Genomic DNA, 565,870 nt, shown 5'->3' on the forward strand with positions numbered 1-565,870 from the left:
GAGTATTTACTGAGGACCATGTAAGTCAGGTGCCAGGCCAGATGCCTGAGATACATCAGTGTATCTCAGATAAAGATCCTTGCTCTAACGGAGCTTACATTGGGGGAGGCAGGAAACTGATAAAACGTAGTCATTATAATAAATAATCTTACATGGTAATAGGTGCTCTAGATAAAGGAAAAAGTAGGGAAAGGGGATTAGAATTGCCAGACCAGCCTACATGTATTCAAGAAGTATTTATTAAGCACCTACTGTGTACCTGGGGGTGTAGTAGTAAATAAGATGGATGGGGTCACTGATTTAGATCTCTACTGAAACAGAAGTGAAGTAGCAGCAGACTAGGCTAACCAGCAGTGGGCTCAGGTGAGCCGGGACCAGGCGAGGACTGGTGCGGCAGGAGTTCGGAGGAGCTGCAAGTCAGTCACGAGGGTGGCAGAGAATGCCCAGTGCTGTCTAACTAACGGGATCCAAGTTTATTTCTTGCATCTACCGTCACCTGTAATTATTTGTTTACCTATCAGTTGGAAAAGGGCATTCCTGGGCAATTGAAAACAGGCCCCTGTAAGAACTCCACATGACCCTTCGATTCTAATTTCATAATACATGTTGCCATAGAAATGATAATATATAAAAATGTACATTTTTATTGTTCCAGTCTGGCAGAGCAGTGTAAATCTTTCATGCCGAATACAGTTTAGAAACTAGACAAGCTGAGGACACTGAAGAGTAAAAGCAGGTGCATTGTGGGAAAGCAACCAGACAGAGGAGTGAGGGTGAAATACAACCATTCTGAGGTGAAGAAACATTGGGAGTCCACTCCCAGCAGACTAGACTCACTCTACGGGAAATGCTACAGGAATTCTTCATACGGAAGGGAGATGATACCAGCAGAAAACTTGGATTTCTGGGAATGAAGAGCAGCAAATGGTAAATATCTAGATAAATATAAAAGAATTTCCCCTTCGTATTCTTTGAAGTATTTTGAAATACATATATATTGTTGAAAGAAAAAATTGTAACCCTTTCTGGTAAGGGTTTCAACGCAGTAAATTAACCCCTATGCCAGCTGTAGCATAAAGGTTGGGGTTCAAGAACCTATAGTTGTCAAGCTTCTGCATTTTACATGAAGTGGTACGATTTTTATTGTAAGCAGACTGAACAATTAGTCATGTGTGTTGTAACTCCAACTACTGAAAAAGAACACCAAAAGAGGTAATAATCAAATATCTGGTGAACTAAGATATTCAAATAACCCAAAAGGAGGTAGGAAAGGAAGAACAGAGGTATCAAGAGCGGGGCAAATAGAAAACGGAATAAAATGGTAAACCTAAATCTCACCAGTATTTAACTGCATTAAATAGTAACAGTCTCTATAAACAGTCGATGAAAAGGCAAAGATTAGTTGTCCTTGCATTCGTGAAGGGTCCAGCCTAACAGAGGAGATAAAAACACTACATAAAAAACTACATATACAGCCCCAACCAGGATGGCTCGGTTGGTTGGGCGTCATCCCACAAAGCGAAAGGCTGCCAGCCTGATTCCTGGTCAGGGCACGTGTCTGGGTTTTGGGTTCAGTCCCTGGGATGGGTTTTTTTGGAGGCAGCAGATTAGTGTTTCCCTCTCACAGTGATGTTTCTCTCCCTCTTTCTCCTTCCCTTCCCCTCTAAAAATACATAAATAAAATTAATGTATTCTGAACCTGCAGCATGTGCTTCCTACTGACGTGCCCTTGGGCAAGGTCATTTTTACTTCCAATTTAATAGGTGAAACATGGTATCCCATCGTTTCTAAGGTTACTGGTATATCTTTCCATGCGTATTATTCCTTTTATGTGAACTTTTTGTGCATACACTTCACCTTTTTCGGTGGGGTTGTTGACCTTTTCCAGAGTCCTTTATGAGTCTATACCTGTTTTAGACAAGGAAACAGACTGCTGTAACTCCTCATTCATCTTCAGACCATAACTAAAAAAGTACTGTGGTGAGCAAGATACAAGTCTCAAAGACAACAGTTCACAGAAAGAGTGAATGATTTTAAATACATAACTATAAAATTGTCACTTGTGTAAAGCTTGAGAAAACTGCCAAGGGTATAGCAAGAGTTACTCTGATACACCATTGCCGGGAATATAATCAGAATGATCTTTCTGGAGGATGGTTTGTCAGCATCAGCATTGAAACTGTGTATGTTCTTTGAACTGATTATTTCAATGCTATGAATTTACTCCACTAAATTACTTGCAAAAAACATTTTACACACAGAAAATGTCTGTTAAAGCACAGTTTGTAACAGCAAATAACAAGAAATATTATAATCACGGTAGGGAATTGGATTGGTTAATTATGAAAACTCCCATAAAATAGAGTGTTTGTTCAAAATGACATGAACTGGGCTGACCTGTTAACTGAAGATAAATGGCATGGAAGTACAACAGTTGGGGAAAGACAGAGCAAGACTATAATTTTTAAGGGTAAATATATAAATGTATACTGGTATCAGGATGTACATTTTCTTCTGAAAGAAAATTGGTCACTGTGGATGCAAAAGGGGAAAAGCATTGTCTTCCTATACTGTTTGCCTTGTCTGCAAGTAAATGTGTGCATTACTTTTCACATTTATTTTTAAGGTCGATGAGGTAGTTTTCTTTACAGCTTTTGTTTTGTAAAATAAAAACTTTATTTATTTTTAGAAAGGGGAACTGAGGTGGTGGGGGGGGGAGACAGGGAGAAAAACATCGATGGGCTGCCTCCTGCACACCCCCAACCAGGAACCTGGCCCGCAACCCAGGCATGTGCCTGACCAGGGATTGAACTGCAACCCTTTGGTTCACAGGCCAATGCTCAATCCACTGAGCTACACCAGCCAGGGAGAAAATATTTTAAAAATGAATTTTATAACCCTACAGTTAAAAAAATTACTCTCTACCTTATCTGCCCCCAGAGGTTACATGAGGCAACATTTGCAAGTGTTTCAGAGGAGTATAGCAGCGCAAGGTGGGACAGAGCCCAGCCTTGCCCCGCACCTGCCAGCTCTGATTCAGGATTCCTATCTCCACCACAGACCAGGTCAGTGATCAGACCTTCCAGGGCCTTCCTTTCCTTTTGGTGCATCAGCGGTTGTGGGTGACCCATCCACATCCCCCCTCCCTGGTACTGATCCTACGTGGATTGTGAGTTAGAGCAGAGAGAGGTACAGGCTGTTTCTTAGCAGACTGTCACGGTGTCTGCACCCAACTACACCAGGGGGGCCTCTTACAAAAAGCAAAGGTGCTTTCTGGGCAAGAAACCTTGGCTGAAGTTTTATGATTTTTAAAAACCCTCCAACTGAAATGAATGGTCGTTCCTGCTACAGTTCAATGGCATTTGTGTAAGTGCGGACTCTGTATGGTCCCTGGATCAAGTCCCGGTCATCTCGGCTGGTCCAGGAAAGGAGATATTCACCCTCTGGGGTCGTCTCTTGACTTTCCACATTTATGAAACTCCATATTCAAAAGGACAAAATACCTGGAGGCTCGGTTTGTCCACACAGGGTTTTATTTTTATTCAACTATAAGCAAACAGAAGAATTAACACAACATTCAGCAACTCCAGACCGGCTTTTGTTACACCAACAAACGGAGAGTGGTCAGTTTAAGACACAGACTTGGGGATTTGTGATAACCCCTCCCGCAGCCCCGCCGCTCATCCAGACGGCTGTGCCACAACAGGGAAGCGACGCTCCCTGTTGCCCTTTCCAGTACTGGTCTTTAAATGAGCTGGAGCAGAACACGGACACCTACCAACCAACCTGAGGTGTGCATACACTGGGGGTTAGTGGACACGCCAGCCCCTGGCTGCCTGGAGAGAGACAGGGCCGTGGAAACATCTCAGGATATGCCACCACGCACAATTCGGGATTTGAGCTCGCAAGGGCACAAGGAATCATTTGTTTGTTTTTTTAACCTCCCTTAAAGATTGTGTGGTGCTCTGCCCTATTACTGTAGACCTGTTCTTCTTACCAAAACTTTTTCCCCTTTAAATTCCGGCTTGCTCTTACGTGAACAATCTGATGACCACCTCCTAGTACCAAAATAGCCCCCAAACTGGAGTCCAATTTGATCAAAACATAAACCAGGTTGTGTGACCTGGTACCATGACAAAGGAAAGGCAGAAGGAAACGTCACCCTACACCACTATCTGCTCAGGTCTCGCCTGTGAGAATGGGAACCGGGAAGAGGAGAAATCTACATGCATCGCTGAACTTGAGAACACTGCTTGGGCCCCCCGGGGTGACACCTGTCTCCTGGCGTTCCCCTACTTCCCCGACAGCTGCTCGTAGAGCTTGGGCACATAGTCGTCCCACTCCGCCTGGTAGCACGTGCCGGCCACTGGGGACCCGAGGTGGTACTTTTTGCGGAAAGATGCCACCTTGAATTTGCCACGGTGGTCTCCAGACCGGTTGCTGAGAACGGGCTCGTCACACTTCAGCGGCCCGTCCTGCTCGTAAACCAGCCAGACGTAGCGGTGGAGGCCTGGGGGGAAAGGCAGAGGGAAGATATACACACGGCTAGGCATCTAAGGGAGACATCACCCATCTTCACAGAAACGTTGCCAATTTGGAGGGACCCGGACCACCCCATTCATAAGGACACTGAGAACCCAGGAGGAGTCAGGTCACTCACCTGCTGAAAATCATCCAGTGTCACTCCACTGCAATTAGTACAAAGTCCACACCCTTTAAGGACCTGCAGGATTCGGCCCCTGCCCACTCCTCCTACTGCTCTCCGCTCCCCGCTCACTGCACTCCGACTCTGGCCCGTCTCCGACAGGAGCTGATCACCGGCCGTTTCCCACCACTCCCACGAGAGTGCCCCTTCTCCTTCCGGCACAGTGACATGCCTATCTAAAATCCTTGCTTTTTAAGTTCACCGCCTCATTGGAGAGAGAGCCCCATAAAGCTCCAGTGTTTTTGTCTCATTGACCCTTATCACCCCAGAACCTACCTGACTCAGTGCCTGGCACACAGGAGGTGCTAAAAACTATGAGAAGTGGATGAAGGGCACCAGCCAATCACCAACCAGGTGTGCAACGCATCCCACCACAATCACACCTGCACAGGCTAAAGGGGAGCATTATCTTTCTACCACCAGGGCTTACTTCCCTGGAAGACAGGAGACGTGGTTGGAAGAAATGGCCCAACTCACTTCAACTAACTAAGTAGCAAAGACTGCCTGAAAATGAGCCAGCAGGTGCCCTATGAACCCCGCAGCATTAGGTACTGGACACAAACCGGTGCCATGAGTCGTGTCTCTAAGCTATTGAGACATCTGCACACCCACGTTTACTGCAGCATTGTCTACAGTGGTGAAGAGGTGGAAGTAACACAAACATCCATTGATAAATGCACGGGTAAACACAACATGGCATACACACACAATAAGTTATTATTCAGCCTTAAAAAAGATCCTGTTACATGCTACAACGTGGATAAGGTTTGATATGGAACCACATGAATCTCAGATGGGTCTTCTGAAACTTTTGTATATTGCTAATGAATGTAAAAATTTCCCGTCACTTAGGAGAACTCTTGGGTGATTTCTATGACCCAACCATTCGACTCATAGGTATTTACCCAAGAAAAATGAAAACCTGTGCCCACAAAACGACAAGAATGTGTACGGCAGCTTCAGTCGTAATATCCGAACACTGGAAACAGCCCAAATGTCCATTCACAGGAAAATGGCTACACAAATTGTGGTACATTTGCACAATGGAATACGACTAGCAATGAAGAGGAATGAATTCCTGATACAAACAACACACGGATGAATCCCTGACATTATCTCAAGTGAAAATGACCAATCACCAAAAACAAATGCATACCGTGTATCCTTTACATGAATACGAAAGTAATCTACGGAGTCAGGTGTCAGAAAATGGTTAGTGCTGGGAAAAGTCAACTTAAAAGTGTGTGTGCATCCACCAATATCCACTCTCTATACCCTTACAACCTGTGTTTTATTGCACGTAAATTACACCTTACTAAAAGAATATGAAGGAAAAGAAAAAAAAAGGCGAGTTCCTGAGGCTTTTTTTGTTAATGAGAACACAGCGCCTACTTGAGAGACTTGCTTTATTCTCCAATGTGTACTCCCATAATTAAACTGCCTCATTTCATAACTGCCCTAGAGAACTTAATAGATCCCTGAGAAAGATGTACCTTTACCGTCCTTTATGAATGCATGAGAGGGCCGAAGCCATCTGAAGCTTCTGGGATCTACAGGTAAGACAGGAGTCTATGGCCAACTGTCCTCCTCAGGGACCTTCTTGTACCTCTGCAGGCCAACTCGTGGCTGGACAATGCGCACAGAAGCTAGGGCGCTGCCACGCTCCACCACCCACTTCCTCCTTGTCCCACCATTAACCTGGGCAACACTCATCTAACTTGGTCTACATATATAACACAGTACAATACAACGTGTGAGTGTCTTCAACATCGTTCTTAAAGTCTTCCATATGTATGAAAGACACCACACTAGATATTCAAGAGAGAAGGAAGCTATAAAGAGACAAAGAAGCAAATTTTTAATAATTAATTTGGAAACCATGATCATTTCTGAGAGCTTTTATGGGAACTAAAAGCTCAAAGATCCCACAGGGCCAAGGCAGAACACGGAGCTTAGGTGGTTTAACTGTGTTCATGCCACGTGCAGCCCCTCTCTAGGAAGGTATTTCAAGCACACGTCTCCTCACAGACCTCCCTGGCTTACTAAAGGCATAAGAACTCAGAGGCAACGCTAACAGAGTCCATCTAACCAGAACCCAAGGTGCTAGCCTCCTGACAACTGCCTTGGAGGTGAACTTCACTGCCTGAAACCTCCACCAGGGTAAGGGCTCTCATAAATACAATAGCGCTCTAAGAATCAGACTAAAATTTGCAGCACATCAGGCCAATCCTAATGTGTACCCAGGCTCCCCTCCCGCCGCCCCCCAAAAGCAGCCTTTACTGACCTGTGCCCTTAGGAGGCCCAGAGCCCACATAGTCGGAGAGAACTGTACCACTGCCGATGTCGTTGCCCTTCATGTTGACCACCAGGAAGTGGTGCCATTCCCTGTGGGAGAACACAGGCCGGTCAACACCACAGGAAGTCAGCGCACACTCACTGCACCGCCAGCAAAGGGGCACGAGGCCCACGTTCCGTGCCAGGATACAGCGATGAAGCAGACAGTTCGCTTTCCTGGTCGTGCAAACCTCCGGGGTCTGCAGAAGGGAGGACCCAGCACCCCCCTCCCTCTGAGACGGACTAGAGCAGGGGCCAGCAAACTTTCTGTGAAGGGCCAGACGGTAAATGCGTTTGGCTTGGCCGTCCACACTCCCTGTCACCACACCTCCACTCCCTGGCTGGAGCGCGGACGCAGTCAGAGACAAGACGTACACAAGCTACCATGGCTGCGGCCCAGCAACCCTTGTTTCGTGGGCAATGAAATTTGAACTTCATTTAATTTTCAGATGTCACAAAGTATGCTTCTTTCCATCCCCCCCCTCCCCCCAATTCTTAAAAAATGTAAAAACTATTCTCAGTTCCTGGGGCTGTACAGAAACAGGCCTCGGGCGGATCTGGCTCTCAGCAATAGAGCTGCGAGCCAGATATTAGTGCAATATTAGCACAATAGTGTCTAGGCTCCTGCTCTGCGGAGCAGAGAGACCAGAAATGTGTGCTCAGGCTTAAGCATGCATGTGAACACCCCAAACCAAGTTCACCAGCACAGCACGTCCAGGGGAAGACTGACCCAGTGCAAGAAGCACCAGCTCCTATCTGGGTGACCTACAGTTCCCCAGCTTCCTCCAGCTTACCTATATTTGGGGTCCTTCCGGCTCGGAGCATCCGGGTCTGTCAAGACCAAGGTATAGAGTTTACTTGCATTAAGGCCATCCCATGCAATACTGGTGGGCCGGTTCTTAACCTGCAAGAAGGAAGCAGTTGAGTTAAAAAGCCAAAAAACGCTTAAGAAACCAAGGCTCAGGTTCCCAACAGAGTGGAGTATTAGTAAAAGCTAAAGTGTATTTATGCGACTGAGAGCCAGGCACTGAAGTTCAGTACACTCTTTACATTATTTATTTTCGTCCCAACAGTAATACTACAAGCTGGGTATCCTAGCGTGTTATTGCCAGAAAGAGTTGGGGTCAGGACTTCAACCCTAGTGCTGACTGAGCCCTCTTAACAATAACCTTACAAGATCTGGAATGACAGGGTCTCCAGATCTGGTGACCAGGAGGTCACCTGGGGCCTGTTAAAGTGAAATCGTAATTAACTGGACACTTAGAAGTGCACAGAAAACAAGAAGGCCAGACGTGGACAGTGAAAATGGAGAAAGGGAGACTGAGAAATGGGCACTTCATATTGACACCAAAACAATGAAAGTGTCACCGATAGCAGTTGTATTGACACCACTGTCGCGGAGCTTCCTGACCACCAACTCACAACGGTGTCAGGCACTCTGGTTTCTCCACTGTCAGCCTCCAGGACCTGGTCCCGCCTCCACCACCCGAGTCAGAGGTCAAGGCCCGCAGCCCTGGAGCCGACCAGCTGCGTAAGTCAGCACCACGTCCCTGACGGCTAAAACAAAGGAGTCCTTGCTGGGCACTGATAACCACCGGTTACATAATGCGTCGTATGTCCTCGGGTGGGGCGTTTGCTCCCCAAAATGAGACCTAAAATCCTGAGGCCAGAGGGGGATCTCTGGGGACACGCGGGCTACCAAAGCCAACTTGTTCCTGGGCATGGTCCCCTGCCTAGTTTCTGCCCTCACTCCGGGGAGCCTGCCTGTTTTTCCAGGCCTAGAACCCTGCCCCGGCCTATAAATCCTGGGAATGTGGATTAATTACTCCCGCAGGCCGCGCCCTGCCCCCAGGTACAGAATTCCCTGCGTTACTCTGGGCCCGCAGCATGGGCCCCAGGACCCCACTTCCTCAGTGGATCAGGCGCACGTGGACTGTAATGTCCGCCCCACCTCCGCCCAGTCGCTGGCCCGATGGCCTGCAGCCCCCCACCCCCACCCAGCCCTAGTGTACCTGGGTGGGCGTCAGCACTTTGCCCAGCTCGTCAACTTCCACCCCGCTGTACTTGACCTGCAGCGGGTGCTGCGGCCGCTCTTCCACTTCCTGCAGGCTCAAGGGCCCGGACCACTGGCCGATGTCCACCGGCATCGCGAGGCCGAGCAGGAGGGAGCACCACCAGGGAAACGCTGCAGACCAGGCGCGGGTCAACAGTACCGACTCAGAGCGGTACACAAACTGGCCAAAGGCCGCGCGAGCCCCCGCTGCAAGTGGAACGCATGCGCAGGTTCTACCGCCCATCCCCCCCATTCTGCTCTCTGATTGGTAGCGCGCGGTGGCTCGAGCTCCTTGGCCAATGCTGCTGGCTTTGCCTTTCTTTTTGCCTGGAGGGAATCTGCGACCCGTGGTCCCCGCGTTCCCGGGAGCCACGGCTCAGCTTCCAAGACAGTTTCAAGAAATGCAATTGAGCTGTCTTTGATTTTTTTTTCTTTTTTGTGTGATTCGTTGTACCAGTTTCTAAATTCAGAAATGCTAAGGCCCTGCTTTTCTACTGCATTTCCTAAAACAAGCTGGATTGTCCTAGCCTCACAGTGATTTCACGCATGCTCACTTGTTTCGGTAACTGCCCGGTGGAAGGGCGTGAGTGAACTTTTTAGCATTTTTCTCTAGGGACAGACACAGTGGTATTTGATTTTCAACTTCACAGCTTGGCCCCGGGCAACCTTCTCGGGAAATGGCTTTTTAAAACCATTATTATTCCTATTCTGTGGACACTGGGCTCTGCCCCTACCAAAACTGCTCTCAATGTGGCCACCAAATGCTTTCTTTTCGCTAAATATAATGGACACTAATTAATAGTCATCTGATTGGATCTTAGGACAGCCTTTGACATTAATAACTCCCCCAGGGAATAAAAAGTTGTCCATTTTCATTTCTTTTTTAAAAAATTATTTATTTATTTGTTTTTACAATTTTTAATTGTTTTTCAAGTACAGTTTTCTGCTCCCACCCCACCCCTCCCTTGTTATTGTCCACATGGCCTTTATCATTGTTCCTGTAAACCCCTCACCCATTTCCCTCTTATTCCCTTTCCTCTCCTTTCTTATCACTGTCAGCCTGTTCTCAATTTCAATGTCTTTGGCTGTACTTTGCTTACTTGTTTGTTTTGTTGATTAGGTTCCTGTTAATGGTGATATCATGTGGTATTTGTCTTTCATCTCTTGGCTTATTTCACTTAGCATAATGCTCTCCAGCTCCATCCAAGCTGTTGTGAAGGGTATAAGCTCCTTCTTTCTTTCTGCTGCGTAGAATGCCATTGTGTAAATGTACCATAGTTTTTTGATCCATTTATTTACCGATTGGCACTTGGGTTGCTTCCAGCACTTGGCTATTGTAAATTGTGCTGCTATGAACATTGGGGTGCATAGATTCTTTTGGATTGGTGTTTCAGGGTTCTTAGGATATAATCCTAGCTGGGTCAAAAGGCATTTCCATTTTTAGTTTTCTGAGAAAATTCCATACTGTTTTCCACAAAGGCTGCACAAGTCGGCAGTCCCACCAACAGTGCACTAGAGTTCCCTTTTCTCCACACCCTCTCCAACATTTGTTGCTTGTTGCTTTTTTTACGATGGCCATTCTGACTGGGGTGAAGTGGTATCTCATTGTGGTTTTAATTTACATCTCTCTGATGGCTAGCGATACTGAGCATCATTTCATATGTCTCTGGACCCTCTGTGTGTCCTCCTTGGAGAAGAGTCCTTTGCCCATTTTTTGGTTGGGTTGCTTATCTTCTTAGAGTGGAGTCGTGTGAGTTCTTTATATATTTTGGAGATCAAACCCTTGTCTGAAGTATCATTGGCAAATATGTTTTCCCATATGGTTGGTTCTCTTTTCATTTTAATGCTGTTTTCTTTAGCTGTTGTTGTTTTCATTTCTTACTAGGAAATAATTCAAGCTCATGGTAGAAAATTCAGAAAAAAAGTCAAAAAAGTAAAAAAAGTCATTTTTATTCCACTACTTGGATATAAACAGCATTAACCATTTTTAGTATATCTTTCCAATGATAAAACTAGGAGTATAGATACTATTCTGTTTATTCACAAAATAATTGCCTTATACTCTACCATTTTACCATATCTGTATTAAATCACCAGATATATGAACATATATATTTAAAGACTTGGTGGGTGGTAGTTTTTATGGAAATTTTATTAGATAGGGGCTAGCGAGGTGAAAGAATATGTATTTTATAGAGGTAAACCACAGCTACTTCAGTGTCTACTTAAGTCCCAGTTAGAAGCAACTTCTTCCAGACAAAGCACTGATATAATTATGGGTTCTTTCTATCGTTTGTTCTATAAATGCATTTTTTTGAGAACCTCTGAACCTCCTGCCCTGGTGGAATGCATAGACTCACAGTGGAGAGAAACAGTCATCAAATGACAGTCGATGGAGTAAAATTACAAACTGACAAACGCCAAGGACCGAGCGCAGGCCCAGGGTGTTGATGAGCCTCAGAGAGCACCAGAGTGGGCTCTGCAGCTTCCTCCCTGTGGGACCTCAGGAAAGCCACCCTCAGGCTCAGGGCAGGCTCAGGGATGATGCTCTGAGAAGATAGGTGATGCATGCAAAACCTCTTGGGAGAGGTGAAAAGAAATTCCAGATGTTTCTGCTCCTGGCTACGGTCTTGCCCCTTTCCTACCCCGACAAACAAAGGGGCAACAGGCCTATGAGATCTGCCTCTTTAATGCCCCTCCAAAGGAGCCACTTCTCCATGTCCCTCCTCCCAACCCCCCACTTTCCCAACGCTGTCTCTGGTAGTATTCTCCTTGGCCACTGCCTCCACTTTTGCTTTCCAGCCCATTCATCTTTCTCACATGGTAATCAGGTCAATGTATACCTCACCCCTCCCATTTTCCTGCAGCCCTCTCTGGCTCCCCATTGCCTCAGGGTGAAATCCAGAGCCTAGATTAGGCCCTGCGTACCTCTCCGACCCACCTTGCATTCTTTTCTCCCAAGGTTCTAAACTTGTTTCGGTCTGGTTTGTCTTTCTATCTCTGGGACTTTGCACATGCTGTTCCCTCTTCCGGGAACATCCTTCCCCTCATTCCCCTTTCCCCTCAACCCTCACTGTACTGTTACCCCAGTTCACCTGCACTCCCCTCAGAGATCGCTCACGCCTTCTCCCACCCATCGAGACCGGGAACATGCTCTGCTCTCTGCATCCACACCTGTTCTGTCCTTTCTCTTTCCTCATATTCAAAGCACTCGGGATTACAAGTTTATCATCTGAAACACACCACTGCCCATGTGGATATAGACTCCATGAGGGTTATCTCTTGTGTCCATGGGCTTATCCCTAGCACTTAAAATAGTGCCTGGCACACTTGGTACGTGGTAGTGTCACCAAGAAAATAAGTGAATTTTTCAAAACATCCTGTCAATTTTAGGTTCATATCACTAAAGCTTATTTTTTTTGTGTGAAAATGTCACCTTCCAAAAAAAGCCATTTCACCTGTAATTCCAATGTCAACAGCACCTCCTTAATTATCAGCAGTTGGAGAAAGCGGAACACCTTTCCTCTCACTGTTTATATTAAACAGCTCTCATTAAATGGCCGTGAGATAGTAGGTGCCATCCTACAAGCGAGGTGTTAAAAAAAGAAAACTATTTGGTCAGAAATGATGGCTGCAGCTTCATAGACAATGCTCAGAAAGAGATGTTTTAAAGACTTGCTTTGAGCTATTCTCTGCCATTAAGCACGGAAGCTCATTGGATATTTAGGAGGTGGGAGCAACTTTATGGAGAGCCTATGGGGTACAAGGTTCTTAACGTGTGTCGTTTAGCCACCTCAGCTGTCCTTGAAAGGCGGTGTTATTCTCCTCGCTGCGCAGGGAGTGATTGGGACCATCTGGATGTGTCTGCACCTTTCTCTGTCTCTGTTAACCCTGGGCTGCTCTCTGCCGTCTCCGCTGAGGAGAGAGACCTGGAACCGCTTCCACTAAAACAATGGTTGGAAACAACCAAACCCTGTCTCCTGGGTGCCGGCTGTGTGCAGGTCAGCATGCTCCGGTTCTGACCATTACTGCTCACCGAGGGCATGCTGTACGCATTCCAATAACATCCATACAGTTTATAAAGCACCCACTGAAGGAATGTATGTGCCAGTGACAACCGTTACCACTCACCGAGCACCTGCTGTGTGCAGGTCAGAGTGTTGCAGTGAAGAAAGCTCACGCTATTACCGCTGCCACGTGCCAGGCTGACCGGAGACCTTGACACTGAGACTTTCATTCCGTCCTCACACCAACCCAGTGTGGGAGGTCCCGCTATTATCCCTATTTTACAGATAAATAAGAAACTGGGGCTTGGAAAGTTATAGGTAGCAAAGCAGGATAAAAGTCTGCTTAGTTCCAAAGGCCAGATGCAAAGTTCTTAAGCACACCCTCAATAGGAGTGCTGGGAATAGAGGCCGTCACAGGCTCAGCCCTCCAGAAAGCTTCTCCCTAGTGACGGTGTTAAATGGTGAATCACCAGGTGACCCCACGTGGCGACCCTGAGAGCGCACCTCTCAGATGAGACTGGTGGGAGAGAAATCTGGCAGGGCCCCAGCTACTGTGCTCCGCTTGTAAGTCCAAGGCCACTCTGGCAGACCTGCTGACACCTTAGCTTCAGCCCAGTGAGACCCACTTCAGACTTCTGGCCTCTGGAAGACTAAGATAATAAATTGGTGTTGTTGTAGGCCACTGAGTTTGTGATAATTTGTTACAGCAGCAGTAGGAAACGAATACAGTATATGACGTATCCTAAGCCTCAGCCTCAGTTTCCCCCTCTCTAAAATGGGTTTACTAACACCCCTGAAATGATCACTGTGAACACCGAATGAAACACAGATGATGCGCTTCATGCACAGCCTGGCACCTCCAAGTGGGAGGTTATTACATGCCCATTGTATAAAACTCATAAACGTAAATAAGCAAACATAAAATTAACTGAAGACCTTTCATAAGCTTACCACCCCAAAGCAATGAATGTCTTGCTGTATTTCCCTCCAGATTTCCTTCAATGTATATAAATGTGAATATGCATGTATGAAAATATGTGCTATTCAGTACGAATTGGGTCCAATTATACATGTTGTATAATTTGCCTTTCTTCGCTTCCTCTTATTATATCTATAAATAAATTACTACAGCAATTTTTTTAAAGATTTCATTGATTTTTTTAGAGGAGAAAGTGAGGGAGAGAAACATTGATCACTTCCCCAACTGTGGACCTGGCCCACAACCCAGCTGTGTACCCCGACTGGGGATCGACCAGCAACCTTTTGGTTCACAGACTGACACTCAGCTCACTGAGCCACACCAGCCAGGGCACCAGAGCAACATTCTTAATGGCTGCACAGGATCCTATTGTGTGGATTGTCGCTTGTTTACAAACACAATCCCCCATTTAGCAACACTGAAGGCATTTTCGCTGTTGCGCTCTGGAAATATCTCTATAATATGTAACCTTTTACATGCATCTTACAAGTGCTTACTTGGTCGTTTGTTTTCTCCTTAGGATAAAATCCTGGAAGGGGAGTTCCCGGGCCAAAGAACATTCACGTTTTGAGTTTGGAATACCAGATCCCTCACTTGGAGGCCTCTCTGTGGCTGATCCATGGTTAAGCCAAAAGGGAACCTAGTGACCCACCAGGGTGACCCTCTCGTTTGATTCCAAACATTTCTATCTCCACAAAGTTTTATTTATTTTGGTGTTTCTGACAATAGGTGTGGAACTCGTGACTCACATTTCTTGTTTTAAATGACTGCCTGGTATGATGGCGTGGTGAATTGGTTAGCCATGCCTTTGTTGTTAGGGTTGAGACGTTTCCCACTTACCCCTCCTTTGATGGCTGAGACAAGGAAGTTCAGAACGTCTCAGGGGCCTGCGGAGGCCGCCGTCCAGCCCAGAAGAGAGCCGCTTTGGTCTGTGGTGGGAGCTCTCTGTGGAGTTGGGAGCAGGTCTGGGCAGAGGCAGGGCCCCCCCAGAGGGAGCTTCTCCCAGCCGGAGCGGGGCAGCCAGGTGCTCCCACAAATGTCTACACAAAGCCTCGTTTTCATGCAGACACCAAGAAGTGCCCTAAAAATCCAAGTAAAGACCCAGCCCTGGGGAAGTTTAGGGGCACATTACAGATGCTCGATATTTACTGATGACGCAGAGCACGCTGTTCACGTATAGAGGATGTGGGAGAGCAAATTTTAGAAAGAAAGAAAAGAAACGTTGTATCTGTTGGCACACACCCACCGTGTGCCCCTCTTACTTGCCTTCCTGGGTTGTTAATTTGTGTGTGTGTCTAGGCCGGCGCTGCTGTAGGTGGCGCTGCGGGGAGGTTGCAATGAGGGAGCCTGTAAAACCACAGGATGTTTTTGTTTGTTGAGTGAGGGGAGGAAATTCACTGATGCGGTTACTTAGTGGAATGGCTTCATTCCAGTTTCACTGGGTGGTGCTTCTGCTAGAGAAAGTGTTTCATAAGGGAGACCTGAACAAAAATAAAGGTCCATCCTACAGCCACAGTTCAGGAACAGTGGTCAAGGCCATGCCAGTGACTTGGAACTGTGACTCCAGGGGACCCAGGCGCTGGCTGTTAGCCAAGGATCGGGACCGAGACATTGTTCTGGAATTTCAACTCCAACTAGTCTCCAGGATTCCACTGGTTAGATTTTTTATGTTGAGGTTTTTGGTTTTCCTCTATGAGAATTTCAAAGCATTTTTAAAATTCTTTGACATTCTTACAGGCATCGTTGGCATAAAATATTTTTAGGAAAGAGGCAGAAAATCAACTTTAAAAACAAGCAAGTTCTAGGTGCTCAGAAACATTAAAAACATTTGACCCAGAAAGTCTGCTTCTGGGTATGTATCCCAAAGAGTTGAAAACAGAGTCCTAAAGAGATCTTGGCACATCATGCTTGCAGCAGCATTATTCACAATAGCCAAGAAGTGGCAGCAGCCCGAGTACTCGTCATCAATGGATAGACAGATGAAGAAAGAACTTGAGGGGATGGGACAGAATATGGGGAAGATCTTCCCTAATGGAGGATGTCTGGGGTTACCCCCAGCACAACGCTGGGACATAGTACATGCTCAGTAAACACTGGTTAAAGAGTGAGTGGATGGATGGGACTTTGGAGGTAGGCCTTCCTGTGCCACCGCAGCAGTGGCCTGTTAGCATTGGGTATTTGATGTGGGGGGTCCCAGGAAGGAAACTGCCAGATGTACAAGGTCTGTCTGTAAAAAGTCCAACCATTGTTAATAAAAACAAGAACAGCTGGCCTAGCTGGCGTAGCTCAGTGGATTGAGTGCGGGCCGCGAACCAAAGCATCGCAGGTTCGATTCGCAGTCAGGGCACATGCCTGGGTTGCAGGCCATGGCCCCCAGCAACCGCACATTGATGTTTCTCTCTCTCTCTCTCTCTTTCTCCCTTCCTTCCCTCTCTAAAAATAAATAAATAAAATCTTGAAAAAATTTCAAAATATATAAATATATTAAAAAGAAAACAAGAACAGCTTTTGTGACATTGATGTAACCTGGCAACCGAGGAGAGCCTGGAATGCACATGCGTGAACAATGACAACTTCACTTTACTAGTCAGTGGGGGCGGTACATGCTGTTGGGCGAGCATGTGTACTGTGTGGTCATCACATTCAAAATGACTGAATGAGTAGAGCAACAAATCAGCATCAAATTTTGTGTTAAGCCTGAACATTCTTCCTCAGAAACTATTCGGATGATTCAGAAGGCCACGGCAATGGGCAACTGGTGATTGGCAGCTTCATCACAACAATGCGCCTGCTCATGCATCACATCTTGTGCAGAGTTTTTCGGCAAAACATCAAACCACCCAAGTGACTCAGCCCCCTAGAACCCAGATTTGGCACCCCGTGACTTCTGGCTTTTCCCAACACTAAAATCACCGTTAAAAGGGAAGAGATTTCAGACCATTGATGAGATTCAGGAAAATACGACAGGTTCAGAGGATAGCAAGTTGGAGAACTGTGTGAGGTCCTGAGGTGCCTACTTGGAAGGGGACTGAGGTGTCATCATCCTATATACAATGTTTCTTGTATTTTGTATCTTCTTCAATAAATGTCTCTGTTTTTCATAGTACATGGCTGGATAACTTCTGGACAGACCTCGTACATATCATAGAATATTATTCAGCCTTAAGAAAGAAGGAAATCCTGTCTCATGCTACAACCTGGATGAAACTTCGGGACATTATGCTCAGTGAAATAAGTCAGTCACAAAAGAACAAATACTGTATGATTCCACTTTCATGAGATACCTAAAACAGTTAAATTCCTAGAGACAGAAAATAGAATAGTGGTTGCCAAGGGCTGTGGGGGGAGGAGAGAATGGGGAATTGTTTGTTTAATGAGTATAGGGTTTCAGTTGTGCAAGATGATAAAGGTCTGAAGACTGGCCGTGCAACACATGCGTGTATTTGATGCCACAGAACTCTATACACTTTAAGATAGTTACCATGGTAAGTTTTGGGTGTTTTACCATGATGAAACATAAAAAAAAATAAAATAAAATAAAACCAAGCAAATTGTAGTACACACACACACACAAAATAATATCATTCAGCCCATCAAAAGGAATGAAGTTCTGATGCATGCTACAGCGTGAAGGAACCTTGAAAACATTGTGTTCACTCCAAGGAACCAGACAGGATAGGCCGCAGAGTTTGACTTACATGAAACATCCAGAGTAAGGAAATTCGTGGGCACGATGCGGACTGGTGGTCGCCAGAAATGAAAGGAGGAGGGAATGAGGAGCAGCTGCTTAAGGGGCCTGGGGTTTCATTCTGAGTCGAGGAAAATACCCTGCAACTAGACAGGTGTGGCGGCTGTACAACATTATAAGGGCATTAAATGCTAGCGAACTGTCCCCTTCGAAGTGGTTAATTCTGTGTTATGTGACTCTCACTTTAATTTTTTTTTTAAAGCAAATTGTAGAAGTCACAAGCAAAAAAATGTTTGCAGGCTGGAGGTTATTTGCAAGATTACTTTACCAACAGCACATCCTTTCAGAAACTGGGAAACAAATTAACGGATTAACGGGTGTAAACACTGGTGTTTAATAGCACCCCACTTGTTCTTTGGTGAACCACCCTCTGTCACTTAGTGGTTTGGGGATGGGTGGGGGGTGGGGTGCTTCAGGGGCGGTCATGTGACTGGAGGCTGGCCAATCAAAACATTGCATCCCTCTTGCCCAGGCATTGGTTCAGGCATGCGCAGGTGAACCAAGCCAGGCCAAATAGACTCAGTGCTGGGACCTGGGCTGGAACCATTTGGAAGACAGCATCTCTTTTCCCGCTTCTGAGGAGAGAGGCTGTCTGCCTGCAGCTGCTGGTGCCCATCTGGCTGCCAGGGCAGAAGAGGCTGCCGGAGAATGGAGTGGACCCTGAGGGCAGCAGCTCTGAAAGAGAGTCGTTGTGGTGTTACAGCGTGATGACATTGACATGGGCTGACCTCTGGATGGAGCCAAGCCTGAAGCAAGATTCACCCTTGGATTTTTCAGATAGCTGAGCCAGCGAATTCCATTCTGGACCTGTGCCTGTTTCAGTTGTTCTTCACTGGTGACAGAAAGAGTCCACGGTTATTGCGGGTGACCTGCTTATTTAAAGGGAGCTAGAAATAGAAACCAGGCCTCCCAAAGCCTGCTAAAACTCAGTGGGAGCTTCATTCACTCAGACTGTAGTGCTATCAAACTGGTGATCGTTAGAACCAGCATCTTGACCATCTTTACGAAAAATGGTTTGCCTTGTGTCTTAGACAAGACAAACCACAGAATACCTGCCTTGCCCACAGTCCCTAGGAAGCCCTCACGAGTCCACTCCCAACCCAGCAGGCAACGAATCCACAGGTTTGTTGTGCCACCTATGAACAGTCTGGCTCATCAGGATGACCTGCATGAGATTTGACCCCTCTTGAATCTACACTAGTGCATGAGGAGAAACAGGCAGGTCTAAATGGTAGGAGCTAATGCAGAAAGGAGAAGATGCACAGAGGGGTCAGTAAGAGGCTTGTGGGCCCTGGCTGGATAGCTCAGTTGGTTAGAGTGTTGTCCCAATATGCCAAGGTTGTGGGTTTGATCCTTGGTTTGAGTACATTCAAGAATCAACCAATGCATGCATAAATAAGTGGAACAACAAATTTATGTCTCTCTCTCTCTCTCTCTCTCTCTCCCCCCCTGCTTCACCCCCCAAAAATCAACCGAAAAAAATAAGAGTCTTGTGCAGGCTGGAAATCAGAGGCAGCAGGCAGTAGGGGTAAGAGGATATGTAGCACAGAGAAGAAGTGGCCCATCGGCCAGGGGAAAACAGAGCAGATTCACAGAAAGAAATGAGCACCTGAAGACACAGAGCCGCCAACCTCCAGAACCGACCCACTGCGCGACAGGGCCCCAGGTGAGTGCCAGACGCCCATATCCTTTCTGCAAACACCTTGTTCTCAGGGTGACCTCTGCCCCGTGAACTGCATAAAATCTGTCCACATTTTTTCAAATGTTAATCAGAACTCTTTCCGTTGCCAGTGGCTAAAACCCAATGCAAACTGGAATCTTTAAAGAAGAAAACTATAGTTGGGGTCCTGGCAGGCCCATGGGTGGCTGATTTCAGAAGTTCTAGATCCAGGTGCTTCAGTGGGGCCACAGGTACCTGTCTCCATCCTATTTCTCAGCTTCGTTTGCCTCTAGACTGGTTTCAACCTCAGGTAGACTTGCCCTTTATGTTGCCAGACAGCCACGCGTTTGGCCACTTCTAAGAAGGCCCCAATATTGCCACTTCCTGGCATTCACAGCCTTGTATAAGCCCTTCCCCTGAGTAAAAACTTCTGCTCCCCCAAAATAAGGCAATGTGAGTGGGATGTCGCTTCCGTAATCGGGTCACACGAGACTGTGATGCGTGTTTGGCTAGGACTCGCTCTCTACCGCCTTCTCAGGTCGCCAGTTTTCGTGAAGTCAGCCGCCCCGTGGAGAGGCCCAGGTGGCAAGGAACTGAGGGTGGCCTCTGACCGACAGCCACTGAGGATCTCGGGCCCTTGGTCTGATATCCTGCAAGGAGCTGAAACCCGTTGACGACCACCAAGTGCGGTCAGGAGCGATGGTTCCCCAGTCGAGCTTCTGGGTGAGTGAGGTGTCCGGCTCCTGGTTAAAAACTTACGCGTGATGTCTCAGGCCTCCTGCCACAGGCCATGAGAGACTCCACCTGGGAGGCCTCCCTGGGGCAGCTGCCCTCCCCACACCGGTGCTTCTCTTTCTCGGAAGGAAGCTGCAGTTAGGGGCGCAGCCCCTCCGACCAGTCACACTCTCTTGCATATTTTGCGTTCCCGGCCCTGGCTCCTTTGTTCCTGGGTCTGTTTATCGGAGGCCTTCAGGGCAGAGGTCTCTCCAGGGGCCTCTGCTGCGGCTCCTGAAGTGGGGTGGGGAGGAGACTGGAGACACTGTTCCCTGCTGTGACTCAGGTCCCGGGACTTCACTCCGAGCCCTTCTCCTTCGTCCTTTGCATCCCTCCCCACCCCCAGCCCTAGTGTCTTTATTAAAATTGGGGGAGCCTTGGGTTCAGGGCCTTGCACAGGAAGTGACCCCCACTTCTGCACTGCCCCCCCCCAGCTCCTGACTGGTGCACTGCTCCACGGGGAGAAACGCAACAGTGAAAGGAGGCGCTGTCTCTGGCTTTAGCCTCTTACCCTCTTGAGGCAAGTCAGCGGTTTTCAACCTTCTTCACCTCTTGGCACACATGAACCAATTACTGATATTCTGTGGCACACCAAAAAATATATTTTTTGCCGACCTGACAAAAAATAGGTACAGTTTTGATTGATTGTGATGAAAATTACACACATTGCCCAAGGACATAGTGTAAAATAGTCAAGTGTGTCAGGTGCCTATACTTGTAAGGATTTCTGGTACCAAGAATTAACCAATCAGATGCAACCTTACTATGCAATGTGACCAATAAGATGCAACTTTATTATATGACCCGTATACAGGGGTCCGGTAGAGGTAACGCCTGCTTGAGTGTGGTTGGTAGGGTAATAATATGGGTGCAATAATGAATAGTTTTAATTTGAACATTTCACCTAAAATGTGACATGGTGTGCTTGCGTGTGATGTTGTTATGTTACAGAATTATATGTTTATGATTTTGTAATAAACATGGGGCATTATTTGTGCCAGACCCTGTGTTTATGGTTCCAGACAGGGCATTCACGCTGGACAGCTCTTGTTGTGTCGGCTGCTGTTGTTTTTTTATTTGACAGTCTAGGGGAAAAGAAGTCCATGCCCCTGATGAAATAACCAGGTTCTGCGTGTTTTAAGAATTCCTGCGGCACACCGGTTGAAGATCACTGCGGTAAGTAGTTTCAAAGCCTTACTTAGTTCATTTTTGGCATGTTGCTTTGTTCGGTTACTCGGACACCTAACAGTTCAGTGCTCCCTGGCCTGTACACCTCGGAAGACTTCCTGGAAGAGGTGACCACTGGAACTTGGAGAATTGCTCGGTACCAGCTGAGTGAAGGAGGGAGTAAAGGGGTAGTAAAACGTTCGAGAACATGGACAGAGGATAGTAAGTGCAGAGAGAATGGCTTGGTTGAAACAGCACTTGTCAGACGTGGCTGGAACTGAGGGGATGAGTGTGAGTTCCACGTGGGCAGAGCCCACGCTGCATTTTGATCCCCCGTTGCAATCCCAGGATCCAGCGCCGTGCCTGGCCTGTAGTGAGAGGCAGAACTCCGCTGAAGACAGTGGGGACAGAGGAGAGAAGACGGGCTCCAGGGCTGGAGTGTGTGAGTGACTAGAGCGTGCGTACGTCTCTAACGGAGCTTTGGCGATGACCAAATCTGCTGAGAATTTCACGTGCCTTGGGGTTTGCCTCCTGGAGGCCTCCCGTTTGCAAAAAATGTAGCTGTGTGGCTATTTTATACACGTTGAGAAGAAAGAGGAGGTCTAGGGGTATCGAACCAAAGAGCAACTTGTTTCCCCAGCAGTCTAACCTCACATCTCCCTTCTGTGTCCACAAACACCCTGTGTCCTGTGAAGGCACCCACCTGATGCCTCCGCCTCTCCAGCACCCATCCGAGAGCGGGCAGGCCACCAATCCAATGTCCTAACACCCACAAAGGAACAGGCGCTCTTCTCATTCGGTCAGTGCCTGTGTATTCTTACTCCACACCGAGTGCTAATAAACTTAGTCATCTGGGTTGTAAGACAGAGCATCTATAAAGCATCAAATTAAAGTACCAAACTGACAGGAGCGGGAAGTGTGATCATATTAATAGTCAGCAATTCCTGGGCACTTTATCGGCACACGGTTTGTGAAAAACCACTCAGTAACCCCCAGAAACTGAGGCTCACTGAGGGGGAAAAAATCTTTCCTAAGGGCACATAGCCAGCCTGACAGATAGGAGGACCCGTGCTCGGTGCCTCGGCCGCCACCGGAGGAATTCAAAAGGAAACAGCAATGTGGGGCCCGTTGGTGTGGGTGGGGGACCGGCCTTGTAGCTGCCGGAGATAGCAGCGCACAGCAGCTGCAAAAGCGTGCTCCTCAACTCATCCTAAGAAAAGACTGCCTTGTGTCCTCTGGTCAGAATCCGGGAACTGTGCGATACGTTTCAGAAATCTCAGTACGTGGGTACGTGGGTGAGCCCTGGCTTTGTCGGAGAGCTGTGGCCTTGAGAAAGCCTGCTGAACAATTCAGGCCCTCTTTCCTCCTCTGGACGGTGAGAGTCACTGTTGGAACCCATAATCTCTGAAATGTTTGGAGTCCCACGCAGCGGAGGCCAACGCTTATCTCTCAGAAGACCTTGGCCTGGAACCCAGAGTCCAGGAGGGGCTGAAGAGTGCCACCTGGCGACTCAAGTTTATAAGGGAGATTGTTTTTCTACTTCCCTCTGGATTCAACCAACCCAGTTTGCAATTCCAGTTTAGACCTGCACGATTTTTTTTTTTGCCTCCTCTCCGCTTCTTGAAATTGCTTTTAAAATGTTGTAAACTTGTGCATTTTTTTTGGAAGAGGGTAGAGAGTTTTCATGACAAGCTTCTTAATCCTCTCTCTACCCCCAATCTAAATTTTTACCACCCTGAAGTGAAGGTGAGGCCCAGAGCAGAAGTGATTCATTTTATAAACAAGGGCTTGAGGCTGTGACTTTATTTGGAAGTTTATTTCACCTCTCTGAGGCCCAGCTTTTCTCATCTGTGAAGTGTGGATGAGGATGGTACCTCCTCCAGAGGTCTGCCGGAAGAATGGAAGGAGACATTCCATGGAGGGCGTGCCTGGCCGGAGCAGATAGCGTCCGTGGCTAGGGAGTTTCTCAGAATCTTACGGGAAGTCAGCCACCAGCCGGGAAAGCCTGTGTGCAAGTAGGTACCACGTTTCTTGGTTAACCAAGAATAAGCTCACTGGCCCCGGCTGGGCAGCTCAGTGGATTGGAGTGTTGTCCCAATGCGCCAAGGTTGGGGTTCGATCCCTGGTGAGAGCGCATACATTAATCAACCAATGAATGCGGAAATAAGTGGGGCACCAAATCAGTGTTTTTTCTCTCTCTCCCTTCCTCCCTCTCTTAAATACAAAGAAGAAGAACCCTGGCTGGTGTAGCTCAGTGGATTGAGCACGGGCTGCGAACCAAAGTGTCACAGGTTCAATTCCCAGTCAGGGTACATGCCTGGGTTGCAGGCCATGACCCCCAGCAACCGCACATTGATGTTTCTCTCTCTCTCTCTCTCTCTCTCTCTCCCTCCCTTCCCTCTCTAAAAATAAATAAATAAAGATCTTAAAAAGAAGAAGAAGAAGAAGAAGTTCTCTTGGACAGGGAATGCAAAAACCTTAGGGCTGAATGAAGTGTAATACACTTGCCTTTGAGAAATGACGTAGAATTTGTGCAGGGCCAATGGGAAGAAACCGGAAGCAAACAATACGAAGAGGCTGGGACCCTAGGAAGTTGGGGGTTCCTGTCTGTGCATTCGGAGGAGTTCCACCGGAATCTCAGAGAAAGGGAAAGGTGATGGCATCCCGTGCTGCTCGACCGAGTTCCAGCCAGGTGCCTTGGCCTACAGAGAGCCCAGTCTAAAGAGAGGCTGGCTTTTACAAAGTGCCACTCCGCTCACAGCACAGCACGCAGGGAAGAAAGGACACTTTGTGTCCTGGGGACCTACGGGGAATGATGGGGAAGGCAGAGAGGAAACCGGGAAAGAGATGGCCCAAGTCCTCTGAGTTACTCAGTGGCTTAAGTATTGATTGAACACCCCCCAGCCGATGAATGGCTAGACAGAAGTGTGGCGTCTCTGTACAATGGAATAAAATCCGGCCGTAAAGAGGAATGAAGCACTGATAGATGCCACAACATGGGTGGCCCTTAAATACATGATGCTGAGTGAAAGCAGCCAGTTGCAACCTATACAGTTTGATTCCACTTACACGAAATCTCCAGAATGGGTAAACCTATATGTGGACAAAGCAGATGAGTGGTTGCCAGGGGAGGGGGCGGGGGGATAGATAAAGGGTAAGGTGCTTCTTTTTCAGCATAAGAAAAATCTAAAATTGATTGTGGTGATGGTTGAATCAACCTGTAACTAGACTAAAACCCACTGAATTGTACACTTGAAATGGACTCATGGAATACGAAACATACCTCAATAAAACTGTTGGAAAAACTGTCACTGAACCTCACACACCTGGGTAGTCAGAGTAGACGGATCGTCTCTCACGACATAAACTTTGAAAACACAGGTGCTCGTGCCCATCTAATATTCTGACAGGTGCCTGCCTGTCAGGTAACCAGCAGAAACTGCCGTCTGCAGAGGCTGGTGGGACTGGCTGTTCCAGGCAAGAGGACGGGGGCTTGGGGAGAGGCGGGCAGAGGGCTTGCTTTCAAGATACAACTTCACTGCAAAATTGCGTGGATTTTTTGTTTGTTTGTTTGATTCACTTTTGTATTCATTAACAAAGTATCTCTGTTCTCTGTCCCTCGTGTTTGTTTTTTTTTTTTCTCTCATTATTTTCCTACATTCCCATCTTCTGGTGCATGTAAAAAATGTAATCATGGTAAGACACACATAACGAAGTCACCATCTTCACCTTTTCAAGCGCACAGTTTAGTGGCATCCAGCACCTCCACGCAGTGGTGCAGCCGACGACACCGGCCGCCCCCAGAGCTCTTGTCAGGACGCGCAAAGCGGAAAGAACCTGCATGCTGGACGGCAACTCCTGTTTCACTGCCCAGCCCCTGGCAGCCACCCTTCCACTACATCTTCAGAAATCTGCTTGCAGTAGGCCCCTCAATCCAGCAGAGTCGTGCGGGACCTGTCCTTCGGTGACTGGCTCATTTCACTCAGCAGAATGCCTGCAAAGTTCATATATATATGAACATCTATCCTATGAATGCTTTATTACTTTTCCAGTTAAAAAGACTAACTGTCAAAAATATCACAATATAGCTCTGGCTGGTGTAGCTCAGTGGATTGAGCGCAGGCTGCGAACCAAAGTGTTGCAGGTTCGATTCCCAGTCAGGGCACATGCCTGGGTTGCAGGCCACGGCTTCCAGCAACCGCACATTGATGTTTCTCTCTCTTTCTCCCTCCCTTCCCTCTCTAAAAATAAATAAAATCTTAAAAAAAAACCCACCCAGGATGGTTATACACCATTCTTATATATATATATAAACAATATATACTTCTAATATAAAGTGAAGGGGAAAGCAGGAATCAAAGCTTTGTGTCAAATATCATTATAACTTTGAAAAAAATATCACACACGGTGGAACTCAGCAGAAAAGCTGAGAAGTTTCTAGCGATGGCAGTGACCGTTTCAAGATGGGTTACGGGTGCATTTTATTTTCTATTTTTATGTTTTTCTCATTCTTCTAGAAGGAGCATGGTATGTTTATAATCAGGAAAAAGCAAATGCCCTGTGAAAAGTAGGTATGTCACCTTCAGAGAAAAAGAGAGCTTCACCTGAACTTTCTCAGGATACCTGGAGTTTCCCACATTCCTCGAGCCCCATAAATTAACTGCACTTTCCGGCGTCAATTCCTACGTCCCATCTGGAGGTAGGAAAATAACATTTATCTTGGCCAACGAGCGCCTTCAGTAGGTGAGTCTGAGGTCAAAGGACAAGAGAGTGATAGCGGGGTGTTTTCGGCCTGAGTTATCTGTTTGGCTCCTGCCGGGCCTCCCCCCGGGCGATCCTGCCCCACATTTCCCACTGTGGAGCTGTCTCCCTGGGGAAAGGGGGCTCTTCCCGCGGCACTGGCTCGGGAGAGCTGGTTGTCCCTGCAGTTCAGTAACCTCAAGGGACAGCCTGAAAGTGGCTGTAGTGGAAGTATTCATACCCTGCAGAACGGAGGACCCTACAAATTACCCACCCCCACCACCGGCAGCCAGTCTGTGGGCAGACATCCGCCAGCACACCTCGGGGTGCTTTCATGGGGGGGGGGTGAGCCATCCTCCCCTCCTCAGCCCTTGGCTGCCCGTTTCTTAGGGAACTGGGGGTGGTCGTTTTCCCGATTCTTCTGCAAGTAGCCCTTTGCCTTCTGGGAATGGATCTGCCCTCCAGGTCCTCTGGTTCTCTGCCACTTGGAGACACCAAGCTGCACCCTCCTGGCCTCGAGTTCAGAAAGGAGTCGAAAATACGCAGACATTTGACAACTGTCCATTTTCCATTTTTCCATCCCATCCTGTCACCTTCTTCTTGGAACTTCACCTGATTTCGGGAACTTTCTTGCTTAGCTCCTCTACCCCAATTCTTTTCTTCTGGGCAGGAGTCAAGAGGAGGAGGGGGAAGACGGTGTTTTGGAAGGGTTAGCAGTCTTTCTCCTGCAGAGCCAGCCAGGTCCTGCTCCTGCGCCTTGAGGTGCCAGCCTGTGTGTCCCAGGCCCATCCAGGGGGACGCAGGTAAGATGTTGTCATTTACCTCTTAGTACCTCTTAGTGAGGGGCCCAGGGCTGGACCCGAGGGGCCAGGCTGCTACCCCTACCTGTTCCTGCCTGGCAGCCCTTTCTGAAGCCCCCCAGGAGAACATCTCTAGGAGGAGCAGGTTGTGGCTAAGAAACCTTTCAGCATTACTTCTAGGAAGGGGACATGACAAGGGGGGTAGTGGCCAGAAATAAAGGTTGCTGGAGGGCTTCAAAGACCCAGGCTGTAGGGGGGCTGGCTATAGAGTCGGGCGGGAGCCCCATTCTCTTCCTCCCTCCAAGACTGATCAACACAGCACTGCCTCAGACCCGGGTTCAAATCTGGGCTCTGCCACTTACTTGCTGTGCAGCTTGGCCTCTCGGAGCCATCCGTAGGTTGGGAGTGGTAACGCCTGCCCCTCGGGGTTGTGCTGGGGATCCGTGAACTAACATATGAGAAGCACGTGGTAAGTTTTTTGAATTGATGGGAGGGAAAAGCAAGACAAAACAGAAGCAGCCATGTGTAGCCGACTGAGCAGAGAGGTGTCTGAGCCCCCTGTTTAACACATGGGCTCTGCCAGTGTGCGTCTCACAGGGATAGCCCCCCAGAGCGATGCGTTGAAGACCCTTGTGAGTCCGTTTGTACATGTCGACTCACTTTACCTTCACCACAGCCCCATGAGGTGAATATTAGCTATTACGTGCAGTTAGTGAAATGGTGACTCCCCCCACACCCCCAGCTTACTGGCCACTGTTCTAGGCAGGGCACTTTCTACTGCCCAGCGTAGCTGGGAGTAAGGCCAGATGTCAGATCAGGTGTTCCCTAAGGGCTCCTGGCTCAGGGTCGGAGGGCGTGGGCGTGCCCAGACAGCGATTTCGGGGCTTCCTTCAAGCCCTGCTCAGAGGAACACCCGTGTCTGCTGTCCCTGGGACTCCCAAAGCAGCCAGACCATGGCAGCCTCTGCGTGAGTGACAAGGTTGGAACTTGGTTTGGCAGGACTTGGAGTCGGACAGACATGAGTTCCAGTCCTGGCTTTACCACCAACTGGTTCTGTGGTCTGGAATTTAACCTTTTCTAGAACCGTAGGTTTCTCACTTATAAATTGAGATCGGATGATTCCTTAGGTCCAAGGGTTGCAGGGAGGGCCCAGGGAGACGGAGTTTCTGAAGTGGCTCTGGAAAAAGGCCCCGGCCGTGCCAACGTGAGGGGCACAGTACATGCGAAGGAGGCCGAGAACTGGTCGTGAGAGCCACGCATCTGACTCAGCAAACAATTCGAGGGTGTGCTCTGCGTAACTCCCCGTCCCCTTCCCCCCAGCAAGGCACCGACTGAGTCACAGAAAATTCCAGATCCTTAGCTGAAAACTTGCCAATGGTTGATCTGACTTATATCTCAAGAACTTCATTGAGGATGTGAGGGGATTGTTGAAAAGGCTGACAAGCTGCATTATCAAAACCAACGGACTTTCATTTGCTTCTTTAACTGCTATATATTGGGTGATAACAAGGTGCCAGGCGCTGGCAGCAAGTGCAGGAACCGGCTGTCTAAGACAGACTTTACTTTCTCATCACAAAGTAAAGGAGGACAATGCAGACGAAAGTGGGAAGGAAAGGAGGAAAACTATCAGGAGCTGGCGGGAGAGTTCAAGTCCCGGAGCGAAAAGAGGGAGAAAAAGGCTGTGCAACTTTATGGCTCATTTCACCGGGCGAACTTTTTTTTTTTTATTATTGCTTCCAGGAGGATTTCATCATGGAAGAAGTATTTCAATAAGGGGCCTTTGAGCAACAGAACAAATGATTTTCTTAATAGCTGTTTTTGTTGTTCCCCCAACATTGCATGATGAGGTGATGGGGAAGTTTTCCAAAAGAGAAAAGTTGGAAGAACACAAACCACCGTATCTCCACTTCCCGGGGTATACAGTTACCGCTTTAATGTATTAATTGCAACTTGGTTTTACAAGAGGAAGTTTCTGGTCGGGCTGTTTCAAGTATCAGCTCTTCCTGAGGATGTCACAGCCGGGCGGGCGGCCGTCCCCAGTGACAGCAGGACGGGATGCGGGAGTGACAGAGGAGAGAGGAATGCAGTGTGGCGTCTTCTGGGAAACGGACTGGATGGGGGTGGAGGAGCCCAAAAGGAAAAACAAAACAAAACAAAACAAAAAAACACACACGCTTCTGAGAACCAAGTTCCTCTGGCTCCCGGGCCCTCGCTCGGACTCGTGGTCTCGGCCAGTTAATAGGACAGGAGTCTCGTGGCTGCCTTTGGCCGGGAGGTCTAAGGGATCATCTTTCTCCTGCTGTCGACTGGCCTGCATCCTGCCAAGGGTGGAAAAGGCAGCGATGGCGGCCCTGGCGCGCGCGCCCGCCCGCAGCACAGGAAAACACATGGCAATCCCCAGAGAAGCGAAGCCGGGACACCGAGGGGACCCTGAAATCGGTAGCTTGGCAGCCAGCCCCTCCGGCTCGCGACGCTGCTCCGGGCGCTGCAGCCGGAGCACCCGGGAGGGAGGCTCCGGCGGCCCGGGGGCAGGGGTGCCGTCCTGCGGCAGCTGCAAAGCTCTGCCCGGCCCAGCTGTCCCCGCGACTCCGGGCTGCGTGCAGCTCGGGGCGGGGTGGGCTCGGGGAGGGCCCAGCCTCCGCGCTCCTCCCCGCTGGCCGGGCCAGAGTCGGCTCGGCGAGCCCAGGCGAGCGCCCTTTGCATAAAGCCCTCCTCCTTGGCCAAGGTAGAGGAAGTTGGGCTCCCGCCTGGATGGGAGGCGGGAGGGAGACCTGCTCCTGTTGTTTTCCGCCGGCGGCAGAGGGTGCGGGCACGAGGGGCGGGGTGCACCCTCCCGGCCGGGCCGAGCGCTCCGGAGGCAGAGTCTCACTGGGAGAGCTGCCCAGCGCCGCTCTCAGCCCCGACATCGGACTCACCCCAAGCATCCTTCCCGGGCGCTGGGCGCTGTGGAAAGGGGAGCTGTTCACTCGGTCGTCCCGAGGACCCGGGAGGAGCACTTGGTACCCGAGGGGCCGGAGCCCTGAGGGGCGCACGCCCGGCCCGGGCAGACCCTGCGTCGCCTGAGGGGCCCCTGCCCGCTCGTGGTGCGAGATGGCCGCGCGGGTGCCCGAGCCGCCCCGGGTGCTCCTGTGCCTCGCGGCGCTGCTGGCCCGCTGGGTCGCCGCAGGTAAGGGCCGCGATCTGGAGGGAAAAGTTGAGTTTCGCCAGGCAACAGTGGGGAGGAGGGGAAGCCAGGGACTGAATTCCCTCCGACTCTTCCGACCCGGACCCGGTGGTGGTGGTGGCTGCTGCTGCTGCGGCCGCGAAGCCGCGGGGGGTGGGTCTTGAGTTTCCTGCTCGCGGCTCCGCTCTCTTTGCAGAAAGGAATTTTCCCCGGCGCTGTCGCTCGGTGGAGGGTGATCTCTCCGTGCTCTTGGGGCGGGCGGGCAGCCGGCAAGGCTACAAGGGCCTGCGGGGAGCCGATGGGAAAATCGCGGAAATTGAAGATGGGAATTTTGAAACTGAGAAAATTAAGAGGCACGTGGAGGGGGGAAAGTGTTGTTTCTAAGCGTCGGATGTAAATTCGCTTTCTGGTTTTACTTGCTGAGCAGGTGCTTAAAGTCGAGGTTCCTTTATTTTCCTCTCCTCCCTGCCTCTCTGCCCAAGGTTGAACTTGACGTACACCTGTAGCCTGTGGGTTTCCCTGCACACCTCTGCTAGGAGACCTAGGTGGACTAGCGCATTTAAAGCCGTGCTTTCTTATTCACTTTTTTTTTTTTTTGGTAATAATTTCAGGCTTATAAAAAGCTCCCCCTACACTTGACATGATCTCTTACCCCTGACATGATTGTCAAAAGGTCTTAAATAGTTCATCTGTGCTCTGCCTTGCAACAGTAGAGCAGAGGGTCGGTTACACACAAATGCATTATATAAAAAGATTGAAAAAGTAGCTTTACGTTTAACCCACCACTGAATGCATGTCTGCTGTGCGCAGGGCAGCGTGACAGGCACTGAGAGGTCTTGGGTGGAGGGAAAGAAGAGGGAGCCAGGTGGTAGTGTAGCCTGCCACAATTCTTGGGGCGTACTGTTTTCTGTGTCGCCCAGTCCCCCACGCCCAGCTAATCGCTTGTAGGTTGCTGCAGGAATTGCTCCCTGAGCTTCCTAGCAGCAAGTGCCAAAAGTTCCTAACTGTTAGGCTAACACAAGTTTTTATTTTGTTTTGTTTTCAGCAATCATTTGAAAACAGTAAAATTTCCCGTGTTCCAGGTTTCCAGTTTATCTGGAACAAAACTTCCAGTTTATCGGGAGATCTGGCAGCCCAGGGCCTCCTACCTGGAACTGAGCAGTGGTCACCCCTTTAATCTAGGGGTGTGACCCCAAATTTGTCTCGCCTCGCCCTGTTGTGTTACTTACTCCTGGCCCTATTTTGACTTAGTGGTCACTGCGTTGGGCGGGGGAGGGGGGAGGAAGAAAGGATGGATAGTCTGCAAGGGGCTGTCTCTGAAAGCTCGTTCCCCCCCACCCCCCTGCCCCCCAGCTATGTGCCTGTTTACTGCACTGGGAACGCCAGGGGCCTGGGGACACCAGACCCAGGTTTGGAATCATCATCCTGGAATGATGGGCTTTCAGGCTGACTGTGGCTCACTGCACAGGAACGCTTCCTCTGCTGCTGTGCCAAGTTTTTTTTTTTTTTAAACCCTCACCTGTGGACGTGCTTAGTGATTTTTAGAAAGAGGGGAAGGGAGGGGGAGAGAGAGGGAGGGAAGAATCCATGGATCGGTTGCTTCTCATAAATGCCCCGATGGGGGACCAAACCCGCAAACTAAGCATGGGCCCTGACCGGGGATCAAACCTGCGACCTTTCAGTTTAGGGGATGACACTCCAACCGACAGCCACACCGGCCAGAGCTTGCCCAGCTATTTTGAAGCCTGGGCCCAGTTCACCTTTGTGTACAGTGCTGAGGGCTTCCCCAGCTTGTTATATTTTTGATTTTTTTCTAAAAAGAAATTTTTTATTGATTTTAGAGAGAAAGAGGAAAGGCGGGGGAAGAGAGCTGTTCCACTTATTTATGAATTCGTTGATTGCTTCTTGTATATGCTGTGACTGGAGATCGAACCTGCAACCCTGGCGTATCAGGATGGCTCTCTAACCAACTGAACAGCCTGGCCAGGGCACTGTTTTTCAAAATGGGAGTTGTATTGGGAAAAAAAAAATCTGTCTTTTTCCTGTCCCTTAACTTCAGACAATATTCATACCTCCACTGGTGCCTCAGATGGTAAACCCCAGGTCATTCTTGGGGGAAAGTTGCTGGGAAAGAAAAAAATAAATGCTTAGGTACAATCCCAACTCTAAATGACACTGTAAGGGCAGCCTGGGGAAAATGATCATTTCTATTGCTTTCTCCTGTGTTCCATGGGGAGACACCAGATGAATGACTTCTAGCAGCACAAACTGTGTTCACTGTGTCTTATTGCCTCACCCTGTCTGGTTGGGACCAGAGTGAATCCCTGTGACCTGGAGGAGTGAAAACCTGAATAGCCACCTCAGCTCTCCCAGCAACTTATAGGGGACCTTAAGTAAATTACTCCAGCTTCCTGAATGTCAATTTTCTCAAGGTACAATGAGGGCTAGAGGACAACCTGTCGTGGAACAAGGGGACTCCAGGGACTATTCTTTCTTTGTTTCACAGACATCACTAATTGATGACTGTATTCTTCTGCACTGAGCTGGGACTCAGCCTGCCTCATCTTTAACCCAGCCAGCCAGGGATGAAGATTTTTTAAAAATATAAAAAAAAAAACCCCAAAGAATGACCCTGGCTGGCGTAGCTCAGTGGATTGAGCACGGGCTGAGAACCAAAGTGTCTCAGGTTTGATTCCCAGTCAGGGTACATGCCTGGGTTGCAGGCCACGACCCCCAGCAACCGCATATTGATGTTTCTCTCTCTCTCCCCCTCCCTTCCCTCTCTAAAAATAAATAAAATCTTAAAAAAAAAAAAAAACAAAAGAATGGAGCGAACAAAGCCAGGAGGAGAAGTGAAGTGCCTTAAAATGGTTTTTTCTTCTGTGGTTGTGTCCTTCTCTTCCGTGGAGGAGAAGACAATGTTAGCTCAAGTTACAAGACTAAAGTTTCACCAGAGCTTTTCCACCTTCCTTCATTCCTTTGCCGAGGAGCCAGGGAAGGGCGGTCTGCAGGTCTCAGGAACACACGTTGCATTTGTAATTCTGCAGCTCGGCTTCTTTCTTTGGTGCGGATCCTCACCCAGCTCTTGGGTGCCCGAGAGCCTGACTGTTGTAGCATAATTCTCACCTGCTTTTTAAAGTGATGGTTCAGAAGCATTCCTTGCTCTTTTGGAACCTCTAGCATTAGATGGCATTCTCTGCCTTCCAGCAAGTGGCTTAGACTTATTTCATCTTGTCCTGGCGTTTGGGCGTGGTGTGGCCAAAACGGGGAGAGAATCGGAACCTCCCGTGGCTTCAGATCTTTTCAGTGGAGCTCCTTCTACCCAGCCGCAAATGGGAAGGAGTCCCAGAGGCAGGAGGCAGGTTTGTTTTTATTTTTACAACAGCTCTGTTGAGATATAATTCACATGCCATAAAATTCATTCTTTTAAAGTGTACAGTGTATGGTTTTTAGTACAGTCCCAAGATTGGGCAACCATCAGCACTAAGTAATTCCAGAACATTTTCATCCCCCCCCAAAGAAGCCCTGTACTCATTAGCAGTTGCTCCCCACTTTCCCACTCCTCCGCTGCGTCTGGACCTGGACAGCTGCTAATTATTTCTTATCTCTGCATGTGGATGTGCCTGTACTGGACATTTCAGATAAACAGACTCACACAAGTGTGTGGTCTTTTGTGCCTGCCTTCTTTCACTTAGAATCATGCTTCCAAGATTCATCCGCGTTGTAGTATGTGCTTCATTCCTTTTTATGGCCCACACAGTGTTCCCATTGCATGGATAGACCTCATTGTATGTATTCATTCCCCAGTTGATGAGCACTGGGGTTGTTTCTGCCTTCTGACTGCTACGAATAATGGTGCTGTGAGCATCCATGCACAAGTTTTCGTGTGGGCACATGTTTTCATTTCTCTTGGGTCTACATACACCTAGGAGTGGAATTGCTGAGTCGTACAGTAACTGTGACCTTGTGAGAAAATGCCAAGCTTTTTTCCAAAGTAGCTGCGCTATTTAACAATCCTACCAATTATGTATATAAAAATGCCCGTTTCTCCACACCTTTGCCAACATTTGTTATTGTCTTTGATGTTAGCCATTTTAGTGGGTGTGAAATGGTAGGTATCTTGCTGTGGTTTTGTTTGTGATTCATGTCAAGTACCGGCCAATAATCCTGACAGGGTAGGGCCTCCATGTGTAATTCCCTCTGAAAAGACACATACCTGATTTTTTTTTAACTCTTAATGTGGAGGGACCATGCAAAAAAGATTGTTCGGAGATCGAGAAAGGTAGTAATAGTCTGACCCTTGCTTGTGCAGAACTGGAGGCCGTCGCCATCGGAGAAGCTCGCGAGAACGTTACTCTGCACTGCGGCAACGTCTCAGGAGCACGGGGCCCGGTGACCTGGTACCGGGACGACTCGGAGCCTGTCTTCCTCGTCTCCTCCAACTCCAGCCTCCCGCCCGCCGACCCACGCTTCTCGCTGGTGAATGCCAGCTCCCTGCACATCGAGGCACTGAGCCTGCGGGATGAGGGGAACTACACCTGCGGGGAAGTCCTGAATGAGACGCGGTGGTCCCAAGTGTGGCTGCAGGTGGCCAGTAAGTGGGCCGGGAGGGCACCGGCCCGGCGGGCGGCGTGGGTGCTCAGGGCACGAGACCGGAGGAGCGCTTCGGAGCCAGGGGCCTGGGTTTCATTCCGGGCCCGGCCACCTGTACGCTGAGTGACCTCTCGCACCTGTATTTCCTCATCTGTAAAATGCCGATAAAAAGAATTCTTGCCTCATAGAATTGCTGTGATGAATAGATACCAGGTGACCTATATAAAGTGCTATAAGTGGCTCTTGGCGTAGTAGTTAGCTATTACTTTTAGCTTGTCGTTCATGTCATTTTGCTGTTAATATCATCTTATTATGTATGCAGCAAAGTCAGAGGATAGCGTAATTGAGTCAGACGGCCCAAGAGTTCCAATCCTAAGGCTGCCCTTTAGTTCTGTATCGTTTTGAGTAACAATATCTCTGAGCTTTGGGTTTTCTTATGTATCAACTGGGGGTAATACACTGCACACCCTAGCAGGTAGGTGCCCTTGCGTGACTGTGCACAGCACAGGGCTCGGTGTGAGCCGCTGCCGCTGCGCTTTCCAGCCACACAGTGTCCGTGCCCACGTGTGAGTTCAGCGCGTGGTGTTGGCAAGCTCCCGCTCGTGGGCCATGTCCAGTCTGCCGTCTATTTCTGTAGGGCCTGCAAACCACTCCTGTGTTTTTACATTTTTAAATGGTTGGGAAAAAAAATCAAGAGAAGAATCATATTTGTGACATGTAAAAAATTACCTGAAATTCAGATTTCAGTTGCCCATAAATAAGGTTTTTATTGGAACCCAGCTACACTTGTCCACATGAACCTCTGATTGCCGTTGGTGCTACAACAGACCGTTTGGCCTGCAGAGCCTGACATGTGTATTCTCTGTCCCTTCACAGAAGAAGTTCGCGGGTCACTTGTTTAGAGGGGTTATCCACGTTCTGTATCTAGGCTGTGCAGTTGGTAGAAATACCCACCTGGTCACTTGGCTGCTCCCCGGTTTCCTCACCTGTAAAATAAGGGATTTGCTCATTCTTCTATTCAGCATATGCATACCGAGAGCCCGATGCCAGGTGCTGTTCCAGGCGCTGGGCCCCAGGACAAGCAAGGTCCCCACCCGCGTGGAGCCGATCCCCTTGTCGGGGGGCAGACAAGACGGCAGCGAACAAGCAGGTGCATCAGGCAGTGCCAGAGTGACAAGTGCTATGCAGGGAATGAAGGTGCGGTGACATGATTCTCTGAAGCACTCCGACGTGGGGAGGGGGTCGGAGAGGAGTTTTTGGGGAGTGACATTTAAGTAGGAGCCAGTCATACAAAGATAAAAAAAAAAAAGAATGCAATCCAGGCAGCAACTCAACTAGTGCGAGGCTGGTTGAGCATGGCCCGTTCCCAGGCAGGGATGAGCAGGCTGGTGAGATGGGAGCCCGGTGTGGGAGAGTCTGGGGATGTGTATGATTTGGGGCGCAGGGTAGGGCTGGTGATACAGTTGAATCTTAACCCCTGGTACCTCTGGATGTTACGTTATTTGGAAGTGGAGCCTTTGCAGATGAAATCAAGCTAAGATGAGGCCATTAGGGTGCGTCCTAATTAACACGGACTAGCATCCTTATAAGAAGAAGAAAGTGTGTGTGACGGCAGAGGGACACCGGGAGAACGTGATGTGACTACAGAGGCAGAGAGTGGAGCCATGTGGCTTCAAGCGTAGGAATGCCAAGGGTTACGAGCCAGCACCAAAAGTGAGGGACGAGGCGAGGAAGGATTCTCTTTGGAGGGAGTGCGTCTCTCCTGTCACCCAGATTTTGGGCTTCCAGCCTCCAGAGCTGTTACAGAATCTGTTTCTGCTGTTTTCAGCCGTCTGGTTTATTGTACTTTTAAGGAAGTGGAGTTTTATTCTGGCTGTGAGAGATAACTTCTGGAGCCTTTAAGTCAGCAAGGGTGTAGTATCATTGGAATTACACGTGGGGAATGTGGGTCCGTGGTCTAGAGGAGGACTGATGCAATAAAAACAAGGAAGCCAGTTACGGGTGCGAGATGTTGGTGGCCAGAAACGGGGGCGCAGCAGCGGCCTGGGTGAAAATGCACAGGCTCAGAAAATATGTTTTCTTGCTGGAGGCAGACCAGCAAGACTTGCTGGTGGATTAGACGTGGGAAATGCAGGAAGGAGACGCTTTGAGGACACATCTGGAGTTTTGGATGGTCTGTCAGGTTTCTTAAGGCTCCTAAGGCTCGTGGAATTTGGGAGGCCAGTGTTTCCGTGTCTGGAGGTGCCATCGGTTTGCCGAGTGGCCAGGAATGAATGTGGGTATATCAAAAAATGTCACACCCATCTGTTCGGCTCCTGCAGGGGAGCCCAGGGGCAGGTGCTGGTGACCCCTACTCCAGCTGCCAAGCAGGAGTTAATAATTCCCTCACGTTTGTCTCGTCAATGCATATTTTCTCTTTGGCCCAGAGAAGTAAAGTGGCCTTTGAATTTTTGGGTTTTTTGTTTTGTCTTAAATCACTGTCTCCGGTTTATGATGGGTTTCTCTGAGCCTTATTGTATTAATCATTGACTAAATTTATTGGGGATGGATTAGCTTCGTGATTGCTCTGCAGGGAGATAAACGCAGTGCATTACGATGAAAGCGAACTACAGGAAAAAACAGTCACTGATCTGAAGCGGCGCTTTGGGCTCCCCGAGTGACTGTGGTGTGGTTCGTGTTAGGGAAACTTCTTGGCCTGGAAACCTAGGGGGTCCTTGACTGGTGTGGACCTTGTTGGGGAAGATACGATACAGACTGTCTTCATCAGTTCGGGCTGCTGTAACAACAATAGCACGGGTCGGGAGGCTCACTCAGCAAACCCTGATTTCTCCCAGTTCTGCAGGCGGGGGCCGAGAGACCCGCCGTGTACCGAGGGCCCGCTCCCTGGTTCGCATTCTGCGCTCACATGGCAGAGAGCAGCGAGAGAGGAAGCAGGCAGGCCCTCTGGGGTCCCCTCCTGGGAGGGCTCTCGTCCCACTCATGAGGGTTCTGTTCTCATGACCCAATCACCTCCCAGTGGCCGCGCCTCCAGATACCATCCCATTGGGGATTGAGTTGCAGAATGAATTTTTGGGGGAGGGGGTGGGAAATAAACTCAGTGCACAGCACCGATGTTTTCTGTTTCACACACACCAGGGCCCTCTGAAATCTCAGACCTTGCTCCCACTCTAGGAGAACAAACGTCAGCCTCCTCTGGGCACCAGGGAGCCCCTTCCTGCTTCGCAGACAGTAGTCTGAAGGGAGGCCCGGGCATCCCAGACTGGCGTTTGGCCTTCACTGCGGCACAGGAGATTCGGGCGCGTGGACGAGGTTTGATCCGACCACTGTCTCTGGGAGGACGGGGTATTGCCGAGTGGCCGAGCGCACACGCGCAGGTCCAGCTGCCCGGGCAAGGTTCATATCTAAGTCATTCTGGCTGTCATCTTTTTTCCCTTGGGGAACTCACTCGACTCCTTCCAACCCTAATTTTATCGTCTGTGAAATCAGGTAATGGTGGAACGTAGGCACAGATTCACTGCACTCACAGACCTGGACACACAGGATGCATTTGGTCCATGCTACCTTGATCAACTGGTTAAGCCGGTGATGGAATTCCTGTGGGAAAAGTGCATCTCAGGTTCCCAGCAGCCAGTTACTATCTGAGCTTTTCGAACAGGACTTGCCGTGGGTCAGGAACTCTGCGTGCCCGGACCTTGTTTGTCCAGTCATTTCCCCGATGAGGCTGATAACGTAGTCTCTTAAGGAGGAAAGTTTGGAAACATTCTAACGCGGCCTTGGAAGATAGGGAAGAAGTTTCGAGATGTGACAAGGTGTTATCTGTACGTACGTGACTGTGTGAAGGGACAGAGAAGCTGTGTCCACACGAAGCTGGCTGTGGGAGGGCCAGGAGCTCCTCCCTCCTTAGGACTTGGGCCTCTGCTGATTCGTCAGAGCACTGGGTGCCCCGGCCTTCTAGGGGGTCTGGTTTTCTACGGGTCTGCGGGGATTCATCCTGCCTGGCATGGCCGCCATGATGGGATGTTGTTACTCGTCTCAAGACAGAAAGACTGCACTAACCCTAGTTGATGTAACGGTGCCTTTAGGATGGGGACTGCCTGTCCTGAGAGCACAGAAATCCCTTAGTCCCGGGCAGTCCCAGGCTGCCGAGACTGTGTATTTCATCGATTTATCCATCCTCACCTGCCTCCAAATTGGGGTGGGTGTAAGGTTAGAATGGCTGTGTGTTCTGCAGAAAGGTCAGGGGAGTGGGGAAGGCAGCACAGACCCCGGCGCCTTCTAGTAGACTTCGTGCTTCTTTCGAGGCACCGTCTCTTCTGCTTTGGAGAGCTGAGTGCTCTCACTAGAGGTCGCCCCCCCCCCCGGAAAGCCTGAGGTCATGGCACACGGAGCCCGACACTGTGTCTGTTTTTCTCTGGCTAAGCAGGCGTTGAGGGAGCACTGGGGTCTATTGATACAAGAGTCCAAATCCCAGAGCCCCTTTGGATTTAGTTGCGGTTTCGGGGAAAGGTTTTGGTTCAGTTGTGGTATCTTTCCTGTGATGTGGCTGCCACTCCAGACTTTGAGGCGACAGAGTCTCAGGAAAGTCCCGTGGTTCTCTGAGTAGTTGGGCTCGTCCGATTTATTTATACTCATTCTCTGTTTGCGGTGGCAGCGCTGGGCCTCATCACCACCTGAGGTCCTGGGGAAATGAACTGAAGAAATTGACCGCCATCGGCAGATGGATGGTCCTTGCCCAGAGATGGGTTGATTTGAGTCTTGCCAAGCTCATCAGACGCAGAGATGGGTGCTTATAATGGGCTGAAGGCCTCTGGATTCCCGCTTTTTGGACAGGATTGGCGGTCGCTAGGGAGATCAGGAGGCAGTGGGGTGGCTGTATTGGCATCTCTGTTCAGTCTTTCAACGTGACGTCACAGCAGTCTCTGTAAGTTCTCCCAAGGATTTCTTCCCACTGTAGAACTATAAATATGAAGAGCAGAGACTACCCAGTGTATTCTTAGGTTATTTTAGAATAAAAATGCTGGTGGGCAGGGTGAACGTCTGATGGTAACTTTCCCTGTTGGTGAGGAACCCGTGACCCCGAGATGGGAACCCCCCTGTAGTGGGTCCCTGAGCTGTAAATCAGCCCCGTGAGACCTACCGTGATGGGGAAAGGAAAGAAGTGAGTTCCCGTGTTGAGAGAGACGTCAGGAAAGAGGAAGACAGCAGCAGTAGCATGAGATTGTTCTAGAATAAGAGTTAGTCTTTTTCTGTAGAGAGCCAGATGGTAAATATTTTAGACAGGTAAAATGGAGGGTATTGTATACAGGGGTGGGCAAAAGTAGGTTCATAGTTTTTGTGTGGGAAAATATGTAATATATAAGAATAATTATACAAAAATAAACTTTCGCGTACTCAACTGTAAACCTACTTTTGCCTACCCCTATAGGTACTAAATATAAAAAAAAGGAAACCAGTGTATACATCATATTTATTGGCAAAATTCAAAATGTAATAATAATTGAGTATTTTCTTTTGCAGTACAGGCCTACTAATGAGAACAATGGAATTCTGTGTGGGGGAGAGAACGTTTCACGTAACCGGGGTTCAGAGTTACTGTTCTCTCTCCGCAAATCAGTTACAGATGTTCACCTGGGAAAACCAGTCTTCACCTGCGGGCTGTACAGAGACAGGTAGTGGGCCGTCGTCCGCCATTGCTCGTTCTAGAGCCAGTCGCAGGCACACTGCTGCTGATGGTGTCACATAACATGTGTAGACTGTTGACCACCTGTCAGACACCAGGCTGAGTGTCCTGCCTTTATTATCTCGTTGGGTCCTTCAAAAAACCCAGTGGTAGAAGTTATTAACTGTTCTTGTCGTTTCATAAAAATGACAAGAAAGTGAGAATTAGTGGGGCAGGCACTTGCCCCGGATTGTCCGTTTGTAAGCTGCAGGAGGACCTATGCCTGGGTTTGTCTGAATTCAGAGCACAGAGTTCGTAACTGCCAGCCTAAGGCGTCCGTCCCAAAGGGTCGAGACCTGAAACTGACAGTGACCGAGGCCGTGATAAGATGCTGAACCTTCGTAACAACTCCGTATTTTTATTTCTTCGCTGTTTTATTTTTGTTTCCTCCCCCATGTGTCTCTCTGAATGATTGCCCCTATTTCCTAGTAAGCAAAAAGTGCTGGAAGTTTCTATTTAGGAATAGCAAGGATGTGGAGAGAGAGGTGAGAGGGAAAGTCTCCTTCTTTGTAGTGAGTCAGAGGAGGGGGAGGACCCCAGAGAATCAAGAAGACGGTGTCAGCTTTCACTGGGGAGCAGACTTACTCAAGCAGCCTACAGATGAGCTGTAACCTTTAAATATGTGCTTCAGGAGGGAGGCCCTTCAGGTCCTTTCATTTGATTTTTTTGTCTTAGCGCGTCTGCTGGCCTGTTTCTCATCTATTTCCTGTATCCAGCTTCATTTCTTGCTGAGAATTGTGCTGGTCAAAAGCCCCTCCCAGCCAGTGTCTGGGGGTCCACACTGTCCATGCCAGGCCCCAGCAGCCCTCCAGACCGCCCTTTGGAAGACCCCGGCTGTCCAGTCTCACATGCCGCCTTCACTGGCCCAGGCGTGGCGATCAGTACTGGGGTGTCACCTTGTGCTTAATTGGGTGCCTGCCAACTGTGGGCACGCCCTCAGACTTGCCGGTCCACATACCTAACCAGCTAGCCAGCAGCAGTGAATGGGGCAGTGGAGCACCTCCCAAACCACAGTGTAACTTCTTCTCCAGACCTGCTGTGGGAAGTGACATGATTCTAACAGATCGCTGAAACTCTTCGGAGCCAGCCCCGACTGGACCAGCATATTGCTAAGACTCTTGTCCTTAGAAACCCACAATGGGTTCAGACGCAAGTGAGGCAGATGGTGTACTTAGAGGGGCTCTGGAAGACCCTTCACCTCCCCTCATTAACTCTTCCCAGGGGTCTATTTCTGCTCAGAATTCTTCAGTCATAGACTTAGTCCTTGGGCAGGCATTACCCTTCCTGGATTCTTCTTCGAAGGAAGCCTCTGGGAGAGGTTACACACTAAACTTTAGACTTCGGTATAAATGGGTGTTAGAGACATTCTTTTCATCCAGGTGGGCGTGGCCTCTCTGGTGCACCGGGTACCAGCAGTGGGAGGGCATTTCTGGGGACGAGAAAGAAGTTGAGTGGGAGGGCATTTCTGGGGACGAGAAAGAAGTTCAGAGGAGCGAGGGGAACGAAGAGAAGACCTAGCCTTTATCAAGTGCTTTCAACAAGCAGGCATTGTTCTGGGCTCTGTACCGTACTAACACCTTTCGTCGTCACCACGAATGGGTTCTGGTTTCTCTCCCATTTCACAGATGAGGAAGTAGAGGCTGAGAGAGGTTAAGTAATTTGCCCTCATCTTTCAGTGTGAAAGGGGGTTCTGTGAGAGTGCTCTCTGGGAGATCGCACAGGACTCGGCGAGTAACGAGAGTGCAGCAGAGGTACCCAGAGCAAGATCAGCAAAGGGAAAAGGCCCAGGGGGTTAAGACCAGGGAACACCAGGAACAAGCTCCCCAGAGCGCTCTCCCCGTGGAGTTCCACGGACACGCTTAATTCATCTAGCAGTGAGTTGTGGGAACGTGTGTGAAATGGCGTGTACCGGGAGGCATTAGAGAGACTGGGCACCCGGGGTGTTTACGGGGGGGCTGGTCACGTTGGTCCTCTGCCCAGCATGTACCCAAATTCTAGACTCTCAGCAGGAAAGCAGGAGCTTGGCATAAACCACGCCATCTGTACAGACAGTCCAGGCCCAGTGAGCGCCACTCTTATCAGTTCTGGGAGTGGTGGGAACCCTCCTCAAATCCAAGTTCCCAATCACCAGTCAAGGCCAACCTTGCAAGCTGGCCCTTCGAAGGAAAGCAGACTCAGGCCTGCTACGTTAACTCTTGAAGGCATAGATACCATTTCCACTCACCAGCCTTTTTGAAAAGGAGCAATTTGCATTTTCTTTTTTCTGTAAGGATCGATCCCCGTGATCAATCAGACATAATCGCTCAGGGTTAAATGAGAGAATCCATAAGGGCACTTAGAGGAGCATTTGTCATAGAGGAAGTATTTGATAGATATTGTCATCTTTATTGGCTGCTTCCTGATCATGTGTGGACTGTTAGAGCTGGGAAAGGGCTCAGATGAACCCAGGCCTTTCCCGTCCCCTCTGTCGTTCCCAGGTGGCCCGTACGAGGTGGAAGTCAACATCTCCACCACTGGCAGGCTCCCCAACGGCACCCTCTACGCAGCCAAGGGCTCCCAGGTGGACTTCAGCTGCGCCAGCAGCTCCAGGCCTCCGCCCATGGTCGAGTGGTGGTTCCGCGCCCCGGATTCCAGGACCGAGCCCTTTGGAAACAACCTGACGGTCAGCTCCTTCACGCTGCTGCTGATGTCGCAAAACCTCCAAGGGAACTACACCTGTTTGGCCATGAACATGCTCAGCAGGAGGCATCGAAAGGTGACCACCGAGCTCCTGGTCTACTGTGCGTAAGAAGCACTCCCCTCCCCGACTTCCTCACCTTGTCCCTGTGTCAGCTCTGTGTCGTGCCCCTTTTGTCTACAAAGGCTTGTTCGCTGTATGGGTCCTGACATGCTCCTGCAGCTCCCTCAACTCACGTACACACCCAGGGCTGCAGGTCAGAGAGGGAGTCGCCGCTTCTAGAAGGTTGCTGTAAGTAAGGTACAGGACAGTCACTGTGAGCCACAGGCAGAAATTAATGCCTAGCTTAATGCTTTCTTTAAAAAAAAAAAGTTGAAGTGAAAGTACATAACATAACATCAACCATTATAAAGTGTGAAACTCTGGCATTTAGTACATGGACGGTGTTGTGCCACCGTCACCTCCGTGTCATTCCGAAACAGTTTCATCGCCCCAAATGGAAGCCCCATATCCGTTAAGCCTTTCCCCCAAGCCCCACCTCTCCGAGTTCTGTTTCTGTGCATTTCTGTGCGTTTGCCCATTTTGGACATTTCATATAAATGGAATCACACAGTATGCGCCCTGTTGTGACTGGCTGCTCTCCCTTCGCACCGTGTTTACAAGGTTCGCGCCCACGTTGCCGTGTGAGTCATACTTCGTTTCTTTCTGTGGCTGAATAATGTTCTTTTGTGCGGAGGGACCACGATTTGTGACTTCATTCGTCTGTCCTCGCGCATTCTCCTCATGAACCCTGGGCCCTCTAGCACTGTTGGGAACCAGGAGGTCATGAACCTTTATTTTGGGGGTGAAGGCACAACCACCACATGCACCTCTGTGCAAGTTTCTTGGACAAGAACAGCTGTAGGGAAGCAGAGTGCGCTCACACTCCGTGCTGGGGAAAGGGAGCATCAGAACAAGTGAGCGGGCTGGCTGACGACACATGACTAATTCATTCATCATCCAGAGCCCGTGCAGGTCTCTCTCACACATGATGTTTACGTGTATAAACTCATACGTGCTTGTCGTGGGAAACACAGATGAGTGTAAAGAAGAAACGAATCACTTGTACGCTAACCATCATTTTTGGTATATTTCCAGTAAGATTTCTTCCAGACACCACATACTTACCCATTAATGTAAAATCCACATTTATTTCTCTGTGTGTGTATTATGAAAAATGTATGGTAATACACACATATAACGTAGTATGCATATATAATATATGTAAATTTATGTAGAATTATTAACACATGTATTGCATTGGATTTATTGGTTTGTAACTTGTTAAAATTTTGTGTGTTGCCCTGGCTGGTGTGGCTCAGTGAATCGAGTGCTAGCCTGTGAACCAAAGGGTCACCAGTTCGATTCCCAGTCAGGGCACATGCCTGAGTTGCAGGCCAGGTCCCAGTGTGGGGGGGGTGTGAGAGGCAACCACACACTGATGTTTCTCTCCCTCTCTTTCTCCCTCCCTTCCCGTCTCCTTAAAAAATAAGTAAATAAATAAAATCTTTAAAAAAGAATTAAAAAATAAAAATAGATAAAATTTGTGTATTTTTAGTAATACATGGACACAGTAAACGGGAAACACATGGGAGAGTAACACACGTGACAGTGAATAAGTCCCACCTGTGGTGCCCTCTGGGGATCAGAACTGTCCAGGAGAACTTTCTGTGGTGACGGAAATGCCTTATTCTGTGTAGTCAAACACAGTCACCACCGACCACATGTGGTTTCTGAGCACGGGAAATGTGGGTAGTGTGATGGAGAAACTAAATCAACCATTTTATTTTATTTTATCAATCTATACTTCAATAGCCACCCAGTTAGTGAGAAATGCAGAGGTAAGTCAGGCCCATGCCCTCGGAGACCGAACACCCGGCAGAGGAAGCCTGCCTGTTGTCAGTCCCCAGTTTGTGCTGGGAGCTACTTTGAGGTACAGGACCTGGGTGCAGGTTTCTCTGACCTCCTGGTTCTGCAGTCCGTAGTCTGCCATCAAGCCCTCATTGTACGCTGGTGTTTTGCAGCGCCCCCTCTGTCCGACTTGGAGTGCTGGGCTGAAATGTCACCAGGATTGTCCGTGCTGCAGCTCACCTGTCGCTGGGACGGGGGATACCCAGACCCTTACTTGGTGTGGACAGAAGAGCCAGGAGGTGCGGTCGTGGGGACCTCAGGCCTGGGAGTGGAGACGCTGAACCGGTCCCAGCTGTCAGATGGCAAGAAGTTCAAGTGCATTGGGAGCCACATAGTGGGGCCGGAGTCGGGAGCCAGCTGTGTGATTCAGATCCGTGAGTCTGTCTTGCCTTGTCCTGGGGTTGGGGTCCACTCACTGTCTTCTGGGAGAGCCATTTGGAAGAAGGTCTGGGAAAGAAATAGAAGGAAGTCAGAATGAACCAGATTCCTTCCGTTTCTTCCATTCTTTTGCGTTATGTTTCCTTTCAAACTGTGAATGTACTGAACCAAGCTGCTTGGTCCTAATCCAAGCTTTTTTCAGGGATTTTTCCTAAATATTTTATTTATTTATTTTTAGAAAGAGGGGAAAGAAGGGAGAAAGAGAGGGAGAGAAACATCAATGTGTGAGAGAAACTTTGATCAGTTGCCTCTTGCACGCCCCAGCCATGGACTGGCCCACAACCCAGGCCTGTGCCCTGACCGGGAATCAAACCGGCGACCTTTTGGTTCGCAGGCTGGCACTCAGTCCACTGGGCTGCACCAGCCGGGGCCCACTTGACAAATACTAATTAAGCACCTGCTATGCACCAGGCGCAGGGTCTAGGTGCTGGAGGTGGAGCAAAGAAGACACACACTTTTATTTATTAGTTATTTTCTGTTATGTAGCAAATTATCCCCCAAACTTAATGGCTTAAAACAATAAATCACTTATTACCTCACAATTTCTGTGGGCCAGGAATTTAGACAGGGCGCAGTGGGGATGGTTTGTGCTGGTTTCATGATGCCTGGGGTCTTAGCTGCAAGACCCAGCCCGGGGCGGGGGGGGGCTGAACTCTCTGAACTCTGAAGGATTCAATTCCGAGGCGCTCACTGTCGCACCTGGCAAGTAGCTTCCTCTCCAGGTGGGACTCTCCAGGTGGGACTCTGCACGGGGCTCCTTCAGTGCCCTCACAACATGGCGGCTGGCCTCCCCCAGAGCAAGCGATGCAAGGAGGAGGAAGCCAGGTAGATGCTGTCCTTTCTGTGACCCAGCCTCCAAAGTCACGTGGCATCCCTTCTGCCACATTCTGTTCATCAGCAGGGAGTCACTCAGCCTGGCTTCCCTTCCAAGGAGACTGGGGAGAATTAGTCAACACCTAAAAGAAATTTTTTCTTTAAAGATTTTTACCTTTTTTTTTTATATTTTTTTAATAGGAAATATATTTTTAAAGATTTTATTTATTTATTTTTAGAGAGGGAAAGGGAGGGAGAAAGAGAGAGAGAGAGAGAATCAATGTGTGGTTGCTGGGGGTTGTGGCCTGCAGCCCAGGCATGTGCCCTGACTGGGAATCAAACCTGCAATGCTTTGGTTCACAGCCCAAGCTCAATTCACTGAGCTGCGCCAGCCAGGGAGAAATTTTTTTAAAGGCACCCCTTTTTGAAGAGAGGAATGTCAAAGAATTTCTGGACATATTTTTAAAACCATTACTGTTCCTGTTGCATAGAACTTAAATTGTTCTGGGTGGAGTGCAGGTGGGAAGAAGGAAGAAAATGCAAAATACAAAAATAAGGAAGATTCAGACAGAGTAATTCTAAGGAGAATAAAATGGTGTGGGTAAGAGGGTCTGGTACAGGGAGCGTGGCAGGGAGGTCCTTGTGGCAGTAATACAGGGTGGGACAAAAGTAGGCTTACAGTTATGAGTACACAAACACGGAGTTTATTCTTGTATTATCCCATATTCATTGTATTCCATGCGAACAACTGGAGACCTGCTTTTGCCCCACCCTTGAACTGAGACCTCAAGGATGAGAAGCAGTTGCCCAGGTAAAGACCTGTGAGCTGAGTATTAGTGGCAGAGAGGACAGCAAATGCAAAGGTCCTGAGGTGGACACATACTTGGCATTTGAGGGACAAAAAGAAGATCAGTATACCCAGAGCATTGAGCTTGAGGTACCTACGAGGCTAGGTGCATGTGGTAGGCTGAATTTTGTCTCCCAAAAAGATATGTTCAAGTCCTAACCCTGGTACCTATGGATGTGACCGTATTTGGAATAAGGGTCTTTACAGATGTGATTATGGAAAGAAAGGTGAGGTCATACTGGATTAGGGTGGGCTCTGTTCCAGTGACTGGTGTCTTTATAAGGAGACAAAAATTTGGACCCAGACGCACAGGGAGAATGCCAAGGGTTGACGGAGGCAGAGATTAGAGGGATGCGTCCACAAGCCAAGGACTGCCGGTGATTGTTGGCAACCACCAGAAGCTGAGAAAGGGGCGTAGGAGAGTTTCTGCTTCAGGGTCTCTACCAGGAATCAAGCCTGTCCACACCTTGATTTTGGACTTGTAACTTTCTGAACTGCGAAAGACTAAACATATCCGTTGTTTACGCCACACAGTGGGTGGTACTTTGTTACAACAGCCCAGGAAACAAATACGATGGGTAAGCAAGGACCAGACCACGCTGGGTTTTATGGGTCGTGGTGAAATTTTCCTCCCAGTTTATCAGGGCCATCTGCAGAGCTGCGGCGTAGAGAGCTGACGTGCCGGGAAGGGAGCCCGGCCGTGTCAGGAGGTGCTTGTTTTCCTGCTCAAGTGACCTTCAGTGGTAGTCAGCGGACATGCCCCAGGGGTCCCCTCTGCTCCAGGTGGTGTACTTGGCCTTGGGCAACAGGACAGATCGAGACTTGCTTTTCTGGGCTAGAGCAAGAATAAGCAAACTGTGTCCCGTGGGCCAAATTGGCCCAGGTGGGTTTTTTTGCAAGTTTTTAAAAATGAGATATAATTTATGTAAATAACCTTCATTATTTTCAAATGTGTAATCTGGGTTGTTTTTTTTTTTTAAGTATATTCACAGTGGAGTCACCACTATCTAATTCCAGAGCATGTCCATCACCCTGAAAAGAAACCCCGCGTGCATCGGCAGTCACGCTCTCTAGAAAGACTAAGAGAGTTCTCATCTCCCACCGTTGCTCCTGACGTTAAGTGCTATCGTAGAGTTTTTACATTTTCCCTATTTGCTAGTTAAGACATAGCATCATTGACTTAATCTGAGTTTCTCTGATCATTAGCAGGGTTGATAATTTTCATGTGTATTGGCTCCCTATATATCAACGGTGAATTATCTGTTCGCATTTTGTCCATTTTTCTGTTGAGTTGTTCCACCTTTTCTTATTTCGTAAGAGTGCTCTACAGTAACTGTGTTAGTCAATTTCACAGAACTGTCTACGCATGTCATAGATATTTTTCTGGTACATTTACTTCTGAGGTACATTCGTGGCTTCCGTGATAAGCAGTTTCTGATTTCGAAGGAGTCACCTCCGTCCTTCTTACTCTTACAGGTTTCTGTGCTCAGAAGGTCTTTTCCTGTTCGCTGATTATTAACATGTCATGTGTAATCCTTACAATAGCCTGAACATTAGACAGGATGACTCGTAAGTGGCAGATGAAGACACTGTAGGCACTCACTCACCCAAATCACCTAGCCTATAAATGCCTGAGCCCTCACTCAGTCCAGCCTGGCCTGACAGCGGAGCCCCCGACCCCCCTGGAACCACTGCCTCCTGTGGGGTCTCCCTCCGCAGCTAACCCAGCCAATCTTTCTGGGCAGGAGTTAGATCCTCAGCATGCTGTCAGGCACTGTAGAGGCATACAGAATGGTCACCACCAAAGAGAGAGGCCTGAGGAGTGTGGAACAGGGAAACGGCAATGTTGCAGTATTAGTGACATGAACATTTATCGGGTGCAAACTGTAAGGTGCTATGCGCCGTGTTCTCCCCATACAGTGTGTTTGCTCCTCGTAAAAACCCTGAAAGCCAAAAGCTTATATTAGGGCGTGTGTTCGTTTCCTGGGGCTGCCATAACAAAGTTCCACACATTTACTGGCTTAAAACCACAGAAACTTACTTTGTCGTGTTTCTGGAGGCCAGAAGTCTGAAATAAAAGTGTTGGCAAGGCCACACTTCCTGCGAAGGCTCCCGGGGAGAGTTCTTTCTGGCCTCTCCCGGTTTCTGACAGCTCCAGTCATTCCTTGGCTTGCGGCCGCATCGCTCCAGTCTCTTTCTCTGTCTTCACACGGCCTTTCCCTCCCCGTGCGTCTCTCTCCGCTCCTCTCCTCTCGTGAGACGCCCGTCACTGCACGTAGGCCCACCCTAAATCCAAGACGATTTCATGTAGAGATTCTTAGCTAATTAACTACATTTGCAAAGACCTCATCTCCAAGGAAGGTCATAGTCGGGTTCCAGGAGGACATGTATTTGGGGAGGATGCTACTCAGCCTGCTAATGCTGCGTTTTATGGCTGGGAAGCAGAGGCCGTGGACCATCCCCGCCTCATGCGGTTGGGAAGGAGCACACGCATTTCGAGTGGTACGTGGTGCAGACTCCTGAAGTGTGTTCTGGACAGCGAGTCCCCGAAAGTGAACATATGATGGACGGATGCTGAGAGGGCAGGAATGGCAGGGGCAGTTGACAGGTTTTATGTCATTTTTTCCCCCATCCTTCCCATTGTTTTTTATCCTCACCCAAGGATATGTTTATTGATTTTAGAGGCAAAGAGTGGGGGGCGGGGGAGAGAGAGAAGCATCAATCTGTTTCCTCCTGTACACACCCTAGATGTGTGCCCTGACCAGAAATCAAACCTGCAGTCTTTTGGTGTACAGGATGATGCTCCAGCCACCTGAGCCACCCAGCCAGGGCCCCCTTCCCAATTGTATTTGCAGATCTTACCCGAGTCACCATTGCTGTGGCCCCTCAGACTGGGCCGGTGGTTTGAATCTAAAAACAGGGCAGGGCAGAAGTAGGTTTACAGTTGTGAGTACACGAAACACAGAGTGTCTTTGTATAAAAACCTCCTTCTGCCCAGCCCTGCGTGTGCTCAGGCTTAGGAAGTGTTTCTGGAGAAGGGAGCTGGCAGGAAGTTTTCCTGATTCCAGGAGCACAGGCCGCAGGCACAAGAGCCTGGAACCTTCTCCACTCTGACATGGTCCAGTTTCCCTCTCTTCCCTCACGGGCACTCAAGCCCAGCACTTCTCGGTCCTTGGTGTGCGTGCGGGTCACCTGGGGACCTGGTGAATATGCAGGCACACTCGGATGCTCTCGGTTCCGGGCGGGCTCTGCCCTTCTAACCAGTTCCCAGGAAGTGCTGGTGCTGCTGGTCCACAGACCACACTTTGAGTAGCAAGGCCCTTGGGGGAGAGGGTTTCTGGAGCATTATTCCACTCGGGAGGAGTGTTAAGGCATTGAAAGTTAGTGCCGGTGTCCGCCAGAGGGGTGCAGAACGGCATAGCCCCTACAATGATGAAAACTGTTACTTTGGGGGATTCCTGCCTCTCAGATCTCTCCTTAAATGGCAGGTAGACCCTTCAACTGAAGAAAACGACTCAGTTTATGATAGGCTGCAGCATTAGCCTGCCCAGTATACCAAGGCCCCTGTATATGGTCTGCCTCTGGGAGATCGCTGAGGGCCCTGCATCCCCCACCATACCACCCCAACCCCTGAACCCACCCTTGCGCACAACATCATCTTAGGGAAAGCTTTGTTTGATAAATGCCACATCAGCTGGGTGGGTGACTCAGCTCTTTGAGGGGTGAATGCTGTGTTTGTCAAAAGGGTATTTATGTATGTGATCTTTGTTTGGGGGGCTGGGGAGTGCTGGCCAAATTGTTTGGCTTCTAATAAAGGGTGAGGGGGCCATCTCTCAGACTTTGGTTTGGGGGCTGCAAAATACAAACATACTGGGGCTTGTCACTGCTGCTGGCTTTGTGACCCCGAAGGAAATTCTGGTTACCCCCGGACGGGGAAGGTGCAATTTAGCACCATGGTGGGGGACCCCGACCGTGGATCCAAGAAGGGGCGCCACGTGTGCGTCCTGAGCAAGCCCAGGTTTGGGGGGGGTCTCCTTTGTTGACCCGACCTAGAGAGAGAGGCTTTTTGGTCTGCCCCACCCCTTCCCCTTTGCCCCCTTCCCTCGTCCGTCTGCCCAGGACACCAGCAAGAAACCCGAGATTCTCTTTTAGAATGACTGCCCAGGTGAAGGATGTAGTTTCGCTCTCCCATGTGGGAACCAAATATGCCACTCTGTGTTCCTCAGCTGCCAAAAATACGGTCTTAACAACCCCCGAGATGACTTTGTTAACCTTCCCAGGAGTTGTGCATGTTGGGAAACAGCTTCTTGTGCAAAGAAAGGCCAGCCTCACAGCTCCTCGTGTCCTGCTCAGTCAGCCCTCAAGGCCACGGGGACACCCTGTGCCTTTCTAGGACACAGCTGTGGTAGGCAGAATAGTGGTACCCCCGAGGATGCCCATTTCCTAACCATAGACCTTGTAGATATGTTACCTTCTACAGCCAAAGGGACTTGGCAGATGTGATTCAGGGTTTTGAGACGGGGAGGTTATCCTGGATTCTAAAACGGAGGCTGGACGGTCAGACTCAGTAGTGGGTGACGGGACAGCAGTTGCGAAAGGTTGGAGGGATGCACACACGGGGCCACCGGCCAAGGCATGCAGGTGGCTCCCGGAAGCTGAAAACCCAAGGAAACAGATTCTCCCCCAGAGCCTCCAGGAGGAACCAGTTCTGCCAGTACCTTGATCTAAGCCCAAGATCATTCTGGACTTCTGACCTCCAGCACTAGAAAAGGATAGTTCTGTTGTTGTATGCCACTAAGTTTGTAGCAGTTTGTTATAGCAGCAATAGGAAACGAATACGGCTGCCTTATTGTCCCCTCGAACACCCTTGTCAGGCTCGTTTTTTAAACATCATCATTGTGGTTGTTATACATAGAAGCCTACAGTGTAGCCGTAAGAATCGTGATCTATAAAAGCTCAACTGTTTGGGTTCCAGTTTTACATAGGCTAACCAGATGACCTTGGCTGACCTGAGACTTTCCCTCTTTTAGCATTGAAGGCCCCGTGTCCCAGGAACCCCCTTCGTCTTTGGCAAACCAGCATAGCTGGTTGCCCTAAATCCCAGCTGCATCGCTTGTTTAATTGTGTGACTTTAAGCAGGTTACTTTAACTTTCTCGTCTGCAAAGTGGAAATAATGGCAGGCTTGTTGTGAGAACTGATTGGGTTAATGTGTATAAATAACAGTGCCTAGCCCATAGCGGGTGCTCAGTACATGTTAGCTTTTATTGTTGTATAAGACCAGGTGTGGGACAGGAGCTCCTGGAGTTGCTTCATTAGGAAGGGAATAATATTTTTGAAAACCTTAGGCCAAGGCTTCAGTCTTCACAAGCATGTGTCTCTCTTTACTTTCTTTCCCCTGATCCCCAGGGAGCCCCTCCCTTCTCTCGGAGCCCATGAAGACCTGCTTCGTGGGGAGCAATGTGACACTCACCTGCCACGTGTCTGGAGCTTACCCTCCTGCAAAGATCCTGTGGCTGAGGAACCTCACCCAGCCTGAGGTGGTCATCCAGCCCAACAGCCACTACCTCATCACCCATAACGGCCCGAGCTCCACCCTGACCATCCAGAACTGCTCCCAGGACCTGGATGAGGGCTACTACGTCTGCCGGGCTGAGAACCCCGTGGGGGTGAGGGAAGTGGACATCTGGCTGAGCGTCAAAGGTGAGTGACACGAGTGGCTCCAGATGAGGAGTCTGAGAGCTTCATGGGATGTGGTACCAGCACGGGGACGCGTAGTGTTTCCCTGCATGTGGGAGAAGGCGTATCTGCTTGCTTGTGGCTTGACAGGATGGATGGGAAAATTAATGTCTAGTCCTAAATCTTTCATGTTTGCATAGGGATAAAAACTTCTTAATATCTGTAATATACTAGAGAATATCAGTTTGTATATGAAAAACGTATATAAGCCCTGGCTGGTGTAGCTCAGTGGATTGAGCGTGGGCTGCTAACCAAAGTGCCGCAGGTTCGATTCCCAGTCAGGGCACATGCTTGGGTTGCAGGCCATGACCCCCAGCAACTGCACATTGATGTTTCTCTCACTCTCTCTTTCTCCCTCCCTTCTCTCTCTAAAAATAAATAACTAAAATCTTTTAAAAAAGTACATAAATACAAAATATATAAAAATTAAAAACACAGAATGTAAGTTGTGAAGCATAATAGCAAAATGAAGATCTAAGAAACTACATCATACTAAAAATGTGGAACAGGGTCACTGTTGCTAAAGTTACCTGTATGTATTTGGCCAGATTTAGAAAACAGCCTCAAAACTAATAGAATGGGATACCCACTTAAATTTTCATTTCAGAAAAACAAAGAATAATTTTAAGTAGTATAAGTATCTCCCAAATATTGCACAAGGCATACATACTTACTCTAAAAAATTGTTGTTTTATCAAAATCCAGATCTAACTGGGTATCCTGTACTTTATCTTGTAACTCTACCTGTAGACCCCTTTTTAGTCTCCTAAAAAAAGGTAACCACTATCCTGAATTTCATGTTTTAGTTAAGAAAAAAAATTGCTACATATGTACCTGTTGAAATAATATGTTGTTCTTTATTTTTGTTTGAGGGTTTTTTAAAAGATTTTATTTATTTATTTTTAGAGAGGGAAGGGAGGGAGAGAGAGAGAAATATCAATGTGGGGATGCTGGGGGTCATGGCCTGCAACCCAGGCATGTGCCCTGACTGGGAACTGAACGTGCAACACTTTGGTTCGCAGCCCGTACTGAATCCACTGAGCTACACCAGCCAGGGCTGTTTCTGAGTTTTAAAAAAAGGGTGATTACCGTACAAATGTAGTCTCTTGAGACTTGCTTTTTTTACCCCACACTTTGTTTCTTGGAGTTATTCATACGGATGTGCACAATTATACTTTGTACCTCTTCACCGCTGTATAACTTTCCTTTGTGTCACTCACTATTACGCAACGAAGTGACTGATTTTCCTGCTGATGGATGGTTTCCAATTGTTTTGTTTTTTGTTTTGATGGACAAACAGTGTTGCTATGAAAATATTTTACCCAACCCCTGTGTGTACATACACCCAAGGTCCCCGGGCAAGTATTTCTCTTAAGATATGTACAAGGAGAGTAGAAATGAAGTGTCATGGGGTATGTGCATTTTTACCTTATGGGATAACTAACTAAACTGTCTTACAAAGTGATTATACCCATTTCCATTCACAACAGCAGTATGGGAGGGTCCTTGTTCTGCTTCTTCATGAGCAGGCTTTGTGATCCGATGCAAAATGGAACCTCATCACGGTTCTGATTTGAATTTCTCTGATTACTCAGAAGGTTGAGCATTATTTCATGTTTATTTGCTGTTTGTATTTCTTCAGTGAAATTCATACATACTTGTATCTTTTGATGTCTTACTCTTTCTTATAGATATGTAAGCATTCTTTAGAAATTCTGCATACTGATTCCTTATTAGCTTTATGTTGCAAATATCTTCTTTTAGTTCCTTGTTTGTCTTTTTCCCTTTCATGTTGTCCTTCAATTAGCAACCAGTCTTACTTTAATGTGCTTGATTTTATGAATTTCTTTTTATACCATTGGCAATTTTTGTCTTAGAAGTCCTTCACTGTCCCGTATTCACAAAGATATTAAATGTTTTGATGTTTTGCCTCTCACAGTGAAATCTTTAATCCATCTAGAGTTGATTTTTGTGAATGGTGTGAGGTCAGGATCAAATTCCCACCCCCCTGCACGCCCCCCAATTTGGATAACCATTTATTCTAGCACCATTTCTCATATACTTCCTCTCTTGACTCACTAATCTGTCATGTATCAAGTTTCCTTTTATGTGTGGGCCTGTTACTGGATTCTCCATTCTCTTCCACTGGTCACTGTTTATTGAGGCACCAGTAACTCACACTTAATTACTATGCTCTTATAAACACTCTGATATGTGGTAGACACATGGAGATTTTAACTTTCCACTGTTCTTTTATATCGCATGCTTGACTTGATTCCCACCAGCTGTTCCAGGTAGGGAGATGAGGTGTTTGTCCTGCTACACAGAGAGGTCATACGCCTTGCCCAACATCATGAAACCAAGATAAGGCTGGGACCCAGGCCACGGAGGGGAGGCCTGGTTCTCAACGGGCAGGGGGTGGGGGGTACTACTCTCATTGCTGCGTGTGTGTCAGGTGGAACAGCCAACGGTGTGATTTGTCTTTGCAGAACCTTTAAACATCGTGGGAATTGTGGGAACCATCGTGAGCCTCCTCCTGCTGGGAGTGGCCATTATCTCAGGGCTCATGTTGTATTACAGCCCTGTGTTCTGCTGGAAACGTAAGGGCGTCTTGGGTCCTTCGGCTTCTCTTCCAGGCTTTTTGCCAGGGTGTGGTGGGGGGGAGGCGGCCCCTGTGTGGCTCCCACCTGAAGCCCCTTCTATAGGCTGCTTCCTTGGGTCCAGGTGGGCGATAATGAAGCCCCTCAGTACCATCCAGAGCACCCTGTCCCCTCTCGTGTTGGGTCAGTTTTCTCATTGTCCTTTCTTTCGTAGATGTCAGATTGATTAAAAACTTTTGGGAGGGTAACGTCGATGTTATTTGAGACTGATTTTTTTTTCTTTCTCTCTTTAGTAGGAAACACTATCAGGTGAGTGTTCCCTAGACTCAAGTCAAAATACCTTCTCCATGATCTGTCTTCACTGCTGTTTTGTTTCCTTTCATAAGAACCCTAATAGTCTCTAATCTTGAGGACCACCCAGTGCCTGCACTGGGCTGGGGGCTTCATTAGGCCTTTATCATTGTAAACTCATAAAATCTGCGTTTTCAGGGAGATCGAGGCTCAGTAGTTTCCACAGTCTCATCCAGGAAGCAGAGGGCGGTGCTTGCATTCAGACCTAGATCTGACCGGTTCCAAAGTTCACATTCCTTTTGCAGTGCTAGACCTCAGGGTGGGGCACGTCGCTGGGCTGTCATTGAGGCACAAAGCCCAGGTATTCGTGCATTTATTTTACCTCATTTTCTCGAAAGAGCTAAAAGGAAGAGTAAGTCATATTCTTACCGCATGTTTGGAAAGACTAGTTTGAGCATGCCTTGAAGCCCTTCCTGGTAGGAAACCTCAGTAGGGGGGCAAAGTAACTAAACGGAACTTGGGTGTTTTATTCCATACGGAGATTCTGAGTGGGAGCAAAGAGCTCTTCTGTGTTTTTCTTTACTCGTTAGTAACTGTGGGATATTACTGTTCTCAGAACACCATTCATAATGAGGGGATATGGTTGTTTGGGGACCTTTTTTTCCCCATGGGAACAGTGTTACCTTTGCTGCCACACACCCGAGGGCCATTGCCCCGGTGAGTCCGTCATTTCCCAGGTGTGTTTCTCCCAGGAGGTAGCAGTGAGGCATAGTGGGAAAAGGCTTCGGAATGAGTGGACCTAGATTCAAATTGCAGCTCTGTCATTCCCAAGCCCTTTGCTCATGGAAGATCCCTGACCTTCTGGGAGCTTCTGTCTCCTCATCTTTTCCCAGAGGGAGACTGTGGGGATGAAATGAGAGTGTAAAGCTCCCAGGGCTGTGACTGGCCTGTGGTATGCGTTCCTCTTTCCTCCAGAAATGTCCGACTGGGTAGACAAAACCAGCAGTGAGCTCAGAGCAATTCAGTGCCGAACAGCTGGGCATGGACTCCAAATGCAACGATAGTTCAGGGCTTCGGGGGCCAGGAGAGGACTTTGGGCCTTGAGTAATGAGCAGGAGGAGACATTTCAGTTAGTGGAGCAGAGATAAGGGCGTTTCAGAAAATGCCCCTTGTGTACATGCTGCGAGGGGGACTAAGATGTCAGAGGCCTGGGACAATGAGGTCACCCTCCGGAGGAGCAGGACAAGAATAAAACTCACCCAGAAGAAGATAAGATTATCTGTAGCACTCTGTGACTGTGTCTCTTCGAGAGGTGACAGTCGCACTGTCACGTCATGACTTAGCCAAGTTGAATGCAGGAAGAGTGTTTCGTGTCACCAGAGGGGTTGCAAAGAGCCGAGTGGTTCCCATTCTGCCAGGGCTGATGTTGGCAAAAACAGGGCCTCTCCCTGACTATTTCTCCCCCTTTGGCAATTAGGGGACAAGACATGGCTGATGTCATGGTTTTGGTGGATGAGGAAGAGGAAGAGGTGGAGGAGGAGGAAGAATATGCTGCAGGACAGGAGGAGGAGGATGAGGAGGAGGAGGAAGCAGCAGCTGACAGGGAGGAATTGCCAAAAGAAATACCCAAGCACGTCCACATTCACAGAGTGACCGCACTGGTGAATGGGAACATAGACTGGATGGCCAATGGACTCCAGGCTCTGCAAGGTGAGCCCTCCGCCACCCCACACCTTTGTTTAAAAATGTTGTTTATTTTTAGAGAGAGGTAAAGGGAGGGGGAAAGAGAGGGAGAGAAACATCGATGTGCAAGAGAAACATGGATCTGGATCGGTTGTCTCTCACACGCCCCCCAAGCGGGGACCTGACCCACAACCCAACCATGTGCCCTAACCAGGAATTGAACTGGCAGCCTCTTGGTCGGTGGGATGAGGCCCAACCCACTGAGCCACACCAGGCAGGGTGAGCTCTATTTCCTTAAAAGCACTCCTGCTAGGGTGTGGGGAGATTCCCAGTAGGAAATCTCTACGTGCTTCCTCAAAGGCTGGGGAAGATAGTTAATCTGGAACCTGAGGTTCTTTTACCAACTGCCAGCGCAGTGATGAAACTGACGTTTACCCAGTGCCTGCTCCAGGAAAGGCCCAGTGTCGGCATTACTGGGGAACAGAAGAGACAGACAGAACATCCGATGCACAGGGAGCTTCAGGAGACCGGGCGGAGTGGGCAGACTGAAAGATGTGGGGGAAACAAAAACGGAGGCAAGATTTAACCCGCACTTTGAGAGAGCGGCAGAGGAGCTGTCACAAGGAGTTTGATTCATTGCCCGATGAGTGATGGGTTTAAAAATCACAGGACCTCAGGAGAAGGACAAGAACTTGAGGGGGGTGCGTTGGTCAGGAGAAGCCTAGTGGAAGAAGTGGGGTGTGAGGCAAGTCTTTGAGGACAGTCGAGCCTGAATAAGCCCGAAGGAGAGAGCGGGCGGGCGTTCCAGGTGAGCAGAATGGCCTGAGCAGGAGGAGGGGGGACGGTGTCAAACATGCCGAGAGGATGTTGGGTGGAAGGAGCAGGTGGAAAGGGAATGTACACCCTGTCTCCCCTGATCCTCCGGGAAACCCGATTCCGAGGCTCGCCATTGAGGGACTAGAAACGAAGGGGACTGAAGACGGATGGAAACAGGGTCGCCTCTATCGCCGTCACTCAGAGTCAGGTCTGCCTCTCCCTCCTGTGCAGACGACAGCGGTGAGCAGCAGAGCGACCTCGCTCAAGAAGAAGACAGGCCAGTCTGAAGGAAAGAGACGTCCTCCGTGGTCCTGTCTTACGAGCTCGGGAAGCTGCAGCGAAGAGGAGCTTTTCATTCGCCTTTGATGTGATTTGCACCCCTGCCTGAGGGCTTAAAACGGTTTGGGGCTCTCGGCAAACACGCACGCACAAACACACACACACTTTTTTCTTTCCATTTTTAAAAAAATTGGTTTGATTTGTTGTACCTTTTTAAAATGATGTTAGAAAGCTTTGGGAACCGGCAGCGTGGGGGGTGGGGAAAAGCTGCCTTTGGCATCTAAGGTGCCCTTTTGCGCTATGACCCCTGGCGCTATCCAGGTTGACTGATGCTGATTTGGGGGGAGCAGGAGTGGGAGGGGGCACTTGGCCTCAGTGCCCTTTGCCATTAAAGGTCGGTAACCAGCTTACCTCAGCACACAAGGGTATGGTGTGGGGTGATAGGGACACTTCCTTGATCACTGCCCAGGTGAGTCAAGGAACCGGGTAAATGTCAGCGCACTGGAAAAGGGGAGGAGGGGTCGCCTGCTGATGCTAGTCAGAGGGAAGCCGTGGGGTTCAGGTTTTTGGAGTGGAAGCGTCCAGACTTGAATCTGGGCCTTGCTACTTGTTTCTAGGGCTTGGGTGGGTTGCTTTACCTCTCTCCCCTGGGCCTCAATTTCCTCATCCATAAAATAGCTGAAGTCGCAGCTGCCTTACAGGGTTATGGTGAGGACTTTGAGACGTGAAAGTGCCTAGGAGGTGCTCCATAGGTGGTCGTTACCTTCTGCGCCTTCCCTAAGCGGAAGAAAAAATGTCCTTTGTAAGCTGTGAGCTGCTGCCTGGGCCCTTCATTCTTCTTTGTAGAATGGTTGCAGACGAGGGCATTATCAGAGCTCTCCTGATGTTTGCTTCCCTGGAAATACAATTCTTTTCGAAAGAGGTAGGGGGCCCGCAAGAGAAAGTGCCTTTCATTAGAACCTCGCCTTTTGCAAAGCTTCATATTTATACAAAAGCCTCTCGTATGATACACTATTAGCTTTTAGACCTTCCCATTCTTCCTTTCTCCGGTGACTTTGAAAGAAGGCAGGGGGAATGTTTTGTAAGGGAGTGTCTGGTGAGAAGTACTCCTTGGGCAGGCCAGTGCACCTGGCCTCGGTTTCTCCATCTCTGAAATGGGAAAACTTGTTTGCTTCTCTTTAAGGGTATTATGAAGATACACTGATTAATAATGCTACGTTTTGAATGCAAATAGCATGTGATGAGTTTAAGCTGCTGATGCTTCCAGTAGAACCTGTATAGTTTAGAGATACTTGCCCTGATTTAATTCAAATCTAAAAATGTCAGGGGTCTTATGTGCAAAGGGTGTGTGCTAAGCATAAAAATCTGACTTGAATTTGCATTCTTAATATTGCACATTCTGCTCTGATGGGCAAGACCTAGAGCTTGAAGGAGAACTTCCCTTCTCCAATAATGGGGACTGGAACTCCTAAAATGAGACACTGGTTATGTGCAAGGTTACCCTGCAGGGTGTGCCTGGGGTTGGTCTGTTTTCTTGAATGAAGGATGAAGGGACTAAACTGAGCAAGTCATTGGAAGTGAGTGAGTCCTGGCCCCAGCTGAGAACACTGGGGAGCTCAGGAGCTGGCTGCAGATTTGTATCTGTCAGGAATAGCTGTGAAATGCAGTCTCGTTGTCGGGCTGGTCTTTTGCTGCGTGGTGTCTCGTGTATGTAAACCACTCTAACCAGCCTAAGTTAGGGTCATTTACAGAACAGGATACTTAGGTTGCTTCTAAAGTTACGTAACCCTGAGCTCGTCTCTCCTTTAGAATCTTCCATGTGTTCCATCCCCGCCTACTTTGCAGAGGCAACGATATTTTCAAAAATGAAAGGAAAAGCTGTAGCAAAAATTCCCTAGCTGGGAACACAGGATGATTTTCAAGACCACTGAAATGTTTCTGCAATTTCCTCTTCTCTTGCACACGCACTTGATAGGTAGGAAATCTTCAACATAGAGTTTTTCCACTAGCAAATGGGGGCTTCAAGGTCTTGGTGCCAAACACTATAAACCCTGGACTAGCTGAGCTGTGACTATCCCCCCTTCTGTCTGAGCCCCGTGTACACATTAATGTGGCTGGGTCAGTTAAGAACCCAGATACTGCGGGTCTTCAAATTTTAAGGATTTTTTTTTTAAGAGTTAGAGGTTGTTTTTTTTCCTGTTTCAAGATGACCCATCCCCAAATCCACAAGCATGTTGACAAGGAATTACAGCCTTTGTGTGGCAAAGTCCAAGCTGTTACATTATGCTTTATGTACATTCTTATCTGGGTGTGCGGTGCACGCACAGACCAGCTCTCCTTATCAGAGCCAGGAAGGTAACTATTTCAGGGCTATCACAACGGCTGTTTCTTTCTTCCAAAACCTGGTGTGGACACTGGGGAAAGGTCTTCTGCAGTCTTGTAGCCTTGATATTAGCTCCACTTCTCACAAGCACATACATACAGGCTCTGTTACTGCAGCAGGAAAACACATGATGGAAAATTTCCATGACCCATGCACTGGAAACCTGGAAAATCATCCTTGCCTGGCAAAATGATGATGATGATGCAATAAGTGCCAACCGGTATTCTCTCCATGGGGCTGGCCAGGCTCTGCTGCAAAGAAAAATAAGCAGACCCTCTGCATTATTTACATTTTAATATTTGCTGTGGGGGTGGGTGGGTTGGGAGCAATTCATTCTGAGGTTATTATAATGGATGTTTTTTTAAAGATGATGCAATAAAGTTATTTTTTAAGTAAAAGCTTTCGTGAGCTTGATTGAGGCTTGATTAGTAAACCGACAGATTTGGGGAAATGGGTTTACCACCCCCCCTCCATTTTCTTTTTTTGTTTGTTTTTACTAGCTCTCCTACTATGGGTAACAACGGTGCCCTTGTTGCTATTCGCTTCTTTTCCCAGGCCGGTAGGCACTACCCACCCCCTAACACCTACCGAGACACCATCAGCGTTGGTAACCTCCCTGAGGAGGTGGCTCTTCTATGTTTTCCTCCCTACAGAAGGCTTTTTGCTCAGATGGCCAGCTTTGGAAGGGGCCCGAAGTCACCATGGAGAACACGGAACCGAGGGACCGGCGACTATTTAAATCCACCTTCCGGTCGCGGTCCTTGGTGGTGGTTTTGGAGATGCTCCCCGGCCGCCCACCTCCCCCGCTACCTGCGCCGCTCCCCACGATGTCCGTGCCCCCCCCCCCTCGAGTTGCCCACTCCTGTCCCTGTTCTAGGCCTTTCCTCTTAGGTCACCCCCCCAACTTTTTTTTTTTTTAACTAGACTCCAAGCTCCCTGGCTCTTGGGCAACGCCGTCCAAGAGGGGAAACTTCCTTTCCAAGCAAACCCACGTTTCCTACCGCAACCTGTTCCACCCCCCCACCCACGCCGTCTCGTCGGACCCAGCGCCCAGCGCGTTCACTTCCGCTCCCTGTGGTCCGCGAGCCCCCCCCCCCCAGGTCACACCCCCGTCCCCCAGCTCCTCCATTCATCCACGCCTTTCCCAACGGTGGGCTGCCGCTGTGCCCCTCGCTCGGCAGCCGCGTTCCTTCCATTTGTCCCCCAGCTTCTCTCTTCCCGGCTCCCATTTTTTACCAACAGCCCAGCCCTGGTCTCTCCTGGTGCCGCTTCCACTCGGCTCCCCGGCCTAGTCGCCGAGCCCTTTCACACGCTCGGCCCGGACCTCGTCCCCGCCCCCCCTCGCTTTCGGGCTCCCCAGTCCCCTTTCTATTGGGCCCCTTCCCACGCGGCGCCCCCGGGTTCCCCTCAGCCCTGCCCCACCGCGCGCTCCCCTTTTTCGCCCCTCCCCCTTCCCCCGTGCGAGGGCCCGGCCTGCGTCCCCCGCGACCCGGCTTCCCGTTCCTCCCTCCACTCCGGCTTTTACTCGGCTCAGCCTCTCCCGCTCCGCCCCGCCGTCCCCGTCCCCGGGCTGGCGTTCACCTGGGTCCCCTCCACGTTTTTCCCCTCAGCCAGCTCCCCAACCCCCACAGCCTGGTTTTCCTAAGCCCCGCTGTCCCCCCCCCCACCCCCCGCCTCGCCCGGGTTTCCCCCCCAGCTCCGTCCCATCCCACCTGGTTCCCCCCGCCCCGCTGGCCTCCCAGCCCCGGTTTCCCCTGAGCCTCGCTCCCCCCAAGTCCCGGGTTTCCCTGGGCCCGTCCCCTCCCACCCGGTTCCCCCTCCGCCCGCTCCCCCCACACCGCGCGGTTGGATCGAGCCCGCGCCCCGCCCCCCGCGCGTCCCCGCCCTCGCCCGCCGCCATGTGACGGGAAGCAGCTGATGGCCTCTCCGGGTGGCCGCGGGCTGGTCGGGGCCGCGACCGGGGCGGCGGCCGGGACGCGGGCCGGCGCGGGGACGGAATGAGGGCCGAGGGCCCGGGGGGCTGAGGCGCCCGCCGCGGGGCCGCGCGCGCGTCCTCCATGGAGGCCGGAGGTGAGTGGGGCCGGGGCGCTCCGGTTCCCGCAGGCGCCGCCAGGCCCGGTCTCCCGGGGGCGCGGGGCGGGCTCGGCCGCGGAGGGAGGACGAGGCAGGGACGCCGGGCCGGCGCGGTCCGTCCGGGCGGACGGCGCGGTGCGCGCCCGGCGCCCAGCTTTGTTTCACTTTCGCTGTCAGCGGCCACCCCGCCGGCGGCGGGACCCGGGGAGAGTGGGCCTCGGCGTGGCGGGGACCCCCACCCCCGGGAGAATGGGGGGGCCCTTGGCGGGATGCGGGGGGCGCCCAGTCTGCATGGGCGACGCCCGGAGGGGTGGGTGCCCAGGCGCCCGGTGCCCGCAGGTCCGGGCGGGAGTCGCTGCGCCCCTTCCGAGCGGCAGCCGCCCCTGTGCCCAGCGTCAGTGCCGTGTCTGCACGGCGGACGGTGAAGGTTCCTGCCTCGGCGCCGGCGGGAGCTTCCCCAGCCCCCCCTGTCGTGGCGGACGCCTGTGGGGGTGTGAGAGAGACGGGCGTTCAGGGGCCGCCGACTCGCGGGGGGCAGGGGGGGCCGATCCTGGGCGACTCGCGTGGCAGGTTCAGCGTCAGGCGCGGGGTGGGGGGGGCGAGGTGCACACCTGCCTCTGCCCTCCTCGCTCGCAGCTGTCAGCAGAAGGCGTGGCGGTCGGGGGAACATCGGGTTCGACGTTCCGGTCTCCGTGGGCAGCGTGACCTTGTCACGCAAAGACAGGAAGCTGGACACTCACCGCTCGTTCCCCTTTCCCACTATCTCGCCCCGAAACCCCAGCTGCTGGAGCTCTCGGGGTGCGTTTGGGATGGATTCCGAGGCCCCCGCGCCTGCGCACCCGGGTCCACGCGCGGAGGCAGCTTCTCTGGGGATGGCTCGCAGGAGGGGTCACGGCCTGCGGCCCAGACGAGTTCTCGAACCTGGTCTCTGCCCGTGGAGTTCGGGCTGCGCCCCGGTCTGCCGGGCTCTGGGTACTGAGAGGCTCCCCCGCTCGTGGGAAGGGGTTAGGGGTGGCGGGCGGGGGCTGCAGCCCCAGGGTGCTCCCTGGGGCGGTGCGAGGTTTTAATTTGGGAAGTGACATTTCTTTGTTCGGGCGTCAGGCATCAGTGGAAGGTGTGGAGGCCACTCTCTCCGCCTTCCGATCCAGATAAGGGCCTGCTTTTCAGCGGCTGTGCCACCCGGAGACTCTTTGTGAAGGGCCCTCCCTGCTCGCGCGAATCTGCCGGGGATCTTTTTCCAGCTTCCGCTGTCACTTCCCAACTCCTCCTCGCGTGGTCTCCAGGCGATCTGCAGCCAGCCGCCCTCTTCAGCAGGAATCTGTTCCCAGTTCTGGGTTTCTCCTGGCGATTGACAGTCGTGTTTTGCGGTGTGGGCAGAGCTGTTGAGAGCTGCCAAGCTACTGTTAAAAAAAAAAAAAGCCTAAGAATTTTACATTCTTTTAAAACTGAATACAGCCTATTGTAACAGGATTACAATGGACAACAGGAGATATTTCAGAGCAGTGCTTAGCTTTCGTTTATTCATTCAGCAAATATTTACTGAGGGTCTGTCATGTGCGGCATTCTCAAGGCCAGTGTTGGCCATTAGAAATGTAATGCAAGGCACGTACGTAATTTAAAATGTTCTAGTAGATGCATTAAAAGAGTGAAACCGGTGAAATTCATTTTAAAACTATTATCTTTGTCACTCCAATGTGTCTGAACTACCATTTCAACATGTAATCATGATTACCAATGTATTTTAGATTTTTTGGTATTAAGTTTCAAGCTACAAAGTGTATTATATGCACTATCGTAACTTGGACTCGCCACATTTTAAGTGGCTGGTGGTCACTGTACTGGACAGCACAGCCCAAGAGCAGTGAACAGATAGGCAAGTGGTGGGGTGGTGGTGGGGAAGAGATGGACAACAAATACATAAAGATAACAGGTGCAGTCAAGAAAAGATAGACAAGTGACAGTTAAGAAAACTGAATGGAATGAGAGGAAAGGGACTGGTCTACTTTACTTTTTTTATTTCTTATTTTTAAATATATTAGTTATTTTTAGAGAGAGAGGGGAAGGGAGGGAGAAAGAGAGGATGAGAAACATCAATTGGTTGCTCCCTGCACAGGCCCCAGCCTGGGACCTAACTCGAAACCCAGGCACGTGCCCTGAATGGGAATTGAACCGGCAGCCTTTCACTTTCCAGGGTGTCGCCCAACCAACGGGGCCATACTGGTCGGGAAAGGACTAGGCCACTTCAGATAATGAGGACAGATACTGTTCTGAGAAGGTGACAGCAGCAAAGATCTGGGGACTGGCAGGCAGAGTTTCCCAAGCAGATGGACCATGGAATGTCATGATGCGGAGACAGGACAAACCACCTTGCTTCCTGCCGGCTGGAGTTAGAGCTTTCATGTCTGTGTTAGGCACATCTCCTTTCACAGGAGAGGCCCGTGATAAGTATCTTTCCATGCAGCCTGTGCGTCCATACACATCCGGCTTGTAATTAGAAAACCCCGATGTTTTTCTCCAAGAAGGGCCATGGCAGGTACAATCCCAGAGGAAGCCGGATCCTCTCGGCTCTGTTTTTTTTAAGTTTTGCACTAATTATGGCTTTCTCTTCCAGCAGCCAAGTTTAGTTGGGGCCCAGACTCCCCTTCAGAATTTTCTTGGTTCTAGAAATGAAGAAGAGACAGGAGTCGCTGGGTTCTTTCTTCTTTTAGCTCCTGGATTCCTGAGCCTGAAATAGCAAGAGATTAAATCCCCAAATCACAGAAATAGAGTGTGAAATCTGGGTATAGCTCCTGTTTAAGAAGCATTTCATGTGAAATGTTTCGCATAGGCATCATAATAGTTTAAGAGGCTTTGTTTCACTTATATTTGAAGAGGTATACGATGTATATTTATTCAGCAAATATTCACTGACTGCCTGCTCTCTGCCAAGAACTCTGCTAGGAACTGAGGATAAACATACAAGGTCCCTGCTCCCATGGAGTTGACATCCAAGTTGGGGAAGATAGTTAATAATCAAATTAGTGATTATGCCGTAAAGAAAATAAAGTGAGTTGTGAAGGAGACTGGCTTGGGGGTCAGCGAGGGGCTCTCTAAGGAGCTGTCATTTAAGCTGAGACCAGAATGAAGATAATGTGCCAGCCATTGAGGGACATTCCTGGGGAAGAGAGTAGTTGGTGCAGAGGCCCTGAGCTTGGGACTGACTGAACTCGGCAAAGGGCGGAGAGAAGGCTAGTGTTCTAGAGCCTGGGGAGGAGGGAGATAAGCCAGGGTGGGAGACAAGGCAGGGGCCAATTTCGGCAGGACTCTGAGCGCAGGGTGAAGAGTTTGGATTTCTATTTTAAGAGTGATTGAAACTCGTTCCTTTGAGGGGTGAGGAGAAGGGATGGTAGGGGCCAGAGCGGGAGCTAGGAGAGCAGTTGGAAGGCTGCTTAGTGAGAGGTGATGTTGCATAGATTAGAAAGAGTGGTAGCCATGGAGATGAAAGGAAGTTAGGTTTGCCAGGTCTTTTGGAAACATTTGGTAGAATTTGCTAGTGGATTTGGATTAGGATGTTAAGAGAAATCAAGGATGACCCCTTTTCATATTGGGGGGAGCCTCCGTGGTGTCCAAAGCATGGATAACGTGCATGTTGTGGAGGAAGCGAACCAAGGGTAAATATTGGCAGGATGTAATGAAGAAATTTTCATCTGGGTCAACTGATGAAAATGTACCTCCAGATCAGCCTATGTTATTTAATATCGCCCACATTCCAGTTCTCAGCCTCGGTGCAACTGGCATTTTGGGCCAGAAAATTCTTCATGTGGGGGCTGACCTGTGCACTGTAGGATGTGTGCAGCATCCTGGCCTCCACCCATTAGATACCAGTAGGACCACCCCAGTTATGACAACACACATGTCTCCAGACAGTGCCACGTGTCCCCAGGGGTCAAAATTACCCCCAGTGGAGAACCCCTGGGCTACAGATTAGAGCTGTGTCACCGTAAGAAAATATCTAGAAGTAACAATAACGAAGGAACTGGTGCAGGATTGCTGCATCACATTAAGAGACCTGTTTTAGATTTAACATACAAAGTAAAATATTCTTACCATGCAAATATTCATATGCAGAGGAATATGCTTCAACAGACAAATGAGAATGTAAATGAGAGGATCACATGTGCAAACACATTTCTAGGAGGAGTTACTGGGGCCTGTACAAGTGCCAGTTTAGACCTACGTATTTTTAAAATTCTTATTTACTGATTTGAGAGAGGGGGGAACATCTGTGTTTCCACCAATTCATGCATTCACTGATTGATTGTTGTATGTGCCCTGACCAGGGATCAAACCCACAACCTTGGTGTGTCAGGATGATGGCCTGAGTGACTTTAGTAACCTGGCCAGGGCTAGACCTAACATTTTAAAACCTAGATTTACAAGTAGGAAATCAGGGAATGAATATAAAGGAAACTTCCTTAACTAGCAAAGCCACCAAAGGCTCGATATGATTTATAAAAATTCCTTTTAAAGGCAGAATTTTCAGTAACATACTTATTTTATAAAACAAGATATACTCATGTATTTTCCCATAATGCATATACCAGAAAATATTATACATACATATATAAATATTGTATACATATATGCACATATATATGCATCTTTACCATCTGTTTCATTGAATCCAAGATATGCCTCATATATGCCATATGTATCACTGAGAAAAAAGTACTGCCTATTTAACTATGAAAGTCATCACATGTAAGACACATCCTGATTTTCAAGAGGTTACAGTGTGAGAAGACAGCCCTGGGGGTAGCTCAGTTGGTTAGAGGGTTGTCCCTGATACGCCAAGGTTGTAGGTTCGATCCTTGGTCAGGGCACATATAAGAAGCAACCAGTGAATGTATAAATAAGTGGAACAACAAAATGATGGGGGTTTTTTTGTTTTTTTTTCTCTTTCTCTCCTCCTTCCTCTCTCCCTCTGAAATCGGCAAGTAAAAATTTTTTTAAAGTGTGAGAAGACCCAAAGATGTGTCCTAAAATATATGTAATATGGACTGTCTAAATTAGTATCTATCTGGTAACAGCTATAAAAAGGTCAAAATCTCAAAACTATTAAAGTGGAACATACACATCAGGAAGTGACCTCATTCAGGATGGAAGCCAGTTTTTATATTAGTAAGTATCACAGTCATAGTAGTCAAAAAATTCTAAAGGCCTTTTAACTTAGGGGCTTCATCAGCCGTTGAGAACCTTCCATTGGAGTAGGGAATCTAACCAGGGAACTGCCCTTTGGTGGATGAAGAAGCATCAGTCCAGCAGCTACTCTTCACTAGGTGCTGTGTAAGGCCCAGCAGACACAAAGACTAAAGTCTTCTTGCTGTTTTTGAACAAGGGTGTTTCATATTCTAGTGGGGGCGGGGCGGGGGTAGGCAGGAGAGGGAAATGGGTAGCTGCAGGAGAGAATGAAATAAGCGGGGTGGGACTGACTTGCACTCTGATTGCGTGGGATCAGGGTACACTTCTCAGTTGCTAATCCAGATGGGATTCTCATAGGCAGAAAATGAGTCCAGGTGTGAATGAGAATGAGCTATTCCGGGGCTTGACTCTTGTGTGGCCGGAGTGCAGTCTGTGTTAAGGGAAAGGTAACAACTCTTGTGTGTTCAGGAGAGGTAACGACTGCTGGAGCCCATGGTGTGGGGTGGAAGCCCGGGCTCTGCTGCCTTGGTTGTGTAGGCAGGTGGCACAGGTTTGAAAGAAGTGGGGGGACGTGTGATGTGTATTTTAGCTGGGGGTGGGCGAGGGTGGGTACTTGGGGACAGGAGTCTTGTAGAAGATCTGAGCAAGATGGGGTGAAGGTTTCATTGAGGACTGAGGGGAGATGGAAGTGGGAGGCCATATTAAGAGGTCTCAGTGAGAGCAAACAGGGCAGGTGCTGAACATTTTATTTTATTTTAGCCTCTACGATGGGGAGTGTGAGTCTTTGGTAATCCCTCCCCCCTCTTTTTTTAAAACCTGTTTCCCAGTAGCAGGTTATTTTGAGGAAAATTTAAATACATTTGAAAGCCTCCCGATCTGTACCATCTAACATGTCCTTGCCTGGTCTGGTCCTGATCTTGTCCCCTCTCCTTTCTTCCCCTTCAGGCATTCATAGGAAAATGAGGCCTCCGTTTACTGGGTTTACCCTTCCAAAGGTTACTCTGAGTCATGGTTAACCAATAGAGGGGAGTGCCAGAACTGACTAACCAGGGTGAAATGTGGCCTGTGGCTACTTTTATTGCCTCAGGTCACTTAAGTGACCATTCCCTCCCAGAGCCCATAGTGTCACCCTTTGCCAAGGGGAGACAGTGGCTTTCCTGTGTCTGAGTCAGGGAGGTGGAGAGGGAAGCGAGGGTGCTTGTTTGAAGCAAGATGTCTCATGTCCCAGAGGAACCACTGCTGCTGGCTGAACTCAAGCCCGGGCGTCCCCACCAGTTTGATTGGAAGTCGAGCTGTGAAACCTGGAGTGTCGCCTTCTCCCCAGATGGCTCCTGGTTTGCTTGGTCTCAAGGACACTGCATTGTCAAGCTGATCCCCTGGCCGCTGGAGGAACAGTTGTAAGTACTCTGGAACCCAAAGGAACGAGGGAGTCATTGTGATGAGGAAAAGGAGCACTTGCTCAGATTGCTTCCATTCTTTAGGGTCTTCTTGCCCAAGAACAGGAGAGGAAAGATGGCAGAACGGTTCAGAAATTGATTGTTGGGGCTTCCGGAGCTCTACACACTGAACATGTAAAAAATCTATCAAGATTGTTAGCCCCAAGTTTTAAAAGTAGATTTATTGAGATATAATGTACACACCATACAATTTGCCCATTGAAAGTGTATCTGTCACCATGGTTAATCTTAGAACATTTCCATTACCCACAAAAGAAACCCCACGTCACTGAGCTGGTACCCTCCAAACCCCTCTATTCTCCAGGCCTGACCAGCCACCAAACTATTTTCTGTCATTAAAGATTTGCCTATTCTGAACATTTCATATTAAATCATGTTATATTGTGTCTTTTTTGGCTGGCTCATTCACTTACCATGTTTTCAGTTATCCGTGTTGATGCCTGTATCAGTACTTTATTTCCTTTTATTGCCAAATATATTCCATGGTATGGAGATACCACATTTTGTTTATACATTTATCAGTTGATGGACATTTGGGTTTTCACCTTTGGCGGTTATGAATAATGCTGCTATGAACATTTATGTACAGTTTTTGTGTGTACATATGATTTCATGTTTTCTGTATTTAACTTTGAGGACCTATCAGATTTTCCAAAGTGGCTGCACCATTTTACAATCCCACCAGCAGTGTGTGAGTTTTTCAAATTCTTCACACCCTCACCAACACTCGTTATTGTCAGTGGTTTTGATTATAGGCGAGCCATCCTAGTTGGTGTGGAGTGGCATCTTATTGTAAATGGTTTTGATTTGCATTTCCTTGATGGCTACTGATGTTGAACACCTTTTCATGTACTTATTGGCCCTTTGTATGTCTGCTCTGAAGAATTGCCTATTCAGGTCCTTTGCCCATTTTAAAATTAGGTATTTACCTTTCTATTTTCTACCACAGTTTAGTTTCTGATACTTTTCTTTCTTTGGGTCAGTGGGTCCCAGTGTCTGAATGCTGTGAGCCCCAGTCGGAAGGCCCAGCATCTGCCTGTTTTCCTTCTCCCAGGAAGGAAATCTACCTATGCAGTCAACATTTGTTGCAAATCTTCCTTGCCTGAAACTGAGCTAGGGGCTGAGAATCCTAAATAAATCGAGCACAGCCCTGCCCTTGAGGGTTTCATTTGTTTTGCTTTAGGCATTTCTTATAAATGGCATATTAGATTTACCTTTTTTGTAAGTCTAGTCTGAGACCTGTTGCCCTGTTAGTAGATGGCGCCATGAGAGTTTGCTGGGGTGGGTACTCTGCGCACTGCCGGGGTCGGGAGGCACGGGTTTGTGCGCTTCCTGGAAGGGAGGCTGTTTGGTAGTAGGCATCAAAGACCTTAGAAATGTTCCACCAGTGATTTGGAACCTCAGGAATGGGGTCACCTATTCACATACGCTGACTGTCGTCATGAAATTAGTTATATAGTAGTTAAAAGTCAGAAATAGTTTCATATCTAGTGATAAGAGAATGGTTAAGGACATTGTGATATTTCCATGTTTTTGCAGCTGTCAAAGATTGGTTCTTCTGTTTGTTTTTAATCATGATTTTCAGTTCTGTCTAGGGTGATGTTAATGATAATGCCAAAGTCATTCATTGTTTATTGATCCACCCACTCTAAATAAAGAGGACTTAACTTTACATCTACACTTAAATCTGATATAAAAAAAATTTCAAGCATAAAATGAAGAATCTGTTGTTTTTATTGTATGTAATCTTCACATTAACATTAATTGCCTTATTTCCAAAATTTTTTCACGTTTCTGTTATTTTTATAATTTAAAATAATTTTTAAAGTCCTTTAAAAGGGGTGGAAGACTATACCTTCAGGAATTATTTCTATAGTTCATTAAAAAGAGGGGGAGTCTGGGACAGTTATGTTCTTCTTAGGATTGTTACACATTTTAAAAAATCATATGTGCTTTTGATAATGGGCAAATAAGTGGTGTTAACTAAATAATTGTCCTACTTTTAGAAATAATATCTTTAGAAACTTCAGTTTGAGTGAAGTTTTCCTAATGAATCCCCCTTGCCCTTTAGTTACCCCTTCCCAGGCCCCCACCAGCTCACGCCTTGATTCACCAACAAGCTCAGAGAAGTCCAGGTGTTCTGTTGAGCAGGAGCAGTAGGCTGCGATGCCCAAGACTTGTGCTCTAATTCCAGATCTTTCCCTGATTCTGTGACTGCAGGAAAGTTAACTCTCTACCCCTAAAATTGAGATTTTAGTATCTCTTCCTAGAGAAATTAAATTTATGGTATTAAAATGATTTAATATGTAAGTGTGCCTTAATTTCTTTGGAGTAAAGTAGCTACAGACTATCCCTTAATTCAAATACTGAAATTAGGATTTTAGTGAAAACAGTGTAACTCTGGAAGTTCCAGACTGTCCTACAGATTTTTTGTAGGCTACCTTTTATGTGCTTCTTCCCTGGATGGCAAACTCGAGCCCTTGCTCCAGCGCCAGGCAGCTCTGCAACGTGTGGGGCTGTGTTGGGGTGGGCAGGCCCCATTAAAAGATGTTTATTATCATATCCAGATGTTTTGTCAGAATAACAAAATTTCAGTCTACACCTGGCCATTTAGACCAGGGGTCAGCAAATTTTTTTCTTTAAAGGTTCAGACAGGAAATATTTTTGGTTTTGCCAGCCATAGGTCTCGGTGAAGACTACTCACCTCTGTTGTCACAGCATCAAAGCACCCATAGATAATAAGTGAGCAGATGAGCATGGTGGCCCTCCGTTAAAACTTTATTTATAAAAACAGGCTGCTAGCCTAGGCATTGTTTGCCACACTCTCATTTAGATGAATAGAGTTTCAGAGCTGAAGGAGGCTATACTTGCTTTAATTCCTTCTGATTTTATAGGCGAGCATGATTAAATTTTTAAAATATATTTCAACCATACAAGTGACAAAAGGTGATTTATTTACTTTTGAGAAACAAATGTAATACATAAGGAGGTCCAGCTACATGTCCACAAGTACAGGATTTCTCATGGAACCGAGTTCCAGCTTTATAATCTTGATTTCCTCTAGAAAAGTGTGACTTCATATTTGCACTGAGAAAGTGGAGCACAGACAGGAGACTTGGAGGTTTTCTGGCTGAACCTCAGGCTCTCTCACTGCCCTTGCCTTTGAGAGACTGTCTGCAAGACGGAGTGGTGGGAGGGTCTGTGTCTTAGGGACAGAATCTCGTTTAGCTTATCTGGGCCTATGTTTCACTTCAAGTAGAATGTAAAGGAGAGGGTCAGATTATTCAGTGCACCCTTGAATAGTTCTGTGGCTTCTTTCTGTTGACTGTCCTGCTGGTTGGTTCCCATGCTGGATACACCATCAGGGACAGAAGTGATAGAGCCTCATTCATGGATTGGAATGTAGCGAGCAAAGGGGGAAATCATTGTGTACCAACCAAAGTGTGTTGGCACGAAGGGGGTTTATTTTCTTGCTTTTTGGAAGTTTTCTGAGCTAGAGATGGGGTTCTCATCAGGCAGGAGAACTGCAGATGGATCTTCAGGCTCTCAGTTCTATCCTAATTTCATACCTACAGTGTGCTTGCTTTCTCGTGGAAAAAACTCAGTGCATCTTTCCTTCCACACACCGAAGCCCGAGAGAACTTTCTGAGGAAGCGTGTGGCTCCCTGGAGCATCTGCGATCTAGTTGTCCCACCAGGCAGGCCACCCCATTGCAGGGCTTTCACAAATGCCAGGAGCCAAGGCCAAGAAGCCTCTGTTACACGAGTTCTAAAAAGAAAAGTTATACCAGAGTTCACTGAAGGCCAGTTTGTTTCTTGGACTTGGAAGTCTTAAGATAACCAGGATGAAAAGTTGGTTAACTTAGTGACAATTTCAGACTCATTCAGAACTCTCTGCTTTCCACAGCATCCCTAAAGGGTTTGAAGCCAAAAGCCGAAGCAGCAAAAATGATACAAAAGGACGAGGCAGCCCAAAGGAGAAGACTCTGGACTGTGGGCAGATTGTCTGGGGTTTGGCCTTCAGCCCGTGGCCTTCTCCACCCAGTAGGAAGCCCTGGGCACGCCACCCTCCCCAAGTACCAGACGTGTCTTGCCTGATCCTTGCTACAGGACTCAACGATGGGCAGATCAAGATTTGGGAGGTGCAGACAGGTAGGTCATTGCTGGCTGGCCACAAGTCCTGGAGGCTTGTGTGTGTGTTCTCTTCAGGGGCTGAGGGGCGTGGAGCTGTGACGGGCAGACCAGGTGCCGTCTCCCCCACTGACTTGGGTGCTCTTGTTTTCACTCGAGGGCTCCTGCTTTTGAATCTTTCCGGCCACCAAGATGTTGTGAGAGATCTGAGCTTCACGCCTAGTGGCAGTTTGATTTTGGTGTCTGCGTCTCGGGATAAGACTCTTCGAATCTGGGACCTGAATAAACATGGTATGGAGGGTGTGGAACTCCCGAGAAGCTTGTCTGTTTCTGGTGCGTGGGTCACCGGCCAGCAGTGATCACGGAACGCTGCGGATGGCTCGACGATACGTGAGAAAAAACATGCACAGAGACAGACTAGTTTCTGTGGAGAAGTAGGGATGGGATAGCCACCCCCTCTAGTGGGGAGCACACCGATTTACCGTCCAAACCTGCTTTTATTGGGCTCATTTTGCATAATAATTCAGGTAAAGTACAGTACTCATTAGGGGGAAGTAAGGAACAATAGAGGGAACTCTTCCCAGTCTATTTTGAGTCGGGGTCAAAGAACTGTAAGACTGAGGAACAAACTAACTTCCTCCTTGGACCCTTCTCATTCAACTGAGAGCATTCTAAACAAAGAAGGGTTCACAGTAATTTACATGTTCTTTCTTAGGCCTGATCACCCCAGGGAACCCGCCCTTTTCAGCACAGAGTTGCACCACCCTGTCATTGTTTCAGGCTTAGGTGGAGCTAGGGAACTAAGGCAACCAAGAGATAAGGAGATTTTCTCCCAGACAACGAGAACTCAGGCTATATCAAAGCCGAGGAGCGAGGGTCCATTACCCCCTTTTGCTGCAGCCCCCGAAGTCTTTCTTTTGGGGGGCCTCCCACGTGATCATGCCTGTCTTAGGTCGTTCCCCCCCTTGGGGAATCTTACCCGTCTTTGGCTAACCGACCAAGTGTTGGGGTTCAGTTATGAATGAAGCAGCAAAAGCGGCGCTCCTGCCAGGGAGATAAGTTTTTGTCTCCTTGCTGGCTTACGGTTCCAAGGGCGTTCCCTTAGCCTTAGCCTTAGCCTAGGCGGGGTTACAGCTTCTGATACCAGGCAGGGCGGTTCCCAGCATGTTTCTCTACTTTATCAGTGTCGTTTTTACCAAGAGTAGTGTTTCACAGTCTTTTTTCCATTCTGCTTTAGGAGCTTTTCAGACTTTTCCTAATTCCTCTCACCCCTTGAAGATTTTAATACTGTATATCTAATGTAATGAATGTGTATTTATGCTTTGTATGTTAAAAGTAAGATTATTTTTTACTAATAGAATCAGTTTTTTGCCACTATGGATATTTCCTCTATTAAAAATACATGATGTAGAATACCTTCACTCACCATAGCACTATGGATGTTTTGGGCTGGATAGTTCTTTGTCGTGGGCTGTCTGGTGCAGTCTAGGAGGTTGAGGGTCATCCCTGGCCTCTACCTTCTAGATGCCAAGTAGCACCCTCTATGTTGTGACAACCAAAAATGTCCCCAGACATTGCCAGTGTCTACGTGAAGGGCAAAGTCTCCCCAGGTTGAGAACCCCTGACCTAGAGTAAGTCATCCCATGTTGGGAACTTACTGTTAGAAATAAAGTTTCTTTTTGAAGTAGAATGTAGGTCTAGAAGAGTTCTCTCAGGCTAGAGGGGGGTCAGCTCTTATGGAATTCTGCCTTGAGCAGAATTACATACAGGACTGACCCAGTGAAGAATCCTACACGTCTCTGGTATTGATCCTTAACTGGAAAGAGGACATAGAGAAGGGGGATTGTTTGACAGGCCATTTGTCCCCCCAACATGGCCGGGGACGCAGGGTCTGGAGGGAGGTGGGAGGAGGAAATGGTGATGTGTGGGCAGTTGATGAAGAGACGCGCTCATCCCTGATGATGCAGAGGCCCCGGTACTCTTGCCTGAGTCGTGACTGTTCCCCAAACCGTGAGAGGGGACCTAGCTTTTTCCCCCTTAGAAACAGGGCTGATGATTTGTCAGAACAACTAAGGAGACGGTGCTGGTAGTTTCCTCACCTAAGGGCATCTAACCACTAAGAGAACTCTGTCTAGTTTCTGCCCACTGCTGTGGACCTTGTGGTCATACAGTCCCAGACAGGCCTGCTGACTGGGAAGGCTGTTCAAGGGCAGTGCCGCTTTTACCATGTGTCTGGAAGCAGCTTGCCACCATCTGAGGAAGGTCCTTGAAGTGGCTTTGAAAAGCACTTGGTGGCTAGGAAGCTGAGGGTGACTGAGAGTGGGCAGAATGGACTAGACCAACTGTTAGGGCTTTTCAAGGACAGTAGAGTATAAAGTAGTGTTCCCAGGTCCTGGGCCATGTTCTTATTTGATAGCCAAAGATAGCTGACTTGAAAAAAATCAGTACTTATCCACACATACCCCTAAATTTATAGGTGCATGTAAATGACCATATGCATTCTTAAAAATGTTTTCCTTTTCCTCTTATTTTGACTTGATTCCTCCTCTGACCCCCCACCCCTCGCCTTCACCATCTTTTTCATTCTCCGTTGCATCAGATTCCTCCATAATCTCCCTGTAATCTTACAGCCCATGCTAAGAATCTTCCACATGTATTCCCATATTTTGCTTATACTTGCCTAATCCTATGTGGACACTCACACTCTTACATTTATGGGTTTGGGAGTCATTGTTCCACAAGAATGGAGTCATAGTCTTCATTATTTTTTCTGAATCTTGTTTTTTTTTTTCATTGAAGATTACTCTTTGGAAAATCTAGATTCTTAATTTAATCTGAATTAGTGGGGTGAATATACCTGTTGCAACTTTCATTCGCTCATTTCCCCATGGATAGGCATTTTGTTTTTTCCAAAAACTGAGACCCAGAGAGATTACATGAGGGTTATGTCTTTCCTGAAGAGTAGGGCCAGGGTTCATACCCAGGTTTGCTGACTCTAGAGCACGTGGCCCTTCTAACTGCACCATTGCTCATCCAGACACCCTGATGAGGGGTGGGGAGGTGAGGGTGTGGAATGAGATCCTTGTGACCATGGAAACCATTACAGAGAGAATTGAAAGATAAGCACTCTCTCAAATTTGGAAGGATTCTTCAAAGTACTTGAGGTGGTTGGGGGAACCTGAAAAAAAAAAAAATGTTCCCTGCTATCAAAGGGATATATCAAACATGATCTATATACTCCCCGTATCCTGATGATCTTGTCAAGTTTGGTGAAACAGGTAGTGATTTCCCTTTGGGGTCAGAATGTTGTATTAATAGATTTCAGGTGTTAAAATGACAAGTGCTGTCATATTTCTTTCTCTGCCTTAAAAAGTGGGGGTTGGGGCTCAGTTGATAGAGAACTGGGTGGATATACCAGATGGGTGGGCCCATCACTACCAGTTTTTCAGTCTTCCTGCTTTGTTGTGTTGTTTTGAGACAGCTCACCGTCTGCTCCTTTTCTCTGCCAGGTAAACAGATTCAGGTGTTATCGGGCCACCTGCAGTGGGTTTACTGCTGTTCCATCTCCCCGGACTGCAGCATGCTTTGCTCTGCAGCTGGAGAAAAATCGGTAAGTCTCACACATCGGGTACCATTTCCTGTATTGTTTCAGTTCAGCAAGACCTGGAGGTCTGGAGCAGCCTTGTGTGTGAGGGGGTAAATGAGCCAGATATCCTCAAAACCCACCTGAAAATCAGCCCCAACAGAAGGCATGCTGGTGGGCCATGACTTCCTCCTGCATACCTCCCTTTTGATTTGCACTTTGACACGAACCAAAAAAAGGAGGTGTTGAAGTTGATTGCTGCCACCATCAGAGGCCTGTTTGTCTTTACAAATGATAAAGGGGTGTTCTTAAAATTTCTTTTCCCCTTTTAAAAGTTGCAGCCCACATAGGGACCCAGATTAAGTATTAGAAACCAAAGAACAATTTGGGAACTTTTGTTTGAATTTTGTATGTGCATGGAGCTGTTTGCTGTGACTGACTTGGGAAGGAATTTACTATTTGGTACAGCCCAGGTGGTTAATCATTCATTTGAAGTTTGGAACTATGTAAAAGTGAGTTTTCTTAGCGGAAAGAAAATATAATTACATTTTCTATGATTCTGAAAAAGGTTTAAAGTGATGAGCTATGTCAGATGTACAGTGGTGGGCAGATTTCCATGGTCCTGTAAGCCTGGGGGCATAAAATGGCATGGCAGGGTGCCACCACTTTGTTGGTAGCCCTGGAGTTCACTCTTCTGACCCCTGTGTTTGGTTTTAAACGAAAGGACAAGATCGTCCTGTGTACTAGGTCTTCATCCGCACAACTGCATGTTTGCAAGCAGGGCTCAGAAGCAGAACTCGGAAGTCTCTACTGATACATGTTAGCTGGCAGTCTTCCTGTGGTTGGTCCTATTTATGCTTCCTTAAAGTAAACTCCTTGAGTATGTCCATTGGTTAGGCGCCTCAAGAATTCAGAACTGTTACTTTTTTTTTTTTTAAAGATTTTATGTATTTATTTTTAGAGAGAGAAGGGGGAGAGAGAGAGAGAGAGAGAGAGAGAGAAACATCAATGTGCGGTTGCTGGGGGTTATGGCCTGCAACCCAGGAATATACCCTGGCTGGGAATCGAACCTGGGACACTTTGGTTCCCAGCCTGCGCTCAATCCACTGAGCTACGCCAGTCAGGGCGGAACTGTTACTTTTTTTAAGCCTATGTAATACGTTTTGGAAGAGCTGTAGAGAAAAGGGGTGGAGAACTTGGCTTCATCTGGCCACGGGGCCTGAGGTGAGCATTGCCTTTTACTCACTCTTTGCCTTCTAAGCATTTTGTTTCCACCCCTAACCAGGCATCTGTTACTTTCCACAGGTGTTTCTATGGAGCATGCGGTCCTACACATTAATCCGGAAGCTAGAGGGCCACGAAAGTAGTGTTGTCTCTTGTGACTTCTCTCCTGATTCTGCTTTGCTTGTCACGGCTTCTTATGATACCAACGTGATCATGTGGGATCCTTACACTGGCGAGAGGCTGCGGTCACTCCAGTAAGGGCCAAATCCCTGCTTACGACTTCCTTGAGGGGTAACTGTGAGAAACCTGTGTTGGATTAGATATGTCCTTTTCAGAGTCTGGAGCACAGAAGGGGCAACTTGGGTAAAAGACACAGTGGATTCAGTGCTTATTCTAAGTCTGGTGTACAGTAGCGTTTCCCTGTCAATTACGTTCTTAAATTAGACTCGAGAGCTTTCAACTCTCCTGACATATGAGACTATACTTCTTTGGATTTAGCATTAAGAAACCTGAAAGTGACTCTTTTTTTCCATTTACTAATAACTGTAGTAACAAGTTCAGAGTGATCCTCTTATCGAAACTGCTATTTCCCAAAATGAATTTTCATGTTCTCACAAGTGTTTTTTGCTTTTTTATCTATGTTGTTTCATGAAGCAAATAATGGGTAGTCCTATAGTTATCATGTAACTTAGCCTAAAAAAGACTTTCAGTTTGTACTGTGGCCTTTAAGTGAGGGCTGACCTACTTTGCATAAGGAAACCAGTGCAAGGAGTGTCAGAGCCCCCCGGCCCGTTCCACAAGACACTTGGAGCCTTACGAAGTGGAGTTTTTCCCAGGTGTCTTTCCTGATCTGTAAGCCCCAAGGTTTCCCCATGGGGTATAAGGTGCATCTGGAGTCTTTTCATAGGCAGGTAGTTTGACTTCCTGCCTGGGGATGATCACAGAGGGTGAAGGGGGGTCATCCCTCCAGGCGTACTGTTCTGTTTCCTCAGCCACAGCCAGCTCGAGCCCGCAATGGATGACAGCGATGTCCACATTAGCTCCCTGAGGTCTGTGTGCTTCTCCCCCGAAGGCTTGTACCTTGCCACCGTGGCAGATGACAGGTAACATGATTCTCTTCTGTGTTGTCAGAGCAAGTGCTTGCAATTAATTGTAGCATTTCCCTAGGGGTCTGGCCCCAGGTTTGCTAATGTGCAAACATACTTTTCTCTCTCATCCAGACTCCTCAGGATCTGGGCCCTAGAACTGAAAACTCCGATTGCATTTGCTCCTATGACCAATGGTCTTTGCTGCACATTTTTCCCACATGGTGGAGTTATTGCCACAGGGTATGTATCTGTTAGCTGAACAGATGGGCAGCAATATCTGCTGAGTACACCATGTAGCTTTTTAAGGAAAGAAAGCATTTAGAATGTTCTTGCCTGTGAGGAAGGCTTTAAGGAAATCCAGGATTACATAAAATTCTGATATTCTATTCTGCAGATATAGGTTATCATTTATTCTTAACAGTTAGTCTAGATGTAATTAAAGAGTTCCAATTCATGACAACTAACGGAGCGAGCATGTAAGGAAGCATACATTAAGATGATGCAGAATTCATATGGAAACTATTAATGGCAGAGACCACCTTTCGGGGACCATCTATAATTCAGTAGGTGTATGCGTCCCTCTTACTTCAGAACTCATAGTATGATGCAGAAAGGGCTGTGCTGACAGAGAGCACTTTGGTAACAAAGGTATCTGGAGTTCTTATAACCCTCAGCAGCCTTAATTATTCAGGACTACTGCTTTTACATCCATTTCAACCATCAAGGTTACATTTTCCTCTCTGGAGTCTCCTACTAGTGCAAGTCAGAGTAGAAACATTAATATCCATCAAAATGAAAACTTATTTCCAAGGTCTGTCTTAATGTGTTGGTTTGTTTTATTTCAGGACAAGGGATGGTCACGTCCAGTTCTGGACAGCTCCTAGGGTCCTGTCATCACTGAAGCACTTATGCCGGAAAGCCCTTCGAAGTTTTCTCACAACCTACCAAGTGCTAGCACTGCCAATCCCCAAGAAAATGAAAGAGTTCCTCACGTACAGGACTTTTTAAGCAACGCTACATCGTCTTGTTTTCTCTGTAGCAGGATAAATCTCCCTGGCAAAGGAGTAGCTGGACTAATGGGCCAAACATCTAGTCTTGGGTTCAAGTAGAATTTCTCTCTAGGACTGTGGTTAGAATGTAGCAAAACCAGGTTCCAGTGGACTAGTCATGGAGCTTTTCCCCACCGCACGTGGAAGTCATAGACGAGGGATTCCACTTCTGTGGCCACAGAGCCTTACCTTAAATCTTCAGTCCACTTACTAACAGTTTTGAACTCATGCTAGTAGTTTTGATTCAAAATATATAGTTACTGATGTTTTGGTGAGAAGAGTTGACTGGGCCTCAAGAGCCCCTCTGTAGTGGCAAAGGGATTTAAACTCTCTACTGGGACACGTGGCTTCTGCCTGGTCCCTGTGTTTCCCATGCAGCAGTGGCACTGTTCCAAGTTCTCTCCTGTCGTGTCAGAGTTGCTTTGGTGTTGGCCAGTCTTTCTTCCTCAAGCTCCGCTCTGACGAGTATGGGACAGTTTTCCTGGAGCAGTGTCTGGTGTGAGGTGTTAACTTAGCTTCACTAAATTACAGATGACTCAGAGGCTGTGCTCCTGACTGATACAGACACTATAATTGGCTCTTTTTTTTAAAAAAAAACAAACAGTGGTGTGCATGTGCAGATGACAAATTTATATGCCAGGATACACAAGAATTTATCCCTAAATTGCATGACTGTTCAGATGGCTGAGTTGTCAGTTGTTTGCCTTTCACTAGCATATTTATTTGTATTTTCTCGACAGATGTTAAGGTACAACTGTGTTTTTCTTGATGGTATCTAAAAACCATAGTACTTAAGTCTTACAGTTGTGAAGAATGTCTCCTTGATTGTGTAAAGAATTGGAGGTGTCGTCACTTCACCTGATCCTCTCACGTACGAGGTCTGACTTCGCTGCTTCACCTCATTGGACTAACGAGCCAGTTTCAGTTCTATCCCTAAACAAATACAGCTCTTCACAAGTACTGTTCTCCTCCAGTGAAGTACAGTTACCTAATCAAGACACCTCATTCAAGCAAAATCTGCCTTTGGAAAGTTTTAATATATTTTAAATTATTTTAAAAGAAATGCAACATCTTATCCTTTGGCTTTCTTAATAGGTGCTTTATGGAGGCCAGTGTAACAAAATGTGTTGAAAAAGTAGGAGTCTCTACCGCCTTTGTTGCTGAAGAAAAACATTTCTTTTCAAGATGAGAAACTTGCATTGAAGGAAAAAAGTTAAAAACCTTTTGGCTCTCCGTTTCATTTTTTCCATTAAGAAAAAAAATCACCTTTAAAACAAGTGAGTACAACAGGACAGCTGGGAATGGATCGGGCAACTTTTTCATTTTGTGGTTCTCTTGAAAAAGCAGAGAACAGTCTGGGGGGTGCTCTGGGAGGCTTCCTTGAGGGCCCATCTAGCCATTACCTTCAAACCTGGCTGGCGTCCTTGGGGAGCGAGTCCTACATGTATGATGGAAATAACCAGCTTCTCCCTTTTGATAGTGTCAGAATTTGACACCTTTACAAAGAACAGCCTCCAGAGTTTATTCTGTGATATCAGAGATGGAGGTTTTCATACAGATACAAGTTGAGTCAGTGTCTTTATAACTAAGGAAGGAAGACCACTTGTAACGCACCCAAGAAAGCTGCTTTATTTCCATTACGAGGAATGATGTAAATGCAGCATGACTGCTGTAAAATACTACATTTGTGCACAGGTCCTAATCCCTCCGGCAGGTGCAGGCTTCATCTCACATGCCCTCTCTGCATTAAATACACACGAGTGCTGTACAACCTCTGGCCCCTAATGGCATAATTTGGAAGTTGACTGTCCACTCACAATTAGGAACCTGCTAGTAACTCCTCTACTTCAAGAGGAGAAATAAAGACCAGTTTTCAAAGTATGAGAATTGAGTTTATTTTATGAGTATAATAGTTCTGGCCAGAAATCTGTTAACATCTACCCTAAAAGGAGATCCGTGGACAAGGTCACAGATTATACTTGATTTTGGAGGTGTTCTGTTTATCTTGAGTTGGAAGAAGTAGACCATATAGACTTGAAAGCTTTAGCATCCGAAATAAAATGAGGTAGGCAAACTTCCTGTCATCCAAGCAACTAACGGGAAAAACTGCAGGTTGAAATAAAGGTGTTTGCTTTTTTTCCTCCTCATAAAACACAAGTGGGCAGTGCAATAAGACAGCTGGTACGTTAAAATTTTTGTACATCTCTGCTCCAGATGGCCACAAACAAGGTACTTTATGTACATCTGACCCCACACGGCAGTTCATCCCATAACCAAGTCCCCTGTCCTCTAGTCACTGCTGGGCCTCAGAACTGTAGCAAATGGTCCTGCATCAGCATCTAGGCCTCTGTGACAATCAGGTCTCTGGTAACTTGAAAAGCTGCAATGAGAGAACTCAGCTGAATCTTCTCATTGGTGCCAACAGAAAGTCTGTACCTAAAAGAAATCAAAGGTAAGAATACAGAATATCAGGCAGCAACCCTTTGATAAGAGAACAAAGGAGATCAAAGACTGAAAATCTGAAGGATAGGAGCTAATAAAAATTTATCCTGGACATCAATCTTGTATCTGTCCCCTAACATTTTCTTCTCTGCCCTAAACACTTAAATTTTCCTTATCAATTTCAATCAAATTTGTAAGTCTCAAAAATTGTTAGCAGATTTTTCTAGCTCTGTATAAATATACATAATTTGCATGATTTAAGGATTATTTCCCCTCCTACAAAGTGCACTTGAGGAGTTATAATTAAGATTTACTTCCTCTTAGTTCACTGGGAAGGTTGGTTAATTTATCTGGTTCTGTGGTATAGTCATAAAGCAGGATTCTGCTGTTTCACCTTGCAACTTTTTAAGTGATTAAGCCATCAAAAGCAAAATCACAATATTCATAATATAAGAAGTCACCTAATTTGTGCATCTGAAAGCCAATGAGGACAAATTCAAGTTGGCCTATTTTGACAGTCTTATTTTGAACCCAATGCTTTTGCCTACTTAAATGACAGCCACCAGCTTCACTGGGGGCCAGTAACTGTTTACTGAACCAGGCAAAGTAGAAAGTTGAATTTACTTTTTCCTCTAATATACTGTAGTATGCCAGAATGCCTTCACGGCTGGTAGCTGACTGTCCCCAAGAGACCTGGCGGTCTGAACTGAAGCATGCCTCCCAGATAACAAGAGCATTTCCAGAACCAGTGTGGACCAAGCCATTGAAGTCTTTATCTGAAATACGTAATTTGAATTATACCTGTCCTTGTGTTTATTCATGTTCCTTAAGCATCTCACGCCTTTCCCCAAGTTTCATTTTTAATCCCGCCAAAAACTAGATTGTACTACTACTAACAAAAAATTAGAAACCAACCAGATAGAAACAAAACCACAACAGGGAAAAAAGGAAGAAAAGAATTAAAATTTGGAAATAAAAATACTCACTCAATTTCTGCCATTTTGGTCAATAAATGTATTCGAACTGAAGATGGAAAGTCAACTGGGGGAAAAACAAATGAATGAGGTCTGTCACTCCCTACAGGGCAAGTGTGAGTTTAAAAATCAGATGGACAACACTTTGCAGCCTCAGGTCACTAGATACCACCACACCTCTAAGGAAGTAAAAATCGGATAGGTTTTTGGTTTTTTATCCACTAAATTTTGAGTCTTCATAGTGTAGGCAGGCCCCCCCGCAAAGGAAAAAAAAGTCCTAAACCAGATTCCAAAATGATCATAAGAACATGGAAGTCTTCAACACTGTTCTTTTAGCAACTGGGTGCCATAAGAATTAATGTAAAAGTTGTCCCGATTTTTAAAACCATTGATTTCTAAAAGTCATTTTATGCTCAGCTTTCACAATCAAAGTGCAGAACTGGGTTTGAGCCAACCGCGTTCTTGGGCAGAAGTTAACACACCAGCCAGGGGCCTACGAAGGCACCAGCAGGACCAACATTCACAGACCCAACTTGTCTGTGCAGCTGACTGTTGTGGAGGAAAGAGCTCCAAAATGCCGCACAACAGATCACCCAGAAAACCTGAAAAATACTGATGCCTGGTTCTCCCTGAAAAAGCCAGCTGAAGTGGTCTGGGGGTGGTTCCTACGTGCTGCCAGGACTTGAGAGCCAAGTCTCGGTATAGAAGGTAACGACCTAGTGTGGAACTTAGATGGTTTAGTGAAGACTGCTTTTGTTTACATGGAGATAGATCTTCTCCCCCTCTTCTAGGGAAAATACTCTTCTAGAATGTGAATCAAAACATACTACTTGTTGCTGTAAAATATAGACTCTTGAAGGAATTAACCTTCAGGACTTACTTTCCACCCTCTCTCCAGCAGTTCTAGGGGTTCAGAGTGTTCTTGGAATGAAGTTTTAAATAAGATAAAACTAAAAATGAGTTAGGTTTATACTTCATTCCTGTTTCTTTGCTTCAAAAATGAAACCTCAAGTTCCCTCTCTAACCACCCTTAGCCACAAAGCATGCCACCTTCCCCGCAGCTTCTCAGCTAGGGAATAACATAGGTTACCTCTGTGCACAAACAAGTGTATCTCTGTCAGGATATCATGTAATGCCAACCCCTTCAGAGTTTTCAACGCCATGATATCTGCAGAGGAGAGGTTAAGGCAGAGGGAACAAGTTCCAGAACAAACACTGCAGAGAATTGTGAATCCTAACCCAGGTGAGTGACTTTAGAATTAGGGTCTCGAACTGCACAGGTAGAACCCCAATTCTCGTCTTCATCTTCAGTAAGAGCTTTCTGAAAGAGCTGTATCTCTAGTAGAGAAAGAGGATGAAATGCATTTCCCAGAAGGCTTTGTATCACTACACCTCGCTTAATAATTTCAAAGCAAAATGAGTTACAGGGACTAAAGGGAAAAGACTGCGTCTCTTCCATCTATGAGTAAAGTGACCTCAAGTTGTCCCTAGGTCAGAACCCTTCAGGAAGAACTCGGGGGCATTAAAGACAAGTATCCACTCTACCCATAGCTACCTTACTCCTATAGCAAGCTGACCAAAGTCACACACAGCCAACTGTTTTGCCAGTAGGGTGTAGGTGCTAGCTGTAGCTCCTGGGGTTGAGTTCAGGCCTTGGGCACTTAAAGCACTGCTGGCAGGACACGAGAAAGGATACTTCTGTAGGCTGTGGTGAAGTCTTGATTCAACATCCAGTCCAGGATGTTGGCGATGTCTGACTTGAGTGGGTGCCCTGTGCAGGTGTAGACAGTCTCCTCTGTCACTTTCCCAAAGGCCATATTGGTGCTCTGTGCAGACGGAGAGAACCACAGAGGCAGTCACAGCAGCTGCCGAGTTGCAGGCAGGTCAGGAGGACACTGCTGAGGTGGCAATGCTGGCAGACAGCAGCATTACAAAGGTACAGAGGAGCTCAAACCCTGTCTATTTACACTGGGACGAGTTGGCCTCATCAGAGGATGCTGCTGTCTGTTGGCTATGTTACAGCTACAGAATCCTTCCCTCTCTCTCCCTGCTCTGCAACAAATTATTCTTTCAATTAATCAAAACACAAAGGGGGGGGGTGTTTGACACATGTTGAGATGAAGGTCTTACCAGTTCTAGATTACGAGATTTACAGATTGGCTGTACTGCTCTTTATACATTTCTTGAAGAACGATTCTGAAGCAATGACTTGAGATTAGCATCGTACCTGCAGAATGTTCAGAGCCCGTCGCATATCTCCACTGGAAAGAGTCACGAGTGCTTTCATCCCATCTTCACTTATATCTATTCTGAAAGGGAACAGGCAGAAGGGATTGAGAGGCCCATGAGAGCCCAAGCATTCACCAAGGGAACAAGATGGCCTGGAATGATTAAGGTTTGGGAAAACAAAAAACAACAACAAAAAAGAAGGATGGAGTTAACAGTACTCTCCTGATCTGCAGGATCTAGAATTTGCTCTGGAATTCTGGGATGATGGCTTCACATTAGTAGTCACAGCCCACCCAAAGTCTAGAAAGACCCTTATTTAGGACCACGCATTGCTCTGTGGAGCAAATGGCTTTGAGTTACATTTTCTGGAGAGGAAAGAGCACTGGTGAGATGGGTGAGCACAGAGTCGAAGCACCACCTTTCAAATAAGCAGCAGTTCAGGTTAGTTACTTGCTCGGTATCTGATTATGTAGAATGTAATATTGTAATATCTCGGTACCTTCCCTTCCAGTCAAAAAAAAAAAAAAAAAAAAAGGCTACAGGCATCTTAGCAGAAGGGACTTGGCAGCATGCAGTTTCCAATGACAAAAGAGGAGGAGGAAACTGGGACAGCTTCCAGGGGAGGAGGATGGAAGAACCAAATGACTTTTACGAAGAATGTCCATGACATACCAGAGAAAATGACAACAGCTAACAAACTCTGGCGCTAGGCACCCTACTCAGTCATTTACAAACAGCACCTTTAAATGTAAAGTCATCCCAGAGCCCTACTTAACACCACACTTAGTTCCCAAGACCCCCACCTTTCCTGCTTTTCAATATACTCACTTCTCTTCTTCTACAACATGTTCCAGGCGTGGGACCATGAGTTCAGGAGTCAGGGGACCGAATCGGAACCTTGTGCAGCGAGACTGCAAGGCGGGGATGATCTTTGACAGATAGTTACAGATGAGGCAAAATCTGGTGTTTTCAGTAAATTTCTCAATCACTGGCAAGAGAAAAGAAAACCACCTCATCTCCATTCCGATTCACCCAAGGACCAAGAAATCCTGAACTTTTCTATGGCCATGTGAATGGTATAGGGAACAAGAATGTAACAAAAATTTAAGAATGCAAACAAGTGGGGATGCTACTCTAACTAGAGAGGGTGTCACTGGGGTGATCAGGACTGGGGATCAACCACTCTCTTTCCAAAAGCCCACCAACATGTCACCTGCATGGGATTTTATGAAACACTTCTTTAAGATTCACCATGATTCCTGTGTTCTTGCCATCGCATTCCATTGAAATATGAAATACGGTATTCCTGTCCTTATTTTTTAAAGATTTTATTTATGTAGAGAGGGGAAGGGAGGGAGAAAGAAAGGCAGAGAAACATCAATGTGTGCTTGCCTCCCATGCATGCCCCCTACTGAGGACCTGGCCCACAACCCTGGTATGTGCCCTGACTGGGAATCGAACTGCCAACCCTTTGGTTTGCAGGCCAGCACTCAGTCCACTGAGCCACATCAGCCAGGGCTATTTCTGTCCTTTTGATAAAATGTATTTGGCAGCATGCTCCACCTTCTACCAGGTGGGGAGAGGTGTGGCTTTTTGCAGACTTTCCAGGGGACCTTGTCTCAAAGCCTTCGAGCAGGAAAGAGAACAACAACCTGAATTCAGAGATGCTTACGATGCCAGTTTGCTTCGGCAGGTACCCAGTGTTTCTGCACAGGGGTCTGCCCCGACTGACAGGTGCTCTGCAGAACAAGATGCTAAAGGAAGACTGCCAAAGCTGGGACCGGAGGATACTCTGTCCTCTTCCTCCTGATCTTTAACATGAGCCACAAGCCACTCCTTTTCCCCCAAATTCCTAAAGATCATCCTTTTCTTTCAGCTGATGACCTCAGAATCTTGATGAGATTATGAATGTCCTTTCAAAGAAATTAATTGGCCCAGGCCCCTTAAGACAGACAAACCACGAATATTCTCCTGCCAAATTATGTACTTTCTGAGTACGACTAGATTTCTGGAATTTTCATGGCTATTTTGTACCAACAGCAGAGCGGTGTATCCTGCAGTTCAGGAATGAAAGGCTTTCCATACCCTTCATCAAATGATACAAAATCCCCAACCCTGACATTGGAGCCGGCTGGAGAGAATGAACCACCAGGAGTCCCAACAGGGCTTCTGTCTGTCGTGAAGCTGTTGAAGGGGGAAATCCCCAAAACGGAGACATTTTGCCTAGGTCATCAGGTGGGACACACGGAAAAAGGTATACAGAGATCTCTCTGAGCCAGAAATGAATGAAAAGGGAACATCAGCCACGTCACATGTCCAAAATTCCTAGTTCTCCTGGCGTGCTCATCAGCCAGCTCACTCTTACCATTAACACTCTGTATTTAGCAGCTCTTCTTACCTCTCCTCAAGGCATTCTGGGCATCTTGAGTCATGGCATCAGCCTCATCCAGTATCACTAGTTTAAAGCCTTTCCTAGGAACACAAACAGTACCACTTTAAGGTTTCTTCATCACTTCACCTCCCAGGCCCAAACCTACAGCTTCACATCCGTGCCACCAGGCCCTGTTTCAGAGTCCATTTCTCCTACAACACTGACCCAAGCAGAGGTCTGTGGTCACAACAGAGGAAATGCCCGCACGGGTCCTTCAGCTGTTAAAGGGGACCGAAGTCTGGTTTCTGTATTTTTGTTCCAGTCTTCTGGCACCTTCATATTTCTCCCAAACAGTATTGTCTTTCTCTAGTGCTGTTTCTTCCCTACCACCTTCACTTACGCCTGTCTCTTTATCTTTTTTTTTTTTTACCACTATCCTAGTTATCCATGCTGATCTCAATTCATTTTTGTCTCAATTCAAACTAGCTCTTAGGATGTAATCAGTCCTCAGTTAACTAATAAAATGAAGTTAATGCTTCCCCAAAGACCTTGTGAATATAGACTTCGATAATATTTTGTTTCAATATTTGCATTTTAACATTTTTTTACCACCATCCCTGCACTTTATCTCTTTTTCATGGCTGCTTTTGACAAAGTCATTTTTCTTCCCCTTTACAAACTGGCCTAGGGGAGAATTAAAAAAAAAAAAAAGCCCTATGATCTCACTGATCAAATCCTCTAGGGAGAGAAATTATGCAAATATTTCTTACTTAAATATTGTTCTTGTGCTAGCAAAACTCAGGATTGGTCCCCGAACGATATCTATTCCTCGGTCGTCTGAAGCATTCAGCTAAATGAGGAAGAGAGAAGCCGGAATAAGTAAAAAAACATGTTGGTGTACAGTTCGTGAATTCATGTATCTTTTTATCAATCTAGCTCAGCAAGCTAGGTCTCCAAGTCTAACGACAGCTAAGAAACAATCACTATTTAAAAAGCAAGATCACATTTGTATCTAAAACTCGTAACTCACTAGATCATTACATCCTGAAAGGCAAAAGACTGGTTTTCCTCCCCTCTTTCGAGGACAATCACGGACATGCTCTAGGGGAAGAATTAAATGGCCTGGTCTCAGTGAACAGCACCTCTTACACGAGCAGAATGACGCTGAGTTTAGCTACCACAACACGGAGCAACCCAGAAGTTACCAAGTTTTTACTACATGAGGTAAGAACATGTGTATCAACAAGGTTCTCAGATCTGGAACAAAAAAATAAATTTTTTTCTTGCAATCGACAGTACTTAGAATTTTGTAACCTACGTGTATTAGTCGAGTCCTAGCAGTAAACGGATGGCGTACTCAAATTCAGTACTTTGAAGAGAATTAGGTAAAGAAATATTTTAAAAGGTGCTAGTGGGGTATGGGGAAACCACAAGGGCTATGCAATAACTGCAACACCTCAGGGACTACTGGGGCCCATTACCAGCCCCAAGTCTTAAGGGGTTCATGGAGCAGTGGCACTGCCACCTGGAGAAGGCAATGTGATGTGCCCTGTAGATGGAGATGTTGTCAGCCTATGGTGGCCCCCAGGACAGGACCAGGCATCATTCTCCGCTCCTGCCCCGACTCCTGCCAAAGCCCCTATTGGCCAAACCTAACCAGGAGCCAGAGGACAAGAAAGCTTGCTATAAAGCTCAGCCTTCCAGGACAAGAACCGGTTGCAGCAATGTGGAGATGCCATCTGGAGGGCACATGGGAGACATCCAGCAACTGAGTGACCCCTCAGTGTATGACCACTGAGTGTTGGGTGCAAGTTGGCAACAGTAAAGAAAAATACCTAGCCCTACAGCTAGCTGCCTCCTAGCTAATGCCAATCCAGACCAAAGTCAATTATAGGAAAGAAGTGAATTGAAATATCTCATTTTATGTCTGCTTCTTTCCCAACCACCAGCAGGACAACTGAATTGTAAAGTAAAACAAAACCAGCAGAACTAAAAGAGACTAAAGGCTTTTGTCAAGTGAGAATAATCCTCCTAATTACCTCCAAGACCATAGAGCCGAATTCTTTGTCTTTGTACAGCTGTTTTGCACAGGCTAGAATGGTGGATGTCTTTCCTGTCCCTGGAGGGCCATAGAGAAGCAGGTGTGGCAATCGGTCTTCACTGATAAATTTTTGAACTGAAGGTGAGGAAGAAAGAGACACCATCAGTTTCTGAGAGTTGCCTCATTCACCGTGGGCCCTGGAGTTGGGCTGAAGGCACTGCAACTTGATGTTTAAATCAGAGGCAGATGCAGGAATAAAAAACCCGAAGGACCCAACTCTTATAGCAACATTCCATAAAGCTCAAGCAGATTCTTCAAAGTTACTACTCAGCAAAGACAACGTCACCAAAAGATTTACACAGGTGCTTCAATAACAACAACTGGCACAAGGATGCTTACTGGTACTCAAAATGTCCTGATGAGAAATGAGGTCATTCAGTGTCTGTGGCCGGTATTTTTCAACCCTGAAATACAATTTAGCATGGATTACACCACATACAAACACAAGAACATTTTGTTACGTGCAGAAGAATCCTTTCATATCCTAACTAAAGGAGGAAGAGAAACAAAACCCTTTGCGTCTGAATATAGACCAGTGTTCTCAACCAGGGGCAATTTTTTCCTCCAGGGAACATCTGGCCATATCTGGAGACCTTTTCAGTTGTCACAGCTGGGGGGAGCTTGCTACTGGCATCTAGTGTGTAGGCACCAGGGATGTTGCTAAAGTTCCTTCGATGTACAGGACAGCCCCTTTACCCCTCCCCCCAACTAAGTATCTGGCTCAAAATGTCAACAATGCTGAGGTTGGTAAACTCCAATTTCACTTTTTTGGCTGGCTGCCTATAATCTCAACCAGAATGGGAACCTACTATTTCAAAGTGAATTCAAAGTCAAACTCATATCCAAGTATACAGAAACAGATAAATGGTGGTATATCCATACAATAGAATATTATTCAGCCAGGAGAAGGAGTGATAACCACTATAACACGGATGAACCTTGAACACATAGTAAGCGAAAAGAAGCCAGTCACAAAGGGTCATGTATTGACTGTCTTCTTGTGAAATATGCAGAAAGGGCAAATTCAGAGACAGAAAGCAAATTAGTGGTTGTCAGGGGCTAAGAGAAGGGGAATAGGAAGTGACTGCCAGTGGGTATGTGGTTTCCATTTGGAATGATGAAAACTTTTGGAATTATACAGTGGGATGGTTGCACAAGGAATACGCTTAATGGCACTGAACTGTACGTTTTAGGATGCTTACAACTATAAACTGACACATGTTTTTACAACAATAAAAATAAATTATTATTACACAGGAACGACTGGGGAGTTTTTGGAAATCAGGCCAAATCCCATCAGTCTTTAAAACATCATTAGGACACGGTGTAGAAGTAAATGGTTAAAAGTACAAGCTCCGAATTCCGACCACTTTAGTTCAAACCCAAACCTATTTTCTAGTTCTGGATCTTATTATACAAGTTATTTAAAGCTTTTGACTGCATTACTCCAATTGTAAAATCGGGATAATAATAATACCTGTTTCCTAGGATCTTTGTAAAGATCAAACATCTAATAATAGGGTGCCTGCTAATCTAACAGAAGGCTATTTAAATAAAAGTTAACCAGGGAGTGTTATCATCATTAGTTTAGTTTAGAATTTGACCAATAATCGCATTGAAGATTTTGGCAAGAGCGAAGAGGACATTTTGGCACGGCAGCCAATGCAATGTCAGAAGAGGCGGATCAGCCCCCTGTGCTGTCACCCAGGTGTGAAGACAGCTTTCCCCTAAGGTAAAAAGAACGGGGGCGGGGTGGAAGGGAAGATCTGGAAAAAGACTGAGGAGTTGGGGGGCTGTCGAGGCCAACCTCTGTGGCTCCGCTCCAGCCGCCGGTCCGGGGCCCGGCTGCTTGCCCACCCGGCCAACCCCCTTCCCCGTGACAGCCGGCGCGGCAGGTGGGCCTCCTCCTACCAGGGCAGGTTCCTGATCTTGGACGCCGAGGGCTGCTGCGGCTTGTGTGCTGAGGTTTCCATGGAGGGGTGACGAACGAGTCCGGATCCACAGCGTGGTCAAGTCTCCCCCGAATCTGCACAGCTCCAACCCGGGACCCCCGCACTTAGAGTTCGCGCGCAAAAGCACCTCTCGCGAGATTTAGCCGCTGCTTCCGACTTCCTCTTTAGGGTTCGCCCCCTTCTGTTGCTAAGGCGCCGGTTGCCTGGTTACCGTGAAGCGCTGGCCGCCAGCTTCCCTTGCGCTCGCTTCTAGCCAGCGGTGCTGAGCCTTCCGAGCCCCGTGACAGGGGCAGCAGGGAGAAGCAAGGCCATCCCTGCAACCGCCAGTCATCATTACAAATTAAAGTCTTACGGCCAAAGCCAATCCCAGGTATCGCCAAAGTTCAAACGCTTGCTGTTCAAAGGAACAGAAAGCGGCCAGCGCTAAACAATCCAGAGGAAAAATCTCCAAATGCCACGCCGGTTCTTGAATATAGATGCCATATGAAAAAAGGCTCGAAAACCTCTTGGCCCCAAAGCTGTGAGGTGAGTACTCCGAATACAAAAGCAACTCCATACAAACACAATTTTATACTATCCCAAGTTCATGTCCGCACCCCAAAAGTCTAGAAAACCAACATCCAGAAACAAATCCAAAGTGAAAACAATGAATGAATGAATGAATGAATTAGTTAAACAGACTTCCAGTTAGGTTAATATGTGTAATTGGAAAGGGCCAGTTAATAGGCATGGAGGTGGTGTCCCTATATGATTTGAAGATAAGAGGGGAATTGCTACCAAAATTTTAGGGTATTTTTTTTTCCTAAGAGAGGGGATTATAAACCACCTTCATTTTCTTCTATTTTACTGGCCTGTATTTCCCAGCAATGGATGTTTATTAAACCCTTAATACAGTTTTTGTTATTTATATGTTGAGAAAGACAATGTTGGGAAATGACGCTGGCCTGGGGTCACGGTGTTCTGATTCAGAAGTAGCTGCTCCTTGCATCTCATCACATCACTGTCACCTGCTTTAGGAACAGAGTAGACGGACAGTGGGCAACACCCTAGGCCCTGCCTGGGGATTCAGTAGACGGGGGTCAGATGTGGCTTGTGGTGTGACTATGCCCTACTCTCTGCTTCCTCCCAGGCCAACTCTAATAATGTGGTTGTTCAGCTCATTAGCATGCCACTTTCCCCACTTAGCTTAAGGCAGGTTGCTTCCTCTCCTCCTCCCGCAGTACCCACCCCGAAATGATTGTGAGGATTAAAGGAAATTACACATGTAAAGCACCCCACACAGTGCCGCCTTCTCTCGCCCTCCCTTCGAACACCGTCTCCACTCACCCTGTTCCTGTTTCAAATGTTTCCTCTCAAACAAAACCTAAAGAATTGGCGGGTGTGACTGTGCCCGTGAGGGTTCAATTTTTTGTGTTATTTTTTTGGGGGGGTGTCTCTGAGGGGGATTCTGGAAGAGATTGGCATTTGAGTTGGTAGACTAAACAAAGATCTAAGACAGAGGAAGGGTGAATTTGCTCTCTTTTTGAGCTGGGACATGCATCTTCTGCCCTGGGACACTGTGCTCTTCATTGTCAGGCTTTTGGAATCAGACTAAATTACGCCTCCAACTTCCCTGGGTCTTCAGCTTGCAGATGGCAGATCGTGGGATGTCTTGGCCTCCGTAATCAAGTGAGCCAGTTCCTACAATGTATAATATAAATATTTATATAAATATGAATATATAAAATGTTTAGTATATATATTATTAACAATATAATGTTACGTAGTAACAATATATATTTATTGTATAACATAGAATATAGAAATATATCTTTAAGTCTACACATATATTTTTTCTGCTGGCTCTATTTCTGTGGAGAACCCCGGCTAAAACACAATAACCTGGGCTTATTCAGCACCCACGGTAAGACCCATCTTGCTAAGGGGCCTTTGCATTAGAAACACGATGCCACCACTTCCTTGAGCTGGAAGATGCAAACACGACTGGATCGAGTTATCCTAAAACTCTGCGTGCACCTGCTGTTCGGTTTGCTGGGAATGTAGCATTCTTATGTGTGACATATTATGTATTTACAAGGTCACTGTGTGCCTCTACAGTGGACTGGAAGCTCATTGAAAGGCTAGGCTTTTACTTATTCACCGCTGTGCCCCTGGTGCCTGGAACACTGCCTGGCTCAACGGGAGCACTCAATTAATAATTTTAAAATGACTGAATGAAGGAGTGAGTGATAACGGCTATTATTTATTAGGCAGTTATTAATACTATAGGCCAGACACTGTTCTAAGGGCTTTATGTTTATCATACTCACTTGATGGTTGTGATAAACCCAAACGAATATCACTGGCCCCATTTCGTACGTGTTAAGTCACTTGCCCATTTTCTGACCAGTTGTCAGGAGCAGAACTGGGTCTTAATCAAGGCAGGGAGATTCTGTAGTGTAAGCTCTTAGGCACTGCTGCTCTAGTGTGGTCCTCGGACGAGCAGCAGCAGGAGCAGCAGCAGTGCCCCCTGGGAACTTGTTAGAAATCATCATTATTTTTCCCCTCACCCCAAACCGGAGCCTCTAGGGATGGGCCCAGTCGTCTGTGTTGTAACAAGCCCCCCGGGGGATTGGGATGTGATCAAATTCGAGACTCAGTGCACCACACTCTACTGCTCCCCAGTCCTTGAGCTCTCTGTGACTTCACTTTCTAAGAAAGAGAACAGGTCCTCACATGCGTATTCTGGGAAAACGAAGGTGTCCTCTTAAATGTGCTTTATGTGAATGTGTGTGCTTTTGTTACTGTTTTTGCAGTTATTTGAAGGTACAGTCCTTAGGTCACGTTATTTCGCAATTTTTTGGATGTCTGTGTTGGCACTTGTAAAAAGGGGTGGTGGTTGATGGGCAGACAAGAGAGAGGGATGACATTAAAAGTACCTGAGGATTTTTAAAAATTCCAGTGCCAGAAATCCAGCCAGACCAAATAAATTGGGACTCTGGGGGGTTGGACCCAGCATTGGCAGTTAAAGAAGCTTCCCAGGTGATTCTAATATTCAGCCAAAGTTGCACTATAGACTAAATGGATCGCAGCAACCCAAGTTCCTTGATTGGCTTATAGGGTGAGCATGTGACCCAGTTCTGTCCAATGAGATGGAAGAGGAAATGTGGAGGAGGGGGCTGCTCTGGGGAACTTTTCTCATCACCTTACAGATCCTTACAGTAGGCGGTTTTTAGCTTCTCTCCCAGTGTCAAAATTCTGTCACTTTAAAGGGAAAGAGAGAGATGAAGACCAGGGTTATAAACTCACGAGTCTATAAGTAGCCTGGAAGTTAAGATATAAATTAGGAAGAGGGTTGGGTGGAAACTACGGCCTGCCTCAGGGAGGCACAGTCTGTAGATGGAAAATGTAAGCGGAAAAGGAACACAGCAAGGACATACTGAATAGCTCACAGTCAGCGGGCCAGCTGGAGAGCCCCACTGGGAAAATGGGACAAAGACGGGCCATGGAACTGAAACATGGTCAAAGTCACTCCTCAGAACCGAGCCAGCGGGGAAACCGTCGCTGCTGCCGGACTTCAGAACCTCCTGGCCCTACAGTCCCTGGAGTCTGGACAGTGCTTTCCCCGTGTCTACCGTCAGAAAGAATTCACCAGTTCTCCCCTGTCCTGGATCCTTCCTAAAACGAGTGCCCCACTGAAAAGCCTGGGAGACATGTCAACCTGGCCAGGCCTGGGTTGAGTGCTAGTGAGTGCCTTGTGTACAGCCTGAATGATGGAAAAGACACCTGCCTCCCTCCCAGCGAGCCTCGTGAACTGGGAGCAATTGCTGAACATAGGGGAGGGTTCAGATGCTGGCCCCCAAAGGGTCACAAATGTCCCCTGCATCAGTATTCAGCCATTCAGGACAGCAGACAAAGGTTGCCAGATCTTCTGATATTTTTCAAGAGGAACCAGAAATTTGGATTTTTATGTGAAATTCCTGTATTTTAAATGTTGACAACTAGTTCAAAAAAATACTGCTGGCTAAAAACAAAAATACTGTAGGATCACTTTGTGGCTTTTGATTTCTCAAGGACAGGTGATCAGGCAAAAAGATACAGTAATTCCTGCTTGCCTTCTGCTCTGATTTTAGAACTTCTAGGGGATTAAGGGCAAATCAAGCTGGTACCTCTGTGCGGATTGTGACACTGACAAGCATGGGCACAAATGTTCTTATGTAATCAGGGCCAGGCTTGGAAATGCTTTAATAAAACATCAGCTCCTGGAGATGGCAGGATCAGAGGTTACAAACAAAATTGCCAATGGAAGGCATTTGCTCTTGAAATTGAATAAGGGAGAGGGAGCCCTGGATTTTATTAGTCTCAGCTTTGGAACAAACTTGGCTTTGGCCACCGCACTTACTGCCTTCGTGTATTTTTAAGACTTGTTTTTATGAGAGGATGGGATGTGAGGCTATCTTTGGAAGATGCCGGCAGAAGAAAATCAAGCTGGGTCTTTCTCCTGAACCTGTTTGTACTGGTGAAATCATGCTTAAATGGACAGCAAGGACGTGAAGAAGGAAAAAAGAAATCTGGAAGAGCAATGTGAAGAGTTTGCATAAGGGGAAGGGCCTTCTTCTTTGGTGAGCGTGGCAAAATCACTGAATGATAAGGAATTGAATTCCTCGGATCTTTTGGGACACTTGCTTTCTTTCTTGTCAGAAGCCTCAAAGTGCTCCACCTCAGGGCTGAGGGAAATCCATTCTTCAGCCCCTACCATTTGTTGATTGACTAACTGATAAATCGTTATTTGTTGATTCCTGAATCTGATTCTCTTTAAGTTTGAGATTAAAAAGGGTAACTCATGAATTTGCTCCGTGATACTCAGGCTTAACAAAAGAAAAAGTCACATTACTTAATTTTTCCAGAATAATTATATTTGACTCAGGTCCTCCAATGTTCTTTTCTCAAGCCAAGGCAGTTTGAAAATTCAGTCTATGGGGAGCTGGGAGTTAGGTTCCTTCCCTTCCTTGAGGTCATTTAAGAAGCCCAAGACGTTGTGGGGGAATAGGACAGAAAATCGGGAGAAGGGCTTTGAGTCTGCAGCCTTTTCTGTAGCTTGTTGGAGTAGATGCTCTGTGCGGGGACTGGAACAGTTTGTAGAAGGCTGGCAGCTCTGCTGATACTAGTGTCCTTTCCTCCGGTGTCTGTCTCGGCCACTCTGAAGGTGTGCCATTTGCTCCCAGTGGCACAGGATTTGAAGTTTAGACTTTCCTTTTCTGAAGTCCTGCCTACTCCTCCATAACCCCACCACTCAACCTGGAGTCGCAGGACCAATAGTATCGACACTACTTGGGTGCTTGTTAGCAATGCAGAGTCTCTGGCCCTGGCCAGGTGGCCCAGCTGATTTGGGCACTGTCCCGTAAACTGAAAAGGTGGTGGGTTCAATTCCAGTCGGGGCGCATAACCAGGTTGCAGGTTCGATCTCCTGTCAGGGTGCAAATGGGAGGCAACAGATCTGTGTGTCTCTCTCTCTGCCCCCGCCCTCTCTCTCCTTCATCGTTGGAAAACATGCCCCGACCTGTGCGGCTCATTGGGACGCCATTCCACAAAGGGAAAGGGCACGGTTTGATTCCCGGTCAGGGCACAAGCCTGGGTTGCGGGTTTGGTCCCTGGTCGGTCGGGGTGTACAAGAGGCCGCTGATCGATGTTTCCCTTTCACATCAATGTCTCCCTCTCTTTCTCCCTCCCTTTCCCTCTCTCTAAACATAAATAAATAAAATCTTTAAAAAAATGTATCCCTGGGTAAGGATTTTAAAAAACCAAAGAGAAGAAAGAAAGAAAAGAGAAAGAGAAAGAGAGAAAGAGAAAGAGAAAGAGAAAGAGAAAGAGAAAGGGAAAGAGAAGGAATAAAGGAATGCAATGCAGGGTCTCTGGACTCATTCCAGACCTTCTGAATCAAAATGCCGTTTTCAGGTCTCCGGGCAGTTTGTGTGCACACTTCAGCTGGTGAGCCCTAGATACCTCCGGATGCACCTCTTATCTCACCATCATGCTTCTTGCTGCCGCTCTGCATTCCGTGTGTGGAATTCTTCGGGAAGCTGGGCTGCTCCTCTCCCACCAACAGTCCCACATCCTTCCCTCTAAGGGCCTAGCATTTTGATGAATGTCAAAGTTCCTAGGCATCCAAGCTCCCCTGAGCTAGGCAAATCCAACACCCCAGGACTCCGTGAGGCTTAATTGCTTGGGGGGAAAAGTCCCCTGTCGTCTTTGTGATGAGTCTAGAGTAGAAAGTAAGTCCAGTTAATTTCTCAGTCACATTATTCTATCACACGAGTAATCGGCCCTCCAGGCTGGTAAAAAAAATAAAAACGATTTCTTCTTCTGGAATCTTTCCTGATTCTCCCTGCTTTGAGTGCAACATAATCGCCCTGGGTTGGGCTCTCTGGGGTCATCACGATGAAAAAAGAGAAAAGGGTGTTTAGTAGGGAGGTGATGGAAGTGTAGTGGCATTACCCTGGCTCTGTTTGATGTAGGATGTAGGTGCAGCCGTGGGCCACACTGCCTTTGGGTTGGTGAGGCCGAAACGCGGAGGCAGAGGAGTGGCTGGGTGTGTGCCTGTTGTCCGACCCGTACGCAGAACAAGAGGACTGCTCACCTCCCCTCTCTCCTCGTAGCGAGGACCCTGGGAGATGCAACGAAGTGAGAAGTAGTTCTTAATATTGGCAAAAGACTGTAGATCCCGTTCAAGGACAAATAGTAATAAGATGCAAATTACTGTCATTATTTGCATTGCACGGCAGAGTCACACAACACTATGTTATCCTGTAGATGCTACCCAGAGACGTGCCATTTACAGACACTTCATCCCATTCTCCCATCCCCGTAGACTCGCTCCTTCAAAGGACTTGACCCAGGTCAATGGCGAAGTGATTTAAACAATGTATGGTTTAAATATACGCAATGCGGGAAGTACAGCCAGGGCATAGCACTGAAAAATGAGGAGCACGGTTGCTTCAAGTCAACACGGAGGACAATTTTTAAACTTGAAGATACTTTACATGTTTCAAAGATGTAAATGGTCAAAGTATATTTTAAAAAGTTATTTCAACTTATGAGAAAGTGTATTTATTTTAAAGGAGAAACACCTTAAAATCAAATCTTGTTCCAAATGGGCAGATACGCTAGACATTAAAATACCTGGCATGTTCATTAATATGAAGATGGGACAATTGTGTCTTAAAAAAGTCTTGACATTTAAAGGTCATTAAATATACAGATTTTTAAAAAATTTAACAGAAGCAAATTTCTTCCTTAAAGGAGTCTAATTAAAATTTCCTCAGCTTTATGGGAATAGATGATTTTATACCCTCTGCTTTAATTTTTTTTTTAACTTAAGGGGTATTGGACAAAAACAACATATTCAATATGTCATATTTTGGCAAATGTCAAACAGAACTGGCTTGTTAAATGTGGGTTATCTTCCCTTTGTGCCAATTAATTAAAAGTGTTTTCTTAATGCTACATTTAAATACATTCTTGGTTTTTATACAACTTCTCATTTTCTTCTGTTGCTCAGGTGATTTGAAATTATAATTGAGAATAAAGTTTGCAAAATTAACACATAAAAGGGCATCACTAGAGATGTTTCCCATTGCATAATTCCCGGTGCCAGGGAAGTGGTTGGCATGTCTGGCATGTCACGGAACTCAGTTCCATACATACATATTTCAAGATCATCCATCTGCTTAACACCAGGAAGGGTTTTGATGGTAAGATCTTGGTGTACCCAAATACGGAGAACTTGGTGTGATAAAATTTGCAAAATCAAAATCGTGTTATTTCTTTAAAAACAGTTAATGGGATTAGAAAGTTATTCCAAGACTGCAATATGGGGTTATCAGAACAAGAAAACAAGATAGTTTATTCACGTCTCCCTGCACTCCTAAGGGAGAAGACACCGGAAGTAATGAACTAAAGGTAATCATACTTCAGATGCTAAGGACCAGGTGAATTTAGCTTACGCTTTAATATTAATCGAGTGAGATTGCACCTTCTCTCTTGAAATTGTAGATGCTGAGAAATAACCGTGACATTCAAACACTGCCCTAAAGAGATTTATATTGGGAAAGTACCTTGATGCATTTAGTGCAAGAACTATAAACTATCCTAACACTAGTACTGAATAAGCTATGGTTAATAAGCTTATCTGTTGATTTGTAGCAACTCAAAGAGAGTGAGTCCTGTTTTTTGGGGGGTAAAGTGACCACGACAGATTGTCTGCAAAGGTTCTGCCAACGATTCCTCCCATTCCAGTGGTTGCTCGCACCTCCATGCCCTCAGGTGGTGGAGCTGATTTCCTCACTCCTGGAATCCAGGCTGGCTTCTGGGCAATAGATGTGGTAGAAATTCTGTCCTGGGATTTCCAAGCCGAGACCTACAAGTTTTAACTTGAACTAGAGGGGATACCATCTGCCACGTCAAGAAGTCCAGGCTACTGGAGAAAGCCGGCAAAAGAGGCGACTCCAGGAACCCAGCTGACAGCCAGAAAGGAAGCTGCAGACACACGAGGGAGTCCAGCTCCACACCCTAGGAAAGAAGGCCCCAGCTGTCCTGCACAGTCCTCAGGTGTGTGAACCACTCCAGGCGAAGTGCCACCCTGTGTGTGCGGCCATCTTGGATCCCCAGCCCCATGTGAAGCCACTGCAGCTGACACCACGTGGAAGGCAGATGACCTGCCCCTATGGGCCCTGCTGGCGTTCTCAACCCACCCACTCAGGAGCAAATAAAATGATGGCCATTTCAAGCCATTACACTTAGGTAGAGAAGAAAAACCAGGTGGAATATTCATTAACCAAAGCTGACATAACTAAAAAGGTTTTTTAAAAGTTCTTTTGGAAAAGCTCTGTGGCTGTGCTTATAAACTATCTCAGTTGCTGATGTTTCTGTCGTGGAGAGTGACTTGTGTATAAGCTAGTTAACGTGCAACTTTCCTTAGAGCAGTGACAAAGGCAGTCACTTCAATACTTAGCTATTTCCACTCATTATTATGTAAATGAGAAGTTCCAAGAAAGCTATGAGTAAGGATGGACAGCACTATAAACGGGACCCTCTGCTACAGCAGACCTAGGTTGTAGATGTCATCTGTATAAAGTACACTGGTGCACTTGTATAGAAATAGAAATATTTGTATGCATACCCAGATCTAAGTCCAAAATAAATTGATCTAGGTCTAAAAAAAGTTTTCAGCACATCAAAATTTCCATTTGCATTATAAATATGACTTGTAACACTAGTACTGAATTTTTTAAAACTTAGCTACCCAGTGTTTCCAAATTTGCCAGCATTTTGACAAACGGGGCATGTGGAAACATTGCTAAAAGTTTTGTCAACCTCAAGATTTTCTTTTTCCTTTTTTTATTTGCAAGATTGGTATTGATTTTTCCTTTTTTTTTTTAGGAGAAGAGCTGTTAAATTAGTAGGTGACATATAGAGCAAATACTAACTATATTTGGTGCCTGTTCACCGGAAAATTACATAAAAGACTAGTTAGGAAAGGAGATGAAAAAGACCAGTAAGAAGAGCCAAATGCTAAGGGGAAAGAAGAATAATTTATACGTGAGAGATTATTAGCATAAGGCATTTTGATCTATAATGCAAGTTTGAGATAAGAGAATAGGGGAAAAATGGTAAATAGACAGAATAAGAGGAGAACAAAGTGACCTTTTTAAAAAACAGACTCATGCACACAGAATGAGGGGAAAGAGCTAAAAGCCTACTGGGTTTCTATTTTTGGCAATATTTTAGACTAGATAATCTAAAAACTTTTTCACATTTAATAGTCATCTAGAAATGCTGGATGAAATACAATAGTGATCCTTGTAAATGCCAGAGAATAGGGACAATCCCCAGGAGTCAGAAAAAGGGCGCGAAGACCAGAGTGGTTGAGGACGGCTGCATGGAGGGGAAAGGGACTGAGTTGTGACAGTCCCGAAGGACAGGGGACAAAGCCTTGGGGGAACTGGGACTGCGGCCTCCACACCAACAAGGACCCTCAAAGGGCTCCACCTTCAGGGAAAGGGGGTGGGGAGGAAAAATCTGGGCGATAACCAGGACACTCATCTGTCTTAATCGGGGCCCCTGGTGGGAAAGAAACGCCCCAGTGAATCTGTCACAGTAAAAGGAGGCTGGTGTGACTCAGTTGGTTGGGCATCCTCCCGCACCCTGAAATGTCACCAGTTTGATTCCCCATCGGGGCACGTGCCTGGCCTGTGTGCCATGCCGAGGGCAGCCAGTTGATGTTGCTCTCTCACGTCTGTGTTTCCCTCCCTCTTTCTCCCTCCCTTCTCCTCGCTCCCTCCACAAAAAAAAAAAAAAGATTGACTAATCTTAGATAAATGAAACAATAAACCTATATTCGTTTAAAATAATAAAACAAACTCACACAGGTGTGGGGTTCAAATTTATACTACAGGGAAACCCCAAGCCAAGAAATGAGCTAAACACAAACTCTGAAAGGACAAGCCCTCAGCCTAGATTCCCACAAATAAAGACCTACTCTTTCTTTTTTTTTAAGATTTTATTTATTTATTTTTAGAGAGGGAAGGGAGGGAGATAGAGAGAGAGAGAGAGAAACATTAATGTGCAGTTGCTGGGGGCCGTGGCCTGCAACCCAGGCATGTGCCCTGACTGGGAATCGAACCTGCGACACTTTGGTTCGCAGCCTGAGCTCAATCCACTGAGCTACGCCAGCCAGGGCAAGACCTACTCTTTCAAAGTGACAAGGCCAACAGGGAAACCATCCACCATGGGCAAGAGACAACAGAGGCAGCACCCAACGGGCTCAGATCCCACCTGCTTCAGATAACTGGATTATTAAAGACTCGTTTAAAGCTGATTACATTACAATGATTAACACCATAAATACAGTAATAAAAATATGAGAAGAGAAGAAACTTAGATAAGGTGCTTTTGGAAGAGAAACTCGGACGCCTTTCTTTTAGCAAGCAATTTTTCTCTTCTCAGTGGAACGAAATATTCAACGAGGCCACGCCCACGTATTTGTGTATTCACCAGAAGCAGTGAAATTTCCTGATGAGTCACTCATCATCGCCCATTCAGCAAACATTTGCTGACACCTGCCACGGGGGCCCTGACTGGGTTACGTTTGGGGGTACCGCAGATAAAGGAGACAGACCCCCCAGTGGGGCAGAGAGAACTGCACACCACACAGACATTGAGTATGCTGATTACAGGTGTGAAACGTGGAACAGGATGAAGGAAGAACGACTAGGTTGGGAGGGGCCGGGCAGGACCCTAAGGAAGTGATGTTTCAGCGGAGACCCAGAAACTGTGTGGAGCTTACACCCTGATGAAGCGGGACTAGAGAACGCTTTCCAGGCGGGGAAGAGAGCGTGCTGGAAGGCCGGCACCCCAGACAGGCTGCGCATTTGTGAGCCTGCAGACGGACCACTGAGGCCAAATGAAGAAAGCCACTGGGGGCCTGGGAAGTGAGTGCATGCGGCCACAACGCATGGCTGAGTAGCTCTAGGGTTCAGATGGAGGCTGCCCTTGTATGCTAGGCCAGAAAATTTGGGTTAAGGTTTATCCTGCAGGCGCTGGGAAGTTTGTGAGGGGAGAGACAGTCCAGTTTAGGCTTTTGAATTGTCATTCTGGGGACGAGGTGCCAGATGGTTTACTAAAGGGCAGACCTGTCCTTCCTTGAGGGGCTTGTAAGCAGGACTTGAGCTGCTTGAAGGAAGTTCCTCTTCAGCAAGTGTTGGGGGAAAGCACTTGAAACAATTTTGATAAGCATCAACAGGTTCATGAAACACTAAGTAAGCTTAGAAATATATCCACTGTGCTATTCCTACATGGGAAAACCGCAAGAATAATGTGTAGAACATGCTCCCACATTTAAAAGATAGAGACAAAACCTGAAGTTGTCCCTGTATACGCGTGAGTGTGCGTGTGCGTGTGCTCTCGTAGGAAAAGAAAATTAACGTGAAAAAAAGTCTGAAAGAGCTTCCAGGCTGTCCTTCTTCGGGTGCGTGTGGTGGAGAGCCGGGGAAAACAGTAACAGTGGTACTTCCGTTTTTAAGTTCGCCGATGATTGTGTAAGAAGATGGAGGAGGAGAACAATTTTAAATCACTCCAAGGTCACAATCATGACCCCTCGCTGGAGACGGAGCTCCCTTGAAGTCGACCACACGTTTTACTCCTCTTTGACTTTCTCGGGTGCCTGGCACATAAATGCCCCACAAAAGGTTATTAGATTTGAGAATGAGAATCTGGGAAGTTGGGAATGCCCTACGGGTTGTGGGGAAACCAGCAAGAGAGTACTTTTTGGGGAGTTAGATTCAACAGATATTTACTGAGCCTTTGTCGTGTGCCGGCACGGAGGGTGAATGGAGGTGGTTAGGTTCAGCAGCCCGCAGACCGAACCTCAGCAACAAACCAAGGAGGATTAGGGAGACACGGTCAAAGGCACCAGCTTGGAGCCAGGGAGACCAGGGTTCGAAATCGAGCTCTTCCACTTCCTGGCTGTTGACCGAAGGCAAATAGCTTACCCTCTTTGGGTTTCAAATTTCTCACCTGAAACCTAAGGGTTATAATAAGAGTTCCTACCTCAGAGAATTGTTGGGAGAAGTAAATGAGATATTCATGTTGAGCGCTTAGCACAGGGCTTGGGAGAGAGGAAGCTCTTGATTTACACGAGATATTATTGTGGACAAATGTGGAGATCAAATTCAGTGTAGCTGCTTGGTGCTGCTCTTCACAGCTACTAAGGAACTGTGTGAAGCACTTTATACGTGGTATCTTAATGAGGCTTCATAATTGGTAAATTTTGTGATGAGCATACTTATCACAATATATAATTGCTTAATTATTAATTGTTTAATAAACATTAGTGTCTTTTTGCTAGTATTTTTATGGGAATGAAGACAAATAGGAAAAACAGAATGAAAAAAAAGATGAACCCAGTGCTGTTCTGCTTATTTTGAGATCGCGTTTGCAGCATCCTCTGTACTCGGGTTGCACCGTCTTAAACACAAAATAAGAAGAAAGTGGTCCCCGGGGCATCAACATGGACGTTTTCTGGCTTAGCATGGCATTCTTTTTCTTAAATGTGGCAAAATACACTGACCATAAAATTTACCATTTTAACCATTTGGAAGTGCATAGCCCAGTGGCATTAAGCACATTCGCGTTGCTGTGTAACCGCCACCTCCATCCGTCCCCAGAAGTTCTCATCTTCCCCAAACTGAACCTCTGTGTCCACGAAACACCAAGTGCCCACTGTCCCCGCCCCCAGCTCCCGACAAGCACAGTTCCATTTTTTGCCTCTGAGAATCTGACTGTGCCAGGTTTCTCATGTAAGTGGCATTGTGTGTGTGTGTGTGTCTGAGTTAAATAAACTCAGCACGATGTTTTCGAGGATCAGCCATGTTGTAGCACGAATCAGGATTTCACCTTTTCACGACCGAATAGTATTCCATTGCATGCATCTACCACATTTTGTTCATCCGCCGATGGACACTGGGGTTGTTTCTACCTCCTGGCTACTCTGAATAGTGCTGCTATGAGTCTTCGCGCACCGGTATCAGTTCAAGTCCTTGCTTCCAAGTCTTTCGGGGTGTTCAATTCTCACGTACCCCAGAGTGGAGTCGCTGATATGGCAATTCTATGTTTAAATTCTGTGAGGAGCCACCATACTGCTCTCCGCAGCGACTGTACCGTGTCACGCTCCCACCGGCCACGCACAAGGATTCTACCTTCTCCACATCCTTACCCACACCTGTGGCTTTGCACATACAGTCACGTGCCCATGTGGAAGAGATTCTGTTGCACAGCTTTTTTAGAAATGGAACTGCTGGGTTAAAGGGTACATGCCCCCCAGAAGGGTTATACCAATTCACTGTCCCACCACGAGTGCATGCGAATGCTTACTGGCCTTATTCTCGCCAACCTTAAGTAATATCGCCCTTTTCAATATTTGCTACGCTGGTGGGCAAAAAATGTCTCATTGTGTAAATGTGTGTTTTTCTAATTACTATTGGAGCATCTTTTTGCATTTGTATTGGCTACCCATGTCCTTTTGCTGTGATTTAATCAGTTCTCTATTGGGGGATGATTGATTAGCTTGGTCATCAGCCCACCGCGTGTATGAAATGACCAAAGAGGACGCTGAACATGGGAAGCTGTTTGAAATGCATCCAACGTCCATAAAATGACTGCAGAGACGTTCAAAATGATGACCCTGAGTCCTCAAGTGGTTAGACTGCATTTAGGAAGTAGAACAGTGCTTTACAAAGAGTTCTACCAAAAGGGGTTGGAAATATGAAGTCTTGGTAATTTTTAAAAGCTACCATTTACTGAACATCAACCATCCGTCATCCTCCGTTACGGCTTTTTATACATCATTCTATTCCATCTCGGCTTGACCAAGTATCATCTCATTTTGTATTGTGGAAAGAAAGGCTTCTGGAGACTTGCCCAAGGTCACAGAGCGCCGGAAGCGGGTGGGTAGGTGGGTCCCGGTCCCAATCTGCCTGACACCTTTCCCCTTTGAGAGTGACAGCTGCGGGGGGTCCTGGGGACTCACGGAGTCAGTGTGACCCATGCCTGCCAGTGTCTCAGATGTCCTGAGGGGTTCGGGTTGTTGTTGCTTTTGCTGTGTTTTGTAAATCCAGAGTCAGTCAACTTTTAGCAGAAGACTTTCCTGCAGTTCTGCCCGGGTGCTCACTGGGAAGTGACTTCAGGAGGCGCTGAGACTCCCTGCGGAGCGGCACTGAATCACCCGCCCCAGGGGCGCTGCCCACCACTCGCCTTCCGCCCGCTTCATGGAGGAGAAAGTCTCCATGTGGTGCTGGGAAGCCGGGGGCACCTCTCCAACACTTGCTAATTTAAAAAAAAAAATATTTTTTGCTTTTGACTTCAGAGAGAGGGGAAGGCGGGGAGAAAGAGGGAGGAACATCAATCGGGTGCCTTCCGCACACGCTACCTGCACTCGGGCGGTGACCTTTCCGTTTTCGGGAAGACGCCCAACCCCCTGAGCCCCACCAGCTGGGGCCGGTTATTTTGTTTTAGCAGAGATGCTGCTGCAGAGTCAGAGCTCCAGCAGGTGACAGTGTGTAGGTAGGATTGAATAACATTATTTGTAAAAATTGTGTTTACTTTTGCAGTTATCTAATTACGGCAAGATGTCTACTTTTCATGGGCACTAATGAAATAAATTTTCCTTTTAAGACAAACTTACTTTTGTAAAAATAGTGAGTCATTTTGCAGAAAATTATAAGCATATGCTGTCATAGACTGTAAAATAATTGGACAAAGTTGCAAGTAAAGATCCTACGTGAAGCATGTTCTGGAGACATGGCTTTCCGGAATTCGTGAGAGCAGTATCTGGGCTACACCGGCGTCACTCGTCCTTAACCCCTCCTGCTTTCCTAACTTCAGGGCACCCTGCGGTCACAGGACGTGCTTGTTAAAGTGCAACTAGCTGGGACTCTCGCAGCCCTGGTGGGACCTGGGGTTCTGCGATTTTGATAAGCAGCCCAGGCGGTTCTGGGGCACCTGGACAGCACGTGGCACTGGCCGAAATGGGCCTTCCCATTTCAACCTGGTACAGATGAAAAAAACAACCACCGAGGATTGGTACGAGTGCTACGTGTATGTAAATCCATCATGCCACAGAAGTGCCTTTGACTGTGTGTGGCTGTCGTGGGTGCTGTTTGCAGCGGCAGCAGCGGTGACATGTGATCTTCGGGCAGCGCTGTAAGCACGTTGCCCGTCTTGAGTCTTTTGATCCTCAGTACAACCCTAGGAGGCAGGTAGTACGATGGCCCTCGTTTTACAGGTAAGGAAGCCCAGACATGGAGAGGTGAAATCATTCCCGTAAGGTCATGGGGTCTACCTGCCTCTCCCAGATTTCAGCTCTCTCTGTGGTGACGAAGGTTCATCACCTCCTCCAATGCTCCACCTTCTCGTCATCCTACTGGGACATCAGACTCTTTTACAATCAGAAATGAATGGATATTTGAATTGAATCGTCAATGACGAGGTTCAATGTCCCAGGGTTGGGGACTAACTGGCCTTCCAGCTGAAGTGAAACTGTGGATTAGGTCTGTCTTTTAAAAAGCCGATGCTTGTACTTCCAACGGCAGAGACAGAGTGTTCTAAATGCATCAAGGAAACTAAACTGATTGATCTGATTCCGTGCTCAGAAGCGCAAGACAGGGGAAAACCGGTGACCTGTCCCACTCAGCATTTCTAATTTCCCCCCCCCGTTTCATCAAAGAAAAGGAAAGTCCAAAGTCACAGAGGAGGCTTACAAAGGGCCTTCAGCTCCATTTTTCAGAATCAGGTACCTACAAGAAGCTGAGTAAACACAGGGCCTGTGCCTTTCAGGAGGCAACCCAATTTTGGATGACTTGAGCCTCATCTGGCATGGAGGTGGACGACTGCATTCACTCACTGCATGCATTTCTTTCCTTTTCTCCCCCCTCAAGTCGCCGACGGGGTGCTGGAAGCTGGGCCCGCACAGTGCCACAGGGCGAACTGCAGACAGCTGTGGGGGTTGCAAAGGGGAGGAGGTGCATTCTGCTTCCACTGACCAGACAGATGGCCTCCGTGTGAGCTGGGAGGCAGGTGTGGGCTTTATCTCTGACCCGGCACAGCCGACTGCGGGAAAGGCCTGCAGCAGGGTAGGTGGCTCGCCTCGAATGTGTCCAGACTACGGAACAGGTTTGTTTTTCCTGCCAGCAGATGCTTGTTTTGAACTGTTGAAGAGCTCTGGTGGAAGAGAGCTCCCAAGCAGGAGCCCATGGAAAATGCATGGCCAGGATGTCAGCAAACTGCGTCACAGCTGCACTTTGGAAAGGGGTGATGGCTTTGAACAATGCACGCGCGTTCACATGACAAACCATTAAGATTCCAGCCGGGTAAACAGCACGTGTTCTCCTCCAGGTTGCTCCTCGGCCTCCAGCACAGCAGACGCGGGGACCCGTCTCACCGGTTCAGCAGTCGTGGGGCTCACTTGTAGATTTTGTGAGGTGCTGTAGATGCTGTGTTTGATCATGAAGCAATGGACTCTCCTCCAAAATAAAAGATGATTTATTCATAGGCTTTTTGTACCTGTCAAGAGGACTCTTGGGTTGCTAAAGTTACTGTGGGCTTATAAGGGTTGACATGAAAACCCAACAGACATTTCAGTAAAACCTCTGAAGATTCTCAGCTTGTCTCCAGTTTGACCCTTGATGTCTGAGGCCGAAACACAGCACTTCTCTAGAAGGAAGCTGTAGTACGGCGGCCCTCAAGTTTGGCTGCACATTAGAATCATTCAAGGAGTTTTTTAAAAAATCCCGATGCCCAGACCAACTAAATCAGAATCTCTGCGGTGAAGGACCCAGGTATGACTATTTAAAAAAATTTCCCAGGTGATTCCCTTGTGCAGCTGAGGGTACGAAGCAGTATATACTTCAAGGGGAAACTCGCTTTTTGAAAGTCATATAGCGTTTTGAGAGAAACGGTTGCCTGCTGACAACTCGCCACAAAGGAATGAAAATGGAAGCGAGCTGATAGTTTGCCTATTTCCACACTTCCCTGTCCGCCTGTCTTCCGACTGTTGTGCGCGTGTTAGAAATCCTGCACTTCGGTGGGTGCCGGTGGGCCCAGGCAGGTGGAGCGGGCGAGGGGACGCCCCCAGGGGCGGGGTGGGCCGAGGGGACTGGGAGGACACAGCCTCAGCCCCGCAGGAGCGGTCACCTGCCCTCCTCGGCAAGCGCAGCTCAGCTGGGGCCCGGGTTTGGGTTTCTCCAAAGAAATTGGTCACCGAGATTTTTTACGTGGAATATCCCACTTTAGATGCGTTACCCACAAATTCAAATTATTTTGAAACTCTGTGCAGCCCAATGAAACTCGTCTGCAGGTCAAATTTGGCCTCGTGGGCTGCCTTTCAGTTCAACTAGTTGGTGTACCTTTGGGGAAGCAGGGATTCATTCCTTCCTTCCTTCCTTCCTCTCTCTCTCTTTCTTCCTCTCTCTCTCTTTCTTTCTTTCTTTCTTTCTTCTTTCTTTCTTTCTTTCTTTCTTTCTTTCTTTCTTTCTTTCTTTCTTTCTTGTTTATGATAAAATACACTTAACATAGAATTTACCACTTTAGAGGGTACAATTTGGTGCCATTAAGTAAGTTCATGTTGTTGCTCAACCATCACCTCTGTCCAATTCTAGAATTTTTGCATCGCCCCAAACAGAGCCCCCATACCTATGAAGGAGCCGCTCCTCATCGTCCCCTCCCCTAGTTCCTGGCAGCCACCAGCCTGCATTCTGTCTCCATGGATTTGCCAATGCTGGACATTCATGTAGATGGAACCAGCTGGCGTCTGTGTCTGGCTTCTTTCAAGTTCATTCACGTTGTAGCATGCATCAACCCTTCATTCCTTTCTGTGGCTGAATAGTACTCCATCGTAGTGATACGCCACGTTTGGTTTATCTGCTCGTTAGATGATGGACAGTCGGGTTGTTTCCACCTTTTGGCTGTTGGGACCAGTGCTGCGGTGAGCATTCGTGTGCAAGTTTTGTTTCAACACCGGGATCGTCCTTATGTAACAACATACGCTCTGGCAGCGCTTACGCTAACTCTGAGCACGCTGTAAGTGCTCGTGGACTGGGGATGTAACTATAGGGTGACCAGATTGTCCCAGTTTTCCTTGGACTGACCTGGTTTTAGCACTGAAGGCCTCACATCCCATTAACCCCTGAGCCCCGGCTGACTTGGGATGGCTGGTCACCCCACAGAGGCTGCGTAAGCTCATCAGCTGGGGGAGGTCTGACAGTACCACATGCGGTTCAGCAGCACGAGCCTTCTCAGAGGAAGGCCTAATGGTCTGAGCATTTTGACCGTGGCTTTAAAACTCACCGTGACAAGTGTACATCCTTTGCCATTGCCTGCAACCCTCGCTGATTCCGGGGCTGTGCTGTGGCACAAGCCAGTCCCTCTAGTGCCCCTGCGAGGCTCTCCTTCCCTTCCTGGTCTCAGCTTCAGAGCCACCTCTGCCACAGGGGCTTCCCGGAGCCCCAGCCCTGCCTGTGGCCCGTGGGGAAAAGACGTCTCTCCTTTCCTCCCAGAGCGTAATGTAAGCACGGGGCTTGTTTGCATGGGACTCCTCTAACGGAGTCTCCTCCGTTAGACCGTGATGCCCTCGAGGATGTGGAGTGTTGCCCTGCTTTTACCTTCCCAGCATCCATCTCCTGTCCTCCTGATAATAGCATTCCCGTCTTCCTTTGGGGGCCCGGCCCTCCCTTGATCTCACACCACCTGTCTCGGGTACAGTTGGTGTCGACTGCCAGGGTGGCCCCGCAACACAGGCCGGTGCATCCACCTATTCTGTTGCCTTGGCCGATATGACTGGCTCAGATGTAAGTGGTCTGTATCAAGTCAGCACACAGTAGGTCCTGCAGCTTATGTCGGAACCAGCTGGAACTGAGCGGGGACTAAGGGGAAAGGGACTCTATTTCTGGTGGGGCTTCTCGGTTCTCTGTGGCCACTTCTGCCACATCCTGGGGGAATGCCACTGAAAAAAAGACGGCAACAAGGAAGAGAGCAGATCTGAATGGTGGGGAGAGAAAAGGTGGCGCCAGGCCAGAGGGAGAGTCCTCTCTCTGACTCTTGCTGGTCATGTGGGTCCCCTTTTGTCCTAAACTAGTTCGTATTGGGTTTTTGTCCCTTTTTGCACTTTATTGTTATTTAAATCCCATGCACATGTCCCCAGCACCTCGTAGGCACTCAAGAAGTGTATATGCAAATGCATACGTTCCTACGTATACCATTTCTATATATTTTCTTGGTGATGAACTAACACCAGTGCGGGAAGGGTCAGGAGGGGAGGATGCGAAGGAGTTGGAGTCATCACACATTGCTCGTGAGAATGTAAAATGGCGCAGCCGCTGTGGAAAACAGCGTCAGCTTCTCAGAAAGTTAAGCGTAGAATTACCGTATGGCCTGGCGACTCCACTCCTGATCCTATAACCCAAAAGAACTGAAGACAGGTGTTAGGACAAGAACTCATACATGGATGTTCATAGCAGCACTATTCACAGTAGCTGAACAGTGGAGATAAAACCAGTACCCACCAACAGATGAACATATAGACACATGTGGTCCATCCACGCAATGGAATGTCGTGCAGCCATATAAAGGAATGAAAACCTGACACGTGCTACAGTGATGATGGACCTTGAAAACATTATGCTGAATGAAATAAGCTGTTCCTAAAGGAACAAGCATTGTATAATTCTACTTGCATGGCATGTCCGGAATAGGTAAATGCGCGGCGACAGAAAGCCGATTGGCAGTTACGGGGGGCTGGGAGAAGCGGGTGGGGAACGTGGAGGGGCTGCCGAATGTGCACGGGAGTTTCTTTTCCGGGTCACGAAAACACTCTGGAACTAGACGGTGCTGATGGTTTGCACAACGTTGGGAATATACTAAACGTCACCAGTGGTGACATTTTATGGTAGGCATATTTTACCGCAATAAAAAAAGAATCGAGAACATCAGGGCCGCTGCTGAGGACGCCATGCGGGTGGTTTCCGTTGTCAGGTGCCCAGATCCCGGGGCCAGTCTGAGAGCCGGACTGTGCGCTGCCCCCAGGTGGTGGCTTTTGAAGAACGGTTGCCCTTTTCCCTGATCCGCTCCAAGACACCACTTGGGCGGCTGCAGAAATTCAGAGACAAGATGGCGTACGCAGTATGCAAGCTTGGTCAAGGTATCCCTTGCCACAATTTCCAACGACTCTCCTTCACTGCGCGTCTCTGAGCGCTTGGGGAGTGCCACAGCCTGCACCCTCTCCCACCCCGAGGGCACGAGTTCTGCAGATTCACAGCGCGCCATCGAGCGCTTCATTTGTGAAGCCAGCATAAATCACTGGACTAAATTGTCCATTACTGTGAGCTCAAATTATCTCGCCAGCAATCTGGTTGTTTTGCTCGCACTGGAAAATTAAGAGGCAAAGAGGCAAAAGGCCAAAAGGAGAACTACAAAAAAACATCATTTTCTGATGTTGGTGGAAATGCACAAGGTTAAGGTAGGAACACTCTGCCTGTAGTCGTCAAAGGTATTTTTGAAAAAGCCATTTATATTTTGGGGGTCGATGAGTTAGAACAGGACAATAATAATCCCCTTGCAACTATGGAAGATTTGACTGTATCCTGAGGACTAGTATTCAGAGATTCCGCCCCCACCCCATAGAATTAGTAGAAATGAGGAAAAATTTAAAAAGAAATGCTCCAGGAAAGCAGTGAGTTGCGGGCTTCAAGCGGTCAATGTTAGTTTTGTTCAGGTCCAGGGGTACTGGCCACCCATCTACCTCCTAATCTAGGTCCCTATTCACAACACAACTTAGGAAACTCAGTGCTGATATCACAGGACGTGAAATGAGACTATTCCTGTTGACCCAAAACTTCTGCTAAAGCTTCAAAGGTGAGCGCAGGGGGTAACGATATTTCCTCCTCCTGTTGAAAAGTGGCCAGACTGGTCGTTTGACCGTACGTAACCATCGGCCTCCAGCATTTATAAGAAAAGGTCAAGATTTCACGCAGAGGAGGTTTATCTCTCAGGCCTTTGTAGGAGGAAGGGGTTCTTATCCCCTTCCAACCCCCAAGCCAGGACAGGAAAGGTCAGAGAGGAACCAGTCATGAGACGGGACACGCCAAGGGGTAGGGTTGTGCTTCTGGTGACTCACTGCCAGCAAAGGGAGCCTGGGGCTGCCCATGAGGACCGGTGAGCAGAGAGGGCCGCGGGCAGCGGCGCGTCCTGTGTCCCACGGGCAGAGCACGCGTTCTGGGTTTGAGTCATTCTGCAAAGACTCACCCAAGAGGGCAGCACGCCAGGCAAGGGGAACCCAGGGACAGAATGGGGGGTGCTTGTGGGAGAATGAATGGAAGAGTGGTGTGTGCGAGGTCACCCAGAACGTGCAGTGAGTCCCCATGGAGGTTTCAGCAAGGTGAGCTAGGGAGGAGGCAGGAGAAGACGCACTTGCTCTGGCCTCCGCTGCAGACTCCCGAGCCATCGGTGGGTCAGACCAGGTGCAGGGAAGAAGGTATCACACTAGGTATGAGGATGAAGTTTTGATTGGACTAGACTGGACTTCTGATGCCTGAATGTGAGACTGTTCTTACAGTTGAAACGAAAAACAAGGGGATCTAATGAGCTATCACCAAGTTCAGCTTCTGCAGTGGCCCGGTAACAATCATGCACTCCCCCTATTGATAAAGGCACTCTGAGACGTGTGTCATGCGGAGGTAGGATGCAGTTTCTGGGATAAAATACAACAACGATATTCTCATCGGTTTCCTCCAGTTCTCCAAGCTTAACATCGGTGAGGTTCTTATTGAGCAGAAACACCTTCAGCTATAGCAGGGGCAGCAAATGCAGCAGCCTACAGGGCCAGGCAGGAAACCCAAATAATAAACAGAGGGGGCTGTGTGGGGACCTGATGACCTGGGAGCCTGTATCCCACCTGAAAGGGACAGCTGCCTCTCACATTCGGTCAACTGTTCCCTAGCGTGGCCAGGTCATCCCGTTTCTGCAGAAAGGCCAGGAAGCTCCATTTCTTTCTGTTGTTGTTGCATCTCTTGATTTTGGAGTTATTGTCGGGAATATTAGTCCGAGTTCTTTGTTGCAAACGACACAGTCTACTCCAGGTAGTTCGAGCAGAGGGCTTTAACAGGGCCGTACTATGGACTGAATTGTGTCCCCCAGATTCATACATTGACGTTCTAGTCCACAGTGTCTGTTTACAGTCTTTTCGGAGGTAAAGATGAAGTCAAAATGTTGAAGCCCTACTCCAGCGGGGCTGTGGCGTTACAAGAAGAGGAAGCCATGTCAGCCACTTCTGCCACGTGAGGACAGAGCGACGAGGTACTACGTGCAATCCAGAAAGATCTTTTCCCAGAACCTGACCATGCTGGTACCCTGATCTCAGATTTCCAGTCTTCGTAACTATGAGAAAAATGTCTGTTATTTACGCCGCCTGGTCTGTGGTATTTCGTGCTGGCGGCTTGGACAGACTAAGGAAGGCAGGCGGGGAGCCTGCAGAATGTCTAGGAGAGGGGAAGAGAGGAGAGGACTGGCTGGGGCTGTGCAGTCAGGAAGGGTGCCCGGACCACACCACAGGGCTGCCCCTGTGGACACCTCGCCAGTCCTCTCAGCGGGGACACCGAGCTTACACAGGAAGGGACGCCCGGAAGCAGATGCATTGGGTGCTGTCCTCACTACCAGATAGACCTTCCTCTTTACTCCTCACTTTTCCGTAGAAATCTCATGTGATGTGTTTAATGGCGGAGCCTAAATCACAGGAAACCTGGTTGCAAGGAAGTTTCTGGAAAAGTGGAGAGGTGAGCCTCATAATGTAGGGCGTTTTCCACACATAGGAAGGGTATTCAAAAAAGGTTGGATGGAAGTATAACAAATGTCTACTAAAACGTCTACTAAAGTGGAAGCGTAACAAATGTCTACTATAGCAATCAGTTGCAAAAAATGGGGGGTGGTTAACCAATGCATCTGTGTGCTGCTTACAGCCCTGACTGATGACTCGGGGGACACTTTCATTGCTTAAATTCCCACTTCGTCTGAAAATAACTGGAAAAGCCAGATCCAATCATTGGCATCGTCATCATCATCATCATCATCGTCATCGTCATCGCCATCTACTTAAAGGCACTCAGAGAGCTGTGCGGCAACCAGGACTAGAGGGGCTCAGATCCTGGAGAGAGGAATTGTGTTGAGGCCAGCGACGTCATGCAGTCCCTTTTCCTGCCTCTGTGGGACAGAGAAACGGCGGCACTTTTGGCGGTTTCATCGGGTTGGAGGGTGAAGTTCGGGATCTGAGAGGCTAATATTCTAGGGAAAGGATGGGCCCTCTCCAGAGTTAGACAATATCCCTCAGAGACCCTCTTTTTTTTAATGAACAGATTATGTGGCATTCAACAAAAATTACAAGGCCTGCCAAGAAACTGGACTAAATGACTGAAAACAAAGAGAGAAACGGCCAATAGAAACAGACCTCACAGGTGACCAAGGCATTGGAATGAGGGCTTTAAATGAACTTTGATTACTATACTCAAGAAAAACAAAGCAAAACATGGGGAAAATAGATGAAAAGAGAAGTTTACCGGAAAATCGAAACCCATAGACTTTATAGTCCAAAAGACTGAGAACACGTAGAACCCACTGGAGCCTGTCGTCAACAGAGGGATTTCACAATGCTGACTCAGCTCTGCATGAGCTGTAAACCCCTCTGACCTGCAGTGTGCAAACGTTTGCCCGCGCTGGCTGTCATTCTCTCCACTTCTCAAGCGGTTTCCTCTAAGGGACATAGGTTGTACCATGTGCAGTGAGGCCACTCTGCCCCCCACGCGCCCAGCTCCCTGGCGCAGAGCTGTGTTCATCTGGAAGAATAGGTAGGTGAGCTCTGCTAGTGATCCCAACACATTCCCCGGGCGGTCTGTGCTGGGAGTCCGATTGGTTTACGACAGTCAGGGAGATGGGAGATGAAAGCTCTCCAAGATGACATTTGAGTTGACACTGAGTGACAAGGCGCCGATCAGGGGAGGATTAGGGGAGAATGTGGTCTGGGCAGAGGAGACACAGAACGCAAAGACCTCTGAGGCAAGAACATGTTTGGTGATTTAATCAGGGTCGTCTAACTTTTCTGTAAATGTCCAAATAAGCAAATATTTTAGGCCTTGCTAGTCATAACAGTGTCTGTTGCAACTACTCAATTCGGCTGTTACAGTGCAAAAGTATACACGATAAACAAATGGGTGGTGTTCTAATAACTTTATTTATGGACACTGAAATTAGAATTTCTTATCATTTTCATGCCACAAACTATTCTTTGGATCTCGCCCCTGCCCACCCCTTTAAAGTGTAAAAACCACTCTTAGGTCTTGGGCCGTAGTTTGCTGACAGCAGGTCAGCTAGGGAGGCTGGGATCCGACCCTGCAGGACAGTTAGGGCTGGTAACACTCAGATGGCGGCAAATCCCCGCGCCCCTGCAAATGGAAAGCCACCCACCAGAGTACCAGTTCTGGGAGGCAACTTCCAACAGCTCATATAAGATCATCAGGTTTGCTTTATTTTTTTTTCCCCCTCAGTGACAAGAAAGGACAAACGAACAAAAAGACAGGCACGCGCGCGCGCACACACACACACACACACACACACAACCAGCCCGAAAGCCAGAGAGGACATGCCCAGGTTTACGCTGACGCTTCTCCAGCACGCATTTAGGGTTTTAAAGTTGGGCACACACCTGCTTCCAGGCAAAGTGCACCTGCTGAGCCTCACTCTGGCCTCGTCTCGCGAGAGCGAGGCTGTAGTAGTGGCCCCCCACCCCCACCCCCGCACCAAATCCCTCTCCCCGCCCCCTCGCCTAGCTTCTGCGCTCAGGCACGCTCCCCGCCACCTTCACCGCCCCCGGGAGTAGCCCCGGCCCGCAGCGCGCGCTTTGCCTGCGCCCCGCCCGCCGCTCAATCGCTTGCACGCACGCCGGGTAGTAATTTCATTTTGCCACGCGAGCTCCGCATACCCTAGAACTCCCGCCTCCCCCCGCCCCCCTTGTCCCCCCGCCCTAGCCCCCGTGAGCCGTCCCTTCCCCGGCCAGGTGCGCGAGCCTGCGCGCTCTTCCTCCGCCTCCTCCGGCGGGTCCCCGGCGCGCCGGGGCCGGGCTGGCTGGGGCGGATGCGCGCACGGCGCCTCTCCACCAACCCGCTCCCCTGCAGGTCCTTCGCTCGCTCTCCATCCCTCGCCGGCGCTGCCTCGCTCCCCCCGCCCTTTGATTGACAGGCAAGATGTCGGTGTGGAGCGAGGCAGGAGCGAATGCAGCAGCCGTCACCCCCGGAGCCCGGCGGCGGCGGCGGCAGCAGCAGCAGCAGCAGCAGCGCGAGGAGACAGCAGCCAACCGCAGTAGCCCCTGCAGCCGCGGGAGCAATGCAGACAGCATCTTGAGAGCGCGCTAAAGCACCCCAAACGGCGGACAATGCCGTGTCACTGCAACTGGGAGGGGGCAAACCAGATTTTTTTTTTTGACATAAAAGCCAGCCAGCCAAAAATATATAATTTTGCCCTTCACGGAGCCGGTGTGTAAAGAGTGAGCGCTATTTTGCTTCATCTCCGCCTCTGCCTCCTCCGCCCTCTCTCCTCCCCCTTCTCTTTCTCCTCCTCCTCCCTAAGTGTATATAGACAGCATCACATCACCTGGTTTGCTTAGAAGCGGCATCTCTCCTTCGGAGACACTAGAGACTCAGAGAGAGGAGACGTTCTAATGGAGTCGGCTCGCTACCCTAAAATAAAATAATAAATTTTGGCTCTCGTCCCCTCCTCCCACCCCCACCCCCTCAACCCTGTGTGAGATGTTGGGTTTCTTCTTCATGAGACATTGTTGAGAAGTCGCAGTGGTTGGAGAGGCGTAGGGGGTAGACTCCCTCCACTGCCCCCTCGCCCCCCTTTTTTCTCTCTGAGGAGGAGGAGGGGAAGGGGGCTTGCAGAGCAAGCGATGGATGAGGAAAACATGACGAAAAGCGAGGAGCAGCAGCCTCTGAGTTTGCAAAAAGCCTTACAGCAGTGCGAGCTGGTCCAAAACATGATAGACCTGAGTATCTCCAACCTGGAAGGGCTTAGGACCAAGTGCGCTACCTCCAACGACCTCACGCAAAAAGAAATCCGGACCCTGGAGGTAGGTGTTGCTTTCGGGGGACAAAAAAAAAATGCAGTCCTTCCTTCCCTCCCCTTTCTCCCCACCGTCCCCTTCCCTTTGATTCTGTTTGTTGCGGGTGGGGGTGGGAAGGTGGCCAGGGGGGCAGATGTGGTTTTCTGCGATTTATCTCCTTGCAAAGGCTGCACCGAATGTCCCTCCACCGTCCTGCTGTCGCCGGCGCTCGGCTGGGTGGTGGTAGTAGTAGTAGTAATTGTTATTCTTGATTTATTATTATTTTTGCGGCCGTTATGATCATCCTCTCCCTCTCCGAGGAGTGAGTTCTCTCTCTCTTTTCCGCTTGTGGATTTGTTTATATGCCAGGGGGGCTTGTGTGCTGGGTAAGACATTAAGGCGCTGCAGAGAACCCACGTGATCCTGCGCATTCTGCAGGTGGTCAAAAGGTGGTTTTTGCTCGCAGAATGGGGTTGCCTATAAATATAGCCCTCGTCTTCTCTCCGCCTCCTTCCCAGCACCCCCTTTTGCTCCTTGGATTTTTTTTTGTTTGTTTTCTCAGTGATATACATGTAAGGAGGCACGGTGCATTAAAAAAATTCCCATTGAGCTACCCATTTTCAGTCAAATCGTTTTGATGCAGGGAACTGTTGCAGGCCTAAAACGTGTAAAAATGTTTGTTTTTTTTTTTAAATATGCCCGGATCAGGGCACACAAGTGGCGTGGGAAAATACTCTAGTGTCAGTGGGACCCTGAGGAAAGGGGTCGGAGGAGGAGTTATCTCCGTGGTGTTGTAACATTCTCTCCAACAGAACTTGAGGGGGAGTTCCGAGCAGTTTTGTGGGGGGTGGGGTGGATGCAAAGTTACTCAGAAAGAAGATGGCAGAAATGTTTCCTTCCAGAGGCCGTTTGGCAAAGGCGGAGGGTTTCAGGAGCTTTAGCACACGCCTGGGCTCCACAAAACCATGGGAGCCCACGGGGTCTGGACCCTGGGACGAGCTGGGCGCACTTCCCGCCCTCACACCGGCCCAGCTCTGCACATGGCTTGATTAAATTCGGGAACTCCCAACAGCGGGCAGGTGATGTGTTTCCAAGGCCTGAACTCTTCAGTCCTTAAATGAAGCTTTTAGCCCGTCCACCCTCCCCCACCCACCCCGCTTCTAGCCTGGATGACCAGCTCTCTGAGATTCACTTTCAAGCCTTTCCTTTTCCTCCATGGTTTTACATTCGGCTGGATGTCAGCCGGCAGGAAGGTCATCGTTTTGCAAGTGGAGTGTGTGTGTGTGTGTGTGTGTGTGTAGAATATGCTGTTTGCCGCCCTAGAATGCATGTGCACCGGTCACCTGGGAAAACGATCCCCAGAAATGCAATAAGACGCATGTTCAGGGGTATCTGAGGCGTGGAGATCGTGTTGGGAGGCACAGGTATTTTCTCTCTTGGTGCTTTGGGAGAGCAATCCATCGGGGCCGGGATTCTGCTGCTGGAAGAGGAGTGCGGGATGCCCGGACCCAGCCTTCTGTGTGAGCAGTGCCCGAGATAGGATGCTGTTCCGAAGCGCACGCAGTAAATAAACAAGTAACCGGAAGGGCCACCTGCGTGCGTGCTCTCTCGTTTCTCTGAGCCGGGAGTCCCGCACGGTGGTGTGTGTGTTGTTGCGTGAGCCTCTCCAGTTTTCTCCCCTCTGTTGTTGCACATGCTCCATCCTCTGGTGACTCTCTGGGCGAGGGCCATGGTCGCAGTGGGCCCTGAGTTCTGGTGCTGCTTCTCTGCCTGGCGGTTTCGATGTGGGGAACGGAGGCCTTGGCGTGGCGGGAAGTTGCTGTTCCTGGGACCACATCTGTCTGTCTGTTAGTTTCCTAGTCCCAGCATGCCTCAGCATGCTAGCCGCTCTGTCCCTGTCACCTATGGAGGGGGCCCAGGCATCTGCATTTAATAGACAGGCCAGGAGTTTCTGATGCATGTTTTCACGTCAACGCTTTGAGAAGTACTATAATCTGTTAGAGAGATGTCAGACCCAGCTCAGCCGTTTGATAGTGGCAACTTCCTGCTCCCAAACATTAAATAAAAAATTGAAAGACTACCTCCAAAAACCTTGATAATATGCAAAATTTATGAACATACATATACCGCTGTAGAAACAAAACGTACAACATGGGCTCAGCCTTTGGAAGCATGCCTCATGGGTAGGGACCCAAGGCTATATATATATATATGGAATAATGATGAAGTCCAAATAGTAACTAATATGGAGGAAAAGCACATGGGCCCATTAGGAATGTGTTCTCTGGGGCATGGATGGGGAAATCCAGCCACAGAGGTTAATCAAATAATGGATTCCTTTTCTCGTGTAACAAGAAGTCTGGAGATATGTCAGTGCTTGAGGTGGCTCTGTAAGTTAATAACATTCGAGCTGATGTCTTCACAAATATTCAGGGTTGCAGGGTGGCCTCTGAGGCTTCAGCCATCGCACCAGGGTTGGAGGCAGGAAGGAGTGGACCTGGGTGAGTGTCCAGACCTAACTGGCCCCTGTCTTTCGTCCCTAGCGTGCCCAGGGCACCTCCAGCCTCCTGCCCCACAGGTGATGTTTAATGACGTCTTCTTGGCCAGAACTGGGTCACGTGGCTAGGCCCAGCTGCGAGGCTGGAAGGGGAGACATGGGAACGCCATTGTGATTGACTCAGTGGGTCACAATCCCTTGCCTTGGTTGACCTGTGGCCACTGCATGCAAAATTAGGGTTCTGCTGGTGTGGGAGAAAGCATGACGGGACATTGGGTGGGTCGCCAACATGTCGCCCAGAGCGCAAAACAGGGGAACGATCATGAGCTTTGGCGTTAGATTGATGTCATTTTGAATTCCAGCTCTTCTTCTTACTTTACCTTGGGCCAGTGATTTCAACGTTCTGACCCATGGTTTAATATGTGGCAAAATGGCAGCGATAGGATAACAGGACCTCCCTCAGAGGTGGTCGCCAGGATGAAAAGAGATGCCAGTTTCAGGGGTCTGGCGCTGTCCCTGGCACAGTGCCCGCAGGTGCTGAATGAATGGGATTATGATCGGCGCTACGTGGCGTGGCAGAGGGGACACGGCCGCGAACGTCCCAGACCTGGGGGAGAGAACAGAGGGCTTGCGCAACATTTCCAAAGTACGTTCTGTGAGTTCCTCGTCCTGTGGAATGTTGACGTTTCTCATTCTTTCCACTTCTGCCGACATCCAGGCGCCGTCCTGGATGCGGGTAGTCAACAAGCGTCGGCAGCCAGAGTGACTCCTGTGGTTCCCGGGTCTGGGGCAGGTGGAGTTAAAGCAGAGGGGAACCAACGTGTTTGCCGCCGACTTCTCAGAGCCTTGGGTCTGCTGGGTACATCTACCGTGACTCCCAGAGAGCGTGGAGTCTCCGCCGTTCCCTTTTTTCCAAGGATACCTCTCGGGACTGATGTTCCAGAGAAGTCACCTGGGGAAACATTTGGCGAGGCAGGGAAGCGGTCCAGGCTGGGGGCCCGGGGGCCCTGAGTGGAGTGAGGAAGGGGGAGGATTGAGGTGGCCGTAGGTGGCTCGTTGGGCCAGAACAACAAACCAGATGAAGGCGCTTGCATGCCCTTACGGGGCGGCTCAGAGACCAGGTGGCCCAGGATGGACATTACCCGATAGAGTGACATCGGAGACGGATGTAGGCCCCTCACCCCGGGGTCTGACTTAGCGCAGGGGAATCAGATCCATCAAGTTTCATCCCCTGGAGCAGGGAGATAGAAATCTCCAAAAGTTTGGGAGTAAACATGATAAAAAAAAAAAAAAAGACGTTGAAAGGTTAGTCCGGCAGCTCGAATCAGCGCTGACGATAGCAAATAGTTTGGGCTTTGTGGGGCCGTGTGGTTCCCATCACAACCCCTCACAACCCCTCAGCACTGCCCTCGGAGCACGCGGCAGCCATGGGCAACACAAAAACGAACATTTTCCAATAAAACTTTATTTGTGGACCCTGAAAGTCAAATTGGATATAATTTTCGCATGTTACAGAATATCATGTTCCTGTTGATTATTTTGACATTTAAAAATTCTTAGGTTCAGAGCGTTACAAAAACAGACCGGTGGGTCAGATTTGGCCCCGCGCGCGGGCTGTGGCTGGCAGCTCCCCGGTCGGGAGGGGGAAGGGGGCAGAAAAGAGATCATCTGACAGGTGAGCAAGCGAGGCCGGGACTGGAGGGTGCCGGCCAAGTGTGAGTGGTTCTGACCTGGTTCAGTTTTGGTTAGATTAGAAGGGGAGGAAAAGGTAAGGGGTTGGCTTGGGGGGGCGGTGCTGGATAAGTACAGAATCTCCTTACACAGCAAGGACACAGTAGCCACACACATGTTGTTTGGTCTTCACGTGTTCCGTCTCCGTGATTGATTCTGGTGTACCAAACCATCCCCAGACTTAATTACGTTTAGGAAACTTTGGACTTCAGGCAACGTGTTATTTCCCATGGTGCTCTGCGTTGGGATTGGCCTGGTAGTTCTTTGGCTGGTCTTGCCTGGGGCTCCCTCATTCGGCTGGCAGCTGGGCTGGCTGCTGGCTGAGAGAGCTGAGCCTCTCTCTCCGTGTGGCCTCCCCAGGGGGTGGCCTGGGTTTCTTACTGGTCCCCAGTGTCCCAAGAGGGCAAGAGCGCCAGTAGCAAGGTATCTTCGTCCGATCTCGCTTGGGTCACGCATGTGGTTGTGGGCATCTGGTGGCTCGACTGGGGCTGGGAGGTCCGAGTGGGCCTTGTTCACGTGGCCGGTGGCGGGCTGGGGTGCTTCGGTTTCCATCCACGTGGATTCTCCAGCAGGACAGCCCAGGTTTCTCACAGGGTGGCGAGGGCAGTGTTCCAAGGGGCCAAACCCCAGCACACAGCCCATTGTAGTCTCCGCTTCTACAACCCTGGCTGATGTCCCGTGGGCCAAAGCGGGCTTCGTGGACAAGCCCAGAGTCAATGTGGAAGTAGCTGTCTAAGTGTATGGATTCCAGCAGGCGTGTTCACGGGGGGGGCAATGAACAGTGGAATATAGCAATGTACCACAGCTATGAGGGAAAAAACACAACCAAAATAAAACTGTAAGAGCATGGAAAAGAGAGGCAGAGGCATGGGTCATCAGCCAGGCTCTCTGGAAGGTGTTTTGGGGACGTGAAGAAGTAAACCACGACACATCTGGGGAACCCGCCAGGCGGAGGGAGCAGTGGGTGCAAGTTCCCTGGGTGGGAGTGTGCTCCCCCTGTTATGGGGACAGTGAGGGGACCCCTGTGGTTGGAGTGCGGGGAGTGTGTGGGGGAGGGCTGAGGGGCCCGGTGGGGGACCGGCGGGGGCCTCGTCTTAGAGTGCGTGCCCGAGGTCCTTGGATTTTGTTTTGTGGACGAGGGGGTGATGGATTCATGTCTTTAAAAGGTCCTTCAGATTGCTGCAGGAAAAGAGACCACTGGGGGTAAGAACTCGAGCTGGGAGACAAGTCGGGGGTCAGGGGGGGAATCACCAGGCAAAACGGACTGTGCTTGGAGCTGTTCTGGTGGTCGGGGGTGGGGCAAGGGACTGGATGCAGGAGGTCAAGGGCCTGGCTGGGAGGTGCTCCTGAAGTGGAAACTGGGGAGGGGGTGAAGGAAAAGAGGGGAGGGTTATTCCCTGGCGTTGGGTCTGAGGACTGAGTGAACGGTGGTGTCGTAATTTGGCATCTGGCGCCTGGGGGTGGGAAGGGTTGAGCTGGACAGTCAAGTCCTGTCTGGACATGTAGCGTTTGTCACGTAGGCGGCTGGGGATCCGGGCCTGGGCGTCTGAGGGAGGCCGGAGGTAGGAAGTTCTCTCAGTGCCTCAGGGACACCTTTCTGCATGACGAAGTCTTATTTTTAATACCTGCATGGCATTACATGGATATGCCATAATATATTTAACCAAAGTTCCCCGGTCAGGTGTTTGTGTAGAATTTTCCATTGTTGTAAACAGCACTGCAGTAGACATGCTTGTGGCTCCTAGCAACCCTTGCTTTTGATCCGGGCAGTGGCATGGCTGGATCCAAGGATACTCAAACTTTCGGGGCTTCCGACAGGTTTTGCCAAGTTGCCCTTCACCAGCCTCGCGGGCAAGGGCCCTTTCCCTCACATCCTTAGCATGGGCTTCTGGTTCATTTTGTGTTTTGGTCGCTGTGTTTTGACGACCCGGAGCCCAGGGTTCAGGAGGCAGTTGCCTCAGGTTCTAATCTCATCTTTCCTGTTTCTCGTTGGGAAGGGTCTGGGGGCCTGCGGCCACGGGAGGAGCCCTGGGTTCTCGCACGCAGGGCCCAGGCTGTGGAGACCCGGCCTCCTCCTCTGCCTCGCTCTCCTGCAGGTGGGGGTGGGGAGGCGGTCTCTCAGTTCCGAGTCTCTGGCAACAGTTATTTCTGAAGAGTTGACCACCCCTGCAGGTTTTTAGAGCGGATTCTACTTCGGAACTTGTTACCCTTCTTCCTCCAATGGGCAGAGCACTGGGGGAGTCTCTTCCCCCAGGGCTTCGGTCATTTTCTGGGCTCCCACCCACCCGGCCCCCAACTGCTGGGACCTGGCCCTCCTCCGGGCCCCATCGAGAGGCTCCACATCTGGGGGCTGGGGAGGTGTCCTGCGGAAGAAGATGAGGGGCACGAGGCTTTGGGAAGGAGCGTGGAGAAGCTGAGGGACCAGAAGGGGAGAGGGACAGAAATGGGAGGAGAAAGCCAAAGTGTAGAATGATTTTCTTCAGCAGGTTTTCTGTGACCTTTGAAACGTGCCCCACGTGGGGTGGGTAGTGGCCGCAAGTGCGGTTGTTCCTGTTTTACAAGTGCGTTTAGCCGAGGTCTAGAGGCAGTGATTTAACCCCAACTGCGAATTAAGGCGGCCACAGATACAGGAGGAGGTCTCCTGCTCTGCGGTGGGCTTCCCCGAGGTGCCGCCGCCTGGGAGGGGGGAAGGGGAGGTGAGGGCCGGCGGGGGGGCGAGGGGACGTGCAGGTGATAACTAACAGTAATGTGATCAGAGGTGACAGCTGCAGGATTAATGAGAGTCATAATGACCACATGCTCTGTCGCTCAAACGCTTTCATTGGCGACTGTTACCGATGACAACTATCGAGAAGAAATACAGGCTGGACGGCTGGAGACAGAGTAGGGCGTCCGCAGAGATGAGAAAGGGGGAGGAAAAGAGAGGCGAACGTTGTAGACCTGAGAGGTTCCGTGTGGTAGCCACTTACCACGTTGGCCGCTGACCCACTGAAATTCGAATTCCAGTTGAAATACGCTATTAGCATAAAATGCACACCATCTCCTGAGCTCTGAGCACGAAGGGAAGAATGTAAAAGACTCATTAATAATGTATTTATATTGACAACACGTGGAAATGCTACCATTTTAGATATATTAGGTTGAATTATGTTGAAATTCATTGCACTCATACCTTATTACCGTATTTCCTGAGGTTGCTAGAAAATTCTAAATCACGTGGGTGGCTCTCACTGTGTATTTCTACAGGACAGCTCTGCGTTTGGGCATGGAGGCGATGTTTCTGCTTTGCTATGATGGAAATCTTGTTCTTGATAAAAGCTGAAAATACGGGCCCTCTGTGGAGTCACTAGAAAGCGATTAACTCAAGCAGTGGATGCATTCAGAGAAGGATGCCTTTGCTTTTCCTGGACCAATAGAAACGTGAGATGGAGGCTCAGAAAAAAGGGTTAACTGAGTCCCTGGAAATTTTGGGTGGGTGCTTGGAGCGGTATAGCCGAGTCCGAAGGGGGCTCGGGCTCCAGGCTGGGTTCAGGATTTACTAGCTAAGCAACCTTGGGCGAATGCACTCTTCTTCCTGAGCCTCAGTTTCCTCGCTGATAAAGCCAGGATAGTCTTACGTGGGAGCGTTATGCTGATTCAATGGAATCACGCACTGAAGAGCTGAGCGGAATGGCAGGAACGTGGCAACTGCTTCATTATCGTTACCTTCGATACTGTCAGTGACCGTCCTCCCTGCGGCCTGGTACCGGGGTTAGGGTGTCGCCGCCCTCCGTGGTGGTCAGCGTGTCTCATCCATTCTGGGAGGCGCTGTCCTTGAGCTTGTCATTCATTCATTCATTCATTCATTCATTCCCTGAACGTTAGCTGAGCCCCCAGTGCTGGGGAGGCAGGGGCAGGCACAGCCAGGCGTGAGAAGAGGAAACCCGTAGAAGGAAGCCTTCTGTGGGATGGCGGCACGCCTGCTGGTGAACAAGATTCCGATACCAGATCCGAATCTTCGGACCTGCCCCCAGATGACTCACTGCTCATCGGGCCCTGGCAGGCTTTGGTCCTTAAACCGCGTGCTGCCCCTCGCACCCCTGAGTGGGATGACAAAGTGCAGTCGCGTGCCACCGAACCGCAGGGACGCCGTCTAAGAAACGCGGCGTTAGGCGACCTCACCCTCGTGTGAGTGTCACAGAGTAAGTGCACTCACACGCCTAAGTGGCATAGCTGGTGATTTTCCTCCTTTCTCACCTTGCGGCGCTCATCAACTAATTACCAACATTCTGCGGCACACCAAAAGAGATATTTTTTGCTGATCTGACAAAACTAGGCATAACTTTTTTTTATTGTTGTTCAGTTACAGTTGTCCCCATTTCCCCCATCACTCTCCCCTGCCCTACCCACCCCTACCTCCCACATTCAGTCCTTCTCCCCTCCTCCGTTGTCCTTGTCCGTGGGTCCTTCATCCACGTTCCTTGTCTTGACCCTTCCCCTTCTCTCCCCTGTTATCCCCCTCCCCCTCCCCTGAAGTCAGTGCACTTCGTGTTCGTTCACACCGGATGGCTACCGTGTGCTGGCTGTGGCCGTGCTTTATTTGATGGTCTGAGGGAAAACAGGTCGGCATCCTGACCAGAGAGTCAGACGCTGCAGCCCCACCAGTTTTTGCTTCATTTATCTGGAGCTGTTTTGCTTCGTGTAGACACACGTGGAATGGTTGTTTTCTCGGCGAGCTGACCCCGTACTGTTCTATCAAGTTGCTGTTTATCCCTGGTCATTTCCTTTGCTCCGAACACTACTTTCTCTGACAGTAAATATGGACACCTAGTTTCTCTCTTTTTTTTTTTGGGCTTTTAAAAATTGAGCTAAAATTCACCGTTTTAACTCTCTGAAAGTATACAACTCAATGGTTTTTAGTATGGGCTCGCTGTTGTCCAGTCATTGACCTTTCTGATTCTAGAAACCCACCATACCACACACACACACACACACACGCACACACGCACGCACACACCCCTCTTGTACCTGTTGGCGGTCAGTCCCATCTCCCCGCCCTCTGTCCCCTGGCAACCACTCATCTGTTTTCTGTTGCTGCGGTTTTACCGGTTCTGGGTGTTTTCGTGTAAATGAAACCACACAGCACGTGGCCTTTCGTGTCTGGCCCTCTTCGCTGGGCATCATATCTCCAGGGTCCACCCGCCGTGTAGCACGTGTCAGGACTTCATTCCCGTGTATGGCTGGACAGAACACCGTTATGGACAGACCCATTTTGGTCATCTGTCCATCGGTGGACATTTGGGTCATTCCCGCCTGTGGTTATTGAGACGCGTGCTGCTGCTGCGAACGTTGGTTTGCTGGGAGAACGGGGACTCTTTCAGAGGCAACTTTTTCCTCTGCCGAAAACGAAAGAAGCATCTACAAGTTCGGGCCGGCCCGCGGGTAGGAAGGTGGGGATCAGAACTTCCCTCCGTGCCTTTGTGGCTGTGTGTGACGGTCTCTGAGACAGTTCCCTGGAGCTAGCTTGCTTGGTTGGTGATTCTGGCTCTGTGTGTCAGCTGCTGAGTCGTGCACACTGGTTTCCGACATGGAAGTCATGGAATAAAACAGCCATTCTAAAGACGGTTCTAGACCTGAACGCACGGCACAGTCACTGTGGGAAAAAAAATAGAGTATGTGTTTAAGCACAAAGTGAACACACTTAGAATCCCACCACCCACAGATCAGCATTAACACCTTGTTCCAGAGTCTCCCAGGCTTCTACTCCTGCCAGCATGGCTTTCTATGTGACTTTTAAGAATAACTATGTTTTATATATTTTGTAGTCTCCACTTTTCCTCTTAAAAGTTGACTTTAAGGCATGCATGCCTTTCCCTGCCAAAACTGTTTTTAAATAGCATTTCAAGCGATTGCTAATGTTCCAGCTTAAAGATACAGCGTAATTGAGTTGACCCAGCTCCTCTGGTGGTTAGATGATTTCAGATTTTTCTTGTTGCTCTCATAAATACAACCTAATGGCTGCTTTTGAAATGAAATCATTGTAAAGCATTCGTATTTGTTTCCTTAAGAAATATACTTTAGCCCTGGCCAGTTGGGGCTCAGTTGGTTGGAGCATCGTCCTATGGACCAAAGGATTGTGGGTTTGATTCCTGGTCAGGGCACATACCCAGGTTGTAGGTTCGGTCCTGGGTCAGGGCAGCACTTGATGTTTCTCACGTTGATGTTTCTCTCTCCCTCCTCCCTTGCTTTCTTCTTCCCTTCCTTCCTCTCTCCCTCTCACTCTAAAAAATGCCCCCAAAACAAAAAAAGCAAAAACAAAAAAATCCTTGAGTGAGGATTTAAAAAAAAGAACTAGTCTTTAGAAGTAGAATTATCGCGTGCTTCTGAGGCCTGTTCTCATCCATGGGTTGATGGTCCTTTCGAAAGAGCATATCCATTTATAATTCCCTTGGAGTTTGCAGGAGTGGAGTTTGTGGCTTTGTGTCTTCAGGAATGGTAACCGTGAGAGGTAAATGTTTCCAATAAATCTGTGACTTAAAAAAAAAACATGTAAAGTCACTTTACTGCGTCTGTGAAGCAACTTGCGATGATCTCAGAAACTCGAGGCAGACATGGGTTTGAAAAAATGCACATTTCAGTTGAAATAAATAGGGTTGGAACCACGTCCGTGACGTGGAAACCTACTACTTGAAGATGGGATTTTTCGGGAGTGATATCAGAAAGGGGTATGAGTTTTCCAGGCGAGGCCGCCTGGTTTCCGGGGGTCTCACAGTCCTTTGTTTCCTGGCCAGGCAGGACACCCACAGAAGGAACGAGGCCAGAAGTAGGATACTCGGGGGGGTGCCACATGGGCCACAGCGGGCTCAAGGGCACACGCCACATTCTATAGACGTCAGTATTGCCAGCGGGTAGGATTTGGGCCTCATATGGCCAGGCCTTTCCAGTTTGCAATGGAGCACAGAAGTCAACACCAGAAATGCAAAGCAGGCAACGCCTCATTATGGTCTGATCGTGAGCGCCTCCGCGTTCCCCTTACTGCCACACGTGTGTGTTTGTGTTTCAGCAGTGTCGAGCGAGGAAAGGAACGGCGCAGGGCATCAGCACCGAGAAGAACGTGTGGGCACCGAGGGCGTGTGCTGGCCGGTTCAGAGTTTTTGCTAGTCCAGTCCATCCAGGGGTTGAAAAACTTAAGGCTGCGTGGTTTAGCCCGGAGAAGATGGGGCAACCAGTGACGTGTCTGTCTTATGATTTTTGCTTACTGGGTGGCCGTTCTCAGTCTCCAGTGAGGGGAAAGGAAGCGATGTGGCTGGGACACGCACATGCATTTCAAACCCATACGGACGTAGAGAGAATGGCATAAGGCGCCCATACGGACCCATCGCACCAATGCAACAGCGATCACATTATGGCCGGTGACCTCCCTCCCTCCCTCCCTCCCCCGTGCGCTCCAGATTGTTGTGAAGCATTTTCTAGAACCGTTGTGGCATTCCATCCGCATATACTTTGATACGCATTTCTAACACATGCCAAGTGCTCTGTTTTAAGTGTAACCAGATTACTATTGTCCTGCCAATAAGTTCCTTGGTCAGATATTTACCTAAGTAACAAGTCAAACAGCCGTGCCCTGGCTCGGGGGGCCTTACTCAGAACAGTCTTGAAAACTGTCTTCAGAGTCACTTTGCGAGGAAACAAGTCTCTCGATTTTGTCTCGACCCCAGGTGGTAGCCTTCATGGTGGCCGCTTGGTGGTGGCCAGTGACGTCGGTTCACTTACAACATGTAGTCCCGTCCACCTCCAACGAATAACACGTGTTGCCATGGAGGGTGACCCAGACAGTGTCCTGAGCACGGCGCCTGGGAGGAAACTCAGACAAGAGGGGGCGGAGCTTTGGGGTCGGGTGTGGTCAGCCATTTCCCGCGTCCGCTTGAAACCGGGCTGGTCGATCGGTGTGGGCGCCCCTTCTCCGCCCATTCGTCCCACGCAGTGTCAGGTGCGTGAGGCCGGAGCAGAGTGTTGCCTGCGTGGTACTTGTGACTGGCAAGTAGGTACACGGTCCGGCACAAATAACGCCCCCGTTTTTATTCCAAAAACTTTTATTACAAAGTCAAAAGCATGTAATTCCGTAACACAATAGCACACTCAAGCACACCGTATGACATTTCAGGTGAGTGTTCACATTAAAACTATGAATTATCACACCCGTACACCCTCCCGCCCACACTGCAGCAGGGGCTCCTTCCTTCCGCCGGACCCTGGCTATTGCCTCTCAGGCCGCGTGCTGGGTTCCTGGCCCACGGAATGTTTCGCTCCAGGATCTGGTGATGTGATTGTAAAACAAGGACTATGGCGTTAACTAGAGGTGCGGAAAGGCTTTCCCAGGCAGAGGGAGGTGTGTGCAAAAGCCTGGAGGTGGGAAACAGCGTCGGGCGTTGGAGGATGACGCGGATGAAGTCCACCCACTGGGGCTGGAGGACCGAGGGGTCAGGCCCCTGTGAAGGCGCGGGGGGTGGGGCATCACCTTTTCCTTCCTCTAAACTGGCTTCCTTGGCACCTTTTTTCCTACCTCATCTCCTCTTACAGAAAAACGAGGCAGTCTCATTGCCAGACTGAACAAAACTCTGTAACCTGTGATCTCCATTTCTCAAATACGATTCTGAAGCATACCATGAATTTATGGGTCCCCTAAGGTGGAGGCAGCTTCTTGGACGCCACAACCAACACAAGCCGACCCATAGTAATAATAGATGGTACTGGTCCTGGGCAAGACCAGGAGAAGGGTAGGGTGGAGGGAGGGGAAAATAAAGCTGGGAGACAAGAGGTGGCGGAATGGAAATACATCCTAGGTCTTATGCTTTGTGGTTTATTATTAACAGCAGAGCAGAAAATGTCTCTGCAGAGTTATGAAAAATTCATTACTAGCATGCTACAGGTCTGAGAGCTGGTCCTTCTTTGATCAGATTAACGATAATGAGAGCAGTCTTCTATTAACTCAGATTAAGAGGAGGGTTCTCCCCCACCACTATGCAGTCATACATGTATAATCACATTTCCTCACAGCCAGTTGCCCTTAGTCGTCGGCGAAGATGGGAACTAAGGCCTTTGCAAAGGTAGCGCCAGGACTGCAAGGTGGGGGCTGAGCCCAGATGCCACCTTGAAAGTGGGGTTGCACGGGGGAAGAGTCCCTTGGTCATCTCCTGTGTTCTAGCTTTTGTCTGTTCTCCCGGACACTGCTCCTCTGTTTCCGGACTCGTCCTCTCCTTCCTGGGCCTGTTTCCGCCCAGCTCCCAGTTCCCCAGCGCTGGGCGCCTGCAACATGCCATGCCGTGTTTTGGGTGCTGGGGATACATCTGTGAGTGAAACAGACAAACAGCCCTGCATTGGGGCAGCTCACGTGCAATCCAGGGGAGATGGACGATAAGCAAATAAACAGTAAGGAAACTAAAAGCGCAGTAGAAGGTGGTATTTCATGCAAAAGGTGACACTCGAGCAAAGACCGAATGCAAGCGAGGGAGTGACCCAGGAGGGTCCCTGTGGCAAGGAAGAGCACGTCCAGGTGGGAGCGACAGCTCGTGCAAAGGCCCTGAGGCCTCGGAGGAGCAGCCCGGATGCTGTAACTGGAGCGGAGGGCCGAGGATCAGGTCAGAGCAGCAAAGTGAGACCAGATCAGCAGGGTCTCTTAGACCAGGATAAAGACTTTTCCAACGGAAATCGTGCAGTGGGGGGTTTTGAGCAGAGACGGTCAGGATCTGACGCGAGTCTGAATGGCATCCTTCTAGCTGCTGGGGGAGCATAGAGTGTAAGAGGCGCGAATAGAAGCAGGTAGGTGAGCGAGAAGGCCGTTACAGGTGAGGCGCGATGGTAGCTCCTGCCAGACGGGTGAGCTGTGGTTGGATTTTGGATAGATTTAGAAATGAGAGCAAACAGGGTTTCAGGTATTTTTGACGATGCCTGTTGACTGATGTGAGAAATGGTGGTTCCGAGTTGTAGGAACCCAGACTCTTTCGGCTGCAAGGGACCGGAATGTACCTCAAAGCGTTTATGCAAAAAGCGGAATTGTTTTTGGCTTATGTAACGGAGTTGTTTATGGGTAGCACCAGCTTCGGCATGGCTGGGTCCAAGTACTTAAAGGATGTAGGTAAGCTCTGGCTGGTGTGGCGCAGTGGATTGAGTGTTGGCCTGCAAACGGAAAGGTCATTGGTTCGGTTCCCAGTCACAACCCAGTGTTGTGGGCTGGGTCCCCAGCTGGGGGCATGTGAGAGGCAACCGATTGGTACATCTCTCACACATCAATGTTTCACTCTGTTTCTCCCTCCCTTCCCCTCTCTCTAAAACGAATAAATAAAATCTTTAAAAAAAAAAAGAATATAGGTAGGCAAGAAACTCTGTTTCCATCTCTCAGATCTGCTTCCTTTTTGGGTCGTTTGCACGCAGGCAGTTTTGCCCTACGGTGGCAGGATGGTCTCGGTGGCCTCCCCACTCACGTTCTGTCATCGTAGCCGCCGTGGAGGAAGAGCACGAGCATTTCCCCGCAGCCCCCGTGTACTCCCGGGGTATTCTTTCCACTGGTCAGACTTGGCTGAGAGATCCCTTAACTCCGTGTCCACAGAGTCGGCTGCATTTACGTAAGAGCCTGACTCCACTCATCTATTCTGGGACCGAGAATCCTTTGCTTCCAGCGTGTTCCTGTGTCTGGCCTCCCTGGGGTGGGGGGAGTGTGTCTGTTGGGACAGCGACTGGATGGAGCACTGGAGCGCAGCAGTGCCTGGTCCCAGCTCCGCCACCGTCTCTCTCCCCCCTGTCTGTCTGGAGCAGGTGACATACCTCTGCTGAGCTACCGAGGGTGCTGGGAGGGTCAAAGGAAAGGAGGTTTCAAAGTGCCAGGGAAACTGGGCCCAGGGCAGGGCCTGGCTGCGTTGCTCCTGGTGAAAGAATATATTTGTTGCTCGTAGCGTCACCAGATAAAACTCAGGATGCTTAGTGGAACCAGAATTTCAGGTAAACAATGAATGCTTTTCCAGTATACATATGCCCAAATATTGCATAGGACATGCTTATCCTAAAAAAATTATTGGTTGTTTATCTGAAATTCGAATTTAATTGAATATCCTTTTATTGTCTGCCTGTGGCAGCTGGAGGTGGTCACAACAAGGAACATGCTATTATCAGTGACCACTCACGGCTGACCCCAATAACCACTCCATCCACACTGGTGCCGGAACAGTCTCCGAACTGTGGGCGTCTCTAGTGTTTTCAAATTGGCCGGGAATGAACTTTTTGTTCTCTCTTTTGTTTTTATTGTCGACACTATTGCAGATGTCCTCATTTCCACCCCCTTTGCCCACCTCCACCCATCCCTCACCCCGCCCTTCCCTCTGGCTGTCGCCACACTGCTCTCTGCATCTGTGGGTCACACAGGTGCATCTTTTGGCTAATCCCCTCACGTTCTTTCACCCAGTTCCCCCTCCCCTCTGACGGCTGTCAGTCTGTTCCATGTGTCCATGCCTTTGTTTCCGTTTTGCTCATTAGTTTATTTTGTTCATCAGGTTCCACATGTAAGTGAGATTATATGGTGTTTGTCTTTCTCTGACTGGCTTATTTCGTTGAACATAATAACCTCCAGGTCCATCCGTGCTGTCACAAAAAGGCAAGATTCCCTTCTCTTTCTCTCTCTCTCTCTCTCTCTCTCTTTTTACTGCCGTGTAGTATTCCACTGTGTACATGTACCACAGCATTTTTATCCACTCATCTACCGACGGACACTTGGGCTGTCTCCAGCACTTGGCTGTTGCAAATCATGCTGCTATGAACACAGGGGCGCTTGTGTGCTTTCGAATAGGTGCTTTGGGATCCTTAGGGCATATTCCCAGAAGTGGAATTTTGGGTCAAAAGGCAGTTCCATTTTTAGTTTTTCGAGGAAACTCCGTGCTGTTTTCCACAGTAGCTGCACCAGCCTACATTCCCACCAACAGAGCACCACGGGGGTTCCCTTGTCTCCACAGCCTCACCAATAATTGTTGTTCATCGGTTTATTGACGAGAGCCATTCTGACAGGCATGAAGTGGAGGCTTATTGTGGTTTTAGTTCCCATCTCTCTGATGGTTAGTGACAGTGAGCATTTTTTCATTTGTCTGTTGGCCATCTGTATGTCCTTTTTGGAGAAGTACCTGTTCAGGTCCTTTGCCCATTTTTTTCATTGGATTGTTCGGCTTCCTGGTGTTGAGTTCCTGAGTTCTTTATGTATTTTGGACATTAACCCCTTATCAGAGGTATCATTGGCAAATCCGTTCTCCCATGCAGTGGGTTCCCTCTTCCTTCTGTTGATGGTTTCTTTGGCTGTGCAGAAGCTTTTCCGTTTGGTGTGGTCCCATTTGTTTTCCCCTTCGTTTCCCTCACCCGAGGACACACATCAGCAGAACTACCTGAATTGGACTATGTACGTATGTCAGCCCTGTAATAGCATATTTTAAAATCTTCATTCTAAGATAGGTTTAAGTTGTGGGTATCGGTGTTGGCTCTTCCAGTGATGAGCCATAACCTTCAACCCAGTCTCCGTGCCTCAGTTTCCCCATCTGTAAAGATAAGAAAACGTGATGGGGGACGCGCTTTGTCTGGCACACGACCAGCACTGGGTGAGTGTAAGCTGCTGGAGGTTTAGTGAATCTGTAGAAATCAGTTGGGCTGGTCTAGAGTAATCTGTGTTTGGTTTTCCAAATTAACTTCTCAGCTGTATTTGCCAATTTTCTTGTTGAATTGTTCCTATGGTTTGGGTTTCACACCTAATAGGTCAGACCCTGAAGCAGAGTAACAGGATGCAATCTTTTTCTTCTTTTTTAAAAAGATCTTCTTTATTTTACTTTTAGAGAGAGGGGAAGGGGTGGGGGCAAAAGAGAGGGAGAGAAACAGCAATGTGCAAGGGTTCCATCAGTAGGTTGCCTTCCAACTGAGGACCTGGCCCACAACGCAGGCACGTGCCTTGACTGGGGATTGAACCTGTGACATGTCGGTTTGCAGGCCAGCCCTCTGTCCACTGAGCCACACCAGCCAGGGCCAGGATGCAACCTTGAATTTGACACATATGGGGAGCTTTCAGGTCCAAATTGGGGGGAGAGGAAGAAGTGGGGAGTGAGAACTTCTAACAGTGGCCTGGGCTGAGTTGTCCCAAGGTTCGGTAGGCATGATTTGGGCACTCTTGATTCTAGATTTTGCCCCATGTCTAATTAAGCAGGCACGCCCTGGTTAGCCAGAGGAGTGGACATGGGAGCCCTGCTCGGATCAGTCATGGAGATGTGCTCCTTTTTGATTCACTCTGGTCCCGATCCCTGACTATTTCCATCTATTCCAGGGGTGTCCAACTCATTTTCACCGGGGGCCACATCAGCCTCGCGGTTGCCTTCAAAGGGCCGAATGTAATTTCAACCCCTTAACAGTTAAGGAGTAGTTAACATGTACACAGTCCTGAAATTATTTTGACCCTTTGAAGGCAACCGTGAGGCTGATGTGGCCCCTGGTGAAAACGAGTTGGACACCCCTGGTCTATTCCTCACCTGCAGGCCCTGAGCAAAACGCCAGGGACAGGTTAAAAAAACAACCACCCCCAACTCTTGGGTAACCAGAAGTCTGGAAAGGCTGCCCAGGAAAGGGTTGGGTGGGGCCAGACCAGGATTCACCCTGTATGTTATAAATGCTTTCTTCTTTCTTTTCTTGAGATCATTTAAAATGGAAATGATTTCCAGGCTTGGTGTTTTTATCCATATGCTGCTTTGAGAGACATGTTTATAGGCGGCTGTGGGAGATACGCTTGCCGCTGCTCAAGTCTCTATCCTGCAAGATTCTCGTAGCTTCTTCGGTGGGAAGAGTGCGCTTGGGGTTATGGGATTGCAGAGGGAGGTCAGACCTGCTTCTCCATGAAATGAGCGTGTACCAGTGAAAGACGAAGTCTCTGTCAACCTCATTGTTAATCTTGTAGCTGTACCTGGCATTCGCCTGGTGCTTACTGCGTTGAAGGCTCTCACCTGAGTGTCATGCAGGTGGCCACCCGGCTTGTGGCCCGTGGTACTGTGGCGTCGGCGCCGCCTGCGAGGCGGTCGCAGGTGCAGAGTCTCAGGCCCTGGCCCGGACTCACTGAGCTGCATTTTGATACGATCAGGTGGTCTTGCGCATAGCACTGGTGTGTCCTCAGAACCACCCTGGTGCTATTAGTTCCAATCAGACACGTTCCTTGTGGCGAAATACACATACTATCGATCGCTTTAACCACGCGTACGGCTACGAGTCAGTGACATCAAGTACCTTCACGGCGTGGTGTAATCGTCATCACTGGCTCCACCCCAGACTTTTTCATCCCCGCAAACTTTGTGCCCATTAAATAATACCTTCCCTCCGCTCTCCCCAGCCCCTGGTCATCTCTGTCCTGCTTCCTATGAATTTGCCCGTTCCGAATAGTGCCACATGTTTATCGACGGTGAAGGGGTAGACAACTGTGGTGTATCCGTACAGCGGAATACTATTCAGCCGCAAAAAGGGATGGAGTGCTAATAATGCTGTCACACAGATGACCCCTGAACACGCGCTGAGTTAAATGAGTCAGACACGAAAGAACAGATACTGTGTGGGCCCACCAACACGTGGAATCACGTGAGGACCTGGCGTGAAGTCACTGAGGCAGAAAGGAGAATCGTGGCTGCCAGGGACGGGGGGAGGGGTGGCCGGAAGCTGTGGTTTAGTGGGGTGTGCAGTATCCGTCTGAGCAGGTGAAAAGGGTCTGGACAAGGATGGAGCTGCTGCACAGCAATATGGACACACTAACGTGTGCCCTTCCCATCTGGCACATGACGAAACTGAGCGGTTCGGTGACTTTCCCAAGGACACACAGCTAGTATCTGGCGGAGGCCGGCTAGGTTCCCCCCAGGATGCCTGCCTGAGGACACCCTCGGGTCTTTATTTTTTTAAAGATTTTATCTATTTATTTTTAGAGAGAGGGGAAGGGAGGGAGACAGAGAAGGAGAGAAGAAACATCAGTGTGTGGTTGCCTCTTATGTGCCCCCAACCCAGGCATGTGCCCTAGACTGCGAATCCAACTGATGACCTTCCGGTTCACAGGCCGGTGTTCAGTCCACTGGGCCACACCAGCCAGGGCGTGCACCCTCAGATCTTAATTATGCCCCCACTCAGGGCCCTCTGCGACTCGTACCGACAGTGGCTGCTGAGTGATTTCCCCCTCTGGGTGGGTGTACACACGACGAGGGGTGTGGAGGTGGAGGGGAAGTGCCGGGCGACGGAAGGAGCTCCTGGGAGGAGCACCCGGGGAGTCCCTCCCGAGAGAGAGAGGGACCCGTTCTCTCCGTCTCACGCAGCCCTGACATAAGCAAGTCAAACTTGTCATTCGCCTCCAAAGCAGCAGCTTCCAGGATCCTAACTGAGAGATGCTAATTAGGAAGCACGGAGCGTTCGTCATCCTCGGGGGTGCTTTGCGCCTGGTGTTCGGTGCTCTGAGCGTCCCTGTCGACAAGTTACCGAGGTCCTGTTTTCGTGGCAGACGATCAGATGGGTAGTGAGGCTTTGCCGGGTTCCCTGAGAAGGAAGCCAGGTCAGAGGGGGAGAGAGCTGGAGTTTCTCCCCTCTCCTCTGTTGTCTGAATCCGGGTCTCCGCGAGAAAGAGCAGTAGGCAGCCATTGCTTAGTTTCGGAAAAGACGACACTGGGGCAGCGTCCTGTCATAAATGAGCATGCGGGCACTTCGGGATCGGTCCTGGGTTCGGATCTCGGGTTGCTGGTTATTAGCTGTGCATCTTCGAGCCACTCTGAGTCTCGGTTTTTTTTTTCTGTCTGTGAGATACGGATGATAACAGGCCCTCCTTTTCTGTGTTAGGGTTTAATGAGATAACGCACGTACCATGCTTAGCCTTCCGTCAGGCATGCAGGAGGTAATGATATTAGCAGCGACTGCTGCTGTCATGATTATGTAATTATTACGTAAAATACTACCAAGTTTTAGGATTGTCATCATGAACTGTTTTCCCCTTTGAGGAGTAAGGTCAGTAGGAACCAATTTGTTATTTTTAAAACCTTTCTTCACGGAAAATCGTTAACACAGAAGAAAATGGAAGTGTGAGCTTCCATAAACTTATCCCCCGGATTCAACAATAATCAGCACATTGCAATCTGGTCCCATTTGCCTCCTTTCTGCTTTGTGTGAGTACGTGTGTTTCAGAGCAAATCCAAAAGACTGTAGCCTTTCACCTGTCAGTACTTCAGTGTTTATCTCAAACAGGGAAGGCCTTTTCAACTAATGTGACCACAAAGCTCTTACCCCAGCCCATAGGATAAAATCCAATTTCTTAATATAATTGAATATACAGTCTATGGTCAAATTTCCCCAGATGTTCCTAAAATGTTTTTTTTTTTTTGCAATTGATTTGTTTGAATCAGGTCCCATTCTAGAATCCCACTTGCCTTTGTTTTTTTATGTCTCTCAAGCTCTTTATCTTTGTAGCTCTTTTATTTTAAAAATATTGCTTACTTTTGAAAATTGTGTCGCTGTCCTGTCGCATTTTCACCCTTCCTTGGGGGTGTGGTTTAACTTGTTCCTCTGTCCCCCTGAGTCCTATCAAATCAGAGCTAATCCAGAGATGCTTGATTAGGTCCTGGCTTCTTTATTTATTTTCTTGTGCAGGAATACTTCATAGGTGCTGCCATGTACTTTGTTACCATCACACCAGAAAGCCCAAATATCTGGATACCATGCTTTTCGTGATGCTGAGATAGCTCAGACGCTATTTGGGCGTCATCAGCCTGATGATGGGCCCATTGTCCTGTGCCCAACAGTGTCTCACCTGGGGCCTGGCACCCACGGATGACCACATGTAGGTCCCTCCTTCCATTATGGGGCATAAAAATTACGGCTTATACTCAGTATTATTCTGTAGTCCTTCCAGGTGTACGGCAGAGCGGTTAGACAACCGTGTGCTTTACAAAGTCGCCCCCCGCCCCCGATATCTCAAGCAGCACCCAGCCCCGTATAGAGGGAGTTACAGTACAACATTGTTGACTGTATTTCCTGTGCTGGACTCTGCATCCCCGGGACTGTCCCGTAACTACCAGTCCGTCCTTCTCAATCTCTTCGCCTTTCTCGCCCAGCTCCCCAGCCACCGTCCCTTCTGCTGGAATTGTTTTGTAAGTTATTTTTGCTTTCCATCTCCATGGGTGCCCTGAAACCTGGTTTGTAGGGAAAGGCAGGAGAGTGCTGGTCCCTTTCCCGTTACTTGCCAGTTTGTCAAATATAGGGTTAGTAGTCTAGCAGCACCCAGAGGTAGCCAGTGATTTTTAAGAATATTGTTATGAACTCGTGGATTTTAAAAAACTGACCTGGTGTGTTTCCATTGATTGCCGTTATTACTCTATTTAAAAAAATATTTTATCGATTGTGCTATTATAGTTGTCCCAATATTTTCCCCTTTGCCCCTCCACCCAGCACCCCCCACACCCCTCAGGCAATCCCCCGACCTTTGTTCGTGTCCACGGGTCATACGTATATGTTCTTTGGCTTCTCCATTTCCTGTGTTGTGCTTTACATCCCCATGGCTGTTCTGGGGCTACCGATTTATACTTTTTAACCCCCTTGCCTCTTCCCCCACTCCCCCAAATCCCCCTCCCATCTTGGAACCATCAAAACGCTCTCCGTATCCACGATCCTATCTCTGTTCTTCTTGTTTGCTTAGTTTGTTCTTAAATTCAGTTGTTGATAGGTATGTGTTTATTGCCACTTTATTATTCATAGTTTTGGTGCTCTTTTTCTTAAATAAGTCCCTTTAACATTTCATGTAATAATAATTTGGTGGTGATGAGCTGCTTTGTTTTTTTCTCGTCCGGGAAACTCTTTATCTGCCCTTCGATTCTCAGTGATGGCTTTGCTGGGTGGAGCCATCTTGCCTGAAGGTCCCTGCTTCTCATGACTTTGACTCTTTCTTGCCAATCCCTTTAGCTTGCAAAATTTCTTTTGAGAAATCAGCAGATAGCCTTATAGGAATTCCCCTGTAGGCAAGTAACTGCTTCTTTTCTTGCTGCTTTTAAGGTTCGTTCTTTATGTTTAACCTTTGGCATTTTAATTATGTGTCTTGGAGAGGGGCTGTTTATGTCCATCTTGGTTGGGACTTTTTGTGCTTCCTGGACTTGCATGTCTATTTCCTTCATCAAGTCGGGGAAGTTTTCTTTCATTATTTTTTCAAATAAATTTCCAGTTTCTTGCTCTTTCTCTGCTCCTTCTGGTACCCCTTGATGCGAATATTGGTTTGCTTGAAGTCGTCCCAGTGGCTTCTTAACAATCCTCATCTTCTCAGATTTTTTTTTTCTACTTGTTACTCTTCTTGGTTGTTTTTTGTTTTCCTTATGTTTCGTATCATTGATTTGATTCTTGGCTTCATCCACTCTACGGTTGATTCCCTGTAAATTGTTAATTTCCGTGAATATATGTTTCATTTCTGCCTGGCTCTCTTTATGCTGTCGAAGTACTCACTGAGTTCCTTGAGCATCCTTATAATCAGTGTTTTGAATTCTGCATCTGATAGATTGCTCGTCTCCATTTTGGTTAGTTCTTTTTCTGAAGTTTTGATCTGTTCTTTCCTTTGGGCCATGTTTCTTTGTCTCCTCGTGTTGGCAGCCTCCCTGTGTTTGTTTCTGTGTGTTAGGCAGAGCTTCTATGATTCCATGTCTTGGTAGCATGGCCTAATCTACTAGGTGTCCTGTAGGCTCCAGTGGCACAGCCTCCCTTATCACCCAGACTGGGTACTGGAGGTTCACTCTCCATGTGGACTGAGTACACCCTCCTCATGTAGTTGAGCCGTGATTGCTGTTGGCAGGTCAATGGGAGGGATGTACCCAGGCCAGTCAGCTGCAAGGAATGGCTGTGACCACTGACCACCAACCTCCACCCTCCATGGAGCATCAGCTGTGCTGGGGCAGGGTGGTGGTGCTCTGATGTGGTCTATAGCTGTCCACTGGGTGTGCAGGCCCTGGGGTTTCCCTGGGTGGTGCAGGTCAGGGTCAGCCACCACCTGTGTTCTGCCTAGGGCCACCCTGTGTGAGCTATAAAGCAATCTGCAGATGGCCACTACCTGTGCTGGGCTTGGAGGTTCCCAGGCAGAGCCAAACTGTGATCCAAAGGTGCCCATTGCTAGTGCCTGGTCTGGGGCTGCTTAGCTAGAGGTATGGGGCTGGAGGGCAGGCCCGTATGTTGGGTGGGGCGAAGCCTCAGGTAAAGGCCAGGGTGGGGCAAGCAGAGTTAGCCAGGTTGATGGAATCTCAGATATGACTCCTGCTGCGGGTTCTGTGGCTCTGTGGGGGGAGGGCTCGGGAAAAGCGCAAGAGCCTCTGCCCGCCGTTCTGTCTGGGAAAGAGCTGTCTCCCAGCTCCAGCCCTGATGCCAGATACTTCAGTTCCTCCCCGTATGCCACTGGTGCCTTTCCAGCTGCTACCCTGGTGGTGCTGGAGCTCAGAGGGAGGGAGTCTGCGTAAGTTAGGCGCAGGAGTCCAGTCGTTTTTTACATTCCGATTCCGCTGGTTCTTGCAGCCGAAGTTATGGAGGCTTCTCTTCCTGGCACTGGTCCCCTGGGCCCGGGGGGCCAGGGATGGGGCCGGGACCCCTTGCTCCCAAGATACCCCTCCCAAATTTTTATCCACCACACGTGAGTGTGGAACCCGCCCATTCCATGTCCCGTGTCTCCGGGTCTCCTACCAGTCTGCTGCTTTGATGTGGTCCCTTCAGCTCTGTAGTTGCCAGATTTCCATTCAGCTTGGTTTCTGATGGTTCTGAGTGACCTCTGGTCTGTACTCGAGTTGTGATTTTGATGTGGTTGCGCGAGAAGCGAGCCGTGTTCACCTGTGTCACCTTCTTGACCAGAAGTCCTACCGTACTTTATTTCTTACTCTTTTTGAAACTCAACATGTCCTGTCTGTGGGCAGTGGGAGCCACTGTAAGTTGCCTCCACGTTCTGTGGACGTGGCCTCAGTTGTCCTGACTGGTTCCCTTGCCCTCTGGTGCCACCTGTCGCCCCGGGATTGTTCTGTTCCCTGGACCTGGAACCTGCCATTTGGCAAAGAGGCCCCGACCCCTTTTAGAGAGAATGGTGCTTAGAAACCACGGCTGGGGACTGGAGGTGCCCCTGGGTCACCACCTCAGTGGGCAGAACTAGACGGTACATATTTGGAGCGAGAAAAGTGAATTCCTGATGGTATTTCCAACTTCAGTAGGAGATTATATGGTTTTACTTAACTTTTGATTTTATATTTGCGTCTCTTTTCTGTTAAGTGAAGAACCTTGGTTTCTAACTACATTGACCTAAATATTTATTACGTGTGTTTTAAAATAACGATACTACTGTAATTAAATAAGAATACTGAATATAATTAATATTTTTCATAGTTCTTTGTGTCATTAGGATATATCACACCAGACGTATATGTATATAGAGACAAAACACTGTGTTTTGAAGTCACATAAAATTTTTTTCTCTGTGACCTCGATTCACCAATTTGATATACAAATAGGTTCATTTCTCTCATTGGAGAAAATGTATATTAGTTTTAACCTCCCTTGAAAAGCAAATATATATAGACACATATGTACACAGTATATGACCAATATGTAGTAACAAGTGTGTTCATTACTGGTGCCCCCTTTCGCACACGGGAGATAGAGCATTGTACGCACGGTGTCCTGTAGTAACCCGGAGTGGGGCATCCCTGGTCCGTTTCAGCCCAGCCGTTTGCCGCACAGTGTGAGCACTTATGAGTTCCAGTTGATTCCCGTTGTCCACAGTAGCTCGTTCTATCAGGCCAGCACTGTGTGAACAAAGACGGAGCCGTAGCTCCAGGGCAGGTACAGGGCGAGGCTTCTGCAAGCCCCTGGTCCTGTTTGTACCAGCTTCTCAACACGTGACCTCGTTTTGTGTGTGTTTCTGGGTAAAGACACATATTTGGTGCGTATGGACATCGAACTCATGGCCAACTACTATAACTCGTGCCTGGAGGAAGCTTGTACCTAACACACACACATGTTCTCCAGAAAGCGCATCCCAGCCTCTTGCTCTTAGAAACGCCAGGTAGCACTTGAGCGCTAGGCTTGGGGTGAAATAGACACAACAACAACAACAACAAACCAGGCATGATGAAAAATGTGGCTCTAAATGGACCACAGACCACGGAGAGGCCGCTTGTTTATGGAACGAGAGCTGGAACAGGAGGCCAGAGAGTCACGTGGTCCGCCCTCCGAGGGCAGAGTGCGGCGGGCGACTCGAGGCTTTCCCTGCTCTGCGTATGTTTCCAGGGGACCGTGAAACACTGTCAGTGTTGATTCTGGAGTTACAAGTACATTTTAGCAAGCAGGCAAATCTGTGACTAATGAGGATAGATTGCATTGCATTCGCCTCTCCTTTCTTTCTCCTTCCCTCCGCACTGAGTTGTACGTTTCGTGGGAGGAGAGACCTTCCTCGGGTGTGTTGTCTTGGTCCTGTTAGGAGGTTAATGACGGATGCGAGAATCCCCGAGTGAGAGAGGATTCCTTCCTACGTGGAGCCTGATACCCTGAACATTTGTGTTTCATTTGGTTTAGATGTGTTTGCGTCCATCGGACATGGTTCTTTCTCGGGAAGGCCCTCGTCTGGCCCGTCAGTCATCGAATCTATCTTCTTACGTGAAGTCAGGCTCCTGCAGAATTCCCCACGGGTTTTATTTGGGACGGTTGTTCGCCCAGCTATCGGATTCACCAGGACTTCTCTAAACAGGAAACTCTACTGCCAACTCTGTGCAATCGTGCTTTTATCTGTCCCAAGCTGATGGACGTGGACTCTTTCAGCCCCGTAGACTCTGATGGAGAGGCTCATGACGTTGTCCTGACAGCTGGTCTTGAGCCATGAACTTCAGCCTGATAGGGAGAATTTCCCCCCAGAAAGTCTCTGAGAGGAGAAGTTGAAGCATTCTCACGAGCTTGCCTGATGAGATTTTGTAGGATGTTGCTAATTTGAGACTCCCTGGGTTTGCCCCGACTTCAGATAGGTGGGACCGTGTCTGGGTGTGATCAGCAGCCTAAATATACCGCGTCAGCGCGCCTGCAGAGGAAGGGAGCTTCCAGAGCGCTTGGGAAGGAGCCCTGGCGTCTCTCTGGGGACCGCTGCTGTTGGAGCCTTCATCATGCTTTGTTTACACTGAGTGCATCAAATTCCAGGCAGATAAAAGTTCAGCCTCTCTAAAGGGCTGTCACAGAAACAAACATTTGCTAAACTCTTCAGGGGATTTGCATTTACATACGTAAGAAAGAGCATCTACTATTTACAGCTTCTTCTTATTTTGAAAGGGATGCATCCTCTGGTGGCTGCCATTGTCACATTTATTTGCGTTGGCAAAGGAATAGGATTAAGTGAGCCCAATGCAGCGACTTGGTGGCGATGATGATTACTATCAACCAAGGAGGATTTATCGCGTGCTAGGCGTGGGGCGAAGGGCTTTATAGTGATTGCGTTTCGTTCTTACAGCCGTTCTGAGGAGATAGTATCAACACCCATTTCACAGATGAGAAAGCTGAGGCTCAGAGAGGTGCTGCACCCTCCCCAGAGTCACACGGCCTGTCGGTAGCAGAGTCTGGGTTGGCCCGACTTCAAAGCCTGTGTTAACCACCTTGGTCAGAAGTGTCCCCGAAAGCTGCTTTGTGATAAGGTCTCGCTGTGTGGCCTCAAAGCCAGCCTTCTTCAACTTGCTTAGTGTTTACTGAGCCTTCATCCCATGCCAGACACCACAGTTGGCACTCGAGGTGTTAAGAATAACAGCATCAGCCAGCTCTTGTGTGGAGTTTCATGTGCTCAGGGCTGTTCTGAGGATTTTACACGTATTGGCTCATGTACTCATCAAAATAATCACTTGAGGGAGGTCTTATTATTACCCTCCTGTTACAGCTGGGGAGACTGAGGCACAGAGAAGTTGAGTAAGTCAAACGTCGCACAGCGAGTACACAGCAGAGCCTGGATTCACACCCAGGGCCCCCGGCGCCAGAGCACTACACTGTTAGTGCCACTCAGAGATGGGACTCTTGTAGGGGAGTAAGAACAGCGCACGCATAGCTGTGATTTCGAGTGAGGAGGGGTGTTGTGTTTCTACCCATAGTGAGTCCGCAGTTTCATCGATTTGCCCCGCAAGGAGTTGGCCATCGGTTGGCTGCATACCCGTGCATCCTGAAGCCAGCTGGTCCCCAGTTCACACTCTGCATCTTTGTTCTCCAGTCCCCCCTCCCTTGCGCCTGCTCCGTGGTGTGGGCAACCACCCTGGGGACCTGCCCCCTCTATCCTGAGCGCTGAGTTTACTTCCACAAGTTAGGAGACTGCGTTATAGAATGTAGTCTTAGGAAGGGCCCCTCATCCTCCTGAGTCCCCGGAACACTCAGAAATCATAGCTGTACCTCTCCCGGGGGCTCTTGGGAGGTTTCAAGTTAATGCAGCCGAAGTTGCCAGTTTAGTGCCTGGCCTGTAGTAAGTGCTCAATTAATGGCATCAATGTGTTACTCTTCATCATCTGTTTCATTTTAATCCAGGCAGTGGTCCTACACTTCCTTTATTCCAGGTCAAAGCCACTGTCATAGGACCTACTTTATTGTTCTTTCACTTAAGTCATTCAAAATTATTTATATAGTGCATGAGCCACTGTCTTGGTAAAAAAAAAATTAGAATATTACAGATAGCACTAAAATATCCTTGGGGACCTGTGCCTGCTCCCCAGAGCTAACTAAGATGGTCAGTTTGCTGTGTAACCTTCTGGATTGTTTCCCATATGTTTCTTTTTTTTTTTTAAGATTTTATTTATTTATTTTTAGACAGAGGAGAAGGGAGGAAGAAAGAGAGGGAGAGAAACATCAATATGTGGTTGCCTCTCTTGCGCCCCCTACTGGGGACCAGGCCTGCAACCCAGGCATGTATCCTGACTGGGAATTGAACCGGTGACTCTTTGGTTCACAGGCTGGCACTCAGTCCTCTGAACCACACCAGCCAGGGCTATTTTCTGTATATTTCTATGTACACATCCTCTGTAATGTTCTTTTCTTTACTTTAGTAATATGTCCTATTATTAGTTCCTTCTTTTTCAAGTCTCCTCTGTCCTTACTGATTTTTGTCTCATTCTCCTATCAAGAGTGGAGTATTAAAGCCTCCAACTGTTATTATTTTTAAAATTTTCATTTATCTTTCAGTCTTCAATGATTATTATTACATTATTCCTCCCTTCAACTCCGTGAGTTTTAATTTCATGCATTTGGGGGCTTTGTTGTTATGTTTGGGGCTTTCGTGTATTTTGGGGCATGTTGTTTGTGGTGTTAATGCCATCTTTCAGAGTGCTGTGTTATAAACTATTGAACATCTGTACACCAGTCAGCATGGGTGGGATGTGCTGCCGTGATGCGGACACTGGCCTGCAGTGTCCGCGGCGTTATGCATGAGACAAATTCACACGGACTGCCGAGTTCTGTGGAGAAAAAGGGACGGCACGGCCACTCTCTCAAGGGGAGAGCACCCCTGACCCTTGCCTTGACAAGCTTTTATTGGGTTCAATTTGCACAGGAATACAGGGCGTATACGTAAAGCTCATCAGTCATTGTCAGGCAGTAATGATCAAACAATACATAACATTCAAACAACTCTGAGGGCTTATTCTGAGTCAGGGTCAGATAGTTAAAGGGTCATCAGACTTTGGGGAACAAACTCGTTAATACTTGGACCCTTATCATTTACATCCAGAGTACTAGCAAAGTAGGTTTTGTAGGATTTTATGTATTCTTTCTTAAGCCTGAGTGCCCCAGGGAACCCGCCCTTTCCAGCACAGGGTTACACCCACCTTCGGCATTGTTTCAGGCTTAAGTCAGGCAGGGGAAGTAAGGCAGCCAAGAGATTAGGAGACTTCTTGCAGACAGAATGAGGACTCCGGCTATGTCAAAGCCGAGGGGCAAGGGTCTATCATCCCCTTTTTCTATAGCCCCTCAGGTCCTTCCTTGAGGGCCCCTTCACGACCATGCCTGTCTTAGGTCATCCCTCCTTTGCGAAATCTTACCCGTCATTGACTAACCAGTCATCCACCCCGGGCCAAACAGGATGGGGTGAAAGGGGGCAGAAGTGGTGCTGCTACAGGGAAGATAAGCTTTGTTTCCTTAATGGTTTATGGTCCCAGGGTCTTTTTACTCAGCCTTAGCCACGGGGGATTACAGCTTCGGAAACCAGACAGGATGGTTCCCAGCACTGCCATAACAAACAGCCCTCATTTCAGCAGCTTAATACAACAAGAGCTTGTTTTCTTGTCTTGCTACATGTTCAGTGTGGGTCAGCAAGGATCTGTGCTAATTGCAGCCACTCCTGGGCCTAGGCTGCCGGAGGCTTACACTCCACAGTCGCCAAGGCAGGGAGAAGGGATGGTAGAGACCCCCACACTGGCTCTTGAAGGCTTCCACTTGGATGAAGCATGTCATTCCTGCTCACGTTTCATTGGCCAGAGCGGGTCGTACGGCCATGTCTTACTTCAAAGGATGTGGGGAAGGATAGCCTTTTGTGAGAAATGAACAAGGGATTAGTGAGTAGCATTAATAACAACCATCATAGAGATGTCCCATAGTTAGTTTAACCATTTTCCTCGTAAAAGTCATTTGGGATATTTCCGATTGTTTAGTTGTTACCAACGGTTCTGCAACAAATAGCCTAGTACACACCTGCATGAGGATTTGCTCTCTGCCATGCTGTGCTTAAAGCTGATGATACCCCCACTTACTCCTTAGAACGCTCCTCTGAACTTCTTAGTCCGTTCGAGACAGTTGACAGCCACAGAGAGACTCAAAGGTCGTGCAGAACAGGACCTTGACCCTGTGCTGAGGATCAAGGTAGAAATCTGGACTCTCTCTCTCTGTCATTGGGGTCTGAGCAGCCTGGGGGCTCTGGGACTGGCTCACCAACGAGCTGCAGTTACAGCAGAGGGGCGTTCAAAGCAGGGATGAGATCATGCCTGGTATGAAGAGCCAGAACAAATTTATAAGAGACCGTCTTTGAAATCGGTATTGAAGGGCCATTAGGAGATCGCAGGGAGAACTAATAGGGCAAGTGAACAGGGGACAGGGCAAGGAAGTGCAGGGTCCACAGCTGGAGTGTGTGGAAGTTGGCCATCAAGGCAGACTGAGGTCTCATGTCAAGAGCTTTGAATACCGACTTTGATGGGCAGTGGGAGCCAGTGAAAGTTCAAGAGCGGGAGAGTGGCCTCATCAGAGGTGTGCTTCAGAATGCCGCACCAGCCACCACGTAGGGCGACGGTTTGCAAACTCCAGTGCTTCGAGGTCCCAAAGAGGCCATTATAATGAATGAGACAGTGTCTCCCGAAATAAACCTACAGTCTAAAAAACAGCTGCCTGCTTGCTGGGTCAGGGCAGCTCAGGTCAACTGCCAGCCGCCTCTTTCAGTCGGAGAGCCATCCCCGATGGAGTCGCCATCGACTGGGCGTAAGATAATGGAGAGAGAGGGGGCGGGAGGACATGGGGCACAGGGGGAGGTGGGGACAGCCACGGCCGCGTTCCCGCTGAGTTTGCCACGCAGGAGTGTGCGTTCGGAAATTGCTGGGTCTTCTGTTTGCTTTTCAAGAGAAGCCAGACATTCAGCTTTTACGTGATTTCTCCTCGTTTTCAAAGGTGGGGAACTAATGCACGTCTGGGAAGACGCTTAGGCCCGCGGGCCGGATCTGGCCTAGGGGCCTCCACGGGCTCTTGTCCGGGCGGTTTTGTCTCCGGTGAGCCTCAGGCGTGTGCCTTTGGTGGCTGCATTTCCCAGCAGTGTGAGGAAGGAGGACAGGAGGAATGACTTCATCTGGCCGTCACTAGAGGGGACCCGTTGCCTTGTGTATCAACGCCTGCCTCAGCCCTAGTCTCATTGTGATGCCGGTGATGACCGAAGCTCACTTGTAGGCGCTGACGTGGCCGGGCAGGGCTGGTTTACAAGGTGGCACCCAGACGGCCCCATGCCTGGGTTCTGTGCACCATTTGCGAAAATTTCCTTTGACGTGGGAACTCAAGGTGTCAAAGATTCTTGTGTGGAACCTGTAGACCCTCCCTCCCCCGAGAATTCACCAGAGGACCCTCAGGGGTTCACCTGTCCTCGTTTGAGGCGCACTGATGTGGACGCTGTCGGAAGTAGATGGACTGGGAGAAAAACGAGACACGGAGGCGGAGTGATTCGGTAATATTTCAGTTGGCAAAATGGTAAATCGGCCATCTCCACAGTCTGCTTAACGGTAGGGTAGGCTCTGGTGACCCCGGGTGCAGGGGAGCGGGTGGGAGAGGGTCCTCAGGGTGCAGGCCTGGGTCGTAAGCCTTCCTCCAGTCTCAGAGAACGCTTCAAGGAGGAGAAGGAGGTATTTGAATCGAGTCTTGCAAAAAGGAGGAACACTTTTTAGGATGTATCTGCAGCCCAATGTCTGATTTTGTCAGGACCCATGGGAGACGCACGGGTGCGCCGGTCTCCCTTGGATTTCCCCACCTGCGGGGCTTCCCGGGCTGCGATCTGCCCAGGGGCTGAGCCCGCGTGGTGTCGCTCACCGCTGCCCCCACCGCCCAGGCGTGCAGCCGCATGGTGGTGGAGAGAGGGCAGAAAGGGTCATCCCTGGGGCTGCTCAGACCTTGCCTCTTGACTTCAGGGCAGGAAGAAAGGTCACCGCTGACACAGACCAGTGCTGCTGCCGTCACGGCTCTGGGCGACCTTGCAGCCCAGCGAACACTTGGTGTCGCTGACCGTCAGACCTACACGGCTGAAGTCCCAGGCGCCCGAATGTGTCCTTGGTGGGCTCCGCCTTTCTGAGAGGCCCTGCTGACCCACAGACCGCCACTGTGGGAGCCCCCTACATTCCCGTTGTGTTAAGCGAATGTACAGGAAAACCCGATCACTTGCCACGTTCATCGAAGTGTTGCCGAGCCCTTGTCGCTGCGCCAGGCGTGGAAAACGATGCGGGATGCACGGGGCGAGAGATCAGAGATCTCGAGATCTGTCTGCAGCCGGACAGATCTGATGGGTGAGACGCCGGAGGCCAGTGCTCAGTCAACTCTGAGTCGACTCTGAAGTCAGCTCTCCCGGCTTCCCTTCCATCATCTCTGCAGTACAGCAGGGACAGTAACTTCTCTGAAAAGTTATCGTGAGAACGCACCACAAAGCGGAAGTATAAAGTGGTGACATTTTTGGAATTTATTTTTTAGCAACCACTTGTTTTTCCGCCCAGTTCCAAGAGCCCCAGAACCCTTCGCTTGTGTCCAGGGCTATGAAGATCAGTTCACCAGGAAGCGCCAAGAAAAGAAGCGGAGAAGAGTGTTCCTGGCGATGACAGACGAAGTCAGCTGAGTGTTCCCTGAGGGTCAGGGGCTGTGCCAAAGTGCTTTGCACGGCTACTTCTTTGGTCCTGCTAATAACAGCGTCTACCCAGAATACGGTTCTTCCTAGTTTCCAGATAGGAAATCTGGTGAACCAAGAGTCCGATGTAATACATATCCCCCGTCACACAGCCAGTAAGTGGCAAGACCCCCTCTAGAGCCCCTTTGGAGCCAGTTACCCCAAATAGCATTGAGAGAGGGGCAAAGAGGAAAAGTCACGGGAGGGGGGGTGGGTGGGAGGCAGATTCAAGAAGTCAGGGTGGAGAACGTGGGGGAAGGCGTGTGTGTTAGTGACCCGGGACTGCTGAGGCAAATACAATACAGTACAATACAATATAAGGCAATAGAAATGTATTCTCTCACAGTTCTGGAGGCCGAAGTCCGAAGTCAAGGTGTCAGCAGGGGCCATGCTGCTCGTGAAAGCTGTAGAGGGAGAACGCTTCCTCGTCTCTTCCAGCTTCTGGGGGCTGCAGGTTTCCCTTGGCTGGTGGGTGCTCCCTCCAGTCTCTGCCCCTGTTTTCATATGGACTTTTTTTCCCCCTGTGTCTCCCTGTGTGTCTGTCTCTTAGAAGGACACTCTCGTTGGATCTAGGGTCCACCCCGATCTCGTATGATCTCTTATTTCTTACCATAGTTACATCTCCAAAGACCCCATTTCCAGACTTGTTTTAAAGCTTATAGGAGTTTCGGGGAGACACGGTTCAGTCCACTACAGCAGGATGGGCAGGTACAGGGGGAGAGCGGGAGGCGTGGAAGGGGAGGGGGCGGGGCATCATCCCCGCTCCAGGCACTGTCACAGCTTCTGGCAGTGGTGGTGGTGGTGGGGGGTGACTTTCGAAGCTCCCCCCACCCCTGTCACGTGAGCCGCTCCCAGTCAAAAGAAACCAGGTCCTCGCGTCCTGGTCCAGAAAATCAATGCACAAATCCCAGGACGTTTTTCCTTGTGGGCCACCTGGTGATGAGCGCTCTGCTTCTGAAGCCAGTCTGGGGAGGGGACAAGATATGCCACTGACTTTCTAGACGTCTCAGCCACCCCATCTCCGTCCCCAGCCCCCCCGCCCAGGGCAGGGCCTCTCACCTCTGGGCTGCTGGAGACTCACCAAAAGGTTAATTTGGAACAGACTGTTTTCAGAGCTGCTGGAAACAGTGTCTGCCCCGAGGGAACTGACTACCAATGAATTTTTTTTTTTTTTAACCAGCTAAGCCTCCCTCGCTGGCATTTCACAGTCTTTAAAGTTCCCTGCTCACCGTCTTCCTGAAAGACAACATCCGAGGAGCCCGGATTGGAGGAAAATGCTGTCCTCTAATGTGTCCGTCACAAATCACTCTTCCTTTTCCTCTGTTCGCCCTCCACGTTAGATTTTCACATCTGGTTCCTTGTTGGATGTTTGGACAACACGTGGCAGAATTAAGAAGAATAAAACAAGCCCTGGCTGGCATAGCTCAGTGGATTGAGCTCGGGCTGCGAACCAAAGTGTCGCAGGTTCGATTCCCAGTCAGGGTACATGCCTGGGTTGCAGACCATGACCCCCAGCAACCGCACATTGATGTTTCTCTCTCTCTCTCTCTTTCTCCCTCCCTTCCCCCTCTAAAAATAAATAAATAAAATCTTAAAAAAAAAAGAAGAAGAAAAGAGTTCCATGATCCCTTCACCCCAAAGCACTTACTGACACATTTTTAGTATTTTTTTGCCTTTACATATTGAGGTCATCTGCATAGAATGCTCCGCATCTCCCTTTTCTTGCTTACCTCTGTATTGGTAGCATTTCTCGGTCGCTCGCTTTAAAACGCTCAGGTAACTTCGAATCCCTGTGGACAAACGGAACTGCAGCTTTTCATAAAGGCACACGTTATAACAGAGATGTCCTACATTGGCAAGGTTTTGCTCTAAGTTTCCAGGGTTCCAAATGGTCTTAAGGTCGTAGTATATTTTTTTTGTGTTTCCCAGAAGAATATAACGCTATCACCATTTGAATAATACTAATCTCCATTTTCATTTTACCGAGAAAGCCAAGGCACAGCGTTAAGCAGGGTTAGATCCAGATGACTGAATACCAGGGACGTCGCTTTTCCCACTCAACGTGGCTGCTTAATTTTGATAAAATTAATTTCTACAGTTAGTACAGAATCACACTGAACATCCAAGGCCCTTGTTTGTTGCAGCGTCTCCTAGAGGTTGAGAGAGATCTAGGTCACGCCCGTGTTTTCAGTGTTCCGCTCCGTGGGAAAGGAAGGGAAGTAAGGGAAGGCCACAACAGAATTGTGCAAGTTGGTGATATGTTTCCAGTGTTTCCATTGAGGGAATCAACATGGGAAACACACGTGACAGTGTGATTCACGGCCTTTTGAGTGGCATCAGCTGTCTGCATTTGGAGTCCTTTCTGGATTAGAGGCTCAGGACAAGTGGCCCTCCCAGCCCAAGAAGTATAAGCCCTGGCGTCTGGCCAAGCACCATGCTGGTGTGTCTAAAGTCCTCCTTGCGTTTGCAGCCCATGCCTGTAGAGAGCGACTTCGTGATCGTCATGAATGTGCTGTTTGTCTAGTCGGTTCTGTAATTGATTCGGCAAGTGTGTTGGCTGCCTGACATTCTGAGAGACTGGGAGGGAGGTGGCCCCTGCCCTCAGGGAGGTGTCTCACGAGGACGTGGGCTTGGACAGAAAAAGATTCAAAGCATGATAAGAAGTCCTCGGATAGAGACGTGTTCGGGTACTGCCATAGTAGAGGAGGGGGGGTTTGTTTGCAGAATGTGTTAGTCAGCTTTTGCTGCGGTAACAGATAATGGCCAGCTTCTGTGATTTATAATGACAGATGCTCTATTTCCTGCCCGTTAGTCGGTGGGGCACTGTAGCAGCTCTACTGTGGGCTGTGGCTTGGGTTCAAGTCTGCTCGGTGGGACCCTTGGTCTGGAACCCAGGCTATAGGAACGGAAGCTACCTAGACATTCTCTTCTCGGGACAGCTCACTGACGCCAAGAGGTTAAACATCTTGTCAAATCACATTCCTCTGGCCAAAGCAAGTCACCTGACCACACCCATCATTAGTGGGGCAGGCGGGATTATTCTCCTTGTGCGCACACTCATGTGAGAGAAAGAGAAAGAGAAAGAGTTTTTACAGATCAAAAACGCAGTCTGCCACAGAGAAGATTTAATAGGCGATGATCTTTCAGTTGGGTTTTGTAGGATGCATAGAAGTTCATCGAGTATAACCGATACATGGAGGCCTGGAAACACGTGGTGTCTTAGAGGCAAAGTCAGTACTATGACCACTTGCTGTAGCGGGTTCCATGTGGCCTACAGGGCAGGAGCATCTGGTAGTGAACTTCCAGCACGATCAGCCCTCTGGTCTTAGAGACGGACATTCTTCCCTTTGCTAGTGACAGAGCAACACAGATAGGTACACAGATGTCCTTTTCTGAGGACCACGCTGGGGTTCGCGTCATGCTGGACTCCTGCCTGCCTTCTAAACCGACGTTGGAACGAGGAGTTCCCACAGCAACACACTCTGGAGCCTCCTTCCCAGAACCCCGCAATGCCGTGTAGCCCCGGGCAGCACGGTGGGGGAGCACAGGTGCGGCCCGGCCATACCTGGGCCACTCTGAGCAATTTCTCCAGTTGTCTCCAGGGGCCCTGGTGAAGTCTTGAAGCTTTTTAAAAAGAAAAGGAAGTTTCAATTGTGATAAAGTATAAACCATAATGCTTCTGAGGGCAAGACCAGTCATTGCCCAGCCCTGTTTTTCTTAGCCTTATGCAGGAACGGGCACAACGCAAAATCCTGTTAGCCAGTGCGAACTCTTTATTTTTTTTTCCATGCCAGACACTGTGCTGAGCCCTTTTCCTGCGGTATCTAATGTGAACCTCACCGCCATCCTAGGAGGCAGGTATTCTTATTACAGATGAGGACATAGAGGCTCTTTCTTGGTTAATTTTATTAACCAATGCTACTCCAATAAATTCAATAACAGTTCAAAAATGTAAAAATAGCCTGGCTGGCGTAGCTCAGTGGATTGAGTGCAGGCTGCGAACCAAAGTGTTGCAGGTTCGGTTCCCAGTCAGGGTACATGCCTGGGTTGCAGGCCATGACCCCCAGCAACAGCACATTGATGTTTCTCCCTCTCTCTCTTTCTCCCTCCCTTCCCTCTCTAAAAAATAAATAAATAAAATCTTAAAAAAATAAAATAAATAAAAATGTAAAAATAAAACAAGGAGATTAGCAAACATCGGGAATTGTTAAAGATACAGTGCACTCAACTGGGACTTCTTGGTACAGCCTTGATGTGACTGGGAAAGCACTGGGGGAAGGGAGTCGCAGCCCTCACACCATGTGACTCAGGGTAACGCCGTGTGCAGGCGCTGGCTAGTAACACACTCCCTGGTGCTAACAGGCGTGTGGACACCATACTTCGGTAAATGGTATGTTAGGTCATCGGGCTGGAGGGTAAAGCCCGTTGAACGACGTCGGGGCTGGGGTAGAGGCAGCAGAGAGAGAACCAGAGACGCAGAGAAGCGTCGTCTCCCACGTCACCACTGTCCCTTTGGTCAACAGCATCAGGAGACTTAGACCGGGTGGGACGGGAACTAGCTTCAGGGTGAACTTGTTTGGTAGGAAACAACAGTGGGGACAGTGAAGTGGTGTCCAAATTTCGTTCAGGCTGTGGCACCCCTTTTTCCAAGAGAAGTCTTACTGGAGATGCCAGTATAAAAAGCAGGTAAAAGCGAAGCCACTGGGTCGCAGCGGTAGGCCGTATCGGACTCCTGCCTGCTAGGTTCCAACACGGAACCCCCGGGGGTTCCATGGAACCCAGTGTGAAAACCACTGGCCTCAGGCCGTGCCCATTGGTCTTGGGGGTCAGAACCAAGTTTGAGTCTTGGTTCTGGGACTAACTCGCTTCTTGCCCTTGTGTGTTCACGTCGTACTTTCCTCACCTACAAAATTGGGTTGGCTGAGAAGACCTGTAAGGCTCAGTCTTGGTGTCAGTGTTCTATGTGGTGACAGACAGGGATTTACATACTGGGATTGAATGGGACAGTTCATTGCTCCGTTGCCCCGTGGCCTTGACAGTTCGAAAGACTGTCCCATAACTTGCTTTGGAAACGCAAGTGCAACTCATTCGAAGTACCTAGCTTTTCTCTGGGGTGCGTTGCTGAAACGTTTGCTTGCAGTGGTATATGACCCCCTGTGCTGTACCCGCCATTCTTGTCTGAGTCACAGCCCACTGGGTTGTGACCTCCGAGCTGCTGGGTAACCCAGGAGTCTCTGCGACCTTTGACCCCCGTGGACTTTCCTATTCACACCCCAGAGCCTGAGTATTGTCTCCATGTCATTGTGTCATAGAGACGCTTAAATCAATAGACGGCGGACGTCCTCCAGGTGGTGGAAGGGGCGGCTATCACGGCCTGTGCTTCAGTTTACTGATCTATTTCTAGGGCTGGTTGCTTAGGAATATTTTGCCTTGATGCAGGCCCTTAAAGGTGAAGGTGGGTGTGCATTTCCACCTTTGTTCGGATTTCGGAAGCCTTGTTTTTCTCTCCAAGCAGCCTCGCTCCATAAACATGCCAGTGGATTCTTAAATGTGATCCAGGAGAAAGCCAGACTCAGTCCAGAGCCTCTCGGGGGGTGGGGAGGGGTGGGGGGAAGCATAAACAAAGCCAAAGATAATGGATTTTCTAGTCACTTCTTTTCTGATGTTTACTTGGGAACATCTGTAGGTGGATACATGGCAAGTTCATGTGAACATAGTCTTTGCATTGTTTTTCCATATATGGATCAGTTTCACCTGTACTTGCATGAAGTACGAGTGGGAAATAGTGATGCCCCCTTGTGAACCAATTGCTTTCCATCCTTCTCTCTTGCACACACCTACCCCAAATGTTTCTTTTTCTCATTGCATGCTTCTTTCTGGGGAACCAAGGATCACATTGCCTTTACCCAGCCCAGACCTCCCAGTATCTCCCAGCCCTCACTGGGAGCTTCCACGTGATGTTTTCCCATCTCAAAGACAAGAAGTGTGGTTACCCGGAACACCTTTTCAGTGAATTGGCAGCTCCCAGAGAAGGGCTGTGCAAGGGTTATTACGAGGGCAGTTGTATTATTATATAGCTTTATAGGAAGAAAAAAGGAAAAGCTTTACAATATTAAAGATGCAGCTTTAATATTTCCGCTCCAGATATTTCTGGAAAGCTAACACATTAATTTGCATTTCATGACTAAACAGTGCGAGGTTAACTTGCTTTAACCTTGTATTCTTACAGGTGGTTGGTTCGCTTGCCGATTTTTCCATTCCCCCCTTTTTTTTCCCTGATATTCTCTCTCTCTTCCTCTTCTGTGCTCACTTAATCTCTAAACAGGTCAGGGCGGCAGAGCAGTTTCCACTGCGGCTGACGTCAATCCCGCCCTGCAGGTTCGTTAGCAGAGGGTGTCGGGAGAGGGGCGCAGCTGGTGCCCTCACCTGGAGACCAGATCTCACCTGAGATACCTGCCGAGTGTCATCTTGAGCTCCCAGCCCCTGGCTGGAGGTTGACAGGCTGGAGGCCTCGGGTCTCTAAGTTTTACAAATCCTGGCTGAGAGAAAGTGCACCTGTTCCCTCTCCATGGCATCAACATGGCAGCACCCCCCCCCCCCCCCGCCATCCTGAACAAAGACAGTTTATCATGATGGCCGATCTCATGGATGTCGCAGTCAGAGACAGCCAGGTTGGAAGCTTGGTGCTGTCAATTACTTTGTTCATCCGAGCCTCAGTTTCCCCAGTGAGGAGAATACAAACATCTACTCGACAGAACTGTTGACAGGCAGTGTTTCTCAAAGCAGGGTTCCTTTGAGCTAGCATCAGCTGGGCACTTGTGAGAAGTACAGGTTTTCACCCCCCCCCCCCCCCCCCCCCACACAGAGCTACTGAATCAGCAACGCTGAGAGCGGGCCCCAGGGGTCCGTTTTAACAAGCCCTCCAGGGGCTGTGACGAGAACCTCTGCTGGAGGGAGTCAGTGAGAGACTCGTGGACACATCCAAAGCTTATACCTTACTGGAAAAGGAGCTTTGGGAAGACAAGTGACTTCTTTTTTTTTAATTTATTTTTTAGAGAGAGGAGAAGGAAGGGGAGAAAAGAAGGAGAGAAATATGGATTGGTTGCCTCGTGCACACCTCTAGTTGGGGACCAGTCCTGCAGCCCAGGCATGTGCCTTGACTGGGTATTGAACCAGCGACCTTTTGGTTTGCAGGCTGGTGCCCAACCCACTCAGCCACACCAGCCAGGGCAACAAGTGACTTTTAAAACGTCTATCATCCATGCATCCCCAGCACCTGGAACAGTGCCTGTCACATGATAGGTACTCGGCAAATATTTGTGGAATGAATAAATGTTAATTAACTATTATCATGACCACTCAATTCTCATTTTCTTAGTAATTATTACATACGATCTTCCTACTTTTTGAGTCATGGTTTTCAATCAGAAAACGGGGAACGTGGTGTAATCTAGTCCAGATCCTTTCAGAGAGACAAGAGTAAACGACTCCTATCTCGTGGTCATTTTATTTATTATTTCCCTCCTGATACGGCTCAGTGTCTCATTCCCAGGTGTGAGGCAGAGGTGTGATTCCAGCCCCTGTCACCTGCCTTTTGGTGAAGGGCTCTTTCTGCCACAAGCAGCTGTTGTTTTTGGGAGGAGAGCCCAGTCACAGCAGTTCTGGGTCCTGTGTGTTTCTCTTTGCTTACGTGCCGTAGCTGTGGCACGTGGTCCACACAGTGCGATAGCTGTTCTCTGTCCTCCGCGGGCTGCCCGCCTCCCTTCGTCGCTTTCGCCAGTTCCAGGGGTCTACGTGTCTCAGGCCAGGGCGCGTTGGCCACCTCGGGGATGTGCGGCAGTTTGGGGCTGGGGTCTGGCGTGCAGGCAAGCCACGGTGATCAGCGCATGTGTCATTTCATCGGTATTGGAAAACGCATAACTAACACCTCGTCTCAGAGGTGCGGCTTACGGACAGATACTTGGCAGGACACGGTGGAAATGAACAGCGAAAGTGGGTCTGCATCAACTTGAACACAAATCGCAAAGAACTAACAGTTGTGATTTCAAATGAACTGCGGTGGCTGTGGCAAGGCTGAGCAGGGAGCATGTTTCGGATACACTGGCCCATGGGCGGAGAACCTCATCTTTGGGGTTAAACACAGCTGGACTTGAGTTTGGGACCCACCGTTCACCAGCCCTGTGACCTTGGCTAAATCAGTGAAGGTCCTGATTAGGGCCCTGACGGCCACACCTCTCCCTTCTTTTTGTGGCCTCAGGACACTGCTGTGTTCCTTGTGAGTGGTTTTCCCTGACGTGTGACACCCCCTGCAAAGGCCAGCATGTTCTGAACCATTTTTCACAAAGCATTTCAAACATTTTTTTTAATCCTCCCCAGAGGATATGTATATGGACTTGGGAGAGACAGACAGACATCGATGTATTGATGTGAGAGACAGCCATCCATCGGTTGCCTCCCCTATGCACCTCGGCTGGGAATCGAACCTGTAACCTAGAGGTGTGCCCAGACTGGGAATCGAACCTGTAACCTTTTGGTATAAGGGACAGTGTGTTAAAGAATGGAGCCACCTGGCCAGGGCAGTTTTTATTTTTTTTATGTACATATTTTAACAATTGCATTTGCCTCCTTGGATAGAAAGGACGAAGCAAAACGGGACCTTTCGTTATTGTCCCGGTGGTCACCAGCGGGGTGGACCACACGGGTTCCCGTGCCGTGGTCTTCCAGGGGTAGACCGGGGCATTGGAAGTGTCTGCCCCGAGGCGGGTTGCCAGGTAACCAGGGTTGTGCAGGATGCACAAGGAAACTTGAATTTCAGACAAACCGTGAATCGTTTTGTTAGTGTGAGAAGGGCCCGTGCAGTATTTGGGCAGGAATGTTTATCCTCCGCTTGTGGCTCAGAGACACTCAGGGCCATGTCCAAGGTCACACACACCGTCTGCAGCCCGGATTTGAACCTCAGCGGCCGAACTCCAGAGACTGTTTGTGACCTCTCTGCAATGTTCAGTGTCTGTGTGCGACGGATCTGTATACCATACGTCGTGAACCTTCGGAGGAATTTTTCTTTTTTAAACAATATTTTTATTGCCTTAGTTGGGGTGACACAGGTTAAGTACGTAGGTAGGTTTCAAGTGTGCGGTCTGAGCCATCACCTGTGTGTCGTCCTGTGTGTTCCCCGCCCCAAGTCAAGTCTCCTTCGTCACCATGTAGCCCCCCCACCCACCCTCTTCTTCCTCCCTGCATGGGTGCCTTCTTTAGTGCGGGTTTGGGTCATGGTGCCGGTGTTCTTACGGTGGGAAAGGGAATAAAAAGCTGTGGGTTACGAGTTGTAAGTTGGGTTTGCCTGTCTGCAACATTTCAAAAATCCAATGAATAATAACCAACTTGGGATCTATCTATCTATCTATCTATCGATCGATCGCCCCCAACACTGTGTCTGGCACACACTGGGTTTTCCATAGGTGGTAGTCATCGCGATTTAGAATTCAATGTCTGTGTTCTGTTTTTCTCTCCTCTCCCTGATGCATCCCTCAGATGTTCTGTGCGCACCTACTGCGGACTGACTCGAGCCCCGTAGGCTGCTGTCAGAGTCTCCCCCCACCCCCCGGCAGAGGGTCTGTTCCTGATGGGAATGTATGGCCAGCGTTGTGTTTCTTATTAGCTGTGCTCCAGAGAAATAGGCTCCTGAGTCTGTGTGTTGGTAGGGGTTGGGAAGCCCCCGGTCTGGGCAGTGAGTGGGTAGGAGGCCGTGAGCCTCCGAGTAAGCAGTCACGGGCGTCTGGGTTAGGTTGGGACCGCTGCACACGAATCCAGCAGCTTGAAACAATGCACATTTCTTCACCTCACAGTTTTCTGGGTGATCCGTCCAGGCAGGCTGAACGGGGTCCCCAGGTCAGGGTCTCGCAGGCGGCCCTCGGCGTGGCTGGGCTGCGTCGCATCTGAAGGCTCGCCCGGAGAAGCATCTGCTTCTCAGCTCATCCGTGTCGCTGGCCGGTGGATGTGCGTGCAGCTCTGTGACCGAGGGCCCCGTGGTTCTCGCTCTCTGTGGTCCTGGAGGCCACCTTCGTGTCCTAGCTGTCACCTGCAGGTCCCCAGCCTTGCGACTGTCTCTGCGGGCAGTCCACAGCTTGGCTGTTTGTCCTTCAAGGCCTGCAGGGAAGTCTTTCTCTCCAGTCTGCCAGGACGGAGTTTTACATAACGAGTCCCAGTTCTGGGGATGGCATCCAGTCCCATTTGCCATATTCTAGCGGCTGGAATATGGCAAAGTCACGTGTTCTGCCCACACTCCAGGGCGAGGGTTGTACCAGGGAGTAACAGGTCCCGGGCTGTCTTAGGATTCGTTCTGCCTCCCTCCGCCTCCCTGGAGACTGTGCTTAGATGTTAGTGTTCGGGCTTTGTGAGAGCGATTCAATGTCTCCCAAGACTTGGTCTACACTTTACTTTATGGCTGTGGCCCAAAGTGTGGGGGGAGGGGCAGGCGGAATTGCTGGGTGTGTGGCCGTGGGATAAGCAGAGAGTTCTGTGTTTTTGTCCCACCCTAAGTGTCCATGCTGTGTCCGTCTGATTCACATGCCTGTGTCCGGAGACAGTGTGTGTTCACGAGGTGCTGGGGTCCCTAGGGTGGTGCTGTGTGAAGCCCTAGGAAAGAGGGGGGCTTCTCGCCCATACCCGAGAGCCTGAGGCCGTCTGCTCCTGCTCCCTGCCTCAAAGCAGGAATTTACTGTAGACAGGTCCTTACCCCACCTGAACCGAAGCAAGCCAGGAGACCAAAGAGCCCCATGAGAAACTTTCTTCAAGCAAGTGGAAAGAGAGGAGCTTCCCTAACCTCTTCTCCAGCTGGAGGGCTTTGGAAGTGTGGCTGCACTTGGCTTGTGCTGAGACAGCTGCTGCTGCTGCTGGTGGTGGGGTGGGGGGAGCCGTCAGTGTCTGTTCGCAGTGCCACCCCCTCAGAAGTGCACCGGAGTCTCCTGACCCCCCCCCCCGGCCTGGGAACCGGTTTGCAGGAGGGTGACGCGCAGAAGGCCGCCGCCCGCCCATGGGAAGCCGCCTGGCAGAGGCGCTAAGTTGCTGAGCGAGGGTAACATGTGGCTGTTGGCGTGCGCGTGTACGTGTGTGTGCGTGTGCACACGCGCGCGGGGCGCACGGCACCCTGCCAGCCCGTCCGCGTGGGCGGCCGTCATCTCCAGCCAACCGAACCGTCTGCGGGGGTGTCGTCAGAGGAGACTTGAAAATAAAACGATCTTCCCGACGCTGTGGGGACTTGAGCCCACTATACCGGCAGGGCATCCGCCGGGTGGCTGCTGCCGCGGTCGTGGCCTGCCATCCCCAACCGGCTGGCTGGCTGTGCACGGCAGAAAGCTAGCACCCAAGTCACCTAGCTCACATTAAAAAAAAAAGATAGGAAAATTACCAACCCAGTGCTTATTTTTGTACCAAAGGGGATTTCCACCGGGGGGAGAATTTTCCACCCCTCTGAAGGCCGTTGCTACCTCAAAGGCGCGCCTGCTCAGCCAGGTAATGGGGACAGCACGATGGCCGAGAGAAGCCGGAACGGCAGTCACAGGAGACGCCAGCGAGGCTTTGATTGTATTTTTGGACACTGCAGAGCTGATGTGGTTTCCTAGTCAACCTCTCATGCTGCCTGATAACGGAGGCTGCTGGAGGCTGCTGGGCGGACTGGAGGGTGTCCTTCTGCTCTTTGCAGAGGCCCAGAGCTCAGACGGGCCGGCCAGGGAGCAGGGCGCTCTCACCTCACCCGTGCCCCGTGCCACGGCGATTCTTAGTGTGCGTGTCTTTCCTCATGGCACCCGTGCCTTGGTATTTTTTTCCCCCTCCAAATCGTTTTTTGCTGTGCCTGCGTGGCTTGAAGCTGGCGTCTGTCACAGCTTGGGTGATGGATGCTAACGAGGTGGTAATTTCTGATAACGAATTACCAGGATAAGGCTGCCCACCCTGCAAAGCTGAGTCCCAGTGCTTGCTGACTTGGGCAAAGAGGAACAGGGCAGAGGGGGAGAAAACCACTTCCCTCTGACACCTCCTGGGCAGCGGACAAAGTGTCACGGCCCTGCCCGACACGGCGCACCTGCCCTGCCAAGCTCTGCCTTGCCCTGCTGCGCTGGGGTGGGGGGTGATACCGCCACGCCCGTTTTATAACGGTGGGGGCTGCGTTCCCTGGCTGCATGTCAGAGGGACATGGGAAGCTTTTTTTAAAAAAAATTGAGATCTGATTCACATGCCGTAAAATCCTCCCTTTAAAGTGGATTTTCAGTTGTTTTTAATATATTTACAGGATTGTGCAACCATCACCACTGTGCCGGTTCCAGAACCTTTTCATCACCCCCAAAGAAACCCCATGCCCATTAGTGGTTACTCCCCACATCCTCTCCCTCACCCGGCCCCTGGCAACCCCTGGTCTACTTTCTGTCTCCGTGTTCGCCTGTTCTGGACACTTCCTCCCTGTGGAATCCTACAATAAGTGGCCTCACGCTCCTCGTGCGACCCCGGGACGATTTTTCTGCCGTGAGGGATGACGGTGTTGAACAGGCAGCAGGGTGACCCCGTGGTAATTCCTCACCGACAAGGGAATCCAGTAGCCCTTTGAGGGGGGAGACGGGCTGTTGCAGTATTCCACTCTGAGACCTCCTTTTCCCTCCTGCTGGAACCCAGGTCTCCCGGCTCCCGGTCCAGCGTTATTTCCATGACACCATTCCAGTGTGATGCAAGTTTTGGCAGAAAGATGTCCCAGGGTGGATCCAAGTTAGAAGGGAAAAAAACAAAACAAAACTGTGGTTTATGGATACATAACTTCAGCGGCAATGGCACGGACCTGAAAGACGCAGGAGGGAGGGGTCCCCTCAGAATGTAAATCGGGCATGAAGCCATCGAGAAAATACTTCTATAAAAAGTTTCCTGACCCTTGCAAAAGACTTTAAACAGAGAGGGCCTTGAAATAGCGATCTCATTTGAGATGACTGGATTTATAAGCAGTGTTTCCAGGGGAACACTATTGTGGTATCCTGGGCTTGGCCCCCTTAGTCCGGAACGTACAAGTTCCGTTGACAGAGGGCGATCACGGTTGGAGAAAACACGCACCCAGGGCGCCGTCCTGGGCTCCTGGCGTGCCAGGCTGAGCCCTGAGAGCTGTGAGCACCTACAGAGGCTGGATTTGGTCCTGCCGCTTAATAGCTTACGTGGCTTCGGACGATGCTTGTCCCCCTTTCCGAGCCTCAGGTCTTGCATCTGTAAGATCGGGAGAGAACAGTGCCGGCCCCTCGGGTATGTTGTGAGGGCGACCCGAGACGGTCACCCTCCGTCTTCACTGGACCACGGCATCAGCACCCCCCGGGCACTGAGCACAAGTGTGAAAGGTGGGTTTTCTCCGGGCCACTGAATCACAGCTCCGGGGGTGGCGCCCAGCCGTGTGTGTTCTAGCAGGTTCTCCAGGGGATTCTGGCGCCCACTGCGGCTGGGGAGCCATTGGCTTAGGAGAGGGTTCCTATTGGTATTTGGGGCTGGATAATTGTTTGGCGGGCAGTGTGGTCGTGCGCACAGTAGGATGTTCCGCTGAGCAGCACCCCGGGCCTCTACCCACTAGCTACCAGCATCAGCTCCTCCCCTCCAGATTGTGGCCACCAAAGAGAGTCTCCAGATGTTGCCAGACATCCTCTGGGGACCCAAAGCACCCCTCGTTGAGAACCATTGTTTCAGGATAAAGCAAGTTCCTGGCCTAGGGCAGGCTCTTAATGATTAACTTTCTTCACTTTCCTCTGCAGTGGAGCCCTCTGAACTGCAATAGGAAAAAGGAGGCCTCAGGATGCACGCCCTTCTCGCTTCTGTGAGGGCGCTGACACTGTAACCCGGCGTCTCATTATTTAAAAATAGTCACACCCTTTAAACTTTCTAACAAAATTTTCCTCTGGGTTGAAGCTAAACATGGAAAATCTCAGCCCTGGGGACCCGTGCTGATTCTCCCCCAAGAGCTGAGTAGCTGCACGTGGGGATTTTGGTGGAAAGTTTCAGGCTGCCGCGCGCGTGCGCGCAGAGCTTGCCGGCCAGCTGCTGGGGCACGCAGTCCCTCCGCCGCGCTGCACCGCGTCACCTCGGGCTCCTCCCCCGCGGGAGCCGCGCAGCCGGGCCGTCCCCGCGCAGCTGTCCCTCGCAACTAATAATAACCAGGAGAGATCTGTTTGCCTCTGCTGGTGAACTGCCGCTCGTGCCCGGGTTTTCTGTCTGTGTGTCACCTGAGTTCGAAGAGGCATCTGAGGCTGGGGAGGGGAGGAAGCAGCCCCCCCACCCCCGTGCGGTCCTGGAGCGGGATGACCCGGGTTCTAATTCTGCCTGTGCCGTCCGTGACCTTGCGCTGGACGTGCTGCGGCGAGTCATTCAGGCACCTGATCGTCCTCATTTCTGCATCTGTCAGTGGAACCTGTGATACCCGGGGCTCCTGTAGGGATACACTTTAAAAAAATTGTGGTGAAATATATATCATAGAAGGTACTGTGGCAGCATCATGTTAAGTGTACAGTTCAAGGGCGTTAAGTATGTTCCGTCACCCACGGTTCATCTCCAGGACTTTTCCATCATTCCAGACAGAAGCTCTGTAGCCCGTAAACCCTGACTGGCTGTCAGCGCGGGCCACCCCTGCTTGTGTCTTTGACCCGGTCTCCTCCTTCTCTTCCCCTTGCCCGTGTATTCCAGCTCTCAGTTCCCGAAACATGCCACTGAGCCCTTGCCCACCGCAGGGCCTTTGCACGTGCTGTGCTTGGCCGCCTGGCTCCCCGTGTAAGAAGACTGCCTTTGGCTGGTCCAGGTGGCAAACCACCCTTCCCTGTTCGTGCTTTAAGTTCTTTGGTGCAGCCTTAGCATTTGATCACAGTCTGTGGGGGTCTTCTGTCCGCCTCCTTGTCGTCTCTCTTCCCCACGAAAGCAGCAGTTCCGTAAGGGCAGGGACCCAGCCTGCCTTGCTCACCACTTACCTCAGGGCTCAGCACAGGGGTTCCGCTGGCGGGAAATCAGCTGTTTCCTCGCTGTCCGCCCTATGCCGGGCACTATGAGAAGCACTTGTAAAACGTGGTCTGATCTTACTCCACTCTGGTGTGGGTTATAAACTAACCTTATTATTTATATCACTTGGATATAACAGATACACACAGCCTGATATGCTCAATAGGATGCCGCTGGCTTTCAAAGTGGGAATGAGTCCTGGCTTCCCTGTGTTTTCATGATACGGTACCAGGGAGGTACTGTGAGTGAGGTGCTTATATGATGGATGGATAAACGAATGGATGGATGGATGGATAAATGGATGGATGGGTGGGTGAATGGATGGATGGGTGGGTGTATGGATGCATGGATGGATGAATTAATGAGTGGATGGGTGGGTGGATGGATGGATGGTGGATAGATGAATGGATAGATGGATGGATAGGTGGGTGGGTGGATGGGTGGATGGATGGATGGATGGATAGGTCGGTGGGTGGATGGGTGGGTGGGTAGATGGGTGCATGGATGGATAGGTGGGTGGGTGGATGGATGGATGGGTGGGTGGGCGGATGGGTGCATGGATGGATAGGTGGGTGGGTGGGTGCATGGATGGATGGATGGATGGGTGGGTGGGTGCATGGATGGATGAATGAATAAGTGGATGGGTGGGTGGGTGGATGGGTGAGTGGATGGGTGGGTGGATGGATGGGTGGGTGGGTGTATGGGTACATGGGTGGGTGGATGGTGGATAGATGGATAGAAAAATTATTAGGCTCCAGATCTCTGTAACCATCGGGCTCCAGGGTTGAAAGGAACCTCAAGATTCATCAGTTCAACCCCGTCTCCATGTGTGGCCCCCCTCCACTGCAGCGGAAATTGTGTGGGGGCCTTGGGTGTGCGGGGGACAGTTGAATGGTGACTTGGAACACAGGAAATTAGGGGTGTCTGACAAAGCCTGGCTTGGATGCTACCTCCTCCAGGGAGTTTTCTCAGATTGTCCCTCCTAGGCGCCCTCTCTCTGTCTCTGAAGCACCTGGCGTCTGCCCCTGCTCTCGTGCCCACTGCCCCCGCGGTCACTCGGCAGGACTGCGCACAGAGCTGCCCACTGCACCTCACCGTGGGCCCCGTCAGAGCAGGGCTGGGCCGGGCCGTGGGGCGCTTTCCTCTTGAGGTCGTCCGGCCTTTTATAGCTGCCATGGTGTTTTCCTGCTGAGGCCTGTAGCCGCTTCCGGGATGTTGGGGGCATTTGCTCTATACATGTGCCCAGGACACCCCAACACCCCCTCAGAGGGGCCCCGACTAGGACTGTGGCACTGGGAGTGGGGAGGCCCTAAGTCGGCCAGTCTCCTGTCCTCTCTCACGTCCTTGAGTGATATCAGTGCGTAGTCACTACCTGACCCTGCCGGACTTACAGCTACGACCTTGGCCTGTGGCCCCCTCTCACCCACTCAGCCGGCCCCCAGGGCTTGCGGAAGGGGTGCCGCTTTGCAGCCAGACAGCCCTGGGCCCTCTGTGCCAGTGCCCAGCTGGACTTGCGCCGGGCCAGTCGGTGGACCTGCTGTTCCCACCTGTAAAATGGGGACGATGAGGCCAACCTTTCAGGTTTGTAACAGGACTTGCCATGTGTTAGCTGCTGAGGTGGTTGGGAGGACAGCGGCGGTGGGGCGGTTACTGCACTAACGAGGGTCCCGTGAGTGAAAGAATTTCTCTTCTCTCCTCGTTGGAAGGAATAGCTTTCCGCTTCTCTCTGATGTCGACCTCACGCCTAGGTTAGCGGCAGATGGTTGGAGTTGCCACTCTGCTGTGTGTGTGTGTCTTACTCACCAAACCCCCTCCGAATCCCAGAGCAAATCAAAGCGAACAAAAGTCATTCAGGAGTTCAGGCTGGGGCGTGAACCCAGGACCGATGAGGCAGCTGTGGGGTTTGTACACGGAGGACACTTCCCATTTCCCCCTTTTCCGCACACCCTCCACTCATGTGCAAACACTTCTGCAGTTTCAGTGACTTCCGGGGGTGGGGTGGGGGAGTCACTCTTCACTTTGGGGGGAATGCCGAGATGACAAAGACAAGACCCCCTGCCCTTAGGATACTTAAAACCTCGGGGGTGGGGGGGAATGAAGATGTGAATATAACCAATCAAGGGACACATTTTAGGCGGCAGGCATAAATGTCGGAGTTCTGGAGACGAAGGTGGTAGATGGTTCTCCTGTGCGGGGAGAACAGAAGGCTCCTGGAGCTTCTTGCTCGCGCGCACAGCCAGGAGGCTCCACCCCGCAACCCCGAGCCCCCCGCCTGGCTTGTGTCCTCTGCGGAGCACTGGCCCTGGTGCAGAGGTCCCCGGTGCGGCAGAGGGAGACACCCAAAGAGTTGCTTTTCCTCACCCAGCAAAGCCACAACTGGTGTGTAAAGTCACGTAGGATGCTTTTTTTGCCTTTCCCCATCAGGGTCGCCCCCGAGAATAATCCTGGAGTTTTTGAACTTGGAGTTGCTCCGCAGGGTGTCTGTTTTGCTCGCCCCTCACATAACGGATAGAAAAATGCGTCTGTGCCGGGGCATGTGACCCGCCCCAGGTCCCCAAGCTCCTTAATCAAGGAGGAGCCGGGATTGAATGCTGGTCTCCCCCCTTCATTTTCCTTTTTCTTCACCCGTGCACGTCCAGGGCATGGTGATGATACTGTGTGGTTCATCTTAGCGGGGCCATTTTCTGGCTAAATTGAAATTCTCCAACTGTGTTTTCTGGTCAGAATCCTTTAGCTCGTGTGTGAAATTCACCAAATGGGGGAAAAAAATCAACATCGATGAACCCGCTCCCCGATTTCCCATCCGAAGCTGCTCAGTGCTGAGCAGCGTTCAGGGCGACAGCGTTTCAAACATTTTGCGAGAATCCACCATAAATAAACTGGAGACGGGTTAGCGGTTGTGTTTACAGCCTCTGTGCTTGGTCCCGTAGGTGTTGGTGGCTTCTCCTCCTCCTCCGGTAGATTTCACAGTCCGCCCCCTCGCCCCGCCCCGAGTCTGCTCTGGACTGATGTTGCATTTCTTTCAGGACTCTGGAAAGAGTTTTATTGTTTATTCGGGGGGGAAAGATTCTGAGGAGTTTGTTTCCTAAGAAACCTGCTAAAAATCGGAGGTGGGACTTCGGCAAACACCCTGTGAGCTGATGGGCGGAGTCTGTGTCCGCACTGTGCAGTGTCCCAGCCCCTGGGCGCGTTGGCCCTTGAGCACTGGCAGCGTGGTGGCCGGGACCGGAGAACCGAATGTTCACTTCTGTGGAGTTTAGTTTTCACTTCAGAGATTAATATTTAGTTTCTTAAACAAAACAAAAATTAAGACCCTTATTCTCCTTATGCTTTTAACTCAGCTTACCTACAGTGTTACTCCATTCGTGTGAGTCTCATAAATTTTTGTGGTCACAAATAAGGGGATTTTGCATAATGTTTGCCCCCGTTGACAACCAGAGTAGATTAAACATGTTCAGGCTATTGAAATGTGTTTATAAATTTGACATACAGGAATTTTTAAAGTGCTCTAATCGTTGACGGACAAGCCTTCCCAGCTACTTATATAGTATATAGAAACCTAGAAACTGAAACTTCTAAGTGTGCTGAGCCTTAAGCTCACCTCCTAATATTGTACATAAATTGAATATAATTTTAACTTAAAATGTGTATCTAAATCAGTTCTTCAGTTACACATTTCAAAAGAGAATTAAAACGGCGAACTCTTAAGTGGCTAAATTATATAAAGCATTCAGAGAACATAAAATAAACACTCCAAATATATAAACTCCTTAGTTCAAATGTTAACATTATGGATTTTAATTATCTTAAATATGTCTATTACTCATCCTAGATTTTCCCAGAATGTAAAGATACTATCACACACACAATTCTAAGCTTAAGTTAAAAATTTTTTTTATTGATTTATTTTTAGAGAGAGGAGAACTACTTTACATGAGTTGCCTCTAACACTTCCCCCTGGGGGCCAGGCCCACAACCCAGGCATGTGCACCAACTGGGAGTCGAACTGGTGACCTTTTGGTTCATAGGCCAGCGTTTAATCCATTGAGACACAGCAGCCAGGGCTTAAATTCTTTTTTTTTTTTAATCTTTACTGACTTTTAGACGGAGAGAGAGGAAGGAAGATAGAGTGGAAGAGAAACATCGATTTGTTGTTCCACCTATCATTCACTGGTTGATCCTTGTATGTACCCTGACCAGGGATTGAACCTGCAACCTTGACGTATCGGGATGATGCTCTGATCAGCTGAGTTACCTGGCCAAGGCTCGAAGCTTGAATTCTAATGAAAAGTTTTGGGGGTCCATTTCTCTGGTGGCCTGAGATCCCATGATGACCAGTAGGGATATTTTCCGGATTCCTATCAGTGTTGCCTATAAGATGCTCTAACCCTGCTTACTCACTGTGTCGATTATTTACGTGATTGTAATTGACTTGAATTTGCCTGCACACAGCTCCCTGTGCTGGGTGGAACAGGCTCCTAGAGTCTCAGTGAAGTATTGCCGGAATGAGACCTGCACTCAGTGCTTCTGTGTTTTTTGTCCTTGATTCATCTGATCTTCCTTGACTGCTGGGATCTTCGTTCTGGTTTCCCCGTAGTTCAGGCAGTGGATAAAAAGGCAACACATTGCTTAGGGCAGACGCTCTACAGATGTTTTGGCTGCTACTTGGCTTTAGCTCTCAATCCTGCCAGCTGCCCTGGGACCACAGGCAGGAGGACCTCTCAGAACTCGTGCCTGGCCCCGCCCCAGCCACGCCTCCTCCCAGCAGTGCCCGCCCACAGGCTTAAAAATTTTTTTTTCAACTCCGTGTTCCTTACCAGGAGGTATCAGGGTTGAAAATACAGGGGTGGGCAAATGTAGGCTTACAGTTGTGAGTGCGTGGAACGGAGTTTATTCTTGTGTTATTATTAATTGTATTATTTATTTGCACTGTATTACAACTGTCAACTTACTTTTGCCCACCTCTAGATAGGTGCAAGGCCATACAAGCTTCTGTTTCCCTGGACACCTTGGTTCCTGGGGAATTATTTAGGGTGGAGGTAAGGGAGGTGGACAGTGGGGAGTAAAGCCAGCCCAGGGCAAATGTCTGTAATTATTTATTAATATTTTTGCAGGACCTGCAAAAAGGTTGGGGGTGTTTTTAGCTGGGGACACAGCCAAGTTTGCCCATGGGGGCTGCACTTTTATCCGTCTCTCCCCCACGTTTTTCTCTCCGTCCTCAGGAGGGTGGGTCCCATCACATCAGCCTGCCCTCTGTGGCGATGGCAGCCCCTCTGTCTACACCCATTCACTCAGCCAGCTCTCCTAATTGGCGTCGCGGTAGGTGAAGAAGCCGGAGGCGGTGGTTCTGGACTTTGTGCCTTTGTTAGGACTGCCTGGGGACCTTGTTTAAAACAAATGAGAAGAGAAGCCCCCTGTCCCCAAGCGTCGTTGATTGCTTGCGCATATGCGGGTTTGGGGGAAGCAGGGGCTCAGCCAGTGTATTCTTAACAAGCTCCCCTAGGGGTTTCCGCTGCAAGCCCAAGTTCAACAACTTTTAAGCGTGGTGTGGAAGTGAGGAGGGGGACAGGCTTGCCGGCAACCTTAGCCCCTGCTTGTTCTCCTGGTGACCAGAGGCAGGTCACATGTCACTCTGTGCCTCCATTTCTCTCATCTCCAAAGGGGAAGTAAAAGGCTCCTTAGCCCTTAGGGTGCATAGGACAGATAATATTCATGAAGCATCGGCACACAGGCTGTCACGTAGTAACTGCTCAGTAAAACCAGCTATGGTTATGATGTTACTGCTTCATAGTTGACTGAGAACAGCATCATTGTTGACATACCTAAAGCAGTGGGCACAGGGCTGGCAAATCAAAAATATCGAGAAATGTCAGTTTTGTCTTGGCCAGCCAGGTGGCTCAGTTGGTAGGAGCATTGTCACATACTCCAAAGGGTTGCGGGTTCGATTCCCGGTTAGGGCACATACCTAGGTTGTGGGTGTGGTGGGGTGCGTGTGGGAGGCAACTGATCAATGTTTCTCTCTCCCCTTTCTCTCCCTCTCTGAAATCAATAATGAAACGCATCCTTGGGTGAAGAATAAAAAAGAAAATAATCCATTTTGGTATTACAAATATGTCATAATGCTATATAAAATTGTTATGTTTCAAGTTATGTATTATGTCTCTGAATTCTTATCTCTCTGTAGGAGGACAGACTGCGTGTTAGGCATAGTGTCGTGTGGCAGCACAGATCTTAACGTTACAGTAACGAGCATGAGAGGAAGCTACGGGTGGGCCTGGCGTCTAGTGAGTGCTGCGAACACCACGAACTCCTTTTTCCTGTTTGTAATGTTCAGGAGTGGGCAAAAGGAAAAGCCCCCAGAGGCATCCTGGGGTTCCCCCCAAAGCCGATGGCCCCCGGTGGTTTACAAAGGAGGGAGCTGGCCTTCGGCCCTGCCTCCCGCAGGGGCCAGACCCAGACCGGTGAGTCGGGTCCACTTCCGCCAGAGGGATCCGGCTCTTACTGGGATGGAGTGGGGAGGCAGGGCCCTCTCTCCCAGGCCTCCAGCCCTCAGCGGGGGATTGCCCACAGACGCAAGTAGGGAGGTGACTTGAGACGTTGGCGAGTCAAATAATTCTCTCCCCTGTCAGCTGGCCCCGCTGTGCGCCGGGGATGTTATGACAATGGTTGCTCTGGCAACCGCGGAAGGCGTGGGGCTGGCGGCGGTGGCCGCGGTGGCGATTTCCTTACCCTTCCTTGCCTGCCGGCGCTGAGAGCCCCAGGCCGTGGCCACAGAGCCAGGGCGCGCTGGAAAAGGAGTTGGGTTTATGGGTAGAGAGGCCGGGCCCCCCACCTGCAAGACGCTATTTTATCGAACTGCCCTGAGAAATGTGCTGAGCGCCTACTGTATACAAGGCTCCCCTGGGAACACGGGGCGGGGGCGGGGCGGGGGGTGGGGACAAGAACAGGGAACCCCATGCTCTTTCGAATTCACATTCTGATGGGGGTGTGTGATGGGGGAGCGTAACCAGGGAAACCAACAAACAGACACATTGTAGGACAACGATGAGCAGCTACCAGGGGGAAATCAGCAGGAGGCTCTGATGGTGATACTGGGAGTGGCGGGGAAGGGCTGGCACCGGAAGGACAGGAAAGTGCCATTTGATGCCTCAAGCTGGAGGGAGAGAGCCCTGGGCGGCAGGAGGAGAAGCGAAGAAGGCCGGACCCGCGGGCTCCTGGCCTTGCGCTCCGCTGCCGGCCCGCGCCTGCTCGGCGCTTGACCAGGCCCTTGCTGACGGGCAGCCCGGCGGGTGCGGGAGGTTCTGGGGCCTGCCTCTGCATCCGTGTGATGACAGGGGCAGTCATGTCACATTCCTGAGCCTCAGTTTCCTCCTGTGTGAAATGATGGTTGGGAGACGAGAACCACGCGTGGCTTCGCCGTGGGGTGTACCTGCGGGAGGATTTGTGAAGGATGGATCGTTTGAGGGCCCTTGGTTTGTCCCGCATTCCCAGCTCTCACTAGCTCTGCTTTAGTTTTTGTTTTTGTTTTTGTTTCTGTTTTAATAGCACCCAAGTGATGATGGTTTGGGTGCTTGCCCATGGTCTCCAGGTTTATCTGGGTTTAGATTCCGAGGGAAGAGTTCCCTGTTTCACATTAGAGATTTCAGACGTGATTATTTATAGTTCTGTCACATGTCTTGACTTTAAACTTTTTTGTTTGTTTGTTTATGCTGCTAAATTTACCATCATGCTAATACGGGGTACAGTAATAAAGAAGGCACTGAGGATGCTCAGATCCAGGAGGGTCTGAAAATTGTTCCATCTGTCGGGAAGGTGCCAGGCCGCCCCCTGGTGTGGAGATGGAGAACTACATCCCTGGGCTCCTGCTCTCTCTGAGTCCTGGGTTCCTTGTGACCCTGGGCCCATGAGACCTTTATTTTGCAACCAGGCAGCCCAGGGGCAGGGGTGGAGCTCAATGTGGATGCGCTATTTCCAGAAGCCCTGTGCTTTTTTCACTTGAAGATGGAACCTTTGGATTTTCTGCAGTTCAGCTCTGCGTGAACTGAATTGAGGGTGACCTAAAAATAAATTAGGGCACCCGGCAGAGTGAGGCACTACCACGGCCCTTTTCCAATTGTGCTCCTTGACCTTGAACCTCTAGACTGTTTGGACCCTCCACTTCAGCAGATAGCTACTGTGAAGAGGGCACAGGGCTGGGAATCAGGTCCTGAGTTCAAATCCTGACCCTGGAGCTTCTTCAGTTGTGTGAACTTGGACATGATTCCGGGGCCTCCAAGCCTCCGTGTTCCCATGTGTAAAGTGTTCATAACAATCTAACATGCACTTCAGCATTGTCACGATGCCCTCTGGAGCCATTCTGGAAAATAATTTATTTGGGCAATGCAGGGGGATTGAGCGCTGTACCCGAAGTTCCGGAGAGTGGAGGAGGTCAGTGCCCCTCACACCTTCCATGGTGAAGGATCAGCCTTTTCTTTCCTGGTGCATTGCAGCCCATACTTTTGTCAAACAGGGTAAAAAGGATTTACTAGAGAAATGAACGACACCAGAAAACTCAGGCAAAATACAAGCCTTCCTTTGAAAACACGCGATCCAATAGACGTAATTCCTCCATCAGTTAGCTAGCACCCAGCTAGCACCGTGTCTAAACAACCTCCATTTCTGTCCCTAACCCGGAGGGGCCTGGCCTTTGGGGAAGAGCACTGCCTCAGGTCAGAGAGCGTGTGTGATTGATTTTGTAACCCTAGTTCTTTGTATTTAGGAGGCACCTAAAAAGAACTTTGAGTGAATAAATGGGAGCTTTTCTTAGAATGAGCTGAGACCTCGCGTCGTTACCGTCCTGTGACCAGGAACGCTCCTCCGTCCGAGGCTGTGCTCTGAGGTTGCTTGGCCTCCTCAGTGCCCGCGCTGAACCCTGGCTGCCCTCCTGCTCTGGCTCCTGGCCTTTGGCCTCGTGATTCGTGTTTGCTCATCTGTCTGATCTGCCCCGCGGGGAGCTCCTCCAGGCCTAGACCGTTGCCGGCTGCCCCCGTCAAGGTCTCAGCCCTGGAGCTGCTCGGCAAAGGTCTGCTGTGTGCGCAGGAGCCCACGGAGGGGGAGCTGCCCTCCGGCTGCTGCCCTTCAGCTCGTCTGAGGAGGAAGCTGCTCTCCTTCCATGGTTCGTGGTTCGGACAGTGGCTGCTCGCTGCTCATGCTGCCCGACTCTCGGTGGCAGTGGGTGCTGTGTGTTTAAGATCTCTGGGCCTTCCCCAGGTTCTCTTTTCTAGGGGTGGGCCTGGAAGGGTGATTTTTTTTAAAAAGATCTTATTTATTTATTTTTAGAGAGAGTGGAGGGAGGAAGAGAGGGAGAGAAACATCAATGTGTGGTTGCCTCTCGTGCGCCCCCTACTGGGGGCTGTGGCCTGCGACTCAGGCCTGTGCCCCGACTGGGAATCGAACCAGCAACCCTTTGTTTCTGAGGCTGGCAGGCAATCCACTGAGCCACACCAACCAGGGCTGGCTTTTTTACAAACACCGTCATGGGCCAGGAAATTGGGGAAAGAGGGAACGAACATGTAATATTATCTGCTACCTTGGGACAGCTGCTTTGTGAAGATTAAGGGAACTCATGTCTATGAAGTGCTTAGCAGAATACCTGACATATGTACTATATATTACTTACATATATTTAAAATGTATTTAATAAAATGGTTGACTGTGTATGTCCCACATAGCTTTACTGATTTTCATGGGACTTGTACTGATTATCATATAGCTAATTTAAGCTTATAGAAAAATTAGGATACATACACATAAAAATTGTGTGTATATTATATGTAATATGATATTGTATTATATATGTATGTACTACACACATGGCATGACATATATTATATATGTATATACACACATACACACACATATTCCTTTCCCATTCAGAAAACAGGGCTATGTTGCACCTGTGACTTTAGCTGCTGTGTTTTCTCACGTGAGAGCAGATCATGACATTCTCTGTGTGTCAATAAACAAGAGTTTTTTAGACTTGGGTTTAAGTCCTGATTCATCCACTTGCCAGTAGTTGCTCGATGACCTTGGGCAAATTACTTAACCTTTCTGGGCCTTGGTTTTCCCATCTGGGAAATGGGGCAGTAACTGGCCCTATATGGCAGTGCCGCTAATTAGATAATTCATAAAAGGTGCTTGTCACAGCCTTGGTTCAGAGAGAAGCCCTGCTGGCTGACTGGTCTTGGGGACCTGGTGGGGAAGGCCGCTGAACCCCAGGGTCCCCGTTTGGAAAGTGCTTCTCAGTCTCTGGACAGTCCAGTCTCGTGCTCTGGGCAGTTTTCTGGGTTTTTCAAAGCTCAGACCAGCTGTTCTCATCTCCTGAAAGGTGATTCTTGGGTCCCTTCACCTCGAGGGGAGACCTGGGCCTGTGGCTGCCCTTCCCACTCGTCTTCTCCATTCTACCTGCGTCCTAAACGCGCCTCCTCTCCCCATCCGTATGTGTCACAGTGGCGCAGTCTCAGCATGCCCTTGGAAACCCCTCCCCCGGACCCAAGCATCCCTTCAGCGACTAGTTAGAAAACTGTTCATGCCTATGTAGGGGGAGGGGACTCTGCTTGTCTTCTGCACAGCCGATGTCTCAGGGGACGCCTCAGCAGGCCTGGGAGGAAAGGCGGCACGTGCCCATTTTACAGATGAGAAAGTGGAGGCTCAGGGGGCTGATGTGACTTGCCAAGGCCTCAGAAGATACTTACTTCTCCCACAATGCCGGGAAGGGGTCCCAAGATGAGGGAGACCCTCTCTGTCCTTGAAGCATCGACGCCCAACTTTCAGGTCTCCAGTTCGTTGGGAAGAACCCATGAACAATTCATAAAAAGTACAGCAGCCTGGTAAAGCGAGGGGGCTCGGGACTCACACCCTGGCTCCCTGACCTAAATAGTTCTGTGGACCCGGGCAGATGACCGCATCTCTTGATATCTCAGTTTTCTTGTTCCCAGAACGGGCCCAGACGACCAGCCTGGCAGCCGGCATCGTGGCGCGGTTTAACAAATGAACACACCCATTCGGAGCCCTGACCCCGCAGCGCCAGGCACGCCGCAGGCATCTAGTCCACAGCGGCGGCTCTCGTGCCAGGGATCCCCGCAGCGCTTTATCGCAGCTGACAAAGGGGCCCCGGGCAGACAGCGCAGAGCCGCACGCAGCCTGGGCTTTCGACCCCGGTCTCAGAGGGAGCCCTCGCCGAAGATTAAAAAGAAAGAGGCAGATCTGGGAACTGACGGGAAGGATCCTTGAGGCTTTAGTCCTGAGTGAAGCAAGTAAGCTGTGGAAAATGTGTGCTTCATGATACCATTTCTGTGAGAAAAACAACCCTGGACATGAAACCACACTGTGGTTTCTACCTGTGTGTACGGAAGTGCAGGGAACAGGTCTGGGAGGGTGGACGGGTCTCGGCAGGTTCCTTTGTCACCTCTGGGGCGAGGGGTCAGCACTAGTAGGGATGGTCAGAGGGAGCTTTGGCCTTACCGGAAATGTTCTAACTTGTTTTTTTAACAAGGGAAATATATACATGTGTTTATTAAATAAAGTAAATTAAAATAAAGTTATCCTTTATGCTTATTGGGGCTTTGGAGTCAGACGTGGGTGTGAACCTGAGCTCTCTGCTTACTAGTCGTGTGATTGTGCAGATGTGTCTGCTGTCGTCATCTGTAAAATGTAGATCTTCCTAGCACCTGGCTCCTGGGAAGGTGAGGCTGCATTGACTCGATGCCTGTAAGACCTTGAGCTTGGCCTTGAAAGTGCTCAGTGATGGTCCTTTTTACTTTTTATCATTGTGCTCACTTACTCTTTAAGATATCTGCTGTCTTTATGATAAACCAGTAATAATGCAAGAACAACTATGATACATTTTATAATAGAGTATATACAAATAAAATGCCAGGGAAGAATTGATGAGGACTCGGTGGAGAAGCTGACATTTGAGATGGACTTTGATGAAAAATTCAGGTTCCCATGAGTGGGTGGGATGGTGTGTCAGTTAGCTGTGGGTCGCAATAGCGCTGTGTAACACACGACTACAGAACATTATTTGCATACAACATAAAGATGTATTGGTCATACGTCTGGAGTCCGCTGCAGGCTAGTGGCTCTTCTGATCTTGGCTGGGCTCACTGACAGCTAACAGGCAACAGTTGGCAGTTGGCTGAGTTAGGATGGCTTTGTCCGGGATGTCTGGGAAGACTTGACTTTGCTGTGTTATCCCTCATCCTTTGGTTGAGTTGACTAGCCTGGACACAGTCTCGTGGAGATGGCACACATCTAAGAGAGCAAGTGGAAACATACAAGACCTCTTTCTATTGGCTGAGGCAAGTCACACGGCCATCCTGATTGAAGGGGGGCGGGCACTGTGCCTCTTTAGTGAGTTAACTGCAAAGTGGAGCCCGGAATAATCATCAACGAGTTTGAACTTTATGAGACATTGTTTCCCAAACTTATCAGCCTGATAGCACCACTGTACTTTTTGCCATATCTGTGTGTTTTCTTGAAGCCAATTCAATTTTTTAAACATACATATATTTTAAAAATAAAACTTTGTGTAACTACTGCAGTAGAAAGGTAGCATCACTTGCCATGAATGGAAAACAAAGAAAATAGATACAGTGAACACAAAAGTGTCGTTAAATTGTGCTAAATGTTGTTACCTGGCCAAGGCTGTGCGTCTGGGTCTTGCTCTCGTTGTAAAGAGAGATTAGCGAGCGTTGGCCGTTAAAGACACAGAATCACTCGCTGAACAGAGGCTGGCCCCTTGAGAGATGGGCAGCTGGCTGGAGGGGTTCTTGGATGGAGAAGCACATGCTGGTGCTGCGATCCACGTTATTTCAGGTCGTGCCTCGTGTGACCTCAAGTTATCAGTGACGCCCACACGTGGGAAAGGCCGCTTTCCAGGGATGGGTGTTTGAGCGATGACTCGGTTACCTTGCTGCTGCCTTCCAGCACCTGGCCTTTCCAGCTTTTCAGACTTCTGTGGCCCTCAGTGCTTCTTAAAGGCATGAGAGTGATGTCACTGACTTTCCTTGACACGGATTCCTCGTGTCTTTGAGAAGTTGATAGGGTATTGTTCGGATTTATTTAAAGACACCAGATTTTTCTTTCTTTTGTTGTATTTGAAATCCAACACAGGCATGTATATGGGCATATAATAATACACACTAAAACCTTATCTACTCAGAAGGGGAAAGGCTAAGGAAGACCAGTGAGCAAAAAAGCCAAGACTTACAGATACTGTTGATGAAGTAAGCATGTGTTACTTTCAGTCAATTTCTGTAAATTGAACGGATTCAAACCCTATTAATTTCTAAATCAGGACTTCCATAGTGAATTATGAAGACAGGTTTTTAAAAATCCAATTAAAAGTCCATTTTCTTACCGTATAACTTTAATCCGTACCTTTGAAACCGTGGAGAAATGGCGCATTTGATCTTGAAAGAGTGTTTATTATTTATTTGAAAACCGAGTAATTTTAATGTACTAGAAACGTAATACTTTCCCTGATACTGGTAGTCAGTGTATCTGGGGCTTACCCCTGCCAGCTAATGCTGGAAGGTGTTTGTGAGTTCACGGAACACAGAATCGGCACTGCTGCCGGGCCCTTCTGAGCGGTCCTCGGGTGCCGCCTGGCGTGAACGGTCTGTCTCCACAGTCCTGCAAAGCAGGAGCACTTGACCTTCCTTTCCCCGGCGAGCCAGCGGAGGCCTAGAGCCGGTGTAAGACTCGGCGCTGCTCAGTGGGGATAGGAGCCCAGTTTCACTGAAAGTTCTGGTTCCTTCTCGAGACGGCCTCTTGCTGCAGACACGGGCATGAAAACCGAGTATGGAGCAGCTGTGACAGTTGTGCAGCGGCGTTCTCGTTCTCTGGTTCCGTGTCGTGCTCTTCCGTTTGTTTTTTTTCCAACGACCTACGAGCCCTCTGCTCGGATGGGCGCCACGCGAGCGAGCCTTCCGGGCGCGCGCACGTCCTGCGCGTGAACCCCCTCGTCTCGGGTCCGAGGGCCCCATTGCGCTTTTCATGGCTGGGCGTTCTTTCCCAGGTTGTGAGCAAAGGCAGGATCCCGAGAAGACCCTCTCTGTCCTGGGATTTACTAGGACGGATCTGGAGAGTGGCCACGGTTGGATACAGGCTTCCTGCCTCCCTTTTCTCCAGAAATCCAGGGCTGGCTGGGAGTCTCTGTGCCAGACACAGCGGGAAGGAGGTGCCCTTCGGGCTAATCACGTTTCTTTTCCGAATTCCCAGAGCCTGACCCAGTACCTGGCACACTGGTTTAAATTAAAATTAAATTAAAATATATTTACATATTATTTTTTAAAGGTTTTATTTATTTATTTTTAGAGAGGGAAGGGAGGGAGAAAGAGAGAGAGAGAAACATCAATGTGCGGTTGCTGGGGGTCATGGCCTGCAACCCAGGCATGTGCCCTGACTGGGAATCGAACCTGCGACACTTTGGTTTGCAGCGCGCGCTCAATCCACTGAGCTATGCCAGCCAGGGCTATTTACATATGTTTTTAAAATTAAAACAATTTTCCATTACAGTGGGTGTACAGTATTATATTTGTAAATATTTTTTGAGCAAATGCGTGAACTGGAGGTCAGGTGTCCTGCCCACCCTTTACATATACCTAACCTTTGGCTCAGTTACGTCTTAAATTTAAATTAAAAAAATTTTCTAGATATTGGAAAAGCAAAGCAATATGTACTTATTAGAAAAATTCAAACAATATAGGTGCACAGTGAAAAGTGGATGCCCTCTTTCATACCAAGTTTTACAGTTATAGTTCACTGTAGATTTTCAGATTTTTGCTGTGTGTTTGTAAACATATTATTGACACACATATGGTTTTTAAAATACAGATGCAATCGTATCATACAGGGTCTTTTCAGATCACGGAAGAGGAAAATGTTGGAGATTTTTTTTTCCCCCGACTCAACATGTATCCATCCGCCCATCGTGGAGTTTATGCGTTAATAGTGTGCCCTGCTGCGAATGGACTTGAACGCGCCCATATTTTCGTTTTCTGCTAATGTACCTTTTTAACAATTGTTCTCAAGTTTTTAAAATCACAAACGCTGCTACAGTGACTGGCCAGTCTTTTGCCTTACAGACACACGTGTGTTCAAACTTTTCTGTAAGGAAGGTTCTGGAAGCGAGATCGCCGAATCCACGGGCACGAGCGTTAAGATGTCGATGTCGGTGGTGGCATTCTCAGGGGCTCCTCACGTGCTCAGTGTTAGAAAAAAAATTTTGCCAAGCCTGTTCAAACATCGTTTCCATTAAAAATCAGCTAATGCATCTGTCCACTGTGCGTTCTAATGTTTTGCTGTAGAGAAGCAAACAGGAAAAAAATAGATCACTCAGAATCTTACCGTAAGAGATAAGTAGTGCTAAAATCTTCTTATCTACCCTCCAAGGGCTTTTTTCTCTGCATTTATACACACAGAGCTTATAAAATGTTTACGCCTTATTCATACATTATAAATATTTTACATGTACATTATTTTTAATGGTACAGCATCATGTGAATACAATGTAATTTATTTACATTGTCCCCTGTTATTGAAGAGTTGGGTGGTTTCCTCTCGCTCCTGGCTTTTCTCAGCTTGGAGCAAAGCCTCTTCATATCCTAAATTGTTTCTTTAGTATAAAATCTTAGAGCGGCCCTGTTTGTTACAAATATAATGAGAGAAACAGATGTGGGCCAAATGTGTAATTTTAAATTTTGTGGTAGCCACAGAGACAGATGAAATTAATTTTTGTATTTGATTCAACCCAGTCGATCCAAAATATTATCATTTAAACATGTAATCAGTTATATTTTACACGAGCTATTTTACATGATTTTTTTCTTTGAAGTCTGGTGCTGTATTTTATCCTTAGAGTTCTTCTCAGTTCAGATGCTAAAATTTCAAAGTTAAAGGGAAATCTAGTCCCCCCCCCCCCAAATGATAAGATTGTGTCTGTAGGGTGAGTCCTAGGGGTGGACTGGCTGGGTCCCAGGGTACAGTCGTGGAACTGTGCAAGGATCCAGCCAACGGTCCCCCCCACCCACGCTGGAGTGGCACCAATGCGCGCCCCCCTCCTTTAGAATATGGAGCCGGACGGGGTTCGGGTGGGAGGCGACAGCGCGGAGACTCTCGCCCGTCTCCCTCGCGGCAGTGCCTCTGAGACGTGTCCTCGTCTGTGTCTTTGCAGAGCAAGCTGGTGAAGTACTTCAGCCGGCAGCTGTCCTGCAAAAAGAAGGTGGCCCTGCAGGAGCGCAACGCGGAGCTGGACGGCTTCCCCCAGCTCCGGCACTGGTTCCGGATCGTCGACGTGCGCAAGGAAGTCCTGGAGGTGACCGGACGCGGCCCCTGCCCTCTGCCCCTTACCGGCCAGCCGCCAGTCCCCCGGGCAGTGGGGTGTTGGCTGTGCCTGGCACATAGTAGGCCTTCAATCAATATGTACTGGATGAAGCCATCAGGGATCCCCTCTGCAGGGGTCATTAAGAGCGACCCATTGTAGCTCTGCCACTTGTGAACTCAGCCACATTGGCCAGATCACTGCACCTCTGTGGCTGGCTGTGGCCGGCTGTGGTGGGCGGGGCGTCCTGCGGCGGTGGAGGTACTCCACGCGTGTGCTGCGCGGTGCAGCAGCCACCAGCCACACGCGGCTCTCTATCACTCAGGCTGTGGTTAGTGCATGGGACTGGGGAACGGAAGTTTTAAACTGTGTTTAATGTCACCTCACCTGGCCAGCAGCCACCCAGTGGCACGCCATAGTCTTAGAGGGTCAGTTTTCTCAGCCGCTAAATGTGTGATGACTGTCTCCTCTTCCCAAGTAGCTGGCAGGGAGGATGCGTGGACCCATGTAAAATGTTCAGCTCTGGCACCTAATGAATAGCACTCAGGAAATGCCAGCTTCGTGTCAGGGGCGAAAGCTGGTGGCCTCAGGCTGTGTCTGATGCACAGGCATGTTTTTGTTTGGCTGATACAGTGTTCAAAAATTTTTTCGGTCCACATTTAAACGTTGAAAGGGTTTGTATAAAACCCCAGCTCTGGCTTCTCTTGAAAAGTGAATTGCTCATGACACTGAACTGAATTCCTGTCTAGTCACCGTCAACTGAATCTGCTGCCTGTTCAGTCCCGAGGGCTCCCAGGTTCAGCTTTGCCCATTGGTATTTACCTTGCCTGCAGACACCCAAGCTCGGATTCTGACCCTAAGTCACGAGAATCGTGAGCCCAAGGCCACCGGCCAGGAGGTGAGGAAAGGCTGGGGTTCCTGCGCTCTGCCTGCAGCTCACATGTGTGTCCACTAGAGGTCCCCCTTCTCTGGAGGAACTGGAAGTGTGGAGAAACCTCTGAAGACAGAGGGCCTGAGTTCAAACTTACTTGCTGCGTGATGTTGGACCAGAGGCCTAACCTCTCTGAATTTAGTGTCCAAGTTACAGACTAATGTTAGTGACGAAAATACCCACTTTCTGTGGTCTTTCTTTTTAAAAGAAAAATCCACGAAAAATACTTAAGACAGTGCTACATCCATTTCAATGATTATTATCATTATCGTTATTTTATACAACAGAAGCAGACCTGTTCTTTTGGCCCAGGTTTGTTAAGGCTTTCTCCATTCTTGGTGTCAGTTACTTCTGTGATTTTTGTGTGACCATGAATGTCAGTGTAAATTGAATATTTGAGGGGGTTAATTATAAGATGAAAATGCCCGAGTGAATCCCGCAGCCAAGAGGAGAATTCTTTTATGTTGGGAACCATCCCTTCTCAGTACGACTCACTGTGTGCTCTCAGATACACCTTTCTTAAAGTGGGGCTCACCTGCCAGGGGTTCCTGCTTGAGAAAGCCGCAAAGCCACTCGGTTATTGTCCTCTCCCTGTCTTGTGTCCTAGTAAGTTGTAAAGGCATCAACTGGGCTTCCTGGCTTTTGCCCTGCATCTTTTTTCTTTTTGGACAGAATTTTTTTTTTTGCTACGCAATTTTCCTCTTCCTGGTTGCGGAAATGTCTGATTTTGTTGTGATACAAGGGCCTGGCCACAAGAGGGCACTAGTATTCCATGTATTTTCCTAGAACAGGGGTGTCCAACTCATTTTCACCTGGGCCCACGTTAGCCTCGCAGTTGCCTTCAAAGGGCCGAATGTAATTTTTAGGATTGTGTAAACGTAACTGCTCCTTAACAGGTAAGCGAGAGCTCGGAGCTGCCACCAGGTAGAAACAAGGTGCCAGGCAGGATGAAACGAGGTGGGAGGCTACCATTAAGTGTTATAAAACGAAGGCTTTTTTTTCGTAGATGCATAAATATAGAAGTTTGACAGATTTCAAGGTGTATCCCCGTTACGATGGCCAGGGACACATCGTTTTGGGAAAGGGGGCTGGTGGCTGGTGGCAGTGAAGGGCACTGCTCAAGACATCTAGCAGAGAGCGGAGGGCAGCATCCAGAAACGGGCTGCCCGGTTTGCTCTGCTCTGAGTCCACCCTGAATTTGGGACGAGCCACTGCTGTACGAGCTGAGCAGGAGGCACGGAGGGCCCTCCAGAGATAAACAAATCGGAGGCTGGTTCCTAAGGAATTAGCTCCCACCATTGATGGAGCGCCCTGGGCGACGCATACGTGCTTCCCTACCCAGTATGTGTGCTTACGATTCCCGTCTTTAGGTGAGTGAAGTGAGGCTCATACAGGTTAAATGACTTGCTGCAGGTCATCTAGCTTATGAGTGGCACAGCCGAGATCAAACCCAAGCCTGTCTGATGCCCAAGTCAGAGACCTGGCTATTATGCCAACTTGCCATCCCCCCCGGTGCCCGGTGTCCCACTATTCGCCACTAGAGGGCAGCATGGTGGGCATTTCTCCACCATGGGCGCTGGATGTCTATTTACCCTCTTTCTTCAACTCCCTAGGAAATCACCCCAGGCCAGCTGAGTCTGGAGGACCTCTTGGAGATGACGGACGAGCAGGTGTGTGAGACCGTGGAGAAATACGGAGCCAACCAGGAGGAATGTGCCCGCCTGAATGCCTCCCTCTCCTGCCTCCGGAACGTGCACCTGGCAGGTGAGCAGGTGCCGTGGCATGGACCCCTCCCTGCCCGGTGCTCCGGGGTCCTGTGCCCTCAGCTGCAGCCTGGGATGAGACGGCCTCGGCTCTGGGTGGTAAATACGGCTCGAGAGCTGCCAAGGAGAGAGGCGCCTCACCAGCTGAGGAGAGAGGCTCCTGGGAGGCCAGAAGTGGTCAGGGCAGCTTCTGGGAACTCTGTCCCAAGGGGGGAGACCGTCTGAGCTTGTGGGACATTTGGTTCTGGACAGTTAGGGCCCAGATATGGAGATACTGGGCGTGTGCAGGGAGACCGGAATTGTTTTACCTTAGACATTCTGACGTGCCTTTGTATTTTGGGTCAACATCTTGAATTTTTACATAAACAATGTGAATTCAATATAAAACACACCAGAAAACAGATAAATAGACCTAAGTACCCTCAGCTTCACCATCCAGGGACCTACTGCTGTCCTTTTTGTATATTATTTTTGGTATACTTCTTCCAGAGCAATAGGTGTGTGTACACTACCTTTGAATTGTTCAAACTCCCGTCAGCCCTTCTCAGCAGGAGATCAGATATCATCCCCTTGAGGCCTTATGCTTCTCTCCAGCTTTATAACTTTCCCACAAGTTCCCCGGCCTTTTCGGTGTTAAGGGTGATATTTGCAGAGCAAACATCAGCCAAAGAGAAATGTTGTTGGTCCTGGTCCACCCGCGTGGTGGTGTCAGTTCCCGCCACAAGGTGTCACTGTTGTACAGAGTCTGGCACCATTGGGCCGATTCTTACCCGCAGATGCCCTGGCGGGATTCAACAGGCAGCAGTATTTGTTGAGTGACCGCTCCGTGCCGGGTGTGCTCAGGATCCATCAGTGGGCAAAGCAGAGCACATCTGAAGCAGGTCGTCGGCCCAGGTCCCGCACGCATGCTGTCCTACGTTCTCTGCTGCTAGCAGGCCTTGATCAGGGCGGTACCCTGCATCCAAAGAGACCGTGCACTGGAGGCTGTGCTGTCTTTGAAGGATGTTTCGGGGCATCCCTGGTCTCCACCCACTAGGCACCAGGAATGGCCCCTCCCATTCGTGACAGAAGGCTGTGTCTGGGTGTTTTCCAGTGTTCTTTCTCACCCCTGGTTGAGCGGCTCCGAAGGCCGGGTTGCTCCTTGCTCTGGTCCCATGGCCGAGAGGGGCCTCTCAGTCTAGCAGCGCCGACGAGCCTGCTTCAGGCTGCCTCCTGCCGGCCGGCAGTGAGAAGCGGGTGGGGGAATGGTGCCTCATGACAGCGTGACAGCTTGCGCCTCTTCGCCAGCGACTGTATTTCCTCCTCGTTTTCAAGGCCTGAGCACCGCCACCGTGCGTTCAGCCAGCCCCCTGTTTCTGGGAGTGGAGGCCGTCTCTGTATTTTCATTGTGGGCGGTGCCACGGCGAGCGGCGTGGGCTGTCGGGATCCGCGGGCACACCCAGGGCGCTGCCTCTAGTGAGAGTTCAGAGGAGTGTGGTCCCCCCACACGGCACAGGGCTCACATATCCTAAGGCTTCCGGCGAACACCATGCTGTTGGCTTTCCAAAGAGTTCGTATCAGCTTCTGCCTGCCCCTCCCCGCCCTCTGCCCCCCACAAGGTGGGAGAGCGAGCATTTGAGGTTGGGCTCCTCCTTGCTTTTCAGAGGTCACGTGTCCCGCTCAGAGCTGGGCTCCCGAGTTTGGCAGAGCCCTCGTGGGTGGGGCCGGACTCTGGGGCCGTCCGAGGGAGGCGTTGATGTCGGCCTCTGTGGGCCCAGCAGCCAGTCGCCCTCGTGACCCCTGGGGCTGGGTGCGGCCTTGATGGGGCCTCTGGTCTGGGATTATCAAGCTTTTTAAAAATCAAGACACACAGTGCCAAAAATGGTTTATATGGCAACCTCACACACACATATTACACACACACACACACACACACACACACACACGTGTGCAGATACACATACCCCGCTGAAATGTGTGTCATGAAACGGGACTGATTCTTCCTGTGCCCGCTCTTTCCCATTCTTCTTCATCCTGTGCCACTCCCCAGATGCTGGCAGTGATGCGCCACTTGGAATTCACACCTCACTTGGTTGGGTTGAAAAGTACTGGCCTCAGGGAGCCTCCTGCCTCCACCGGCTCTTCTCGGGCAACTGAGTGGCCACGTATGACGTCCAGCCTCCGAGCCGCAGGGCCCCCAACCGACACGCAGTGCCAAGTGGTGCACCAGTGCCCGCCTCCCGCAGCCCAGGGCACCTTGGTCCCCTCCGCTCCCAGTCTCCGTAGCAGCAGCGTCCCTCAGCTCTGTGTGTCTCAGGGACACTTTTCCCCTTTCTGTCTCAGCCTTTGTGGGGGAGGAGTTTGTTTTTGATGGGTGCGCCTCTCCCCCACTGGAGCGCACGCTGCAGGGGGGCTCACGCCGGTTTCCGCCCACCGTTTTATCTCCAGCCGGACCTTCCAGCTCAATGCCCGGCGCACAGTGGGGACTCGGTCCCCGTTTCTGAATCACACGCCTTCCGTCTCACGTGGGCCAGAGACACTCGCCAGTGGCTGCACATACGTGGACTGTCCCACGGATCGCACAGCGTCTCGGGGTCGGGCTTCTGATCGGACACGTTTCCCCATCGAGCCCTCAGTGCTGCACAAACCTACGAGTTACTTAGGGCTCCCTGGCTCAGGCGTGGGTTTCATCTCTCCGTATTCAGCCCACTGCCTGGAACGCCCTTCCCCCTTCGTCCTTCCCATGAATCCTGCTTTTTCTCAGGCCCCTGACTCAAGGCCTCTGCACTGTATTGAGTGAATGAATGAATGAATGATTGAATGCTTCTATCACCAACTGGCCATGCCTTGGACTGTTTGTCCGTTGTTTGTCTTACGCCCTCCTCTGCTTGTGACTTCCCTGCAGACAGGCGCAGGATGCCGCCGTTCACCCCCTGTTCTCAGACTGTGTTTGTCGAAGGAAGTGCAGGAAGTCATGCAATGTGCTGGCTAAAGATCTCCACCAGGGGGAAGCAGTGAGCCATTCCCCACCCATCCTTGCCTTAAATTGTCTTCTTCCCTCAAAAATTATCATTGGTTCTTTGAAGCTTCTAACTATCTTGGTAGCTGGATGATTTCATTGTTTCTCACCCTGCATCTTAATCAAAAATGTTATCCCAAACTAGGGAACAAACTCGTTTTTGACTCTTGCTTCTTAATCATATTTTTTCATTTGGTCTCCCCAGCTCTCAGCTGGAGTCTTCTACAGTGATGAAATAAAGTGTTTTAAATCCTGGTGTGTAGTGGGGACTCGTTTCCGTGCTGCTGGCTGTTGGGAGGATTGTATGAGATGATGCCGGCAAAGCACAGGGCCTGGCCTGGATGAGCTGCGTGGTAACTTCTGTTGTTACCATTATTGTCCTTATCACACTATTGCTGTACCTACCCTCATCCTACAACCACCAACACCATCATCACTATCACCACCACCACCACCATCACCAGCACCACCATCACCAGCACCATCACCACCACCACCATCATCACCATCATCACCACCACCACCACCATCACCACCAACACCACCACCACCATCATCACCATCATCACCACCACCACCATCATCACCATCACCACCACCACCATCATCACCACCACCACCACCACCACCATCATCACCACCACCACCATCATCACCATCATCAACACCGCCACCAACACCATCATCATCACCATCATCACCACCAACACCGTCACCACCATCACCACCACCACCACCACCACCACCATCATTACCATCATCACCACCAACACCATCACCACCACCACCACCACCATCACCAGCACCACCATCACCAGCACCATCACCACCATCACCACCACCACCATCACCACCACCACCATCATCACCATCATCACCACCAACACCATCATCATCACCATCATCACCACCAACACCGTCACCACCATCACCACCACCATCACCACCACCATCATCACCATCATCATCACCACCACCACCATCATCACCACCGTCATCATCACCACCATCATCATCATTGACACTGTCACCACCACCACCACCAGGGTCCTCTGGTCTTTCTCTGCCCCCACCTCACTGTCTTCCACCTTTTTTTCTATCCTTCCCTCATGTTTTGTCACCAGAGGGCCCCAGGGTTTCAACTCTCCTAACTCTGCTCTGTCTCCGGTTTCCCTTCTCCCCGAGCCCCTGTCTCTCTGAACACGGCTGCTCCCTTAGGGCTTGTCATGCTCTCTGTCTGCCTTGATTGTTCTCTAGGGGCGGCTCCCCTTTCCGTGGCCAAAAAGTGAAAGCAGGACCCCAAGCAGGTTTCCCAGGGCGCGCAGCCCCACCTCTGCGGCCCCCGCAGAGCTGAGGTGCTGGGTGAACTGACTCGGCCGCCGAGGAGCAGTCCCTTCGGTCGTCCCCGCCCACCAGCGTGTGTGCACACACACGTATCTGCCCTTCCCCAGGAGAATCCCGGCTTCCAGGCCATGGAAGACCTTGCTTTCCTCCCTGCCTCCCTCTCGTGCACAGTGATCCAGCTCTCACTATGCATCTGACACCGGCTGGGATCCAGGGCTGGGGGGCTTCCTCGTGGCTTCAGGGTGGAGCTGGGACCGAATGAAGGAGGAGGAGTTCTTCTAGGGATGAGGGGGTGGCAGGAGGGAGCCTGGGTCGGAGAGACCAGTGTGGCTGGACCCCGGGAGTGCCAGGGAGGTGTGGGAACTGGGGTCAGGTAGGCGGGTGGGGCCAGCCCCCGTGGAGGACCATGGCGCAGGGCTTGCCTTGTAGGGCTCTGAGCAGAAGGCGTTTGGGCCGCTTGTCTGGTTTTCACACCAACCCTGGCTGCAGAGCAGGGGCGTGGCTGCAGTGAGATGCTGGTAAATCTAAGGAGAGGCTCAGTGGGCCATGCAGGGGGCAGAGAGACAAGGCCAGGGTGCCACGGACACAGGGTGCCCCCCACATCTTAGCAGTCCCCCTGGGAGCCTTCCTCGTTGGGCCCCCGTTCCTCCTCCTGAGGGTCCGGGAAGAAGCGCCGGCCAGGAGAAAAACAGGATGCAAAGCAGCCCTGAAATAGGACAGACAGCCTCAGATGCCCCCTGGCGTCCTCCCCGGAGCCCACCCACCCGAACCCGCCTTCCTTTGCCTACAACAAAGAGGAAGAGGCATCCTGATTGCCCCATTGTTCCAGTTGCCTCTCACTTGGGGAGGCCAGGCGGCGAGGGAGCCACCTGTCCCAGAGTCCGCAGCAGCGTGGGTGATGCTTTGTCGCCCTCCACTGCGCGTCCCCACCCCAGCCGTCTGGTTCTGCAGGCTCCCGGGCCTCCCTGCGGCAGACGGAGGGCCACACTAGCGCTCTCCGGTGCCAGGGACAGAACCCGAGTGTGGCCACAGGCACCCGGGTAAGGCTTCCTCTGTCTCCGTCTGTCATGGGGGGCTGGGGACGTGGCGCTGATTCAGGCTGACCGGCTTCCCGCTCTCATGGCCCTTGTGCTCCAGACCCAGCCGCCCAGGGGGGCGGCCCCCGGATTCGTGTGGATGTCGACCCGTAGTCATGACAATGACACACGATTGAAAATTCACCTCTTCAGTCGCACGAATGACCTGTCACCACACGTACCAGTGGCTGACCTATGGGCATGACAGAGTTCTAGGGCCTAACTACCGACACCAAGTTCTGTCAGCTGGGCTGCCCTGGCACGAATCGAAGGAATGAATAGGAAATTGATCAGGTGGCGACCAGTTTCACTGACCAGGTGGCGCACGGACATGGGCGATACGACGGTGCCCGGGAGGCAGTTTTGACGGGGCGGGGGAGCGTCACAGTGGCTGTGTCAGAGCAGCGGATCCAGGGGCACACGTGTGTTGAGATTCGGTGCCAGGAATGCACTGCGACTGCGGAGGCCGGCTGGGCGTGTCCGGGGTCCGCAGGGCAGGGGGGCCGTCCGGAAGGGCAGCTGGAACTCCTGGGCACGCGCTGGAGGTGCCGACGACCGCGGGCAGAGCCGCCTTTTCAGGGCAGGGAAGCCTCGGGTCTGCTCTTCCCGCCTTCCCGCGGCCCATCCGGACTGCAGAGAGTAGTGTCTCTCTTCCTTCACATCACCTGACTGTAGACGTTCGTCACATCTGCTGTAGGGCGCCACCGCAGGTTAATGTTGGGTTGAATGGCCAAGGGCTGCGGCTTAGCCACGTGGGCACACGGAACTGACCACCGCAGCGGGCCTCTCTGGGGGTGGCGCTTAACCTAAGACGTGAATGACCAGAAGGAACCGGACATGAGACTGGGAGGAAGAACGTTTTGCAAAGAGCGAAGACGAAGGGTCACACTGATCTCTGAAAGCCCCTTCGAGAAGCAGAAAGCAGGCCCACGTGGCTGGACCGTGGGGAGCATTCTGGGGACGTGCTGCTGTGCGGCCGTCCACTCCTGACCGCAGTCAGGGGGAGGGAGGGAGGGAGGGCAGGAAGGAGGGACATGCCCAGAGAGGTTAAGTAGCTTGCCTAGAGTCACACAGCTAGTTCCAGGCAGAGCCTGTGCTTGAACTCACGGCTGTCTCACCGGAAACACGTGCCTCAGTTTGCAGTGTCCTCCGTGCCCACTTTCCTCGTCTGTTCCCCACCAGACTGCGAGCTCTCTGGGGGTGGACACCACATCTCATTAGCTCTGGAGCGACATCTGGGCAGGGCCCCCGAGGCTCACGCCCATTCAGGGGGCCCCTCCCTCCCCCCCGGGGTTCTGAATGTGGGGTGTCTCGCCGCCCAGACCTCCCTGCTGACCTCACCCCTCCCTAGGAAAGGGCCTCCCTTCTCCCGGGCACCCAGAGACCTGTTGACGCCCCCCAGCCCCACGCAGGCCCTGACCTTGGGGACGCGGAGCTCAGTTTAGCTCCGTCATCTGATCATCTTCTTTCTTTAGCACCTTTGTCCTGTCCCTCCTCCGTCTGGTACTCTGTGGAGGAGAAACCAGGCGGGCAGGCTTTGTAACCAGATACCAGGGCTCCCCGGGTGGCTGGGGCCGACATTGTTGGTCAAGCCCTGCCTCCTGAAGAGCTACCTTTAGCGTCACGGAGGGCAGAGGAACGGACTGGCCTTGCTTCAAACCCTAGGCTCCTTGCTTGAAAAGTGAGGGTCAAACAGCTGGTCGGCTGCAAGCCCTGAGATGCCTTTTCCTCCCTGGACCAAGTGCCTGGGACACTCTCCAACGCGGGCCTCTTCCTGGTGATTCCTGACGGCCACCAGGGGGCGCTGCCCGATAACCTTCCTTCAGCTGAGCAGCCAGAGGACGAGCTCAGGGGGCCTCAGAGGAAGCGCCACGTGGGTGTGCAGACTGGAAGGAGCCTCGGTCTCGTTGTCTCAACTTTCAAATAAGGAACAGCTGAGTCCCCCGAGAGGCGAAGGGCTTGGTCCAGCCATGGCAGGGAACAAGTGTGGGCTTAGTTCTGGGGGGCGTGGTGGGGCAGGGTCCCTCTCCTCTCTCTTCCTGCTGGGCGTGGAGCCGCAGAGCAGGGAGCGGGCCGTGGTTCCTGCCCACCCCTAGGCTGCTCAGGGGGGGTCCTGCTGCCCTGAACCTTCCCACGGCGCTCCCCTCAGGGACGCCGCCGTCGCCTCCATCTCCCCGCCACGCTGAAGACCAATTAAGAGAAGGAAATGAGCTCTCACGAAGAAAGCTCGTGAAGCAGGCAGGCTCCACGTAACAACTCGGGGTGTTGCAAGGAGACAGCTCCGAAGAGGCGGTGGCTTCATTTCCTCGGGAGACGTCTGGGAAGAGCGGGGGGGCCAGACACGGGGGTGACTCCAGCTGTGGGGGAGCCCCTCCCGCAGCCTGTCGGCTGGAAGGCGGTGAAGAGAAGCAGCAGGATTTGCCTCAGCTGAAATCGGCGTCTCAGCTTCGGCCGTGTGGCCGGCACGCGGGCACACAGATGAAAAAGACGCAGGCCACCGTCGTGGGGGGGGGAGGGGTGGGGGAGGGGTCCGCGCTCCCGGACCTGTGCCCCGCTGGACCGGTCGGTCAGTGGCAGAGTCAGGAAGGCGTGGGAGCTCCCAGCCTGGCACGGGAGTCCTGGTTGGGCCACCATGCTGCGAGGCCCTGGCTCCAGCCCCTTCCCTCCCCAGCAGCGCCTCAGCCCCTGGAACAGGCGTGACACTGCTTGACCGTGTCGCGTGGCCACGAGGAATAGGTGAGGCAGCACGTGCCCGCGCCTCCCTCGGCGGCTGCCTCGCCCGTTGAGCAGGACCTGACTTTGGTTCTTCTGGTTGGAGGGGGCTGGCAGTCAGGTGACCCCAAACGAAGGGCCCGGCCAAGTCGCAGGTTCCTCTCCCTGCCCTCTGTCCGGCCACCTGCCTGCCTCCGGGGGGGACAGAGTCCCCAGGGGCCGCGTGGTCAGGAGGCCCCGGACCTGGTGACGCCGGTTCTGTGATGGGTGTGGGCAGCCGAAGGTTTTGCTAGGACTTGGGTCAGGGCCTGAGTTTGACAGAGTATCTGCCCCCTGGGTGGGGGTGGGGGTGGGGTGGGCAGTGCCACCCTTTCCGTATTTTGGAGCAGGACAAAGGCAGCGGTCGACCACAGTCTCACTTGGACGTACGTGAGAGGGTTGGAGAAGTCCCCACAGTCTTTAATAAAGTCATGGGCCTATATTTATGCCCCCAGAGTAAGCAAGGTTCTAGACCAAGGGGCTCCTGCTCGGGGGATCTGTAGGTTCTCAGTGTGGTCCTTCCTCACTGCGGACCCCGGGACTCTGACTGTTGTCACCGCTGTCGGATGGCAGGCTCACCCGCCCTCAGGCCCCAGGCAGGAGAGTTCCTTGGGGTTTGCAGCGACAGCATGTGAAGGGCCAGCTCAGAGTTTCTCAGCCTCCGCCCTCGGACATTCGGGGCGAGTCATTCATTCATGGGGGGGCCGTCCTGTGCGTCGTAGGGTGTTCGGCAGCATGCCTGGCTTCCGCCCACCAGATGGCAGTAGCACCCCCCCACCCCCCCACCCCCCAGTCGTGAAAGCAGAATGCCCGCAGACAAGCCGCGTTCCCGACGGAGAGCTCCAGGCCCCCTCCGCGGACGGTGCCGCTCTCAGATGAGGACGATGATAATGATTCCAGCAGCTGTGACAGCCTCGGCGATTCCGAGGCCCGATGAAAACCAGGGAGCTCTGTGATGACGGGGGCTCTGGTGGAGCACAGAAACCCGTAATCGAGTTGGCTGTGGGCTGCTCGGGCCCAGAGCACGACTCCCCCGGGGTCCTGGTCAGGCTGACAGGAACCAGACGAGAGCTGGGAGCCTGGCTGCGACCCCCTCCCTCGCACACACGCGCACGCACAAGTACTCTCACACCCACATGCCTCGTGTCTCCCACTGCTTCGTGCAAAGTCCCACTGAAATGTGGACCTTGTTCACATTTCATCAGTTTTGCCGACAAACAGCTCCTGACGACCCTCTTCCCCGAGGAAACGCCTCCTGAAAGGCGACCGTGGTGGAGGGAGCTCGGGGCTGGAGGTCGGACGCCCGGGTCCCGCCCCGCCCTGACTCCTCCGGCTGTGGGGGACGGTGAGCCCCACGGCCCGGCTGGGCCTGCTGTCCTGGTCTGTCGAGCCGTGGGTGGCCTTCCCCGGGGACGGGAGCAATGGCCCTTAAACCCTTCTTCCCCCATGATTGCGAGTCTCAGGTTCAACCTTCCATGCCAGCGAGTGAACTTGGCACAGCATTCTAGTCCCCATGCTCATCGGCAGCTGTGCGATTCACACCTGGCTTCCAGTTGTGGTTGGTGTTGTTACTGTTATTGCACCGATCAATCCGGCGGTGCCCTTTCCCGGATTCTGTGAGTGCAAGGCATCAGTTTCGTCTTCGCAGGCGACGCTTGTTCGTGGGCTGGCACTGTCTCGTGACCTGTCCTCGGTGAGGAGGCACCGTAGGGAGGGCCCCTCCTCAGGGTTAGTGTGACGTCTTCTCCACTGTTACTCCTCACACACCGGGAAGCAAGGTGGCTGGGAGGCCCCTGCAGGGGGCGGGCGGCCCAGCTCAGCTGAGCGCACCCAGGGGACACTTTCTAGGGGAAGGCACAGCTCTGCTGAGTGACGGGGGCAGGCTGTGTTTGGGCTTCTTTGCCCTCTGCTCAGGTGCGTTATTTTGTTTTATTGCCACCCAATGCCAAGTCTGCTTGGGGTGGCTTTTATTTTTCTTTCAAATCATCAGAGCTCAAAACAATTAAAAAAACACATTTTTGACCCCCCCTTTTGTTTTGCAATATCTTTTTGGACCATTTTGTCAAAGCTGCGGGCAGCCTTTCAACGCCAAAGTCCGTAATGTGCACATCCCGGGCACCCACTTTCCTTTGAGGCTTGTGCCCTTGAACTCCTCCTGACCCCTGACCATGGGCTCTATTCAGCAAGGCCTTGGGCTTCCTGGTGGTGCCGATTCTGACAAGACACTGGGATTCCAGCCAAGGGAAGTTCTGCCCTCAGGGGCGGGGCCAAAAAAAGGCTGGGATGGAGGAGACCAGAGGTTCCTTTATGAAGGAAGGGCGTGGTGTTCCGTGGATTTGTCCAAACCTGCACGGTGCCCACGAGTGTGGGAGAGGCAGAGATAAAACGCCACCACCCCGTGTCTCTGCACAGATGTTTGTTGTTACCTACTGTGTACAAGGCATTGCTCCGTGTTTATGGTGCTGTAGACACACTGTGTGCCAAGACTGTGCATGGGTGGCCTCCTTTATAACGGCTTTGTGAGGTCCGGGTTGCCCCACCCTTTGTAAAAAAGGAGGCGGTGGGGATCAGAGAGGTGGATGAATTGGGCCAAGGCTGCACAGGTCAGGGCAGTCACGAAGCCAGCATTGCACGGCTCTGCACCCTGCCCGGGGCTCTGAAGGGAGAACGGGAGGGAGTGGCATCTGTCGTGAACCCCGAAGTGCTCCCCGGGAGCCGCTCGGCTGAGCTCACGGAGCTGGGCCCCTCCAGGTTAAAGCCCGTCGTGGGCTTCATGGGCTTAGACAGGGTCTTTGAGGAGCGTGAACCCACTGGGTGGCAGTCACGTGTCCGCCCCTTCCTGGGACACGCTGGTGGGCAGTTTGGTGCCTTAGAAGTGGGTCGGACCAGGGCCACTGAGCAAGTGGCACCTGGGCTGGGCCTGGAGGAAGTGGTAGGGGAGGGGACGGAGAGGTGAGGTGACACTGGGAGGGCGTGGGGACGCCAGGAGGGCCTGGAGTCTGCAGGGGCCGCTGCGCTGTGGTTCCAAGCAGCTGCTGGCCGGCCGTCCGTGGGCCTGGAATGGGAGCACTGTCCGTAAAGGGACCTGCGTCGTCCTTGAAAGGCCAGGCTGACGATGCAGAGAGGTGACACATGTCCAAGTTTGCAGCGCTGCGCGGGGCGGGCTCAGTGAGTGGTGGTTGCTCCTCTCACTGTGTTGTGTCTGGTCGTCCGGCTCAGGCAGGGGTTTCCCAGCGGCAGGTGAGGGTGGCGGCTGCCTGGGGACGTTTCTTTCAATGAAACGCCAGGTGAAGGGAAGCCCTGGGGGGCTGTGCAGCGAGAGGGGGACCCCGACGGTGGTCTGTTAGATCTCCACTTCCTTCTTCCCCAGTGACTCAGTTACATTGTCAACCAATCTCGAGGTCTGCAGGGCGTTGGTCCTCAGCACCGGCTGCTGCCCGTGGCCCCAGGTGCATGCTGGGAGTTTCGGGTGGGCTCCACGGAGCGGGAGAGGAAAAGGGGGAAGCGTGGGGGACTCTTCCACAGAAAGGGCGTCATTCCACTGAGCGCCGGCTTTGCCATCACGTGGTCCTGGTTTCGGATTCTGAGCATCTGCAGCTCACCTGCTCGTGACCTCGGGAAGGTGCTGGCGCCTCCGGGCTCAGTTTCCTCATCTGTGAAATGGGGTGAGGCTGGCATTGGGGCTGAGGCCGTGGAGATGAAAGGGCTGGGGGAGCAGGGAGCACTGAAGCGTCAGCAAGCCGGAGGGGGCCAGAGGAGCCTGCGGGGGACACCGGTCAGGGCACGAGTTGGGGCACCAGAAGTTTAAAGGGAGCGGGGACAAATTTCAGCGTCAATGCCGCCAGCCATCTGCTCTGCGTTTTGTGTGTGTCTGATGGCTTCTCGGGTCACATACTGCCCCTGGATCCACAGCCACTAGCTGCTTCTGTCTTAGACCGCCACCTCCTCACAGGTGTGGGTGGCGGGCACCGGCCCACACGGCGGGAAAACCGTTCAGCTCAGGGAGCCCTGGGTTTGGACCCGACACCTGCCTCCAACCCCCTCGCCCGGTTCCTGGGTCACCAAAGGAAGTCACATCACTCGAGCTTCAGCTTCTCTCCTCAAAAAAGGGAGTCAGAACTCTCGCTCTCCTTCCCCGCCGAGGCCTTGGCGAGGATGGACCGCTTTCCCAGCGGCCACGCGCTTGGTGTTGGGAGGGGCTGTTCCCGCCTGCACCGACCACAGCTGGGTCTGAAGCGGCAGCTTTCCCTGGGTCCCTCGGCAAAGAGGAGGCGGAATGTCTTTGGTCTCTTTTGAAATAGATTCCCTGGAGCCCTGGTGTCCTGCCCCCAACCCTGGGCCTGCGGACGCGATACAGCTGTTCCAGAAGACGCTCAAGCATCTTTCTGGGCACACGTTCGAGAACAGAGCCAGGTGCGCAGTCTGCAGGGGTCGTTGGGGTGTAGGGGGTCGTGATGGTAGTTCAGTGTGTAGTTCACATGCACGTTCAGCTTTACCCGGCATTTATTAACTACCGACTGTGCTCCCGGCTTGGGGTGCGATGCACCAGCTTTGCAGCCCTGGCTGAGTCATGGCATCTCTGTGAGAGCCCTCGTGTCCTGGCCTCACTGTTCGGGTCATCACAGTCCCCAGTTCTTGGCTCACGGTGAGGATTACACGAGATCAAATATGCAGAGCCCAGGCCTGGCACGGAGTTGCCACGGGTGCCTGGTAACTGGTACCTTGCTATTGTACTTATTGGAAAGTAAACCTTGTTTCTGTTAGGTTTCTTCGCCTGTCTGATCTCCTTGAGTGTGTTTCCGGCTCTCCTGCAGGGTGATTTCCCTTCATCTCCCCACGCTGTCTTCCGTGTGAGTTAAGTGCCCCAGTTTACAGATGCAGAAGCCCAGGCGCCCAGGCCGCAGGGTCCAGACCCCAGAGAGACAGAGGAGAGGTGGCCCGCACGGAGCCTCCCATCAAAGGCCAGCCGTGGCCAGGTGTTGGCGGAGAGATACCGCCAGCCAGCAACTAGAGCGGGAGAAGAAGGAGCTGACAGATGACGCAAACGCCGTTTTCAAACGCATTCATGGGGAGCGGGGAGAGCGCGCACAACGAAACAGGTTTTGTCCGAGAGGGCGTGATTGAATGGGGCCAGGGCGCGCGGCCGATGGCGTCAGGGTGTTTCTTGCGCTGGAGGAAGTGGTTGGGTTTTTTGTGCTCTGCCAGCCCCCCCCCCCCGCCCCCCGGCCCCCGGAGATGGGCACAGGAGGAAGCTGGAGCTGGGGACGTGTCCCATCTCCTTTACAGTCAAGAAGTCTATCTATTTAATGAAATTCCCTTGGAGTTCGGTTCTTCCCTTGAGCGAGTTTTCTCTTCTGTTTTCTTTCTTTTCCAGGACATCAGTTAGGGCAGAATTTATCAATGGAAATGACAGTGTTAGGAATAATAACAGTGTTACGAATGACAGTATTAGTAAAATGGTAATACAAACGAACAGACAAAAAAAAAAACCCAAACAGTAGAAGAATCTGTCGCTACCTTGTAGCTTACTTTAGATCTTGCTCCCTTGTCTGCCTCAAGGGTCTGAGGCTTGAGGTCTGAGAGAGTTCTGAGAAAATGTTTTTAATCATCCAGAAACTATTCAGGCTTTCTTAGGAGATGGTGTTCCCTTCCTCCCTCCCTCCCTCCCTCCCTCCCTCCCAGCCTCCCAGCCTGGCCTGCTGCTTTTAGGGGAAGATTGAGGACAACCTGCTAAGAATGAGCCTGTCTCCTTTAGCCACTTGGACATGTGTTAAATAATCTAATCCGGGGGTCAGCAAACTATGGCCGCAGGCCCCATCTGTCCAGCCGCCAGCGTTTTAGCGTAAAGGTGAATTGGGATGTAGCTGCCCCTCCCCACCTGTGTGTCGTCGTGGCCGCTTTGTGTGCAATGGCCCAGCTGAGTGGTTACAACAGGGGCCTTGCGGCCCACAGGCAGGAGTAGTTACTGTCTTGTCACTCACAGAGGAAGTCCCCCGGCCTCGCTCTGGTCCTTGGCTGTGCTCCTCTGTCACAGGTTTTCAACTGGTTCCTGCCGTGTGTGCTTGTGCAGACGTAGTCTCATCCACTCATTCACCGAGGGTTTGGGAATCCCTTTCTTGGTGCCACACCCCCCGTCGGGTACAAGGGGTGACTTCTGTCCGTGAGGAATTACACAGAGCACTAAGGTGCGGAGGGCAGAGTCTGCCGCAGTGGCAACATGGAGGAGGAAACAGGCAGTGATTTGGAGGTTGCGTGCAGGCGAACGCTAGGGACGCCTTCCTGGAGGAGGAGACATTCGAGGTGGGTATAAAAATGGGAAGTGTCCCAAGTGCCGAGGGGCCAGGACCCTCCAGGTCAGGCAGTGACCTGTATGTAGTCAGGCATGACTTTGAGATAAGTCAAAGTCAAGGACATTGTGATGAATCGTGACCAGCTCAGGGCGCTGCACGTCAGCCTGGAGGAGGAGGAGGGTTCAGGAGACGAGGGAAGGGGAGGAGGTAGCGACACGGCTACAGGGCCATGCGAGAGCCCTCCCAGGACGGGAGCGGTGACTTCTCTGTTTTCATTCCATGACGATGAGCTCCAGGGCTCAGCCCAGGGGCCGTGCGTGGTTGATTGGACTCCTCGAACTGGGGGGCGCCCCGAGGACACCCACCCTGTCTGTGGGAGGCTCTGGAGCTGGCTGATCTGGGTCCAGCTCGGCTTTCCATTTTTATACCCATCTCAGATGTCTCCACACCCTTCAGAACTCCTTCCTCCTTTTGGAACTCACTGCCTGCCTTCTGAGGCCGACGGGAATCTTAGCACGAGAACGATCTAAGGCACGGTTGTGTTTTCATGGCGCAGTGGGGCAGGGGGCAGCTGGGAGATCGGCCGGGGCAGAAGGACCTGCAGTCCGGTGCATTCCGTAGAGTGGTCAGATCCCAGAAGGACGGCCTGGTGGTCTGGATGCCCTTCGAGGGCCTGAGGTCCTCAGGGCCGAGAGGTCCCAGAGCTGGCAAGGTCGGGACCAGCTGACGTTGGCCACGAGGCTGCCTTTGTAACTCAGGATGGCTCGGCCACGAGGGCAGGTGCGGGAGTCTTTCTCTTTGCTTTGATGAGGGGGTTTAGACATCTGTGCTTCCTCATCTGTGAAGTGGGGATAATTCCAGCAGTCACTTCGTAGGGTTATTTTAAGAATTTAACGAGTGGAAATACACTGAACAAGTGCCTGGGGCACAGTGAGCACGCAGCAGAATGACTTCGTCATTAAATTGCCGCCCAGGGCAGCATTTTGTGAAGGATGCTGAGGGGCTTTGCATGAAGAGGAAGCAGACAGGTTTCTTTCTGGTGGGGGTTCTCGGTGCCGTTAGTAAGTTGCTATGCACTGAGTTTACTGACACTATCATGTCCCCCCCCCCATCCCCTGAGCTTGGCCGTGGGCTGTGTGTCCACTGGGCATGTGCTGAGAAGCATCTCGTGAAACCGGCTTTGGGAAACGCTGTTCACATTTGGTAATGGGGTGATACTACTGGGGACTTCCCCTGGGCCGGGCACTGCGCCAGGCTCTGGGGACACGAGAGTGAACAAGAAACACACAGTCCTGGCCTTGTGGGCCACAGTGACAGCTCCAGAGTTAACTAACGTGAGAGTCCTGAGCGGCTCTGCTCCTCAGCGGTAGAATCTGTGAAATGGGAACAGGGTGAATCCCTGTGGAATTCTCTCTCACCAGGAAGTTGGACAGATGATGGGAGATGCTGGCGTGGCCAGGGGTTGGCCAAGCTGAGCTGTGGAAGGGTCATCCTCACACGCGATGCAGGGGCTAAGAGCAGGGTCGCTGGAAGGAGGTAGCTGAGGTTGAAGAACCAGCTCTGCCCCTTTGTAGCTGTGTGACCCTGTGCAAGTTACTGAGCCTCTCTGGTCTCCAGCCCCTACAAAATGAGGAGAGTACTGCTGTTCTCATTTACATGTCCAAAGTATTTTCTGAGTATTAAATAAATAAAAGAATAATTGACAACAGCAACAACAACAGTAACAGCCAACATCGATCCATTGTTCACTCTGTGTCAGGCCCTTTGCATGGATTGTCTAATTCATTCCTCACAAAGAATAATAATAATTATCATTGTTGTTGTTGTTTTCATCACCCCCATTAAACAGAAGAGAAAACTGAGGCTTATAGTGAAGCAGCTGCCACAGGTCGACAGCAAGTAAGTGTCAAAGCCGGTCGACAGTCTCCAGGACCTGCGATCTTGATGGCTGCCTGCCCCACCCTGCGTGGCTGAGGTGCTGTGGGCAGCGGGCTGCGTCTGCCAGGCGGGGTCCAGCTTCCGTAGACGTGGACAGAGAAAGGAGCCCGGGGCCGTGCTCAGGTGCCTGCATCAGGGTTAGATTTCTGAGGTCACCCGAGTCCAGTTTTCAGATGTTCGGGGACAGGTGCGCCTGCAGACATGATCCTCTCGCCTTCGAATTGGCTCTCTGCGGTCAGAAGCAGCGTTCAGGGCTCCGGAGAACAGACCTGTGGAAGGGAGAGCTACTTTCCGCAAGGGTTAAACAGAAAGTGCAGGAAAATAGGAGCCCTAACTCTTCAATCAGTTCTGTGTGTGTTTCCGGCCGAACGCTAACAAACACCCGCCTCTGCGACTGTCAGGCAGCGCCCCACGGAGGTCGCCCTGCGGACTCCGTGTGTCTCTCGCTTGTCATCTTCTGACTGTGTAGAGCGGGCCGCTTGACCCTCTCCCTAAGAAGCCGTATATTTTAAAAGTGGTTGTTATTGTTGTTCTGTTTGCCTATTGGAGTGTTTTATTCTCCTTGTCTTTAAAAATCTTCCTTTTTGTTCCTCGCGCCCGGTAGCCTGACCCTGTCTTGCTTATCCAAGACGATGAAACGGGAATGAGCTAAGGGATGTTGTCGCAGCTCCGGCTGAGGCTGCTCTGCAGACTTGCCGCAGCAGCGCAGGCAGAATCCGGGTCCTTTAGCTCCTGGGAGGGTCGGGCATCTGCTCTGTCTCCATCCTGGGCTTTGTCTGCTGGCGGCTGAGCGGAGGCAGAGCAAGACAAGGTCAAGGGGGCGGTTGGCCTGAGTGTGGGTTAGAAGGAGTGGGGTTCTTTTTTCCTCCCTCCCTTCCTTCCTTCCTTCTTTCCTTCCTCCCTCCTTCCCTCCCTCCTTCCCTCCCTCCCTCCCTCCCTCTCTTCCTTCCTTCCCTTCCTTCCTTCCCTTCTTTCCTTCCTCCCTCCTTCCCTCCCTCCCTCCCTTCCTCCCTTCCTTCCTCCCTCCCTCCCTCCCTCCCTCCAACTCTTCCCTTTGCCCCATCCATCCATCCATCCATCCGTCTACTCATTCATCCACCCACCCACCCATGCATTCAAACATCCACCCATCCATCTGCCTACACACCCACCTATCCATCTAGTTTATAGGCCCAGAGTCCCATCTAGGCGGCAGGCGCTCTGATGAGTGCTGAACACTTAGAGATGATGAACAAGGGCCCTGCCCTTGACTGAACCATCTCATGAGGGAGGCTGCCCGTTAAACAAAGAAATGGGGTGATTTGAAAATACGATAAACTCTGTACAGAAAGCAGTGAGAGGGCCGTGCTGGCTGGAGCACTCAGAGACGGCCTCTCTGAGGGAGTGGCATTCGGACTGAGGTCTGAAGAATGCGAAGGGGAGCAGGAGGGACCTGAAGGGTTGTCTAGACAGAGGGAGTGGTCGTGTGAGGGAGAGAAGCACCTTCTCTGTGGCTGGGGCCCTAACGTCCCTGCATCTGTGGACACGTCCATGCGTCTGTCCATTGTGTACACGTCTGTCATCCACATGGACGTCCATCTTGCCCCCGAGAACACACACCCATGCACTCCCCCCCTCTGTTTATCTGAGCACACGTCCGTCTGTGCACCAGGGCACCCGTTCATGCAACCACACACCCATCCCTGTGCTCGTTGACCTGCCCAGGCGCCTGTCCATCCACACACCCTCCAGTTATCCATGTGCATGCCATCCATGCCCCGGTGCACACATGCATGTCCCCATCTGTCCTTCCGTGTCCCCTCGCTCTGTCTGTGCCCCTGACAGACATGCACCGACAGCCTGTTGTATGTCTGACACATTGTCTTCTGGTACTTGATCCCTTAGTGACCCTCCCCCACCCCTCCCTCCCCTGCAGCCAGTACCTGCTTCTTCCTTTGGGAAACCTTCTCTCGTCCTCGCTCTCAGGAAAGCCCACCCTCCTGCTTTCGCCCCTACCTCTCTAGTCCCTCCGTGCCTACAACTACATGTACGAATCTCCCCCCAAACCGCTCTTCCACTAGACTCTTCCTTCTGAGTCAATGGCAGCACCATCTCTCCAGTGGTTTGAGCCGGACGCCCGGGAGTCATTCTGATTCCGGACCCACCCCCTCCTTGCCGGCTGCACGTGCCCAGGCCATGGTGGTCTGCCTCCCGGTGCATGTCAGGCCCGCCCACTTCTCCCCACAGGGGCCCTGGTCTTGCCCGGATGACCACATCCGGCCTCCTCTCGGGTTTCCTGCTTTCATACCTGCTCCCCTCCAGCGCCTTCTCCACGGGGAGCCAGGTTAACCTCTGACAATCCCGGATCAAATCACGCGACTCCCCCGCTCAAAACCCACCCTGTACAAGGCACGGGCCCCCCTCCGACCTCAGTGGCCTCGTCTCATGCAGTTCTCTTACTCAACCTCACCCTCGCCGCAGGGCCTTGGCAGGTGCCGTGCCCCGAGTCTGGGGCACTCTCTCCCTCCCTTTCCCCCGGCCGGCTCCTCCTGGACTTCCACGCGGAGAAGTTCTTTCCTCTGCGGAATCTTCCTGTCCCCCCATCTCAAAACAGCACCCCTCTATTCTCTGTTGGGATACCCTGACCTCCTTCTTTGTAACGTGGGTCCTAGTCATTAACTATATGATCTATATATTACTATAACTATATATAATGTATATTACTATAATTACATATATATATGTATAATATAAAGAAAATCAAGAGAAGAAAATAAAGAAGTCCGCCTAAAGAAAATACTGAGTAGGAAGTTCTGTAAAAATAATTCAGACAATGAAGGTTTCTGACATCGACTGATTACCCTGTGCCAGGCCTTGCACTGAGTACTTTATACGTATTATCACGTGTACTCCTCCCAGCAGCAGTGTGAGGTGGGTGCTGGTACTGTCCCCATTTTACAGATGAAGGGACTGAGGCACAGGGAGGCTGAGCCACTCGTCCGAGGCTGCATACACAGGGGTGGAGCCGGGGTCTGGACCTACATCTGTCTCATTCTCTCAAGTCTGTGCCCCTTAGTCTCAGCTCCACGGGGCTGTGACATAACAAAAGCTCAATAATGTATTTTCAGACTTGAAAAAGGGTGATCTGGCTCTTCGGTGGTCTTGGCCGAGAACTTGAGAGTTCTTCCATGTTGAGGCAGGAGGTAGACCAGCTGAACCACACCCGGGACTTAGCACTGGTGTGCTTTGGGAGGTTTTCACTCTTACTCTGACTGTCACCGAGTTTTGTTGCAAATTTGAGGCCGGTCAGCCGCTGATGAGCATCTGGGTTTGGCGGGGCCGGTGGGGCGGGGCTGGTGCTCTTCTTCGCCTTTGGTGCTGGGTGGTCTCGGGCAGGGATGTGACCTTGCCCTCTGCCCAGAGCCTTTCTGTTCTTCCCTATTACTGCTTCCCCTGGGACCCGGAGCCCGAGCCTGGTCTTCGGATTGCAAGATAACGATCTGATTTAGTGATTTATCTGATTAGGCTCAAATGTATTTATTACATGCTTAAACATATTCCAGTGAGCTCTGGAAACGAACCGCAGGGCCGTCCGGGGCTGAATTTCCGGGACCCACTGGAGCAAGTTCAAGACCAGCGTAATCTACTTAGAGGAAAACAGAGCCCGGCGCTAATCCAATCGGCATCTGCCTCGGGCAGCACATCCCCTCGTCCTGCCCGCAACCTCTGTGCCCCCCACCCAGCCCTCCTCTGGGAGGTCAGAAGGGGTCATGGTGGTCGGTCTTCAGGGGTCAGGGTCACCTCCTCTGGATCCTCCCTTCCCACAGATCCTCTCCCCGCTAGTGCAGGGGGGAGACCTTACGTACCCTCTATTTGGTGTGTTAATAATATGTATTCCTCCTTTTGATTCTAAAATCATTTTTGCAAAAATTCCAGAAGATATAAAGAGTATTAAAAAACCCCAAATCATCCACAATTATACCCATATTTACAGTTCAGGCCGGATGTTTTCAATATTTAAAGATGCTTTTAAAACTACCAAAGCAACACAGGATTACATCGTCATTGTGATAATTCCGAGGCTTTTCTTTCCTGTGCTTTTTAACAAGAGAGAAACAATGTCAAGTGATACAGAGTCTCTCATATCCTCCTGATTTTGTTCAGTTGTTTTTGGCCATGTCATTGACTAGCTTTGAAAACATCACTTTTAGCAGTTGTGCCTTCTTTCTTCCTGTGGTTACGGTGTGTTTGCGTGACCGCTGGGCTTTGGTTATGCTGTGGGTTCAGTTTTTGCTGTTTTTAACACTATCTCCCCGACACCTTTGAACAGCTTTGTATCATCTGGCCATTGTATCGTTTGCTTTCCTTCCACTGTTTTTAAAGGTGGTATTTTCTAAGAGCTTCTCGGAGATATAATTAACAGACAATAAATGCATATAATTTGGAGAGTTTTGATATATGTGTACACACAGGAAACCATCATCATGAATCGAGACAGGGGACATATGGCCTGGCCAGGTGGCTCGTTGTCATCCCGTACACCACAAGGTTGCGGGTTCGATTCCTGGTTGGGGCACGTGTAGGAGGCAACTGGTCAGTGTTTCTCTCTCTTAAGAAAATCAATAAAAACATATCCTTATTTTAAAGAAAGATAGGGGATATATCTGTCACCCCAAAACTGTCCTTGAGCGCCTTTGTTCCTTTGTCCTCGTTGCACTGGAAGATGACCTCAGGTGGTCCAGGATGCTCTCAGCCACTCTGGGTCCCCTCTGGACACCTGGGACACACCCCAGGTGACACCTGGGACACGCCCCAGGACACGCCCTGCACAGAGACGATGCCTTCGTCCCTCTTTGCCGATGAATGATGCCACTTAAGCTCCTGCCCCGTGCAGGCACCACCCACCTGCCGTGGACACTCTTGGTGACAGGGAGCTCACTCCCAAACAAGTCAGCTCCCTTCCGCGGCTGGCTGGCTGATTCCGCACGCTTCACCTTGCACAGCCTCAGACTGGCTTCCTGGCACGGCTTTCTCTCTCTGGCTTTAATTCCGCCCTTCTTCTCGGGGCATGGTCTTCCCCACGCCTTCCTGGCCGCTGGGCCTCTCCCCGCTCATCCTCCTCCTGGGCTGCTTGCTCAGTCGTTTGCCCGCGTGGTGAGTGGGGCACACGCGGTCCCTGGCCCCACGGAGCTCAGGGTTTGGGAGGCGAGGTGGACCTTCGTGCATAATGATGTACCCCCCGGGTGAGTGACACTCAGGGGGAGAGGGGTGTGGGAGCTGCAAGAGGTAGTAAAGGTAGGAGCTACCTTTATTTTTGGGTGGGGGGCTGCCACGGCCAGGGAGAGACGCCCACGGGAAGCGACGTTCGTCGGAAACACCAGCTCATGCTTCTTTTCAGCGCTGTCCTCTCGGGACCAGCGTTCCCGTTTTCCTCTGTCCGTTTCCCATTGGGCAGCACGTGCAGACCCCCGGCGGTTTGTTACCCCGGGTCCTGTGACCGGAGGATGCCGAGTGCCGCGTCTCCGAGGACAGTATTCGCCTCATCCTGCGGCCAAGGACCACACTCATTTTCCCTCCCCCAGTCCCAGGGGGTTTCCAGCAGGATCCGAGGCTGGCGCAGAGGCACCGATAACCGCAAGACAACAACAGCCCCCGCGAGCTTCTATCGAGCACTCTCGGGTGGCTGGCCCTGGGCCGAGCACTCCCCGGGCACCCACCGGCCCCCGGCCCCCCCCGGCGCCAGCATAAGCTCACGAGTGTGAGCCAGCCTGTTTCTACAGCTCGGACCGTGTAAGGGAGTGGGGCGTGCACCCAGCCCCCTTCGCCCTCGTAGCACCCTCGCGAGGGAGGCGGGCTGACTGTTGCCCCCTCACAGCTGAGGGGGTGGAGGCCCAGAGAGGGCAAGCCACGTGCCCCCGGGCCCCAGAGCTGGGATCACACCCTGGGTCAGTGGCTGCCGCCGCCGCCACCAAGCTGCTGCCTCTGCCGCGGCCCCTCTCCCAGGAGGGGAAATGAAGGTTTGGCGGCGTGGGCCGTCTCCCTAAGGCCAAATGGTGACATTGAGACTTGGCCCCAGCCCTGGGACTCCAGAAGTCATCCTTAGTCTGATCTGTTCTACCTCCTCTTTGGAGGAACATCTTGAGGAAAGAAGGTTGGGTGGCTGAGGTCCTGGACCCCTCAGGAAGAAGGAGTCTGCTTTTTATCCATTCTTGTAGCCCCGTGCGGTCTGCTCCAGGTCTCATGGGGGAGGTGGGGGGTGTCAGTGTTGGCCTGTAGCTACGGAGGGGCCGGGAGAGGGCCCTGAGTGATGAGAGGTGAGGCTCACGTCGGGGAGGGGTGCTCTTTCTTTCAAGAGCGATGCGCCCGCCGGGGGAAGATTCTCTCATCGCCGTCCGAATGGGCGTCGACGACCTGGAGCCAGCCTCGTCTCTGTTTACGGAGTCATTAGGTAGATCCCTCTGACTTCTGACCGTGTTTCCACTTGGGCTGTGGGGAGGGGGACCGAGGAAGGGGACGTCACGGCACTGTCTGCTAGGCCGCACTTGGAGTCCAATGAGGCTTTGCTAGAACGGCTTAGGAGTTCAGAGGCGGGCAGCCAGCAGGTCTTCAGGGACTTGTCCCTCTCGGCAAACTTTCCCCTGCTCTGGAGGAGACTCTCACAGAGAGGCTCTGGACCGTCCTTGGCTGGCTTATCAAAACTTTCAGCCCTGGCTGGCGTAGCTCAGTGGATTGAGCTCGGGCTGTGAACCAGGCATTGCAGGTTCGACTCCCAGTCAGGGCACATGCCTGGGTTGCAGGCCATGGCCCCAGCAACCGCACATTGATGTTTCTCTCTCTCTCTCTCCCTCCCTTCCCTCTCTAAAAATAAATAAATAAAATAAAATAAAACTTTCATGTAGCCAAGATAGGATTATTGCAGTATGTCCTGAAGATTAAAAAAAAATTATTGAAGCGTTTTACATTCTTTTATTTTGAGCCAGGTCTTCAAAATCTGGTGTCTATTTAATACAGCCCATCTCAGCTCAGCTAGTCACATTTCAAGTGGTCAGGAGCCCTAGGTGGCTGGTGGCAGCCCGATAGGACAGGGCCGGCCAAGGGCTCTCACAAGTGGACAGTTGGTGAAAACGAGCAAGAACTCTCACGCCCAGCACTCGACCCTCTTCCAGCCAGAATTCCGCCTGCTCCCTGAACTCCAGCTCGGTGTCTGAGCCTCGGCGGGGACTTGCACTTGGCCTTCTCATTGGCTGCTGAAGGAGAAGGTGGGAACAGCCACACCCTTCCCTGAGTCCTAGGCAGGGCCCCGAAACCCCTCCCTTTCTGAGCCGGCAGACCTCAGAAGACCCCAGCCAAGTTTGGGGTCCACCCTTTCCGTGGCCGCCAAACCTTAGCCAGGAGACAGTGACAACGCCAGCAGCGAGAAGCACCTTTCACCGACCCCCCTTTTTCGGTGCTGGGCGGTGGGCGTGGCAGCTCCGCCCCTCGCTCTCGCTCATCCCTCGAGGCCACCTTGTGATACAGGCACTGCCAACATCCCCATTACATGGAGGGGCAACTGAGGCAGAGAGTGGCTGAGTGCCTTGCTCAGACCTGTGTCGAGGGGAAGAAGTGGTTTTCGCACCTGCCCAGGCCTCGGAGCTGTGGAGAGCTTGTGGAAACACGGGTGTCCGGGGCAGGGCCTGGGAATGTGCACCCGTTAACACATGTGGGGCGGCAGTACTAGGGGGGGCCAGTTTGGGGACTGTTCTAAGTAATAGACTTTCTGCGTGCATCTCTGATGTCTCTGTCCCTTTCGAGGTACGCCACGTCCAAGGTCTGCCTCTGTAGTCTTTGAGTGCCAGGGGGACACCCTGATGGTCCGTTGGAACTTGGAAGGGTTAAATGACTGAAAGGACCAGAGGACATAAACAGAGGACAAATCTCAGTAACTGCCTTGTGCTACATGCTTTTTAAAAAAGCCGCAGAAGCTAAGTTTTAACTGTGTTGATTTCACCGTGAAGCGAGTTTCTAAAATGCAGAGCAGCCTCAGTTTCCCCAGAGGCCCAGCGGCCGGCCGGCTGCCTCATTCCCTCCTCGCTGTGTTTCTGGAGCTGGGGGTCCCGGGGACAGTGGCATCGTGTCCCCCCCATCAGCCCCGCTCCCTGTCGGGTTCCATCAGGGCCTCGCGGCTTCCCCGTGCTCTGCAGGCCCCCAGCCAGGAGCAGGATGTGGGGCGGCTGCTCCTCAGGCTGAGCGAGTGGGGCTGAGCGGAACAGGTGGGCGTGAGTGCCCCTTCACCCACGTCCCCCTGCCGGGGAATGTGGGCGCCCGGAACGGGAGGGAGCACCTCCTGCAGGAAGCAAAAGGCCTGTTCTCCAGGTCCAGCCAAGGTCTTTCAGCCTTTGCAGGGATTCTTCTGGGTTGCAATGCCAGAGCCCTGGAGTCCGAATGTGACTTGAGACCCTCGAAGTTCCAATGTACGCTGCTCACGGTGGACCTCGGAAGAGGCCAGACGCTTCGAAGGCCACACACACACTGTGCGACCCCATGTCCGTGAAATACCCGGAACAGACAGACCTGCAGGGACAGACAGCCAGCTGGCGGACACAGCGGTCCGGGGCGGGAGGTGATGGGGAGGGGCCGCTCCCAGGCACAGAGGCTCCTTTGGGGGCGATGTTCATGCTTGCACCTGGACAGCGGCGGTGGTCGGCAGCATTGGGAATGCAAGTGTCTCTGAAGCCTGCACATTAAAATGGTTAGTTTTGCAATACGTGAACTGCACCTCTTTTTTTTTTTTTTAAGAGGTCCTTAGTCTGGCTCCGCTAACCAGACGGAGTCCTAGAGGTGTCCCAGACCAGAACGGGGAGTCGCAGCCCAGGCTGCGGATACAGTCACCCGAGAGCTTTGAACATTCTGGCTGCCGGGGCTCTGCCTGCAGCGCTGACTTCGTTGTTCTGGGCGGGGACCGGGCACTGCGGCAGGTGAGCGGCCAGGGCCAGGGCCAGTGTCTCCTGGATCCCACACTTCCACCCTGGGGTCTGTCCTCACCCACGTCCCTCCCGGTTTTCGACTCTCAGGACGAGCCGGGTGTTTGAAACAGCGCCCCTCGCCCTTCCACGAGCAGCACACGGACCACCTGGGGGCCCCCTTCCACCGGTGACTGGGCTTCAGCAGGGCCGGCGTGGCTGTGAGAACCTGCCTTTCTGACCGGCTCCCCGGGGAGGCCGACGCCACTCTCCAGGGACCATGCTTAGCCAGGGTCTAACACACAAATAAATCAACGCGGTTAAAATTCAGCTCCTGTGACTTTTTTTGAAAGCACGTAGCACAAGGCAGTTAGGGAGTCTTGTGCTCCGTTTATGTCCGCTGGTCCTTTGAGTCATTTAGTCCTGACACCAGTTCTGTGACGCAAGCGTTTTGACGGTGCCTGTGGTTATAGAGGAGGGACTGGGGCTCAGAGGCGTGCACCTGTGCAGCCGGTGAGGAGGAGAGCTGGGGTCCGCACTCCCAGCCCCAGCCTGCGCCATTTCCAGATCCGTGTGTCTCGGCCAGGGGGGCTCCAAGTCCAGCACAGCCCCGCGACTCCACAGGAGGCGTGTCCGGTCCCCCGGATGAAGCGCTCCATGGTTGACTTGCACAGGGCCTTCTGTCTGTTTCCGATGGCGAACACCGGTGAGTGGGCGTGAAGGCGTCCACCTCATCCCCATGTGCCCGGGACTCTCCTGGTTTTAGCATCGACGGTCCCGTGTCCCTGTAGACACACCCCAGTCCTTGGCAGACCGGGCTGATGGGTCGTCCCACTCTTCAGGGTCCAGAAGTTCCTTCACGACTTCTGAGGACCACAGGAGGGTGGTGGCCGGCGGGGCAAGCAGCCCGAGCATGCCCGTACTGTGACTGTCCCCGCCTGCGGCTTGCCTTGCTCAGTCACATTGACCTTGTTCAACTGGGTGCCCCTGGACACCCTGGAATTGTTCGGTGGCAAGAAGGAGAGCAGCTTGGCATTGTTAGAAGAGCTTGTCGAAAGATCCAGTTTTGATTTCAGTTCTCATTAAGAACTTGGAGATGTGGAGAGACTTGGCGTGTTGTCAAACAGTGGAGGGACGTCGTGACTTACGGCAGGAAACACAACCCATTATGGTGAAGGGTGGTTCCGTAATGGGGTGGTTGGAAAGGTTTCTTCCTCTTTCCCAGGAGGTGGAGACGGCAAAGGCAGCATAATAACAGTGATACTAAAACCACAGCAGCGATGAAGGTTTCGGCTCCCAGTTACTGAGCGCAGTCTGGGGTCTCCGAGTGGACCGTCAACAGGCGGGCAAACGGCGTGGCAGAAAGCTCAGCACACTCTTCCTTAAAGGGCCAGGCCGTCAATACTTTAGGCTTCCGAGGGCCATATGGTCCCCGTTGTGGCCGCTCAGCTCCGCCTTTCTAGGGCGAAACAGTTTGTAAACGAACAGATGTGGCTGCGTTCCCGAGTAGTCAAAGTTACCGAAATGGGGGCCAGCCCTTGGGCTGCCCCGTGCCGACCCCGGATGTAATAGGAAGAGAATGGACTTTGGGAGTCTGTCTTGGGTTCCTGACTGAACTCGGCCACTTTCTAGCAGTGACCTTGAACGCGTGTCTCCTTGACCTCTCAGAGCCCCTGCCACGTGGCCAGTGCTTAGCAAACGCCAGCTCCTTTACGTAAGCTCCCCAGCGGGGGTGGGGTGGGGGGGGAGGGCGCACGAGGCTGCCTCTTTCAGACACTGTGGACTGTGGCACGAAGCCGATGCGTGCTGTCCAGACCCTCCTGTCCACGGCCCGCAGACTCCGCTCTCCCGGCTCCGGAAGGGAACGCACCGTTCCTCCCCGCAGGTGCTCCTTCTCGGAGGAGAGGCTGAGAGGTCCTTCCCTCTCTGTGTTCGTGCCCATAAATCACCCTGACAAGGGCCCGTTATTACTTAACTCTGCACATTGTTTTTGGCAGTTGCTGGTAGGCGAAGGGAGGGAGGGAAGCTTTGTTTTGCCCGGAATTGCTTCAGGAATGGAAATGTTTTTTTTTCTGAATTAATATTCATCAAATAGATCAGGTAAACACCCAGTAATGACAATGCCCGGGCAATTTATCAATTCCGGCTTCAGAATGCAATTATCGTTCAGATGGCCCTGAGACACAGCCCTGCAGCCTGCCCGAGAAATCCCATTTTTCCCAGATGGGGGGGTGTGAAGACTCATATTTCACTTTTATATGAAGAATGATACCCTCTTGTCAGAGGTGGCGCTGGGAGTCAAGACAGAACTTTCTCCCGAGCCTCAGACTCGGACAAGGAGTTGGGCAAACCCTGATTCCCAAGATGCAGCGGGCCTTCTGGGTGTCTCTGGTGAAGAGGGGAAGTAGTGTAGGGAAGGGGGGACGGACCTGACCGCTGGGTCCCAGGTGCCCTGCTAGGACGTCGTTCTGTCCTTCCGTCACCCTGAGACGAACTTAGGGCATGGGCACTCAGAGAGAAGGGCAGGCCGGATGGTGTCCCCCCACCCCCGGGCTGTCCACACCCTCATCCCTGGGGCATGTGGCTCTGTTGCCTTACATGGCAAGACGTGATTCCGTTAAAGGTCTTGAGATGGCGACATGCCCCTGGACTCTCCGGGGGCCCCGGTGTCGGCACCCAGTTTCCGGGGAGGGCGGGAGGAAGGCGGGAGGGCCGGAGTCCGAGGGGCGGTTGAGGGGGCTGCGCTGCCCGCTTTGGAGACGCGGCAGGGGGCCAGGAGCCTCAAGAAGCGAGACGAGGAGGAAAGAGATTTTCCCCCGAGGGCCACCACCGCTCTGGTGAGACCTTGACTTTTTTAGCCCAGGAAGGCCCATTTTGGACTTCGGCTACCCAGAATCTGAGACACCAAGTGTGTTGCACTGAGCCACGAAGTCTGTGGTGCTTCGTCACGGAGACTGTTGGAAAGGACTTGCCTGAGGTCATGTGGCTGGTGGGCGGCTTTGTGTCCCACCCCTGCGCAGCCGCCCCCTTCCTGGGGACGTGTTAGCTGTGGTGAGAAACTCGGACGCTGTGAAACTCTCCAGCCCCTGGCTCGCTCAGGGACGGGCCAGCTGCCCAGTCGCCTGGACTCAGCCACCCGCACTTCCCGTCCCCCCGGCCCTTCCCGCCCCTTCTCCCTCCGGTGGAAGCTCGCTTTTTACAGCTGAGTGGCCAGCACTCGGCCTCCCCAGCTCCCCAGCGACATGCCCCCGGGCCTCTCTGACTCTCGGGGGCTTTGCACTTTGGTGATCAGCAACAGCAGGGGAGGAAGCCCCTTTAGGGACAGCTCTCCTCGGACCCTCTGTTCCCCAGGGCCGGGCACGTGGTGAGGGCCCGCTGGCTGCCCCCAGAACCACAGTCTTGGTTCCCAGTGTCTGGGACCATCTGAAACGGTGTCCCGTGGGTGACTGGGGAGCTCTGGCCTCCCTTTGCATCCCTGATTTCGCCCCGAGGTGAGCTGTGGGACCCTGGAGGTGGGGCTGGGGGGTGTATGAGTGCTTGAGGCTCTTCAGAGAGGCTGATGCCCCCAGGTGCCCAGGCTCAAAAGTTGTCTTTTCCTGATGTTTCTCCTAAACCTCCAGGTAGAGCCATTGTCATTGACGTATCTCCTCCACTGTCATCCTGCAGGCACCTGAAGGCAGATTACCTACACCACCCCCACCCCTACCCCACCCTGCTTTTGTCTGTGCCCATCTTTACTCTCAACAAGGTGCCGCTCTGGGGGGCCCTGGTGCCCCTCAGGCAGCCCACAGTCGGGGCTCCCCTTCAGGCATCACTGAGCACGGACCAGGCATCGTTGTTCGCATCCGTGTTCACGCAGGGCACCGTTAGGCGTTAGAGGACAGGCTCAGAGAAGTCGAGTGTCTTATCCAAGGTCACACAGCGTGGCGGTGGCTGTGCCGAGCTGCAGACACGGTCTTCCTGAGACCAGTCCTCTGGATTCTGCTTTTACGAAGAATAGGGCCAGTGACTGCTCATCACCTGCGATGTTTCTGAACATTCGTTTCTTGGGGTAAAGTGTACGTAACGTAAAATTGACCATTTTCACCCGTTTCGAGGCATACAACCCAGTGACGTTAGACTCATCCATGGTGTAGTTAGCGCAGCCGTCGCCACCATCTATCTCCAAAACGTTTGCGCCGCCCCGAGCAGGAACTCCGGACCATGAAGCGGTCACTTCCCGTCCCCTGTCCTCTCCCCACCCCGGCCAATGCATCGTTCTGTTTCCTGTGTCCGTCCAGCTGCCCGTTCCGGGTGTTTCCTCTCAGCAGAACCGTGTAACACCTGCCGTCCGGGGCCTGGCTTCTCTCACCTGGCGCAGCGCTGTCCCGGAGCACCCGTGCCGGAGCACCCGTGCCAGAGCACCCGTGCCGGAGTGTGTACCGGCGCCCCGTGCCTCTTCCCGGCCAAACCAGGTTCCGTGGGGCGGCCGTGTCACACGTTGGTTTGCTCGTCCAGCTGTTGGTGGACGCAGGGTTGTCATGACTACGGCCACCACGAGCGGGGGCGTCCTGCCTCGCGCCACCCCCAGACCCCGCTGGGTCAGAGCGTGTGCCCCTCTCACACCTTATTCGGTCTTTTCAAAATATCATTGTGGAGGCGAAATTCAACGACATACAATTAACCATTTTACAGGGAACAGTTCGGTGGCATTTTCTCCCTAGTTAAAAAACCTTGCCATCGCCCCAAATAAAATCAAACCCAGGAAGCAGCCATGCCCCATTCCCTCCTCCCCACCACCCCGGTTATGACCAGCCTGCTTTCTGTCTCTGCGGATTCACCTAGCGTGAGGATTTCATGTAAGTGGGATCGTTCAGTATTTTCCTTTTGTGACTGGCTTCTTTCTTTAGCAAAAACATTTGAGGTTTATCTTCTTTGTAATAGATATCAGGTCTTCATTCCTTTTTTATGGCTGCATAATATTCCTGTGTAATAACTAGACCATGTTTTATGTATCCATTCATCTGTTGATGGACCTTTGGGTTTTCCCCATCGTTTGGCTTTTACAGATACTGCTTCCGGGAACATTTACGTGCAAGGAGTTGCTTGAGCCCTGTTTTCAGTTTTTGCTGAGTCACATGGTGGTGACTCTGTGTTTAACTTTGTGAGGACCCGCACTCCAGTCTTTGTGTCCGGATTTCTTTCACTGTGTTGCGGTGTGCTCTGGGCGACCTGGGACTGCCTCGGTCATACTCTCTGTAGTGTCCCCAGCCTGTGATTCTGAACTTGACACGCAGTAGGTGCTCAGAAAGTACTTGTCAGCTGAGTGAGCAGCGAGTCACGGGACCTCAGCCTCATTTCCCTGCTCAGGGAGATGCCCCGCCCCCCCGAGGCTGAATGGCAGGTCTGTGGCTCTGCTGGCCGCCGGGCCGGGCCGGAGACCTGCAGGAGGCCAGGCTGAGTCATGGTGCGTCTCATCTTCCTTGAGCCCCTTTGTGAAGGGGAAGCAGAGGGAGTTCTCATCGTGTGAGCCCTGCCATGTTGCTGGCACATGATGAGAAACCCCGTGTCGAGCCTCACACCTACTCTGGGCGCTGGGTATCATTGGCTCCCCTTTTCCAGCTGAGGAAACCGAGGCCTAGGGGAATGAAGGGCACGTGCCTGGTAAGCGGCAGGGCTGGGATTCGAACCCAGATCTGCTGGACCCCGCAGGTCATGCTGTTCGCCCACTGCAGTGGTGTTCTGGTGGGTAGAAAGCTTCACCGGACACTCTCACGGGTCTAGAAATGTGCAGGGGCGGCCTGTGTCCTTGCACATTTTGTCCAGAGTGATGAATCTGATGGTGACGGTGACGGTGACGAGGACAATGACCTGGTCCTTACCATACGCCCGACACGGTGCCGAGTGATGGCTTTACATCATCTCATTTCATCCTCATCCACCCCGTTACCTGGCAGGTACCATTCTCCCCAGTTTACAGACAAGTGAGCTGAGGCTCACACAATCCCTCGCTCACAAATAAATGCCTGACCGGTAAGAGGCAGAGCCGGCGCTCAGACGTGGGCACCCGACCCCAGCCTCCACGCGTCCTACGCCCACGCTCTCCTGCCGGCCAGCTGGCCCGACCTCCTTCCTGCGGCTGGGGGGTACCTGTCCCTCTCTGGGCGCCGGGGGCGCCCGTGAAGGTTCTGGGGGGCTCCCGGGGAGCCGCCGTGTGCTGAGGATGCAACCCCTCTGCTCTGCCGGGGAGCCTGCTCCTCCGACGGGCGGCTCTTTCCGTGAGAAAGCGGCATGGTTTTCCAGAGCGGGTGTCGCGGGGAAGCCAGAGAAGGTGACGTCGCCAGGAGGGCGGCAGTGCCGACGGGTTGGGCTTCACCCGTTTCCTGGACTGGACGAGAGGCTTTCGTGCCCCCGGCCCCGGAGGGTGCTGGGGGGAGACAAACGCTCCCAGCTTCCCAGGCGCTTTCGAAGGCAGGGGCGCGTCTCCGGCGTCTGAAGAGGGACAAACGGGTGTCCCTTTGTGGCGACGCAAGTCAGGGCGATGTGTCTGGGGGCCGTTGCTCTGAGGAAGGAAGGAAGCATAACGGCGCTGAGGACCTTAGGACAAGGGACGCTCTCCTGGTAATGGAGCCGGGGTGCGGCTGGTGGGGCTGGGAGTCAGAGACGTTGCCGGAACTCCTCGGGGAGAGCCGTTGGCGGCCAGCGCTCTGGCAGTGCGGTGCTCACTCTGTCCCCGTCCGCGCGGCCTCTGGCCAAGGACCCTCCCATCACACGGCACCCTCGTCCAGTGGCGTGAGGAAGATGAAGGGGGAGCTGCCCCCTCACCCCACTCCTTGGTTAAAAAAGTGGGTGTGTTTTCCCATCCCATTTAAAGTGGCCACCTTGGGGTGTGTGTGTGTGCGTGTGTCTGTGAGTGTGCGTGTCCCTGAGGCAACCCAATGCTCACCGTGACGCCTTCACTTCCACGACACCCGGTTATTTTGGGGGATGACGCACCCGACATCAAAATAACTGGTTATTTTTACGATTGGGCGCATCGATCACGTTATGACATCCTCCGGCTCTAGAGAAATCGTGGCCGACCGGCACCAAAGGGGGCAGGACGAGTCAGATGCAGGGACGAAGCCAGAGGACCCAGGGCTGAGGGGCCAGGAGAGGCTGCCCATTCGGTCTGAGCGGCTGGGGTTCCCCGTGACGGCCGCCTCGGCGGAGGTCGTGCTGTGTGTGTGTGTGTGGGGGCGCTCGGCACGCAGGGCCCCGTGTGCTCTGCGCAGGGGTCTCCTGAGGGAGGGGCGTCTGGGGACTGTGCTGCAGGCGTGGCCGCTGGGGCCCAGCAGGGACGCCGCCAGACGAGGGCCCCTCGGAGGGTGACTGGCTCTGGCAGTGGCGTCTTGTCCTCCGTGCGTCTCACCGAGAGAGCGCCGGCCCTTCCCCTGTGACGGGCACCCCACTGTTCAGAGGGGTCGCTGGGTGTGCACCCCGGGCTGTGAGTCCGGGAAGCGTGGAGAGAGAGCTGGAAGGGGCATTTCCGGCCCCTGAACAAACAGAGGGCAGTTCATTAGGGAGACACAGTGTTGCATCGCAACGCAGGCTCCTGGGAGGTGCAGTGGGACAAACTGCAGGGCTGGGAGGGGGATGGGATCTTTTTAAAAATCTATTTATTTATTTGTTTATTTATTTATGATTTGGTGGGGGAGAGAGGGAGATCAATTTTTTACTTATGCATTCATTGGTTGATTCTTACATTTGCCATTACTGGGGACTGAACCCACAACCTTCGCGTATCAGGACGATGCTTTAACCAGCTGAGCTACCCAGCCAGGGCTGGGGCTCTTGACCTTCAGGGTCTCCTTTCTTCAGCCTCCCCCACGTCTCATCAGTCACCTGTCCTGTCCAAATGGCCCTTGAGCTGCTACACGTCACTCCCTCCTCACGACGTGGCTGGTCACGCCACCCTTGCCACTCTGCTGGATGGGTGTGGGTCTCCAAAACGACTTTCCTGCTGTGGAGCCCGCCCTCCCGCCCTCTCCCACCGAGAGCCAGGGTGGTCTTTCTAGAAAGCACCTCTGATCATGCCGCTCCGTGGCTGAAAGTTGTTCAGCCTCGTTCCCACAGACTGTATGTTCCAGTCACGCTGAGCTGGGCTTTTGTTGGTTTTGTTTTGTTTTTGATTTTTGCCACTCACTCATTCACTCACTTACTCAGTAAATATTCGGGGGGCTCTTGTTTGCCAAGCCTAGTTCTAGCTGGGAGACCAGTGAGCAAGACAGGCAAAGCCCTGCTTTCACGGAGCCCATATTCCAGCTGGGGGGCACAGACAGTGAATGAATGAGCCAGAAGACATCGGAGAATGACTCGGTGCTGTGAAGAAATCACACGTTTGACGTCGGAGTGATTGGGAGGAGGGAAGGCCTCCTGAGAAGGCCCCACGTGAGCTAGTGACCTGCGTGACAAGGAGCCGGCGCTCAGAGGGTCTGTGGAGAGAGCAGGGGCAAGGCCCTGCGGTGAGCTGGAAAGAGAGGACACTGGCGCGGCTGGAGACGAGAGGGTGCGGCAAGAGGGGGCCGATGGGGAAGGAGAGACGTGGGCTGTCCCCAGACTGGGGCGGGGGCCTCGGGGGCAGCAGGAAGGCATCGGGCACTGAGACAAACAGGGGGCCAGCGAGGTTCCCAGTGCGGGGGGAGGGTCTGCTGTGTGACTACGCAGGGTCAGTCGTCATCGGAGAGCCGGCCGTGCGGGGGCTGGACGGGAGGCACGTCGTCGTCCAGGCCTGTGGGGCCGGGGCAGTGGCAGTGGCGGTGGAGAGAGCAGTGCACTCGGGGCGTGCAGGGATGTGGCCTGGAGAGGCGTTGCTCTGGGCGGGAGGGGGAGCGACGCACGGAGGATGACCCCTGGGATTTGGCTCCAAGCGGCCGAGTGTGGGTGGCAGTGCCCTGTTAACAGCAGGGATGTCACAGGGGAGTGACGGGGGCCCGGGGTGACGGTGGAGGGGTCTGCCCCAGGGCTCTGCCTGGAGAGTGTGCCTTCCCCTCTAGGATTTAGCGAAGACAAGACATTGTCTCCCCCCACCCCCCACCCCCAGAAACCCGGCCTGAACTGCCAGGCATGCCGTGTGTCAGTGTATGGACGAGGCATCGCATGGTTTATGGTAATCGTCCGTCTGCGCGACTTCACTCTGACCCCAGCGGGGATGAGTGGGGACCTCGTCTGTCTCGCTCACTGCTGTATCTCCAGGTTCCTGACCCTTGGTGGCTCTTCGTGGGACTGTGCAGATTCGATGACAGGAGGAGTCCATGGAGGGCGGGGCTTCTCCCAAGAACATCACCCCATGAAAAGATAAGGAAGGAAATGAGGGATGTGCCAGCTGGCAGGCAGAGTCACGTAAGAGTTCCGTACGTGGGCTCAGGTGATCGGGGTTCGGGCTTCCGCTCTGCCCCTTCCTGCGGTGCAATCCTGGCTGACCCACTCCACTGAGCCTCAGTTTCCCCATCGGTAAAAGGAGAGTCGTGGTCTGGTTGCCGGGTAACGTCACTGTAGCGAATAACTCAGATGGCCAGGGTGGGAACATCTCTACGGCGTCTGTGGGAAAAGCACACGAGTGACTGTGGAACCTGAGAGGTTTGGGCAGGGCTGACTGTCATCTGCCTCCTCTGACGGTGTCACCGGCTTCTCTCTGGTCACAGCAAGCGGCTGGGAGGGCTTTGCAGGCTGTATCTGCACCATCGAGGATTGGATCTTTTTTTTTTTTTGCCTCCCCCTCGATCTCCCGGCTACAGGATGAGAGGAGAAGGTCCGAACTATAAAGGCTCGGGGACTACCTCGCAGAGGGACGCGAGAAGCTCTCTGACGCCAGATTGGTGGAAACACCAGAGGTCCTCATCTCAGAGTCCCCACGGATGGTTTTCAAAGTGAGACCCTTGAGCCGGCAGTATCGGTACCCCCCAGGCACTTGGTGAAGATGCAAAATCGTGCACCCCAGACCCAAGGTGTCAGAGACTTGAGGGTGGGCCCCACAACTGGTGTTTGAACAAGCCCTCCGGAGCACTGGGAGACAAGCTCAACTGGGAGAAGATCCCTCGGTCTAGAGCTTCCCGCCTCCATTACCTCAGTCCCTTCACGGGAGAGAGACCCGGGAAGTTCAAGTTCAGATGATGAGAGTCATCTTTTAGTCCAGGCTATTTGAAAGGTGTTCTGTAGAGCATCATTAGACACTAGATGATGTCTTAGCTGAACACTCGTGGTGAACGCCAGGTAACTTCGGTCCTGTGATCCACGTGAGTTTGAGAAATGCTGGGTTCCACAGCGCTCACGGCCTACTCCGCAGGACTCATCAGAGCCTTTGGTACCCAGTAAGATTTGCGAAATCCCACGGTGGGGGAATGTTGTGCAGTCCTCCTCAAGTTCACTGCCAGGTCGCGTAGCCCATGGCCCACTGTCTGGGAAGCACAGACCTGGTCCAACCTCTGCTCCGGTGGATGGTCCTGTCTACTCATTTCCGGTCATTCAGCCTTTCTTCCACAGCTTCTAGGTGGAGGGGGTTGTTGGTAACTGTTATTAGCTTCCCTTTCATTTCCTTCTACGCGCTTGAGCTCTGACCCCTGGAACCAACTAGGAAAAGTCTCATTTCTCTGCTGCCCGCCTGCAGCAGAAAGATAGCCGTCCACGCTCAGCCTCTCCCCGAGTCTCCATCCCGTCGATGCGGTCTGACTCCCGCAGTCCGAGGAGGACCGGGAGGTTGATTCTGTAAAACGGCTTCTTCCACGGAGGTGACCGCAAAGCACGCGCATCCCTCCCAGAGCTGACAGGTGTTTCAAGAATCTTCTGTTGCAATTTGTCCTCATTCCACCGGAGGCAGGTGGCAGTCCCACCTTCTGATGAAGAGCGGGGGCCGTCCCAGTCTCGCTCGCCAGCCTGCTCCGGTGGGGTCTCCTTCTGCTCCCCGGAAGGCTCCTCCCTCCCGCGCACTAGCTGTGCGGCTTAGAATAGGTAAAACGAAGGCACCCCCTCGCCCCGCCTCAGGCTCATCGGCACCTTGTGAACAACAGTTCCGACCTCACAGAGCTGCTGGGAGCACTGCAGTGACGTATGGGTTGGCTGCTATACCTGTCAGGGTGATCGCTTCGTGAGATGCACAAGTATCTAATCACTATCATGTTAGTTTGCACTCGAAACTAACATGATGACACTGTGTGTCAACTGTAATTGAAAGATTAAAAAAAGTTAAAAAAAAACCCAAAATGATATAGTGCAGGCAACTTGGCCAGCACAGCTCTTGGTGCATAGTAGGTCCTTTAAAAATGGTAGTTTCCTCGTTAACCTTTGGTAGTATGAGAGCCAGCAGCTCCCGCTATAATGTGAGAGGAGCTAGTTCAGATGTAAGACAGAGTTAATTCCCAGGTTCTGCACGCTGGTGGCACGCGGTTAGCTCAGGAGGCACCAAATCTAGGTGTCCTAGAAGGCCCCCTCGTGTGCCCATGGAGGTGGAGGAAGAGAAAAGTTTGCTTGACATCGTTTTCCTGGGTGCGTCCATGTTTCCCTCCACCCCTGGGTCAAGCCGTGTGGGTAACCCTCGCAGACTTAGCTCCTGCCTCTCCAGGCTCCCCAGCGCTGTGCCTGCACCCACAACTGGGCGGAGAAACCAGGGCAGACCTGGCCCCTCTGAACCCACACATGGATGGGAATGACGGAAGGATTGGGAAGGATCGCGAGGGCAGTTGTCTGGAGATAGGTTGAAAGCCAGGTGCTTTGCAGCGCATGAGGTTATCTAATGCTTCCAGCTTCCTTAAATCTGCCAACACGGGAGGTTAGAAAACTCATATAGCTCCTGTCACTCAAAAAGAAGCAGAGGGATGGGACGGCAGAAAGTTCTAGAATCAGAGTGTTGGAGGTCACCCTTCTACTGTGTGGTTTCTCTAGATGGAGACCATCCCTGGCTGCATCCTGGGGGGCTGGTCTGAGCCAGGTGGGCCTCCCCAGCTTCCCGCCACCTCCTCTGTCAGAGCCCATGGGGGCAGCTCCGCCTAACACAGGGCTGGAGGGGCCGAGGCTCATCTGTGTCTCAGACACGGAGCGAGAGGGAGGCAGGTCAGGGTAAGACTCCTTCTTTCCCCTCTTGTCACTGGGCTTTTGTTTCTCAAGCCTTTTTCCACCCAGGGCGGCCCTGGGCGGGAATGGAATTCTTGGGATGACAAGGCATTTCCCACCTCGCTTCATTTGGCCTGAGTCCAGGATGGGTGGTAACACGTAGTATTATCAGTCATGGCAGTTAGATCTGATACGTATTCAGGAGTTGATTCCTCCCACAAGTAGTTATTGAAGCAATATAGTCATTAAAAGTTTTACCAGCGTTATTGAGATAGGACTGATAAAAAACATTGTGCTCATTTAAGGTGTGCTGTGTGATGGTTTGACACATGCACATGTTGTGAGAATAGGTATTTAGTGCCAGGCCCTGCGCCAGGTGCTGGGCAGCACAGGGGTGAGGAGTTTCGCCCAGGCCTCTGCCTTCTCGGTCCCTGCATTCCAGTGGGGAAGACAGAGGGTAAGCGGATAAACACCGCCGGTCCCCATCATTCGCGGATTCCATGCTGCAAACTCGCCAACCTGCTACAATTTATCTGTGACCCCGAGATCAACACTTGCGTGGGCAGAGAGGTGAACGGTTTGAGCTCCCGGATATGCCCGTTCTCAGCCAAGGTCAGACAAGGTGACGCCCCGTCCCCTTGCTGCAGCAGTTGTGGTATAAACCAGCATCCTTTTTGTGTCTTAAATTTAGTGCTTGGTTTTTCATGTTTGTTTTTTTTTTTGGGGGGCTTTGTTTTTGGTGATGTCACTGGGCCTGGTGCTGAAGTGCTGGCTAGTGTTTCTAAGCACCAGAAACCTGGGGTGCAAATACCTTACGGAGAAAACGTACGTGCTAGATAAGCTTCGTTCGGACATGAGCTATAGTAGTGTTGGCCATGAGTTCCAAGTCAATAGAAATGCAATGTCTTTAAACAGAAATGCACCTAAGCAAGATTAGTTACGGGTGAGCTGACAAAAGTGTGAGCAGAGGCTCACGGGAACCTAACCTGAGTTCCCGCCAGGAGCAGCGGCTCAGTCTTCGCTGACTCAGTGTTCCTGGTGACCCTGTGGGACACGCTGACTGTGAAAACGAGAATTGACTCTATAACCAAATAATTCTACTGAACGGTAAGGGCTGTGAGGAAAACGAGGCAGAAGGAGGGCGTGGGGGGGGGTGAGCGAGCAGTAGGGTGATGAGAAGGATGGAAAACGAGGGAGGACCGTGCCCAGGACCACGTGGAGCCCAGAGGTCCTGCGTCCAGTGCACCGTGCCGTCCACCCTGCTCGCTGTCCATACGGGGCCTTGAGGAGATGCAGTGTGATGATGCTGCTGGTGGCCACGGCGGTGCAGACCCCTGCGGCCAGGGACACTGCGGTGTGCGGGGCTGGATCCAGTGACCACCGGCAGTGGAGCCCTGCGTGGGGTCGGAGTAGAAGACCGTATCCTGAGCCTTGCCCATCTCCTGGATTCCCCAGATTTGGGATTGTGGGGGTTTGGGCTCCAGTCAAGACTTCCAAAGCTTCCTGTTGCGCAAACACCCGAAGCACCAGACTCCTGCCCGGGGAGGTATGTTATTGCAATACTCCTGGTATACATTCTAACCGTGTTACTAATCAGGAAGGGCCTTTTTTTTCCGTTTGAAATGTCCAACAGACTGTGGCAACTGCTCTCTCTATTCCAGAGATTGGATGCATCCCAGTCGCAATTTTAATCGTACTTGACAAATAAAACACTGAATACTGTAAAAGAATATTTACATAGCGGACGGGAAAGATAATGGGTTTGGTGTTGGGTGGACCTGGAACTTTCTGGATGGGTGGACCTGGAGAAGGCCCTCATTTTTCTCTGAGGCTCAGTTTCCCCATCTGTAAAGGGGGCTGATAACACGTATCTCCGGGCGGCTGAGAGGATTAACTCAGTGCCCGGTGCCTGCTCCGTGGTCGGACTGCCAGCGTTTGGATCTTGGTCTTGGGCAAGCGTTTTGACTTCTCCAAAGCCCGAGTGTGTCACCAACCTCACAGGGTTATTCGTGAGAATCAATGAACTAAGGCCCGAGGATGAGGGGGGTGGGGGGGAGGTGTGGTCCACGGTGAGCCCTCAGTGAGCAGGAGCCGTGGCCGTTCCTAAAAACGGTTGTTAAGTGCTCACTGGGATGGTCGTAACAGTAACAATGAACGAGGAGAATCACGAGAGTTGGCCGGGATGTGAGCAAACGGAACCCTCGTGCGCCACGGGTGAGATGGCCCAGCCTCCGCGGAAAGCAGTTTGCTGGCTTCTCAGAAGGTTAAACCAAGAATAAACATGCGACCCAGCGATTCCACCTCGAGGAATTCACCCAGAAGAATCGAGCAGCTGTTCACACACACGCTTGTGCACAGAGGTTCCTTCCTCACAGCCAGGATGTGGACAGCAGTGCCCGTGAGCTGATGCGTGGGTGAACATCGTGCGGTCTCCCCGTAGAAGGGAACATTATTCAGCCATAAAAAGGACGAGATTCTGAAACGTGCCACAGCACGCGTGGGTGAGCCTTGAGAACACGTTGCAAGGTGAGAGAAGCCAGTCACAAAAGGCCACGTAGTGTGTGATTGCGCTTGCACGAACCATCCCGAACAGGCGGATTCCCAGCTGGGAGCAAGGGAGTGTGGAATGGCTGCCTGATAGGTACGGGGCTTTCCTCTGGGGTGACGGACACACCTGGAAATTGGTAGAGACACCACTGTGAATGCACTCAAGGCCACCAAATTCAGCAGTTTCAAATGGCTCATGTGAATTTCCCCTCCACAACAACATTAGGAGAAAAAGAGCTTTGTTAAAACAAAGGCCACCCAGAAGTTGCTGACTGAAGGTCGATCTGGGCAGATCTCCTGGGGGAGAATAAAACCGCAAATGCCTTGTGGAGCAGGACCCGGGCAGCATTACCGGGTCAGAGCCCGAGCTCCCTGCCCCGTCCCATCCCCCCAGATGACTGGCCTGCAAAGCCCCGGGGTCAGCGCATTAGTTTGGTTCCACTTGGAGACGCCCTGGGGCGGGGACGATGCTCAGCGGGACCTCAGTTCGGCCCGATGCCAAGTTCATTAACGAGGCCTTGAGATTCTTGCCAGTGCTGAATTGCTTTGGCCACTCTGCGTTTTCCATTTGTCCTTCTTTTTGAAGTTCATCACAGACAAGACACTGGAAAATTCTTTCTGGATTTTAGAGCTCACCCTTTCAGGGATTGTGGCTAAAATGACAGTTGTATTTGACTTTCGGGATGGGGGTCAGAAGGCATTGTTTCTGGGGGTGATTGAGAGGCCTGTGTACAAGGGTTCAGCCTTCCAAGGCACTTCCGGAGGGGTCTCTCGTTCCCTGAGGGGCTGGGGAGGCTCCCGAGGGAGCCGTGGAGTGAGGGACACACACTGCGCCACCAACTCACGCGGCGCGACCCTGCGCGACTCCGCCTCTTAGCTCATCCTCCGTCTCCCCCGCTGCGAAGTGGGGATGATACCGAATTTCCTTCACAGGGCCCCGTGAACGTAATGCGAAGTGATGTGTAGAAAACCCTGAGTAGACCGTCTGGCACATAATAGGTGATCAATAAACAGTACCTGTCATTAGTGTTCATAATCATCGTTCTTGCTCCTATTTTGTGTGTGGGTGTGTGTGTTACCAGTGACTCCAGTCAGACATTTTCAGCCAGCATCTCAAAGTTCTGTTTCTTGCCCCCCAAAGTATGAGGATCAGAGTATAAAGCTCACTTTTCTGTTCCATCAATGACTTCAGTCTAATGTATTCAAGCAGCACCTAAGAGTCCCCCTTTCTCACTGTGAAGTTTGGAGGATTAAACTAACAGGTGCTTTGAAATATTCATGAATGTTAACAAGCAGCAATGATTCTGGAATCACAGTCTCTGCACCAGCCCCGTCTCTGAAGGGCTAAAGCGTCTGCACCTCCGATGCTGGCTCCGAAATTCCGACAGATTTCTAAGCCACACATGCGCCTGTTTATACGGTTTGAATGGGAAGGGACAAAGGAGGCAGCCACTTGCCTAGACTTTTTGAAATCCTTTTCTTCCTTGAAAATGCCTTTTATTTCTCTTGGTCCCTTATCAGAGAATGTCACAAGAAAAAAAAATAAAAACCCTACACCTTGAAATGTCTTTAATCAATCCTCAGACCTTTCATGTCTCCCAGCCTGTTCCTTTCTCCCCGCCCCTCTCAAGATGGGAGAGAAAATGGTTCTTGCGAAATGGATGACAAGATAGCGAGGGTTACGATTAATAACCGTCAGAGCACCTTGGTCCACGCCTCCCCTATTTAAAATGAAGAATCACCCCGTCCCCTCAGACTTTATTAAAAGGAGGATCAAAAGGGACAGGGGAAGAGCTGATATAATGCAGCCCATCAGCCCATCAGCGGGGCGTCTGAAGCTCCGGCGGAGAGGAGCCGGAGCTCCGTCAGCGGGGCCGCTGGCAATTTGGATGATGAAATCGGGCTCTTGGCCTCTCCCCCGCACACCTGTGATTTTGAAATGCAGGGGTGGAGAGGAGGCGATGGGGTGGAGAGAGGGGGACTTGGCACAGGGGGAAAGCTTGTCTTCTCTGCTCACCTCTCAGCCTGTGGAATGACTTTAGGACGGGGATGCTCGGGGCGACTCGGTGCTTCCTTGAGTCCAGTGGGGGGTGTGTGTGTGTGTGTGTGTGTGTGCGCATGCGTGAGTGAAAGGACTGTGGGCTTAGCGGGCAGTGGGTCCCAGCTTACCTGCAGGTTACTACCACCGAAGGGACTTCAGCCAGCCCCTATCCCTCACCCACAACTCATTTAGAGATGAGTCAATGGCCCCTACCTTACTGGGCAGGTGAGCTAAAGCCCCGACCAGCACCTGGCAGGTGTCCTCCAAGTGCTAACTTCTGCGTCACAGCCCCCCAGTCTGTATTCGATAAATGTCGTTGACAGAAAGTTCCGCTTCCCAGGGCTACTGTGACAAAGCCCCCACAAACTAAGTGGGGTAACACCACAAGCTGGTATTTTCTTATTGTTCTCGGGGCTTGAAGTTTAAAGTCAAGGGGTCAGCGGGGTCACGCTCTCTCAGAAGGCTTGGGGGAGAGTCTGTCCCTTGCCCCTCTCCCAGCAGCCCTTGCTGTCCCTCGGAGCTGTATCACATGACCTCTGTCTCCATCTTTCCACGGTGCTCTTGTCTGTGCATCCTCTCCTTTTCGTATAAGAACACCATTCACTGGGTTTCGGTGCTCCATGATCCGGTGTTACCGCCCCTTAACACGATTACATCTGCAAAGACCCTCACTGCAAACAGGGCCACCTTCTCGGGTCCTGAGGATTAGGACTTCAGCATGTCTTTTGAGGAGCGATAATTCAACCACAGTAAAGGCTCAAGGTCAGGGACATAGGCACTGGATGCAAGGCACTCAATGTGCATGTGTGTGTGTTTAATCCTCAGCAGCATCGCAGGCTGGAGATGGCCGTACTCTCGTTTTACCTCAGCATTCATGCAGCTGTGGCGGTGTGTCTGAGACTTCGCTAAATGCTCTACTTGTGTGGTTTTATTTAATCTCCAGCACAACCCTCGGGGAAAGCTCGGATGTTATCCCCGTTTTACAGACAGAGAAACGGAGTCACAGTGAGGAAAAGTGGGGGCAGGTTCGTGTTGCAAAGCTCAGGGTGTTCTGCGAGTGTAAAAACTCCTACTTTCCCTTGTGGTGCTGGCGTCTGCTGCAGTCACAGGCCGTTTGCACACGTGTACACTCTTCAAGTGGGGGATGGGGCCGTGCCGCCACAGTCTCGAGACTTACAGTGAGGGTGGCTAACATGTATGGGGCGCCAACTGTATGCCAGACGCTGCTCAGCGCATCGCTTGAGTTATTGCATCTGACCCTCGTATTCCCCGGACGGAGGTCCTCTTTCTGCCCCATTTCGCAGGTGAGAACACTAAGGCTCAGAGAGGGTAGCCGCATGCTCAGGGTCACACAGCCAGGAAGCGGAAGAGCCAGAAGCAGGGCGAAGTCATCTGACTCCACGCTGGCTCTCCTAGCCAGCGGTCGATGGTCTTCAGTAAATGCTCTCTGTCACAGATCCCTGGGCCCTGGCTGTCGAGGTGGCCCAGGTCCTGGGTTTGATTCCTGGCTCTCAGCTCTCATCCCGGGCATGTCTTCACCTGTGAGCATCCATTTCCTCATCTACCAAAGCAGAGATCAAAACGGCGTTTTGCATGCAGGGTTACAAAAATCAAGTGAGATGTAAAACAGCCCCAGTACAAAAAAAAGTGAAGAAAGCAGATGACAAACCATTAAATAAGGTCTTACGGTATTTCTTAAAAAAAAAAAAAGTGCAGAAGACCATCTGGCAGCCTCCACAGCCAAATAGTGACAGGAGCCATGGCTGTGGGACGATGTTGCCTTTTCCTTCTCTGAATTTTCTATGTTCTCTAATGAATATGTAACAGCCAACGGAGTTGTTGTAATAAAAAAAGGGGCGGTGACGCAGTGTCCGTGGAAGCACGTCACACACTGCCGGGCGCTCTGTGGAGGAGTGCGTTACGGTCGGTAGTGAGTGCTGTTGTCACTGCTCGTCGTCGGCTGTGAGTTGGAATTCATCTCTGCTCCGAATCTCCCGTCTCGGCCCGTGATGGGAGGGCCCACGCGATCGCCTTCAGCCAGGTCCCACTGTGTCTTCCTCCAGGGACCTCCGGGGACTCCTCTCCATCTTTGCTGTCACCTCCCAAGTTGGGGCCAGCATCATCTCTCACCTGGAGCCCTGAGCCGTCCGTGCCCAGGCAGCAGCTCAAGTGATGTCTGAGCAGGCAACTACAGACCAAAACCTTTAGTGGGTTGAACTTGGTATAAAAAAAATTCACGTTGCACCTTGGTCCATGGGTCTGGAGCCTCCCCCCACCCACCGAGCCACTTGCCCCATTGTCGCCTTTGGGAAGGCACCTGCCCCAGCTCAGCTGGCAGTGGAGCCTGTGCGTTTGGCACCATGGGTCTCCCGTGCTTCTCCTCCTCTCAGCACAGGCGGCGGAGAGGGGCCGCACGGGGCAGCTCGAGAGCCGGCACCCAGAGCCCGGGTTTGTGTCTGCACCGTCCGGCGGCGAGGGAGCGAAGGAATGCTAGCCCGTGGTTGGGTTCATTTTCACGTGGTGATTTAGCTTTTGTCAGGCCTGAAAACCTCTTATTCGTGACAGTGGGGATTTGTCTCGTGTTTTCATTTTTACCCCAATATGGCGTCATAAGACTGAAAAAAAATGCCCCTTCCCGTCTCTATGCTTTTGTCCTTAATGTCCTCCTCACCTCTCCTTACTGCTGCCGTAATCTCGTCCTGGTGGTGATCCCTTGTCATCAGACATCACATCTATCTATCTATCTATCTATCTATCTATCTATCTATCTCTATTTATTTATTTAATTGTTGTTCTATTACAGTTGTCCCAATTTTCCCGTTCCTGTCCCCCCGCCTACTCCCCTCCCACAGATGAGCCCTACCCTGTTGTCCGTGTCCCTGGGTTCGTGTCCCTGGGTCATTGGGTCATTCATACCTGTTCCTTAGCCAGTCCCTTCCCCTTCTTTCCCCCGTTACCCGCTCCCTCCTCTCTGGTGGAGGTCAGTCTGTTCCTTGTTTCCATGCCTCTGGTTCTATGTTGCTTGTTTATTTTTGTCCATTAGATTCCTCTTACAGGTGAGATCGTATGGTGTTTGTCTTTTTGCCTCCTGGCTTATTTCACTGAGCGTAATGTTCTCCAGTTCCATCTATGCTGTCTCGAAAGGCAGGAGCTCCTTCTTTCTTTCGGAGAGCCACCAGGTTGTTGCGTGTGTCAGGAGTTCATCCTGGTTTCTGCGGCCGAGTCACGTCCCGATTTGGTTGCTCATTCGCTGTTGCCAACACTCCTGTTGTCCCATCGTTCTGTTTGCTTCCGTCCCGGAGCTGACGACCAGCTGGAACCCTTTCACGGTGTGTTTTCTGGTGTACCATGTTTCTCCGTGAGCAGAACGGAAGCTTAGGGACCGGGGCCTGGCCTTCTCCGACCACAACACCTGGCACGCTCAGAAAGTGTGTGCTGGATGCACACCTGGTTGACACACAGTGGCGATCAGTGGTGGAACGGCGGTCTGGCGTAACCGGGGGTGAACTTGACTTTGCAGAATTTGTGTATCTTACAAGGGGGTTAGGTATTAACATTACTATGTATGGGAAAGGTTATCCTTGAAAATATCTTCCTTTAAATCACCTTGAAAGTGTTGAAATTAGAACCCTTGGAGGCTTTAAAGACTAGAATTAACTTTGCTTTTCGGGAGATTTGGGTTGTGGGCTCCCCAACCCTGGGACAGCAGAGGACAAGGCTGTCGAATGCAACTTTCGGTGAGAAGGCCAGCAAAGCGGTTTCCTTCTCTCTTTGGAGGGGCCAAGTGGTAGAATTTATATAAATGTGCGTACCGCGTAGTGTGCATATGCCGTCACGTGTGTAGTGTGTATAGAGTGTAATATACACACGTGCCTATGTGTGTACCCACATGCGTTGTAACGCACCTGGCTTTCTCACGGCTCACCCGTGTCTCTCTGCTCCTTTGTCCCAACTCAGGCGGCAACCTTTCCAAACAAGACTGGGCCATCCAGTGGCCCACCACGGAGACGGGGAAGGAGAACAACCCAGTGTGCGCGCCGGAGCCCACCCCGTGGATCCGCACCCACCTCTCCCAGAGCCCCAGGGTCCAGTCCAAGTGCACCCAGCACTACTGTCACGCCAGCCCCGCCCCCGGGGCCCCTGTGTACACCCACGTCGACCGGCTCACCGTGGACCCCTACCCGGGCCTGTGCCCGCCGCCACCCCTGGAGTCGGGCCACCGTTCCCTGCCCCCGTCGCCCCGGCAGCGGCATGCCGTCCGCACCCCGCCGCGCACCCCCAATATTGTCACCACCGTGACCCCGCCAGGCACGCCGCCCGTGAAGAAGAAGAACAAGCTGAAGCCCCCGGGGACCCCGCCGCCCTCCTCCAGAAAGCTGATCCACTTGATCCCGGGTTTCACGACCCTGCATCGGAGCAAGTCCCACGAATTCCAGCTGGGCCACCGCGTAGACGAGGCGCACACACCCAAGTGAGTACACGGGGGATGGGGGGCCCTGGGGCAGTTGAGCCTGGGGCTGTGAGGGGCTGCCCACCTCCGAGGCCCCAGGACCCTCCCAGCTCAGGGGAACCTGAGTAGACGTGTGTTTCCTTCCCCCAGCTCAGTGAAAGGTCTGTAAGAAAGTAAAGAGCATGGAATTTTCCAGAAACGCCCCTCCTTACTACTCTTACTACAGCTTGCAAGGGTCTGCAAATTATAATCTGGGGGCTGAACCTGAATCTGTTGCCACACAGCCAAGTTCATGTCTCATGCATAGCGTGTGGCTGCTTCCCTGCTGTGATGGCGGAGTTGGGTTTGGCCAGCAAAGCTGAAACGTGCCACCTCCTGCAGGGTCTGCCTTAGCGCTGCCCCTAGACTCGGGGTGGGGGGGGGGTGAGCCACACGGGCAGCCTGACATCTTCCAGCAGCCACGTTCACGAGAGTAAAAGGAAGCAGATGACAGGCATTCCCATAACCTGATATCAACGTACCGTTACAGGTAGAAGCCATGTGCAGTGTTATCACGGAGGTGGTTTGCGGTCTGTTTTCCTACTAAGTGTTCAAGTGCTAGCGTGTATCTTACACTTGCAGCTCACCTCAGTTTGCACTGCCCGCATTTCCAGTGCGGGAGGGCTGCGTGGCTGAGTGGCCACTGTGCTGGACAGCTCTGGACCGGCCCCGTGCACAGGACGTGCTCAGCATGATAACTGAGATGCATGCCCGGGCCTGCTGGGTCTCAGGGAGACCCTCCGTGGCTCAGGGAGTGGAGGTGTGGAGGGTCAGAGCCGAGCACACCATATGGGAGTTCAGGGTGGGGGGATGTCCCGAAACGGGGTGCAGTGTGTGGCTGGCTCCGGTGGGGGGATCTTGCCAGCAGAGGGTGGGTGACGTGGTATCTGTGGCTGCGTGCTGGCTAGTGAGAGGGATGGGGCAGGCCTCTGCCAGGTCCCTCAGAGGCGACGGTGGCCTGGGTCCCTCGCAGTCTTTTGAGGGTCTCAGTGTATAAAAAAATGGAAGCCATGCCAAACAGAGTTACAGAAGTGGGTGGCATGTTTGAAATATTCACATTGAACAAGATTGTGGTCAAGTCTCAGATAAAATGACTATATTTAATCTCATTAGGAGATACAGTAAGGAGTTGCCTCACCTTCCCCTCCTGCTGGGAGCGCTGCCGCTGTGATGTGTGGGAACAGTGGGGAGTGTGTCCTTGTGTTTCCAGTGCTGTGGGGGTGCCCACTGAGGGCTGAGGCCAGCCAGACATTCCATGGGCATCCTCGGGTGAGCCAGAGGCAGGCAGGGCTTCATCAGGTGTCTCTTCTGGGGTCTTCAGGGGCTGCTCTGCCTCGCCCTCACCTCCAAGTGACAGTTCAGGTACAAGGTGATGAGGTCCACCGTAAGCAGGTGTGGGAATCATCGTGGCTTAGGGGACAGTGGCCCCTGTCACAGCTCCATCAGTGAAGCTCCCAGGGTCCCCTCAGGGGTCACACCCAGTTATAACAAGGGTCCCCGAGGCTGTGGATTCCTCTTCGGGTACTCCAAGTTCATACGGAGACCTCCCAGTCCCCCTGCAGCCCACCCTCCCGGGGCAGTTCCACCATGAGCGGTGTGGTGCACTGACACTGTGGACTCTTCCCCTTCAGGGACGTGCAGAGGCTCAGAGCCAGGAAGTCAGCCCAAGGTCAAATTCCCCGTGTTTGCGGGAGGTGAAAAGATCGTGGTCGCCCTCCTCCACGGCTTCTCTTTAAAATTTGTTATGTGGACTTGTCGCCTGTTCACACTGAATTCCGTCTTATTTTGGATCAGTGAGGTCTTTAACAAGGCCTTTTATAACTTACATAAATAATATATAATTTATCATTCTTTGTAGCGTGATGCTTATCAGGTTTTCTTACATGAAATACTGACATCGCTTTGCATAAGGAAGTTCTGTTTCCAGCAGCCCCATTCAGCACGGACGGGCGCTTCCCCTCTGAAATTCCAGGCCCTCTTTCCATCAAGCCCCTGAATCGTTTAGACCTGGGATGAGTCCAGTGAGACTCATTTAAAATAAGGTTGGCTTTCTAAATAGCAAAGGGATCGTCTCTTAGTACCTGCCCCAGACGCTTTGAAAACACCACTGATGAGTCATGCATTGCCACATTCCCCCTGACACAGCAGCCCTGCACTTCCGCCGTGGACGATGATTAGCTCAACGGGGGGGCTTATTGTGAATCATCGTGAGTCACTGTGGTGAGCTGGCTGCGAGCTGGGTGACAGGGCATTTTCTTGGAGGTGCCTTGTGATTTACAAGGAGCCCCGGAGGATACTGTTCTGGTGAGGTTTGCCCCGATGGATGGCGTGGGGAGCCATCTTGCTCACCCAGTGCCTGCCCCTGTGGCAATCTCCTTTGAAGGAGTTGGGAGTTTTCTGGGAGCCAAAGTGGGTCCCGTTTCTGCTGCCAACTAGCCTCGTGACCGGAAGCAGGTCATGCTGGATGTCACTGCAGCTTTGGTGACAGATGCTGGGCACACCAAGGTCCTACCTTCAGGACCTGTGTCTCCGCGTTGGGGGCTTTCTTGGACCAGCGGGGCGTGGCAGGCGGGAAATGCCTGGGAGTTTGCGCCGCCAGGAGCTAGCCTCCGCCGGGGAGGGGCAGGCGGCGGGGCATCAGTGTGCCCTCAGGGGGGCCCCCCTGCCATGTGCTCTGCACGCTCTCACGGAGGGTCCTCAGCAGGGCCCAGCCCCGTTGTCCACGGCGGTCCAGCCCCTCCCATAACACCTTCCTTCTGGGCATTCCTTCCTTCCCTGCCTCAATTCCCCCCTTTGTCATACTTCCAAGACCACCTCCCAAATACACTGCTTGCACCCCAAAACCTCCGTCAGGGTCTGATTTGGGGGTAACTCAAATGAAGACAGGATTGAAGGTCATCATGGATATGATGACGTTAAGCTCTATACATAAGCTGTATGGGCACACTGTCATTGAATTAAAAGATTTATTGAATTTTGTACTAATCCGAATGATAGCTGTCACTTACTGTATTGTTCTGCTTATTGTATGCTGGCGCTTTGCAGGGTTTATTTAATCTCCCAACATCGCGTTTTGTAGGCCAGGAAGTTGTTGGCTTGTCTAAACTTCCCCAGACCAGTTAAGTACCGGAGTTGGGGATCTTGCTTCTCCCAAGTCCATGGTGGCCCTGAGGGATGGCCTGGGCCTGTGTCCTGGGTGGAACCTGAATCCCACGGACATTTCCTGGGTCCCTGCCATGGACCAGGCGCTGGGGCACAGAAATGAGTGTGGAGGCAAGCCCCCTGCTCCGTGTCAGGCGTGCTGGGGCAGAGAACGATGGGGTGTCGACAGGTTTGGCCACTTGACATTTCTGAATAAACAAGGGAATGTTTCTCTTCCCCGAAGAGGAGGGGACAGGGTCCAGGAAAACGGAAGTGAGTCAGTGACACTGGGTGGCGTTTTACCGGGGTGCTGTGGGACGTGTTTGAGTTGGCTGGGCACAGAGGACAGGGAGAGATTTCAGTGCCCATCCTGACCCAATGCAAGTGACCAAAGGCAGGTGTGGCGTGTCTGGTGCCTGTGAGGGTGGCCGTTCCTTTCCAGTTCCCATGGCAGGCATTTGCCACAGGCTCTGGTGCGACTTCAGAGTCCTTCTCCACCCAGCGCTCTGGGAAGGTCAGCACCAGTCAGTCTAAACGGGAACGTTGCCCTGGCTGGCGTAGCTCTGTGGATTGAGCTCGGGCTGCGAACCAAAGTGTCACAGGTTCGATTCCCAGATGGGGCACATGCCAGGGTTGCAGGCCACGGCCCCCAGCAACCGCACATTGATGTTTCTTTCTCTCTCTTTCTCCCTCCCTTCCCTCTCTAAAATTAAATAAATAAGATCTTTTAAAAAATAAAAATAAATAAGTCACTAGATAAAAGGTCAATAAAAAAATTCATTAAAAAAAAAACTGGAACATTGGATGAATCTGATTTCTGTCCCTTCTTCTCAAAGTCCTCCCTTCTGTGGATGAGAGCCAGTGAGTCTGCTGCTGGTGGCATTGTGACTTAGACTGTGAGACAAAGGTGGGTAGGAAAAAGCGGGGTGAGGGTGGAGGGTGTCACCCTTAAGCTGTGACATACGTTTCTTAGCTACTGTCCCAGGGCGCCCCGAGGTTTTCTGGGGCTGTGATCATCTCGTAGACACGCTTTCCCTGAGTCATCCAGGGGTGTCGTCCCACAGGCCTGTCGTTCATGCCCATCAGGGGCTGCTTAAGGGCCGCAAGTGAAACGAGACATTTTGCACAGCGCTGGGATCTTGCCTGGACAGTTACAGTTACTGTTATTGCCGCCATCAAAGGAAGAGAGTTAGAGTCCGACTCAAGATCCAGGGGCCTCACGTTCAGGAGGCTGCAGGGCTTCTGGAGGGGGGGTGTCTTCTGGGGGGCCTCCTTCACCGAGTAGAATTTATGGCCCCCCGTTCTCTCTCTCCGTGGCCATCATGCTGAGTTGTGGCGTCTGCCCCTTCCCGCTAGGCCATGGGCGGGCGCCAGCCTTCTGGGAGGGGATGTCACTTGGCAGGCAAATTAAATGCCTGAAGTCCAGTCACTCTGGAGGGTGGTGCGCTTTCTGGAAAAGACGAAGAGGAAGGCCCTGTTCTCTGTCTTGATTTTTTGACTGACTTGATGGGATTTGAAACGACCCTTTTAGCGTGATGAATGGGGAGACAGGAGCGTTCCTTCCGGGGCCAGCCCCTCCACTGGGCACTGGCTGCCGGACGGCAGCTCCAGTCATGGAGGGCGGCTGCCCGGCGCTTTGATTTAAGATAATGGGACCAGGATGTCAGTGTGATATCAGCGCGGAGTGGAGCCGTCGCACTCCGGAAACAGGCCGTCAGGGAGGCCTCGGGAAGCCAAGACCGAGCACAGGAACAAGGCTGGGGACAGCCCAGACTCCCCCGGAGCCTCCAGAAGCCAGAGACCACAATGGGGAAGCTGTTCCAAGCCCCGTGTGAGGCCTCGGAGTGCCAGGCGTCTTGGTAGCCACACAAAAATGTCGCGATTGTCCTTCAATAGGGCACTTGTGGGTTCCCTGCTGGGTCAGGGGCCAGTCCTGGGCCCACCCCAGAGGGAAATCAGGCCCCGCCTGGCACTCTGTAGCCCGTCGTGCCAGATGGAAGGGTGTGATCACTGAGCTGTACTCATTCATTCATTCATTCATTCATCATACATCTTTACCGACCCGGGACGAAGTCCTACAGGGATTCGCTGGTGAACGGCTGACCTGCTTTCCGGGAGTTCATGGCTGAGAAGGAGAGGATGCTCGGTCAGGGGACCTGAACAGGAACGTGTGCTGAGCAGGATAGAGAGGGTCGTGGGGCCTGCTCTGGGGGCGTCAGGAGGATTTAGAGCATCAGCCCGACTTGGGACAGCCCCAGCCCCAGCTGTTTGGTGAAACTTCCCTCTCTTCCCCCTGCATCTGGCTGGGGAGCCCCCACTTCTCCAGGAAATGTTCTGAGGCTCCTTCGTTCATCGGACAGACCCGTTCTCGAGCCTTCTCTGTTCTCTCGGTCCATCCCAGAGCCCCTGGCGGCCATGTGGACTCCTGACCGGGTCACCAGCAGCCTGAAGGGGTTGTACTCTGGCTAGTGGTTTTATTGGGCGCTCTGGCTCGGCAGCAAAACTCCCACACCTCTGTTCATTCGTTCTGCAAATTTACTTTTCAGTGCTTTTGATGTGCAGGGTCCGTGTGAGAAGCTTGGAGTGCAGAGTTGCCAAAAAAAAAAAAAAAACAGCCTTCTCAAGGAGTTCAGGGTTTGGAAGAGAAAGACTGAAAACATTCAGTGGATAACTCAGTGGGGAAAGGCCTGGAGCAGAGAAAGGAAGACTGGGGAGGAGGGAGCTCCCTGAGGATCACCTAAATCATTCAGGGAAATCAGAGACGGCTTCCTGGAGGAAGCGTCCTCAGGACAAGGGTCAGAAAATGTTTCTTGTAAGAAGCCAGGGAGTAACTACATCAGGCTGTGCCATCCTGTGGTCTCTCTTGCAGGCACCCAAGCCTGTAGGGAAACCAGCCATTGGCGATAGGCGAATGAATGGGCGTGGTGGTCTTCCAGTAAGTCTTTGTTTATAAACACAAGTGCTGGGCGCTTGGGCCTTCCGGTTGTAGTGCGCCATGCCTGACCTAAGATGAGATCCAAAGAGCGAGCGGGAGTTGGCCAGGTGAAGAGGGAGGGAGGAGAGTGCAGGCAGGCAGAACAGCGGCCGGCTGGGGCTGGGGACGGAGAATGGCTGGGTGTGTGGCTGGGTGTGGGCTGAGGAAGAGGAGGAGCTGCGGGGCAGTGTGGGGTGCATCCCCGGGTCTGTCAGCAGGGCCCCTCTGGAAGGGCGCTCTCCGTGTGGACGGGCACGACTTGCTCTGTGTCATTTCAGCTGATACGGTTTTTGGCCTCGAGGCCTCAGTCCAGGTGCTTGGAGCCCTTTGTTCCTGTTTTCTATTAATTAATTCTTCCAAGTACGCAGCGCCGCCTTCCAGGACACAGGCGAGCGTGGCTCCGGTGACCCGGCTGAGCAGCAGTCCCCAGGAGGCTCTGCCATCTGCTCCCGGTGGCTGGTGGCCCCGCCTAGTGCCGCTCGCTTCCCGGAGCTCGCGTCACCTCCGGGGGGCCTCCTGGCCTGCAGCCCCGCCGGGGGCCCTGGTGGCCTCTGTAATTTAGAATGAACGTGGCCGGGGGCCGTCTGGTCACTGTCAATGAGCTCTCCTCCTCCCGCTCCCCTCAGGCTGGAGGTATTTACTAACTGGAATTAACAGAGGAAGAATAAAAATATTAATAACTCGCTAGGCCTTGAGCCAGGCCCCCTTCCACCGTGTTGGGCTCCCAGAAGCTGCAAGGGAGGCAGGCCAGGTTAATTTTCTAGAGGGGGGCGCTTCGTGGTTTTCCCAGAGCTGGCCCTGCCTTCCAGCCCCAGTCGTGTCTCAGGGTCACAGTTCGTACATCAGACAGACGGCCTCTCTGGGTCCGTCAGCTGAATCAGCCCCAGGGAGAGAAGACACCTCCTCACCAACCTGGACTTGAACCTTTGAGTCCGGGTGGGGCGCACCTAGGGGGCGGTCACGGAGCTGGGTCCGGGTGTCATCTCCTGGGACCTGAGGTTGGCACCAGCTTGGATTCCACTTTGCAAGGTGTTGAGGCTTAATCCTTTGTTTTCAGTGACTGTGATGGCAGAGGTTGGGCCGGGGCGGGGGGCGGGGGGGAGGCTAGCTAAGAGGTGTGTTCTCTGCCCAGGGAAGGCACAGGGTCATTGTCTTATGTCCTTTGTTTTGTACAAGGTCTGAGTGTGTGGACTTGAGAATTTCCCAGTCTACAGAGAGCTGTTCGGACAGCAGCTCAGCCCTGCGGGGAGCGTGGGTGGGCTTTGTGCTTGTTCGAACAGCTAAACGGGGAGAGGCTCTCACCGCTAACACTGGCCGTGGTTTTCCTCACTCCCCTCCTCTCTGACCCTGCCCGCGTGTTCCTGTTGTCATGCTGCAGTGGGTGAATGACGGTGACAGACACAGCTAACTTTACTGTGTCCTTACCACATTAGGGGCATGGCGCTGAGCGCTTCCCACGTAGGGTCCGCTCCTACGACCTCACAAGGTCACTGTCGTCGCCACCTCTCCGTTGTGCCGCAGGAGACCGAGATAGAAGGAGATGACATGACTCGCCTAGGATCACGTCTTCCCACTTGGGGATTGGCAGACTGCTCCTGCCCGAGGGCCAATGCCGGCCCACCCCCTGCCTTTGTAAATAAAGTTTTATTGGGACAGTCACACGCATTCATGCACGTGTTGCCTATGGCTGCTTTCACACTACTACGGGAGACTGGAGTAGCTGCGACCAAAACTGTGTGCTCAGCAGAGCCCACGGCGCAGTATTTGCTCTCAGGCCCTTTCAGGAAATGCATGAGGCATCCTGTGCGGAGCTGACAAGTGGCAGACGAGACACCAGTCTGACCTAGAGGCCGCGCCTGTGACTGCACACGCACTGGGCTGTCTCTGCGGGCGCCCGTGCCTGTCCCGTGTGCATCCAGCAGGCTTTGAGCCCCTGCTGTTTTCAGACTCCTGGACTGTGAGTTCTTTGAGAGTCGGAACGCTGCCCTATGTGCCCCCCTCACTTCTGTGCTTCACTTTGGGTGCACAGTCCAAGGCTCAGTGGGTGTTTGCTGGAGGGATGAGTGAATGAACGAATGAATGAATGAGTGATACCCCCAGCCACCCTCCCAGCATTAGAGGCCATCCTGCCCATTGACTGTCAGCCTGGTTCTCTGCTGTCACGGAGTGAATGCGAGGGAAGCTGCCCATGGAGGGCCCATGTCCAGTTATGCTTGTGGAAAGCAGGGATGGTGGAGAGTGACGTCATCCCTGCCGGAGACACCTGCCTCCGCGTTTTCAGTCCTCTTCCTGCTGAGCACAGGAAGTCGAAGCTCGTGGCTGGTGCCAGAGGAAGCATTCCTTACCGTTCTTTTTGACAAATCCCTTAGAATCGTCCTCTCCTGCAGCTGAGATTCGGAACATTGCTAACACACTATTGTAGTCTAGCAGTGTTTCCCACCCCCACGGCCAGCCCAGTCCTGACTGTGGATTTGGGGGGCCCCTTCCTAGAGCTGCCTCCAGAGGTCTGCAGGTGAGGGGGGCTCTTCCCCTCACTCAGCGCAAGTCCAGGGGTAGGTAGAGTAGCATCACCCTCTTTAAAGGGCTGTCATCACGAGGCCAAAGTCAGCGGCATTGCCCGCAAGTGTTTGGTCACATGCCGAGGCTGCAGAAGATGAAGTCTGCATCAAGGAACTTCTGTGTAAGCAAGGACCGTAATTCACACGAAATGCAAAGATGACAATGAAACATCTGGGGGGCCAGTTAGCCACATTTCTCAAAAGGATGCCAGCATTTACTGAGCACCAGTTCCTTGCATGCATGCATCTCTTACCACCCTTTAGCAATTTTTTTTCCCATTTGGAAACGGTGCAGTAAGAAGCCCAGGTTAGAAGCAGCCTCAGCACTTGAACTCTGGACTGCCTGGTGCCAGAGGTGATGACTCTGGCCTCTCCTTACATTTGTGCTGACCCCCCGACATGGTGTGGCCGTGGGTGAGGAGGGCAGCACAGATGACTTCGACCTCAGGCTGTTATTTCCTACCTGAGACCTCCCGTGTCTGCGGCTCGCTCGGGCCACGTACCCAGCGTGGCGTGAAATGAGAGCGTGGTGCCGCCTGGGTGGCGAGGGCTGGGCGGCTGTTAGCCACGCTCGGAGTGATCCGCGGCCCGGCGGGACCTCGGGGTGCTCGCTGGGCGCCGCGTTCCGAGTTTTTCCTCAGCCATCCATTTAGTTTTTCAAGAACATTCCTGAAGTGTGGGAGGCGAGGGGCTCGCTGGGAGCTGGAGGGGCCCTCAGAAGTTAATGTTCCGTCCCAGGTTATAATGGCCAGCAGCTGGGATGTCTGCCTGGGCCAATTTGCTGTGAGCAGCTCTGTGCCTGGCCTCCGGTGAAGAATTTGTGTGTTCACTTAACCATGGGGAGCGCAGGTGTGGCCGGACGACAGAGCTGGCTGCGGGTGGGGACAGAGCCGCGGGCGTGTTCGCAGGGGGTCTGTCTCCCACACGGCCCCTCGCCTTCCCCCTCGATTCTTCGTCACCTGCCTCTTCCCGTTGTGAGCAGGCCACGTGCTTCCTACTTCTCCTTTCTCTTTAGCCTCTTTATTTGCAGTTTTAAAAATTGAGTATTAATTTACCTGGAGTAAAAAAACGCAGATTTTTAAGTTCAGTGAGTTCTGATAAATGTATAACCCCAGGTACCCACAATCCCCGTCAAGATATCCAGGGGTGTCTAGCCTGGGCTGCACTGGAAGAAGAGGAGTTGTGTTGGGCCACACGTCAAATACACAAACGCTAACAAAAACAAAAACCAATTTCATAATGTTTTAAGTAAATGTACGGTTTTATGTTGGGCCGCATTCATAGCCATCCTGGGCCACGGGTTGGACACCCGTGAATTATAGAACATTTCTCATTCACTCTGGAAAGTTCCCTCATGCCCCTTTTCCAATCATCTCCCCCAGCTTGAAGGCAACTGCCGTTCTGATTTTTATCACATAGCTTGGGCCTCATCTAGAACATCATCTAAATGGACACCTGCACTACATACTCTCGTGTCTGGCTTGTTTTCCTCAACGTGATGTTTTTGAGATTAATCCACATTGTTGTATGGATCAGTGGTTCATTCTTTTGTGTTACTTTATTACTATACAGTACTAATGTTTCATTGTGTGACTATGCCACAATTTATTTAGCCCATTCTCACTGTGTTTGTTTCTTAAGGCTGCTGTAACAAAGTACCACAAAAATCAAAAGGACTTATTATTTCATAGTTCTGGAGGCCAGGAGTCCAAAGGCAAGGCGTTGACTGGGCCTTGCTTCCTTTAAGAGGGGAGCATTCTTTCTTGCCTCTTCCGGCTTCTGGGACTCGCAGCGATCCGTGGTGTTTTGGCTGGTAGCTGCATTGTTGCGGTCTCTGCCCCTGTCCGGCCACACGTGGCTGTCTTCCCTCTGTGTGTTCTCTCCCCTCCTTATAAGGAGGGACTCCAGCCATTAGACCTAGGGCCCACTCTAATGCATTAGGGCCTCAGCTTAACTTGATTACATCTGCAGAGGGGCTGTGTCTAAATAAGGCCACAGTCATAAGTACTGGGGCTTAGGACTCAAAATATCCTTTGAGAACAAAATTCCGCTCACTTCACTCTCATTGATGGACATTTTAGGGTGTTTGCAGTTTGAGGCTATTGAGATGGAATCGGCTAGGAACATTCTCCACAATTTTTTTTTTTGTCTACAAATGTTTTCATTTGTGTTGGATAACTATCTACCAGTAGATTTCCTAGGTCCTCGCGTATGTATCTGTTTAACTTTATAAGAAATCATCATGCTCTCTCCAGAGCGGCACCATGCATTTGACAACCCGCAGTGCATGAGAAGCCAGTGGCTCCGCCTCAGTGGTTGCCACCGTGGAGCAGTGTGGCTCCCCTCAGGGGACATCTGGCAGTGTCTGGAGACATTTTTGGTTGTCATACTCTGGGGAGCAGAAGAGAGCTGCCAGCCTCTGTCACCTGGGCAGAGACCAAGGTGCTGATGGAACATCCTACAGTGCATGCACCAGCCCCGCCCCCACTCCCAGGAGGGAGGCGTCCAGCCAGATACGAGGTTGGGAAGCCCCACTGCATACCCTGGGCATTGCTCATTGCTGTCAGGCTTCTAATTTTATTAACTCCAATAGGTATGAAGTGGCACCTTGCTGTGTTTTAATTTGTATTATTTAATTAATTACTTTGCATTTCCATGATGACTAAAGATGCTCAACATCTTTTTGTAGATTTACTGGCCACCTCTCTCCCTCCCTCTCTCTCTCTCTCTGTAGGTGGATTTAGCTGTTCAAGTCTTCTGCCTGGTTTTTAACTCAGGGCTTTATCTTCTTACCACCGTGCGGTGGGTCCTCTGTCAGATCACGTACTGTGGACGTTTTCTTCCTGTCCGCGGCCTCCCTTGTCACTTGCATGCAGTTGTCTTTCAAAGAGCTGCCGTTCTCGGTTTTGATGGAGGTCAGTCCGTCACACTTGTTTCTTTTGTGCCCGAGTGCTTCCCGTGTCCTGTCTCTGCAGTCCTCGCAGGTCCCAGATGCCGAGATGCCCTCCTGTTCTCCTGCAGAGGCGCTCCGTGCCAGCTTCCGGAAGAGGGTCGTGACCCACCTCACGTCAGCTTTTGCGTATGGTGGGAGGTCAGGGTCCAGGCTCGTTGTTTTCAAGGGGAACCTCCTGTTCTTCCGGGACCTGCTTTCCTTTGGATGACGTGGCATCTTTGGCAACTGTCAACCGGCCTTGTCTCCGTGGGTCCGTTTCAAGACTCTCTGTTGGGTTCTGTTTTTGTGCCGGCGCCGCACCGGTTCCTTTGCTCCTGTCGGCCCCCTGGCCCCTCTCACCCACCTCTTCTGTCGCTTCCCCTTAACTCCTCCTCTTCCACTGGGCTTCGAGTGAGGGCAGCTGGGAGAGGAAAACTATGCTCCCTTTCCCTTTTTCTTTTTAAGGATTTTATTTATCTATTTTTAGACAGGAGGGAAGGGAGGGAGAAAGAGAGGGAGAGAAACATCAGTGTGTGGTTGCCTCTCACGCGCCCTGCACCAGGGAACCCTACAACCCAGACATGTGCCCTGCCCTGACTGGGAATCGAACCAGCGACCCTTTGGTTTGCAGGCCGGTGCTCAATCCACTGAGCCACACCAGCCAGGGTTCTCTTTCTTCTCTGATGCCTCTGTGTAGTCTGTCTCCTTGCCATTGTGTGTGTGTGTGTGTGTGTGTGTGTGTGTGTGTGAGAGAGAGAGAGAGAGAGAGAGAGACAGAGAGAGAGAGACAGAGAGAGACAGAGAGATGGTTTAGCCAGGATTTGCAGCCTTCACGAGCTGCACCCAGCATCTTTGCTCACTAGACTTCTTGTTTCTCACTCCACATCTTAGTCCTCGCTTGCCCCAGGAACATCCGGTCTAAACAGATCAGCCAGGCCTATTCCTCTTCTTGTCTTGGACTCGATGAACGTCTTGAAATGCCCCCACCCTCACCCCCAAGTCCTCCTGGAATCGGTAGAAAAACGTCATGTTTTTTCCTCTCTAATGAGTGACTCATCGAGCCAGGGCCGAACACTTACAGCCATCCCCGCAAGGGACCAAAACCACTTCTGGTCTCTGTTGATTTTCCCATTTATTCTTGGCGTGTTTTTGTGCATCTTTCCCCGTGCTGCTGGTTGTGTCCTGGCGCTTTAGACCCCCTGTCCGACTGACGTGTGTCGTGGAGCACACAGCAGCCCGGGACTGCGGTGAGGCGTTAGGGCAGCACTGTTTTTTGTTAATGATCCAGAGAGATGATGCTCATGGTGCAGCTGCTGGCAGCAAAGCCACCTAAACTCTCTGGGCTCTTCAGGGTCCGGCGGGAAGGTCACGTTACCCATTGCATCACTGTTTGGGAGAAGTCCAGTCTGCGCATGTGCAAACGATAGATCAGAACCTGTACTGAGTCCTCGGTATCTGAGGGGCATTGCCACTTGTTTCCAGGTAGAGTTTAAAAGGTAGACATTATGATTTCACTTATATGTGGAGTCTAAAGAACACTATAAACGAACACGCAACACAGAAACAGACTCACAGATACGGAGAACAGACTGATGGTCTCCAGAGGCGAGGTGATTTGGGGGGCTGGGTGGGAAAAGGTGAAGGGATTGAGAAATACCGATTGGTAGTTACAAAATAGTCATGGGGATAGAAAGTACAGCACAGGAGATACAGTTAGTAGTAATGTTAACGACCGTGTACGGTGCCGGGTGGGCACTGGAAATATCGGGGGAACACTGTGTAAAGTGTATGATTGTCTAACCCCCGTGAAACTAATACAAAATGATACTGAACGTAAAACACTGCAAACCCATTTAGCAAATGTCTTCCGTGAAGTCCAGCAAAACAGAAAGCCCGGGGGGTCCGAGGCGGGGCCGTCGGTGGGGAGGCTGGAATCCTCTCTTCCGGGGAGTTAGTGACGGTGTGCCATGCCTGGCCGGGGTGGCCACGGGCGCCCGTGTCGAAGAGGCTGCACGTAGTCTCCGGCGTTTGGGTGGCTGCTTTGTTTCAACCACCTCCAGGCCTCTGACAATTGTCACATCATTCGTCTTCATGGCGGGAAGCCTGGCTGGGAGGGCAGAGCTGGACACGGAAGGCCGGACACTTCCTTCTGGCGGGGCACCGGTAACCCTCAGTTTCCCCGCCCGACTGGGAGCCGCCCACTCACCAGCCTCGTGGGCTGGCCGACAAGGGGCCCTGCAGCCAGGATTTCAGGGGAAAGGTGGAGGTTTTCCGGGTGGCCTTCCAACAAGAGGTTTCTTTTCAGTAACGAGAAGAAAGCCCTGAAGGCCACATCAGTTCAAAGCCCCACCAATCCGATTCTGAATTGTTCCGAGTGGAGCGACTTGTCTGAAGTTTAGTTTTGCTGAGTGGGGTCTGTACTTCCACGGAATGGACAGCAGACAGTCAGAGAAAGTGCCCTTCTCGTGAACCAGTGTTTATAGTCAATTTAAAGTAATAGTGTCAGCAATAAAAAATAAAGTTAAGAAAACCTAGTGGTAGAAGATTCTTAGCAGTATCTCTAGATGATACTCTGAACCCCAGATGGCGCTACTGCATGAAAATTATAAAAGTAAATGTCTTTTAAAATGTGCTATCCTTGATTTCTTTTTGCATTAGACAGAATTCTTTAGGTTGTAAGTGATTAAATCTCCAACAGGCTTTTGCCACAAACTGTGTTTGTTGGCTTTGTGGCTGCAAAGTTCAGAGGGATAGCTGGCTTCAGGTATAGTTAGATCTAGATGCTTAAACAATGTTGAAGGGATTCTGTCCTTCTTGGTCCTTTCTCTGGGATAGCTTTGTTTTCTTGTGGTGGTCTGTTTGCCCCAACTCTGTGTCTCAAGTAGTTCCGGGTTTATAGCCCCAGTGGGAAAAGCAAGTCCTCTTTCTTGAGAGTTCCCCCAAAATGCCTGGGACTGGCTCCCACTAAATCAACTTGGGTCTTATGCCTATGCTTGAAACCATCACTGTGTGCAGGTGATGAGGCACAGAAAATAAGCTGATTGGGAGAGGTACACACACACATATCTGCCTGCCCCACACAGATCGCGTGGGTGGAGGAGACTAGGGAAGGCATGGGTCCTTAAAAGGGAAATGACCGTGCATTTATGGGCGCCGGAGGAAATGGGTAATAGGCAGGCTAGATCAACAGGTGTCAGCAACATTTAAAAAAAAATAAAGCCTCAATCCCCAGTCAGCCTCACTTGTATAGTGTTCTCTCGAAGGTAGAGCTGGCCATGTGCAGTTGTACAAGAGGCGCCTGTCTGAATGCTCAGGTTTTCCTTGGCGCCATCACGACTTCCTAGGTCACTTGCAGCCAGGCGGGAAGGCCCATGATACACCAACTCGGGTGACCTGGAGGAGCCCGACAGCAGGCTCGTCCAGCCGAACGCTTCAGCCTCTGCAAGTGCGCCCTGGGGCTGGGCAGGGGGAGGCTGTGTCACTTGGGAGGAAGAACCGGAATTGACCCCGGAAGTCAGATCATGGGGATCATCAGGGAGATGGAGGAAGTTAGGTCACATCCAGGAGCCGGCGGGGGAGGGAAGAAAACAGGTGGGGATTGAGAGACCGAGCCAGGGAACCTCGTTGCAGAAGAGCTCACATTTGTATAGATTTCCCCCCGCCCAGGCACTTTCACATCCATTATCCCATTTCAGCTACAACACAACCCATGGGGTTGGCAGGTCAAAATTCTTTATACTCAGCCCTGGCTGGAGTAGCTCAGTGGATTGAGCTCGGGCTGTGAACCAAAGTGTTGCAGGTTCGATTCCCAGTCAGGGCACATGCCTGGGTTGCAGGCCACGGCCCCCAGCAACCGCACATTGATGTCTCTCTCTCTCTCTCTCTTTCTCCCTCCCTTCCCTCTCTAAAAATAAATAAATAAAATCTTAAAAAAATGAGAAGAATGAGAACTGTTTAAAAAAATTTTTTTATATTTGTTTGTTGCATAAAGAAGCCAAGACCCATTGAGGTTCATTGATTGGACGAATGTCACAGAGCTAATTAGTAAGAAGACTGGGAGCTTCTGGACCAAGGCTACACAGTGGGACACAGAATGCAAACCACACATATAATTTAAAAAACTTCAGTAGCCACATTGAAAAAATATAAAGCTGACTTCAATCATTCATTTCATTTCATCAGGAACCCCCAAACAACATTTCAGCATATAATTAACATGAAACTTGGAGGTACTTTAGGGTCCGTTTTCCTGTACGAAGTCTTCAGAATCGGGTGTGTGTCGTGTGCCTGTAGCGCATCCCCATTCAGGCACGCCGCAGTTTTGGGGCTCAGTAGCCACGCGGCGCCTGTGGCAGAGCCCAGGCTGCCCTTGGTGTCAGGAGTGGAGGCCATGCTTTGGGGCCGACGTTTCCGGCTTTCAGTGCCTGAGTTCAGGTCAGTAAACTCTCCCTTGAGCGGCTGTGATGTGCCCGATGCGGAGGATCTAATGGCAAATGAGAAGGACTTGACGCCTGCCTTCACAGGATTCATATTTGAACCGGGGGAGCCGACATAAAACAAACTTACAGTGAAGCGAAATTGTTTTGAAGCGTCCCGGGGGGCTACGGAAAAAAGGCGCAGGGAGCTGAGGTTGAGAATGACAGGGTGGGTGGGTGGGCGGGCAGGCAGGCTGGCGGGAGTGGCAGAGCAAGAGCTGTGAGGGGCGGGGGTGCAGGAGGGTGTTCTGGGGGAGAGGAGACGTGGGAGGAGGTCCCGAGCAGGGCAGCACCACGAGCTCTAGGAGCTTGATCTAAGAAGACCAGTGTGACCGGAACTCTCGCAGAATGGCGTGGAGTAGACTCATTTCCTCTATCCAAAGTGCTGACGCATGGCAGATTGTCCGTGAATACTGGTTGTGTGGATGGATGGATAGATGGACAGACAGACAGAAGGATGGACTGAAGGGTGCATCCTTTATGTCTCGCTCATAGATGCTTTTGTGCCAAAATGGCAGAGTTGATTACGTGCAATCTGCGAAGCCTAACCACATTTACTCTCTGGCCCCTTTCCTGAAAAGGTTTGCTGACCTTTCACCTATAAAATAGGGACAGCAAGAAGATGAACTTCTCCAAACAGTGGTGAGGACAGACGAGAGGACCGTGTCCCTTGTCTGCCCCAGCGACGAGCCTCAGTGTGTGCTCAGCAGAAGTGAATTTTCTCCCCTGTTATCTCCCCAAATCCTTCTTTGAGCTCCGTGCCTGGTGCTGCCTTGGGCCCTCCCCGTTCCCTGGCAGCTGAAATAGGACTGAGCTCCCTCTCTGGATCCTCCTGAATGTTGCATTTTATTTGGAGCAGGGGGGTGCTGGGAGTAGGACGGGGTGGACTTGAGTGCATAGACCCACCAGCGCGATCCTTCCACGCTGGCGTGGGGGCCGACTTAGGGTTTCATTACCCTTAATTACGGCCACGCTTCATTTCAAGGGAGCTCAGATTCTAACTGCTCTCGGTGGAGAGAAACTTAGCATGTGCCCCCAAATGAGAAGCTGTGTCTCGCTTGCACTGTGAAATTGTGAGCATGAGCATGCATTTAGATGAGAATTTATGTATCCAGGGGCAACGTGGCGAGGCAGTAATTCCCCAAATACCTGCTCACTGCCAGGTGAGTTTTGTCCCGGGTGTTGGGCAGAAATGTGAGAGCTCCGGGTGGAATTTCTAGATTCTCGGGGTGAATGCCAGAAGCCAGGATGCATGGGGGCGACTGTGATGCCCTCCCCAAAGTGCAGTATCTCCACGGCAACATTGTTGACATTTGGGGCTACCTAATTCTTTGTGGTGGGGGGGCTTCCCTGTACACTGGAGGGTCTTTAACAGCTTCCTTTCCCTCTACCCACGAGCTGACAGTAGCAACGCCCTCCCCAAGTTGTGACAACAAAAGATGTCTCCTGACCTTGTCCAATGTGCCCCGGAGGGCAAAACTGTCCCAGGTTGAGAAGCACTGGTAATAGAGGGGCCCACGGGTGCCGATGCCTGAGTGAGTCAGGAGGCAGCTGCTACAGGCCCCGGGGCTTAGAGGTCAGGCTGAGTGGATTCAAATCCTTGGGTGGTGTTCTGCCAGCTGTGTGACCTTGGGCAAGTCACTTAACCTCTCTGAGCATAATAGCTGTTTCGAAGGGTGGTATAGAGATGAAATGGGATGGTGTCGATGAAGCGCAGGCACAAGGTAGATTCTCTGTGTTTTCTTTCCCTGCTGCCTCTCTGTCCCTCCCCCTTCTCCCCTTCCCCCTCTCCTCTCTTGTCCTAGGCTCTGAGAATCTTCCCCCACCCCCGCCCTTAGCGGAGGGGCAAATGGGTGCAGGCTGCCCTTCAGATTTCCCCCTGCTCCTTTTCTTGCCTTCCTTCATGAGACTGAGCATTGGAGGGCCCGTGTTGGGGCAAAGAAAAAGTTTCCTTCAATTACTCCAAGTTCCCTTCAAAGGACGGTGCAGTTTTATAATTTGCAACTTCATGAAAGAGTTCCACCTGCCGCTCCAAAAAGAATAATAGATCAGTGAGATTGGAACCTGAAATCCGATCATCTTCCTGCCCCAGTAACAGGCATCTGAATGAATATGTAACAAGCTGGCTTTGATAATGAAGAGCTGCTGCTCTCCCCAGCCTGCCCCCAGTCATGCCGGCCTCTCAGATGAGGATTGGGAAATAAGGGGCCCCTCCAGCCCCCAGACACCACTAGTGACTCTGTGCCGAACTCATTTAATTCCGACTTAGAAGCAGTGGGTTGCTGGCCTCCAGGGAGCGCCAGCCGATGAAGCGGAGTCGGCCTCCCCGGGTAATTTGTGTCTGTCCCTCCTCCCCCGGGGGAGCAGCCCCGTATCACCTCTCACTCTAGAAGCCCTTTCTCTGCTACCGGCTCACGGGCTCACCGTGGCAGATAGAAAGTAGGAAGGAAGAGAGGGCAAAGGCTAGGAGTGTGGTGTCTGGACGCACTTTCTTTTCCTTTGTCCTGCCTGAGCTGTCCTCCCCTCCCTTCTTCTTCTTCTTCTTCCTGTCCCTCCCCTCCCCTCCCCTCCCCTTACTTTAAATGATAAAGATAATCTGTGCTGGGGTAACAAATATAAATTATAGGAATACAGAGGGAAACAATGGAAGGCCCCATTCCCGTCTGCCTGCCCCGATTGCAGCCCCAGAGTAACTGCTCTTAAGCCTTTACCTATGAACTTTTGGGGAGAGTGAGTGCTGGCATGCCCAGGTCTGTGTAGTCAGGGTTCTCCGGAGACACAGAACCAGCAGGGGGCCCCCCTTTCTCTCTCTGCCTCCCCCCTGTTTCTATTCCATCTGTCTCTATATTTCATCTCTACCTTATCCATATCATCTATATCTCTCATCTAATATACATCAGTTAAATCTATATCGATGTCTCCATGTGTATCAATATCACCTTTATGTCTCTGCAACGTCTACCATCTCTATTTATGTCATTTATGTCTAGAACTGTGTCTATGTAGGTTTTAGGGAATTGACGCATGCAATTGTGGGGGCCGACAAGTGCAAAATCTACATGGCAGGCCCGCCTGGGGCGTGGGGAGGTGCCGGCACCCCAGGCTCCCCCATTATCCACCCCACAACCTCGTTCTCCAGCTCAGCCCTGATTTGTACTTCGCCATGCATTTGAATGCTCCATTATTTTCTTCGCCTCAGAATGCTCAGAAATGTCCCCATTTCCTTGTTAAATAAAAGATGAGAGGCGGGTAATAAAATCCAAATGCCCTCAAGGCCTCCGATGTCACCTGCCAATTTTTCTGTCAGTCGTTTTTTTTTTTTCTTTAAACAAAACAGAAGCGATGGTTTGATGGTTCGGGGCAAGAGGCCATATTCAAATGGTGTCCTCACCTGTGGGGCCGGCTGTGTTTTCTTCGCTCCCGTCTCTCCCTAGATGCCGGGCCTGGGTTCACTCTTGCAGCTTCCTGGCAGACGGTTTTTCAAATACCTCTCAAATGCCAAGGTCCTACCCACATCCACCCCCTCGAGAGGCAGAAGCAAACTCACTCTGTGACCTTTTTTCTCAGGATAAGAACTGGCTGTGGATCTAGACTCTTCAGGATCGAGCACATTCAGTATCTGTCTCTTCCATGGGACAGTGGCTCTCCGTCTGGGTGACTGTGCTCCCCCGGGGACATCAGGCACTGCCTGGAGTCAGGTGTGGAGGTCACAGTGGGGTTGGGGGGTGACACTGGCCTCTGCTGGGGGGAGACCAGGGATGCTGCTCGATACCCCACAATGCACAGGGCAGCCCCTCGCAGCAGCTGTCTGGCCCCAGATATCAACAGTGCCCCCTAAAGATGTCCACGTCTCAGAACTTGTGCAAATGTTAAATGCTTTGCGTGGTAAAAGGGACTTTGTGGCTGAGACTAAGTTAAGGACCTGCTGATAGAGATAATGCTGCCCCGAACATTCACGTATACAAGTGTTTGTGGACTAACGTTTTCATGCCTATTTTTCTCTCCTACTTATTCCCATGTATTTATAGCCATTACCCTGACCAAACCACTTTTTAAGCAAAATCATATTTTTATATTTACATACCATGAAATTCACCCATTTTAAGCACCATTCGATGCATTTTATTAATTTTACAAAACTGTGCCACTCTCACCACATCCAGAGTTAGAGCATGTCCTACAGCCCAGAAAGACCCCTCGGGCCTGTTTGCACTTCTGCCCCGGCTCCAGGCAGCCACCAGCCCTCTCTCTGTCCCCGCACATGTGACTGGGCCACGTTTCGGTCTGCTTCTCACGCAGAGTGACGAATCCTGCAGGAGAAGAGGTGATGCTTTCTGAATGTCTCTCCATCATGGGAATGTGGACAGGGGGCTTCACCTTTTTCAGCCTCAGTTTCCCCTCCTCTGAGACGGGGTTGATCCCTGCAGGTGGATACACAGGACGGGAAGTTGTAGCCAGTGAAGGCATTCAAAAACACTCAGCTGAATTTTCTTCACGCAGTGGGGACTCCTTGAGGCTTAGATGTCGCGGTCACTACCTCACCACGTCCTAGTGGCTCTGTGAGGCAGGCGCCGTCAGCCCCATTTCACAGGTGAATACGCTGAGGCCCAGCGCAGTGGGTGGAGGTGCTGGGAGTGAGGTCCACATTGCTGGGTTTTGGAGCCTGCCCCCCCCCCAGCTCCCGGGGTGCCCAGAGTGTTAAAGAGGAGGGCAGCCCCTGGCCCCGGCCTTGCCTGGCATGCTCTGAGTGCTTTGTGACAGCCCAACCTGTCAGAGCCGATTAGGGCGGAGGGCACTCACTCGGCCGCAGATGTGGTTTCTGGGTGATGGTGGCAATGAGGCAGATGGGAACTGTCCCCCAGCAGCAAACGGCAGCTGTTTGCCGTCCAACCAAGGCCAGGCTTGGGTCCTGACGTCAGCGGGGTAAGGACTGGGTTAGGGAACCTCTGTTTGGTGTCCCCAGGGGCCCATCTGATCTCCTGTCACTGTGCACCGAGAGGTGCCCCTGACCCACACTGTCCTGTGTCCCTGATCCCAAGCACCTGATGGCTTCTCAGCATGTACGTGGGCCTGCTGCGTGGCTGGGGGAGGGAGCAAAGCTGACAATGTTCAGTGCGGGCCGAGGAGCAGCCTGTGTGTCTCCACTCTGGGCATGACCTGTCTCTGGTCCCCCGAGTGGTCTTGGCTTCCTCCGGGAGCCTCTCCCGGTGGTATGTGTGTCTGCGTGCTTCTCATCCACTCTCAGAGCACCCAGGACTGGACTTCTGTGGCACTTTCCATAGCTGTCACTACGCCGTCCTTTATGGAATGAACTCCAAGCTCCTAGTTCACCGTCTAGTTCACAGCGGTATCCCCAGCATCTAGCCCAGGGCCTGGCACATAGTAGGCCCTTAAGGAATATTTGTGGGACAAGTAACTAAAGGAAAGCCTAGTCACATGAGCCCTTCTGACTTTACCCTATTCTTCAAACTTAGACGTAGCAGCTTCTAATTAAAGTCACCCCAGCTGGAGAGGCTTTTCGATTCTGTAATGCACAGGTCAGCAGGCCGTTTCTGTAAAGGGCCAGATAGTAAATATTTTAGGCTCTGGGTCCAGATAGTCTCTGTTGCAACCGACTCTCTGCACTCGTCACGCAAAGGCAGTCGTAGATGGTACATCAGTGAGTGGACTTGGCTGCATTCCAACGGAACTTTATTCACAAAAGCAGGCGGTGGTCCACGTTCAGCCAGAGGGTTGTGGTGGGCCCTAACTCCAGTGACTGGTGTCCTGTAAGAAGAGAGGTGACACGCAGACACATACAGAGAAGACCGCGTGGAGACTGAGTCAGAGGTTGGAGTGAGCACTGACGAGCCAAGAATCGCCAAGGATTGCTCCGAGCAGCGGGAGTTGGAAGGGACAAGGAGGACCCCGCCCTGGAGCCTCGGGAGGGAGTGCGGACCTGCCAGCGCCTTGCATGTAGACTCTCTGCCTCCAGAGTTGTGAGAAAATAACTTCCCGTTGTTTTAAGCCACCCAGTTTGGGGCAGTTGGTTACAGCGGCCCCAGGAAACAGATACAGGTGGTTGGACGCTCCGCGCTGCTCGGAAATAGCAGCGGCTAACACGCGTTGTGCACGGGGTTGGGGGGTGGGGAAGGGGTGGGGGGGGCGCGCGGAGGGATCTCTGCGCATTATCTCGCGAGAGCGTCACGATGGCCGCAGGAGATGAACGCTGGGTCAGTGGCAACTGGACTCCTTTAGCTCTCCCCGGTGCCACGTTCCCCTTCCGTGCTGGAAAGGCGGTTCTCCACTTGCCCGTGCGGCTGTAGACGGCGGCGGCTCTTGGAAAGAAGGCCGTGTCTCCCTCACTGAAGGCAATCCACGTGAAGGCGCTCCCAGGGGCACCTGCGGCTCGGGCCGCATTCACCGCGAAGGCATGAATATGATTTTCCCTCCCTCTGTGAATACGAAATGTCCTCCTTGAATTCAGGTAAGCCGAAGGTTATACATCCTCTGTTGGAAGCCCAGCGGAAGCAGTGCAGACATCAAAAATGTCCCGAAATGAGACCCAGAAATTGCCTCAAATGCTTTCTGTTTATGCTAATGTATCCGGGTGGTAGGACTGTGCTGTTTTGCCTTCTTTTTTCCACAGTTTCTTTGCAAAGTAAAGAGACTAGTTGATTTCATCGTTTTAGTTACACCTCATGGAGCAGGGTAATTTCAGTGCTGGCAGTCTGGGCCCTGCGCGGTCGGGGGTGCACAGCGTTGGGACTGGGAGGGTGGACACCCCAGCGGAGCAGGTCTGGAGGAGACTGATATTTATGGGGTCCGTCTGCGTTAATGTCCTCTGGCCTCTGATCCTGCTCTCTGGAAAGATTGCTGGGTAGCTGTGTGTGTGTGCGATAAATTCAGCCCAGCCTGGGACATACAAGTGATTTCTCAGCAGGAGATGGAATTGCCTTTTAAGAAATTCAAGATGCAGTTTCTTGGCTATTCTGGTTGTGGCCAGGGGATCAGTGTCAGGAAGCATAAGCAGGTTTTCTGCCCTTCAGCTCATAGACTTCACGGCAGCGGAATGGCCTCAGTGAGGTTCTGGACACCATCGCACCCAGCACCACAGCCAGGTGCGAGTGAGGGGTGTACGGAGCAGCCGTTAAGAAGCCCGTTCACTCTTGGGGTTGGGCAGGTGCCTAGGAATCGGTGCCACCTTAAATTCTGTGCCCTGAGTGCCTCGCTCATTTTCTCCTACCCCTGGCCTCCCCAGCATGGTGTTGGTGCCCGGTAAGTATGTGCTGAACGGACAGGCTGGTTCCTGCTCTACAGATGAACCAGGGACACCAAGAGAGGTTAAATAACTTGTCCAGGGTTTGGCCCATGGCTGAGCCCGATTTTGTGGTTCAAGCCCTGACTCCAGAGCCATCTGCCTCTCCCTCTCCCTGACCCTGATTTGATCCTGGTTTTTTTTTTTTTTTTGTATTACCCTTCATTGCTGGGCTGCGTTCTCATAGGGAGTCGATGAGACATAGGGAATTCGGAGAGAATGAGAAGGAGAACAGCCTGCTGCTGGAACACTGTCCATCCCCACTATTTCTCCACCTGAGTCCTGGCTGGAGAGCTGGCTGGTTTCTCCTCCAGTCAGTGGTCCAGCTGTGAGTAGAGCAGACCTGCCCCGAATGTGTATCATTGTAGCTCTGGAAGATCCGTCCCAGCTAAGCATCCCACAGCCGGAAAGGGGCGTGTAAAGGGCCTAAGTGGGCTGCTGGCCCCCAGCTCCAGGAGTTTCACCGAATCCCTGTTCTGGAGTGATCGGGGCCTTCGACTGGTCTCTGAGAATATTCCAGTTTGGTGGGGACATGGATAAAAATGATCCTTAATGAGAAAATTAGTTCTGCCAACACCTAGGAGTCCTGGTTTGACACCATCCACAGCCTCTGGAAGTGGTTCCCGGAAACTTTGATGTGGTTTTGGGAAAACGAGTCAGGCTGAATTGTCTGCTCACCTGGAGGGCCCCCCACCCAGCTCCACTTCCCCCACTTTTTAGTTTGCTGGGTCTGTTTGATGTTGGTTACAGAACCTGGTTTTGAGGTTCTCTAAATGACCCCTCCCTTCAACATTCAATCAGATATCTGGGTATCTGTTATATACAGCAGGCACCGTGGGCACAGGTCTGGGGATAGACATGACGTTAGACTTTGATGAGGGAGATGAGTGAGTCCCACACCTTTGGGATGGTAACCGGCAGGGGCTGGCAGGTAGCAGGGGAAGGTGCCCGGTGTTGGGAGAGTCTGTAATGGAGAATCACATTTGGCCAATGAACTTCGGGAAGGCTTCTTGAGGGGAGTTGCGATGGAATTGCTATCTGAAGGTACAGAAGAAGTTAACTGGAGGGACAGACAGAGGTAACAGCGTGTGCAAAGGCCCTGGGGTGGGCCAGGGAGCACATCGCATTTGAGCGAATGAAGAAGGGTGGTCTGGTGGAAGGGAGAGTGAGTGAGAGACTTGGGAGGCTGTGCAACAACGTACCCCAAACCGACCGTGGCTTAAAGCAATAGAAACTTGTTCTCTCAGGTCTAGAGGCCATAAATCACTCTGCATAAGGCGTCGGCAGGGCTGGACCCCCTCTAAAGGCCCTGGGGGAGAATCCTTGCCTCTCCCAGCTTCCGGTGGCTCCAGGTGTCCCTTGCTTGTGGCCACATCACTCCAGTCCCTGCTTCGTCTTCGCCTGGCCTTTCCCTCTGTGTCTTCTAGGTCAGATCTCCCTCCGTGTTTCTCTCATAAGGACATTCGTCATCGCATTTAGGACCCCGTGGCTAACCCAGGAGTATTTCATCTCATGGTTCCTTTTTTTAAATATATTTTATTGATTATGCTATTACAGTTGTCCCATTTTCCCCCCTTCACTCCCCTCCACCCTGTACACCCTCTCCCACCCATATCCCCTTCTTTAGTCATGTCCATGTGTCATACTTATAAGTTCTTTAGCTCATGGTTCCTAATTAAACCTTCAAGGACCCCCCCCCAAATAAGGCAACATTCACAGGTCCCAATGGATACATCTTTTGGGGAGGTAAAGAGTTTGATGTTTATTCTATGACCCTGGGAAACCTCTAAAGGGTTTTAAGTGAAGATGTGGCGTGACCAGCTTTAAGCTTTAAGAGTCTTCTCTTTCGCAGTGCGGTGAGGACTGGTGAGCATTCAGGCACAGCCCAGGGGTCTTCTCCTCCATCCCTTGGCGGGAGGCGATGGCGGCTCCTCCTGGAGCGGTGGAGGGAGGGATGTTGAAAAGTGAATGGCGGTAAACCGGAAGATCCTTTCTGCCATCCAGAGTCATTTATTTGGTGTTGCCCTGCCTGATGGCCCTGATGTGGCAAGTTGCACGAAAACCCGTAAGAGGACATTTGAGTGAGACGTTCTCCCTTCCCCGAGAGGCACCGACATTGCTCCCACACCCACAGCTGCCCCCGTCCGGCGGCTTTCAGTGAATACACACTTTCTTAAGACGGTGAAGTTGATGGCGTCCTCACCTAGTTAGGTCCACGCTGGGGCAGGAAGCCAGTTAAAGCGTGGGCAGGCTCTCTCTCTCTCCATCTATCTCCATGGCATCTTTATTTTTCACTGACTTATTATTTTGTTTTATAACAAGCAGGCTAGTCGTGTGCAGGAAAAATAAATAAGAAAGGCAATTTGGCGCTGACGGTTGGTTGCATTTGATCTGCATTTCGTTAAGGGCCTCCCACTGCTGTGGTGCCAAGGTCGGACTGTGGCCCGAGAGGCAAAGGGGTAGGTGGGCTAGGACGGTCACTGTTGCATAGAATGCGTAGGGGGTGAGCCGGGGGAGCGAGGCAGATGGTCTAGCCTGTAGGCGCTGGGATCTAACGGAAATGTGGCCAGTCTCGCCTCCACTGTCCTGTAGCTGTGTGGCCTTGGGTAGGCCACTCTGTACCCCGTCTGTGAAATGGGAGAATAAAATTACCCATGTTGTGGGACTGACAGGAGAATTAAGTGAGAGAATGCACTGATAGTACTCGAGAAAAGAGGAGTGATAATTATAACCAACATTTTACATAAAAGCGGTGACGTGGGCTTGTTCACGGGGAGTTTATTTGTTGACTGTCTAGTGGGTGCCACGCCCTATCATAGGTGCTGGATGGAAGGCAGGACACAACGTCCAGAGGCCCTGTCCTCCTGTTGCCGGGGCAGATCCACCAGGGGCACGTAGCCCAATAAATCTGCACAGTGCCAGGTGATGATGACGGCCCCAAAGAGGACGAGAACCAAGGACAGCGGGTAGAGAGTGGGGTGGGGGGAGACTTTCCAGTTTGGGTGCGGTGTTTGGGTGCGGCCCTTATGAGGCCATTGGAGCACAGAACTGAGCGAAATGGTGGGACGAACTGTAGGGATTTCCGTGGAAAGAGTATTTCAGAGGAAGGGAATGGTACGTGCAAAGGCCCTGAGGCAGCTTGTAGGACTGTGGTGGCCCCAGGCGGGAGCTGGGCAGGGGATTAATGAACATGAAGGGGTTTAATGTCCGGTGGTGCTTGGAGAAAACCAAGGTGGGACAGAATGTGCCCTAGGGGACTTGTGCAGGGTGGGGGGTTGCAGCAGGGAGGGTCTCTCTGAGGCACTTGATGTCGGACCGTGCACGTTTGGCTTGTGTTCGGGAGCTGCTCTGCAGAACCGCTGGTCTGCTGCAGAGCGGGGTTCTGAATCTCATCGCTGCCCCTAGACCCACACCCCAGATGGCTTTGACCCAACCATGCTAGGACACAGCCCACCCCTTTGTACAGGAGAGAAATCCAAGGTGCAGAGAAGTGATTCTGAGTTTGTTGGACTCCAACCTGTGTTTTTCTTGGAGTCCATGGCGAAACTTAGCTCAGGCTGTTCTAAGGTGGTTATGGCCACAATTGCTTCGGAAAGTCGGTACATGCTGTGCTTCTGAGCCGTTTGCTCTCACTGGGGTTCACCGTCCACTGGTTTCCTTACAGTGAGATAATGTGTCGGCCGTGGGTGGAGGCGTGGGGCCCCACAGAAACCCAGTCTGGGGCCGGCAGCCTCCCCAGGGTGGCAGATGGCACTTTGCTGAACTTCAACAGACCCGGGTTTCACAGCTCCCTTGCTAATGGTCATAAACTTGGCACTTGCTTTTGGTACTTGGGGAGCCCTGAACCTCTAACTAAATTGGATCCGAGCAGGTGGAGAGCACACAGCCAGGTGTGTGACAGCTGTGGGGAAGGTGGCAGGGAGCAGACTCCCCAATTGACGGCTTCTCTCACTGTGGCAGCTGTCAGCTCTCCTCCTCCCTCCCCACCCCCAGCTTCCTTCTCCCAGAAACGGCACGCTGCCCCGCCCTGAGCCTGGGCCCTCCCTTTAGGCTTCTCAAGGAGAAGCAGTGACCTGTCCTAGTGTCTGTCTGTCTATCTGTCCATCTCTCTCCCCCTGTCCCCACAGGACCCTTCTCCCCATTTCACCTCCCCATAGTAGAGGATAAACGGTCTATTTGCTAATGCATTTTCAAAATTGTGATAAAATACACATGACAACAAATTTGTCGTTTTCACCATTTTCAGGTGTACAGTTCAGTGCCTGAAGTACATGCATGTGGTTCTGCGGCCACCGCTACCCTCCATCTCTAGAACTTTTTCCACCTTCCCAAACTGAAACTCTGTCCCCATTAAATCCTACCCCCCATTGCTGTCCCCTCTCCCAGCTCCTCTGAAACTGCCACTCGACTTTCTGTCTCTGTGACTTTGACAACTCCAAGCACCTCCTGTAAGTGATTTGTCCGTTTGTGACTTTCTCATTTCACCCAACATCATGTCTTCAAGTTCATCCACGTTGGAGCATGTGTCAAAGTTTCCTTCCTTTTAAGGTTGAGTAACATTCCCTTTGTATGGATGGGCCGTGATTTGTTCATCCACCCATCCATGGACACACATTCGGGCTCTTTCTACCTTTTAACTGTTGTGAATAATGCTGCTCTGAACAAACGAGAACGTGTATTTGTTTGAGAGTGGTAATTCTTCTAGATCCGTATCTCGGGGTGGAGTTACTGTATCCTACGGTCATTCTGTCCAACTTTCTGGAGAATCGTCAGTTTTCGCCACGTGGCTGCACCATTTCACATCCCGCCCCCACCGCCCCAGCATGTCCCCGTTTCTCCGCATGCTCATCAACACTTACTTTCCATTTTTTTTAGTTAGAGCTGCACTAATGGGCTTCACAGGGTCTCCTAGTGGTTTGATTTTCATTTCGCTAGTGACTAATGGTGTTGAGTGTCTTCCCATGTGCCTTGTCACTGCCACTTGTGTGTCTTCCTTGGACAGATGTCAAGTCCCTTGTCCGTGTTTTCATTGGGTTGGTTGTCTTTCTGTTTCTACTCCACGTTCGTAGTCCCTCCTTCTATTGAGCCCCACCAGCCAGGTGGTAGCCATGACAACCTGCAGAGGCGAAGCATAGACCTGCAACTCGCCAGGAGTGGGCGCCACCTCTGGGGGCCTTTGGACAAGCAGCTTCCGTTCTCTGTGCCTCAGTTCCCCCTTCTGTGCAATGGGGGCATGATCCCCTGCCTCCCACGTGGGCTCTGAAGAGGGGACATAATGCTGGGGAAATGTTTATCCAAGTGCCCAGCGTGGGCAGGTCTCCAGGAGACGGTAAACTTGTCATTAGCTTGATTTGTACTGCTGCTCCTTGATTTAATGTGCAGCTCACGGCTCATCCCGTGACACACGCTACCTTCCTTTGCATCCACAGGAGACCTGGGACAGACACTGTAGACAGTGATGGAGGCGACCACACAGCACAGGGACTCTGAACGGGGGGCGGCGGGGACAGGGGCGCTTTAGGAACATCTCGATGTGATGGCTCAGTGTGCACCCAGCATGGCCTTCGGGGGGCAGCCGTCTGTCAACCTGCCAAACCTGCCAAACCTGATACATAATTCATCCAGGTGCGTTCGTTCGCCTGTGCAGGCGGAAGAGGGGAGGGAGCCTCTCACCAGGGTTCCTGGTGCCTGTGGCGCCACAACTAGGTGCCCCCCGCTGCAGCCTTTCCTTGCAGCAGTGAGACCCCAGGTTCTGCCATGTCCCGAAGACTTAAAAAAATTTGGATTTGACATTGCTCCCCCAGCCTGGCCACTGAGATGCCGGTTGCCCTTGATTCCAGGGCATCATGGAACAGAGTGTCCGAGAGTGCAACAGCTTTCTTCCCACTTTAAAAACTCGCCTGCTCATCTCCTCGCACGCTTCTGAGAGTCACCTCTGCTGCATGGCCCACCCACATCATGCTCCCCCCGTGGCCGTGTCCCTCTTTTGGAGCAAAGGTCCGTAGATGTTCCTCCGAATCAGGATCTGTTTGCCTGCGGTTGGAAAACACCGAGCCCAGCATTTATAGATGCGGTTTCCTTGGAGACGGAAACACCTGCCTGCGGACCTGGGAGCTGCCTGCCCACAGGCTGGCTTCTGTGCGGGGTGGGGCTAGGAAGCAGACCCTTCCCCTGGCACTGGGCAGAAGCCGTGGGCCCTGTTTCTCTGTTTTCTGAGCCAGCGAAGTGTCCCCAAGCGAGACCCCTCGGCTGTGATAATGTGAGAATGAGGACTGATTTTCTAAAAAGTTGTTAAAAAGATCTTATTCATTTATTTTTAGAGAGGGGAAGGGAGGGAGAAAGGGAGAGAAACAACATCAGTGTGTGGTTGCCTCTCATGCACCCCCAACTGGGGAACCTGGCCCGAAACCCAGGCATGAGCCCTGACTGGGAATCGAACTGGTGACCCTTCGGTTCACAGGCTGGCGGTGCTCAGTCCACTGAGCCACACCAGCCAGGGCTGATATATATTTTGGATCAGTGCCATTTCATTAACCTGTGTGCTAGCAACAATTATTTTAAGACCTTCAAAGGAGCAACAAAGCCACATTCTGTTTATACATGCTTCAGTCGTGGGCTTAGGATAATAGTTGAATCATTAGTTTCCCAGGTTAAAAGAGAGGGGCTGGGTGTTACTCATTCTTTCAACATCTGTTTCTTCTCTTCAGCTTCTGCTCTGTGCCAGGGTGTGTCCCGGACACCAGGGGTAGAGTTGTTAACAAAACTACCGTGACCCTCCCTTCCTGGAGTTGATACTTTCTTATTTTTTTAATTGTATTTTTCAGTTACAGTTTGTACTCAATATTATTCTTTATTAGTTTCAGGAAAGTAGCATGGTGGTTAGACAACCGTATACATTACAAAGTGATCCCCCCAGTATTTCCGCACCCACCTGGCTCCATACATACTTATTACGATATTTTTGACTATATTCCCTGTGCTGTTCTTTATACCCCTGGACTGTTTTCTAACTACCCATCTGTACTTCTCAGTCCCTTCTCAATCCCTGGGGTCCTTTCACCCAGCCCCCCAGCCCCGTCCCCTCTGGCAACCATCAGTCTGATCGGAGCTGATATTTTAGACCAGTGGTCAGAAAACGTGACCCATGGACGAAAGGTAGCCCACTGCCTGTTTTTGTAAATAAAGTTTTATTGGTACACAGCCTTCCTTCTCTTCTTCCTTTCCGCCCTTCTCTTCCTTTACTTCTGTTCTGCCTCCTTCTGCCTATTTTGTCTTCCCTCTTTTTCCTCTCTCCCATCTCCCTTCCTACTTCCTTCCTTCCCTCCCTCCTTGCTTTTCCCTTCCTTACAAATTGTACTTGCATTACACTCGTGGCAGGCATCATCTTTGCAAAAGGTGGACACACGGTCAAATGTGGAGGTTCCCCTCACCCCCTTATTTCCACTGTCTTTCTCATTGGGGACCTTTCCAGTTCTTTCTCTGTGGCCCTAAATACAACACAGGAATATACAGTAAATAGATTCAAACACTGTGTTAACATATTTATACATGTTTACATTTAAATATATTTATATTTGAACAGACAAGGTCATACTGCACATGTTGGTTGGTAGTGAGTTTTTTTCCCAAATCAGTGTAAAGTTTTTTCTGCTCATGGAGAACAGGAGTGGGCAAGCCATGTCCCTGGCCTGAATCTGGCCCACTCCTTGTTTTTGTAAATAAAGTTTTATTGGAACACAGCCATGGCCATGAGTTTACGTATTGTCCAGGATGGCTTTTGTGATTCGGTAGCAGAGCTGAGCAGTTGTGATGGACACTGCATGGCCTGCAAAATCTATTATGTTGACTGTCTGGCCCTTCATGGAAAATTTGTTGACTGTGGCAATAGAGCCACCTCATTCATTCTAATAACTACATAGTGCTCTCAAGTGAGGATGTACCATATTCTATTAAATCACTCTCCTATTAAGACATCTGCTTTACTCTCCTTACATGCTCCAATGTGGACCCACTACACTGGGCTATTGCACAGTGCCTCGGTTTTGACATAAACACTGGATTTTCCCAGTGGGGCGGGTGCATGCCATTTGATGTGTTCTGTTGTGGCCCTGTGGCTATCTTGGAGAGCACTCTTTGGTGATACATTTCCTCTTTTCTTCTGGTGTGCTCCATCCTGGTCTGGCCTGAACTCTCAGCCTGGTTCGTGGGGAGCCTGAGCGGATGCGGACACCGTGAGTGGTCCTCCGTGACCAGAGCACCAGCCTGTGCCGAGCGTGCCGGTAGCAGCACAGGCAGGTGTCAGCGCCGCAGGCTTGCCGGGCAGAGCCGTGGCCCCCAGGAGTGTGGCTGCAGTTTTGGAGAGCTTGTTAAAATGTAGGTAGACGTCTGGCCCCCCCACCCCAAAGGATCTGAAAAATGCTAGAGTGAGAGTATTAGTTGGACCTAGACAAAAATTGAGTTGTAGACTTTTCCTAAATGGGAAATCCAGCTTCCGCGGCCTGAAGGCTGCAGTAGGGGTCTCTGGTTGCAAACGGCGGAAGCCAGGTCTCGCCGGCCTGATGAGACACTGAACCTACCTGGAAGATGTGGGGACGACTCTCAGGACTGACAAGAAATTGCAGGAGGGAGCAGGATCCAGGGGTCTCGGGGGCTCTGTGTGTCAGGGATGACTTCACTGGTTTGCGGGGAGCCACCAGCAGATAAACTGAGCCTCAGAGATTTTTTCAACCATCATGCGTCCCTCCACTCAGAATTCATGTTTTCTAGAGGGAATCCAGTTGGTCCGGCTTGGCACCTGGTGACTTAGGAGGGGAGGCGTCTGTCCTTTGTTGTCATCCGGATGTGACTGTGCACAGGGCAGGAGAGAGATTTCCCCAAAGGGTACATTGGGGGTGGGGGGTGGTGAACGCTGGTTGGTCACACACAAATGCCCCCTGCAAAGCGGCAGTGTATCTCAGTGGCTAAGATATACAGGGTCCAGCACAAATAACGCCCCTTTTGTATTATAGAATCTTTTATTACAAAATCATAAGCCTGTAATTCTGTAGCATAACAATATCACACTCAAGCCCACCATATGACATTTTAGGTGAAGGGTTCCAATTAACACTCCAAATTATGACCCCCATATTATTACCCCCCAGCAACCACGCTCAAGCAGGCGTCACTTCTGCTGGACCCTGTATCTAAATACACGGGTCCTGCTGAGCAGGAATAAACGTGTGGATGAACGTGTTAAGATATGATGATTCTCAGAGGGCCCGCCGTCTGTATTATTTGATTTTGAATGAACCAGTTTTGTATTCCTAACGAGTTACTGCTGGAAGCAAAAGCTGAAGGCAGGTCGAAGGTCTTGGCTGGGAAAAACAACACCGATTTCAGGCAGCAGCTCTTCAAACTCACGGGGAAAAAGAGTTTCCGGCTTTCTCCTCGGGGTCCCCGAAGGCCGGACCCCAGTAACTTATCGGACATTCCGCACCGCTGGCGTCACACCAGCCGCAGTTTTCCTGGGCGCTCTGCTCGGCCAGCGCTGACTCATTCGCCCCACGGAAGCAGGGGGCAGACGGAGGGTCTGGAGAGGTCACCCCATCGCATAAATAAGAGGACTGAACGCCTGGCAGATTTTGACCTGTGCGAGGCCACGCCGTAAGTCTGGACGAAAGGGAGCAGCATCAGTGAGGACGGGTGATCTTGCCCTGGACCCTCACTTGACACGTAAGGGAGCTAGGAGCCGCCGAGGTTCAGCGGCCGGCCCGCGGGCACCCAGCCAGCCCCCCGATCGTCCGCCTCCTCTCCGAACCCGCCACAGCGAGTGGACACTGTTGTCCGTCTCGCAGGCCGTGGTGGACGCATTTCAGTGCATTTCTTGTAGAGTTACCAGGTTGAGATGTTGCCTCTGTAGGCACGTCTGTAGGGATTCACTCTCAGTTCACTTTTCCCAGCATAAGGGGAGCTTCTGTGAAGTATTCCCTGGTGGCAGGATGCTCCCAGCTAGTCTGAGTAAATGTTTCCAGCTGCCCTCGCTGGCGGAGAGGACGCCCTGTGCTGGCTCACCACCTGAGCCGCTGCCGGTTCTGCGTTTGCTGAGGATGTGGACCCTGGGTGGCTTCCTACGGCGATGTCGGGGGGCGGAGAACCCAAAGGACAGACGGCAGGCTTCCTTTCCAAATGGTCCGAGCAGAGCCAGGTCCGAGGGAGGCTGCAATGTATTTTAAGACTGAGAGCGTTGGGGGTCAGACAGAAGCAAGTTCAAATCCTTGCTCTGCTCCCTATACACTGTGAAACCTCGGTAGGTCGCTGACCCTTTGTTTCTGCACCTGGAGGTGACAGTCCCCATCTTAAAGAACAGAAGGAGCTGATGCTCCTATAAAATGCTTAGCACCAGGCCAGGCATACAGTAAGGGCTCGATGAGTGGCAGCCGTCGCAGCGAGAACCAAGGTCCATGGACCACTCAGCAAATCCCTGCTTTCGACAGGAGGGGAAACCGGCCCGAGGTGACTTGCTAAGTAATGACAGGGCCTTCTGCTTCCTTACCGGGTGATCTCGTCCACACAACATGAGGCTTCCCTCGGGGTCACCTCGGTCAGGCCAAACCGCCCCCGGAGGGGTGGGTGTCATGGGCTCAGGGTGATGACGCCACCAGCGTCCCCTTCCTGGGCCCTCTCTCTCCATCTTTTTCAGGGTTCCTGATTTTAGGGGGGATGTTTGTGAGTCAAATGGTTCCTTGCTGGGGGGGAGGCCAAGAGAAGGGGGAAGCAGCCAGCCCAGGCCAGCACTGACCGGCCCCACTGGCCCCCAGAAGACAGCCAGCGCAGACCTCTGTGCCAGCCTGCCTTGGGAACTGTTTTTCCTTCAGGCAAGGAGACAGGGAAGGAGGCCTCAAAGGAGACATCCAGCCACACGCCCGTGAAATCTCTGCCCCAAATCAGCCATCCTTTCTAATAATGAGGGCTGTCATGAGCCCGGGTTCCATCAGAAAGGATGGCCTGTGTAGATATTTGGTCTGTAACTGATTTATGGGTTGGGGAACAAAAAAAAAATAAGATTAGTTGCTAATCAGAGTGAGGCAGGAAAATCAGCACGCCTGGACGCCGGCACAGACCAGGCCCGGGCGGCAGGCTTGAGGTTGGCTGGCTGGGGGAGCTCAGCTGGGGTGGGGGAGGCAGGGCTGGGCTGCGCAGTGGTGTGCACCTGGAGAGGGGCTGTGAGTTCTGGATTATTCCACGAGGCAGAGGCAGCATGGCCCATGTCCAGGTCCAGAGCTGGCCGAGACCAGCCTTCTGGCAAGATACCCAGTTTGCATGTGAGCGATGGGTCCTCTCAGCCAGCCCTGAAATGGACGGCCCGGCCAGCTCTGGGCCCGTGCAGGCCCATCTGTGAAATGGGACCATGTGTGACAGGAATTCGTAGAGGAATTCAGACCAGGGTTTGAAGTTGGTGGAATCTGCGATCACACACACCCTGGGCCTTTCTTGAGTTGTGGTCTGGGTACATGAACTGTTGAGACCCCCAGTTGCCTTAATTATACAATGGAAGTCATATTCGTTCTTACCCCGCGTGAGATAACGTGTCCCGGGCACAGGGCCTGCACTCTGCCGTCCCAGGCAGACGGAGCCCAGTGCTGATGTCTGTAGTCCTGTGAGTGTGGAATTCACTCCCCCGGGGGGGTGGCGGGGGGCTGGTAAAGGCCCCTAGCTTTCCTGTAGGTTCATTACCCTCCCCTCCCCACCAGGAACTCTATGCAGAAGCACCTCCTACTGGAAACAGATGTTCAGGGTGGGGTGCCAGCCTGGCCCCTTCTCACAGCACTGAGGCAAAAGGATGCATGGGAGGGCCGCCCCCGCCCCCGCCGCCTTCCACGAGTAGCCTACCAGCTTTTATGTGGCGGTGCACTGGACGCACTGGGACTTTCTCGAATTCATTTGGACAGTGGGCCCCTCACTACTTGTATGCCAGGTCCTGTGCTGGGTGCCAGGGATCCACAAAAACCACACCTCCCGTGATCCCTGCCCTCGTGGCACTTCCACACGGCGTCACGTAATGAGTCGGAAGAACATGTGTGAACTCCAAAACTGTGGCCAGAGCTTGAAGGAACATAGGCTCGGACTAGACCCAGCCTAACCCAGGAGGGCGGGGTCAGGCTGAGGCAATGAGAGATGTCAGCTGGCAGGGGTGGCTGCTGTTGGGGTGAACGGGGCGATGGGGGGTGGCATTTGGAGGTTACTTTGGTGGTGTGTTTCAGTTTCCCTACTTTCATGGAAGTCCAGACCCTCCCAGGACAGGGCTAGGCAAGCTGCAGCCTGAGGGCCAATTTCGGCCACCGCCTATTTTTGTGGTTTGTAGGAGCAGGGCTGCACCTGTTCACTCACGTGTCGTCTGCGACTGGCTTTGCGCCGCAGCCACAGAGTTGCATTGTAGAGAGAGACAGCTACGAGTTGCAAAGGCTAAGGTTTTTACCATCTTCCTTTTTCCCTGTTCCTTTTACTCTGTCTTGCTCTCACCTTGAATCTGAAACAGCGTCTTAATGGACAAGAGGGGTGTGTGTGTGTGTGTGTGTGTGTGTGTGTGTAAAATTTTTCTCTTTCCCCAAATCAAGTCTTGGTAGAAGGTCTGTTTTCTTTTTTAATTAAAACACTTTTTTTCAATCACAGTTGACATTCGATATGAATTTGTATTAGTTTCAGGTGTATAGCGTGGCGGTTAGACAGTCATATACTTTACAAAGTATCTGTATTCCCAGTGCCCGCCTGGCACCGTGCAGAGTTACTACACTATCACCGACTGCATTTCCTGTGCTGCACTGTGCATCTCCGTGACTGTTTTGTAACCGCCAATCTGTGCTCCTCAGTCCCTTCTTCACCTTTTTCACCCACACCCCCAGCCCCGTCCCCCCTGGCCACCATCCGTCTGCTCTCTGTGTCTGTGAGTCTGTTTCTGCGTTCTTATTCATTTATAGTGTTCTTTAGAGTCCGTGGTAGAAGGTAAGTCTCTTTGATATTGAGAGCTGATCTGCTACTGAGCAAAGGTTAATTTTTTTAAAAGAACAAATACCTATATATCTAGCTCCTCTTCTCGTTGGGGGCGACGGAGCGCCAGGGGGTAAATGAGCGCCCCGCTCGGTCAAGGAGCGTGTATAAAGGGCCCGTGGGCGTGGGCAGCAGGGTGGGGGTTGACCGTGGGAGCAGGGAGAGCAGTGGGGTGGGGGAGAATGGGGACAGCTGTACTGGAACAGCAGTGACAGAAAAGAATTCCGTCGAGTGCCCAGGCCCACGTGTGCCCCTGACCGCCCTCTCGGAGGCTGAGGCTGGGCGCCTCGTTGTAGCGAGGAGCTGATTCTGGGTGGTGCCGAGGGCTCCCCTGAGGACTGAGGACAGAGGTGTGATGGCGCCAGCCCAGAGGACGTCCTCGGGAGGGCGCAGGGCTAGGGCAAGGGGCCCTGGGAGCCTGCGTTCCTCGCCAGGGCTTTTCTCCGGATGCCTCCGGAAACCCTGCTGTGCGTGCTCCTCGTCCGGGGCTCCACGCATCCGCAGTCTGGTGTCACCCTCCTTCCCTGGTCGCTCGGCCCGGTGCTCACACCTTCCTGTGTTTCTCCCAAGGCCAGAGGGCCGGGGCACCGCAGGGTTCTTGGGTCCTCTTCCTGGGTGCCTGTCCGTCTTCCCGTGGTTTGAGTTCTGACTTCCGTCCGGGAAGGGCTTTAAGGAGCCTTCTGCAAAGTTGACCTTAAGGAGCCTCAGTCTGTGTCTAGAGGAGAAGAGATGTCTTGGCAAGGGACCGGTGTCAGGAGAGTGTTTGCCGGGCCTCGCCAGGTGCCAGATGCTCTGTCCAGCACACGATGTTCATGAGTTCATGACACATTGGTGCACGGGATCTTCATGCATCAGTTCATGACACATTGGTGCACGGGATCTTCACTGGATGTTCCTGAGGTGGAGGCATTCTTACATGTTGTCACGGGTGAGAACACTGAGCTCAGAGAGGTTAAGTGCCTCGATTAAGGTCACACAGCCAATAAGGGGGAGAGACATAGTTCCTGTGTTACTATTATATATATTTTTCTAGTTGTGGTAAAACATACAGAACATAAACTTGCCACTTGAACCGTGTACAGTGTGCACCTCAGCGGCATGAAGCACATCCATGATCTTGCACGACCTTCACCTCTGGCCAGTTCTGCAGCTTCTTCACCAGCCCAGACGGAAACTCTGTGTGGTCGTCACTGTCCAGCCCTCCCCCTCCCCCACCCCTTTCCCCGGCCCGGACAGCCTGGCGACCGCGCACCTGCTCTCGTCTACCGGGCCTCACCTGTCCTGGACTCGTCGTGTAAGTGTGATCTCACAGCATGTGGTCTCTTGTGCCTGGCCCCTCCTGCTCAGCGTCCTGTGTTCAGAGCTCTTCCCCGCGGTAGCGTGTGTCCTGAACTCACTTGTTTTCGTGGCTGAAGGGCATGCCGTCATGTGGCTTTGTGTAGTGTGGCTGGCTGCCCATGGCGTGTCACCTGCTCATCCACGGAAGGGCCTTGGGGTGGCCCCCACCTTTCGGCTGCTGTGGAGAGTGCTGCTGTGAACTCTGTGAACTGGTTTCGCTGGAACACTGACTCTCTCGGGTTTGGATCTGAGGGTGGAATCGCCAGGTCATGCAGCGGTTCCATGTGTGACTTCCTGAGGCGCCACCAGACGGCTCTCCACAGCGGCCGCGCCGAGTCGCGGCCCCCCCGGCCGGGCCCCGGGGCCCCGGGTTCTGCACGTGTCCTCGCCAGCACTTGTTGTTTTCTGATCTCCTGATCATCACCGTCCCAGCGGGTGTGGAGTGGTGTCTCACCGGGGTTTCGATTTGCGTTTTTCCCCGATGACTAGCGGTGTTGAGCATCTTTCCATGTGTTTATTGGCCGTCTGTGTATTTTCTCTGGAGAAATGTTGATTCAAGTCCTTTGTCTGCTTTTTCATTGTTTTTTTTTAAACTATGATTTAAACACTTGTTGTAAGGCCTAACTTTCATTCAGAAGTAAAGTATGCACCTTTTATGTACAGCTTGCTGAATTTCTATACATCGGTCTACCCGGGCGCTCGCCGCCCAATGAAGACAAAGGATGTGTCCAGCTACCCTCCCCACCCCCACAAAACTCTTGGGTCCCCTCCCCATCAATAACCTACCCAAAGAAAATGACTCTTCCGGCCTCTCTCACCACCGAGTATGTAGTTTCGTATGTTCTTGACCTTGATGTAAGTGGAATCAGAATGGGACTGTACAGCAAGTGCTCCTTTGTGGCTGGCTGCTTTGGCCCACACCCTCTGTCTTTGAGACTCGTCACTGCAGTGCAGCAGTCGATGCTATGAGCACCCTGTGACTTATTCCTGCCTCTCGTCATCAGTGGACTTGGGAGGGCCCCGGGGTTTGTCCCCGAGAGGGACGTTGCCGGGACACCCACATGCAGCTTGTTCGCGGACATGAGCGCTCGTTCTGTTTGGGGGCGTCCCCAGGGCTGAGGCTGTGGGGTCCGAGGATGTGATCAGCCCTCGTAGCTCCCGTCCAGGAGTTTTTCGAAGTGGTCACACCAGTGTACCGTCTCAGCAGAACTTTGTGAGCATTGTGGCTGCTCTGGGGCCTTGCCCACGTTCGCTGCTGCCCACCCCATTTAGGCCTCCCGCTGGGGCCCGTACTCAGACTTTCAGCCAACGTCGAGACGTCTCTTCCCCCTCCTCCTTTCTGCTTTCTCACCGCCTCCTCCCTCTGTTCCTCTTCCTTCTCCTTTTCCTTCTTTCTCTTCCTCTTTTTCCTCTCCGAGTGTATTTCACATGAAGCTGGATACCGGGAAATAACTGCTATGAAGCGGTGCCGTTGATGTGAAAGCTCGTTAACTATGACAGTGCAGAAAGGGCGTGTGCGTGTCATCGCAAAGCCCCGGATGTTCCTCCACACTCGGGGAGACGAGGGGGGTCACACCGTGACCGCCGCTTCCACTTTCCGAGGGAGTCCTTCATGCCTCTGTCTTGCCAGGGCCCTGGTTCCTTAAGGACCTGCTTTGGGGTGTGCTCAAGCCATAAATGAGGGTTGTCACCTGTGGCCAAGGAGCCGAGTGCCTTCCCACTAAGTGTCCTCCCAGTGTCCGACGTACCAGGCGCTTGTGCTTTCAAACGCCTCCCTTCCGTGGGATCGGGGCAGCTGAGTTGGGGGTCTGTGCCCTCCCCTCCCTTTTCACCCAAGAAATGGCGCTGTTCTTTGGTTTTGAATCTTCCATCAGGCAATCAGGTCGGGCCGAGTGCAGAGGAGTTAAACTGAGAGGGGGGGACAGGTCACTGAGCCGCGGGGGAGACCAGCGGGCGTTTTCTCCTCTTTCGGGGAATGGGCACCGGGTGGGTGCTCTGCTGCGCAGGGCAGCGTGCAAGAACGTGTGCTCACGCCTGCCCCCGCCCGTGCCTGCCCCCGTCCGCGCCTGCCCCCGTCCGAGCCTTCGGGGAGCTGGCCTGTCCCCGGCCCTGTCATTTCCTCCCAACTGGCTGGGCCAGGCGCTCCAGACACTGGTAATGAGACGCTGAGGGATCTGGCCGGGTGGTGGCCTCTGGGTTCAAGGGGACACAACCCCACACGAGGAAGCTGAGGGTGAGGAGGCCGGTGGCTCTGCTTACCTCAAAGCCAAACAGACTTCGGGAGCAGGAAATGCTGCGAGGACTAAACACCCATCTGGGACTTTGCTCGCTGTTCTTTGTGACGCGGGCGCCGAGAGGCGGCCTGGCCAATGTGCGCTGCTCGGGAGCCTTGTGAGCGCAGAGCCGGCTGAAGACTTGGGCAGGGGGTGCCCGGGGGCTAGGAAAAGAAAACCAAGGTGTGTCCCTGTCCTCAAGGAGCCCACAGTGGGGAGTTCGCTGAGAAGGTCCTGCTAAGCCAGCCCTCCCAACTCGCAGGTGGAAACGGGGCCACGTTCCTGCAGAAGTCCTCCAAGGCGGAAGGGGCCAGAGGCCCCTGCTGGAGGTGGGGCACCTGGCCTGGGGCGGGAGCCTGCTGACCTGGCTTCTGGTCTCGGCCCTTCCACTCTGGCGTGCGAGCTTTGTGTGCGGTGCCGTGGATACGAGTCCTTCCTGTCTGTGTGGCAGGCGCGGGCCTGGGGGAGACGTTCATTCAGTGGCCACATAAGTAAACGCAGAATTCCCGTTGGGATGTGTGAGAAAAAGCAGGGGGTGCAGGGTGCACCTGCGACCCGACATAGAACTAGCTGTGAGGGGTGGGCTCTGTGTGTCTGGGTGAGTGATTCCTCAAGGGCAAGTAAGTCTCCACTGACAGGCAGGGCGGGGAATAGGGTTCTGACAGAAGGAGCAGCATGTGCAAAGACCCTGCGGTGTGTGAGAACTTGGTGCCCACCGCGGCTAGAGTCAGAGGGTGACGAGGTGATGATGGTACCGGGGGAAGCTGGGAGTGGGCGCTGAGGGTCCTGTGACGCCCTTGGGAGCCGTAGAGGGGCAGAGCAGTGGGAAGCCTGGGAAGTGTTTCAGCGGGGGGCGGGGGGAGGGAATGACGTGATAGCACGTACCCCTTTCGGCACCTCACTTGGGCTGCTGGGTGGACAATACACGGTGAAGAATCAAAGCAGGATGGGGTTAATTTAGCCATAGAAAGGCGTGGCTTCCGCACGGGCTACACCATGGGTGAACCTCAGAACCGTGATGCTGCACGAAAGCAGCAGATGCAAGAGTTTGCCTGTTGTTTGGTTCCGTTTGTAAGACACGTCCAGGGAGGCGAGTCCATAGGGCAGGGACACTGGTGATCGCCAGGGGCTGGAGGGGAGGGGCCGGAGGGTCACTGCTTGGTGGGCACAGGGCTTCCTCTGGGGTGAAGAGCGTATTTTGGAACTAGGTTTGCACGTTGTGAATAGTTAATGCTACTGAGTTTACTTTAAAGTGGTTAGTTTTATATTATGCAGATTTCATCTCAGTATAACCAAAAGTTAAAAACATGAGTGGGATCGGGAACCTGATTGACAGGCAGTGGCGGCAGCAGCTCCGATGAGGAGGAGGGGGTGGCTTGGACAGAAGGTGGGACTGGAGATGGGAGGTTGGTGAGCCCATCTGCAGAAGAGGCCAGAATGCTCAGGGTCCTTTTATTCTGGATATTCTGTGCAAACGAGACATCGGGAAGGTTGGAAGAACTTTCCCAGATCCCAACACCGGTGTGGCCCTTTGCTGTTCGTGGTAGAGCAAACACATCCGCCTAAGCAGAGATTCCAGCCCCAGAGCTGGGCGTCTTCTCCTTCTGCCGATGCTTGGTGTCCGCTGAGCCAGGCTCCGGGGCCGCTGCGGGCACAGCGTGCCACGTCAGGGAGTCCTGACCTGCCCGCCCATCCGGAAGGCACACCGACACCACGCACCGACACCAGGCACCCCAGGGCTCCGACAGCCCCAAAGGATGGAGTGGCCCTCACCAACGTGTCATGCCACCTCATTTTCCAGCTTTCTCCAAAACTGGCTCCATTTCCAGAGGAGAGCTTTATGGAATATCTAATATCCTGTGAAGGTTGTGGAGAGGATATCCTTGTTATAACTGCATCTGCAAAACACGCACCAAGGCTTAGCGCGCAGTCACAATCGTTAGACACCGTTACCTGCGTCTGTTTTCCTCTCTGAGCACGCCCGGGTGTGGAGGGGAGGGGAGGCGGGAAAGCTGAGCCCCACATCCTGTCCGCACGGGCGTCCTCCGTGTGTGGGAGCCATACCGGCTCTCCTCCTGCCGCCTCTGAGCAAGTGGCTGTCCGTCCTCCTGCGTCCTCCTCCTCCTGGCCCCCCTTCCGTCCTTCCACCTGCCCGTCTTTCCATCCCGCCACCCTCTCTCCCTTGGTCGCATCCGTCCACTTCGCCATCTCCCCATCGTCCTTCCATCCTTGGATGCACCCACCCATCTGTCCCCCTGTCCACCCGTCCCTCTGTCCACCCGTCCACCCTCTCGTTCTTCTCCATTTCTTTTATCCCTTCTCTATTCCCGTTCTCTCTTCCAGTTCACCCATTTGTGCTTGCACTCTTCCATCCTCTCGTCCTCCCTCTCTCCGTCCCTCTGTCCGTGCTCCCCCTTGCTTCCCTCCCTTCTCTCCATCCTTTATTCGTGAATCCTTCTGTTCTCATCCTTGCTTCCATTTGTCCATCCACACACCCTTCCTTCCATCCACCTTCCATCCACCATCCATCCACGTCTTCATCCATCCATCCATCTGTCATTCATCTCTTTACCCATCCCTCTGTATGACTGTTGTTTAGGTATATCCTTGCCGTGGCCCCGTGGCGAGAGGACATGCGGGGCTGCCAGCACAGGCCCTGCGTGGGGGGGGGCAACTCTGCAGGCACGCCCGAGCTCCTTGAAGCATCGGCCTCCTGGAGAGGGTGGCTTTCAGGCTGCGTGTGTGGAGGCCTCCAGGCTGCGTGTGTGGAGGCCTCCAGTCCCACAGGAACACACCTGCCTAGGCGCTCCTTCCAGAACTCTGAACATTTGCAAGGAGGGCTCCCTTTGGCCACAAGAGGGCGTCCACCTCCTGGCCAGACCTGAATGGGGCGATGTTGAGGGGTGGGGAGAAGAGCAGGCAGGGAGGTTAGTTTTGATGCTGTTTTAAACCAAACTCTCTTAAGCCGACCACCCGAACTCTTTGGGAAGGGCAGAAGTGTTTCAGAACCTGCCGGAAAGGTTCATTCTGTTCAGCTGGTGCCACGCAAGGGGCTGAGAGATGGGAAAAAAACACAGGTTCCTGCTCTCAGGGGGAGCCCACAGTGGAGTGTGATGTGGTAAGTGCAGAGTCTCAGTGCAGATCGGCCACTGAATAAGCGTTTAATGGGCACCTGCTGTGCGCTAGGCTTTGTGCCTCTTGCCCAGGACACAGGAATGAACGATACAGAATCATTGCTCTCAAAGACCCCCAGTCCACTTGGGAGACAAAAACAGAGAGAACAAATTTGGAAAAATAGGAAAGTCCAGCCACAGAGATATATGGAACATTTTAGGAGACTCGAGAGGAATAGCCAACCCAGGTTAGGAGAGAAGAGGGAATATCAGGGAAGGCTCCTTGGAGGAAGAACACTCAACCCTGGCTGGGAGAGATTGGGGTATCATGGAAGGCTTCCTGGAGGAGAGGGTACCAGAGCCAAATCATAAAAGACAAATGGGGATTAACCAGGCAAAGAAGGGGACGGCATTCCAGGCAGTGGGGACATCATGGGCCAAGGTTTGGAGGAGAGAAACGGCACAGAACAATGGCTGGAGCGCAGAGAGGGGCGTGGGGAGAGCCCCCGGGCTGGGCCAGGGCGGGCGTGAGTGCCGGGCATCGGGCTCAGGTGTTGGGTCTCCCCGCTCCCATTTTGTGGGTGCATGGGTGCATTCTCCGTTCCTCTCTGTCTCCCCTCTAGAGCCAAGAAGAAGAGCAAGCCCTTGAACCTCAAGATCCACAGCGGCGTGGGCAGCTGTGAGAACATCCCGTCCCAGCAGCGCTCCCCGCTCCTGTCCGAGCGCTCCCTCCGCTCCTTCTTCGTGGGGCACGGGCCCTTCATGCCCTCCACCCCTCCCGTGCACACGGAGGCCAGCTTCTCCTCAAGTGAGTCGCCTGCCCCTTCTCTTTTTCTTTGGTGAAAATGCCTGTGAAGCGTTCACTGTCACCCCTCACCGGTGTCCGCCAGCCAGCCTCCTACCTGCGCCACACACGCCCCCCTGAACGTTTTCAGGGGCGTCCCTGGTGCTCGGGAGGCTGACAGGCTGTTGTCATCGGTCCCAGAGGTGGCGGGAACGGCAGGGGAGTCAAGGAAAGAAATGTTGGTTTTGTCCTCTCTTCTGCTTCTCAGCAGCCTGGTCACGGGTGATTTCCTTTTCTGCTGTGCTTAAGGCTTCCGTGATTATATTTTGTAAGTTTTTCCCCCCACGCAGGTCAGCACAATATAACCTTTGCATCTCCAAGATGCATTCGGGTTCACGCTGGGCTGACCGTGGCCGGGGGTGGTGTACGTTCCGCTCCCACGGCGTCTGCTGCAGACAGAGTTGTTGTTGCTCAGAGTGGAGATGGACCTCGCTGGTGATCAAGGGCTTAGGTCTTAGAAGGCTCTTAATCTTCTCTGCCCAGAGGCCAGTTTTGCCGAACAGGCACAGATGTGTTCAGGGGGGAGCCCCCGGACCAGTCCTCCGGCCAAGCCAGGAACTTGTACTGATGGGAACTCGGGAGGCGGCGGGATGTGGGGGAAATCGCCCCAGGCCCTTAGTGCAGCCGCAGGGGGGCCGCGTGGGTTGCTGCTCGGGTCGCTGATAAGGGGTGTTTACAGAGCCCCGGTCTGTGCTCATCCACATGCGTGATCCCGTCTCTCTCTCGGGACAACCCAGGGTACAGACGGATTAACCCCATTGTATAGATGCTGAAACTGAGGCTCGGGGGCGTCAAAGAACTTGCCCGAAGTCGCACAGCTGCCAAGCAGTTGAGCCAGGGTTCGAATCTGGCTCTGTTCTATTGTGATGCATGACTTGATCACCAAGGCCCCCCAAATATCCGGCAGGGTGCCTTTCTCTAAATGTGGGGTCCTATTCTTTACATAAGGCCGTGGGCCCTTTAAGAATGTGATGACACCCATTAATTCTTCTCTCTTTGGATACTTGCACACGTAACCTCTGTGTTAAACATCCAACCTCTCCGACCAGTGTCAAGGCCGTTGGGTTCAGAGCTCTGGCTGAGCGCAGCCGGGCGGTGGGCCTGGGGCGGAACGGCGAACGCGGTGCACAGCCCACGAGGGTGGCTCGTGCGTCCACCGCGGGAGCCAGCAGAGACCCGTGTGCACGTCAGTCAGGAGACGTTCCAGAGCCTGGCTCGTCTTGGTGCCCGGGGGGGTGCGGGCCCCGAATTGAGCAAACCAAAATAGCACCCGCAAACCACGTCAACACCAGAAAGCCAATTTATCAATTTGTCGGGAGGAATCACTGTCAGAGAGACCAGAAATGCTCCACGTGGGTGGGCCTGTGCAGCGGGAGGGTGAGAGGGAGGGAGGGCGGCCGGGGAGCCTGGAGGAGGAGGAGGAGGAGAAAGTACGACAGCACAGCGGTGGAGGGAGGGTGGAGGGGCCAGGCAGGACGTCCTGGCCCTGGAGGGCGGTGCCTGGGTGTTCCAGTCCCAGCTCTGCCACTTTGCAGCCCTGTGCCTGACCCCGGGCCAGCCAGGAGCCTCTTTGAGACTCAGCTTCCTCGTCTGTCCACTGGGGATAACAGTAGACTCATCTCACAGACGTGTGTCAGGGCTAGACAAGCTCCCGTCTGTCCAGTCATCTGCACGGTGCTCAGCACACAGGCGGCGCCTAATAAGTGGTAGGTGTTGGTAGGATATGTATTAGCCCCTTTTCCCTATAGCATTTCTGTCCTCCAGCTCCACGATGAACTTGGGGGCTGTGGCTAAATGCCTTTCAGTTGACTCCCCCTTTCCCATGGTCCTGAGAGAGCTTGGAATTCACCGTGGCCGGATGTGGTCGCCCCCAGCAGCCAGCTCCGTCTCTGGCCGCAGTCATCCTACGAGCGAATGTCCGGCAGGGTCACCTCCGAGGGTCTGGCCACGGCTCTGCACTTCAGTTCTGGCCGGAGCAGGAACACCTGTAGCTTGCTTAATAAGAACAAAAATCAGCAGCAGGGACTTGCCTGTGGAGACCCCTCCTCCTGCCAGAGGGAGCACTGTGAGGGTTCAGCGGGGCCCCCGACTTTCCCACGCACCCCGGTCTCCTCCTGAGAGGAGCGGCTTCTCCGATCGCCCGTGGCCGGGAGCAAAGGCCTTAACTGAAGCCAGCTCCCGGCTCGAGGAGGCCCTGGAGGCGCAGCTGCCTCTTGGGGGCCAGCGCTGGTCCTCGCAGGCAGAGAGGTCGCCCTTCCCCTGTGTGGAAGGGAGACGATAGCGTGTGAGTCCCGCTGGGAGAGCGAGTGTGCAGCCCGACAAGTGGCCAGGCCCCTGGGCCAGTCCCATGTCCGCTGGCCCCGACAAATAGCCGCACGAGGCAGCCGGTGGCACGGGCCGCAGACTGGATACAGGAAGCTCCCTCGGGCTCAGTGCTGCCATCAGTTGCCTGTGTGACCTTTGTCTCCACCTTCTCATCCTGCTCTTTGGGGCAGGCATTGGGACTCCCACTTTGCAGATAAGGAAACTGAGGCCGGAATGGTGTTGCCTGTGTGGTGGGTGTTGAACCCACCTCTGACTCCAGCCGTCTCAGATTCTGTCTCTCTCCGGGCCTCAGTTTCCCCAGCTGGACAATGAGAGACTCTGGGAGGGTCTGTGTCAGAGCTTAGAGACCCTGTGGTCCCAAGGCTTACCCAGTGAGCTGTTCCTAGGCCCCCCTTTTAACTCACTTAAACCAGTTTTGGGGACTCCAGGAGGGGCTTTTGGGGAAACACAGCTGCCGGGTGCTGGCCCCCCCTCGCTTGAAACTATCCCACCCCCTCACCACTCTGGCGTTTCAGAAGAGGGCGTCGTGCCTCTGGGCCCCCCGTCCCAGCCTTCCTCCCGCTGGCCCAGCCTCGGCAGCCTCGGTGGCCACGTCCCCGACAGGCAGAGTCCCTCTGCCCCTCCTTCACTCTCTGCTGTGGCCGTGGCCACACTGTGAAGGCCGGGGATGGGCCATCTCATGACTCCTGGCCGTCCTGCCGGGAGGTAGCATTAGGCAGATGTGGCCGTACTGTGGCCAGGCCCCGGGCCCTCAGGGTGCTCCCCGGACAGGCTGTGAGAAGGACTTCACCTCCTTGGACACTTCCCCGGTCTGGGGGTGATGAACCGGGGCAGGGGGCAGTGACAGGAGCCCCCACTTGTGGAGGAATCTATCTCCAAGGTTGGCCATGCACAAAACACAACCGATCAGCTTCTCCCTCGCTCTGTGGAAGGTGCTGACTCAGGCCGAGGACCTGCTTTCCAGAGGAGAGAGCAGCGGACTTAGCTCCCCGGCCCCGCTGTGTTTATTCCGCGTTGCCTCTGGTCCGGGCGTGGCCCCAGCAGTGTCTGGTCAGATGCCCTCTCTCCGTGGACCATGTTTGGCCCGACAAGCTGTACGCCTGTGCGTCCTTGCAGGTTCCCTCTGACCCCAGGCGACTTGGGGCAGGCAGCCTCTGTGACCCTTGTAAAGAGGCACCTTCCACCTAGATGGAAGGTGATCTTTCATTATTGGGTGGTGAGGGAGATTTCGGTCTATGGCAACTAAATGGTTGCTGACATGTCATTGGGTAAGTCACCGACCCCCTGAGCCCGCTTCTGCCTGGCCAGGATTAGTGGGGACAAGATGAGGAGCGCGAGTGAATTCCCTAGCCCGGGCAGCACTCGGAACACTGAGTCTCGGCAAAGGGCGGCTTTGGGAGCTGTTGATGCAGGTTGTGTGATGGGAGGGCTTGTAACAGTGATGAGGATGGCGACAACAGTAGCAACGGCACGTGTGCTGTGGACAGTGTTCCAGGCATCACCAGTTCGGGCAAAGCCGTTTACTTCCGTTACCTCATTTAAGCCTCACACGCTGCCCCATGGTAGGTCCTGTGATTATCCCCATTTTACAGATGAAGAAACCGGGGCTGGGAGGCTTTATCAAACTCTCTCAAGGTCACAAAGCCAGGAAGGAGGTGGAGTTCACCCTCATTCTGAACCCACCACCCTTCAGCCGCCTGCAGAGTCAGGTCACAAAGCCGTCTTCCCCGAAACCTGCTTGCTCTTCACGTAGGGACCTTGTTCAAGTGGTTTTCCTGGCCCATTCGGGGGGCTGTGTTGTGGGGGCAGCCTGGCTTAAGGGATGCCTTCCAGAGAGCAGCACCCATCCTGGCTCACCAGTTGTTACCCCCACCCAGGGGCTCCCATGTGGATTTCAGAGCACCGGTGGTCCGCCCGGGGGCCAGGCAGCTGCAAGAATGAGTTGCGGGCAGCTTCAGCATCTGTACTCCACTCTGTCCCGGGCGTCTCGGGCAGAAGATGCGAACGACAGGGTACTTCTCCCTCCTGCAGTTCCTCAGTGACACCGGCTGGAGTTTTATCTGAGGCCCCTGTCTTATGAAATACCTCCCTTCACATGGTGTCTTGGAAGACGGCGTGTGCTCATCTTGTCCTGCCTTCCCCTGCCCTCTCCTCATCTCTTGTCCGAGCCACCCCTGTTCCTGGTCCGGGGGCCCAGGCGACAGAGAGGTGACCCTCAGCAGAGGGCCTGGCCTGGTGTGCCTGGGGCTGAGTCAGACGCCTGATTGGTGGAAGGAGGCGGCAGCAGGTAGCAATAAAGACCGATGACGCCAAACTGCCTACTCCCCAGAAGCCAGCCGCCCGGAAGGGTTATAAAGAGACTCAGGAGGGGGGCGATTATATAATGGGGCTTAATGAGGCTTGAGGCCAAGGTTCATTACCCGCTGGAAGAGGGAGAGGAGGGGCGCCTGTCTTCACGGAAGTTTGCTGCCCGAAAAACCACGCTCCTGTCTCAGGACTCGGAGAGATGCTGAGAAGTTTGGGTCTGACCTGACTCCGCAGCAGCAATTCCAAGGGGGAAGCCGCAAAGCGTTGGAATGACCCAGAGAACTCTGTCCTTCAAGGACACTGCTCCCCACCCCCCATCCATCCCCTTAGCAGACACAGAAAGCGTCTGTGTTGCCCGACATTGGTGCTATACATTGTTGCTACAGCTTAGAAACTCAGGTCCCAGCAGGTCCCTAACGTGCACTGATGCTCTGCTACCTGCCCGGTGGGTGCTTTGTAGGCATCAAAACACACGTGCCCGGAAACAAACAGAATGATACGGAAAGGTTCCTGATGAAAAACACGGGTCCTTCGCACTGTCCCTCTCCCGCGCCTGCCTTTCGAAGGCTCTTTCTGCGTCTGGTTCTCTCGGCGGTTACTTCCGCAATTTGAACTGGGTCGCACCGGGGCCTCTCAAAGGGTGCCCTGCACCAGCTGCGACGGCGTCACCTTCGACAGCTTCCTAGAAGTGTGGTTTCGTGCTGTCTCCCTTCCAGACCTCCCCAGGCAGACGCTCTGGGAAGCACCCGCCGCCTGAGTCTTCAGCAGCCCGCGGGGCCTTCTGCAGGCTGATACCTGAGAAGCACTCGGTTACATGACAGTTTGTAGTGTTAGTTTTTTATTTTGCAATAATTCAAATCACAGGAAAGTTGCAAGAACAATAAAAAGGACTCCTGCACCCCCTTTGCTCAGATTCACCAGGTTCGAACGTTGCTTGTACCTTTTTGCCTTCCCTCCGTAATCCCCCGCCCTGTTTTCTTTCTTGTTTTTATGAACATTTGAGACTAGGTTGCATACTGTCTTACATAATAACCACATAGTTGCCAGGTTCAGTAAGCTTGACACTGAATCAAGAGTTTCATCTAATCATACTCTAATCTCAGCAATCGTCCTGATAGGATCCTTTATAGCATTTTTTTTCGGTTATAGCATCCAATGCAAGACCACATGTTGCATGTAGCAGTGTGTCAGTTTGGGTTTGTCTGATGTTCCCTCGTTGTTAGACTCAGGCTGTGCAGCGTGGGCACGAATCCTTCTCCAACGGCTGTGTTCTTCTTGGTGAGAGCATCCCTCCTTTGCGGGACCATGGCTGCCTGGTCTTTGAATTTTTCTAAAGAAGTCAGAGGCTGTGACTTTTATGAGAAATCCCCCAATGTAAAAAAAGTCAGCACCCAATGCAAAATCTTCAAATGTCACGTGAGGCAGTATTAAATAGCTCCACAGGCGTGTGGGTCGCACTGGGTCTCGGGGCTCCCAGTGTTTGAACTCTGCTCTAGAGTCAGAGAGGCCAGAAGTGGTAGGGGCCTCAGCTATCATTGAGTCCAACCCCTCCCCTTACATATGGGGACGCTGAGGCCATGGAGCACAAGGGACTTGCTCAGAGTTACAGAGCTGGGGTTTGAGGTTGGGACTCCCGACAGCCAGCTGATGGCTGTCTCCGTCACGCCGTGACAGGTGCAGACTGTCGCCTCTGCTGCTACTGACAGTGCTGCAGAGGAAGGAGGCAACATCCTTGTTTAAAAAGCGACATGTTTTGTGTGTATGGAGGACTGGTGCTGTGTGTGTGTGTGTGCATGTGTGTGTGGCTTTGTGCAGAGTACCCGGCCACTTCTGGGTTTTTATCATCGACTCTCCTCTGGCCTGCCTGCACAGCTGGCCCTTCCTGCCTTGGCACACACAATTTGGGCTCAGCATGCAAGAGGCAACCTTAGGCTTTTTGTTGTGATTGCTCCCGCCAGGACTTGTGGCAACAAAAATTGGTGGGTAAGTGGTTGGCCGTCAGAGCCAGAGGGGGCCGTTTAGTGAGTCTTGATCCTCGGTCAGGTACTTGCTGTAGGCGTGGGCCGTCCCGTTCCGTGTCACCAGGACCTGTGTCTGACCGTGCCTTTGTCCAGTGACATCCCCTAGTGAGGAACTCTCAGGTTTAAGCGGGCGTCATGGCAACAGGAAGAGAAGGAACAAGTAATGCTGCTGTGAGCTGCACATACAGCGTGTACACAGGGCGTGCAGATTCCTCACTTGTGCTCCTGCATCCCCATTCTGCAGATGAGGGACCCGATATTCCAAGAGGAGAAATGCACGATTAGAGGTGATACAGAGCCAAGAACAGAAACCACGGTGCCTTCCGATTCCAAGTTGCATGTGCGGTCTTCTTATAACCTGGCCTGACCTAATTTCCTTGGGACGTGGTGGGTTGTTGTAATCAAATTTACCTCCCGCCCCAAGAAAACTATTTCTCCCCTCGTGGCCCCATCTTACGCATCTATCCAGTTGGGCAAGTGTGTATTTTATGGAGAGTGCTCTCTGGCCCTTCCTCTCCACAGCACCCCTCTCCAAGTCTTGCTGAGTTAACCTTCTAAAACAGGGATCAGCAAACTTTTTTTTTTTCTGTACAGGACCAGAGAGTAAATATGTTCAGTTTTGCAGGCCATGCAGTCTCTGTCATAGCTGCCGCTAAAGCACAAAGTAGCCGTAGACAATACCAAGGCAAGTGGGTGTGACTGTGTGCCAATAAAACTTTATTTACAAACACTAGCAAGGGGCCAGATTTGGCTAACAGGTTGTAAGTTTCAACCTCGGTTCTCCCACTTTTTTCCAACTTCTCCATCACCACCACCCTGGTTCAAACTATGAACTAGTCCCCAGATGGATCTTTCATGCCCACTTTGACACCAAATTCAGTCGGTGAAAGTAATCTTCTCCAATCTGGCCCCTAAGCCCAGGTGAAGATTCTACTGTGGCCTCCTGTTGTTCACAGGTGACAGCCCCGAACCTTGGCACGGCCCACAAGGGCCTGGTGAGCTGGCTCCTACCCCTCCTCTCATCTCTTCCTGCTCCTTCTGCCCCACTGGCCTTTAAAAACATTCCTGCCTCAAATCCTTAGGCTACAGATACCCCCTCATTGTTGTGACTTCATCTGAATCCCACTTCTTCGGGGAAGCATTCCCCAGCCCCCCCAGGTAGCATTAGTTACATCTCCTCTCGTTTTCCCATGCTTGCTTCAGAAACACTAATCACAGTTTGCAACTGTCTGTTTGCTTATGTGAGGCTTTGCTGAGCGCCCTGTTCCTCCAGTACCAGCTTCATGCGGGCAGCAGCTGCATCGCTCGCTCACTCACTGCTGTGTCTGCAGCACTTCGCACGGGGCTGGCCCATGCAGATATTTGTGAATAGACAGAACATTTCTGAACGTTCATTCTGTGCCCAGCACTGAGCCTTCTGCTCCTAGGGACCCAGAGGGCAGAAGGAAAGAGGATTCTGCCTCTCGCACTCCAGAGCTGCAGAGCTGGCCGGGTCTGGCATCGCGGAGTCAGGGACTGAAGTTGCTGGACATCGATGCACTCTGTGGGATTTTGTGGATGATTGCCCTGCCTTAATTGACCAGGAAAGCAAGTGGCCAGTGGTGGTCACTGCACAGTGGTCCTGACGTATAGCTTGAGACACATGGTGACAAGCGGCAGATAACCAAACTTGGGCTTTTTCTTTTTTTTTTTTAAGTAGGAAGGTCATTTATTGGCACATGTAACTGGAAAATCCAGGGGGTAGTAGGCTTCAGGCATGGCTGGATCTAGGGGCTCAGTTCATGTCAGGATTCTGTCTCTCTGTCTCTCTCAGCTCTGCTTTTCTCTGGGATAATTTCACTTTTAGGCTCCATATGGTGGCAAGATGACCGCAGAAGTCCCAGCCCCTTCCCTGTCTGGTCCACAGTAGAGAAGTGAGATTGTTTAGGTCTGAGATGCGCTGGTTCAAGCAGCCATGGCCACGTGCCTAACTCTAAACCAATCAGTAGATCCAGGAAAGTTGATGGAAACTTACTGGCTTAACCCTGGGCTGTGACCTTTGCCTTTGGGCTTAGAGACCGAGGGCTTTGTCTCACTGTGGCCACGCTGCTGTGTCCCAGGCCACCGTTAGAGCACTCTCTGCTGAAAGTTGGGGCAACACCAGAGGGGCAGGAGTGGGGGTGCTCAGCGCCCACATCCATCTCTGCCTCCTACCCCCCTTCTCTGTTTACTTTCCCTGTCGTATCTACTCTTATGTCTGTCTGTCTGTCCCTCTGGGTCAGTGTCTTTTTCTGTCGGTTTTGCCCAGGAACACCGTCACCCACCTTCTTTCTCCCTCTGCATCACCTTTGCTCTCTCAGTCTCACGCCCACCTTTGCCTCTTGCTGTCCCTTCCTCCTCCCCCTCTTGCCTCCAGTTACCCATCTTCCAGCCTCCTGAGCTCCCCACCCCTCTGTGGTGTGTTCCTTCATGGAGATGATCTGGAGATGGGGGGTGAGGGGAGGGAGAGAGAGGGGGGAGGACCTACTTCCACTCGCCTTCCCAAAACCAGAGCACCGTCCTGGAGAGAAAGGCCTGGGCTTCGGTGCTGAGGGGCAGATGGCAGGTCAACAGTCTCTGTCACCCCTACTCAGCTCTTCTGTAGAGGCACGAACGCAGCCTTAAGGCATCCAAGAGGCAGGACTGTGTGCCAATAAAATTTAATTTATAGAAACAAGCAGTGGGCCAGCTTTGGCTCAGACTTCAGAGCCAGGCAAGACTTGGTTTCAGATCCCAGCTGTGCCCCCTACAGGCTGGGAAATCTTGGGAAAGTGATGTCTCTGAGCCTTGGTTTCTCATCTGCAAAGTTAGGAAAACAGGGAACTTCCTGGTTCATGTACTGAAAAAAAAAATCTAGGCATAAGTATGGACTTCAGGAACAGCTGGATCCAGGAGCTCAGTGTCCTTAGGGCACCTTCTTTCTCTCTCTCCATCTCACAGTCTTGCTTTCCTCCCTGTGGGTTTCATTCTCAGTTAGGCTTCCCCTTCATGGGGGCCCTTGGCTACTCCAGGCTTCCATTTTTACAGATCTAGGTGGGTCAGAAAAAGGAGTCCCAGTATTAGCTCTGATTGGCCTGATGGGGCACACAAATGTCTGTCCTAAACCAATTACTGCAGCCAGTTAGATGGAATACACCGCTCGGCCTGAGTCACTGGCCCACTCCTGAAGCTAATGGGTGGAGTCAACCCCGCTGAACCAATTGGATTATCACCAAGGGGAATGAATCTCCAAGGAACTCCAGGGTGATGTAACTCCCAGAGTCAGGATGCTGAGCAGACAAGAGAAACTACTGCCCCCTGTAGAAACCCACAGGTCTGGGGGTGGAGCCCCTTTGATTCTTGCTCTCGCTTGTTTCTCTCCTCCTTGAGTAGCCAGGAAGAAGTACAAATGATTATTGATTCAGAAGAGGAATATGAACCTGCCTGACAAGTATTCCCCTCTCTGCTTACGTGGGATTCCACTTTCAGAGGGTGTTCAGAATCTCTTTTTCCCTTCCCCATCAGCTTTCAGCTGGCCACGTAGCAAGAAGGAACAGTTTCTAGTCCAGTGGTTTCCCACCTTGGTTGTACATTCAAGTCACTGGGAGGCTGTTTTTAAAAATTCTGATTCCCAGGCTGCTTCCAGTCCAGTGACATCAGAGTCCCAGGAGGGCAGGTCCCGGACGTCAGTACTTTTTAAAGCTCCCTGGGTGACTGCAACATGCCGCCAAGGTCAAGGACCCCGGATCCAGCTGGAGTAGCCAGTGTGTTCAGAAGCTGTTCTAGGTAAAGCTAAGCTCTTGTAGGACTTGCTGAACTCCTACGGCGTCAGCGTAGGTGCTGCGAACTTTCTCTTCTCATCTGGAGCCCCTAGAAATAAATAGAAAACGGGCTTTGGCCTGTGATCGGGTCCTAAGTGATTTACAGGTGCGAGGGCCTCCTGGGGCCGTGAATCGCCAGCGCTGTTCCTGGTTACTCACACCCTGGTGACTTCAGGGTGTCTGGCCCCCGCGCCGCGTCTGCGGCTGAGCCGGCACCGAGACATCTGCTCAGGCCCCCGAATGCACATTTGTAGGAGCGGAGGGAGTGGGTGGGCAGGCAGGTGTGAAGGACAGGCAGAGCTGCAGTGCCCCGGGGGGGAGGGGGGGGCAGGTAGACCGACAGATCAGGCGGTGGGGCGAGGCCGGTGAGGAGACTGATGGCTGCGTGGAGGGTCCCAGGATGTCACCTTCCCTCCAACCCCGGGGTCGTTCACTCATTGGACAGATGCGCGTGAGGACCCGCAAAGTCAGGGCCATGTGGTGGTGTCAGACTGACACTGCTGGCTGCACCCCCAGGTGTGGAACGAGGGGACACCTGGTGCGGGCTCTCCGGACCGGCTGCATCAGAGCCTCCTTCCCGTCCGGGCCCAGAACCTGGGTACTTAACAGCTCCTGTGCGATTATGACGGAGACCCAGCCGCCCACCAGGGTTGGCACCTGGTGACGTTCTGATCGGCTTCCAGCCAGGTTAAAAAAAAAAACAACTCAGGACAAGAAGCATACACTGTTTCCAGGAAGTGTGTTAGTGAACTTAATAAATGGCTCTTTAGCTTGAGATAATATCCTTCACATCTTTTGGTGTTAAATGCCCTTTTTAAAGTGAAACGATGGAGGGGGTAGCCGGGCAAGGAAGGGGAAGGGTCGGGTCAAGGAACCTGTATAAAGGACTCATGGTCAAGGACAACAGGGGGATTGAATGTGAGAGTTTGAGGTGGGCAGGGTGGGGGAGAGTAATGGGGAAAATACGGGGATGACTATAATTGAACAATAAAAACAATGAAAGTAAAAACAGAAAACATGGATGGTTTGACTAATTAGAATAAAAAATAAAATGGAATGATGGGCAATTACAGAGGGTGATTGCATTTTATGTAACAGTGCCCTCCCTTGGAGACACGCATCCCGACTCCAGGCAGTCCCCTATTTAGTAAATTTCATGGCCCATAAAATTCAAGTCAGGGGCCCTTTTTTTCTGGTTTGGAGTTTTAAAAGTTGATAATTGATATTATTTAGTAACAAATCTCTTTCTTCAAAAACAAATGTTACATAAACCCCCGTGTCTGCAGAAGCAGATAAAACTGGACTGGTTCTGGGTTGCATGGGGCAGGGGGCCTGGCGCCCCAGCCTGGGTCTCCCCTTCTCCCTTCCCCCTGACGGTGGGGGCCCCCGAGGCACTGCTCTGAGTCTCGGTTGGGAAACTGCTCCCCTGGCAATTTCTGTGGGTGTTGAGAGTGGGAGACCCCAGGGCCTAGGAGGGGGAGCATTTCCTCGGATTTCTGACTCCTGATTGGGCTCAGTCATCGCAAGGCTGATCTGTCATTGGTGAGTTACAGGGACCTCTCCCCACCTCAGTGTGGATTAGCACCTGGTGGGGGGGGCCCGGGGGGTGCGGTCTTTATTCTAACGGCCACGGGAGGTGGCAGGCCTGATTTTCTCATGCTGAAGAAGAAGAGGATGTAGTCCAGGGTGGAAGTTACGTGGCTTCCTCAGGGCCTCAGTCTGTGCAAACAGGCTCCTTGGATTAGACCATTTTCCTAAACTTCCGGACAAGAGGGAGGAAGGACCTGGGGGCGGGGCTTGGTTTCCCAGAAGGTTCGAGCTCTTTTCCACAGTTCCTTAGGCCGAGAAGCCGGCTCTGGAGTCTCAAGGGAACTACAGCTCTTCCAACAGCAAAACTCTTGAGGTCATCTCTTCTAGAGTCGTCCCCCCATCTGTCCATCCCCCCAAAATATTTCTGAGTGCTCACTCCGTGTGGGTACCAGGGGTGCAGGGATGAGGGATGAGTAGACGCTCAAGATCCTCGTCCTCGGGGCGTCTCCAGCCTGCTGAGGAGACCGACTGAACAGCCAGCCAGCCATCCATGCCAGGGGTTAGTGCTGCAAAGTGGGCGTCCAGGATGCTGTGAAAATAAAAACAGGAGTGATGATGGTGGGGTAGGGCGTAGGGGGCACCTAATCTCGCCAGGGGCTCGGGGAGGGCTTCTGTGACCTAGGGTCGTTCACGCTGAGACTTGACAGTGACGTAGGGCTGGCTGTCGACCAATGGGGTGGACGGGCACTCAGGGCAGCAGGAACAGCCAGTGCTGAAGGAGTTGGACAGGTTGCAGGGACACGCGTGCCTGTGGAGGGGGCAGGGGCGAGGGACGGAGGTGGGACAGGAGGGGCGAGCCGGGCCGGGTCCAGGCTCAGGCCCTGACTCACCCGTGCGGCCTCTGTACTTCTCTCTTCAGCGGCAGCTTGTGCTGTCTGCCAGGTGGGTCGGCTGCGGGCTGAGCTGAGTTCCCCAAAAGGCTGCGTTGCAGTCCTAGCCCCCAGTACCTCATGTGGAGACGGGGCCATTGCAAATGCAGTTAGTCAAGTTAAGATGCGGTCATCCTGGGGGAAGGTGGTTCCCTTCTAAAAAGAGGGAAATGCCGACGCAGGGACAGACACAGACCCGGGGCACATCACGTGATCACAGAGGCAGCGATGGAGGGGAGCCGCTGGGAGCCAAGGGGCCCCCAGGACTGACGGCCATCGCCAGAAGCTAGAAGGGGCACAAGGAGGGATCCCTTCAGGTCCCGGAGGGAGCCTGGCCCTGCCGAGGACACCTGGACTCCTGCCCTCCAGAACCGTGAGAGAACACGTTCCTGCCGTGTTGAGCCACGTAGTTTGGGGGTCTTGGTCAGAGCAGCCCTGGGACTCCAACAGGTGTCTGCACCGGGGCCAGCCCCAGCCCCGAAGCAGGCGACTGCCGAGCAGATAAGTCAGCCTCCCCGCGATGACATCATCAGTCTGGGAGTAGACTGGGTGCTTTGGGGGAAAATGGCATGAGCTCTGCTCAGCTGTGAAATTGCTCCTCCATCAGTGCGCTCAACTGATCGCCTTGCCGATGGCCTCCCAGTGACCATCGAGAGCTAAGTGCCGCTCCCCCGGAAGGCCCTCGGCTCCCTGGACGGCCGTTAGCCGGGGAAGGGAATCTGGCTCAGCCGCTCGCGGGGCCTCTTGGCGGAGGAGGGGTGGGGGCCAATTAGACACAGCTGTGGGCGCCCACCCTGGGGTGCACGGGTCTTTACCGTCCATGACGCTGTGGGAACCTGCTCTTGTGGTGCAACCATGTTCCCAGCCAAAAGAGGTTCATCGGGACCTGCGTTTCTTACCGTTGGCGCCCCGCTTTCTGATTGAACAGGGAACGAGGTGAGGCACTCCACTCACAGAGGCCACCCGTCAGCTGCGCAGGACGGGGTGGGTGTTGGATGGACTTGAAACCACCGTCCACCAGGTCCCGCCACCCCTCGCTGCCAGGTTGGGCAGGTCCGTCGACCTCTCCGGGACTCAGCTCCCCGCTCTGGAAAGGGAGGGTTCTTCTACGTGCCCCGCAGCAGTGTGACAGAGACTGAATTCAAGAATGGATGGTGGAGAGGCTGCTACAATGAAGAGGGCTGCTCCAGGGGGGAAGGCTGCTCCAGGGGGGAAGGCTTCCAGGCGGGGTGCAGAGGCCTGCGTGGGGGCCCCCCCCCTCTGCTTGGGGTCTGCAGTGGGACACACCCCGGACCTGCGGGTACTGACGGGTGTGGCTGAGCAGCCGTTTCCTCCACCTGGGTCCTGGCGGCTGCAGCGGAGGTCTCCCAGCCCAGTGTTGTGATGGGCGTTCTTCTCTTTCTGTAAAATATTTAAAAAAAAAATAGTGCCTTCGCATATAGATGTGTGTATGTGCTGATATGTATGTGTTTATGATCTACATACACTTTAAGGAGTACTCATAAAATTTAGTGCAATATTTTAAGAAATCAGGTGGGCAAACTGTTGCCTGTGGACTGGCTGCCTGTTTTTGTCAATAAAGTTTTATTCACACCCAGGCTGGGATTAGAGAGCGATGGGGAGGCAGGGTCTTGAAGTGCAGGGTGGATTCCTGTCCTCATGTAAAAGTTTGCTATTTTGTTCATCGTGGAGTTTTTTGTATTCATTTAAAAAAAAGGTGACATTAAAATATTTTCATCTTAGCCCTGGCTGGCGTAGCTCAGTGGATTGAGAGCGGGCTGCGAACCAAAGTGTCGCAGGTTCGATTCCCAGTCAGGGCACATGCCTGGGTTGCAGGCCATGGCCCCCAGCAACCGCACATTGATGTTTCTCTCTCTCTCTCTCTCTCTCTCTCTCTCTATCTCCCTCCCTTCCCTCTCTAAAAATAAATAAATAAAATCTTTAAAAATAATATTTTCATCTTGATGCTTGAGTGTCTCGGCCACCTCCTTAAATATTATGCCAGAGGCCAGTGCCTCACTGGCCTCACCCTAGTCATGGCCCTGATAAAAATACTCAGAAACCAAACTTGAACTTGAGAAACCGTCACAAGCTCCCAGAAGTCTTTTCAGTGCATCTCCTGATTGCACTCTCCCTCCCCACCCCCCCCAGAAATGCCTCATCCTGACTTTGTTTTACTAGGTCATCTTGCTCATCTTTGTAGAACACCTCACAGTATGTGTCCCTACACAACGTATAGCTTAATTTTGCATGTTTTGAACTTCATAAAAGTGGGATCGTACTTCACGCATTCTGCTGTTCTGGTTGCGAGATTCGTCAGGTCTGTGGGATCACAGTTCCTGTGGGTGTGGGCAGTCACATACTGGGTTCCCCAACTCTAAGGGCACGTCTCCCCGCGGTGTAGCACCCCCAACACTGGGCTGCGCTCTGCAGCCTGTGGCCCCTTCCCGTCACGGTCTGCCTGGCAGGGTCGGGCGGTGGTTGTCACTGCTTGCCCGTCCGGTGCACCGGGACGTGGCTGTTCATAATGTCATCACCTCTGAGGCTTTTGCCCATCGATGATCTTCCATGAGCTGAGTTTAATCGGAGTTTAAAAGGTCTTCAAAAAAAATATATTACACTATGACTTGGGCTTGAAACAAAAAGCTTTCAATGCCTATTTTCTATACAGAAAGGCCCGAGAACAGACCAGCATGATATATGGTAAAATATGTCTAAATAAATCGAAACAAGACTGTAAAATAACACTAAGTGTAAAATGTTAAGTGTAAGAAAGCACTGTCGTAGGTTAATTGGCAGCCTCTTTCTCTCTTAGCGGTTCGTAAATCAATGACCTTACATCCAATGGCATCCTAAAAGTCAGTGAAATATGGTGCTGCTCTGTCATATGAACAGACCACAGTTATGAATTAGTGCCTTCCCCCACTGAGGGACATTCGGGCTCTTTCTTGGCTTTTCACTTTGAAGCGTTCTCGGACGTTGTCCCGGTGCCCTGGAGCATCCAGCACAGTTTCCCAGACTCCTCGGGTGGTACCAGTCACTGGGGCCTGCGTTAAAAGATGCTGATTGCTGGGGCTCGCCCCGAGCCTCTCGGATCGGCCTCTCCAGGGAGAAGTGTGGAAAGTTCGCCCTGGACGCATGTGCCCGCCTTAACTTTTATCAGGGAAGCGTTGGAAAGACGGATCAAGGGAATATTCTTAGGAGCAGGTCTGCTGCATCTGAGAGTCTGCTCAAGGGTGGTCAACCTGATGAGATCAGATTCTGGGGGCATTTTTTGGACACTTGGGCAAGAGTAAATCTTTGTGGCAGAGACCCTTTGTGGTGGGGGTGATCCTGTGAGCACTGCGGGGCGTCTAGGGCACCCCTGGCCTCTGCCTGCAAGATGCCAGCAGCACCTCCCCCCACCGACACACATAGTTAAGATGCCAGTGTGTCGCCAGGTGTGGCCAAATGCCCTCTGGGGGGCAGAATCACCTCTGGCTGAGAACCACCGCACAAGATGATGGGTAATTGGTGGCCAGAATGGCTGCATCAATTTATGCGTTCACCAGCAATGAGTGGGGTTCTCTTGGCTCGGTATTCTCGCCAACCTCTATGTGTCAGACTTTTTTTAAACCATTTCGCCAATCTGGTGAGCCTAGTTGGTCCCTCAGCTTATTTTCAGCTGACTTTTCCCCGATGGGTGATGAGGTTCATGGTCTTTTCACAAGTGTATCGGCCTCTCATGTTTCATTGTCTGGGAAAGGTCTTTTGCTCATTTTTTTTTTCTATCGAGTTGTCTCTTTTTCTTACTGACTTTTAGGAGCTAAAAGAATATTCTAGGTTCTAAGTCTTTTTACACGTGCAGCAAAGATATCTCGTACTGGTCCGTGGCGTGTCTTCTCCGTTACTGTCTCCTCTCACGAACAGAAGTTTTTAGCGTGCGTGTAGTCACATGCATCATTTCTTCCTTTTATGGTGTTTGGCTTTTCAGAAACGGTCTTATTCAATAAATTCTTTCTGCCCCAAGGTTATAAACAAATTGTCCTCACATTCTTCTAAAAGTTGTGAAGTTTTACCTTTCACATTTAAGTTCTTAATTCACCTGGAATTGATTTTGGTGGATGGTGTAAGGCTGGGTTCTATTTGTTTTCCCCTGAAATGGATAACCAGTTTCCCAGCACCATCTATCAAATAACCTTTCTTTCCCCCACTGATCCACTGTGCCAGTGTGTCATTTATCAGGCTTCTAAAATCATTCAGGACTGTTCCTGTGTTTGGTAGTTTTTTTTCAAGATTAACTTATTTATTTCTAGGCAGAGGGGAAGGGAAGGAAAAAGAGAGGGAGAGAAATATCAATATGTGTGAGAAACAGCAATTGGTTGCCTCTTGTGTGCCCCCTACTGGGGACTGGGCCCGCAACCCAGGCCTGTGCCCTGACTGGGAATCGAACCAGTGACCCTTTGGTTCGTAGGCTGGAGCTCAGTCCACTAAGCCAGACCAACCAGGTGTTCCTGTGTTTTTTATTTTTTTCCACTGGTTGTCATCTTGTTTCTATTTTTAAGTTTTCCTTTTTTATGTGTATCTGGATAATTTTTAGATTTTTGCTTTTATTTTCTTTTAAAACTCATTCTTTCTTAAATGCAGTGTGGAATCCTGGAACAGAAAAAGGGCATTAATGAAAGAATTGGTGTTTACTTAATAACAGGGTACCAACAACAGTGGTTTCTTAATTGATTTAAGATGCAAACTTGAGGGGAAGTCGGATGAATGGTGTACAGGAACTGTCTATACTATCTTCATAACTTTTCCATAAGCCAAGACGTTTTCTGATTTTAAGTAAAAAGTTGACTTAAAAAGTTTTTTTCTTACTTATTAAACTTTTTTTGCCTTTTCTGTTAACCCCGTTTCTTAATCCTGAAACCCATCACTCACTTTTATATTGTTAATTTATCATTTTAGGTTTAAACCATTTATCTTAATCTTTGATCTCCTTTGCCGGCCATCCTTTAAATTTTTTGCTGCATTCAGTGGAAGTCTTCTTCCTTTTAAATCTCCTCTTTTGTCTCACCATTTAAGGTAAACGTACCTGATGTCTTCATTTGTTGGGATTCTAACTGCTTTTTAAGTTTGAGTTTTCATTCAGCTTTCATTTCTTCCTGGCCATCACCTCTCCTTTCATTATTTACAGTGTACGATGCTCCCTTCTCTGCTTCTTTCTGAGTACCTTTTCTTATTTTTGCTGTTGTTTATTATGGCAGAAAAGCTGGGCCCTGGGGGACAGGAAGGAGCAAGCCCCGCCCCTACCACCCCCCAGAACAGGGAGATGGGAGGCCTCCTTCCTTGTGCCCGTGAGTGTCAGCAGCAGGCTCTGGCTTTTGCTGAGGGCTTTCGCCCTGGGAGACAGACAGGCTGTGGGCCAGCCCTTTGCAGGCGGCCACTTTCTGTGCGCAGATGCGTGTTTGCTGGGCTGGGGCAGCAGCATCCTTCAGGCCGTGGACAGTGTGGTGTCACCTCCTTGGAAATCCACGGCCCGGCCTCAGGTGCTGTTGCTCTCGGGCCTCCCTCACCTCTGTCCACGGGCCTCAGCTCATGGCTTCCACCGTTCCAACTTCAGGGTAGCCGGAGCGTCCTGCTTTGGGGCCCGGCCCTGGGTCTCCAGCAAGGTGACTATGGTTTATCTCAACACGTGCATTCTCCTTGCCAAGAATCTACTTCAAGGTCACCTAGGTGATTCCAGGTTCCTCAGGACTGGCAGATTACCACTGCGGCTCTGAGTGCTGGGCGTGGCTGGGCTGATGGCCCCCAGCCCTGAGTTCCGCCCTTCCCGGTGGCCTGTTCTCCTGGCAGTGGGAATAGGATTGGAAATGGAAATTCCTCCTCACGGTGTATCAGAACAGTAGCCTGAGGGAGAGACAGGTCCTGTAAGACTTTATCCTGGGGGCATCTCATTCCAGCCCCTCTCTGCTCAGAGCGAATTCTCTCCCCCTTTGAATTCCGGCCTGGCAGCTGTCTGCATCGGAGGTTGGCGGGTGCTAGTGTCAGGGCCGCGGAGGGCCTGGCAGACTCACGGCTCTCAGCCCCCACCTGGGCCTGTGCCGAGTGAGGGCCTCTGAGGCTCCTGTGTGCACATCCCGTCTTTCTCCTTCCACCAGATCACTGGTCACTGGAAACCGATTCAGTGCACAGAGCATCCCTCTGAATGAGGCTCCTCTCCTCTTTTTTCTGGCTTTTTTTTTTTTTTAAGACTACTCCTAATTCTAGCCAAAAGCAAAGGCTACTGGACAGCTATAAAAAATGTGTCATAATTTTGGGACATGACCCCCGCTATATAACTGTACTTTAGTTAGTAATATTTCACACTGTATTAATCCGCTCAGCTCTCCAGGCAGATATTTGCAGCTCACTTATTTTTTTGGGGGTGATACCAGGAAGCTACTTTGCTGCTCAAAGATAAATGTTTTATGAGGGCCTTCTTTAATGGGTTTTTTTTTAAACGTTGGAATTTTGTTTAACGAAAGATAATAGCAGCTCACATTTCATACAGTGCTTTTGGGCTTAAAAGTACATTTTGTGTATTATCTCATTTGATAAATAATGATAATTATCTCCATTCTACCCTCAAGTACCAGTAACTTGACTCATCCTATTTGTGAGTACATAGGAAACATTGAGGTTTCCTTGGGTTCCGGGTGTTAATTAGCACTTAGTATGCTTAGAAAAGGAACCGATAAAGATTATCTAGATTGATTATCATAATATTTAGCATATTGGAATATAGATGAAGTAAAATAATTAGGCATGAAAAATGTAGATAAAAGTGAAGATTTTTTTTCTTTTGAAGAAGACCTAGACAAACGATCATCATCAGGGAGAATCATGAAGTCTTTTTAATCATAACATAAGAGTCTAAAATATTTTTCAAACGTAGACATAGTTATCCGGGGTCAGGTCATCGTGTAGACTTGTGGTTTTGGAACGGCCCCTCCCTGGCAGCTCCCGACTCACCTACTGATTCATTCTTTCAACAAACAGGTGTTGAGGTTCTTACTCCACCGTCGCTCGTCAGCCTGGGCCACGAAGCCCATTCGCTGCCTGCGCTGCAGACCTTTGGGTCTGGCGACTCGGCACCAACGGGAACCAGTCCCACCGACCCTTTCTCGGCAGGGCCCCCGCTTTTCTGCAGGGGACATGGCCACCACCCCCACTTTTCCTAGCTGCCAGTAACACCCTTCCAGGTGCCCCACTCCTCCTGCTGCTGCTGTGCTGTGCCCGTTCAGTCGCCACAACTCCCGCAGGGCCTTACGTCTCGGGTTGCTTCTCTCCGTCTGCATTTCCACTGCTGGGTTGGAGCTGTCACCGCCACCACAGCCACAGCCTCCTAACCCCTGCTCCCCCTTTGCCTCCTCCTTGTTCGTTCCCCACGCTGCGCTGCCGCCAGCAGGATCCGTGCCAGGGGCAGATCTGATCGGTGACTCCTGCTCATCCCCTTCCAGGACTCCTGTTGCTCTCCAGTGGCTCCCCTTCCCCCTTCCGGCTGCACCGGTTTCTCCCAGTCCGTCCCTGCCCCGGGGCTTCTGCACGTGCTGTTCTCGAAGCCGGGATCACAGCTGAGCACCCGCAATATGCGCCTGTCCTCAGGCCGCAGTTGATTAGTGTTTCCATAAGGGGGCACCGGAGACATTACCCCTGAGAGTAGCTTAGGCCCGGGCAGCACCTCTTCCTTAGAACTCGAGCGCCTTCCTCGCTTTTCCCTCTGAGTGCTGGGAGGAGCCAACACCACTGGGAGGGGCCCGCCTGCCCCTGAGCACTCCTGTGCCCCACTTCTGGGCCGGCCCAGTGGGCTGAGCGCGAGAGCAAACGGTAGCACGCTCAGCGGAGCGTCGGCGAGTCCACTTGGTGGAGCGCTGGCGGATGCTCCTTATTTTACAAGAGTTGGACTGAAGGCGGCAGAGCGCGTGGGGGGCATATGCAGTCATCCCTGAAACGCCAAGCGCGTCTCTGTGCTGATGCCAGGGCCGCACCATTTGGACTTCCTATGAAATTTCTTTCGCGGGCCTGCATTTTGGGGTTTGCATTTCCTCATCATTCATTGAGTGACATTTCAGGACAGTCCCAGGAGAATTTTGTTGAGGATGTGGATTGCTACAGACATCAGTGTCCTGTCGAGGACCTCTGAGGTAATGTATTTGTGGTGTCAGGAACAGAACAAGTTGTGATTCTTACATACTCTTGTTTTTTATGTTACGCAACCAGGGACTGAGTCAGGTGATTAATTGTGTTTTCCTTTTTGCTCTGGCCACCAGGAAGCTCAAAACCAAATCTTTGGCCAGCTTCTCACAATTGTCAGCATAGATGTTATATCTCTTCTCCTTCCTTCTTGCCCAGCTTTTTGTTATTAGCTCCTTCAAAAAAGCCCATTTTTTTCCTTTTATATCGTATGAACATAAACAGCTTTAAATCCTTTCTGGAATAAAGGAAGGCATAGGCAAATAACGGTGCAAATGTGAACCATCATTATATGATTCAACCAGTGTTCACCCCCGAGGGTCTGTGGGGCATCTGCCGTGTCCCAGACCCGGGGCTCCGTGGCCGACTCTGCACCAGAACATTAAAGACGTGGAAAGGGAGGCTCACAGAGGTTGGGTGGCTTGCCCAGAGACGCAGTCCAGCAATGGGCAGGCTCTCGTGTTAACGTCAGCTCCATTTCTCAGAACCTGTGCTTTGAACTACCGCCTGAAACTTCCCCCACTGGAGCCCCAGCGGACTGGCGCTTTGTAACTGTTGGGCTGCTCGTCCTCTCCCGCCCCCGTGGAGTCCGGGAGGGCCGTGCTCACACTTCTCTCACATGTCCCTGGCACTCGGCACCGCACTGGGGACAGAGAAGAGGCTCAGGAAATGTTTGTTGAGAGGGTACGAGCTTGGGCGTGGGGAACAGTTTTTTTTTTCTCCTAAAAGTGGAATAAATAACATTTCTAAACAATTCAAGAATTTGAAAATTCCCTTTAATTGGAATCTCTCTGGTCTGTAATGACCTGGAAGTTTTCTGCGGGTGTGAGAGGAACTTTCCAGCCAGTATGCAGTTCGACACGGTGATACCGTTGTTGACGGCAGAGGGAGGGGTCGGTTCACGTGTGTTTAATCCTGTTTGACCTTGGCTTCTGGGACAGGGAAAAAGGGATCCTGGTAACTAAATTTCACAACACTCAAATTGTACAAGTGCTTCATTGCAAAGGAGATGCTAGTTGAATAAAGTAACTTTCGTTTAACCAAAGAGGTTCTCTGCGAGAGGATCTTTCCTCTGCTTCGCAGAGGTTTTGGTACAGCGTCTGGGAAGGCTGATCGTAAATCTCAACAGTGCCGACTCTCTGAGCTCTCAGGTTACCCATGTTGAATAAGATGCAAGAAATGATGACTTAACCTTGAGCAAATCACATCCCAAGTCCTGGATTCTCAGAGGACTGGGTCCTTTTCCAGTCCTCTCCCCTGCCTTTAAAAAAAGAAAAATCACAAGTGCACAGAGGCATGGTGAGGGGCTGAGAGTGGCTTGGGAGTCCTCCGTGGGAACGGTGTCGGCCTCTCCCATCCAGACGGGCTGGAGTTTGCCACTGGCGCCGTCTTGCTTGTGAGCCCGCAGTGACGGAGTTTTCACGGGCTGAACGAGATGACGTCTTAGCTCCCTGGACTGATAGAATAAAACGTGCAGACGCATCCCCAGGATGTCCTTGGACTGTCCGTGGTCCCTTCATCTGCTGCCCTTTGCAGGCTCGTGCGGCGGAGGCTAAAGCGTGGAGGTGGGGGTGGGAGGGGACGGCCAGTGGGGAGGTCTGCGTCACCGTTATTAGTTTGGAGTTTAAAAAGTTTTGTTTTTGAAATAACCCGAGACTCATAAGAAAATACAAAAATAGTGGAGTTCTTGTGGGCCCTTCACCCATCTTCTCCCCGTGACTTTTATTTTGCATAATCAGGGTACAGGACCAAGGCCAGGAAAATGGCATGGGAATGATACAGTGAACTGAACTGCGAACGAAGTTCTGTGTTTTTCACACGCACATACATGTGGATGCGGTAACTGAATTCTTGCTCTGCACTGACCTCTCGGCATGCTGCTGTCATGAATACCCTTTGAGGCAGAGACTTCCCATCTCACAGATGGGAAGACTTGGGCACGGGGAGGTCCAGTAACCTGCCTGAGTGCGTGCAGCTCTCCTCAGCGGTCAGTTGTGATGCCAACCTGGGATCCGGCTCCAGAGTCTGTGCCGTTAACTTCTTTTCTCGTTCCACCTCCCAGTTCGGTAGTAACATCCCTTAACGCAGGGCCTGAGATTCTATTTCCTCCTGGTCTTCCCGCAGTGACGCACAGATGGTAGGGGCTGCCCACGTGTTTAGGTTTGGTTTTGAATCCGTAGTTAGTTAGGGGCTATGCGGTATGTCTGGAGTGGGTCTTCTTCTCTCCCTACTTCCCTAGGACTTGCTGGCAAGCCTGAATCCTAAAAGCCACGTTTGCTGCCCACGCTGGAGTGGGGGGCAGACCTGACTGCTCCGTGCTGGGGGCACCAATACCCGCTCACCGGGCACTCATCAGCTTGGCGTGCACGAGCTTCACCAGTAGTTAACCTGCAGGCTGTGTACGTGGCACCCTCCCCATGCTTTCTTCACTTCGCCTTCCCATGTTTCCCTTTGGTCCCCAGGCAAGCACCAGCTAATGGCAGACACTGGGAGGTCACTCAGAGTGGCACCTGGGGATAGGGGATGGCGTGGAGGCAGGAGGTGAATATAGGATACACTGCCTTCATTGCCACCGATGGTCACCGCACACCCGTGCTGGGCCAGGCTCTGGACTCAAGACCTCGGGGCCCGCAGGACTAGCTGTGGCGCACGGGCCGCTTGCATGGATGGTGGCAGCTGGGTAGAGGGAACGGGCTCTCAGACACGGGTCCAGATCCCAGGGCCCTTGTCATTAACCAGCTGCCCAACTGGGCAGGTCTCGTAGCCTCGCCGACCCTCGATTTTCTCATCTGTAAAGTGAGAAATGGAAGCAGACAGACGTAAAACACCACGTGCCACACAAATGCGTTTGCATGAGAGGTCCAGGGAGGGCAGCTCTATAGAGACAGTGGGTTAGTGGTTGTCTGGGGCTGTGGGCGGGGACAGGGAGTGACCACAGATGGGTAACGCTGTCTTCTGAGGTGATGGAAATGTTCTAAAGTTGGATCGTGACGGTGATCACAACTCTGTAAACTTACTAAGCGTACTGAACTGTATACTCAAAACAAGTGAGTTTTTCGATATGTAAATTATAATTCAGTAACCTTGTTTTTCCGAAGAGTCAATTGTGTGGCTCAAGCGAGACGCTGCATCAGCCTCACTTAGGACACGCTGACGTGGGTACGTGGGTTGTTGTCATTCGAACTGTCGAAATGGGAAGTTTACTGTTGTCCGAGACCAGCTGCACACGGGAGATAGTGCCGGGGAAAAGCAGTTGCACCAGTTTGGTAGCCTGGCATTGCACCAGGTGCCACTGTAGTAATCCAGTGACAGTTGTAAGTTTCTGGAAGGTAGGGGCTGGCCTTGGATCCTCGGGTCTGTGTCTGCTCAGGGTGCTGCCGAAACTCCTGCTCCCAGGGTTGCAGACCAACCTTCCTGCCCAGGACAACCAGAGATGCGGGACAAGACATTTTTAAACCTCTGTTTAAAGGCAGCAGGAAGCAGCTCAGGTAGGGAGGGTCCCGGAAAGAAAGGCAACACCGAGAAGCGAGCCCCAAGTTCAGCGCTGCTTGGCTAACTCCAACATGGCAGCTCAGAGACCCAGAAGCCGAGAACTGCTGCACTTCACGTGGCTGAGGGGCAACGCTGGAGCTGAAGCCCCCCCAGGAGGGGGCCCCGGGAAATGCCAGTGTGCCCAGTGGCAACCCAGGGACCACGCTCCGGGAGTGAGGGTCAACTGGAGACAGACCAGCGCTTACAAAAATGAAGCCGACCTCCACATCTGCTCGATTCCGGATCGGATTAATGTTGTCAGCCCCCCTCTCCACTGCCTGCCAAAAGCAGAATTTCAGTCCTCTCTGGAGAAAGATAACATCAACCAGAAACACAAATTATCTCTATTTTCATATACAATTTGAGGAATTCAATCAAAGAATTGCCAGGCACCCTGGGAGGCAGAAGCACATGAGTCCAGACCAGAAGAGGAAGACAGACCCAGAGGGGATCCAGATATCTGAGTTATGAAACATGAACTTCACGTCTTGTTTTATCACGCTTTCCTTGCTGGATTCGGGGGCTTCGGGATGCTCCAGAATTAGGAGCTGTCTCCCCATCCGGTCTAGTCTAATTTGGAATTTTTTTTTTAAAGACTCTGGTACTTTTTTTTAATGTTTTTTTTAAAGATTTTATTCATTTTTATTTTTAGAGAGAGAAGGGAGGGAGAGAGAGAGAGAGAGAGAGAGAGAGAGAGAGAGAGAGAAGCATCAATGTGCGGTTGCTGGGGGCTATGGCCTGCAACCCAGGCATGTGCCCTGGCTGGGAATCGAACCTGCGACTCTTTGGTTCGCAGCCCGCACTCAATCCACTGAGCTATGCCAAGCCAGGTAATTTGGAATTTTTTAAACCAACACTATTGAGGTATAATAAATCGCACCCTTAAATTTAAATGTTTTTACTGTTGGGTGGGTGTGGACGAGCGTGCGCACCTGTGTAACTAACCGCCACCCCAGCGTTCTGTACCTGCGCGGAGCCGGCCAGTCTGCTTTGTCCCAAGGCGGACACGGTCACGGTCACGGTCACGGTCACGATGACCGAAGACGTGGGGATGGGCAGATAATGGGAAGTGCAGGGGAACAGCGAAGAACCGCAGGCATTTAACACAGGTTAGCGGCTCCCATCCTTCCTCAAGGCCCTGGTTTTATCCAGAGGGATTTAACCCCTGAGCCGGAGCCACTCCGGTGTCTTGAAAACACAACCAGTTGTTCTGGGTAAAAGTCAAACGTGAGGCCCGTGTAGGTGTGAGTCACTGGCGAGAAGGGAGTGTGCTTTTTCAGCACTCTGGGTGTGTCTGTCTCACCGGGAGGAGAGAGGAGGGTGGGTGCTGTTACCCCAAGATTCTTCCCCCCAACAGCCAGTACACCGGAGTGGGGAACACCCCAGAGGCCAAGGGTGCTGTGGGAAGAGAATAAAACAGATTTTCTTTTAAGAGAAATGTATCTTAACTGCAACCGCCAGGATAGAACTTGGGCCAAGTCTTCGGCCAGGAGAAGATGTCGGGACAGGAGGCGGAGAGAGGACACGGAGTGAGCTTCAAAGTGAAGTTCAGAGGCAAGTTCAGAGGCAGCGCCGGCATCTCCAGCACGAGCACTGGCTGAACACTCACGAAGGACCGTCCGAGTCGCTTCACGGGCGTGAATTAAAAGTCAGCCCCGGATCGTCGGTTCATTTTCTTCTCCCCACGTCGCCACGGAGGACGGCGGGGGGATGTTAACAGACCATTCTCTCCGTGAAGACGCCAGCAGCCTTTCCTTTTATCTTCTGTCAGGTTCCCTCTTCAGCAAATCAATCATTTGCTTGGAACGGTGATATTAAATTCACATGTTACTGTCTAACGAGCTGTAGCTCTGAGCGGCTCACTCGGAGATGCGTTCCGGAGTTTTGGAGGTTTTTTTTTTTTTTTTTAATCTAGTCTGAACAAGTCCAGTCACGAGGATTCATGTTCCCTCCATGTCTCCTTCCTTCCACAACTCCAAGCCCACGAGGGTAGGGGGAGGGAACAGAGGTGATCCTCAGGTTCTTTAAAAAATCAGATTAACAATGACATTTTTTTTATGCAATACTAAGAACGGTCTATTGCAGAAGTGATCTCACTAATTAGAGTTTTTCTTCATAGTTGGAATGTTAGGTCTCTCTCTTGGTTTATACCCCTCCGTAGAAAGCTTGGGAGGTGTGTGTGCATTGTTTCAGATGGAGACCCGTTTCAATGGCCGCCTAGGACCTTCCCCCATGCCCTGTGTTTTATTGGGGTGGTTTTCTAACCTGGGGGCGTGCTGCAGACCCTGCCACAACCGCAGAACCATTTACATACCCGCAGAGCTGTGTATGCTGCGTTCGTGATTGTTTCCTTAGGTGGCAATTTCAGAAGAATAATTTCTGTGTCACCGAGTGTGCATATTTATAAAACTATTGAATTATGTTGCCAGATTACCTTATAAAATTGTCCTGATTTATACTCCCTAAAAGCTAAAAATCTTCCTGCCCTGGAGGCTGGGTAATAGAGCAGAAACAACACTCAGGAAAAAAAAATGTAAAAATAAGAAAACCATTCAGGCAGCCCCTGCTCCGCCACTGGCCAGCTGAGGGTGTCTGGGCCTCTTGGGAACCCCCCCACTCCCCCATCTCCTGGTTCCCCATTTGTGCGACAAGGACACTGGGTTAGCTCAGGAGCAGGCAAACTTTCCATAAAGGGCCCAATAGTGACTATTTTAGGTCTCGTGGGCTACACGGTGGTCGTTTTCTCGGTGGGTGGTCTTCCTCTCTCGGTGTCTGCAGGCCTCCTGGGCTGTCACAGCTGAGGGGGGAGGGCCGGGCGCCTGTCTAGGGGCAGAGACCAGCGGGCCGCTCAGCGTCCTGCCACGCATAGGGCAGCCCTCGGCACCCAGTCTCGTCCGGCCCGGACGGACGGCAGACACTCTGCCATGCGGTCTCTGTCACCGCAGCTCAGCTCCCCGCTGCCCATGCAGATGTATCCGCAGCCGCAGCCAGTGAGCAGGGGGGCGGGGGGGCGGTGTCCCAGTGGAACTTTATTCACAGACGCCGACACTTGGATGTCATTTGATTGTCACGGGTTATAAAATATTCCTTAAAATTTTTTTCACTAAAAATTAAAAAAATTTTTTTTTGATCATTAAAAAATCCATCGAGACCATTCTCAGATTGAGGACACGCAGAAACAGAGGGTGCGCTGAACTTGGCCTTTAAGCCACTTCGCTGACCTCTGGGGTGGTCGAACTCTACCGTTGGGAGATTCTTTGGATGGAGGCGACGGATGCTGTTTATTGAGCACTTACTGTATGCCAGGTATCGAATGTGGATGGCTCTCTTGCTTACTCGCACGTCAGCCCTGAGGAAGGTTCTTGTCCCCATTTTAAAGATGAGGGACTGGAGGCCAAGAGGGATGCAGCCACTTGTCCGAGATCTCACGGTGACGGAGTGGCAGAGCTGGGGCTGGGACCCAGGTGCCACCCCTTCTGGAGGCTGCTCGTGAACCCAGCAGCCCACCTGGCTCCAGGGTTGCAGGCCTTTTCCTCGAGGCTGGACGTGTGTGTCCGGGGTTGGGACCAGGTGCCAAGGGGAGGTAAAGAGGGGGTGGAGGGAGTAAAGGGGGGGTGGAGGGAGTAAAGGGGGAAATGCAGCGTGTGGGGGAAGGGCGGGAGATGCGTGGCTCCTGTTGACAGAAGGGAGGGAGGAGGCTCCCTGGCTGCGGGCGGCCTCCGAGGGTTCCCCGTTCACCCCCCCGGTGGGGCTGTTACCCCGAACCGTATTCATCTCCTGCGCGGTGCTCAGCCCCATCAGTCAGTCTCAGCTCGTGGCTCAGTGCTGCTTCCCCCGGGCGCGTCCCCACGGAGGGCCGTGCCCCTGCCTGCACGAGCCCCTTCCTCTGCTAACAGATAAAACTTTGCCCTGGCTGGGTGGCTGCGCTGGTTGGAGCGTCACCCCATACACCAACAGGTTGTGGGTTTGATCCCCGGTAGGGGTGCGAATGGGCAACAGCTGATTGATGTTTCTCTTTCACATCAATGTTTCTCTCTCTCTCTCCCCCTTCCTGTCTCTCTAAAATCAATAAACATATCTTCGAATGAAGATTAAAAATGCATATAAATAAGTAAACGATCCTATTTTGTGACTACATTGTCACGAAGACAACTGTAATAGTCCACGTTGGATTCACTACTATCTATGCATTATTCATGCGTTCACTGTTTCTTCCAGTTTAAAAGGAAATCAATGTGGAAGTGTGTTCACAGGCCCCCACGAGACCCTCGGGCCCCTGGCCCTGGCCCTGGCCCTCCCGTGCCCGGCCCAGCGGCTGCTCCGGCGCGGTCTCCCACGGCACGGGGGCCAGGGCGCAGCTGCAGGCTCCGCGTGCTCCAGCAGCCTGCTCTGTTCCCTGAGCCGCGCTCCTCTTGTTTCCGAAGTAATGGTGGCGTCCTGCAAGTCTGCATCAGGAGGCGATGATCCAACGCTCGGAGGTTTTGTTCATTTATTTGCTCATTCCCTCATTTGGCAGATATGTTTCTCTTCGTTGAGCAGCTACTATAAGCCTGACTGCGCTTCCGGCGCTGCGGACGACACAGCCCTGTCTCTGAGGAACACGGGGTTGGGGCGAGCCTTCAATAAAACGCAGGCAAGTGTTAGACGTCATTAGGCACTTGATAGGCGATCTGTCATTTCACGTGCCCAGGAAGTAGGCACTGTTTCCAGCTCCGTTCGATGTGCAGATGAAGCAGCTGAGGCTCAGAAAGGCTCAAGAATGTTTCCTGTTTGCTAGCCGCGGGCCAGGGACTCGGCCCTGCTTTGGTCACTCCAACGCCTCCCCTCCTCCCCGAGCGTTTAGGAAACGTCAAGCAGGCGCCCCCCTTGCCGAGTCTGGGTGTCACTCGTCCCCTGGAGGCCAGCATCCGTGCCGAGGACCTGTCACTCACACTCTGTGGCAGCGTCGGGACAGCCCAGTCCCCTGTGTGGGGGCCACTGTGCCTGGACTCTGCCCAGCTCTCCCCAGAAGGGCACCGGTGGTGTCAGAGACCCTGTCCCCTCCTGTCGTGCCTGTCTGTCGGCCCCAGGTCCGCAGGGCCCCGGGCTAATCTCCTGCCAGCCGAACGCCTGACGTTGTCACCCCCTGCCCATCACGCCTGCTCCTTGCTCCTCTCCCCAGAAGTCTACAGATGCGTGAACCCAGGCAGCTCTGAGCTTCGCCCAAGTCCCCTGTGCAGATCGCCCCGTCGAGGGAGAGGAGGGGGGCTTGGGAAGGCGAGCCGAGGCCAACTCGCTCAGCCAGGAGGGGGCCCAAGTCCCGGGAGGACGGTGCAGACCCTGTCATTCGGGGGGTGCGGAGGCTGCCCACCCCGAGCTGGGAGCTGGCTCTGCTGCTGAGCAGCCATGCGCCTCTGTGACTGCACTGCCCCAGCACCACCCCAGCAGTCGCCCTCCTCCGTGTGCTGCCCAGAGAGCTGAAGACAGGGTCGAGAACACCTGTGCACGGGCGCTCACAGAAGCACAGCTCCCCGGAGCCACACGGTGGAAGGAGGGAGCACACGCCATTGCTGCCTTATTGGAAGCACTCTGAGCCTGACGGGAAGTAAGCAGAGAGGAACATTAGTTAAATATTAAATTAAATATTAATTAAGCACCTTCTGAGTCTTAGGCACCGTTCTAAGTGCTTGGTTAATCTTCTGAGGAGCCGGTGAGGCACAAAGAGATTGAGCACGAGCCAGCCCAGCGTTTTACAGCTGACAGGTGGCCGAAGCCGGGCGCCAGCTCCATCCGGCAGTGTGGCCCGAGAGCCTCGTCGAGTCTGACGTCCCTCTCCCGGGGTTGCTGTTTAACTTCTCACAGTGCGGGTCTCCCAGAGGGTCACAGACTCAGCCGGAGGCAGCGCTGCTGTGGGAACTCAGGAAGCCGGGCCTCCTGTGCCCAGCCCAAGGAGCCCCCCCAACCCCCCTGCTCCCCGCAGCCCCCTTGTCTTTAACACCGCCATTTACCCCCCCCCCGGGCAGGCAGACCTCCTGCAGCCTGCACCGACTCAGGGTAGTGCTTTGGCATGAAAAGGAGCCGGCAGACGCAGAAAGAGTCACCTGGAGGCTTTGACTGGGCTCCGAAAACCCTGAGCTGGCTCTCCGCCTTCACCCCTGAAAACCCCTTTCCGTCTTTACAGAATCAAGGTCCTATTGACAGATGCGGAGGCCGCGCCGCCCGCCCCAAGGTGAAAGGCGCGGATCGGCGGGTCGGGCTGGTGAATGTGCTTCCTGGCAGCTCATCAGTCCTGCCTTTGTTCTGCGCATAAGCAAGAACGATGCGCTCAACAGATCCATCATTAGGTCGTGTTCCTTTCTGCGGGCACAGGAGCGCCAGGTAGCGGAGACGACGGAGGGTGTGGCCCAGGGGTGCGCTGGGAGCCAGACTCCAGAGACAAAGGGGCAGGTGTCAGAGCGGAGAGCCTGTGGAATCGGCCTGATTGCGTGCACACCCATCCGTCAGGCCGGCTCGGCATCTCTGCCCCTCCCCACCGACTATCCATCACCTGGCTTTCTGAAAACCCTCGGAAGATTGCACCTTCGGATTTGGTGTGCTGAGCCTGAGAACTGGGAGCGGAGGGCCGCTTTGTGAATTTATGTTTCCTCTTTGATGTCGGCAATCAGACCGTCTTTGAACGCCGGCCGAGGCCGTCTCAGACTCATTCCTCCGTGATTAGCCAGGGTCAGCCATCCCGTCCTTGGTGACTGGGCTGAGTCACTGCCCGGGGTGGAGGGGGTGGCTTCTCGGAGCACTTGGGGAAACTTTGAGAAGACGGTCTCCAGCCACTTGGCTGCAGAACCTGAGGCCATTCGACCTCACGATGCCGGCAGGAGTGACGGGTTCTGGCAATCTGTCCCAACGCCCACGCCCAGCCCTTGATAAATGGTTGGGACCGTGGGTGGTCCTGAGCCCCAGGGGGGTGGCATTCGGTGGGCCCCTTCTTTATGTGCACGTTGGGTGTCTTTGACCTGGGACGCTCATACCCAACCAGGGACAGTGTTGCCCTGCCCCCTGGGGAACGCGTGGCAGTGTTTGGAGACATGATTGTTTGTCATGGCCCGGGGAGCGGGCGCTGCTGGTGTCCAGTGAGTGGAGGTCAGGGATGCTGGCCCGCCCCCCGGGACCGGGCCTCTCACATTCCCGTCACCGCAGCCCCACTGGGGGATGGATGCTTTGGAATAGAGACACCCCCATCTTGACCTTGGCATACAGTCCATCACAAGGCTGTCTCTGGCAGTGGGACGCCTCTCTGGATGGCGCCTGGAGCCTTAGGGACCTGAGCGAGGGAGGAGACCCACTTCCGGAAGTCCAGGCTCGAGGATGCCTGGTGCCGGGGGCTGGGGGACGTTCAGCCGCGCTCCCTCACCGCCAGCTGGCCGGCCCGTCCCCGCTGAGCCCCGCAGGCGGGCACTTCCACGGGCGGACTCCGTGTGGGGACTTCTCAGCAGCCCTCCGTCCCGTGGACAGTTAACTTCCCCCGAACATGAACTGGAGGGTGGCTGCGTAATTTAAAAAACGCCACGCTTCCATTCGGGAGGGAACTTCAGCTCAGGCAACTCCGAGCAGCTCTGATTTAAGATCCATAAACTCAGTTCACGGCAATAAATGTGAAAGTAATTGATGATGTAGTGCGCGGGGAACTTAAGGCCCATCCATCACATCGGGGCAAGCGAGGGCTACGGATGCGCCCTGAGAACACGGCGACGGGGGGAACAAATGGCTGGAGGGACCTAGACAGCTCTGTCCCCCCATAACTCACTGCTGCTTCTCCAGAGACTCGTGGCCTCGTTTCCCAAAGAGCCTTCTCCCCCAGGTTTGTCGCCTCAGGCCGGGGAGAGGAGGCACTGAGGAAAGCTACCGGCGAGCACCTGCATTACTCAAGGGGAGAGCCGTCTTTCCGTCAACCCGCCAGGCGCCAGGCTCTTGCTTCCTATGTCAACTCCTGCTTCTCAGGCCACGGAGCAGGCTCGGGCCCCTGGGTTGCCTGGATGGCGACCACACAGCCCAGGAACACCTCCTGTCGTCCGTTCCTGGGCCCAGATGTCCAGCCCAACTTGCAGGTCTCAGCCTGTGGCCTGCATGTCCCTCACCCAGAGCGCCTGTCACTGATGCTATGTCTCTGCTGGTCTGTTTCAACGTGAAACCATTTGCAGTTGAAATCGATGGAGCGCAGGGCTGGCTGCTCTTCTCCCTTCACCGGGACATTTGCTGTGACGGCGACGGCAGTGTGGGGCCCCTGTCTGTCAGCTCTTGTTTTGTCCTCACGGAAGCCGGAGTCAGGGTGCGGTTAGCCAGCCTCTTCCAATTAGCATTTTCCTTCCGGTCAAGGAGACAGGCCCTGTGTCTCTGGGGTCTGAGACGGGCTCTGCGTGGCTGGTCTCCGGGCTGCCCTCCTGGTGCTTGGGGGCTCCTCTGCCACGGAGGAGACACAGGAAGACCCCCTGGCCAGCTCGGCTGGGGGTCTCTCCTCCTTCCTGAATGTCAGAACAGAGACCACCCTGCTCACAAAGGGGGCTTCCCCGTCAGGGAGCGCTAGGTTCAAATCCCAGAAGGACATTTTCCGTAGCTGATCTCTGAGTCTCGGTTTTCCCATTGGCAAAATGGTGACATTAGCCTGCTGGGGAGGATTTTCTTTCTTTCTTTCCTCCCTCCCTCCCTCCCTCCCTTCCTTCCGTGCGCCCATGACTGTGCTAGTTGCTGAGGACACAGGGAGTAAGATAGCGTTGTTACAAGTGCGTTCATGCAGGTCAAGCACTCACAGCAACAGACCTCGAACTTGTCTGCATATTAGTATGACCTGGAAACCTTCTAAAGTTTTCAAAGCCAGGCCATCCAGCAGCACAATTTCATCAAGGGCCAGGAAACTTTATTAAAGGTCCGGATAGTAAGTATTTCGCTCTTTGCAGGCCACGTGGTCTCTCTGGTGGCTGCTCAGCTCTGCCCTGACAGCGCAAAAGCAGTGCAGACAACGGGCATGGCTGCGTGACAGTAAAACTTATTTATGAAAACAGGCTGTGGGCCAGATTTGGCCCGCGGGCTGTAGTGTGCTGACCCCTGAATGAAATCACAACCGGCGAGGGGCACAGGCATCAGACGCTTCCGGTGTGCTGACGAGCCTGGGAGCCCCCAGCTGTCACCATCATCCCTCTGCAGTGGCTCAGAGACGCTAAATAACTTGTCCAGTTAGGGGCAACGTCAGGACAGAAACCTGGTCTCTCTCACTCTAAGTGGCAAGCTCTTCAAGCCTCGGTTTCTCTACCTGTACAATGGGGTCAATACCAGACCCTGCTGACAGCAGCTGAGAGGACCGGATGTGGGTGGAGAGTGACACAAGTTGCCAGTCTGCCTGCAGGTGGGACGCAGCACAGACAAGAGTCGGGAGGACCTGAGGACGCTCCAGGAGGGGGTGGTGGGTAATAACTGTGGACAGGAAGTGGTGGGCGCCGCCCTCGGACAGAGGGGCTTCATTTAGTGTCAGCTGGCCCAGCCGAGGTCCACCCTGGGCGCTGGGGCTGGAGGTGTGAGTCAGGGCCGAGTGGGGCTCCTGGCTTCCCGGGACCCCGGACTGGCCCAGGCCCCAGTGGGTGTGGGGAAGTGAAGCCTCCGTTCAGAGCCTTGGGCCGCCAGCTGATTTTTGCTGGAGTCGGCGAGAAAAAACCCCTCACCTCTCAGCTCTGAGCCCAACTGTGCTTGAGACGCGGCACACGTAGAGATGGGTAGATGGCAGCATCTGTCCTCCAGGAGCTCGGAGTCGAGGGTGGTGGGAGGAACACATATGTAAGAAGAGGCCCTCCGTATAGCGAGGCATGTGGCTGGAGGATGCTGGGGGGGGCGGGGCAGAGGCTTCTGTCCCTGTGCATTCAGGGAGGGCTTCCTGGAGGAGCCAGGCCTGAGCTGGATCTTGGAAGAAGAGTTGCTATGAGTCAGAGAAGTAGGGAGAGGGGTGCAGGAGAAGGTTCTGGGCAGACAGAACAGCTTCACTGAAAGGAGGAGGTACGAAACAGCAGAATCGGGGCAGGCGTTTGCCTCCGGGCAGGCTGGGCCGGGGCGGGGCACAGCAGTGGGACCGTTGGCCACTTTAAGCTCAGGACTGGCCCTTACACTGTCCTGCTGCTGTCTCAGGTCCGGGGGCCTTTCTCCGTCTTTGGCCTGGGATCAGCGTGCTCCTCCTCCCCATCGGACCTTTCTTTGTCCCTGGAGTAGACAGGATGCTCTGATGGAGTCCTTGAGACAGTGGTCTTGGACACACCAAGCCGGCCCCCAAGATCTATCCGAGTGACCTGCCACCCCTCTGCTCACCCCAGAAGCGCCCCGGGGTATAGGATGTATTTCCCGAGCACATCCCAACCCAACCCAGGTGGACCCGTCACCCTAACGAGCTGCTTCTGGGTTTCCTAGGTCTTAAGATTTTATTTCTTTCCTTGCATTTTAATTTTCTTATTTTACTATATAAACTCACGTTGACATTTTCAAGATGATCCCCTCCCCTCCTTCCAGATCTTAGCAGTAAAATTGTATCGAGGGGAAGTTCAAGGGGTGGATTTGGGGTAGGGTTAGGGGTAGGAGTAGAGGCCGGGCTACAGGAAGAGGGAAGGTTTTCTGATATGTCTCATTAGTGGAATCAAGGGTGATACATAATGCCACCCTCCAATTGGTGGGGGTGTGTCTCACGGAATCAGAGGCCCATTGTCTTACTATTCTTGTCACGCCCCCACCCCCTCGGGCAGGCACACCCGACCTGCTGTTCACACACTGGATTCTCCTTCTATCATCCCCGCGTGGAAGATAATTGCCTGTGTGGCGCGGGGGCCCCCATTGTTTGGTTACGAGGTTAAGAATCCCCGATACACTTCACTACACTCAGCAGTGCGCACATTATGAAATGTAATTAAATGCCTCGGCTATCTTCTCTTTCTTTACCGGCAGTGGGATTTAATTGAGGCCATCTGGGGGGCTCAGATAAATCTCAGGTGATGACTCCGGACGTGATGTGACCCCTGTGCACGCGGTTGACTGATGGGGGATCCAGGGACCCCCACCTCAGCAGCTCCTCGCCAGGACTCAGATGCAAGGGGGGCGACGGTCTGGTAGAAGGGGGAGGACGATGTGGGGAGAGAGGCACGAGAATAAATAGGTTGTAGTTCTCCCACTAGATCTCCAAGGTGCTTCCGGTTTGGTTTCACCATTTAAAGACGTGTTCAGCCTGGCCTGGGGCCAGGAGGAGCGGATGACAGAGGAGAACTTCAATGGCGACTCCGTCACCTCTTCCCCCGACAGCCGCCGCACTTGCCTGCCTCCTGCCCTGACGTCGGCCCTCCGTGCGCCGTGCGGCCGTGTGCCCAGCGCCCTCGCTGCTCACCTGTCTTCTCCCCCAGGAAGGCTTCCACCTGGAGACACTCCCAGGAGGGCGCTTTCTCTGCGCGTCCCCCTCGGCCATGGCCAGCACCCCCACCCCTCCCACTGCAAGGTGCACACCCTCGGGGTCTCCTCTCTGCTTCAGTGAAGTGACAAGTGGGTAGTCGTGTTCATGAGCCCGGGCAGGCACAGGCAGAGGAGAGAGTCGATTTCGCTTTCCCTCTGCCCTCGTAAGCAGACATGAGTTCAAGAGTTCCGCGGCGGCATGGAGACAGCGACACCGCAGGAGACGGGGAGGGCTGGAAAGAGCCCCGGGTGGGGGCGAGACTGGCCCCGGGTTGGAACTGGGCCTGGGCCGCCGAGGCCCTCCTGTGCCCAGCCCCTCTCCTCTGCACAGTGGAGACTGGGGCAACACACCCCACGGGGCGCTAGGATCCTGAGAGCAGAGGGCTGAGCCCGGGCGGCCCTGCCCGCTGCAGCTCGGAGAACACGGGCCGTGCTGCCACCACGGCAGTGGCAGAACTTCCGGGTCTTCTGGGCTCCAGAGAAAAAAACTTTCAGAGTGTAAATGCATATCAAATCATCACGTCGTGCACTTTACATATCTTACAATTTTATTTGCCAAGTGTACCTGAGTAAAGCTGGGGGTTTAAAATTTTAAAAAATAAACCTCTGCTAATCAGCTCAGAAAATGAGCCACATGGCTCTACACCAGGAGTGGACACACTTTCTCTCCAAAGGGCCAGGTAGTCATTGATTTGGCATCGTGGACCCTGTCTTCTCCGTCACAAATACTCAACGCCGCTGTCTGGGTGCGGGAGCAGTCCCAGACAATAGGTCACCGAGCGGGTGTGGCCGTGTGCCAGTCAAAGTTCATTTACAAAGGAGGTGACAGGCTGAGTTGGCCCGAGGGTCACGGTTTGCCAGCCCTTGCTGTACATCATGGTCTGCAGAGAGCTCTGTCATGTTCTTACTGGCATGTTCGTTCTAGAGGCAGAGCGATGAGAACAATGGCAAAAACAACAATAAAAATAATGTGAGGCGCTCAGCAGGGCCCTGTTCCAGTGACATTCCCCCACTTTACCCTCCTATTTTAGGAGGGAGAGATTACGACCCCCTTTTCATGGGAGAGGCTGCCGAGACTCAGAGAGGTGGGGGTGCCCGAGGTGTCCTCGCCGGTGAGCGGCAGAGCTGATGTATGGGCACAGGTGTGCCCGTTCCAGACCCCACGCCATCTCCCCCGCCCTCCGCCGGGCAGCCGGGTGGTCTGGAGGCCCTCCCTGTCCAGAAAGGAGCTAGCCGCTCTGACCCCACAGGAGGGCCACGCCCATGGCCTGGTCTCCAGTTTAAACCGCCCCCCCTCCCAGCAGATGGGTTTGACCGCCCCTCTGGTGTTCCCGGTTCCAGGCAGGTAGCTTCACCACTGCCCTTGGCCCTGCCTCAGTACCAGGGGTCCCTAGATGCTCACGTGACTGGTCTCTTCCCTCAAGAGTGAGCAGTCCCCTTAGCTTGTCTTATTCCTGCTGTGGCATCTGGGTCCCCCCTCTCCGGTCTACACACTCACCAGGGCCCGTGGTTCCCCAGACACCTCCATGGGATCTTGGGAAGGGGGTTGCCGTCGTCTCGGGGAGAAAGTTATGACCATGTTCGCAAAGAAACTCCGTTTGGCCTTGAAGAATCGTGGAGCTAATACAACCTTTAGAGGCAACGTGTAATTAAAACACGTCTTTAGGTCCGATCTGCTGGAATCGGATGTTAAAGCAAATAGAGTGATTCCCGGCTATGTAGTCACATCACAGACAGCTTTCGCCTAGGGTCAGTCGGCACCTTGGAGAAATCGGCGGGATTGTTAACTGGTGACTGGCCTGTGGCCCCAAAAGAGACATTTAAGGGCCTAAGTTCTTGTTCGTTTCAGGTATCTTTGGGCCCGAAAGAATTTGCTGGTTGAGTTGAGTGCAGCGTCATTATTAAGTGCTTACCCCCTCTGAGCTGGAAGTTCAAGGGCAGCGCGGAACTTCCTTTCCGTCCGTGGTGTTTCTGGGGCCAAGCTCTGCGGTTTGACCGTCCGACCTCAGACTCCCCCCAGCTCTACCGCCTGAAATGCAGTTACGGAGATGAAATTAAATCATTCGTCTAAAGCCCTTCATCTGAGACCTGCCAGTCTGTGGGTGCTCACTAAATGTTAGCTGTTGTTACTAATAGGATGAGAGGCCTTCGCTGTGGGGGACTGAAGGTTAGGGCAGCTCTTCCCTCCCGGAGGAGACCCAGAGACTTCCCCCGACAGTTTCTTGTGGTCCTTTCCAACTCTAGGACTGCGTGTTTTAAACAATACATTTTACACTTGTTTCAGAAGGAGATATACTTTGGGAAGGTCGTGTTGTGTGGGGAGGGGTAGCAAGGCATTAGCTTTATGGAATGCTGAGTTCCACTCCGAAGTCCACCCAGTGCTAGTGATGGACTTGAAGTTATCATCCCCAGCTTCCTTATCGGCAAGCCGGGAATGCAGACTCCTGGGCTCGTTGAACTAAGTGAAGAAGAAATGGCGCTGAGAGATACATTCCCACTCGGCACGTGTGCCAGGCAGTGGACTGATTACTCTAGGGTGTGGATTTGTTTTATCCGGGGGCAGCAGGTGGGATCAGGACAGCTCAGGCGGGACAATGGCCTCCTAAGGTCCTGGGCTGATGCTTTCGATCCCAGTGCGGGAGGGGAGTAGCAGGCGATCCTCCTGTTTTTGTCACAGCCTGGCAGGCGATTCTCCCCTTGGCCACCAGAGGGAGCTCTTAAAGTTGTGAGACCAACCCTCTGCCCTCCCCCTTCCCCCTGCCCTCCACCGCGCAGCATCCTTGCATCCCGCCTCTGTTCTGTGTACTTCAGGGTTCCCATTGACCGAAACCTCAGAGTTCCTACTATTTTGTTTCCTTCATGGACTATGTCACTTTCTTACTCCTCCCACGCACTCTAAGCTGTTGATTATCTAAGCACAACTTGATTATCCTATTCGCCATACCCCCAGTTCCTAAAACCCTACCAGGCACAAAACAGGTACTGTATCTGTTTCCTGTGGCTGCTGTAAAAAAAAGAAAAAGTTACCAAAACTTAGTGTCTGAACACAACACAAGTTGATTATCTTACAGTTCTGGAGGCCAGAAGTCCAAAGTCAAGGTCTCGGTGGAGCTGGTTCCTTCCCGAAGCTCTGGGGGAAGAGTCTGACTTCTTGCCTTTTCTCGGTTCTGAAAGCTGCGCATTTCTGGGCCCTCGGCCCCCTTCCCTCCTCCAGACCCACCCTCACCCCCCCGCCCCCCCACTCCCTCTGACCCGCCTGCTTCTCTGTGTCACTCACTGCACTGGGCCTGCCTGCGCAACCCAGGGCAGTCGCCCCATCTCAGGATCTTGAATCGCATCTGCAAGACCTATTTTTGTCTGTTAGGTTCCATGCTTACAGGTCCGTGGACATGTGGGGGCAGAGGGTGTTTTTCTGCTCAACGAAGTATTTATTCCACGACTGCTTGAGTCACAGAAGGCACGAACAGCCTGCTGTCGCGTCACCTTCCAGGCCTCGGTGGCCCTTCCCGGAGCTAGCCAGGGGCATGCCCGTCATCTCCTCTGCCTTCCCTGAGACACAGGTGGGAAGTGTGGGTCTGGAGGGCAGGCTGAACCGGAAGCATGCAGGTTGTTCCTGTCTGTGGTTCAAATCCCCACTCAGTCATTTACTAGCTGTAGACAAAGCTTCAGTGTTCCTGTCTGTGAGTGGGGATGAAGTTGGCTGTCGTTTATTGAGCCCCAGCTCTGTGACCTGAATTAAAAACCCCAGGCCTGGCCTTGGCTTGCAGCGTGACCTTGGGCAAACCGCATAACTTCCTGATACCCTTGGTGGTGAAATGTAGCAACTGATGACTGTGTGCAGGGAGGTGACAAGGTATTACCTCATTACATGAGATAATAAATGGGTTAAACGAGATGATAGATATAAAGGGCTTATACAGCCATATTGCCTGGTTCATGATAACGCTCCACAAAAAGCATATCTGCTCTTTTTGATTTCTTATTTTCTTCCAATTCTTATTCTTATTTCCTCCCCCCCCCCTTCCTTCTCTTATCATCACCTGTTTTCACCTTGTGTCTCTGTGTCACGTGTTTTCCCCGTGCCTGGCTCCTCTCTCAGCCGGAGATTGACCTCGCCGGGTCAGAGCCTAGGGTTTCCATCCGAAGGCTCTATCTGACGCGAATGCTTTACTAATGTCAGTTTTTCCTGTCGGGGCTTTTGTTTGTCCATCTGGCTACCAAGGCCGTTTCAAAGACCAGGGCTCCTGGCGTGTCGCCTTCTGTGCGGAGGCACTTTGGAGAGGGACAGAGTGAAGTCGAGAAGACCCCCTTTCCCTCCAGCACTGGAAATGAAAATATCTACAAAGAGTTGTCTGTTATTCTCTCCCCTGGGACCAAAGACACCCGTCCTGCCTCTGTGTCTGCTTGACTTGTTATCAGAAAATTAGAGCAGAAAAGAATCTTTTGTTCGGCCAGGGAGACATCTTAATAGGCACTTTGATGGTTAAGCAGAAGTTTCTGTATCAGTTTAATTGCTGTAAATGCTGTTTGCCTTCTCTGTTATGATAAGGCCTGGATGTTCGGAGAGGTCCCCTCCCTTCCCTTCAAACAATTTCCCTTCGCTGTATGGCTTGCAGCGGCAAGTTTAATGAAATCCAAACAAAGGAAGTGGAGAGGATCTCCGAGTTCGGCTCCTCACAGCCACGCACAGGCCGTGTGGGGGTTATTGTAACCTGAGACTAATGATGCTGCAGCCGATTAATGTGATTGACAGAATTCACCCCTTCAGCTAGATATTGGGGAAATGAAACCAAACGACTAAACTTAATTACTTCTACTTTTCCGAGACGGTGCTGTAATTGAGAATAACAGCATAATTAGGGTACGCACCGAACAGCGAGATGTGCCCGCATCCAGGAGGATGTGCTCCCTGTCGAAGCGAGCTTCAGGAGTGCTGTCTCGGTTACTTTGTGTGTGTTGGGGGGGGCGGAGCAGAGAGGTGCCTGGAGAAGGAACAACCATCTGGGTCTGGGATTCTCGTCCTGCGCGCTGTGGACTTTGGGGCTCGCTAGTTCTTGGCTGTGGGCCGTCCCGTGCATTGCAGGATGGTGAGCAGCATCCCTGGCTTCTGCCCATCACACACCAGCAGTACCCCCCCACCCTAGCGTGACAACCAGATACATCTCCCTTCATTGCCAGGTGTCCCCTGGAGGCCAGAAGTGCCCCTGGTTGAGAACACTGGGGTAGGGGATTTTGGAGGACTCACGAACAATCGCAGAGTTACAGCTTGAGGTTCTGCCAGTGCTTGGCTGTGTGACCTTTAGCAAGCCACCGCACCTCTCTGCGCTCCTGTGTCTGTCTTGGCACAGTGGGAATAAGGAGAATCCTGAGTGCCTGGAGGCAGAGCTTTCGGGTATAAACATTGCAGCACAGTGCCTGACACATGGAGTGATCAGGGAACTCTGTGTTTTTATCGTCGTACTCTTGGGTTCAGCAAACGTGTATGAGCTACCTGCTTGGCCCCTGGCACTCTGCTCTGAGGCTGTGAGGCAGAGATGAAGGGAGATGTGGCCTCTGTCCTCGCAGGAGGGGCAAACCTGTGCAGACTTGCAGGTACTACCTGTCTCTTGACCTTGGCAGACATCGCCAATCGATCTCTGTGCTCCTTCCTATCGAGCCTCAGAACCCTTCTCAACACACTTGCCTAGAGAGCTGCTCTTCCTGTTCCAGGAGACGACCCCCGCCCCATTTGCACCCCACGAGGAGGCTGGGTATCTGAGCTAACCCTTCCTCTGCAGCACAGCTCGCCCACCGTCGCCCGCCCTGGTGCTGGAGAGGGCATTGAAGGAGGTAGCAGGTGGATTCCTTCCTCTCAAATCTGACTTCTGTCCCGACACAAGACAGGAATGGAAAGAAAGAACGCTTTCTCTCTAAAAAAATATGTTTTCTTTCTTGTCTTCTTTTGTTTCCCTCAGAAGCTGACACGAGTGGTAAAATGGATGACATTTAGTTGTTAGTTACACTAGAGGAAAGTCCACGGGCAGTGATTCCGAGTGACATAGCATGCTGCCCCCCCCCGGATCGGCTCTGCCTTTGGGGGCTTGGAAGATCGCTGGCTCTCCCAGAAAGGGTCCCAGCTTTACAGGGGCAGAACTGGGGTGCCTGGAAACAGCTTTCAGATGGCTGCCGCCGGTGCCATTAGACACGAGAGAGAATGTGAGTGGGCTGGAGGTTAAATGCCCCCGGATTGGTTCAGACAGGCTGGGCTCCCCGGCGCGCACACCGCTCCATAACAATCGCCGTGGACAATGAGGCGTGCGTTTGCAGCTCAGGGAGCAGGGCGCCGGCTGCATCCATCTGGCCTGAGAAATGAGGGCTGGCATGTGGGTCATCGCCTGGCCTCTTCTCTCCCGGGCTGGCGGAGACTTCACAGGCGGCACCAGTTCATTCCTGCTGTCGTTTCGCACCCCTCGGGGCCTCCGTGGCCTGTGAGGAGCCGGGGAGTGGGGGGAAGGCGGGGGCTGGTGCTCAGGGCCTATGGAAAACGTCCCAGCCCTCAGCCCGTGGTAGAGTGATGGCAGAAGCCACTGGCATTTAGCCTGAGGCACAGAAGAAAAGACCAGATGGGGACAGGAATCCAGCCTGAAGTCTGTGTGATGTAATGTGTCTTCTTCATTCCCATCAATCCATCCATCCACCCACCCACCCACCCACCTAGCAATTCATCCACCCACTACCCATTTTCCCCACCTATCTACTCATTTGTCCATCCACCCACCTATCCACCCACTCACCCACCAATCCACTGATCCATCCATCCATCCACCCGTTCATGAGTCTGTTCCTTTATTCTAGCACGAGTTTAGGTGGCACATGGTTGGGCATGTTTCAAATGATTACTTACAATGTATACCATTATATCAGTTTTCTATATGGAGTTTACTCTTAAAATGTATTTAAACAAACAAAAAGAGTCAACTGAAGATAGTACACAGGTCATTTTATGGGTCGTACAGCACTATGGCCACAATGAGGAAGGTGGCACTCGCGTGGCCGGCGTCTGCGGTCCACCACACGAGACCTCGGCCTCCGAGGCCATGTGCTGTCCAGTCCCTCGGGCCTGGATGCACAGCTGCCATGTGGCCTCCGAGGCGTCCAACCTTGAGCAAAGGACTTCCTCTTTCCAAGCCTCAGTTTCCTCGCCTTCAGTGTGGGGATGCGGACAGCCGCTGCCCTTGGGAGTGTTCCGACCACGTGGTGAGCTGAGGCCTGTGAGCCCCGGGGCCGTGCCTGGCACCCACCAAGCACTCTGTGCGTGGAAGTGATACTTCGTCGCCTTCTCTGCACAGCCAGCTTCCTCCGAGGCGCTCTCCGGCTGCCCTGGGCAGGGAGCCTCGTGTGGGTTGAGAGAACACAAGCTGAAAAACCAGGGCTCCGCTTGGCTTTGGGTTAACGGGCGATGTGGCCGTCGTCCTCCCCGGGGCCCGCAGGCCTCCTCTTCCTCCCGGGGTTTAGCGGGAGCCCATGCCAGCCGCCGGCCCTCCGTGTAACAGGCTCTCCTCTCTCTTCTCTCTGCACAGACACGCTGTCAGTGCCGCGCTGGTCCCCGCAGATCCCTCGCAGAGACCTTGGCAACTCCATCAAGCACAGGTAGGCAGATTCCTGCGTGCACTGGGGCTGGGACTCTGGCCCTGTGGCGGGGGGAAGCTGGGCGGGTGTGCTCATGTCCATTTGACAGATAGGCAAACTGAGGCCCCAGGGGGCTAAGTGATGGGTCTCCTTGGCCTCGGCATTTGTGTTCTTTGGACACTGCTGCTGAGGGTTTTCTTTGCACCAAGGCCTCCGGCACCGGGCTGAGGGACTGATTCGCCCATTCGTGGATCTTCCCCCACTCACCTTTGTAGAGGGTTTCCGTGCCACGGCTGCAGCACAGAGCGAGATGGAAGGCCTGTGCCTGTGGGGAGCTCCCGGGCTGGCGGAGGGCTAGACAGTTCACAGACCACGAGGGTTCTGCAGAGATTAGGCCTGCGGGGGGCCACGGAGCCCGGGTGAGGCGGCAATGAGCGCGCTGTCCCGGAAAGGCATCTCATCAACAGTTCTTGAAGGAAGTGTGTTGACAGGGCAGTTATTAAGTCTCAAACGAGATAGCGGTGTAGGAAGTAGTGAGAAATGTGTGACAGACACATCAGTGGTCCGGCAGTGAGCTGCAGAGAGGAAGGCGGAAGGCATCCGAGGCGGGCCTGTTTTTTGTTTCCTTTTCACGCTCTGCCCCTGGCTCAGCGCCTCCCCTGGCTGCTGGCTCAGCTCCTCCCCCTGTTTTTGCTCCACCCCTGGCTCACCTCCACCTCTGGATTGGCCACGTCTCTGGCATCTCTTGGAGAAGAAAGGAGCCCCCACCACCCACCCGGCAACTGGATATCCTACATCGGAGGCCTCCTCCAAACTGCCTTGGCTGCAGCAAGTGGTGGTGGCCGGCGGGGAGGGGAGCTGATGCTCGGAGAAGGCTTTCATTTTAGGGGATTCTGCTGCTAGAGTTTGTAGTTTCCGCTTATGGATGGGGGGGGGGGTGGCCCCTTCTTGAAGCTTCCCAGGTGGCATGACTAGCCGTGATGGGAAATGGCTTTCCCTCCTGGGAGGCCCCACCTTGCTTTGGAGGCTCCAAGGACAGTTCTAGCTCCATCCATCGCTCTGTCCCAGAACTGAACCTGGCACATAGTAGGACAGCAGGCAATATTTGGTGAACAAATGAGTGACTGTGAGGAATGATTGGGTAATAGTATAGTCCCAGCTTGATTCATTGGGCATTACTAGATGCGAGGAGCTGTGTAAAGTCCCTGACATTCATGACCCTGTTTGAAACTCCCTGCAATCTATGAGGTCAAAACTGTTATTATCCCCACTTCACAGGTGGGAACACTGAGGGTCCAGTGGTTTAAGCCTCAAATTCATTAAGTCACATGTCTTGGAAGAAGCGGGACTGGAATCCAGGGCCCGTGTGCTGACCCTTTAAGTGGTTCGTGCTTCTGGAGACGGGTCAGTTGCCATCGCCTTGCCCTTGAACACTTCCTGTCTCTTTTCCACAGGTTTTCCACCAAGTACTGGATGTCTCAGACGTGCACAGTCTGTGGGAAAGGGATGCTTTTTGGCCTCAAGTGTAAAAATTGCAAGTAAGTGGCTGTACCTGGAAGCCCTTCTCGCTGTGCCTGATGCCAGCAGGAGTGCTCCTGGGCTCTGAGTGAATTTATGGGGGTTGAGTTTCTCGACCTTGGGGAGAGTGGCTTGCGTTGTTTTTCGGAAACAGATCTTAAAGGAACCCCTGTACTTGGGGAAGGGCTCAGGGGGAGCGGATCTGAATGAGACCCTGGGCTGATGGATGGTCGGCTGGGGCGTGGTGCCGCCCTGCATTTTCATAGCCCCTCGGACCAGGGGTTGGCCGCCTTTCTCTTGAGCTGGCCAGACAGTAAATATTCTGGGCTTTGCTGGCCATGGCGTCTCTGTTACAACTACCCAGCTCTGCCAGGTAGCTCAGAGCAGCTGGAGACAGTACCCGAGTGGGCGTGGCACTCTTATGTATCCCCGTGAAACCTCATGTACATCAGTATTCTGGGGGCTGACTTGAGCCTCTTGACTGTAGCTTGCCAGTCCCTGCGTTACTCTTTGTGAAGCCTTTTCCTCCTCTATTTTTTCTCCCCTGAGCGGGTGTTATGATCCTCCCCATTTTGTGGATGTGAAAGCTGAGTCTGGGCCGAGGATACGGCGCCCGCCTGAGGTCACGCGGCCGGGAAGCGGCAGTCAGAACTTGAACCCTGGTCCCTGATGCCTGTCTTTTCGGTGGCTTCCCATTGGCCTCGAATTCTCCCTGCCGCCTGCCCCACTTCCACGCGCACGTTCCAGGTCACGGCCGGTGGGAGGGAGGGCGGCTGTAGGAAAGCTCGGGTCCCCAACGTGGGTCCTCGCGTTGCCTTCCAGCGGTAGGATCTTGGGCAAGTCGCCTCACATTTCCCTTCCTGGTATTTTCACCCGCGAGAGAGGAATGATCGTCAGACCTGCCCGACGCGGCGGTGCAGCACCCAGGGACACGGCCCGGCGGCAGACTCAGCGTCCTGTCCTCCGTTGGAGGCTGCCGGTGCCTTCTGCCTGGCCTCCCTCTCGCCTTCCGTAAAGGGTCTTAATACCTGCTCCGGCCCAATTACTGAGATGTGGCCAGGGACGTGCCAGTGTATCTAAGAGTTACAAGTGAGCACACATCTGTTTGCTGGTAGGAGCCACTTAGTGTAAAAGGTGGCAGGACACCTCCCCCCTGTAGCCTTGTCCAGCCCAGGCTGGGGACTCTCAAGCCCCCCTCCCACCCCCATCCAGGCCCTGTGAGGGAGGGGGGTAAGCCGCGGGGGCAGGGACCCATTCTAGCCCCCGGCCAGAAGGCCTCACCTGAGTGGTGAAGGTGGGGCCGAGGGCTCCCTTCCCTTGTCGGGGGGATTAATTCCTCCAGTGCGGAGGGAGGCTTCAGTTCCGTGGATGTGAGGGGCGGGGGGTGCACAGGGCAGTCACTACCAGACATTGGTGTTTGGAGGCCTGCGTCCCCACCTTGGTCCTCCAAAAACCCAGGCTCTCAGGTGAGCCCCCAGGATGGCAGCCCTGGGCTTTCTGACGCCCAGAGGCACGGGGCCCGGCCCCCAGGTCCAAGGGGCAGGCTGATTTCCCCTGAACGCCAGCTGCTCCCGGCCCCTCTCATCCGAGTACAGTCACACCGTGTTCTGTGGGGGAAACGCAGCTCTCACAGCCTCGCACCTGCGGAGGGGAGGCTTTGAAGTCAGGTAATTAGGTGACAGGGACGCAGCCAGGAGGCAGCAAGGCTGAACGCTTCCTAAGCCGCTTTAATTTTCAGCGCTAGATACAGAACTCCGAGGTGGCCTTTGCTTCTGCTCTCTGTTCCAGAAGTAACGAGCAGAGGCCCAGACCCTGCCAAGGGCTGGGGGAAGGGCTGGGGCAGGTGTGGGCATCTGGTGGAGAGGGCTGGCTACAAGGGGCCCAGGCTTTGGAAGCAGCCAGAACCGAGTTCGAGTCCCAGCTGCATTGCTGAACTTCCTGTGTGTGTGCTTGAGCAAGACGCTGGTCGTCTGGGAGCTCAGCTTCCTTATCTGTAAAGTGGGCGTGATGTGAGCACTGCCATAGGACCTTTGGAAGCAGTCGATGCAATGTGCTTGCCCCCGGGTGACAACGTTTTATCACAGGACTTCCTTCCCCCCTCCACCTCATGCAAATATAAGTGGCTGCCAGTGTAGAAGCAGCAGAATGCGAACCCAGCCGTGCCTGGATGGGGCAGTCAACACCGAGCTGCCCGGCCCTTGGGAACACTGCCGCAGCGGTGGAGGCAGAGCCTGTCACAGCTGCAGAGCTCCGGCGTGCGTCGGGGGCTCTGACCTTACACCCACGTAACCACCGCGGGCATCAGAGCTTTCTCCAGGCCGCCACAGTGAGCACGCGCTGCAGACCTCACCAGCTGAAATGCGAACTTACTCTTCTGTGAATAAGATCCAGCAGCTTTTGTGTGAAGAGCAGAGAGGCTAGATGGTCATTTCTGTTTGTTTTCAAAGGTTGAAACATTTTGGACGCACTGACGGGCAGATAGAAGGCTTGGGTGGGGGACAGAAACAGGAGGTGCACGGGCCCCGTTGTCAGGGGGTTTGGGGAGGACACAGCTGCAGAGGAACGGGTTTCGGTGAAGCCAGAGTGCACACGTAGGGGACAGCGACAGGTGGGATTTCAGAGAGGCGTCACCGAGACTAGGGAGGCAGCTGCTTAGAAAAAATGGGCGGGACTATTTGTTTTTTTACTTCCCTAATGTTTATTGAGCACCTCCCGTGCACCAGGCACTGTCCTGGGCACAGGAGAAGCAACAGTGGATAAAACAGACAAGTTCTCTGCCCCCGTGGAATTCACGAGCTGGTGGGATGGAAGGGCGGGCGCAGGCAGTACAGAAAGTAAATTATTCAAGTAGGTCATCTGTTCAGATGATACTTCAGTCCTAAGCAGAGTTGCCCAAACTTTGGGCATCTCTGGGCCACACTGGGCCGCGGGTTGGACACCCCTGAAAGCAGAAGAACAAAGCGGAAAAGGGAGACAGGGAGGGCCAGGGGAGGGGCTGCAGTTTTCATGGAAGTGCTCGGGGAAGGTCTCACACCGAAGTGGGGACTTGGGGAAAACAGTAGTTTGTGGGGCAGGTCCTTGCCTGTTTCCCCAAAGTACTTCCCAGAGACTTGGATTTGAACCTGCCCTGAAGGCAATGAGCTGTGTTTTTGTTTGAAACCTAGAGTGACCCTGGTCCTGGCACTGCCAGAGACTCCCCGGGGGACGAGGATCGGATCAGACCCTTGCTGCTCCGTGTCTGGCCGCTGGGCCGGCAGCAGCAGCCTCACCTGGGAACTGGCTAGAAATGCAGAGTCCCGGGCCCCGCCCCAGACCTGCCGCGCGGGAGTCTGACTTCTGAGACTCTCCTGGTGATTCTCGAGCGCACTAGCGTTTGAGGAGCAGTGCTCGGTTGGCCCCCAGACTCCCCCGAGAGCTCCTTCTCTTTCCTCTGGATAAAGGGTCTCAGACCTGAGTGTGCATTAGACGCCCCTGGGGGTTCTGTTAAGACATGGAGACTGGACTCAGCCGCGGAGTTTCTGATGCAGCAGTTCGGGGGTGGGGGTGGGGTCCCAAGAATTAGAGTTTCTGACAAGTTCCCGGGTGGTCTGGGCACCACATCTGAGAACAACTACTATGTAAACATAATTGTTGGACAAAACCAAACTTCATTTTGTGTGAGAGGTTATTTTTTTCCTTTCTTACAGTGTGTGCTCGGTCTTCACTGCTTGCTTTCCAGGCTCTCGGGCTGTGACAGCCCTTGCAGGGTCTTGTTCCTCACGGTAAACCCACTGGCGAATGTTCGTGTGGGGACCAAAAAGAGACGGAACGACCAGGGCCCATGCTGGAGGCCGGGCACACGCACCTGCATGCGGACCCTGACTCTGCCGCGGGCTGGCACGTAGCCGCTGCGGAGCCTTCCTTGCCCCCACTGTAGAAGGAGGAAAATAACTAGACATTCCTTATACAACGTCTAGTTAGTAGATAACATCGATTCATTACATATTACCTCGCTAGGTTACTTTTTAAAATCGGTGAGATAAGGTAAAAGGCTCAGCCTCGTGCGTGGCCGACCTTAATAAACGACAGTGAGTACAGTTCCTAACTTTATGAATTAATTTAGGGGTACCCCTCCCCCCCCCAGGAAGCCAGGATCCTTCTGAATGTCGAAACCCCTTTGCTCCTGCCTCGGTTTCAGGCCCACTTCCTCCGGAATTATCATCAGCTTGTCTCGTTGGCGTTCTGAATAGAGAGATTAATGAACTAATAGGAAATTATACTCAGAAAGCAATTTGCAGTTATCTAAATTGAGGCGTTTTCATCTAATGGGTTCATGAGCGCGGAATGGAGTTTCGTTCTAAGTGGTCGGGTGTCAGCACAATCCGAGAATGGCCTGATAACTGTGGACTCAGCTGGCTGAAGTGTGCTTTTGCAGGGAGATGCTGATGGGTTTCCCAGCCCTCAGCCAGGGGTTATCTGCATCTTTCCTGCCTCTCGGGGCCTTCCACAGGCTTGTGCAGGGCCGAGGGCTGGCTCCCTGCAACCTCTCCACCCCTGTCTGCGTTTCTTGCAGGAGAGCTCAGGGCAGTGATTGGCAGCTGGCCCTCCAGAAAACAGGAGCTGGAACCAAGGGGCTTTTCTTCTGCTCAGGCTGGAGGGTGAGAGGGAGGGGGTGTCTTCGGAAACCACCGATGGAGATGTAGCATTTTAACCATCCCCTCTGCCTGTCGCAGCCACCCCGTGGTCCCCTTCGGCAGACCATGCTTTGGTTCGGGTTATTCTGGTTAGGTCAGCAGTTGTAGACCCATGAGCTTTCCTAGACCAATGAGCTTTCCTAGACCAATGAGCTTTCCTAGAAAGGTAAAGAGTGGTGTTTGGAAGCCAGGGTTAACCAGCAGAAGATTTTTTGTTTATTTTAGTGGCATTTTAATGCACTTTATTCACGTCCCCTTTCCTCCTGCCTGCAGTAGCCTGGCTGGAAATGCTTGTGTTTCTTTCTCTTCCTGTAAGCGGTCACCTCACTGATTTTTGTCTAAATGAGTCATGGATTCCTTATTCAGTTTTGCTCTGTTAATGGATCTTTTCACTTGGATTTCGTGTGCTCTTTGCTTCCCTTCTTGCCCTCTGTCCCCCGGCCTGTGCTCTTGCATCAAATACAATGTTTTGTCTGTGACAAAGACATAAAAGCGTGAAACAAGCCGTGGTTGGTTTGAGCCACTGGGCGCATACTCTTCCCAGCCCTTGAGAAACTAGGGGAGCGATAAGCCTGATGTTGCAGCTGCTGCGAAGTCTCCCGGAAGCTTCGGGAATTTGTACAACGGGCAGGATATTGGCAGGATATAATTATGATCATGCATTTCAGAGATCACCAGCTTGAAGCCTGAACTTACTTTTCCGTTAATAGAAACAGTTCAGTTTGTGCAATAATCATAATGGGAATTAATGGACCCTGACATGCATTTTTATCTCTTGTAAGAAAAAGTACGGGTCTGATTACAGGTGTGTGTGAGGGATGATTGTAACTTTACTGGGGACTGAGGTGGGGTTGAATGTGATGATGGTGATGATGGTGTTGGTGGTGGTGGTGATGGTGGTGGTGATGGTGGTAGTGATGGTGGTGATGTTGGTGATGATGATGATGGTGGTGATGGTGATGGTGATGACGGTGACGATGGTGATGATATCCTGCATTAAGAACTGACTTACGAAGTGCCAGACATTCTGCTAAACACTCTTCAGGCGTGATCTCATTTAATCCTTGCAACAGCCATGGGTGGTAGGATCTGTTATTATCCCCATTTTACAGACGAGGAAACAGAGACCTTCAGGAGTAAATAGCTGACCCAGATTCTCACAGTGGGTGGATTTGCTCTTCAAACTTACCATCCCTCCGATTCAAGATCCTGGACTGCTGACCACTTGACATGAGCAAAGGGCCAGCCACACAGTAGGGCAGCAACAAATGCCAGCCCCCCTACTCTACTTCCTTGAACGTAATAACCAGAACAAATGCCAGCCCCTTCTCTGCTTCTCCTTGAACATAATAACCAGAACAAATGCCAGGCCCCCTACTCTGCTTCTCCTTGAACAGAATGTGAGACTCTGCTCTCAGCCTGGCCCTGGGCCTGAGCCATTAGCCTTTTTCTCATCCCTCCTCCGGCCTGCCGTCCTCTCCCACCGGCCTTTCTTGACCCGAAAGAGGAGAAATCGGCCTTTGTGTTCCGGTACACACCTGCGGTCCTGGGTGCCAAGACGAGTCCGCGGTCACTCCCCTCTCTCGGGGAAGTCGGGGGGTGAGGCGGGTCGGAGGGGCGTCCCCAACAGCTAATGACTGTCCAGGTTCCGTGCAGTGTCCTCCTGCGGGGAGAACGGTGCTGGGGGTTTCCCAACTATTTTCCATCATGCCGCCGGAGCCTGCGGTCTGATTCATGTATTTTGTACTCAACACCTTCCTCATTTCTGTTACTGGGCTTTTCTCTGTACATGTCGTAGGCCAGAGAGTTCGACCCCACTGAGCTGTCAGCAGGGAGGGGAGGGGTGTTCGGATACCCTTCACTGAGAACCTACGGCGGCGTTTCCAGAAGCATTTGGCTTGGATCTGAGACCCCGGGGGAGCAGAACTGCTGGGCTGAGCTGTTCGATGGAGCACGCCCCAAGGAGAAGGGGCGATGCTTCGGTTTACTGATGTTGCAAGAAGTCTTAACGAGTGCGCTTCACGCAGGGGCCTGGGGAAGGGAAACCGAGGTGAGGCGTACGGAAGACGGAGAGGGGAAGGCTGCCCTTTCAATGGTCAGTGTCTGCCCTTGCCAGAGGGCCGTTTCCAAAAGGCTCATCCAGCCTCCACCCTCCCGTTTAAGACCCCCTCACTGGTCTTCCCTCACTCTCGGAATGAGAATCCAGCCTCACGGTGAGACTCTGCGCCATGCGTGCCTTCCCTGCCGCCCCTCTGCATGCCCAGCGGGGAAGGAGACCTTTCGGTCACTGCAAGAAAGAGCAACCAGGGGCGATGCCACTCCGGGGCGGGGAGGGCGAGGAGACGGGAATGCAGAGAGGGACTTACTTGCATTTCCCAAACTTCAAGGGATATGATTTATAAGAAACAGTCATCATTTTTCCCAAACAGATTTTGATCGAGACTCTTAATGCTGCTACTTCAGTAGCGTTTGACAGGTTTCTCCATCTGCCTGTCCTTCCTTTTTCTTCTTTCCTCCTCTCGCCCCCGTCTCTCCGACATTCATTCAGCATGGAATGCACCCGTCCAGGCCAGGCTCCGAGGAGAGGGGCCACGGAAACGGGGAAGGCCCGGGTCCTGCCCTCCGCATGAATTCACATATTTAATTTTCAGACGGAGAACATGTCTCATTTAGCCAGCAGCTCCTTTGGGGGTTGAGATGCTCTGTGTAAGCAACTTTTCTCAATAACTGAAGCTTATCCTATTAGTCTTGAACGTTAAAAAAAAAAAAAGAAAACCATTTTCAATGAAAGTTTTAAATAAATTCTTTCCAAGTTTCCAGGCTGCACGTGGCCCGCCTGGCGTTCCCTGGCCCCCAGCATGTTTCGGCCCTGCACGCGGGCATGTGGGCCTGTTGGCTGCCCACGTGGGTACTGACCTGAGACTTTCTCAGGAGATCCTCGTCACTGTCTGGGTGAGGAACCCGGACCCCAGCGAGGCAGACGGATGTCGCCAGGGTCTGAGACGGGCAGAACCGTGAGACAAGCTCAGGTTGGCTCGATGCTGAGGCCCAGGCTTCTCGCCCCTTCTGGATCCACGTGCACCTTTCCCTGGGCCTGGCAGTTGCCCACAGCTGCCATCCTAGGTCGCGGTGCTTCTCGGGCGGTGTCTGGTGCAGACGTTTGTCTGGGCCGTCGGCTGGGGCTCTGCAGCTCCCCTTTTGCCTCCTTGTGGACCAGAGCGCCCGGGAGCCCGATTCTGTAAGGACCGTGGGCTAAAGAGACGTGCTGGGGACAGTGAGCAGCGGGCTCAGCTGGGTGCGTGGTTTGTGGGACAGACCACAGGGGTGTTCAGAACCTCCTGTGATAACCACCATGTCTTAGCTGGCTTCCCGTGACAGACCTTGAGATGGGTTCAAGGGCAGGTGGTTGGTTTATTGGGGGGAAGATCCCAGCCCTCACCAGCAGGGGAGTGAGGCGGGGAAGCAAAGGCAGGCGGCCCAGGTGCCTTGCAGACCAGCTGTGGGCCACAGGGGCCTAGTCCCACCTGACACACCCCTGAGCTGTCCCGCCCAAGAGAGAGAGAGGACTCAGGTATTCATCACTGCAAGGAAAAACAACGAGGGGAAACGCCGGGGGCAGGAAACGGGCCGAGGTGACTGGTGGTCCCTCGAGTCACGTCCTGGTTCGGGTGCGGTCCACAGGTTACACTGCACTGCCCCTGCTCCGTGGGGCTGCCTCCACAGCACGCGGGCTTCTTCACATCTGCACGCCACCTTCCAGCTGGGCTCGCGGGGGAACGCTGGTAGGTGGGGGTGGTGGAAAGGAATGGTTTCCTTCTGGAAGCTTCCAGGATAGAGTCCAGCTATTTCAAAGGAACAAAGTGCAGAAACTTCTTGGTTCGACTGTTACGTGGTATCAGCAGCGTCCCAACTCAGGGTTTCCCGAACATCCTTCTGACTGAGTCACAGTTGTCCAAGCCTCCGGTGGCTTCTCAGTGCTGTAGAGCCCAGTACAGACTCCCTGTCGGGCCACTGGGGGCTCGTGCCACCTCCCCTGCCTCGTGCCACCTCCCCTGCCTCGCGCCACCTCCCCTGCCTCAGGGTTTCGTTACTTTTGTTTTCTTCACTTCAGCCTCACTGACCTTTAACTTTTGACCCCTGAACCGAGCAGACTTGATCTTGCCCTGAACCTTTTGCACCTGTTGGAAGCCCTTCTTCTTCCACTGTCCAGTCTGTTTTCCTGTATTATTTTTGTGTGTGATCTTAGCACGTCTGCACTTACCTGTTTATTATCCCTCCCCTTTACACATAGTGGCTGCATCTGCCTGTGCATTTTATGGCCCAGGGCCTGGGGCATGGTAAGCCCAATGAAATGTTTGGAATGAACAAACGAATGAATGAATGAATGAACAAATGAATTAATGAAAGTAAGTCTAATTTTAAGTTCAGCAGAGCTTTTCATCAGGATTTTGATGCCACACAGTTTATAGCACTTGACATAGTAGTTGACAGGACTGTCATGGCTGAAAGTGACTCTGTATTGGATTGTCAAAAGTATTCAAAAAGTTGACTCTTCTTTTGTTCTATGCATCCATCCATCTACCCATTCATTCATCCATCTGTTCATCTGTACATCCGTCCATCTATCCATCATCCATCCATCACCCATCCATCCATCTAAACATCCATCCATCCACCACCCATCCATCCATTCGCCATTACCCATCCATCCACCCACCCGTCCATCCACCCACCCATCTAAACATCCACCCATCCATTCATCTATTACCCATCCATCCATCCACCCATCCATCCGTCCATCCATCCACCCACCCACCCATCCATCCACCCATCCATCCATCCATCCATCCATCCATCCATCCATTCACCCATGCAACCTTCTATCTGTCCACGCATCCATCCATCCATGCAACCATGCATCCATCCAACCATCCATGAATCTTTCCTTCTCTTTCTCTCAGGTTAAAGTGCCACAACAAATGCACCAAAGAAGCCCCACCCTGTCATCTCCTTATCATCCACCGAGGAGGTAAGTATTTAACACTTGCTATCCTAGATCGGGGTGGGGTGGGGGCCATCTGAGCTAGCCAGCCGTCCATCCAGGCTGATTCTGGATACCTTCTAACCCCCTGCTGCTTGCCCATCTCATTTCTCTCCCTCTGACTCCCTTCTTGATACCTGTTTCCTCAGTCCACCCCTCACCTCTGCTCTCCCTGTTTCTTGCCCCTATAATTTGACTCTCTGATACTTTAGCTCCCAGATTCATTTCCTGCTCCCTAAATCTTTTTTCTCTTTTTGTGTCTCCTCTCCCAATTTCCATTCTCCTCTCTTCCCCTCAATCCTGTTGCTTTTCCTTCCCGCTGGAAAGAGTGCGGCTGAGTGTCCAGCACGTGCTCTTCACGCTCAGCCAGCTGACCCTGCGGAAGCAGGCGTGGGGCGGGGTCTGGCTTGGACCTGTTGGTTCGGGCCATCTGTGTTCTGTCTGCTGGTGCCCTGGGAGTGCCTGAGCCACACTGTCCAGGCTGGGAGGTAACGGCTACCTTTTGGGAGCGCCACTGCCAGCGGCCTACTGCACAAAAGCAAGACCAGTTTAGATGGAAGGAAAGACTAGAAAGAAAGACTTTTCTCTGCCTGCCAAAGGCTCGGCACCTCCTTGAGAAAAAGTCTTGCATTCCAGCTTTCAAAACAGTTGTCCCTGATTCTTGCCCTGTGGAGTGTTACCCCAGACTCCATAATCCACACTGCAGTGCACCCACTGGGGATGCTCTAGGTCTCTGCTGTCCAGTACGGTAGCTACTGGCCACATCTATTTAAATTCAGATTGAACTGAAATAAAGATAGAAATTGAATTCCTTGGCCATACCAGCCACACTTCAAGGGCTCAGGTAGCCTCCCATGGCTACCGTATTTCATAGTTCAGGTAACGAACACTTCAGTCACCTCAGAAAGTTCTACTGGACATCGCTGGGCCAGCCCTCACTGTTCGAAGGCCCAGTGACACCCCGGAATCACCGGGGAGCATGGTGCCCCGTCCCTGACCTCCCAGATCAGAATCTGCATTTCGTCGGGGTCCGCAGCTAATTCCTGTGCAGGCTGAGGTTGCGAAGGGGCTGCTCTCGAGTAGGAGTTGCCAGCTCAGATGCCTTCCGGGGCCCGGCCAGGACCCTGAGTGCGAGAATCTGGCCAGAGGGGCCCAGGGAAGTGGAGAGCGAGCCCCGGTGCTGGCGAGGCGGGCTGGCCGCGCCAGCAGCCGTGGGGCCCTGCGCCGCGAGATGTCTCACGCTTCAGAGGAAAGCCAGACTGGTTTTATGTGCCATATGCTTATGTTAAAACGTTAGCAACTTGTGAAAAGTTTAAAAATTCTTGCTGGCCTCCTCTCTGCCACTGCCCCCCTCCCCCCATCTGTAGGTTGGATGAAGCTAAGCCTCCAACTTGTGGGGTAGCAACTTGCTAACCAGAGACTTGAGCTCCTCCTCCTCCTCTCCCTCCCCCCGGCCCAGCCCCCCCGGCCCTGGCCCGTGCCTGCTCAGGGGAATTACCCTGCTCTAGAATGAACCCAAGGGAGAGCTAAAGGAGGAGGCAGGCGGCTGCCGAAAGTGCTGAGGTGTGTCCCGAAGCCAACGGGCCGTCGGATTTTGATGATCTTCGCTTTGCTTAGTGCCGCGAGGAGAGGGAATTGCAAGTGAAGGGAAAACCATCTCTCCCCTCCTGCTCTGCCTCACCTCACGGCCCCACTTAAGGACTGTCTCTTCCTTGAACAATGGCAGGCACACACTCATCGGGGCTGTTTCCAACCCGAATGCTCTTGCTCTTGACCTGCTATCGCGGGTCAGCTTTGTCGGGGAAATCGCCTCCCTCCTAGTTCCTGTCCGTCGTGGGTGCCGCTGGCACTCGTCTCCTCCGTGGAGACCGGACCAGCCGGCTGGAGGGTGACCCACTGTCAGAGGCTGACATCTGACGAAGGGCTCCCTCCCACCCACCTTGGCAGCCATGCGCCCTCTGTGTGTGCGCAGCAAACGGAACTTTCCAGAAGTCCACCAGATGTCGGCTGCCCCCACCCCATGGTTAGCAGGAAGTTGGAAACACAGTCTGTTTCTATGGTGATGGCAGCTCTGGCTAAGCAGGGAAATTAAATCCCTGGGTCAGTCCAAAGCTTCAACTTTTCCACCAACACTCTCACCCACCCCTGCAAAAACACACATATACACACATACACACACAAAACAGAAGCTGATGAGAAACACTACCAGCCATCGAACTTGAATTTGAGCTTCTCATTTTTGTCCCTCCCCATGGCTCCTGTAGGTGGTAGAAATAACAGAGGGGAAATAGGGAGGGGGCTTGGATGGTGTGGCTTGGAATGGTAGGTATTTATTTAGCATTAGCTGTGTGCCCAGATCTTTGTGTGGCGTTAGGGTGATGCAGAGAGGATGGCCAGGAATGCTGAGCCTTTGCTTCAGGGACCCACGGTGGCCTTGATTAGGACAAACGTGTTTTGATGTGCGACAGGCAGCTCAAACCCGAGAAATCCCACAGGTGATGAAAGGTGATCCTACCAGGAAGGTTAGACGGGGCAGGGACAGGCAGCCACGGTGAGCCTGTCCCCTGGTTACAGACCGGAGAAGCCAGGAACACTCGCATTTCAGAGGAGGTTCCGCTCTGAAGTGAGCACCTACGTGGAACAGTTATGGCGTTGAAAACAAACAAGCGGATAGCTTCAGTTTTATTATTAAATTTGTCACAGTCAGGTCGTATACTGACAGTACAGAAAAACAAAAACCACCCTGGAGAACTCCCAGTGTCACTCCTGTGACAAGACGACTGTCGTTTTTAGTGGATTTCCTTGCAGCCTTCCAGTGCGGGTGGGCCTTCGAGGTGGGATCCGAACCCTGTTATTCTGGAACAACCGTCTAAAACCCAAGTGATACTTAAACTCCCAAATTGCTGTTTTTGCCCCTACGGACCCAGCAAGGTTAGTCCGGACGGAGTCGGTCCCGTGTGACATCAACAACCCCCTGCGAAAGCCGCCCCGGTACTCGGACCTGCACATCAGTCAGACGCTCCCCAAAACCAACAAAATCAACAAGGTGAGGCCCGTCCACGCGGGGGCTGTGGCCGCAGGAGGGAGGGAGGGAGGGAGCGGGACTCGGCGCACTGGTCTGGGAGCGTGGCCTTCCCCTCCCAGCCCACCCGGGCTCCCCTCATTCTGTGTGGCTGGTGTTGAGTCGAGCTTGGAAGGCATGCAGCCATCGAGGTAGGCGCGTGTGCCAGGGACCTGCCTAATTTAGTTTGGAGCGGGCGCACGGAAATGAGGATGAATGAGCGTGCTGAGAGGGGATGGCAGGAGAGCCTGAGACAAGTTACTTCATGGTGCAGACCCTGCACTCTTTGCTCTGAGATGTTTTGCCATCTGCCGGGATTAGCTTTGCAGATGGTCCTGGGCTTTCTGGCACATCTGTTGAATCAAACCACGGAGGGACGGGGATCTGTTTCTGAGCTCCTGCTGGAGACTGGGTGGACGGGCACGTGTGGGCCTCTGAGCTCTGAGCCGTAGTCACTTTGTTTGACGTCCAGCTGATTCCCAGACGTGGGCCTCTCCGTGCTGCTTCCTACCAATGTGGCCTGGATGCTTCCAGTGTGATTTCCACATCCTTTGTTCGGGCTGTTGGTCCGACCGCACCAAAGCTACCCCAGGGATGCTTCCAGCCCCACAGTAGGAGATAGAAGCTGTACATGCCAACAGGTGACTTCTCATGCCCCATAATGCCTTCACGCATGGTATCGAAGATGAATAAATATTGCGTGAGTCAGCCCCGGTGCATGAGAGGTCACCCACCTGTGTTCGGGACCCAGGTGAGCATCGTGACTTCTCACTGGCAAGGCACAGCCTCACTTCTCTGCATAAGGCTAGAGAGGTCATGGCCCCCTCCCCAGTCTATTCTCCACACACCAGCCAGAATGATTCTGAATGAATGTCATTTAAATCGTGTCACCTCTGCTTAAAAACCTTCCAGGGGCTTTCTAGTGCATTTAGAAAGCAGATCAAGCTCCTTCCCGCAGCCCGCCGGGCAGCGCACAGTTTGGTCCCTCCTCCATCTCTGACCTCCCTTCCGGACCTCCCCACCGAAGCCCACAGGTTCTCTCGCCCTCGTGCGGCCACCTGCCGTTTCTGCTCCTGGATCTCAGTCACTCACCGTCTGGGTCCTGAGGCCTTCCCTTAGCAGTGGAGAGCTCGGCCTCTCAAATCAGGCAGACCTAGCAGCCAGCCTTGGCTTCCCCCACTTCCCAGCTGTGAGACTCTGGGCACGTAACTGAATCTCCCAGAGCCTCAGTTTACTGTATGTAAAATGGGTATGTTCCAGGTACACACTGCTGCACAGACAAAGCACCTCAGACGTAGTGGTGTACGACCACAACCCTTCGATCATTCTCAGGGAGCCTGTGGGGCAGGGATTAAGAAATAGTGCAGTGGAGATTGTCTGCCTCTGCTTCATCACGTCCAAGGACTCAACATGGCAAAACTCACAGTAGGGAGCTGGATTTATCTAGAACAGAGATTGGCCACTGTGGCTTACAGGCCAAATCCAGTTTACCACCTGACCTGTTTTTGTGAATCAAGTTGTACTGGAACAAGCCACACTTTTATTGTCTGTGGTGGTTTTTGTGCTGCAAAGGCAGAATTGAGTAGTTCCAACAGAGACCACATGGCTCACAAAGCCTAATGTATGCACTATCCGGTCATCTCAGGGAAGAGTGTGCCGGTCCCTGATCTAGAGGCTCCTTCACTCCCTAGTCTGGCGCCTGGGCTGGGATGAGGCACAGCCTGGGCTTTGTAGTAACTCAGCAGGAGCACCTACGTGGGGACTTGCCTTGTGGCTTGGACTTCCTCACAATATGGCTACCTAGGCGTAGTTGGGCTTCTTACATGGCAGCTCAGGATTTGAAGAGGGACTGTTTCAGCAAACAAGGGGGAAGCTGCATAGGCTTTTATAACCTGGCAGTATACTTCCATGCGTTGGTTGTCTTGGCTTGCACGAGCCAAGGCTGGCGGCAACAGTTCTGCTGCATCCTACTGATGGAAGCAGTCATAGTTCACTCAGATTCAAGCGGCGGAGACGTAGATGGGATCTACGTCTCCACCCCATCCTGTTGATGGGAAGAGTCCAAGGAATTTGTGCCATGTTGTAAAATGCCTGTGGTGGATAATAAAAGCACCCACTGCAGAGGGCTGTTGTGGGGGTGAATGAAGTAATCAACATGAAAAGAACGTAGTGCAGTTTCTCGGCACATGGTAAGCACCCAGGAAATTCTATCTGTTATCGTCAGCTGAAATCTTCGGGCTTCCAATCTAAATTTCAGGATGGGTCCATTTTTCCTTTGTTATTTGCAAAAGATGTAGGTGTCTAGGAGAGGGGACCCCCATCTCCAGAAGGGATGAGGGGGCTTGCATGGCAAGACTCCTTGGAAGTCGTCGTATGTGACTGTAACCCATCCTTTCCTTCTTGACGTTTTGGGGACGAGGCGCTCAGAGCCATCTCAAAACCTCAGTCTCTAGCTTTACAGGCACAAGGAGTCTCTTGGTGTCAGATGGGACAGGAACACGGGTCAGATAGATCAATGACCGCGACATTGTTCTGCTTGTCTGCCAGCTGGAGAATTTGATAAGAGAAATAAATTAGCCTCTGTTTGGAAAGTGGCTTTGACATGAAGGTGGACGGCATCTGTCATAGGGCTGGGTTGTTTTCCCTTTCTTCCCCTTCTCATTGGCCTCACACAGATTCTTTTTGTCAGGCAGTGATGTGGTTAGTGCAATAGATTTCCGTGCCAATTTGGCCTGAAGATTTCCTTTTCACTGCTGTCTGTTTCCTCTCCTGTCCAGCTCAGTCAGTCCGGGTTCACAGAAGTCCAGCTTTTCCACCCAGCATAATGGTTACAGTGTGCATTTTGGGGTCAAAGGCTTGAGACTCTGTTCCTTCACTTACTCTGCGATTGGAGCAAGATCGCCCTGCCTCGGTTTTTCCCCTTTGTAAAATGAGAAGTATCATAGGAGATACTATTATCGGGGTTGTAGAAGGGGTTGGACACAGCCGTGTGTGTAGAGAAGGCAGTCCAACGCTGGATACTCAGGGCATGGCAGCAGCTTGATGATGAAGATGACAGAGGATGAGGAAGAGGAACAGGAGGAGGATTAGGGAGAAGAAAGGATGGAGGAGGAAGAAGAAGAGGAGGAAGAGAAAGGGGAAGAGGGAGGTGGAGGTGAAGTGGAGCAGAAGGACACATAATAGGAAGAAAGAAGAGGAAGGAGGAGGAAGAGGAAGGAGGAGGAAAGGGAATAAAGGAGAAGGAAGAGGAGGAGGACGTTGGAGGAGGAAGAGGTGGAGGAGATGATGGAGGGGGGGTAGAAGTGGAGATACAGGAGATGGAGGAGATGGAGGAGGGAGAGATGGAGAAGGGGATGGAGTAGGAGGAGATGGAGGAGATGGAGGGTATGGGGGGGAGGACGACATGGAGGAGATGGAGGATGGAGGAGGATGAAGGAGATGCAGAAGAAGGAGATGGAGGAGCGGGGGGAGCTGGCGGAGGAGGGAAAAGCAGCAGCAGCAGCAGCAGCAGCAGCAGCATCTGCCGGCTCCTTGGGAGACCAGGCTACAACACTTGTGCTTCCACATCAGGCGTCAAAACTCCATCTGCATTGGCGCCCAAGGCTGAGGATCTTCCTGCTGCAACGAGCTATGTGAAGCTGGCTGCGTGTTGGCTTGCTCTTTTCGGCTGGTTGTAAGCACCAGAGGCCCACCTAGGCTAGCTCAGCAAAACGAGTTTTCTGTTGTCAGGGGCCACGGAGCAAGAAGAGAAAGGGAAATCACGTGTCAGGAGCTGGGCCTCGTGAAACTAGACACAGAGGACAGTCTTGCGGCAGGCCAGCCCCTTAGACCTGCAGCCGGACCGTGAATCACCGCTCTGGTCCTCATCAGGCCTGAGACTCGGCTGCCGTTTCTGGAGTCTGCTCTGGTCTTCATGGATGACCGGCTTCCTCAGCCTCTGTTCTCCTCTTTTCTCTTGTCGTTGCTTCTGCCGCCATTCTGTTCCCGGTCCCCACGGCCTCAGCTTGTTTGGGTTCTGGCCCGTTGGGGCTCCTCTTCACCTTTGTTCCGAAATGCTTTCCGCTGTTCTTCTTGTTGGCCCAGCTCCTATTTTCGTTCCAGGTCGGAGGTCAGAGGCCAGCTGCCATTGTGTCCCGACCTGTGGTCCTGTGTTAGGAGCGGGCTATGGCGGTCACAACACCAGTATAGTTGTTTAGGACTGCCCATTCACCAGAGCCGGTGGGGTTGGAGGGTGGGGACCGTTTCCCGAGGGAGAGCCCCCGGGAGAGGCCGTTAGTGGCGGCACCTTGTCTAAATTGTCGCACACATGGGTGAAGGGCAGACGGGGGAGACGAACATGTTTGGGAGTGAGTCTGAGAGTCGGACGTGAGTTTCTCATTCATTGGCACAACCTTGCGATTCTGTTTCTGGGCTAAAGGTTGGGACCTGGGCCACCGACTCCCCGTATGACTCCAACAAGTCACTCCTCCTCTCTGAGCCTCGGTGGCCTCATTGACAGGATGAAGGGCTCAGACTGGATCCTCCCTGAAGGGTGTGCCCACTTCTTAGCTGCGCTCCGAGAGGGGACCTACACCATCACACCCCCCCCTCCCCCGCAGTGTGTGGTGGTCTGAGTGGCCCTCCGAGGGGCACAACCTCCAGCGCCCGTCCCTCTGGGACGCAGGTCTGGGTCCGACCTGAAGAAGGAGTTTTCCCTCCTGGCGCAGTGATCCTGCCGGCGAGAGTGGGCACCACCTGCGGCTCTGTCTTCCGATGGTTCTGTGTGCTCACGTCAGCGCTGGGCCGCACAATGAGGATGACGCGATCCCTGCCCTCTAGGAGGCGGAGATAATTCCTTTCTCCGTAAAGACGGTTCCTCCTTCTCCCCTTCCCTTCTTCTGTCTTTCCTCTCCTTTCCTCTCCTTTCTTACTCATTCATTCATTCATGTGACATTTATTAGCTGCCTCTTAGTTTTTGTTTCTGTGCCAATTTCTGCAGATTCCAAGAGAGTAAGACACAGTCTAGCAGGAGGAGCTGGACCTTCTTCCTCCGTCCCTCTCTCCAGCTCTCCTCCTTTCATCTGTTTCTTTCTTTTCCCCTCGTCTAGCACACATGCACTGAAGGACCGCACTGTGCCTGGCACACGGCTGCTCCACATCCCGCTTATGTTCGTTCCCTGGAGCCGCGGTGACAAATGACCACAGACCGGGGAGCTGAAACAACAGACATTCATTCCCCCCAGTTCTGAAGGCCAGAAGCCTGACATCTGGGTGGTGGCAGGGCCGGGTCCTCCTGGGGACCCTGAGGGAGAATCCATTCCGCGCCTCTGCCCTCGCTGCTGGTGGCTCCATCCGTCCTCGGCTCGTAGAAGCATCGGTCCCACCTCCACCTCCCTGTTCACATGGCCTTTCCCTCCGTGTGTGTCTCTCCTTTTTCAATTCTTATAAGGACCCTTGACATTGGATTTAGGACCCACCTTGCCCTAAGGTGACCTCATCTTGAGATCCTTACATTCATGGCATCTGCAGAAAGCTTTAAAAAATAATAATAATAAGGTCACACCCTGTGGTTCCAGGTGCCCAGTCTCTTTGGGGGAACGCTGTTGAACCTCCACACGGCTCCTGACCTCACCCCACCGGGGCCCTTCCGGGGGACCACACGGGGACTCTTCCTTCGTCTCCACTTTAGAGCAGGTTCCGGGCCGGAGAGGCGCTGCCGGCTCCAGCTGCGATGCGAGCGAGGACACTGAGGGCTGCTTCTCTCACGCTCGCTCTTGAGCTGCCAGGCTGCTGATTCTTTAATAAACACTCGGAGGAGAGGTGTCAGGATGGGAGGAAGAGCACGCTGGGCATCTTGGCGTGGCACTCTCCAAAATCAAAGAGGCACAGGGAGCGTGGCTGTCACCTACGTGGCTTGCATTATATGGTAACCTTGCACTGTGGGTCCAGGCAGTGGACAGGAATTTGACTCCAGAAACGGTCCCTTCTGGAGCTGAAGGCACCTGGTGGGGAGGACGGAGCAGGCGGGACGTCGGCAGGATCGGGGGACCGAGGATGCTGGGGGGGGGGTCTCTTCCTGCTCTGCTCCCTCTCACTGCTGTGTCCCCTGCTCTGTTTTTTGTGCTTTTTTTTCGTGCAGGATCACATCCCTGTCCCCTACCAGCCAGACTCCAGCAGCAATCCCTCATCCACGACATCCTCCACGCCTTCCTCACCAGCGCCGCCCCTCCCCCCCAGCGCCACGCCACCTTCTCCCCTCCACCCGTCCCCGCAGTGCACAAGGCAGCAGAAGAACTTCAGCCTGCCAGGTACCTCTGTGCTTGGGGGGTGGTCGAGGGGTTGTTGGGTTCGTGCCAGCATCGTTCTGGGGCCTGGCCATGCTTGAAGTCAGGGTTGAAGGCGTGGGGATTGAGTCTTATATGCAGGCCAACTGCCGCCTTACTTGATCTTCAGAGTAGCCATGAGGTAGGCACAATCAGCTCCATTTACCAGATGAGAAAACTGAGGCTCCGAGAAGTGAAGAGACTCTGTCTCTTGGTGAGCAGCGGGCCAGGGTCTGCACCCAAGTCTAAGGCACCGGCGAGCCTTCTGCTCTGGGGCCGGCAGTTGTCTCAGGGGCTCAAGCCGCTGAAACTGGCAGGAGGAGCCCGTGCCCGGGAGTTCAGGGCCCACACGCCCGCGCAGGGCTGGTCTCCGGGTCTTACCCCAGAGGTCAGGGGGCACCGAGCTGGAGCTCTGGGTTCAACCCTCTGTCCTGTCCCTGTCGTGTGGCCTCTGACTTCAGCTCTCTCACCCCTGAAAGGTGGGTGACAGGACCCCAAGGATCCTTCTAGCTCACAGATTCCCACGTGGGTTCATTCACTGCCTGGGGCTGCATTTTCTTCCTCTTGAAGTTGTCTCCTGGCCCCCTGACTGCATTCATCCATTTATTTCCTTACACAATTATTGTGCATCTACTGCATAGCGGGTGCTGCACGAGGTGCTGTGTACGGAGTGGTGCACAAGGCGCACATGCCCTGTGTGGGTTCCCTGCTGCCGCTGTGACAGCAGCCTTGTGGCCTAAAACGGCACAGATCCCTTATCTTATAGTTAGAGAGGCCACACGTCCAAACTTTTATCTCACGGGCTGGAAGTCACGGTGTCAGCAAGGCTGGTGTCCTCTGGAGGGTCTAGGGCAAGACTCCGTCTCCTTGCCTGGCAGCGTCTGGTGGCTCCAGCATTCCTGGGCTGGTGGCCTCCCATCGCTCCGGCCTTTGTCACATCTTCCACTATCACATCTCCTTTTCTGACTCTCTGACTCTCGTCCTCCCGCCTCCCTCTCCCAAGGACCCTGGGACTGCATTTAGGACACACCCAGAGAACCCAGCATCTCCAGGTCCTCCGCTTAGTTGCGTCTGCCAAGTCCCTTTCACCACGTGCAGTATTGTGGTCGCAGTTCCCAGGCATTAGGACGTGGGGGTGGGGAATCATCCTGCCTGCCACGGTCTCTGTTCTTGCGGAGTTCGTAGCTTCGTGGCAGAGACAGGTGCTAACCAAGCAAACATACATGCAAAAATGCAGGGGGAACACAGTGAGCGCTGTGAGCAAATTCAAGAAGGAAACAAGTTTAAGCGGAAGCGTCGGAAGCAGCCGAGTTCTGCGGAAGGGGGAGAGTTGTCTGGGCAGAGCGAGGGGAGCACGTGCAAAGGCCCTGCCACAGGGAAGAGCCGAAAAAGTGTCCCAGTGGCTTGAGTGCCACCAACGAGGGGGGAAGGCCCCAAGTGACGAGAGAGCTGCAGGGGTGAGGCCTGGCGGGCCTTGTAGGGTGTGGTGGGAATTTCGATCTTGCTGAAGGCACAGTGGAAGGCCATTGCGTGGTTGAGGCAGGGGATGGCGTGAGCATTCTTTCTTCTAGATCCTTCCTTTCAGGAGACCACTCAGCTGCTCTCTGGGAAGACCTTGGGTGGGGGAGTGCTGGGGACTCCAGAGTGGGAGCGCCCTCAGAGCGGCCTCCCGACGGTCTCTGGCGTCTGGTCACCTGCGGCCTCTGAGTCCTCTTGATGCCAGAGACCCAGGAGCCACTCGGGTTTATCAGCAGCCTCTGGGGGCCACTTCTGGCTGGTGTCCCTTATCAGCGAGAGCAGGGCCCACCACTGAGGCCTTTCCCCCTCTCTGGCCACTCCCTCCCTGCCAGGCACAGCTGTTCTCGGGCGCCCAGGGCTGACTCTGTGCGTGCAGGCATGTGCGGGGTGTCCCGTTGCCTGACAGCTGCCCCTTCTCAGAGCAGCGCCTGCTCCCGTTGCCCAGCCTTCCTCCTTAAAGCACTGTAACTGCCAGCTAACCTTTTTGCAGACACCGAATCCCCTGGCTCAGCGGGGGAGGGAAGAGATCAGCTAAGCCTATGGAGGACCTCGGGCGGTTTTCTTTTTTTAATTTTAGCCCCTTGTTGACAACAAAGTGCTTACGTACAATTAGAAACAACAATAAACCAACAACGACAGCAACAACAACAAAGCCCCACTAGGTTTCCTAACAGAAGGTCCCGGAAATCCCGGAAGTCAGTGTTCTTCTGTTTTCAGTTTTCACAGCTTTGCTCCGTGCCCTTGAATGAGTTGCTTCCCTTCCTGGGCACCTTGTTTTCCGGAATCAGAAATTCATCCACTTGGATTCCAGCTCTTTGGAATTTGGGGAATTGCTGCGTTAGATAGGAAAGTGAATCAGTTCAATAAACATGGCTTGCACGCCCTCGGGTACAAGGCACCAGACCGGGTGCTTGGGATCCTGAGATGCCAGGATCTGCTCTCCGCCCTCGGGGGAGGTTTGTAACTCAATTCCGACCTCAGGGCCAGCTCATGCAACTGAATGTCTCTTAATTAAAGACCCTTCTCGTCTGTTAGTTAAAACCACTTAGAGAGATTTTGGCTTACTGGCAGCAGCCAGTACTTCCTCCACACCTACTGTGCTCGCTTACCTCATGTAAGGATGAGCGCAGCCTTGTGGGGGAGACTCGTTGTGCCCCCGTCCGCGTGTGAGAGGGTCGCCCAAGCTCTCACAGACGGCCAGCGGAAGAGCAAGGATTCAGCCCTGCAGGGCCAGCCCCCAGACCCCAGGCTCGGGGCCTCTGTGCTCATGCTCGGTGAGCCGGCTCCCGGCTGTAACTGGGCCCTGAGTGAGTGCCATTGCTTCTGGACACGTCTTCACCGACTGAGGGAGACGCCCATCTGAGCCCATCTGAGCCCACTGCTTTTACTTGGGGACATAAAGCTCTGTATGACCTGTCCATTGCCCCTGACACCCCCTTGCCACCCCGCCCGCCCCCCCCTCCGCTCCAGGCCCACCCCCCCACTGGGATAAGTGGTAACGTCAGAAACCTGGGGATTGTCTGGAAGAACTGGCCTCTGAAGGGGTGGACTGGAAGTCAAACGGATTGCAGGAGAATCTGCAGTGACGTTGAGGAAATTTCTTTTACACAAGTTCTTTTCCCTAAATGTGGAGATTCACTCATACTTGTGGTGGGCAGAACAGCGGTCCCCCAGAGAGGAGCACGTTCTGATTCTGAGATCTGGGAGTATGTTACTTTCTATGCTGAGAGGAGCTTTCGCAGCTGTTTCTGTGTTAAGGATCTTGGGGTGGAAAGATTATCCCGGATTCTGGATTATTGGGGCGGGGTGGGGGGCGGGGACTGTAAGTGTGATCGTGAGGATCCTTGGATGAGGGAGGCAGGAAGGTCGAGGACAGTGGGAGGCAACGTGGGACGCAAGCGGAGACTGGCGTGGCGGGCGATGGGCCGAGAGGTGCAGGCAGCTCCAGCATCCCCGAGGCTAGAACCCCGGGAGGAGCCAGCCCTGCCGCCCTGTGATTTCAGCCCCCGAGGACGTGTCTCAGCCTTCTGACCTCCAGAACTGCGAGACGATAAATTCCTGCTGTTTTAGGCCGCCAAGTTCGTGGTGATTTGTGTCAGCAGCAACAAGAAAACTAATACAACGTTCACTGCAGAGAACTGGGAAAACACAAGAAACTCTTATTAGTTTTTTTTTTTTTAAGCCACTGTCATCACTGTGCCAACAGGGGAAAATGAGGACTTCAGATTATGGTTCTACAGCCTTTCCTCTGGGCGCGTTCTTAGGCGCCTGCCGAAAGCGGTGTTTTGCTCAGGATGACGCTCCGAGTTGGGGTGCTCTGTGTTCAGGGAGCATCGAACGAGAGGGTTTGCTTGGGGGTTCGGAGCTCTGGTGTTTTCACACGTGTTCTCTGTCCCTCAGAATTCGGGGTGTCTGCAGAAGTCCAGAAACCCTCGAGGGCGGGCAGAGAACCTGGCCGTGTGGGTACCCAAAGGCACATTTCCAGGGTGGCACTCACTTGGGTGTTTTCTTTCTTTTGCTAGCGCCCCACTACTACAAATACAAGCAGCAGTTCATCTTCCCAGGCGAGTGCCCTGCGAGCCCAGCCCTTCTGAGTGGGATGGACGGAGGTGAACGTTGGGGAGGACGAGCTCAGAGAGGGCGGTGGTGGAGTGACCAGACCCCAGGATAATGGCTGGATGGGGAGATGGACAAGGAGAATGTAGGGGGTCCCAAGGGCACAAGGGCCCCAGGGAGGTGGTCCGAGAGGGGGTCTGCAGTGGAAAGATGGACAAGGGTAGGAGCGGCCCAGAGCCACATGGCAGGGAGTGATGGTCAGAGGGACTTGGGTTGGGCTCTGGGAGATGTGAAACCAGGCGGCCTCCTCATTCCAAAGGGAATCAAGAGCTAGAAGGGTTCGGAGATGACCAGGGGCTCAGGAGCTTGGGCAGCCCCCTCGGTGACAGTAGGAGATTTGGTCAAGATGTCATTTAGACTGCTGATGCATCTGAGCAGGTAAATTCCAAGCAGCTGAGGAAGGGCGGGGACTGGCCAGCCCCAGGGACCTATGATCTAGCGAGAAGTCACTGGCTATAGTCACCTCCCAGGGGTCAGGCTCTGGGTGGCTGTGGGCTCCGCGTCTGGGTTCTGACTGTCTCATCTCTGACCGCCAGATGTGGTGCCCGTGCTGGAGACGCCGCCCCGGGCGCCCCAGGTCATCCTGCACCCAGTGACCTCGAATCCAATGTAAGTGGGACAGAGGTCACCTGCCTCCACCCTGGCCCTTCGGTCCGCTCAGCATCCCTGTTTCTTCTTCTCCTCCTTCCTGGAACCGGTGTGGTCGGGGGGTGGCAGGGGCAGAGGGTGGAGGGGGCAGAGAGACGTGGGAGTCAGTCAGGCAAAGAGCGGGAGGGTGTGACAGCCCAGGCCGAGAGAGGCAGCTCTGCCTTTTGTCCCTGGCCCTGCCTGTTGTGTGTGTGATTTCCAGGGGCCGGACCACTTCCTTAGGACCTCCAGATCCCCTGTGATCAGTGAGACAACTTGCAGGCAGTAACTAGGGCTTGATAGAAGGGTACTTATTCTATGTGCTGCCCCCTTTTACAAAGTATAATTTAGGTTTACGCCAGGGATCAGCAGATTACAGCCTATGGGACCAATCCAGCTGGCCGCATGCTTTTTATAAATAAAGTTTTATTGGAACACGCCACGCTTATTTGTTTACAGCACACTGTCCCCAGAGGCTCTCGGGCTCCAGCAGCAGAGTCAAGTGGTGGCGACAGGGACTGTGTGTCCTAGAAAGCCTAGAATGTTTCCTGTCTGGCCCTTGAGAGAACAAGTTTGCCGACCTCCGGTTTATACCATTGTAAAATTACTTAAGCTGATTTTGGAAAATTTGGACTGTTGTGTAAAAACAAGAAGAGAAAAGGATCACGTATCATCCTACCACTGTTAGATGTGAGCTCTTTCCATTCATAGTTTATATACTTGCAACCCACGATATATACACGTTCTACCCTACTTTTTCCCCTCTCTGTGCGATAACATCACGATTTTCATATTATTTCGGACTTTTCGTGGACATTGTTTTTAACGGTTGTAAAACACAGGGCCCGGCACAAATAACGCCCCTGTTAATGACAAAATCTTTTATTACAAAATCATAAGCACGTCATTCTGTAACATAACAGTATCACACTCAAGCACACCATATGAGGTTTCAGGTGACTTGTTCAAATCTCTGTCCACCTCGTGCGGGATGTTCACGTACCCTACCGACCACTCTCGGTCCAGCAAGCCCCACTCCTGCCGGCCCTGTGTTACATCACGGCGGAATCATTCCCCTAGCCACTGCCTGGTTGCTGGCTCTGACTCTCCCATGTTTCACTGCGTGTGGGGCATCCTTAGCATCCTGAGGTTACACACCCTCCTTCCAGGTGCTCTATGGCTTGTGCGGCCAGAGTGAAGTCACCTTCCTTAACTTCTTTGGTTGTGACCAGAGTCCGGGGCTTGCTAGGGACCGAGCTTCTGTTTGGCTGGTTTTTGCCTCCTTGCTGCTGCTTCTGACTCTGCCACCTGCCCCATCCTCTCCGACCCCGGTTGTGGACTTTGTTAAAGACCCAAAAGCGTCCATCTCTGGGCTCCAGGGAGCAGCCCTGAGCCAGGGGACATTGTGCGGACGTGCAGCTCCGGGTCGTTACTCCGCTGCGCACAAACCAATTCCACAGCTCCGTGCAAGACGAACCCCAGGTTATTAACTGACAGTCAGGGAGTGCCAGCAAGAAAACAGAGTTAATAACTGCCTGCGATCTGCTTTGATGTGCGAGGAGTGATGGGAACCAACTCCACACAGAGGGGAAATAATTGAATAGCCCCGGCTGCTGTAATCACGCCCTGATGCCAGCGAAGAGGCCCCGGTTCCCAGGGTGCGAGGAGGGACTCCAGCTGCGTTGTTCCATCCCAGCCTCCCCCGGGGTGTCAAGTTCCCAGCGCATCAGCTGTCACGTGCGGCTTCACTCTGCCCTCCCAGCCTGAACTATAAATAACTGGTTAACGTGATGGCAAATGCCACTCTGACCGACCCTTCTAGGTCTTATGGTCTTTCGGGCCCCCTTTCACCCTTCCAGCAAGTGGATTGACTCTGTTAGTTGGGCCAGCAGCTTCCTTGGGGTCTGAGGGTCAGGATAGGGGAGGCCCCCCAAATGAGGAGGTGGGGGGGGGATCGGCTAAGCTGGGGAAATAGGAAGGGGGCATGGAATCCATTGATTCTTTTCTCTCCATAGTTGTAGCCTACCCCATAAACACACATATATCCCCTATTCTAAACCCCCCTGAAAAAACCCTTAACACATGACACCCCACATCCCATCACATCCCACATACTCCAACATTCCCCTCTTATCCTCAGGACACACCAATGACACCAAACTCGCACCCACAGGACAGCTTCTGCACAGAGCACATCCCATAATACCTTCACAATCCCTTCGATATAGATACTTAGTACACACACACACACACACGGCCCCCAGTGCCATACCCAGCCTGTTCCCATATTTACAACACAACTACAGCTCCTGAGCTCGTGAATGTGAAACACACACACACACACACACACACACACCCTCTACAGTCCAGTTCCAGTCCTGTATGGCCTCGCTTCCTCCTTCTCATTCTCATTCCACACGTCTCAGTACAGTGTGCCCAGCAGGGTCCAACTGAACAAGGTGGACCTCCAAACCCATCCAGGAGCCCTCTCTCCTGGGAATTTCCATCTCAGTCCCTGTATTCAATTCCCACGGAACTCTCGGCCCTAGTCCCGTGTAGCCTTTTTTGCACAATATCTGAGTATTCTCCTTAGTTCCTTCAGTAGTAATGTAACGTTTCTTAAAGTCAGGAGCCAGGCCAGTTTCAACTCTACATCCTTCTAAGGGGTTAGCACTGCTCCTGGCACATCATTTTAATCGAATGAATAAATGAATGAGCGAGCAAACAAACCCATGAACACTAGGGTCCTTCCCAAAGATCCCACATCTGAGTGACCTTCAGAGACCTGATTAACTCTTTCCTAGGGAGCACGCAGGGCTCTGGGGGTCCGTCCACCCGTGGCATTTAGGCCAGTGTATAAGGACGCCGCTGGATTGGTGGGAACCAAAGCAGTGATGAAAAATGAACCCTAAACAGCCCAGAAAAAACTTATTCAAAATAATATCCATGTGCACTGCTTTTTTTTTTTATGGCGAGGGTATGGATTATTCCAAACGCCAGCGTGGAAGGGAAACTCGCGGTGAAGGCTTGGTGGCGAGGACTTCTCACTTTAGGGCTCCTGGTACAAGGGTAAACTCAATACCTGGTCCCGTACCTTTGCCCCTGAGGGTCACGTTTATTTTTCTTTCTTTAAAGCTTGGAAGGAAATCCATTACTTCAAATTGAAGTGGAGCCAACCTCAGAGGTGAGAATGGGCGATCGGGAGAGGGGGCGGGGCGGGGGCAGCCCATCCTGGGGCTTCCCAGCATCCGGCCAAGTCAAGGGATGCCTTTGATGATACAGAGGGCTGGGGGCACCTGGGGGGTGCGGGGCCCCTGAATGATGGATGTTCTGCCTCCAGGACAACTACCAAGCGGTGACCCCTCCCGGCACCAAGCCTAATGGGCCGTTATATGGTGTGCATCACGGAAAAGCTAGTTGTGCGGAAGTTGGCAAGCAATTTGCATTGTTGGTTAAAAAACCAGCTCAGGGCTGGATAAGTCCCCGGGGGCTTTGTGCCCCACTGCCTTTCAAGAATACAGGGGAGGAGGTGGGGGCCTCAGGGACACCGGGCTTGGCGGGGTGTTGAGAACATTATGGGGCTCTTTCCCCACTGCCAGCGGTGCTCGAGGAGTAAGTTCAGTGTCCTGGGTGAGCTCTCCCCGGGGGCCCCCCAAACTGAAAGGAAAAGAGTCAGGCTCGCCAGCGAAAACCATGTCCTTTCCTAAAACTCCCTCAGTTGGTGAAAAGTGATACTGGGAGATGCCGATGTTTTCTGTGTCATTTCTCCTGAGTGTGCCACTGAGCACAGCTCTGGGGTCAGGAAGACCTGCCTCCAGCCAAGGGCCACCTCCTCAGGATGTCCAGTCAGGCCCCAAGCGCCTGAGAATTCCCACTGACTCAGGCACCTGCCGCTCCCACATTCCAGCAAGAGTTTCGGGGTTAGGGCACCTCCCAGACCCCACGCTGGGAAGGCGGAACTCTAGACTTTGAGCGTTTCTTATGAGGCTGAGCCTCAGGGTGCCTGAGCCTCGTGGGCATGTGGGATAAAAATGCAGATTCCTGGCTCTGGCCTGCTGGTAGTCAGATTCAGTAGGCCTGGGTGGGGCCCAGGAACCTGCCGTTCCTCCGGCATCTCAGCTCAAGCACAGGTTTCATAAAGGGCTCAGGTCTGTGCGAATAACTCAACAGGCCTTTGTCTCATTGAAAACCTCACCCCCAGGGCAGATTTTATTGCACACCCCCCAACTTTGTGACAAAGAAAGGAGGGCTCAGAGAAGGAAAGCAACTTGCCCAAGGTCACACAGCAGCCAGATTCCAGCTCCTTGGGACTGACTCTTAAGCCCATTCCGTCAGCCTCTCGCCCTCATATCCCCTGCCCCGCCCCCCTCCCAGCCACTGCACAGGAACCCCAGGCCTCTGGCCCGTGCAGAGAAGCTCCAACCTCTCCCAGCTTCTGATGCATCAGTTCCAATGTGCTGGGGGAAGCAAAGGGCACTCCACATTGAGGGTTGTCACGTGTTACATACAGACACTTGACGTACCCAGATTTCGGCCCATCATCTGTATCGCATGCACATAAATAGGCAAGTCAAAGCGTTGTGGTAGCATAGGAGGGAATCAGACATTAGGAGTGAGACCCCTGAGTCGTAATTCTAACTGCCTGTCTGTGCGCCCTGGAACTAGGTACCTCCCAGGGTGGCCAGCCACCCTCCTTGCTCCGACGGAGGGGGTTGTCCAAGGTGCCCGAACCCGGAAGTCCCAGGAAACTGGAGTGGGTGGTCCCCTGAGCAGTTTTCCTCTCTGAGCCTCAGTTTCCACCTGGGCACAAGAGTTGGTTGAGTTCAACCTCCCTTTCAGCTCCTTCACTGTGTGTGGCTGTGGACACACGGAGAGACACCCGTGGGCACACACAGGAGCCCACACCGGGACCCCTGGGGAGGCGGGACAGGGCGGGAGCAGCGGTGACCTCTCTCCCCCTCCCGCCGCAGAATGAAGAGGGCCACGACGAGGCCGAGGAGTCGGAGGACGACTTCGAGGAGATGAACCTGTCCCTCCTCTCAGCCCGGAGCTTCCCGAGGAAGGCCAGCCAGACCAGCATCTTCCTACAGGAGTGGGACATCCCCTTCGAGCAGCTGGAGGTGGGCGAGCTCATCGGAAAGGGCCGCTTCGGGCAGGTGTACCACGGCCGCTGGCATGGGGAGGTGGCCATCCGGCTGATTGACATCGAGAGGGACAACGAGGAGCAGCTGAAGGCCTTCAAGCGGGAGGTGATGGCCTACCGGCAGACGCGGCACGAGAACGTGGTGCTTTTCATGGGCGCCTGCATGAGCCCGCCCCACCTGGCCATCATCACCAGGTCAGTCCCACCAGGGCCCCCGCCCGTGGGTCGCATCCCAAAGCTCTGCTCCCAGGACCCTCGAGAAATGTGGATCCTGGTTCACTCAGCGTCCTGGCCAGTAGAGCATCCCTGTCTCTCTCTGTCATTCTCAGTGTTTGTGGTTTTAAGGCGTGTGCTTCCAGAAAATTCTCTCAGTGCTCAAATTCCTTGGTAGCACACTGCATGGAGTCTCGGAAAATCGGTTCTGGATCTCCCTGTGCTCCAAGTGTTTGTGAGGCCATGTCTCTGAGACTCACCTTTTCCACAGGTAACTGGAATGGGTTACACTAAATCAGGGTCTGCCGACTTTTTCTGGTCAGGGCCCAGTCATAACTGTTTTCAGCTTTGAGGGTCGTAACAGTCGCTATAGCAGCTACTTAACTCTGCCACTGTAGTGTGAATGCAGCCGCAGACATGATGTAAATGGATGTATGTGGCTTTGTGCTGATAAAACTTTATTTGCAAAACCAGGCAATGGGCTGGATGTGGCCCACGGATGCAGGTTTGCCAACCCTGGGGTAAGATTCCAATGACTATTACTCCAGCTTTCACGAAGGCATCAGGGTCCACTTGCAGGGCTGTACCACTGTGGTGTTAAATGTCCAGGGTCTGTGGTCTGGGCTGGGGGAGTCAGTAGAGAGCTGACATTAGGAAAATGTCAGGTGGTAGGAACTTTCTTGGAGTTGCTCCCTCTAACCTTGCACAGTGCCATGAGGCATTGAGAAATACAGCTTTGGTTTTAGTTGAACAGTTGTGGAACAGGCCTTTGGTGTGTTCTTAAACCCTGGTATCTGCTTTCTTGTTGCATTAAGACTGGCCACAGCAGTGGCCTTCTGGGTGTAGACTGTCATGCCAAGGTCAGTTAGGAGGTTTCTCCTTCCCATACTCAGCTCAAGCAATGAGATCTCGAATACGCAAGGCTCATGTGTTGGCAGGTGCCATAGCAAGGGCTGTGGGCTCAGGGAAGAGCTGCCGTGTCTTTGATTCATTCCTTTATGATACAAAGCCTCCTTGAGTACATTTGTAAGACCCAGGTGATTGGTAGAAGGTGTGTGATTGTCCGTCATCACTGATTATGCAGACGATGGGTTGACTTCAACCCGTGTGTCAAATAGCACGTGTTTGCAAAGGATTGGAGATTTAGGTATGGCCCTCCAACTCTCCTTAAATTGGTATAAAAACTGTGGTTCTCAGCTCTTCCCAGGACAGAAGTGGCTCTCAAATAATCAAACCAGGTAGTATTCAGAAGCTGAGCAGTTCTGATTAGGTGAGTGTATCGGTAAGCTTTTGCTGAGTAACAAACTACCCCAACGCTTCAGTTTCTTTCAGACCTGGGGACAGTTCTGTACTGAGCCAGGCTCAGTAGCTGGGCTCTTGGATGTGTCTGTGGTCAGCTGATGGGTGAGACTAGGGGCTGGTCAGTATTGGATGCCCTCCAGGTTGGCGGGCTGGCAGCCTTGATCTCTTCCACACGGCCTCTCATCCCCCAATAGGCTGGCGCCGGCTCATTCCCATCATGGTCCCAGTGCTCCAAGTAGAGTGAGAGGTCCAGCCCTAACGGACAAGTGCCATCCACATCTCTGTTTGTATTTCATTGGCTAGTGTCCGTTGGCCAAAGCAAGTCACATGATCAAACTCCATTCAAAGCATGGAGAAACAGACTCTGCCTCTGGATGGGAGGATTTGCAAGTCATGTTGCAAGGACATGGACGCAGAGAAAGGGACAGTCTGTGGCCATTTATACAGCCTGTCAACACGAGACCCTCAGTTCCCTTTCTTCCCCGGGGTGCATCATCACCTTCATGAGCAGGCAATCAACAGCCCTTTACTTTTGCCCACTGCTCCCCCTAGTCTGCTCCCGTAACTTTTTCCCTGGTCAGTTCCCCACCTTCTGGCCTACAGATCCCTCTTTTTACATCCTCAAATTAGAAATTAGAAATCCATTGTCTTTCTTCCTTCACCTGGACTTTCTAAGTACCTCCTGCCTCCTGCCCTCCAATTTTGTCAGCATTGTCAGTGGAAGCCGGGTACCCAAGCCTCTCTACCCCTTTTCCTAGGGCTGGCTAATTGGAAATAGATGGGTTCAGTTAGCAGCCATCCTTGAAAAATAAGTGGCCATTATGAAAATGCGCCTCTCCATCCTACAAGCCAGCTGTGTTTGCGGCCCCTTTTCTGTTATGTACAAAATTCTGAGCCCCCTCCCAAGCACCATTACTGCCTGCAAATTTCACAAATAGCGCAGCCTTTTCCTGGCACCGCGATAAAGGCTCTGCAGCTTTGGGACATCTAATTGGTCTCTGAAGTGTTTTGATATTTTGTGTGTAGAAGCCAGATGAGCTCCCAAAGAAGCGGCATTTATTCCATATTACTGTGTCATTATATATTTGTCTCGGGGGGGAGGTCTGGTGCACCCCTGTTTCCCATTTAGCACCGTCCACTTGTTGGCCATCCAGGTTCCTTATCGGAAGGCTCGGTTTGAAACCAAATATTTGAGTAATTTGATTAATCACTTGCCTTCGCACACTTGGCTGGCAGAGGTGGACGGTCGGATGATGGCCAACCAACTGGAACAATTTTTGGACTCTGGATTTATTTTACAGGGAACATAAGACCAGATAATTACCTGGCACATTCTGGATAAATTCACAATGGCATGTTCTAGCCAATTACTTAGTAATTATCATCGAAGTTAACAAGTATTTCTAAGATTAGCTTCCTTGTAATGCAGTGTGTAGGGCGCTTGGAAAATGAGTAATCACCAACTAGTTACCCTACTGCTATCTCCCCAAATGCAATTAGCAGGATTGCTAAATCGTCTCACAATTGGGTCATTACGAGATAGCAAAGCTATCGACAGTCTGCACAATAGCTCATTTTAAAAACTCCAAATGGGATCCGAACGCCACTAAAGATATAGTGGAATGAAAGCATCTCTCGCCCTCCCCCCTTGCTGCACAGGAGACAGCCCTGCAGAGAGGCAGAGAGCAAGCAGTCCAGGCCGGGGGTGCAGCAGGTGCAAAGGCCCTGAGGTGGGATGAGATGCACATGTTTGAGGACCAGAAGGAAGCCCAGGGGTGCCCGGCAGCATGGTGGTGTGGCGGGAAAGGCCCCCAAAGTGCAGACGAAGGCCTGGAGAAGACCCAGTGCAGAGGGAAGCCAGGGAGAGACTTCAGCCTGGAGCTGCTCACACTGCTCTGGAGGCGCCTCAGGGGCCAGGCTGCGGCCTCCTCTCGTGCTCAGCGAGTCGGTCTGTGTGTCAGAGCTCATTTGGCAGGGAGCAGCGATGGCATCAGCCCCGCCGAGCCCTGATGGGTACAGCAGACGACATGGGGCTCTGGGGTATCCTGGCTGTCGGGGCGGCTTTTCTACCTGCGTGTGGCTGCAGCAAAGGGGCTTGATGGCTCAGAGAGTAGGAGGGGGCGGGAGTTCGGGGGTAGCATCGCGCCTTGTTATGATAGAGGGGCCTGGGTTGTGTGCCCCAGGAAAGGGAAGGAAGGAAGGACAGGGTTTCCCTGCGATTCTCGGAAGAGTTTTCTACATTTACCAGTTGGCAAGTGTCGTCAGTCCCTCTGCCCAGTGCCTGGGTGTGAATGCAATGTCACCGTCACGTGGGGTGGACTGTTTCGCCTGCGTGCCTACGACCTCCAGCCACCCCCCATCTCCCGGGGACACGGTAGTAACGAAATCCCCTGGGGCCTCGTTTGCACACCATTATAAGGCAGGTCAGTATCAGGAACCGTTTAATAGATTATTTATTTCCAACTCCGAATCAGTTCCTGTTTTTCAGGCTTTCAGATACAATAGCGCCAAGCTGCTATATTTGACAGACAGGCAGATGGAGGGCCTGCCTTCGGCGAAGACCGTAACTCGATGCCCACTTGAGATCTCGACTTGCTTTTTCTGTCGCTCTGTACTTGTGATCTTTCTGATTCTTCCTCCTTCGGGCCAGTGTGATTGTCCTAAATATAACATACAAGAGTTGGGGGGCCTGAGCACATGGAGATTACGTTCCCCCATCATCCATCGGCTTCCTTTTATGTTCAAAAAGCTGAATTGCTTTCCCTTTATAAAGTGCAGCTGAAAAGGTTTTTTGTCTGTGGCTGCCTTTAATTGTGCTGGAATGTAAAGCGTCCGGGACTTTTGTGAAGGAAGGGCTATAAATGTACTGCATCATTATCATTATTATTATTAGCATCATCTCATGTACATCACTTACGCCTGTTGCTGGAGGATCACATGACTGACAAGAGGACTTGCACGGTGAAGGCTTGGCCACTGGACACCACTTGCTTCCACTCGCAAAAGATTCCGAATTAGCCCGTGTGACATCTTTCATCACTTAAAAAATAACTTTTGTGTCTTCACAAGTGATAACTCATCTGTTACCGAAAACGCAGATCAGCAAAAAGAAGAGAGTGAAATTCACCCATAATGTTTCCAGCCCGAATCACATTCACATTTGGCCGTGTATCCTTCCAGAAAGTTTCCTTTAGTATACAGCAGGTCCTTAAACAATGTCGTTTCATTCAAGGCTGTTTCATTACAACATCGGTGACACGCTCTGGGAACTGACCTCTTGTTTGTATCAATTAGCCTGTGGTAAAAGTGGCTTCGTATACATCGGTATGCTTCAAGTCCCATTGGACGACATTCAGTTAGGGCGTGTTGTGCGTGAAACTCACAGTCCGTATGTATCAGGGTGATGGCAGCTGCTGTAACAAATCCGCCAAAAACCACTAGGTGGCTTAACACAACGGAAGTCCATTTCTAGCTCATATGATAGTCTCAGATGGGTCTTTCTGGATTGTAGGTGGCTTTTCTGTGTGCGGGGAGGGATCCAAGAGCAATCCCACCTTTTGGAGTCACCCGAAGGCTCAGAGTTCTCTGCTTCTAGCTGGGGAAAGAGTAAAGAGCATGGGAAGGCATGTGGGAGGTTTCCGTGAGCCGTGCTTAGAAGTGGGGCACATCATTCCTTCCCTGCGTCCCGGGCTGGCACGGTCCCTTGACCACACTTGACCGTGAGGGAGGCTGAGAAAGAGCTCACTGTATTCCTCGGAGGAAAAGGACCTGGGTTTTGGTGAAGAGCCCACAGCTCTGTGACCCACAGACATTTACGGATGGATCCCCCATCCTGTTGAGGGTGATTCATCAGGCCGCCCTGTGTTGTGACTCACTGTTTCACCAGACACTGTATGTGTGAACACTCCCTTTTCAAAAACGTAAGCCTATTGCACATTTCTTCACTCCTGTTTGCCTCAGTTTCCTCATCTTTCAAATGGGGATCATGTTGATCTGTCTTGCAAGGGAGGGATAGGAATTAAAGAGCTTATATAGAGAGGCTATAGCTCAATACCTCCTGAAACTGGAGGTGCTTGATACCTTGTATCTCCTAGTGGCTATGGTAATAATGATGGTATTCTAACAACGGTGATGACGGCAATAACGATCATGATAGCAGCAATTAGGAGAAGTGGCATATTTCGTCTGAGGCACCTTTGGCATTACAAAACAGCAGGTGTTTTGTGTTTATTAGAATATCAAATAATTCGAGGCGATGGCTGTGGCTCGACTACTCCGACTTGTGTCCCAGCTCTGGCATGTTCCTTGGCCAGATTTCTTAACCTCTTTAAGCGTCCAGCCATCCAGGAGGCGATGTTGAGTGAGGAGCTGGATATACTGGTCTCAAGCTCATATGAAAGGTTGGGGCTGGAAATAGCCCGTGGGTGAGTCATCTGCACAGAAGCGGTGATTGGAGCCGTGGGCTTCCGTGGAAGCTGAGGTTACCCAGGAAGACGGGGGAGGGGGGGTGTCACCCGAGGACAGAGCCTGGAGCACCCCCAGCCTTGGGTGGCCTGCTGGGGAAGGGCCACCAGCACAGGGGGCTGAGAAGAAGCAGGCTGGTCAGTCCAGGCAAGCAGGGGAGCGTGGGATTCTGAAGCTAATCCGCAGTGGCTCCCACTGCCCAACGGCCCCTCCCGTCACGTTTTATTTTCACTGGGGGCACGTCTCACCAGAAGGTGACAATTCTTACGTTTCTCCATTTGTTTGCTTGTAGTCTCTCTTCCCCACCTCCCCTCCCCGATTCAGCGTAATCCCCAGGAAAGCAGGGACCTCAGCTGTTTGACTCACCTGTGTATCTCCAGCCCCTGAAATGTCAGGTCCTTCCTAAACACTTGTTGAATAGATGAACAGAAGTTTTCAAAAACATAATCACACACACAGTCGCTGCAGGCGAGTGTAGCAGCTCATAGCGAGTGGTGCTGCTAACTTCGCATCGCTGAGAAATGGGTGAGGCCTCAGTGACACGTGCGCTGAGCCCGTCGGAGGGTGGCTATGGGACGGCCTCAATATAAATAAAGAAGGGGTACGTGGTGTGATGTGAATGATAATAAGATAATGAAGAGCTGTGTGGTTTCGGGGCCTTTGCCGCCAGCGTTCGTCACGGGTAAGGTCCCGGGTGGGATGGCCTCTGCCCCCACGGAGCCTCCAGACAGACCCGGAACTGAATGATGCTCAAACTGTGTTGTAGTCTCTGCAGTGGGGTCCCAGGGGGCTGTGGGACCCCGAACTGGCCCCTTTACTCAACCAGAGAATCAGCCAGATAGACAAGGAAGCATTGGCATTCCTAATAAAAGCAGCACCGTATGCAGAGGGCAAAAGCGGGCGATACCAAGCTCAGGGTTGTTGCGGGGAGGGAGTCCTGAGCTGGAGTTTAGGATCCTCTCCCGGGGAAACAGCAAAAGATAAGGAGGTGGAGACCATCTCAAGGGACCCTGTGAGCCACGCTAAGGAGTTCAGCCAGAGGCAGGACCCGGCCTGGTTTGCATTTTAGAAAGCCCGCTTCGGGGCAACCCCTTCTCCTAGGAGAGCTGCCGCAGGGTGGTTGCCGCATTCCCTCCTCTGAGAGTGGTGCGGACAGTTGGTGTCGAGCCTCCCCGGCCGTCAGCAGGAGCCCAAGCAGGTCTGAGTGCCCTGGGTTCTAAGAGGTAGAACTCTTGGCGTGGCTCCCTACGGGGAGTGCAGCAGCGCGCTGGCCGTCCTCTGGAAAGGAAGATTTTTTTCAACAGCTTTCACTGTTTACCCACGCTAAAAATAGCCAGCAGCGCTGCCATGTTTTGAAGGCAAGTGTGGGCAATGTCAGGCCCCTGACATGTGTTCCAGCGACCACAGGGATGGTCTCCTCAGCACAGCTGGCAGGCGGAGGTCAAACAAAGATTCAGGAGCATACGGGTGGCTTCACGGAGAGGGGCCACACTGTCATCAAAAGCCGGTGACACGGCACTCCGATTAACCTGTATGGAAATACCAGGTTTTCTGCATTTTCAGCCATTTCTGCAGTCCTCAGAAGTGGGTACCAGTCAGCTCCCCATTTCTGGACAAGGAGACAGAGCAACAGAGCACCATGCCTAAGGTCACGAAGCTAGAAAGTGGCAGGATTTGAACCCAAGACTGGTTCAGGCCCAAATGCGTAGCAAACTACCCAGTTGCTCTCTTTACCATTTCATCCGCACCTAAGTCCATCCCTGTTTTTCACGTCTCAGAACCCTCCACTGCCCGGTCCCCTTCTCCAGGGGGTGGGCAGGGGCACAGAGGCTGGCCTGCCTCCAAGTCATTTTCATTGTCCGAACCAACAGAGTCTCTGGCTTGGGACTTGCTGAGTTGGCAGCAGGTGCCAGTTGAAAGCCCGGCCTCTGCCCCTTTCCCTCTCCCTCCTGGCGGCAGCCTCCAGGGCCCCTAGCGGGCAGGGAGCGGGAAGGGTTGGATCCGCGTGTTTCCGCTGCTCCAGGAACTTGCCGGCCTTGGGGTTCGGTGGGATACGTCACCGGCCTGATTCCAGTCGCCCGGGCACTGCTTGTCTTCTGCTTTGTCCCTGCCCGATTGTGTTTAAGATAATTAAGCCCATACATCATACAATAAATAGATATTGATTCTTTGTCACCGAGTCTATCAGGATTGATTGACCACTGGGATTACTGCTTTCCTCAATCAATGGGGAGGCAGGGGGATTAATAAATCTTGATAATGACTGGCAACAGGAAAATCAATAGGCACATTAATGTATGCATTGGGAGCATGTATCTTTGAATGTGAAATGAGAGTGTGTTTTGGAAGCAGAGGGGAACAAGAGAGGCAGGCAGGACAGAGAGAGAGAGACTGTCGGCATCCGTTGATCTAAGCCCTGTACCCGGTACATGGCAGGGGCCCATTGATTTTTGGTGAACTGCAGAAATCCAAACAGAGGTTTGCTTTAAAAACAAACTGTATTTAGTGTTCACTTTTTTTAGTTCGCTGGACGTCTGAGTACCCAGAAACCCCCTCTTCCCATGGGCTGCGTTGTTGTTAATGCGTTGTTCGGCCCCCTGGGGAGAAGGAAGGAGAGGAGGGGAGGACTGGATGGGAGAGTGGAGGGGACAGAAGGAGAGACCCGGCCGTGGAGGGGCTGGCCACTCACTGAGAAGGAGATTCGAAATGACCTCAGGCTCAGGAAGCAAAATCGAGAGTTTGGTTGGCATTTTGAGTGTGAAGGGTGTGAGTCTTTCAGGGGGCAGTGTTAATTCCAGGAGGCATTTAGAAACATCGCTGTTCAGAGATGAGCTCTAGATTGGGGATTTAAAACTGGGAGCCAGCTGTGTTGTGGGGTGCTAGGAGCTACAGGCCTGGGGAGATGGCCTGGGGCGGTGCTTCTCAAGCTTGACCAAGTGTCAGGATCCCCTCGGGGGCTTGTGCCAAGGTACATTGCTGAGTTCCACCTCTGGAGTTTCTGATTCCGAAGCTCTCGGGTGAGGGCCTGAGAAATTGCATTCTTAACACAATCCCACGTGATGCTGCTGCGGGTGTGGGAACCCCACATTGAAAACCAGTGGCCCTAGAGCAAAAACCAAAGTCAAAAGAGGACGGAGTGTTCCCACGAGGGAGACTGATGAGAAGCGACCAGAGAGCTGGAGGAAAACCAGGGGAGATGGTTGTCATGGAAGCCGGGGGCAGACAGTGTTTCAGCAAAGGGGGTGTGGTCAGCAATTCAGAAGCCGGTGCAGAAAGGACAGAGAAGATGCGATTGGAAAGCGTCCCTCCGAGCTTTTGCAGCCTTCACAGTTTGTTGGCCTGTGGTTTACACCTACTCGCAGACTTCCCTACTTACCTGCCCAGGGACCATGGACAGCCCCACCTGGGTGCCTGCCAGGTGCCTTTCCAGGTTAGGGCTCAGGCTCAAGCGGCAGTGGAGCTCCTCACCCTTCCAACCGGAAGCATGGTGCCAGTGACAGTCGTCGGGGGGTCTGAGGCACAGTGGGGAGGTTCAGTCCCGGGAACAGTTCCCAGCAGGAAGGAGCTGAGATTCTTCACATCGGCTGTGCAGAGTCGCTGAGGCTGCATCTGCGTCTCCTCCCGGGGGTGTCCTCTCTGGCCCCCGCATGGTGTTTTGCTCAAAACCCGTCATTGCTACCCAGCCGTCACTATCCTTCACAGATCAGGGTGGGAAGTTGATTGCTGGGTTGAACCATTTTTAGTATGAAAGAGGGTTCTGTTGTGAAATGGCTTTCTGAATATTTATTATGGGAAACATTGGTTGAGCATCTACTACATGCTGAGTTCTGTGCTGAGGACTTCATGGATGTTGCTACTTTGTTGAGTCGCTGTCCCCGTTTTACAGAGGAGGAGCCTGGGATCTAGGGGGAGGAGCTGGCCCATCCTCAGACACACAGCTGGTGTGAGCTGTACTGTGTTATCTTAAAGGCTGAACTAATGCTGTGTTTGAATATCATTTTTGGTCATTCTCCAAAACCCTCCAGATGAGTTTCGTAGCTCACAGTCATGGTCTGGCCACCCCTTTTACCCTTGGGTGCAGAGTAAAATTTATGGGGCTTCCCCACCATATAGAAATTTTACACTGGAAAAGAACAGGGCCTTGCATATCAAAGCTCTGTTTCTGTGTGGCGTCCAGTGCCTGGCCTTGTCGGTCATCAGAATGTACAGGTTGAGTGTACAGGTTGAGCAAATAGCCTGTGGGGAAAAGTCTGGTTTACCAGTTGTCTGGATCTAAGTAATTAGATAGTGCAGATTTGTCAACTGAAGTCTTTTTGTTTCATATTAGTAGTCATTAGGCCTTTCTGAGCCTCAGTTTCTGCGTCTGTACAGTGTAGGTCATAAGAGCCCCTTATATCTTACAGGAGTGTTGTAAGCATTAGGTGAGTTCGTATATGTGAGACTGAGAACAGAGCCTGGCATGGATCAAGTACCATGAGGCATGGGCATTTGTTATTGTCACGGCTGCTGTGACTACTGGCCCTGCCCCGTGGGTGCCCAGCGGAGGTGACACAAGTACAACTCTTGACCTTTGCTGCAATAGAAGGAATGGTGGAGATGGAGTAAGGAACCTTGTCTTTTGCTGGCTGTGTGACCTTGGACAAATCACTTCACCTCTCTGAGCCTCAGTCTTCTCATCTGTAAAATGGGGATAACTGTATATTTCCCTGGGTGGCTAAGAGGGGAAAATGAAATGGCAAAACTAAAAACTTCATAAGGTGACCAGGTGTCCCCAAAAAGAGTTACTCACACATGTGTCTTTCCACAATGCCAGGTTTATGAGGGGAGACTCCCAATAAGCGAGTAGAATCACACACAGGTTACACAGAGAGAGAGAGCGGGAGCTTATGCAGTGGAAGTGGGCAGAGCAGGAGTCCGGGGTGAAGTCCCGGCCGCTGGCGGCATCCTCGGGTGAAGAGGCAGGTGTGGGTCTCAAGCCAGGGGCTGCAGTGGCGGGACAGTCTGGTGGGGTAGAGTCAGGCAGGGCTCCGAATGTCTCATGGGAGGAGCTCTGAGTCCTTGAAACCCCCTGGGGTGGAGGGCCCACCCATGTCGGTGTCCAGACGGAGTCCTTATCTGAGTGTGCAGACTTGTGGTTTGGGGGCATTTCCGTTACACCCCATTACCTCAGTCTTGACCTAGCACTTGACCTGTCTGCCATGGCTGACCGTGATTCCATATTGGATTGTCAAAGGCATCCAAATGTCTGCTCCGCTCTTGCTTTATATACCCATATTAAAGAAATGTGGGGTAATTGAAAGATAGATCATCACCATAGTATATGAAGGATCAACTATGCATCTAGTATTATTCTAAGCATGTTGGCTCCTCCCAGCTACCAGGTGAGGCTGGTCCTTCCGTAACGGCGGAGCTGAGATGTGAACTCACGTCTGCTGCTGTCAAAGCCAGTTTACGCAAGTGCTTTAATGGCAAAGAGAATTTTCTGGTTGAATTGGATTCGCAGGTGGCAGTGACTCAAGTTTAAAGTTCGGACTGCCACCGAGGTGTCCTGCGATCAGTCCCCCCCCCACCCCGTCCTGGGGCTCGGCCCGCCCGCGGTCTCCGGGGAAGTGAGTTGAGAAGCCGAGCCCGCTCTCCCTGGCCCTCCAGTCACCGTCTCACTCCGGCAGAAACAAGTCTTGTCATCAGAAAGTTACTCTCGCTTTTAATCAAAAGATTCACCTCTGAGTCCTCTCCAAAAGAGGATTTGCTTTCTTCTCGGGGTTCAAAAGACCCAGAGGAGTGCCAAGTGGGGACTAGAACCAGCACCTTCAAAGGCGAGGGCGGGGTCACACCGTCTTCAGAATTCCCCCGCGGAGGCCAGTCCCTCGGAGACGGTGATCAGCACGGTCCTTCGGGACTCGGAGGCGCAGATTGAGGGTTCTCAGTGGGCTTGTCTGGAAGAGCCTGTGGGCCATCGAGCACTGTCAAGCATCTCAATCACCCGGTCCCGCCGCTCTCCAGGCAACAAGGGCTGCCTCTGACGGTCTCTCAGAAGTGGAGATGCCGCGTGACGGCCCAGTGCATCATTATTCTGTCCTGCTGATAAACCAGCTTCTCGGCTGTTTGTGCAGCCCTTCTCCTGCCTGGGCCCTGCTCTCTCTGGCCTCCCCGCCTGCCCGCCTGCTTGCAGTCTCAAAGCTGGCACATCCCCGAGGGTTTTGTTTTTTTATCACCAAGCCATAGAGTTAGAGATGGAAAGTGGGCACCCTTCACAGGGCATCCAGAGGGAGGGGCCTCTACCAGACGCGGAGTATGGCAAGGAAAGGCAGCGAAGGAGGAAGGAAGGGGCCAAGAGGTCAAGGTCTTCTGTTGCTGTGTGACCTTAGCTAAGTGCTTAATCTTTCTAGTACTCAGTTTTGTTGTTTGTGGGATGATTACAACATACTTTAGCCTTAGCTGAATCATTTACCTCCTTGTTTGGGATTGGGTGACCTAAGCTGAACCTTTAGGGGTAGATGACCACCCATCCATCCACCCATCTATCCATCTGTCTTCTTATCAGTTCATGCATTCACCCACCCCCTTCACAGACCCATATTCCCACCCACCAATCCTCCACACACTCTTCCGTTCATTCATTCTGTTCATTCTCCCATCCATCCACTCACCCACCCATCTGTTCTTCCCATCATCCATCTATTCAGCCTTTACCTACGCAACTACCCATCCATCCATTCATCAGTTCATCCTTCCACCCTTAATCCATCCATTCATGTACCCACCACCCACTCAAGTAATCTAGCCATCTAGCTATTCAGCAAATAGCCGTTGAGAGCCTCCTCTCTATTAGGTACTGCTAGTTGCTTGGGATGAGTATTTGGGGCTGTTCTTCTGGGACATAGTGGAGACAGATAGTGTGGGTCATAATTAAAGCCAGCCCCTTGGAGCGAAGCAAGGGGGCAGGGTAGAGTGGTCAGCATTGTTTGGGGGTCACTGGGTCACCAGGTACCCCTATGGAAGCCTCCGGAGATAGAATGTCAGCAGACTGCACATCTGTGCAAGTGGACTGTGGGTCCCATTCCCAGATGTGAAAAGAAAACGGACCACCCAAAGGAAAAACCAGGCCGCCAGGCTGCAAGAGTCAGACTCATCTTTGCCTTCATGTTTCCTTTCCTTGGTTCTGACTTTCACGGATGAGCATGGGAGCTGAGACCCTGGTAACAAGTGGAGGAGGAGAAGGGGGTCAGAGGGTCATCTTGGGCTGTGGAAGTGGGTGGAGAGGGTGCCAATGCAGTAGGCACTGAGGTAGCTCAGCACATTTTCCAGAGGTTGGCAGTGGGGTGGGGGCTGCGGACCAAACAGGCAGGGCTGTTCACTGTCTACTTTCCACCCCATTAAGTCCCAACTCGTAATAATTTATCAGCAGCAGGCTGGGGTTTACTTATTCATTATTTATAGAGAAAGTGTTTGCTAAGCAAATCCGTAGTTCAAACACAATCGCAGGGGGTAGATTTAACCCACTCAAGAAAACCGAGCGGAGTAAGCGCCTCAGCACTTTCTCTCACTGCGGGCAGATGGAGCGGCGGGCGAGGGCGGACACCCACCTGCCGCAACGGTTCCCGCCATGCCACTCAGAAACCTGCCCCTCGCCTTGACACGGTCTTTCTCCAAGAAACGCGTCAACACGTGGATTTTGGGAGACACACACATCCCGTCTCTCCAGGTTCCAGGGGGTTTCGTCACTTGTCCAGGGCTCCCTGAATGGGAGCAACTGCGGTGGAGCGAGCGGGTGGGGCGCTCTGATGAAAAACACGACCCCCCGGAAGCTGAATGCCTGGGTTCTGGTCTCAGAGGAAGGGGCAGGGTCACCACGTGCTGGCTCCAGGGTTGGGTCTAAACCCCGAACCTCCATTTCCTCAGTGTATAAGGAGGCCTCCTGTCCCCACCCCCAGTGTGGCTGAGATGATGTGCGGCTCCCCCATGGGTGGAGAGGACAGGGTGGGGACTGAGAAGAGGCCAGGACTCTGGGCCGGAGCTGTGTAGGATGAACGGTCTGGCTGGTCCTAACTTTTCTTACACACGTCCCAGCCGCAGGCCTGGGCACCGCCTCCCACCCACCGCCCAGAGCATCCCCTGGATGTCGAGGTGGCTGGGCCTTTGCTTGTCAAGCTCTCTGTGTCTTTGCCCTTGAAGCCAGGTGGGCAGAAACCAGAGTCCCTAAGGGGTTTGAGGAGGCCTGCGCAGGCAGGACTCACCAGGAAAATTCGGGAAGGAAGGGGTTCTCTTGGTGCCCGGAGTTAAGAGCTCCAGGGAGAACAAGAACCCCAAATGAACCTGAGTGGCGAGTTTTGTCCATCTCTGAGAGATCGGCACCAACTTCCATTTTGTTGCTGCACCTTCTAAATTGGGTTTGAAAGAATGACAGGACTTTCCATTGAAACAGATTACCAAAGTCAGGCTTGGCGACTAATGGAAATATCCGTAATAGGATTACATGGTGTTTCCATCTTGCCCGTGAAGCTGCAGTGTCGCCATATGACAACCTTTCGGGGCACAGAACCTGTGTTTTTAATCTCTCCGGACATTTATTTTCTGTTTTTAAATGATTGAGAGGTGAGGTCAATCCCTGGGGCGACCTGCTTTCTATCTGTGAGAGGCAGGAGAAAGCTATTAACAAAAACGTGAAATTGAATCTCACCCGGCTCGGGTGGCTGTTTGCCGCCGGCTCTTGAGAACCACGGGGCTGCCCGGTTCCGTGCAAATGGACGTGTCTGAGGGCCTTGGGAAGAGAACCTCGCCTCCTTTTGGGTTTCCCTGGCAAGGCTAACCGTAAAAGTTCGACCCCCACCAGAGTATCTGATTTTGGCTTATCTCACTACTGTCCCTCTCTCTGTCCATTCTCTTCCTGAGACCTCAGTGATTTTGTACTGTGAGGTCCACCGATTAGCCAAGTCCTGTCTGTGTCCCAGGCACGGACCTTTCGCATGTTCTGTTAGTCAGGACAGGTTAGGCGTATGCCGCAGTGACAGACAAGCCCGGCGTCTCTGGGGCTCACTCAGAGCTTGTTTCTCACATCAGGTTTGCCACAGGTTGGGCGATGCTCCAGGGCAGCTGTCTTCCGTGCAGTTGCGCAGGGATCCAGGATATCCCAACCGTGGGGCTCTGTCTTATCATCTTGTGGCCTCTGGGGTCACAGAGGAAGTCACCGGGGTCATTTTTCACTGGCCAGAACTGGTCACGTGGTGCTGCATAACCACAGAGAGACAGGGCCGTGGTGTCCTGTGGGCACGGGAGGGGGCGCTACGGAGCAGAGTTTGGTGAACACATGGCTTTGTCGCTTTCAAGCGTGGGTTTCCTGGCTTAATCCCCCCACACCCGTCAGGCACGTTGTGGTTCGTACGCACACGTCTGTTTTGAGCGGCTTGCCCGAAGGCTCATTGCTGGAGCGTATCAGGGCTGGATCTGGACCCCAGTTCTGCCTAACTCCAGAATCTGAGCTCTTTCCCACCCAGTGCTGCGCTCTGCCCCATCGGCTCCCTCTCTCCATCACCTCCTTTTCTGCTTCCGCTTCTAAGAGACCATCCCTTCCAGCACATTCCTCTGTCTCTAGATTTTCTCCATTCCTCTTAGAATGATGAAGTGACAGTTCAAGTTCGTTCCCTTCCCAGTGTTCCCTCCACAGTCCTTCTGCCCACCCAACCTGCCCAGAATCCCCTGGGTGTTCTCGTTTATCTACACAGCTTTGGGTGCAAAGGACAGTGTCCTTTCTGCCAGGCTGGCAGAGGCATGGGTGGTAGAAACTGGGGGAAATTACTAACCTGGTCAACGAGGCTGTGAAATGAGGGACTTTTTCCTATTTCCCAGACCAGGGCTCTTTTGCAAATAAGTAAGATGGGAAGAAGTGAGTGGGGATTTTTGTGAACTTTCAGGGTTTTTTTCTTTTTTAAACAACTTTGTTGATAGATATAGATATGATATAGACATACCATAAAATCTACTCATTTAGAATGTCCATAGATGTCCATATTTACAAAATTGTGCAATTATCACCAGCTATAATTTCAAAACCTTTCATCACCTTAAGAAGGAACCCTCTACCCATGAACAGTCAGTCCCCAGCCTGCCTCCCCATCTGCCCCCAGCCCCTGGCAACCTCAGCTTCCAGATCTGAGACACAGACTTGATGTTTTCACTGGAGCATTTCCAAGGCCAAGGAAAACGCAGACACACAGTGCTCTCTGAGGGGTGAGAGAGGCTGTGACCAGTTCTGCACTTGGCATGACTGTCTCTGTACTGCTGTCCCCAGCTCCAGTCACCGAAAACACACCCATAGATAGACATAGATGTACATATTAATGCAAAGACACCCCAGGGTGCACATGTATGTAACACACACACAAACATGCACACACAAACGCACTGCATCCATGCATGCATACAGCACCCCTATTTCCTCACATGTATACATACATGTCTGTGCGCACATAAACATGCACACATAGACACTTGCATTCGTAGAAACAAGAATGCACACATGCATGTGCATATACATAGACATATGTCATGGCTGTGGCTTTTTGTCCAGCTACAGTGATCTTCTGTGTGGGATAGGAGGTCAGGTGACCCCCCCCCCCCCGGCAGTGGTCCTGTCCAAGTCAGTGGTCTGTAAGGAAGGTGTTCGAAAGCAATTTGGGGTTTGCCTCACTGGGACAAACATTTGTCCAGCTAATGTGGTACCCAGGGCCTGCTTGAGGCTGTGTTATGGTATATGCAGGAATTTAGACAGAATCATGGAGAGGAAGAGGCAGGAGACTTAGAAACATGTAAGTCGTATGACATAGATTGACGGTGTTTCCATATTAGCGCTGTGGCGTGTCTGGCTTGGACGTGTCCTGCACTGGGGCCTGTCTCCTGCTGGGTGACTGCAGGCAGCCCGGCCTGTCCCCACTGTTGTGTAACACAGGACTGCAGACAAATTCATGGCCGCATCCGCACTGGGCCCAGCCCTCTGTCCTCCTCCCTCTTCAGTCCAGCTCAGTCCCGAGCAGGGCTCTGTCCCTGCCCCTGCGACGTTTACCGGCACTTTCCTGTGTACCGCCTGCCTCACCCAACAGTCGGTATTCCCACACCGAGCACAGTGCCTGGTCGGGTAGGGGCTCCGGGAGTGCTGGCTTGATGCAAGCATGGCTGGCGCATGGCTGAATGAAACGGGTGAGTGAGTGAATGAATACCTGAGTGAATAGAAAATCCACCTGGCCTTGACCACACCCAACTCCCAATCCAGAGGAAAAGGGTGCAAAGGTGGACAGCTCTTTGTAGTTCCAGCAGTGCAATTTGGTGGCCCACCTCAGTTTCTTGGAACACAGGTCAGCAAACATTGTTCTGCAGAGGGCCAGACTGTAAACCTTTGTGGCTCCCTGTGCGGTCTCTGTCACAGCCCTTCCACTGTGGCCCTCAACCCTCCACAGGCAACACGCGAACAGAGGCTGTGGCTGCGCGCCTGTGAAACACTATTTGTGGACACGGAAATTTGAATTTCATATCATTTTCACATCATCAAGTATCATTCTCCTTTTGAATTAGTTTAGCTTTTATCTGAAGGTGCAAAAACCCGTCTTAACTCACGGGCTGCACAGAAACAGGCAGCGGGCTGGATTTGGCCCATGGCCATAGTTTGCAATGCCCGCCTTAGACGCCTGGCTCTAGCAGGCCTGTGTCTATGTCTACACCCTTCCGAATTCCCTGCGAAAGAGTGTGGACAATGGGCTGGCTGGGTGTGTGCTGGGGTGGCCCAGTGCCAGAGGCCTGCTCCAAAAAGAGGGAGGCAGTGGAAAGGCCGGGGGCGTGGGGCACACCGGAGCCACGTCCCGCCTCCACGTCCTGGCTGGAAAGGGGCCTGGGCAGGGCAGGTCATTCCCTCCGGCCTTTGCTTCACTGGAGGATGGGAGGCGCCCCGCCAGGGCAGGGCTTGTCTCAGGAGCTTGGAAAACGTTGGCTGCCTCATCCCTCAGCCCCTGTCCTATCCACTTCCCCAAGAGGCTGTGGGTCTGACCGGTTGAGAACAAGACACTGGTATCAAATAGACCGAGGGTGGAATGCCGGTTCTGCTCCTTCTGTCTTAGCTGCATGAGCTTAGCAAATGACTCGGTGTCCCCGAGTCTCAGTTTCCCCCTCTGTGAATGACACCTCCTCGATGGGGCTGAGTTTAGGCGTACAGCTAAATGAGATCCTTCATGTAAAACCCTCGGCAGAGCGGTCGTGGGCACGTGGTATTCATTGTTCTTAGGAAGCAGCGTGGTTCCGTGGCTGCAAACATGACATTTACCCTCCTTACACAGGTCTGGTACAAGCCAGGCTGGGCTACTCGGGGCAGATCTGGGCTAGTTCCATCATCCTTCTGTGTTTCGTTTTCCCCGTGTCTTCTGTGAAGGAGTTGGACCTGAACTCTTGAAATTTCTGTACCTTTCCTCTTTCAGCGTGGCCAGGGAGGTTCTGCGCTCAGGTGCGTGCCCAGCATCCTCTAGGAAGGCAGGACTCTCCCCTCCCGCTCACATTCCCCTCTGCCCTTTCCCCCACTCCCATCTCATCATTTCGACTCAGCCTCTGGGGCCTGGGCCCACGGGTGGGAAGGACGCAGCCGTTTGCGGTTACAAGCTTTGTCTGCCCCTTCTCCTCTTACCAGCCACACAGTTACTTAAAAAATCGATGGGAAATTGTCATCCTCAACAGGGACTGAGCTTTTCCAGGGAGAGGGTTGCTGTTGGCACCGGTCACTTGCTGTGTGCCCAGGACCTGCTAACCCCCATGCAGAAGGCGGAGCAGACGTTGCCTCCTGCCCTCAAAGAGTCACAGTGAGAGAACCGTCCGAGCAGGTCTGCACTGCTCGCTGCTCCGACTGGGGATTCGGCTCAGACTGCGCTTCCTCGTCGCGGTGTGTCGCCAGCTCCGTGTGGCCCACACTGTCTGCAGCGTGAATGTGTCTGCTCTCATTTCAGTCTGACTCAGAGGCGCTTTTCTCCTCTCTTTTTCTCATTTTGTAAAAGTAACACATGCTTATGGGAGAAAAATTAGAAAATAGAGATAAGCAACAAGGAAAAAAAAACTTGTAAAGCCCCTAATCCCACTACTTGGAGTAGTTCTGCTAACACCTTCAGAGTTGATCCCCTCCGGATTTTTAATGCATATAAATTAGGTAGTATGTATACATATACTTTTGTAAAGACAGTAATTCAGTGTACGGCTAAGCCTTTTTTTTTAATGTGGTTCTGGCCAGGGAGCAAAAAGAATTGATATGTGTCGACAGCCAATCCTGGAGGGCAGGGCTGGTTTGGTGTTTGGAAGCCACGTGGTGCCTGGAGCTGGGAAGCGTCTGGAAGCTTCATTGCTGCGGAGCTGGGGTTTGTCTCCTGGCTCATTTCCTGCGCTCAGCCGCTCAGCCGTTAGGGGAGAGAGACCTGCTTGTGGCAAAACCCAGCCCTTCCAGCTGCAGTGGACGAGGGGAAGGAGGGAGGTGGGAGGAGCCATTCATGTCTCCGTCCACTTGTTCCAGGAGCTTTCTCTAAGCACCCCCTCCCCCCGGGATGCTCTCGGCCTCTTCAGACTGCCTTGCTGCTCTCTGGGCGACAGCTAGGAATCCCCAGACAGAAGCAGCTCACGGACAACGAGGCCATTGTGGACTGGCTCTGAGCTTGCAGGGTGGAAGGAGAGGCCTAGCCCTGGGGAAGGGGTCCTCAGCTCCACTCGAAGGACAAGCAAGGGAAGTCGCGCCCGTCTGAGGTGGGCTTAACCAGTTTCTCCTTGGCTGAACCCTCTTTTCCCAAGGGTCCTAGGAAATTCTAGAAAGATGTGACGACTTAAGACCTGGACTCAAATCCTGACCCTGTCGCCTTCTGCCTGGGGCCCCTGGGTAGGTTACCTGAGCTTCCTGCACGTGGATTTTCCCCCGTGTACTGGGCACCTTCGCTCTAGGAAGGCTGGCATTCATAGTTCTCCCCCGAGTGCCTTGTGCAGAGAGCTGTGTGAACAGAGGAGAGAGTCTCGTCCGGTGCTAGTACCTAACACCTTCCTAACCCTTGTTCGCTAAACTTTTTTTTTTTTAAACAAAAGCGGAGGCCTCAACCTCAGATTATTGGGCAGTCCACAAGACCAAGCTAGGATTTAATTTTGTTTTTGAATGCGTTTGTTTGCATTATGTTTGTTTTTGCATTTATTCAGGGCTACGGATTCTGGCTTTCCACCTGGTAGTGACAGAAAGTAACGATCGAAAGTTTAGTAAACTTCCGCTTAATTTTCAAAGGCAGTGCAATCTAAGGTAAACCAGCAGCAAGAGACAAATAACACGAGGTAACCGATGTGACAAAAATCCGACGGCGGCTCCGGAATGTGGCAACATGAGGGCTGCTGAGTGAGATGCTGAGAGAACGTGCCTCGGAGCTGGGGAGGAGCCTGTCCCAGGATGCCTTTGGGCAGGGTCGGGAAGAGCAGGCCTCGGGAAGAGCAGGCCTCGGGTGGTGGCTGGGCCTTGCAATCCATCAAGAGGCAGAGGACCAAGCCAGGCTACCGTTTCCTGGAACTTCTTACCCCGGTGAGCTGGAGGCCTGCACCTCCCCGGCTGACTGCCTGGGCTCTGGAACCCTCCCTCCCGTGCAAAGCCCAGACCGGGGAGGGCAGAATGTCACCAGCTGCCCGGACGTGCGGGTCACAGCCCGCAACAGGAGCACCCCTAATAGGAAGAACCCCCATCTCAGTCCTTCAAGTGCCCAGAGCAGCCAACTCTTGGCCTCTGCACTTAGCAAAATCAGATCTGGCTGTGGAGAGAAGACTCCAGTGAGACTGAGAGTCGAAGCTCCCTCTCCGCTCCCCACTGCTCAGAGCTCTGCAGCGCTGTCAGGTTGAAGGAGGGCAGGGGGTGCGCCTTTGCAAACACTAAGCCTCCCTCTCCTGGGCAGCCAGGCTCCCGCTTTGCATATTTCTGTGCCCAGCAGGCTGCCGTCATCTCCCCCGCCCCCACGCCTGGGACCCGAGCCTCCCCCCGCCAGCCCCTTTCCTTAATGAACCCTATAACTCTTCATTTCTTGGACGCACGTCGGGTTAAGCAGGTGGCAAACAGCTGGCATTTCTCACCGGCTTTCTGGCGCTTCCCATTTTTACAGGCAGCTAACCTGGCACTTTTTATTATAAAGCCCTGGAGTCCCAGGGTTTAATATCTTCAGTGTTAGAGTCATGAACGACTTGGAGGTTCAAGATCGCCTGTGGCAGGAATTGGATGCAGCCTGCACCCTGTCACCTGGAATGGGATCTGTTCGCTCAAGGGAGGAGTGGGGGGAGAAGAGCAGAAGGCAATTAGGTGGGGTTTTGAGGTTTTAAAGGTGGGGAATGCCTGGAAGTCTGGCGAGGGGACTAGGGGTGGTCAGGCCCTTCTGACAGGACCCAGTGTTTTTAAAATAACATCTGACGTTGCGACCAGCTGCCCTGCGAGCCCAGGTCAGGCAGAGCTGCAAAGTCTGTTTCGCCATGTAAGGTCACGTTTCCACTGGTTCTGAGGACCAGGATGTGGGACATATTGGGAGACCATTATTCAGGCAACTACCCCCCACCCAACCGCAGTTAAAAATGTGGGTGCTGTAAGTATCCTCATAGTGAATCTGCAAGGGCAAGGGGGTACGGGGTGGGGGGGCAGTGCTGGGCTGAGAGCCAGTCTGTCGTCAGAGGCGGTTGCTTCCCCCCAACCCCAGCCCATGTGCCCCCCACCCCTCATTCACACCAGCCTGGGCTCTGGGCGGGGTGGTGAGGAGTCCGGAGGAGGGAAAGCAAGTGTCCGCCGCGCGCTTCCAGAGTTCTCTCCCAGCCACTGTCTCAGCAGAATGAGTCAGTTTGGACAGAGGCCCTGGGAGATAAACCTTCCGGATGGTTTTATGTCATTGTTTCTGACAGCCTGCTTAAGGCTGGTTTACAACAAATGTCTTGCCCTTGCTGCGCCATCTCAGCCAAAAGGCTCCCTGTGTCGCCCAGGCTGCGGAGTTGAAAGATGGCCTTCCAGGAGGGCCCCTGGAGCCAAGGCTGGGAGGGGTGGTGACCTGCAGACGGGACAAGAAATTCCCAGTCCTCGCTCCTCTTCTTGGAGAAACACATTCTTTGTTGCAGAGAGAGATGCTGAGAGGGAGGGGCAAACAGAGGGAGTACGTGTGTGTGCGCGTGCACATGGCTTCTGCCCCGGGAGCGAGAGAGCTACTGAATAGATCCTTGAGTCGCTAAAACACCTGCCCCTGGCCTCCAGGCTGAGGCCGGCGGGCCTCATCCGTCCTCGTTGCCGTAGGGGGTGTTCATTTCCTGGGAGACGGCGACGTGCCAGGGCCTCAGAGAACGCTGAGAAGCAGGGATGGCGGTTAAGAGCATCATCAGCTCTGGAGCCAGGCGGCCTGGCTTCCAGCAGCAGCTCCACCTCGCTGCTCTGAGCCCAGGTCTCCTTGTCTGTAAAACAGAGCCAGTCCCAGACGTCATTGACCCTTACGCCATCCATTAGAATATGCACTGTGTATTTTATGTACTAGGTGGAAATACAGTGGCTGTGAAACTGCCCTGTACTGCATGCGAGACGTTCTCATTTCAGAGATGTTAAAAGGCAAGGAGATGTATATATCTTGCAATCAATGGAATGCGGTATGAATACTCACTTCGTACTTCATGAGGCTCTATTGTCACTGTCATCCTCACGTCGCAGATGAGGAAACTGAGGTCAAAGTCACTTCCCGATATCACCCAGCACGTAGGGAATGGTAGCGTCAGGGTGTGGGCTCACTTGGCCGTGTGTCACTTCAATGGCTGAGAATCATGTCCAATAATTGGGCACCCACCCCGCGGAGGAGAAGATGAGAAAGGCCAGGAGCAGGCTGACCTCAGCTGTGTGTCTGTGAGCAGGTTCTCCCTGCTCTGAGTCTCCCTGCCCTCACCTGTGAGACAGGTGAGAATGGGGACCCCGTGGGGTCCCTGGGTCGGTTCGTGGAGGTGAGATAAGTCTCACGCATGTGCTCAGTAAACTTGCATCCCCTGCTCCCCTTACTTCCCCGCTGTCTACCTGCAAGTGGCTTTGAGGCACCTGCAGGAGGCAGACATCCCCGGCTCAGAGCAGTTGCCGTGGACACTTGAACTGACTTGGCTAGATGATCCAGGCCTCAGCCACCCAGGACACCTGCCTAACCTGCACCTGTGGAGAGCCCAGCCCTGGCCCTGCACCTGCCGTCCGACTCAGCCCCTGACAAACACCTGGGCGGGCACCGCCCGGCCTGGGGCTGCTGACCCCTCCGTAGGTACTGCGCCCACACTGGGGACAGTGAGGAGTGTAGAATGGGTACCTAGGGTGTCCATATTGGCTTAGATTAACTGTTAAATTTCAACTTCATGTATAGATTTTTCATGATTAGCTTGCTGATTTTTTTAAGTAAATTTTTTTTGGCGGGGGGAAGATAACATAGCTGCCCGAGTGTGCAGACCCTAGGAGCCCAGCCTGGTGAATCTCCACTAAATGCATCTCCATGTAACAAGCACCCAAATCCAACCACAGGATGTGACCTCGTGCCCTTTCCAGCCGCCGCAGCCCCCAAGGGTCACTGCCAGGCTGACTTGTGGCACGTGGGTCAGTTGTGTCCGCTTCTGCACTTCGTATTGATTCAGTCTGAGTCTCATGTGTCTGGCTGCTTTTGCTCTCCATGTTGATGAACTTCATGTTCTTTTTTCTTTTTCTGCAGTCAGCAAAGATTCATTCATTACGCAGTACAGTGTGAGTGCAGTATTTTGTTACATGGCGACAGCATAACCGATCCATTTTCAGTGGATGGCCATGGGGGTTGGTTCCAGTTTGGGGCCCTTACAAAGAGGTTGCTATTAGCATTCTGGAACTTTCTAGTACATGTCCGTGGGTGAATATGAGTGTGCATGCCTGTTGGGTGTATGCTTGGTGGACCAACTGCTGGTCGTGGGTTGTTCGTATGTTTCACACAGGTGTACCAAGCAGTGGTCATATGTACCATGTACACCCCGCTAGTCGGTTGTACTCGAGGTGCCTTAGGGTAGAGAGAAGCAAAGACGTGGGCAGTGGCCGATGGAAATGAGGGCACAGGCCGGGGGGTTGGGGGGGAAGTGTCCAGGGATGGACATTGAAGCCTGGGGCTTGAACGTGGTTTCCCTGAGCAGGGGGCCTGGGAGTCCCGGGGCCTGTTGCAATTGTCTGCTCTGCCGTCTGCGGTGCGGATGGTGTTTTCTCGGCTCCGGCCTGTCACGAGCGTAGGTGGCTGTTCAAGAACGGAGTATGCAGGGGAGGGAATCCACCCACAGTCCCCACCATCTGAGTATTTAAATGTCAACATGGTTAATTGGCTGTGCAGCCCACCCCACCTCCAGCTGTCCCCCAGCAGCCACAGCGCGCACACGGCCTGGGTCTCCGAGGGGGGGCAGCCTTGAGTCATCTTGGCTGCCGCCCGTGGAGGTGCTGGGCTACTGAGACAGGTGAGTCAGCCTCCTCATGAGTCAGCTGCCCCCTGGAAGCTCACCTGAAGCAGGTGAAGTGCCCCTTCATCAAAGATCATGGGCTAGCTAGCATTTTGGGTGGGTGAATGATGGATGGATCGAGAAACAATAGATGCCATGTGTGTATAAGTTTTTGATTTATATGCATTTGCACAAGTGTGTGTATGTATGTGTGTGTGTGTGTGTGTTGATCATTTCTCCCTCTCACAGTAGCCAGCATGTCCTGAGCACTCACTCTATGTTAGACATGAAGAGACGCCTGCACCTTTACATACCTGATTTCACGTGACTCTCTTAGGAAGCCCAGAGAGCAGGAACTATTGACTGTTTATTAACAGCGAAATCGAGGCTCAGAGGGGTTAACTCACCTGCCTGGGGTCACACAGCCAGTAGCTGACAAGCCCAGATCCTCCCCCTGAGAGTCTAACTCTAGGCGTCTGTTCTCCTGATGCCGTGTTACACTTCCCACCAGGTGCCAGGCACAGTACCCAGCCCCATTTCTTTTTCTGTTGTCCCGCTGACTCTATGAGGTAGGCATTCTTAGTTCCCTTTAATAGACGAGGAAACCGAGGGCCAGAGAGGTTAAGTAACCCGCACAAAGACACACAGCAAGTAAGGAGCAGAGCTGGGATTCAAACTGAAACCCTCTGATACCAGAGTCCTAATTTCAACCCTGCTATTGCAGCCAAGTCTAGCACACAGCAAGGACTCAATAAATATTAATACTAAAGGAGTGAATAAAATGCCTGCAGTATTTCAGCAATAATGTCATGGGTGAAAGAAAAATTCACGCCCGTATTTCAACGTAGATGGAAAATTAACTTTCCTGCTGTCCTCCCCGCTTCTTGCAGCCAGCTTTGGCTGCGATGAGCTAGACGTGGAGTTAGGGCTGGGCGTGCTCTGACGAGCCCAGAAGTTCATTCACTCGTTCATTCAGTGCAGCGAGCGCCTGGTGTGCGCGCGCCAGGTGTCGGGCCCACCCCGAGGGGAAGGACAGACGAGCGTGCCAGCAACTGAGAAGGTGTTCGTGTCACTGCAGAATGTCCCTTTTCATCTTGTCGTTCATCCTAAACCACTGGTCCTGGAAATGAACTCAATGAAGCTGAAAATAGTTTGAAACACCCTCTCTCCAGACAGGCGTCTGGTTTGGGGGGAGTACTAGGGGTGTTTACACACTCCTGTCTAAAGGCCCGAATGCATCATTTACTGATGGTAATTAGTACACATCAGCCACCGCCTTGCTGGTCTTTCATCACTGTCCCCACAAACCACGGCTCCTGGCAAGTGGGAGCAGCTGGGACAAGTGGCCGGCAGAGTGGTGTCTGAGTGGTGTCTGAGGACTCCATACGGTGTCGGTTCGTGCACAGCTTTCCATCCTGAGACCCTGGGGGAGAGGGGATGTGGCTAGATTCTGCAGGTGTCTTTGATGGCTGGTCCACGGGGCGGCGGAGGGGTACGGTGCTGGTGATAGGGAAGATCACAAAGGACACAGAAGAACTTGCTCCCAGACCCACATCCCGGAACTGGACCTGTCCCAGGCTTGCTACCCCATAGGGTTAGTAGGGGCAGGGCCACGAGTCCACCCTATTACACGTCACTTCTGTAACTATGTGCGTCACCCTCGTGTTAACAGTGACCAATTTCTCTCGGCCTTTTGCTTTCCAGCCTCTGTAAGGGACGGACCCTCTACTCGGTGGTGCGGGATGCCAAGATCGTCTTGGATGTCAATAAAACCAGGCAGATTGCCCAAGAAATTGTGAAGGTACCGTGGGGTCTGGGGTGCCTTCCCTGAGCCTCAGAAAGGCCCTGCCCCTTCCTGGGACTCATGGTCTGGCTTCAGACCAATAGTCTGGGCTTAAAAGAAATTGGGCTTGACTTGAAAAATGCCAGGCCACGTGTATGTGAGGATTCTGCTGGGATACGACCATTAGGGATGGTCTGTCAACGAGGAAGTGGGGGAAGATGGGTAATGGGAGTCCTTTCTGCAGGTACCTCATCTCAGGTGTGTCCCCACACTTTCCTTCTGGGGAGACCTTCCTTCGTTTCTAGTTCAGGAAGCAGAGGCACTAGGTGGAGGTGGTTCTGCAGTGGTCTGAGGGTGGGGGCAGATTTGTATCTCAGGGACCCTGCCTGTTCCTACCTGCCTGCCCCGCCTGGAAGCCTTCGCATCCGGGCCCCAGCCCTACGGCTGTCAGTGTGGTCTCACTGGCAGAGCCAGGGGTGCGACCCCAGAATCCAGGCCAGGGTGGCAGCGAGCGATTAGCTGTTCTCTGACGGCCCCGTTTCCCCGTCCCTTGCAGGGTATGGGCTACCTCCACGCCAAGGGAATCCTTCACAAGGACCTCAAGTCCAAGAACGTCTTCTACGACAATGGCAAAGTGGTGATCACAGACTTTGGGCTCTTCAGCATTTCTGGGGTCCTGCAGGCTGGCAGGTAAGATGCAGTGGAGAGGTTCAGGGGGTTCTTGACAGACAGCGGTTGGGTTAGGGGAGTCATCCCAAATGGCTTTAGTGACCCGGACGTGGTGTTAGGCCTGAGGTCACTCCGTCAAGCAGCTAGGCTGCTATGTGACGACGCAGTGCTGAAGCCCAGGTCACGGTCAAGTTCCTCTGGGGTCTGACTTGCAAATGGCTCCTTTGAGTGGGCACAGAACCCACGAAGTCTTTGCCCTTGAGTTTCATGGGAAGACTGTTCCCTTACCCCAAGTACTCACCTGGAAGTGAGAACCACCCGAGGGCTGTGCTCGAAGTTTTCTTATGAATTCATTAATTTCAGGAGAACAAGAGTTGAGTTGAGAGCAAGGGATTTAAAGTCAGACCCACCTGGGTCCGGCTCAGCTCTGCCTCTTCCTGGACCTTATAGTTTCCTTGTCTGCTGGAGAAACGCTGGGTGGGGTCATGCCTGCCTCCAGGGTCCTCCTGCGGATAAAATCAGATAACACATCGGGCATCCAGTGTGGCGGCCGGAGCACAGGGAACTCTACAAATAGTAGCTGCTGCTGAGTTGCTGTAATTAGTAATAATTTGCATATACCTCCTCGGGATCACACAGGAGAGTCATTAGCCACCATTAAGTAATTAACTCGCAGACGCCTCTCACCCCACGGCAGGCAGCCTTGAGTGGACCACGTGAAAAACAGCTTGATCCAGAGAAGCGACCCGGAATTCAGAAGGTCCATCCTTGTGACTTACTTTGGAATATGTATGAGCGTGCATGCATGCACGTACACACGCTCACTTTGAACCGTGCGTGCTCTCTCCAGTCACGCCTGATGCCCCTTCAGAAAGGCAGCCTCACACTTCCTCTCATTGTGCTTCACGATCACGTGCTTTGAGAAGAACTGGCGGCTTCCAGGCACACCGCAGGCCTCCCTGAAGTGCATTTTGTCCACACTCCACAGTACCTTGAATCCAGGTCACATCCTCCGAAATTAGGCGACACTTGATCTGGCTATTTCTGTGTGATGCAGTAACAAACAGAAGCTTTAAATTTCCTTTTGAGATTTTACTCCGCCTCCCCAAATCCCCCATCTGTGGCACCTAAGATAAGGAAATAAGCAGGCGGAAAATGATCAGAGATCAATTAGTAGATAGATGGGGAGAGACCTCGAGGCAGAGCCCAGAGGCCGGGAGGGCTGGGTCGCGCAGGATTCCTTCCTCCCTGTCTCCCCAGCAGCACGCACTTCGAGGTGTGCGGTGAGAGGACTGGCACACGCCCCCGTCACTGTCACCCCAGGCTAAGGACAGAGGAAGCAGCTGGTGACATCACTGTGATCCCAAGTGTTTGTGTCCAGACCAGAAGAGACCCAGCAGGTGTCTTCTTTCACCTGGTTCAAGGCTCCTTGAAAAAAAAAATCAGATCCCTCCCTTCTGGTGGCAGGTCCACACCCCGCCCCTTCTCCTGGACAGTAGCTTCTCCCCAAAGTGAAGGAAGTGGGCGGGGCTTCTGATTTTCTTCCTTTCCATTCATGGTCTCCTGAAGCCAAAGGAAGAAGAGGAAGAAAGGGCATGGTGTGACGTGGGCATCCTTCCCGTTAGCTTATTCCTGGAGGCCCAGTGTCAATCCAGAAGGGAGGTCAAGTCCAAGGGCACCCATGGCTTCTGGTCTGGTTGTTGAGACAGCACCCCCCGCCCCACTCGGCCCAGCCTGATGGTCAACAGGAACCCAGCCACGTGGGGAGAGGCCAGGGAGCCCTCCGCATCTCCTCCCAATAAGAAATCCCCATTTCTTGGTTACTGATAAGTAGCCGTCAGTGGCTTCTTGTGGTTTTATTTCTGGTGCAGTTATGTATGGGGCTTAGTTTAGAATTCTGCTCCCTAATGGAGCTATTTCACTGAGCATCAGTGCAGAATTGTGGTCAGGAGTCTCTGAGGTTTTAAAGAGTCGTGATCAAATGAATCTTAGCTCTGTCACTTATTACGAACTCCGCGGCCACGGGCAGGTCACTTGAGCCTTGCGAGGCTCAGTTTCCTCATCTGTAGAATAGGAATCTGACCCAGCCTGCTCCATTCCTCGGTGGGTCCTGTCCTGTGCATTGCAGGATGTGTGGCAGCATCTGCAGGACAGCCCCATGCAGAGAACGGAGTGGCGATCCACAACCCACCTGACTGTGGGCTTGGGAACATTAAGGGAGCTGGACAACCTGGCATACAGTAGGCGCCCAGCAGGAGTTCCTTGCCTTCCTGCTGTCCCCTCAGTTAGAGTTGGGGTGCTCACAGCGCTGGGTGCCCAGCATGGGGAGATGTGCTGGGCTTAGGGCAAGGGTGAGAGGGGTCACCCCATGAAATGAGCATGTCCTGAACACCCAAACAGTTCCCAGGGCTCCCCCGAGCGTGTCCCCAGCACTGCCAGTGTACAGCTGTTCTGCCTTCCTCAAAAAAGGTGCCACTCGGATGCCAGCACTACTGTGCCAGCCACCCACGGGCTGTTATTAATCATAATAATAACCATACTGAAGATGATTTGGTTTTGTCACCGGTGGGCCCATCACTATGGGAACGGGACACCCTGGGGTGTTTGTGTCAGCCCAGGCCCCTCCCAGGTACTCGTGCTGGCCCCAGGCTGACAGCAGTAGAGTAGCTGCCCCACCTCCTCCTGGCCCCGCCCAGCAGTTCCAAACCCCCAGCGAGTGGGGAGGAGGCGGTGGGACGTTTGGAAAGAGATGGGACTTGGGAAGCTTGCTGTTTGGGCAGCAGCATCCCACCCTGCCCCACCCCAGTGACCCGCTCATGTCAGGAGAATGGCAGCTGGCCAGCCCACAGCCCCTTTCTTGGATGACATTCTTGCTTTGGGCTCTGCTCTTAACTTCGTTTCTGAGTCCTCAAGATAAAGAAGTATCTACAGGTAATCATTATGTCCACGAACGGGGTGGCCCCGGCAGCCGACACAGCCCTGCGCCATGCATTATCTCCCTTTCGTCCCCACACTGGCTGTGTGAAAGCTACGTACCCATTTTGCAGGTGGGAAAATAGAGACTCCGGTCTGCTCAAGACCACAGAGTAAGCGGAAGATGGGCCCTACACCCCTGCGGGTGTGCCTGATTCTAGAAGCGAGAACTCACTGGCCTGCCCCCTCAAGGGGCTACTCGTGGATTTGAGTTGTTTTTTTTTTTCAGCAGATGGTGTGTTCTGTCCTGCCCACTATGTAGCACCGTTTCCTTATTTTATGTATAAGTTAGAACAGTGATTCTCAACCCAGGCTCCCCACCCCCGCCCAGGGACATTTGTGATGTCTGGAGACACTTTGGGCTGTCACAACAGGGAGAGGAGATGCGACTGGCATGGAGTGGGTACAGGCCGGGGATGCTGCTCAACCTCCTGCACGCACAGAACAGGCCCTCCCCCTCCCCCCGCCCCAGTAATGACGCAGCCCGAAGCCGGATCGCCCAGCTCCTGCAGCCTCTCCCCTGGGGACCCCCTACCCTCCCCCAGGCGTGGGCTGCAAGATGACTTCCGCAAGAGGATGGGAACAGACATTTTCCATATTAATTTTAACGTGTCCTTAAAAAGTGCTAGTTTCCACTCATGGACATGTTAAAAAGTAACCTATTAAAATATACAGGAGTGGGGGGAAAATCCATTTGTGGGAAATAGTGGTCTAGAGCAGCCCTGTCCAGTGTGGTAGCCACTAACTTATAGCTCTTTTAACTAACTGTAGCTCACATAAATAAAAAGTTCACTTCTTCAGCTGCATCAGCCTGATTTCAGTTGCTCAACAGCCACGCTGGCTGGAGGCGGCCCTGCCGGAAGCAAAGGCCGAGAACACTTCCATCTCTGTGGGGAGCACTGTCGGTAGCGCTGCTCTCGAAGGTTCTCAGGGCCAGAATCGCGACCCTGGGACGCCAGTGCATGCCGGGGAGGGGACAGTGCTCGCACCTTACGGAGCTCGGAAGCCCGCCCTGGAAGAACCAGCCAGCCAGGCTCAGGGCCCCTGCAGCCCGCCACGTGCTGGAGGCTCTGGTCCTTCACGGCCTGGCTCTCGATGGTTCGAGATACTCCGCCCTGCTCTCCCACGCCTGCCCACTCTCCCTGCGTTAACTGGCCCTCCCCTGGGAGTCTTGCAGGAGGCGAAACCTTGGAGGAGGTCAGATTTCAGTCCCGAAGGGAAAGTTCTGCACTTGCTAAAGATTTACTGTGTGAGGAAGGGAGCCAGCTTCCTGTCTCTTCTAAGGGTTTCTCCTAAGGAATAATCATGGATACGGGTTAGGGGTTTCTACCTGAAGATGTTCATAGCCGCGTTGTTTATGATGATGGAAGGGGGACCATCTACAGCCCATCAACCAGGGGTGGAATGTACATTGTAATAGAGACACGGAGTGGCATCACGTGCGCCAGTTACACCGAGGATTGGTGGGTTTCAAGAACAGGCCAGACAGGCCTGCTTGGGGCCTTTGCCTTCCCTTCCCTCCTCCCGGGAATACTCTTGTTCGCAGGCCTGGATCCGTGACGCCACACCGATCTTAGCTCACCTTTTACCTAAAGTTAGCTCCCTTCTGGACACATTCCATTCCTTCTTAAGGCTTTTTGCTGTAATGCTTATCACTATGTCTACTTTCCCCGTCTAACTCACTTGTCCTCGAGTTCCCCTACCAAAGGCCAGGCCCCCGGAGGGCAGGGACCCTGCTGGTCCTGTTCTCGGCGGTGCTCCTGGTGTGCCTGTCCACACACAGGTGTGCGTATTGCCCCTCGAGGCAACAAGTTTGCGTTTGTTAATACAGTGTTTGCGGAGACTTTCTAGAACACGATTGCTGTGAATAACAAGAATCGGCTGTGTGTATAAAATAAAGATGGAGCAGGGGTGCCTCAGAAGCGAAAGGGCCTAATGATGGTTTGAGTGTCACGTGTCTCTCTCTAGACCAGCCTCAAGTACAGGGTCAGGCCATGCCCAACAGGGAGATGCAGGAAAGCCAGCAGAGATGGTCCAGGGACGTGGGGTCAGTGCCGCAGGACTGACCCTCCCTGGGCTGTGACGCGGGGCTCACTCTGTGCTTTGCTTCTCCAGGCGGGAGGACAAGCTACGCATCCAGAATGGCTGGCTGTGCCACCTGGCACCGGAGATCATCCGCCAGCTGTCCCCCGACACGGAGGAGGACAAGCTCCCCTTCTCTAAGCACTCCGACGTCTTTGCGCTCGGGTAGGTGGCCCGCCCCAGCCTTCAAGAGCCCCAGCCCTGGCGGAGGGGCACTTCCCAAGGGTTTCTTCTATGCTTTTGGAAGGGACAGAGCATCTGTCTGTGGGGGCAAAGGTGGCTGGATTTCTGAGTGAGATTGGGGGAACCTGATGGGGGTGTGGTAGGAAGGGTGACCCCAGCAAATATTCATGCCTGGTTTCTAACTGGTTGTGTCACCATGGCAGGTTACCTGAGTCATTCATTCATTCATTCATTCATGCAATAGCTATTTACTAGGCATCTACTATTACCAGATTATCTAAACAGAGGTGTCCACCCTGCAGCCTGCAGGCCGCGTGCAGCCCAGGATGGCTGAGTGCAGCCCAACATGAAATTGTAAACTTATTTAAAACACGATGAGATTTTTTTTGTGTGATTATGTGTCACAATATGTTTAATGTATGGCCCAAGACAACACTTCTTCTTCCAGGGTGGCCCAGAGATGCCAAAAGGTTGGCCACCCCTGAACGCAGTGGCTTAAAACAACATTTTGTGATTATCTCAAATTTCCGTGACCAGGAATGTGGGAGTGGCTTAGCGGAGCGGGTCTGAGCTGGCTCAGCGTTTCTCGTGAGGGCACAGGCAGGACGTGGGCCGGGGCTGCCGCTGAGGGAAGGCTTGATGGGCTGAGGATCTGGTTCCACAGTGGCCCACGCACACGGCTGTCCACAGGAGGCCTTTCCAGAGGCTGCTCGAGTGACCTGACAGCACATCGACTGTTGTCAGCCACGTTGCCGTTGTGACGTGGTCTCAGAAATTACCTAGCATCACTTCCGCCACACTCTGTTAGAAGCAAAATCACTAAGTCCAGCCTACAGACAAGGGAAGGGGAATTAAGGTCTACTTTTGGCAGGAAAGTGTATCAAATAATTTGTGGACATATGTTAAAACCACCACAAGTCGGTACTCTGTTGTGTGTCGTCAAAGACAAAATAAGGGAACAGTCAGTTTTAACAAAGTATGACCAGAGCTATGCTGAGGATAAACACAGGACTGTGGGAATAAAGGGAGAACTAAATCCAGCCAGGGAGACCAGAGAGGGCTTCCTGGAGGAGGCGACTCCTGAGCCTAGGTTAGAGGTATCCCAGGTGAGGGTACCTCAGGGTGAGGTATTCCAGACGGAAGGAACATGTGAAAAGGCACAGGGGGGAAGGAAAGAAATTACCCACGATGGAGGGGCCCATGGGGAGTAGGGGGATGAAAAGGGGCTGAGCAATGGAGAATCGGGGCGGGGGGTGAGCCTGGGGCGGGGAGGAAATAGAGCCCGTCCTGCAGGCACTTAGAGGCTGAGTTGAGGAGTTTTCACTTCACCCTCCCAGCACTAGGGAGCCACGGGTGGCTTAATTAGGCAAGGGGAGTGACCTAACAGTATCCCGAGTTTCAGAACAGTCACTCCAGTGTGTACAGAGTGGCAAAGAGAAGGGCAAGCCTGGGGCTGAGTGAGTGACCCAGGCGGACAGGCTGCTGCCAGTTCACTGAATCAGTGCTGGGGTGGGGGAGGGAGGGGAAAGCTGGGAATGCAGAAGCGTTCCAAAGTGGGGGTGATAGGGTTTGATGAGGGACTGAAGGTGGGTAGTGCCCAGGTAGCTACCTGAAGCACCTGGACGGAGGGGGGTTACCACTGTGCCAAGGTGGAGCCCCCTGGACACGGGGCAGGGCTGGGGCGCGCCAGGAAGGCAAGGAGAGCACATTTGGACTCCGTGACTTCGAGCTGCCTTGGAGGTGGCCGATGGATCCAGCCAGAAGGCCGCTGACCCTACACAGGCAGAGTTTGGAGAGAGACATTGAGGACTGTCGGTAGAAAGGGGAACCACAGCTGTGAGGGAGAGCGGGGTGTCTTCGAGGGTATGGGGCAGTGAGGGTCCGGGATGCACGGCCCCAAGATGCAGGGCAGAGTGCCCTGAGAGGGTGCAGCGAGGGAGGCTTCCGCGCCCAAATCCCTGCAACCGCCTTGCTCATCCTTGCCTTCCTGGCCCACCGGGCGGCAGCAAGGGCTGGTGGAGACAGCGCCGGGAAACTGTGCGGGGGAGTTGCAGGCCTGCCGGTGTGGGCACCCAGACTTAGCACCCTTGAGAGAGGTTAGACTATCTTCCGTGGAAAAGGACCCCACTGCAAGACCTCTCTGTAAAACCCGGGAAGGGGGGGCTGTTCCTGGCACTCTCACCGGGACTCCCACCGTCTGCCACTTGGACCCCGTTAGAGGCTGTCGTTTGCCCTGATTAGTTTATGCCCCGGTCTTTATCTAGACACTGTTATCCGAAACCAAATCGCAATAATTAAGTTGGTTATATTTTCATATAAATTGAGCAGAAGAAAAAAGAATATAATTAACAAAATGCACCCAAGTCAGTAATTGGTTTTTCACTGGAGTTTTCATCTTGAGCAATTTTTATTTTTCTTGCAAGTGAGTTTCTCTTGAAAGTTGGGTTCGAAAGGAAGTTTTAATGAGGCTTTTATTCCCGACACCGTTGAATTCTGAAGGACCCGGTGCTCCTGGTTTCCTGCCAATTAGGTGCCTCTTGTTGCCTGGGAACATCACGCTCAGGCGAGACTCAGAACAAGACGGACCCGTGTCCCAGCACCTCCCCACCCGGAGGGATGAGGCTGGCAGGGGAAAGAAGATGCTGGCCGAGAAGTGGAACCCTAGAAGTAGCCAGTTTAACCCAGCCTTCCCATGAAAGAGGATGACAGGGCACTTTGTGTCCTTTAAAGCAAATTTACGCACACTCGCTCCCATCCGAGGAAGGATCAGCTCCTAGGATTGTTTCAGCTGTCTTCTCGGCGAGCCGAGACCTGTCCTCAGGGGACAGCTCGCAGCACCCTGGCATCCTGTGGGCACCCCGAGGTCCTCACCGCCTCATTTAAGCCCTGCCCAGCCCACGCCCTGTCTGTGCCCACGTGCTACTCCCCGGGACAGGCCTTTCTTCAGCCATCGCCCTGTCACATCTACAGAGCAAGCGATAATACAATCGATCTTTCTAGAATAACTCGGGCCTCGATTCGTCACACTACTCTGCATCCCAGATAAACACCCTGCAGTTTTAGCATTAGTCCAATGTGGCAGGTGAGGAAGTCTGGACCCACAGGAGTGACGTGACCTACCCAGCATCATACAGCCAGTGTAGACTAGAATCAGAACCTGACCCCAAGGCCCTCTGACTCTCAGAGCTCTTGTCCTTTCCACTGCTCTGCAGGACGGTTCATTCTCAGAAAACACGTTCCTGCCCTGTCCTGTCCCAGGGTTAGCCATTGGTAACGTTTCCATGTGTTTCTCTCTGTTCTCTTGTCCATACATATATAACGTTTTTTAAGAAGAGTAATCTCCTATCTTACACAGAGTTTTGTGTCCTGCTTTTTTCACTTAAATTCTGTATTGAACATTTTTGTCATGTCAGCGAAGTTTCTTTGAAATCTTTTTGTCATAACACAGTCCTCCGTGTCATTTTATGGGTTCGCCGTCATAGAGGCAGGCTGGTCCCTCTTACTGAGTGACCGCACCGTTCCTGCGTTCTTCACCGCCACACACCATGCTGGGGAGACCACCCTTGTAAATGACTTTGTCACCCTCATCCCTCCCTTACAGGGGGTTTCTAGACTGTCAAGTGTAGAGTCAGAGTTCATGGCCGCGCTCTCTGAAGCCGTTGGGGTCCTAGGGTTTTGCTTCCTGTTCTCGGAGGCACCAGAGGAGGTCCCTGGGATAGGCACGACTTCCAGGACGTCGAGAAAGCCTTGCGCAGTGCACATCCAGACAGGAAGACCCCAGCCCCGAGAGGAGGAAACTGGGGAACAGGGCAGCCAGGTGGGGCGGGTGTGCGTTGGTGAGTGGATACGAGTGACATACCACGCCAACACCTTTTTAACACCGTCTGCCAACAGAACAATCTGGTATGAACTCCACGCCAGGGAGTGGCCTTTCAAGACCCAGCCGGCAGAGGCGATCATCTGGCAAATGGGCACAGGCATGAAACCCAACCTCAGCCAGATCGGCATGGGAAAAGAAATCTCGGTAAGTCCGGGACCATGCCAGGGCTGGGAGACAAGGGGGGCAACAGACACCATCCTGGGCCTTCTTTTCCCTGTGCGTCGAGGTTACTAATGCTTTTCCAAAGGGTGGCGGTGGAAGTACACCCACAGCCTTGTCCCACAGTGATTTGGAGCTTACAAGGCAAAACCTCTGAACTATGCCTGCAATTCAGGTTCCTGCCACCAGGGGTGCAGTAGCACTTGACCAGGGTTTTGCCCGCAATAGACTGCCGAGTCACAAGAACCAGAGAATACCTCTTTTTCTTTCTGCCAGATTAAAAAGACATTCATTAAAATATCATTGGTATTAGTAGTTCTAGTGTATTTGCATCGACATAAAAATCTGAGGCATTATCCAACTCAGAACAAGATACACAGGAACAGAGAAGCCTAAGGCTAGATTGACAATCTTCCTCTGAAACATAGACAGAGAATCCCCTCTTTTGATCGGAAGATGGATGAGTCGGGGGCGGGGAGAATGCTCTGGTGTGCTTTTAAGGACCCACTGCCTCCAAGTTTCCTTTCTCGGGAGAGATCGCTGAAAGTCATTTTCCCCTCGGTGACTCCGGAGGGCACTGGCAGTGCTGGGCTGTGACTGAAGACCTCAGGGTTCCCTTTGCTCCCTCCCTGTTAAGGAGAATGCCCAGAAGCCCCTTGAGAAGCATTTTGTTGATCTCAGTGTGTCTCAGGTCTTCTAGAATAGGGCTCACTCATCTAGTGTGCTGTGTGGCCCAGAAAGTGTATGAGCAGAAGGAAGGAAGGAAGGAAGGAAGGGTGGATGGATGGCTAGATGGATGATAAATGCATCAGTTGAGGTGGATGGGTGGTGTGGTAAATGCATGAATTTAGATGGATGATGAGTAGGAGGTTGGTTGGATGGGTGGGTGGATGGATGGATGGATGGATATAAAACTGGGACAAATAGATAGACAAATAGACAGAACCATTGAGGTTCCAAGGAGTCATCTAGATGTCACCATTTATGTGACATCACCACATACTGGTTTCTTGTAGGACATTCTTCTCTTCTGCTGGGCCTTTGAACAAGAAGAGAGACCTTCCTTCACCAAGCTCATGGACATGCTGGAGAAACTGCCAAAGCGAAACCGCCGCCTGTCTCACCCCGGGCACTTCTGGAAGTCTGCAGAGTAGGTGTCCCCCCGTACTTAGCCTCTCCCCTCCTCCCTGGCCTTGTCCTCTGGCTGTTGGCAGCCTTTGCCCCCCTCCCCAACTCCTCTGCCAGCCTTCCTCTTTCCTTCCCTCCTCCCTCTGCCAGGCACAGCCTTTTCTACCGAGCCTGCCCTGGGAGTCGGGCCCTGGCCCGTGCCGTGTGGCCGCCATGCTGCTCCACTGCCTAGTTCTCCCTGATGAAGCTTGATGCCCAGTGAGCAGAGCAGCCCATGGCAAGGTGGAACCCTGAACCCACCACGCCCCATATGTCACCCCACCCCGAAACTGTGTGACCATTAAACAGTACCTCCCCAACCCCTAGGAACCTTCCTCTGCCACATTCTGCGTCTCTGAATTGTCCTATCCGAGATATTCCATGTAGGTGGAAGCATACAATAGTTGTCCTTTTGCGTCTAACTTCTTTTCCGTAGCCTGAAGTTTTCAAGGTTAATCCATACTGTAGCATGCATAAACACCATTCCCTCTTATAGCTGAGTGACATTCCACGGTGCAGACATTCCGCAGCTCGTGTGTCTGCTCATACGTGGACAGATGCTGGGTTTGTTTGCACTTTTTGGTTACTGTGAATGACACTGCCGTGAACATTAGTGTGTATTTGTCCGAGTTCCTGCTTCCAGTTCTCTCGGGTTGCACTCGATGTCCATGACACTGGTGCACATCATCCTCACAGCCACCAGCACATTATCTGTCATCTGTGTGTCACTGAGTAAACACGTGTGTGGCAGATGCGGTGTCGAGCATTCTGTCTGCATTACCTCATTGACTCCTAACAGCACCCCGCCCCCCAGGAGGTAGGTGTTATCACTGTCACTGCTTAGAGAAAACCAAGGCACAGAGAGGTTAGGTGCCTTCCCAAAAATCACACAGCTAGTGAGGATCAGAGCAAGTATTCAAACCCAGGTGGAGCTAGACCCTAAATCCATGGTCCTGATCCCTACACTCTGCCACCTTCTAGGCAGAGATGACCTGTGTACCTTCTGGGTCTCTTTCCAGAACCCTCCTGGGAGACTGGGCGCAGACTTCTGCTCCTGGTCACCGAGCTCCTATCTCAGCAGGAGTCGGCAAAGCCTCTGCTCACAGCAAGGGCCATGGTATGGATCTTGGTCCCACCCCCTCTTCCTGTAGCCTCGGCCCTCGCCACGCATTCTCAAAAGCTCCACATGGCGTGAGGGCCGGTGTTCCAGAACCACAGGGCCTCAGTCCTCCCGCACGCTGGTGACCATCCTCAGTCCAGAGGCTACGTGCTCCCGAAGAGTTCTAGGTTCACATCCCAACCACACTGCTTCCTGGCTGTGCACCCTTGGGCAAAACACTTAACCTCTCTGAGCCTCAGTTTTCTCGTCTATTAAAAGGATATGAAGTACTTATCTTGCAGGCTATTCTCAGATTTAAATGAGATCAAGTATTAGGTGCTTGGCACAGAGCCTGGCACATAGTAGGACCTCAATAAAGAGGAGTCCCTCCTACCTTTTCCTGTAGAGGTTGGGAATAGCTCATCTCAAACTGCCTGGCTCTCCAGGAGGGTGCAAGTTCACAAAAGATGGCATTGTCCTATCCTTGTGACATCTTGCCACTCTCTCCCTTCTCTCCCCACTCCAGGCTGTGACCTGTGGACAGACGGACGACGCTCAGCTGCCTCAGCTCCCAAGCCACCACTTCCTCCCTGCTCTGTCCTCTGCTAGCTCAGGAGGCTGGGGGCTCACGGTCAGAGGGGACCGACACCGGCCAGCCTAGGACCACGGCACAACTCAGCTCGGTGGCTTCCCTGTACCCTAGGCCTGTGTCTTTTTGCTGGGAAAGGGTTGGGGACCCCCGAGCCAGGACCTAACGGGACCAGCCAGGGAGACACGGAACTGACGAGCAAGGTGCGGGGCAGGGTGGAGCGGAGGGATGCACAGAGTCCCTGGGCCTCGGAGACCAGGGCAGGAGGCCCACGGGAGCGGCCTCGCGGGACTAGTGTGTGTGGACACGTGTGGACACATGTGTCTGCATGCGCCGTGCCCTCTGCCCTCCCTTCCCCTCGACAAGCCAAAGCCAGGCCCCTGTGCTCCGGAGAGTCTTGGCTGTGCTGGCCTCCGCACGGAAGGCCCCGGCTGCGCTCTCAGGGAGCATGGGGGTGGGGGGGGGGGGCGGTGACGCAGAGCTGAGCCCCAGCTCAGTGGGGGCTGTGGGCCGAGATCTGGGCGGAGGGGCTGCGCTGTTCCTTCGAGGACAGACGGACGTCTGTCCTGTGGGGCCCCAGCCCAGCCTGCCGTGGCTCGTGGTGCCTCCATATTCAGCTCCGAAGTGCGGCAGAACAGTCCTGGGCGTCTCTCGGGCTCTGGGTCTCTCCGGGGTCCAGGTCCCGGACCTCCTGCCCCTGTCCTGTGAGAGCGTCGTCCCTCTTCGCCCCACCCTGTCCCTGCCAATTGGAAAGCACAGTGTCTCCCTAGCCAGGACGGCTTCTGGGGGCTCCTCACAGCTCACTTTTATCCACGACGCCCCCTGAAACCGGGCCCTGAGACCTGGGGCTCCGGGCGGGGACTTCTAGAACATTCTTTTCCCCTCCCTCTGCTCCGGCAGTTACACCAGCTAAGGTCGTCGACCACAATGACAGATTTGGGTTGCTAGGATACGTGTGTGTCGGGGCTTAGGGTGTACGCACAGCATCCTGTTCGCAAAGGATATCCCCTCCCCTTCCCCCTTCAACAGTCCCGTTGGGAAAGCGAGGACCGAGGCTGTTTACGGAGGTTCTGTGTGCTCAGCTGCAGCCTGGTGCCGAGGCCCGTGGTGTTGGCGCAGTGCCCCTGCTTTCTGCCTGTCACCCCGAAGCCCACCTGGGCCGAAGGGCGTCTTTCCCCCACCACCTCGGGATGGAGTGTTCCACGGGAAGGGTGCCGGGAGCAGACCGTGCGGAGTGGTGGGGGGCCTCTGCCTTATGTTCCTTACGTCCTAAACCTTGTAAGGTACGTCTTACATTCCCAAAGCTCTGGCCCCCATTCTTCTGATCTGGCATTTAGGGGAAGCTTGTCCCCCTGTAGGGCAGTAGCCGGGCAGTGGGCGGCATTGCAGGGTCGGCCCACAGCCCCTCTATAATTCCTGGGCCGGCCCCGGCTTGACGTGCTCCTGGTTGCTACTTTATCCAGACGCCTCCCTCCCAGAGAGGGGAACTAAGAGTTCAGAAACCCTGCCTGAGCTCAGACTCAACATCCAACCAGGTGAGGGGGGTCTTCCCCACCTTGAGTGGCCCCCAGACTGGTCCGTGCTCCGGGGGCCAACTCTGCTTCCAAACTGGGAAGATGATGAAATGAGTCATGCTTCCTAAGACCCTGGGCCAGGGAAAGCCCTGTGACTCCCAGAGAACCTTCCAGAATGCCTTCCCAGCACTCCCACCTGCGTGGGACCAGAGACTAAAGGCCCCCCTGGGGGGGGGGGCTCTTCCTGAGTACATGTTCCTCTTCCAAAAACTTCTGTGAACTCTGTGGCTCTTGGCACAACATGTGTGTGTCTTGGGGGCATTGTACACACATTGCACCAGCCCCAGCCGCTCCGGCATTGCTGGAGGCAGTTCTTAGCGGCGGCTGCCTCTGTGGTCCAACAGTCGCCCAGAGGACCAACCCCAGGCCTGAGCCCCGGCTCTGCCCCGTAGCCTCTGGAGGGCCTGAAATCCAGCCGGGACTTCGTGGTGGGTCTGCGGACTCCAGTCTTTGTCATGGACCTTTGTGCCGGGAGAAAAACAAGAAAGGGAGAAGCAGGCAGGGTGCGGCCACCCGGAAGCCGAAACGCTCGCCAGAGGGGCAGCCCGCTCCTGCTGCCTCTCTCGTTTTCCGGGCGAACTAACTGACCGGCCGCCCAGAGCCTGGGGCAGGGCCCAGCAGGGTCTCTGCAAAGGCCGCCTTTCCCATCTGCTCACGAGCACCAGCTGGAGATCGAGGACAGGGCCCGAGGGATCAGAGAGAGAGAGAGCCCAGCCTTCACTGCCCCCTTGAAGCTTCTCCGCTTTGCCGGACAGGGTTCCGTGGGTCCGTCCCTGGGCCCCACGTCACCTGCTCTTGACTTTTCCCTCTTCGCCCACATCCTTACTTTGTCCCCAGCTTCCTCGGAGTCTGCAGCCGCCCCTCCCCCCCTACACCCTGCGTCCAGCCCCTCCCTGCCCCCGTCCTCCAGGCTACCCCGCCCTGGATTGTTTAGAGGCCAGCTTTAACTTCCTGCCCCGACCTTTCCATCCAGGAAGGACCAATCCACCGCTTTCCCCGCCGACCTCAACCTTCACTCACTGGCAGAGTGTTGGGAGGAGGTCGCGGTCATCAGTCTTTTGCAAGGAAAAGGGGGGGTGGTTAAATTTTTATATCATGATTGAGACTCCTGCTGTGGAATCCACACATTGAAGACCATGCGTGCGGGTATGTGTGTATGTGTGTGCACGCACACAGATTTGTCCCATCGCAGCTGTGTGCTGGTGCCCGGCGCCCCACCGCCAGCTGTTCCTGTGTGCGCCCTGCTTTCTGCGCGCCCGGATGTGCACAGGCTTCCCAGGTGGACCAGTCCACAGAGTGCAGACTCACCAGGAAGCCTTGACCTTGCCTTCTTTGAAGGCCACGTGGATTTGCACACCGAATTCCATCCGACTCTTCCAGGCCACAGGCGTTTCGCAAAACAAGGACTCCTTGGCAGGGGGATCCCCCCTTGGCCTTCTGTTGGGGTGTCCCCACACGTCACCATCCCCAGAGAGAAGGTGGAGACTCGAAGTCTCCACCTGATGCCGTTTTGTCCTGGTGTTCCTTTCACTGGTCAAAGGGAAGCGTCTCGTCTTGCCATGGAACTCCCCTCCCCCACTTTCTCTCCCCTTGTATCTTGGATTCTTGGTCAATAGAGGCCTTGGCACGATCTCTGGGGACTAGACTCTTGTATTCAGGAAACTCAGCCCTGCCGCATTCCCACCTGCCCGCCCTGTGCACGTACCCTGCCCTAACACCTTGACCTTGAGAGCGTGAGCAGACCCTGAGACCACTTGGCCTGCAGCACCTGGGAGGCACCTGGGCACTGGAGGGTGGAGGGGCAAGCTGGACTTGACGGCCGTATTCGCCCGCTTGCCGTTTCCACAGACCGGGCGGCGCCCGCAACCAGAATTCGTTTCTCACAGTTGTGGAGTCTGTCTGGAAGCCCACGGCCGCGGTGTCGGTAGGATTGGTTTCTCCCGAGGCCGTGTGCTCACATGGCCCTTTCTCTGTGCACGCTCGTCCCTGGAGTCTCCCCCCTTTCCTTCTAAGGATGCCAGCCGTGTGGGATCGGGGCCCACCCCATTCAAGTTCAATGTCATCTTAACTAATCACTTCTGCAAAGCCCTGTTTCCATATAAAGTCACATTGTTAAGTCATGGGGATTGGAACTCGACATCTTTTTGGTGGGGAGGTGACACAATTCAACCTCTAACACCCCCTGAGGAGGTTTCTCTTGTGCCTTGATGGGTCATCTTGGTCTCACGGCAGTCCCCCTTGGAGATTGGTCCCCAGAACCCTTTAGCCACCAGTGTCAGGACATTGCCCTCAGTCTTCTCAGACTGGCCTTTGACACCTCCATCACTGGGGACCAGCACTGCTGGGCCTCACGGGTGATGGCCACTGGACATTGAATGAATGTGCTTCAGCCCTGTCTGATGGGGTTGCTGACACCCCGCTGGTTTTCATGCTCTCGCTCCGTGGGAAGGAGTGGACCTCGGCCAGCGGCGTGCCCGCTGTGTCCTCCTTCAGTTTGGCCCGTAAAGAGAGGAAGTGCCTGAGCAGGCTCAGGGGACACTCCCCGGCACCCGGCCTCCCCTCACCCCTGACCCCAGCCCTCACCTGCGCACACACGTAAAGGCCATGAGAATCAGTCTGGGCCCCAGGACACGGGGACCCAGTGTCTTGAAGGTTCTCATTCTCTCTGACTCACCCACATCCTGCCACTGAGGGTCTTGCTCCTGATTCTTAACCCAAATCCCTGACTCCCGGCTCAGGACCCTACAGTGTGTGCCCATTCCCTCTAACCAGCTGGGGCAGAGAGTTGGGAGAGCTTCAGAATTTATTCATGTGCTAGCATCTAGCGTGGTGCCTCAGACACAATAGTAGGTGCTCAGTAAATGTTTCCAGGATGCAGAGAGGGAGGGTTGCTGGTAAGAGTGCAGCACTGGCTGGGCTGCACAGTGACGGGATTCTGAGGCCCTGTGCTGTGGGTCCCACATCACCCCAGGTGAGCTTCCCAGGTTTCCTGGATGTGACTCATAAAGAGGCCCGTTGGTCAGGTGAGCCCAGGCATCTGGGCCCCGGAAAGCAGAGTAATGGTCCATTTCTAATAGCCACTGTCACTGAGCACTTACTACCTGCCCGTCCAACTGAATCCCCGTGATGGGATGGTCCCGGGAGCTATGGGATGGTCCTGGGAGCTCGGTACCATTATCCCCCTTTCACAGGCCAAAAACTATGGGCAGTAGATGTAAACCAGCCTATTAAGTGGTAGAACCAACATTGTAAATACAAGTCATTAGACTTGCCTGTTCCCAGGACCTCACCACCATGTGGAGTGGTTAGTGTCTGGCTGCCCATTGGGATGTTACAGCCCCAGCCCCTGATGTTATCTGCAGCCCACAACCAGGAAAGAGGGGAGAACAGGAAGTCACTGAAAGAAGGGGCAGGGGAGGGTGGGGACCTTTTGGGAGCTTGAGCGGAAATTCCCACTTACATGCCCAGACTGAGGGGCTGCCAGCAGCTGCAGGTTTCCAGGAAATGCGAGTCTAGTTGGCAGAGCTGCTTCAGGGTTTCCCCAGCGCCCCTGCTCTGTCAGCCCACCCCAGCCCAGCCCTCCCCCTCCCCCTCCCTGGACATTGATCTGTGGCCCTCTGTCCCTAGAGGCTTGCCAGTGAGTGCTCCTCCCTCCCAGGGGTGGAAAGGGGCTCCTCCTTCCTGCTAACTGGGGTCATGCAGCCCCTTTCCTTAACACTGAGAACGTGAAAGACTCATCTCTGTAGGGCTGAGATGGTTGTCTGCCTGTTGTGGGTTGAACTGGAGGAAATGGGCTTTGCCTGCAGCATGTATGACCTAGGTTAGACCCAGTTTACCAAGCGTGGTCCATAGACCTTTAATCCACGGCAGACTAGATGATGTTGCATTATTGGAAGGGTTCTGGACAAATATGCATTGGAAATACTTAGGCAAAACAAGATCAAACTTATTTCTTGATTGCAGGACTTCTCAGAGCTTTTAAGACATTCTTGTGTGGTAAAGTCTCTAAAAAAACCAGCAGCAGGCTTCTCTTCCCCAACTCTCCCAGGCTGGTTTCTGAATCTCCACCAAGGTCAACCTCTATGAGTTAGACTTGCTATCTTGTATGGTACTCTGAGAGCAAAGACCAAAGTACTGGCCCACAGGAAAGAACAGCTGACCCCTGGCATTTCCAGATCACCTGCTCAGAGCCCAGAAAGACAGATCAGCCCCATCCCCTGCACTGGCCCCTGTTGTTGGACCCCAGTTCTATGCACATGGACAGTGGTCCCCTACACAAGGACGCCACAAAGGCATATTCTGGCTGATGTGTCTTCCAATGAAGGTGTCAGATTTGTTGGGGGGTGGGTGACTTCCCCACCATGCTGTGGCTCAGATACCAGTGTGGAAATAAGACAGGATGCCATGCCCATGAGGGATCACCCAGGTCTTTGTCTGAATGTGCATCTTCATCCAAGTTATTGGGATGAAGATCTAGAATGATCTGTGTCTAGAAGGATGGTCTAGTCTAAAGAGGGCAAATACATGACATTTCTGCCACCACGGCCCCCATCCCGTACTCTTGGCAGACATTGCTAATCAATCACAGCACGCCTTCCTGCTGCCCACCGGTGCAGCTCCAGGGCATCTGAGTTGCCCCTTGAGGTAGACATGAATGACCATTTCTCACTTCAGGCCTTCCCTCCTTTCTCAAGAAGGAACTCAGGCCCAGAGATGGAAGATAAACTCTTCCAAGTTAGATCCCTTCCTGGAGGCAGGCGTGGGTTCAGAACTAAGGTCTCGGAAACTTTCAGAAATCCAGTCATTACAAGTCTTGGCTGTAGAAACCCAGTCACTAGCAGCTGGCAGACAGTCTCCGAGGGCCCGGCACAGGTCTGTGTTCAACAGCGACCTGGGGAAATGCAGGAAGAAAGGCTCGGCCCCAGAGACCCTGTGTGCGATCCCGTGGCAGCCTGCTGCTTGGAGAGAGATCGTTTCTCTTCCAGGGAGTGGCTTCCCTCGGGGCCTGCACGTTCCCCCAGCTGCGGAACAGCCCGGGTGCAAGGCCCCAGACCTTGAGGAAAGAGGATGTGTGTGTGGGGGGGTGGGGAGGGCTGTTCTTTACTTGAGGTGGTTTGTAAAAGTTTCTGTAGTTCACTGCAGACTTCTGTAAGGGCAGGGAACGCTGCCTACAGAGGGAAGGAAAAGGAACTTGGCTCCAGTGGTTTTGGGTTTTTTGGCCCCCCAGTATGGAAGGCTCAGAATCTAGTTTTCATCCAGATAAAATTTCCTGGGGTCCTAGTGGACCCCCCCACTCCAGAAACACCTCTGATAACCAGCTTGGGGGCCGAGAGTCCTTCCCATCCTCTGCCTCTTCGTTTCCTTCCTCCCCTTACCCTCCACCACCCCACCTCCTGCCAGATAACATCTCCCCCCACCCCACCCCGAGCCCAGGAGAAAGTTACACAATAGTAGGGATGAAAAATAGCTGCCATGTATTTAGCTTAAATTAGCTCAAAGGAACGGCTCCCTCCCTCCATTGAGCGGGCCGCACTTGTTTATGCCAAAGTGCTATTTGCATTGTGCCTTCTTAGATTTGAAAGTCTAATGATTAAAAACAAATCTTAGTTTTTCTTCTCTGCCACTTAAAAAAAAAAAGCAAACAACAAAAAAAACCCCCAACAAAAACACCACCAGCTTGGCTAGTTCTTTTCGTTTAAAAATACCCCGACCTCCAGCGCTACAGTGAGAGTTTTGGAGAGACTGGTGCCAGTACAGCAAGGAGAGACACAGGCGGACGACAGGCAGGGGCGCCGTTTCGGAGCGGGGAGTGCGGGGCCGGCCAGGGTGGGAGCAGTGGGCTCTGTGTCCTTACGGAGATGCCGGTGTCCGGGTCGGTTTAGAATTCTGCAGGCCGTTTCTTCATCCGCTCCATAGTCAGTGGATTGTTTATGGGACATCTACTGTATCCGAGGCCCTGGGCACTCAGTGATGCATGGAACGGACTATTGCCCCTTCCAAAGCTCACAGCCTGGTGGGGGAGAGAGACGGGAAGCCAGCCGACAGCCATATATAAGTTATAGCTCATCCAGGACTATGGAAGGAGAACCAGTGGGTGGCCAATGACACGAGATGGGAGGACTCCTGTGAAGGGAGCAGTTGGCAAAGGGATTTCGGAGGAGGTGACATTTAAATTGAGGTCTAAAGGTAGAAGGAGCAGTGGTCCTAGGGTGGGGTCTCCAGCCTCAGCTCTGTTGCTATCTGGGACCAGGTGATTTGTTGTTACGGGGGGCCATCCTGTGCACTGCAGGGTCTCGAGCGGCATCCCGGCCTCTACTCGTTAGATGCCGGTGGCACCTTCCCTTTCCCGTCACCCCAAATTGTGACGACCAGAGATACCCCCCAGGTGTTACCAAATGTCCCTCAAGGGGTAGAATCACCCCCGCCCCCAGCTGAGAACCGCCATTGCAGGCTGAGGAAGCGCCACGAGGAACCCCACAGAGGGCAGGGTGGATGCGCAGGAGGCCAGGGCGACAGCGGATGAACTGGGCTGGGGGTTGAGGACGAGGGGCGTCCAGGCTGCAGAGGGTCCCGGAGGCCTCTGGGGGCGGTGGGAATGCACTAGGGGGTTGGAAGGACAGCAGTGGCCCCATCTGGTTTTCCCTGGTTTGGGCCGAGGCGTGCGTGAGGTCCTGAGTACACCGTCTCCCGGCCCCGTCACCGGGATCCAGGTCCAGCCTCCTGCCATCTGCAGCCGATCGCCAGAGAGAAGGGAAGTCTGGCAGAGGGAGACAGGAGGACTCAGGGAGGAACTGTGGCCCGCAGATGGGGTTGTACAGCTGTAGTCAGCGTCTCCGGTGGCTTGAAGGCCGCCTCGGTGAGGAGAACGTCTCCTGGTCCTGTGTTATGTGCATGGACGAGACAAGGTCTGAAACCTTGACTCACGGGGCAGGAAGTGACCCGCAGGTCCGCCACCCCAGGCCTGGCTCTTCCTGCCACCTCCTCCCCATTCCTCCCACAGTCGCCCACCACCCCATCCCCCCAAGGACCTTCTAGGGCACAGACCCTCGTACTGAACTAAAATATTAAGACCAGCATCAGGCCGTCCTCCCGCTGCTCTGGGGGGCCACCCAGGGCCGCCCCCCCTCTGTCTTCCCCAGGAAGGGGAGTCCCCGGAACACCAAAGCCCCCCCCCCACCTCCCTCCAACCCCCAGTTCAGGAGAGGAGCGGTCATGGCTGTCTCTGGTGGACAGGAAGCAATAAAGTGGACAGTGTGGACAGAAGGCGGCAGTTTGATCCCTGGGAGGGAGGCGGGTGGTGGGTTTCAGACGTGGGGCGTCAGACAGGGCGGTCAGCCGTTGCAAAGGAGCGGGGCTGGGAATGCGGTTTTGGGAAGTGGGGACACTCAGCCAAGCCCCTTCCAAGAAGGTTGCTGAGTTGACTGGGGCCCCGCTCCCTGGTGGGTCGACCTCTCCCCACCCCAGCCCTGCCCGGCTTGGGGCAGCGGCAGCTTAAGTGCGTCCTGGACAATTAATGCAATGCATTGGTCCTCCAAGAATGTAGCCATTTTCCTCTGTTTATTTTTCTATCTGTGTTGCTAATAATAGTATAATAAAAATAGTAATAATACTTTTTAAATGGGTACATATGAACTCATGTAAGTTCAAGTAACTGCTATGTAGCTACAGTGTAGACACCAGGCTACCTAATGTACTTGTCTCTCCACACCAAGGCCCCCCCCCCCCCCCGCACAAGCCTGGCCTACTTGCCCACCCAACCCGCCTCCAGGGGGGCGCTGTGCAGCCCCCTGCCAGTCGTGGGCAGCTAGCTGGGCCATGCCCGGCTGCTGCAAGGGCTGCCTGTGGCCAGGCTGAGCACAATCTTCCCCCTTTTCAGGGTCTGTTCTCTTCTGAGGTCCCTGTGCTCCCCGCTCCTGGGGAACGCTGTGGGTTTTTATTCCTACCCCTTCCCCCGCTGTCCCTGTTCCCCCCACCACTGCCCCCACCCCCCCCCCCACACACACACGTCCTGACCCTGCCGTCGGGAATAAAAGGCTGAGAGCCCAAAAGGTGACTTCAGGCGTCATGTCACTGAGCTTCTCTGACCCCAACTTCCGAGCACTTGGGAGCCTTCCCCCCACCCCCCGTGAGCTCCCACGTGGCCCCCATGTTTCACATGGCACCGTCTCCGCACCGCGATCCTCTGGGACCCCTGGCGCTCTGACTGTCGGGCCCATCCGTGGATTTAAAACGCCTCCAATTAAGCAGCCGAAGAATTCTTTGTGGTTTTTCCTGTATTTTGAACGTTCGCGTCCCCAGCCACGCCCGCTGCGCCGTCAGCGGGACCCAGGGTCGGGCAGCCCTGGGCCATCACTCCCCAAGGCCTCACGTCGCACATTCGTTCAGTGGCTGTTCGGAAAGCGGGGACATGGAGGGGAAAACGGCCCCTCCTCGCAGGGAACCTGAGTCCGGTGGCGGGGCGGTAGACGGGAGAGTTCTGGCGGGGCCCTGAGGCCCCCAAGAAGGGCCTCAAGGAAGGCTGCTCAGGAGAGGGGATTTCTGAACCTTGGCTTGAGGGGAATGAGGGGAGGAGGCAGGAAGCAGTGTGAACGGTCAAGGGAGTGAGCCCCGCTCGGGCGCAGAGGTGAGATCACCATTCACTGAGAGCCAGACCTACAGCCTGGTGCTGGGAGGAAACTGGTGCTGGGTTTCTGGAAGATTCCATCGCCCTGGCTCAGACATACAGACCTTGGCTTCTTGTGCCTCCGCCCCCCCCCCCGTCTTGATGCCCCCCACCATGCCCTGGCCCCCGCCATTGGCCTTCGTGTCCTGGGGAAGGAGAAGTCCCAGGAGACAGTTTCGTGATAGCAGAAGTCAGGCCAGTACGTAGGTTGCCTCCGATTCTCTCTGCGCGTCCCCCTGGCCTTGGGGGCCTCCCTCTCTGTTGCCGCCTGCCTCCCCCACCCTGGTGCCTCTGTCGCGGGGTCCTCCCTCACTGGGGTCTTCAGTCCGTGGACATCACCGCTGCTGATGGGCTGGCCACCGGCCCTTCTCTCTAAAGCATTTCTTCCCCACCTTTGCTTCTGCCTCACTTCCCTCCTACCTCTTCCCGTGGCCGGTGTCTCTGGTCTCCCTGAGGCTGCAGGTCTGTCTGGCCACACAGAAAACCTCCCTCGGCCGTCTCACCAAGGCCTCTTTCCTGGCGAGGCCATGTCACTCTGGGCACGGGCCACCAGAGTACTGAGGTCAAGGCCAGGCATCAGCGTGGAAATGTATTGATGGAAAGACCTTACACCAAGGGTCTCCAACTGAATATTACAGGTGTGATGGGCAAAATACCGGTCCGTTAAGAGTGGCTGAAGAAGACCTAGAGGTCATAGTGGTCCACAGGCCAAGTCTGCCATCTGGCCTAACGCATGGGAGAGAATGTCTCCACCATCTCGGTGGAACGGTGCGTCCTAATGTCCCTATAAATATACGTCAGGGCTTGAAAACAGGAAACACAGCGTCTCTGATGCCCGTGGTGTGTGTGCAGCTGCCGGGAATCAGCAGGACGCGTGTGGCTGGTCCCGCTCAGCAGCTCTCCGTGGTGGATAACGACCCGGCCTTCTCCGCACCGGCAGCTCCCCCAGCACAGCCCGTGGGTTGTCTTGGCGTCACGCTGCCCGTAGCTCTTAGTATGGCCCGAACCATCAAGGTTGTTGGAGGGAGTAAATGAAATCGTGAATGTCACAGCATCCCACAGTTCCTGGCGCACACAATAGGTGCTCGGTGAATGTGGTGTCTCCTCTCAGTAGCTCAACTGAAATGTCCCCAGGATTTCCACCTCCAGAGAGACATTCCTGGGGAAAAAACGGGGCGGGGGGTGGGGGGTGGGGGGGACTGGCATTGAGAGGTGGTGGGTGTTACAGGTGTTTTCTCAGATGCTGGTGCCCTGCTGAACGGGGGGAGGGCTGCCCACATCTCACGGACACCTCCCGGCTGACGTAGGGTCAGCATCCATGGGACAGGCCCAATCTCAGGGAGCTGGAAGCCTCTGGCCAGACCAGTGCCCTCCAAGGCCTCGAGACGGAGGCCAAGGGGACCGGCTGGGGCCAGATGACCTGGGCACGCCAGGTGAGTGGCCTGGCCCATGGGCGGGCCAGGCTGAGAGCATCCTTCACTTGGGCTACCAAGTCCCACCCCAAGCCTCTCGTCTCTCCCTCCCCCCGAGCTCTGGTCTCGCCCCGGGGTCCCCACGGACCGCACACTCACCGCATGGTTCCGCTGGTTGATCACTCTCCAAGTTACTGACCTTAGGGAAATTTGTAATTGTACAAAGGCTTTCTCTGTATGTAAATGATGCTGTTACCTTTTCTATACACAAAGTATATATACCTATAAATATTATACATATATATTATATATATAAAAACTATTTCTTGTATAGACCAACATGGACCAATGGCCCATATTGTTTTCTCCACGACTGTGCGACTGTCAGGCTGAGTCCACGTGAGAAGCTGGTTTCATGTTTTCCCTTTGGGGCCCCCTGTCCCTTCCCCTCCTGTGTCTGTCGCGGTCTCTGATTCTGTGTCACTCATTGCCAACATCTCATTGCTGGGAAAGGACAATCGACTCAGATGCCATCTGAGAAAGGGCGGCCAGATGGATGGAGGGTCCACTGTGTATATTTGTACAGAATCATTTATAAAGTTTTCTACACTTCTCTAAAAAGTATTTCTAACTCGGGCTGTCGGGCAGGTAGTGAGCCTCTGTGCCGACAGGCCTGTCGTTTCTTGTGTTTAGTGCAACGTTCGGTGAGAATCCAATGTCTGAATTATTTATGCCAATAAAGAATTTGAGAACTACTGCATCGCACTGCCGCCAAAATGGGTCTGCATTCTGTTGTTGTGTGTTGCACGGAAGGAGTCTTGAGATGTGTCACTGGGTCAGTGTATCAGTTGGTGGTTGTCACAGTGATGCTGCGTAACAACCTCCCCCCCCCCCCCAAACGCCACATCTTGCAACAACCAGCATTTATTCTCTTGCTCCTGGATCTGTAGATCTGGGTTGGGCTTAACTAAAACTGCTCTTTAGACTTCAGGTCAAGTTCAAGTCTGCACCCCAGGTCTTTATGACTCAGGCTGAAGGAGAAACCCCCTGGGGCATGCTCCTCCTACGGCAGAACACCAGAACAGAAGAGCCAAGCCAAACTGGACAGACGCATTCAAGGCATCTTCTCAGACCACAGCCACTGACCACCTCCAGTGGACAAAGCAAGTCCCGCGAGCCAGTCTGTCCATGGGGAAGGGCTGAGACCCCACCCAGTGCGGGAAGAGGAGGAACTGAATGCTTGCTGAACAGGAGTGCAAGTTATCACAGCCTGGCCTCGCATTCTCCCATCCGGCCAGCCACAGGTGAGCTTTCTCTCCAGGGGTGACCACAGTGTAAATGCATAAATGCACACTTGTATGCTCACGTGTACACACACACACACACACGAACACACAAATGTGGCTCAGCATAGGGAGTGCCTGCTGTATGCCCAGCTCAGAAAGTACTTAGCCTTGTCTCATTGATCCCTAGAGCGGCCGGATTCCATTGGACAGACGAAGCCGGTGCGGAGGGAGGAAGTAATGGGCCCAACCCAAGGCGAGAACGCAAACCTCATGCTCTTTCGGGTCCACACCCAACGTGACGGGCCTACTTCTGAAGCTCGCTCCCCAAAGCGCTTTTACGCAACAAGATCTCCTCTGACCCGGGAAGCCAGCCAGTGGAACGGAGGATTCAACTCAGGCAGTGCAGAAGGAACTGAGAGCTAGGACCTGAGCTCCCAGCTCCTTCCCGGAGACTGTGCTGTGGGGACGTGGGAGAACCAGCCGCCTGTGTCCCTGTAAATCTTCCCTGCATGCATCCCAGGAGTAAGAGCCCATTGACAGGCCTGGGGTCAAAGTCTAGCTCTAGCACATGCTGGCTGTGTGGCCTCGGGTAGGTTGCTTAACTTCTCTGAGCCCCCGGAGTTGTGAGACTTACCTGAATTAACACCCGTACTCGGGGCACTGCAGGCCCCAAGCAAGCTCTCTACAGACGTTCGTTGCTGGAGTTAATATGTATTACCCCTGTGGCTGTGGTGCAGGGCCAGCCTTCGTGACTCCAGAGCAAACGTCACCCCCAGTTTCTGCACCCAAGAATGCCTCATCCCTGCTGGGAGTCCACCCAGGCCTCAGCTCACCCCAGGATCTCAGAGAGCAGCAACTGGCATCTAACCCTCTTTAGCTTGTCAGTCTCCCTCGACAAGTGTGATTTCTTCCCACAATAAAAAAGGGGGTGGGCGGGACAAGTTGCCCCGTTTTGCAGAGTCCAAGAAGAGGTAGTCTCCTGCAGCCTCTGCATTTCAGCCCTGGGCTATATACCGCTCCGGCCAGCTGTGTGACCCGGCGGGGCAGGGACAGCAACTCTGAGCCTCAGTTTCCTTAGCTGCAAACTGGAGCTAATACTTGCTCTCACTCGAGAACGAGAACGAGAGGCAGGCACCAACCTTAACACCATTCCTGGCACAAACAACCAATAACCGTCAGCTATTTCCAGCCCAGGTCTGACATTTAGCTGGGAGGCTGCTGATGTGGGGAGGAGGCGTGAGACGGGACCAGAATCCTCCACCCCCGTCTCTAGTATTTCAAGCAGAAGAGAAGGGGACAAAGTCTTCCCTGGGGCCTGGAACTAAGTGAGTGACCCGGTTCTGGCTCGTGGTCCTTGGTGGCCCCGGGGCCCCCATCAATCAGGCACAGCAGGTGTTGAGTGCAGGGAGGGAGGGGGGAGGCTTTGCAAGTCGCAGGAACTGAACAGCTCATTAACCCCCACGCACAGCCTGCAGGGAGAGTGCCCGGCAGCCCGAAACGGGGTGTGGACGAGGCCGCCCGGCTGCTGGGGCGGCGGCGGGGACGTGGCCTCTCAGGCCCGTCTGGCCCCTGGCTTCCTCTTCGTCGGACTGAGACCCTCCAGAGCCTGCCCTCGGGTGTCCCCCACCTCCCGTCAGCACATTATTACATTTGCCCTTTCGTTTAACCCCCACGATAGCCCTGCGGGAGCAAATACCCTGCTGTACGCATGGAGCCGCCGAGGCTCAGAAAGAGTAAGTGACGTGCCCAGAGTTACACAGCGGGGAGTGGGGAGCCAGGGTCCCAGCCCAGACCATCAGAACCTGCTACTCTACACGGCCCCAGTGAAGACAGGTTGCAGTGAGTTCAAGCGAATGCATCCAAAGTTCTCAACCCAGGGATGATGTCCACCCCGCCCCCCGGCCCCCAGCCCGGCCCCGCCCTGGGGACATCTGGCAGTGTCTCCCCAGAGGATTCTGTCAGCATCAAATAGCTAGAGGCCAGGGATGCTGCTCAACACCCCGCAACGCCCAGGACAGACCCGCACAACAACTGTCGGCCCAAACGTCAGCAGGGCCGAGGCGGAGGAACCCTGCTGCAGAAGTGGCTAAGTACGGGGCAGGGAGGGGGGGTGCTGGCCATGTTTGCAGAGCGAGCAGTTAGCAAAGCTTCCCTGGAAGAAGAAAGCGATTCATCCGCTTTCAGTGTGCAAACGAGGCGAGAGAGATCATGGGAGTTTCCAAGGGACAGACTTGACCTCAGGTAATAATCACTGCACACCTACGGGGCGGGCAGAGTGCCAGCGATGCCACCAGTTAACAGTCGTCCCCTTATGCCCCGTCTTGCTTGCATCACAGCCCCAGAGCGGGGAGTGACTGTCCCCACTCCGAAGCTGCAGAGGCTGAGGCTCGCAGAGGTGATTCGCGCTCCAGGTTGCGCAGCTGGAAAGGGCGCCACTGCCGTCGGCAGCTGGTTCTCCCATCATGGGCTCAGCCTCGCCGTGAGGGCGACAAACTCGAGACGCTGACCTCAGGGGGTCTGCCACCCCCATGCCCTCCTGCCCCAGCCGGGAGAACCCTGTACGCGCATGGGCAGGCGGGCAACCCACGGGCCTGGTTCTGAGTCTTAGCCGCAACCATGGAGCAGCTGTGTGACCTCGGGTAAGTCACTGTGTGTCTTGGAGGCTTCACCTGCTCGTCTGTAAAGTCAGCGGTAAGAGCACCTGTTTCCTGAGACGGCGATGAGCACTCAACGGCAAGACACGGAATACTGAAAGTGCTCAGCGCGGGGTAAGCCCTCCTTGCGTGCTTTACACTGGGGCGTCCGGGAAACAGAGGCAGGACTGGAACGGGGGGCATTCGTTGAGAGCCTTGGATGCCAGAATAAGGTTTAGGGGCTCGGCCTGACAGGCGGTGGGGGTCCGGGCATTGCCAGTCCGCTGCTGGGAAGGGATCAGACACGGGGAGGGACCCCACGCTGCCTTCAGGTGAGTTTCTCCTTCTGAAACGGGCCCTGGGTCAAAGCTGCCGCTCCGGGCCCTTCCTACATCCTCAAAGGGGCTCCGGGAGGCCCAGGCAGGCCGTGCTGGAGCTGGAGCAGCCGGAGCTGGTATGGCTCGTGCAAGTGGCTGGAGCTCCAGGTACGAGCGGGGTTGGGCAAAGGGGGAGTTCTGGCCCGTGGCTCAGATCCTCTTCTCACAGGCCTACGGGTCCCAGAGGTGGCCCCACCCTCAAGTGCACCCCGAACCCCACCTTCCAGGCCCTGACCTCTGCATGCTCACGTGTGCACGCACCCACACCCCCCTGCACTTGCCCACTTCCAAAATACTCACATTCCCACCCTCACCCTGACCCCCACCCTCACTCGCCCCACTCCCTCACCCCACCCCTTCCTTCTGGTCGGGGCTGGGTCCCTACAACTGCCGTCGGTCTGACCCAGCCAGGATCACTGCTCCTGGGGGTGGGGTGCTGGGTCCGGGGCTGCAGGTGGCCTAGCCGGCACCCCAGCTTTATCAGACCGCAGCCACGCCAGTCCCTGCCCTTCCAGGGGCTCCGAATGGCCACCGCCCGTGACGATCAGGCCATTGTTTCCCCGGCACCATTTATAACTCGGGAAGCTCTCCTGGGGTTTACCAACGTGTGAAACAACAACTCAGCCGCTAACAAGCCAAATAAGGGTAAACAGGTTCTCAGGCCCCGAGAACGGCGCTTGGAGCCGGCGGCCGAGTTTTCCTGAAATATGTTCATGGCAGGCGAGCATGCGCAGCCAGAAAGTGGAGGGCCCCCGGTGAAACCACGGGGTGTGAGTGTGCGTGTGCGTGTGTGGGTTTTGCTACAGGACTTACCCGAGTGTTTACTATGCTTGTGTATCTCACAGACTCTCCCGGGGTTGGGGGGCAGCTGGCGGGGGGCAGTTTTCCCAGCTGTTTGGCCCCTTTGTTGGCGTGTCTTGGGGGATTTGGGTTTCGTGCAACTCTTTGAGAAATGCTGCTCTCGGCCACGGGAAAAACTTCGATATATTCTTGGGTCCGGTTCATGCAATTTGAAACTCAGTTTCTCTGTCAGACCGAGTGCTGGCCACTGTGGGTAGAGACCGTGCCCTGGTGTCCACATGTCCATCAGGACGGACAGTGAGTGCCGCGTCTGTGAAACCGCCATTGCGCCCACTGCGCAGATGAGGAGACCGGGGCCCGGGGTCGTGCATCTGGGTGGGCAAGCCCGGGTGGGTGCTCAGGCCGCTGCTGTCATGCCGCCGGACCCCACCATTTCCCCTGCCGATGCCCAGCCCCTCACCCCACGGGGCAGCCCACCCCATATGGCAATTTCTCACGGCTTCTTACAAAAGCGTCCTCCTCACTGGTGACATTCACTCGCCACCAGGAGCCAGGGTGCCGTCACCTGACCTCAGAGCCCTTCCCTTGTCACCCTGAAGCCCCAGGCTCTGCCCGCGTCACCTGCCCACGCCTGGCTGCGGAGGCCCCATGGCTGACAGCCCAGCCAGCCGCCTGCTCCCTTCTGGGCTTGGCAGCCTGGCCGGCTGAGTCACGGGCTCGGCTTCTCCCGGCCCACGTGGGGCCCAGGTCTGCGCCAGGGGGCACGCTGCCTGCCAGGCTGCCCGTACATCAGACCTCGAGCCTCACGGAGGATTTGACCTAAGAACATTCTGGAATCCCACATTCTACCTTGCAGCATTCGGGGGGCAGACCCAGCAGGCAGGCTGTGTGGGCACCTGTCCCGCCTGCCGATGGTAATAAAATAGTCATTGCTACATATTGTTGTGGTGAGTTATTATAATATGCTAGTTTCTTGAGCCCAGGGACCTGACCGCACTGTTCACTGCTATATGCCCAGAGCCTGTAACAGTCTCAGGCACATAGTAGGTGCTCAACACGTTCTTTTGTTGAATAAGTACAGAAACAACAATAGTTATTTCTATTTGACGAGGGGTTACTCTAAGGAGTGACATTTGTGTGTGTGTGTGTGTGTGTTCATTTATTGACTGTTCATTTAGTGACTGATGATTTTGTCTAGCATTACACCCCGGCTTGGTAGCCCACACATAGTAGGTGCTCAGTAAATGCGGAGTAAACACGCAGACGCTGGCCCATTTCTTATTTATCCTCACATAGCCCAGGGAGGAGGCAGTGGTCTTTAGCAGATTTTGGAGATGAAACATTGAGACCTGGAGAAGCGAAGTGACCTCTGAATGAGGGTCATGGAGTGGGTGAGGCACAGAGGCAGGATTCGAACCCGGGTCTGTGACCGCAGAGCCTGCGTGTGCCCTTCATTGCTGGGTCCTGCTAACTCCAGCAGTGAGAGGAGAGGGCTGGAGGGGGGACCTCTCAGAAGGGCTACTGAGGCAGAACAAGGACCACACTGGCCCTCCTCAGTCCTGCCTGGTCAGTCTCAGAAACACAGCCCTTTCAACTCGGCGTTCCCTTGGGTGTTCACCGCAGCAAAGCACAGAGAGGTAGAGTAACTTGCTCAGGGTCACACAGCAAATTCAGCATAGATCTTCAGACTCCAGGTCCAATTTTTTCATGTATTTTTCCCTAACCCCCAGCTATGACCCACACATGGAGCCCTAATGTGAGCAGGGACACGCATGAGTCGGGAGAGAAGGCGGTTCGTCAGTTCGGCGGTGCACTTTGGTTTTCCTGGCAGCGAGGCCCGACACCCCCGGTGGCAGGTTCACATTCCCCCCTCTGCTGTGTGGCCTTCAGAACCAGCTTCTCCTCTCTCTGAGCCTCGGTCTCCTTATCTAAAAAGCGATGGCCTACAAAGCACAGGGGTCCCTTCTCTGGGTCCTTTGCAGCAGGAGACAAGGGCCCTATTTAGCCACTCGGCCGCCTGTGCGCCCGGAACAGCCGGCACACTGGGGTTCCTACATCCCCACCTCCCGGGGGCCGGAGAGGTTCAAGGGAGACAGCGTGGGCGTCGTGCGGGCCCAGCTTATAGTACGTGTTCGAGAAAAGATGGTTGGGAGGCTCCTTTGGGACCGCAGGGGGTGACCCTCCTCGGGACCCTGAAGGTCCAGCTGGGCCTCCGCAGAGCTGGCGCTGGCCCTCCCGGCTGCCCCGACCGACCAGCTGGGGTGGTGGGGAAACCTGAGCCGCTCTCCTCCTGGGTAGACGCTGCCGCCGCCACTGCCGCCTCTGAAATGAAAGAAAGGTCAGAGCCCGGGAAAGTGGGGCTGGGTGTGCCACGGAGGTGGCGGCGGGAGGGGCAGAGGGGGGTGGCCGGCAGGCGCCCGGCCGCCCTCACCTCCCCCGAGGAGGCCTGAACCGGCCAGGCCTGGGTGCGCCCCGGGCTTCGCCTCCCAGCCCAGCAGAGCCTCCTCCCTGCCTGCCCCTGGGGAGGGGCCACCTGGTGTCAATTAAACCCCAGCCACGCGGCGCACCACGCAGGGCGGCTGATTAGTGCCGCCGCCGGCCTCTCCAGATGGGGAGCACTGCCTGAGAGGGGCAGCGGCCGCCACGCCAGGGGGAGGCCTCGGCGCAGCCAGTGAGTACCCGGGCGGGGGCTCGGCTCCCCAGACAGTGGGGCCGGGTGTGCCGGCTTGGGCATCGTGGGGAGGGGGCCTATCATGTGGTGTGCTCTCCTGGGGGCGTCATGGGGCCTCCCAGCATCTCTGACCCCCTTCACCCCGGCCTTACTCGAAGGGAACCCAAGGGGACCTAAGGCCAGTCCAGTGTCCTCCTCCCAGGACCCTACAGCTGCGGGGGCCACCCCCTGCCGTGGCTAAAGGGGACCTGACGGGCAAAGGAAGGACCGGCCGGCCCAGATAGGGGCTGTAAGGTCTCGACCGTCTGCTCGTCGTCCCCGGGGGCAGCTGGTTCTGTGCACCGGCCTGTCCCCAAGCACCTAGGGCCGCATCCTCCAACCTGCCAGCTCGTGCTCGGGTTGGCCCTTTTGGTGGGCTGGCACGAGACCCCTGCAGGAGACAGCTGGGAAGAGGCTGCTGCACTGAAGGGCAGCCCTGCGGGGTGTGAGCCATCTCCCGGCTCCCAGTGACACGTCGGTCCTGGCAGTGGCAAAGGAGGGGGCAGCTGCCCGCCCGCGGCACAGAGTCGGGGTTGGGGGTCAGAGAGAGGGACGGCGCCGGCACTTTCAAGCAGCGAGGCGACTCGTCTCTGGGCGTGCACTGGGAAGGAATGCTGAGCCTCAGCTCCTGCCTAACAGGGGTTGCATGACCCTGGGAAGGGGTCCCTTGTGACAGAGGGTGTTGTTATCTCTTGGTGGCGCCGCGAGGTGGTCTGTGGCCACTGTCTGCTCAGGCAGAGGCAAGGCGTGTTGGGGAGGGGCTGGCGGGGCCTGGGGATGTGGAGCCGTGGAGCAGTGCCGGGTGCATGTCTCTGGATTCGTGCCACCTGGGGTGCACGGGGGAGGCAAGCAGGATCAGCTGGGCGGCCCCCTCAGCACGTGGCTCCAACGTGCTGAGTGGTGAGGAGGGATGGGCCACGTGGGCAGGGAGCCAGCGTCCAGGAGGGCACGGGCACGTGTCTCCATCTGTGTGTGTGGCTGTACTGATGCCAGCACCGTGCCGACGAGGCTCCTCGGCAGCCTCCCGGGATCGCTGCAGCCTGCTCTTCCGAGCATGGTCCATCTGGGGGCAGGCGTCTACCCCCACTGAGGGCAGCACCCGGGAACTCCCTGGCAGGCCAGCCAGAGGGTCTCCCCGTGGTGCCCCCTGGGGACCCTTGCTCTGTTCCCCAGGCCCCATCATCCCCACGTGGCCAAGGCTGAGCCAGGCCAGTGGCTGAACTCGAGGGTTTGGTCCCTGGCACCCGTGTTCACCCTGGAGCCCGAGTCTGGGGCAAGTGGAAGGTGGCGGGAGACCACCGCCGAAGCTCAGCTGCTTTCTGGGAAATAGTGCGTGTAGCTCGTTTCCGCCATAAATATTCATCCTGGGCCTTCTCCGGGCGAAAGCTCGGGCTCTGAACTGGGAATATGACAGTGAACCTAGAATTCCTCCATACACTCAAAAGCATTGGTGGAGAGACACCTATGGTTGGTTTCGTGGTGGATCTCAAATCCATTCATTCCCTTATGCCTTCCTCCACCCGGCAACACGCACCCAGTATCCGCTGTGCACCCAGCTCTGTGTGGGCTGCAGACACACCGGCGAACCTGAGAACCAACTTTCCCTGCTGTCTGTACTCACTGGGTCTGGATCTGGAAGAAAGCCAGGTGCTTAAAGAAGCACAGGGGCACTGGGGTCCCTTCCCGGGTCCCTTTGCAGCAAGAGACCAGGGCCCTGTTAAGCCACGCAGCTGCCTGAACGCCTGGAGGGAGTGGCTTCCTCTTGAGCCAGGGGCCCCGACCACACTGCACCCCCTCAGGTCCCCGGGAAATATCCACACCGGGACGGGATGGGCCTCACACACCCCCATGGTTTAACTTCCTGTTACAAGGGACAGTACGACAACTTGGAGTGATTATCATGGAAGCCCAAAGCACTTGCTCGGGCAATTAATGCATACTAGAAGGTGTGGTTTGTCACTTACCACGAGCCAGGCACTGTGCTGAGCATGTCACGGAATTCTTGCCCAGCTCTCAGAGGGACCCCCGTTACTGGTCCCTAGATCAGCTGCAGAAACTGAGGCTGAGCAGGGCTAATAACGTGGCCTAGGCCTTTCTGACGCCAAAGCCCATGCTTTTAACCCTTAGGCTAAAACTTTCCAGGAGTTCCCAATTAAATGGGGACACAAATCCTGGACGGGGCAGCTTCAGGGAGATCACACTCTGTGTCCGTGGGGTAGGTGGATGGATAAAAAATGCAAGATGGCAGAGGGCTGTGTAGTCTTCCTGGCCACGGAGCACTCCTGTTCAAACAGACCTCATGGGACTAGATCAAAGGTTGTGGGTGGCACTAGGGTGGGGCTCTCAAACGGCCCGGCCTCCTTCTGCTCCCCTGCCCTTGCGGGCCGCTGAGGTCCTTCGGTGAAGCCCGGGGGTGTGCGGGCAGCCGGCAAAGAACTCGGGTGTGAGGTCAATGCCAGCCAGGGTGCCCAGGGCAGGGGAGAAGCCCTGGCAGGTGATGGCTGAAGTGGCCTTGAAGGTTTGGAGGGGAACTGGATGGGAATTGAGAAGGACAGACATCTGAGTAGGGGGAGGACGAGGCAGTCACTCACTCACTCACTCACTCACTCATTCATTCATTCAACACATACTCACTAAGCTCCAGCTCCGTGTCAGGCGTTGGTCTAGGCACTAGGGATGCTGTGGTGATGATGGGAAACCACGCTCCTCCCCTTGGCCGAGAACTGGTTCTCTGCACGGCCTGACCCAGGAGGCCCAGGGGAGTGGAGGAGCAGAGGCGTGGAGGGAAGGTAGGAGATGTGGCTCGTTCATCAGTCAATGCATGTGGAGCTCCTCACACGCCGCTCGGTCAGGGTCACCACAGCGAACGGGTGAGTCCAGGCTCTCTGGAAGCAGAGCCTGACACGTGACACTCTGTGCATGTGGTGTCTAGAAGGAGTGCTTTCTGGAAGGGGCGCTTTCTGGAAGGGGCACTTTCTAGAAGAGGTGCTTTCTGGAAGGGGCACTTTCTAGAAGGGGTGCTTTCTGGAAGGGGCACTTTCTAGAAGAGGTGCTTTCTAGAAGGGGCTTAGCAGGGCTGGGGTCCCGACTGGAGATGCCGTGGCCTAACTATGCAAAGGACTTCTGGAGCCCGAGCCATGTGACAGAGTTGATTCCACCTGCCGTGAGGGGCAAGCCTTTGGTATTTTTATGTCAGCCAGTCACCAACTCAGGCTGTCCCCAAACGGGGTGAGGGGTGTCGTAATTCTCCCAGCGAGCCAATATCCTTACGTAAGGCAATTCTCCAGGAAAAAAAATAGGTCAGCAGCTGGTGAATGGGCATGTTGGCTTGGCAGAGGCCACCCGGGCAAGGGGCCAGAACCGCCCCTGAGTAGTTCCCGGTCCAGCCGGGGGGCTGGATGGTGGGCAGGTGAGGATCACATAGAGGGTGAATGGCCCCAGTGGAGGAGCACGGGGCAGAGGGAGCCGAGGAGGGAGTGCCAGGCCCGATAAGGGAAGTCAGGAGGCAAGGAGTTGAAGAGTTTGGGTCCTGGGTTCAAACCTTATCTCTACCGCTTGCTGTCTATGGACCTCCAGCCAGTGACTTCTCTCCCAGAGCCTCTGTCCACTCGGTTCTGGGGCGTAGGTGTTCCTTGGGTCCCCGGCCTAGAGGGGTGGGAGGATTTGTGCGCAAGTCCTGGAGCCTGGCTGCCGGCACGCGGTGACGGCTGGGACGACGCAGACGGCAGTGCCGCGTGTGGAGGCTGGCCCGGGCTCTCAGGCGCCCGTGTTCCCGAGTGAGCCGGGTCCTCTCCTGCGACCTCCAGAGGCGGACGGCTCCAGGAGGTGAGCCCGAGATGGCTGCCACTGGCGGGTCCCGAATGTGGCCCGTCCTGTGGGTCCTGCAGGAGGAGGAAACTCGGGATGCGTGGGTTGGGCAGAGTCGGCTGGGGAAGGGCCTGGGGCTTAGCTGAGAGCGGGAGTGGGCGGGCCTCCCACCCCCCAACCCCCGCACCTCGGCTCCAAAGCCCAGACCCTCTCCTCCTGCAGGTCTCACACATCCATCCGTCCACCCGTCCATCCGTCCATCCATTCAACAAGTATTTCTTGGACGTGAATTATGTGCCGGGCACAGAGGATGCATTGTGGGTGAAACAGAAGGGACCCCTATACTCATGGAGCTCCAAGTTCATGGTGGGGCCATCGAATGCTAAGGGCAGGGGACAAAAGCAGAGACATCACCAAGGGTTCAGGAGGATGAAAGCACTGAGCAGTTTCTGGGCAATGGAGGTGCCCCCCACCAACTGCGGAGGCCTGGAGGCGGGGCTGTGAGGCTGTGGGCTGGGCCGGGCTGGGCTGGACGGGGGCGCGGGGGGGGGGATGGACAGAGCATATGCTCAGATTTAACCACAGTCCCGCTGGGAAGGGAAGGGGCGTGGGTCTTGGGGAACGACCATGGAATTGGAAGAACATGGTGTGTGTGTGTGTGTGTGTGTACATATGACAGCTTGCACGTGTGCAAGGATGTGTTTGAGGGCTTGTGTGTGTGAGCATGTATGTGTGTGAGGCAGCATCTGTGGGGGCGTATGACGGGTCGTGTGGTAGTATATGTGTGAGAACGTGTGTACTTCGTGGTGTATATATGGGCATGTAAGGGTGTTTATGAATGAGTTTGCACACACGATATCTATATGGGTACACATGAGGGTGTGTGGGAACGAGTGTGTGGGAGATAGTGTGAAGGACTGTGAGTGTGCATCTGTACTCGTGAACGTGTGTGTGTGTGTGTGAATGTGCCTGAGGGTGTATATGTGTGTCAGTGTCTGCATCTGTGGACATGTGTGCCCGTATGTATGTATCATGTAATTCCTCCTCCAGTTCTGGGGCCTTAGTATGAGAGTCTGGAAGCTCATTAGCCCAGCCTCCCTCCCATCCCCCCCCCCGGAATAACAGCCCCACTCCGCACGTGAACCGCACTCTACAGTTTGCACGGCTCGTTTCTTCATCCCTGGGGCCCTCACAGCGGCCGCGTGCAGACGGCTTCGTCCCACCCGACAGACGTGGGCCCTGAGGCCCGTGGGCCCAGGGGAGACCGTGGCAGTGTCTAAGTCACAGCCATTGGCCTCTGGCCAGGCACGGGCTCTGACTGCGGATTTCTGTGCCTCTTCTAACCCAAGTGCTTCTGCACAGGGCAGGACGCCTAGTCAGAGCCCGCACAATTCACGATATTATTTCTTCTGTCCTTTGATTCGATCACTTTCCTTTTTTATTCTGTTTCTCCCCTAGGTTCCCCTTCTGCTCCACTTCATTAGGAATGAATGAGGCTATAACTGTAACACATCCCTCGGCCCCCTCTGCCAAATGCACGTTAAAGATCACTTCTCAATTAAGAGGGAAATTCTTATAAAAATGTTTAAATCAAAGTGGAGTTTATTATTCAAGAAAACACAGGAAAAAAATGGGTTTGCAATGAGCTCCATGACACCCCCAGAACAGTGCATTACCAGGAGACATTTAATGCTTACAAACCCTTGAAAATAAAGACCAAAGATTTTCAGAGCCAAACCCCAAAGCTGGCAGAGAAAACAAATTTGGTCCTAAGGAAGCTGGCAGAGCTGTCGGCCAGCAGTGCCCACAGACCTGGGGACCAAACTGCCTTCTTCTGCCCACCTGACCCTCCAGGCTGAGCTGGTGGTGTTTCCTTCCATACACGCCCCACAGGGAACCGAACCTGCAACCCAGGCACAACCCTGGCTGGGAATTGAACCTGCGAACTCTTGGTTCACAGGATGACACTCCAACCAACTGAGCCACGCAGCCCAGGGCTCAGAGGTGCAGTACTTGCAGAGGGCACGTATTTGCACAGATACCTTCCTCTCAGCGTGGCCAGGAAATAATGTCCTTATGACGCTGTTGCTCAAGTGTGGCAATGCAGCAGGTATGAGTCCTTCACACTTACATTGACTCTAAAGCCAAAACAAATCCACAAATTAAACGCAATCCCAACTGCGAAACTCATCAAATATGAATTCCAAACACATCCGCCGTGGGCCGTGCGGTTTTGCTCACCATGGGATTTCCACCGACCGGGCCCGGCCTGGGAGGGCCCGGGGGGCCTGGGTCCTCTCCCCTCCTCTCACCGCTGCGAATTCCATCCACACCGCGGGGCGTCCCAGCCTTCGGCCTGGCCAGACACGCCGAGGCTCATCTCTGCATCCTGTCCACGGCCGTTCTCATTATCAAGCCGTAATTACAGTGGGACAGCTCGGCCCAGTAGCCGTCCTACCAGAACGGTGGGTGTGGGAAGGTGTGGCCGCTCGTAGTGACAGGATGGCTACTGGCATGTCCGGGGGAGGCCGATGGCAATGTCGTAGGAGCAAAAACACAACGGCGATGCTTGCAACATGAGCATTTTGGGAACCATCCCCCGGGACCCCGGGGTCGGGAACTGAAGTTCACGTGCATTCAGCAGGCGCGGGAGCATGCGGTGACATCGGGAGCCCCATCAGGAGGCTGTGCTGGCTTTCAGGTTCGACGCCGGAAGGGCTGTCAGGGCTGCACTGGGGACGGAGACCCGAATGATGTGCCAGGGCAGCGATTCCCAACGAGTGTGTGGCAAGAGTTTTTAAAACCCGCAGCACCCGACTGTTTGGTCAGAGGCACTGACCTCTTTTCCTTTAGATGGCGTAAAAACAAACAAACAAACAAAAAAAAAAACAGCCAACACAACAATAGCTGTCCGGCGTGAATGAATCAAAATTATACCTATATCCTTGGTCAGATCAGCAAAAAGTATTTTTGGGTGTGCCTCAGAGGTTTAGGCATTAGTTTATGTGTGCCATGAGATTTTTTTTGTAAAGGTTGAAAATCACTGTACTAGGGCGAGATTAGGCAGGAGCTGGCCCTTGAAGGCAGGACCAGACAGCTGGCTTCCCAGACCCCGGGTGCCGGGTGAGGAGGAAGATGGCTCAGCTGGGTTTTCCCACACTCGCCGGGATCCGGGCTTGGCTTTGCCTGGTGTGTCGGGTCCTGGGTTGCGTCCCTCAGTCCCAAGAGAAGCACCCTGCCTCCACCCTCGGCAGTGCGGATGGCTGAGTGACAGTGCTAGGTGGGTGTCCAGGAGACCACAGTGTGAATCCTGACCCTGTGACTTACCAGCTCTGGGGCCTCCTACTGTCTAAACACGTCTGGGGCTGTGCGTCTGAGGCTGTAAAGGGGAAATCGCAGTGGTACCGTTCTGTGGTTACTGTCAAGGTCAAACGCAGTCGTGTCTGCAAAGGGCTTGAGCCAGCGTCTAGAACCTTGTGAGCTCAGGAACTTACAGCCGCTGCTGTTGCTGCTACTGAGATTGCCCTGGGGGACCACCAGCAGCACGCTTTCCCCGGGGCCTCTGTCTACCGCCCCATCCATCCGGGACCCAGCTCCTCTCCACCTACGGCACCTGCTCCCTGCGGAAGTCTCAATCGAATGCCCTAACCCACCAGCTGCTCTCCTTTCCCGAAAGCCAGTTCTCAGCCTGGTTCCTGCCGCACACTCCTTGGCAGTCTGGGGAGGCCTGCAGACCCCTCCTCAGAAGCCTGTTTTTTCTTTTTTCTTTTTTTTAAGATTTTATTTATTTATTTTTAGAGAGGGAAGGGAGGGAGAAAGAGAGAGAGAGAGAAACATCAATGTGCGGTTGCTGGGGGTTATGGCCTGCAACCCAGGCATGTACCCTGACTGGGAATCGAACCTGCGATGCTTTGATTCACAGCCCGAGCTCAATCCACTGAGCTACGCCAGCCAGGGCAGAAGGCTGTGTTTTCAATGCACAAAAAATGACACGCAGGCCCGCCGAGGAACCGATTATATTGAAATATCATCACAGAAAAATGCCTCTTCAAACAAACGCGATGTGGGAACGTGTGTGTTTCTCTACGAATGGATTAACTAACCAGGGGACCTAGGGGTCCGTCCAACAGAAAGTGTGTTTTCAAGATAGTGAGGGGAATAAATACTTCGAGATATTTGCAGCAATTGTAAGGTGATAGGAAAGCGCCTGTGATCTCTGGGACCAAGTCACAGGTCAGATAACACCGATGTGGCTTTCTGCCTCTGTTCGTAAGAAAGGCAAATGCTGAACTTCAGTGAGAGTTCAGCAAAGTAAAGATGTAATTATTTTTCCCACCCGAGTTCACGGCCCCTCTGAGCTGCGTTCATAGACCCCTCGCTCCAAATCCAATATCTTTAACTGCTCTGCATTTGCCTTTCTCCACGAACTCTGTTAGCTAGGTCTTATCTCTCTTCCAATGTGCACAGTCTCTGTTTGCATGTTAAAAAATAATCAAAGGAGAGAGAAAGCCTTCTGTTGGAAAGCAGTTCTCTGCCCCACCCTTCCGCCTCTGGGCAGCTTCCCAGGGGTTTCTGTGGTTCTGTTTCCTCTCTGATTATCTCCAAATCTCTAAAACCCGTGCTTAGAGTTGATATTTATTGATATTCTGACCTTATCCCCTTATCTATTGACACTTCCTACCCCGTCCTCCTAGCAGAGGCCTTCCACTAATTTTAGTTCCGAGTTGGTTACCTTGGCAACTTTGAGACATGCCTTCACTCTTATTTCTTCTTCCCTCCAGTGCGGGCAGTCTGTTTCGACTCCACGCTATTTTGGATGAGATGTTGGTCCTCCACCTTCCTTTCCCTCTCCCCCTTTCCTGAATTTTCAATATTGATGCCTCACTCTTTTTTTTGTTGTTGTTGTTGTTGTTAGGTCTTGTATACCTACTATAATTAGAAGCTTCTGGAAAGCAGGGATGTGGTCAGGTTTCTCTGGAACCCAGGGGCTTTATAAGATGTCCCCGCCCTCACCTGTCTGCCTGGCTGGGCAAGCAGCCCCCAGCCTCCTCCAGGGCCAGGGGAGGGAGGGGACCGATACAGTGCGAGTCTCTTTCTACCAGGAGCCATCATTGCCCACCATTTTGCACTGTAGGTCTTCCCTCCTGGTCTTGGGGCTGACCTCCCCGCGGCAGCTTCGAGGAAGCAGCTTCAGGGAGACGATCAGTGACTGTCTGAGTGATTAGCTCTCCTCCCCGCGGCGTCACGGCGTGTTCAGCCAGGCATGAAATGGTTCTGGGCAAGGAGACAGCAAGACTGACTCTCAGAAGGCTTTTTCGTATCACTCCCGAGTTTGATGACTTTGCCTCCCACGTGCTGTTCCTGCTCAAAAAAATGAATCCATTTTCCGGGAGAGAGCTCTCCTGCAAAAAAAAAAAAAGAGATCGTTCTAAAGCTCGCTGTCTTCACTCAAGTCTCTTTCACATCCATCCAAAGCTTCCTGATCTCCTGGGACGAAACCCAAACCCAAACCCAGCCCAAGGCCCTGGACGCAAGCCAACTCGCTCCTTCCTTCCAGCTTTCCTTCCCGTGGTCCAGACAGACAGCTTACCATCCCCCCCCCCGGCTCAGCGTCCTTGCTCTTGCCCTGACCTTTGCACGTGCTGCTCCTTCTGCCCGGAAGGCTCTTCTCCCCTCACAGCAACCCCTGCGTGTCCTTCCGGCTCCGGCTGAGACGCCACCTCTGCCGGAAAGTCTCGCCGGACCCCCCTAGGTCTTGTATCCTCCTCCCGCAGCCTCTTGTGCGCATTCCTCTCGTAGCCCACGCCGTACTGCATCCACACTGCCGTCTACGTGTTTGCATCCCCCAGTAGGACGTGAGCGCATTGAAGGCAGGGTCCGAGTTGTTCAGTGTTAGGTCACAACAAGGCCTAGCACAGTGCCTGGACGCGAGAAAGTGTTCAATGAGTGTGTTCATGATGGGCATGGATGGGAGGTTGATGGATGGCGGAGGAATGGATAGGCAGATGAATGAATGGCTGGGTGGATATTTGGGTGGATGGGGGGGTGGGCGAGTGGATGGATGGATAGACAGACAGATGGACAGATAAATTAATAACTGGGTGGATATTTGGATGGATGGGGGCTGGGTGAGTGGATGGATGGGTAGACAGACAGATGGACAGATAAATGAATGACTGGGTGGATATTTGGATGGATGGGAGGGGGGTGGGAGAGTAGATGGATGGGTAGACAGACAGACGGACAGAAAAATGAATGACTGGGTGGATATTTGGATGGATGGGTGGATACCTGGGAAGACGGGATAGGTGTGTAGCTGGGTGGAATGGTTACTGGTGGAAGGACGGAAGGCAGATGGTCTTCTCATCCCCGATAAATGTACGAATAATGAGAAAGACCACGGGGAACAAACCTCACACGTCTTTCACCCTAAAGCTCCACGGGGGGCCAGCTCAACTGGCCCCATGGCGCGCAGCCCTGAGGGGAAGTTCGCGTCCCAGCCTCCCCCAGGTCTCTTTCACCCACGGCAGACAGCGGCTCAACACACCTCTGACCCTGCCTGGAACGTGGACATTTACGGAGTGTCTTTGGGCCTCCGAACTTTAGATGTTTGTTACCAATGGTGTGAGCAGGGCTTTCTTTGAGTTTATGTTCAATAGCACACATTTCCTAAGGGTACATTGTGCCCCAGTAATTACCATAAGTGCTGGGGATGTGCGGACGGGCAGACGTGGCCTTCCCAGAGCTCAGAGTGGGGGGATGGTGGGTGTGAACGTGCCCTCAGCCCGTCATGTCAACGCAACGACCACAGTAGCAGCCAATGGCGTGGCCGCTCGCTGAGTGGCGGGGCAGAGGTCGTGGATGAAGGGAGATGCGCCGGCGTCCTGACGGGAGAAAGCACGGGAGAAAGGCACTGCCCTGGCATGCAAGGTGGGTCCTTTTAGCTTCAAGGTATTGATGTGGAAAGTGAGGCCCAGAGGGGCCAGCTGAATAAGTCAAGGTCACGTAGCTGGTCAAGGGGTGGTCTCCCTTCCCCCAGGACCCAGGCTTCTAAAACCTGCGTGTCCTTGACGTAGCATACAGCGGACTACGAGAGAGGGACCAGGAGTGGATTAAGCCGGGTGCTGGGGGAACGTGGCAGAGAGGGAAGTGCGCTCTCCCTGGAGGTGGGCTGGAGAACTCACCCCGGGAGGTGGTTCTCCGTGTGCCTGAGCTCGGTCCTTCACAGAACCGGACAGGGCTGGGCCCTGGGCCTCTGACACGGGCGGTGTGGTGCGTTCTGTGGTGCACGGCTTGGGCAGAGGCTCTGCCCCAGGGCGGGCGGGCAGGCGGGCCTGCATCTCTGAGTCACCCCACTGGCTTCCCCAGAGGCAGCACAGGGCCAAGGACGGGGCCCCCCAGCTCGGGATCCCATGGGCCTGCGCTGCAATCCCAGGCCTCTGCCAGCCATGGGACGGGCCAGTGGCCGAGTCCAGTGCCTGTCTCTCCGTGTGAGCTCTCCGAGCCTCTGCTTCCTCATCTGGGAAACGGGAGTCTCGGAGCCTCCTTCGCCCGGTGGTGAGTCTAAGGGTAGCGCGAGCCAGCCGGGCACGCGGCAGGGCTCTGCAAACGCTGGGTCCCTTCTCCCGGCCCTTGGGCACCGGCAGCCTGTTTAGACCATTCTCACAGATGATCGCTTTGCGGCAGGGAACCCCTCTGAGAATCTGATAACAGCTAGAGCCTCTCTCTAGAGAGAACTATATATGCACCCTAAGTTGTGTGAGCCATCTCAGGAGACGAGCACCCCACTGTGGGCTCGGGCCCAGCCCACCTGGCCTCAGGGCCAAGGTGTAAGCCACGCAGTTACCCACGTGAGCGTTGCAGTGATCTTGGAGTTTGAAATCCCAGGGGACCATGGATGGTCAGGTTTCAAAGTCTCTCTGGGAGCTGATCAGAGCAACCGTCACCATCGTTCGGAGGTTTCCCACGTTCCGAGCTTTGCACGGAGCCTCTTACACGTGTCGGCATTTTCACCAAACAAAGCAATCCCACCCGTGGTCCCCATTTCACCGATGACGACACTGAGGCTCCGAGGGGTGAAGTGACTCCCCCAGGATCGTTTGGTCAGTGGCAGGGCCAGGATGTCAGCCTGGGTTCATGTAATCCCAAGAGTCGTCCTGCAGTGAGAGGATCCGTGGGACTCAGGGCCAGCTGTTCCTCACATCCCCAGGATACATGCAGTAAGACAGTGTCTTTGCTGAGCTAGAGGAGACACAGCGGGGTGGCTGGCCACGGTGACCCTGTCCGAGTGTGCTCTGCTCCCAGCCGTGGGCGCACTGCGTGGGCTGCATGCAGTGCTGGACCTCCCTGAGCCCTTCACCCCCAAAACAGCCCGAGGTTTCCAGAGCAGGATCCTCCTGGTCGGTGCCACGTGGGCTGTTTTTCTCACGGTGGCAGGGAACAGCGGGACGACACTGCTGATGACAGCTCACGGGCATCCTTCAATTAGATGCTCGGTCTCACTCCTGCACTTCTGAGACTGTCTAATCCTTGGAGAAAGCAGCGGGCCTCGGGGCCACCAGGAGCTGGTTACCCCGCCGCTTTGTCTCCTGGACGGAATGCGGTCGTGGGTTTTTCCCCACCGTGACTTTGAGAGGCAGAGGAGCAGCCGGCTGGCAGCCTGGCGGCCATGTCCTGCCACATACACACATGAGGCCACAAGACCCGCTGAAGCCAGTGGCTTCAATCTCTGGCCCCTCCTGGGGCCTCGGCCACCCTCCGAGAGAGTTGCCTGGATGACCAACCCCTGCCAGTTCGAGCCGTCAGTAGCGGACACTCTGTTTCCCTCTGTGTGTCCGCCCACGGAGCGTGGGAGGTGCGTCAAAGCAGAAAGGAGGGAAGAGCAGCTTGGGAACGGTCTGAGGCCAGCCCCGCTCAGGCCCGGACGTGCTGGGGAGCCCAGGCCCGTGGCTGATCTCTCTGGGTGCCATGGCCCCCACCCCCACCCCCACCCCCCCCTCGGGAAATGTGAGAGGCGGTGGCAACCTGCTGTGAGCATGGGCCGTGGGATCTTCACTGTCTGGAACAAGAGACGCGTCGGTTGGCTGGGGCTGCCATAGTAACCTCCCACCGACCGCGTGGCTGAGCAGGAGGAATTTATCACTTCCCAGTCCAGGAGGCTGGAAGTGCAAGACCAGGGTGTCGGCAGGCGCGGTTCCCTCTGCTCCGAGCCTCTCTCCCTCCGCTCTGGGTGCCTCGGGCCCTCCTCCACGTGGTCAGGGCATTCTTCCTGTCTCTGCGCCCCCTTCCCTCCGTGCCTGTCAGGTCTGTCCGTCTCTCCACATGGTGTTCTTTTTATAAGGGCATCAGTCATATCGAGTTTCCCCTCCCCACTCTGGTATGACCTCATCTTAGCTAATTACCTCGGGCTGCGGCCCTGCTTCCAAATACAGTCACATTCTGAGGTCCTGGGGCGAGGCCTGCAGCCTGTGGCCTGGAGGCGGGGCGGGAGGAGCGCAGTTCGACCCATAACAAGGAGGGGACCGCAGAGCCACCCAGGAAAGGGCAGGATGGCTTGGAGCCTGCCAGCCCCTCTGTGCGGGGTCGACAGGCAGGTGACGAGAGACGGAAAAGACAGGATGGCAGGAGGGGAGGAGAGAGAGCATGTGGTTTGGAATGAGTGGTTGGGAGCGGGGCACAAGGACACAAGTCTCTGTCACCAGAACTCAGGTGACAGAAGCCCCCCTCCTCCTCTTCATCCTCTTCCTTCATCTCCCTCCTCTTCTCTTACCTCCTCCTCTACCTCCTCCTCCCTTCTTCCTCTCCCTGTCTTCCTCCCCCTCCTCCTCCTCCTTTTCCTTCTCCTCCCCCTCCTCTTCATCCCCTTCCTTCATCTCCCTTCCTCCTCTCCCTGTCCTCCTCCCCCTCTCCTCCCTTCTCCTCCTCCTCCCCCTCCTTCCCCTCCTTCTCCTCCTTCAAATAAGTGAACAGTGAGGTACTTGAGTGTTCTGAGGATGACTCTGCTCTATGAAGGAAGACGTCCCGGGGCCGGTGAGCAAGGGGGAGCTGTCGGGATTTGGAAAAGATCTAGTGCTCGATGTCTTTGCCTTTTTAAATGAGACTATTCAGAAGCTGCTTTCCTTTACACCTCCCTCCCGCCCCCAATCGTAGTTCCTGAGAGCTGCAGATCTTAAACTTCAGCCTGAATCTGATGCACTGGCGACTGGCAACTGGCGACTAGGGGGCGGGCGGTGGGAGGGGATGGTAGAGAGAGTTGAAGCTGGAGGCGCAGGCAGGTCTGGGTCAAGGGCTCAGCAGGGGGGCAGACAACCTAGGGCGGTTGGACAATGGGGAGGGGGACATAAATTCTGATTTGTGCTTTAGAAAGATCGTGCTGGCTGATGGCAATGAGGAGTGGGCCAGAGGCCAGTGAGGGGCACGCGCAGTAACCTCAGCAAGAGATGGCAGTGGCCTAAGGCTCTCTCATGTGGCTTAAGAATTGAGGATGAAAATGGCACCTGTCTCATCTCTGAGCTCCCGAACCTGACCTAGACAGAGGGCAGGGACTAGAGAGTGTCACCAGCAGAGGGCGGGCATCGCAGTTCGAATCCTGGCCTTGGAGAAACTTGCTGTGTGGCCTTGGGCAACACACTTCAGCTCTCTGAGCTTTGCTCTCCTAGACCACGAAATAAGGACGATCACCTACCTCACAGGAAAAATAACAGTGACTACTCATCTGGCCATAGGAGGATTACCTGAGAAAACGCATGTAAAGAATGGTGCCCAGACCTGGCTGGTGTAGTTCAGTGGACTGAGTGCCGGCCTGCGAACCCAAGGGTCGCCAGTTCAACCCCTGGTCAGGGCACATGGCTGGGTCGCAGGCCAGGTCCCCACTTGCGGGGGGTGTGAGAGGCCACCGATCGATGTACCTCTCACACATTAATATTTCTCTTCCTCTCTTTCTCCCTCCCTTCCCCTCTCTCTAAAAATAAATAAAATCTTTTTTTTTAAAGAAGAAGAATGGTGCCCAACAGAGTAAGGACCCAGCACAGAGTAGCTGTATTATTTCATTTATTAATTGTTAATTCTCCAGGGACCCAGCACCTACTTCATACCATGTTCCGGAGACCCAGGGAGCAGGATGCTGTCCCTGTCCTCAGAGATGTCACAGGCTAGCTGGGGAGGCAGACAGGTGCATAAAGGGGAGGGGGGACCGACTTTATGGGTGCTTCTGTTATTTTTCCTGCGAGGCGGGTGATGATCCTTTTTGTGTGTTTGGGGAGAGCAAGGCTCAGATAGCTTGGGCGCGTAGCCCAAGGCCGCGCAGCAAGTTTCTCCGTGGCCAGGATTCGAACTGGGGTGTGCCTGGTGTTCCTCACAGGCATGGACAGTGGCCAGGAGAGTGTTTGCGGGGAGAAGGAAAAGCTGTGAGTGTGGACAATGAGAACCCCCGGGATCCCTGGCCCCGGCTGCCAGCCGGGAACACAGAGCACAGTCATTTGATCGGGCCTGGAAATCTCTCCCTGGCATGGAGAGACCGAGGGCTGGGTGTGTATATATGTGTGTGTGTGTGTTGGAGTCAGGGAGTTGCCTAAATAGCCCAGATCACAAGCCTCGTGGTGCCGGGCTGGTGATGGCCACGGGGTCACGGGACCCAGGCGGGAGTGCTCTGTGAGCTGAAAAAGGCACCCGGGGCCTCACCTGGCCCCGGGCCGTCCAGCTAAAGGGCAAGGGTGGAAATAACCCGGGACCGTCAGGAGCTGACGGCGGGACGGCCTCCAGGGGGGCACGTGATGGGCCTTCCGCACTGCCACTCTGCCTGCCCCTGACCTTGCCACACCTGGAGAAGCGCCTGCTCAGAGCAGGCTGTTGATGACAGCAAACAGCTGGGAGCAGCCCAAGGCCCGTCGGGACAGGATCGGGAGAGGAGAGCGCGGTCTCTCTGACGGGTGTAGCTGTTTAAAGCGGCGCTGGTCTGTGAGCACTTCTGTGATGAGGTCTAAACGCAGCCTGTGGCGTGAGAAAAGAAAGTCACAGAATGAGGTATCAAAGGTAATAATACTCATGCACATTTCACTATTTGCACATGCACAGAATAATGCTCTATACACTTGATCGACATGTATGTGTATGTATGTATATGTGTCCGTGTAAAGCAAGACTGAAAAGAGACCCAGGACACTCGGTAAGCCGTGGGGTTAGAGGACATTTGATACCTAGAACAGATCATTTTTTTTAACACCCTTCTCCATGCGACAAAAACATTTTCAGTAACAATGCTGTAATAGTATTATTTTATTCGTTTGTTCTTTGGTTTTAAGCCAATAATTTTGAAAGAATAAATTTCCGTTTCAAAGGTAGGTTCAGATTCAGTAAAGTAGGTCACAAATGAACTCAAAAACTGCTTCACAAAAAAACAAGACTGGTGTCCTGGTCCCGGGCCCTCCGTCTCACGCTCTTTAAATATAAATAAACTTTAAACACTCCTCCCAGTGGTGGCTGAGGATGACAGAAGTCACAGAAGCACTGTTTCTTCACGTCTGTAGTCCCTGCTTATTTCGAATCTGCTGTTTAAACACGAGAACCCGTATTCTCCCAGAAGCTGGAGACACGGTCTGAGCCGGAAGTGACCGTGAACAGTTCTAAACAATTATGCGCTTTTGAACTTGCAGCACAATTGTGGGGAGCTGAGTCCACCTGTGTCAGGGGCCGGTGCCTAGCTGGCAGCAGGGAGGGGGTGGGCTTGTTCTCGGAATGCCCTTCCAGGTAGAATGGTATGTTCATTAAAGAATAAATAATAAGCATGGGATCTTTGAAAGCTAATTATTAGACCTTAACATAATGCAATGCAGCAAGGGTCTGGAAGCTAGACAAACAAAATACTTTCTCAGGGATGAATATCTGCTCACTGGCTTTGGTTAGCATGGGCAGTGCACAGTGGCAATGAAAAACAGGCTGGCTTGAGTCCCATTTGATTGCACTGGAAACTTTTCTACAGACAGCAGAGCTCAGCACTGCCTGCTTTCAGGGCGGGCCACCCCTCAGCCATGCCCTTGCTCTCCCATTGCTATGGAGGGTGGGTAGGGACCAAGCTCGTGACCCCAGTCAAGGGAGATTTTAGGTTCACCTGAATTAGTCTATTCCCCGCAGCCCCCCACCCCGCCCCCCAGCATAGTGGCTAAGAGCATTGGCCCCGGGGTCGGACTGCTTGGGGTCAAGTCCTGGCCTCAAGGTTGTGTTAGTGGGCCAGTTACTTCATTTCTCCCGGTCTAGTTTCCTTGTCTGCAATATGGAGCTAATAATATCTGTATCATAGAGCGGCTGTGGGCGTGACCTAAGGTATTTGCATAAAAAGCACAGAAACACCTCCTGCATATAGTAGGTGCTCAGTAAATGCCAGCACGTCTTTAGAGGAACCGTGTATTCACATATGAGCGATGTCATCTGAAAAAAATATATGCCTAAACATACTCCTACCATACGATCTAGCAATTTGCACTCCTCGGGATTTACTCAAATGAGTTGAAATATCACAAAAATGTGCCGACAGACGTTTAGAGCAACTGTATTTATAATGACCAGCCTCAAGGTGAGTGGATTAATAAGCTGTGGTATACTCACACAATGGAATAATTTTCAGTGCTGAGGAGACATAAATGAGCTGGCAGGCCATGAAAAGGCACGGACGAAGCCTAAGTGCATATTACTATGGGAAAGGAGCCGATGTAAAAAGGCTGCCTGCTGTCGGGCCCCAGCTACAGGGCGCTCTGGAAAAGCGGCAACCACGGAGACAGTGAGCTCGGTGGTTGCCAGGGATTTGGGGGGGGGGGGCTAGGCACAGCACAGAGAATGGTTAGGGCGGCGACACTATTCCGTACGACACTGAAATGATGGGCGCCTGTCGTCACACACTCGTCCAGACCCCTAGGATGTGCAACACCAAGCATGAGCCTGGAAAGACCGTGGACTCTGGGTGACAGTGACGTGTCCCTGTAGGTCCATCAGCTCGACCAATGCACCTTCTGCAGGGGGTGGGGGTGGCAGGAGGCTCATGGGGAGTCTCTGTATTTTCCATGTAGTTTTGCTGTGAACCTAAAACAGCTCTAAAATATAAAATCTATTTAAGAAGGGAAAGAAAGCAAATGTCTAGGGAAAAGGCTAGAAGGCCAAAATGTTAGCCAAGGGTAATGCCGGGCGGTAGGAATGTACAGGGTTGCTATTTTATTCTTCGTGCTTTTGGAAAAATTCGGGCCTCCCTCCCCAGGTTGAGGCCCCGCGCACGGACACAGGGCCCGGGCCGCAGCGCACTCTTCGTCTGATGCTTCTGGGGCTGCTCTGGGCAGCTCGGGCCTGGCCTCCGGGGTGCTCTGGCACGACCCAAGGGGCAGCTTTTCTCCCCGAGTAGCTATTCTTTGTCTGGGGGTGGACACGGGGAGAAGCCAGGCTGGTAGAAGGGAGGGGAGCCGCTTCGAGGTCAGAGGGTCTCTCGGGATGGAGTGATAGGTCAGGGGGTTGCACCGGAGGCTCCCTGGAGCGCCAGCCCTGGTGCCCGTTCACCCACGCACCCACCCGCCTCTCTGTCCTCTGCCCATCTGTCAGTCTGTCCACCCATCCGCCTGTCCATTCGTCCATCCATCCATCCATCCACTTACCAACTGATCCGCCTTTCTATCTGCAGCCTGCCTATCCTTCTTCTCATGCATCCATCTCATTGACCCATTTATTCCACAGATATTTACTGAGCACCTACTATGTGCCAGGGACTGTGCTAGGCCTGAGACGGTGCTGGGAGCAGGGCAGACTGCTGGTGCCCTCCCGCGGCTGATGCTCCAGTGAGGCACACAACAGCAGCAGACAGACAAACATACAATCACAAGGTGGGCGAAGCCTCGGGGGACACAACCGGGCCGCTGCCTGTCCGTCCCCCTGCCTGGCTGCCCATCTGCTAGCCCTGCCGCGTGTCCTTGCGTGTCTCCGTCTGTTCTCCTGGCGGCCTGGCCCAGGCCCCGGGTCCCCGGGCCACAAGAGACTCCTCCCCAGAACTTTCCTTCACTCTCACCTCCACTTGCCCAACTGTGAGAATCACCGGCGTGCCTTGAAACAAAGAAAAAAAAGAAAAAAGGAAGGGAGGGAGGGAGGGATTTCTAGAAACTTCCTGAAGGTCATCCTCATGTGGGACCTGGAAGCTGAGCATCTAACAGGCTCCCCACTCTGGCTACAGACAGGCGGCGGGGGCTGCCCAGGGTGGGGGTGAGCCGGGTCTCAGCGGCACCTTCTCCCCGACCCTCGGCTTAGCCCCGAAGCCTCACATGCAACCCCAGGATTATGGGGACAGCTGGGCCTGGGTGACAGGGCCCCGGGGACACACCTGGACTGATTCTCATGGCCCAGAGCCCTGGGGGGAGGGCTCACTGAAGCCGGGGTCAGACCAGCTCAGTGCCCAGCTTCCAGGAGGTGGGGGAGGGCGGGCCTCCGGGAGGGCAAGCAGAGAGGTGCCCTCTAGGTCCGAGGGGCTCCTGAGGAGGAGGAGGCGCCTTGAAGGGTCTCAGCAGCCTCAGCAGGTAGGAGGCCTGGGCGGGGTGGAGCCCAGCCATTCCGCCCACTGGGAAGGTCCTTCCGCCAAGACTGGGCAGGTGAGGTTCTGCCCTGGTACCAGCCGCCCTACACAGTCCTGGGCAGAGTCTGGGTTCGCTGAGGAAATCACCCATTGTGGGCACTGCAGGGGGCAGGGCAGGTTTGAATGGGCCAAGAGGGCTGGAGAGGGTTGGAAAGGCCGTCCCAGCCAACAGGAAGGCCAAGCGCTTGAGTGAGAGCCGGACCACAGGACCACCCTGGTTTCCTGAGGCTCATGGAAAAAACAAGGACATTTCAAAAGAGTTGACAAAACTCACTGCCCTATTTGTAATCCTTGTAAGGAAGTAATGAGACTACGTTTAACACCCACCCACAATGGGGTGATTATGCTAGTCACTAGGAAATGACAGCACTTTTTATAATATTGATTCGTAGTGCACTGCAGGCAGCACGGCCTGGGTCGAGGGTAAAAGTTCAAAGTTGTCCGATGAATGTCATCTGTTTATGAGAGCCTATCACAATATCTTGGTGACCAAACTCAGATAGAACATCAGGTGTCTGGGTTCGGGCTCCTGCTCCCTGCAGAGCAAGCAAGGCCTGTGTGGGGGTGGGGGGGCGGGCATGATGGAGGCATCTCATTCAACCTGCGGAAGCCAGGGGGGGCTTCCTGGAGGAGGCAGCTCTAACCTGGGACCTGAAGGATGCGTAAACATGAGCTAGGTGAGGAAAGGCAAGAAGGAGCTTTCCAGAGGAAGGAAGAGCAGGAACTGGCCAGGGGAGGCTGGAGCCTGGGGTGTGAGACGGAGGATGGAGAGGTGGGGTGGCAGGACCGAAGGGCCACCCAGGTGTGTTCGGGAACCGGAACTGGAATCCCCGGAGTCAGCCCGCCACAGGGTCCGCTCCTGGGGAACCCAAACCAAGGCAGCATCATCTTTGCATCTCAGCCTTCCAGACTGGCCTCCCTCCCACCCGGTCCCATGTCTTCCCCACCCTTGCCGCCTCCCTCCTGCTCCCTCTGCCTACCTGGGGAGCAGATGGCATCCTCTGGGTGACAGCGCTGTCTCTGCCGTGACGGATGATCCTTGGTTGGGAGGGCGTCATTTTTAGCTGCCGTTCTCCACCTTCTGCTGTCCTCCGTGATGGAGGAAGTTCCGCCCTGTGTCTTGGGCATCAGAGGGTGACTAGGGAGACACCTTTGTCCCCCAAGAGACACCGGGCAATGCTGGAGACATTTTTGGCCGTCACAGCTGAGGAGAAGGGTGGTACTAGCACCTGGTGGGTAGAGACCAGGGGTGCTGCTGAGCACCCTGCAGTGCACGGGACGCGCCCTCGCACCGCCACTGCGAAGAACTATCTGGCTCCAAATGTTCATCATGCTGAGGTCGGGAACCCCAGGCTATGAGTTTCTCCACTTCTTTTAACTTTTTATGACAGTACAAGGATGTCACGTCCTCTTCTGGTAAACACAAGTGCGGTCAAAATGCTATGTGGCCTGACATTCGGAGTTTGCCATGGCGGAGAGGCCTGGATGTGGTAATGTCTCACGCATGACTCTCTGCTACGCCTGTACCAAGCGGTCCATATTAGTCTGTGATGTCTGCTTCATAGCAGCTCTCTGAGGTGAGGACTCTTCCTACTCCCCATTTTGCAGACAAAGAAACTGAGGCTTGGAACAGGAGGGAGACTGTTGAGTATTACAGTTGTCCCTGGATTTGTCCGTCTTGTCTGTCCATGCTCTTCAACCCTGTGCTGGGTTTAGTCAGCCAACCAATGACTCGTGAAATGGGCACTTCAGACCGGATGCAGATATGCCTGCCTGTCCATGGTGCAAGAAGCATCTGTGGTCTCCGCTTCGGAAGCAGGGTGGGTGGGTCCCCACAAGGGCCGACCGTGACATGGCACGGATGGAGGTTCTGGCCGCAGTGGGGGCTCAAAGGTCCTGCTTCTATGGGCACTCCAAGTCTGACTGAGGTTGGGTCAGCAATGACGTTTGAAACTGTCTGTCCTTCTGATGTATCTGACAGCTTTGAAGTCGCTGTTGAACTTCATAATTCAGCAAGTGGGCAGTTTGGGTCTGCAGTTCGCTACAAGGTCGGCTAGGGGCTGGCTGAGCTAGGAGGCCTTTAGCTGGGATGACTTGTCTCTACTCCACCGGGTCTCTCGTCCCCGACAAGCTCGTCGGAGCTTGTACATGTGGCAACGGCAGAGGTTCAAGTGCATGAGAGGAGCTATAAGGACCCTCGGAGCCTACCCTGGGAACTGGGAAATGTGACTTCCGGTGCACTCTGTCAGTCAAAGCAAGTTACCGCCCAGCCCCGATCCAAGGGGTGGGGAGATCAATTCCACCCCAAGTGTTATCACCATTTTTGCAATCTACCACAAGGGCATTTTCTGTCCAGGCTGAGGTCAGCTATTCACGAGGAATCTCCACAGTCGGCAACATCAGCCTTAACCTGGCTCTCAGATGCTGTCAGTTACTTAGCTATGCGACCTCGGGCAGTTGCCTACCTTCTCTGGGCCTCATTTCCTCGTCGACATTAAAGGCAGTGTACTCGTCCTGCCTGCCTCTGAGGCTGTCACAGCTCAGACGAGAGAGTGGAGGGAGAAGGAGCTCTGATTCCATTCTTTGTCCTTGAAGCAGGGGGAGGCCCAGCTGCTCACACGAGAGACACGTGCCTCTCCCACCTCGGGCCAGACTTCCTGCAATTCATCAGTAGCCAAAGCCTGACAAGCCCCTGGGGATTCTTCATCAATCCTCCGGTTTCTTTTCCCTGGAAATCCCAAGGGGTTTTGCCAGAAACTCTCCGGACCTGTTTCACTCAAGTCCAAATACTAGCATTAGCCAAGAGCCTCTTCCAGGATTTCTTTAAATCCTCACCTGAGGCTGTGTTTGTTGATTTTAGAGAGTCAGGGAGGGAGAGAAGGAAAGGGAGACATCAGTCAGTTATTTCCCATTTTGCTCTCTTCCACCCGGCGCCTTACCTCCCCTCCTTTGATTCTAATGTATAAAATAAGCTACAAACCTGCCATTCTCCGGGGCATTTTCTCCATCCACTGAGCTTTGGCTTCCTGGTGGCACTTTGGCGCTCACTGCTTCCACTGAGGTTTGCAACTTAGTGGGTATGTTTCCCCTCGCAGCTGTCCCTAATCGAAGATCTGCCTTTTCTTTTTCTTTTTCAATATTTATTTATTTATTTTTAGAGAGGGAAGGAAAGGAGATAGAGAGAGAGAAACATCAATGTGCGGTTGCTGGGGGTTATGGCCTGCAACCCAGGCATGTGCCCTGACTGGGAATCGAACCTGCGACACTTTGGTTCGTAGCCCCGTGCTCAATCCACTGAGCTACGCCAGCCAGGGCTAGATCTGCCTTTTCCATGAACGCTTCCTACAGGGTCATAGATGTAGCATCCCTCAGAATTAGGGGGGATGAATTAGACATTTGACGGAGTTTTCTCTGATTTCTTTTAATCCCTCCACCCCATCAGGCCACAGCGTCCCATTCTCGTTAATGCCTCATCTTTTCTGATGTTGAACAGTTTTCCTCTGCACACTTATCCCTCCCCAGGGAGCGCTCTGCTGGGCATAGGGTAGGGATCCGAGTTGGGTTTTTCTAAGACTGTGCATCCTACTGGTCCTTTTGGGTCCAGTGCTGGTGAGAAGGAGAAAACTGAGATCGTTCCAGTGGAATCAGGGGGCCAGCTGAGGCCCTGAACTCCTTGCCAGTTGTGGCTTCCCTTAGTGGTGGCAGCCATGGCCATGACCCCAGGGACCAGCAGCCACTTGGGATTCCCTACAACATGGCGGCCCATGCGGCCCCCTTCCCAGAGGTGCCGGCTGGATTGGAGTGAACCTGTGTGTTACTCCCCCTTCCTGACAGTGGTGTGGGGCTCTCTTCCACTGGCGTGACGGTGCTTTATTCCTTCACACATGACCTTTCATGGGTCTGTTCAGACTTTCCTCCAGTCTAACCCCACCTACACGCTATTCGGGACAGTGAGGATGCCAGGCTTCCTAGTTCGCATCTCCAGTAGAGGCTTCCACTGGTTCTCCTATTGCATTGGTCACTTCCACCGATATCCTGGAGAGGAACGGAGACAGACCCCGCTGCAAACGACATCATCCAGCCCACACGTCCTTTTGCCCTTCCCTGAACCCATCTGCAACTGGCGTCTAATTAAATACACATCAGACCTTACCTGATAACACACTCCTTGTATTTTATTATACAATCCAGGAGCTCTCTTATTGAGTCTAAATTGGACACATAACTAAGTGTACGGTGGATGTTTAATTGTGACCCAGGGCAGGTTTCACTGCCGGAACTGAGGCGCTGCCAGGTTTTGAGAAAGGGGAACTTGCAGGTTCTGAGGCAGTGACCCTGACACCCCTGTGGTCTCGGGAGGGCTTTCTTAAATAAATGAGGGAGGGCTAGGGCTGGCCCTTGCTTCAGGAATAGCTTCCTCCTGTTCTGAGCCCTGTGAGGTGAGTGCTACCCGAGCCATCGGCTCCCACACAAGACCCCCAAAACGTGGCCTTCGCACCTGCTCAAAACCCAGCGGGCTTCCACTCACCTTCGTTAGGCTCTGCCCAGGCTGCCTGTGCACGCCCCAGAACTTGAGGTGCGTGCCTTTATGCCACCGTGCCTTTGCAGATGCCGTTCCTTCGTCCTGGACCGCCAGCCACTTCGCAGTCCTCGTCTTAGCCAACGCCAGTTCCCCCTCCGTCAGTCATTCCTGAAACACGCCTTCAGTGACCTCTCCAGCTGGGTTGTCTGCAGGGCACCTCAAAAGCCACGTGTCCTGATCTTCCCCCAGACCCTCAGTCACGGCCAGGGTGGGGCCCAGGAGTTTGCATTTCTTAGAAGTTCCCACTTGACACCCATGCAGCTGGTCCAGGGACAGCACCCCGGGAGCCACATCACAGAGGGGTGGCTTTCTTAAGAGGACAGAACATTAGTGTGACTGGGGTTCAAGGTGCTCTGCCTGGTCTCTGAGCTTTTACTCTGCCCTCCCCCAGCCCTTTCTGCAAATTCTCCCAGATGCTCTATTGGTGTATTGCCCCCGCCCTTTTTGAATTGAGTTATAACGTATTCGGCAAAGTGCACTCATCTCAAAGGTGCACGCGCAGTGGATTTTTATGTGAACATGCACCCATGTAGTCACTGGCTGGATCGAGACAAAGAATATTTCCAGGGCATCTTGCAATCTCCCTCACACGCACCCTCACAACCCCGCTCCCAGTCAATAACCTGCCCCTGGAGGTAACCACAGTTCTGACTTCCGCCACCCTCCTCCTGAACTTCCTCTTGAACTTCAAAAGACAGAACTGCATGTTATGTTCTCTTTGTGCCGTAGGCCCCTTCTGGACAGTTGGTTGGCCAGGTTTATTTTTTTCCTTCTCAATCTGAAGACTCGGTCCAGCGAGCCTAAGGGGCAGTACCCGTGGACACCTGCTGTCCCCTCTGCCTCCCCCTGGGTGTGAGGTGCATTTTCCTTCCAGCCCTCTGACTTCTTGTTGCCCTCAAGGGTTTTTGCATCATCTGTGTCAAGTCTCAAAACAGCCCAGGAAGGAAGGAGTTCACATTCCTGCCATCTCACAGATGAGAAAAACCGAGGTTCAGAGGGGTGAAGACGTTTGCCCCCAGTCCCATAGCCCGTAAGATGCAGCCTCAGGCCCTTTGAATCCGAGCCTGCCCTTAACCACCGGGCTATCCTGCCTCCCTCCCAGTGCCACCCTGAGACCCGGTAGAGAAGTTGTCCGTGTGTGTTGACTCACTGAATGAAGTGAGCCGCTTCAAAGCAGCTGCCCTGCTGCTCCTTGGAGCTGCCACATTGAACGCACCTAGGATGCCTTCCCAGGGGCTGACTCAGAGCCAGGCCGGCTTTGCTTGCAGGGTGAGCAGTAGCTTCATGCCCCCAGTAGGGCAGCCTTGGCTTGACCCCCGCCTGAGCCGGCCAGTGTGGGAGGCTGAGGCATGAGGCCTGGAGAGGGGGCCCTAGGAGCCATCGAAGGCCATTGTCGGCCACACTGCCTTGCCCGAGGCCCCCCTGGAGCCTCTCAGTGTCCCCAGCTGTGGTCTGTGTGTGGCATTTAAACCAGGCAGAAGCACAGGGCTGCTCAGTGAGGCTGTGGAAGCGACCCACGAGGCAGTAGAGCAACCAAAATAGCATTTATGTTAGCAAGCGAGATTTTTCAAAATGTCAAAAAAAAAGGATAATATTTTCCTCCCCTAGTGTTTCAAAGCAGAGAGAGAGCGAGAGAGGAAAGAAGAGCAGGGGAGATGCGCCTAATTATAATTGAGGAGTGAGGAGTGGCATGGAGTTAATGACGACTCATTTTTTAAATCGGTGTTTGACAAGAACAAGAAAGAACTGAGATTAGGAAGTCATGACACGCTTCAGAAACAGAGAGGAGAGCCGGTAAGGGGATGATCCTGGAAGGCGTGGCTGGAAATGACTGCAAAGTCTCGGGGTCAAGCTGGAGGTTGGCCCCGTAGCTGGTCTGCAATGATTCCAAGGAGTCGGCGCTGTGAGGGGGCCTCAGAGAAGCCAGCCCGACTGCCGATCTCGAATCTGCTCACTCCCTACGATGTCCAGCTCCACCACCTTGACCTGAGCCCTGTCCTGTCTCCCTAGCAGGTTGCCTAGCAGGTACCCCTTCTTCCTCTCACCCCTTCTCCCCTAATCTATTTGTCTCCTGAGGGACAGGAGGAATCTATCTATAGAGAAAAGGTGACTGTCATTTCCTGGTTCCAAATCCTTCTGTTGCTTCTCAGTGCCCGTCATAGAAAACCTCAATGCCTCACCTTGATCTCCAAGTTCTAGTCCAATGGATGAGCTAATGTCTTTTCGTCTGGCCTCATCGCTAACCTTGTGGGCCCTCACACTGTCTGTGTTGGGATTCTGGCATCCTCAAACAGGTCATACTTATTTCAACTTCAGGGCCTTCGCACATGGTCTTTCCTCTCAACACCCCACCCTCACATGAGGGGCAGGGGGACTGATTCTTGGCCTTCAGGTTTCAGATTTAAGTTAAAGTGATTTCCCCTGATCATTCTCTCACTGAACCTTATGTCATTTTTTCATGACCCTTATCATCGCTTGAAATTACAGCTTCTGTTCATTGGCTTGCTTTTATGCTGTCTAGTTTCCTCTCTAGATTATGAAGGCAGGGACCACGAATGTTTTATTTACCTACATATTACATGGCACCTAAGACAATGAATTATACTTAGTAGACAGATTAACAGGAGAAACAGCCACCTCATACAGTGGTTTCAGGTCTGGCTTCAGGCACGGGTGGATCCAGGCAATCGCTGTCATCGGGAATCTTTCTCTGTTCACTTACCTGCTTTCCTCTGTGCCATCTTTTTTTCCTCAGGCAGGTGCTCCTCCAGGAAGGCTTTTATTCTAGCAGTTTAACAACTCCAGTAAGAACAGAGGCTCTTGTTTCTGACCATATAACCAGAGTTAAGTCCCCAGTTACCCACCACTCGGCTTTTCGGGTTCCTCCATGTTATTGGGAGGTCATCTGAGGCCCTGAGATTAGTGACCAGAAATGTTGCCTTGTCCTTAAAATGACCTTCTGAGACAGAGTAACACCTGGCTTTCATTTCATAGGCCATCTCAGAAAGTTTGGTAATGACTGCCTGGACCACAGTGTTGAGCTCAGATACAGGCTCTGCAGGGAAGCGTGCTGTGATCCACTAGTAATGTCTGCCAGGGACGTGGGCATAGTGAGTTGTGCACACATGCCAAACATTTACCACACCTTTTCAGATGGGGATGTTGAGCATCCTTCTGAAAAATGCACCACTAGAAATAGATGTGGAGCAATATTAGAGGAATTGTCCTGAGGCCACCTGTCACAATGAAGAGCAGATTCTGAGGTCAGACCACTCCTGGCTTCCCCACCTTTGCACTGTGTGACCTTGGACAAGTCACCTACCTCAGTTTCCTCATAATCTCATTATCGTAGCAAAAACATCACTTCCATGGCATACAGTTTTTTAAAGGATTACAGGAGATCATATATGCAAAATGATTCCTATGGTGCCGACACTCAGTAAGCCCTACTTCCCTGCTTTCTCTCCTCTGCCGCAACAGCCATCCATCCTGAGAAAGTGTGAAGTCTGGGAGGGGAGAGAGGGGGCCCTGGAGAGAGAGAGTGCGGAGGGGCTGTCTTAGAAATGAACCAAAATTGGAATAATTGGAAAGCAAAGGCAAGTTTTAAAACCAAACCCAAAGCTTCCAAACTAAGAGATGATACAAGACACACCACCACCTGCTGGTGAGGTAGTTAGGAGGAGTGGCTAAAAACATGAGTTTTGGAGCCAGACTCCAAAGCCCAGCTCTGTCTCCTGCTGAGGTCCCCCCTCCTTGTCTCAGCCTCAGTTTGCTCACCTGTGAGATGGGCATGGTGAGAGTGCCTTCCTCACATGGTTGACGCGTTAATTAAATGAGATCTAGGGAGGCCACAGGCGCCATCCCTGGCACGTGGCCCTATACCAACAGCAGTAATAATAACGCTTACCGGTCTGACGAGTCCATAGTACCGTGGTCTGCTTCCTCGGTGGCCTGGAAGTCCACCACGAGGCCCTTCCTTTCCATCATATCAATACCACATGAAAATGGGGGATGTTGAAAGAGTCTCCACAGAGGAGAATTCTGCCTGCTCCATCCTGGGGACACACCCTTCCTGTGGTCTGGGGTCCGAGACCGTGGGAGGCCGCTGGGTGAGAGGGCCATGTGGGGGCTTTTGAGCAAATGGCAGCCTCGAGGCCCGTCATTAATTGTCTATTATAAAACAGAGCCTCGCTGCTTCCCACTCTAATGCCCTTAGTCAGCCAAGAGAGCCCACAGTTCACCGTTTGCAAACAGTGAGTGCAGTGCACGGCCTCCGCGACATCAGTTAATGTGGACCTGAGCCAGAGTTATGAGGGAGCAGGGATGTGGTCACGGCAACCGTGAACCTCTGGGTCGGATGAGGTTCCCTAGGCAGGGAGGAGGCTGACAGCAGGGTCCCTTTGTCCTCCAGTTGCACAGGTGGGGGCCACACCCCACCAGGGGACCCCAGGGACCCACAGCCAGAAGCCTGAGGCCAGGGCCTCTGAGCTCAGGTCCAAGAGGCCTGAGATGCACCCGGCTGTCCAGAGCTCAGGTCAGCCACCTCGGCCATCCCCCTGCCTCTGCACCGGCAGCCCTGACACTCTCCTTGACTGAGAAGAGGATGCCAAATGCTCCCTAATCTCTAGGTCTCTAGGGACCAGGCCCAGCTTTGGGTAACTCTTGGGGCAGGACACACGGAGGCCATGTACTGACTCCCGCACAGGGTAGGGGCGCTCCCTGGAGTGAGCAGAGGGTTTCTCAGGAGCCCTCCCCCAAAGGCCTGAGCTGGACCTGCTAGGAACCAAGCGCATGATGGCCAGGCCGACCAAGAGCTGAAGCCCAGGCTGGCCGTGCGTACTGGCTATGTGACTGTGTCCAAGTCTCTTAATTTCTCCAAGCCTCAGTGTTCACATCTACGAAATGGGGATTTTTAAAAAGCAAGTAGATAAATGAGCTAACAAAGCGCCTGGCACTTAGAGAATTCTTGCGGGGTGAAGTTGCTGTTGGCAGTTGCCATAGGAATACCTAACAGAAAAATAGCAAATACACTACTCCCCTCGCCTCTGCAGCTTAGCTTCCTGCGGTTGCAGTTACCTGCCATCAACCACAGTCCAAAAATTTTTAAATAGAAAATTCCAGAAATAAACAATCCCAGAATTTTACACTGTGGGTTGTTCTGCATAGTGATGAAAGCTCGCGTTGTTTCACTCGGATTGTCTCGCGAGATTTCTCCCGTCGTCCAGCGTCTCTGCGCCGGGGACGCTGCCCCGCCCCTTCGTCAGCTGGTAGCCATCTTGGTTCTCCGTCATCGTCACACTACCACTGTGTCCCCTGTTCAGGTCACCCTAATTTTACTTAATGATGGCCCCGAAGTGCGAGAGTAGGCATGTAGATAAGCCAGAGAGAAAAGTCAAAAAGTGCTCCCTTTACGAGAAAAGGTGAGTACAGTCCTGTAAGATATCGCGAGAGAACGCCTTCACTTTTATTGTGGTATATTGTTATAATTGACCCATTTTATTATTAGTTATTGTTGTTCCTCTCTTTCTGTGCCTGATTTATTAATTGAGCTCTATCACAGGCGTGTGTGCATAGGAAAAAGCACATTACATACGGTTCAGTGCCGTCGGTGGTGTCGGGTATCCGCTGGGGGTCTGGGGCTGGATCCCGTGTGGATAAGCGGGGGCTGCTGTACCTTAAACGGCTTCAGAGCCCACAGGACCCTTTCACACCACAGTCCCCATGGGTTGTCCTAAAGGCCCGGAAAGGAAGCAGACCAGCAGTCACCTCGAGGCCCCACGAGGGGAGGATCCACTTCCCGGCTCCCTCGGGCCCCCCCCATCCCCGCTCGCTGTTGCCCAGAGACCTCAGCTCCTCTCCACGGGACTCTGCATCGCGCAGCTCACAGCCGCCCCGGCCCCAGCTCTCCCAGGGCGAGGGCTCCGAGACTGCCACGCTGGGTTCACGCTCTGCATCATCTTCTTTAATCCTCACTCAGGCAAGGGCAGGAGAGGGCAAGAAGACAGGAGCCTCTGTCTTTCGGAACCTGGTATCAGAAGTGACCTCCCCTCCCCTTAGCTGTGTTCTCTTCGTTAGAAGCAAGTCAAGAGGTCCCAGCCACACTCAAAGGGGACGGGTTCAGAGGGATGTGGATGTGACTATCAGGAGGCAGGGGTCGTCAGGGGCACCCAAAGGGACAGGTTGGGTCCTTGCTGAGTTCCAGGTGCTGGGTTGACCGTGTTGCTGGCATTGCCCTATCTAATCCCCACAACAGCCCTGAGGCTGAGTGTTACCCATCCTGGCTAGGGAAGAGCCCAACAAATGACTATGCAACAGAGAAAGAGGTAGAATGCCTCCTTAAAAAATAGGGCTGCCATCAGGAAAGGAAAATGGATGCTAAGAGGCAAAAATAAAGTCTTCCCAGTACTGTTACTGTCCCTACTTTATAGGTGAGAAGTTGAGGCTCAGAGAAGTGAGGTCACTCGCCCAGAATCCAGGCGGAGCTGCTGGAACGTGAACCGTGTTTTCCTCTTTGGCATCTCGTTCAACAAAGGTCAGGCCACTGTCCTTTGGGATCCAGCCACAGACCGTCTGGGCTGCCCTGAACTTGGGGATTTGAATATCTAATTAATGGGGGTCAGGAAACCAGCCTCCTGGCTGGCAAGGGGAACCTTGCAAACCAACCGGTAATGCAATTTCCTTCCCCGAGGCCGACTGGGTGTTCTGGGCCCACGGGAGCAAACTCTTTAGGCTGCCTGGCTTGGTTTCATCAGAGAAACTGAGCTGCCAGCACTCTCTGCTCAGGGTTGAGCCGGTTGTATTTCTCTGGGAACAGATCAAGGAGGAGCTTGAGGGAGAGGGGACCAGGTCTTTCTAAAGGCTTAGGGTGGGCTGGGTATAGGCGAGGGAGACTCTCCCTCTTGCCACCTCTAAATGTCCGCCCTGGATGCATCTTGCCTCCACGTGCATAAATCTTGGTGTTTTTCCTTCATCTTGGTGTAGGGGACAAAGAGATGCTCTGTCAGAGCTCCATAGCCACCAGCTCTTCAGGAGAGTCACTGGGGGCGGGGGGGAGCAGGCATAGGACAGAGAGGTGGGTGGATCCGGAGCCCACAGAGCTCCTGGCACCCGGGGACAGAGGCCGTGTGTATGCATATGTGTCTGTGGTACGTGAGACACCGTCTTCCGCAGCCAGGTCTCCCAGGAGCAGCAGAGAATCGAGCAAGCACGCAGGGTTGCAGCTTTGCTAGATGAGCCCTCTCATCCGCCACGCCGGGGGGTGGCCTGTGGAGTTTGGGGGCTGCTGGCTGCAGATGGTCAGATATTAAATACTGCTTAGCCTCCCATCTGGTGGCAGCTCTGGCTGGCCGGAAGAATTCCCCATGGGCCAGCTCTGGGATCTGGACAGGCTGCTCTGGTCTGACACGACCCTCCGGTGACCCGCAGCCAGGGCTGTGCTCGGCTCACCAGCAGGGTCTTCCCCGCCAACGGAGTGTGGCTGGCTCTGCTCCCCGCTCCGCGTCTGCTCCCCAGAGCAGAGGTGAAAAGAGCACCGAGCCTGGCAGCAAGTCTACCAGGGACCATGTCCTGCCTCCCCCTGACATTCGCCTACAACTCTCTGAGCCTCTGTTTCCCCTGTCTGATCCCAGGGCCATCAGGAGGATGAAACAGGAGGTCACACACATAGGATAGCATCTCTCAACCTTGGCATTGTTGATACACTCCCTGGATATCTCCTTGTGGTGAGGGGCTGCCCTGTGCTTTGGAGGCTGTTAAGCAGCATCCTTGACCTCAGCCCTCTAGAGACACCAGGAGCAGCCCAGCCCCAGCTGTGCCAACCAAAAATGTCTCCAGACATTGCCACATGTCCCCCAGGGGTCGATATCGTTCCCGCCGAGAATCAATGGCCTGGAGAGCCCCGTGGTGTGCCCGGCCCGCGGCGAGCACTTGATAGAGCGAGGCTACGGGAGACCGGCCATTCTTCTCTGAGTTCAGAGAGGCAATGGGAGTACCGGGCACTCAGAACACTGCCGGGCCCGAGGTCCGTGCTGAGCAGATGTCAGCTGCTCTTGTTCTCATTGTCTTGCCAAAGGGACTTTCGAGTCCTGTAAAAGGAGCTTTTGAAATCTGTAGTCTGACATCATACATCAAACATGTATGGAGAGCTTCAGGCCAGCCTGGGGCAGACTCACGTCTGGGCCCAGTTCTTCAGGAGATAAGAGGAAGGGACCGGCAGAGGGAGGGGGACAGCGGAAGCACAGATCATCATCGTCGCCATCACTTACTATTTTTCTGTGGCTGCTTCCCTTCCTGTTATAGTCATTGATATGTATCGACTCCTTACTCGGCTTCAGACAATATTCTAAGAACTTGACACATATTATCTCACATAATGTCCTGCAGACCTTACGAGGCTGCTTCTCTGGTTACTTCTGTTGTGCAGACAAGGAGATAGAGGCACTTGGGTCACTTGCCCGGGGTGCCAGCAGCAGGATGGGGTCCTGGACTAGCATGCAGGGAGGGGCTTCTGCTCCCTAGAGATCAGGAAAGAGGGGCTGACCTCTGAATTGGATTTTGAGCCATTAGTAGGATTTCTTTCAAGGAAAGGAAGGGAGGAAGGGAGGTCCAGGCAGAAATACAAAGCCCTGTGATTGGAAAAGTCTCAGCTGCCATTTCACGGGGCAGCCAACATTTTGGAGGAAGCACTGCAGAAAGAGAGAGAGCAACAACCCTTTCTCTCCCCTCCCCTGCCCCAAGGCCAGCAGCAGTGCTGGGTGGCTGGGGCAGCCCTCTGCCCTCCTCACAGCAGAGCTGTCAGGAGCCATGTCTGTTCCCTTATCAACCTCATTGCCCCCAGAATGTTCTGATGCTGTTCAGGGAGTGTCTGCTGTGCTTGGTGACGGGTGGCCCTGGCTACCCAAGGCTGACAGGGTTCACAGGACATGGACCTTTCCAGGCTGAAACCAGGACGGTCCTAGGAAAACCCTCACGGTGATCACTCCACCTGTGGCCCCTCAGTTTGCTCGCTCTCTGCTCATACCAGCTGGGGCTTTTGCAGTCCAATTGGCCCTGGAGTGGCCCAGGCCTACTTCCCAGCCAGCCTGGCTTCCAGCCCCTCCCCAGAGGGGCAGGTGTAGGCTGGGGCTCCGACAGCTGTTTTCCAGCTGCTGGGCAAAGCCAGCCTACCCGGTGGGAGAATCCAAGAACAGCAGGGGAGGCCACAGAAGGACAGGGACATGTGCAGGGTCACCCAGAGAGTCAGCACCAGGGCTGGGGCTGGAGGCCAGGTCTTCTGGATAAGCAAAACACTTCCCATTTCAGTTCAGGGTTCTCAAACCCTTACTGCACCCTCACCAGCATCATAGTACTGAGTACCTATTCTGACCCCCAGAGTTAGTACTCTTCAAGGTCATTTAACAGAGGGGGAGACTGAGGCACAGAGAAGTTAACTGAATTGGCCAAGGGTCCCCAGCTGGGAAACAGCAGAGGCGGGATTCCAACCCAGGAAGTTGGACACTTCAGGCAGAGAAGGTAACCATTGTACCACACAGCCTCATAGAAATAGCCTCTTACCTGGCCCCTGGTGGCATTGCTGTTGGTAAATAAGAGTTTGGGGTCCTTAGGAAGTACTAGAGTGTGGAACACACACACAGGGACACTTCTCTGATGCCAGAAGTGTAGCATGCTCACTGTGGGTGGCAAGGAGCGGTGCCCTCCCAGAGCCCCTTGCTTCCCGCCTGTGGAGAACCAGTGCCTCTCCCTGTAATTCACAGAGCCCTCGGGGATTGCAGCAGGGGACCGGAGGCAGAGGTGAGAGGACAGATCACAAGTCATTCAGAACTCTTTACTGTGACTCTATTAGGCATTGGAGAACCGGCCAGTCCTGAGCTGGACGCAGAGACAGAGACAGACCCGCGCTGGGGAGTCAAGGGCAGTGCAATCTGTACCAGGTTGGAGGCGTGAACCCCAGGGATCAGGAAACACAGAGCAGCACTTGACCCAGTGTCAGGAGGTAGGAGAGAGCTGCAAGATAGATAGGAATTAACCAGGTAAAGAGGGGTGGAAAGAGATTCCGGCTGTAATGAAAAGCTTGTGCAAAGGCTCAGGTGTGGGAGACAACGGCTCAGGCTTGCGACGGTGAGTTGCTGTTTTTGGCTGAAGTCTAGGTGGTAAGAAGCGGGGGAGGGGCCAGGCCGGAGAGGTGGGCGGAGACCCAAGCAGATAGGGGTCTGTAACTCATTCCATCTTGAGGGCCTTGGAAAGGCCATCGAGGAGCTTGAAGCAAGGGGGTGACAGGACTACACGTGCATGTCCGAATAGTACTCTCACTGCTGAGAGAAGGGACGGGATGCATGGGGTGAAGCTAGTGTGGACGTGAGACCGCGTCTTCTTGATCCTTCCGTTGTCTCCAGTGCTTGTTACAGTGTCATCCGGTGCTGCATGCCGACTTCCAGTCAACAACAGACCACATACACAGTGGCGGTCCTGCAGGGTTATCACAGAGCTGAGAGTTTCCTGTGACCCTGCGACGTCACAGCCGTCGTAACACCGTAGCACAGCATGTTACGCATGGGTTTGTGACGATCTGGTGTAAACAGACCTGTACTGCCAGCTACACTAAAATACAGCACAACCAGTTCTGTATAGTCTACGATACCTGATAATAAACACCTGTGTAGTTGGTATATGTATTTACTATACTGCAGTTTTATCGTTATTTTAGAGTTTTTTCATAGTCCTCTTTCTACCCACAAAGAAAAGCTGGCAGGGAAACAGTGCGCCTCCTCACGCCAGCAGCGGCCTCCTGCGTCTCGTGTTTGCCCTGTCTCTGGATTGCACCGCTTTCTCCGTGCTTGATCTCGTCTCCCGCTGTTTGATGACGTTGGTGCAGCCTGGGTGTGCAGCGTTTGTAAAGTTGGCAGCGGTGGACAGCAGCGCCCTGGGCCTTCGCACTCCCTCACGGACTCACCCGGAGCAGCTTTCAAGTGCACCATTTTTTATCTTTTATACTATATGTTTACTGTATCGTTTCTGCATTTAGATGTGTTCAGGTACCCAGACACTTAACCACTGTGTTACAATTGCCTACAGTATTCAGTACACTAACGTGCTGTCCAGGCTTGTAGCCGAGGAGCAGCAGGCTCCACCATAAGGCCTAGGTGGGTAGTGGGCTGGGCCGTCCAGGAGTGCGTAAGTGCACTCTGGTGTTCTCACAACGATGCGCAAGATCGCCTGCCGATGATTTCTCAGAATGTACCCCTGTTGCTGAACATCACTGCAGATGGATTGGAGGGGAGGAGGAGGGAGAGAAGGAAAGAAGGAAGGAAAGAAGGGAGGGGAGAAAAAAGGAAGGAAGGGAGGAAAGAGGGAGGGCAGGAAGGAAAGAAGGAAATGGATGAATGAGTGGAACGCATAGAACCAATAAACATAAGTTCAAGAAGGAAATATTTCAACTTGGAATGTGAAAAATCTTTGTACTAATCACATGGCCCCAGGATGGAAGGAAATGCCTTAAGAGGCAGCGAGTGCTCCACGTTGAGGGTACTGAGGGGCAGACTGACCCAGCATGAAGTATCACGTGGGCAAAGAACAGCATCGGTACCTTACTTTCATTCAGGTTTTAATGTTTCTAGAATGGTGTCATATTCTTTATCTCTTTTATCATCACAAAAACGCTGGGTCTTGAGTATTACCTTCTTTCACAGATGAGGAAATTCAAATTCACAGAGACGAAGTGACTTTTCCAGCTAGCAAAAAACAACTTGCCCAATGAGTTTTCTGACTCCAAGTTCCCTGCTCTCTCCAGAGAGCCCCAGCTGACCCCCAAAGTTCCTTCTGGCCCTGAAACAGTGAGTGTCTCAGTAGAAGACGTTTCTGCCCCATAGGAGGTTGACTGACAACACAAAATATTATGTAAGCTCCAACCCAGAATGCTAGTTCTTGGAACAGACAGAGTAGCGTGGTGAGCATAGCGCAGGTCTGAAGTCATCAAAACTGCCTCCTACTGGCTGTGTGGCTTTGGGCAAGTCACTTTACCTCTCTGAGCCTCAATTTCCTCATCTGTAAAATGCGAGTTATTAATACTGTCTTGGCAGAATTGTTGAGAGGATTTGGTGAGACAAAGTATGTGAAGAGCCACAGTGGTCAAAATCTTTTCATTGTAAGTGACAACGACCCAACTCTAGACAGACGTCAAAAGGAATGCATTGCATCCCTAGTTTTCCTGTTCTTTGCTCTCTCTTCTTTTGCTTTTGCAACTACTGTCTATCCCCCTACAGGCGAGCCTTTTCCAGAAGGCGTGAAGGGTGCTGCCCACAGCCTCAGCTCCTAGCAGTCTCAGCAGAGAGAGCTTCCTTTACCCAGTAACAGTCTATCAGTCCCAGGGAAAGGTTCTGATTGATTCTGCTTGAATCACATGCTCACTCTTCAGACCAATCACTTTGAGGGAAGGATATGAGGAACTATGACTGACCAGACCTTAGTCTTGTACTTGCTGCTGTCGCTAGGGGAGTAGGCTATATTATCAGAGGAAAGAGGACTCAAAGGTTACTAAAACCCCGGCAGTGTTTGGCATGTAGTAGCTGTTCATTAAATGTGACTGTTGTTGCTGCTATTGTCTGTGGGTTAGTGACAGCTTTGTCTGTAGAGAAGCCTGGAGCTGCAGCTTAAGGGCTTAAAAGGATTCTAGTAGTGAGATAAGTGAGAAGAGTGTTCCAAACCAGCTACACAGGCTTTCTCAATGCTGAGTTTGTGTATCTCCTTGGGTACCATGATGCATTGCACCAGCATCCTATAGGTGTCCTCTCTAGAGGATAATTTAAATGTAGCAGAACTAGAAGGTGGGCCTTGAGGGACCATGAGGCCACTGAGGGTTTGCACACCCTGAAACATCCAAATCTGGTTCTGTGGTGGTTTCTTTTATCTGCCTGTTCCCTTTAGTCCATTGCTTTATTCAGTAGTGTTGTTGTGTGCCTGCTCAGGCCCAAGGATTCGATCATTCGTTGGCGAACAAGACACCACACAGCCCTCACACTCAAAGCCCAGCTCGCTCTCAGTCACAATCCGTCTTCATATTTTTTCTCACCTGTTGAAAAATCTGAAATGTGGACCTCACGAAATGGGGGATAAAAGGAACCATAAATTATGGTTCACAGTTTATGTAGCTGAGTCAATGAACTCGTGTGGATTCATTAATAATTCCAAAGTGATTACATATTCCCCTCCTCGGGCAGTTTCTCAGGAAGGAGGCCACGCCCACCCCATAACTCCCTGTGGGTTTCAAACCGGTTTCAAGTGCAGGTGTCGTAGGCATGTGCACCTGTTCTTTGACCCATCAGGTGCTCTTTAAACTTAATTAGCGACCACCGTTTAAAACTTAGATTTCATGTAAAATCTGAATTTGAGTTTTTTCTTGAAAAGCCTTAAGACCCAGTCTCACCGGACTTTAATTCCACATGGCAACAATCAGCCAGAGTCACGTTGCATCCGTCCCTTAACCCACCCCGTGCCTGCCAAGTCCCCAGGGTCCCTCACGTGGGTCATTTTTCTGTGTCACTAACTGGCTGGTTTCTGCAGGCCGTTTGAGTTTTCTACCCTGGGTTCAAGGCAATTGGGTGAAACTCTCAGCGTTGCCAGGCAGCTGTGCCTGGCCAAGCTGCCCACCCCTGGCCTACCCAGCAGCCCTTCCTTCCCTCTGCAGCAGCCCCTCCCAAACCCCCTGGAATAGAAGACCTGTAGCCCAGGGACAGAGACAAGTGGCCTCATCCAGAGGCAGGTGAAGTCCAGCCTCACGCTCCACTTTCAAACCCAAGCCTGTTAGGTGAAGCTGCTCGAAAGAAAAAGCAGAGACTCGAGTGGTTTTCACTGCATTGAAGATGAGTGAGTGTTTTACCTAACACAGCAGGAAGGCAGCTTTAAGCATCCTTAGAATTACCTTCATTCAGCCTTTGAATAGCTTGATTTTCAGGCTTCTCTGAGCTCAGAGTGCCTCTTCAATGGGTATACAGGAGCAAAGCAAGAAATAGATGACTGTCAGGTTTGAGTGGGGAGGCTTTTCAATCACTTTTGGACAATTTGTGCCCTCCAACTTCCAAACACTGACGAGAAGTGAGGAAGAAATGATTCACATCCTGATCCAGAGTACAATGATTGAGTGTCTACTGTGCACTTCAAATACCATCTACAAGACAACAAATGCCTAAATGTGTCACCAGCTCAGATCTCTTCTGAACCCTCACATCTAACTTCCTACTTGACATCTCCATTCAAATCCATCACATTGCAAACATCATGTTCTAAACTCAACTCTTTACTCTCTCTCTCTCTCTCTCTCACACACACACACACACCAAAAAAAAACCAAAAACACCAAACCTCTCCCATCCAGCCCAGGAAACATCAACTTCATCTCCATAGTTGTTCAAGCTAAAACTTAGAAGATATTTTTGACGCCCTTCTCACTCATCCATACCAGCCAGCCCATCACCAAGTCCTGCTGGGTCTTTCTCCTAACTCATCTTCCCAGTGGTTGGTTAGTTGAGGTAGTGCTGGCTGCTATGACAGATAGACACTACACTCTCAGTGACTCAAGAGAGTATAAATGTATACTTAGGTCAAATGAAGTCTAATCGAATGTCCACCTGGTGATCCAGGAACCCGGGGAATTCCCATCTATGACTCCACCATCCCTAAGGCCTTTGCTTCCAACCAATGGACAGGAAAAGAGAAGGCAGGGAAAACACACATGTTCTAAACCACCTCAGCCCAGAAGTGATGCCATTACTTTTGCTCCCATTTCACTGGTGAGAACTAGTCACGTGACCCCATTCAGATGCAAAGAACACTGGGAAATGTCTCCGGCTGGGCAGCTTCTTCCCGGCCGTAGGTACACACTATGGAAGTGGAGCTTTGGCGGACAGTGGGCTATATCTGCCTCAGTTCATTTCCTTCACCCTCATAGTTGCTTCCCCAGGCTAAGCCACCCTTATGTCTTACGTGGGTGATGGCAACGGTCCCCCTTTGGTCTTCCTGATTCCATTCCTATCCCTCTTCTAGTCTGTTATCCACACAGAAGCCATGGCAGTCATCCTAACTCTCAGGCCATCCACATCCCACCTCACACACAGAAAGAAATACCCCCATCAGAGGCAGACAAGGCTGTGATTAACCCAGACCCGGCCACCCCTCCCACCTTGTCATCTACTTTCCCCATCACTCCCAGGTCCTCCAGCAACCACCTCTATCCTTGACACCCTCTGGTATCTACACTTGGGTCACCTTTCCTACCTGGCTGACCTCCCACATCCTCCAAGACTCACTCAAACATTTGCCGTCCAAGGGGACTTTTCCATCCAGATAATATGATCCTTCATATGAGGGCTTGTCACAGTGAATAATTGGATATTTATTTGTGTGCTCCTTTTCTATGTCCCTTTCCCCAAATAGGCTACAAACGCCTGGAGAATAGGAACAATATCTGTTCCCCACATTGCCAGGCACAGAGGGGATCAGGACATATCTGTTGAGGAAATCAATCAATAAATAAATGAATGACATGTCATTAGCTTGCCAGCACAACCTGCTGTGGTAGGTTCTATTATTCTCATTTTACAGGTGAGAAGATGAGGCTCAGAGAAAAGGGGTTCCCCAAGGTCACACAGCAAGGAAGCGGTGGACCCATAGCGCTGAGCTCTTTCCAGTTGCATCTCTTCTGAGCACTCCTATCTGAGGACACCTGAGGAGACTTCTCTCTGTCTTCCCCCAGATTGTCCGTCCCCCTTCCATCTCCTAGAATCCTAGGGGATTCGCCACTGCTTCCCATCTCATCTTGACCCCAAGCAGACACAGACCATGGTGGAAATGACAAGAGGGGACACACATTCAGACTGTGTCATGGTGGGGAGATTAATGAAGGGTGTGGCCAGGGCGAAGGGAGACCAACAAGTGGTCGTGCAGACCCCAGAACCATGGGAGCCCCAAGGGTGGGAGGAGGGAGCAGTGTGGGAAAGCTGCCTTTAAAAGAGGAGGAGAGTCACAGCTTCTGTAGCAAGTGGTGGGGGGGAACCTAAGAGGAAATACATCCAGCCTTGCTGTCCCCTCACCTTGGTGGTTGTACTGATACCTTCTGTGGGCGGAATCCAGTCATAAGCCAGAGGCGAGGGACTCTTGGTTGAGTCAGCCTCCAAGGGCATCAAGCGGGGCACAGAAAGGGGGCAAGTGGACTTGGAGAGGCGAACAGATGACAGCTAGCCCACAGCCCTTTCAGGCTGAAAGATGAGAGGTGGCCCCATCCATTAGGGTTTCTTGGGTTTCAGGTGCCATCCATAAATCGACTCTGGCAAAACTCCAGCAAAATGTGGGATGTATCGGAGGGATTCAGGGCAGCTCTAAGGTTTCCAGAAAAAGCTGGATTACTGAGCCTCAGGGGCAGGAACCAGAACCTCAAGGCTGCACGTGAGGGAGCAGGTGCAGTTGCCAGAGCAGGGATGTGAGTGCCGGGCTCACAAAAACAAGAGGTGTCCTCTCAGGACTCACTCCCATCAAAATGAAAATAAAACCAAGTCAGCTGAAAAGCGAACACCTCATCAAACCTCAGAAGGATCATCCCTTGGTGCTCAATCAACATTTGTGGGTGGGAAGAATAAATGAACCAAGGAATGCGGAAGACTTTGGGCTTCGTCCAGAGGGCATTGGAGACTTTGAAGTGCTTCAAGCTCAGGAGGTGACACGGTCAGATTTGCATTTTGGAAAGGTGTCTCTGAGCCGGGAGGGAGACTGGATTGCAGGGTGCAGGGGAACCTGCTGGGGCTGGTGGAGTGATCCAGGGGGTCAGTGGTCCAGGCTGGAGAGCGAGCGTGGAGAAGGAAAGATTGGGTCATGTGAAGCAATTTGGGAGCTGGGGGCACAGTTAGAGGCTTTGAGACTCCACTGGCAGGACACTTGCTCGAGCTCAGAGCCCCACCAGAGGGCCTGGGTGGGGGCTGCAGCCCGGGGGAGGGCATGAGCTGCTCTTGACGCCAGATGATGTGGTCAGCCCTAACCCACCACAGCTTTTGGTCACACAGAGTCTTCAGAAGATGCCCACACCCTCCCCACAGCGTTTCCAGGAGTATGGAGCAGCCCAGAATTTAACCATGGCCCCAGAAAAGTGACTTTCATCTCACTGAGCCCAGAGCCACACAAAAGGCGAGGCAAGGAGTTAATTTCACCTTTGGCTAAACACAGCCTCCCAGGGGTTTCCTAGTGTGCCATCACTTCCTGGCCTTTGTGTGTTTCTGGAAGGAGCTCCTTCCCACCCTCACTGGGCCGGGTCCCATCTTCTCCAGACCTCAGCCTGGAAGGCGAACTTCCATGGGAAAGGAGTTTCTTTGCTGCAGGCTGGGTAGGCATTCCCTCCTCTGTGCTCCTGCCATCACTTCCCATCCCCGCCCCTCACACACTGCATTGTCACTGTGTGCCCTTGGGCAAGGTACTTACCCTCCTCTGAGCCTCTGTCTCCTCCCCTGAAAAGTGGGGCTATAATAGTAGCCTCCTAAGGGGCCTTTGTGAGCCTTAAACAGTGTGGCCCTTGCAGTGCACCTAGCATGGTGCCTGGAGCAGGTCAGCAGTCAGCAGGTCTTCGCCACTGCTGGCCCTAGCCACTTTTCAGTCACGAAACTCACTGCGGAGTCTGCTGTGGACCTGGTTTTTCCAGTGCCAAGTGATTTTCTGAGACCTCAGAAGGCCCCTCATTGATTCTGGCAGCTCTCCTACTAGTATTGATCAAATATCAAGGCTGCTCTCCTCTCTGGGGGTGTTAATTGGCTTAGGAACGGTATGCGTGGCGACCTAACAGATTTCTGAATGGAGTCATTGATGCCTTTCCTGTGGTGTCAACCCAGGGAGGGGTCAGGGTTCCTTGATGCCCTTAAAAAAGTCATCATTTTTATACAAAAGGAGCTGTCCTTATCTGTGGTATTAATCATTGTCTGGATGCCTAAGACCACTTTCCTGTCTTCACCAGCCCCTTATTGAGCACCAACTGTATGCACATCCTCCAAGAGGCCTTCTCTGCTGTATTATCTAAAATTACCCGCAGCCCTGTCCCCTCTCTGTCTCCTTGCTTTGCTATTTTTGTCATAATATTTATCACAGTTTGACATTGTGTTGTGTGATTGCTTACTTACAGATTATTTTTTATTATGGATGTCTTTATTGTTTTATAGTCAGCCACCCCGACCAGGCTGGCAGCCTGTGACAGCCAGGACCAGGTCTGTTTTGCTCACTGCTGGGTCCCCACAGCCTAGAATATGCACTGGGCGCTCCTTGAATATTTGTCAGGGGAAAGAATGCAAAGCACTGGGCCAGGCATTAATAGGGAAAATAAAATGAGCAGTGAGATGTGGATTCTGGCCTCAAAATGCTTATTGCTGGGTGGTCAAGGAAAAATAATGACAGTCCTGGGAAGAACTGGCTGTTTTCTAAGAGGAGGTTGTTACATTTGTTCTCTGAGGGCAGGGGGAGAGAGGAGGAGGGACCTCCTATACTGACTGCAAAGCTTTTCTGTGGGATCCTTTGTTTTCTATTCCCCCCAATGGCCTGGCTGAAGATACTGTGCTGGCAGCAGGGGCCGTGTCTGTCCAGTTAATCATTAACCTAGGCACAGGATGGAGTGCGAGCGGGGCACGCAGCTGGAGTTTAGTCAGTGACTTAGTTTAGTTTTCGTTCTGGTCTCCCCGCAGCAGACTGGACTCGGATGAGGATTGGGCGTGCAAGCAATTTCTTTGGGAGGTGATCCCAGAAAACACCAGGGGGAGAGTGGGGAGGTGAGACAGGAAACGGGAGAATCCAAGAAAAGGTGTGTTAGAGGGCGTTGCCTGTGCAGAATGGGAGCTGAATCCTGCGGGGCCGTCCCGAGACCTGGTCTCAATAAACCACACAGCTCAGAGTACCCCACTCAGGGGTACATATCCCCCACCTCCTGTCAGCCATTGGTTGAGGGTACTTTGGGGGCCATGCTAATTCCCTGATATTTCTTCCGCAAAGGAGTTGCAGGGACTACCAGCTGAAGTTGGATTAGCATGTGTGGGGATCGTAGGTGCCAAGGGGGTGTGAGTGGGGCACTGCCCAGAGGATTTTTGTTGAATGAATCAGTGAATGAATGATGTTGGCTGAATGCCTACTGAATACCAGGGGCCTTGTAGCTGTTTGTTCATGTGATTTTTCAAAGCTTTTGAAAGGCAGATAGATACTGGCTCAGAAAGGTTAGGTAGCTCACCCAAGGCCACACAGCAAGCAAGAGGCAGAGTCTGGACTTGGCTCAGTCTTTCTGGCTTCATGCCTACTCTCTCCGTCTTCTACAATGTCAGCTGGCGGGGAACAACAGTGATGTGGACACGTGGGCTGGAAAGTTCAGGAAGGGCCCCCACTTCCATCATTTGGCCTCTATCTCTTTGTCTTCTATTTGGCACCAGGTCTGAGTCAACCCAATGTTGGCCCCAAGCCTAGTCACTGGGCCCTCTCGCCTGAGGTCATTTCAACTCTGTAGGGCTTCACTTCAGCCTTAAGATCTGTAGGCTTTGAAGTCTAATAAACCTGGGTTCAAAGTCTGGAGCTGCTGCTGCTTAGCTGTGGGTCCTGGAGCAGGTAAGGCTACCTCTGTGTTATTCAGTTTCCCCCCAAAAGTGGGTCTGTAACACCCAACTCACAGGGTGGCCATGGTTAAGGTGGGTTAGCATGGCCTATATTAAGGGCTCAAAAAATGGTAACCATGGCGATCTTGAATAAGTGACAATTAGCTTATTTGTCTGTTGCTACCCCATCTTCCTGTGCCCCAAACTGCTTCCTCTCCCCCTTCTCAACACCCGCGACCATAATATAGTATTTCATTACATGGACCCCAGAGCCAGTTTTCCTGGGTTCAAACCCTGGCTCTGCCACTTACCATGTGGGTGAGAGTTAATATAGGGGAAATGTTGCCATGTAGTAAGTACCAATGTGCTGCTATGTGTCTATCCAAGATTTTACTATCATCTTCTTCTTGTCATCATCAATGCCACCCAAATGTCCTCCTGTGAGTCAGCAGACCCTTAAAAAACACCTGTGTGCCACACAGTGGGTGGAATGCTGGGGCCCAAGACAAAGAAAATGGGGTCCTTGCTCCAAGGAGCACTGGGTCATGTGGAGAAGCAGAGCCAATAGAGAGTGAATGCAGAACACGTTGATAAGCACTGGGGCGGTGGGAGGGACAGAAGAACGCTGACATCACATCCAGTGGGAAGGCGAGCGTCCAGACCCCAGGGCTCCCCATGGACCGCTGAGATGCGGCCTCTCCTAAACCGCCGTCCATCCCCTCTGCCCTCACACTTCACACTGCCCAAAGTCTCCCACTTCCTGCCTGGAAGCACAGCTGGAGCTCGGTGTGTCTCCACGCTTCACTTTACAGCCCAGCTGTGAGCCCCGGCTGGGGCGGTGTCCTGAGTTCCTTTTATGTGTCATGAAGTAGCCAACACACAGTTCCCTGCCACAGTTTTGTGGATGCCAGCGGGGGACACAAGGTTCCTGGGTTTCATTACGCACAGCGATAGTACTCGCCAGAGTACCAGCATTCGTGCCAGTTCCCCAAACCCCAGTTCCCACAGGGCAATGCAGAGAGGGCCAGGTGTCGTGGGTTGGATTACAGGAGAGGGACCCCAAACCCAGGGAACCCAAATCTTTTATAATGGACAACAAGAGTACCTGCCCTTTGTTCTGGAGGTAGTCAGTGTCTTCATTATACAGGACAGTAAGCAGGCCTGCCCTTTGCTCTGACGGGAGACACTACTGCAGTCTTCCAAAGCTGGTACACAAACATCATGAAAACAGTCTGGAAAAAGGGCAATCGGTGCGTCTCGTGGCAAAATGTGCAGTAGTGCAAGGGGTACGTGGTCTCCAACAGACATAGGTGGATGGGTGGGTCAGTGGGTGGACGGATGCATAGATGGCTACGAAGGTTAAAAACTGCTGGGCAATGATGTTTAAGTTGTGTTCCTGGAAGTCATGAGAGCCCCAGGAGGTCAGGGGCTCCCTGGAGGAGGCCAGGCCAGGCAGTGGCCTTGCCCCTTCCCTCATGGTTCCTCAACAGCTCCTTTTTCACCTATTACATGTATTGGTTTCTGCATACAATTCCATCTGGAAAACATTTTTGAAAATATTGTCCCAGCTCAAACAAGTTTGAAAATCACTGGTGTAGAGAAGCAAGTCTCAAAGCTGAAAATGTGTCTGAGTCACTGGAGGTCCATTGAAACTCAGATTGCCAGACCTGCCCCCCGGGGCTGCTGATTCAGCGGGTCAGGGGTGGGCTCAGGCAATCTGCATGTTTAAACAGTTCCCAGGTGGCACTGCTGGTCTGGGGACCATACTGGGAGAAGCACTGTTGCAGAGGAGCTGTCCCGATTCGGTTACTCAGTGCATGGGATGTGCTAGCAAACCACTAGGCCTGTTGGAGAACATCAGAAACGGGTTCAGATATGGCTCATACCCCACAAGAGCTCCAACCTCAGCAGGGAGACAAGAACCCCACCTGAATTAATAATGATAAAAGGAGGAGGAGTTGTCATTTATGGAGCATGTACTATGTGCCAAAGACTGTGTGGCGAAGGCTTCACATACGTTACCTCAGTTAATCATCACAATCCCATGAGGTAGGGAATGTCGTCATCCCCAATTTTGGCAGACGGGAAAGCTGAAATTCAGAAAGGGTAATTATCCTACCTAGGGTTACACAGCTAGAAGCGGCAAGCCCCAGGACTGAATCCAAAGCCCTTGAATCACACCATATTCTTGCATGCTCCCCTCTTCCACACAGTTAGACAGGAGTAGGAGACAGTTTGCTGGAGTGTCAGTTTGAATAAATCAAATGCCAAAACATACGAAGCTAATGGAGCTCTGGGCTGCCAGCTGAGGGAAAGAAAGTGGGTTTTCTCATTAAGGCCTTACAAGTCGGGGTGAGGCCAACAGGATCCTTTTCTGAGGTTCGGGGCTGTGTAGGCTGCAAGGTGTCACCACACTAGCTGGCTAGGTCACCGTTGCTCATGAACCATGAGCTTGTCTGGCTTTCCCTGTTGGACTGAGTGCTACAGGAGGCAGAAACCCTGCCTGGGGGTCTCAGTTGCCCCAGCCCCTGGCACATGGCTCACCAGAAAGAGGGGTGGTGAATGACAAAATGGACAATAGAAGATTCCATGGAAAGCTCCCAGACCAGTTGTTCTCAAGCTGGGTGTTCAAATGAAAGGTAAATGAAAAAGCCAGACACATAGATAAACACAGATCAACTCTGAATGAAAGGGGAGGGGAGTCAGTCCATAGCATCCTTTCCCAGTTTCCCCCCCTCCACCTGCACAACCCACAGCCCCCAAGATACTGTGGCTGAGCCTGAGGGGGTCCTGGAATCAAACTTATGCTCCACTCAAACTCTCTAAATTGTATAAATAGGGAAACAGACCCAGAGAGGAGAGGTGCCTTGCCCAGCATCACAGAGTGGAGAGAGGATGTTGACCCTGGTTTTGGTAGCTTTCCAGAACACCGACTAGAATTTTACCTGCTCCTGTCTCTACCACCTCCCCATGACCCCTTTCCAGGAACTGGTCTCAGAATTTTCCTAATTCTTAGAAATAAGCACAGGTGTGGCATCTTTTCTCTGCATGTCTGTGCTGTGATTAGAGGAGGGGCACAATTGTAAAAGGTCTGTGCTTTGATGGGGGAGGGCGATGCCATTGTTGCTGATGCTGTGTCATTGAACCTCAAGCACCTGCCAGCTGAAAATGAGGACCCAGCCAGCTCACTGGGGTGCGTAGCTGACTGGAGACCAGAAAGCCACCTGCCTCAGTTTCCCCTGAGTAGCTTGTTAAAAATACAATCTCGTGGGTCCACTTGAGACCTTCAGACTCAAAATCTTTGGAGGCAGCATCCAGGAACTGGTGTTCTCCTTCTCAGGCAACTCTCCTGCCAATTTCAGGACCACGTTTCATGTTCTGATTAAGACCTTGCCCTAAACACCTCTACTCACAGGCACCAGAATCTATTTTCTTTGTCCGAGTTCACACTGGCAGCCACATTGGTCTAGTTTGGTGGAACATTGCTTTGAAAACATTTGGATGTGCATGCCTTTCAGTGAGACATGCGCTCTAGTTAGCCACAGGCCCCGCCGCTCCCTGATGTCTGACCCAGCCCACTTCATCTCTTCCCTGGAAGCACTGGCTGCTGTTCCCTGCCATTGACTTCATAATGCAGATACTTTGATTGACCCATCATACTCCAGAGTGACAGCCCATCAGACACTCCAGGTTTAGAGGATTTGGAGATACAGTGACTTGAGTTGAGATGGGGAACATAACTAGGGAGCCCAGGGGATGCAGGGGAGGATGAGAGGGCTAAATTGGGGTATGAGCAGCAACCTTAGGGCTCCAGGGTTTTTTAGTTTTTAGGTGGTCCCCTCAGGTGCTCCAAACCCCCACCCCTCCTCTCATTCCCACCCTAATACCCCCACCCTCACATCCCTGCCGATGCCTCCTCTATGGACAGACACTGCAAGACGGGATGGCACCCAGAAGGGTCAGTCCCCACAGTGGCCCAGCACTCTCATCCCACTCAAGTCAGCTCAGCAGAGTGGAGACCCAGGCGCAGGGTCCCCAAAGCCCAGAAAACAGAAGCTGGGACCAACCTGGCTGGTCTCAGGAAAACAGAAAGGCTACAGTGAAGGTTTAGGGCCATCTGTCGGTCATTTAGAGAACTGCCTCCCTGCTGGACCTGGCTGCGCAGAGCAAAGGGAACCTGCAAACTAGCCAGCAGGGGTGGAGTGGGGTGGGGGGTTCTCAGGCAAGAATTGCCTCCTTTTTCGTCCATGGGAGCACCCTGAGAAACTATGTAGTTCAGTTGCTCTTAACCTCTTCAGGACCTCAGGCCCCTTCGGGGCCACAGTTCATAAGCCACTGAATAAATACTAAGAACCTTCTACCACAGAAAAACACACTTGTACTTGATTTTGCACATAATTTCAGGGAGTTTGCAGTCTTTTGGTTAAGAGCCAGAGATGCTAAGGGGCTTTCTCAAGCTCATGCAACCCATGGGGTGCAGAGCCAGAACTGGAAGCCAGATGTTCCAGCTTCAAATCTAGTGCTTTTTCTTATGCCCTGGCTGTCTCTTTAAGCCTTAAAGGGCTCCTCCCCCTTCTTTCCTTGCCAGAGTTCTGCGAATTTTCCAGGGTGGTGGTGGGGGAGAGGTTGACTAGTCAGCACATCTCAGGGACGGTGGCACCCCCACCCCTCCAGATGTTTCTAGGTTCTCAGAAACTCTGCTCCCTGGCCCTGCTGGCCTGCCTTCCTGTAGCCCCCCAGGGCACTCTGGTGACCCTCCTCCCCCCTTAGAGGCTCCAGAACCAGCATCCTGATCTGGCAGCCAGGACAAGGATATGATGGACGACTGATGGGCTGGTGCCCTCAGATGAGTCATTGGACCTCCCTGGACTTTGACTTCCCCATGTGTGAAATGCCCGGATTGGGAATGGCCATCTCAAAGGACCCTTCCATGGCACTGTCCCCCCTCTCCCTGACTGCAAGACTGACCGATGGGCACACTCCTGCACAAGCATGCCTGAGTGACCCCCCTCGCCAAGCCCCCAGGGGCAGGGTCGAAAACTGGATTCTTTTCCAGAAATAGAGGCCCTGTGTGGGCGACTACTTAAGGGCAGGGGCACCTCTGCGCAGTGGCAGCAGGGAGGGGCACACAGAAGGCACCCTCTGGGGTTTTCAACACCCTCCGTGGGCCTTTGGCTCAGGACAGAGGTGAGGGGTGGGAGATGAGCAGGAGGCTGGCTGCGGAGTCCAATGGCATCACGCATCGGGTTTGGTGCACTATTGACGGCCAATGAGGGAGAGCGATTGTTACCCAGCTGGGTCCCGCATGAGTTCAACAAATGTCATTTTGGAGTTTGGTTGACGCCAAGGTTCTCAAACTTGAACATGAATCAGGGCCTCCTGGAGAGCTTGTGTGAAACACAGGTCCTGGACCCTAGTGTGAGTGTCTGGTTCAGCAGGTCTGGTGCAGGGCCAAAGAATTGGCATTTCTTTCTTTTTTTTTTTTTACATTCAATATTATTTTGCATTAGTTTCAGGTGTACAGTACAGTGGTTAAACAATCATACACTTTACAGAGTGTTGCCCCCGATATTCCCAGTGCCCACCCAGCACCATACATAGTTATTACAACATTACTGACTACATTCCCTGTGCTGTACTTTACGTCCCCATGACTGTTTTGTAACCACCCATCTGTACTTCTGCATCCCTTCCCCCTGTCCCCCAGTACCCCAATACCCCCTCCCCTCTGGCGACCATCAGCCTGAAGAACTGGCATTTCTGATAAGTTTCCAGGAAATGCTGAGCCCCGTGTCCAGGCCACACCTTTTGAGAAGCACTGGCTTAGAGGGAGAAGTGAGACAGACCCACCTGCCCTTGCCCCACGTTAAGGAAGTACATATTCTAAAGTGCACTGTGTTAAGAGATACAGTGGGAGCTCAGGGCAGGGGCCTCTCTGAAGAGGGGACATCTGTGTTAAGACCTTTAAGTAGAACTGGCCCTGCAAAGTGTCAGAAAAGGGAAAGCTTTGCGAAATGCTTACTGAGAATGTCTCAGGATGCCTGACACATTTCTCATCTATGTCACACAATGGGAGGGAGGTGGGATTAACCCCCTTTTGCAGATGAGGAAGCTGAGGCTCAGAGAAGCAAAGAAGTGGCCCAAGATCACATAGCAGGAAAGTAGCCCAGTCTGTTCATAGGATACCTGCCGGCTACCATACCCCCTCTGCCACTTCTGCCCTGCCCCGCATGTCCCCCTCCCCTGGGGCAGCTGCCACCTTGACACAGCTGCAGGGCCTGGCCAGCTGCACCGTGCCTGCTGTCCCCGCCACTCAAGCCCTTCAAGTGTTTTCACTGCTGGGTGAATTCAGCAGATGCCTTTCGATCGCAGCCTATTAAATTAGCCCTTCTCTGCAGCCAAAAGAAGATAATTATGTTTTCATTAGCCCTGGATAATGTATTACCCCCTCGGTGGCAGCCACATCGGCGAACCTTCTTCTTCCCTCTCCTCCCCTTGGCTCTGCCAGAGACTGTCCCCCCCCACACACACACAGGCCACCTCCATGCTGGATGGGGACTGGTGGAAGGGAGTGGGGAGAGAGGGCAGCCTTTCTTCTGCTGGGAGAGGCCTTTTCTCCACCTGCCATCCACACGGGGATGGAAGCCGTGAGCCTGAGAGAAGGTCCAAGAATAACTGTTATCACGGTGACTGTTTAGGGGGAGCTTGCTCTGTGCTGGGACCCAGGTGTGTCTCAGCTCCTTGAGTCCGGGGAGGGGTGCTGTTATTGACACCTTTGCGGAAAACCAAGGGGGTCCTGGTGGAATCAGGTTACAGGGAATGCCCAGGCAGCTGCTAAGGGGAAAGACTTCAAGAGCCACCATGCCCAGGAGCTTCTGGGACACTGTCACTCTGCACTGTTTAAGGACCATCACATGACTGTGTGTCTCTGGTCTTACAGCACCAGTTATTGAAGCCTCCCAAGGTGATGGCCCAGCATAAGCAAAGGAGGGGTATCCCCAAAAGCCAGACCCTTTCTTGCCACCCTGAAAGACAGCTCTGAATCATCATTTCCCCTGGTGGTGGGGAGGCAGGAAGAGCCCCAATCTGGGGTCACTAGGACTAGAGTCCTACTACGTCCTTTGTCACTGATTCATGGGATGACCTGGAGCAAGTTACCTCCTCTCAGAGCCTCTGCTTTCCCCTCTGTAAAATGGCGATAAGGAAAGGAATCATCTTTTGCACTTTTTATGATGAATCAATGAGATGTTCCTATAAAGTGCTTAGTTCAAGACAGGCAGAATATTAAGTGCTCCATACAAGCTAGCTGTTATTCTGCTGCTACAACTAGTGTTGCTACTGGTCCCTTAACTCGAGGGAAACAACCGGAGTGAGGGAAGAGAGTGTTGCTCCTCCCTCCTTCCCTCTCTCTCTATCTCTCTGCCAAACTAATCCTCCCTCCCTCCCTCCCTTTCTCTGTCTCTCCTCCCACCCCCCCATCCCCGCACACACAACCTTGTGACAACTGGCTCCCACGTGGCTTGCAGGCCCTGTCCTTCCAAATCTCTGCTTCAAGAGCTGTATAGTCTTACCGGTGCTTTGCTCTCGATTGCACCAGGGCACCCGATGTTGAGAAAAAGGTTGGAGGAGTGGGGTTTCTGTTCCCCTGTCCCTGAACCCTGTGCCTTCTTCAGGCACAGTCCAGCCTTGGCCCTGCCCCCACCACCTCGTGGCTGCCTATTGGGTATCAATGACCCTTCTCCCCAGTTTCAAAACAGCTGGTGCTCCAGGACAGGAGGTGCCCCCATTTGAGACTCAGCTGACCTGACCCGGACTCAGGCAGGCATGGTCCCCGTTTAGAGCAGGTAAACCACCGGCCCAGTGGGAGAGGAGATTCCCTTCCCCCCAGCTTCTTGATTTTCCCCAGTTGCCATGGTAATTGAGGGGAGCAGTGTTCTGAGTCTGACACCACTGAAGCCCAGCACTCAACTTTGAAACGGTTCAGGCAGGGGAAGCCAGGTTCAGGCTGGAAGGACTTAGGTTCAACCCGGCTCCCCTGGGATGCCCCTTCCAGCCTTTACATCACTTCTTATTCTTATCATCGTTACTATTTTTGGCTCCTGTTTACTGAGCATTTACTATATGCCAGGCACGATGCCAAGCACTTCGCCAGTGTCATCATTGTACACATCTTCACAACGACCCCAGGCCCGTTTCACCACTGGGGAGGCGGAGGCCTGTAGCTTGCTTGTGGGGCACAGGCAGGCAGTGACAGCGCCCAAGGGCCAAGAGGATTTCTCACATCTTCCTTCCAGAATGTTGAAAACAAAACAGACCTCCAGGCACCCCTGCCAGCTTACTCTTTATCCATTCCTCCCCTCCTCATCCCGCACACTCCTCTTCCTGCCCCCAAAGTCACACCCCCTTCTCTCCTGCTTGATGTGCAAGACAGTCTGAAAAGCATTTATTAGTGACAAAGGGGGCTGGTGTTTCCTCTTTGCCTCTTCCCGGCACAGCTCCCAGCCTGAGTGGGCTTGCTCCCCTGGGTGACGCTGGGAGGGCAAGCCACCCAGAGCCAGGTGCTGAGAGTGAGTATATGTGACTGAGTGTGTGCGTCTGAATTCTCCTCTCTTCCCTTGATTTTCCCCATTTCCCCACGAGTGTGTGAGCAGCAGCAACAGTGAAATGCAAAATCCTGTGCAATCTGCCCAGGAAAAGACAGCTTTTGAGACGGGTTTATATGGTTACCCATATGTTAGGGCCCCCAAGAAAGGAAGGAGAGCTTGGTTCTCTGCCTCTTCCCCTCCCCCAGCCCAGCCCTCGGCCTGTCCCCTCCTGCAGGTCTGCCGGGCCACAGGTGAGCCCATCCTTTCCCTGCTCCCTCCTCCCCAGCTGCCAGACCCAAGTCCTGCTCCAGGGAAGCCAGGCCAAAGCAGCATTTCTAGAACTGGCCGCCGGTCTCCCTATCTGCCCACGCAAGAGCCAGGGCCAGAGTGCAGGCAGCAATTTCCCCAGGGGTTCCTGGGGGCTCCCAGCCCTGCCCAGCACGAGAGGGTGCGCACCCCATTGTCCCGCTAAGGAATGTTGTCCCAGCACCGATGTAGAGACAGAAAGAACCTTCCCCGCCTCCCTTGGGGGGTCCCCTCTACTGGAGAGAGCTGCCCTTGTGGCTACTACATTTAGCCCCCTCCAGACTCCCAGAAATTGTCTTGACGTGTGTGTTTCCTGATAGAAAAAAAATGGAAATTAGGTTATATAAAAGATGTATGCTTTGGAGCCCAGAGCAGCTCTTTTAATGAGGGTTGTGATGTCTCCTCCCCACACCCATAAACCAGCCGGGTTGGACGTCACCACTAATTCGTTTCAGCGATGATAGGATAAAGGAGGGACATTAAGAAATAAATTCCCCCTCACGACCCTCACCGAGCTCATAGCTCAGTCCCTACATATTTATGCCACATTTCCAGCCACTAGGCGAGGAACTACTTAGCGCCGCGGCTCCTCCGAGGGACGGCCAGGCGGCGGGCAAGCGCCGGCAAGACCGGGTGAGCTGGGGGCGCGCGTGCAGGGCGCCGGGCACTGTGTGGGGGAAGCCCACAGCCTCTGTCCCGAACTTGGGTTCACTGAGCTGGAGTGAGGGGAGGGGACTAGAGAGGTGAGGGCTAGGGAGAGGGGGTGGGGAGGGATCAGAGAAGCACAAAGCGGAGCGGAAGGGGAAAGGACGCGAGGCTCCTACCGGGAGGGAGTGGGTGCGACTGGAACCCTCCAGCCGCGCAGGGAGGGCGGTGGACGGCAGGATTCAGAACCGGGAGGAGGAGAAGGAGGAGGAAGAGGCGGGCTGGCGCACGGACCAGCGGGCGGGCGGGTGCTCAGTGCGAAAAGGCAGCTTCGATGCTGCCCGGCTTGGTGGCAGGTGAGTTCTCGGCCCAGGCGTCCCGAATCCCCTGCCCATCCGCTCTGGCTGCCCGCTCCGGTGCGAGCCCCCAGTGCCGAGAGAAGTGCGGGGCTGCCGGGTCCCAACTTGGTTTGGGCATACACGTTCTCCTCCCCGGAGGCGGCCCCGGGCTGGGGGCGCTGGTCCTGCGGGTCATCGCACCCACCCCACTCCAACTTTGCAGGGACCCGGCCTCCCTCCAGCCGTGCGCTCTGCTCCGAGCCGTGCGCAGACGTTAATGGCGGCACCTTTGGCACCGCTTGCCACCCACGGCGGGCCGCCGAGGCTGGGGGAAGCCAGTCCCTGGGGATCTGTGCACCTGCCCAACCTCAACTTCAAGCTTTCCTGCGTGCCCAGTGCTTCTGAGGTATGGCATCTGCCCGCCCCCGGTAATGGCGGACTCCTTAGGGGGCCGAGACTGGGCAGGCTCTGCTCCTGAGAACGTTTCTTCTGCCTGGTTTCCAACTTTGCGAGGATCCTTACTGCGCTCCCGCGGTCATAGCAGCGTCTACCGCACCTCTTACTTCTTCTGGCCGGGTGAGATGGGGGTGTAAGAGCGCTGGTTCCCCGAACCTTGGAAAGTTGTGCCTCCCGCTCGAAAGAGGCTCTAGGGCTCGGGGCGCATCTCCCTGCCTAACGAGGGGTGCCCTTCACTGGGATTCGGAGCCAGACTGTATGCGCTGAGCGTGACGTGTTTGCTTCCAGGTGGCCAAGGGTCGGAGCGGGGTCCCTTCGAGATCCAAATTCCAGGGCTACCCTGCGGGTTCCTCGGGCCCGCGGGTCCGGAGGAGGCTCTCCAGACTGAGCCCTGGAGACTGCGAAACCCTGCCCCCACCCCCAGGGCGCGGTGACCAGTGCTGCTGCCGCTCTTGGCTGCTGGCGCACTCGCTCTGACCACGCCGTCCAGGGTGGGCGCCCAGACAGGAGGGGCGTGCTCCGAGCACAAGGCAGTAGAGCTAGGGCAGACGCTTCCGAGGGACACCCCTGTGTTCTAATCCTAGATGTACCTTGGACTTGTTGTTTGGCCTTCGGTAAGCCCCTTCACCTCTCTAAGCCAGAGTTCTCTTGTCTGTAAAATGGGGAAAACAGTGCGTACCTTTGTGGTGGTACCATCGTGAGGACCTTGCCAAAACAGTATGAATGTGAAAGTAAAGCTTAGAGTGAGTGCTCAGTTCCCCGGGATACATTGTTGGTATTTTATGATTCTAACGCTCCATGATGGGTCCAGGAGGTTTGAGGGTCTGGCGTTTTCTGCCCAAAGGAACTGGGGACCCGCCCCTCCCAGGCTGCAGTAGGTTGCACTCACCTCCGGTGGGACCCAAGTAGCCGCGGGGAAGACTTGTAGATTCTTTCCCGCAGAGGAAACCCTTATAGCCCAGCTCACACCGGGCGCTCAGGCTCCAGAAGAACGCACAAGCAGCAGCAACGGAAGCGCCCCTAGGGTGTCCCCTCGCAGAGGTGCAGTGCTGGCCAGTGTGTCCAAGGAGCAGCGTCTGGCTTCCTCCTCCAGGACTTCGGGAGAGGGGAGGAAGGGACTGACCCCTCCGGCTGGTCCCCAGGGGAATGAAGGAAAGCGTCCCCTCTTCCTTCCACATCTCTTGTTGGGGTTCGGCAAACACGGTGGGTTCACCAAGGCGTGAGGTGGCATTGGTTCTCCCCATTGTCATTTTGAACTTAGATCACACAGGGAGGAAGCCTCGTGCCCAGCCGGCAGCCGTGGCATCCTTTCTCCTCTGCCCCCAGGCATCTCAGCAGGCAGATTTGGGAAGCCCTGGCAGGTTTACGAAGGGAGACATTCTGACCCACAGGGTCTCCCTTGTTCTTGCCGCCAGCACTGACTTCAGAAGCCCCCCGGGATGCACAGCTTTGGGCCGTCTCCAGGGCCCTGCCACACACAAGGTGTTCCTGGAACACCCGCAGGAACACTCCCCAGGACTCCCCCAGGTCACCAGCATGGTGATCTGAATCCCATTTTGCAGATACGAAAACTGAGGTTGGGCGAGCCAAGCAACCTGCCCATAGTCACCTAGCTGGTAAGTGGCACTACCACAGACCTCAATCCTGGTGTAGGGCTTCTTACTTTGGGTTTTTTTGTACACACTCCTGGGAAGGTAAGCATTCTCATGTGTGCTCCTCCCATAGCACTCACAGCTTCATTTCCTGACGTATCTGCTTGGCCGGAGGCTGCCCCAACAGTTAGGGGCACAGACCATGCAGAAAAAGAGCAAGCAGCACAGTAAAGAGATCTGGTGAGGACCTCTGCTTGAGGCCAAGCTTAGCTCACTTCATGGCTGTGTGACCTTTGGCTGCTTGCTTAATCTCTCTGAGCTTCAGTTCCATTATCTGCCGGATGAGAACAATAACTCCTGCAAGGGGTTGTTTTGAAGATTTTGCGGTGATGTATGTGGAAGTTGTTCTGGAAACAGTAGTCTTATGCCAAGATTGGAGGTTGTACAAGACAGGGAGCCCCTGAAGGAAGTCTTCGGCAGCGACCATTTGGGGCCAATAGTGTGGGCATGGTTTCCAGACTGGCCTGCCCTTTGCTCTTCCTGCCTCCTCTTTGTTTTCCTCAGATGGCCAGAGCAACTGCTACCTTGCCCCAGTTTGAGTTTTCCATTGAGAAGGACCCTAGAGGGGAAAGGTGAGAGGCTAGGAATGGTTTGAAGGGGCAGGCTGCTTTCCGAGGGTCTCTGGGGCTGAGCTGCAGGGCGCTGTCCAAGGTACCACGCAGACATTCATCAAAAAACTTCCCTGCTTAGGGGGTGCTGATTTTCAAGGATGCAGGATGATCTGAGGGTCAGCTCAGCTCAGTATTATGAGCACACACAGGCTTGGCTGTGCTGCTTTCTCGGGTGTATTTTTGGGGGTGTCTCATGGCAAGACTCGGTGCATTGCCTGTTACCCAGTTTCTGTGGCTCTGAGCCTTGGGTTGTGGTTGACAGCCACAGGCAACAATTGTACTCTTTAGAACTGGGGCTTTTTTCTACTAGAAAGTAGATTGTGCAGAAGCTGGATTTGGTATTACAGGACCAGTTTTCACCTGGCCTGTGTGCACCAAGGGGCGTGCTTCCCACCACGGGTCTGTGTTGGTTTGTGTGGTTAACAGTATGACGGCTGCGATGATGGGAGGCATGACTGTTTTTCTACTTCTGGTAGACGACAGCATTTGGACATCATCGAATCTAGAAACTGCCCCTTGTCAGCGCAGTGGACCATCAGCATCAGAATCCACCAAGGTACTGGTCAAAAGAAGAGAGATCTTACCTCGATCTAATGAATCCGTGTCCCCAGGGGAAAGGGAAGTGTCTGTATTTTTAATGAGATGTCACCAGGAGATTTTAATGCCCCTCAGCTCTTGTCCATCACCTCACTTTACAGATGGAGAAACGGAGGCCCAGAAAATGTACGTGACTTGCTGAAAGTCACACAGCACACATTGACAAAGCTGGGATAGAACCTCCGTGTCCTAACTCTGCGCAGCACTCATATGTGATAACATCACATTTACTTCAGTATAGAGAAGCCCCATAGATTCTGAACTTAAAGGCAATTTAATTCCATCTGCTTCCGGGTGGTTGGCATAGGCTGGACAAAGGGTTGAGAGAGACTGAACATGATTCCTTCCACCTTGAACTTACTGCACATCAGCCACAGGTCCCCGCCTAACATTAGGCTTTAGCCCCATTGGCTGACTGATTGTCCTTTCAAAGAGGGAATTTGTTTAAAAGTGACCTGTCAGGTGTAACTTTAGGAGTCAAGTAATCACAGGAGCTAATGAACCCTGCTTGACTACCACTGGTCTCATCAAAGCCATTGATCTGAGCTCATTTCAACAGCTGAGCTGCCCTCCCCAGCCATTCCAAGTTCTGCATATGTTTATGATGCTCACACGCCCATTCCTAAGGAAGGAGCATTATGAGCAGCATCCTGCAAGCCTAGAAAATTGAGTCTGTTTAACCATAGTAAATGAAAATGATCTGTCAACAGAAAATGCCCCCAAGCTCCCAATAAAAGTATAGCCAGCAGGGTCCAGCGGGCGTGGATGTTGGCATAGCTGTGGTCAGGGGCGGTAAGTCGGAGCTGGGTGGCAGTTCTGTGGGCTTCTGTGGCAGACGCCAGCGCATCTGTCAAGTGTGTGGTGGTGAGTGTGGAACAGCAGGCAAGTGTGTGGTGGTGAGTGTGGAACAGCAGGTCAGGGGCAGGTGCCCAGACAATGGTGGTACGAGCCTGTTCTGAGGAAGCCTGGGTTCCGGTCGGGCAGTGCACACCCAGCAAGCCCTGTAGCAGACGTGAAGTTTTTGCTGAGGGGGATAGAGGTGAAATGTGGCTGCAGCTCTCAGAATGAGTGACGAGGGTAGTGGGGATCACTTCTCAGAGGAATCAGCAGCAGCGCTGGTCGCCTTCTGATTTGTAGCATGCCCTCAGTGACAGGGTCTCCCGTGCCAAGCTGGCTCAGCACAGCCAGGCCGGAAGGCAGAGCACCACGCTGAAAATCCAAAGAGGACGCCATCTGGGGAAGCACCTGATGCCAGTCACGGGCACTTGTGGAATCTGCGCCTCGGGGTGAGTGAGGCAACCTCTCTGAACCTCAGGCATGTCGTCCATAAAGTGGGGCTATAACCGCTGTGTGGGGCTGTTAGGAGGTTGTTGGTGAGATCACGGTTGTGTAACTCTGGAGAGGGACCGGCATCAGGCCGATCTCAGTGATCAGAACAAAGAAAAGAAATGCAAAAGGGAGAGACCCCTTTAGTCAGCCAACTGACAGGAACCCTGTGCCCCTTCCCTCACTCAGCCCCGATGTTCTCTTCTGTGAAACAAAAAGGCTGGAATTCAAGGGCAACTCCATTGGCGAGCCTGCAGGTGTGTTTTGTTTGGCTGCTACGGCTTTGCATTTTTATTTAGTTTGGTTTTTGTCATTTTTGCCTTTAAGTCACAGGTCCTACCATTAAATATTGTTTATATCTTGCCTGGCCCTTCAAGATAGTTCAGTTTGCAGCCCCCAGACTCACTTCCCTCTAAGGCGTTTTAAACCATACCATTCTGTGCCTTACATGAGGCAAACATTTGCCCGATCCTTGTCTATCAATTGCATTTGTGTTTCCTGACAACAGTTCCCGAACGAAAGGCTGCTCTGTTAGGATTGAAAACACAGAGTCCTTTGCAGGAGCGAAGTTTCCATTTCCAGCCTGAGCAGTGCTTTCTTTGTCCCCACCTCTGATTTGCGTCTTCTCTCACGTACCATTATCAGATCACCTCTTCTCAACTGGGGTTCCCCAGAAAACAAGGGCCTTCTTTGGGGCTATCCAGGATGCTTTGGAAGCCGTGGACTAAGAGCACCTGAGAGAAATGTCACAGGTTTTCAGGGGTTAACTGAAAAGCATCCCAGCTTCTGCTGGAAACCTTTGCCCACCAGCATTAGATAACACTCAGGAATCTCTTCTTCCTGCAAAACCTGACGGCCAAGTGGCTGCCATGGGGGTCAAAAGGTGGCCTTTCTGGAATCTGTCTCCAGGCGGAAATGAAGAATGGAGCTTGTGAGCTCACAAAGCTTGCCCAACTTCACGTAGTGTCAGTGAGCATCCAGTGTTTCTCAGCTAAAGAATGTAGTGTCTTCCAGTCAGGCAAGCTGCTTCTGCATCTAACAAGCAAGCCCCGACTCACAGCACCAAGCCAGACCCCGTAAGAGAGGCCTGGGGCATCAGGAAGTGGAAGGCGGCATCCCCTCCTCGAGAACTCCCCGTGTGCGAGAAAGGGAGCGACCTGCCAGTAGCTGGAACGCAGTGGGATCTGTCAGCCAACGATAGGGTCAGTCCCTGCTCTTCGGTCATTAAAAGGACTGTGCAGCTCACATTGTGCTGTATTTCACTCCAGGAATTTTAAGCATAAAAACATAACCTACAAGGATAAATCAGAGTAATGCTCAATAGCAACAGACGTATTTTGGGCATGTTTTTCTCTACATTTTTTGAAGCAGTCTCTTAGCTCTAAAATATTCATTAAGGAATATGGAAACCAATTACATCCAGGTACCAGAATTCACGTAATGAAAAGGGTCGGTAACACCTATGTGCTAGTTTACTAAGATAAGTCTTAGCTGGAAGGACCTTCATTTGTCATTTTCCCGTGATACAGTAGTCACTGAAATGAAATCCCTTTATTTGTCGCAAAGCATGGTATAAAATAATGAGACTGGATGGATTCTTTTGACTTGATATTTTTATTGTGTTTTGATTATTTTTTTAGCAAACATGCGAAAACTTCTGTGTGTAGATATGTGTACTTTCCTTAACTTCTGTCTTCCATGCCCAGGATTTCTTGTGGGTGTCTTCTTTAAGACTTGCCTTCAGAAATTAAGATACTTCTTTTTGAATGGTGATACCCTATTAGGCTTTTAAAGGTGTATTTGCATTTCGGAAACAGCAAGAAGTCACCAGGAGGCACATTTTGCAGTTAAAACGGGTGATTATACTGGATGAAATAGTGAAGATTTAGTGTTGAGGAGGGCTCTCTTCAAAACCAACATGGTGGATTCCTCGTCTGGTTCCAAACCGGCGTGTGAGTCAAGCAGTGTGCCCTGTGCACTTCATCTTGAGACTGCTGACGGGAACCAGCTCCCACAAAGCCAAAAATCTTCCCGCTCAGGAACCTTGACAGCCAATTTCTGTGCGATAGATTGACTTCTCTCTCCTAGGCAGTAGGGATCAGATTTACTACTCAGGTTACCATTCTTTCAAAAACGACCTTCACTGGATATTTGGTACAATCTAGCCAGTATAGTTAGCTTTCTTAGACATAACAATAGTGCTGTGGGTTTTGTGGGAGACTGTATTTATTCTTAAACTGTGTAGTCTTAAGAATTTAGGGCTGAAGCTCCTTATTTTCCAATGGATCAATGTAAAAGATAGGTAGGAAGGCAGGTATAGAGGGAGGGAGGGAGAGAAGGACGGAATGAGAAGGAGAGACAGAGGTAAGTAAAAGATAGGTAAGGGGAGAGGGAGGGAGGGAGGGGGAAAGAGGGGAGATAGGTAGATAGAGATGATGGGTGACGATAGGATGGATATACTGATCAGCTGATTAACAGATGCAACAGACAGACAGGGCAAACACAGCAAATGCTAATTAATAGTCATCGGATCCATCCAGTTGGAAGTTTATAGGTGTTGTGCTATTCAATTTTCTCTCTAAATGGTTTGTAGCAAAAAGTTGCCCAACCAGAATAGCTTTAGTTAGACTTTCCTCTGTGTGAGATTTTCCCACACTTCTCAGGAGAACAACATTCAGTCTCCCTGTCTCTGCCCCCCCTTCACACACACGTACACACCTGCACACATGGGCACACTCGTGGGCACTGCTTTTCCTGGAAGAAGTAATCCTGCAGTTTTGCAGAATGTCACTGTTTTCTATGGCAGCCTTTCTTTACATTTTTCTCTCAGCATTTTAATTAGGGCTGTGAGTCACTGTGCTTTATGAAGGCTGGTGACAATGTCATTTACGGCTGTTTAGCATCCCAATTGAGCCCTCTTCCGCGGTGCATTACATCAGGCGACAGTTCCCTCTGTCAGCAGCAGAATGGGCTCCGGGTCTCTTGAGGAATTCAGGAATAAGCTGGAGGTTCGCCCCTGGAATATCATCTCAAGTTGCCATTTCTGCTGCTGGCTTCATCGCCTTGGTGTGCCTGAATGCGTTGGAGTGCTGAGGGGAGATTCCACACTACAGCTTTGGTGTCCTTCTTGGGGTCAGCAAGCTTTTCTCCTGGGCACAGGGGTCTGACTTATCATGATGTCATTGTCAGACCCCTCTGGATGGGAGAGGCAGGGGAGGAGGCAGGGATCTGGAGCCCATCCATGCTGGATTCGAGTCCAGCCACTGCCTCTTATAATCCTGGACAAGTTATTTAATCTCTCTTTAAATCTCCTTTTTTCCTCCTGTAAACAGGAGGAAACTTGACTTCACTGGGTTAGTGGGCCCATTAAATGGTTGGCACATATTGGGTGCTCTGCCCAGTTCTTAGTCGGGGTGAGGATGGTCTTTAGGATAATTCCACTTAGGCATGCTGTGCCCTTGACCATTAGGGTTGCTTCTGAAAGTCCTCACCCCTAGACTCCAGGTTCAGTAGGAACTTAGGAATTTAGGGCTGAAGCATCTTATTTTCAGATGGTTCCATGTTAAAGGAAAGTAGGTATGTCAGAAGATAGACAGACAGACTGATTTGTCAGTCAGGGTCAAACTAGGAAATAGAAAGTACCTGCAGCTGGGACAGAGTTTAAGGCACTGACAAGGGAGGGCGCAGTGTCCAGGGACTAGCGGCAGGGGCGTGATGACCACCGTAGCCTGGTGGAGCAGGGAAGGGGGAACAGTGTGACCCAGGCCCTTTGGGCCAAGGAATAGGGGACGGGGGAGCCTCCCAGCAGAAGCTGTGCTCAGAGAGGAAGGCAGATTTCGCCCGACCACAGCGCTAAGGCAGGGGTGAGCAGAGGAAGAGATCTTTGTCCTCCCTCTCTCGTCTCCTTTGTGCCTCCCATTGGCCAAACCCGATCAGAAGCCACAGGGCAAGGAGCCTAGTGGTAGCCATAGAGGCTGACCTCCTCCTGGGGCCCAGATAAGATCTCAGAAGGGTGGAGGATAGATCGTAAGGCAGAGGGCGGAGAGAACCCAGCACAGATGAGGGGAGAAGAAGAGCTAGCTGGTAATGGTTGATAAAACCAACCCCAGCTTGTCAGCGCTCAGCAGAAAGATGCTTCCCTGTCCGGCGTGTGCTGTAGGATCCTCACGGAATCCTCACAATGAACCAGGCATTTCCTTTCATTTCAAACTCCAAAATACACCCCAGGGTACTGTGAGGAAATGGGTGCAAACATCATAAAATCCAGTGAACGGGGCCAGGGCATCGCAACTTAACCAGCAAATGTAGGGTAGAGTTCTGGGTAGGTGAAGCGGTCACTCTCTTGAAGGGGTGCAGTTTGTTGAGTAAGCTGCCAAAATAGGTTTCATGTTCAGTCAACAAGTAACCAGGATGGTGTCTGTTGAACATTTGCTCTGTGTTCTGGGGTGCAGCACACACCTGGGGCCGATGACCAGCTGTGTCGTGCCAGCAAGGTGTGCGTGTTGTGAATGCAGAGGTTTGGGGCGACAAAGCAAGGCATTCTAGTGGCGGCTTCCCCGGGGGGCCTGGAATTTCATTTCATATTCAAGGAGAGTAGTAGTTTAAACTTGGAGGAACTTTCTTGGTGGAAGCAGCGTGACGTTGTAGAAAGAGCCCTGGAGTGGGCGCTGGGAGCCTGGTGTGGCTTCGGCAACGGTGATGACACTGGCCGACGTTCTCAGCACACGGGCTGAGGGCCTGGTATCGTGCGAAGTGCTGGGCTCACCTAAGCACAGGTTTTCCGAAATGTGGCAGACACTCCACTGGTGGTACCCATTTTTTCACTGAGGCAAAATTTACATCACATAAAGTGTATCATTTTAAGTACACTTTAGTGGCCTGTAGTACATCCACAGTGTTTTACAACCATCACATCTCTCTAGTTCCAAAACATTCCTGTCATCCCCAAGGGAAACCCTGTACCCATCAAGAACTGAAAACAAGTGTTTAAAAAAAACTTGCATGTGAACGTTCATGACTGCATTATTCACAACCGTCGAAAGGTGGAAACAGCCCAAATGTCCCTCAACGGATGAGTGGAGAACCAAAATGTGGTCTCTCCGCACAGTGGAATTTTATTCGGCCATAAAAAGGAGTGCGATACCTATCCATGCTACAACACGGATGGTCCTTGAAGACCTCCTGCTGTGTGCAAGAAACCAGACACGAAAGGCCACATATCACAGGATTCCAGTGGAAAGGCTGGAACATGCAAATCCATAGAGACGAAAGCTAATTAGTGGTTGCCAGGTGCTGAAGAGAGGGGGCAAAGTGAGAGACTGCTTACCTGGCACCCATTTGTAAAAAACTTTTTAAGTAATTTTAGACTTACAGAAACATTACAAAACAGTGCAACAAGATTCTTTATACCCCTCTCCAGCGTTCTGTAATGTAAACATCATTCATAGCCATAGTACAATTATCAAGGATGAGAAACTGACAATGATAGAATATTATTAACTAAACTACAATGATATAACATTATTAACTAAACTATAGCCCTTATTGAATGTCATCAGTTTTTCCATGAAGGGCCTTTTCCCGTTCCAGGATCTAACCCCGGAGGCCACACCACTGGTAGTGCCTGTCCCTGCTTCGTCTCCTCTGGTCTGGAACAGTTTGGCCGTCTTTCCTCGGCTCTCACGGAGCAAAGCACCGGTCAGTTGTTCTGGAGGACGTGCCCCAGTGGAATGTGTTCCGTGCTTTCTCCTGATGGGGGCGAAGTGCTATCCCTTTTTTAACTTGACTCCTTATTTGTTCTCAGAGGTAATGGAAAAATGTAGCGAGCACTTTCATGCTGTGATCTCATGGATATTGTTCCTCGTGATGAGGTTCTAGTAAGTATTAAAGGTAAAAAGTGAGTTAACTTTAAGGAAAAATAGTAGATAAGTAACTCTACAGGCAAGACGTAGTGGGTAGAGATATGAAGGTGATAAGACCAGTTGGGGAAATATGACTTTATTTCACATAATCCTCACAGGAGCCCCCAAAAGTGTTATTCACCATTTGACTGATGAGGAAACAGACACGGAGATGCTGAGTGTCTTGCCCAAAGCTGCACAGTCAGTAAATGGCAGAGTCGGGATCTGAACCCAGGACTTACCACCGTAACCATGACATCCCACCCACGGCTTCCTCCGCACCTGCGATGTTAGCTTAGATGCTGTTCAAGGTGATGTCATTCTTCCTCCTGTGATTTCTGTTTCGGGGGAAATTTGCAGAGCACTGTTCGGTGAGGCTAAACAGGGTGCAAATGTGTCACTCAATGCAGAAGAAGGGGTATCTTCCAGGGGCTTCCAGGGCGCACTGGTGCAACAGGAGAGAGAGACCTAGCCAGCCCGGGAGCCCCAAGGCACAGGCACTTAGGACAGTGTGCGGGACCTGACTCTGTGCGCCCCACTGCACGGAGGGAGGGGCTGGTGTCCGTTCCGCTCTTGTTGGAATGAGTAGGCGTGGACTGGTTCGACATCAAAAGGAAAAGCTCCACGTCGAGAGAAAGGTGGCACTCCAGGAAGGGGCTTTGTAAACACACCGAGGTGAGAGAAGAAGCAGGTGCGGAGTTAAGGATGACCACTGTGTGGAAGGCTGCCCCATTCTCAGCAGCGTTAACCCAGGGGAAAGGAGGTCAGGTGAGCAGCAGCCACAGGGCACAGGCTGGGACAGATGGAGAGAGCACTCAGGCAGCTGGGGACCGGGTTGGCCGGTAGCAGGTATCAGTGCTTCATTCCTTGTTAGGGCCGAATAAAAGTCCACTGTGTGGGTAGGGGACACCTGTGACAGGACCCAGATCACTGAGCACATCTGTTCTTTCATGGAGCAGCGCCTCAAGGTGACTTTTCTTGCTTCCCTTTAAACCTCACTCACTACCTAGCAGGGGTCCCACAGTCAAATAAATGCCTATAGGGTTCTGGCAAGAAACCGATGAGTGAGGGGGGTCACCTGGGAGCGCCACCCCCTACTCCAGCTCTTTGTTGACATTCAGGTAGGCAGACCATGAATGCACATTCCAATGTTCAAAAAAATACCCCAAGATTGTATGTCACGGGAACGCCCAGGTTTTCACTGTGGTACCGAAGGAAACTCATCTGTATGCTGGCGGGGGCTGTTTGCAGAATCTGGCCAGAGCAAGCAGCAATAACCTGTGTCTGAGCACTTCTGTGCAGGACGGTAAGAGTTTGGGTTGAAATTGAAATTTCATTTGAAATTGCCATTTTTGTAGGTCACAAAATAGTTGACTGTCTGCAATTTTACAAGGTTCAGCCTAATGCTCTCACACTCTCTAGACTGAAGTGTTCTGCTGGAGGCTCTGGCAGGACTGCAGAGAAAAGCAACACAGGCATGTAGAGGCTGGCTGCTTTCTCAGACCACAGTCCACACACCAACCACTGGGGATCGTCTTTAAAATGCAGAGTCCGATGAATAGGTCTGGGGCGGCACCTGGGACTCTGCATTTCTAAACAACTCTTCAGGGATGCCTGCTGGTTCGTGAACCTGTCTCGTTAGCCTGTGTTCATCAGCGGTCATCTTACAAACTTTATTGAGACTCTCTCTTTGGCTTCTTTTTCTGAACCCCAGTGTTGTTACCCAAGTGTGTGAAGACTCACTTTTCCTTTCTTTCTTAATGGGCCATGTTATCGTCTCGCTGCAGCCGCTTGGCAGGCAGTGAACTGACACCAGCCCCACCTTCCTGCATAGCAACCACTGTCCGGGATGGCGCTCTAGACGTGGCATGGCCTCTCCAGTTCTTGAGGTCTCCACCGCCCCTCTCACCTCCTCCCCAGGCTACTTCATTCAATAGCTTTAGACTTGGAGATGGAGACTCTGGTTTATTGAGCACCTACTACATGCCAAGCACTTTGCTGTTCACTGAGGGTACAGCAGTAAACAAGGGAACCATGATCTTTGTCATCAAGGAGCGTACAGTCTCATAGTTCATTAAGATGCTCCATTTTTGGAACAAAGTAGTTATTTAATAAAAGCTGAATAAATGAAGGAGTTGGAGCAGGGGTCTCATACTGTGATCCTTATTTTTATTTAAAACTTACATTACAATTTATGGGTCTCCTTAACGCTCAGTAAGTATAATCAGCTTTTTGCCCTCATTATGAAACTGATCTTTTAAACATTTACCTTGATAAGCAACTAGTGTGGGACCTATGGACCCCTAAGGGCTCTGGGCCACCTGAAAATCCTGGAACTGTGTGCACAACTTGGTGATGGTTTGCACCCTCCTCCACTTGTCATGGGAGCCTCAGACCCCCCGCCCCCGGCTTTCATTCCTGGAGAGGTGGATAATAACCAAAGGTGGTTCACCAGGAAGGAAGGGCTGAGGAGATACTTGACTCCTTGGGCTAATTTTGAATAATCAAGAAACAGTCTAACTAGATGGAAAGGAACCTGCCAAGAAGGCTGCCACTCACATCCCGAGCTGAGAATTACTGTTGAATGTAGGGCCCTGAGTAAACACCCTGATTTCCCGAGGGAGGCAACAAAAACTGAGCATGTGACCTGAATGTGAGAAGAAACCATGCAAGAGACCTAAATCCTAATTTTGAGCCTGTTTCTAAGAATCTTCAATAAGTTCTTCCCCACCTGTGAGCCTCAAACTCCTTATCTGCAAAATGTAGGATAAATCCAGCGACTTTGATTCTTATTGCTTAGCAGGTCATGGGGCTCTTGGAAAACCATATTAATGCTATGGCTCCCTCCCCACAGAAATGCACATGCGCACACAGTCACAAGAGTTGGGTATACATTTCCAGGATTTTTAGGGAGCCCTGAATGCTGTTGGGGTCCAAAGACTCCAATTATGAACCATTGGAATAGAAAACCCCCAGGGTCACTTTCATCTTCCAATTACTATTGTCCAGTTATAGGTGGTGATCAGGCCATCTAAAATAAAGACATGCAGTGGTACTAGGAAGGGGATAAAAGCAAAGACTTTGAACTGGCATTATTTATAGGTTCTAAGGTTGTGTACTTAGAAACTAGCTGACAGTGGAAATTGTTGGGGCTGACAAAACATTGTAGTAAGTTTGTCTTAAATGCAAGGATTTTGAGTGCGGACAAAGTTGCTCTGAATCCCCATTGTTGACACTAGCTGGATAGAGGTCTCTGACTTAATTAAAATCTTTGAGCCTCAGTTTCTACATCTATAAGATGGGAATAATAATATCATGCTCTTCATATACTTGCAAGAATAAAGTTAGATAATTCACTAGCGTGCTTATACATAAAAATGTTCAGCTTTGGCTGGTGTGGGTCAGGTGGTTGAAGCATTGTCCCATAAACTGAAAGGTTGCAGGTTCAATTCCCAGTCAGGGCACATGCCTTGGTTGCATAATTGGTCTAGTTGAGGCTCGTAGGAGAGGAACCAGTCTATGTTTTTCTTTCACATCGATGTCCTTCTTCCTCTCTCCCCCTCTCTCTAAAATCAATAGGCATGTCTTTGGGTGAGGATAAAAATAAAAAAATAAAAAATGTAAAAAATATTCAAAATATTAGGTTGAATTGTAGGACATTGGTGAATTTGATCATCTGCAAAACTACTAATTTAATATAGTTCAACCTAACTCATAAAAATTCAATGAAAGACATTGCTGTGGATAGCTGATTACTTGTTCAATAAATATTTACTTTGTGCTTACTAGGTGCTAACACATGCTAAGAAGAGAGTCAGTTGTATCCCTCACACCAAAGCAGAAATGACCAGCAGGTGTACACGAGGCTCGTACCTGCCATAGTGAGCCGTTTCCCTCCTGTCATGCTGACATAGGGCAACTACATGCATTTAGCCAACCCGAGAGTCTTGATCTTTCGCTCAAGTTTAACCCATTTACAGTTATTGTTAATACTGATATATCTGACATGTGGAGTTACTACTGCCATTGTAGTTTGTGTTTTCTGTTTAACATGTTTTCCCTGTGCTGAAATTTATTTGTAACTGATTCAAGTCTACATGAATGTTTTGATCTATTCACAGGGAACTTTCAAATTAAGGGAGCAGATATTATCCCTGCTTCCTTACAATAACCATTCTTCTTTTTCCTTTTCGGAGCCCCTTCTGCTGTCCTCTTGACACAGCAGTGGCACCCAAGGATTTCAGGCATGAGGGGAGAAACTTGGTTGAGTCTCAAGTTAACACGGAGCTGCAGTTTGGAGGGTACTGTTGTTGATGTCCTCCTAAAAACAGAGACTCAACATCGCCACTACAATTGACATTTACAGTTTACAAAGTGTTCTTTACAGCGTCCCTTATGTAATCCACAAAAACCTTGGGAAGTAGTTGTTTTATAGGTAAAAACAACCACTTCCCAAGGTTTTCAATTTCACAAAAGGAAATGGAGGTTCAAAATGTTAAACGACTTGTCTAAGATCAAGTGACCAACCAGTAAATGGCACCATTGGGGAATGAGCCAAGTCAGGTGTGTTATCTATAATTCTCTTACTTCTCAGAATTGTGGAAATAGCAAGGGGATGTTGGCTCTTTGTACTTAGTTATTTCTACTCAAGAAGAATTGTATCAAATGATTATTCTTATCTTTTATTTCCCCCCTTTTCCCCCCACCCTGGCATTCTGTCTCTCTGTGGAAGCCAGAAACTGGGAAGTCACCAGGGACACCTCCTCCTCTCTTACCACCTCCACCTAATCAGTTACCAAATCTTGTGGACTTCACTTCCTAAATATCTCTTTTTAACCTACCCACTTCCCTCCTTTCTCCCTTTCACCACCCTAACCCTAACTAGCCTCCTAAGTGGACTCCCCATGGCCAGCCAGCCTTGTCTTTCCCACCCATTCTCTATCCAGCGGCCAGAGTAAACTGTAAAATCCAGATCTGACTACGGAACTTCTCTAAACCCTTCAAAGGCTTATCACCACCCTAAGCATAAAGTCCAAAATCTTTAACTTGGCTCTCAAAAGACCTGCCTGATCTAGCTGCTAGAGACCTGTCCAACTTTAGAATTTTTTTCTCCTGCCACAGTGGACTTCGTCTAGTGCCTCAGACACCTGCTCCCTTCATCCTCAGTACCTTCTCTCCTCTACCCTTCACTCCCAACACCAACTCCTTCACCTGGCCAACTCTGTATCCTGACTCTTCCTCCAGGAAGCCTTCCCTGACCAGCAGCCCTTAGACTGTTGCTGTCCTGTCCCTGCTCCTGTTAGTGCCCTGTATTTCTATTTTGTTCTGTTCACTATGCCTGTTGCTAGTATCTCTCTACACCCATCTCGGCCCCCAGGCTGTGGGCTCTGAGGGTAGGAATGTTGTCTGTCTTGTCCATTCTTACATTCCTAGCACCGAGAGCCTTGCTCGCCCAGGTGGAAGCTATGCAATAATTAGTAAGCGAGTGGGTGACTTGGGTGAAAGAAAAGGAAGAGAAAGAGTAAGGAAACGAGAGAAAAGGAGAGGAAGAAACAAAGTAAAAGAGGGGGAGGCTTATTAGGGGTCAAAAAATGTACCATCTTTTTTTAATGGTTCTCAAAGAACGTCCCAGAGACCACTGGTGAAATGCTTCCTTTTTATAGTAATAAGGCCATCTTCAGCCATGATTGTCTTTGCATATCTGACCCGAAATAGTTCATTTTCCTTGAGGTATAATCTAAATTGACTCTAAAAATAATAGTTAACAGTGCCATGCACATTACGTGTATTGTCCCACCAAATCCATTCCCATTTAATTATCCCAAGTAATGTATTGTTCCCGTATTACGGATGAGGAATGTAAAGCTAATAGGTGTCCTTCTGACTCCAAGGCCAATGCCTTTGACCCCTACATGGCACTTCCAACAATGGGGTCTGGCAAAGGTGAGGAAAGAGATACCTTTCTGGGGATTTCATGATGCAGAGCAGTCCACGGATGGAAGGAATTGAAGAATCTTGGTCCCAAGCCCTGGAATTTTCTGTCTGCTTGATGGATATAGTGCTCTACAGTCGGCTGAACTAGCTCATAAAAATGAGCTTTGCAAAATGAAGATGAAATGAAGGCTCCATAATTCCCCAGATCTATTCCAACATGGAGACACCCTTCCTGTACCTCTTTCCTAGTGATAGAACAGACCAGGGACGCCCCCCACCCCGCCCCACCCCTCCCCACCCCAAGGACACTGACTCACCGCCCACATCTAGAGCCCGAGTCTGTGGCCGCCTCTCTGGTGTTCCACGTTCCAACTCACCAAATATTGCCATTCTGGTGGTCTGAATATACCATACACAGAAAGATTGCACAATGAAAAGTAAGCTTTCCTCCCACCCAACCCCTTGTCTCCCAGTCCCCTTTCCCAGAAGCGACCACTGTTACTGATACCTCAGGTGTTTTTGCAGAGGTTTTCAGTGCATCTTCAAGCTTATATGGGAGCATGGATAAATACATAGGGTGGACGTAGACATGAATTTATATATCTTGTTCTGTGACTCGCTTTTCAAATTCAGTAATATGTCTTGAAAACCATTCCCTATTGATCCTCTCCAATCCACTTCCTCCGTATGTCATACCTGCGCAGCATTCTGTCGTGTGGCTGTGCCCCCCCAATGGTGGAAGCTCAGATACTCCCAGTCTCCCAACACTCTGAACAACCTCGCGAGGAAGAGTCGTGTGTGTGTGTGTGTGTGTGTGTGTGTGTGTGTGTGTGTTTACAGATAACCCTTCTAGTTCATCTGCAGGGGAAAGTCTTACAAATCGATTTGCCAGGCCAGAGGACTGTGTGTTGTAAATTTAGGGGCAGATTGTGTCAAACTGCCACACGAAGAGGCCGTTCAAAGCAGTGATGTAAGAGAGTGCAGATTCCCCACACCCTGAGGCGCAGGCTGCGCTGTCAGACTTGAAATAATCATCACCCCTCATGCTCCTGACTCTGAGCTGTGCTCATCCCTCTCCCTGAGGTGTGGGCATTTGCTCTGGGAATATCACAGTCAGTGCAAGCACACTGTACACATGCCTCTGGGGGGGTTATGTGTCTGGGAAGGTCCCACGGGGACAGGGTGTCCATGTCTCTGGGAACCCCAAAACACCAACTTACCCCCAGACGTGCAGAGGTGGTGGGTTTGTGGCGATGACTTGGTGTGGGAGAAAGCACCAATCAAGTTAGCTTGGTTCCTGGGGAAGGCATTAGGATGAGCTGTCTGGCAGGTGTAAGGAAGTTTGTTTTTAAGAGCACCGTTGGGTTATGGTTTTGGTCTTTTGTTCATGTTGGGGGTGGCAGTATTTTTTTTGTTTTGTTTTAGGACATGGAGGACTTGAATTTGCCTTTTAAAGGAGATTGTAGAGAGATGGGAAAGAGGGCTGTAAATCCGTTAGAGATTTTGTGGGTGTGCACGCCGAAAACACCTGGGCTTTCACAGGCTGGGTGTTCCTTCTTTTACCGTTGCTCATTTAAAAGGTAATACACACAAGATAAAAACAATTTAAAGCCCTGGCTGGAGTAGCTCAGTGGATTGAGCGCGGGCTGCAAACCAAAGTGTCGCAGGTTCGATTCCCAGTCAGGGTACATGCCTGGGTTACAGGCCATGACCCCCATCAACCACACATTAATGTTTCTCTCTCTCTTTCTCCTTCTCTTCCCTCTCTAAAAATAAATAAATAAAATCTTTAAAAAAAACAAAAAATTTTAAATGATATTCAAATAGGAACAACGAAGGTCATCAGTACTTCCTCCTATTTCTGACTCCCAGTACTCCTTGTAAGATACAACCATTGATGCTCATTCCTTCCAGGATGTTCTCTGCATTTATACATTGGCACCTTTCTCTCTCTCTCTTTTTTTAACCCAATGGTATATCTTGGAGCTCATTTTCTACCTGTAAATAGGGACCTGCTGCTTTTCTTTTTTCTAAAAGTACTTTATTTATTGATTTTACAGAAGGAGGAAGGGAGAGAGAGAGAGAGAAGCATCGATCAATTTGTTGTTCCATTCTATTTATTCATTGGTTGATTCTTGTATGTGCCCTGACCAGGGATTGAACCCACAACCTTGGCATATCAGGGCAATGCTCAAACCACCTGAGCTACCTGCCCAGGGGATCTGCTTTATTCTTTTTGATGAAACATCTACTGTATTGTTGGGCTATGTTTCAAATGACATTTGGGTGGCAGGATGTTGGACACTAGACTATTGGCCCAGGTAACACCTTCTTGTTACCTGTCTCTGTGCAGGGTTTTAGGTGGATTTTCTCTCCCCCACTCTCCAGAACCCCAGCAGGCTTATTCCCAGCAGTCAGCCTCAAAAAGTGGGGAGATGTTTGCTAACCTTCTATGTTATTTTCCTGGGTTCTTTAGAAAGGAGTGTTTTCTGCCTGGCTATCGGTAGATGCTTGAGGGGATCAAAGGGACAGTGGGGTACAAGGAAGACCGGCGGCCCAGAAGCCAGACTCTAGAATCAGACCCTGGGCTGGCGCCGCCCAGGGGGCAGTACCACTCGAGCCACTGTGTGGTGTTTCCCTGCAGAGCGGGCTCATTCTACAGAGTGAAAAGCAACAGGTGATACATTTTCTAACAATTGTGCTAAACCCAATATATCTAAAACACGATCAGTTCAACATGTAATCGATACCGAAAAATTATTGAGATATTTTATCTTCTTTCTTCCTCACTAGTCTTTGAAATCCAATGTGTGTTTTACTCGTACAACATATCTCAGTGGGACCAGCCCCAGCTCAGGAGTCCAATGGCCACATGTGGCCAGCGCCTGCTGTATTGGATGACACAAGTCTAGACCCTTCAATGGTCTCTGATTCCTAAATCCTCCGACCTCCAGTGCTAGACATGGAAAGCCACAGGCAAGCCAGGACAAGCACGTCTTCCTATTGTAACTTAATTTCCGCATCTGTAAAATGGGGACAATCAAACGTGATCTTGGTCAGGGCGAGGACGAAGAACATGGCAGTAGAGGAGTATGTGCTTTGGAGAGCAAAAGAGAGAGGCATGATTTTGTGGGATTATTGTTAGGACTAGTATTGACCTTGGTGAGCACTCCGAATGCACTCCCTGAGACCCACTTCTCTGAACCTCAGTCCCCTTGCCAGCCCCTGCTTCACAGGATACCCATGCCGAGGGCTCAGCACCAAGCTTCGCCCACTGTCAGCTCCCAGTCACTCCAAACGGCTACTGTGGCCATTCCTCCAACTGCAGAATGGGCCGGGCTGGAGAGTAGCTTGCCCAAGGTCGCGCAGTGAGATGGTAGTAGCAGACGCTGGCCTATTTTGGCTCCCTGCTTCTCGCTGGCAGGCATCCCCAAAAGTCAGCCGCTCATTTCCTCGCAGCAAGGTAACTGAAATAAACACACCGAAGCCACTGAACTACTTGAATGAGGCCCAGGTCCCAGTGTTGTTTCCATGGTATGTACTCTGGCGGGCACGCACATGTGATTTGTTTAAGATCGCAGCTCCAAGGGGCGGAGGCTGGGGTGGAGTCACTGCCCTGTACTGTGACTGTCGTGAGATGCCTCAGTGTGATTTCCGGCAAAGGGCCCTCTTCTGCATGGCACATGATGTACCTTTGGCGAGACTGCTGTGGAATAGAAAGTGGCTAAATTATACGCCAGAAAGCCCAAAACATTACATGTTATGTAACAATGACAGGAGGCCATTTTTTTCTGAGCACGCACTCTGTGCCATTGCCCAGCACCATGCATTTGCTGTTCCGTCCAGTCCTCCTAGCTACCCAGTGGGTGGTGAGTACTGGTGGTGACAAGGAGACTGAGGCTCAGAGAAAATAACTCACCCAGAAGCACCCAGAGAGGGCTAGAAAGTGTCTTTAAAATCATCCCTGTGGCAGAAGAGTGGCCAGCTCCCCAGGTTGGCCCAGGACTGAGGAGCCTGCTGGACACTGGACATTGGCAAACAGGGTCAAGGGCGTCTCCCTACAGCAGCTTAATTTATTCATCTGTAAAATGGGACAGTCAAACAGCACTGGTCAGAGTGAGCCTGAAAATACGGCAGCAGAGGAAGGTGCACTTCGGGAAGGAAGAGGAGAGACACCTGGTGTTGTGGGGGTATTGTCATGGCGAGTGCTCAGCACCCACCTACTTAGACCCAGGACTGTGTACTCCCTCTCTCCCCCTCCCTCCCTCCCTCCCTCTCTCTCCCTCCCTCTCTTTCCCTCCCTCCCTCTCTCTCCCCCTCTCTCTCCCTCTCTCTCATTCTGCCTCACAGCAGACACTGACTTATCCCTGCCTCTCAAGCCCAGCCACTTTCCACTTCCTTCCAAATTTCAAGTTACCTTTCTCGGGCCAAAGTCTGAGAAACAGCACCCCAGTTTCCTAAGCACCAGCCAGCAGCCCTCTCTGATTGGAAAGCAGCTGAGAAAGCAAGAGGCCAGGCTGGGGAGGTTCGTGGATTGCTGTTGTTCTTTCTCTCAAGCCAAGTCCAGCCTCTGTCCCTTGGTCAGGTCTGGCCCAAGCCAGCCTGTGGAAGAAGAAAGCAGAAACCTCGCCTTCCCAGGAGCTCACCTTCAAGTCCCTTCTTTAATTAGATACCTCAGCCTCATGCCCAGTGTGGACACTCAAGAGTAAGCTGGAGCTGCCAGCCGTCTCTGCCTCCACTTACACAGTAAACATCCTGGGTTTGGTACAGGGAAGAACCAGGGTTCATGGAGAGTTAAAGAAGCAAGGGGGCAGGGCAGACCGGTCCTCCCCCAATGAGGAGGGACACGTGGTTCTGGATGTTTTCTCTGCACACCTGAACCCCGACCGCAAGATGCTGAAAGACACTCAGCTGGGTGATACGCAGGCCACACATGCTCACACACACAGCAGAGAAATGACACAGTGTGAGGGCGATGCATGAATACGTGGAGAGAAACATACACACAGAACAACACCAGATGGAGAACGCAGCCCAGGCTGGGCTGGGTAGTCATTATTCCCTCACTCACACTGAGGGACTGGCGGGTTACGTAATGCAAGCTGCACAGGGGGGATGCTGGACTTGCTAACCAGCCCCGCAGGGCCTCCAGGAGGTGGTGCCTCCTTCTCTGGGGGGATGTCTGCACCCACTTCCTGCTCTCAGAGGCAGCAGGAGCTTGTCAGCTGCCTTAGCCCCGGGGTGACCCTGGGAATCCGCTAAAAGGGAAACGAGGGAGTGAGTGTCACTTTGTTAGTAGTGGCAGATGAGTGCTCTCTCGCTGAGCTAAGGCATGGTGAAGATGCCGGCAGAGGGGGCGCCAGGGTACAGATGGAGCTGGGGATAAGGAAAGAGCTGGACAGGTTCTTTACTGTCTCCCACCTGTCCCCAATCCACCCACAGCCAGAGATCACCTGTCTCAACCCAGACGCATAAGATACACATCACTGCCTTCTGTATACATACCACAGGTGTGTACACCCACCTGGGCCATAGCATCCTGTTGGCCTTTGGTACCCCAACCACACCTCATGTCCCTGAGCCCGGGGGAGCTGGTGACAGTTGCAAAAAGAACTAGAATAGAAATTTTTAAAACCTAGGGTCTAAGTGGAAAAGCTCAGGCTCAAGAGTTGGACCAACCCTCCCTCTGCCATCTCTCTCCACCTGACCTTGGACAAGTCACTGACCCTTCCCTAGCCTTGGTCTTCTTGTCTATCGAAGGGTTATTGTGAAAATTAAAGGAAAAAACCTATGTTAACAGTGCCTGTGCTCAGTAAATGTCCACTATGATTAATCTGAGATTTTTCTTCTTCATTCAACACTCGTTGAGCACTTGCTATGCTCTTGTGTTCACCTGGGGACACACAGTCCATGCTTGCTAGTGTTTCTCTGTTAGGGCTTCAGGCAGCCTGTGGAGTGAATGTGTCCTTAGAAGTTCTGTGTGGACCCGTGTCTTTGGTAAGTATTTTGCCCAGTTTGGTGTTTAATGTGGCCCGATCTGTCCTCTTGAACCTGGAACAAATCGACAATTACAACGAGGGTCGTAAAGGCCAATGGACATCTCTCACTGGTGGTTGCACAGAAGGCTGCATCCCCTCTCGGGGGTTGCTGTGAGGGCTTTGGGAATGGCAGGGATGGCGAGCTCAGAGACCCACGGGCCGAGCTCCTGCCCTGTGGACAGAAACTGTTTGTGAAACTCAGGGAGACAAAGGCTGTAGGTGTGACAAGTTGAAGGGGTCGCTCCTTTGTGGCAGGAGAAAATAAGAGAGGACGTATGATTCTTGCTTTTGGATTTCTGGGGCTGGCTGTCTGCGGTTTCTCCAGGGTTTTGATCGTGGAGATAAACCCATGCAATTTGCGAGTAACTGGGTTCCAGGAGAAGTATCCTCCTTGAAGATAAAGGATTTTGTAGCGAGGTTGGCTTCCAAACTCCAGAGCATCTTATGGCTAGATTTCTGAGTTCCCCATCTTCGTTTTGAAGGTAGCGTTGGGCACTCTACATCGGTCTCTCTCTCAGTGCAGTCTTTAGAGTTTTGTATGCACAGTATCATGTCATCTGCAAATAATGACAGTCTTACTTCCTCCTTTCCCTTTCGGATGCCTTTTATTGCTCCTTCTTGTCTGATCATTGTGGCTGCAACTTCTGGAGCTATGTTGAGTAAGAGCCATGAAAGCAGACATCGCTGTCATGTTCTTGATCTTAAGGGAAACGCTTTTAGTTTTTTCTCTTTGAGTACGATGTTGGCTGTAGGTTTTTCACATATGTAGCCTTTATGATGTTGAAGTATGATCCCTCTCTTCCCACTTTGCTGAGACTTTTTTTTTTTATCATACATAGGTGCTGGATTTTATTGGATGCTTTTTCTGCGTCTCTTGATGTGATCATATGATTTTCAATCTCTTTTTAATTCTCTCCATCCCCTCCCTTGTTCCTTCTCTTTGGCTCAGGAGGCCCCAGGTCTCGTCTGCATCTTGTGGGCTGGCCATGCCCAGAGAATAGTTCACAAGAGTATGCGTCACCTCTAGACGCATCCACCAGCTACTTCTCCTCACTGTCTGCCTGACCTGTTGCTTAGGGACAGGTCCCACTGCTTCTCCTGACGTCTGCCCGATCGACCGTCACTTCCTTAGAGAACAGGGAAGGAGACAGACGCATGAAATCATGCCACCAACAGCCAAACAGCAATGAGCGGGTAACGCCGAGTTGACGTCAAAGACAAGCCCAAGAGACTCGCCACGGCCCCTGCAGCCCCCGCCCCCCCCCCAGCTCCTTCTCAGCACAGCCTGAAGCTGGGCTCCTCCTGACGAGGTTCCCTTGGCTCAACGTAGTCTGAGGCTTTCAGACCCTCGGGCACTGGACACCATGGAGAACCACATGTTCAGCGTCCAGCAAATCCAGCCCAACGTGATTTCTGTCCGCCTCTTCAAGCGCAAAGTGGGGGGCCTGGGCTTTCTGGTGAAGGAGCGAGTGAGCAAGCCCCCCGTGATCATCTCTGACCTGATTCGCGGGGGAGCCGCAGAGCAGAGCGGCCTCATCCAGGCTGGAGACATCATTCTGGCAGTCAATGGCCAGCCGTTGGTGGACCTGAGTTATGAGAATGCCTTGGAGGTGCTCCGGGGCATTGCTTCCGAGACCCACGTGGTCCTCATCCTGCGGGGCCCTGAGGGCTTCACCACGCACCTGGAGACCACCTTTACTGGGGATGGGACCCCCAAGACCATCCGGGTGACACAGCCCCTGGGTCCCCCCACCACAGCTGTCGATCTGTCGCACCAGTCATCAGCCTGCAAAGAGCAGCTGCCCCCAGTGGATGGGGCCACCGGTCCTGGCAATGGGCCACAGCATACCCACGACAATGGGCAGGAGGCTGGCTCGCTGTCCCACACCAACGGCCTGGCGCCCAGGCCTCCAGGCCCGGACCCTGCCAAGAAGAATGCTGGGGTCACCCTTCAGGGCCGTGGGGAGCACAATGACTTGCTCAAAGAGATAGAGCCTGTGCTGAACCTTCTCACCAGTGGTGACAGACGGATCAATGGAGGGGGACCGGACAAAGCAGAGACAAAAGACGCAGAAGTCCAGGTGGACAGGTAAGCCCCACAGGTGTGCATACGCCCATGCACCTTGCATGCGAGCATGTACTGAAGCTCAGCCTCGCAGCCCGGAAGCCAGCCTGAGCTGCCCCTGACACCTGTGAGTGGGCACAGCCACTCACTCACCCTCTCCTCTTTCCCTTCAAGTGCAATTGCAAGAGCAGAATGGACATAGCTTCTAGGACATATCTCTGGCCATGAACCCCAGAGTTGTTACTCATCGTAGCTGGTGCCATGCCTTCCGATCTTGATCCCACATAACCCTCCAGCAGCCCCACAACATGAATATGTTTGCAATCCACATGTCAGGGGTGAGGAAACTGTGGCTTAGAGAGGAGGGGCCTTCCCAGCGGCCACTCAGTACGTGAGGTGGGTGTCAGGGCCCTGGGAGGAGAGGGGAGCTGAGCACCGGGAAGCCCTCAGCCCAAGCCTGTCCTCTCCTGAGACAGCCAGTCGCGGGCAATGAGGGTTCTAAAGGAGGGGGTTAGAGTCAAGGTAGAGAACTGGCCCCAACTCCCCAGGCGGGGTCCTGCTTGGATTCGGAGGGAGCGGAGGCTAGAACTCGAAGAGCTGGGTACCAGCCCCTCTGTGTTTGCCACGTCGGCATTTTTTGATTCTACAGAGAGGAAAGCTGGCAACACGGTGGGTAATTCTAGTTCCTTCTCTGGGGAGGACTTGGCAGCTGGGCCAGGTGGTCGGAGAATAGCAGGTCAGGAGGCAGGAGAGAGAGAAGTTTCTCTCCCCCCCCCACTCTCATTTTCACTCCAGCACTGACCCTGTGGCCCCCCTTGCTACCAGGGTGGGGCCAGGCAGGCCCTTCTCATCTACCCCCTCTTATGGAAGGGGACTCGGGTGTGGGCCCCACCCCCCAGCCAGAAACTGTGAGATGGTCAGATGTGAGGGACTCTAAGGGCAGCCCTTTCGTCGGCCAGCCTCGCAGCAGCACCTCGGGGAGCAGTGTTTGCTTCCCCGAAGGTGAGGGAGGGGCACACCGGTGTCACGCGCTGCCCAGCCTGCTTTCTCACTTGGGTGGCTGCACCCGAGCGCTGAGTCCACCCTGACCCATCACAGCTCTCCCTCTAGTTATTCTGTCACCCTTGCATGTAGAGCGGTTGTTTGACCAAAAGCAGCAGAAAAACAACCGTTTTGGAGGAGGTAAGATTTGGGGGAAAGCAACAGAGGGCAATGCAGGGCTCTGTGAAACCCGACAACGCGGGTGGTTCTGAGGCCGAGGAGTACTTAACGATGGCATGCGTTCCCCAGGCTCCATGGCTCACACCCGTGCTGGGCTCGGGGCCCCCCACCCCCGAGTTTTTAAACAAGAACTTTTAGATGCCCCCTCCACTAACCAGAAGCTAGTTCATGGATCATATAACCGACACACACTTTACATTTTTTAAAATCAATATAAAGCCCTAACTATAAAACAACGGGGACAGGGCATAAGAGTAATTTACAGTAAAATGAACCTGTAGTTTAATATATCAGCACTCAGGCATGACTCTGCTGGAATGGTCAGATGTTTGCACCTAAGCAGAGAATTGCTGCAGACACAACCGTGTCACAGGCAGATTGACACAGGTGTGTTGTTTTGGCAACTTGGATGTCACCAGCCGCATCGTTGCCTTAGTGACATGATTTTCTGAAATGGTGAATAGCTTTCAATAAAGCGATGCCCTGTCTGTCTTTGATTTCGTTGTAGTAGTGCCGTGCGTGGAAAATTCGGTATATATTTTAAAGCCTTGCATATATACCTAAGAGCAAATTGGAATCATGGCTCAGAAATTTAAGCATTTTTTTTAATCTGTATGAACATCCAAAGGTTCTGACTTTGTGGCAGTCAGAACACTTCTTCCTTGTGTGGGGGTATCCTTGGTGTTACAGAGTGTTCACGACCCCAGGTGCCACCTGCCTCCTTATGGACAGCCGTAAGTGCCCCCCACACAGTGCCAGACTGCCTCACTGAAATGTAAGTGCCTCACTGAAGATCGCTGTCCCGAGTGAAAGGGAAGGAAAGGGAAATGCAGAGACCAAGTGCCTTAGCGGTTGCTCTCGGGGCTGGCAGGCTGGGGAGAGTTCAGGCCCCTCGAGCATGTGGCTGCCTGGACATTACAGACCCTCCCAGGGGCCTCTCCATCCAGGCTGTGTGTTGGAGGTGGGGTCAAAACTGGCATTCCGGATTCTGGTTGCCACTGAGCAGGCAACAATGGGCGGGCTGCCCGCGCTGCCCACGCTGCCCGCCAGGCCTGGAGCCCCACATCCAGGTCACGTACTGGTCTGTGAGTTCCGGAGTCTGAGAGAGGCAGCTTCTCAGCAGTGACCCTGACCTTCTGTTCTCTTGGTCTCATTCCCTTCCTTCCATCCCTCTTTCCTTTCAGACAGACTTAGTCGGCTCCGTCTCGTCGCTCTCACTCACGGAGCACCCTCGTCCTGTTGTTTGGGGTGCTGGCCCTTACCTCACCCTCATCCCTTCATCCCTGGGGGGAGGTGGCCCTACCAGGTGGCAGCGGCAGCATGTGAGTGCAAGAAAGAGAAATCCGGGACCTCCTGCACTTGGGAACGGTCACTTTAAGATGCTACATGTCAGGGGCTATCCAGGTTATCAGCTTGCTGCCCCGAAGGAGGGTTCTAACGAGGCCAAGATCTCCGGTCCAGCATCCATCTGGACCAGCCGGTCAGCCTCGCCCTGTGCTCCGATAACTTCTCCTCCACTTGTGGGGCACTCAGTTACTTACAGATTACCTCCCTGCATGAATGAGGCTCCCTAAGTAGGGCGTGTGGTTTTAGTCCCCTTTATAGATGAGAACTGAAGCTCAGAGAGGTGAGGCATCTTGTCCAGGGTCACACAGCACTGCCCTGGTTCTACCTAGAAATCCCACAATGAGTTGAAGAGAAACCAGGCAACAGAATGTGGCTGGAGGAACGGAAGTCAATTTGGACCCTAGAGAACCAGCTTAATGGGGGGCGGGGGCCTCTTCTGCGAGAAGAAGCCTGAGTTTCGTTTTTGGTTTTTGGCAGGTGTTTTTTATTGTGGTGAAATTGGTATACAAGATCATACCTATTTCAGGTGTGTAACATACAGTATTTGTGTACACTGCATAGTGTTCACCATTGCACGTCTAGTTCCCATCCATCACCGCAGAACTGATCCCCTTCGCCATTTTGCCCTCCCCCTTCCCTGCCCCCTCCCCCTCCAGCAACCACCAATCTGTTCTCCACATCAACGTGTTTGTTTTGGAGACTTCACACATAAGTGAAATCATATAGTATTTTTCTTTCTTCCTCTGACTTACCTCACTTTGCAGAGTACCCTCAAGATCCATCTAGGTTGTTGCAAATGCCTGAGTTTTGTCATCATTGTGTTCAGCCTCCACAGAGCACTCTGGGGGGCCTAGACGCACGCCAAGGTCTTTACGTAATGTAATCCATTTGCTCCTCATAGCGCCCTGTTTGCTGATATGGAAACCAAGGCTCAGAGAGGTGCAGTTACTCATCCCAGATCATACAGCTAGCGAGCAACAAAGCCAAGACTTGACCCCAAGCCCATGCTCTTGACCTCTCCTGACTTGGGAGCTGGCACTGTTGGCCACAGTTCACTTGACCACTAGCCATCGAGGTTCTGAGGACATCAGCATATTTTCTCAGAGTCCAAACCCAGGGAAACTGAGGCCATCTGTCAGAGATGCCACCCCTGGAGACCTGACCTAGACCAGCCGATGACCGCGTGGGGTCCAGGCCTGTCTGTGTCAGAGGAGCTCTCCCTGCCGCACTTCATGCGCCTCGTAGCTGTGAACACCGTGACGGCATTTTCAGCCGAGGGATTGAACCCAGCACCAGTGCCTTTACCCTGAATCTCAGCGCAGCCCTTCGTTCTCGCCGTGGCCATTCAAGTGTGAGGGGCTTCCCCAGTCCGTCTTTTCCTGGGCAGGGGACAGAGACCCTGTTTATAGTTACTACTCTTGCCTTGTGCCCTCTTTCCATCTGTGTCCCTGTCATCTTGTCACGTGGGCATCCCCCCTCTCATTCTGGGGAAGCGCTATGGAGTAAGCCCACAAACCCACCCCAAACTGCACATCACCGAGGGGCTTCTCATCTTTCATTCAGCAAACGTGGTTCGAGCGTCTCTTCTGCCTCAGACTCTGTCCTCGGAACTGGGGATCCACTGATGAACCTCTGCCACTGTGGAGTCAGACCATAGGTTTTAAAAAGTGAATAAGCAAATTGACACATACAGTCCTTTTAGGCTGTGACACCTGCTATGAAGGAAATATAACAGTGATTTGAAGAAAAGTGGCTTGGGGTTGTAGAGACATTAGCTTGGAGGGCTGGGGAAGGCCTCTCTGAAGAGGCAACATTTGTACGGAGGCCAGAAGGTCCAGAACATGGGATGTCCGGGGAGGGTGTTCCTGGCAGGAGGCACAGCAGGGTCACAGGCGCAGGGGCAGGAACGGGGTTGGGACGTTCCCAAGACTGAAGGATGGTCTTGAATGTAGTAGGTAGGGGGAGAGTGGTAGGCAGTGAGGTCAGACCTGGGGACAGGGGCCATCAGCTCTCCAGCCACCATGCCACCCGTCTCTGTCACCATCCACTCCTCGTGTAAGTTTCCGCTGGGTTCTGCAACAGACACCATGAACTTGGTGGCTTAAAACAACGCACACTTATTCTCTGTGTACAGTTCTGGAGGGCTCCTGTCTGGAGGCTCTAGAAGAGAATCGGTTTCCTTGCCTCTCCAGCTTCCAGAGCTGCACTGCTTGCCTTTCCCGGCTCATGACCCCTTCCTCCATCTGCAAAGCTGGCATCTTCCTCCCGCCGTCACACGGCCTGCCTCTTCTGTAGGGATGCACCTCGGCCTTCTCTTAGAGGGGCGCTTCTGACTGCGTTTACAGCTCAGCACATGATCCAGGATGATCTCCCCATTTTCAAAACCCTTAAACAGGCCTGCAAAAATCCTTTTTCCACGTGAAGTGACATATATATGGGTCCCACGGATGAGGACCTGATGACTTTGGGGCCACCCTCTTCCACCAAGGTCCCACTGAACAGTATCATGGTCGGGTCTGTCACCATCAGTGTGAGGTGACGCCTCACTATTGTAGTGACCTTGCTTCTAGCCTCTGCCCTTTGCCACTCGCCAGCTACATGCTTTAGGAAAGCCCCTTGGACCTTAGTTCCCCCGTTTGCAAAAATGGTATTTGGACCAGATGAGCCCTAAGAATCCTTCCAGAACAACCAGGTTCCAACTGAAAGTCAGTGGTGGCCACTCTCAGCACAGGTCAAGCCACACCCAGAAGGTTTCCTGCAAGTTTTCCCGCCCCGTTGGCCTTCCCTGGTGCAGCACTCCGGGGGAGGAACTCCAGCATCCCTTTAGGTCAGAGGTCACACCCAGTTCTCCCACGAGTTCTGTCTGGCCTGCAGAGTTTTCTGAAAAGGTGAAATTGTGGCAAAGTAGAAGATTCCAGCGATTGCACGCTAAAACTGATTTCTAGCCTTTCAAAAAATAAAGAAAATATCAGAAGAGCTGTTAGCACAAAGTCCACCCTCCCGTTGAGACAGCCAGCCTCAGGAGCTGGCCTGGGGCTGCCGCAGGCTCTCCAGTGTCCCAGGGTCCAAACCCCCAGCCGGAGCCATCTGGGCACGGGTCTGAGACCCTGCACAACTGGTGTGACATGAGTGTTAGAGTCACGGCTCCCCCTGACCCCAGAGCCCTCGCATTCCTTCTCAGCCACGGCTCTCGCCATGGAATTCTCTCAACGGCACACTTTTCTCTTTATGGAGACCGTTTTCTTTTCCAGCATGATGAAATCTTGGAGAAAAGCTTTGCACATACCCCGGACCCAGTTTCCACAGTCCCCAAATCTTCCTGCTTTAACTCAGCTCCCAGCATCCGCTGCCAGGTGGAGGCAGAAACCAAAGGCTGTTGGTGTGTGGAGGGTGAGAAGGGGGGTCAGAGAGAGTGTGGCGTCTGCTGAGAGACGCAGGCAGGGCCTCCTGCCAGGACCAGCTGCTCCTCGGCGGCCTCCTTGCCTGGTTGGGCCAGAGCCGGCGGCCCTACCTGCAGGCTGCACGGCGCACACAGGCCTGGCCCACCTGTTCCCCATTCTGGGCCCTCAGGGTCAGCACTGGGCTGACCAACACTTGCACAGACTTTCTGAGGGGTCAGGCCCAGAGCCCCCCCCCCACTGCCACTGTGAGAGGTCAGAGGGTCCTGGATCCCAGGAAGCCTTGGTTGGAGGGATTTGGCAAAGGTTCTCAGAGGTTTAGAGATGCTATACCGCCGCCTCATGGCTTGGGTATGATCACCTAGCTAGAAAGGGGAAGAAAAATGGCTTTGGTTTAGTCACTGCCAGCAAGCACAGAAAATGCCCTCCAGGTGGGAGACGGAGTAAATATCAGGGCAGAGAATGATGGGAGGCAGGAGTCTGGAAGGGAAGCAGAGAATCCCCAAATTCCTGGGCTCCAGGAACAAGACATGACAGCTCAGAAAGGGTCTGAGTGCAGACGTCCCTGCCTCTGTCCCCCAACCTCCAGGGAAGACGCCCCCTTCCCAGGTAGGAGCCACACATGCCTTCGTGTCCCAGTCTTCGGAGACACGAAGACGTGAAGCGGCACCGTCCCCTGCTGTAGCCACTAGCCACACGCAGTGGTTTAAACTTAGTCACAGCTCAACAACTAGACGTTCAGTTCCTCGCCGACAATAGCCACCCTTCAAGCACTCAGTGGCCGCGTGTGCCCAGTGGCTGTGATACCGGACAGCCCAGATGCGGAGCGTGGCCGTGTGGCAGGCAGTCCTGCTGGCCCGCACTGGCTGAGAGGAGTCTTGACTGTCTCGTACAGAAGTAGCACGCCCCTTCCTCTGCTTCCGTCTCATCAGCCCACAGGCAAATGCACTGGACAAGAGAGGATCGTCGGCACCACATGGCCGAGCGCCGTAAGCCTGACCTCATTTACCCATCGCCACAACCCAGCAAACAAGGCATTATTATTAATCCTGTTTCAGAGATGAACAGGCTGAGAATTGGGACGGTTAAGTATCCAAAATACCCAAAATTGCACAGCTTACAACCAGCGAAGCCGAGCTGTTGAACTCAGTTTTATCCAATGCATCGTCAGTGCTCGTAACCCTCAGGCGGCGCTGCCAGACAAACCCTTCGGGCGGTCGGGTCCCAGGGCAGAGTTCCCTCCGATCTGCTCACCACCAACAGCCTGGGGGCGGGGGTCTATCCAGGTTTACTTCTAGTTTTGCCCCTGAGTGAATGGAAGCAAAATAGCTCAACCTGCTAGTTCCCCCGGTGCCATATTAAAAATACTCCTCCTCTGCCAATCACATGGGACTCTTAAATAAGTTTGTGTTAACAAAACACTTCAAAAGCATTATTTAAACAAAGTTGTTAAAAGTCTTCTTTTAAAGGCAGATGATAAAAGCGGCTCTCTCCCAGGAGGCTCACATAAGACAAGCCGTGCGAGCCCTTTCCGAGCTGCCTAGGTAATTGTACCCTGTAATTTTTGTGAACGGACCTCGTTCTGGGAGAGATGTTGGATTACTTGCTCTTCAGCCTCTGACTTAGAGTGAGCGTCCTGACGTGCTTTTCCTGCCTCCGCTGTTTGAAAAAGGAAGGATCGGCTGAGCGTCAGTCAGGCCCAGCTGCGAGTCCCAGCTCTGCTTCGTGCGTGCGGCGGGACCTGGCAAGGTGGCCCAGCCTCTCTGGGCTCCGTCTCCGCATCGGTAAAAGTGAGCTTTTAGTCTCTGCTCAGGTGAAATGAGATAACTTCCATGCCAGTCCCTGGTGCATTACAGATGCTCAGATGGTATCACCCTCATCCCTTCCCTGCCGAATCCCCGTTTTCGGTCATGTGATGTCACGGAAGCAGGAGTTTCAGAGCTGAGAGCGAGCTGAAGGGCATTTCAAGGAGCCCTCTCAACAGACAGTTCCTCTGTTTATCACCACGTAGGTAAACCGTCAACTTGGGTTCTGTGATCAAGAGCCAGTCCCCATGTGTTTTGGTGCCTTTTTAAAGGGGATAAAGCAGTGTATTCTCTCTGACAATTGCAGACCTCTCCAAGCGGGAGAGCGGAAGTAGCTTTTACATGGGCCACCAGAACTATGTGAAATGCAAGCAAGGAGGGCGGGTCTGGCTGGACCCAAGCAAGCAGCCGGAGCGGGGGCTCAGGGCCGCGCACTCACTAGGGCCCTGGCTCCTGATTCATCCCGAATAGCTGTCGGCACCAGATTGCAGGTCCGGGTGAATTATGGAGCCAGGACCAGAAGTCCCCAGAGCTGGGAACATAGAACAGAGGGCTAGGCACGGGCCAGCCTGTATGCCTGGGACCAAGACCAAGATGGGCCACAGAGCAGGCCACAGCATCCAAAGCTGGGGAGCAGGCAGATGCCGCAGTCAGAGTAAGGCTGGGTGGGAGGCTTGAAAAGAAGCAGGTTGTCGGAAGCGGGAGGGCAGCACTCGGGGGAGGAGGAACAGGTCTGGATTTGACACAGTCATCCCCTCCCAGCCCTGATCTCTCTCCATTTCAGAGGACGGCTGAGAGAGCCTCCTCCCGAACCTATTCGAGTGCTAAGCCTGGGAGCGAGGAGAGCTGTGTGGTTGAGAAGTCAGGCTGGAGAGGCAGGAACAAGCCTGAGTTTGAACCCTAACTCTGCCCTCGCTAAGTATGTTTCTTGGGCTAGTGATTTAACCTCTCCAAGCCTCTGTTTCCTCATCCGATGATGACTAGTGATGGTCAAGATGGAGGAGGAAGGTGGTGCTGGTGACGATGGCGGTGAGGATTATGGTGAGAGGAGGATAATGATGAGAGTGATTATGGCGGTGGTGATGTGATGGTGAGGATGATGGTAGCACTGGTGATGACGACTAGGGTGACAGTGATGGTTATGCTCGGAGTGGAGAGCGGCTGGGTGGTATGATGTGATGGTGATGATCACAAGATTGATTGTGGTGACGATGGTGATGATGGTGGTGATGATAACGATGATAATGATGGTGACAGGTGATGGTAATGACGAGAGCCTCCACTTCAGAAAGGATGTGAAGAATGGGCTGGGGGACTGTGACCTTGAGCAATTCAGCTTTTGTCACCTCTGCCACCTGTAAAATGGTGATTGATATTCATATCTAACGGTTATCACAAAGGTTAAATGAACAAAACGTATGTAAAGTGCTCAGTAAACATTAGCTATCATGATTAAAATTATTATTATTGGTTTTTATGTTCCCTTATTTTCAGAAGCATTCCTGTCTATCCTGGCCTCGTATCTTTAGTCCTGTTACCCACGCCTTAGCGTTAGAATGACTCGCCGCCCTGGCCCACAGGACTTGTTTCTCCCCTGTTCCTCCTGCTTCTTACCTGAGGAAGTCTAGGGGCCACTACTTTGTCCAGGGATTCTGCATGGGGTGCAGCTAGGAGATGTGATTCCTCTGTTTTTGGATCTATGAGGGAGGGGGTAAGGAGGAGCAGAATCCTTGCCATGGCCACCCTGAAATGAAGTCCACAGAGATGGGTATGTGCCAGCCATCGGCGCCAACTTGGATGAGCTCACCTTTGAGTTCGACAGCGGGGCTGCCCTCCCACCTGTTGCTGGCCATCCTGGGAAGCGGCAGGCTGGGCACCTGGTGCTCTCTGGCTCCTCACAGAGTCACATGGATGAGCGGTGGAGGTTCTGGATTGACTCAGGAATTCCAGACCAGGGCAACCAGCTGGAGAGGGTAGCTGACATCATGCTCCTCACCTCTCCCCGACCTTGCCTTGCAGAAATCTGGATGACAAGTCTCACAAACCTCTGCCCCTCGGCGTGGAGAATGACCGAGTCTTCAGTGACCTGTGGGGGAAGGGCAACGTGCCTGTGGTCCTCAACAACCCGTATTCGGAGAAAGAGCAGGTGAGTGGGCGGGGCCAGCGGGGAGGGCGCTGGGGCTGAGGCTGGGGGCACCTGTCCTGGGGTGTGGACTTCAGCTTTGGTGTGTTTTGTGTCCTTTGTGAGCCTGCCATTTCTCAGGTTTTAGTGCTGCTTCTACATTAGAGTTACTCACATGGTTCTGAATTGAAAAGACATAAAATATACATGGTGAAAGGATTTTCTCTCTCCCCTAACCCCAGCCACACAGTTTCTCTCCCCATAGGCAAGCAACATTCATTATTCTCGTGGTCCTTGTAGCGTAGACAAATACGCACACACATTATTTTCACACTTTTTACATAAATGAAAGTTCATTATACATATTGTTTTGCACCTTGCTTGCTCACTTGTCAGCGTATCTTGGAGATTCGTATTAATTAGTAGCTAAGAGTGTCCTGGTTCTTTTTCACAGCTGCATAGTTTCCCCTTGCGTGGCTCTGCTGCCTTCATTGAGACAGCCCTCCAAAATGGACACTCTTGGGTCATTGCCAGTACTTTGCTGTGACATTGCTGTAAAGGATGACATTGTATAAACACCTTATTTGGCACATGGGCGGGCTTTTTAATAAAATCAATCCCTAGAAGTGGAACTGCTGGGTCGAAGGTCATGCTCACTTGTTCTTTGGGCAGACACTGAGAAATGGCTCATCGTGAAGACTGCGCTGATCCTACCGGCTAGGTAGGAGATAGTTTCCCCACAGCCTCGCCAGCTCTGTGTGTTGCCGAACTTTTCAGTCTCCGCCATTTGCTGGGGTGTAGTCTGGCAGCTGAGCAGGTGCGGTTCCGAGAGTGGCTAGATCTGGCTGGAGAACTGCAGCACCTTTTCCCCCTGCCCAGACAGGTGACAGACTGGATCGGTGCCGCCCTAGTGAGGCGTGTGGCTCTCCCTCGCCTCCTCTGTGCGGCAGCGAAGCGCAGGTGGACTAAGCAGCAGCGGGAGGGCACGACAGGGCGATGGTCCAGGTTGCTCAGCAGGCCCCCTTCTTCCTTCCCGACACCTGCCCCAAGCCGTGGGTGGCCCGGCTCTTTTCCTGGTGCCTGATCTATGGCACCTCTCACCACTGGCTCGTCTAAGCAGTGACTCAAAGCCTCTGCACAGCTTCGCAGGGGAGGATGGGACGTCGCAGGGTGCCAGTGGGGACTGCTTTCCTTTCACAGCTGCTGACGGCTGGCCAGGCAGATAGGAACATGAGGGATTCTGCAGTAGGCCGGACCCGTGCTCCTGGCCAACTGCTTTACCTTGTGGAGGGACTTCTAGGGGTGTTTGGAGGACAACTGTAGCTTCCTGCCACGCTGCCTCAAAAATCAAGGTCACATTGTGAGCGTGCGGGGACTCTGAGGCATGAATGATTAAATGAACAAATTAAAATTTTTTTTATTTCTTTCTTCCTTGAAAATGAAGAGGTGTTACCCTAATGCAAACCCTCCCAAGACAAAGGACGGAATGAGGCAGCCTCAGGCCAGGGTCGGGCTGCAGACGGGATTCGTTAGAGCTACACTGTCTGATCCCGAGAAACAATCTTTGTGTGAACTTTGACTTTATCGCCAGTATTTCAGAATTTTGTATAAATATCATATTTAGAACTTCTCTTAGGAATCTGGACAGTCTGACCACGTCGAGCCTCTGTTCCTATGGGGCAGTCATCTCCTGGGCGAGGGGCAGCTGCCCCTCTAGACGGGGCCTGGGCTCTCTGGCTTGCCACAGCCCCCACCCTCCTTATGGCGTCCTTCTCATTGAGCTAGAGGAGAGGCAGAGGAGCCCTCGACCCCACCAGAAGGACCCCGAGAGTCCTGCTGAAACTGAGCAATAGCAGGACTCGGGCCATTTCCTTTCATGCTGTCCCCCTCGGTTAGACAGGGGTAGCTTGTAAAACATACCCTTGAACTTCAAGCCTGAGTGGGCCTCAGTACTAGGCACAGGGCAGACATGATTAATAGGACCACTGGCCACCTTTGCAGGGCATCATGGTGAAATGATTACTATCCGTCTCTTTGGGCTGCTACAACCCAGTAACATAGACTGGAGGCTTGTAAACAGCAGGCATTTATTTCTCATAGTTCTGGAAGCTGGGGAGCCCAAGATCAAGGTGCCAGCAGATTCGAAGTCTAATGTGAGCCTGCTTCCTGGTTCATAGACACAGTCTTTGTGCTGTGTCCTCACACGGTGGAAGGGGCAAGGGAGCTTCTGGAGTCTCTCATACAAGGGCCCTAATCCCTTATTCATGACCTCATCACCTCCCAAAGGCCCCACCTCTTCACACTCTCACCTGGGGGTTAGGTTTCCACATAGGAATTTGGGGAAGACACGTTCAGCCCATAGCAGCGAGGGAAAGGTGGTGAGGGCTTGCCTTGGGGCTCCTCTGAAATGCCAATTCCAAGTCCTTGGAGGGGGAGAAAGGGTCCTGGGGAGGGGGCACGACTGAGTCTTCCCGAGGTTAAGGCGGCCGAGTAGCTTCCCACTTGGGAGCCCCTGGAAGCACACACAGAGCCCAGCGGTGCAGGGGTTCCCACTCACTCCTGCATCAGCAGATGCTCCACGTGGTCCGCGAGTTCTCACCCACCACCAGCCTGTGAGACCATCCCTTCCTCTGCTGTCCGAGACGCCGTGTTCCAAGTGCCTCTCGGAAACAGAGCGGAAAGGAGCAGAGGCCTCCACGCTCGGTCACCTTTGCGTCCCAGGGCTCGGGAAGCAGCCCCATTCCCTCCTGTTAGACAGCTCCGTGGCCACGGGGCTTGGACATGTTTCCCAGCCTGAGCAAATTCACAAAAAATGCACTGTCCTTCTGTACGACCTGAGACACAGATTGAACATTGACACCATTCACGATAATCCTCTTACGTGAACATGCTACCCTGGTGAAATGGCTGGAGAGGCTCCTCTTGTCCGTTCTCCCTGCAGAACTTCAGGACAGAATCAGGGCCTCTTCCTTTCCCCTCGTACTCAGCGTCTGTATCCCTCACCTGCCTGATTTGCTCTCCTAAGGGGTCAGGGTGGAACCGTGCCCTGCTCGAGGGCAGAACGTCTGTTTCCAGATACTAATTAAGCATCAGTCCAGTCCTTGGTGGGTGCACAGGGAGTCTTGGGACGGGGGAAATGAGATTTCCGTGTGGCGTTCTTCCTCTTTTTCAGCCCGCTGCCCCTCTCTCCAGCCTCCTCCTGACAAAAGCGTTCAGGTAGTCAGATGGCTTCCATTGAAATCCCCCTCCCCACTCCCTCCGCCTCATCAGGAGCCTGGCAGTCCCTCACCCCTGGGGACACAGGGCTTGCCAGCTACTTTCCAAATGTCAGAATCTGTCGAGAAGTTTTTCTCTGTTTCCAGGTAAGTGTCAGCATCACCCCACTCTCCGGAGAGCTCCTTATGAGGCGAATGGGGAATGCTGTGGGTCCCTAGTCTTCAGAGGCTTGTGGGCCCATCTCTGCATGAGGCTCGCAAGTGCTGGCTTTGCTGAAAGCTAGAAAGGGGGCAGCCAGACCCAGCGAGGTTGTGTCCGCATGAAGGGAAACCAGCAAAGCACACTGCCCTTCGGTGACAACCCAGCGTGCCGAGGGGCAGCCTTCTAAGTCAGCCCTGACTCGCTGAGCATGACCGATGTGGGGATGAAAATAACAACTACGCTGATAACAAAGCCACCTTGTAGGGCGTGGCCATTCTCACCCTCCTACTCATTCTCCCACAGCCCCCGGTGAAACACTCAGCTCTGGAGTCAGCCTCTAACCCTTGGGGACCTTGGTCAGACAGCTAGTCTCTGCACTGAGCCTTCCATCCCCAACAGGGTCTAACGGATGCATCGAGGTGTGGGACAGACGACATGATGAAACGCTGTGTGAGACAACAGCGTCACTTAACGATGAGAATAGCTACTGTTGTGTCTTGAGCCAGGTCAGGCACTGTGCTAAGCAGTCTGCAGCTTCATTTCATTCCCAGCCCACCCCGATGAGGTGCTGTTCTCATCCCCACTTTATAGATGAGTCAGCTGAGGCACAGAGAAAGGGGTTAGTAGCTCAATGAAGGTCACATGACTAATACCTAGAGGAGGTGGGGCTTGAACCCTGGCCATAGAGCCACAAAGCCCACTCTTAACTCTATAGAGTCTGGCCCAGAGTAAGTGCTCCAAAAATGTGTATTGTTGTTGTTGTTATTATTTGGGTAATTATTATACTGCCGATGTGGGTATAGATGTATTACTAATTCCTGTACTGCTGGTGTGAGGCGGGTAGGACAAGAAGCACCATTCCTCTTTTACCGATGGCACGCTGGCAGCCCAGAAAGGGGAAGTGAGCACCCACTGACTCTTGGTGACAGAGCTGCACCTCTGTCCCTCTGCAGCCACATCGTCATCCTTGTTGATCATTCAAATCAATGTCGCGTATGGCACTCTTGCCTCCTGGGGGCCAGGCTCTGGGAATACTTGGAGGGCACAGCGGTGAGGCCAGGAGTGGAGAGGCAGGCACCCCGAGGTCCTGGACCCCATGCCCAGCCCTGTTGCCTGTGAGTTGTTAATCTGAGGATAGAGCCTCTGTTTCCACACCTGAAACATGGGTTCCCATGTAATCCAGTGAACTAGCAAATGTGCAATGGCCGAACCCAGGTTGGGCACCAAATAGGCTTTCACGAAACACTACTCAAAATGCAATGAAACTGAACGTGATCTCTGCCATGGAGAAGTTCACAGCCAAGGCATCCTCTTCCCATCATACGTGTGACTCCACCTCCAGGAATTTCCGCTTCCAAGACAGGCTTCAGACGCAGACACACACACAGCAGTCACCGCCCCGTGCTGGCTGGGCTTCCTGGGACTCTGCACAGAGGTTCCCGCCTGCTGGCTCCTTTGGCCCCAATCAAGTAGACACCTTGGGGTTCCAGGTGATAACTTCCTTCCCTGAGCCTCTTCAAAGCACTCGAGAAAGCTCCGTGTTTTGACATTAATTTCTGTCTGTGGGCGGGTGCCCCACATCCCTAGCTGTAAGTGGCTTTAAGCTCAGTTTTGCCCCCCAACTCGATCAGGCCAGCCATCACTTACTTGATGTGGCTCATCACTAGAGTTAGACACCCAGGTTGGATTTCCCCAAAAGCACCCTTAGTCCCCTCCCCTTTCCCAGGTTAGCCAGTGTTCTCCCAAGTGCCCTCGAACACAGGACAAGGACCTTCAAGAGATGCTTTCCAGGAATTTATGTTGACTAGAGACACCCTCGGGCCCTGGAGGGGAGCAGAATCCAAATCTTGCTAATGTTTTACGTCCCCTCACCTAGGCCATTACCTGCTTGGTGACCCCCTGGGTCTTTGTAGGTCACTTGCCCGGGAAACCAGCCTGGCCTAGGCGGTCAGAGTCAGGACGGAGCCAGGAAGTGGGGCCTGACTCGCCGGGTGTTTGGGTTTGGCCCTGCTGGAATTTCCACTTGTTTTGCTGTTTATTTTAATAGTGAGCATATTCAATGCACGCTGTCCCAACTGTTGTCCGAGTGGGACAATGGCATTCTGGTTTGGGAATGAGTGACACCACTGTGCATGTCCATTCAGTGCCTCAAACTGTATGCAAGTTCTTTATCCAGATAGTCCAAGTTGGGTCAAGGTCATTTTTGTCTCTTCCCTTGGCAAATTCCTATAGTGGCCAGAAACCAGAGATTCTCAGAGATCAGTAGATACGCAAACCACGTCCACTTTCTGAGGGTCCTAGGATATTTTATTTATTTTTTTTGAGATTTTATTTATTTAATTTTAAAGAGAGGGGAAGGGAGGGAGAAAAAGAGGGAGAGAAACATCAGTGTGTGGTTGCCTGTTGCACGCCCTCTACTGGGGACCTGGCCCACAACCCAGGCCTGTGCCCTGACTGGGAATCAGTCCGGAAACCCTTTGGTTCACAGGCCTGCACTTAATCCACTGGGCTAGACCAGCCAGGGCGGGTCCTAGGATATTTTAAAGCCAAAGCATAATCACAAAGCTTGTGCATTCTAACCATTCACATTTAGCGATTTAATGCTTTTAATAAACTCACCATCCAGTAATACATAGGCCATAAGATAATTACAGGATTTATTCTAAAATTAATTCATAGTACACATATACATTCTGGTCTGGTAATTGGATCACATTTAAAGTTGTCTAATAATATCTGGTTATCTCATGATGTCATTGCCATGATAAGCATCATCCCATTTGGAGAAAGAATCAACAGTCTAACCTAACGACCCCTCATGTCCACAGGCCTTTGTCTTTGGACGCAGACTGTGATGGGTATGACTCCCAAGCACCCCTTCCGTAGTCCCCCTCCACAACCTATAGAACACTGACTGTAGAATTGTAGAATTGGGGGTGGGGGAAGAGAGACACAGAGAGAGTAAGAGAATAAGCTATTTCAAGCTCCTGTGGAGTTATTATGAAGAACGAATCCCTTTAGAAATAATGCTTTGAACACACTGCAAGGAAATTAGGCTCCAAGGAATTAAACACAGTTGGTTAAGTGTTTTAAATAGCAATTTTTTAATTGCATGGGTGGGTGTGGACTTGCCAGTGTGCTGGTCTGCCTTCCCGAACCCTGAGCTGCAGCAGCAGCTCATAACTGGGTCACACGTGTTGCCCTGGGGGCGTGGTGCCCAGGGCGTGGTGCATGGAGGCATGGTGCCGGGATCTGCAGCTGAGGGCACGGTGTGTGGCATCTGGCTCCTGGTGTGGATGGCCCGCTGCCCCCATTGGAGCAGGGGCCATGCGGGACAGGCAGCTACAGGTCTATAATGCAGGAGCTGTCACTGGTATCAACGGCTACAGAAGGAGAAGCTACTCTCCTTGTACAGGTGGGACTTGCAGCTCCTGAGTCAGTTTCCCAGGGCTATCTTAACAAAGCGCCCCAAACCTGGCGGCTTAAACAACAGATATCGGTCGTCTCCCAGTTCTGGAGGCCAGAAGTCTGAAATCAAGGTGCAGGCAGGGCTGGTTCCTCTGGGGGCTGCCAGGAAGGCTCTGCCCCAGGCCCCTCTCTGCGCCCTGCCGATGGCCGTCGTCTTGTTCTCATGGCATTCTCTCTGTACACGTACATGTCTGTCTCCCAACTTCTGTTTTTTATGAAACTTCAGTCATAGGGGATAAGGCCACCCGAATGACTCACTTGAACACGACCACTTCGCTAACAATGCCAAATAAAGTCATGTTCTGAGGTACTGGGGGCTAGGACGTCAACATATGAATTCAGGAGGGACACAGTTCAGCCCATGACAGTCCCTAAGGTGCTCTGTGTCTCACAGGTGCCTCCCTCCCTGCTGTCGAGCTCCTGGCCCTGCCTCACTGTGAGGCTCTGATGGTGACAGCCCGTTAGTGGGAAGGGCAGAATGCTGGGCTTCTGTTTCTAGATCCTCCAGATTCTGATGTCTTCCTGCATTAAAACCCTGCCTCCCTGCACCCTCTCATCACTCCTGCTTTCCCTGCCCAACTTCTGCTACAAGGCGCACCCTGCACCCACTTACATGAGTAAGTGAATGCTCCCGCATCGGTGTTGGCTTTGTCCTTTTCCCTCTCGCCGTGAGGCTGTCTTCTCGCACCCTGATCTCCATCTCCTCCCTTCCTGTCCTGCCATCCTTTTCAAAACTCAACTTTGATAAGGCCATTCAGGCAGCTTCAGGGGTTCTTCATTCTCTACAAAGTCAAGACCAAAATCTCTGGCTTAGCATTTAAGGAACTCCATTTTTTTGAAATGTATTTAGATCTTATACTAGTCGTCTTGAGCTGCCATAACAAAAATGCCACAGACTGGGGAGCTTAAACGACAGGAAGTTACTTCTCACAGTTCTGGAGGCTGGATGTCCAAGGTCAAGCTGCCAGCATGGACACATTTGGTGAGGGCTCTCTTCATGGCTTGCGGACAGCCACCTTTGCTGTGTCCTCATGCAGCCTGCCTTCTGTGTGTGGGGGGGGAGAGAGATGTCTCTTCCTCTTCTTTTAAGGGCATGAATCCTATCAGATTAGGGTCCCACCCTGATGACCCCATTAACCTTATTACCTCCTAAAGACTCCATCTCCAAGTACAGTCACGTGGGGAGTTACAACTTTAACATATGAATTGGGGACACAATTGGGTCCACGGTAGCAGACCTCAAATATTTGTTGAACGTGTACCACGTGTCGGGCACTGGTCTAGGGCGTAGAGAGAGAACAGAGTGAGCAGTGGGGAGGCAGGAAACCGAATCCATACAGACAGGTACCAATCCGTAAGATGTGGATATGTACACGTACATGCACATCCAGTAACTGCAAGCAGTGAGAAGTGCTAGGAAGGAAGACGAAACACAGTAAGGGTGGAAAGGGAGCTTAGTGTAACTGAGGTGTGGCGTCGTTTTAACAAATGATCGGGAAAGATTTCTCGTGGTGACATCTAAGGAGATGGAGACGTGTCACGTTACTCAGAGTGCAACCAGTGGAACTCGTTGCTGTAGCTCAGGGGTCTGCAAGGTTTTTCCATGAAGAACGAGATAGGAAATACGTTTGGCTCCATGGACCCTACCATCTTGGCCTCTGTCACCACTGCTTTCTCTATCATTGTCTTGCAAAAGCAGCCATAGACAATATAGAAACAAGTGAACGTAGCTGTGTGCCAATAAAACTTTATTGGTGGACACTGAAATCTGAACTTCCTGTAGCTTGCATGTATCATGAAATAATCTTCTTTTGATTTTTTTTTTTTTTTTTTTTTTTTTTACTTAAGCTAAAAAATGGAAAAAACCATTCTTAGCTCATAGGAAGTATCAGAGCGGGGGACAGGCCAGATATGGCCCGTGGGCCACAGTCCACAGACCCCTGCGGCTGTAAGGTGCTTCTCCCAGTTGTGGGGTGAGGCTGGGGACCCATGCAGGGCCCAGAACCCAAGTTCCTGGCACACAGTAGGTACTCCACATGTGTTTGTTGAAGGAGGGAAAGAAGGGAGAGGAGGGGGGAAAGAATCCGGTGTCAGAAAGTCCTACAACAAGCACCCTGGCTGCTGAGGCCCGGTTGGGAGTGTTGTCCCGTAACCGAAGGGCTGCCGGTTCTGTCCCCAGTCAGGGCACATACCTAGATGGCAGGTCCAATCCCGGGTCCGGACGCATATGGAAAGCAGCCAGTCCATGTTTTTCTCACACGTCGATGTTTCTTTCTCCCTTCCTCTCTAAAAAGTAGATCAATAAATAAGCTGTTTAAAACAAAGAATGAGATCCTAGAGGCATGAATTCCTGGTGTGGAGCCCCAGGCTGACACTGGCTTCACCTAGCTGTCTCTTCTCGGGCTCCACGACCGTGTCCTCGGGCCTCTGCGAAGCTGCTGAGTTGCCATTGCCGTAGCCGTAGCCTTTGAAACGCCCGCAAACTCAGAGCCCTCTCTCCGCATCTGTGAGCGGGCAGCCTCCCACAGAGCACTTACCAGATCAGATCAGTGCCTCCTGCCGCCTGGAAAGCTTCCATTGTCCACCCCAGACACCAGTCCGGAAAAGCACACGTGCAGCCACGGCCCAAAGCCCGCTTGTGCCCTGTCCCGGCATAATGACTCACAAGTGCCACTGATCTGCATTTTTCACCAGAGTGCTCGGGTCCCCACTCAGAAGAGTCATTTGCATCCTCCGTCCAGGGCTGCTGACTGCTATATTAATCTCCCATTTGTCCCCTCTTGAGTCATCTAATATTACTGCTGGCTAATTAAAACATCAAAGCCCCAAGTACAACAGCCCTGCCGGAGGCCTCCTAATGGTGGGTTTCGAGTGTGCGGTTCAGCACAGCCCGGGGTGGAGAGTGGCAAGCCGGGCGCTCGGGCCCCCAATTACTCGGCTCGTAGTGACCACCCCTTGCACATCTGGAGCCTCAACAGATGGCCTCTTTCACTCGGCCTGTTAGCTCTGCGCCCTGCAGCGAAGGCTGGAGGCGCCCACCCGCCAGCCACACCCCACACCACCTCCTCCTGCCTCCCTGCGCTCCCCCTCCCCTCGTCTCCTCGAGTGCTGGGTCCTGGCCTCACCCCATGCCAGCACCATCTCCACTATCCCCCCAGGATTCCAGTCGCTCTGGGGTGTTAGCGTGGACGGTCCAGACAGTTTCTAAGCTGGCTGCGTGATGCCTGGTATTGACGGAGGATGCCCAGGTGCCTGCCGCTCGGGCGGGGGAGGACTGTGGGCTCCTTCTGGTTGTTGGCCCCATCAGAGGAAGTGGTCACAACAGAGGCCTGCCCAGATGGGACTCCCATCACCTTCTTGTCTGCCGGAGGAGACAGCGGTGGAGACAGAATCCTAAAGAGGGTTTAGAATGCCTTTGGAAGCCTTCAGAGGAGGTGGAGTGGTTTGTGCGCAGCCTCGCACGGGGACACACGTGAAACACAGTCCAGCCGGACAGGAAGTGCCGAAGGGGGACTGGGGGAGGGATGCATCCAAATCCATGTTCTCCTGCTCCCGGTCTGGTCGTGGTGTGGTGGTGATGCTTATAGCAGTTGCAGCAGCAATAGTGCTAGACATTGTGCTAGAATTAGCGGAATAATCACACCGATTGTAGGAAGTAATGGCTAACGTTTAGGAGGCAACTGCCATCGTCCAAGTGAGGGAGGACGGTGGCTCGGACAGGGGAGCGGAGGGATTCCGGAGCGATTTAGAAAGCTGTGGTGGAGGGGCGTGGGGGTGGGTTCAGATGGAAGGTGACGAGGAGGGTGTCCAGGGCAGCTCCCACCTGTGGCCTGCACAGAGGTGTGGAGAGCGGTGCCCGGCACTGAGATGGGAACCCCTGGGGATGACTGGGCCTGGCCAGGGCAGGGAGGGGTGGGAGGCCGTGAGTCAGGCCCCTGCCGTCTGTTCGCTGCCACTGCTCCCTGCACTGTGCTGCAGCTGTCTTTCCTAACGGTGTGTACTCGCCTGCTTCCTGTCCCCAAACTCTGGCACGGCGGCAGGGGTGCTTGAGCCCAGAGCTGGCCACTGGCCGGCAGGTGGCTGCAATAGGCCTCTCCCCTCAGGACCTCTGCCCAGGCTGTTCTCTCTGCCTGCAAGACCCTGCTGCTCTCCTCTTTTCTCTGGCTAACACCAACTTGTCCTGCAGGTCTTGACTGAGAAGCCGAATGTCTAGGTCAGGTGCCTCTTGCATGTGCTTCCACGGTCCCCTCCATCCTGTCAGTGTCCCATGTTGTTGCACCCATTGCTCTCGATTGGAGTGGCTCATTCACTAGTGAGTCCCCTTCTCGTTGGATGGTGAACTCCATGAGGGCAGAGATCACATCTTTCTACTTTGTCACAGTAGTCCTGCTCCTCGCCGCCTTGCCTAGCCCATCGGAGATACTCAGTAAACCCATGCTGAATGAGTGAGTGATGAGCGAGTTAATGAGTGAATTAGGCATGATGGTCAAGAGGGGGTTGTCACACAGTTAGGGGCGTGGTTTGAGAGTCGGACTGCCAGGAGTTGATTCCTGGCTCTAGCTTACTAGCTCTGTGATCTTGGACAACGTGGTTAACCTCCCTGTGACTTGGTTTTCTCATCTGTGAAATGGGGATAATAAGGTTTTTGCTTAGCACTTACTAAGTGCTCGCTGAGTGGCAGTTTTCAGTAGTAGTCTTTCAGAGTTCTCTGTGACTTCTGTCCTGGACTTAGCCCATTCGGTGTTAATCCACGGCTCCCTCACCCACCTCAAGCCCTCCAGGCTGATGTAATGTGGCCCCTACCTCCTTTCTGACCTCATTGCCTTGTACTCGCCATGACTCATCACTCCAGCCACACTGGTCGATTTGCTGGTCCTTCGAACTTAGTGTGCTCACCTCTGCCTCAGAGCCTTTGAACTTGCCTTTTCCCCCTCCACTTAGTCACTGTCACCTCCCTCTATTTCATATTCTTAGCGCCACCTGAAGTTATATTGTCTGTGTATTCTTCTACCTACTATCTCCATTTCTCCCACGACAGTGCTCCAGAGGGTCAAGGACTCTGTCTGCCTTGTTCACCAGAGTGTCCCCCGTGCCTAGCAGCACCAAACACATTGAGGGGGCCCAAAGTATAGCAGCTGAAGGTGTGAATGCCCTGCCTCAAGGTCACTGCCCTTTGCTCTGTCCTTTGTCATGAGTGTCACTTAAAATTGGCTCTTCTCCCCTCCCCTGCTCAGCTGTCGCATCAGGGTTGCCTGCTGCCTCCCCTCACACGTTGCAGAGGGACTGATGCTTGTCTGATGCGCAGGCACACCTCCGCCCACCAGGTAGACAGCTGCTCAGAAATGCCCGAGATGGAATGTGGTCCTCATCCATGAGTCTGAAATGGAGGGGCCACCCCTGCTCAGTCCAGGACTTCTTCGCCCTCTCCTGCTGGGAAGTTCGCTTACAGTGGTGAAGGCAAATGGAGAACTGCAGGTGTTTAAGACAGAGGGAGCAGGAAATGCAAAGGCCCTGAGACAGGGACATGCCTGGCATTTTCGAGAAGCAGAAACCTGAAATTTGGGGAAAATGTTCTGTGCAAATCTTTCTAATTTAAAACACCTGTTTTCCCACTACTTGCTAGAAACGGTGAGTTTGGACTGTAGCAGGGAGACCCAGAAAATGAGCTTGACCCAGTGTCAGGTTTGTAGCCCTGAGGGCTTAATTCTTCAGAGAAACTGATGGAGTCCTTTGGATCGCTTATTCATTCAGCAAACATTCACTGAGTCCCTGCTGTATGCCCAACGGGTCAAGGCACCAGGGAGCTCCCGACCACATTTGGGCTCCTGACCCCAGTCCCCAGAGCAGAACCCAAAAGGCTCTTCCACGACATCTCCTTTTGCATCAGTGGCAGGGCCAGGTTCCCAGACACCTTGCATGTGTCAGCCAAGGAGAGTGAGACCCCTCTCTCTGTGCAGACAGTGGGTAACTCTGAGTAGACTCCAGCAAGAGCAACACCTCTCCCGTCCCCGTGGAGACAACATCCCAGTGCCCTCAAGACCTTGCCTAACATCCTCTCTTGTTCTCTCCTCAGTCCCCTGCTTCGGGAAAACAGTCCCCCACAAAGAATGGCAGCCCCTCCAAGTGCCCCCGCTTCCTCAAGGTCAAGAACTGGGAGACTGATGTGGTTCTCACGGACACCCTCCACCTTAAGAGTACATTGGTGAGTATCTCAGGAGGGTGTAGACCAGGATTTACCAACCTCAGCACTACCCACATTTGGGACCGGATAATTCTTTGTGGGGGGGGGACTGCCCTGTGTATCCACCCAGGGGACAACTGGCAATATCTGAAGACATTTGGGATTGTCACAGCTTCTGGGCTGATACCTAGTGGATTACAGGTAGTAATGAAAGAGGCTCAGTCTCTTGATGGAGAGTTGCTATAAAGTCACATGGCAAAGGGTGTGAGTATAGGGAGGGGGAAATTGGGGCTATCTTTTGCAATCAGTGTACCTTAGATGTGCCCAAACAAGTCCCTGTAGCCACTCTGCTAGCACCTTGGGCGTCAGTACCAGGGGAATGCTGGTCACAAAGCCCCTCTGCCCCACTTTGAGTAGAGCAAATGTTTTCAGAACCTTAAAATGCTGCTTAGGGTTCTTTACCTTGGCCGATGACCACGTCCAACCGTGATTTGAAGCTGGTACTTGAGAAAGCTCCCTTGGGAGCTCAAGGCCAGGTAAACCCCACCATGGATATCCACTGCGAGTCCGCAGCCCGATACCTGCCATGCTTGGGCAAGACCAGGTGACAGCCCGCCTCTCCCTTGCCGCCCAGGAGACGGGATGCAGCGAGCACATCTGCATGGGCTCCGTCATGCACACCTCTCAGCAGTTGCGGAGGCCGGAAGACATCCGCACTAAGGAGCAGCTCTTCCCTCTCGCCAAAGAGTTTATCGATCAGTACTACTCGTCCATTAAAAGGCAAGTTCACGCTGACACTGGGGAGCCTGGGGTGAGTGACCAAGTGCTAGGGACGAAGACCTCAGTTCCACTTCAGTGCCACCTTTGCAGGCAGCTGAACCCAGACCTGAGCATGAGGCCTCTGCCCGCCACGTGGGCCCCCACATGTTTTTGTTGGGTCTTCATTTGAAACATTTCAAGCAATTCCACACCCAGGCGTACACCCTAGAGAAACGTGCACACTTGTGCACGAGAAGGCACACATAAAAAATGTTCACTGGAACATTGTTATAACAGAAAAAAAATTAAAATTAAAGAACCAGCTGGAAACCACCTCAACACCCTCTGACAGGAGAATCCATTAAAGAATGTGGTGGTTTCCATATGAAATACTATACAGCTGTAAAAAATGAATGGGTTAGAACTCTGTGTGCCTGCAGGAATGAAGCTCATGAAAGAAAGGACACGTTAAAGCATACAGTCAGCATCACCATTTATGGAAACATTTAAAAAAATTTAGATTTTTTATTTGTTTATTTTAAGAAAGAGAGGAAGGGAAGGAGAAAGAGGGAGAGAAACATTAGTGTGTGGTTGCCTCTGGAGCACCCCCTACTGGGGACCCGGTCTGCAACTCAGACAGGTACCCTGACTGGGAATCGAACCAGCAACCCTTTGGTCCTGAGGCCTGCACTCAGTCTACTGAGGTATACCAGCCAGGGCTTATGTAAACATTTTAAACATGCAGAACATTACTAGACATATATTTAATATATGCAGTACTATATATAGTAATACTATATATGCATGTTGGCAAAAGTATGAGAATGGTTAATGCCACATTCAAAATAGCAGTCACTTCTAGGAAGGACGTGAGCTATTACGGGGAAGTAGTTATCAAGGATTAATAATAATAGTTCTTATTTATTGCTTCTTATAATATTCTTATGTATTATTTCCTAGACTTGGGGCATGAGTGTTCATTATATTATTTTTTATGCCTTTTTATAAGTCCAAAATTTTTCATAATAATTTTTTTTACTTTCTAAAATTGAATTCATTGCCATCATTTAAAATTAGAAGTTTCCTTTTAAAAAAATTAACTTCTGGTTTCATCTGAAAGATCAGGCAGCAGCGGGCCCCCATCACTCTGTGACAGCTGGGTGGAGCAGAGGGTGTCCGTCCCCGCTGGACCAGGCAGGGGCTCACCTGCTTGCCGCAGTCCCTGCCCAGCCAGTGCACTCACTGCTGCACCTTTGTGGGCATTTTAGTTTGCCGTCTCTGCTTCATGCTTGAACTATATTGCGTCCAGAAATCAACTCGGAGTTTCTGTGGCTTCTGGCCTCCTAGAATAGCTCCTTCCTTTCACCAACCTCTAGTTTTGGGAGAGAAGGTGACACTCCTACCTCTCTGTGCCCCACCCCCACTCAGATTTGGCTCCAAAGCCCACATGGAGAGGCTGGAAGAGGTGAACAAAGAGATTGAAACCACCAGCACCTACCAGCTCAAAGACACGGAGCTCATCTACGGGGCCAAGCATGCCTGGAGGAATGCCTCCCGCTGCGTCGGCAGGATCCAGTGGTCCAAACTGCAGGTAGGCCGTGAGGCTCAGATTCCTGACGAGCCCTTCGGTGGAGGGGGTGACGGGTAGAGGGGGGAGGGATGAGCTTCACAGTGGCTCGGCTCCTACCAACGGCATCTGGAGGCCACGGTGAACTACCAGACGGTCGTCATGGGGTCCCAGATTCTTAGGTCATGGCCAAACCTGGCTTAGAGTCATGTCTTCTTAAGCCAACACAGTAAACACTGTGTTCATTTTTTAAATGAATTTGCATACCTCTTGGTTGGACTTATACACTCCATTTTACTACAGACCCCACCACTCCCTTTTGTGTTACACCTACTGTCTTTGTTTGTCTATATGATTTGCCTACTCACTCAAAACATCAGAGTCTATGTCCCCTGGTATGATTTTTTTTTCCTCTGAGGAATAGTTTCAAGTTGGAAGTAGATTAGTTTTCAAACTCAAGGGTTTCTTGTTTGGTTTTTGTTTTGTTTTTTAATTGCTGGTAGCCTTATAGGAACCAATAACTAGCCCACTATGTCTCTGCTCTCCTCACCTTCCCTTTGCCACATCACCCACGCTCCATGCCTACATTTACGGGGTTTTCCTGGTTCGATGGGGCTGCAGCTGGAGTGGCTCCGGGCTCTCCTCCAATGGGAAAGGCTGCCCTAGGGGAGCCGAGGAGGGATGGGAGGCCACCAATCGCATGATGCTCCTCTTCCAGGTGTTTGATGCCCGAGACTGTACCACGGCTCATGGGATGTTCAACTACATCTGCAACCACATCAAGTATGCCACCAACAAAGGGAACCTCAGGTGAGCTGACCAGCTTGGGGGAGGGGAGTCCCCCAGCACTGACTCTGAGGTCTGGAGTTGGCTCACCTGCCAGGGAAATACTCCCCTCACCCTCTCGGGGAGATAGAATAAGCTGGGAGTGGTGGCCTAGCATCCTCTGTTCCATCACCTTGTCCCTTGTCTTTGGGAGAAACAGACCCCCGTGTGTTTGCAAAGCTACAGCAGGAAGGGATGTTTCCCATTCCTGGGAACAGGAGAATCCCATTGCCAGAGGTGACCTGCTTTTGCCAGCTCCCGCTCTGCTGCCTGGAACAGCCTCAGAATCCCCCTTGGTCGAAAAAGCAATTAATTTTTCTTCCTGCTGCTGTGGGGACCGCTTTGTCAGGTTCCACTGAGCCAGCTCCTCTCACCCCACTTGAAGAACAAAGCCACCAGGAGCAGGCCAAGACAGGAAGGCCGGGTGTGGTCTGGTGGCTTTCACACTGGCACGTTGCAGTTGGGAAAGGAGCAGCTGGAAGGGCACAGCTGGAGCCCCACAGACGGGCGGTGATCCTTATTAATGCTGCCCACTCAGTCCCCTGCCCTGATCTGTGCCCAGCTCCTGAGGACCAGCCCCATCTCGAGGCCACTGCAGGGATATTCCCATGAGCCCCCAGGCCACACTGAGCTCATCCCCAAAGTGGTTTGTTGGCATGAAGCATGGGTTCTCTTGCATGAGTCTTTTCCTTGAGAAGGAAACAGTACTTGGCAGCTGAGCCTGCCGGTAGGAGAAGGGCCTGTAACCCAAGCCCAGGGCCTGCGTGGGGAATTAGCACCGTGGACTCGTGAACAACACGGTTTCAAGTGCACAGGCCACTTGGACACAGACGTTTTTCAAGAAATGCATAAGATGTACTTTTCTCTTTCTAGTGATTCTTTAAATAGTATTTTTTGCTTCAGCTTGCTTCAGTCTAAGAATATAGAATTGTAATACATGTAACCCACAAAGCATGTTGGTTGTGTGTGTTCTCGGTAAGGCTCTCAGGCAACAGCAGGCTGCTGGGAGTTAAGTTTGGGAGAGTCAGAAGTTAGCCGTGGGTTTTCGGCCGCACGGGGTGAGTGCCCCCGAACCCCACACCGTTCGAGAGTGAACCGCGTGTCCTTCCACTAAGAGAGCCCGCCGTCCGGAGAACGCCTGCGTGCCCTGAGCTCCGACGGAGGGCTTGCTTGGGGCTCAGCCTCACGGAGCTTGTGGGCCATCCTGGCCGTTCTCCAGCGACACTGTGACGGGGTGATACAGGAAAGGGGGGCTGCCTCACAGGCCAGGAGCGCCCCTCCACTTCGGGGAAGTCTCCATGGGATCTTCTACTGAAGAAAATGTTCAGCTGACTTTTTTTTACAAATGTTAAAACCATACATCTGGACACATACATAAGAGCATGCATGCCATGTATAGAAATAATCTAAACGTGGGGGAGAAAAGCAGGCAAGAGAAAAGAACGGAGGGGAGAGAGAGAAAAAATGTTAATGACTTATTATTAAAACTAAATGAGAGGGAGAGAAACTAAAGAGAGGGAGAGAAACATTGACGTGTTGCCTCCTGCACACTCTCTACTGGGGACCTGGCCTGCCACCCGGGCACGTGCCCTGCCTGGAAACGGAGCCAGTGGCGACCTGGCTCGCCGGCTGGCGCTCAGTCCGCTGGGCCACACCAGCCGGGTGACAGAGACGACATTGAGACGGTGCAGGGCGTTGGCTCCCCTGTGTGTTGGGATCAGGCCCAGGAGACGCAGAGGCTGAGAGCTGTGCGTGTGTCGTGTTTCCGCTGTCGGTCTCAGTCCCTGCGCACGCAGGGTGTGATTCTGGTGTTTCTAAACACGCTTTTCAAATGTGCACATATTACACAGACACCCTGTGTCTGGTGCTCAGCCGAAGAACCAGACGTGTGTTCTACTGCCGGAGGGAAAACGGGTGCTTTGACTCATCTTGGGTTGGTTCCCAACGTGGCACGTTTGCTGGGAGGTTTGTAGGAGCATCGCTGGTTCTTTGTGACTTTTACCTTCAGCCCCGTTCTAGACTCTCCGCCAGGTGCATTGCGTCAATGCGACACTGTCCTGTGCAAACAGTGAGACCAAAATGTGCTCAGAAAGGAGGCCATGGGAACCAGGTGGGACAGGGGACACTCTGTGGAGAAGGGGGATTTGTGTCGGGGCTTGACTTTGGAAGCCTGAGAACAGGGAGGGATTCCAGCCGAGGGGGACAAAGTTCCGGAGGCAGGATGTGTGGGGGAGGAGGTCTAAGCAGTGGGCTGGACCCACGATGTGGCTCCCGTGCCGATTGATACAAGTCATAGCTTGGGACTCGGTCCACCCAGGGGACCAATGGATCCAGGTGGCAGGAACTCCTGGTGTGAGATGACATTGAACCACCTCAGGAAAAGTTATCTCCTTTGATTTTTTTGAATCCTTCTGGTGACACCAAGCAGAAAGTCTTGGTTTGGTGCTCGCCTGCCGTTCACGCCTCTCTAGCCCTGCCGATCTCCTTGTAACACACAGAGAGCAGGGCTCCCGCCAGGTGCCTTCAGCAGGTGACACCTCCCATTTAGTAACAGTACACGGTGTCCGCGTTGCCTAGTTAGGAGGGCGAGGCCAGTGGCGATCTGTAGTTTCGAGAAAAGAAATGTGAGTACAAAGGAAAGGTGATCTACAGATTCAGTTGTGAATCTGTAGACTTTGTTACGGAATGGGAGCGGTGAGAGCAATGGTGGTAATTTGGAAGGAGAGAGATTAGAACTAGAAACTGATGCTCCGTTCTCAGTGGGAAGCAGAGTCTATTTTTCTTTCCCTGGAGATTACCTGCTGCATGAGAACTCCCTGAAAAACTAGCCCGTGTCAAGTTGGGTAAAAGCCACATAGGAGAAGCACCCTTTTCCCTTAAGCTCCCATCCTCCGCCCTTCCTGAGACCGGCGGTGCCCTGGAGCAGCAGCGCAGGTTCCTTCCCTCCCTCCCAGCAGCTGCTCCTTGGGCCCTGAGGACCGTGGCCCAGCTGTGTAGTCACTGGCTTGGGTGACACCTGGGAAAGATGTCACCCAAAGTGCAAGCCCCACCCTGATGCCAAGTGTCCCTTTCCTCCACCACAGGTCCGCCATCACCATATTTCCCCAGAGAATCGACAGCAAGCACGATTTCCGAGTCTGGAACGCCCAGCTCATCCGCTATGCCGGCTACAAGCAGCCTGACGGCTCCATCCTAGGGGACCCAGCCAACGTGGAGTTCACGGAGGTGTGTGCCCCCCAGTCCGTGCCCACCTGGGCTCTCATTTCCGCCCCCAAACTGCTTTCATCCACGGACTTTTCTTAGTTGAATGTTTTTGTCACAGAGAGAGCAGCACTAGGGCCATTGTTTCTTCCTCCCCAAACCTCCTCCTCCCTTCGGCTGCCCCCAGCCCAGCTGATTCTTTACAGGGTGTCAAGGGTCGTTTTCATGCCATCACCTTGCCCGACCTCATGATGGGAACCATTGTTCCACTTCACAGATGAGTGGGCTGAGTCTCACCAAGGCCAAAGGAGTTATCCCAGTCAGTAAGCGAGCAGAAGGAAAGCTAGAAGTACAGTCCAAATCTCCTGCCTTTCACCTGGAGGAGAGGAGCTGACATATAGAAACCATATCTGACACCCACGTTTTCTGAGTTGGGGAATATGTCAACCTTATCATTCATTCATTCAGTTGTTGATACAACAATTCCACCCACACAACCCCATCTGGGTGGGCTGGACTCTCCATGGTACCTGCACAGCCCCTATTGCTGGCAGCCCAGGTCAACTCATAGAGGCCACCAGGAACACAAACACCACCACCCAAGGCTCCTTCCAGGGGGTGATGCGGGCAGGTAGCACAGCTAAGGCGTGGCAGCTTACAGCATCTGTGCCCACAGGAGACCCATGCCTACCAGGATCTCAGGCACACAGGCCTGGGGACCCCCCTTAAATGGCATCTTTGCCTTTTCTTCAACCACCACCCCCCCGGAAAAAACTCCACCCAGTACCTCCCCCAAAAGGAGCTGGCAAGGCAGGGCTGCTGTTCCTTCAGTTGCTGCTGACTTCACTTGCATCTGGCTTTTCTTACTGAAGTGTTACTACCCAAGGAAGGGGCTGTAACCAGGCCGACCAGGAGTCAAACCTGTGCGCGTTTAGAGTTAGCCAGACTCTCTGCTGCACTTGGCTGAGTGCTTACTATATACTAGGCTGACCCTGTCCCTGCGGCCACCAGAACATGAACCCCACAGCCCCTTCCTTTCCTTCTGTCACCAGAAACCTCACTGACAGGACATGTTCTCCTAAGCCCATAACTCGGCGCTGCCTCTCTGTACCAGCATGGCGGGGGGGTCACCCCAAACATGGCCACGCTGACCATCTCTTGAAACCCTCTGGCCTGAGCCGTCCAATTCAGCAGCTACTGGGCATGCGTGGCTAGCGGGCACTCGAGATGCGGCGGGTTCAGATGGGGATGGGCGGGTCTCCGTGACAGTAACAGGAAGCAGACAGTGGCACATACCTCATTAACAGTTTCTATCCTGATTATGTGGTGAAAACAATATAGTGGATAACATTGCACTAACCTGTTGATTACACTTACTAATAAGTTAATACATTTATTGGGTTAACAAATATATTTAATTATATGTTAAATAGTCTTAAGTATACTAATATTAAATTTTATTTTAAAATTTATTATTGACAAATAATTATATCTAATACATCTGATGAGATGTTATATATTGTATATTTCATATATTTAAGATTTTATTTATTTTTAGAGAGAGAAGGGGCGGCGGGGGGAGAGAGAGAGAGAGAGAGAGAGAGAGAGAGAGAGAGAGAGAGAGAGAGAAACATCAATGTGTGGTTGCTGGGGGTCATGGCCTGCAACCCAGGCATGTGCCTGACTGGGAATTGAACCCTCAATGCCTGGTTTGCAGCCTGTGCTCAATCCACTCAGCTACAGCAGCCAGGGCATGTATTTCATATATTTATTGAATTAAGTAATTTCAATGTCAAATATAGTATTAAAATATATTGAAACCAATGCTGTGTTTAATGCAGTATTAATAAATTAATATTGATACAATTGATATATGATCATTAACAATTACTTAATAATTAAATATTGAAATTAAAGTAGATATAAAATTAATACATTTAAATTATTTTTACCTTTTTTGTTTTCCTTTTTTAATGTGACTACCAGAAGCTTTTAAATTACTTGATGTGGCTTGTGTTATATTTTGATTGGACAGCCCCTCTCACAGGTGCGTTTTGGGCACAGACTCTGATAGACGCGCCTTCCCCGTGTCTCAGGCTCCCGGTGCAGACACGTCCAGGGCAGTGCCCACTGTGGGCCGGGCCCTGTGCACACGGACACTGCCAGTGCAGACCCAGCCTTTGCCCTCTGGGGCCCCCAGTACGCAGGGAAGACCCAGAGCACATAACAAGGTGTGGTGCTGGGGCTCGGGTCTGCCCTCTGTCACATGGGACCACAGACGTGATGCTGGTTAGGCGGTGATGCCAGGGAGACCTTGGTACTGGAGGCAGTGTGGCCCAGAGCCTCCGGAAGAAGGGGCTGCTGGTGGGCTCATGCTTGGGTCTTTGCCCCGCCCCCAGTACCATTGTGTTTGGAGGGCAGGGGCCTGGTGGCCAGGCCTGGAGGCCTGACCTGGCCTGGTCTGTGTGCAGATCTGCATACAGCAGGGCTGGAAACCCCCGCGGGGTCGCTTCGACGTCCTGCCACTCCTGCTCCAGGCCAACGGCAACGACCCCGAGCTCTTCCAGATCCCTCCAGAGCTGGTGTTGGAAGTGCCCATCAGGCACCCCAAGTAAGAGGGCCTGGCATGGAGTGGGTGGGGGTGGGTGGGTTTGCCCGGTGGCCCGCTCTGCCCATCCCTGTATCCCCTGGCTCTCTCCCCAGCCCAGACATAGACTGAAAGGGGGTCTTTCTTCCAATCCCCATCATGGGGCCTGGGCACAGTGGGCCCCCCAGAACCAATAACCCCTCCTTGACCCGCCTGGGGACTGTCATCTTTTCTGAGTCATCACCCCCTCCTTACGCCGCGCCTCAGCTGTCACCCTGGACCTGCCCTTTCCCAGCCCAAAGGGTCGGATGAACGGAAGCACCTACTGCCTCGTCGCAGGCACAAATTTCAGACAGAGGGGGCCGTGTAAAGCTCTGTGTGACCTGATGTGAGTCGAGTCTAGCAGGATTTGGAGTCGGGAGGGAGCTGTGAGCCCTGAGGCCTGAGGCCAGCCACGCAGGCAGAGTTCGTGCTGTGAGAGCGAAGGACGTCCACAGCAGGGCACTGGCCCCGGGGGCAGACAGGGGAAGGCACCAGAATCTCAGTAATCAAGATAAATAATACTTTAATGCAACAATTAAAAAAAATCAACATTCTTTTTTTTTTTTTTAAATCTGTGATGCACAATGTGTCATTTTAAATAGAGACAGGATCCAGCTCAGGGCTATTAGAGAGAGTCAGGCAAGTGCAGGGTGGAATCCTGTCGTTATTTAAAATTTCGATCACACTCAAATAAAAACTAAAGTTCAATAAGTTCTGCAGTCGAAATTTTATGGTGCCCAGAGGCATGAGGTGAACTGACCCCACCCAGGCTGGGCCTCGTGGAAGGCTTGCCAGAGTAGACAGTATTTCAGCTGAGAATTCAAGTGTAAGGGCTGGACAGACACAGAAGGAAGAGGGAAGATCCTGGGACGAAGGAACTGCCGTGCAAAGACCCTGGGGTGGGAAGGAACTCACTTCCTCATGGACTAACTTTCAAAGAGGGTTTGGGAGGTAAACAGCAGCCCAAGGCAGTGGTTTCCAGGCTTAGATGTTCATCCAGATCACCTGGGAAACATGTTAAAATGCACATTCTCAGGCCCCAGCTCTGAATCAGATTCTACAGGTCTGGAGCAGAGCCCAGGAACCGAGTCCAACAGAGTCAGGCCCAGTCCGGCGCTGGCATTCCAGCCTCCCAGATGGAGGATGTCCCACCCATCACCTGCCTGTGAGACTCCCACCCCATGGTGAGCCGGGTCACCTTGCTTTCCACAGGTTTGAGTGGTTCAAGGACCTGGGGCTGAAGTGGTACGGCCTCCCCGCTGTGTCCAACATGCTTCTGGAGATTGGTGGCCTGGAGTTCAGCGCCTGCCCCTTCAGCGGCTGGTACATGGGCACGGAGATTGGCGTCCGTGACTACTGTGACAACTCTCGGTACAACATCCTGGAGGTGAGCCCCCTCCTTCGTCACCATGACGGGGAAGCACAAGGCACACGGGGTGGGCTCGGCAGTCCTCCCCCATGGGCCAACTTTGGGGCTGGGAAACTGACAGTGGGTGAAAACAGCCTGCGATCCAGGGGAGCCCTTGGCGATTCCGGAGACATCCGGGGCACCAGCAGCGCAGGTGCTGTGTACTGTGCGCTGGGCACTGTCCGAAGCACTTGGCACGCATTACACGCTCATTTACCCTTACCACAACCTCCAGGTGTGAAAAACCCCTTTCACAGATGAGGAAGCCAAGGCCTTTGCAGGGATGAAATGACAAGCTCAAGGTCATATCACTAGCTAGTAGCAGAGCTGAGATGGGAACCCAGTCTGGCTTTACGGTCCAAGTTCATAACCACTGCCTCTCACTGTTAGAAGAGTTTGAGAATGACCCATGAACTTGGGATACTCTCTCTCTCTTCTCTGAAAAATAAGGGGGGAGGGCTGGCAGTGGTTCGCACCATGCACATTTCCCAGGGGAGGGTCTGGCTGACTCCTGGGCCGAGCTACCATTATCTGCTTACAAAGTGCTGGGGCGGGGTGCCACCCGTGCTCAGCTGTGGCGAGGACGCCGGGACTGCTGCAGCCTCCTCAGCAAATGCTGTTCTGACAACAGTCTGCTGTGGTTGGCCTTGCTTCCAAACGGGGCATGGAAAACCAGAGAAGTTAAGTTCCCAGCCTGTGTCACACAGTAAGTAAGGTAGAGTCGAGATTAGAACCCAGAACCAAGCACTGGGATTACATGGTTAAAACCCATAGGTGTTCCCGTGGATGGACCTTGAGGACGTCATGCTGAGTGAGCTAAGTCAGAGAGATGAAGACTAGTGCTGTGCAGTCTCGCTCACATGCGGGGCCTAAAACGCCAAACGTGTAAACACAGAGAGTAGAATGGTGGCTGCCAGGGGCGGGTGCATGGGAACTGGGGAGATGTTTGAGTTAAACAGATAAATAATTTCTAGAGACCCCAAACCTGGTGATTATAGTCAACAGTCCTGAGCATCAACGTCGGAGTTGTTGAGAGACTAGATCTGAATTGTTCTCACCACAAAAAAGAATTGTGTGACGTGATACGGGTGTTAACTAATGCCATAGTGGTAACAGTGTTACAATATATAAATGTATCCAACCAACACCTTGAACTTGCACGATGTTATATGTCCATTGTAGCTCACTTTTTAAAAAAATTCCCATGGGTGTCAGCCTGGAAAACAGAAGCTGGGGTCCTCAGACTTGGGGAGTTTACATCATGATGCCCAGGGTCCTGCTCCTTGGGATGGATGTAATTGCTCCGTAGGCCGGGGGCGGGGGGGTGTGCTTCAGCATTTTTCAAAGCTCCCTAGAAGATCCACTGGGGCAGCCGCTGGTCTGTACAGACCAGTGATAAGGAAGGAAAAGACATTTCAGGCAGTTTTCACAGAGATGCCTGTAGTCACATTCAGGGATTTTTTAAAGGCATATAGTTCTTTTTTCCCTGCAGCTAATTTCTATTCTTTAACCAGAATGCTGTCAATGCTATAGAAGTAGCAATAGCAGCATGACGGGCAGACACACTCTCCTCTTTTATATACCAATTCCAGTTTTGTATGTGTTTATGTAGAGCAGCAGGCTTTGTATGTGTTTGCTTTCTGTGCGTGTCTCCGCCAAAACACCCCAAGCAGAACCTGACGCCCGAAGCCCCAGAGGAGTGAATTGATAGGCCTGCGTCTGTGAGCTTGCTTGCATTCCAACTGTACCGGGTAATGCCCTGAGACGGCCTGCCGCCCCTGCCTCCAAGTCCACCTGCCATCGTGGACAGATGTTGACAGCTGAGGCCAGGAAGCGATTTACCCAAAGCTGAGAAATTGTCGCCTTCTAGCCCCGTAATGAGGCCTGGGTTCCATGAGTGACTAGAGTTGACAGAGTAAGTGGAAAGCAAGGCTCTAATTAGTGGATTTGCTCCTGGGTCTTCCCCACGCTTGACACCAGCCCCCACGTCAGCTGGAGCTGGACCAGAAACGGCAGGGGTTGTTTTTCCCAAGTAGTTTTGCCAAAGGAGTCGGCCGGTTGGGGAGCGGCTGCCAGGCCTTGGGAGTAGGCAGCTCCCTGGGCTCCAGCTCTGAGGCACCTCTCTGAGCCTCAGTTTCCATATCTGTCAGATGGGGTCAGGCCAGTGCCCCCGTGAGCTCAAGCTTCCACGGTCTGGATTGAAGGCAGTGGTCACTCGGGGGTGGAGCAGGTTGGGTGGGGAGCTCGTCCTCCTGGAAAGTAGATGATGTTACTGCTGGACCTGCACCTCTGCTGAAAACCCAGCCACGGCCCCCTTTGTCACATTTGGAATGAAACAACTGGCTCCTTGGCACACCCTTCAAGATCCTGCGTGACCCAGTCCTGCCCTTCCGGCTAACTCCCCGGCTCCCCACCCTCCGTGCGCACTGGCCTTCTTCCCTTGTCTCAGATGCTGCCAGCCTGGACCCTCCCCGGGGCTTCGCACGTGCCACCCCGCTCCCTGGAGCCTCCCTCCCCCATGGGCAAGTGCCTCGCTCGTTCTCGTTTCGGTCTCCCCTCGTAGGCCGCCTCCACAGTGGGCCTGCCCTGACTACCGGGGTTCAGTGAACCCTGCCCCCACCCCTCCTCATCTTAGTTCTTACAGGCATTAGCACTGAACACAACACGAACTGTCCGTCTCCCCCACTGGAAGGTCCGCTCAATAATAAATGACCAGCCAGGTCTCTCTAGTTTCCCGCTACCGGTAGGTCCTCAGTAGGAAATCTTCGGAGTGAGTGAATCAGTCTGCCAGTGAGTTCATTAATTAACTAAGAAGTTCATTCATGACGCTAGCTGGCCCTGTCCCTCCTTAGGCTGAAGCGTCCCAGCCTGCGAGTCTGTGTTCCCTTCCCCTTTCAGGAAGTGGCCAAGAAGATGAACTTGGACATGAAGAGGACGTCCTCCCTGTGGAAGGACCAGGCGCTGGTGGAGATCAACATTGCAGTCCTCTACAGTTTCCAGGTAGTGCCGGGGCCTGGCTGCCAGGCCTCAGAGCAGAACTAAACCTTCCAGGGCCTTGGGGCGCAAGGGTCAAGAGCCTCACTGCCAGGAACCACCTCTTGGGGGGATCTGTTCGCCAGTGGGGTGAGCATGCCTTGCTCACCATTGTCGGTCTTGGCGTGGGCGTTTGAGAGGGAGGTGACCCACAGGGAGGCTGTGACTTGTCGCCTGTGATTTTTCAGATTGGTCGTGGCAGGCCTCAGCTGTGTCTTCCTTAGGGACTCAGACTGTCACCCAGCAGGGACACATGTGGCCCCTCGATGCATCAGCCCCGTGGTAGATGGTGTTGATGGCAGAATGGTATACAATCTATCATGGAGAGCAAAAGAGGGGCGCCGCCAATACTTGTGCTGTGGACAGTGGGCATCAGCCAGGGTTCTTCCAGGCAAACCAGGAGACAAATAGAAGTCACGGCCTATAACTGAGACGAGCCCTGTCCCCTCTGGGGGCGGGCAGTCTGGGAAGCTGGACCCTCCTGGACATACCTGGGAGGCACACACCGTAGAATGAACATACCCAGTCTCAGACACACGAACATAAACCACAGGTCCCCACGTCGGGAGCCGGGTGAATGGGGGCACCGAGAACATCCCGGGGGGGAGACACGTTGAGGTGGGGCCAGGGAGGGAGGGCGATTTCAGGAGTGCTTGGAAGTGGTGCAGTGCAGTGTGGTTGACCAGCGTGGAGACCGATGAGCCGGAGAGAGCAGAGGCGCAGGAGATGAGTCATTAAAAAAGACGAGTTCAGCGAGGGGGCAAAGGTTGTGGACAGAGAGGGAAAGCGGTGACTAGGTAAGGTGTGAATCCCAGCCAGCTGGGCTGCCGGACAGGCCACCACCGCTGCTGTGACTGCCTTGTTTTAATTTTAATCAGCCCAACTTTATTCGTTTACATGTTGTAAGAGGATTTTTTTGGTATCACCACCATGAGTGGAGAGCCGAGATCAATTGCCATAAATAGAAGAGAATTGTAAATTTAATAAATAAACAAATAGAAGAAATAACAAAACAAAGTTCTTGAATTCTAACCAGATAGGAGAGAGGTTCTTTCTCCTCATTTGAAAAAAAAGGGGGTGGGAGAGGAGAGAGGAAGATTGGTAGCAAGAGAGGCGTTCAAGGTGCCTCAGCACCAACCAGAGGCCTCCCCTGGGCACGATCGGGAGGGGAAGCACGGAGAAGCTCTGGGCACTGCCTGAAGTCATCGCCGCTCTGTGGGGGAGCCCTGAAATCCCCAGCCTTCTTACCTCCTGACACCTCGTCCCCTCCCTACCCGCAGAGTGACAAAGTGACCATCGTCGACCACCACTCGGCCACCGAGTCTTTCATCAAGCACATGGAGAATGAATACCGCTGCCGGGGGGGCTGTCCCGCAGACTGGGTGTGGATTGTGCCCCCCATGTCTGGCAGCATCACCCCTGTCTTCCACCAGGAGATGCTCAACTACCGGCTCACCCCCTCCTTCGAGTACCAGGTCCTGCCCCCTCCCTGCCTCTGTTCACGCTAAGTCTCTGGTGCCCTTGTGTGTTATGCTTGGGGCAGGTCTCAGTCCAGGTTAGCCCTTGGCCACTCAAGTGCTCAGTAGCCGTGCTTGCTTGGTGGCTACCACGCCGGACAGCACAGGTCCCGCTGGAAGACTAATGGAGATGAAAGGAGTAGTCTGGGGTCTCAAGGAAAGTCTCAAGAGGGACCAAGGGCTGAGTCGGAGGGTCTAGCAGGACAACGCAGGGAGGCTAGACCAGCCACTCTGCTCGAGGACCCCTGTGGTTGCCACCAGCAGGACCACTCCCTTCAGGGCTGGGGGTTGGGCATGGCTGGGCAGCCACAGGCTCCCAGGGGGTCCTGAGCATGTCCTGAGAGGAGCCAGCTCCCTCAGTGTGGTAACCTTAGTCCTCTCTTCCCAGCCTGACCCTTGGAACACCCACGTCTGGAAAGGCACCAACGGGACCCCCACAAAGCGGCGAGCCATTGGCTTCAAGAAGCTGGCAGAGTGAGTGTCCTGGAGTAGGTGGGGGATGCACGTGCCCCCAGACCCAGAGAACCCCAGGGAAGGAGGCCAGGCAGACAGCCGTGCCTCTGACCTCCTGTGTGAGAGGAGGTCTCTCCTCTCTCCGGCCCCGCCCCCAAGCCTTCTTCGCCTCCCAGTCTGGGGTGTGAACATCCCCACGGCACTTCTTCCCAATCTCACTTTCCTCGTCCAGTTTCGTAAATTATTTTCGGGAGGCAGCGGTGTGTTAGTAAACCAGCTTTCCTAATAATAGTAATAGTGGAAGCAATAATAGTAGATTTGTAATGTTTGCCCATTGCTGCAGTATAAATACTCCTGCTGCGGCCAGTTTTAAGCTATCAGTAGGCTGTCGTTGGATACGTAGCAGCCCGGAGCTCCAGAGGTCACTGCCCACCAGGGGTGTCCAACCTTTTGGCGTCTCTGGGCCACACGTCAAATACACAAACACTAACGAAAGCTGATGAGCGGAAGGTTTACCTAAAACGGGTTTGTAAGTAACCAGCCTCAGGGAGCAAGCACAGCCTTTGGCTTCTGTTCATTTCGGCTGTCTCTGGGAGAAGGAGGGAGGGAGAACTCTAAAACATTAATTGCACTATTAAGTTTGGGGTAGAAATAATGGAAGTTAATTATAGCTGCTTCTTAATGCTTCCATCATTCAAAGGGAACCCCCCCCCACCAGGCACCTTTTATTCCTCTCTGTTTCTCCCCCTTAGCCCAACCAAGTGCTCCTGCAGCGTGGGTGGTCTCCCCACTCTAAAAAATGATGAATTTACCGCCGATAATCCCCAGGTGGGAGTAATTAACAATTTGTCTGCAGGGAGATGCCTACTGAGAGTGGGGACGCCTGCTCGGAAGGTGAGCCCAGACGTTCTGAGGCTCTGGCCTGCCTGCCCCCCCAGGCCCTCGTGGGCGGGAAGACAGAGCAGGGCTTCCGAGCTCTCCTTCAACCGCAGAGCCGGGACTTGACACCTGCACCCCGAGCGCTGGCAGCATCTTTCCACTTCGTTCCTTCGTTTACTAGATACGTGTTCAGTGCCCGCTAGGGGTCAGGCTCTGTGCGAGCCCCTGAGTATGCGGGGCTGGCCAACCTGGACTCGGTCCTTCCTTTGGGGGCCAGTGTGCCTCTAGAAGCCCTTTCACTCAATACCTGGTGATTAGTTAGTGATTCATTCCTTCTGTTCTCGGTAACACACACTCACACTCACACGCACACTTATGAAAGCCCCCTGACAGCTGCTTGTCCTTAGAGAGAGAGAGAGAGAGGACATTCTCTATGTTCTTCAGCTCCCATAACGGTGCCCGGCTCCCAGGCACACGAGCACATCCGATGAACGAACGCGAGTGTGTGAGTGAACGGTCATCTTTGCAGGACAGTGCTTGGCAAAGCCAGGTTCTCAGGGCTGAGGCAGACCCATTCAGTAACAACCCAGCAAAGCGAACCGACCATTTTAGCTCCTGACTCGTGGTGCTGCAGGGACTTAATAAAGGGGTTGGATGGTGCCTCAACTCTGGCTTTGAGTGTCCCCGCGGCCACCCAAGGTCAGCAGAAGTTCTCTCTAGTTATATTTCACAGATCATGGTTCTTGCCCAAAAGTTGAAGCCTGGCATTTCCCAATATCTTCTCCATCCTCTTCCTCCCAGAGCCGTCAAGTTCTCAGCCAAGCTGATGGGGCAGGCAATGGCCAAGAGGGTCAAGGCAACCATCCTTTATGCCACAGAGACGGGCAAATCACAGGCCTATGCCAAAACCTTGTGTGAGATCTTCAAACACGCCTTTGATGCCAAGGTGGGTAGGGGACACGGGCAGCTCTCCAGCCCCTTGGGGTGAGTACAGTTGGGAGGGGAGACAGCAAGTTCCACAGAGTGGTACCTTTGAGAGTGGACGCACCTACACTCACATTTTCATGAATTCCAGCGACTGTGATGCCCCCTCCCTGCGAACCATCCAGGGGTCCAGGAATCACAAACTGAAGGCCCCCTATCCAGAGCAAAATGTTCGAATTCGTGAAACTCAATCTGGAGTCATTTTAAGAAGCGCTGCATTAACTACAGTTCAATGGTCCTGGCTAGTGTGGCTCAGTTGGTTGGGGTGTCAGCCCGTAAACCAAAAGGTCACAGGTTCAATTCCCAGTCAGGGCAGATGCCTCCGCTGCAGCTTCGATCCCTGGTCAGAGCACACGAGAGGCAACAATTGGCGTTTCTCTTTCACATCGATGTTTCTCTCCCTCCCTTTCTCCCTGCCTTCCCCCGCTCTCTAGAAATCACTAAAAAATTTAAAATGGAAGTAAATACAACTCAACGGGTTTCTTGCTGCAAGACTTCTCAGAGCCTGTGGTCTGCACGTATGTGGTGTCATCTCCAAAAGAGGAGGGCAGAGGATGCAGATGCTTCCCAAACATGGTGGTTTGTGGCTCTCGTATCCTCGAGGAGCCTGTCCAGAGACTAGGCTTCCTGAGAACCTACTTCGAGAAGTGCTGCTCAGGCGGTGCTAAGACGCAGGCAACAGTCTTTCCCTAAAGCAGGCACCTCCGACGTGTCGGGCCCAGGTCCTGCACACCGCTGGGCAGAGGGTTAGAAAGGAGGCTGGGCGCACAGTGGGTCAGACCAGCCAGCCAGGTCATTCCCAGCCTAGATGTGCTCAAGGACATTCCAAGAGCAGTTGGTTATCAAAAGCTTCAGGGTCTCCAGCAGGATCTGTCTCTGCTGGCATCCCACCCCTTACACCATGCCTCAGATTCTTGGTGGTCCTTCAGGCCACGGAGGCCGCAGAAAGGTGCCACCCTACTAAAAAGCTTTCGGTTCTAAACACTTAGGCCCATTGAAATAGTGACGCCCAAAACTTTTGGTTTTTCCAAACAAGATGGCTCAAGATGACTTCTCTCTCTCTCTCTCTCTCTCTCTCTCTCTCTCTCCCCCTCCCTCCCTCCCTCCCCCCTCCCCCTGCTCCCCTTTTCCTTCCTCCACCTCTTCCTGTTCTCTCCCACCTCCTTTTGCTCCTCATCGCCTCTTCCTTCCTCTCCCCCGCCATTCTCCCAACCTAGGTGATGTCCATGGAAGAATATGACATTGTGCACCTAGAACATGAAACTCTGGTCCTGGTGGTCACCAGCACCTTTGGCAACGGAGACCCCCCTGAAAATGGGGAGGTAAGATGAATTTTCACGTATTCTGGCATGTGTTTCCATCAGCAGGAAGATGGGGGGGCTACAGTTACACTCGCTGTTCAGTAGCAGATCATCCCAGAGCCTCAAAGACAGTGATTTCAAGCCCTGGCCAGTGTGGCTTAACTCGTTGGAGTGTCTTCCCATAATCGAAAGGTTGCTGGTTCAATCCTGGGTCTAGGTACATAAGATCCCCAGCCTGGGCATGTGAGTCAGTGCTCCTCTCTTGCATCATTCTCCCTCTCCCTTCCTTTCTCTCTCTCAAAACAATGAAAAAATGTCCTTGGGTGAGGATTTTTTTTAAGTGATTTCAGTTTGGATCCAAGTTTGGCAAAGATTGGACAATTCCAAGTCCTCAGTCTATTGGTGTCCAGTGACTAGCTGATTCCTAGTGGAAATGCCCCCTGAGTGAGCTACTTCTTTGGAATGGGTGCTCCGACCCAGAGCTTGGCGTCCCCTGCTCTGGGTGAGAAAAGTGGGGACGGTATTTCTATAGTGAGAAAGCCACGGTGGGGCTTTGTATACTGGGGGCAGGGGAGTCCACACCTGCAGCCCTTTAAGCAGCTGACCCTTCCAGGTGTGTCCGCAGCTCACTCGTTGGCTGCCCAGCCCGAGACCCTGTCGGTCTCGGACACCCTGGCCCCCCCGGGCATCGGGCTCCTCTCTTTCCGGCGAGGACCCCAGACCGTCCGAGCCCAACCCTGTTCTGATTTTGTAGCCTGTGCTCCCCGTCTCACTCACCTCTTTTGGTCTGCAGAAGTTCGGCTGCGCTCTGATGGAAATGAGGCACCCCAACTCTGTGCACGAGGAAAGGAAGTAAGTGAATGACCCTCCAGTGTCACATGACACCTTGTGGGGGTAACTGGAACTTGTCTTTCGGCCCTTGGGCTTCTCCTTGAGTTCTGGATGGTTGGTGGTTGTGACCTGAAGCCCATATGTGGCCGGTTTTAGCAGGTGGGTGTCTGTGCCGCACTAGAGCCGAGATGTTGGTCTCGGACTTGAAGGTCTTGGGCTGGTCACCGCACAGCCCTGCGCCTCAGTTTCTTTTTCCATCAAATGCAGGTTATTACACCTGTCTGAACGTTCTAATTTGTGAGAATCAAATTAGAAAATAGATGTGAAGAGTTAACACTGTGTGAATATCAGTTCTTATCTCCCACCTCTGGAAACTGGCATTGAGAACCCGTGAACTGAGCTCCTTTCCCTGGAGTTTTCTCATCTGATGCTCACGATGGAGGGGCAGGTTGCATTCAACAGGCGGCAGCGAAATGCCTGTAGTCAGAGGGTGTGCGTGGTGCAGTTGCAGCTAACGCGAGGTCGCGTTCTAAAGATATTTCATGAGGTGTGAAACACCTGTGGTCAAAGTTGCCCTTGAAAAGCCCTAAATCCCCGGTAAAGCCGAGCACGTGCGGCACGGGCACACACGGCTGCCGTTTGAGGAGGCCGGCACAGCGTTTCCTCCAGCACAGGGGCCATCCCGTGTCCTCAGCTGAGCGCCGGCACTGCGGCTGGCCAGGACGGGCAGAAAACCCCTCCTGGTGTGCTTGCCGCCGAGCGCATGTTGCCAAACTCACATATGTTCCGTACCCAAGGGGTGGCTGAGTCCCTGCGCTCAGCCCTGCTCTGTGCCCAAGTCCAGCAGTCACTGTCCGAGCCCTCCTCCTTCCCACCTGGGTGGTCTCCAGCAGGTTCCCCTCCCCCTCCTTCAGGGAGAGATAGGGCGCCATCCATTCTCCCCTCTAGGTACCCGGAACCCTTGCGTTTCTTTCCCCGTAAAGGGCCTCCCCTCCCCCGAGGCGACACAGGAGTCCGTGGTCTGGCTGGAGTCCGTGACAGCCAGCTCAGGTAGAGCGTGCGTGTGCCGGTGTGCATGTGTGTGTGCATGCAGATGTTTGCGTGCACGCGTGTGCATGCGCGCCCAACGCCGAGACATCCAAGACCACATTCAGGTCTCAAGGAGGCCTGAGTTCTAACCCAGGCTGTGCCACTAACTCAGTAAGCAACCTTGAACAAGTCCCTAGACCTCTCTGGGCCTCAGCCCTTCTCATCTGCCAAATGGGGTGGAGCTCTCTCCGCCCTGACCACCTCTGGGTGTTATTGTAGGATCAAAGGGTAGCAACAAAGAGGAAGGCGCTGGAGAAACCCGCAGACCCCATGCAAATGCATGTGTTGTTATTCTTACCCACAGCCTCCACCAGCCACCCCCACGCTAACAGCACAGCCACCCCCTGATGTGTTGCATGACTTATTTGGAGGAGTGACTCAATGTGCGACTATTTTAGGGCAGAAAATACACTTACGTATATTTAGAACTTCCCCGATGCCAGAGCGAAAACTTTGAAGAACATCCAGCTCAGAAGCCCCGCTGCCAGATGGCGCAATTCCTTTTTTGTCTCCTGTGCTCACTCACGTCGGCATATTGAGTTTCTGTGTTGTGTTGTGTTTTTTGTTTTGGAGCTTGGGTTCTTTGTTTTGTTTGGGGTTTTTCGGGAGGGTCTTGGGGACATTTTAGGTTGTTTTATTTTTATATTAAATTCACTGGGGTGTCATTGGTTCTTAGGGCTGGTTTTGTTTTTTTTTTATGTTTTGTTTTTGCTCTGTCTGAGATCAAAACTTACCACTTTTCGAGGAAAACTGGGAAATCAGGGTTTTTTTCCTTAAGTCTCCAGGCTGGTGAGCCTCTAATGCTCAGGTTTGAGTCCCAGTAACATCTTCCTCCCCCTTCAAAGCAATTGAGTGAGAAACCCCATCTCCTTCCACGCCATGCATCAGTGCGGAGCACATTTCACGTTGGCTGCAAGTGTGGAATGTGCCAGGCCCTTGAAATGTCTGGGGACCGTAACTTTGAGGAGAGAGCACCACCCAGGCCCACTCCCTAGGATGCTGTGAACAGTCTGTATGTCTGCCCCAGCCTGGTGTGGCAGCCACCCAGCCACACGTGGCTGCTGAGCCTTTGCCATATGGCTAGTTCAAATGAGAAACAGAATGTTTCATTGTATTTAGTTTGAATTAATTTACTTTACATTTAAGTAGCCATAAGTAGCCAGTGGCTACCACAGTGGACAGTCCAAGTCTAGCTCCTGGCTACTAGCAGCATTAGCATCTCCTGGGTGTTCAATAGAAATTCAGAATCTCAGGCCCTGCTCTGGATCTCCTAAATCCGATCTGCCTAACAAGATCCCAGACTGATTCTCATGCACACTAATATCTGGGTAGCAGGGAAGCATGGTCCAGTGGTTAGGGGGTGGTCCATTCCTGACTTCTTGCCAGTGAAATCATTTTGGCTGTCCGGGTCTCAGTTTCCTGAGTGGAGTGTGGTCAGACACATTTTAACTCACACAGCTTCAAGTGCAGACGGCCGGCTCTCATTGTGGTGGGTGAGGGTAAGTTGGTACCTTGTAGAGGACGCCTCAGGCACATTATGGGCTCACTCATCACACAGCAGAGGGTCCCAGAGCCAGGACTGGTCAGTTGAAAATCCATTGGCATGTTGACCTCAGGAGGGGGCTCCAAGCCACAGCTCATGACTCTTTCTCATTCTGACAGGAGCTACAAGGTCAGGTTCAATAGTGTTTCCTCCTTTTCCGACTCCCGCAAATCATCAGGCGACGGGCCAGACCTCAGAGACAACTTTGAGAGCACCGGCCCCCTGGCAAACGTGAGGTGAGCAAGGGGCCAGGGCACCAGGGATGACGAAGGCTCTTGAAGAACTGGCCGCAGTTGCAGAGTGGGCTCTTTGTTGGGGGAGGGGGAGGCAGTCTCTCGTCCAAGCACATTCATCCCTCAAACAACCGGCTACCCCCTGGCTGCCCCAACTCCTCTTTAAATGCACGTGAGTGTCCCCATCACCCACGCTTTACCCCATCACACACAGTTTACTCCCCCATCAGCACATCATCTGTGATGAAGGATGTTGGCCCTAGAAATCATGCAATGAGCTGCCCTTCCCAAGGGGTATGTTTTACATTTAGTAGAAGCTTCTGGAGACCCACTGCCATAATCCAGTGGTTCTCAAACCTGGCGTGCATTAAAAGCATCTAGAGATGTTTGTAATGCACCCATAACCAAGCCCCACCTCCAGAGATTCTGTTGTAATTGGTCTAGAATTGGGCCCAAGCATTGCTTTTTAAAAAGAAAATCTCAGTAGATTCCACTGTGTAGTCAGATTCAGAAATGCTGGCCTAACCCTTGTGTTTCCAAAAGCATAGTCACGTGCCATGAGATAGCTTTAGGCACTACGTGGACGTGCGAGTCTATTTTGTGTTTCAGCAGTTGTGTATTCAGTTTAATGGACGCTGGGGAGGAAGTAAAACTGGTTGTCAAGCCCTTGGCATCACAGATGTTGGTCAAGACGATGCCGATATAAGCAGAGTATCCCGGCCCGGCCATCAGTAACTAAACCCTCCACACCAGCACAGGACAGTGCTCAGTAGGTGATTGAGATCACAGCGGCCCTAAATATGGGAGCATTGTGTCCATCAGCACACTTTTTAAACACTTATGTTTTAAGCCGTTTTAAGTTCACAGCAAAATTGAGGGGAAAGTACAGGGATTTCCTGTATACTTCCCGCCCCGCCTCCTGAACGCACGCACACACACACGAACAGCCTCATCCTCAGTCAACATCCCACACCACAGGAGCACATTTGTGTAACGGCTGAGCCTATACAGACACACCACGGCCACCCAAAGTCCACAGTTTGCATTAGGGTTCACCCTTGGTGCTGGTCGTTTTTACAGGTTTTGACATCAGTACAGATTTTTAGTTTCACATCGAAACATCAGCTGAACCCTGGCTGGTGTGGCTCAGTGGATTGAACACCCGCCTGTGAACCAAAGGGTTGCTGGTTCGATTCCCAGTCAGGGCACATGGCTGGGTTGCGGGCCAGGTCCTCAGTGAGGGCCACGTGAGAGGCAACCACACACTGATATTTTCCTCCCTCTCTTTCCCTTCCCTTCAGCCTAAAAAATAAATAAATGAAATCTTGAAAAAAAAAAAGAGAAAAGAAAAGAAACATCACTTGCATAGTTCAGCAGCCAGACCCGTTTTTCCCTTACCGAAGCTACCGTGGCTTAGAGCAGGGGACTGCAGGTGACGCTGGCGGCCCGGTCCTGCCTGGCCGCTGAGGGTCTGTGCAGCCACGAGCCGGGAGTGGTTCTTACAGATGGGTGTTTGCAGTCCATTTAATGATATAAAGAAAAACACGGCCTGTGAGCCCCAATTAAGCAAAATACTATCTTCCACAAAAAGATTACATTCTCATTAGTAGACATATATTACTAAAAATTGCACTCAGCTATAATTATTATCATTGCTATTATTATTATATTTTGTCAATTAAAATGTAGAAATTTGTTGTTATAGAAGTATTTACATAATAGTTTCAATTTTGCTTCTTCACCTACAAGTTTAAAAATATTTACTCTCTGGCCCCATGTATAATAAGTTTGCCAACTTCTGGTTTAGAGGCTTAAAATAGGAGTTTCAAAACCATAAGGTAAAGGCTGTGATGGGAATGTGAGTCTAGGAAGAGACTACGATGCAGGTCTTCAGGTGCATTGGGAAGCGTATTAATGAACTAATCACTTGCACCATCTGTTAGTGAACGCAAGTGGGCTTGATGAGCTAGTAAGCACAAATTAAAAGCAGGTTAAACATGCTAATAAGTACCTAATGGGGTCGGTGGTAGTCCAGCATGGCGGATGTCACAAATACAAATACTGGAGGCTCGAGGAGCAACGCCTTAGCCACACAGCACGCCGGTGCTGGGAGTTTCCAGATCTGCTGAGGCTAAAGGCACCCCTCCAGCCAGTCCGCTCCTGGCCAGCCGCCCCTCCTCCCCTTCAGGAGCCGAGGTGAGGAATCCAGGTTCAGGATGAGCACAGGTGGAGGGCTGATGAGGGAGAGCACTGCCTAATCTCACAGACTTCCCTCGGAAACGCTCTGGAGCCCCAGGGGGAAGAGGAGGGCAGGAAAGAAGGGGAGGATAAGAGCAGAAAGCATGAATATGGACTTGAACGGAGTGGGTATGAACCTACGTTAACTTCCGTTTGACCTCTGAGACCCCTGGACCTAGCTCAAGTTCATTCCCCAACAATGGAGAGTTTCTCCCCCACTTCTCCTGCCTCCTTCCCTCCTCCCCCATCTCAGCCTCTCACCGTCTTGGCCCCCTCGTCCTAGAAACAAGATTCGGGGACAGAGCCAGACCCTGCTCCACTCCGTGGCTTGTCAGCAGAACACTCCAACCTGGGAAAGAAGCAGGGTGGGGCATGCTCAACCCACTCGTGAACCTGTCATTTCCGTTCCAAAGAGGTCAAGACCTACAGCCAGGGCCACACCCCAGAAGTGTGACATCGAGTGTCTGTAGGACACAGTGAATGAGCCGGGGGGCCCCCGGAGGCACAGCCCTCCACTTCCCACACTTGAAAGCAGCCAGTCCTGTCCCGACATGGACAAAAATCCCTCCAACTTGACCCCCACCCATTCAAACAGCAACATCTTCTTGGGGGAGTTATGGAAAGAGGGTCTGTGGAAGCTAATGAATTTCATAGACAATGTAAGGGGTGGAGCCAGCATGCCCATCAATCTTTCATCCTCTTTTAGAAGAGCCTGTTCACAGACCAGCATTTGGTGTGTTAACTAACAAGTCCTCATTCATACAGGTCCCCGAGGACCTCCGTGTTATAGCGTTCATTGTCTTTGTACTTAAACCTGATGCAGTTCTGTAGAATTACAGCACTTGCAGAATTTAAGCCTCCTGATAATGTGGACTAATTCCCCCAATTAGTCCAGCTTAGAAAGGGACACACAGGATTGTCAAGGGTTCTGTGACTGCTGGCCCCCGCTCATCCTCCTTAGGACAAACGGGGAACTTGCTCCTGAGACCAGAGGAAGGGGGTCATCCCAGGGGCCCTCAGATTTAATAATGGCCTCCCCCAAACAGGCTTGGGGTTGCCTGACCATCAGGCTAAACTCAGTCCTTCCGTAGATACCAGACGGAGTAATCTGCTCAGGTGGCCATAACAGAATACTATAGACTAGATGTCTTCCACAACAGAGTTATTTCTGCTCAGTTCTGGAGGCTGGAAGTCCAAGGTTAAGGTGCCAGTGGGACCAGTTTCTGGTGAGGCCTCCCTTCCCAGCTTGCAGACAGCCCCTTCCCGCTGTGTCCTCACATGACCTTCCACTGTGCACGTGCAGAGACAGTGAGAGGGCATCCGATGTCTGCCCGCTCCCAAGGACACCAGTCCTACTGGGCTAGGGCCTTAAGGCATGGCCTCATTTAACCTCAGTTACCACCTTGACGGCTTCATCTGTGAGTGCACTTACATTGCGGGGCGGGGCCTCCACATACGAATTTTGGGGAACAACTTGTATTCCTAACACCAGGCACTCCCAAGACCCCCAGTGTCCCTTAACGCAGGCTGTCTGTTCTCTTCCCCATAGGTTCTCGGTGTTCGGCCTTGGCTCGCGGGCCTACCCCCACTTCTGCGCCTTCGGACATGCCGTGGACACCCTCCTGGAGGAGCTGGGAGGAGAGAGGATCCTGAAGATGAGGGAGGGGGACGAGCTCTGTGGGCAGGAGGAGGCGTTCAGGACCTGGGCCAAGAAGGTCTTCAAGGTAACCCCCTTCCCAGATCCCAGAGACCTGGGGGGAGAGGCCATGCTCCCCTTGACCCCCAAAGACAGACTGTCTAGCTCATCTGAAATCGAGGGAACTTGAGAGAACCCCTGGTCCGTCCCCCAGTGTCCACTTAGGAGACAGTTTCAGTCAACTCAGACGCATTTGGGTGGCCTCGAGACACATTCTCTACCCTGAATCCCAAATGACTGCTCTATTTTGCCCTGGCTAGTGTGGCTCAGTGGATTGAATGCCGGCCTGGGAACCAAAGGGTCGCTGGTTGGATTCCCAGTCAGGGCACATGCCTGGGTTTTGGGCCAGTCCCAGTAGGGATGCATGAGAAGCAACAACACACTGATGTTTCTCTTTCTCTCTTCCTTCCCTTCTGTCTAAAAATAAATAAATAATCTTTTTAAACAATAAAAGATTGCCCTGTTCTATAATAATTTGAGATTATAGAAAAGCCACGAGGATGGACAGAGAGTTTCCTTGGCCCACCTTGCCTGGCTGTTAACATAACAATGTACGCTTGTCCAAACCAGGACTACTGGTCCCGTGACAGTAACTAAACTACAGGCTTTGTTCAGACTTGCCCCGTTTTCCCGCTGACGCCCTTCTCCTGGGTCAAGATCAGGTCCAGGACACTGTGCTGCATTAAGTCGTAATGTCCCTCCCATCTCCTCAGCTGTGTTTCTCAGGTTTTTTCTTGAAACATGGGAAGCGTACTGGTGAGGCACTGTGTCATGTGTCCCTCAGGTTGACGTTGTCTTGTGTTTTCTCAAGCTTAGAGTAGGGCGGTGGGTCTGGGGAAGAATAGCACAGAAGCGAGGTACATTCCGTTGCCTGGATATACTACGCTGCTTTACCCATTCATCAGTTGATGGACATTTGAACCATCTGAAAATCAACACGAGGCCAACAATTGGTAAAAGTTGCCCTTGAAATCCTTTTGAATTATCCATGGCTTTTATCTCAAAAAGATAATTCTGAACAGTAAGTGTTAGGATTACTGAAGTTGGAGAACTTATGAACTTGGCCAACCAAACCAAACCAGTCATACCTGCAGGGATGCAGACAGTCAGTGTGTTCTGCCTTCAAAGTGACTTTGTAAAACCCACAGAGGAAGATGGACAGGAAATTCTGAAGCGTTTCCTTTCTTGGTCAATGTCAGGCCCTACACGTGTTGGTTTTAGAAAGAAGTGACACAGAGTTACGTACCAGATATCAGGTCCTAAGACAGAGAGTCCAGGGCATCAAAGGCACTCGAGGAAACACAGGGTGGGTCAGCGGGTGGGCGGTGTATAAATGGGCGGGAGGGGGGGCAGGTGGGTGGGGACAGATGGGTGGAATACGGGACACGTGCCGCGTCCCGCAGCGGCTGGAGAGGAGTCCCCCTCGGCCGACAGCGGCCCCTAAACGCCCGTGTGTGCCGCAGGCAGCCTGCGATGTGTTCTGCGTGGGGGACGACGTCAACATCGAGAAGGCGAACAACTCGCTCATCAGCAATGACCGCAGCTGGAAGAGGAACAAGTTCCGCCTCGCCTACGTGGCTGAGGCTCCGGAGCTCACGCAAGGTGCCCCTCCCCCGCTCTCCCTGTAGCGTTCTTGACAGTCGGGGAGGGGGAGTCAGGGGCTCTCCCCTCTGCCCCGTGCTAGAGAAGGTGGGTTTCATTGCTTCGATCTGCCCAAAATGAGTCCACTGTTAGTGGCCCACACCCCGTGAAACCTGTGCACGGCGTTTCTCTCCCCGGGAGTGGGGGGCGTTACCCTGAAGCCCCCTCCTCTCAGCCAAGTCGCAGCAGATTCGCTCTGTGTTCTGCGCTACCCACAGCTTCGCCCCACCTCAGCCAGGGCCTGCCCGACGGCTTCCCTGTTGTCCCTTCACCGGACTCCACAGACAGTGGGCGTGTGAGGGGAGGGTTGGCAGATGCTGCAGGCGTGTTACTGGCCACGTTAAACACGGGTCAGGAAGACTGTGGCTTTTCTCCCCGCAGGTCTCTCCAGTGTCCACAAGAAGCGGGTCTCGGCCGCTCGCTTCCTCAGCCGTCAAAACCTTCAGAGCCCCAAGTCCAGGTAGGAACATCTCGTGCCCTCGGGCTCCCCGCCTGTGCTCCTCCGGCAGCCCCCATGGGAAGGCAGGAGTCCTTGCTGACTCCGGCGGCTGCTTTCCCGTGAGCAGCCCAGGTGCCCCAAGACTCCTTTGCTGCTCTGCAACCTCTCGGTTGCCTGCTTTTCCTCTGCCAGCGCTCAACCTGGAGGGACAGAAGAAGGAGGTGGTCACGATCACTGTGGAGAGGGACAAGAGAATGGTTTCATAAAGAAGGTTTAAATTAGCAGACCGCTCCCTGGTAGAGCTGCTTATTGTACCAGAGCATCTTAGTCCAAATCACTTAGCCCGAGCACTTCTCCTTGTGGAGGATTCTTCGCTCAGGAGTCCTACTTAATTCCTTAGGAATGATGGGAGGCTCATTACTGCACAGAACAGCAACTGTGCATTTTGAAGTCCTGATTGTTAGAAATGATCTTACTATAGCTTAGAATCAAAGCACAACTTCCTAGCCCGTCGTTTTCATCCCAGGGACACGCTGCAGTGACGCTCAGGACAAATTCGGCTCTTCCAGAGGAGCCAGATTTGGCCGCCAGGAGCCAAGACCTTGACCAGTCTGTCCTCGGCCCTGATTCCTTCCAACTGCTCTTCCCAAAACCTGGTTTTTCATGCTTTTTGCTTTAGTAAAAGGACACACTCTGTCCCTGTGGAAGTGTCATTTTCGGAACTGGTCACAGTGCAGTGGAGGTCCTGGGATCACCGCCAAGGGCGCTGCAGCTATTATTGCCGTCCCTGATCAGAACACGACGCACCAGCGCTGCCCGGGATCGCAGGCGCTGTTCTGACAGCTTGGGGGTTGCCATCCAGTCTTTGCAGAGGGACCAGCCAGCTCTGTCTATCCCTCACTTATGTACTAGTACAGTTTTCAGCGCACGTGAAGATCTCTTGAAATCTTGACTCTCTGCATGCATGGCCTAGGACAGAGTGTTCTTCCGAGCTGGACGGCCCTGGCTTCTGACCCCAGCGCTGCCGTGCGGTTAGCAGTGTGACCTCAGACAAGTCCCTCGGGTCCTCTGATCCCCGTCTCCTTGCCTAAAATGAGAACGGTGTCTATAAACATAGCTGCCGTTTACCTAGTACTCTCTTTGTCCTTGGCAGCATTTGAGCCCATTCTGTGCAGGATCTCTCAGCATTCTGACCAGCTCAGGAAGTAGGTTCCATTACCGTCCACATTTTCAGTATGAGAAGTGACTGGGAGAAAATGCGAGCGACTTTTTCAAGGTCACACGCACAGGGGGTATCTGGCTCCAGAGTCAGTATACTGAATGCCCGTGCACGTAGCCTCCACAGCACGGCAGGGCTGCTGCACCGGAGACACGTTCTCAAAGCAGCACTGTGTCATGTGCTCCCATCACTGTGCATCCACGCCAGCTTCCCGCACTTGCAAATTCAGTCTGCGCTCGCTGCCACGGGCCTCCAGACTTTGATTAAGTGATCAACAGGGTGGAATCCCCGGGCTCTGATGTTCTCTCCAAGGCCCTCAGACACTAAAGAAGTAGGTGGGGAAATTGATCCCTCTGAATGGCCCGTCCAATGCAACATTCACAACGTAATCATCTCTGATAGAGGGAAGGACTCTGCACTTGAAATTCAGCAGCTCTTACTTTCCATTTCTGTCCCGTGCAAAGGTCTGACCTAAGTAGCATTGTAAGAGTAGGGACTAGGAATCGACTGGAGATTTCTTTCAGCAACGATCTGTGAAAGACCAGATTACAAAAATCACTCCTGTAACCACAGTCCATAAAAAGCAAGTTAGTTTGCAAATGTTTTGATGCTAAGTTGGACCGAAGTCCCAGAATAGCCCCCCTCCCACCTCTGGAAGGGCAGCTGCTCCGTGCTGATGGGCTCACCCAGGAGAGGTGCAACAGGTTTCGGGCTGGAAGGCAGTATGTGTTGGCACAGAAAGGACCAGACTGTGCCTGATGTTTATCTCTTTGAAAGCTTGCTCTGTAGCACTACCCGTTTTCAGGCTTACTGCCATTTTCAGCTTTATGAGGTTGTTTTTTTTTTTTAAGGTTAATTGAGTGAAAAACCATGATACTTTCTCCCATTTTCCTTGCCCAAGGCCCAAGCTGGGCTCAGCCCAGGAGGCCGTCAGCAAGCTATCACCCATCCCCCACCCCCACCCCGAGAGAGACCTTTGATTGCAAGCAAACTGCTTAAGAGGGAGTAAACAGACTTTTGAGAGTGGTCCTTGCAAATCTAAAGAGAAAAGTGACCACGGTTCCTGCTCAGCCAGTAAACAAATTCTCTGACTGTGAACACCTATTAGCAAACCATGCAGAAGAGAGTACAGTGGAGCGGTCACAGGCGAGGAGGCGTGGGTGTGAGTCCTGAGAGTCAGCAGGAGGAAGGAGGATGCGGGGTAGGCTTGCGCTGGGCTAGGGCAGACGGGGAGGGACACGACGAAGCAAGAATGGCAGGAACAACCGTGAGGAGGGGGCTGAGCCCCTGGCTCATCTCAGAGATTGGCGGGACCTTGCGACGGGGAGCTCTCCGTGGCTGAACTCTTGATCTCCAGCTCCCCTGGGATACCTGGTGTCTCTCCAGCCTTTGCCATCACAGCAGAGAACACCAGCCTCTGGCTTAAGCCCAAAACTAAATCTCCTCCTCGCTGCCTCTCCCCCTGCACACCCCACTCTCCCCTGCCACCTCGAGCAAAGCCATGATGACCTCTGGTCTGCGTGGCCAAGTTGCTCAGTCAGCCAGCCTGTCTCCCGCTTTCTTGGCTTTTCCCTCAAAAAATCCAACCTACAAACAGTGGCCAGAGTCCTCTTTTTAAAATGTACATGGAAGCCTAGCCCTCCTCAGCCTCACAGCCTCCCCTGGCTTCCCACTGAACCTAGGAAACTTCCACACTCCTTGCGTGACAGCCCGTGACCTCTGCCGGCTCTCTGGTCCCCCCCCCCCCCCACCCCCAGCCCTGAGTTGATCACTCTGCAAAGACTCCGGCCTCCTTTTCCTTCCTCGACCATGCCGCCCAGCTGCCCCCTCTGGGCCCCCTCACGTGCCGCTCCTCCTTCCGGGAACGCCGTCCCCCCAGAGATTTGCACATCTACTCCTCCTCATTGTTCAGGTCTCTGCTCATGTGTCAGATCACCAGGGAGGCCTCCTCGACCCCGACCAACCTATCGGATGCTCTGGCAGCCCACTGCCCCCAGCCCCTCACCCCCCACTCATCCCCGTCACCAACCAGTCTGAGACCCGTTTAAGTTACTTCCCAACGAAAGCAGGACACTTTGGGCTCACCCGTCACTCTCTCCTCGGTGCCCAGAATATTGTCTGACACGCAGCATCTATTTGTTGGATGAATCTAGTAACTTAGCCCGCTCTTGACAGATGACGTTTACCCTTTTCGTGGAAGACTGAACAGCAGTTTTTTTTCCTTCTTCATTTAATACTGGAAATTAGCAGACTATTCTTTTATCTGGAAACTTGACATCGGACCACTGCGCAGCGCGGGCAGGCAGACGAGTGTGTGTGTGTGTGTGTGTGTGTGTGTGTGTTATGCTTCCATAGGGGGGTATAAGTACATCACAGGCAGGGGCTGCTCTGGAGGAGGAGGCAGAGAAGGCCCAGATGGCTGCTGTCTCGCCAATACCTTCCTTCCTTTTCCCCCAGATACTTTCCAATGGTCTGTGTGTGTCTCGAGGTTATTTATTATTTTTGTTAAAAGCCTAGAAAATCCCACACTTGAAAACCCCCAACAGAACTGAGATTTAAGACAGCCTGTCTCCAGGCTAGTGCTACCCCAAGGGATTAGCTTCCTGCTGAGCTTCAGGACCAGCCCCTCAAGGTGCCCTGGGAGCCCACGGCCGTCCTGTGCTGGGGCTGTCGGCAAGCCATACCCCATGGTCAGTGGCTTGCCAAGTCCCCTCGGTCACGTCCCCAGCCCAGGCGGGGCCACAGCCCTCCTTCCAGCTAACCTGCCAGCTGCATCCCCATCTCTGCCCTTATCTGCCTGGCCACCTTCCTCCACGTTCAAGAACACTTGGGGCAAGTGGCTGTGAACGTGAGCCAGCTCAGCAAGTTCGTGCCCTCTGCATTTCTATTTTGTGCTGGCCCAAAGAACAGAGGCAAATACACTTCTGAAAGAAATCGTGATGATCTGAGAGAAAGTGGGAATGGATTTGCGGGCCTTTCCAAGGCTTGCTGTGGTTGGTTGTCTCAGGAGGTTCCCAAGTTAGCAGCCCCACAGCGCCCCCTGCTGGCTTTCGGCCTCTGCTAATTCCTGTGTGGAGCTAGCTGGGGGTCAGGTCTTTTCTCTCCAGGAATCAAGATAGGCGTGAGTTCCGAGCAGAATCTGGGGTGCAAGTCCAGATGATGGACAACAATCAGAGAGTGCCTAGGGAAGAAGTGTGGAACCCCAGACCCTAGTAGCGCCATTCGCAATCTCAGTCTCCAAGTTCCCACTATTCCAAGTACAGGGGCGCCTTGCTTCCAGAAAAGTATTTGGCACCCCAAAAAAGCAAGCATGCTAGCACAGCTATTTTTATTAATGCTGGCTGTCTGCAGCACCATAGGGCTCTTGGTTATACCAAAAACTCCTTTAAATAGCCAGTCCTGTTGGTGTATTCAAGTGTCGATTATCCAGGGGACAGTGTAGAAACTTCATGTTGAATGTCAAGTCCTCTATCAACTGAAAAGCTGTTGGCAATGAAGGAAAAGCAGATCAGAAGTATCAGTCGTGCCCCAAGGGGTACAGAGGATTTGGTTTACCGAGGTGCGCTCCATCGCAGAGTTTTCAGAGACTGTGTGAAACGTGGTGTCTCTACCAAAACTGTAAAGGGGCCAGGATATCCATAGTCCGAGAATTCGTTCTGGAAGCCATTCACCTAGCACAGGCCTCCTGCCCTTTAAACACAAAGACCAAAGCGAAAGGGCATGACCCGGCATGTGTAAGCGAGGTTCTCTCCGGGTTTCCTGCTTAGGTCTCTCAATTTTACTGTGTAATGTCGGCAAATTTCTAACCCGAACTTAGGGCTGGGTCCTTTGCCCTTCTTCCATGACAACATGAGGACCTCCAGCTGCAAAAGGGTGTGGAGCTTGGGATTCTGGGGAGGATGGAAAGTCACAGATTGGGGACCCCAGTGCCTTAGCTCCAATGGGGTAGTGGTTGCTGAGAGGACCCCCGCTGGTACTGAGAGCAAAGCCTGTTTTGGCAGCTGGGAATCTGAGGCTCCTTCAAACAGCAAATGCTTGAGCACCTACTATGCGCCATGTACTGTCCAAAGTGCCAGGAATAGAGCCGTGAACAAAACAGGCAGGCAAACGCCCTGTCCTCTAGAGTTTGCCTCGTCATAGGGGCCGGGGGCGGGCCCGAGCACAACCCACAAACCAGATAACAAAGAAAACTCTACTGTAGGTCAGCTGACGGTAACTGCTGTAGAGAAAGAAGGGCAGGGGCAGGAAGACAGAAGAACAAAGACGTGTTAGGACTGAACCCTGCAGGGATCCAGTGTCTAGATTTGGGGAGAGGAGAAGGAGGCAGCAAAGGAGACGGAGCCAGAGCAGCTGGAGAAGATGGGGGGAGTCAGGGGTGCTGGCATCACGAGAGGGAGGCAGCAAGCCACCGAGTCCCGAGCTGCACCCATGACCAGGTGCACTGGGAACTGGCTGCTGGATGTGCCTGGAGGAGCTCGTGGGTGACCTTGCTGAAGCCATGGTGGGGAAATGATGGGGACAGACGTCCTGTTGGCATGAGCCCCAAGGAGCCTGGAAGGAAGGAAACTGCAGTCACAGGCCAGGACGGACGAAGGAGCAAAGGGTGGCCAGTGGCCCTTAATCTGATTGTTCCCCGGTCCTTCCAGCCGGTCAACCATCTTCGTGCGTCTCCACACCAACGGGAATCAGGAGCTGCAGTACCAGCCTGGGGACCACCTGGGCGTCTTCCCTGGCAACCACGAGGACCTCGTGAACACCCTGATCGAGCGGCTGGAGGACGCGCCCCCCGTCAACCAGCTGGTGAAAGTAGAACTGCTGGAGGAGCGGAACACAGCTCTGGGTAACTACGGCCGCCCCGGCCACCCCGAGGGCCCTCGTCCTCTCCGGGGGAGAGGAGGCCCCTTCTTGATCCCAGTCACCAATCCAGGTAGGAGGGTGGGTCTCTGTCACCTCCAGCTTAGGAGACGGAAGCCTCCCCGTTTCCCCTGGCTGAAGCAGCCTTGGCCCAGCTGTCTGAGCGGTTGTCTGTGATGCCAGGACATGGGTGGCGCATCGCTGGGGGACACTGGTTTGAACGGGGCCCACTCCTCTTCCCCTTTCTGTCCCTGCCGCCCCACTGCCCACGGAGCAGACAGCAGCTGAAGTCGGACCCTGCCACCCCTTAGATCCCAAGGCACTGTATGAAACTCGATGGCCCACTAGGCCCGAACCACATCTCCGACCTCTTTAGATCGAGTTCAAACCCATTTCAGTGACCGTTCTTGACATTCCCACTGAAGGACTGGCAGAGGCACACGGGTCTCAGTGCTTCATCTTAGTAGGTGCAGGTGAGCTCAAGGCTCAGGTGCGAGGAACGGCAGTGACCTTGCATGGCAGCCTGCGATACAGTAACGCATCGCCTTTACAGAGGAGCCAGGGTGTAAAGTCAGGGCAGATAAGTAGTCAAGGCCCTGCTGAAAATCCAAGGAAGGCACCGCTTTGGAGAGACACACCTTCTCCCAATAAAGCCAACCCAGCCAGTCCTTAGTCTGCATTACATCTGGGCTTTTTTTTTTATCTTGAGTGTAGTCCCTGTTCAAGGAGAAGCTTGTGTTCAGAAGTTACATTGAATGAAAAGTACGCAGAGGCAGTACAGTGTGGTAGTTAGAAGACAGATGGCCTGACTTCACACTTACGTGCTGTGTGACCTTGGGCAAATTCCTTAACCTCTCTGTGCTTCCATTTATGTCACTTGGACAAAGGGGATAGTAATAGCACCTACCATCCAGGATGGTTGTGAGTTTGGGGAGATGAGAAGGATTATATGAGCTAATAGTACAAAGTGCTGAGAATAGTGCCTGCCACATAGAAAGTGCGAGGTAAGTGGTGAGCACGTTTGTAATTTTAAACTCTGGAATCCCACCCAGAGGAGTGAGAGGCTGGCAGTGCGAGAGGACAGACAGAGCCGAAATAGACTCCTAACTCACGCTCAGTTGGTGGCTCACCGCAGAGAATGCCAGGGGACCGCCTCATGCTATTTTAATATGTGTTTATTTTTTAATTTTTGGACTAGTGCGCTCAGTGGGGTTTGGACGTGCTCCTTGCACACAGGAGGTGCAGAAGTGGGATGTGGAAGGCGGGGAGGCGAGGGGCTGGTGGGCTCACCCAGCCCCACCCCGACTTGGACCCAAGCCCTCAGAGCTCAGCCCCTCCATCCCCCACCCGCCCTCCTAACTGCCATGGTGCCTCCACAGGAGTCATCAGTAACTGGACGGATGAGCACCGCCTCCCGCCCTGCACCATCTTCCAGGCCTTCAAGTACTACCTGGACATCACCACGCCGCCCACGCCCCTGCAGCTGCAGCAGTTTGCCTCCCTGGCCACCAGCGAAAAGGAGAAGCAGCGCCTGCTGGTCCTCAGCAAGGTGGGTCCCTGCAGCCCCAGGGGGTGCCTTTCACCTCCTAGTCCTTGCAGAGTTGTAGAGTATTGCAACAACTTTCCAGCAGATGGCAGTCTTGAGCAAGTAGTGCCATTTTCTCGTCTGCAGAAGGTTGCCATAGTGGCTAGTCCATCAGTCCAGACCATTTTGCCTGATCCTAAGCCCTGCTGGAGTGCAAGTGACCTCATTGAACCCCAGAGTCCCTTGAGCACAGTAGAAATTGCCGTTCCTCCTTCCTTTGGAGCGCTGGCGCTTCCATTACTTCCATCTTAGCCAATGCTTAGGGGGGAAAGAAACAGAACGTCACTGCGCCCTGTTTTCAAAGTAAGATGTTTCCAAGGCAGAGGAGCTGTAGGTAGGACTTGGAGATAAAGGAGGCCTCTGATGCAAAGGTGCAGCCAGCAAACACAGCTGCTACGACCCTCGCTTGGAAACTGGGGGCTCGTCTGCTTCAGACTGCTGCAAAGCCTTGCTCAGTAAGAACCCCACCCAGGAGGACCTCCCAGGCCTCTCCCAGTGGGGGCTCCTCCCCAGTGTGCAAGCCACCAGCCAAGGATGGTTTAGCTTTTTCTGCTGTCCAGGAGAGGGGATTGGATGGCGGTCTGCTTGGCAGAGGCTACTTCAAGAAGTGCATATTATTTAGAAATACAGAAATAGACAAGAGGAAAAACATTTGAAGAGTCGTCAGTGGTTACTTCTGGCAGCTGGAAACGTAGGGGAGGTGGAACAGAAGGGCATTACTTTCATCAGAAGTTTTGCAGAACGATTTAACTTTTTAAAGTGTACACTTCTCTCTAACATGAAGAGGATCCAGAGCTTCGCACCGGACTATTGGAAGTAGGATTTGATGTAACGGTATGGGTTTGTCCACTCCTTCCGAAAAGCATAACCTCCAAGGTTAACTGAGCAAGGATTTTTATTAGGGGAAATGCCCGTCTGAGGGGAAACGGAAAGGGAGGCAGACCAGCGGACCCCGAGTGAAGCAGAGGGAGGAAGGTTGAGTGAAGCGTCCAGGGCTGTGCAGCCGTCTGAGGAAGGACCGGCACAGGCGCGCACGTTGGTTCCAGGTGGAGGTTGGCATCGGAGAGCCGCTGCTGGGGCTCGCGCCCGGGGTGCCCCTGCGGTTGAAGGTCAGGGAGGCTGCAGGTGTGGGGGGCACCCTCTCCCAGTGCCACGCCCTATCAGTAGAGCAAGGGTGGTCTTCCGAGCCATGGGAAAAGACAGTGTTATACAGCGGGCTTTACCCCTCCTCAAAACCCGAACCTGCTAGCAGTGCTAAGGGACTGCCCGGGGCAGCTTCTGACGTGTAGGAGAAATAACTCCAGAGCCCCAGGGTATCCCTCTGTTTCCTAGCAACAGCTGGGCTTTGCTGTCGGCTCACCCTCGAAACACGATCCCCCACACCCTAACCTGTTCCTTCGGGGCTGTCATTTTCCACCTGAGCGTGCCCTCTGCAGAGGCACCTCCACCCTAGCAAACCCACAAACTGCACGTCTGCGTTGTGTACGTGCAAGTCATGACTCCCTGCACGGTGTACCTCTCCTGACCTTCACATACCGCCAGGGAGCGGAGTGGCCGGGAGCCCGGAGTCCAGGCCCAGACTGCCCAGGGCGAGGGCCCACAGGCAGGAAGTACTTCAGGCTCACGGTGCTCTTGGTCTCTGACGCCATCCGCCAGCCCTGCCACTGCAGCGCGGCACGCAGACACCACACCAGTGACTGTGCATGGCTGGGCTCCCTTCCAGCCTTATTTGTGGACGCTGAAGTTTGAATTTATATCATATCTTTGAGTAATAAAATAGTACTTTTCTGTTAACGGTCCCCCAAACCAGGTAAACGTATAGAGCAAGGGGTGAGCCGGATTTGGTTTGCAGGCGGAAGGTTGCCACCCCCTGACATAGATTCAAAACCCAGAATCACCACCTCGTAGCCCTGGGACCCCTCTCTCCCTCGGGTTCCTCACCTGTGAAATGGGTGTAACAAGCATACTTACTGCATAAGGTCCTAGTGAGCACTAAAAGCTAACATGGAATCTGTACTGTGTAAATGGTACCTGTGGCTGTTTTCACCTTCTTCCCCAAACCCACTCACGGTGTCGGTGGAAATGTGTACCAGGCTCTGAGTGCAAGTTTTCCCCTGCCCCTCCCCTTGGCACAGGGCTTACAGGAGTACGAGGAGTGGAAATGGGGCAAGAACCCCACCATCGTGGAGGTGCTGGAGGAGTTCCAGTCCATCCAGATGCCCGCCACCCTGCTCCTGACCCAGCTGTCCCTCCTGCAGCCTCGCTACTACTCCATCAGCTCCTCCCCAGACATGTACCCCGACGAGGTGCACCTCACCGTGGCCATCGTCTCCTACCACACCCGAGGTGGGCGGAGCTCCTGGGACAGGCTCTGGGTCTGCGCTTCCCCACTGCAGGACCCCTCAAGTCCCGAGTGCCTGGCTGGAGACCCACACCCATGGCCAGGAAACATTGGGAAGCAGCAGAACGGGCAAACTGTCCCCTTAGGCAGAGCCAACTCTGTGCAAATTAGGAAGTAGGCGAGATGGGCGTTACTCCCTCACACCCCCAAGGCAGCAGCCAGAACAAGCTACCACAACCCATCACCTCAGAGCGGGGAGCTCCCTGCTGCAGTGTCCAGCTGGTCATGGGTCAGTCAGACAGCCTGCCGTTTTCCTCCCATACTTTTCCTCCTTGATAAAGCAATTAAAATGCACGGTGCCTGAGAGCAAGCACCCTGAGACTGGGATCCCGGCAGCCCACAGAGGGCACACTGACCAAGGTCCTTTCAGTGGGCAGGATTTGAATCCCACTCACCCTCCCCAGCAGGAGCCTGGGCACTTCACAGCTCATGAGCCACCCCCAGCCTCCACCATTTCCTCTGCCCATTTAGAGGAAGGGGCCCAGACAGGGTACTCCAAGGCAGCAACTCGGCACTGGGGCCGGGAGCTTTCTGGACTGGAGGGAGGGGGGAGACCAATGACGGGGGAGCTTGGGAGTGGTGGGGGAGCCGGGCCACCTTGGTTATTCTGCTAGATGGAGAAGGACCAATCCACCATGGCGTGTGCTCCTCCTGGTTGAACCGGATCCAGTCTGATGAAGTGGTCCCCTGCTTCGTGAGAGGGTGAGTGGGAGACGGCGTGAGCAGCCGGATCTGCTCACCGATGTCCTGGGTTGGGGTGGGCGACCCAGCCCAGAGGGCTCCAGACAGAGGGCTGAATGGGACGGGCTCCACGTTCCGTATGCCTCCAAGCTGTTAAGGAAATGGGATCATGAGGCAGCACCTAGAAGAAGCTAAGGAAGTCCCCTAGTCAAGGTCAAGTCAATGCAACAGATGCGTGTTAAGAGCATGCACTCTGCTGGATGCTGAGGCTACAGTGGAGAATCAGGCAAATGCGGGCTCAGCCTTTGTGGATTCTGTAGACCAGGGGAGCTTGTACCCAAATTCTACGGGACACCCCGTCTGTCCCCAGTTTCTTGGAAACAGGGAAGATCCAAACAACTTCCCCCAAACCCATCAATCAGAGCCTTTCCTCCCAAAACTCAGTCTTAAAGGAAATTCCTGTCTGATCAACAATACTGATTGTGTGCTTAGAAATGTGTTAAGGAGGTAGATTTCATACTCAGTGTTTTTATCATAATCAATCAATCAATCAAAAAACCCATTATTTTGAAAAAATAAAAAAGAATATGCCTGAGCTTAGGCCTGTTGTAAGTATCTGCTTTGTCAATCAGTAACATCTCTGCTTGAACCGTGACCTTGGCTGGTGGGCCGCTTCTCTCAGCTGTTGGAGGTGGGATGCTCACGGGATGGTCCGCATACCTTCAGGGGGGCTTCAGAAGCACAGACTCCTAGCCCAGACTTAGCGCATTGCCCAGAAAACCTGCGCCACTTTCAAACCCCCCAAGTGGTTGTTTTGTGCCCTGGAGACTCCCGCTGATGGGAGACCTCGTGGACAGTTGGATCAGTGGTTCTCCATGGGGGTAATGTGCCCTCCCCACCCTGGCGACGTTTGGCTGTGTCTGGGGATGTTTTGGGTTGTCAGTGCTTCTGAGTGGGGTGGGGTGTTCCTGGAATCTAGTGAGTGGAGGCCAGGGGTGTGCTCGGCAGCCTGCAGTGCGCAGGACAGTCCCCACAACAGAGGAGTCCGCAGCCCCGAGTGGGAGCGGTGCTGAGGTGCGGAAACCCTGCGCCAGATGCACCCACTGCCCTTTGTGGCGCAGCTCAGCAGTGGGGATAATCGGGAAGTAGAGGGACAGCCAGGCACTAAGGCCCTCCTCTTGGAAGTCCCCGGACCCACGGGGTCTCCCACCCTGATTAGGGGCACCCGACCCAGGCTGCAGAGCTGTGGGCCCTGCCGTATTTCCACCCGAGACGGCCGCCTGGTCTACCCGAGACCCAGCTGTTCTTGGCCACAGTGGGCTCAGCAAGGCTCGTGACTCTCTCTTCCCTGTGCAGAGCACCCAGCTTCCACCTGCCCCGAAACCCCCAAGTGCCCTGCATCCTGGTTGGCCCGGGCACCGGCATTGCCCCTTTCCGAAGCTTCTGGCAGCAGCGGCAATTTGATATCCAGCACAAAGGTAGGTCCTGGGCCAGTAGCTACGTGGTTTCCACCGCCCGGGCCTGGCGAGACCCGCCTGTGCCTCAGCGGCCCCGAGACGTGTGACGGCATTATCGCTCCCCGGCATCGCTGCCTGGGGAGGGGCCGGGCGGCGGGCACAGCTCTGGCCTGACCCATGACGTGAGTCAGGAGACCTGACCCAACAAACCTTCTTCCTGGCTGTGTGAGGGCCTGGAATTCCACTTTTTTTTTTTTTTAACTGTTAAAACTCCAACAACTTGGGAAGGCGTGAGCATGAAGCCTTCTCAGATGGATGTGTGTATGGGATTCTCTCAGAGGCTCTCCTTCAAGAGCAGGCTTCGCGGCGGGAGATCTGAGCACACACAGACCAGCGCTGGGAGGAGAGGGGGAGAGAAAGCCGCAGGGTGGCGCTACACGGGGGTTTATCGAGCACCTGCTAAACGCCGAGCGCTTTTGTAGGCGCTGGGGGCGCACCAGTGAACAAGCCAGAAACAACTTCGGCACCACGGGAAAAGCCCTGCCCCTGTGAACTGTCACGCACGTGCACCGGCCACTGTTTGTGCCGTGTTTGCTGGGCACCAGGCAGAGCCCAGTGTCTGACATTCACTTCTAACAGTAACCCCTCAGAGGTCGCTGTTATCGTCTCCATTTGTACACGGGGGAGATGGAGACAGAGTTACAGCAGCCGCTCGTTGTCAGAGCTGGGGTTTGAACCCCAGCGGTAGAGCTCCAGACTCTGGGGTCTTAGCACTCCTCACACTGGGCAGGAGGGAAGATCGAGGCCCAGAGGAGGGGGGTTTGCCGCAGTCTGAACACAGCTTACCTACTTCCACGTGTGTGCATGTACGTGTAGTGTGCGGGAGGTCGCAGGCTGGCCTGCCCCAGCATTCTCGGACCTCTGTCCCCATGGTGGCTGCTGAGGTTCCCAGGAACCCCGCCCCTGACACCACCAGCCGCCCCCAAATCAGCAGAGCCAGTGACGACCGGACATCTTCCGGTCCCCAGGAATGAGTCCCTGCCCCATGGTCCTGGTCTTCGGGTGCCGGCAGTCCCAGATAGACCACATCTACAAGGAGGAGACCCTGCAGGCCCGGAGCTTGGGGGTCTTCCGAGAGCTGTACACGGCCTACTCCCGGGAGCCGGACAAACCAAAGGTAATCTCGGCTCCTGCACAGTCCCCCAGCCCCGCTCACACACGGGCACACCCATGCACACCCCCCGGGACCCCCTGCCCCCCTGGAGTCCTCCTCTGTGACTGCTCTGCACTTCAGGGAGCATGGGGCCTGCGAGGGACAGTTTAAAGTATTTTACAGCCCCCGGTATATGCCACCGCTCCTGTGAAATACGCAGAACAGCCAAGTCCACAGGGGCAGACCTCGGAGTGGTGGTGGCCAGGGGCTGTGGGGCGGGGGAGGGAGGAGTGACCTGTCGCCAGTACGAGGGCTCTGCTGGGGTGACGAGGAGGTTTGTCACTACGTAGCGGTGATGGCTGTGCGACACTGGGAGTGCATTCATTAATGCCACTGGGTCGTGCACTGTAAAATGGCTAAATGGTAAATTTTAAGTTACGTGTATTTTAAAATACACAATACCGAATTTTAATGTGAATTAAAAATATATTTAACAGCCCGTAAGAAACCCTACCAGTCCTAATGGGCATGGCCACAGGACTGCAGCATGCTCCTGCCGGATCCTGGGGAGGTCTGGGGTGGGGAGGAACCCCGGGAAGTGGACCAGGACAGCTGGGGTGAGGGGCGACTCAGGGAACCTGGACAGTGGCCATTTGACCCCAGGCATAGAAGGGCATCAACACTTAAACAACCGGGATGGCCAAGCCAGGAAGTACCCGCTGAATGTGGGCCTCGCCCGGGGGTGCTTCCTGGGCTAAGACGTGCGGACCGAACTAGTCAAACCCCCCGGAGCCGGCAGCAAACAGCCTTGCGCCACCTCCCGTTCTCAGAGCCCACTTCCTACTCTGGCAGCAGCAGTGGCTCTGCGCAGGTGCGGGCTCACAGCCCCGCGCCCGGCCCCCTCTCTGGCTGTCCACCAGGGGCTTCTCTGGCCCTCCGGCCTAGCACCGCCTGCCGTGAGAACCCCACTCCTGCATGTGTGTGCCCTTCACACCTGGGGGGCTGCCACGGTTGTCGGAGTGAGGAGCAGGTAGACAAGGCGCCCCTCTCTGAGGCCCCTCCAAGAGATGGTTCTGGGGTCCTCGGTAGAGCTGAGGTCCAAAGTGGGGAGCAGCTCCTTTGCATGGCCTCGGGTCAGCTCTCCCCGGGGTCACCCCTCCTAGTCCCCAGGGATCACCTCACCTACAGCACTGCCTGCCCGCAAGCTCCCTGGGGGGTGTCACACAGCCGGCTCCTCGTCACCGGTCCCCTGCCCCCCGCAGAAGTACGTGCAGGACGTCCTGCAGGAGAAGCTGGCGGAGCCTGTGTACCGAGCCCTGCGGGAGCAAGGGGGCCACATTTACGTCTGCGGGGACGTCACCATGGCCGCCGACGTCCTCAAAGCCATCCAACGCATCATGGCCCAGCAGGGGAAGCTCTCGGTGGAGGACGCCGGCGTGTTCATCAGCCGGCTGCGGGTGAGTGACCAGCTGGCTTCTCGGGTCCCTTTCTCGGCATCCAGTGTCCTGCCTCCTCTTCCTCCCCCACCTGCCTCAATGGTTAGGGGAGCCCTGGTGACATCCCCGCTCCTGTCACTCCATGCATGGCTAGGGTAGAGGTTCAGGTGGTCCCAGCCCACAGTGGAGAGAAAAGCAAGGGTGGCGGGCACGCGGGTGAGTGTATCACATACGACTGGGGCTGTGGTAGGAGAAAGTGGCGGGCAGGTCGGTCACTGGGTAGCTGGGCAGAAGCCATCCTAACCCAGCTTTTCCTGCCCCAGAACCAGGCGGCAGCTCTGAGTGGGGCAGGAAAAGGGCCCTGCATGGAGAGGCCTACCCCCGGGAGGCAGGTGCGAGTGGAAAGCCATCCCTTGCTCGGCCCCCTAAGCTGTGAGCCTCGGCCTGGAGCTGTGCCCATCCCAGAAGGAGAGCCACCTTCTCCCCCTTTGCACAGAGCGATGGCTAAGAGTGGTCCAGCCAGCAAAGGCCTGTGTGCCCCCCATAGAATGAGTCCAGGTCTCCGCAAAGCTCCAGGGGTGATCCCCAACTGCCCCGGCTTCCCTCAACGGGCAGCGATCCGCCAGTTTTGCAGAAGGAGCCTTTGCTGTAAACCTGATGCTAAACCCCCAGAAGGGCAACAAAACAAATACATAAAGGACTTTCTGGCAGAAATGTCGGCGAGCCGAGGGGCGTCGTGGAGGCCCCCACCACCCGGTGTCTCCGGCACCAGCCTGGGGAGCCACTCTCACAGATTCCTGAGAGCTCCGCAGAGTGGGGTGGAGAGACCACCCCCACTTAAAACACAAGCCCCTTCTACAGACGAAGAACTTTCTTCAGAAACCCTTCTGAGCTGAAGCCTGTGCATCACTGTGCCCCAGAAGTCCCTGCTCTGGCAGCTGGGGCGGCGTCCCCTGGACGCTCCGCAGCCCTTTTCCTTCCCGCCTCCGTGGGCCGACAGGCTGTGCTGCCTCCCACTGGACCCTCCGCGCCCAGACCTGAACCTGCGGGGGCGGCGGGGGGGGGGGGGACGAGGCAGGAGGGCGGCGAGGTTCCCATCCGTCAGACCTGCGCACCTCCTCTGTCCTCGGATGGACGCAGCAGCAGCCTCGCTCCCCCATGGGACCGGAAGTGGGTCTGGGTCACACCGCGTTCCTCTGGGGACCGGTTTCTTTAGACGTAGTTCATCCTGTGTGTCCGTCCGCCTGTCACCCGTCTCTGGGCCCCTGGCTGGCGTTTGAGGGCTATTTCCTGGCTGTTTCTGTGCCCTAGGATGACAACCGCTACCATGAGGATATTTTCGGGGTCACCCTGCGCACGTACGAAGTGACCAACCGCCTTAGATCTGAATCCATTGCCTTCATTGAGGAGAGCAAAAAGGACACCGACGAGTAAGCCGGCCCTGCCCCCTGGGGCCGGGGTGGGCGGAGCCCTCTCTCCTGGGCCCCGGCATCCTCGGTGGGGCTTTCCTACAGAGGGGCCCCCACCCACAGAGAGCCGCCGCAGCTGCACTGGGCCACCCCTGACCTGCAGAACCTAAACCTCTGGGGTGGGGGTGCAGCAGTTCGTGTTTTAAGGAGTGCCCAGGGGTATTGTAGGGTGCCCTCCAGTGTGGGAACCCCAGCTTTGAATGCCGGCTTCTGCCTGAAGTGCCCCCTAGTGGAGCGATGGCTCAGCAGTCTCGACAAAGGTGTATTCTTAGGGTCCACACCACCTCTCTCACCCCCGCCCCCAAAATTGCTGGGAACGCTCTCATTGATGCAAATTCACGTTGGCATTGTTTTGACAATGTCACTCCTCCTCTGGAAATTTCTGGAAACAGTCTGGGGTGCCACAAGATTGGGACCAAGTCTCACTATTGAAACCTGACCGCAGTGCTGTGACACCTCAGCCCTCAAGTATAACCTCACCCCGCCCCACCCCCCGTTCCCTGTCCCAGAATGCCATGCAGCCCCCACCACGTGCTCTTGAACTTGGGTGGGAAACGGGGCAGAGGGCACACACTGCTCTCAGGTAGCCCCGTGGTTTTCCCGTACAACACAGCAGTCTTGAAAACGTACGTTTGTGTCCAAGAGGCTCACGCTATGGCCATTGACCTCACAGCTCCTTCGGCTGCCACAGAGCCCCCGAGAATGTCCCTCTTCCCGGCTGCTAGTGTTGCTGAGCAAGCGTTCGCACGTTTGTTCATTCGTCCATTACACGCCCCCGCTGGGTGCCAGGTGCCTCCCTTGTCGCTGAGGCCCGGAGGAAATGAACATGAGGACCGAGTTTAGGGAGCGCCCAGAGCTGAGGGCGGCGCTCTCTGGTGTCTTTAAGGAAACAGCAGCCTTGCTCCTGTGGCGCTAACTCCCCCCTCACTTCTTCTCCCGCAGGGTTTTTAGCTCCTAACCGGATCCTCTGCCCAGACTGTCGGCAGGGGGGCCACCCCGCGCGCTCCGGCGGGGGTGGCGGCAGGTTTTGTAAGCGTGGACACTGCTGAACCCTCCCTGTGGGACCCCACGTGGCCCCCTGCTCTGCCTCTCGTCCTGTCGCCGTGTCCTGGTTGTCCTCTGGTTTCTCGCCTCTCCGTGTTTCCTTGAACTTGGGTTTTCTCCTTGAGTTTTCCTGCTGCGGTGCAATGCCTTTATGATCTGCAGTGGCTCTTACGAGACTGCCCCCCTGCTTCCTCTTCCTGACAAGGACAAATCGGCGGTGCATGAAGGCACTGGGACAGGGGCGTCCCTGGAGCCAGGGCTTGTTTTCTGGGGCGCCCCTGGAGAGGCGGCAGGGACCGCACGGGAGAGCTCGGAGCCCGTCTCCCAGCCGCTGAAGCCCCACCTCACCCGTGTGCACGGCGGCGTTCTGGTGGTAACACACGGGAAGGCGTGTGGGTGCGTGTGGCCGGCCTGGGTCACGAGGTCCGTCCTCTTGCCTGCGCCATCATGCTGCCTGTAGACCCTCGATGGCAAGAAACGTGGCCCAGCCTGTGTGGGTGGCCCCCATGTCGGTGCCTGTGTCCCTGGAACACGCGGAAGCCCCCAGTGGTCCTGGTTATAAAGGGTCAGGGGACAAAGGTGTATGATGACCCAGGGGGAGTCTCCAAGGAAAGGGGGAACTGGAGGACTAGGTGCGTCCAGATTCTGGCATCAGTGAGAGGAGCCCCCGCTGGGAAATGAGCCCATCCGCTGGATTAGGCAGCCCGGCCTCCCAGAGCAGCCCCAGCCACGAGGCCAGAAGCCGTGCTGTCCAAGGGAGCATGCTGGAAAGACGAGTCCTCTCACCTTTGCCTGCCAGTGACTTGGGACAAGTCACCTGTCCTCAGTTTCCCCTCGTTTTAACATACGAATGGACCGGACCGACATGTCGTGAAGACTGGAAGCAGTATCAGGGAAGCATGTCATCGTCTTGTTCTTATCCCTCCCAGTGGGACTTGCTGGTTTGGCCTCGGGGATGACAGGAGGGCAGGCAGGTCAGGTGGGTCGGGTGGGGAAGGGGAGCCCTATTGCCGCACTGCGTGGCTTCTCCTACAGGACCGCGCTGAGGGTGGGAGGGGCCCGGCCTTCTGCCAGCGACCCACCACGTTTTTAACCTGCTGAAATAATCTTAACAAATGAATTGTCCTCCATGCAGAGAAAACGTGGGCAGCAAAGTCACTAGCGGGAATCGGGGCTGGTACAATTTCTCCCTGGCAGGCAAGCTGCGGAGTTTACCCCCTGGGAGCAAATGGCACAGGAGGGTCCCTTTTGACACGGAAATGCTGACAGTCAAAGGCAGGCAGGCCCAGAGAGAGCCAGGAAGTCCCAGTCCTGCCGCCAGGGACCGGCTCCGCAGCTCTGCTCAGGGCCTCCAGGGGCAGAAGCATTCAGCCGGCCCCACCCTCCTGCTGGATTTTTGTCACGCAGAAAGGCAGCATTTGCTTCACAGGCTGCACCAGGGGCCTGCCTTTCCCCACGCTCCATGAGGGGCGTACCAAAGAGAGAGCCCTGGCCCGCCTGGGAGGGGCCTTAGAATGGGGGTCCAAGGAGGTGTTGGGGAGGACTCCTCCGAGACTCTTTAAGTCAACGGGTAGACAACATCTCGCCTTTTCCCACCCTCCCTGGCCACCCCCACCCCCGGGACAGATTCATGTCCTCCCTGCCTTCTTGCTGCTCAAGCTTCCATGGGCACAGAGACCAGACGTTTGTGTGGCATGCTCCCTGACCCCTTCCTGACAGCCTGGGGGGAAGCCCACTGTGAACCCCATCCGTCCTGCAGGCTGGACTCTGTCTCCCAGTAGCTTTCCTTCCGGGGACTTTCCAGTCCCTGGGGGTCACCAGCGCCCCAGGGCCCGCACTGCTGTGCGCAGCCCCCAGCAGGGAGGAATCCCCAGCCCATGCTCCCCCTCTCCCAGCCGAGCTCTCGGCACGGACGCCTCCCCCCACCCCGCTGCACAGACACTGGTGCGTGGGCTCTGCCAGGCGCCTAGCTCCGACATCCCTGTGCTCCCAGAAGTAGGCCTGCAGATGGAAACATCTCGTCGTCTTATCAGGGAGGCCAAAGAAAGACACGATTACTTAACCAGGATTCGTCTTTCCTCCCAAGAAGGATTTTTTCCTTAAGTAAACACCGTTCAGCCACAACACAGCTGCTTGGTAACTCCTGGCCCCGAGTCAGAGACCAGACCTGTCTGCTTCTCTCTGTCAGAACCCCTGACACCCAACGCCTGGCTGGAATGAGCCTTCGAAGCCCAGGAGAGTGGAGCCCTGGGGTGGGGTTAGCGAGAATCGGGGCGTGTAAATGCTGCCCTCTTGTGGTAGCCTTTAGTTCAGTCCCAGTAACCAAAAGTAGGTGCAAAATTCGGTTTAAGGATAGATTAGCAAAATTAGGGTTGACTGGGCATTTGGGGGTTACTCAGGCTCCAGACCTCCTACTCCCTCTCCCCCTTGAACTGGCTTTCAGGAGCTCCAGTCCCGTTGAAAGTGAGTGGAAGTGAGCTGGCCGGCGGGAAGGGGCCATCCCCTGAATAGTCAGTCACGCTCTCCCGCCACCGAGACTGAGAATCCAGTCCCTTCACCTCGTGTGAGGGAAGCCGTAGTCACACACCCCGAAAGGAGAACGTCTCCCCTTGGTTTCTATGCAGTGAGACAGCCGGGTAGTTTTCTCTTGTGTGTGTCGGGGGTGCTTCAGGCCCACCAGTACGGAATTTGGGAAGCTGGTTGGAGTCCAGAGGGTGAGCTAAGGTTTGCCCATTCGCTTTCAGCCGGCCGTAATCACTGGTACACTTCGTCTCCGCCGCCTCTGTCTCCCAATGAGCCCCTGTGTCTGCAGACGGCTGTGGGCTGGTGAGCTGTTAGCCCTTCTGGGTCTGCCATACGCCTGCATGACAGAGGGGATTCAATGAGGCACTGCTCCTAAGTTGTCACAGCGCCAGGCCCCTTGTAAGCAATCACATTTTATTTCCCCACTTCATCTGGAACACACCCTGCTTCTCCGGGGTGCGGAAGGCACAGGGCGGTGTGCAGAGCAAACGCAGCCCCCAGCTTAGAGACAGTCAGGACCTGGTGTGCGGGGACACAACTCTCAGAGCTGATGGCAGTGTCTGGGGCTCCAGAGGCGGGTGGGATCCCACCAGCGGGTTTGGGGGGACAGGTTTGCCTGGAAGTAGGAAGAGGGAGAGGACAAACAAGGATGGGGGGCCTGGAGGATGAAATGGGGGTGGTGCCAGAAGTGCCCCACTTTGGAAGGCTGAGGAGGGTCAGGCTGGCGAGCGGGGCACCGGGAAGGTGCTGGAGGGCCAGAGAGTGGGGAGGGGCGAGTGGCCCGTTAAGGGGTTTTTTACTTTAAGGGGAGCCTTTGAGAATGTTTTCAAAAGGGGAAAAAAGAGGACTGGAGTTACGCTTAGGAAAGAATGTTCTGGCAGCAGCATAAGGCACAGAGAGCTGGGCTGTTGACCTGCGGCAGGTGATGTCCAGAGCAAAGGCTGGAATGAGGGAAGAAACAGATAAAGCGATAACAGAGATTCCAGGAGTTTCATCAACAGGACCTGGCGACCTGTCTCTTGTGGAAGATGGAAACAAACAAGAAAGTCAAGATTCTTGACTTTTGGTTGAGAAAGGGGGCTTAGGAGATAAAAAAAACAGGCTCGAGAGAAAGATGAGTTTGTGACACCCTAGTGATAACTGGGCGAGTCCACGGGGTCAGTCCTTCCAAGGGTCGGCGGGCTTGTGCACAGGATAAAAAGTGACCCCAGGCCCCAGGCCCATAGGCCTTGGCCTTTGAACCCAGGACTTTTCTTGCCAGACGTGCTCCCAGAAGCCACCTGCTTGGGGCTCCAAAAGGAGGTCGTGTTTGTCCTAAGTCCAAAATGAGTGAAGTTTTCTGGGGCACACGGCCCCTGCCAGAGTGGGCAAGCCAGACATCTGGCCCTTCTCCCCTCCGGCACCGGCCCTCCCATGTGGCCTTTTGACTCCTGCCACTGGGAGAACCTTGGCCTAAGACTGTGTGTCTGGCTGGCCGTGTGTGTCTGTGTATTCCCATCTGCCCTGCCTCTCTCTCCCCAACGTGTCACTGAGCCCACCTTGTCCATTAAGCCTTCTGTCGGAGTGCGCAAGTTAACCTGAGACTGCCTGCAGGTGACAAGGAGGAAGAAATGCCGGTCTGAGCTTCCAGTATGAAGCGTCCATGCATACCCCCTGCCTTCTCCCAGCCCTCGTAATGTCTGCCGTGTCCGCATGCCCTGTTTGGCCCAGGAGCTGGGTGGAGGACACAGAGGTCTGGCCATCTGAGGGAGGGGCCTGCCTCCCAAAGACCCACCACAGGTGGCTCCCATGAACCTGAATTTGGCCTTTTGGGGGCTGATACCTGCCTGGCCTCTCCGGTCCCTGCCTGGTGACAAAGGGGTCCAAGAGGAAAAGCCCCGCTCACCAACCTGACCCTCCTCAGCCTTCCAAAGTGGGGCACTTCTGACACCGCCCCCATTTCATCCTCCATGCCCCCCATCCTTGTCCCCAAACTCTGACGTGTCTCACCTGTGAGGACCTGGGAAAGCAGATCTGTTGGGGTCTCTTGTCAAAGCCACGGGCAAGGAAGGTGGTCAGGGATAAAAATGCCTTAGTTTGTTTTGGCCCAGAACGAGCAGTTCAGAATGAGTAGGACATGTGTCTCTGGCCCGGGACAGAGCCCAGTCTTCAGGAGGGGCCCGGGCAGGCAGGGACAAACCCACCTGAGGATGCTGTTGGCCGCAGCCTTCTAGAAAGAGACTGCAGCACATCAGAGTGCCCAGACTTGGCCCCTGGGCCCCAGGAAAATTGAGGGTCCATCAGCCTCAGCGATGTTGGCATTGGAGGCTGGAGAATTCTTTGTGGGGTGAGGGGGGGCTATCCTGGGCACTGGAGGAATGTGAGCTGCCAGTCGCAGCCCCCCCCCCCCAAAACATGACAACCAAATGTGTCCTTGGACATTGCCCAGTGTCCCTGGGGGCGAGCCGAGCATTCCTCGGCTTGGGTGACTTTGCTGCTGTTACCCTCCACCACCACACCGGGACTTGGAGGGTTTTGAGGGGGTGAAAGGTATGGCTTCACACACTCCCTCCCAAGACGGAAGGATGACCGTTGTGGGTCAGGGACAGGCTATGCCCTGGGCATCCGTTCGGACTCAGGCCCACAGAGGCCTAAAGCTCTCTGCGCCCTGCCTCCTGCCCCCACGCTGTGCTCCGTGTGGCTCTGTTGTCGTGATCGTGAGACCCCCTCTGGGCTCCGCACTGACTTTCCGGAAGGCTGGGGTTGTGCACACGCAGCTGGTCGCTCTCGAGGCTGCGCCGTAGGTTTCCACTCTGGGGCTGGGGGACTGGGCCGGTGGGCAGAGGACGTCTCATCTGGACACACACACACACACACACTGTCAGAAAGTTGGACTGCCCCCCTACCTCTGAGCTCTCGATGCTGCTACTCTCTGCCCCGTGTCCCGTGTGCCCCAGCACCTTCCGCAAAGGACTGACGCCCGCCCCACGCTCTGCGCGGTTGCCCAGGCTGTGTTCGCCGCATGCTCTTCCTCTGTATAGTCCTCACCTTCTAATTTGATGGAAGTCAACAAAAGTCTACTTATGCCTGTTTGCATCATGGTGAAAATATTAAAAAGTGGACTCCACTTGGCCGACTGCTCTCTTTTGTTGGCCTTGCTTGGGATCGCCTGTGCCCTCGCCCACTCTCGCAGGCCAGGCCCTCCGGGAAGCCCACCCTGAGACGGGGTACCGGGAGGCTGACCGGGGAATGGCCTTGGGTAGGGAAAAAGGGCAGGGAGGTGGGGGCGGGGGGAGCAGCCCAACTAACTCGGCAGAGGGAAAACGTGAGCTGTGCTGCTGTCTCAGCCGAAGCTCCCGACAGCCCCGCGGGGAACTCTGAAGGTGACCCTCAGGGCGAGCTGCTGCTCAGAGGCCGAGCAGGAATCGGGGCCTGGCGCCGCACTGCCCGTCAGAGGCGCATTCCAGAAGATAAGGGCCGACAGTCGTTAACCACTCCTCCCCCCCAGAACACTGGGACCTGGGACCATTGCTGTCCCTGTTTTAAAGCCTGGGAAACTGAGGCAGAAGGATATCGGCCAGCTTGAGCTAGGTCAGCATAGGTGGTGACTGTCGGGTGGAGTCGGAACCCCGACTGTTCGGCCCTGGAATCTGCATTCCTCGCCCCCAGCCAGTGCAGCTGCTAGGAGACCCAGAGGGCCACAGGACAACGCCCCACTCCCCCACTTTCTACCTGTGTGGCTTTGGATAAGTTACCTGGCCTCTCTGTGCCTCCGTTCCCCATAAAATAAGCCGTGCTGGTTCCATGGTAGCTGCGTGGGGATGGGGCTCGGTGGGCGGCTGTGTGCAGCACAGCGGGGACGGGATTGGGGGGGCGGGCAGCCTTGTGTTGCAGAGCAGACAGGGTTAGTGCATCAGGGCCGGAGGGCCAGGCCCTCCCCACTGGGAGCTGCAGTGGGGACAGACTGGCTGTGGTGTCACCAGTGGTGCCGGCGAGGAGAACGGGGAGCTTGTGTTCAGAACCCCACACTCCCCGTGGCGGGTAGGGGGCGGGGCCTGCAGGGCCAGAGAGTGGGGCGTGCCGGCAGCTGGCTGGCCCGAGGGAAGGCGAGGGCCAGTCATTCCTTGAAGTCCTGAGGACAGTTCTGAGGCCTGCGCTGGCGCCCCTCTGTCTGGTTTCATCAGAAAGTAGCCGGGGGGCTGTTCCACCTTAAGGCACTGGAGCTGAAACACAGCCTAGGTCCAGATGTTATCTTCAGTGGGACCTTGTGATCGTTAGTCAAGCCCTGGCTCTGTCTTCTGCTGCCCCAGGGGGCTGCCGATTTTCCAGGGGAAAGGCTAGGCCTCTGAGGACTGGGAGAGGGAAGGAGAGAGAATTGCTAGAGCTGGGGTTTAGGGCTAAATTTAATCCAAGTCTTAAGGACCCTCGGTTTCACGTACACGAGTAAGGAAAGGTCCACACTGGGGTTCCTTCCGACTCTCTCGGCCTTCTTCTCTCCTTGAAGCTCAAACAGCGCCACCTCGATGTCACCGGCCGCCTGATGCCGAGGCGCTGGGTTTCTCGGGCCTCCTCAGCCCACCTGCCCTCGTGGCAGCCACCTGTTTTAGAAGCCGATTGCCAGCCTCTCCCTGCACCTGCCCGTTAGCACTTGCTGGGAGTAAGGCCTGCCACCTGCTTACATTTTTCACCCTTTCCCCTGAGTAACCCGTGCACACATTGGAGTTTTGACAGTCTCGGTGTCAGAGGTGGCTGGGGACAACTGAACGTTTCTGTGCATCCAGATGGGGGTGGCTTCTGTTGCTACCAGGAGAAAAATACAAGTTTACACCAAAACAGAACCTTCCCAGCCATATATCCAAAACAGAAGAGAATGGAAAACAGCTTGGGTTGGGGGAAAACAAAGAGTTTTTGAGTCAAAGGGCTTCAGGTGGCCCGGGCTGGGTGGCTCAGTTGGTTAGAGTGTCACCCCCATACGCCAAAGTTTGTGGGTTTGATCCCTGGTCAGGGCACAAACAAGAATCAACCAATAAATGTGTGAGCAAGTGGTGTTTTTCTCTCTCTCGAGTGAATAAATTTAAAAAAATAGTAAAAGAATGTGTTGGGCTTCATAGTTAAGTTAAATACTAAAAATAAACTTATTTTTTTTGTACCCTTGGCAAAATCAAAAGAACAAAAGCAGGGAAAATATTTACAGTCGGGCGGATCAATATAGATAGAGCTCAACCCAATCACCAAAAGGAATTTGCTTTAGCAAGGGCCTTGGGAGGAAAGTAGGATTGTTAATGAAATACCAGAAGATTAAAGCCAGGTGATCAGTAAAGTGATTTGGGGGCCGGGAGGGGGCCAGGAGTGGCTGGTCTCCTGACTGTCTGCATCCCTGTTTTCTCAGCCAGAACTCAGAGTTGAGGTTGGAAGTCCATAGCCAAAGGCTGACTCAGTTCCGCCCTAACTTACTCGTGTCTAAGAACTTGGAGATCTTTAAGGGTGGTGAGTTCTGCTGTCCACTCCGTTCCTGTTCCTGGTCTTGCAGGAATGTGACTGGGCGAAGGACTCGACGCGAGAAAGCCTTGAGATGTGCCCTAAACTCGGGGGGGTAGTGTCTGTGGCGTTAGCTAAACCCTGTGCACTGAGCGATTGACTCGGTTTTCTTGGGAAGGCTTTCAAAAGAGTCCTTCAGGGAAGTGCAGTTGGTAGCAGACAAGCTGCTGGAAAAGTGTGTGAGGACAGGGACACCTGCTTCTCTTTCCTCTAAGATGCCAGGCATCATCCTCCTCGAAAAGCACACAGTGTCCTCACAGTGCCCTTCCAGAAACATCTCTCTCACCCAGGCGTGGGTTTGCTCGAAGGCATCCGGCGCCACTAGAGACCGGCCAAGATTCCGTGCCTGCTCTGGCCACGAGCAGCCTCCCCGCCCCCCACAAGCCTCCCCTTCTGCACATCTACCTCCACAGTTCTAAACACAGCTTTTCTGCGCCATCTGCCTGCCCTTAGCTTCCGCCACTTGCCCTCCCCGGACTCGGCCGAACCCCAGTCCAGGGCCGAGGGTTTGAGGCAGACACTGTGTTTTCCGGGCTCTGTGCTCCAACTGCACTTTCGGTCTGCGCCAGTCGCGGGGCCCCGCCTGGAAGTCTTGCTTTGCAAGCGTGGCGTGCGTCTGTGCGTGTCCTCTGCTTCCTCCATGGAGTCGTCACCTATTGCCTCAGTGACACTGGGCAACTGTCAACAAAATCTCCCTGGCTCACGGCGTGATTGCTGCACCGGCCGGAGTCACGTTGCCGTGGGCCAAGGAACACAGCAGACACACAGGCTTCCGTCGGGAGGGGCGCGGCCCCGCCGCCGTGTCTGTTTCAGCCGCGGATGCGCCGTCAGAGACTTCGGACGCCCACAGCCGTTAGACGACACGTGGGTGTTGTCTTAAGCCACCAAGTTGGGGTAATTAGTTCAAGCAACAATAGAAAACTAAAATATATTCATTCCTTATGGCTGTATCCTGGGGAAGAAACCATTTCTGTATGTTTTCCAGCTTCTAGAAGCTGTTCATATACCCTGGCCTATGGCCCAGCACCACTCCAATATCTGTTTTGGTTTTTTTTCTTTATTTACTTATTTTTAGACATAGTGGAAGGGGGGAGAGAGAGAATGAGAGAGATACAGAGATATCAGTGTATGGCTGCTTTTCACTAGCCCCCTACTGGGGACCTGGCCTGCAACCCAGGTATGTGCCCTGACCGGGGATCCCAATATCCGTTTTTATTGTCACCTCTCCTCTCTCTGACCCTGACCTGTCACCCTGCTTGGGACTCTGGTGATGACATTGTCCAGGATAATCTCCCCGTCTCAAAATTTCTGGCTTCATTACATCTGCATTGCTTTTGCCACATGAGAGCCCTGTGACATTGTGACTTTCAATAAGAAATATCTGTTCGGTCTTCATCCCCGTACTTAAAACCCTTGGAGTTCCCTCGGTGATGAGAGCAGTAAAGGTGTCTTGTTATTCCTGACAAACTCTGCTCAAACACACCTGAGTGCATGTTAATGAGTGACTAATGGGAAGCCCCTGAGAAGGGGGCTAGTTGCCGGGGGAACCAAGCAGGTGATCAGAGGGTTGAAAGTTTCGGTCCCACCCCCGGAGCTCAGGGAAGGCAGAGGAGCCGGAGGTCAAATCCCCAGGGATCTGGGATTTAACCTAGTGTGCCTCTGTAATGAGTCCTCCATGGGAACCCAGAAGAAGAGGGTTCGGGGAGCTTTCGGGGTGGGGAGTGTGCAGAAGGGGCTGGGGGAGCGTTGCCCCTGCGGAGGGCATGGAAGCTTCTCGCCTTTTCCCCAGACCTCACCCTGCTCACCTCTTCCACCTGGCCCTTCTGAGCTATGTCCTCTTACTGTAAACCTGTAACCTCGTAAGTAAGATGTTTCTCCGAGTTCTGTGAGACGCTCTAGTGAATCAGTCGAACACAAGGAAGGTACCGTGGGAACCTCCAGTCTGCAGCTGGTCCGCCAGAAGCGCAGGTGGC

At 52.6% G+C, this 565,870-nt stretch overlaps 6 protein-coding genes across 9 annotated transcripts; 4 read left to right on the plus strand and 2 right to left on the minus strand.

Moving 5' to 3' along the window:
• Positions 1 to 3,515: 3,515 nt before the first annotated feature.
• Positions 3,516 to 9,324, minus strand: PEBP1 (phosphatidylethanolamine binding protein 1). The gene is made up of 4 exons (XM_045846277.1): positions 9,052 to 9,324; positions 7,834 to 7,943; positions 6,990 to 7,090; positions 3,516 to 4,510 (listed from the first exon to the last, which is right to left on the minus strand). The coding sequence occupies exons 1-4, from the start codon at positions 9,184 to 9,186 to the stop codon at positions 4,293 to 4,295; spliced, it is 564 nt and encodes a 187-aa protein (XP_045702233.1). The 5' UTR covers positions 9,187 to 9,324; the 3' UTR covers positions 3,516 to 4,292.
• Positions 9,325 to 29,407: 20,083 nt separating this feature from the next.
• VSIG10 (V-set and immunoglobulin domain containing 10) lies at positions 29,408 to 58,655 on the plus strand. 2 transcript variants are annotated; one of them, XM_045845509.1, is made up of 9 exons: positions 29,408 to 30,133; positions 34,443 to 34,724; positions 42,920 to 43,222; positions 45,183 to 45,443; positions 52,575 to 52,868; positions 55,394 to 55,504; positions 55,801 to 55,813; positions 57,273 to 57,505; positions 58,526 to 58,655. In XM_045845509.1, exons 1-9 carry the CDS (start codon positions 30,058 to 30,060, stop codon positions 58,579 to 58,581), a joined length of 1,629 nt encoding a protein of 542 aa, XP_045701465.1. In that variant the 5' UTR covers positions 29,408 to 30,057; the 3' UTR covers positions 58,582 to 58,655. The 2 variants fall into 2 exon arrangements, with proteins under 2 accessions (XP_045701465.1, XP_045701457.1); XM_045845501.1 differs by having other exon boundaries at positions 29,411 to 30,133; positions 55,798 to 55,813.
• Positions 58,656 to 62,847: 4,192 nt separating this feature from the next.
• WSB2 (WD repeat and SOCS box containing 2) lies at positions 62,848 to 81,963 on the plus strand. Of its 2 annotated transcripts, XM_045845530.1 has the most exons (9): positions 62,848 to 63,026; positions 69,439 to 69,607; positions 73,574 to 73,818; positions 73,957 to 74,088; positions 77,307 to 77,407; positions 78,686 to 78,858; positions 79,597 to 79,707; positions 79,825 to 79,932; positions 80,538 to 81,963. In XM_045845530.1, exons 1-9 carry the CDS (start codon positions 63,014 to 63,016, stop codon positions 80,698 to 80,700), a joined length of 1,215 nt encoding a protein of 404 aa, XP_045701486.1. In that variant the 5' UTR covers positions 62,848 to 63,013; the 3' UTR covers positions 80,701 to 81,963. The 2 variants fall into 2 exon arrangements, with proteins under 2 accessions (XP_045701486.1, XP_045701476.1); XM_045845520.1 differs by lacking the exon at positions 62,848 to 63,026 and having other exon boundaries at positions 69,408 to 69,607.
• A 648-nt stretch (positions 81,964 to 82,611) lies between these two features.
• RFC5 (replication factor C subunit 5) lies at positions 82,612 to 92,928 on the minus strand. Its single transcript, XM_045845544.1, has 11 exons — positions 92,770 to 92,928; positions 91,198 to 91,262; positions 90,797 to 90,933; positions 89,528 to 89,607; positions 88,785 to 88,858; positions 87,215 to 87,374; positions 86,385 to 86,466; positions 85,854 to 85,983; positions 85,248 to 85,325; positions 84,170 to 84,224; positions 82,612 to 83,177 (listed from the first exon to the last, which is right to left on the minus strand). Exons 1-11 carry the CDS (start codon positions 92,829 to 92,831, stop codon positions 83,081 to 83,083), a joined length of 1,020 nt encoding a protein of 339 aa, XP_045701500.1. The 5' UTR covers positions 92,832 to 92,928; the 3' UTR covers positions 82,612 to 83,080.
• Positions 92,929 to 119,308: 26,380 nt separating this feature from the next.
• Positions 119,309 to 388,151, plus strand: KSR2 (kinase suppressor of ras 2). Its single transcript, XM_045843859.1, has 19 exons — positions 119,309 to 119,505; positions 183,337 to 183,477; positions 186,028 to 186,178; positions 232,104 to 232,617; positions 276,386 to 276,570; positions 320,277 to 320,346; positions 321,780 to 321,863; positions 331,478 to 331,543; positions 334,477 to 334,603; positions 340,737 to 340,905; positions 344,961 to 345,002; positions 345,591 to 345,663; positions 348,817 to 348,865; positions 350,652 to 351,019; positions 376,973 to 377,069; positions 377,608 to 377,741; positions 382,809 to 382,940; positions 386,853 to 386,982; positions 388,014 to 388,151. Exons 1-19 carry the CDS (start codon positions 119,326 to 119,328, stop codon positions 388,149 to 388,151), a joined length of 2,850 nt encoding a protein of 949 aa, XP_045699815.1. The 5' UTR covers positions 119,309 to 119,325.
• Positions 388,152 to 408,975: 20,824 nt separating this feature from the next.
• NOS1 (nitric oxide synthase 1) lies at positions 408,976 to 561,476 on the plus strand. 2 transcript variants are annotated; one of them, XM_045842213.1, is made up of 31 exons: positions 408,976 to 409,268; positions 439,720 to 439,823; positions 486,218 to 487,357; positions 497,124 to 497,250; positions 510,185 to 510,313; positions 510,927 to 511,072; positions 512,480 to 512,642; positions 513,337 to 513,428; positions 516,527 to 516,668; positions 519,116 to 519,255; positions 520,486 to 520,660; positions 523,580 to 523,681; positions 524,995 to 525,189; positions 525,620 to 525,705; positions 527,365 to 527,509; positions 528,765 to 528,869; positions 529,642 to 529,700; positions 530,628 to 530,729; positions 532,431 to 532,547; positions 536,332 to 536,506; positions 537,942 to 538,080; positions 538,501 to 538,579; positions 544,424 to 544,617; positions 546,011 to 546,180; positions 548,352 to 548,562; positions 549,232 to 549,319; positions 550,655 to 550,776; positions 551,784 to 551,932; positions 553,171 to 553,365; positions 554,656 to 554,774; positions 555,756 to 561,476. In XM_045842213.1, exons 3-31 carry the CDS (start codon positions 486,633 to 486,635, stop codon positions 555,769 to 555,771), a joined length of 4,407 nt encoding a protein of 1,468 aa, XP_045698169.1. In that variant the 5' UTR covers positions 408,976 to 409,268; positions 439,720 to 439,823; positions 486,218 to 486,632; the 3' UTR covers positions 555,772 to 561,476. The 2 variants fall into 2 exon arrangements, with proteins under 2 accessions (XP_045698169.1, XP_045698159.1); XM_045842203.1 differs by lacking the exon at positions 439,720 to 439,823.
• Positions 561,477 to 565,870: the final 4,394 nt, after the last annotated feature.

The sequence above is a fragment of the Phyllostomus hastatus genome, unplaced genomic scaffold, assembly GCF_019186645.2.
Source record: "Phyllostomus hastatus isolate PE091 unplaced genomic scaffold, TTU_PhHast_1.1 phas_contig_1162, whole genome shotgun sequence".
Lineage (NCBI taxonomy): Eukaryota > Metazoa > Chordata > Mammalia > Chiroptera > Phyllostomidae > Phyllostomus > Phyllostomus hastatus.

What these genes read in the sequence shown, in the direction of transcription:
- PEBP1 (XM_045846277.1), bottom strand. Translation starts at nt 9,186, where the DNA reads ATGCCGGTGGACATCGGCCAGTGGTCCGGGCCCTTGAGCCTGCAGGAA. An exon ending in CGGAAGGACCCCAAATATAG is followed by an intron (nt 7,091 to 7,833) that starts GTAAGCTGGAGG and finishes GTTCTCCCACAG; the next exon opens with GGAATGGCACCACTTCCTGG. An exon ending in TGGGCCTCCTAAGGGCACAG is followed by an intron (nt 4,511 to 6,989) that starts GTCAGTAAAGGC and finishes CTTTCCCCCCAG; the next exon opens with GCCTCCACCGCTACGTCTGG.
- VSIG10 (XM_045845501.1), top strand. Translation starts at nt 30,058, where the DNA reads ATGGCCGCGCGGGTGCCCGAGCCGCCCCGGGTGCTCCTGTGCCTCGCG. An exon ending in CACCGAGCTCCTGGTCTACT is followed by an intron (nt 43,223 to 45,182) that starts GTGCGTAAGAAG and finishes GGTGTTTTGCAG; the next exon opens with CGCCCCCTCTGTCCGACTTG. An exon ending in CAGCTGTGTGATTCAGATCC is followed by an intron (nt 45,444 to 52,574) that starts GTGAGTCTGTCT and finishes CCTGATCCCCAG; the next exon opens with GGAGCCCCTCCCTTCTCTCG.
- WSB2 (XM_045845520.1), top strand. Translation starts at nt 69,423, where the DNA reads ATGTCTCATGTCCCAGAGGAACCACTGCTGCTGGCTGAACTCAAGCCC. An exon ending in CTGCAGCTGGAGAAAAATCG is followed by an intron (nt 77,408 to 78,685) that starts GTAAGTCTCACA and finishes TACTTTCCACAG; the next exon opens with GTGTTTCTATGGAGCATGCG. An exon ending in GCCACCGTGGCAGATGACAG is followed by an intron (nt 79,708 to 79,824) that starts GTAACATGATTC and finishes TCTCTCATCCAG; the next exon opens with ACTCCTCAGGATCTGGGCCC.
- RFC5 (XM_045845544.1), bottom strand. Translation starts at nt 92,831, where the DNA reads ATGGAAACCTCAGCACACAAGCCGCAGCAGCCCTCGGCGTCCAAGATC. An exon ending in AAGATCAGGAACCTGCCCTG is followed by an intron (nt 91,263 to 92,769) that starts GTAGGAGGAGGC and finishes ATTGTATTTCAG; the next exon opens with GGTTGAAAAATACCGGCCAC. An exon ending in ACACTTGTTTGTGCACAGAG is followed by an intron (nt 84,225 to 85,247) that starts GTAACCTATGTT and finishes TTTTTCCCCCAG; the next exon opens with TTGACTTTCCATCTTCAGTT.
- KSR2 (XM_045843859.1), top strand. Translation starts at nt 119,326, where the DNA reads ATGGATGAGGAAAACATGACGAAAAGCGAGGAGCAGCAGCCTCTGAGT. An exon ending in AAGAAATCCGGACCCTGGAG is followed by an intron (nt 119,506 to 183,336) that starts GTAGGTGTTGCT and finishes GTGTCTTTGCAG; the next exon opens with AGCAAGCTGGTGAAGTACTT. An exon ending in CCAGTGACCTCGAATCCAAT is followed by an intron (nt 345,664 to 348,816) that starts GTAAGTGGGACA and finishes CTTTCTTTAAAG; the next exon opens with CTTGGAAGGAAATCCATTAC.
- NOS1 (XM_045842213.1), top strand. Translation starts at nt 486,633, where the DNA reads ATGGAGAACCACATGTTCAGCGTCCAGCAAATCCAGCCCAACGTGATT. An exon ending in ACCCCCCTGAAAATGGGGAG is followed by an intron (nt 528,870 to 529,641) that starts GTAAGATGAATT and finishes TTTGGTCTGCAG; the next exon opens with AAGTTCGGCTGCGCTCTGAT. An exon ending in TGTTCATCAGCCGGCTGCGG is followed by an intron (nt 553,366 to 554,655) that starts GTGAGTGACCAG and finishes TCTGTGCCCTAG; the next exon opens with GATGACAACCGCTACCATGA.